Genomic DNA, 450,277 nt, shown 5'->3' with positions numbered 1-450,277 from the left:
ACGTAAATTTGTGCAGTCAGTACGGGAAAACAAGGCACACTCGCGAGTGCTCCACTACATAGTCGGTTTTTTAGCGAATCTTCTGAGTGTTACTGCTTAAGTCAGTCAGTAGTAAATCTGGAGCACGGCCTAGCAATGAGCATGTTAAACGGATAAACAGATATTTAGCACACAACGTAACGTAACATGCGTACCATCAGGGTAATTAAAAACTTAAAACAATTTCACATACTCAAAATAACTTTATTTGTTTAAAGATCACCATAATATAGAGAAACATAGACACAAAAAAAAAACAATTCCTTTGCACAAAACACATCACAGATTAACTAAAAATGACTAAACAATATATATGCTGCATTATTCCTACATTAAAACTTATATCTATCAAATTTTATCAGCTCTTTCAGTTACACTCTTGAGAATTTTTGAATGAGATCAGATAAAAATCAGAACACCAAAGCAAATTGTAATTAAAATAAAATGCCAGTCCATATCTTCCATTCTCTTCCAATTATACTTTCCAAATGGAATATGCGGCAATAATAATCAATAAACCTTTTATTGTGGTCTTTCACTACTAACATTGGTACTTAAAGGCTAGTTTTGTCAATAGTACTCTTCAATATGTTAACCCACATGCAATACAGGCAAAATTATTGACATTATTAGCTTTATTCACAATATTATTGTTATTAGGAAAGATAAAATTATTTGGCTGGATTAAAAGGGTGTATGATTTAAAGTAATTCAGTTTACTGAGTGTAACTTCTCATTTCGCTTTTCAAAAATTATCTTAAAATATCACATTATTATCAACAACTACGTAACTACAGCAAATAATGAACATTATTTTGACAGTGATGTAATACGCCGATCTCACTGCCACAAGAACCGCATAAGGCATAGTTTTTGCATTCACAATACAATGAACATGGTCACATGTGCAATCAGCGATTCTTTAGGCAGTCTTTGACCAACTTTAATCAGACTCAAATATTCAATGTTACATTAGTAAGGTAAATTAGTAATTAGATACCCAAATCTCTTAATATTTAGGCCTAAGTGTTAATTTACACGAGCGGCAGCTGCTACCGACGACTGCAGTCGGTGACTTTCAGCGGTCGACGGCAGTCGCCGTAGTCGGCGACGTCTCGGCGTCTCGGCGGCAGCTAACGGCAGTCGACTGCTGTCGGCGACCGCCGTCGACCGTCGCCGAGACGTCGCCGACTGCCGTTGGCTGCCGCCGAGACGTCGCTGACTGCAGTCGTCAATAGCAGTTGTCGCTCGTGTAATTATTTTAATGAACTGCCTGTGATTTACTTTAACCTTATAGAAAAATATGTACCTATTTATGGTAATGTAGTGTGATGTAGTGATTTAGAAATATAGCTTAATATAGATCTATTATATAATAGTTAGGTTAGCTCTTGCAAGTCAGAAAGCATTTCATTCTCGTAAGAATGAGATTTTCAGTCATAATTTAAATTTTAATAGCAGTCATATCTACCTAAGCGGTAGAAATATAATATCTCACCAAGATATAGTTACCTATGTATCAATACATTAATTTTCTTTTTTCAAGTTAAAAAAGTGCTCACTTAGCCAATTAATTGTATTTAACTTAACACTTAATAGTACAAAAACATTAATATTTAAAACAACGAGAACTCACTGGAATACATTCTATTCATTAATTATTTATTATTAAACAACACACAAAAATTAATAATAATAATAATTTGGGAATTATATCACAAAGTATTTTTAAAGCATCTATAGTTCAGGCATTAGTAATTTTAGTTCACATTATCTATTAGCAAAATAATATTGACTAAAAATTAATCATACCTAGTTTTAGTATATCAAATCCTTTTACTTTAGTTTCAAACAAATTTGTCATTTAAATGAATTTTATCAAACCTTCACTAAATATTACTTAGTTAAGGAAATTAACGTAAATCAGAAAACATAAACAGTTCTTTTTAAAAAGTTACAAGGGAAATTGTAACAAAGCTAAAGTAATTTTTGCCAAAGCTACCTTAGTCTCGTAATAGTCCATTTGTTTTTCATTGCTGATCAGCAATTTAGTAATCTCCAATTTAATACACAAAATTAAATATTGAAATGGTACTTTTTACTAATTTATATTTATTTAATGTGACCTATATTTGTCTCTTAATAGTGTATTAGAACAGCAGCTAGTAGGTATACCTATTGGATGGTTTAGAGAGATGAACATTGTTCTCAGTTTAACCTTAATTACTAGCAAGAAGTTAGATTCATATATATCAAATGGCAGATTCTTCACACTGTAATTTACTTTAGTTTTGTATGTGTATACAGTATATGAATTGTAACCTTTTAATGGATGAACTTCTTTACATGAAAATCAATCGTCGAACAGTATTCTACAGTAACTGCTTAGCTGATCAGCAAATTGAGAATTTGCTGCTGATAGCTACCCTTTATTTCATATTAAATTCGAAATCCAATTTCATATGTTAAGAAATCCGAATGTCGTCATCAACACGCTATTAGGCAGTGGTGGATCCAGGATTGTCATATATGGGGGCTTGATTTTGCAAAATTTGACTTTTTCTGTGTTAGTGAAATATTAAGATTGGAAAAAGACATACATTTTATTAAGCTTGACAGCTTATATAAAAAGCCTCCTTGGGTAACATTTCAATGACTTCTTGGCTTGTAGAGAGGTACCTCAGATATTTAGAATAATAATTATATGTATTAGAATTATTTTTAAAAAAAATTGTTAAATTAGCCATATTTTTTAAGCGAACTAAGTAAGCGATAAACTTCTGCTACAATAACAGGTCCGGCCCCTTAACCGTAAAGCTGATATATTATTGAGGCTTAATACACAGGCCCCTTAGCCCTCCCCTGGATCCGCCTCTGCAGTAGTCTACAAAGATCATCAAACTTGGCTCGATCACGTAGTGTAGTATTTATTGGTATCATGTCACAAATAACCGTGTAAAGTTTAGAGGGAGAAAAACTTGAGGAAGGCAGCGGGCGGGACGGGGTGCGGCGGCAGGGGGCCGCCTGCTTCTTTCAGCCGCTCGCGGTACTCCGGACACTGAAAAATATTACATTGTTATTGTAATATGTAATATAACATAAGGTAACATAAGGTATTCTATCACAAATAAGATAAGGGGCACCTGAGAATGATCGCGTGAAATTCAGTTTTTTACAAATCCCGGGACGGGCGGGACCTTTTTCGGGATTAAAAGTAGCTTAAGTTGCTCAATACCTCCTATCTACCAGTGAAAATCGGTTCCATTAACATAAGTTCAGCCGTTCCAGATTTTAGCTCAGACTAGTATAGTTATTCAATATGGTCTATACCCAGACCAAGTGTATTACTATAACTTATTTACTACGACTAAGTGACCAAACAGACAAAAAAAAATTGAAAAGCTTGGCCATATATTAAATAACTTAAAAGCACTTCAGAAATCGTAGTTTTTTTGAAATCACAGACAGACAAATCAATTTTATTTATATGTATTGACTAGTGGACGCCCGCGACTTCGTCCGCGTGGAATTCAGATTTTCACAAATCCCGCGGAACCATGGATTTTTCCAGAATGAAAAGAGTAAAATCTATTACTATTCCAAATTTCAGCCAAATCGGTTCAGTAGTAGCGGCGTTAAAGAGTAACAAACATCCATACAAACTTTCGCGTTTATAGTAGTAGGATAGGATAAATAAATAAAAAATAAAATAAAAATAGCTTTATTTCCTTACAATTACAGATATTTTTTTGAAAATTATTATTAAGGTTTACAAGTTTTATAGATTGTTAGTAGGTTAGTTGATATTATCTAAATTTTTTTTATATTATGTTAGTAATGTTAATTTTTCATTTTATTATTCTTTTTTGTAAGGACTGCATAAAGCAGTGAAAGCCTCCTCCAATTGTAGCCATAGGATAGGATAGGACAAGTAAAAATAAATAATTATTTAAAAAGAAGTGAATGCATTACCTGATCAGCTATGCAGGGGTGTCCCAGCGACCGCCAGAAAAGGCACTTGCAGTGTCGGCACAAGGAGAGCGTCTCGGCGTACTGCGCGTCTTCCCTCAGCCCGTACAACCTGTGGTACCAACTACTTTAATATGCGCATGGTGCTTCTGTATTGTTAATAGAATATATTTTCAGTAACAGTCTGTAATTTTTAAGAAATGAATTATTTTTCATTTTCTGACCCCAAAAATAACAAAATAATGGACAGTTATTATAATTATCAAACGCCACCATCACGGCCTTTCCCTAAAAATCCGTTATAAAGTAAACTTCGGTAAACGATAACTTTGGTATATTTTTAGTAAACTACGCGTGTATTAAAATTCATTTATGTACAACATATAGTAAATTGTACACTCCAAAAAACTTTCTCTTGTATGTATAGGAGTCTCCCCGCGGTATACCCGCGTAGCGTAAGACAGCTAATGTTACTACCAAACACTTGTAAAATGTTACTTGGCAAAGATGTACCCAGAGAGTCGATCTGCTGCTGCGTGAAGTGGAAGTCGACCAGCTCGCACTAGACGCTGACTTGACTATACGAGCACTTCACTTCTACCCCTCACACTAATGGTAGAACACTCACTTCCGTAGCTGATGGAAGACCTTCTTCCAGTCCTCCTTGCCGTCCGCCTTGGGCAGCGAGTCGATCTGCTGCTGCGTGAAGTGGAAGTCGACCAGCTCGCGCCACACGCGCTGTTCAGAACACAGCGCCGCCATCAGCGGCCACGCACTAGACGCTGACTGGACAATACATTAAATACTTTAGGATTATTCATGTATTTTTTTTACGCACGCTTGTCTTGGGCAGTAAACTCCGTCCGTCATTCCGAAATTTATCTTCGGAATGAGGAATGACGGAATAAGCTAAAGCTAATACAGGGTGCTCGGGAGTATTTTCCATAACTTCAACTTGAAGTTGACACTTGAAGACACCTTGAAGTCTTCAAGGTGTTGACAAGTTAACTTATAGGAGCCGAACTGCATAACAATTTTTTTTTTTTAAAAAAAAACTTTTGTGTTTTCATACAAAGTAATTCAAATATTTCCGACTGTCTATATAACCCACGCCTTTAATCTACTATTAATGTTGCTTAGACATTTTTAATTATTTTTCCTCAAAGAATAAAACCATAGAGTTATAGCCCAGTCATTTTAGGGGTTTCACCTCGGAATGAGAGATAATAAGCTATAAATTGGTATAAACCTTTGTTTTGTCGTGCTAAATGTTGTCTCAAAAGTCACAAATGATACCGTATCCGCGTCTTAAGATATTGAAGGTCAAAGGTCATAAAAATTGTTTTTTTGTGAATATCTCGCTTTCTATTGCTTAAATGATATTTTTACCTATAAGTTGTAATAAGTTAGATAGTTAATGTAGAGTATAAAATTCTCTACAATTTTTGTTTTACGTTTTTTTTTATACGATCAACCGTTTTTGAGGTAGAGCGCGAAGAGTGCGCAGCGCACAGTCATATATGGTCCAAAGCAAGGTCAAGCGTGAGTTACGGTTATCAGTACGTTATATAAAGTCTATTATTTATTAAATTATTATAATTATTAAACAATGGCCATTATTTATGTACTAATTATTAATTGTTGATATTTTATTAAAAATCAGTAACTTAATTATTTATATTTAACTATTCAACTATAGTATATTATTAATTCTGGAATATATATTTTCAGTTAAAAAGATAATAAGGGGATCTATTTTATGCATATCTTTATTTATCATTAAATATGCCATACTATACATTTGTTGAAATGTCAGTTTAAATATTATAAGAATTTTTATTGGTTTTAATTATAATAAAATTGTGAATAGAAGCTAGTTATCTTCATCTTCTTCGTCGTCTTCTTCTTGTTGTCGCTCGAAAACGTTGAATTCATTGTCATCATCCTCATTATCGGTCATATTCATCTCCAAACCCTCCAGAATTTCAGGATCGTACGCGTTTTCTTCATCGGGATTACTTGGATATTGTGCAGCGTTGAGGCAAGCTTGTCCATTGCACTGGCCACAAGCTAAAGAACATAGTAGCCCTGATTTTCGGCATCCACAGCGGGAACCACAACCATTTTTGCAATTGCAAAATATTATATTTAGTAGTTCGGTTGGTGCTGGAGGTAATAACGTTCTTATGGGCTCCAGGATTCCATTTTCAAGCATCCAGCCCCATTCATTCTTTCACATATAAAACACAAATCAGCCATAGCTCTTAAAACCGTACGTCCGTCGTTGCGAAGATACAATTTCAAACTAACGAGTAATCTTGACGAATACAAAGTGGTCCCTTAAAAGAGAAAGTGGCCTTGAATACAATAGAACATCTGTCCCGGCTATAAATAGAAAAGGTCGTAGGGTAGGGACAAGTATATCCAGGTATATAAACAAAGGTTTATACCAATTTATAGCTTATTATCTCTCATTCCGAGGTTGACCCCTTTTTTTGTCTAATATGACTGGGCTATTATGGGAAATACGCCCGAGCACTAGAGGATCCGAATATAATACAACAGCAATATACCTTCCGCAGTCGAGATGACAACATTTTTAGTATTGTACCAGCAGGACTGCAAGTTCGTTTAGTTAATTGATTATAAAAGGTACTTACGTCTAAATCCCTGTGATCCGATATCCTTAACAAAATCTCCCTGATGCACTCCTCGGGCAAGTCGTGTAGTTTAGGCACTACTTCTGGACCGGGCTGGAACAGTATCAAAGCCAAATGAAAAATTTAATCAAAAATTCAATATCAAAAAAAATATCTATACTAATATTATAAAGAGGAAAGATTTAATTGTTTGTTTGTTTGCATTGAATAGGCTTTGAAACTAATGAACCGATTTGAAAAATTCTTTCACTGTTGGGAAGCTACACTATCCCCGAGTGCTATATAGGCTATATTTTATCCCCGTATTCCTACGGTAACGGAAACCAGGCGGGTAAAACCGCGCGACGTCTGCTAGTCATTAATAATAACATAACCAAAGCTTTGTAGTTTTATATTAGAACAAGTATTCAAAGCTACTCCAATAGGATCTTACCAAATTTAGCTAGGTAGGGTAGAACACGATCGGAGAAGTTGAGTGTTGATCGATCGTCAAGGAATTCCTTAACCCTACGATTAAATCCATTAGTCACAAGGCCATGACTCTGCTCGGAGTTTTTCTCTCTACCACGTGATGGACCCGGCACCTGCACGGTGAATCCATAGAATGCTAAGATATTTGCCTCTACTATAGATACCTACTTAATATAATCAAAATTGCATTGTCTAACGAAGTATTACTCTGTAATAAGTACTTTCAACCAAGAAATAATGTCTAAAAATTACCTTCCATCAGACGTCTGTCATCCACCCGTCCGCAATAAAACATGAGCCCTTTTATAAGAGTTATTTGCATGTCAAAAGTTATGAAACGGAATACACAATGACTTGTGAATTTTCTAACAATTGTCATCTCAGTAGACCTCGTTTCCAAGAATTTCTCGTGCATGAAAATCTAGTCAAAAGGGTAGATGAGAAGTTGCAACATTTACAATATAAGACTAAACCGTCACTTTAAGATACTTGGTCGGGTGCCTCAGATACATTTGCGATTGCGCGCTCAATGAAGCCGTCGGTTCCTGCCAACCTGCATTATACCAGTGGGGTGAATCTGTTTATCACATGGGAGAGAGGAAGCCTGGGCATAGTAACGAGTCGGTCATTAAAAGCGCGTTTGTCAGTACCACAAACAGAAAGCCTCAAACCTCAAATACACTTCGACGAAGTCCTGTGGCAACAACGTGAAGAGAAATAGAGAAAATATCGTCCGATGACGGAGGAGTTATCGCTTTTTTAACTCTCGTGCGAATGAGGCCTAGTGTATTGGGTTACCTTACCTCCTGTATACATATGCTATTAGCGATGTGGTTGATCCTGGCGATGGCATGGTCGTGGTGTCCCCACAGCGCGCGGGAGCCCAGCGGCCGGCCCCAGCAAGCTCTTCGCTCCGCTTCTCTTAAAGCGGTCAACGCCACTAATAATGCGCGAAGCGCGTTTAAATTCTGTTTTGATTGTGCAACTGTGGATCAAGAAAATTTAATCTGATAAGGGGAGCGTCCATTAAGGTAAGGTTAAGGCAAGAGATTGAGAAGGATCTCACTCAATCTCATATGGCAATTTAAGACAATAATTGTTTAACAGAGAACTGTGTAAGCTTGATGAAAATTAAATACTATGCTAAAGGTTCGAGTCAAATTTCGCAATTAACAATCTAGGCTAGAAAATCACCTAAAACCACGTAAATAATGGATACCCTTTTAATAATTAGTATAGGTAATGTTTAATGTTCCTTAATAGGAAGCAATAGCGCGACATAGCTCAATAGGGAGAAATAGCCCGATGGGTTCAGACTTAGATTTTCTTCTGGGAGAGAAATCTCTTTATTATATTCCAGAGAATTCTCAATAATGATCTTAAGGTAGTGTAAATTCCGCCAAGCCGTACTTACTTAACCTTGGATTTTAGCCAATGAGTTTTCTGAGAGGAGAAGCGAGTCGAAGGTGAGTTTATGGCAGCTTTTTAGACAAGAAAGAAAAGTTTTAATAATTATTTAAAGTTTACTATGCCACACATTAGGATTATATTGCCAACATGTACGACCATTGGAGCATAAACAAGACTAAAAAACCAAATAGAAGCACCAAGACGTCACTCTTGATATGTACCTATGGCACAACCTTACAATAAGTAGGTAAGTGACATACATTTGTATTCGCAAATTAATCGATGTTTACGTTAATAAGGAATGCGTTATTGTGTTCGGAAATAAAGGATATCTAATTAAAACGAACAATGTAATCTTTTTATAGTAATCGATACCAATTGGAAAAGGAAATGAGCAAAACAAAAAACTAATAGTGGATAACTACTGCCAATAAAGACCTAAAATGTTTTTTAGAAAGTCCAACTCATTAGTAAGTACCTTGATCAGCCAGCTGTTCTAGCATAGACAGCAGTAGTTTCTGCGCTGCTCCCGGCAAGTTGGTCAACTTCTGTCCTCCTAGTAGGAGCTCTAACAGTGCGCAGATGTAATTGAACCTGCGAACGTCGCGGACGGCGGAGGAGAAATCCAAGCGACGCACCGCCTCAGACAGCCCGTTGAAGCCTGCAATCTGCGGAGATTAGAGAGTTTCACTTCAATTACACTGTGTTGATTACTGCACGTGCTTTATGATTGCCTGGTACTTTTTAATGAGCTTTGAATGGATAGTTTCACTTTTTACATGAGGAAACGGAAGCAATGTATTCAACATAGCTAACGCTTGACTACGATCTCATCTGATAAGTGACGATGAACTTTAAAGAGTGTTAACCTTAAGATGGAAACGTGATCTATTCGACATTATCTGTAAAAATGCATAGATGTTTTAAAAATCATAGTTTCTATTTTTGTTAGTTTACTCGTCAGATAGCAGTAATTTGGGAGTTAGAGCAATTTTAGTAAAGCATTCAATGAAATAAAGGAAAGTTGCTGGCGGTCGGTCTCACAGATATTTAACTTGGAGCAATATTATGAAAAGTTCCCTTGATTTCTCCAGGACCCTATGGTACCCCTGAGGAGTAACGCGTAAATACAAAAAGCAAAATGCGAAAAACAAACAAAAATTTTCTAAATCTTTGTCTTCGGGTACCTAACGAACGTGAAATTTTGAAGTCGGGTAATAAAAACTACAAACATGAGATAGACAGACTAAATAATTATACTAATAACTGTCGCCTTTTAGCAGTAGTTTTTCGTTTGACGAACGCGGTTTTTATTTCAACGTGGCATACGTTGATATCATGCCTTATGAAGCCGATGACGAGAGAACTTTCATTTTGCTTTTTTATAAAAGGAGCAAAGCTGCGAAGATGTCGTGAGATTAAAAGGGATCATTAATACTTCCAAGGCCAGACGGTACTCTATAGATCACAGATCCCCTATGCACTGCACCCTTTATTAATTACCTACCCTGTACCCTGTGTCATTGTTGTTGCTAGTTTGTAAGGACTGTACTTAAGAATTGGCTGGAAAAGGGAGGCTGGCAACTGCTAAATATTAAAAAAATCTTTTCTGAAAAGATTCAAAACGTTTATTTTTGAAAAAGTGAACATAGCTTTTTAATATATCGACGTTTTAATTTTCTGTGAACGTAAAATAATTCTACCTTTTTAAGAAACGTAGGTAGGTACCTACCTAAATCGATATAACGATATGTATATTTTATAAAAAATCATATTATAATAACATTTACGCAGATCCAGCATTCGTGGAAATACTACTATAGTAGACTGTGTACTATTCCAGATTTAGATTTTATCTATGCTAAATTTCATTACGACCCTTCAACCGTTCTGTAATTATAAAAGGTGTAACTATCCATACATACATACGAGTAAACTAATTATTAAATGAGAAATTAACCTATTTCGATATTTTTTTCTAAAATGGGTCTATTTATGTCATGATTTTACAACGATTGAAAATCACGACCGGTAAACTCAGTAAAGAAATACGGGAGTTTGTTTCATTCTTTTATCTGTTAAGTAGGACATAGATTTACTCGTATAAGCGATCAGGAAAAACGAACGGGTACGTAACTACTCGTATCTGGAAATGGGTCAGGGTCGTGTTGCACGGGGCTGTACCTCGGTCGAGGTCTGCGGAATGTGCCGCATTCGGTTGCGAGGAATTTAGGAGATAAAGGAATATTCTTTTAACTTTTTCAGCCTCGCTGTCCAACGCGGAAATGCAGCCAGTATTGATCCACTAGAATTCGACATTTCCACCATTCCACTAGAATTAGTCGTAATTTCCGATTCTGGTTGTATTAGATATAGTATACTTATACTTGGCAAGTTCGTCGATGACACTCCCATGATATTATGCGGGCGACGGAAGAAAGGACCTGCGCGGGTGTAAAGTCGTACGCGCGGGGCACAGGGAAGCACAGCCCCGCCCGGCCCGCGCGGACCATCGGCAGTGTTACGAACGAAATTGGTGTGATCGCAGTTATGAGCTAATTTATGACTACCTCTTATTGCAGGCGTCCACAAATCCGCATCGTACGTGTCGGACGCATTGTACCAAACGGATTTTTAATTTTACTGTCGACAAAATATCCGTTCGATGCGATCCGTACGATGTGGATCAGTGGACGCACTTGTATGACTATAACTATAACCATGACTATACAAAGAATACTAAAACCATATCGGACGTATCGCATCAAACATGCGATACGTCCGATATGATGCGGATCTGTGGATGCCTGCCATTAACCGCAAAGTTGACTCTTACCTCTCTTGTGCATTTGATCGTGATGTGGCAGTGTGGTGGTATTCTTGCGACGACATCGTCTGTGGTCTTTTCTCCTTCTTCGCTGGTCCCGATCCTGCATGCAATACATTATATTTATTTATTAATTGATTTTAACATAGTGAATAGCCTAAGTGCAAAATGAACGACAGTTTTTATAAACACTCTTAATCAAATTATAAATTATTATACTAGTGTAGGAAATAGTAGTTTGAGATGGATATGACGTCAGGTGGCGCGACATGTTTCCGTAAACAGTGGGGAGTTAGAGAAGGCAGGGAGAGTGACTTGAGTGGAGAAGGGGAGTGTTGGTTAATTGTTAAAGATGTCTTAAACCCTACACACAACGTTCACAAGTGCGTGACTCCACTCAAGGTCATTCTCTTCCATGATAGGGTCTTATTTTGGTTACAGTTTGATTTATTAATTAGGTTGTCCTGACAAATGTTGTGAATACTAACCTTAGTTCGACATTTGTTTTCTTATTTTTTGTAATCCACTTCGGAGTATGCTAAAACTAGTATTATTGTGTTTTAGTTTCTTTCTAAAATATTCCTTTTGCGCGACAATAAAATTACTCAATAATAATATCTGTAGTGTTAGTGGTATTATTGTTATAATTATACCACTTGAAGTGCTCTTAAATCTTGCTACTGATAAACGTATTGAAATCTCTTGACTGGTGACTAATTAACATCGTGTTAATTCAAACCTTATCTTAATTTTATCAACTACATATTTGCATACTTTAGATGTGCGTCGCAGTTATAGTCAGATGCATCTATACTTATATCTATCTATACTTTTAATAAAACTGTAACAGGTCAATATCTGTACATTGAAGATATTTTGAAAATTTTTATTGGAGGATATTTCGATACTAAAGGCAAAAATATTTTTTTTCGTTACCGCTAACATCTAAAATCTTGTATTGCTCAGCTTAACGCACGATGTTCCGAATCATATATGTTTGTGATAGATCGTACGGGGAAGTAAGCAAGACGTGTGACTTCTATTTCTGTCGCCAAGCAGCATGTTCCGGTCTGTGGCCGGTATAATTGCAGACATTTAAATGGTGTGATTGTAATAATATTAATGTCAGAAATAAAAATATAATTGTGTGCACTGTAGTGCACTAGGTTACTAAAAATTAGTAATTATTTTAAGGGTAATTGTATATGTTTAGACATGACATGGGTAGGGGTAGAAAAGAAGTAAGTGCACATAATATGTCAAAGCTTGACCGGGTCCGCTAGTAAAAAAAATGTATTTGGGATTGTCGCGTTTTATGTCAGACTATCGGACGCCCGCGACTTATTCCGCGTAGAATTTAGTTTTTTACAAATCCCTCGGGAACCATGGATTTTTCCGAGATGAAAAGTAGTGTTCATTCAGAGTATATTTTTATTCCAAATTTCAGCCAAATCGGTTCAGTAGTTGCGGCGTTACATTCACATCACACAAACATCCATACAAACTTTCATGTTCATAATATTAATAGTAGGATGTCGTCGTGTGCAAACGCCCCAAAAAAGTGTTCATTTACAGCTACTACCGACGACTGCAGTCGACTGCGGTCGTCGGTAGAATTTGCCGCTCTTGTAAATGAAAATGAACCCGTAGTTTCCCTATTGTTGAAGCTTAAGGTCGCCATTGACGGTCAATTATTCTCACGTTTCTGAAAAGCAAACGGCAGTACCTACGCGGCATGTTCTACAAGTCGCAGTACGTAGTGACCAACACGATCAATAATTCGTGGGTGCTACAGAAACGTGCGAATAATTGACCGTTTGTGGCTAGCATTAAAAGCAATTATTATTAAATGCGTCAAGTGCGACAGTTTTCCATGTAATTGAGGTATAAATGCCGTCTTTAGTTGCGGTGCGATACAAATTTCCTTATCTAGAAAGCGTATTAACTATTATAATAACTGTTAGTATTATAATATGCTGTCATTTTGGTTGTATACATAGTAGACTTATTACGTAAGGTAACTTTCTTCCGCATTTACAAGTAGTTAATACTACTATTTAGGTTTCCTATACGTTTAGTGTTATACCCCTTTGGGGGGTAATTTGTAAGTTGACCGTGACCACCTATAAAATCTTCTTTCTTTTCCTTTTGGCCCCTATATTTTCTTCACGATGGTGGATGATGAGCAAACATACATACAGATCAAATATAAAAACCCTTCCTTCTTTATATATTTCCTATTTTGAAATCGTTTAAAAAACACCCTCAATTTCAATCGGTAATACTTAACTATTAATTGCTTTTAAATTTTAATAGCTCCAGGGGTTGAGTTGAATTGCTAATTGGAGGGGAAAGGATTGGAGGGGATTTGTCATCATGTATCTAAATAAAAAATATGCTTTAAAATGTAAAATGCGTTTTTTCATTGTATCTATATTTTCATGATTAATAAACATACATGCAAACTTATTTATTGGGAGAAAGATCGCATCTAATACGTAGGTATTACATCGTAGGATGTGCAGTAGTGAAGTCATTGACCTGCGCTGAGCTCCCAAGTCTTGCAACTATACGAGTTGCGGGTAATGTACCTACGTTGGCGGTGCCGGGCCTTTGTCGGGCTGTATTTGGAGTTATTTGTTCAATGACCGAGACCGCAACCACAGTAAAGATATTACAAGCAGTATAATAACTCGGCCGTATTTTTGAAATAAATACCTACAGCCGCGCGGTACGTAAACATGTCATAGGGCTGCCCGCATGCAGCAATTTAATTACATTTGCTAACTTTGTGTTTCCACTTAGTTTTGTGATTGTAAATAAACTTTTTTTATATAAACAAATAAAATACTTTGTAAATTGTAGTAAAATGGGAAGTGATAAATAAAAATGCGTGTTTTTTGATTGGTTGATTTAATTAAGGCTGATACTACGTCAATGATCTTGAAGGATTGGTCGTATTCTTAAACATATTTATTTCGGTGATGCCATCTAGATATTACCTCCACACTACGTGAACAAATAAAAAAAAAGATAAATACCTTCATGAAATTGTAGTGATTTAAAATAGATAATGAAACAATGAACAAACGCACTAATTGTCCCTACGATACGATAGTTCCCCTAGATTTCTCTAGGACGCCATTATCAGATCCTGACATGAAAAAAATGGGACTAACCTGAAAGAATATTCATCCAAACAAAAAAGAAACGGTTTACAAATGACGGAAATATCGCTGTAAATACGATACGATTCTTTTTGGAAGTCGGTTAAAATTCTTGTCACCAATGCCAAGCTGAGCAAAAGTTTTATGAGCTTGCACATTAAAGTGCATAAAATCCGCCATTTTGATTTTTTAAGAACTAAGTTACCCAGTGACACTCGGCCTATCTAGACGAGTCTAATGACATATCATTTATCAGTATGTGTGCTTGGCAAATTTGTTCGTAACACTCCCGAAGGTCGGCGCGGTCCGGGAGGGGGGTAACGATGCCCAGCGCGTACGACTTCACACCCGCGCAGTCCTTTCCTCCCGTCGCCCGCATACAACAACAAGTCATAACATTCAAACACATACTCCTCCTTTGGGCTTCGCCGCAGTCGGGTAACAAAACACAAATGATCCGAGCACAGTCACACAATACATTGTACAAGCAGTCGAGGTTTTAATACAAGCTTATCGTACCTACTGTATCGTGATTCATGAACCGCGTATAGCTACATATTTCAATCGTGTCAATCACTTTCCTTTACTCTATTCACTTTATTTACTAATCCAGATACCTACCTTTATTCTGGAGATAAAAGGAAATACCTTATCCATTAAAAAATACAAGATTATGTACCTACCTACTAATAAGTAAATTTATTTTAAAGTTAACCTTTCAGAGTTTCCAGGTAACTTAAAAAAAGTTATCTCTGGATGGGATAATTTTGAATTCATGCATCCAAAAACGGCACAGTATTTCCTACTGGTCATAATTAAAAAAATCTAATACTATTAATACACTTTACTCTGTTAATACACCGTGCGTTCGTTCGTCACCGCGGCACAGTCGCGACTGTCTTCACCCTACGATCACCCCATGTTCAAGGAGCGTAGGTATAGCTCGCGTTTCGACCTCTAGTATGAAGTCCAACTACTGGTTGTAATATCTTTTCTGTGCCGCAACCCAGACCAATACATTTATATTAATTATTTACGGGTATTTACTAGCTTCGCATGCAATTTAGGTTACCTAAAATAACGGCACTCATCTTCTTAATCATAAGCCTTCTACAGTTCTACCAGATTATATTTAATTATCAATACATATAAATAAAAATGAAGTGTCTGTCTGTGATTTCAAGATAACTGTGTTTTCTCCAGTGATTATTGTATAGTTGTTTACCTACACGATTTTCTTTTTTAAGGAGTTCTGTTTGTCTGGTACGGCTCAAGCAATTTCACTGGTAGAGAGAGGAGGTTTTTGAGCAACATCTAAATCAACAGTTCCCGCAGGACGAAGTTGCGGGGGTTCACTAGTCTACCAATAAAAAATGAGAAGTAGGATCAAATTTTCTTTTCCATCTGTCTGTCTGTAAAATTTTACTAAGTTTGACTACTTTTAAGTGGAATTTTATAGGTAGGTAGATACGGCCAAGTTTGGAGCAACACATGCCTACATACAATCGGTTCGCTGCTTGGAATCCCATTGTAGGTACCTTTAAGTACATATGCCTATATGGCTTTTATTATTTAAAAGGGTTTCTCATGTGAATCACAATATATTATTCACACACCTACTTGTCATATGTGTAACGCATTTGTAATGTCAACGGATTTTCATTTTATAGTTATAAGTAACAAACAAAGTAATTCCGCAGAATAATCAAAGTCACCGACATAATTCAATGAGTGAGAGTAAGCTGAAGTGGCAATGGGCGGGACATAATTCGAAGAGTCGATGGACGTTGGTGTCCCAGGGTGCTGGAATGATGACCCCGTAAAGCGCAGTGTTGGTCAACTCCCAACCGTACCGTTGACATCAAGTGGTCTCAAAGCCTTGGTATTTGGAAGTCGTTTCAAGAGGGCTATGTTCTGCAGTGGAAAATGTCCTGCTGAAAATGCTGACTATGGTGACGAGAAATTAAAGTAAGGGTGGAACCTACGATTTTCAGCATTACAACCCATGTTCGGCTCACTGTGGAGCACGAGTCTCCTGTCACGATGTTAGGGGCTAGGTCAATAGTCCAACACGCTGGCCCAGAAAATTCTCAGTTTTCCTCATCGATTTTTCCTATAACGAATTAAGTGTTCGGAAGGTATTTGTTTTGTAATAACACCTGTTATTACAAAATAAATCGGAACAATATTAGAGCAGCATGGTGGGTCTAAGCTCCAAATACTGTTTCCTATAAAGGAAACAATATTTGGAACAAAAGGAAAGGCCCTGCACTGATCCTCTTAAATAAGTTGACAATTAAAATGATGATTATCATATACACAAGATACCTAGGCAATAAAATTAATTTCAGAGTAAAAAATCACAGCAAATTCTCGTCATAGAGGGGTTTATCTCTTTTTTTGTACCTACCTATAAAATTAAATAGATTTTAGAAAAAGCATGTTCAAAAATTGTATAACTTGTGAAATAGGAATGAAATTCAAAAATAGAACACGGTGTGCGCCAATTTCTTGAAGTCTTCCGTCTTCGTTGGTTACACGATACAGTCTGATACAATGGAAAATATACGCATGCCATATTATCCCATCTCACTCACAATATACGGACTATATTACAGTGCATTAATATTAAATATATATAGTCATATGTAAACTTCTCGAGGAGTGTGAAGGCTCATGTTACACTGGTGTTACGTAGAACATAATTTCTACAGCGAAGTATTCCGGGTCGGTTGTCGTTCACTACCGGTTATGAAGTAAACTACTAAATTGCTGTGAACTGAATAATCAATGTTTCGCTTTAAATTTATGTCCTCTAGTTTTAATTAAAAAATAAAAATATATTTTTTGATGCAGTTGATAATGCAATGTCTGACTTTCAGCTTAGTTCAATTTAGGATTTTAATTTTTCAACTGATTTAGGTTTCGGTTTTTCTGTAGCTAATCGAGCGCGGATAGGTGGGCACGTGCCATTGTGAATTTAAATGGAATAGGAGATGATTTCATTTTCCAAATAATTAATTAATGAACTCGTCGCGTGAGCCTTGACAGCCCAGTGGATACGACCTCTGCTTCAGATGAACATCGTGAGGAAACCTGCATACTTGAGAATTTTTTCAATTCTTGGCGTGTGTGAAGTCTGAAAATCCGCATTGGGTCAGCATGGTGGACTATTGGCCTAACATTCTTAGAGGAGACTTGTGCTCAGCAATGAGCCGAATATGGGATGATAATGAATGAATGAATGAACTCGTGGCGAAGATGATTGTAGTATATGGAGAAAAATGTAATACGGTTGTAGCGTATTTGGCAATGTATTCAACTACGATACAAACTTTAGGCATAGTTGCTATAAAATATGAGCCAACTGCCTGTATGAAATTATATGGATATCAAGTATAAAATAAAATGAAAACTTGTTTATACCCGACTACTTGGACTTTACAAGACCATTTTTATATTGCTATGCATTTCTATTTTTCGATCTGAAATATTTTCTTGTTTCGTTCTCTTTAAACCCCTTTTTGATGTGAAACACACGTAAAATTTCTGGCGTGGCGACGCATGCCGTGGCGACGCGTCGCCACGCTATATGATGGTATATATATACAGTCTATATGCAGTAGCGTGTACGGTGTTAATGGATTATAATAATGTCGATGTTTCACATCTGCCAGACATCCCGTGACCGCTCACATATTTTTTAAGTATTCGAGTTATAGATTTTAAACTTTGGAAAAGCGATGAAGATTTTCTATCGGTCTATTTACTTCTCTGTCTACGAAATAAACACAACGCCGCGTGTCCTTTACCCGTGACATTGACACGGACGGATAGCGATCAATTTTGTCACTATGTTGAATTGAAACGGCCTCGCCTACGTCTAGCACTGACAGTTGACACTGCAATGACTGCAATTTTCTACTCACCGATTGTGCAATGGACTTTAGCAAGTAATCATATGAGGCTAGCTGGCGCGGTTGGGAAAGCGATGCTTTATATCCAGAGTTCGATTCCCAGTTATGATCATTTTTAATTTTTCGCAAGTTAGCCCTTGAAAATCTCATCTGATGATGTAATCTAAGATGGAAGCGTGCTAATTTGTTCGGAGGAGGATGAAAATCTACACTCCTTTCAGTTTCTACACGACATTGTACCTACTGGAATGCTAAATCGCTTGGCGGTACGTCTTTGCCGGAAGGGTGGTAAGTGGTAAGGTAAAACCTTAATCAGCTTAGTCGGGGATGGAACCAGAACCTCCGTCTTGTAAATCCACTGCGCCACGGAGGCGTTCATATCTATATAATTTGTTCTTTATTTTTGGAAATGTCAGAAAAACTCAAGCCGTCTAAGAGTTTTTAGCAATTTTGTAATATCTGTAAGGCATTGGCTTAGTCAACTCTTAGCCTTGGTATTCATGCAAGTATAACGGACGGCACACCTTCCATTTTGTTTTTTTGTTACTTAAATTGATTAGTACGTTGAACCTAATGTCTTATATTCTGTTACTTATTTGCATACATTGATTAGTCATTGAACCTCGATCTACTTGTTTATTTTTATAAGAAAAACACTATTTCATAGTAGGAAAAAATATGATCTTCACTGGCTAGCAGTGCCAGACATAGCCAGTGAAAATATTCAGATTTCATTGATAGTCGTTACGGTTTATCTATCTTTGAAGTTAGTGCTCGGTAAAATTGTAAATATAAGTAATATAATCTATCAGGAAAATGCATGAGAATCAGGAGAATAGAGCGTTGGTTGCCTAATGCAATCTTCTTTAGGCATTACATAGAAGTAGTAAAGGAGCACGGTTTATCGGTTTATGATGTCACACCGCAATGTGAGAGCTATGAAGAGTTTTACCAGGAGGCTTAAAATGTTTTTAAATATATCTAATATGCATCTATTTTCATGTTATTTTTTTCAATATAATTAGTATGTTTTTGCTTTGTCTTATTTCTTTAATATTGTTAAGATTAGTCATACTGACTCAATAGAAATGAAAAGAAGTTTTTTTTTTCATTTTTAAAACCTAGGGAATCAACTAGCGAAGTTGAAACAAATTATCCCCAATGTACCAGGAAAACATAAATGCTAAACAGATGCACATTGCATAAGGCTATTTGAAAATGGAACATATTATTATAACCTAATATACTGGTACTGTGCCCTGAACGCCCTGAATCCTCTGGCGTTCTGCCAATCGTCGGCCAACGACCAAACGTTAATCACCCTGCCTAAGCATACTACAAGAATCATTCCCGTTTTAGAACGAAAATCATTTAAATGTATATATCCTTGAGCGCCGGCTAAATGTCACTTCCTAATCTCGGTTATGGAAATAGATGCACTTTCTTTTGTTTTGCTTTCATTTGACTCGTATAAAAACATTTGAAGCGAGCTATGCACGGTGTATCTCTGCGTGATTAAATCAGAAATGAGAAGATCGGCAGAGGAGCCAAAATTACCATTATTAATATTTAATACTATCGTGTAATAGTTCCTAATCACTTAGGAATATAGAAAAATAGTTACCTACATTAAATATAGCCTGTTTCGACGCTCCTCACTCTTTAAATAGCTACCCAATCACCGCCTATAGAAGAACAACTTCGCTGTGAAAAATACAACATAAAACTGAAAATTTTGGAAAACCCCCGAATGTCATGAAATTATTAATTACACTTCAATCAAGTCATCAATATTCTCTTTCAGTGTATATTGCAGACATTCGGTTATTTTTCCCCAATTTCACCGTCCACAACAGCTCGACCGATTTACAGCAAACATGTTTTAGAACACTCACTTGTACACTCACTACATTGAAAACGCTTCATCCGTTCGGGAGTTATGGTGCCACAGACAGACTGACAGACAGACATACAGACAAGCGACGGGGGTTAAAAATAATGTCAGTACTACAGTACTTATAGTAGCGCAGGGCCCGAGCTAAGTCATATGAACTCCTTGTACTAACACAATCAAATATTTTAAATTCCGAATAGTTTTTTTTTTAAAGAATATTTGCCATATCTTTTTAAATACGACCAACATTCTCAATCCTCTCCAATTAGTCGGAAAAGACTGTGTTAGGAGTGTGTACCACAATAGACCAACGGGGCGGAAATTGAACCACCACCCCTCGGTGATGAGTCCGACCGCTCTTACCGTTGAGCTATTGAGGCTAAAATTGTTCCCTAAGTTAAGTGAAAGTGAAATTTAAAGAAGTGAAAAGTATAATTTTAGGGGAAGCCCGATAAAATCGCATTATAATTTGAAGCGGCCGCACGGATTACACCGCGGTATAGTTGAGACTTACGAAACAAAGAAGCCGTGGAAAGCGGATTGTGAGGATTTACTCGTACAATACGTTTTGAGCATTCTGCTTCGAATGTAATTATTATATCGTCTTGATAATTGCGTTTGACGTAATTTCAAATAAATGAATTATAAAAATTGGCTGTGACAGACGGACGTACCTACGGAAGGACTATAATGCGCCGTTCCTGGAGAATAAAATCGTAATTGCAAAAAGCTAATTGTTCAGAAATAATAAAAAACCCATTTTGATGAATGTTGACAAAATAAAGCTCAAATTAAAGCTTATTTTTTAGCTTTCGTCAGGTTATATTGTCAAAAGCCTAGATAAGAAATTTTGACTATGGAACTACTTATAGGGTCAAAGAATTTTCCAAATCGGTTCAGGAGTCTTCGAGTATGTTTGATTAGCTACTCGACGAAGTACATAAAAAAAAACCAATCAAGTTGAGTACCTACCTCATTCTTTTTGAGGTCGGTTAAAATACATAAATAAATAGCTTAATATTTTAAAATGTATTTATGTACCATCTCTCTGACACAGTTGATTGTGGTTTTGGTCGATTCGCAGTTCGGGTCATTTATGATTTCCTATTAAGCTCAGGATTCGGCCGTGGCTAGTGTCGGAAGCACCGCCTTCAAACTGAGCAGCAGGTATAATATGTTCTACCTGATGATCAGTAGGTACATCATATTATCAGTACATCATACTAAGATATGATGTTATTTTACGCTCTTTAGTTTAGTCGGTATACGTTTTATGTTTTTGAAGTTTTGTTATTATTTTTTTTTTATAATGTGCGAAACATACTGCCTATCATACTACATTGTAAAGGCGTGTGTGTACCTACGTTTGTAAGCCTATATGTTTGTCTATAAGCTGAAACTTTGGATAGATAGAATATGCCCTGGGCAACCATATAGGTTTTTTTAATCCCGATAAATCCGTGGTTCTCGCGGGAGTTGTGAAAAAATTAGTTCCACAGGAGGATTAAAGTGTTTTTCAGATAGCATGTGTACGGTGACAGTCGCCTGTATGACGTTCATAATACGTACTATTATCGTGAATAGCGGCAAACTTTCAAGAATCAAACCAAATGTTACCCGCACCATCCTACATGAAACGAACTGTAGCAAGTTATTACCATGTACTCGTAAGCATATGGGGTTGAAATGAAAAGAGTAATTTAAAATGCTTTTTACCACCATTCCATTGAAAAGGTTAACTTAGCCTGACCTTTGGGTAATTATAGACTGCACGGGCTTGCTTTGTTTTATCCCATTCATTACTTAGAGTTAAGAGCGTAATTTTGCTAGAGATTTCTTTTGTTAATTTAATACATTTTGTCGCAGTTATTTTTAGTCTATGCATTAATTTATGGTTACCTTTTTTTATTCTTTACAAGTTAGCCCTTGATTACAATCTCACCTGATGGTAAGTGATGATGCAATCAAAGATGGCAGCGGGCTAACTTGTTAGGAGTAGGATGAAAATAAAAACCCCTTTTAGTTTCTAAACGACATCGTATCGGAACGCTAAATCGCTTGGTGGTATGCCTTTGCCGGTAGGGTGGTAACTAGCCACGGCCGAAGCTTCCCACCAGCCAGACCTGGACCGATTAAGAACCTCAAGCGGCCCAGTCCAGCTAGTCAGCCAGCCCAGATTGAATCCAGGGCCTCCCCGTCTTTCATCCACCACGCATACCTTTGCGCCATGGAGGCTTGAGTCATATATTATGAGTAACAAACGCGCGTCCTGACAAATCCCATCTTTAACCTCATTTTATGTTTTACCTGTCTGCTTTCTTACCAATTTCTGTGAGTGTTCATGAAATTCATCTCATATTTTATGTCATAGGGATAAAAAATCTTGAAACATGTTATTATTTTACCAAACCTCTGTACTACTTTTCAAAAATTGTAACTAGCAAAATTACTGGTAATGTACGTAATTTAGATATAATATTTTTTTTGTATAATTATATTCAATACTAAATTTGTATACATATATTATATATACTTTAAATAACACATTTTAATTTTACTCTAGCTGTAGGCTGCGTAAATATATCTTTAAAATTGAATTGCTTGCATATTTTAAGCATTGATCCGTTTTAATCACCAATATTTTAAACATTTTTCGATCAACAGGTTTACTGGCATTTTACAAAAAAAAAATCTTTGGCTCTATTTTATTTTTCCTCTCAATTATTTCAACAATGCTTTTAATATATAATATTGACAATATAGCGAATATTAACATATATAGCGAAGTCCCTATCGTATCATTCCGGCCATGACCTATATAAAACTAGTTTACTGGATCAGTTGCACAATCGACAAACGATTCTTTTTGTAATCATTATCTACTGTGAAGGGTAGCATGAGGTACTGCGGAACATAATATACATATTACAATTTAAAAAAAAATAAAAAAAATGTCATAGTCTGACGATAGAAGTGATAACTTAAAATTTTTAGTGCTTTTAGTACCTAATAATGAACACGCACAATATATATATTTTACATATCAGTATTTTTTGCTTTCTTTATTTAATTTTTCGTGTTATTTGTAGTTTATATTGTTTTATATCAATCAATTTATTTATTTGCAGATACATGCATTATATATACATATACAGGTGGTCGTTAGATGTTTATAGTGAGTTTGTTCTATTTATACCCTAAGTATTTCTGTGTCTACTGTGCCAGCCCAGTTATTGATATTTATGTTTTAAATCTGTATTTCCAGTATATCTTTTTATAACTTAGTATGTAAATTATTTTGTGTGCATAAATGTTGTTGGCCTGTCTAAATAAAAAAAAAGAGTCGTTTCGCCAATCTACTCTGCTGACTTCGGGCCTCGCCAGGCGATGTTTCTACGCTCGCCCTAACACTGGTGATGCCCTGCTGAGGTCCCAGGTAGGAGCCTACGGCACTTATCAATTAGAAAAAAAAAAACACTGCCCATGCGCCATGAACATGACGGTTACGCGAACCCATAAGATTATCCCCAATCAACAAAAGCCCAAAGCGACTAAAGGGATTTTTACTTCAAAAATCTATATTCATGATACGGAATTTCCTGCAATAAATTCAACAACAAATATTCGAGAAAATCCCCCTGTACTATTTTCAGTGCGGGCCCTAATTAGACAAAACATGATGAAATTATGAAAACATCTTCATATTCACGAAATATATCAATCCTCGAGTTTGACCTCGGGAATGAATACGCTTTTCACATTTTATAAATCCAGTCCGCATCTGCCTCACAGCTGAAAATGATTTCCATTTTAAAAATTCTAAACTGGGGCGTTGCATTTTTGATATTCACTGAAAAGTGTTACTATGCTAAATTTGAAACAAGTTTCAAGTTTTTTCTTTATCGAAGAAGGCTGACTCTTAAATCTATGGATGGGTGTTTAAAACTTTTTTCAAATTTAAATTAATTTACCTTTTAGGCTTATTTTTTAAACAGTTTTGAAATATCGTCTCACACATCGAATATATTTAACACAAATAAATATATCATGTGTCTTTACACACGTGTAATTTTAACACAATGAAACATCCATTCTATAGAAGCAGTTTGCATGTGTGATTGTTACTTGTTTGTGTGATTGAGTAACGAATTTCTACATTTCACATTTATATATTAGTAGGATTTTTTTGTATTTATAATAGTTATGTTTGGTCTTGTTAGTCCAATGTCCATATTAAATAATCAAGGTTAATTGAGACGGGCATCGCGTGGTTACTGTAATTGGCTCAATCACTTTCTCGTTTCCTGTCACAGCAGTATAATTACTTTTTGCTGTGAAACAAATTACGCGTTCTTACCTAACAGGTATTAGGGCAAAAGATTTTGCAGTCTTTTATGGTTCTTATCGTAGATTACTAACCATATTATTATTTTAGTTGTGGAAAGACTAATAGTCGTCCAATATTGTTTTTGTTTTCAATTTTGATATTAATTAAATATTTTAGAATTTACTATTTTTTAAACAGTATAAAGTAGTATTTATAAATAGCTACGCCAATTATTGTTATACCATTAGATATGGCACTGGCGCATCAAAACTGAGGCGAACAAAGGTAGCTAATTGTCTTCATTTCATCTAGCCGTACCGAAAGTTATTTAAAAACAAAAATAATACCTTAATATTGTCTACAATGTCGAGTTGTATATTCAGGAAGTGTAGAAACTATATTATATTACATAAATATACATACACTGTAAGTAAACACAAAATTGTATGTAAAAATGCGCTGTATGAAGTAGACAATTAGCCACTTTTGTCCGCCTTGTTTCGTCGCGATCTATAGTATAATTTTTTTAATAACATTAGTATTAGAATCATATCAATTCTACAATCTATTGTGAACCTTGGTAAATAGAAAGGTCCCTTTGCCCTTTCGAAATGTTATTTAGATATGAATGCAATCGTCCAAATTGAAGTAACCTTTCAGTGGGTGTGCCTAGTTTATTTGATAGGGGATAGGGAGTGGTTGTCTACCTACGCCATTTGTGATTTGTGTTTAGGTCCTTTGTCAATCTTATCTATACTAATATTATAAAAAGATAAAGTTTGTGGTATTGTAGGGGTTAACTCTGGATCTACTGAACCGATTTAGAAAATCTTTTACCAATACATAGCCACGTTATTTGTGAGTGTCATAGGCTATATTTTATCCCCGTATTCTCACGGGAACTGGAACTACGCGGGTGGAACTGCGGGACGTCTGCTATTGACGAGATTATGAATAACCAGTTTACCTAATTTATTTTCATTCGTTTCGTACTCTACTTATTATGTGCATTAGGAAACAATATTTTTTAGTTGTAAAAAAACAATTTATTAGTAATTAAAATAGTGCTACCTATACATATAAAACGCTTCTGTTAAAAGAATAGCAATATTATAATGCAATGTTTGGATTTTATTTTAAAATGCACGTGATTAATCAACGTAATTATTTTTTTTAAGTATATAAATTATTTTATTCAGATAAAAATGTGTAATGTAAGCTTATATTGCTCATATATTTTATCAATAAGTATCTTATTTTCGTTTTTCGAAATATGTACTTTTCTACGTTTACTAAGTTTCGTTTTTCAAAGTATATAATTTCTTATTATCTAACTAGCTGACATCGCGCGGTTTCACCCGCGTATTTCCCGTTCCCGTAGGAATACAGGGATAATATACAGCATATAGTCTTCCTCGATAAATGGGCTACCCAACAAAGAAAGAATTTTTCAAATCGGACCAGTCCTTAGCGTTCAATCAATCAATCAATCAAACAAACAAACTCTTCAGCTTTATAATAATATTATAGATTAACATACATAAAAAAAAAAAAACATACATACAGCCGAACGTAGAACCTCCTCCTTTTTGGAAGTCGGTTAATTACAATGTATTGTTGTTTTAAAATAAGAGTAGATTGGTAGGTATTTTCTGGGCAAGTTTGACCGAGTTAAGTTCATTAAGTCACATCTACATCTTGATATCTAATAGCTCGGTCAAGCGCGAGTCTATTTCGTGAAAAAAAAAACAAAAGTCGGTCATTTGGCGCATAAGCGAGCTAACAGTGAAACTGTGTTACCAAATATGAATATTCAAGAAAAAACTAATTTACAAATATTTACATATTAAATAACATCCTTTTCACGCATTCCGAACGAATTATTAATTACATAATTAGCGCATAGGCCTATTGGCTATTATGTATGTATATACTTAAAATCGCGTGCATTAACAATCAATCCTATGGTTGTACCTACCAACACTAATATACGAAACATCTTCAGTTATTATCTTTCATTCGAATTTTAAAAGGCAGATTTTCATAAGAAGTAAGTATTAGAACGAAAGTGATCAATCGTACGAAAATGATAGTCCATCGTCCTTCATCATTATCAACAGATATTCCACTCACTGCTGAGCACGAGTCTCCTGTTTGAATGAGAGGGGTTAGGCCAATAGCCCATCACGCTGGCCCAATGCAGATTGGCAGACTTCACACATGTAGAGAATTAAGAAAATTCCCAGGTATGCAGGTTTCCTCACGATGTTTTTCCTTCAACGTTTGAGACGTGATATTTAACTTCATAAAATGCACATATCTGAAAAGTTGGAGGTGCATCGTCCTTCAGTCCTTCCTAACCTATCATGTCATGCCTTAAGGCTAAGGTTAACCTTATCAAAACTTTTGATTGAGACCTACGAGAAAATCGAATCAATCATTTAACTTGATTAACCTCCACTTCACTTGTGCACCTTTTAAGAATTGAATAAAATGCATTCTACTACATTATACAATATATATATTCATTATAGATTTTTTTTTTATATTACGTAGGGCGTACTAATAGTTTTTTTCACAATCGTACTCTATCCCCCTTATTTTAATACCGATCTTAACTTCGGGCTTTTGCCGGATCAGCTAACACGTATTTTATAAAACCCGCGTTTGAACGATGCGTTTATGGTTACCTAAATACAGGGGACATCTTCGTAGATGTTAAAAATAACTTCGTACTCGTTAAAACACGCTCCAAAATACAAATATGTACATGAATCACCTCATCCTCTTATGGTAAAGGGCTGTTTTAATAAAACTAATCACAGGTTTCCGAAATGAATATTTTATCTTGATCAAAGGTTTTTTATGGGTCTAGTTTATTTTTGAATGTCACCTTTTATGGCGTTAATGTTTATTTGGGAATGCTTTACTTTATATAAACTTGGATGGATTCAAAATTAGTCGGGCATATCCCGAGAAAACGGCATAAGTTGAGTGTTATTTATTTTCGCGGTTTCATCCGCATAGTTACCATTCCGACGGGAATACGGGGATAAAATATAGCCTATGTTGGTCACTGATAATGTAGCTTTCTATTGCCGAAAGAATTATTCAAATTGGTCCGGTAGTTTTGAGTTTATTCGTTACATACAATAAATACTTACTTAGTGTTACTTTAGTGTCAGGACTGAGTCACGTTAAGTTTCTTATGGTAATTTGTAAATGAAAATTATTATTTTTCCAAATGATAATGAACTGCCTAGAAATAAACTCAAACGTTCCCTATAAGATAAGTATCTAAATAGCCATAACCCTATCCAAGAGAAATGTCGAATACAGAACCTCCTTTATTAGAATTAATGGGAAAATTTAATAAACGAGAACAAGCCCTTAGTGTAGTTTAAATTTTAAAAAGTACAACATAGAAGCTTTTTTTAAACGGTTTATAAATATAGTTACTAACTCAACACGGTTTTGGCTTTGGCTTCGGCCGTGGCTACTGGCTAGTTACCACCTTACCGACAAAGACGTACCGCCAAGCGATTTAGCGTTCCGGCACGAAACCGAAAGGGGTGTGGATATTCATCCTCCTCCTAACAAGTTAGCCCGCTTCCATCTTAGATTGCATCATCACTTACCATCAGGTGAGATTGTAATCAAGGGCTAACTTGTAAAGAATAAATAAAAAAAACGCGCTTTTTTAAGCACTAGATATTATGAATGGACATCAATGTGACGTCAAACCACGCTAAGAACCATGTCAAGTTATTCGCAAACGGTGCTCTATCTTGAAAAGTGGCACATGGAATCTCTACTTCTGTTGGAACGGTTATTGGTACAGACCTACACAGTAAAGAGGAAAGCTTTTAAGTTACACGATGATTTGTCTACCGTAGAAACGAAACATGTATGACATGCATAGGAAAACCAGGGAAATAAAATATATTGTTTTATGAAAATAGTGGCTATCACGCGCCTCAGTATGAGGCTCGTGATAGCCCAGTGGATATGACCTCTACCTCTGATTCCGGAGGTTGTGGGTTCGAATCCGGTCCGGGGCATGCACCTCCAACTTTTCAGTTGTGTGCATTTTAAGAAATTAAATATCACGTGTCTCAAACGGTGAAGGAAAACATCGTGAGGAAACCTGCATACCAGAGAATTTTCTTAATTCTCCGAGTGTGTGAAGTCTGCCAATCCGCATTGGGCCAGCGTGGTGGACTATTGGCCTAACCCTTCCCATTCTGAGAAGAGACTCGTGCTCAGCAGTGAGCCGAATACGGGTTGATGACGACGATGAAAATAGAGTCCTTGGGTATGGAAGATGGGATGAATAAAGCAAATATTATTTCAGAGATCCGATACATCAAATTAAAGGAAATGATTTAAGTTTTTTTTTTTATTTTTTACAAGTTAGCCCTTGATTACTATCTCACCTGATGGTAAGTGACGATGCAATCTAAGATGGAAGCTAACTTGATGGGAGGAGGATGAAAGTCCACACCCCTTTCGGTTTCTACACGATACCGTACCGGAACGCTAAATCGCTTGATTTGATTTTGAGTATTACAAAATTACAACAAAAAGGAGGGAAATTACTGAATTCATCGAACATTTATCTGAGAGTGGGATAAGTAATGTAAGGATTTGATTTTCACATTTAAGTTAAAATAAACATATAATTTTTTTTGATGCAGTTCACATAAATTGTAGTAAACACACCAATATCAGTAATTTGGTTTACGGCAGGATTTCCACTAAATATTATTTATTTCAGTCCTTCCACATTTACTATAAATTGTCTGCAAAAACAAAACCCAATAAACTCTAGAATATTTTTCTTATTAAATAAACCCGCTGAACGTTGTCATTCCTTAATCTAGCAATTTATTTGCCCGTTTCTCGTCAGTTTGCCCCAAGCTTGACTGAGTTGACCCAAACGATCGTGATGTACATTTTGGCGTGACCTACTTTTCAGAAACGAATTCCCCTTCTGCCCCCTAAGCCAAGTGGCACGTCGATTCTCTTTCTACGATCGCTAACGCTTCGAAAACTAGAAAAATGTATGGAAATGACAGATCTTGATCACGTGACCTGTTGATAGCAAATGTCATTCCCATACATCTTTCTAGTTTTCGAAGCGTTAGCGATCGTAGAAAGAGAATCGACGTTCCACTTGGCTAGGGAGGCTGTAGCGCTAGCGTGCGACCAATGACATAATTGTGAAGAGAAATAGGCAAATGTCGACCAATGGCGGCGTTGTCCGAGTCCTATCTCTTTCGTCCCAACGCAATGAAAGAGATAGAGATATTTCAGGTTGAGTCGCTATTGATATGTATTTGTTTATTTTTAATTTTTCTTCTCTTAAGTCGTTATAGGTACCTAAGGACAAAAAATTAAAAGACATTGGATTGCGTTGTAGCATTGTGTAAATAAGCATTTGTGAAAGCAGTTCTTTTGAAATCATAGACACATACTTAAATTTTTAACCGACTTCATAAAAAGGTGGGGGTTCTCAATTCGTCTGTATGTTTTTTTTTCATGTTACGATTACGAATATTTTGGCGTGACCTACTTTTCAGAAACGAATTCCCCTCCTGGTTTTAGATAGGTAATCTATTTCTGTTCTGTCGGTACACCTTTGAATGTTCCAATCCGATGCAAATTCTGTGTTATTTATGTAAACGGGGTTATGTAAATTGTGTAAACATTTGTTTTTTTTTTCAATTATAAATTATAATGAAGGAAAGTTTTAATTTCGTAATAGTCTGTTTTGCATCTGTTGCGAAGATGATAATTACCTATATTAGTTAGGTAGATACCTAAATGGACCTATAGTTCGTGAGCATTAACTTGACACCTGGCTAACAAACACAGTACAAACATCATTCGCGCCAAGTGTCAAATTAATCCGCACGAGTTATAAAAAATATTTTTGGGTAAGCATCCGTCTATGACGGCTATGAATAACGAAAAAATTTTTTTATTCTTTACAAGTTAGCCCTTGACTACAATCTCACCTGATGGTAAGTGATGATGCAATCTAAGATAAAAGCGGGCTAACTTATTGGGAGTAGGATGAAAATCCTCACCAAAATTACCAACCATAAATTACCAAAAAGGGGTAATTTAAAAATTACTAATAGAGCTGGATAAGTACCTAGGTATTTTGCTTATGTAGGTAAGTACCTAGCTAATAGGTAACTCCGTTACTAAATTAGCAACTAGGTAGTAACCGCGACTTCATCGACATGAAATTAAAATTTACAGAAATCCCGCGGGAATTTCTTCCCTCCTATAACTTCCATCCAAGTAAAATCCCATTAAACTCAGTTTAGCCGATCCAGAAATCTCTGTCTGAACAAACTGAGACAAAAATTTAAAAATGTTTAAGTACCTAAGTATTTGTTTTAGTATGTAACCATAAATTTCCTGGCACTTGCGAGAACACTGTTATTGTATGAGATAGTGTAATATTATATTGAAATCTCAGACAGACAATTCGATTTTATTCAAATATATTTTTTGGAGAATTAATACGCATAGGTAGGTTCGACTATTTTTGGTTCAACTATTGCTAAAATTAGCTAAATTTAATTTTGGTTTGAATTAGACGTGTACAAAATGCACTTAATTACAAAATCACTCACTTACAATACAATTATTACAAATCAATTATCTCAATACATTCGTGCTAAATACATACCTACAGATGTTAGTGAAGGACTTACTCACACTTGCGTGAAAATCAATACCATACAACAGCGTGAAACAGCTGATCTACGTTAGAAGGTAAATAGGAAACAAAACACTCACCATTTCTGCTGATTATCGTCTGTGTTATTATAGTTAGAGATAGCGGCGTATCTGCAATAAAAATACCAACCAAGCTAGTTCTATATTCAAATTTCAAAAAACAAATCAAGCGTTAGACTTAGAAGGGTTTCCTACAAATATTTTAGTTAGTTATGTAGTATTACACAAGGAAATAGACGAATAGTTCGTGCTTAGTTGCGTCGAACGGTGAACGGTACACGAACAAAGGATAGTTTTGTTTTGCAATAAAAACTCACCTTTGCGCAGTGCATTCCAAAACTTTCTTCTTTTCCCACCCTTCTTGTGTTTTGACCCATTCTTCGCCAGGAGAACGCCAGTCTTTAGAGATAAAAGGCATTATTTGTAACACAACACAAAGTTATGCGATCGCAATGCTGATTGCGATGAACGAGCGTCCGATCACTCCGAACTCGCGGCTGAAATTGGTTTGGTTTTGCTTTTTGCAGTTCGCTTTTGCTTTTGCAGAGTGCGACGTGCGTAGAACGTAGACGACCGAATGCACAGTGGTGCGAAAGAGAGGATTTGTTTAGAAAAGGATAGTTGTACGCATGCTCCATTTGACGTTTGCGATCCGAAGTAACTCTGAACTCGCAATCCCAAGTCCCATGCCAAAACAGATGCGTTGCCATTACCAGCGATTGTCACAAACAGCTGTTTCCTACCGTCTACGTGTTTTTACTTCTTGTTTTATGTTCAGTTTTTATGTACCTAATTACTGCTAAGATTGCACTCACTATGACAAATTCTGTGCAGTTTTGCATACTTGATTCAGTATAATTGACAGTGAAAATGCGCCGCCGCATGCGTCTACTAGTATAATTTTATAAAATGCCTCTTTTTCTTTCTTTTTGATAAAATTTTTAGAAAGAAGTTCCTTAACGTGCATTGCGAAATAGACGGAAAAAAGGAAAGGCTAGACGGAAAAAATTAAGCCCAAAAGTTGTTTCTCTGTCTGTCTTTCTCTTCTCTCTCATTAAGATGTTTATTTTTTATAATGTGTTAATTTCATCGTTTGTATATCTGTTTAAAAAATTGTTTTGTTATCAAACTAACCAAAACATAACTGAAACTATCCAAGTTTTCGTTTAATAACTAGCCGACGCCCGAGCGAAAGCTACATTACTTGTGAGTGTCATGACGTTTCACCCATGACACTGACAAGTAATGTAGCTTCCTAGTGGCAAAAGAATTTCAAAATCAGCTGAGTAGATCCAGAGATTACCCCTACAATACCACAAACTTTACCTCTTTATAATATTAAAAACTTAAAGTAAATACTATATGAATCGCTGAAAAATAAGAAAATCCCGTTTTTATTTAACTCTCCGTTTTATATTACCAAAAAGCTCCACAGTCCATTCCACTTGATTTTATTACTACAACGCTCGCAATAAAGTGGTACGGGAAAGACTGGTCGTGAGCGTGATTGTTGGGATCGCTAAGTGGAACGTAATCTTTAAAACAATAATTGTTAATTCCAGACAGCAAAATGACAAGTGCAACTGTCACTCAAATGTCATTTTACTGACTGCATTATTGGAATTATTAATCTTATGTATGATTAATCGTATGTACGATTATTCTTAGGATTACGATTACGATTTATTAATAATTATTTATTTATTTATTATTGACTGGAATTAATAATCGTACTATAGACTTCGATGAAACCTTAGAATAAAAGGTATTCTTAACGTAAAAAGAGTTAAAGATATACGGAAGGAGCTGTGTTTTTTCCATAGTTTTTTCATTCACTCACTGCTCTCTAAATGTCTAAAATAAAAAATATTGTGGCCATACCGGCATACCCATAGACAAAGCTTATAGATTGAAATCTGATAAAAGTCAACCTCTGTGAAATATTTAATATTTATTCTGTCGACATTTATAATCTGTTTCTGTTTCTTTATTTCTATTTTTCTGTACACAATCTTTTATCTGTGGATTGTTCTTCTTGTTTTGAGATTTTTAGGTTAAAATAAAACCACTTCTCGTGATGGGAGACTCTAATTTTAAGCCCAAAATTAACACTGGAGGACAAGATCCGGTTCTCAAGCAGGCTGAGCTCGATTACATGAAAATAATCGAGCAAAAAAATCGCGAACGCGTACAAAAATTGCAACAGCTTTCTAGAAGAAATAGACTTACTGGTCTATCTATCGGCGCTGGTGTATTAAGTATTTACTTGTATTCTATCTTCTCTGTAAAGCAGGAGACGTTCCTCGACGATTTCGACGAGCCAGTGAAGGTGCAGCAGTAATGGCGACGTCTAGAGCTTTACAAGTTAGATTACCACCCTTACCGAGTATCAAAGATATCATCAGGCTGTATAAACTTCGCGCCCTTAGGGAATTATCGCAAAATTTTCTCATGGAACCACGTTTGATCGATAAAATAGTACGCGCTGCTGGAAATATAGAAAATAACATAGTGTGTGAAGTAGGGCCGGGTCCTGGCGGCATCACAAGGTCGATCATACAACAGGCGCCACGGAAAGTCATTCTGATAGAGAAAGATCGACGCTTCATACCTACTTTAGAGCTTCTAGCAGATGCTTGCAGGGGGAAAGTAGATGTTGACATCATACCAGGAGATATTTTGAAAACAAATATTGCACATTATATTCCTGAAGATGTGAAATGTGAATGGAATGATCCTCCGCCTCCCATTAATTTAATTGGCAACTTGCCCTTCAGCGTGTCAACAATACTTATAATAAGATGGCTCGAGATGATTTCTAAAAAAGAAGGACCCTGGGCATTTGGTCGTACAAGAATGACTCTAACTTTCCAAAAAGAGGTTGCAGAGAGAATGGCCGCTCGGATAACAGATAACCAAAGATGCAGATTGTCTGTAATGTGTCAGAACTGGTGTAATGTTAACTATAAGTTCAACATACCTGGGAAGGCCTTTCTGCCGAAACCTGAAGTAGATGTTGGTGTGGTTACCCTCACTCCTCTAAAACAACCTATTATAAACCTGCCATTCAAAATGGTTGAAAAGGTGGCACGTCAGATATTTTCTATGAGACAGAAGTATTCCATCCGAGGCTGCCAGACTTTATTCCCAGAGGAAATTAGGGAAGAAATGGCCCTGAAGATGTACAAGATGGCAGAAATAGACCCTGTCACAAGGCCCTTCCAAATAGCTAATGGAGAATTCAACCGTTTGTGCGAAGCTTATAATGAAATAATAAAACAGTATCCAGAATTGGAAAAGTATGATTACAGAGCTCCTAAGAAAAAGCCTGATGTCAATGTAGAGGGGTCAAATTAATATTATTATTTTGTACATAGGTTTAGTAGATGATTAAAGAATATTTGTTTCAAGTTTGTTGTAATCTTTATTATACTCAATACAAATAACTAACATAATTACAAAATACTTATAAATTTATAACAAAAATGTATTTCTATTCTAAATAATAATAAATAGTAATAATCTAATACAGTGCTAGTCAAACTGCTAGTGCGCCATGCAATAATTGTCATTATTAAACCTTCAAAATTATGTTAATCCGACAAAAGCTGAAAAGGAATAAGTATCAGTATAATACTTGCTCACAAGATTACCGCCATGTGCAATGTTGAGTAAACTATTATTATTCCGTTAGTCGTTTCAGTCAATGGTCTTATAGTGAAAAGCTTTGACCAACATCTTAAGAAGCTTTCGTTTAACTGCTGGATACAGAAGGCAGTGACTGTTGAGACAGCGCGCATTGTGAGGAGGTTCCTCAATCTGGAGACCTGACTATCAGGTTGCTTGGACACTCAAATGTCCCGCAGTGGGAGGGTTGGTTTTTTTTATAATTTTTTTAATTGTTTCTATTATATTTTGTATTTTATTAACATTGTTAGATATTAAAAAAAAAAAGAACAAATATATATGTTTAAATGAGAGAAAAAAAATAATATGATGAACTTCTTTGGCAAGACTAAAAGTGAATTTTTGATAGCATGTTTCATTCACTTTCAAGTTTTTCATAATTTCCAGGTTTAGCAGCTAATTTTTGTTTCTCCAACTGTAAAGCAATTCTTTTTTTTCTTTTGATTACTCTCATGTGTTTATGAGAGTTGAGATGTATCGAGAATTCTTTGTCACCAATTATAAGCCTTTCACAAACATCACAATAATTGCTAGAATGACCATCAATACTTCTTTTATCATCAGAAATGAATTGTTTTAAGGGTTCATGTTGACATGGAGATGCATTAATGAAGCTGTCTATGATATTAAAAGCTTTATTTTTGACCTCTTCATCCCATTTGGTAAGGTCCGTTGTATCCAGTTCATAAATCGGTGGAACCTGAAAACAGAAGAAGAAGAATGTAAAAGTAGTGACATCTATCGAAATATTTAATTACTATTTGCTTAATCTACCTGACAATAGATGGCGTATTTATTACAGTGCGCATTAGTGCTTTGTGTTTTACTACTCGCCACTAGATGGCACAAAATAAGATAATTAAATAATACTGAAAATAACATTTTAATTTTTGAATAGGATTTTTTTAATACCCAATATTAGTAATATGTTTATTATTAAATGTATTTTTCACTAGCGTATTAAATTATATATCATTAGTTATTTTATTTTACCGAGGTTATAATCTGTAACATTCTACTTTACAAAATATGAATTTAAATAATTAAATGCGTACAAAATTAAAAAGAAATACATATATAACCTAATATTTTTCATAATCATATTATTTTCCACCAATTCCTAATTTTATAAAAAAAAAATAACTCAATACAATAAAGTTATCCAGATCTATTAATTCTCGTGACTACGCAAATTTAACAAAAGAAAAATGAAGAGAATGCAATCATAATAGAAAGTAGAAACCAATCTACCTATAACATTTAATCCTCACCTCTCTGGAAGGGTGTTCCAAAAATCTCCCTCTAACCATTTTGTTTTGCCGCCGCGCGTACCGCCTGGTGCCGAGTTTCATGTTTGCTATACTCTCTTGTAAAAGCTTTTTTCCTTCCTCAGTGTTTTTCTCCTCCGCTGGTAGCATCAGGTACTGGTGAAACTCCTTTAGACCTAATGTTTGAAACACTCCTTTTGTGTAGTCTGGTGGACTGAAATTAAAAATGAACATTTATCCATTTGGTTTAACAAGTCAGTCACATGTGAGTCATGAACAATTAAGTATTTTTTTATTCTTTACAAGTTTGCCTTAGACTACAATCTCACCTGATGGTAAGTGATGATGCAAGATGGAAGCGGGCTAACTTGTTAGGAGGAGGATAAAAAAACACACCTCTTTCGGACATCGTACCGGAACGCTAAATCGCTTGGCGATACGTCTTTGTCGGTAGGGTGGTAACTAGCCACGACGGAAAGCCTCCCGCCAGCCCATAAGAATACCCCAGCCCTGCCCAGCTGGGGATCGAACCCAAGACCTCCGCCTTGTAAATTAACCACGCATACAACTGCTCCACGGAGGCCGTCAAGTAGGATAATATCGCATCGTAGGTCCAGTGGTTGACCTTAACGGCTTTGAATTTTCTTGGTTTAGGGAGATTTTCTAAGTCTAGATGAAAATATTGATGTTTTCTTGCAAGAATTTTTCAGTAGCAGCCTGTTACAAAGTAGGTTGATTTACTAATTCGATCATGGGGACTTAGGCTCCCTTCAGGCTATGAAAATATTGGGGATTTGTTTTATTTACAAAAAATTGTGGCAGCCCAAATTTGAAAAGTTGTTGGTGTCATTTAGTAAGCAAATTATTAAGCATACTGTCCCGGTCATTATAATTAACATCGTTGTGATATTTACAAACTAAAACATTATCACTGTAAGCCCGCCAACTCGCTCTGCAACAGCGTGGTGAGTATAAAAGCCAAATCCCCTCTTTAACATACAGTGTTGACCTTGAAGTGAGATATAAAATTTTTAAAAAATAGATTGATAATGTTAAGATTAAAATCAAACACTTTCAAACAATCAGTGAACATACTTAAAAAAAAAAGATTCCGACGAATTGAGAACCTCCTACTTTTTTTTAAAAAGGTTAATAAAAGCTTGTCACAAAAGGAACAAAAAACTATATAAAAAAATTGCGACCACAATATGTAATTATATTCGTTATAAATTCCTTCTAAGTTGTAACTTTTTTATGACGAAACGACCGGCTAAGTTGGAATGCAAGCAATTTTGCTTGAATTACCAACTCCCAATACATCATAATGAAAACAAGTGTCTCTGACGTACGAATATGAACTCTATTGCGATGGGTTAAATTTTATTTTAGTTTGCACGAACGTGGCATCCCTCGTAGTTTCTTGAAGTGAAGGTAATTAAAATAGGTTGTAATTTTGTTTTAAGGACTTACGTTAACCACCTGTCTTTATACTTTAAAATATCTTTACTCTATGAAAATTTTACCATTTACGTGAAGTTTTATTGAAAAATCTAGCTTAGTTGTAAATTGTTATATGCTTAGGTATTGTTAAGTGGGTTGTTTGGGTTTAAGTACCTAAATATTACACGTCCTACATATTTCACAGAGTATTTTGTGGATATATTTTTTACTAGTAGACGCCCGCGACTTCGTCCGCGTGAAACTCGATGTAAACTTTCAACTACCCCTAGCCTACCCCTACCCCTACCCTACTCCTACCTACCCCTACCCTACTTTTCTGGATGGGTTTTTAAACCTAGTGTCCGAAAAACCTAAATATCTTACGGAACCCTATTTTTTCCAAAACAAAATTTAGCCAATGTTACTTGTGGATAATGTAACTTTCGAATGGTGAAAGAAATTTTAAAATTGGTCCAGTAGTTTTTGAGCCTATTCATTACAAACAAACAAACAAACATACAAACAAAGTTTTTCTCTTTATAATATTAGTATAGATTAAAAATTTACGAATTTATTTATTACTTAAAATTTAAATGATGCATTACCTATTCATAAAGGTAAACAAGTTATCTACGCCAGAGTTGTCTACTCTACACCATAGGTATTACACCATACTTTTTTATAAGGAAGCTCGCGCTTGACTACGATCTCAGCTAATGGTAAGTTTAGACGACCTCCGTGGCGCGGTGGTATGTGCGGTGGATTTACAAGACGGAGGTCGTGGGTTCGATCCCCGGCTGGACCGATTGAGGTTTTCTTAATTGGTCCAGGTCTGGCTGGTGGGAGGCTTTGGCCGTGGTTAGTTACTACCCTACCAACAAAGACGTACCAAGCAATTTAGCGTTCTGGTACGATGTTGTGTAGAATCCGAAAGGGATGTGGATTGTCATCCTCCTCCTAACAAGTTAGTCCGCTTCCATCTTAGATTGCATCATCACTTACCATCAGGTTAGATTGCAGTCAAGGGCTAATTTGTAAAGAATAAAAAAAAAATAAGTGTAGATGTGGCCTAAGGTGGAACGCGCTTGCCTAGAAGATGCCTATTTATTCATCTTAAAGGTGCCCAGGTTGTACCTATAGAAATACATCTAAATGAATTTGAATATAAGACAATTTATGTCTCATAAATATACGTAGGTAATTTAATACATTTTTGCAAGTTTTTAACAAAAACATATATCATTAACTAGGTACATAAAAATCATACAAAAACACTATTAGGTACTATATTTTTCACACAGATCATATTTTAGATGTACTCACTTTTTGCTTCATAACTGTACCATTTATGATAACCAATTTCAATGTTGGTAACGTACAATATCGTGGCTATATTGTATCACATATTATAATGTATCACATACGACACATTAATAAATACTGTAAGTACCTAATTACATTCGCAGGTCACTAGACTTCGCGCCACGAAGAAAGTCTCGTATATCACGTAAAGTTTTATTGGCATTCATTGTCATTTGGTTATGGCGGTCTTATTGTCATTTGCGTAAGGTTTTAGCCGCGGGACATTTTTTGTGGTGCGGAGTCTACTCGATGTGTAACCTAATACAGTGTATAACAATACCATACAAGGGATTGGAACAATAATGATATCTAATGAAATACATGATTTCAGAAGAAACCCCGAAGGCAATATATCTTATCGTTCATTGAACCCGTAAACACACATATATTCGTGTATAGATGTGTGTGTGTGTGTTTAGCACTGTTTACGATATATCAAATATTAACATAAGAGATTATTGCCATTTTGATAGACAGAATTACTATTACCATATATCATATTAAAACTCCGATTGGAAAATTCTTCCACTGTTGGAAATTTGGTTGGTAAGCTACACTATCCCCGAGTGTTATAGGCTATATTTATCCTCGTATTGCTACGGGAATGAGAACTACGCGGGTGAAAGTGCGCGGCGTCTGCTATTTATGAATAAACTGAAACGGACACAGCAGCTCGACCGTCAAGCCTGCCTCCTAGGAAAGGCTCTGGCAGTGACGTAGCGTGCCCTTTATCAAAATTAATTTTGAATAATAATTAAAAAAAATATATATATATTTTTTCCAAATTTTATCTATTTATATGTTATAACATATAAGTTGTCGTAACGTTTTTTGGGGATTTTTGGGGGGCGGGACTTATCGGGGCGTTTGTCTATACAGGAAGAAATTTTTTCAAGTACGGATATTTTTATATTTTGTACATAAACAAAATTTAATGAACACGTATTTTTTCTTTTTTTTTTTAACTCAAAAATAACAAAGTTATCGTTAGCTAAAGTTATTTACGTTTAAACAGAATTTGAGGGTCACCCTATCGCTGTACTAGGTAATAGGCAACTACAAAATCAGCTGGTAGGTAGGTTAGCGAGCGCCCGCGCCGAGGGCCGTTGACCTTTGTGCGTTTATTTTATTTTTGTTTGATACCTATTATTTTTATAATAATTAAAGGTCGTCACTTTTGAGCTGAGTACCGATATTCCTTTTATACTTTGCGTAATAATAATAATAAAAACTATGAACTTTCGATTGAAATAATGAAATACAAATGATGATTATTATTACGCAAACTTTTGCATTAAAGGCGTATTTAAAAAATTGTAATCAGCATATTTACATTCATCAATGATATCTACTTACTAAGTTTGTTTTTGTTAATTTGAAAATTTTAATCACTGTATTTTAACAATTGTTCGAAATGAAGTCCATTCCTTTCAAGGCACAACCGAGCACGTTTTAATAAAATTTTCATTTAGTTTATTTATAACACTTGTTCCTCACATTAGGCACTGCGGGGTTCAGGATTCCTTGGGCTCGTGGCCTAGGAACACTCACTCGTACATTGTGCAAGCTGCACGAAGGCGTTCATTGCTGAGCAAATACACTCGCCCTATTTCGTAATAGTCGCGATTTGAAAATCCCGACATAGTAAATGCGCAAGCGACGGCAGATTGTCTGTCACTGGTCGCCCATCGGCAATTCGGTAGGCGTCCTCAGGGATTTTTCGATCCCCTCACCTCTGCCACCCCCGTCAGTCGAAGCCGAAGCGATATGCCTACGGCCGGTATTTCTTTGTCGGCGTCTTACAAAGTGCCGCCAGCATTTGCGCAGTTTGTTTGGTAATGTGTCCATTATTTTGTTATTTCTGAGACATAAATTGATAAAAAAAATTACATAAAATGTATCGAACTGTTTGTAGATTTATGTTCTATTAATGATATTGAACCACGAAAAAAAATATCGGTACTAAAGTCCGAATCACCCTGTATATCTGGTTGATATCATGGGCGTTTCAATGGTTATATAAACAATGAAATGCCTTTTCTAATTTTCAAATTTAATAAAAAAAAATTACATGAGCAATCTTACTCGTATATGTGGCACTGTGGATTCAATTTTACTAATTTTAGCTTTCACGCGTAAGGGGCCCTGTAGTCTGGGGACCCCGTATCATTATACGGCTGTTACGACGGTAGCTACGTCCCTGGGCTCTGGGTTCGAATCCTTGGTCAAGTCACAGAATGCCTACTGAGCTTTTAATTCTAAGAATTTTTCAGTACAACTTTCAGCCGGAATTTGGAAGTTTGTAGTAAATTACAACCCCGTGCCTCTGATAAGCCGCCGGTACCAGTTATTATCATCAAAATCCGATAGTGGCCGTTATTTAAAATTATCACCGTAATCCCGCCAATCCGCATTTAAGCAGCGTAGTGGTTCCAAGATCTATATCACCTCCTCTATAAGCAGGAAGGCCTAGCCGTAATAGTCAGTTAAAATAGACTGATTTAGACTATAGTAGAAAAAAGTCATACATACAGCCGAACGTAGAAGCTCCTCCCTACCTACTATGTTTCAGTGAGTAGTAAAATGACTTTATTTATAAGATGTTAGGGCTTCAGTTTCCAATTGCATCGCTATCGGGGTCACCGGTCAAGGAATGGGACGTAAACACTGGGATCTTAGCGGTTTAAGGTGGTTTAATGAACAAATCGCCCTCGGTGAAGGAAGCCGTATAAGTGCTCGTAGCGCAATGCTGGAAGTGCCAATTTATTTTTTTAAACTGCTGACTTTTCGGCTGACTCTACCCAGTGAGCGACTTACTGGTAGTAGAGTTATAAACTGGAGTTTTACCTGGTGGGAGCCTTCGGCCGTGGCTAGTTGCCACTCTACCGGCAAAAGCGTCAAGCGATTAAGTGTTCCGGTACGATGTCGTGTAGATACTGAAATGGGTGTGGATTTTCATCCTACCCCTAACAAGTCAGCCCGCTCCCATTTTAGATTGCATCATCAGGTGAGATTGTAGTATGAATTAAAAAAATAAAAAACTTGACGTTTCTAAAGTGAACAACTGCTGGAAGTTGTCGATTTTAGAAATTGAATTAATATAATACCTGCATTTTTTATTGTTAATTTATTGACAAGTTACTCTCTTGACTGCGATTACTCCTTGAGATGATCAATGTTCAATGACCATGTCACAGACGATGTTGTCTAACATCGTGCTAATTTTGTTTTTATGCGGCATAGTGCCGGAAATCTAAATCTATACGGCAGTACAATTGTATATTTAATTACCTAATAATAAAGTAATTATCTCCGGCTAAATCTCATTACTAGACTAGATCTTAGCCAACTAAAAAAAAATAACTTTTAGGAAGGAAACTGATGGTAGAACTTTGTGGTAACTGATTTTTGATGAAGATTTTGAGGTTTTTAACACGGAAGTCATGGGCGTCTACTGGTTTGTAATATTTGAAATTTTTTGCATATTTTATAACCATAACTAAATAATTCTCATTTTTTTTCACCAAATAAGCGATAATAGACCAACGGGATCGAATTCTAGACTTTCTCTTCGAATTCGAGTCCTGTTAACCGGGAAGTTATTGAGTATTTAACTATTTAAGTATGGAAGTATGGATGTCACATCTAGGCGCGTTTCCCTTAGCAACTACATCGGTGTTCGCCGTAGGTTGCGGTGGCTATCGGTGCAGTATAACTTTATACTAGTCGTTACGTGCCAGTACATACCTACCAATACCTACCACTGCCCACTGATGTACAATCGCGTAGTCTTGATACTTGATAAAAAATCCATACTCTACCAATTCTTTCTATTGTTTACTAATGTACAATATTGTAGTCTTAATACTTGTTAAAAATGTAAAAAATCCATATTAGATATTTATTATGTTTCGTCTGAACAGCTAGGAGTTCTTATGGCTAAGTATGATCATGACATCCACAGAATAAATAATGATCCAGAATGATAATATTGATTTACGTAATTGTTGCAAGTGTTAAATTTTGAAATACAACGTATGAAAAAAGTAAATACAAACTTTTTTGTATATACTTTGGCGGATGTCAAGGAGACGCAATTTTTTTTATGGCTCTCATCGACTTTACCACGCTGCTTGTAAAGACTCATTCTGGATCATCTTTATTCTGTGCCACATCATCAACCATTTACAAAGCCCGCCGATTCGCATAGAAATTACGTGGTGGGTTATTTTGACTAACTTAAAAGCTCATTTTCGTTATCTCAAGGTCATCTGTTAGTACAGTATACTACTATCTAATATACGAGTAGTATAAAAGGAGATTCTGTCCAAAATATTCAATTAAATAAATATCTAGCATTAGAGAAGGATTGATTCGTCCAATGATTCATGATACTCTTTCATTTAAAACACCTAAATCGAAAGACCCCCAATTCTTTCATAAGGCCACCCATTAACCCAAAAATTTCGATTTAAATTCATTAATATTTTACGTCAATGCGTTACATCGACTATAGAAACTGTAGTGGTTCTGAAGGGCCTAGCTTACAGCTCATAAGCTCCACTTGATATCCTTTCACCAAAGATCAAAGAGAGCCGATACTTTGAACGCGTCACGCCTCGAAATTCAGTTTTTCTCATCTCGACGAGGTAAGAGCTGTAGACAATGTGTTTTTTTTATTTAGTAAATGTATTCCTAATTTATTTCATACCTTTTGGTTTTCGTAATAAAAAGATGTTAGAGATATATAGATAATAATAGATGTTAAAGATTTTAGACTTCAGTAGTCCTAGACCTCATTAGGATTTAGGACTAGAAGAGTCCAGTCACTAAAAAAGTATCAAAAATGTCTATGGATAATGTTAAGTGCTAGAGCTAGACTAAAGAAGAGAGATGATGTTAATGTTAAGAACACGTTTTCAGTTGTCTTTTATTAAAAGTTAATTTAAATACATACGTAGGTATGTAATATGTTAAAATATGCATTTGTTAAAAAGACTTTATAAATTATTTAAATATTTCTGGATGTACAGGTAAATAAAATATCCCGAGTACCAAAGACAACAAATTGCCATTTAAAAATAGAGTCGCGTGAAACTTGAGAGCAGAGTGAACCGTGAATGAACCGCAGTCCGCAACTCTAGAGTAGCAGATGCCACTCGCGCGGCCATCGCCCGCGCTTTTTTGTTTTTTTTTTTTATTGCTCGAGAGGCAAGGGGTGGTGGCTAATGTGTTTGATTTCCTATATCTGACGAATTATAGTTTAGACACGTTCTATTTTTAAAATCGATACTATGGTACCAGTACATACGAGTTTAAGTACATACTATAAAATGTAAACAATTCACGTACCAACTTAATCGAATGTCTGTCTTAATTTTTATTTCCCTAGTTGTTGAATTTCTCAAATATCTAATAATTATTAAATTTTTAATTCCCATCGATGTACCTATCAGTTATAAAATCTTTTGAAAACCAACTAAAGTTCTAGATTAATTTTTCTTTTTTTTTTAATTGTTTGCATTCACGCCTGATACAGCTTACTGTTAAACGCACTTACTTGGATGCCTATTTTGACTTGCAAGTTTATAATGTGGGGTCACCTTTCAACTTGGGACCATAGTCCATCGGCACATCTAATTCTGAGTTTTCTTGTTAGGCCCATAGTTATGTAACTATAGACAATAGAGAGGTATAAAAAGGGAAACTGCCTACTGACTTTCCATCCATCCTCTGCTTATTGTGTCTGTCATGGAAGTCGAGCAGTTCGTCTATCAAGCCTTCCTCCAGCATGGAGTCCACTCGGGCGTTGAGGCGTTCGTCGTGGACGCTCTGGAATAAAAAAAAAACAAAATATAAGTACATGGGTATGGGAGGGACATTACTAAGGGTGTGTCTCACAGAGGGTGCTTTTTTATAACTGATTTCATGGCTCTGTTCTAGACCTTTTAAGCCTGTTGTTATAGAGGGTGTGGGTTTATTTACACACACATATATTAAGTTAGATACTGGGGTATCAAAGTAAACGAGTCCTGCCAAGAGTCTAGAACGTAGTGGGAGGTTAGAAGCTATACCTCAAAAGTCCCCAAGACTATAATGGACCCGCCAATGCATAGCTTTAAGCAATGTGTTAAAAAATTTACTTAGTCGAGGTTACTACATCATTATTGAGTTTCTTAATGATAAAGGTGCTTGGAGGCCATTGGATCAGCTTCCACCTTCACACAGGAAGTAAAACTATAAGAAATTGTAATGTTGTCATCAATTGTAAATTATAATATTGTATGTATTTTTTTAAAAAGAGCAACTGTTGATTTTCTTGCCGGTTTCTTCTCAGCAGAACCTGCCTTCCGAACCGGTGGTAGAATCTTTACAAATAGTCAACAGACGTATCAAAAGTGCTTGTAAATTGAGCCTACCTAATTGAAATTGAATTTCGATTTTGATTTTACCAATATATGAAATGTCCGTTCACTTTAATTTTCAAAAGGCAATGGATATTAAATACCATACTTGCCGGAATAATTACAGGCATATGAGGCTGAACACGCCTCACATTAATGGATACCCTGTGAAGTGTTGCTCTATTTAAAGATTATAGTATGTTACTTACCATCAGATAGGTGCTCCGTCAGTTATTAAAATAAAATAACTCTATGGGCAAAGCGTAAGAAACGAGCTTAAAGGAGCTTTTGTAAACTCCGCTGTAGATCGGCTATAGGTAGCGGTCTCACAAGTGGGTCACGGACTCACAAAACCACGACTTCTTATTGCACTAGTGCTGCACAATGGCGATGCACACGCCCTGCAATGTACCTCTGATCCCTTTGTTTCGGCGCTAGGGTGGCCATGCCCTTCAGTTCCTGCGAACGATTTGTGCCAAGCGCCTATAGCGGGCATTGTCACGTTAGAGTTCTTGGGACTATGAGCAAAATATTTATTCATAATCATATAGCTCAAACTTTGTGTATGTGATGACATGTCGCACGTAATTATAAACGTAGCGAAGCATGGTGTTGGGGCGTTTCATTGCGTCCGATAATAAATATTAACTTGAAGTTTTTTTACACTAAATTTCAGTCCAATCAAACGTCAGGACCTAGTTCTAATTTAGCTTTAAAAATTGAAGTTCAACAACTAGTTCTATCATAATCCCACAATTTAACATAATTAAATCATAATCCCACAACCCGGAATACAAATAAAATTATTAAACTTTTGCAGTCCATTAATGATAAAAATTTGCTTACAAAGTTACGGCCCTGCAACCCCACTTCACCTAAAATCTATGGTTTACCCAAAATTCACAAGCCAGACTGGCCTTTGAGACCTATTGTCAGTCAGATTGATTCACCCACATACATGGCATCAAAAACATCTCGCGACGTTACTCAAACCGTTTACAGGCAATACCAGTAGTTTTGTTAAAGACTCGAAACACTTCGTTCGTATAATTAAAAATGAAATTATTAGTGACTCAGAGATTATGGTGAGTTTTGATGTGGAGTCCTTGTTTACGAATGTTCCTGTGGAAGAAGTAATTTCATTAATTAAGGGTTTCATAACGGATTCAAAACTACCATCGGCTTACTTGGATTTGAGTGAGTTTTGTCTTAAAAGTGGTTATTTTATGTGGCGAGGTGACTATTATAGCCAAATAGACGGTGTTGCCATGGGGTCGCCGATTGCACCTGTAGTGGCCAATATATTTATGGAGTGGGTGGAACACGAGTTGGTCGATAAAATGACGTATAGACCGCGTTTTTGGCTGCGTTATGTGGATGATGTGTTTGCCATTGTAAACAGGGATGATTTGGCCATAATATTCCAGTGTCTCAACAGTCTACATGAGAAGGTTCATTTTACGAAAGAGGAAGAAAAAGAGGGCGGTCTGCCATTTTTAGACGTGATGGTGATCCGGGGGTCTGGTGGTGAATTACATACAACGGTGTACCGAAAACCGACTCATACCAACAGATATCTTCATGCGAGTTCGCACCACCATCCGTCGCAGATATCGTCGGTACCAAGAAGCCTCATAAATCGAGCCCTAAGTCTTTGTGACCCACCCTATATTGAGTGCGAACTAAGAGTGGTGAGACAGGCGCTGGAGAACAATGGCTATAGTTGGCGTCAGAGTTCCAGATGGGCACAAACAACAACTAGGCGGAAACCGTCCTGTGTGAACCGGTCTCCAGTGTACTTAACATATGTGAAGGGCGTGACGGACAAAATCAGCCACTATCTCCGACGGAGATTTGACATAGTGACGCGATTTCGTCCACCTGCACTGGTGAAGAGTATACTGCGATCGCCTAAGGATAGGGATCCGCTGAACGTGCCCGGGGTGTACAAGATTCCGTGTGACTGTGGTAGATCATACATCGGTGAGACTCGCCGTAACATCACCACAAGGGTAAAAGAACACATACGGAGCATGAAGAATGTGGACACGGACGGTTCAGCAATAGCCGAGCATGTTCTAGCTTCGGGTACGACTCATTATATCCGTTTTGATAAGGCTTCTGTATTGTCAAGGGAAAAGTTTCTAGTACCTCGTAAGATACGTGAAGCGATAGAAATTAGTCGTCACCCGAATTTTAATCGGGATCATGGATGGTTGCTGCCCACAGCGTGGAAACCGCTATTTCTTTCATTGTCACATACAACAAACTTGGAACAAGATAGCATTAGTTCGGTTTGCTTACAAGAAGACGAGTCTAATGAAGATGTCATTAATGAACCGTCGGAGAGTGTAACGGAACCTTCACTCCCCACCACTCAACCCCTCTCCGCGCGCGCAATGCGTGCAGCAGCGCGTCGCGCAGCCGCTTCGCAGTTTGGATCGTGCCGCGATGCAAGAACCAGCTCATGACTAAGGGCCCCGTATGGGTTCGAAACTAGTCGGGCATACTCCGACGTAATATCACGTGAGTTTTAGCCGTGTTTCATAATCATTTAATATGAATAACACTCACGATAGTTTAAATTCTAAAAACTAGTTCTAATTTAGCTTATAAAAATGTAATGCATAAAAGTTTTGTGGTGGCATTCCTTCAAAACGGCTCGAATGATTTTAATATTTTTTCGTATATTTGATAGGTATAATAATACTAGGTTGTCCTGCAAAGTTTTACTCTGGTAAAGGTGATTTGTCTTAACATCAGATGAAATTCAATTATTTATTACTTAAAAAAAACAATATAGTATACTATAAAATAAGAATAAATATGTTACCTTCTATGCTAATTAGTCTAATTAAGGCTAATTAATATAGTGTAATAAACTGTGTAAGCCACTGGCTAGAATTGACCCAGGACTTTACCGATAATTCGTACAGCGTGGTCACCGCATTCAATATCCTCGTGCCGAATAGCGCGTAATAAGTATTGAAAGCTCCGCATTACGGCACGATTATTTGCGAACGTGAAGTTTTGCTGTTTTAGTGTTTTAGTAGAATATGATTAGCTATTATTATATTTTGAATAGTGACTAATTTAGTTTGCAGTTATCCATCCGCGAAAACTCTACAAAGCCAAGCGACAACGTCAACCTTTAGCCCTTATTCGCACGAGAGTTTATTTAACGGCTGTTCAAAAGTGTTCAAATATAATATGAAGCTAAATGAAGGTCTATGTCCCAAAATTGATAATGCAACACTGATCGATAAAAAATGTCTTCTGGACCCACCATTAATCTCATCTTCCTGCTAGCTTTATTTTTTTTAAAGAAAACAATGAAATAAAAACATTTATTTCATAAATGGTGCAACATTTAGCATCTTAACACTATTGTAGTGCCTGATACCCTGAGACCACTTAGGCAAGTCAAAAACCAAAAGTGGTCTAAGCATCAGAACATAACTAAGTCATATTTGTACTCTGGATATATTATTAAGGGTAAGTATTAAGTATGAAAACCCCGGTGGAGTTATTGAGATGTACATGTGTGGAGTTATTTAGTGGTACAAACTGACTGACTGATTTTCGGATACAATAGTAATACAAACATAGTCCTTAATAAGCGCTGACGCCTGTTATTACCGCGTAATAAACGCGCCTTGTTTTATACAATCGTGACCAGTTGTGATTGTTATCGGTAGGGATGGAACCGTACTGTGATAAGTAACGAGTAATTCATGTGATTTAAGTTTGTCAGTTTGTATCGATAGATATCATATTAATTATTCACTACAACCTGTAGGATGGAGGGCCCACTAAAAGGAGGGCCTTACATACTTTTTTTATTATTATTTATTCTTTACAAGTTAGCCCTTGACTACAATCTCACTTGATTGTAAGTGATGATGTAGTCTAAAATGGAAACGGACTAACTTGTTAGGAGGAGGATGATAATCCACACGTCTTTCGGTTTCTACACGACATCGTACCGGAACGCTAAATCGCTTGGCGGTACTCCTTTGCTTTGTGGTAACTAGCCTCGGCTGAAGCCTCCTTGGACCAATATCTGAAATATTTCGTAAATTTAATTTTACGATTATCGTAATGGTTATTGCCTCAAGACTATCTAAATATTTTACTAAAAAAATGAAAACTGAAGTTCGATAGTCCAGATATGTTTCCATTGTTATATGTTTTCAAAAAAACAATTTAATAAAGTAAGTAAGCAAGGTAAAACGAAATCTCAAGCTAGTTTATTCTAGGAGTTAATACATGCGACTTAATTCTAGGTTTCAACGTGGTATACTCGTGACTTTTATATACTAGGTATATTTTTTACATTGATACATAATAATACTTGTTTTATATATTTCTTGTATTGTTGTCATCAATGTAATCTATTTATATATATCACACGTGTAACTTCTCCAGCCAAAACTTTGATATAACCATGTTATGTTACAAATTCCTAAATAAAAGTCACTGCAGCACTATCAAGTGATAGTGGTATTTTTATGGTTCCGTAGTCTACTATATATAAGTGAGGGTAAGTATAAGGAACCCTTATAGTTTCGCCATGTCTGTCTGTGTGGCTCCGTGCTCCGTGGAAAGCTGTAAATTAGCATGAGCTTTTTTTAGGGTTGGTTCTTTGGTTTCGTTCAAGATGTCCTGAATTGCGAACCCTGGGTCAGAAACAATGAGTTTTTTTCTGGTATGAAATTCACAGAGCCCAGAGTAGGGAAGTTGGTGGTGTTACATCTCCACGCACGCGCCTAAGCCCGTCATTTCGCATTGGAGCAGTGTGGTGGACTAAGCTGCGTATCCCCTCTCATATACCCTGTAGTGGGTAAAAAGGCTGATAATGATGATGATGTGACGACAGACCTAGCAGATACAGTGGCGTGCACACCGTTTTTGAGTAGGGAAACATTACTTCTGCGTTCAGGTTCGTAATGACTTCTCAGGGTAGGCAACGCATGCTTGGATCTATGAAGTGCCACTGGACAGGTAAAGAGTTGAACGATCTAATAATTGTGTGTATTCGGTGATCACGTGAGTATGCTGTGGGTACGGTGAGTCTAGTTTTTGTTCCGTCCGAGGCGTTCATTAGTCATGGTTACAGCAGCCTTTCCTTTACATCGTTCCCCAGGACTTTTTTTTATTGATTGATAAGTTGGCCCTTGATTGATATTCGATAGCCTAGTGGACCTTTGTCTTCGATTCGGAGGGCGTAGGTTTGAATCCGGCCCGGTGCATGCACCTTCAACTTTTCAATTGATTTTAAGAATTTAAACATCACGTATCTCAAAAGGTGAAGGAAAACATCGTGAGGAAACCTGCATACCTGAGAATTTTCTTAATACTTCAGGTGTGTGAAGTTTGGCAACCGGCATTGGGCCAGCGTGGTAGACTAAGGCCTAACCCCTCTCATCATGAGAGGAGACTCGTGGTCAACAGTGAGCCGAATATGGATTATTAATGATGATGATGAATGAAAGTTGGTCCTTGTCTGCGATCTCACCTGACATTTAGTGACGATTTAGTTTAAGGCGTATGTCTTTGGGCGATGCCTCATTAATGCGTTGCGTTACGTCGTCCTAACGGATTAACGCCTTGTAAATCACAGCTGCGTTACGTTGACGCATGATGTCACAGCACAAGAGGACGCACCCAGTCAGTCTCAACAATGCCTACAAAACAAATGAGCACTGTCCGTCGTCCATTGAGACGTCGCATTGCCTGCGACGAAAAACGACGCAGCGTCGACGATATCGCGGCACACTAATGGGGCATCGTTTTTGTCGGTGGGCTGGTATGAAGATTTCCAAAATCTTGAATTTTAATTTGTTAGACATCAGATGATTGTGGTGAATAATGTTTTTGAGCGATATGGAAGGAAAGTGGTTAAAGAGAAAAAAAAACTATCTAATGGCCCATACAACAGTAATTTGACGTATATTGACCGTGAAATAAGTGATCGGTATTGCTACATTACCTAAAAGGTTCCACGATAAGAGTTAGCCTACGTAGGACGTATATTGCTACACTAAGTCAGTTGTACGTACTGCGGCTGAAAAATTCTAACATCAATCATCATCATCATCATTATCGGCCCACTACCAGGCCTTGCTCCTATAGAGGAAGGGATAGGATACCCACCACGCTGCTCCATTGCGGTTTGGCGGGCTTAAGGTGATAATTGTAGATTTTGTAACAACTACTGGCCAATGAATATACACCGGGGACACACTACTTAATGTATCTACTCTCAGAGTCTCAGAGGTACCGGGGTGTATTGTAATAACTCAGGTTGCCCACCAGGTTGAGAATTATACTCAAAAATCCTTATAAGAAAGAAAATCTCAGTATTTCATAGCCAAAGAGAAAGCAGGATATCGTTCGGAACCTCGAGAAGGCTTTATCCACTGGACGCCCATAAGTTCCTCGAGTTATGCTTGGAATAGGTCGATGAATTAAAATAAATGTTTTTTTTTTGAGTTGATTCGATTATTCCTAAGATTATATCGTTACAAATGAGGTTGAGATGTTACATTTTGAATTTCTTACGATGCAAGTAAACCTCAATTAGTCCAGTGAACAAAAATTAAAGTGTTAAATATTGATACCGTGAATAAAAATACGTGTGGTAGCTCATTCGATTTGACACCAGAGGGCCTAGAGGCAGTTTGATACTGTTACTATCGCGTTAATGTAAACGCGAATTTCTAAATAATTGAAACAGCGCCATCTAGTGGCATTACTGCACAACTGTTTCAACTCCATATAAATTTGCGTTTACGTCAACGCGATAGTAACAGTATGAAAATATTGAAAACTCCCACTCAACAACATTTGAAGATTTTTAAAAATAGAGGTCTACATTAACGGAAATTACTACAAAACTATTGGTGTTAGAGAATTTCTACAAATAGATTCTTAAAGTAGACGAAATTTTGTAATAAAACTATCAACTTGTGAAACACTGTTTAATTTCTGTTTACTGGACTAAATACTTTATACTACGAGTTACGACCCAGGGCCTCGTGATCCAATGGCAAAAATCTAAGCACTGGACCATGATCGTACTTATGGATGTTATATTATGCCGTTGGGTTAAATGCCAAAGAGTGTCACTCAACCAGTTACCGACATTGGCCTTAAAGGCTTGAACGCAAAATGTATTTTAGGTATGTTTACACACCAAGATATACTTTTAGCATTATTTTGAACGCAAACACAATAAAATATAATTTTATCTGCATTATTAATATGATCTGTCACGCCTTATAAATCGCGTTGCGTCAAAATCTAAGTACCTGTCCTTGATACAACAAAGTTTAGATACACACACGAATGTGGTTAGGTACACTATTATTATACATTTGAACAAAACCCGTGTTAGGAGAAACAAAAATTTAAATAGTCTGGCCATAAATATAATAAACCTGGATTGGTAAACTACATACTTTTTAGTTTGCTGGAAAAAGTACTCTTAGTACGGTTTTGAAAATGGCGTTTATTTTACTGGCCAGGCTATATATGCATTGTTCGGCTTGATCGATTACTTAATTACAATTGTTTTCTTTTAGTTTTAAAAGGCACCCAAAAAATATGCACTTAGGAAAATTTCAACTTACCTACTGACTGCAACAATATTTTATTAATAAGAATATGTTACTGGAGTCAGCAACCAACTCACAGAGTTCACAGAGTAACTAGAAGCCGGGGAAACCATTTAAAAAAAAATAAACGTCACGCGTCTCCTTGACAACCGCATATACAATTTTTTTCATAATTAATATTTCAAAATTTAACATTAACTACAATTATGTAAAATATTATAATAATTTATAATTACTAATGAAAAATACTCCATCTTATTTCTTTAATTTTGTGAACAGTTTTTAAAATATATAAAAACATAAGACGCCATATTTCTTGAATAATATTGCAAATTACTGATGCGACGGTTCGTGTCGTATTGACTCGAGAATGTATTACTTTTTGAATTTCGTATTTGGAGCGGATACGACACTGTCGTGTTCCGCACACTCCGTCTGCATACTATTGATTAATCTGTGGCTACGTTCTATGAATGTTGCTCAACGTCTCATTTTTAGAACGCGTATAAATTGTCTAAATTTTTTTTATATCTCTGATTTGTTATTGACTGTTATATCTTAGTTATTACAATATCAATGGTACCTACTTTAAAAGTTTATACGTTTTGGCCGGCCATGACTCTTGTGAGGGATTTTTTCGTACGTTTTCCGTGGTAGGTATGTACTCATTCATTAAAATGCTGCCCGCCTTCGGTAATGTGAGATCCTAAGCGCGCCTATGCTAATTATTGTAAGCATTCCACATCTGATTGATGTAATGAATGAAAACATTTGGCTTTTAAATCAGAGGAATTGGCATGTTAATTCCTTCGACGTTTAAATGGTTTTTTTGACGAGTTCCATAGACAAACAATAAATTTCTAAAATTTAGCAAATAACTATTATTTAACATTTTTTTAATATATGATAAGTTATTTATTTTATTATTTATGAAATGTATTTTTAAAATATAATAGGCTAATTTGAATTAAGTATTTTGTAATATACACAGAATACAGAATAAATCCAGAATGAGTTTGTACAAGCAGCAAGGTGAAGCCAGAGAAACCTATAAAAACACAAACGTCACGCGTCTCCTTGACATCCGCATAATTATACAATTTTTTTTCATAATTTAACACTAACAACAATTACGTAAATTAATATAATAATCAATAATTACCAATAAAAAAATACTCCATCTTATTTCTTTAGTTTTTGTAAACAGTTTTTAAAATGTTTAAAAACATAAGATGCCATTTTCTAGAATAATATTGAAAATTACTAATGCGACGCTTCGTGTCGTACTGACTCGAGAATGTATTAGTTTTTGAATCTATACTAATATTATAAAGTTGAAGAGTTTGTTTGTTAGATTGATTAAATGCACTAATCTCAGGAACTACTGGTCCGAATAGAAAAATTCTTTTAGTGTCAGATATCCCATTTATTGAGGAAGGCTATAGGCTATATATTATCCCCGTATTCCTACGGGGACGGGAACCACGCGGGTGAAACCGCGAGGTGTCAGCTAGTTTTGTTAATGGAGCGGCTACGACATTGCGCTCCATCTGCCTTTACTTAATATTTTTAATCTGTGGATAAAACATGAAGATTAATCTGTCTATCCGTACCTATCCGTAGAGATGGACCTCGTAACATCTCTTTTGCGTGTCGAGGACCAGTTGTTATTAAACAAATCTAGCTAGTTTCCATTATAAAAATAAACAAACAAAAATATCATCTTGAGTGACACATATTCCCGATGCTCCCAATTGTGTTCCTGGTTAACCCTAATGACTTCGTCGCAGACAGACTATTTATAAAAATATTCAATTGCTCAAGAATTGTCGATGGGCATGGAAAGTTTTCCTATAAGTAAAAAAAAATCTAATTTATATCTATGTATTTTTTTATAATTCATCATCATCATTACAACCCATATACGGCTTACTGCTGAGCTCGAGTCTCCTCTCAGAATTAGTGGGGTTAGGCCAATAGTCCACCACGCGGCCCAATGCGGATTGGCAGACTTCACACACAAGGAGAATTAGGAAAATAGGATGTAATCCACACTCCTTTTGGTTTCTACACGACATCTTACCGGAACGCTAAATCGCTTGGCGGTACGTCTTTGTCAGTAGGGTGGTAGCTAGCCACGGCCGAAGCCTCCCACCAGCCAAAATCTTACGATGTTATTCCTTCACCGTTTGAGACACGTGATATTTAATTTCATAAAATGCACACAACTGAAAAGTTGGAGGTGCATGCCCCGGACCGGATTCGAATCCACACCCTCCGGAATCGGAGGCAGAGGTCATATCCACTGGGCTATCACGGCTCTTTTTTATAATTACTGCAGAATTAAAAGGTCACCAATCTGTGCATGTTCATAAGCCACATCAAGATTTATCAAACTTAGCTTTTGATTTTTGTAGACAAGATTACGCTCTCGCCTCTTGTGTAAATAGCGACTTTAATTTAGACTAAGACATGACATAGTAGGTATGTTATTCTCCTCTAAAACTTGATTATACATTTGCCTAAAACTTGATTTACAGGAAGCACACATTCTAAGCCATTGGGAATATAATTAAAGTCATACAAAGCTTCTGGTTGCAAGAACTGTAATATTAATAGATCTGTTAGTTTCTATATTGTCTGGAGGAATGTTAGAATGCATTTACAGATTACTGATAGATAATATTTAATGGAGATGAGATTATTAAATATTTACTAATATTAGGTATATGCTTTTTTAGTCACGTTACATTTCAGGAAAGGTATAAATAGGTAAATGAAATTCGAATGATTTTGAAAAAAAAACACATTTAAAAAAAGAAGTACCTAAGACAATAATAATAATGTGAGTGCGATACAAACAAGAGAAACTATTTTACTACTTATATATTTTATTAACTTTTAAGTTAAATAAAACAATGTTTACAGTTAGGCGATATTATAATAAAGAATAAATACGAGCGAAGTAAAAGTTCGAAAAAAAAATCAATGAGTTAAAATTGAATGAATCCCTTTAAATAGAATGGAAGAAAAATGATGCTCTTCTACAGAACATGCAGTCGAAATAGCTCTGGAAACTTTCTAAACAAAAATAATTCAGTGTTACCACATCGAAAGACATAAACATAAATAGAGCACTATACGTGAAAATGCATATGTCCCGTGTATTTTAGGACGTTCTAGTAATTAACAGAATGATCTATGGTTTCGAGACAATTTTTTTTGCTATAATTAGATTTCTGATTTGAGATGATGATAAGATGACTGACTGAAAAAGGAGGAATTCAATTCATCGGAATCTATTAATTATAGGTAAAGTCAGTTCTTGTGTGGAAACCCATAGATTATGGCAGGAGAACAATATGGATTTCAAGGCATGACGACGCCATTGATTTTAATGCTCATGTGCCTGATCATGGACGTAATAAAAAGTCCAGACACCATCTCCTAAACTAAAGAGTGACGCCAATTCTGCCAGTTGGCACGTATATTGCACATGGCATGATGATGACATGCACACAGATTTTTTTTAATGCACATATAAAGACAGAACGCCTTTAATTTTCTATATCTGGCAAATCCCCTTGACAAGCACACATAGATATTCGGCGCCATTAAGGTGCTTTAGATGTTTGACAGCGAGATACTGACGGGTCATTTTGTAAGTCTATGTCATGCCTGTAATTTGCAACTACTCGTACGAGTATATACTCTTTATACAGAAACAAAGCAATGCTAGAGGTAGAAATGAGCACGGTGGTAGTACATTCCCGGAAAGAGCTCCACTACTGTTTAGATCTTCTTTGCAGGTTTGCTGAATTAGTAACCAGAAGTGACACACTACTATTTATTTATAATAAGGATATATTGATAAAATTGCATAATGTTTAAATTCAATCTTCTAGAATGAATCATTCAACAATTCTCAAGACGCAAAAAGCTAATAGTACAACTTGTACAATTTTATGACTTATTTATAATTATAATATTACAGATTATCATTCTAGATTGAAATTAAAAGTCAGCCAATAAATAAATATATTAAAAAAAACCCAAACATTGATTTGAATACTATTTCATTTTAATTACAATTTTATTCTATCGAACGTTGCATAACAGCCATAACTGTTCTCATTTTAAAATTGAATCATTAAAAAAAAATTAGAGCTATCAATAATGGCTATTCGAATTCGAATTTTAAATTTAGAACGAACGTCTGTCTAGTTCAGAGGCGCTCGGCTTCCGCCTTTTTATCTCATTTTCGCGAACGCGTACGAAGTTGTCGTCGATTGACCTCGAGCGAGATCGTAAAACTAGTATATATCTACCTACGTAGTTTAGATTCGGCGGGAATTAAAATTCAGAAGGAAGCCAGCTGCTCGCTGACCGCCCTTGACTCCGCACCGGCGTCGGTTAGGGCCGACGCGCACTGCTCAATGGCTTTTTGTCACGGTGGTTTTTCGCGCAACGTGAGCGGCCAGGTCATAGGTTCTCAACCTTGTTACCACTGTCTTTAAAATTAAATTTATTCAGGCTTTTTTGCAAGCGCTTTTGAAAAGTAGTACGGTAGCGTCACTGAGCAATGATCACCGATAAGTAGATTCTGTTGAGATTATCCAGCAAAATTTAGTAGTTGTTACAATTTATAAATTGTAATTAATCCTAGTAGATATTTACTTACAAGTTATCCTGTTTTATGTGCAGAAAAAAGCATAGCCGAGAGCTTCCATGAATCGTTTTCGTTCATTATTATCATTTGTCATCAATTGTATATATCAGTCTATTTTAACGGTTCACTACAGACCCAGGCCTCCCTTCATATAGAAGAGAGGATATGGAGCTTAGACCCACCACGCTACTCCAATGCGGGTTGGCGGGCTTAGGGTGATAATGTTTTTTTTTAACGATCACTATCAGATGTTAATGATAATGACCGGGACCGACAGCTTAACGGGTTATCCGAGGGTTAACACCACAAATTAAAAGTAAAAAGTAAAAAGTTTAGAGCACATACATAATTCGTATGTACATAATTCTACTATAAAAAGACATTTAACAAAATATCTGACGCAACGCTTTCTGACATACGAGGGCAGCGGGCAAAGAAAAATTGAATATGCAACTGAATAGCCCTTAGTCTCTGAGAGTACACGAATTTGAAAATTCAGAGTAATGAAATCAAAAATTTCCAATCATAAACACTACAACTATCTATGTTTAGGATATTTTACTATTCTCGATGTCAGCGTTTGACAACAGGATTTTTTTTTTTATTCCTTACAAGTTAGCCCTTGACTACAATCTCACCTGATGGTAAGTGCAGTCTAAGATGGAAGCGGGCTAACTTGTTAGGAGGAGGTTGAAAAATCCACACTCCTTTCGGTTTCTACACGACATCGTACCGAAACGCTAAATCGCTTGGCGGTACGTCTTTGTCGGTATAGGTTCGTCGAACCTATGTCGAGTGAGTTCGTCATTTGTTCCGAACTTCATATCTAGTGCTAACACATTAAATCGGTGTTTAGAGCATAATTATTATGTTTTTATTCTGTTTTACCCATTCCTTACTTTTAATTTTTTCTTTATCTTTATCTTGAAAGACTCGGACACCTACAAAAGGGGCCTTCTCTATTACTTTGAGAACCTATGGGCTAGATGTATAAAAACTGGCATAAAATAAACAGTACGTGCCAAGTACAGCCCAGTATTGTGTTATCAGTCATCTATCTATAGACAATCCATTTATTAAGATAATAAACAAAGATAACAATCATAGATATGCCTTGACACCGGAAAACTATGTCTGTAATAAATAGTTTTATGCCAATCTCAATTAGGCCGCGGGCCTATTACAACAATGTAGACGTTGAGCCAAATTTTCTAATCTTTATCTAACTAATACTATAAACTAGCGACGACTTCTTCTGCGTGAAATTCCGTTTTTTAAAGGTAATAAATGTAATAACGGTTTTGTTCGTTTAATCTAAAGAAAATTGCTTGAGCTTTTAAAAATTTTAAAGCTTGAGGAAATACCATTAATTTGAAAATATCACCGACACTTAAATTTTGTTTTTATATATGTATCTATCAATCACTATCGATTTTAGTGATTGAAGGCTGAGTTGGCTTTATTTAATACTACTAGTTGGCTTTATTGAATTCAGTTTTTCACAAATCTCGCGGGAACTGTGGATTTTATGGATGAAAAGTAGCCTATGTATAAAATCTATTTCCATTTCGAATTTCAGCCAAATCGCTTCAGTAGCTGCAGTGTAAAGGAGGCATAAACATACTTTTACACACACACACACACACAAACTTTCGGCTTTGTAATATTAGTGTGATATTAGGTTGACTACTTAACGAATGTTATAGGAAATTGCGTTACATAGTTTCGCTTCAATTAAAAGATCAAAGCAAAATTTCCCGCATACATTATTTACCCAAGCAGTAGGTATTCAGGGAAAGTAGGCGGAAACGACTATTTTCACATATATTCAGGGACGATTGGCGTACGTTTGATGCAGAATGTATATGGTTAGTGGATGCAAAATGAAAGAGTAGGACAACTTTCAACTTTCTCCTGAATTTTAGGGTAAAAGTCACTCGTCGAATCTCGGGAGTTTTAATAATATTAGTCATGTATTATTCAACATCCTACTAATATTATAATCGCGATAGTTTGTATGGATGTTTGTTACTCTTCAACGCCGCTCCTACTGTTGAACCGATTCGGCTGAAATATGGAGATAGATTTTACTCTTGATTAACACACTACTTTTCATCCCGGAAAAATCCATGGCTCCCGAGGGATTTATGAAAAACTAAATTCCACGCGGACGAAGTCGCGGGCGTCCGCTAGTTCTGAATATTCCGTTTCAACCAAGCGAAAATCTCGTCGTCGAATCTTAGACCATTCGTATTTGTCGCCGCTCTTTTAGATAAACTTGACTACAAGTTACCATGCCAAGCCAGGAAGATTATAGCTAGTAGACAACCACTAAGAACGGATTTTGCGAGAGGGCCGGATTAAGGAAGTCTAAGGGCGGACGAAACAGGGTAGTTGACTCAAATTTTGCGGGCGTCTTCTACACGAATGCCACTGTTCACGGCGTCTCGCCGTTCTGTGTAACTCGTTGAATTGAGAAGGGAATAGTTCAAAACACGGTGCGTTTTGAACTATTCGATCACGTGTTACGTGTCACGTGCTAGAACTATCAATATGGAAGCGCTGGGGCCCGCGGGCGAGCCACTCAACAAACAAACGGACTCACCTTAATGGTTATGCAAATGGTGTCATTTAATTTGGCTGGCGCGGGCAAAGCGGGAGCGATGCAACGCTAGCAACGGTTGGAGACGGTCTCAAGATATAGGAGATATCGTGTTTAGTAAAACATATATTATAGAAGTAAAGTAAAGCGGGTTTCAGGCTGGATACTGGCGGCTCGAGACCGCTGTGTTTGGAAGTCCATGCAAGAGGCCTATGTGGCAGAAGTGCGTCCGTGCGTGTGTGTGAGTGTGTGTAAGTGTGTATGATTGTTACTCCTTGGGCGTGTGAGCTGCGGCTACTGAAGCGATTTGGCTGAAATTTGGAATGGAAATAGATTTTACTCTGGATATGCTATTTTTGCTATTTTTCACCCCGGAAAAATCCATGGTCCCCGCGGTAATTGTGTAAAACTGAATCCCACGCGAAGTCGCGGGCGTCTGCTAATATGAAATAAGTGACAAATACTCGTCTTACTTTTTCTTTCTTTCACAAGTTACATATAGCGTACTGGCTCGATTTGGTTTTACTCGTAAATCTACGAGTATCTACAGTACAAAATTGCCGCTCCCGCTTTTACGTTACACCACTCGCGGGACAAAGAACCCCGTGATATTTATAGTTGTAAAAAAGCGTTTGACAATATTAGATAGCTTTTTTGAACGGTAGAGCGGTATGCGGTATTTGAGGACTAAGAAAATAAAGCCCCAGTCACACTGATGCAAGCTCGCTTACACTCTGCTAGATGGCACTGTTTCCTATGTAGTATAGGGCAGTAGGGATTTTATATGTAGTATAGGGCAGTAGAGATCTTGTGATAGAGCTCGTTCGGGAAAGAACTACCGCTAAGCTTCTTAATGCCATCAAGCTGCATCATTGTTTCGATTTTAAGGGTATGATTTTACAAAGTGCCTATATGTGTACAGATTTTTGCATAGTTTTTTTTATTTTAATTTACAGCTTTTTAGAATACTTTTATATAGAATGTTTTCCTTAATAAAAAATAAGTTTCTGCTAATTAGTAAATAGTTAGTTATTAGTTATATCTGTTAATTAGTTTAAAATAATTATTGTATATCTGTCCCACGCAGATGAAATTTTTACATAAAAAAACTATTCTCAACATTATATATTATTTAGTTACTTAAATTTATAAGTAGGTAAAGATACCAATACATCACACTACTATATGACACGTTACAACAGTTTTTGTACGGTAAATAACTGACTAAAATCACCCCAGATGACAACAAGCAATGATGAGTTGGACAGTGTCTTTTCTTCGGATTTGATAGTCTATTTAATAATAGGCTTTTACGCAAATAATCGCGGAGATACTATTAACTATGCGTCATCACTTGATATACAACATACATATACAATATACATTTTGTTTTACATTAATTATACAGGGTGTTCTGGAGCATTTCCCATAATTTGAAGGTGTTGATGAGTCCACTTAAAGGGGGGAGGCGAACTGCACAAATATTTTTTTTTATGTTTTCATACAAATTAATTCAAATAATTCCGACTATCCATGTAACACACGCCTTTATCTATCTTTGCATTTTAAAATACGTAATCGTAGTGGTAAGACTGATGATATCGACGAGATATTGCAACTAGCACTCCGCATTTTGCTAGTAAGTTACTTCATAATATTTATCAATGAATAAGTTTGGCTAAGTCGTAATATAAGGATGCGATATAAGGGACATATTTTAAGATATATTTACAAAATAAATATTTTTTACTCCGAAAATAATCATTTTAGAACACATGTTCCTTAGACATTTTTATTTTCCGTAAAGAATATAACCCTAGAGTTATGGGAAATAAAATTCAAATTCAAATTTCATTTATTTCAATTAGGCTTAGTTTACAAGCACTTTTGAAAAGTAAGTTATGTCATGATTTAAAGGTGGTAATTGAAGTCGAAAATTTAAAATTCAAGTTACGAGGGTTCCAAACGCGCCTCGGTCCGAAAAGATAAACTCAGCCAAGGTTTATTTTTTGTTTACCACTATTTTACAAACTTACTTATCTAAAACTAAGTACACAATCGTATAGTTCAGTTCAACACCAAGTCATTTTATCATCTATAAGTATAATCCTTAACACTATAATAAAACTTTCCTATATGCTTGCGTTTAATAAAGACTTTGAACTTTTTGAATACTTTTGATTTTTGAGCACCCTGTATATATATATTTACTTTAAGCAGGTCATACGTCGTTTCCCTCCTACACAACCGGCCATCCGTAATAATGATATTTGACAAGTGACGTTAAGATTTCGGCATTATGACGAGGTGTAGGTGCTATCGAGGTCAATGAGCTTTGCTTGTATTAACGAATTGTTTCACTAGATAATTCGATCATGTCCCCTTTTTTCAACTAATTAACATTGTATCTCGTTTGCACATTCCTTTAGATATGACCGGTTCGGGAACTCGGTAAAGTAATTGCGGATATAATTAAATTCTATCACACATAAATTAAAAGTGTAAGAAGTTAAAAAAAATCAAGTAGGCCTTTTTATTTAAAAATATATATATTTTTTGTTGATTCGGATAACACGTAATCCTTGTTACCTATGCAATGCAATGCAATAAAAAAGTAATCCTTGTTACCTATGCAAGCTTTCTATCTTCTTCTTAGAGCGCCTCTTCTGAATTCTCATTACTGAATTTTATTACATTTCTTAACTTTTCCTTGCCCATGGCTAGGCTCAAACTTCTTCGACTGTCTTTATGCCAGTACATTCTTTTGAATTATGTTTCGTAGCCAGGACTTCTTCCTTCTTCCTACTCATTTTTTGCCTGCAATCTTGCCCATCATAATGGTTTGAAGCAAACGCTATCTATCGTGCCGCAAAATATGCCCTAGGTACGAGATCTTCCGCTGCTTGATGGTTTAGTTGGTTGGTTTAGAAGACTGAGCTTATTAAAGCTCAGTCTTCTTCTGCATTCTGGCAACAAACGCAGTGTTAGACAGTTTTACCGTCCATCTTATGCGGTATGTCTCCATCTCAAAGGATTACAGCTGTTTACGTAGGTCTTCCACTTTTACAAGCTTTCTATAAAAAAACACATTTAAATATTGCTAAAAGTATATGATAATACATAAATACCATGGAGAAAAATTCGCATTTTCGTCGTATATTTTATGGAATTTAAACTCTAATATGTTGAACAAAGTTCATATATTGCTACGAATATGCTTACGATTAACACAACTCGAACATACAATGCTTAAGCTAAGCTTATTAGCACGAGAGTTTTTTTTAACAGACGTTAAAAAAGCGTTCAAATATAGTTTGAAGTTAAATGAAGGTCTATTTCCAATGCTCAAAACACTGCTCTGTCGGTTGCAATGTCGTTAAATATGCGCCTCATAAGAAAATTCAGAATGCGAGCGATGGAACGAGCTATGTTAGGAGTATCTTTGCGTGATCGACTCAGAAATGAGGAAATCCGCAGAAGAACCATAGTGCTCAACGAATCGCAAAGTTGAAGTGGCAATTGGCGGGACACCATGAAGACGAAGAGCCAATGGACGTTGAGGTCCCAAGGTGCTGTAATGGCAACTCCGCGCTGTGTTGGTCGACCCCCACCAGGTGGACTGACGACATCAAGCGAATCGCAGGGATTCGCTGGATGCAGGCGGCTCAGTATCGTGATGTTTGGAAGTCCCTACAAAAGGCCTATTTCCTGCAATGGACGTACATCGGCTGATATGATGATGACAGCACCTGCCGCCGAAGCCGCTAGTTAGACATAAAGTGACAAATTGGTCCAGATCTGGCTGGTGGGAGGCTTCGGCCGTGGCTAGTTACCACCCTACCGACAAAGACGTACCGCCAAGCGATTTAGCGTTCCGGTACGATGTCGTGTAGAAACCGAAAGGTGTGTGGATTTCATCCTACTCTTAACAAGTTCCGCTTACATCTTAGATTGCATCGTCCCTTACCATCAGGTGAGATTGTAGTCAAGGGCTAAGCTGTAGAATTAAAAAAAAATATATCTGTCACTTATGGTGAAACCGGCCCTTAATTTCTCAACTGTCACATTAGTTCCCCAAGTAGCCGGCAGAGCCGCCCGCGTAGACGCCGCGCCTAATTAGTTATACACGGACGCGTAATTTATCAAATTAAACAAACAGTTAAAAAGACACGCAGTTAGGGAATTTGTTAATTGTCTGGGAACACGCTCATTACTCACTGCCGCGTAGCAGTGCGTCAACTGAGGCTACTGCATTTCTGAACAATGATAGCCCAATACGTTCAGATTTGCACTTTTTACTAGCGGACCCCAGAAAGAAAGAAAAAAAAAAACATTTATTTTAAAACCCCTGTGACTTCGTTTGCGTGGAATCTCTTGACAAAAGTCAAACTTAATAGATAGACATGCTGTCGCAGACATTTTTTAGGACTTTTAAGCGGGAGGAAGACTTTTACCGTTGAAGTTCAAAAATGGTGTATTTTTGAACTTTAACGATTTACAAAGAACAAAGGAAGCTATCAAAAGGAGTAATTTCTTCTCGTTTTTATCCCATTTTTCGTAGTAGCCAAGTAGTACGTATGGACTAATCTATTAAATTTAATTACTGGCGGACGCCCGCGACTTCGTCCGCGTGAAATGAGTTTTTCACAAATCCTTCGGGAACCATAGATTTTTTCGGGATGAATGATGATTAGTTATGTATTAATCCAGAATAAATCCATTTTCATTTCAAATTTCAGCCAAATCGGTTCAGTAGTTGCGGCGTTAAAGAGCAACAAACATCCATACAAACTTTCGCGTTTATAATATTAATAGGATTAATATTCATTAAATATCTTTTTAATTCGATCCAATTTTGAGTTTAAACATTCAACCAAACAAGCTATTCAGCTCGAAACAAACGAACAAAGTCTTTAGTTATATTGGTATAGATTTGTGCGAAAGAGTTTCTACAGTTTACTGTAGCAATGTAATGTCGTGAATTTTTAATTTTTATTATAATTCGTCGTCATCAACCCATATTCGGCTCACTGCTGAGCTCGAGTCTCCTCTCAGAATGAGAGGGGTTAGGCCAATAGTCCACCACGCTGGCCCAATGCGGATTGGCAGACTTCACACACGCAGAGAATTAAGATAATTCTCTGGTATGCAGGTTTCCTCACGATGTTTTCCTTCACCTATTGAGACACGTGATATTTAATTTCTTAAAATGCACACAACTGAAAAGTTGGAGGTGCATGCCCCGGACCGGATTCGAACCCACACCCTCCGGAATCGGAGGCAGAGGTCATATCCACTGGGCTATCACGGCTCTCTTATTATTATAATTATAAGCAGATATTCATGATACGTAATGAATAATGAAACTTTGTTATTTTCCGCAAAAAACCGTTTAGGGGTTAAACATTCACTACGCATACGATAACATACGCATGTGATATTAAAGGGTTCCGACATCTTTTTTTTTTTTAATTCAAAAAGCTAACGTAAGATACAAAGGTAGAAATGATAGTGTCACCTGCAATATGCTATTGATGCAACAGATCGCAGAAATGAATATACAGGGTGATTAAAGTAATTTAGTAAATCGGTTGAACCTTTGTTGGTGGCACGCGAGTGTGCGGCGGCCACCTGTTGTGCGCCCTTCGTAGCCTTATACAGCGTGCTCTGATTTTTATAATAATCTTGTGTAGTGCCATTTTACACATGAATAACTATATTATCGACAAATATATTATCACTATCGAAAATATCGCTCTCTTTCGTTGTATAGGGATGAAAGTGATGTTCTAACTCCGCCGCTATTGGTCGACATTTGTCTTTCTCTCGACTCGAGATAAAGTTAAATGTTGTGAGATGTCATAGTGTGCATCTTAGGTTTAATCGTTTCACCGTAGCAGATTCATCAGACAGTACACATTTATGTTCGTACATAGTGCAGCTTATTATTTCGTGTAAGATTATTTAGTACTATTAGTTCCTGAGATTACCGCGTTCAATCAAACATACAAACTCTTCAGCTAGAGCTATATCTATGTTAGACGGGATAGTTTTCCGCATATGAGACTTGACAACTAATAGACCTTATGTATTTCTTTGATGGACATGTTTTCTTAACTTTCATATGCCTGTAGTAACCGAACACCATAAACTAGTACGAAATGCAGTGACACTGCTTAGGACATAAATGGGCATGACGGTAGCACTTTTCCTAATGTGTTTTATCACATAGAGCCGTGGCTCTACAACCGATATTGAGCAGTTATGCGACTACACGATCTAGAACATCTTGTCCAGCGAAGCCCGCTACTAAGTTCGCGTAATATACATACCATATCCATGAAAAGGTGCAATGCTCCTCCAACTTTTTAGTTGTGTGCATTGTAAGAAATTAAAAATCACGTGTCTCAAACGGTGAAGGAAAAACATCGTGAGGAAACCTGCATACCAGAGAGAATTTTCTTAATTCTCTGCGTGTGTGAAGTCTGCTAATCCGCATTGGGCCAGCGTGGTGGACTATTGGCCTAACCCCTCTCATTCTGAAAGGAGACTCGAGCTCAGCAGTGAGCCGAATTTGGGTTGATAATGATGATGATTAACCGACTTATAACGTTAGTATGGTTAACGCTTTTGTGAGTTTCGTCAGTGATACTCTAATATATAAACAAAAATACATTATAGTAATAGAAAAAGTGTGACTAAAATCACAATCGCCCCTAAGTTAATTGTAACAGCGATAAGCGTTGCACAATTAACCGATGTCAAGTTCGATTTATGAAACCAATTAAAAAATATAATTGACCGAACACGAGAGCACTTTTCTGAGCAGCCTGTATATAAAAGCACCTGTCGTTTACGCGTCGTACGTAGCATCACCCAACATGGTTATAATAACCCGATATGCATTACGGCAGGTCATTGGTGTATGGGGAGCCATTTTCTTGGGTTCGTCTGGAATTTTTAACACGTTCGTATACGTTCATTGTACAGGATGTAAATGAATTACGTCCGTAGTTTTTTAATCAAAATTACTCTCAGTTGGGTGTTTTACAATATGTAAAGGTCAACGGAGTATCCGTTTTCTAGTTTTTCTATAATTTTGTTAATTGTCGTAAATGGCAAAGATTTCTTACTTGTGCGTTCATCATAACAATAGGAATGATGACAATTTTTTAAATTGTATACCCTACTAGCGGATGCCCGCGACTTCGTCCGCGTGAAACTCGATGTAAACTTTCAACTACCGCTACCCTACCCCTACCCTACCCCTACCCAACCCCTACCCTACCCCTACCCTACCCCTACCCTACCCCTACCCTACCCCTACCCTACCCCTACCCTACCCTACCCCTACCCTACCCCTACCCTACCCCTACCCTACCCCTACCATACCCCTACCCTACCCTACCCTACCCTACCCTACCCTACCCCTACCCTACCCCTACCCTAACCCTACCCTACCCCTACCCTACCCCTACCCTACCCCTACCCTACCCCTACCCTACCCATACCCTACCCCTACCCTACCCCTACCCTACCCCTACCCTACCCCTACCCTACCCCTACCCTACCCCTACCCTACCCTACCCCTACCCTACCCCTACCCTACCCCTACCCCGTTTTCTAATTATTATTAATATGAACTTTATACAATAACAATAAAGCTCAAATTGACTACGTTTTAGTTACAAATCATTTGTATGTATAGTTTTTAATTAACAAATAAAATATAAGGGTTGATCGTAGAGGGGTGAAAATTTAGGGTTGTATGTATTTTTGTATGCTGTGTCATAAAAAAATAAAAACAAAAAATTTTGCCTAAAAAATAAAAAAAAAAATTTAGGGGTGGACTACCCTTAACATTTAGGGGTTTGAAAAATAGATGTTGGCCGATTCTCAGACCTACTAAATATGCACAAAAAATTTCATCAAAATCGGTCGAGCCGTTTCGGAGGAGTTCAATGTCGAACACCGCGACACGAGAATTTTATATATTAGACTAGCGGATGCCCGCGACTTCGTCCGCGTGAAACTCGATGTAAACTTTCAACTACCGCTACCCTACCCCTAGCCTACCCCTACCCTACCCCTACCCTACCCCTACCCTACCCCTACCCTACCCCTACCATACACCTACCCTACCCCTACCCTACCCCTACCCTACCCCTACCCTACACCTACCCTACCCCTACCCTACCCCTACCCTACCCCTACCCTACCCCTACCCTACCCCTACCCTACCCCTACCCTACCCCTACCCTACCCCTACCCTACCCCTACCCTACCCCTACCGTACCCCTACCCTACCCCTACCCTACCCCTACCCCTACCCTACCTCTACCCTACTCCTACCCTACCCTACCCCAACCCTACCCCTACCCTACCCTACCCCTACCCCGTTTTCTAATTATTATTAATATGAACTTTATACAATAACAATAAAGCTCAAATTGACTACGTTTTAGTTACAAATCATTTGTATGTATAGTTTTTAATTAACAAATAAAATATAAGGGTTGATCGTAGAGGGGTGAAAATTTAGGGTTGTATGTATTTTTGTATGCTGTGTCATAAAAAAATAAAAACAAAAAATTTTGCCTAAAAAATAAAAAAAAAAATTTAGGGATGGACTACCCTTAACATTTATGGTGATGAAAAATAGATGTTGGCCGATTCTCATACCTACTGAATATGCACAAAAAATTTCATCAAAATCGGTCGAGCCGTTTCGGAGGAGTTCAATGTCGAACACCGCGACACGAGAATTTTATATATTAGATATAAATTAGGAGTATGCCTAATAGAATACAATCCTTCTGCATATCCCCATGGGAACGAAAACAACGCAGGTGAAACCGCAAAAAGTCTCCTAGTCTATACTAATATTATGAAGAGGTAATGTTTATGACGTTTTAGGGTGTAATCTCAGGATCTACTGAACCGATTTTGAAAATTCTTTTACCACCAGAATGCCACGTTATTCATGAGTGCCATAGGCTGTATTTCTTCTCCATATCCCCACAGGAACGAGAATAATGCGGGTGCAGGGCGTTTGGTAGTATTTCATAAGTTAATATCTGCTCTGTCAAGTCCTGACATTGTATATTAAATAAATAAATAGATAAATGAAAATTGTTTGTTGTTGTTAAGTAGCGTTCGTTACTTACAATAACACACAAAAAAGTTAAAAAAAAAGAACCAAGACACTGGCAACCCCAACGCACATCAAATCCACCTGCTTATTGTGTGGAATGCATAGACAAAAACTAAACTTTTTTCCCTAATTAATTGCTATTAAGGTGTTGCTAGAGTTATAACTATAATCGGATGTCGCGACAAGTCGACAGGTGATTAAAAAAAAATGGTGAAACAAAAAAGGTGATTAAAATTTTCGTCTCTTATAGATAGATAAGGATACCTTTTTTGGATTTAACGAGGCATTTACAACCGAAAACCTTGTGATTAGGAATTTCGATAGAGATGCATCTTTGAAGTCATTATTAAATTCGTTCAAAAAAAAAAACAACCGTTTGAAAATAGGTAATTTCAGTGTTTATTCATAAGCAAAGATAATATTTTATCATATAAATGAATATTTTAAATAATTTATTGTAGAAATAAAATATGGAGGCAACTTTTGAAAATAGAATAGTCGATAGGTTTGCAAATTTATTTTGCCTTCTTCTGAGAATATAATATAATTCTTTACTTAAAAGTTTTTTTATTTTTTATTTAAAAGTGGGTTTAAGTAAAAAAAAAAGCTTTCGAATTAAAATTTAAATTTTCATAATCATCAAATGTACATTTAAATGTCTTTCAATACAATGTTTATAAAAATATTAATTAACTCAATACAATTTTCTTGAATTTATTAATAATAGCGGACGCCCGCGACTTCATCTGCGTGGAATTCAGTTTGTTTACAAATCCCGAGGAAACCATGGATTTTTCGGGCATGAAAAGTTAATCCAGTGTAAAATCTATTTCCATTCCAAATTTCAGCGAAATCGCTTTAGTAGCCGCAGCGTAAAATAGGAACAAACATAATTACACACAAACTTTCGCCTTTATAATATTAGTATGATATATTATTTATAAAGTCTAATAAGTACTTTCAATTATTTATTAGTATCTTTACTAATTTTCTTTGGATTTAAAATCTAAATCTTAAATGCCACAAGGGGACTTTATAGCCCACATTATTAGCCTATGGTCTTATATAATTTACCCTTCAAAAGTTACAAATAAATCTATCTGAATACGTACATTATATGTAACTTTTTAATGTGAACAAAACCTTAATTATAATAACAAAACACCTGTACACGCCGGGCCGTAATATAACAAGCGAACGTTATTATAATCTGCAGTAATAGTTGTTGGACTAGCGTGAGGCTAGCCAAGGTGTAGTCGGAGATCTGAGAGTTACGAGTTGCCGTAAGGTTTGGTACACACTTGCAATTTGAAGATATACTCGCTTGTGGCAAAAATGAGCTACCCAGGCGACTTATTACGAAGTTTTATTGTAACAGGAATCTCCATTTATTATTTATAGTGCCTACCGTAGTTGAAAGCTTAGTGCACGCCACTGCTTGCCTGATTATGTAAGAGATGACCGATCATCTATGTTTATTATAGGTGTTGGGTTGTTTGTGACGAAACAAACCTTCAATCAGAGGTACGGGCAACTTAACTTATTACTAACAGTCCTAGATTTGCCTATAAGCTATTTAGAAATTTGACGGCCTCCGTGGCGCAGTGGTGTGCGCGGTGGATTTACAAGACAGAGGTCCTGGGTTCGAAGACGTACCGCCAAGCGATTTAGCGTTTCGGTGCGATGTCGTGTAGAAACCGAAAAGAAGCCAAGAAGAAAAAAATTAGAAGAAGAAAAATCTTCTCTCTCATCTCATTTACAAAAATACCGATTAAGTATTTTAATCGGTAATTTGTGCATTACATAAGAGATTAAAGTGCTAACTTAATCTTCGGAACCATACACAGCCTACACTGCGCGTGTCCCGACACGCACTTGGCTGCTAACTTGTTAGGAGGAGGATGAAAATCCACACCCCTTTCGGTTTCTACACGACATGGTACCGGAACGCAAAATCGCTTGGCGGTACGTATATTGACGGTATATTGACTATAAAGATTTGTAAGGACACTCCCAGGGCCGGCCCGTCCATACGGCGAAAGGAGCAGTCGCTCCAGGCGCCAAATCCTAGAGAGCGCCTAAATGATAATCCTTGTCAACCGTATACGGTACTGCGCCTGATTTTCAATAGGGATAATGACAGTTTTTTAAATTGTATATAAATTAAGAGTATGCTAATAGTAAAGTAATTTTGTAAAAGTAACACGGTATCTACGATCATTACTTTCGGAGCTACAGGGATTTAAAGGGTCAGATTTGCGGCGCTGCCGCGGATCCCTGAAAAACGCCCCATACAAAATGGCACGAACTAATGACGTCGTACGTAATGTAATGATCGTTAGATTTGTATGTGCGTTCAAACAAAATTACTAATATCTTTGTTATTTGTGCCTTCATATGTTTATAGTTCATGTATTAAAAAATGTCACATTTAATGTAAGGAAGCTAAAACTGTATGAATTTTCATCTAATATCAATACTGTATGAATTTTCATAAAAATCAATATATTCAAACCTAGTCATCATCCCCATTGGTCACCCCAGAGTATGGTCGAGATCTTCGCGTTTCATTCTTACTTTACACTCATAATTTGGTATATGAGCAAACAGGAGAGGTGCCATAATTATATCTCGCTCCTTTTTCAAAATTTACTTCGGGCCGGCGCTGGTCACTCCATTCGAATATTCGTCGTTAGTAAGGGCTGGACCTTAACGGCGGGTGCCCGGTGTTTTCTTATGGTTTTATTTTAACTTTTGCCCATTCGTGGAACAGCTCGCGTGGTGCAGGCTTGTTAATTATATTGCGCATGCGCAGTGCGCAGGAAGTGCTTTACAAATAGTACTAACGTTAAAATGGCGGCATACATCAAACATATTAAATTTATCAGCCAGTACTGTGGGGAATAAAGGGCATGCACTTATCGGGTGCTAAAAATATATTTGTAACAGACCTACAGAGTTGAAAATTAATTCCTTAATTAGAAATATGTTTAATAAGTGTAACCTTTATAAACTAATAAGTTTGTAAAATTATTATTACTGATCTATGTTGTCTTTTTATTCGATTATTTATCAACCCATATTCGGCTCACTGCTGAACTCGTGTCTCGCTCTCAGAATGAGAGGCCAGTACTCCACCACGCTGTCCCAATGCGGATTGGCAGACTTCACACACGCAGAGAATTAAGAAAAATCTCTGCACGTTTCCTCACGATGTTTTTTTTTGGTGCATGCCCGAGACCAGAACCCACACTCTCCCGAATCGGAGGTAGAAGTCGTGATCGCCACTTTGCTATCACGGCTTTCTATTCGATATATCCGCGTAATTCCCTTTCCCGTGAGAATCATCATCATCATCATATCAGCCGATGGACTGCAGGACATAGGTCTTTTGTAGGGACTTCCAAACATCACGATACTGAGCCGCCTGCATCGAACGAATCCTTGTGTTGGTAGACCCCCCGTGAGAATACTGGGATAAAATATAGCCTATGACACTCGCAGATAACGTGGCTCTTGGCCTACAAAACTACAAACTTTACCTCTTTATATAGGTTTAAGAGGTTACGTCATCAACCCATATTCGGCTCACTGCTGAGCTCGAGTCTCCTCTCAGAATGAGAGGGGTTAGGCCAGTAGTCCACCACGCTGGCCCAATGCGGATTGGCAGACTTCACACACGCAGCTAATTAAGATAATTCTCTGGTATGCAGGTTTCCTCACGATGTTTTCCTTCACCGATTAAGACACGTGATATTTAATTTCTTAAAATGCACACAACTGAAAAGTTGGAGGTGCATGCCCCGGACCGGATTCGAATCCACGCCCTCCGGAATCGGAGGCAGAGGTCATATCCACTGGGCTATCACGGCTTTCTTTTTATCTCTGGTTTCCCTTCAAAACGCATAAATCTTTCGCCTTTTAAGAGGTTAACTAGGAATATTTAATGAAAAATGAATTAAAATTTATTGCTCAAAAACGAAAAAGGTTGAAAGTTACATATGATCACAGTCTACTTTGTCTATTAATCGTAGGTACAATGTAATTTGCAAGTTATGATACAGAAGTATTTTACAACTACCATTTGCGGTTCCGTAGCACATTTGCGATCTCATACTTGCACCTGCAGATGAAAATTGCAAGAATGCAAGTACATATTACTGTCTTAGCGCGACTTCGTTTGCTAGGTGTTCTTTTTTTCTTATGAACTTTTTCTTATATCCGATTTTAACGCAAACGAATCTCTAAGCTATTTATCTTGCTTCCAGTGGAATCTACTCGAGAAAATAAATGAAAATTGAAAATTCATTCAGTACTTTCGGAGAGTAGATATACCGTCAGAAAGACAGACGGACATAAAAAAGTTTCAATACATTCACACATCGTGCTTTTGTGAATTAACTTAGTAGTTAGTAAGATGTTTTCCTCAATTCAACGTCATGTATTTCGTTTTATGTATGGTTTTCTTTTTTTTTATTCTTTACAAGTTAGCCCTTGACTACAGTCTCACCTGTTGGTAAGTGATGATGCAGTCTAAGATGAAAGCGGGCTTACTTGTAAGGAGGATAATGAAAATCCACACCCCTTTCGGTTTCTACACGACATCGTCCCGGAACGCTAAATCGCTTGGCGGTACGTTTTTGCCAGTAGGGTGGTAACTAGCCACGGCCGAACATCATGTACAGTTTGTGGAAATTTCGAGATATTTTTTTTAATGTACAAACACTAAGTTTTAATATCTTATTATAGTGCAAATGTGAACGTCCTACACGTAAGACCTTTAAAAGCGTTAGGGAATTATTCGAATTAATTCAAAGACAACGCCGTGACCTTTAAGTACAAGTCCCGTATCCTCGACTAAGGTTAAATTATTTAAATAAAAAAAAATATCTTTAATCTTTGTAGCAACCACACAGCGATAGCTTAGCGATTAAAAAATAGACTTAAATCCAATGAACTCGTATACTAATATAACATTAGTATACGAATACATTGGATTTAAGTCTATTTCACACCAGGTAAAGTTTGTGAGGTTCATCATCATCATCATATCAGCCGATGGACGGCCCCTGCAGGACATAGGCCTTTTGTCAGGTTGTAGGTAGGTAATCTCTGGATCTATTGAACCGATTCTGAAAATATATTTACCAATAGAAAGTCACGTTATTTAAAGCGGGTCATGGGTTATTTTATATCCCCATATACCCACGGGAACAGGAACTACTCGGGTAAAACCGCGAGGCGCCGACTAGTAAATCATGTATTCAATCTTTGCTCGTTGCAGTCTCAACCCGAGTTCTGAGTCTTGGACGAGTTCATAAGTTCTGCTCAAAGAACTTGGCGGACGAAACGTAATTATTCGGTCGTCTTCTTTGATATTCAGAACTCGGATTAGAGTTCGGACTGATGTTATCTATGTCAGCCATTGACGATCAAGTAATCTCACATTGTTGCGGCTTGATAGCCAATAAAACTGATTGTGTATTGGTCGCGATCTGCATGACGTCATGCACATCGTATCGATCGTAATGAGTCCTCAGGGTAGGCTGCCCATACAGTGCACGTCATAGATGTACTATGACGTGCACTGTAAGGACTTCCAAACACAAGGATCTTGCGATGCATTCGCATTTATTTCTGATTGTGTAAGTGCTGTAGGCGTCTTTTTTTTTTCGTAGGGGGGAAATCCTCATGGACACCCATGTTGGGTAGTGCCGGACTCTTACAAACCCCTCCTACCTTCTAGACGTTCGGTGTTCCTGCCATAAAGCCTACCACCAACGTCGCGAGTCTTATTTTACTTCCCATTCTCTCTTTCATCCTTCTCCTTGATCTTCATTATATTATCCAGATAATTCCTGACTATATTCCATTTCTCACTGCATTCCAGCATTATATTTATTAGGCGTCTTAATGGGACCTCAGTGGCGTCACCGGGGGTATTGGGAGGGCGCAGAAGCATCGCCTGATGGGGCTCGAAGGCAAAAGCAGAATAGATGAGCCGAACGCCTCTAAAGGCGACTCCTCTGAGACTCGGACCTCGGCTTGGAGGGCCGTTATGGAATGGTTCAAACTCTAGCGGCTAAAAGTTAACAAAGGTGGACATTTCTTTGTTTACCTGCCAAGGCATCCCATCAAGCGCACAAAATAGATTACACTATTATAGAGCGATGCACTTTTTATCTCAGCCGAGTCGCGCGCATCTGCTATCGTTTTTTGTATGCAGATGCAACGCACAGCACCTGCCAATCAGTGCGCGCGCGCAGGTGGACCGAATGTTTACGTTTTTTCACACTGTATGTAAAACGGCCATCTTTAAACGACTAATGACCTGTGGAGTCGCGTTTTATAGTAAAATTTTAATGGTCTCCTACCATAATAGAATTTTTATTAAGCCCCCTTTTGATTAAACGATAATTGGCTAACCATATAGCTTGAAATAGGCAGATGCACTTGGTTGAGTTGTAAATATCGATTTTATGAAGACTACCTTAACAACATTTCAAGTAACATAGATAAGTGACATAAAAATTAAATACGATTTTTGTATACCGCTTATAATAAAGACCAGTACAAAATTATTTTTCGAGAATTGGCTAATGCTTTGTCCATATAATATTTTTTCTTAATTCTCTCTGTAAAATAGGGAACAAACTGAAAAAATAAATAATGAAATCCACCAAGTAATTCTCGAGTTACAAACTAACACTACCTATATTCATTTTAGATGTGATAGCCCAGTGGATATGACCTATGCCTCCGAATCCGGAGGGTGTGGATTCAAATCCGGCCCTGGGCAGCACCTCCAACTTTTTAGTTGTGTGCATTGAAGGAAATTAAATATAACGTGTCTCACGGTGAAGGAAATCGTGAGGAAACCTACAAACCACAGAATTTTCTTAATTCTCTGCGTGTGTGAAGTCTGACAATCCACATTGGGCCAGCGTGGTGGACTATTGGCCTATCCTCTCTCAATTTGAGAGGCGACTCGAGCTCAGCAGTGAGCCGAGTATGGGTTGATAATGAATGAATATATACTCTACACTCTTGCAACTATATAGATAAACTTTCTTGAGTTTAAATCTAATAAAGAACCGACTTTCTTCAAGTCACTTCAAAAAATGTTAAGTAATAGAATGTATATGTCACCTGTTCACACTTCAGCCACAGTATGATGGTAGCTCCTGGTCTCCTGAGCTGTCCCTCACTGGTCTTCTGCTCATCCAGAACCTCGCTGTGCCGTCGACCGGTTTTGAGCCACACTTCGATTGCTCTGTAACAAAAACAATAGGCATAAATTAAGGATAGGAAGGATTATTTAGGATATATGCCAACATAATTTGGTCCGTCAGCTGGTCGATATTTTTGGCGTTGGTATTTTATACGAATACAAGCTGAATAACTGCTCTTGGACCTCTTCTATACTATTCTAACACAGAGCTGGAGACCTAGCTGGCAAGCAGTAGGCCTAAATCAAAAGTGAGGCTTATTTTTTTGCAAAAATATCCTTGAGGCAAAAATCATTTAATTGTTGAATAGCTCATTTAGGAAGGCTAGAGAGAAGCGAGAGAGTGAAACAGTCATAACAAATAAAAACAATAAAACATATTTTTTAGTCTGTCAAAATGCTCACCACTATAGCTTGGCAAATTCGTTCGTAACACTCCCAATGGTCCGCGCGGACCGGGAGGGTAGCGATTCATACTCGCACCCTTCCCTCTTCCCCGCGCGCACGAATCACACCCGCACAGTCTTTCCCCCCCGTCGCCCGTATATCATGGGAGTCATCAACGAACTTGCCAAGCTATACATGGACATGTAAATTAGGCAAGGTGCTGGAATAACGACCCTGCAAATGTTGGTCGACCCCCCACTCAATGGACCGAGGACATCAAGCTGGTTGCGGGAAGCCGCTGGACCCTGGCGGCATTAGACCGTGGTATTTGGAAGTCCGTACAAGAGGCTATATCTATGTCCAGCAGTAGACGTGCATCAGCTGATAATGATGATGAGCGAAGAATAAAAAGTTATTTATATTGACATCATCGCCAATCGAAAATGATTATAATTTGGAAAAATTTATATAAATCTCAAGTTTGTCCATCCTTATTGAACATTTTATATTATAGGTACGTACCTACTTCAAATTTTTTATCACCCAATTTGCAAGCGCGCGATGTGTCAGAAATTCGGCGTACTTGTTAAGTTGTGCTCCATAATGGGTACTTTATAAGTTTCAAAGTGCACTTTAACTAAGCCCCTGAACCATAATAAACTTCTACACAGTTATTTCTCCTATCTCGCACGCTTGCTTTGTCATGGTAATGCAAATTTTTATATAGAGATCGAAATAATAATAAATGCTAGGTTATATATTCATGTTAGTTTCCCATTAGCTTATAATCGGAAGATAAAAAAGTTATTAATTGTCTATTGCGCGTGTATATTTAGAACACCGAAACTATAAAGTCAAAATACTCGTAAACACGCCGGCAGAATTAATGAATCACAAAAAGGGGCAATATAAAATACTTTTAATTTTATTTTGAAACCACAGATTAAAGAATAATAGGCAGATGGAGCGTATGGAACACGGTAGGGATGCAGCCATTCCAAATACAAATTCGGAAACGAATACATTCTGGAGTCTAACCGTCGCATCAGTAATTTTGAATATTATTCAAGAAAAATGTTGTCCGATGTTTTTAAATATTTTAAAAGTTCACAAAAACTAAAGTAATGAGATGAAGTATTTTTATTGGAAATTATTGATTATGTAATTGTTGTTAGTGTTAAATCTTGAAATACAAATTACGAAAATAGTTTGTATATGTGGATGTCAAGGAGACGCGTGATTTTGCTCTTTTTATGGGTTTTTCCGGCCTCACCGCGCTGCTTGTATAGGCTCATTCTGTATCATTCTTTATTCTGTGTTTTAAACAAATAATAACATTAAATTGACATCAATATGAGCGAAAACACAAAATCCTCATAAAATTGCAATATAATGTTTTCCAAATGCAATTTGCTGTAAGCAAAGTTCGAAGCAGTCGCTAAAGACACCTAAAGATGTATGAATGAAATTAAAACAAACGAATGAAATAAACGACTGTCGACTAATGTTCAGTTTTTAAATTAGACCTTAAATTAAAAAAAAAAGTAATATAATCAGCCAGTGTTAAGAAAAAAAATACGTGAATTCCTTTTTTTGTGTTCCGCTAATTCTGCGGCGTGTGCATTATGTGAGGTAATTTATTGACTTCAAAATAGATACATCCTCGTTGAGCAACATCACTCACTTGGTAGTAATTAATAACAAAATAAGTCAATTAACTGCAGTAAAACAACAATAAAATCAACCACGCCATAAACATTACAAAGGCAGATAATAATTAATGAATCATACGATCTTAAAGAAAGCTCTATTAGTCTATGGATCTGGTCGGCTATTACCGCAATATAAAAGCAAATCATGTTGTGATCTAAGCCATAGATTTATTACTCTACACGGCCAGTTGTTAGACAGCGCGTTTACTATTTTACGATACCTCAATAATAAATCAATAGTTCTAAAGAGTTATGAAAGAAAAAAAACTAAGCAACAAGTCATCAACGAGGAGAAGACATAAGGCTCTTATCTTGTCAAAGTCTAATTGACTTAAGTTTTGAACTTTGAAGTTCGATAGCTCTTCAATTACAGTATACACAACATTATCTAACTATTGTTGCATTTGCAACTCAAGAACTACTAATTCCTCACAAAGAAATATAATTATTATTATAGTAAGTACATAGACATATATTCTAATTTTAATCCCGAAACTGCCAAGGGAACAAGGGAAAAAAATTACGCAAGTAAATCAGGGCACAACTACCTAATAATTTTGCATAATAACATTTTCTTAATAAAAAAAAACTTTAGTTTCTTATACGCAGCGGTCTTGTAGTTTGACCGAGGGGACTAATCTTTACTCACAGCTTCTCCCTAGATGCAGGCGTTGCTTTATGTAAAAACCGAATAGTTAATAGACGTGTCTATTGCCAGACAGGATTAAAAAAAAAACATAAGCAACAGGTGCAGGTCGACGACCTGGCTTACATCATGGCGGGAAAAAATTGCACCTCAAAAATCTTGTTAGGTTAAGATTCGGTCGATGAATTCCCATATTATGATTCGTTTTTAGTAATGGCCTTGTTAATTTTCTTGAATGGATTGTAAGCATGATTATGGAAGCATATTTCAAGCGATTTAGCGTTTCTGGGAATCGAATTTTTTTGCCGTCCACGAGTGGAATTTTAACCATTTTTAGACGTTAGTGTTTAATGTTCTCTCGTGAATTTTATTCATAAAGTGAAGCACCTCTTAGTTTTATGTTATCATATTCTTAAATACGAGTTAAATATCTACTTCAGTTGTGTGCGAAACCAGTTTTTATTTTCGATTTATGGTAACGCATCTGATGTTACGTGACCATGTAATTTAAGATATTTTAAGCCTTTAATTTTTTTTCTTCTAATGAGAAGTTCACTTTGACAAAACTATACCTAGTAATTTGTATGTTTGTACTCGTATGTCCGCAATTTCTTTCAAAAGATTTGATCAGATTTGAATTTTTATAGTAATTTTAAAGTAGTTTTCTCTTTGACAATAATGTTAATCTTTTCAGCAACGAGAAAATATAGAGAATTAATATATAATATATTTAATAAATTCCACTAATTAGTGATAATAAAGACTGTGTGTTTATTATCACTTATTGCATAATGTACCTATAAAAATCGATGTGATACTTATGAGTAAATATCAATTAGTAGCTTCGAATTATTTTCAAATTATAAAATCGGTCCGTTCGTCTATCTATTTGTCAGGTCGATGTGATGACTTCACTGACAGACAGTTGTCAGGTTGTCTCCATTACATCACTACCGGTTCTCATGGCGTACAGCTTGCATTAACATGTCCCATTGGTTTGAAAGGTTTCTCACAATTAGTGCCTCTATAACTCAATGGTAGGACATGGTAAAGAGTTAAATCTCATAGGCTGTAGGTTCTAATTTTTATAGTACCTAATCAAGTCAAAACTGGTCGCCAAGGTTCACTTCACGAATGTGCTAGGAGAGACACTACGGGAGGAATGGCGATCGTAAGGATTGCCACCACCCCTAAATGACAAACACGACTAGGTACTCACTACTCTGTCAAGAGTGTAGCGACGATAAAAAATAATCGTTGAGGGAACAAGCAGATGGGCTACTTGATGGTAAGTGGAATACTACCTCCCATTACTGAGTAATACTTCGTAGGAATCCGGTCGATCAATTCGCTGTCCTGCGTCTTAACCTGAGGCTTAAATGTTTTGCCTCTTGTGCCTGTAATTTAACCAGCTATTTAGACGACGAATATCTTCGATCCAGTGATGACTTGCGGGTCTGAGACTTGGTCGCTAACTGTGGCCCTCACAAAAAGCTCATAGTCACTCAGCGGGCGATGGAGCGAGCTATGCTTGAAGTTTCTCTGCGTCATAGAATCAGATATGAGGAGATTCGCAGAAGAACCAAAGTCACTGGCATAGCTCATCGAGTCGCGAAGCTGAAGTGGCAATGGGTAGGGCACATAGTTCAAAGAGCCGATGAACGTTGGGATCCCAAGGTGCTGGAATGGCAATCCTGCACCGGAAAGCGCAGTGTTGGTCGACCCCCCACTAGGTGGACTGAGGACATTAAGCAGGTTGCAGGGAGCCGCTGATTGCTGGCGGCTCGATACCGTCCATACTCGATGTCCAGCATTGGACGTTCATCGGCTGTTAGTGATGATAATGATGACCAGAATACAGTAAAGTAATACTTCCAGGACCACCCCCGGACTAGTTGAATCTGTCAATCAATAACTGATCATTGTTGCTTAATAAAATACCGGGCATGTGCGTGTTTTGAAGGGTTCCGTACCACCACATAATACTTAAAGATTTACCAGGTTATATAGACTTATTTTTAATTTGTTCCTAAAATATGATAACCTTTTTTTTCTTAAATTAAAAAATTGTACTAAAAGATAATATTGCTTCTTAACATGATTGTAGGTTTATTAGGTTACCCTATAGGTTTTCCTTAGCGAATATATCCAAAGTGTATCATAAACAGCCATATCTTTTGATGGTTCCAGAGAAAATGGATGGACAGACAAACAGATAAGAAATTGATCTTATAATTGTTCCTTCTTTCCTTAACAGTTACGAAACCCTAAAAATAACAGACTAACAATGGTCGTTAAGTATTCCGTATATTTTTTTTGCAATCTCAGTTAGGCAATTGCCGGCAACTGTACCCATCCGTTCCTTTGTCACGTCATTCCTTCATTATTTGTACGCGCGCAGGAAGGCGAAAGAGGAAATTAATACAATTTGGCCTTCTCTCTTCGCTGGAATCCATTAAGACGTCTGTTTTAAACACCCCTTAAAATATCGTCATGAATAAAATTTTTGCAATTAATCTTTATTTATTCTTTGATTATAACCCATTTTATATTTATTGTATTTTGTTATCAGGTTAAATGGCGATAGAAAAATGAAAAGGCGCTATTCTGGAATGGTAAGTAAAGGTAAGGCAATTCTTAATCTCTATTCATTCTATTGATGATGTAAATTCGTTGATGACACTCCCATGATATGCGGGCGACGGGGGGAAAGACTGCGCGGGTGTGAAATTGCGTGCGGGGAAGTGAGGTGCACCAGTCGTGGGTTTTTCATTCATCGCTATACGCCCCCCAGGCGGCGCGTACCATCGCGAGTGTTACGAACGATCTTGCCAAGCTTTAGCATCTTCCTAGTTGTTGATCGAAGGCTAGCATCATAAAAATTGCGTTTGTGTGTTAGTAATAAAGTATTTACAGAAAACTATCTGTTAGACTAGATAGGTAGCAATTTTGTATGAAAACCTTCAATATTTCCAACCGGAATTTCACACGTATATGCCAGTGCAAATAATGCATTTTTAGATAGTTGATTCCTATAGTAAGTATGAATTTCGTATACAAACCTATAATTTTTGTCGTGAACGGAAACCTAAACGTAATTGAAAATTATAATTGAAGCGCAAATTTTCAAAATTAATTTAAATAGGTGTATGGTATTTAGTAAATTAGACATTAAAGTAACAAATGAACCAGCCATTATACATGGATGAATGGTCAACGGGCCGATATGTTTAGTTACAACTTTATAATAGTAAAAGTCGCAACTAAACTGTACTAATTAAATGACCATAGCTGTTAGGACAATAGGTTGTTCATATAACTCATTAGTTTATTGTTACCATGTATGATCAATTACCGTATAATTAAAACATAAAAGTTACTATTTAACAGCCGTTAACTTCGCTAACATGGCTAAATGGGTGATAGGACAATTAGAACTCGTTCGTCCCATTACAGTTACGAGAGGTTGGGGTTTAAGTAGCTATTAAATTACCGTTTAATTAAAGTTCAAGTGATTTATAATATGCAGTGTTCTCGTGTGTCTTATGAAAAGAAAAAGACATGTTATCGACCAATAGCGGTGTAGTTGAAATAATGCTTCTCTCTTTCGTCCCAACGCAATGAAATTTTATACCCATCTGATGCCTCGAATGGATGCCTGGAATTGCACCACTATTCGGTTTATCAGGTCTTATCTACCGATATAATTTTCAATTACGTTCAGAACCTGCCTTCCAAACCGGTGGTAGAATCTTTACAAATAGTCAACTGACGTGTCAAAAGTCAAAAGCAGCGTAGGTTTTGGCCAGCCGGGATCGACTGAAAATATCATTATCATTTATAATTAACAACCCATATTCGGTTCACTGTTAGGCACGAGTCTCCGCTCAGAATGAGAGGAGTTAGGCGAATAGTCCACCGCGACCAATGCGGATTGGCAGACATGTAGAGAGTTAAGAAAATTCTGAGGTATGCAGGTTTTACAGATAATTTCCGACACCGCTTGAGACACGTGATATTTAATTTCTTAAAATGCACAATACTGAAAAGTGGGAGGAGCATGTCCCAGGCGGGATTCGAACTTACCCCCTCCGAATCGAAGGTAGAGGTCGTATCCATGGGCTGGGCTATCATGGCAGACTATATTGTATCGTACCTACAACTTATTGGAAGTCAATACAAACTGCTACTGCTTCGGAAGCAGCACAAATCCGTGAGAAGAAATGACCAACCAACATTACTGCACTGCATAATGATGATGTCATCATCCTAACGTAACGTTTTTGCTGATAGAGTGGTGAGTGGTAACTGGTGGGACAATTAGTCTGTCCCTTTCGCCCCCGGAGACGTTAGCACATGTCTCGTGGATTGATTAAGACAGGAAACTGTTCATTAAGCAGCCACCGGGTGACTTCATGTCCAAGGACTAGAGAGAAAAGATAGACAGTTGCAGCTTCTGCTTACTTGGCGGTTTGAGCTTTGAGCTAATAATATACGACAACATAATCACCATCGTCTTTACGATGATTGTTAAACAATAGTTAGTAATTGTAAATTAATAATCGTCAAAAATATGTCATAGGTATACACATCAAAAGAGTGTTTTACACGTCTGTTGGTAAAACACAAAATAGAGGCATTGATTAAAATGATATGCACCAATTAATATTAATACTAATACACATAAAATAAAAAATGTATTAGCTAGCTGGATTTTTTTGATTGATGGCATTTATAGGTTAAGTATTAAAATACGCATGCCCTATATCAAGTCACTAGCTGACGCCGCGCGGTTTCACCCGCGAGGTTCCCGTTCCCGTAGGGATATGGGGATAATATAGCCTTTAGCCTTCCTCGATGAATGGGCTATCTAACACTGAAAGAATTTTTCAAATCGAATCAGTAGTTCCTGAGATAAGCGCGTTCAATCAAACAAACAAACTCTTGAGCTTTATAATATTAGTATAGATATTACTAAGACAGAGCTACGGACACCTCACTTGTTTAAATCCATCAAATGCTTTAGGTTGTAGAGCGAGCCAAATAATAAGAAATACATTTTTATTTTATTTTGGTATAAATCCTTATTTGTGCAGCAGATAAAAAGACAAATTACATCAGAAAACATACTTTTTAGATTTTCTACTAGGCAAATAAATGCAAATAATACATAAGTATTTGTCGTATTTTTGAAAATATAATCGCCTTCGGCTTTCGAGTGTAATGTGTAAATATATATTCATTCATCAATTTTAAAAAAAGTTCTATATCATCTAAGCTACTAAATTATCTGTCTACCTTTTCCCTTTAGTCAATGTTTCCGACTGAACCAATTGTATGTATAATATATCGCCCGATAACTTCATTTACGAATATTCTCATGCTCAATTAACTCCTAATGTACTTAATACGCGTAAAATAAATTAATACGTGTAGTATGAATTTGTTATCACGTATGGCTAAACTAGTTTGTTAGCCTTGAATTTGTGGCGATAGTCATTAGACAAACGCAAATTTTCCGCATAAATCGTATAAGGTTGTATTATAAAAGGATGTAAGTGAATTAATTTTCCAAGAGATGGTAAATTTTTATTATTGCAACATTAATATAGCTATTTTTTGACGGGCTCCGTGGCGCAGTGGTATGCGCGGTGGATTTACAAGACGGAGGTCCTGGGTTCGATCCCCGGCTGGGCAGATTGAGGTTTTCTTAATTGGTCCAGGTTAGGCTTCGGCTGTGGCTAGTTACCACCCTACCGGCAAAGACGTACCTGTATTGTCGTGTATAAACCGAAAGGGGTGTGCATTGTCTTCCTACTCCTAACAAGTTAGCCCGCTACCATCTTAGACAACATCATCACTTACCATCAGGTGAGATTGTAGTCAAGGATTAACTTGTAAAGAATAAAAAAAAGCTAGCTAAGCTAGCTCTTCTGGGTGTTAACAGAGGTAGAGTTAAAAGGTTTTGAAAGGTTCTTGATTTTATAATTTATTTTTAAAGTTATAAAATCTTAGTAATTTTATAAAAGCTGAAAATTCATCATCTCATGAAGTTGAATTAAAAACCTTCTCTATTTTTAAATTTCGGTCCACAGAATAAAATGACAAAATATGTAATGTAAATACCTTTTGTAATTTTTTTTCAGACTTTTATATAAATAAATAACATCATCATTATCAGCTTATTTTAACAGCCCTCTACAGGTATTCTCTTTCCTAATAAGAGAGAGAATATAAAGTTTATAAAGTTCGAATCCGGTCCGGGGCATGCACCTCCAACTTTTCAGTTGTGTGCATTTTAAGAAATTAAATATCACGTGTCTCAATCGGTGAAGGAAAACATCGTGAGGAAACCTGCATACCTGAGAATTATCTTAATTCTCTGCGTGTGTGAAGTCTGCCAATCCGCATTGGGCCAGCGTGGTAGAATATTGGCCTTACCCCTCTCATTCTGAGAGGAGATTCGAGCTCAGCAGTGAGCCGAATATGGGTTGATGACGACGATATAATGTTTAGACCCACCACGCTACTACAATGCGGGCTTACGGTGACAAAAATAATATATTGCCACGGTAAAATTTCCATTTCAAGGTAAATTAATAGTGAGTGAATAAGAAAGGGCATCCGTCCCTCCATATTACGTGATGGTATGTGACTATACGACGTTTTTCTACCAACTACTTGCATAATTATTAAGGGGCAGGTAGATGACTGGTATTAAAAGTTGTAAGAGGATAAAGAAATAAGTTTTTCAAAATTATAATTCTAGTAGAGTTGTCTTTTAAAAAAACGCATGATGCAGTAGCGTTTTTTAAACATGTCAGCGTTTTGAGTGTATGAGAAACTGGATTTTTTTTAATTTCTGAGCAATTAAAAACAAATTATTGTTTAATATACTTAATTCTGACCGTTGTACAAGAGCTTTTCAGAAACAATGAATAATTCCTACTAATATTATAAACGCGAAAGTTTGTATGGATGTTTGGATGTTTGTTACTCTTTAACGCTACTACTACTACTGAAGCGATTTTTACTCTGGATTGACACATAGGCTACTTTTTATCCCGGAAAAATCCATGGTTCCCGAGGGATTTGCGAAAAACTAAATTCCACGCGGACGAAGTCGCGGGCGTCCGCTAGTAGCGTATAATAATTATGTTTTGTAGCAAGAACAAGTACGAATATACTTCTCACTTGCATGAGACTAAGATGCGCACCACGGGATATCTCGAGACGAGATAAAGACAAATGTTGACCAATGTAATCGTAAATATCTCTAGCTGAAAACACATCTGTGTGTTGCGGTTCCTATGAGTCATCATCAGTATCAAACCATATTCGGTTCAATGCTAAGCCCGAGTCTCCTCTCAGACTGAGAGGGGTTAAGCCAATAGTTCACCACGCTGGCACAATGCAGATTGGCAGACTTCACACACGCAGAGAATTAAAAAAAATCTCTAATATTCAAGTTTCCTCACGAAATTATTCCTTCACCGTTTGAGACACGTGACATTTAATTTCTTAAAATACACACAACTTTCCTATGACTATCATTAATTTACAAATCTCAAACTTCCGTATAAATAACATTAGTATTGATTCTACAATTGTAGTAATAATGTACTCTAAGCCCGTCTACGTTCGCCTTAAACAGTAATTACATTGTCAATGGGTCGAAGTGGACAATGGGCGAACCTGTTGCTGCCCAGAGGCCTGAGTTCACCTGTTCCTACTACTGACTTTCGACGGCCTACGAGTGTAACCTAATGTTTTGTTTTGTTTGAGAAATGTTCAAATGTTTTTTTAATGATATTTCAATTCTACTCTTCAAGAAAAATCACGCAAACCAAAAATGAAGATTCATGTTTTGAGGTGCATCTTATGTACGTTATTATACGAAATACGTAAAGTACGAAATAAAAATGCAATATGTACCAGAAGACAGAAGGGCTGGCTCATTTTTTGCGCAAAGGATCAGCCTGGCTGTCCAGCGCGGAAATGCAGCCAGTATTCTTGCCACCATTCCACGTGGGCATGATTTGTATAGTTATTAGGATAAGTTAGCTTAAGTTCCTTATTGTATTCTTTCTCAAATTAAAAAAAAATATATGTACCATATTGCATTTTTATTTCGTAATACATATTTGTAGGTCACCTGATTTTGAGTTGAATTTCTCGCATCTCAGATTATTATTAATATCGCATAACATAACATTATACAGGAAGAAAATTTTTTTAGTGCGGATATTTTTATATTTTGTACATAAACAAAATTTAATGATCACGTATTTTTTCTTTTTTTTTTTAACTCAAAAATAACAAAATTATCGTTAGCTAAAGTTATTTACTTTTGAACAGAATTTTAGGGTCACCCTATTGTGCATTTATTTTATTTTCGTTTGATACCTAAAGGACGTCACCAGATCACTTTTAAGCTGAATATATCTTGTTTAGTAATAATATGTACATTATTTTGTTATTTTAGAGACATAAATTAAAAAAAAAAATTACATAAAATGTATCGAACTGATTGTAGATTTATATTCTATTAATGATACAGTACCACGAAAAAAATATCCGCACTAAAGACCGAATCACCCTGTATAATCCTGCAGAATATATTCAAAATCACAAAAATAAACTAAAAATTTAAAAATAACATCGTATGTACTACCTTCTGGTCACTTTGAAGGCGGTGCCAAGCCAGTGACGTATTAATTAAAGCCGTTTTTGAAAGAACCAGGGGAAAGAACTGTCTTTAAATCCTAAAAGTTTATGATTTAATCGGCTTTAGTTAATCCATCACTGTGTTGGCATCATATCATTTAAACGTATTCAGATTAGTTTGAGAAGTATGAATAGTTATAAATTTGAAGAAAAAACCTTTTTGAACATATCTGTTGCGTTTTCTGATGTAAGGTTCAAAATATCCACAAACGAAAAAGCGATTGTGCCGCCATATTACTTTAAGATAGCAATGACAATTTTCAATCAATTAATTACAGTAACTATCTATCGTTACATTTAATGTCTCTTCAGATATATAATTACATTTTAATAATGTGAAACATAAAACACGTGTTACAAAGTACTTGCAGACCATTGAAAATTATAGAACATTAAGTAACAAAAAATAAGTTAAAGGCAGTCATTGACTTCGCGGCCTACCGTGGACAAAAAATAATTATATCATAGGTTAGCAATTGCAACTTTATTCGTTGGAGTTCTCGTCAATGACATCGTTCTAATTTCCGCGGAATAAAGTCGGTTTTTGTGGAAGGTGCGCGTTTCGGCGTTAGCGTCGCGTGGTTGAAATGGTCACATGTGACGAGTTGTCAAGTCGAGGCAGGGGATAATTGATGATCTGTCTCCGTCACCTACGGAAGGTACGAGGCGTGGTACCGCGTAATGAATACAACACATTTGTCTGTGCGTTTGCTTCAAATGTGGCTATTATTTTACTATTGTTAGAAGTTTAACATGACCTAGAGGAGTTTTGTTAAGCTTTGGTTCACAAGAGTGAGGGAGGAGGTCTTGGCTTTGATGGCAATAGGATATCAATTAATTGTGGTAGGTTTGGACTTGAGGTAGCCTTCGGCTAATAAAGCTGCGTGGTGGGTCTCGGCTCCAAAATAATTAAAGGAAGGATCAATCTATAACTCTGTACTAATATTATGAAGAGGTAAAGTTTGTGAGATTGCAGGGGTAAACTCTGGATCTATTGAACCGATTTCGAAAATTCTTTCACCATTAGAAATTCACGTTATTTGTAAGTGTCATAGGCTATATTTTATTCCCATATTCCCACGCAGGTGAAACCGAAAGGCGTCTGCTACTAACTAATAAAATGGCGACGGTTGTAAAGTTATTAAGGTGGAATAGGAAATCCTGTCCCTATAAACAGTTTGTAGAGTTATTCTTTGTTTCAAAACTTAGAAAGAATACATTAAAGAAATTAAGCTAACTTATTCAATTAGGATTAGTTTACAAGCACTTTTGAAAGGTCAGGTATATATCAAAATTTAATTTAATCTAATGGTGGTAATAATAGACGAAAACTTAAAATTAAAGTTACGAGGGTTCCAAACGCGCCTTGGTCCGAGAACAATAATAACTATACAAATCATGCCCACGTGGAATGGTGGCAAAAATAATTATAGTTATATTCTATAGAACATGTGATATTTTAAGATTCCGCGTGTCCGATAAAGAAGGCACAAGTTAGCAAGTACCCGACGCGAGCCCTAGTAGTTTAGTGAACTTGACCTCGACCCGCGCCGATGTACACTTAGTCACTTATCAACTTAATTAGCGCCGAAAAGAATATATTTCGCATTAAAAAGACCAGTTAAACGAGTAATTATCACTAATCTATATAATAGTGTGTGAACAATTTGTATGCTACTTGTAGAAGTACTGAATGGAATATTCGACGTATAAAACACGGTAGAGCCGTGATAGCCCAGTGGATATGACCTCTGCCTCCGATTCCGGAGGGCGTAGGTTCGAATTCGGTCCGGGGCATGCACCAAATTCCAAAGCCGAAAGAAAAGCTAAATATGTCCTTACCCAACTAATGATCTACATATATGCACGTATATTATACATCAATTGCTCGTTTAACTTTAATAGACTAAAATATTCTGAACACTTGCAGCGGTATTCGCTGAGCGGATCTCTAAAAATGAATCCACATTATTAATGATGACAATAAGCGACCAATTCAAAGTATTATAATAATGTTCGGTAATTATAATAACGGCGAGCCGGCCGGGGGGGCGAGTCTAGTATTTTAAAAGTTTTGTCACCGAAATACAAGGAAGTGAGCGTTTCCATAACGCTGCGTTAGGGTACGGAGTCAAAAATGACGGGACACGATTGCTCTAGTATTTTTTTTTTATGAACGATAATAATTAATTAATGGAATGGTTGACTGGATGGTTTACTTAATGTTATGTGTATAACCTTAGCCCATAATTTACAGGTATACCTTACAGGATATCCGCAAGAGCAAGCCCGCTTAGATCTCATCATCGCTTTCCATCAGATATGATTGTAATCAATCAAGCCTATATATATAGCATAAAAATGTTAAGAATATGTAGCTACAGTTCGTTTGTGTACGATGGTGGTGCGGGTGACAGTTCGTTTCACTCTTGCAAGATTGGCGCGATTTACGATAATAGTACGTAATATGAACGTCATACAGGCGACTGACACCGTACCATGCTATCTGAATAACACTTTAGTTGCTAGTTACAGTTTATTACACATCAACTTTATTTTTTTTATATTGAAGGGTTAACGTTAACGTGAAAATAAATATCTCGTATTTATAAAATTACGAGCACCTGATCGCAATGCCATCTGTCTATAACGTGATAACTGTAAACCATGCTGAGACTCACAGATACTTCACCGTAGAAGTAAAGCTTCCCTCGGCAAAATGGTTCGCCTTGAGGCCCTTGCAGAAGGTGATGAACAATCTCTTACAGAGGCACATAAAAAATAATCAATGTTTATCTGTTGATTTCACTTCACACACATACGAAGTAGGTAGGTATTCAAAAACAGAATGTGCAAAATCGCACGTCAGTTTTTAACGCTTAACAAAACCCCGTGCAACAATGGGAACGCGTCAAAGTATCGGAAGCACAGCACATGTGTCGCAGTGTGTGACAATGCGCAGGTGGCGGACATCTTGTTTTCCATAAACTACAATATCTGCTTATTGCCATCAGATGATAGGATTAGTCAGTCTGTGGGTCTTTGGTACAGGCGCCATTCTTGGAAACTGCGGTGACCCATTTTGACTTATTTTTAAAATATGTAATCTCATGTTTAAAAATCGTGATTTGAATCATGATACAAATGTTTAGATACGTGATAGCCCAGTGGATATGACCTCTGCCTCCGATTCCGGAGGGTGGTGGGTTCGAATCCGGTCCGGGGCATGCACCTCCAACTGTTCAGTTGTGTGCATTTTAAGAAAATTAAATATCACGTGTCTCAAACCATGAAGGAAAACATCGTGAGGAAACCTGCATACCATAGCATTTTCTTAGTTCTCTGCGTGTGTGAAGTCTGCCAATCCGCATTGGGCCAGCGTGGTGGACTATTCGCCTAACCCTTGTCATTCTGGGAGGAGACTCGAGCTCAGTAGAGAGCCGAATATGGGTTGAACGAACGATATGTAAAATTGTCATCTTAAAACTACAAAAAAATATTTTTTCCTTGATTTTCAGGCGTTTATACGAATATAAAGGGTGGCTTTGGTTCATGCTTTGTTTGAAAAAAATTAAATTGGTAGTTTGTATGTAAATTACATATTTGGTAAAACATAGCAATGATTTTTCGTTGTTGCATCATCTAATGCTAGCCACCCACCGTCCAGTAAGCCCACATGCCTGCAGCGCTAACGGCTTGACACCCGGTAAAACGTTTCGTGTCTTACACACACATATTTTTTAATAATCATTGTTTATTCGCATCTATGCATTTAACAAGCATTTATAAAGTTGACCAACCTGAAACTATGTTAAACCACCATTTGCAATAGGAAAAAGCAATCAAGCGACAAATTTATTGATAAAATTAATTCCCTGGACCACACACGTAAAGCAAAAAAAAAAAAATACCAAACGGAAAAATATCGATGTACATTTCCGTTATTAACAGAGAGACCTTTTCCTGCCCAAGGAATGGAAGCATGCAGCTTTATTGCCCCTAAACATGAACATAGAAACACCGGCTTATCGATAATATCGACTATCGACATTTGCGAGCACCCCACTTGTACTAACATTTATTATATTTTTATCCTGCTCATCAAAGAGCTACACGCACCGGGTGAGACTCAGTTTTTCAATGGCAAGTTGGTACTTGACTCTAGTAAAATTGAACACTAAGATGCAGTAATTTTGTTGTTATCTAGGTTAAATTAGAATAAAATGAAATAGTATAAATTCATTTTGTTTAATACACGCCATATGTTTCAGTGTACTGCCCATAAATGGCGTGTAACAATTACAATTTTATGCAATTTTATTTAACATTGGTATGTACAAGATATTACTATTGTTTGAAAAAAAATTGACGAATAAAATGAAATATGAGTCCTTAACACGTGTCAAAAATTAAACAAATAACACGATTATGAAGCAACGCTAATAATTAAATAAAATAAAATAATAAAAAAATTAATACAACAAAAAATATTATGTGAAAATGAACTAAATTTAGCCAAAGTAATAGTATAAAATACCTTTTGTGACTGGTCTGTGTCGATATAACAAATCAATATGATAATATATAATTATAAAAGTCTCAGTCTGTTACAAGTAACATCTTTACTGCTTTAATTTTTTCGGTTCAACGGTCTAATACTTTGGCAAGAAAGGAACATTGCGAATATCGCCTCCCCGCACAGCTAAGCTTTGAGCATAAGCGAGCAAGCGAAATACCCGTAAACATTAAAAATACCTTTCCGGTCATTATCAATGACATGACCGGACAGGCGTAAAATCGATATTGTAGTATCCAGTACAACACTAGTCAAGAGAAATTCAAGGAATTGCAAACTCTAATCAACTTACATATAGAGTGCAAATCAGTTTGATAAAACTGTATATATTTATTGGGTCAGCGTGTACGAGCGCTGTATCGAAAACAATACTTTTAGCCTTAATGGTGTCGATACGATTTTATTACGTCACAATCGGGACTGCGTATGTAATCGATTTATCAATCGATTCGTATCACTAAATAGGATTCGGCTCGCATCTCGCTTTTACATTTCTAATAACTAGGATGTCATTTAAAAGGTCCATTTAAGTAAGTAAAACGTTATATTAAAACCTGTTTAGTACCTAATTTTTAGTTTTCAAAGATAAGCATAAGAAAATAGACAGGCAAGCCAAAAAGCAAGGCAAATGTAGTGTAGGTAGCGGAAACTTTTTGAAGCTTACATTAGCATTATTTTACAAGAATATTTTTTTTTGCCGCTATCCTTGGTAAAAATCTGGTTTTTTTTTATTCTTTACAAGTTAGCCCTTGACTACAATCTCACCTGATGGTAAGTGATGATGCAGTCTAAGATGGAAGCGGGCTAACTTGTTAGGAGGAGGATGAGAATCCACAATCCTTTCGGTTTCTACACGACATTGTACCGGAACGCTAAATCGCTTGGCGGTACGTCTTTGTCGGTAGAGTGGTAACTAGCCACGGCCGAAGCGTCCCACCAGCCAGATCTGGACTAATTAAGAAAATCACAATCTGTCCAGCCGGGGATCGAACCCAGGACCTCCGATTTGTAAATTTACCGCGCATACCACTGCGCCACGGAGGCCGCAGGTGGTTTTCGAAACGGTGATATACACTATTTACTCACAGAATTAACTTTCCAAAAGAACTTGTGTAGAAACTTACCTGAAAATAAGTGTTTTTGAATTTGAGTAGGGTTACAATAACTCTCATCAAGTCACAATAACAAAGGCGGGACCTAGGTTAGTGCGTGTCGACGTCCTTTCAAGTGACATAGAATATGAAAAAGTATACTATATTTAATATTATGCCTAAAAGTTCTGTGTCTCTCAGAGAAAAATATCTACATAATTAAAAACTGATCGCTCAAATCTTGCTTAAATTGAATCTGAAAATATTACCTCTTTATCACCCTTTTTTGCAGATTTAAATTCTAAATTTTATTCTTTAATATTTTTTTTCTGTCATCCAAAAACTGTGCAGTGTAAAATGTAGTGATAATGAATTCACAATAAGGAAATGCTTATACGTAAGCATTAAGTCTAAGTAACATGTTAAAAATACCATGTATTACTTACGTTAAGTATACGTTGTACTTAGTGTTAAGGGGGAAATCATAATTATATCGATTTATTTGTATTAATTAACATATAAGAGCTTTTGTCAAAGTAGCAGGGGCGGAAGCATTATATTATTATGGAAGAGTTATCATAAATAATGTATTAGTCATAATACAATATAACAGGCTTGTTAAGCTGTCATTAATCAAAGCACCTAGAGAGAGGCTTAGGGAGGCAGAATATCACATATACGAGTATGAATGATTCATGGTCGGTTTTGTTAGAAAAAATGTCAGACAAAAAAAGGTTTCGTTGTAAGTTACAAATAATATAAAAATGTTGATGACATAATAAGAATAAGCTGCTTACGGCTTACCCGAAAGTGTAATTTTGATTAGTTTATTGGCTCATTACAGTGAAGCGCCCAAGATATGTTAATATAAAGGTCTGTTCACGAATAGACATGGTCAGATACGTAATGAAGTTATACAAATTATTCATTTTTTCATTTCATTTCAATTGGATATAGCACACAGGTTTAAGCAGATTTGAGCCTGATTGATACAAACATTAGTGTTTAAGTATACGCGTACACACTAGTACTTGACACGACATCTATTTGTGTCATGTATATTCAATAAATTTCGTAGGATAAGATTTTTGCGTTGTTGAAAAGAAATTTTATAAAAGAGTTAAACAATCTGTTAAATCTCAAGACTACATAATCACTTGATATCATCCGAAATGCAAGAACTAAGGTATTTAATTAATTAAAAAACCCGACTGTATAAATTATAAAAAAGAAAAAAAAAACAAGCTCAGTCCAGAAGTGTAGAAAGCAATTAAAAAAACAGTCGGGATTATTATATTGAATAGAATGATTTTCGCCTACATGTTTTTCTAATAGCTTTCTACACTTTCTTTTTCTTTTCAGTTTTTTTATAATTTATGCAGTCGAGTTTTGTCATTTGTTTCATTAATTTATTTATTTTACACTTTTTAATTACGATAGATGGTGAATTTCGGATTTATTTGTTACGTTTGTTACATGATACAAAGTACGATAATGTATACGTCTAACAGAGGTTAAGTAAATATTCAAAAAAACTCTACGGAACCCTCGGTGAGCGAATCCGACTCGCATTTGTTCGATTTTTGAATCAATATATTTAATTTACTCTATTTTAGGCGTTCTAAAACTTCGCTTCATAATCCTCGCAGCTATAGTCATCCGCCTCGCGTATTTTGTATAGACAATTAATAAATAACGTTTTCCTAATTGTAGTTTTTTTAACATGGCCATGATATACCATTTTGAAAAAAAAAGCTTTTGAATTTTATACCCATGTTGCAATATTCAAAAAGAAAAAAAAAATTCACCTAGAGTCTATAACATCTCACAGTCGTCTTGTTGGTTTTTTATTACATACATACAAGATACGCGCGAAAAACATAACTCCTTCTTGCAGTCTGGTAAAAAGGCCACCATGTTTCGGCGTTGACATTGTAATTTATTAACTAGGAGTTTAATTACCTTTGTAGTTTTAACTACGTATATACGAGAGGTAAACAACATTTCCTGCCAGGTTTATATTTTGAATTCGGAAATAAATAGCACTGAAGTCGGCAGGTATAAAATTAAAAGAAAATAATGTCGTAATAATGTAAAATTAATTGGTGGGTTTGACAGACTTTGGCAAATTCGTTTTTTAGGAAAACAATCTATTTGGATCATTTGTATTTCAAGACGTCCAAGCAGTTAAGTAGGTACACAAGTTTTATCCAAATCTGTTTAGTAAAACCATAGGTGATGACACACCCATAGAAGATGCTTACCACAGAACTAATTGGGGTAGAATCTACAAATTAAAAAAAAACCAAAACACTCAGTAGGCACTACCGTTAAATGTCCCAAAAAAAGTCTTAATCTATGACAAGTGGTACCTTTCACTTAGCCCGCATGCAGTGCTCAATTTCAATTACAAGCACCTTGAAGGAAAACGGCGTGAGAGCGGGATGGGTGCACGCGTCATACGTGTGCAGGGGTTGAGGGAGGGGGATGGCGATATAAACAAATCGGAGGGTGGTAAAAAACGCGCCATGTGTCTTCAACAGATGGTCCACGGTTGCGGTGGCGCAGGTTGGTTCAAGGCGGGCCGTTTTATGCGTTACTGGCGGTCGCCCGCGACTTCGTCCGCGATGTTTTCTTATTTTTTTTTAATTTATCTCCTTATATGCACTATACGAAGAGAGAAAAGAGAATATTTTACCTAATTTCTTGAGCAAATTGTAAATGTAGGATCTTCAAGTCAAAGTATACTTAGGGTACTTCATAGTTCCTGACCCAGGACTCGAACCAAGAACTTCATGTTTCGAACTGTAGTCTGGCAAGTTCGTTGATGACACTCCAATGATATGCGGGCAACGGGGGAAAAGACTGCGCGTGCGGATAAGTGAGGTGCATCAGTCGTGGGTTTTTCATTCATTGCTACACGCCCCCCGGCCCGCGCGGGCCATAATAAACCAAAATGCAAATTTGCTACTTTCCACCCTCAGATAAAAGAGAAAAACAAATAAATACATACTTAACAATGGTAATTTAGTCAATAGCAGAATTATAACGAAAGTTTCCATAAATTAAGGTCCGTGCCTACTCTAACCGTAAACAGGTTTTTCCTAATGGCGTAACGTGGAAAAATGCGTTGAATTTTCATTTATGAATTTCCGTTAAAATTGATAGAATTCCTATGCTAATGTGCATGGGGGATTTTGAGTTTCACATTCATTTCGTGTAACAGGCTTATTTATGGTGACATTTCGGAAGTTGAACTGTGTTACGGTATAGTCAATCTATTCAAGTCCGTTTTGTTTTGTATGTACTAATAAGATGGTGGACCAAACACTTTTGTGTGTGTGAAATGAAGGGGCGTTAATACTGTACACACACAAACACAGTTGTATATGTTTTTATTAAGATGCACTGTAGATACTGCACTTCATACATGGGTTAAAGTACTGCATACTCTAAGAGTTGTTTTCTAAATGCTTATTAAATGAAGATTTTTCCCAGTTTGTATAATTTTTCTTACTAGTGCATACCCTGATCGACAACCTTATGCACGCCTGTGTATAGTGGGTACAGCTTTCAGTGTTAGATAGCCCATTTATCGAGGATGGGCTATATATATTATCCCCGTATTCATAAGGGAAAGGGAACCACCCGTGTGAAACCGCGCGGCGACATCTAGTCATTTGATAAATTGAATACTATACCTACATCAGTTCATCGCAATGCATATAATAATACATCGGATCATGTGACACAAGACGCCGCCGGCGCTGTGTAGTCCACCGACAGGTATCGGTTACGATTGTGTCAACACGCTCGTCACACTGGTCATTGTGGTGATGTCATCTATATAGTATGAGATCCAGCATACGGAATATATACCCTCATATGATATTTATTTGGGATAATGTACGGAAGAGGAAGAAGAAGAAATATACTTTATTAGACACTAAAAATAAAAATAAACAATAACTTATATTAAGATTTAGAAACTAATGTACAAATGGCGGTCTTATCTCTTCCAGAAAACCACTGTGGAAGAGAAAAACGTAAGCACAGATTCGGGTATACGCACACAAAAAATAAGACAAAGTTAAGTAATTTAAATTATTCGTTCGTTATCAACCCATATTCGGCTCACTGCTGAGCTCGAGTCTCCTCTCAGAATGAGAGGGGTTAGGCCAATAGTCCACCACGCGAGCCCAATGCGGCTTAGCAGGCATACACGCAGAGAATTAAGAAAATTCCCTGGTATGCAGGTTTCCTCACGAAGTTTTCCTTCGCCGTTTGAGACACGTGTTATCTAATTTCTTAAAATGCACACAACTGAAAAGTTGGAGGTGCTTGCCCCGGACCGGATTAGAACCCACACTCTCCGGATTCCGAATCGGAAGCAGGGGTCGTATCCACTGAGCTATCACGGTTCAACTAACTTTCAGGTTTTTAAAAATTGGGATGGTCTGGCTATTCTTACAGGTTTTATTAGGTTCTTGTTTACATGAATGAGGGTTTGGCTTTGTAGTGGCGTAATTTATGAACATACGTATTTTCCTTTTGTAAAATAAATAAATATTTACTAAGTTTTAAAAGAAAATGTCTGCGTTAATAAATTACGCCACACACCGTATGGAAATTTCGGGTGTTTCACCGGGGCACCCAGTTCACTATATATAAAATTTGCGTAAGACGGACAACATCGCCGCACATAAAAAGTCTACAAATTGAATTATAACTACAAAGTTGCGAGTTGTTCGAATAAACACGTCTGTGGATTGATATTAATGTTTGAGGAAAACTGTAGAAGCGACTTCGCTCGGCCCGCACTGGTGCCTCTAGTACGAGGTTTTGTTATCTTCGAAATCGAAATAGAGTTTCGAGAAGAAGATTTTCCTAATTTTCAAATTAGGATTATTTAGTTTTAGTTTTGAGTATGTAAATAATTAGAGTAAGAGAATAACTGTCTCGAGTTGTTAAACGATTACCGATCATGAGGTTTTGAGTTCGAAGCTTAATTATGGGCTTTCAAATTATTATAATTCAAGACGGTTATGGACCTGCCAATGCAGGCGGGGCTACTACTGTTTTAATTAAGCCATTGGATCAGCTTCCACCTTCAAACAGGAAGAAAATTAAAGGAAATTGAAATAATTTTAACTATTGTAAAATAATGTATGATTTTTTAAAAGAGCAACTGTGACTTTCTTGCCAGCTTGGTGGTAAAATCTTTCAAAATAGTCAAAATTGACGTTTCAAAAGTGCTTGTAAACTAAGCCTACTTGAAATAAATGAATTTTGATTTTGATAAAACAGACAAGAACTTTACACAGCACATAAAAATATTGAAGGAGAAATTAAGAATTACACTACAATATTAAATCTTCTGAAAATTATGAAAGTATTTCAGTTTTAAGAACTTGTACTAGGGGTGTGTATTTAAATCGTGAATTAACTTGGATATGGGAATAGTTTGAGCGTTGCCACAGTGAGTAAGCGATGCGAAAGATAAGTTCTCATCCTAAATATTTGTGAACTTGACATAATAGAACACGCAAGTAGTAAAAAAATAACCTAATATATAAAAATGTCGTGTCATAGTTTTGTGGTCGCACTCGATTTGGTCGAGTTTGACCGATTTAAGTTATATTTTTTATGTAGTTTTTATTCGCGATTTAGAATTTTAGTATAAAACTTTATTGCGGAATAACGTTAGCCGATCTTTTAATAATTCAACCGACTTTATAAAACACAAAGATTTAACGAAAATAGGTTTTAACGAAAATGCGACAAAGAACATTCCTATGTACTACCGATCGGTTTGAAGGTGGTGCTAACCCAAATAGGTTTAATTTTTTGGCACCGCCATCATTTTGATCAGTAGATATTAGTTGTGCGTAGTTATTCCTAAATCAAAAACTATTTATTAATAAATTAGCATAGCTTTCTGTGTGAGCAGACATGGAGAGGACTACGTATGAAAAACAAAAGAAATCGTCTGACCCACATAGCGGCGGCAAGCGACGAGAGACGCGGTTTATATATAGAGGAACTGTGGGAGCCATAGAAATCTTTATGACAATGCAATAGACATGGCCAAAGACGTACAACGGCCAACCCTTAGTGGCCAAGTGGAGAAAATGCCAAGGAAGAAGAAGATGGCCAAATACATGTACTCGTGTATATATCTATGTGCGCTGTAGCATGATGCGGGACACAATTGCCTTATGACGTTCATAATACGGACTATTAATATCGTGAATAGTGGTAAACTTTCAAGAGAGAAACGAAGTGTTACCCCCACCATGCTACAGCACACGAGCTGTAATCGCTACGTAGATTATGTACACCACCAAAATTTAAGGGACCATCATCATCATTATGAAGACATTCACTGCAGGTCCTAAGCCTGTTGTTAAGACTTTCTTAATACCGAGGTCTTAAGCCGCCAGCATCCAGCAGGTTCCTGTTAATGTCATTGGTCCACCTAGTTGAGGGGCCAAAAATGCTGCGTTATCCGGTGCGTGGTTGCCAATACAACACCTTGGGGCTTTTTTCATTTTATTCTCTACTAGTTAGCCCTTGACTACAATCTCACCTGATGGTAAGTGACGATGCAATCTAAAATAGAAGCGGCTAACTTGTTAGGAGTAGGATGAAATTCACGCTCCTTTCGGTCTACACGACATCGTACTAGCACGCTAAATCGCTTGGGGTATGTCTTTGTCGATGGGGTGGTAACTAGCCACAGCCGAAGTTTCCCACCAGCCAGACCTGGACCAATTAAGAAAACCTCAATCGGCCTAGCCGGGGATCGAACCCAGGACCTCCGTCTTATAAATCCACCGCGCATACTACTGCGCCACGGAGGCCGTCGAAGGTCGTCGAAGGCCGTCGAGGCCTAAGAAAGTTTGCAGTAAGACATGCCATTTCTAATGCCTTATTATTCATTTTTCTATGGTGAGAGCCGACCCATGACCGGTCTATACTTCAGCGATATCTCTATCTGTCTCGTTTGTGTACCTTTATGGTTCCCATTGGCAGGTTTGATCTCTGGGCTGGGCTGGAAATTGTAGGTTCGATTCCATTCGGCGTAGTTCAGCTCAATTTCTATTATTTTTATTAGGCATTTAAAAATATCGGTATTTTTGTGCATTGGTTGAACGCACTAATCTCAGGACCTACTGGTCCGATTTGAAAAATTCTTTCAGTGTTAGATAGCCCATATATATATATTATATATATTATCCCCTTATTCCCACGGGAACGGGAACCACGCGGGTGAAACCGCGCGGCGTCAGCTAATATATAAATACGTTGGGAACCCTTAAAGCGATGAGATTTGCACAGCGAGTGTCACTGTACCTATGTTACGAACTATTCATGTCCCCGCTACCAATAGCCGTTTTTGTATTCCGATCACACTGAGCCTAATATCGCGCGGAACCCTCCGCTCGCGCAAACCCTGATCCGCGCCCTAACATATTTTAGCGACTACTTGGGCTATGAAAAATGCGATTATGTTATTTTCATTAATTTTCTTCCCTGCCACTACTGTAATTATCTTTAAAAGTAAAAAGCAAAAAAAAAATTTATAAAGATATAGTTAGAGTGTAAAAGAAGTAGATCATGAGTTGACGAATAACAGAAGTGAGTGGATGAGATCGACATACCCTAGACCATTAGGAAAGTTTTGAGATTTGGTTACTAAACTTCAGCATTTTTCAAAATGATTTTTATCGGCTTACACGCAATACACGCAAATCGACTTACACTATTCAACATGCCGAAACTAATCATCAATTTTTTTTTAAATATTTTTTTCGAGACTACTTTATACGCTAAGTTCCAGGCTTGAATGAGGCATTGGAATACTGCTGCCCTTTTAGTATATCTTTCATTATGGAGCTGAGTCCAAAGTCACAGAATGCGAGATTAGGACTGTAGGAAGAGTGCTTAAGTAGAATCAGACCAGAGGCTTGAAAATATTGTACTTAGCGGTTGTATTGTGATTAGCGGGTGCATTATTGTCCGATGAAGTCGAAAAGTGCCAATGCGCGACTTTGGCTGGAGGTTTTATTGGGATTAAATCAATCGAGGTAAACTAATCTAGTTGTGTGGTTCAGCAGGTACGAGTATAGTCTTCTGTATAAAAGACATCTGCTATTCATTGTATTGCTTCAATTTCACTTATACAATGATCAGCACTCAAACCTTGTCTGAAGTTTTAGAGCATAATTTCTCTTAAACCGCGAAGCTTTAACTCTGACATTTGAAATTAATAATTAATAAAAAATATTGCAGGTAAGTAGAAATACGTGCTACTCTAAACTCACTAATAGTGATATGTACTAGCGTTCCTTATTAGTTACTTATTAGACTTATACTTTAGATAGTTTTACCAAATCACGAAACTTTCCTAGTGCCCTACGTATTTTGCCATATCCATTAAAGTGGAATAATGTCAAAGTCAAATCGTATGATAATAATTTTTAGCAACGGATACATTAAAACATAATTTATTATTTAATAATTACAATTTTTCATACTCGTACATAAAGATGAATGTAACAGTGTGAAAGACAATCGCTAGTTCAATGGTCTATCACCACGCAGGAATCGATGTGGCAGTATAGACGACATGATGAGAATATCATTATATCCCATATTTATTGTGTAGCCATCGCCGAGCGAAGCCGGGCCGAGGGAATATCACCAAGTGGTAAACTTATCGGTGATTTTTTAATTTATAAGGCCATTTTTGTTGTCTGGCATTATTTTTTTATAGTGCCGTGCCGTGATAGCCCAGTGGATATGACCTCTGCCTCCGATTCCGGAGGGTGTGGGTTCGAATCCGGTCCGGGGCATGCACCTCCAACTTTTCAGTTGTGTGCATTTTCAGAAATTAAATATCACGTTTCTCAAACGGTGAAGGAAAACATCGTGAGGAAACCTGCATACCAGAGAATTTTCTAAATTCTTTGTGTGTGTGAAGTCTGCCAATCCGCATTGGGCCAGCGTGGTGGACTATTGGCCTAACCCTTCTCATTCTGAGAGGAGACTCGAGCTCAGCAGTGAGCTGAATATGGGTTGATAATTATTGACCATGCTGCTTGTGTATGTGATATTCATGACGAGTCGGATAAATTTTCGTTCCAAGCTTAGACCAATATCATAGCACCTCTCTTGACGTTACCACTCTGTTAAAAGTATATGATCATGATCTAACGAGTTTGTACATACTACGTCTATAGAATCGATGTTTCATTGTGTAATTTTTTTTTCGTTATATCTATACGTGTAGTGTGCGTATAACGATTTAAAATAATTGTGTGTAATGTAATGACACAGGATATACTTATTGGTGTTAAATATTTTCGATGTGTGAGTTTCTTATTGCTGACAATTTTGAGTGCCATACAAGTCCAAAGGTTTTCATCTGATAATGGTAATTTAGTATGGGTTTTCTGGTAAATTCCAAAGGTCTAAACTTTAGCCTCAATAGTTAACTTTGATATAGCGGCCCATACTTGTAGATTTGTACACAGTGTAGTTTTAACAGTAATGTAAGCGTAAGGCAGACAACAAAGGGCCTGTCGTCTAGTTGTTTCGACTCATTTACGTAGGGCTGTGCCCAGGTGAGGTTCGGTGACCGTCTGAACAGCGACTGCATTCATAATTTGCATTCTATGTCACTTGTAATAGAGTTCAAAAACTGTTGTGTTTACAATCGCTGAATTAAGTAACAAAATGTCCTCAAATATTAATCCGGTCTGAATAAACATCTGATGTACAATAGTTTAAATATAAAGCGAATGTATATGTAGATTCTGCCTTGTGAGCACAGAGTCTGAGCCTTTACAAGCAGCGTGGTGAAGGTGGTGAAACCCTTTAATAAACAAACGTCACACGTCTCCTTTACGTTCCATCCGCATATACAATTTTTTTTTATAATTTGTATTCCAAAATTACCCATTATCAACTATAATAATCAATCAAAATCAAACTATAATTACCAATAAAAAAAATACTCCATCTTATTGCTTTAGTTTTTGTAAACAGTTTTTAAAATATTTAAAAACACAAGACGCCATTTTTCTTGAATAATATTGAAAGTTACTGTTACGACGCTTCGTATCGTACTGACTCGAGAATGTATTCGTTTTTGAATTTTGTATTTGGAGCGGCTACGACACCGTCGTGTTTCGTGTGCTCCATCTGCTTATTATTCTTAATCTGTGCTTGTCAGATAGTAGAAATAATAGTAGTAGTGATAGTAGTAGTAATAGTACATAATATATTTTTTCATATTCATTTTATGTAAGCGGAGTGTTAGTCAATTGGTAAGTTCGTATGTATCACTCCCGATGGTCCGCGCGGGCCGGGAGGGGGTACCTATTCATCAGCCTCGCGTATTTTGAATAGCGATGAATTAATAACGTTTTTCTAATTGTAGGTTTTTTAATATGACCATGATATATCGAGTACAATTTTGAAATCCTTTTGATGTGCCCTTGATTTTGATACCCATATTCCAATTTTCAAAAAAAAAAAAATACCGTCTATAGCGTCTCACAGCCGTCGTGTTGCTTTTTTATTAACTTCACCTATCTAAGAACACTTGGGTTATTAAGACAAATCTCACGATATCTTAATTACGTAAATCCGTTCAGCGGTTTGAAATATATGAGGTAATAAATAATATTACATACATACAAGATACGCGCGAAAAACATAACCCTTCTTGCAGTCGGCTAGTAAAAAGATGATTTAAGAGACAATTTTACCAACATCTACGAGTGTATCCTTCAAATCGAAACAGCGATGCGATTTGGCGGTAGAAATAAAGTCACGCTTGTCGTTAAAATAAAACAAATATTCGTATAAATCTGTAGTTTCTCAGGTCAATGGGAAGACGACATTGAACAAAGTCGCGATTTCAATTTAGCTATGACAAAAGTACCTCTTGGCTTCCAGACGATCTGCGATTTCTACGTATCTCCTCTCAGAGGGCAACCGGTACGTACGTACTTGCCTCATACGTCAAAGAATGTGAATATAAGTCAGTCAGAAGCGACACACTCCATTGTAAAGTATTATTATTTGCAACGTATTTTCTGAAAGTTCCAAAATGGAATAATATAGAAAATTATTGGCGACGACACAAAGAAGACGAGTTGTACAAATTATTATTATTTCTATTGATTAAAATTTATTGCATTTAACGAGATTTTTGTGTATACTTACACTTATTAAGTGTAGTAAGACTTTGAATGAAAACTACTAACTGTCCCTTCTGGTCTAAGATCCAGTATTCCTGAATATATACCCTCATATGTCATTCATTAGTGCTAAGAAAAAAATGATAAATAGTTCACAGTGACACATGCAAAAAGGTTACCTTATTAAATTGTGGCCAAACATTTTTCATACAAATTCTAGGAAACTATGAACAACAACCTTCATTTGACATATTAGGCGACTAAATACCTGATGAAGGTATATAAATAACATAACTTAAATTTTTATATCTGGCAACCCCAGAGTTGGCGTGTAAAAACAGGCAACTTTTACTTTATTTCAATTGTTTTTGGTATATTCTAGAGTAGGATTTTTTAAAATTAACCAATGAGGGAAGCAGATAAAATAAATAAAAAAAATAATAATACTGTTCAGAAGCAATTTAACTTGGCAACCTATGAGCAATATGTCAATGTGAATATTTTCTATCATTTATTTCTTATCCCAATTAAATAACAGATGAGAATTGAGGATATACATTTCTTAAGCCGTATCTTGGACAATTAAGTTAATTTTTAAAAGGTAAAACTAAATTCTACTGAAATGTAGGTAAAGGATTTATATTTAGAGACAATAACTCTGCGTAGTTTTATTAATCTATGCCAAAGGGCGTAGGACGGCGTAGGTTAGACGAGGGCGACGGAGGGCAGAGTCTCATTGTTCCACGACAAATTGTATTGGAGGAAGCGATCGAGAGGCCCTATGAATATATTACGTTACATTATGCAAATCGTATTAATGGTATCTTGGCCCGTTTTTTAGCGGTAAATATAAGATGTTTCCTTCCTCTAGTTGTAAATGGTAGTAGGGGAAACACGTGTCTTTCGCCGCTTGATATTTGAGTTTAACTATTTTTCCCCTAGGGAAAGAAAGTGGACGAGAACTGTAGAACAGAATGGTACACGCGTGACGGAAATAGTAAGTAAGAGGCATTTTAAACGTTGGGAATCCTACTAATATTATAAACGCGAAAGTTTGTATGGATGTTTGTTTGTCTTTAACGCCGCTACTACTAAAGCGATTTGGCTGAAATTTGGAATGGAAATAGATTTTACTCTGGATCAACACATACGCTACTTTTTATCCCGAAAAATCCATGGTTTCCCAAGATTTACGAAAACTGATGATTATGATGATATGAATGTTTGTTACTTTTTCACGCCTCGACTACTGAACTGAATTAGCTGAAATTTGGTATTGAGATATATTATAGCCTGGATTAACACATAGGCTACTTTTTATCTCGGAAAAATCCATGGTTCCCGAGGAATTTTTGAAATTAATTCCACGCGGACGAAGTCGCGGGCGTCCGCTAGTATGACATATAACAATAGCCGTTCTAGAATGGAAACGTATCGCCAAGGTCAGAACAAAATGGAAAACTTTAGGTAGCATCCGTCAAGGGATAAGCTTTATAATAAAAACTGGTGGCATGGTAATTAATTACTTCAGTCAATACTAAATTAGATTAAATTATACTTTGCAATTTACAGTAAAAACTTTATTTATTATTTTTTTATGGAAAACCTACCAACTACCCGCTGCAGGGTCGTAATTCTAGCACTTTGAAGTCCCAACATCCAACATCCCTCTTTGCTCATTGCTACTTCACCTTTGCTACTCGAGTACTCCGTTACTTTTATTCTTCTGCAGATCTCTTCATTTCTATTTCGATCACGCAGAGATAAACCAAGCATAGCTCGCTCCATAGCCCTATTCGTGTCTCTTAAACTTCTTATGAGGTGCATAGTTAGCGACCAACTCATAAATCTCTAGCGACACGCACTGTTCTACAACTTTCGTTTTTGGGCACTGAGGAATTTTAGTCGAAGAAAGTTACCCAAATGTGTTAGATTTAGATGTGTACCTCCTTCTGGTAATGGATTATTTAATTGAAATTATAAAATCATTGAAAATATTTCGATATAACAAAGATACACAGTCCAGTTATGTAGATCCAATTTAATGAGAGAGGCGGCATAGTTCAAATGTTCAAATCACGCAAACAAAGCAGCATCAGCTAGTCAAATAATCGCCCACGCGAGCCCTACAGACTATTACGTATTAGCAACACAATATATCGTCTGCGAACTTGAACCTAGATCGGGAGCGCGGAGAGATGTTGGTTCAATGCAAATTTAGATTTTTACGGCGTCACGTCAAACCTCACCTGTCGACACATAAAGTTCACACACTGACCTATCCACCGTATTATTTCCACTGTGAATTCGTTTTGGTTGCTAACCGTATAATTAACTTCCGCGTATCTTTTATGTGGAGTCGCAGACATTAGACGCGACTTGCGACTAACACGAACTCACAAGACTTACTTTTTTTTTAAAAAAGATTATTTGCCATATTATCTTAAAATAAATAATTTTGATTTGGATTTCATGGTCCACCTAATGCCAAGTGGAAACCCATCGCCTAACAGAGTAACGCTTTGCAAGACTACGGAAGTTACACGACCCTGTCCTTCGTCTGTCTGTCTATATCAAACGGACAAAATTTTCAAAACAAAATGTTTAAGTAAATCGTGTTAATAACAGAAAGAAAAAGAAGTTGAGAAAACTCAGTCAGTTTGAAGTCACAGATATACTCTACAATTTTATTTATTGTTGTATTGTCAGGAGACGTGATAGCGGTGGATATGACCTCTGCCTTCGATTCGGAGGGCGAGTAGATTTCAGTAGTGAGCATTGTTAGAAATTAAATATCACGTATCTCAAACGGTAAAGAAAAACATCGTGAGAAAACCTGCATATCTGAGTATATTCTCTAGGTGTGTGAAGTCTGCCAATCGGCATTGGGCCAGCGCGGTGGACTAACCCCTCTCATCCTAAGAGGAGACTCTAAACTAAACAGTAAACCGAATATGGGTTGTTAATGACGAATGATGATGTATTGACATAATCAATCGATAGAGCGGGGCGCTAGACAGCTAGACAGTCTAGTCTGAAGTCTGCGCCCGGAGGCTATTTCGAAGCGGCCGCAGCGCCGCGGGCCGCGCCTACGTCGTGCGTCACGCGTCTTATAGCGCTAAATATGGCGACATGTGCTGTGAACACAATCGGAGGATCTCATTTCCCTTTCCACGTCTACACTACTATGTGGAGAAATTGTCATTATGTTCCTTGACGTCTTTTTTTTCGTTTTAATTGCGAGCAGAACGAGTTTCTTTATCATTTTCTGGCTATAGTTTATGTTGTTCCCAAACCGTGTAATCTGTACTTTTGTATAGATTCTTCTAAGAGAATCTTTGGATGTAGGACTAAACCGCAAAAGAAAACCACTATAATATTAGTCACTGACGTAGCTCAGTGAGTCGCGAAGCTGAAGTGGCAATGGGCAGGCCACAATGTTCGAAGAGCCGATAGACGTTGGGGTTCCAAGGTGCTGGAATGGCGATCCAGCAGTGTTGGTCGACCCCCCACTAGGTGGACCGAAGATATCAAGCGGGTTGCAGGGAGTTGGTGGATGCTGGCGAGTCGAGATTGTTGAGAGTGGAGGTCCATGCAAGAGGCTTCCGTGGCGCAGTGGTGTGCGCGAAGTATTTGCAAGACGGAGGTCCTAGGTTCGAATACCGACTGGGCCGATTGAGGTTTTCTTGATTGGTCCAGGTGTAGCTGGTGGGAGGCTTCGGACGTGGCTGATTACCACCCAAGTGACAAAGACGTACCGCCACTCGATTTAGCGATAGCGTACGATTTCGTGTAGAAACCGAAAGGAGTGTGGATTTTCATCCTACTCCTAACAAGTTAGCCCGCTTCCATCTTAAATTGCATTTACTTACCATCAGGTGAAGTTTCGATCAAGGGCTGACTTGTAAGGAATAAAAAAAACTTTCGAGCTGTCACAAAAGCTCTACAACTTCCAAACTACGGGTATGAATTTCACAAGCGCCCGCCACGCCGCGCTATTCTCGTCTGGCGTTGCGTAGGGAAATTCCAGTCGACTCATTCACCGGGCTAAGCTGCGCGCCCACCGGCGATAAATTACTATCACAGCACGTGCGCCGAGCTCGTGACTGTAACGGCTGTAACGGCTGTAACTTTTAGTTTCACGAGAAACGCTTTGAACCCGTTTTAACTACTAATGTTTATGCGTGTAAATAGTTTGACGATTAAAAATGTTTTAATGACGGCTGTCATCTTTATTAATACTAGGGGACGCCCGCGTGAAATTCAGTTTTTCACAAATCCCGCGGGAACCATGGATTTTTCCGGGATTTAGCCTATGTGTAAAATCTATTTACATTCCAAATTTCAGACAAATCGCTTTAGTAGCCGCAGCGTAAAGGAGGAACAAACATTTGTGTAGGTATGTTTTGTTCTACACACACACACAAACTTTCGCCTTAATAATATTAGCCTCCGTGCCTCGGAGAGCATGGTAAAGCCTGTCCTGTGCCTGATCTTTCACCGGTCGTGTCGGTCTGCCGTCCCATGAGAGTAAGGGAATAGAGAGTGCACCTGTGCTAGCGCTCATAGTTGTGCACTGTAATATCTCCTGCGTACATGGTTAATCTCAACATGAGACTGGCCCCCGTGGCCGAAAAAAAATATTCGGTCGGGAACATAATATTCATGTCATCGAGAAATTAAAGAAAACGTACTAATAGAGCTGAGCCTGTGTTGGTCAGACATACCTTTACAAAGCCTCTAAGGTAGTCAACTGTATAATACTTGTTTCGGGAGGCCATATTCAAATATTCAAAATTCATTTATTTCAAGTAGGCTCAGTTTACAACCACTTTTGATACGTCAGTTGACTATTTGTAAAGATTCTACCACCGGTTCGGAAGGCAGGTTCTACTGAGAAGAAAACCGGCGAGAAACTCAACAGTTGCTCTTTTAAAAAAAAATCCTACATTATCATAATTTTCAATTGATGATAACATTACAAATTCTTATAGTTTTATTTCCTGTGTGAAGATGGAAGCTGATACAATGGTCTGCAAGCACCTTTATCATTAAGACACTCGTTAATGATGTAGTAACCTCGACTAAGTAAATGTTTTTAACACATTGCTTAAAGTTATGCATTGGCAGGTCCATCACAGTCTTGAGAATCTTGTTATATCTAGAAGACCACTTACATATCCATAACAAAATAAAAAATAACTTTAGTGTTTGATGTTTTCCGCTTATTCGAGAAGCTAAAATCGAGGGAGTTACTAAACAAGATCAGACTTACGTAACTAATCAAATCACGCAATATACAATGCGTGCGCTAAAATAAAAAGCCCATTTGGAACTTTGCCTGTTATCTATTTTTTCGAGCTGGGTCTAGGTATTTCCGCGTGCTAAATATTTCTATCGCATCAAACGACTACCATTAATCTGGAAAATTTTCCATTAATGCGAACGGAGATGGTATCACAAGTGATATTATATTACATGCGAGTAGCAGCTTGTTTGTTTGCTTGCTTTTTTCTTTGAACACTTTCAGAACTAAACCACTGAACTTATTAAAATTCTAATGTAAAGCTACATTATCAGCAAGTTTGACGGCCTGCGTAGCGCAGTGGTATGTGCGGTGGATTTACAAGTCGGAGGTCCTGGGTTCGATCCCCAGCTGGGCCAATTGAGGTTTTCTTAATTGGTCCAGGTCCAGGGAGGCTTCGGCCGTGGCTAGTTACCACCCTACCAGCAAAGACGTACCGCCAAGCGATTTAGCGTTCCGGTACAATGCCGTGTGGAAACCGAAAGGAGTGCGGATTTTCATCCTCCTCCTAACAAGTTAGCCCGCTTCCATCTTTGATTGCATCATCACTTACCATCAGGTGAGATTGTAGTCAAGGGCTAACTTGTAAAGAATAAAAAAAAAAGAAAGTTTATGCAGGCCTAATATCTTCTATACGAAAGAAAGATACAGTTTTGACCTACCTACTATACGCTTTCTCTCCCTCCCCTCCCACCCCTCTCATTCTGAGAGGAGACTCGAGCTCAGCAGTGAGCCGTATATGGGTTGATAACGAACTATACGCTTTGGTAGGTTTACCCGCCGGTTGTTGTACGTAACAATAAATTATTTTTCATTTGAGTTATCGTTGCTATATTTATGAATGACAGCGCTGTACTCAGCATTCGTAGATTCGCCTTTTGTAGGGACTTCCAAACATCACGATCCTGAGCCGCCTGCATAAAGCGAATCCCTGCGACTCGCTTGATGCCGTCAGTCCACCTAGTGCGGGGTCTTCATTCCAGCACCTCGGGACAACTTTAATATTGTAATATTTTCTTAATAGTTATCATCATGTACTCGTATGAGTTAACAAAGTATCGTTTGTTATATATTTGTCACCGTTAAATTGTTAAATACATTAGTTTATAATCTCACTCGCAATCTGTCGATATATTGTGAACTGAACATACTGATTACAACTTAACGTGTTATTTTTCGATATATTATAATCTATCGGTATATTATAATACAATTTAACGGTAACATATATATTATCTGTGATCACATTCTAATCAGAACTAGGTGAAAAATTCCATTGAACAAAAAAAAGCTACGGAATTTTTTCATCTTCAAAGTTTTATAAAAAAATATATAGATTGCAATATATCTTTTCGTGGCGACAGACTACCGTTGTTAAAGGTTATCGTACATTGCATCAAGACACGCAACTACCGCTACTCGTTTGTTTACTAACCATTGCTTACCTACTGAAAAAATGCAACTAAAATCCAAAATCAAAACTTTTATATCAGTCGTTAAATAACACAAATCAATACAATATCATAAGACATAAAGTAATCATCATCATCATATTTTTTGTTAGATTGCCACAACTGGGACTGGACCAGCCTATACCCTATTCACTATCTTTGACATATGCTAGTATACGAAACTGAGATTCTATGCAATAAATGTCATCCGGTGCCTACTGGTGTATATCAAATATTATGTAGATGACATTTTTTAACTGATTTGATTTATTTTAATAGGTTGATAATAGATACCAATATAGTGAATAGACCAGCAAGCCTCGAAAAGATCACTGTCAGTGTATGTTGACAATGACCGGGACTGACGGTTTAACGTGCTCTACGACGCACGACGTTGTAACACTACCACAACCATAGCTTATACGTGGAAATTAAAAAAAAATCAGTTTACTTTTGTACGTGTATATTACGAAAAAATCTCGCCACGTTTATTATTAATGGTAAAGGTAGCAAGGTCAAACAACAAACAAATCATCGCAGCAAAGATATTGCATGCGTCTATAGTTGCAGTGTACGATCATCCTTAATTGCGATCTTCTAACAATAAACCGCCAAACATTCGCAAAAGATAACTCTCGTGTCTCGTGTGCGGCATACGTGCGATATAAAATAGATTTTCAAAAATAGCCCTAGACCCAGTGACCCGGTGCGAAAATTACAACAGATATTGGAGGCGGAAAATTGTGAAAAACGCGAAAATTTATTGACGAACGCGCGCCAGAACTCAACCGTCGCGTCGTTTGCGGTAGTGCGACCATGTTTGTTGATTGTCTCAGGATAATTTTTTCGTAGTCCAGTTTTTTAGATACTAGCTACTACCTAGTTACGTTCACCATTGGTCTTACTGCCTCGTATGTCCAAACTACTTGTATGTTGATGGATTATGAGACCTTGGGAATTCGACATGTTTTTGAATTTCTTTCTTTTACGTGTAATATGTACAAGTAAACGTACAAGCACGGTATAGTCTCCTCAATTGATCTTTCACTGTCCTATCACACAACATTATACTAGCCGTGATAGCCCAGTGGATATGACCTCTGCCTTCGATTCCGGAGGGTGTGGATTCGAATCCGGTCCGGGGATGCACCTCCAATTTTTCAGTTGCGTGCATTTTAAGAAATTAAATATCACGTGTCTCAAACGGTGAAGGAAAACATCGTGAGGAAACCTGCATACCAGAGAATTTTCTAAATTCTTTGTGTGTGTGAAGTCTGCCAATCCGCATTGGGCCAGCGTGGTGGACTATTGGCCTAACCCCTCTCATTCTGAGAGGAGACTCGAGCTCAGCAGTGAGTGAGGGTCGTTAATGAATACATTATACTCGGTGAGTGATTTAAAAAATTCCGTCATACAGCGTAAATAGTTGAAGCGTTCATGTGTTAATAAGTTAACCAGGGCACGAGCCATACGTTCTATGACATGTTATAAAAATAACTGGAAATAATGCAGGGCGAATGTCCCTAAACGTAACAAATATTACATTTTCTCCTTCAAATAAACGAGAAGTCTGAAGTGACAGTAGTTTAACGAGCGGGGCTTGAACCTTTCGGATTTGAATCTGGTATTTAACCGTAATTGAGATTTAATCAATTAAGCATACAACCGGATATCATATTAAGCCTCTTGTGCCTGTAATTATTTTGAGTACTGAAAACTGTTTTCTTTTTTTTTATACTACAGCTCTTTAGCTCTAGCTCTTGACGACAATCTCACCTGATGGTAAGTGATGATGCAATCTAGGATGGAAGCCGGCTAAATTGTTAGGAGTAGAATAAAATCCAAATCCCTTTGGGTTTCTACACGTTTCGTGAGTTACTGACAATGACATTTAATGGCTTCTCATGTACTGTACTAAACAAACGACAACTTTTTCGAAAAACTCAATAGCTATCGTCGCTTATTGTCTTTTACGTAACTCAAAAGACATACTCGGAATTTCAAAGAACGTGATGGGAATGCACCATTGTGCTATAACAAACCAAAACCATACTAAAGTTTTTTTAAAGCTGTTTTTCAATGAATGGTAACAACAAAACGGAAACTCGTGATTACCTACCACTTTTATGAAACAATAACAAAAACAAAGCTGAATTGAAAAACATTAAAAAACCAAATTTTTCATAAAGCGATGAAGCCCATGTTGTTCTATAACTTTGTTCAGTAATTGTGTTTAGATTTTTTCGGGTTCATTAATTGAATATTCTTTGGAGAAAACTTTAGAAAACAATTTTTTAGGTAAGGGGTTACCGGTTACGTAACGTTATATTAAAATGAAACAAATATTGCACGCGTTAAATATTTTTTAGTCTTTGTAAAAGAGCTAATTCTAACTACGCTACCATTCAGAATGTTGGACATAGGATTTATTCTTTGTATGACCTAAAAAGTCTATTTGTAGTGATTTTCCACTAACCATCAACTGCTTGGTCCGTTAATTATTATTATTATTATAACCATTTAAAAAATTTAAAAATACGTCGTGTGTCACATCACGTATTTTTTTCATTTTTTAAAGTCAAATTTAATTGCAAATTAATTGTCACAGGTTATGTAGATCCATAGATATGCGTCGTAAAAAGATTTTTTATGTCCGAAACAGTTCATTGGTTTAGCTGTGAAAAAGTAACAGACAGACAGACTGACTTATAATATTCATATAGATGAAAGTCTACCACCATGTCTTTTCTGTTTTGCGGAAACAGTTTTTCTATGTTCTTTGGCTGGTATACCAAACTAACTGTTATAACATTGGAAATATCTTCTGATGTATTCTATAAAAGCAGCTTTTTTGTTTTAATCGTATAGAGCGCGAAATTTGATGGGAAAAGCTTAGTCACTGCGCAGTGTTTACATTGTTCGCCACTTAACGATGGGGAGGGTTTTGTTTTTGTCCCATTCAAAGGTTCCGAGGGAGCGCGAATAAAACGCCGTGATGTTGCGTTTTGGGGAAGGGAATGCCGGTGATTAGCGGCCCAGCACTCCGATCGACCTTTAGGGGGGACGATTTCGGGCCATTTCAAATTATTTGATTATAAATAATCTTCATTAACATTTAAACTAGAATAGAATAGTTTTTTAGCTCACGCAAAACTTGCAAATGAAGCATTACATTGAACATGCAATTTCGGAAAGGGCACATGTCTGAAATTTAAAATGTCCAGGAATTAAAAATAAAACTAATTATTTTCCGGACCAGTGTTTTATATCTAAAAGTAACTTTGTGTTACATTTTGGTGTTAATTAGCCTTCGAAAACTACTAAAATTATTTGTTTTAAAATTAATCTAAATAAGATATTTTATAATTGTGAGATGTACCTACTCGTATGTAGAGAACGACATGTGCCCTTTTCGAAATTGCATATTAAATTATATTTGTAACTAGCAGACGCTCGCGACTTCGCGCGATCGCGAAGTCGCGAGAAGTCGCGCGAAGTCGCGCGCGCGATCCATCCATGGACTTATCCGGGATAAAAAGTAACTTATGTGTTAAACTAGAGTAATATCTATTTCCGTTCCAAATTTCAACTAATTCCGTTTAGTAGTTTCGGCGTTTAAGAGTAACAAACATCCATACAAACTTTCGCGTTTATAATATTAGTAGGATGAACAATTAAAAGAGTAACTCTAAAAATGAAGGACTTTCCATACAAACTTTCAACCCCTATTTCACCCCCTTCTATTTTTATTTTAGGGTCAAAAACTATCCTTTGTTTTGATCCAAGGTTCCATTTATGATCATACCAAAATTCATCTTGATCGGTTCAGCCGTTTAGCCGTGAAAAGGTAACAGACAGACAAAGTTACTTTCGCATTTATAATATTAAGTACTAGCTGACGCCGCGCGGTTTCACCCGCGTGGTTTCCGTTCCCGTAGGGATATCGGGATAATATATAGCCTATAGCCTTCCTCGTTAAGTGGGCTATCTAATACTGAAAGAATTTTTCAAATCGGAACAGTAGTACCTGAGATTAGCGCGTTCAATCAAACAAACAAACAAAATCTTCAGCTTTATAATATTTATTAAGTATAGATATACGGGTTACACATAGTTTGGATTAGGTACTTAAAATAATTTGACCGGTTATTTGACAACTAAACTGCAACTAATACATAATTATTAAAGAACGGTTACAAGGTTAACACAAGCTTTTAAATCCGTGGATATTCCATAATGTTTCGACATTTCGTACCCAGAAGGCCAATAAGTTTATCGCAGGATTGTTTAGTATAGCGATTTTGGACGTCTACTACCATTTCATTCAATCAATTCGTACCACTTTGAGGTAACATTACTTACACCCTTAAAAAAGATGCGATAGGTATCACGATGATTATGCAAAAGGTTGTGGTAAGCCTTGATAACAATCTTGTTTCGAACTAGGATCAACAGGTAAGTACGCAAGCTAGTGGTTAGCTTACGTACTTACCTTTACGTACCTATCCGTGAGTTCCTACGTCTTAGTTCGAGTCTTGAGTCGGGCTATAAAATATCTAGCTATTATTCCAAAAAAAGGTTAGGTATTAGTAGGTTCCCTGGAGTTAGGAAAGTGGGTGTACCCGAGCCTCGGAGTGGAATGCTGAATTTTACGCATCGGCCGAACAAAAAAAAAGTACAGTTTTTAGATAAATATCCTCAATTTAACAAACGTGTGGTGTTATTATAATTTATAATGGCAAAAGTGATACAAATGTAGGAAAAGTTCAGTCCTCAAGGTGAGATTTGGTGTTTTAAAATACAAGCGGAATTACATTCTGTCTGAAACTACGCACTTTATTAGATTATATTTATCTTTAATGTCTTTTATAGCCCCATTTTATACTACGAAATACAGGGCCGCCGATCCAAAGGTAAGCCTATGTGACTTTGGATTACGAGGTACTGGGGTCAGGTCTGGGCCAGGTTATGGACTACTGAGCTATTCTATCTTCTAACACATTTTCAGTAAAAATTCTTAGCCCGGAGTTGGGAAGTTAGTGATAAACCCCGTGCCTCGCAGAACACGTTAAACCAACCGATCATCGTCATCATCATCATCATCATTAATAACACATATTTAGCTCACTGATAAGTACGAGTCTCCTCTCACAATGAGATGGGTTAGGCTTATAGTCCACCACGCTGGTCCAATGCGGATTGGCATATTACATACACGAAATGAATTAAGAAAATTCTCAGTGGCGCTAACAAGCCACAAACGAGATAATCTCTTGTAGAGAAATAGAGAAAAGTCAACCAATTACGACGCTACCGGGAATATCGCCGTCACTTTCGCATCGCGTTGGAACGAAAGAGATAGGTGTGATTGCCACGCCGCCAGTAGCTGAAACTTTGTCTATTTCTCTTCGGTCGCATGTTAGCACTACAGGCCTACGCCTTCCTAATCAAACACAATGGTCATATCCACTTAATGATGAGTATTGTTACTTATAATTAATTTATTAACTTTAGTTTCTTAATTTGTAACAAAGTAATTTTTTTTATTGAGAAAGAATAGAATATGGAACTAACAAAGTTCATAAATGAATTATAAAAAAATTCTTTTGTATATAGAAACTTATTAGTGTTACTACAATAAATAAATCTATACTAATATTATAAAGCTGAACGTTTGATTGAACGTGCTATTTTCAGGAACCACTGGTCCGATTCAAAAAATTATTTCAGTGTTAGATAACCCATTTATCGAGGAAGGCTATAGGTATATATTATTCCTGTATTCCTACGGGAACCGGGAACACGCAAGTGAAACCGCGCGGCGTCAGTTAGTCTACTATATAAAAATAAGTCGGGTTTTCCTTCCTGACGCTATAACTCCAGAACGCACGAACCGATTTCCACCGTTTTTCATTCGTTGGAAAGGTCTCGGGCTCCGTGAGGTTTATAGCAAAGGTATGGTAGGGGTAGGGTAGAGGTAATTGAAAGTTTACATAGAGTTTCACGCGGACGAAGTCGCGGGCGTCCGCTAGTAAATAATAAAAAAACAAAATAAAAATTCTATTACGATACCATTTGCCAGCGAATGTCACGTGACAATACGCCAATCCGATGCGAATAAATTAAATCTATATTTGTTTAGTTCTTAATGTCTTCCCGGTTACAATTTCGTGAGATATATAGAATCCGTTGAATTCTAGTTATGTTAATGTGTGTCATATATAGTGGCCGTCTGTTGATTCAGTCGAATCTCCTACTGTGTCGCAGCTGATATACCTATCTGCGCCTACGCAGGCCTTTTTAACCGACTTCTAAAAAGGAGAAGGTTCTATGTTCGGCTGTATGTATGTTTTTTTATGTATGTCCAGCGATATTTCCGCTTAATATATAATAATTAATAATTATATATTAATCGGAACTACATTCTGATCAGTTTGAAGGCGTTTCTGAGTGAACCACAGAAATTTTGTAATTTAAACGGCTTGAATTAAACTGGCTTAGCACCTCCTTCAAACTGATCAGAAGGTAGCACATAGGTACGATGTTATTATTTGCTTTTTAGTTTAGGTTAGGTTAGGTTTAGTTTAATTTTTGTGTTGGAAGTCGGTTGTATTCATGTTTTTCGATGTTAAATGTATAAATAACGGGAGTCAAACACGTATTTAAAACTCAAATTCTTGTCCAAAATTCTTTTATTGCAAGTAGGCTTAGCTTACAAGAACTTTTAAAGCGTTAGATTATGTTATTATGGTTTTAAGTAAAGTCGAAAAACACTTCAATTAAAGTAACGAGGTAAAATTAAGTGCCCAGTAAATTAATTGCTAAGGTTTTTTACCCGACTGAAAGAATGGTTATTATGTTTTTCGCGCGTATCTTTATGTATGTATGTATGTATGTAATATTCATTATTACCTCATATCTTCCAAACCACTGAATGGATTTACGTAATTAGATTTTTCTCAATAACCCAAGTGTTCTTAGATAGGTGAAACTAAAAAAAATTTACAAGACGACGGTGAGATGCTATAGACTCGAGGCGAAAAAAAAAATTTTTTTTCTAATATTGCAATATGGTTATCAAATTAAAGAGCTTTTTGTAAGGATTCTAAAATGGTATATCATGGCCATGTTTAAAAAAACTACAATTAGAAAACGTACTTTGTAATAAACGTAATAAATAAATCCGAAATTAACTATCGTAACTAAAAAGTGTGAAATAAATAAATTAATTAAACAAATAAAAAAACCCGACTGCATAAAATATAAAAAAACTGAAAAGAAAAAAAAATAAGTTCAGTCCAGAAGTGTAGAAAGCAATTAGAAAACAGTCGGGACCTATTAAATAATGTAGAAGAAAATCATTCTATCCAGTATCTAAGGTATAATATAAGGTAGGCATAATTAATTTATTTATAATCGTTTAAATTTAAATGTATGTATAATGTAACTAATTAATAATACCTAATCGTATATAATATTATGGAATACCTAACTTCAGAAAATGGGGTTTATCATTATTTACAATAGTATGAATTAGGTAGACAACGTTGGAATTTCATGTTTCTGAATTCCAAACATGAGTACGTATGTACGTAGCTCAATTCAATTGAATTAATTTTATATTCCAATCAACGTGGTAACGAAGAAAAACTGTCTTTTTGAATGTAGGTTACGACGTCCCATCTAAGGTCAAGCGCGAGGTTGTTTGGGACCTCTTCATCTTTAAATTCCAAGAACAAACAGGAATAGCGTTTAAAATTCAGCGTACTGAATTAGCCCCCGATGGCCGTGAAGATGGTTGATAGCCTTGTAAGACTCAATAAAAAAAAACTAATATATTCTAATGTAGTTCGCCGACAAATGGCGATTCTAAGGTCGTGTCGTTGTCCTTAAATATTATAAAGCATGGTCTACACTACACGGTCCCCGCGTTGAGTGCTTCCACTATTCATTTTTTTTGGTTAGTTATAGATTTTCTGTATAAAAACTAATTTTAGGGACTATAATATAAAAAGAAAGAACAAAATTTATTGTGAGAAATACAAATTGAACTAAATTAAAACAGCAAAATCATGCAGCTATCTTCAATTGTTCAATATAACCAATATTGTCCACTGTCGAAAAATTGGATGTATATAACTTTTATTGTTTTTACTTTCAATTACAATCTAAATTCTAAGCACTGTACTGTGAAAGGTTTAAATATTTTTGAATATTGAGTTAAGCAACTAATTAATTTACATCAAGGTATTAAGCTTTGCCAATATATAAATAGGCATCTACCAGACTTCGTAGGAAAACACTAATGCACTGAACCATGATTCACTACATTCATGAGTTTGTACGAGTCTCATATCACATACATTAATAGAATTTGAGCAATCAATAAAATACTAGTCCTGGGCCTAAGGACCTTAATGCATGTTGTCAGCAATGGCACTTTAAATTAAACAAGTCAAAAGAATTTTTAGTATTTTTACAAAAAATAAACCTTAATAACGTTAAGGTATAGAGGTACTCTATAAACATATTGAGTAGAAATATTGAGTACTATTAAACTACACCAGTGTACATCGTGCCTAACATTGACCCACAATATGATATGAATGGCAAAGTACCATTGCCAATGACGTCACATCCCATCGGTTGCTATGACGACGCCCCGCCGCGGCCTCTCGCCAACGGAAATTCTTATCATTCCGATGACAATTGCCAATTCATAGGGATTTGTTAATTAAGATATCCTACTTTGTGATAAATGTACAACTTTATGTTCGGAAATTGGCTTTTAATTAAGCTCTTTGTGATATTCGCTTTTAGCTATTGGCGTGGAACACGGACATGAATTAAAAAAAAAATACGTGTATTCGAATGCTATGTATCAAATAGAGAAAAATTGGATTAAACAATATGACAAAAATATTCTTATTATAAATAAATAAAATTAAAAAGATTTCGAGCTTTTTAATAGTTTGGCTTCAACTAACAGTTTGCGATTAGTTATAATTGGTGAAATAAAATCAAGTTGCTTTGTAGTATTTTTAACCCATGCGATGTGCGACGACGCAATTGCAAAGACTTTGCAATTGCACGTTGTAGAGTCAACATCTCCTGAGGATGCTCCGGTTTCGGGGTGAAACGTACGTAAAGAATATTTTGTCGGACCGGGGTGACGTTGTCGCATGGTTTTGTTGGCTTTTCGCGGATGATAGGAAAATAAATAAATTATTATATATTCAGAATTATCAAGTTTTTTTTAAATATAAGTAAATTGCCGGGTGGACTGTCATCTTACTTATCATCTGAACATAATAACCTGATGTTTTAAAAGTGCTTGTAAACGAAAACTTGAAATAAAATTTTGAATTTTAAATGTTTAGGTACATACATTAGTATTTCATTCTTCAGATTTTTCAACGTCTTTTAAAAAAGAAAATTTTGAATCCATCATGTTTTATAAATATTTTGAAGTTAGGCGTAGGCTTTGATGCTATAACTGACGCGTTGAGGTTGGAAGTTTTCCTCTGAACATGTTGTAAACTACAAGGTATATAAAGTCTATCAGTTTATTATCGCTAGGGTTGTCAACCGAGATCGTATAAAAAACATGATCGATTGAAAAAAAAGGACGAGTATTACATTAATTACGATTTTGACACACAATGGATTAATTACATTTTGGACTCATAGATAGGACACATAGATAAAAAAATATAATATTTTATACAGATTAAGGTCATTATAATATACGTAGGTAATTTAGAAGTAGATAGCGTTAAACTAAAAAAAACTCCCACTGTATGACTCTAAATAATTAGACAAGGCATTTCTGCTTTATTCAGGTACTTTTATGTTACACACACACACACACACACACACACAAAGATTCAAGAGCTGTCATCTTAATAACTATATCAAAAGGCTATATAACTAACTTCATTACTAACTTTATGTATAAATAGCTCCCTCTGTGGACAGTTGTCTTACATACTTCTAATGTCTTTTGACAAATTTAGGGGATCGGAAATATTGGTAAAAAATTCGGAGACAAAAGAGCTACTCGAATAAATTCGAAATGTCAGTAGGTGACAACCCTGTGAGTTTATCGCCGACACCGTTCCCGTTTCACTGGTTCAAGGGCAGACGCGCTGAAATTTTCAGGGCCGTTCCGGATTCGCGATAAAATGTGGGCGGCGCTCGCGTAATTACAATAAATAGTGATACGAGTACGAGTGTACCAGTGTATGAGTGTATGAGTGTATGAGTATACGAGTGTATGAGTGTACGAGTGTATAAGTGTATGAGTGCATGAGTGTAGCGCCGTGTCGCACGCGGCTATGAGGAAGTATCTAGGCACGAATACAAATGCCTCGTTTTCGTTTAAATATTAAATACTTTGTATTTGTATATATTTATGCGAGGTTACTGAAACAAAGCGAATGTTCAGGGTGGTTTTTCAGACAGGCATAACGTGGTAGTTGACATACTGTTATCGTTTAGAGTGATTTTTTCAGACAGTCATCACATGATACGTAACTAACTTATTGTTCATCTTCTTCTATTTTTTTTCACAAACTGTTTTGTTACTCATTTACGTTGCAAGTACTAAGCGATTTGCAAATGGAGATAGATTGTACTCTGAATTAACATAGCATACTTTTTAACAAAGAAAAATCAATGGTTCCTGCGGAATTTGTGAAAAAGAGTGTCAGTCGCTGATGTCCGCAAGTACTGCAATCAAACTGCCTCATTGGTTCCGTTGTAAGCTAGTTCAGGTCCGTATAATGAGGTCCAGATTCGAAGCCTGGGTTAGGCCAACAAAAAAAATACGTTTTTGGGATGAAAAATCCTAATAGCAGCCTGGAGTTTGGAAGTTCGTGGCATATAGGTATACAACTAAGCCTGAAACAATGTATAGGCTACTTGATTTTCTTTATAACTTTCTCTATATCTTTAGTACTTGAATCTACTTACTATTCAAGTTAAGACTATATTAAAATATGGTACAATCTAAGTAAAGGGGTGCCCACAACCCTAACACCACTCGACATCAGGTGGAACTGCCTGTTTCATCTCATTATCATAAGAAAGACAAATGTGGACCTTGATTACCTTTCATCAATACAAACGGCACAGTGAAACAGTGACCTACATACAATACGAGCAACCAATTGTCTATCCAACGTTTATCACGCCGCTGGCCTCATTTTACACCTGGTTACTGAAAGAATTGGTCGCGCACATTTTAGAAGCGTGTATTTATATACATTTTACAGTGTACTCTAAGGGCTCTATCTCACTGGGCGACTTTTTACGGCAAGGAACAGCCTGAAAAAATACGTAGGTTAGGTACCTTTATTTTGTTTTCTCTTCATCTAAAAATAATTACGAGTATAAGACATAAAATATTCTATTTAAAAAAATATGGGAAGTTCGGGACATATACCGATATACCCTATTTAACTTTCCGAAATGAGACAAATCCTTTGAACGGTATTAAACTATAGAGCGTGCCAACGTGAGGCGATAGAAAACCTACGGTACGGAAACGATAGCTACGTGAAAATTTAAGTTATTTATACTTAGTTGACGCCCCGGTTTCACCCACGTAGTTCAAGTTCACGTGAAAATACGGGGATAAAATATAGCCACTTACAAATAACGGGGCTTTCAAGTGGCAGAAGATTTTCAAAGTCGGTTCAGTACCACAAACTTTACCTCTTTATAATATTAAATATAGATAACAAAAATATTTACTTAAAGTAAACTAGGACAATAAGTAGCCTTATTGCTACGAGCATGAAATGATCTCCATCAGACAACCTAAAATAAAATCTTTGTAACAAAAAAATGCAATTATCGGGAAGTTTACTGCTCTTTCAAACAAAAACAAGAATTTTTAAAATTAGTTAATAAACGAGGAAGTTATGAGGTAACAAACCTAAAAAACCTACGCGTCGAATTGAGAACCACCTCCTTTGTTTTGAAGTCGGTTAATAAACACATTAAAGCAAAACCTGTAAAATTAAATAAATAAATAATTTTAAATTTTGCTCAAAGATACTTTTTACCTAGATTGAGTATACGAAAGGGGCCGCTGATCTAATACGATGTAAAAGTAGCCGTGTATTTATAGTTTACAACTGACCGTCTGGATAGACAGATGCCTAAGACGTATATTTAGAGCATCAATAGCTCAACTGTAAGAGCGGTCAGACTCATCACCGAGGGCTGGTGGTTCGATCCCCGCCCCGTTGGTCTATTGATGTAACCACTCCTAATACAGTCTTTCCCGGCTAGTTGTAGGTAAATGGGAATTTTGGTAATGTTTAAAAGATATAGCAAAAATTTTGAGGCTACTACTAGGATATCTACTTATGAGCGCTTCCTTTCACCAATGGATGGATACATTATCCATCGACCGATTCCATCGACTATTTATTCCCTCGAAGATTGGATATGTAAAGAAATAATCGCTACAATACAACAACGAAATACAGCGTGGTACAAATTAAAAACAGATCCCAATAATGACGAACTAAAAGCTGATTTTTTATCGGAACGGAAAAATACAGCAGAGAAAATAAAAAATGCTAAAGGAAGCTATTACTATAATGAATTTAATAAGTATACAAGACAACCTAAAAAAATGTGGAATGTACTGAACACATTATCTAATAATAAAATCAAAACCATCTGCTCGCCTCCTAAACTGGTGACTACACTAGGTCCTATAGCCGATGAAAATGAAATTTGCGAAACGTTTAATGTTTTCTTTTCCACGATTGGTTCGGCTCTTGCAAATAACATACTAGCGAAAAAGCAACCCCATTTACCAACTGCATATCTATCCCAGCAAGCACCTCCCTCATACACACTCCTAAACACCCAAACACATAATACTAGACTCACTTCATTCATGCCCTGTGAAGTTGAAGAAATTCATAAAATTGTTGGCAACCTAGACCCAAATAGTAGCACAGGAATTGATGGCATATCCACAAAGGCCATCAAATGTATTTTTAAACTAATGGGAAATGTATTGACAGACTGTATTAATAGGAACTTCGCTGAAGGACTTTTTCCAGACTCATTAAAAATAGCTAGAGTGACACCTATTCATAAAGCGGGCACTAAGATCGACCCTAATAATTATCGTCCAATTTCAATATTACCGGTAATGTCCAAAATTATTGAAAAAACTATATACTCTAGATTGGACAAATATCTAACTTCTATTGATTTTATTTATAAAAAACCATATGGTTTTCGGTCACAGTCGAACACTCTCTCCGCGACAGTTGATTTAATAACCAAATTGCACACAAATATAGATCAGAAAAAAATTGCATTAGGCTTATTTATTGATTTAAAAAAGGCATTTGATACCGTTAGCCATCCAAAACTATTGCAAAAACTCTTAGATATAGGCATTACAGGAACGGCATACAAAATATTAGAATCTTACTTACAAAATAGATATCAAATAGTAAAAATTGGTAAATAACAAAGTAAACCTCAAGTATCCAAACCAAAAGTATCAAAATAGTACCTCTGGATATGGTGTGCCTCAAGGATCAATACTAGGCCCACTTCTATTTCTTATTTACATAAATTCTATACATAAGATCAAACTCCACGGGCACCTATCTCTATATGCTGATGATACTTGTCTTTTCTATTACGGTAGTTCTATAATTAACATAATAAGTCATGTTCAACAAGATCTGGATACTCTCTCCGAATGGTTTGAAGAAAATCTTTTAACTATTAATGTCTCAAAAACAAGCTATATTATCTTCAAAAATAAAAACAAAACAATTCCATGTTACACTCCTTTGCGTCTTTACAACCAAATTTTAGAACCAAAAAAGACTGAAAAATATCTTGGCCTAAGGTTAGATTGTGACTTAAATTGGAAAACTCAAATTAAACATATTAGATGCAAAATTTCCTCCTTGATGGGATCACTGCGAAATATTACTCACTGTCTTCCTCTCCCAGTCCGCAAATTAATTTACAACGCCTTAGTAAAACCTCACTTAATATATTTGATTGAAATTTGGGGTTTTGCAACAAAGACAAACCTTAAAGACCTACAAATTTCTCAAAACAAAATAATCAAAATGTTATTTAATTATGACTACCTAACTCCTACATCCAAATTGTACAAAAATACAGACATCATGAATATCAAACAATTACATGCCTACTATACTTGTATATTAATAAGAAAAATTCTTAATAAAACAATTCACACACATATTACTTTTACAAAAGTACATCAGGTGCAGAGTCGAATCAGCCGTAGAAAGGATCATATTTTGCTACCGCATCAAAGGACTTGTCTCGGTAAGAGACATATAAAATTTGAAGGCGTGCAAATCTATAATAAATTACCAGTGGATGTGAAGAATGCCAAATCGTTAAACACATTTAAAACTAAATTAAGAAAATATATACAGTGGTATTACCACTAACACTTACTCTGTGGTAACGATTTCGCACCGAACATCGTAAATTTCTGTAGGTAGAATGAAAAAAATTGTTTGCATACAGCTGACTGTAAAATAGTTAATAAGATTTATTTATAGTTGTTTCTCTGTAAGTGAATGTAAATTCTTTAAGAGAAATAAAGATTCTTTGACCACATTTATTACTTTAAAAAAATGATGGTCGTACAGTCGCCGAGTGAGTATGGGCCTTAATAGATAACAAACATAGAGTCATTGAAATGTGTACCTAACATTTTTAATTTCCTTTTGTTGTATGAGTTATAGTCGTCTGTTTAATCAATTGGTTAGCTATAGTAAATTTACATATACTTAGTACATATTATTTGTTAAGATTTTAAATATCGATATCGGCCTAAAGACATCATTATATGTCTTACAATCCTAACTCCTAATATAAGTGCTACTTTGTTTGTTACGCTTTTTACTAAATTTGAAAACTCTTTCACCAATGGAATGCTACAGTATTTGCTATAATCGAATATTGCACCTTGATTAAACATACGTCACTTTTATAAAACAAAACACGCAAACGGAGTCGCAGGCGTTAGTATAGAGAAAGAATCGTCAAGACTTTCTTCATACGAAGTAGATGCGTCGCCGTCATTAACGAACGAGGCACTCGACGTTTAACTGTGTATAAGTAGTTTGCTCCGCACAAATTCTGCACTCCTAATAACTTCATATCAAAATATGGGAATGAAAAACGTTTTTTAGTTACGCAAACGACGTGGAGTTTCGTGTTCCCGTGCCAAGTCGTTACGGGCGGAGCGCACTCGGCTCTTAACAGCCTCTTAGTCATTACAGTCGCCTCTGCACCAACCCTGCTCTCCTGGTGCTTTTTGCACGGAAATATCAAATTAAAATTATTTTTGAGTATTTATTATTTCCTTCTTTTTAAAGTAAAGTTAAATTCATGCAATGTTTTATAAAAGGTAATATTTTTACAATTACTAGTGGGCCGATTCAGTGTAAAAATTCATTTTAAAGTTTTATAAAAATTAATATTTTATAATAACTAATGAGCCGATTCAGTGTAATAACTTCATATATTTGTTTAAATATTATGAATGTGATGTTGGTTTGTTTGTTTGGATGTTTCGCTTTCATGCATTAATAACTGAAAGGTTATGACCGTAAATGACCATGCTGGGCAAGCGGTTGTATGTTTTATCCCAAAATTCCTACGGGATCGGTAATGGTTTCTACGGGATTTGTGAAAGCTGTTTCAGACCTGCTCGTTGAGTTAAGCTCACACACTTCCTGTGTGATGCACACAAAATACTTAAAAAGGAATTTGAAAAACTTCCGGAGGAGGTACTCGTATTAGCATATTATAGATAAGCTTGCCAAGTTTTAGTAGCAGTTTAGTATTGCAACGTGCAGTTGACAGGTTATTAACAGTACAGTATATTTTATACTAAACAGTACTGCGCGAAAGGTGTTTCCAAATATTTCAATACTAAGTAATTAAGAGGGTAGCAAATTTCTCACCTACGACTATGATATTCGTATCGATTCAACTTTTGCAATCCCCTTAATTTAATATAGCCAAAGCCTTTGACTGCTTCGGCCGTGGCTGGTTACCACCCTATCGACAAAGACGTACCGCTAATTGATTTGGAGTTTCACACACCACCACCACCACAACACCCCTTTCGGTTTCTACACGATATCGTACTGGAACGCTAAATCGCTTGGCAGTACGTTATCGCCAGTAGGGTGGTAACTAGCAACGGCTGAAGACCCCATCAGCCAGACCTGAATCAATTTCAAGAAAACCTCAATCGGCCCAGCCGGTCTCGTACATTTACAGCGCATACCACTTCGCCACGGAGGCCGTCAAAACCCGAATCATCCTACTAATATTATAAACGCAAAAGTTTGTATGTTTGAATGTTTGTTACTCTTTAACGCTGCAACTACTCAACCGATTTGGCTTTGGCCACATATGTTTTCTGTGCTTTGGCTAATTAATAAATTTCATTATTAAATTCTACTATAATAATTAAATCATTACTTTATCAAAAAAAGTTTGCTACAACGTTTTACAACTATTTAATAGGCTGGATAATATACAGACTACCTTTTTATCCCGAACAAATTCATAGTTCCCGCGGGATTTGTGAAAAACTGAATTCCACGCGGACGAAGTCGCGGGCGTCCGCTAGTATAATCATATAGTCAACCTAAAGCAGAAACACAAACGTGTCATAAAAAATGCACATCGTCCGTGGGGTTCAGTGTATTTATAAACACCATTGTTTGCCGTAAAACGGAACGTTATGGGAGTTTTCGTGTAAGAGCGCCGTTTCCCGTTCCGTTTTATACACGGCGGTTTTTGTCAGCCCGTGGCGCGTACTTATAGTCCAAGAGCCTTAGATACCTTCGTCACTTTTTACTCACTTACTTTATCTGCCTAGTATTTTAATTAATTTATTTTAAACTAGCGGACGCCCGCGACTTCGTCCGCGTAAATTTCGATGTCAACTTTACTACTACCCTACCCTACCCCCACCCTACTCCTACCCTACCTCTGCCCCTACCCTACCACTACCCTAAACCCGGCCCTAAACCTACCCTACCCCTACACTACCCCTACGCTTCCCTAACCGTACCCAACCCTACCCTGTAACTTCTTTATCTTACTCCTACCCTTAGCAAAATCGGTCCTGTCCTTCGAGAGTGGTGGTATGACCAAGAGAAATAGAGGTAATCTCTGGATCTACTGGACCGATTTGGAAAATTGTTTTACCAATAGAAAGCTACGTTATTTGCGAGTGTTATGGGTATGTTTGATCCCCAAATTCACACGGGAACGGAAACTACGTAATTGAAAGCGCCGGGCTTCATATAGCGGAATTTCTGCGTCTTTTACAAATTTTGTTTTTTCTCCGAAACTATTTAAGTAATTAACATACTGTAAAGGGCAAATCTTATCTCCATAATATCCTTGTGATTATTAAATAATTTATTTTAATAAGGATTAAAGTTTAGTTGTATAAACAATGACGTAAACCTAAGTATATAAAATTAATAATTTTTAAAACACAAAAAGTACTATATCTGCTAATATATAGAAAATAGATATATGGTGTCGCGGACTTTTTTGTAGAACTTTTAAAGATACATAAAGTCTCCATACATTAATTTCAGTTTTACACAATAGTTAAGGCAGCGCATGCGAATAAGTCTGTTTAAGAGGATTTTCAGTCCGACCTGTATGACAAAAACTGTGATAACTCGGCTAATATATATGATACCAATATAAAATATAGCCTATAGCACTCCCCGATAATGTAGCATTCTACTGGTGAAAGAATTTTTAAAATCGGACCAGTAGTTCCGAAGATTACCCCATTTAAAAAATGTGACAAACTTACAAACTTACAAACTTTACCTCTTTATAATATTAGTATAGATTGTTTGGAAAAGCTCGTTAAAAAGCTTTAATTTAACTTGCCTTGTTTTTTTTATTCTCTACAAGTTAGCCCTACAATCTCACCTGATGGTAAGCGATGATGCAATCCAAGATGGAAGCGGGCTAACTTGCTAGGAGTAGGATGAAATCCACACTCCTTTCGGTTTGTACACGACATCGAACCGGGACGCTAAATCGCTTGGCGGTACGTCTTTGCCGATAGGGTGGTAACTAGCCACGGCCGATGCCTCCCACCAGCCAGACCAATTAAGAAACTTCAATCGACCCAGCCGGGGATCGAACCCAGGACCTCCGTCTTGTAAATCCACCGCGCATACCACTGCGCCACGGAGGCCGTCAAAAGCGCGGCGGGAAAGCGGATCTCAACGTCGTGTGTCGTCCAGCCCCAGAAGGGGGAGAGTGAGTATCAAGGGACAAGGAGCGAAAAGAGAAAATAACTTGTAGGGAGTCAAGAAGGCGTCCCGGGAACACGCAAAGAGCAAGTACCGGGTTCGCCCTCCCTCGCTTCGGCCCAAATTACCGAGAGGTTGAAAATGCTATGGGAGGTGGTGGGTTGTTCATTAGTACGGGGTCAGAGTCAGAAATATAGAGTTTGTACTTCTTCCCAGCTATTCGCAACCTGGAATTGGGTAGTTGGTGGTGTTACGAGTATATCTCGTGCCTCAGAAAGTATCTACGTCAAGATGTCGGTCCGCCAACCCGCACTGGAGAAGCGTGGTGGATCTAGGCTCCACATCCCTTTCTTATACGGAGGGAAGTCTGGCCCACACGTGGGCCGGTAAAAAAGCCTGATAATAATGAGTGCAAGAATAATTCTGCACTTATTCCAAGTAGTAAACTACCGAAGTACACTGTCATGTAAAAATATTTCCGTGTTCAATAAAAAATAATATAAAATCTTCACAACTGAAAGTCCTCAAATAATGGGGGATTTTTATGGCATAGCAACACAGTTACAACTTAGCGGGGAGGTCGTGCAATAAATCCAACGTTTATAGCCGCGGCGATCCACCCAAAATAAATATCGTCAAGCAAATTGGTTTTGAAAAGAATTATTATGTACTCTCTTCCATTTTGTTTGAGGAATCGCTTTAGTTTTACTTGTATTGCGTCCTTGGCCTTGTTCTCTTATTTATTCATACAATTCTTTCGGAACAGACTTTTTCGAGTAAACATACTCGTTTATACGTTCCCTTTAAGTCGATTAGTTGGCTGTTTGTTTTATAAAAGAACTAGATTTTGCTAACCAGATCATTTTCAACCCATATTCGGTTCACTGCTGAACTCGAGTATCCTCTCAGAATGAGAGGGGCTAGACCAATTAGTCCGCCACGCTGGCCCAATGTGGATTGGCACACACACGCAGAGAATTAAGACAATTCTCAGGTTTCCTCACGACGTTTTTCCGTTTGAGACACGTGATAATTGAAAAGTTGGAGGTACGTGCTCCGGACCGGATTCGAACCTACACCCTCCGGAGTCGGAAGCAGAGGTCATATCAACTGGGCTATCACGGCCCAGCAGCTAACCAGGTCAGAGTTTCGAAAAACGGGACTACTCGTAGGTGGAGTTGATCAAAAATGGTCAAAAATTTTTAAATGGTTCAAGCTTAGACTCACCACGTTTTTGGCAGGTTTTGTGTAATAATAACCCATTATGGGTCATCATCATCATCATCATCATATCAGCCGATGGACGTCCACTGCAGGACATAGGCATTTTGTAGGGACTTCCAAACATCACGATACTGAGCCATCTACATCCAGCAAATCCCTGCGACTCGCTTGATGTCGTCAGTCCACCTGGTGGGGGGTCGATCAACACTGCGCTTACTAGTGCGGGGTCGCCATTCCGGCACTTTGGGACCCCAACGTCCATCGGCTCTTCGAAATATTTGCCCCGCCCATTGCCACTTCTGCTTCGCAACTCGTTGAGCTATGTCGGTGACTTTGGTTCTTCTGCGGATCTCTCCATTTCTGTGTGTTACTGTGCATTGTTCAACTTGCTGGCCGCGTACTATACCAATGATAACGGACTTATGTCATTATTGCATGTAGCGTAAGTCCATCTACGCAGATATTATACTGATCAGATATTACACAAAATGTATCATTCAGTTATTTTAGTCATTCTACATTTCACATACTTTAATCCCTTTGTTTACAGCATGCAATAAATCCCCATCCTACAAGTTAAATCGGATATACAGAAAAGTAATGGACACATAACAAACTGTTTGTTTTGACGTAACTGACCTACAAATGTAGGTGAGTTATGAACGTATCCTATTTGGACTATTCAGTTGTTTCTTTCCTCAGTTCGCGGCGATTCTCCGCGGATATATTTATTTTGTTTGGACGTGCACGGCAATGAACGTCGGATTTACAACTGCCGACATTACCAGCCCACGGCGTATGACGGTGTTGCCATACGGTAGGAGTTTTACTTATTTTTGTGGGTGTTGTGATTACTTGTGTTTACTTATATTTATGTATTTACTAGCCGACGCCCGCGACTTCGTCCGCGTGAAACTCTATCCCTACTCAACCCAACCTCAACCGGGACTGCTTGATGATTTTATCATTATGATAGTGACCGTTACAGAGTCAAATATCAGCCTGAGCACGCCAGCCCGAATTGGAACAGCGTGGTGAGTGTAAGCTTCAAACCCTCTCATATAAGGGGTAAGTCTAGTAGTACGTCGTTCAAAGTTCATTTATTTCAATTAGGCTTAGTTTACAAGCACTTTCGAAACGTCAGGTAATAATGTTATTAGATACTGGTTATAATGATTGGTCGAAAACTTAAAGTTAAAGTTACGAGGGTTCCAAATGCGTCTTTGTGTGAGAAGAGCCCATAACAAAATCAGCCAGGGTTAATTTTTTGTTTATCACCGTTTTACAAATTTATCTAGAACTAAGTACACAATCGTATGCCAAGCATGTTTGTCGTCTGAATAAACCTTAACACTATACTTAATACGATTTTTTAATAAGCTTGCGTTTAGTAAAAACTTTTAACTTATTGAGAAAAGTAGCATAAAGGCTGATAATTGCTCATAACGATGATTAACGGAAATAAACAAGTGAGAGTAATTATCCTCGTAGTAAAACATATATTTGATGACAGCAGATAATATGTGGGTACATAACTAAAATATTACATTAATAAATGCTTCCCCGATAGCCAACGTCCTTAGCCGGCCACTCGTAAACCAGCTGAGGTGTAACAACTTCGTAATTAAATTAGGGCAATCCCCTATAATTGGGCGGTTCTCACGTCGCCTCACATTGGATCAGTCTTTATGTGCAGGGTCCACGATTTTGGATCTTCATGTATATTGTCCTATTGTTTTAGACAATAATGCTAGAAGTATCTTCTCAGCAGAACCTGCCTTACGAACCGGTGGTAGAATCTTTAAATAGTCAACTGACGTGTCAAAAGTGCTTGTAAAGTGAGCCTACTTGAAATAAATGAATTTTGAATTTTGAAGAAAAAAAAAGAGGTGGAGATGTTATACGCAGACCGTAAGTGGCACGTTAATACTATGCTAATTAGCAAACCTGAGCTCAGTCGCCGCACTGTCATAGCACCGTTGACAACGTCGCTGAAATATTTTTTGTATGCCAGTTGTAAACATCTACCTCTTTTTGCTTCTAGCATAATTGATTTTAGATATAAATTATTTATGGAAAAAGCTGACAACTTATTGAGTTATGATAAGGAAGCTGAGAACGCTAAATCGTGTCGGTAAGTGATTAAGCGTTCCGGCTCATCTTTACTCGCCCAAAGCCCGGCTTTAAAAAGCTTAACACCAGCCACGGACGGTTAAGTAAATTAATAGCGCTGTCAATAGCACGCGTAGGGGTGTGGGATGTGAAAAAAATATCTAAATGTGGTTATTAGTGTGATTTCGACAGTGTCCCCTACTGATCCTTATGCGAGCTCCTAACTTGATCGCCAGTGGCCGGCGTTACCAGACCTTTCTTAAATGAAATCATCAAAGATACCTCTCTCACTCTCTCCATAAGGAGTAGCAGGTAAGTGAAAAGGAATGGATATAATAGCCTAAGACAAGGACTGCATTTAAAATTGTGTTACAAGATTTTTTTTAAATAAATAAATATATACCAGGACCTCAAAGAGTATATCTCATGGCCACCCTAGCCCGTAAAAGGGAACTATCGTCACGGTGTAGGTTCCTCATATCTTGAGGAGATATTTAACTGACATTTTACTCATATTAGGTTATAACCTGTTGCATTACTGGTGGTTAGTGGTCACGGCGGATAAGCACCGTTCACTCGTCAGGTTCACTGGAATTACATGGTTTCGGAAGTTACAAAATTAAGGAGATATTTTATAATAATGAGTATCAAATCGAAAAACGGTAGTTACACTATCTATACTGTTACTATACGTTATCAACCCATATTCGGCTCACTGCTGAGCTCGAGTCTCCTCTCAGAATGAGAGGGGTTAGGCCAATAGTCCACCACGCTGGCCCAATGCGGATTGGCAGACTTCACACACGCAGAGAATCAAGAAAATTCTCTGGTATGCAGGTTTCCTCACGATGTTATTCCTTCACCGTTTGAGACAAGTGATATTTAATTTCCTAAAATGCACACAACTGTTACTATACCTAGCATTTATTAACTTGGTATATTTTATCGATTACAATAGTTATACTAAGCTAATCTGTACCTCATTCCAGCCGTGTTTGCTTGTTTTATCTATACTAATATTATAAAGGGGAAAACTTTGTTTGTATGTTTGTTTGTTTGTTTGATTGTAATGAATTCTTTCACCATTCGAAAGCTACATTATCCACAAGTAACATAGGCTACATTTTATTTTGAAAAAAATAGGGTTCCGTAAGATATTTGGGTTATTCGGACACAAGGTGTAAAAAATCAACCAGAAAAGTAGGGTAGAGGTAGGTAGGAGTAGGGTAGGGGTAGGGGTAGGCTATGGGTAGGCTATGGGTAGGCTAGGGGTAGGGTAGGGGTAGGGTAGAGGTAGGGTAGGGGTAGGATAGGGGTACTTGAAAGTTTACATCGAGTTTCACGCGGACGAAGTCGCGGGCGTCGGCTAGTAACCAATAAACACAATAACATACAAACTTTAACAGAGCTATCATACTAGCGTTCTCAAAGCGCAGCGGGCTCGCTACGTATACGTTACGGGCGCGCTACGAATACGCAATTTTCTACTAACACATACAAACGCTGTTCCATCCCAGTGTTGCCAACCGTACGATTTATTTGTATTTGTACGACTCTCTTGGCTCTTGTACGATGTACGATAAAATGTAGGTTTCGCAGATAGGAACGAAATTGTTTTGGATTATTTTTTATTCGTTTGCAAAAAAACACAAAATCGCTTTCTTCCATTCGCTTAATTGTTAATGGGTTTTCCCAAATTCATCGATTCTTTAGTTTTCGTCTCCGGCGTCCTCGAAGTACCAAAACTAACATCAGTGTACTGTACGTCGTTAATTCGCTACAGAATCGCGACCGATACGTTGCGAATCTGCGACGCCTCCGCGACGTTTTCGCTGTACGCCCGCTCCGCTTCGCAACCGCTTGCAAACCGCTAGTATGATAAGGCCCTAAAGATATAAATTCTGTTTTTGATATACTAAGTTAGTCTTTTTTGCAGTCGGTCAAAAAGACTTTTTGCAGATAAAAGGGAAGAGGAATGAATATAAATATCAACAAAGCCACCCTTCAACCCCCAGGTCCATTATCTTTCTGTTTACCCTTTATATAACGTATCGCTTACACATCATGGTAATATTGCTTGCATTTTTTCCTAGACAAAGTCTAAATATTTTTCTTTGCCTAAGAAAATATTTCTTTTTTGTCTATTAACATTTTTCTATCTGCAATTAAGTATTATTATTTATTTACACACGAAAATTGGCAAATTGACTTATGATGGTGAAATTAAATAATAATTAAGTGTTTTAGTGTATTTTAGCTTAGTTTCTCCCTTAGTTTACGATCGCACCTGGTGGCATTGCAATCTTCGTAGCTAATTTAATGTTCCGTATATTCAATCCAAATTTCAGCCATCTCGCCGCATAATTGACAAAGTTTCATACAAATTTCATCCCCTATTTTATCCCCTTGGGGGTAGATAAAATTGATAAAAATCCTTTCTTAGCGGATGCCTACGTCATAACATCTACCTGCATGCTAAATTCCAGCTTGATCCGTCCAGTGGTTTGGGCTGTGCGCTTACAGATCACTATGTCAGTCAGTCACCATTGAGTTTTATATATTTAGATGAAAATTGACCGCTAAAAATTTAACCACCGATATTTGAAAAATAAATAAAAATCGTAAACCGTGAACAAGCGTAAGCCAAGGTTCGGACACGACAAAGTCTGTGAGGTCTGGTAGTATAAAATAATTAAAAGCTTCCATAAAGGGCATGGCTACAATGTTCCTCGAGTAAGTTCCTACACCCAAGGTCTCGCATTCACTTAATAACCTATGAAAAAACAATTAAACCGTAAGTAGATAACTTGTACTCGACCACAGGGAAGTTTACTTTGCAACTTCATTTAACTGGTGAGTTTACTGGACAAATCGTAATTGGCTTTTTTTATATGCAAATAGGCTCACGTTTGACCATGATCCAACCTGTTGGTAAGTATAGATAATCTAAGATGTTCACGCTTGCTTAGAAGGTGCCTATTCACTCTTGTTTTGAAGATACCCAAGTTATAAGATTCAGGAAACACAGACTTGGGAAGGGCATTCCAAATCCTAGCCGTGCGTATGTGAAAAGAAAACGCAAAGCGTTTTGTACGGGTCTTGCGGTGTAATGGTAAAAAGGCGAGGGTGGTATGACGTCGAATAGCTACTGCACACACTCTCCAAAATCTGAAAAAGTATCCTATAACACACAGACTAACTGGCAACTTTCCGCCGATGTTCAAACGTTTGGAGTTTTGACAAAAGTGGTGAATCTGTGCCAATGAGTCAACTCGGCGAATAATAAAAATCATGATTAATTTAACTATCATCATCATCATCATCATATCAGCCGATGGACTTCCAAACATCACGATACGAAGCCATCTGCATCCAGCGCATCCCTGCGATTCGCTTGATGTCGTCAGTCCACCTGGTGGGGGGTCGACCAACACTGCGCTTATTAGTGCGGGGTCGCCATTCCAGCACTTTGGGACCCCAACGTTCATCGGCTCTTCGAAGTAGGTGCCCCGCCCATTGCCACTTCAGCTTCGCAACTCGTTGCTATCGTTGTTAATTTAACCTTTAAAAAGGACACCTATCCTTTAATTCCAATGTAATGTGTGGTCATTGATATGGTATCTCTCTCTTCTCTCTTTATCAACCCATATTCGTCTCTTCTCAGTCTCTTTTCAGAATGAGAGGGCCAACACTCCACTACGCTGGCCCAATACGAATTGGCAGACTTCACACACGCTGAGAATTGAGAAAATTCTCAGGTATGCAGGTTTCCTCACGATGTTTTCCTTCACCGTTATAGACACGTGATATTTAATTTCTTAAAATGTACACACCTGAAAAGTTGGAGGTGCATGCCCCGGACCGGATTCGAACCCACACCCTCCGGAATCGGAGGCAGAGGATTGTTATGGTATAGGGCTCCACATTGGTAAAGTTTCTTTGGTCTGCCTCACTGGTCCAGTGGTTAGCTTATGTGGCTTTGGATCACAAGGACCTGGGTTTGAGTCCTGAGCCGAGATGTGAAATACTGAGCTTTTCTATCTTCTAAGTTTTTTTTAGTAATATTTTTATCTCGAAATGGAAAGGTCATATATTATTAACGTCTGTTAGTGATCGAAAAGAATTGGTGTTAAACGACAAATCGCATTGAAGCAGCGTGGTGGGTCTAAGCTTCATGTCTCCTTCTTTCCTTTATGGAGGGAAGCACGTGTACTGACTTGCCCTGTTTAGCCTTTCAAAAAGGCTGTTAATGATAATGACGACTGGTAAAAAAGTGATTTGAAGCCTGTATCTTGACCAGAACCTAAACAGAAATGCTACTTTGCGAAAGAAATAATGATAATCTCCTCCTCTCTCATAAAGGAGCTTTTACTATCAGCACCAATAGATCGCAACGCCTATAAAAATCCATAAAAATATCTACATAAATCCTACCTTCTACATCGATATCAAATAAAACCTATTTAATTGAATATACACGTATCAACGTTTGCGACTAAAATACGTTACATCCACTAGACCAAATAACCCTCGAAAATTAAAAAAAAAATTAAAACAATAAATTATTCAAATTGTGAATATACACGAGCGGACCATCCGACGATGAATCAAACAGAATGTTTAATAAGCATACAGTTAATCTGTATAGGAGATCTAAATAGATTGTAAGTCCGGCCCATAGCTGGGCACAGCTCAACACCTGCAGCTCGGCATGGGCAGGTAAAACACGGCCGGACTCAGTAGACCGGTAAACGTCAAATTTACATAATCATCCTTCAAATTAAAAATGATATCGGACGTTTACGAAACGGTTTTAACGTTTAAGGGTTCCGTATGAACAGATAGTTGTGGTTTTTTATGCTACTCTCGAAAAAACTACAAAGCGACAACACGATATAATAACCTCTACTAATTTCACTCCGAAACCGGAGCATCTTCGATGTTGACTCTAAAATGGCCAATAGTTACATTTGATTCTTTTGTGATGTTTTTAGGGTCACTGTATAAACTCGCTAAACGCCTTCCATAGGAAAGGAAGCTAGTTAATTAATTAAACTAGTAAGAAAAATATAAACAGTTGATTATTATTAGTATTTCGTCTTGTAGCTTATTTCAATTATTATTTGCATATCTTGATCGCGATTGTTGTTAAGAATTTTTCGAATAGTGTCCCAGTAAGGTGGTGTTTCCCAATAAGTTTCTCCCAATAATATACTAAAAAAATATCACGAATGTTAGGATTAAGATGTACCTAATTATTAAGAATAAACAACAAAACAAAATTAAACAAAAACTATTAGTATAGTACAGTCTATTAAGGCTTTTAAATTGAGTCTATTGTGCGTTTTGAACTCTCATAGATGTAGATTTAAGTTAACGGATATACCCATTAACATTATTATAAAATGTCAATGGACACCCGGATGGAACGAAGTTCTTATTATTTATTATGTACAAAAAACCTGTATACACTCAACAAAAATAATCGCCGCGACACCACACTGTTCAATGCGAAATAGAAAGATGAAATGAAAATAACTGGCTTGCTTTCTATGATAGAGAGAGAGAGAGAGACAGACAGAAACACGCGCACGCCGCGCGGCTTACAACTATAGCAAAAAGTGTCGTTACAACATTTGGTCTTAATTTTATCCGTCTAGCCCCCTTTCGCAACGCACGATAAGGAACTTCGTTCCAATACTAATAGAAAAATATCATGTTGATTCAAAAGCATCCATACCTTAATCAGATCAACCGCAGTGTCAAATAGACAGTAAAAGGGCTTTCTTCTACGGAACCCTAAAAGCCCAACAGGAAGGTACTCTCATTAGTGATTAAGAAGCCCATTTTATTGTTTTCAAACATGACCAAGGGTTTGTTTGTCAGTTTTAATTTTTACGCTTCGTCTTCCGGATTTGGGAGGCATCATAATTGGGCTGTTATACTGATAAGAGTACTTTTATAAAATAAAAGAAAATTATGTTATCCGTTGCTTCAATGTTGTAACATGTAGCAACGAATATTACAGAATTTATAACTCAATTATCGTAATATCTAACACTATATGATGATAATTGAGTTATTAATCATACTTAATAAATGCATGGTTCTATAAAACAATAGGAATACAAATGATAGGTATCTAATCAAGTGGGGGTGGAACCAGCATGAATAAAGTAAAAAAAAAAGGTTAATTAGGCTTCTAATAAAACCCATACTAATGTTGTAAAAAACTGAGAAATATTATTACGTTCCATACACAACATCCGATAAATCAATTACAGTGAATTTTTATACCTACTTTGGAGTTAGTTTACTTTGGTGTTAGTGAAAAATATAATAATAAAACTTCGGGGTTGTAAATCCAAAATATGGATCACATATTTGACGTGGAAACCCTGAAATGCTACAATTTTGAAACCGTACATATACCAACTTTAAAATTAAAAACAGTGTACAAAACACATATAAAATATATAAAAACCTAAAATACCAAAAGTAAAAATAAAAAATATTAACAACCTCAAGGCCCCGGCGAGATTCGAACTCGCGATCTCCTGTTTACTAGACAGGCGCTTTAACCAACTAAGCCACGGCGCCGGTGACTGCAGCGGCGAATTTACCGAACCATTCACACGACGAGCTTTATCTTATCATTGTTTACATGTGTGTGACATAGTAACACATATTTACGCTATAATTGCACGTAAACAGTTTATCTTATTTTTTTCTTTTTTCTCCCATTGTCACTAACTTTGTAACTCGTTCGACTATTGAACTGTGTCGGTAATTGTGTTTCTATACTAATATTATAAAGAGGTAATAATGTTAGTGGTATTGTATGGGTTAATCTCAGGGTCTACTGAACCGATTTTGAAAACTCTTTTACCACTACAAAGTCACGTTATTTGTGAGAGTCACAGGCTATATTTTATCTCACGGGAACCGGAACGTCGGTTCGTCTCATATATTTTGTAAATTACCTTCTTTTGTAACAAAATGCATGAAAAATGTACAAAGTTGAACCACAAGTTATAAATATAAATATATTCTCGTTTCGCCCTGTCGTAACAGCTTGTGTAATCCACATTATGTATGGATATTATAATATTTGAGTTTATAAATCTTAGGACGTAACGTATGATTGGTCGGTGTGATTACTGAATGAAATCGTGATCGGGTACAGTCAGCAGAATAATTTATTCTCAATCAGTTAGTTCAAAGTTATATATAGTATAGTGTATTAGTACTTTTGATAGTCTCCTTTCATTTATCCTCTCTTCATGCACAAACCATCATAACTATACTTTCTCGATTTTAGTCACTACATTTTCGGCCGAAACCAAACCTTAAGTGACATGAGCTCACTTTTACTTTAGTATGGAAGAAACAAAGTCAGTTAAATTGCAAAACACTTCTATGGGGGAGGGGGGTCAGTTTCCACCCCTGCCCGTACCTCGAGGCGAGGTAGGAGGAGGCGAAGAGCATAGTGTGGCGGCCGGTATTGTTGACATCAGAAGCAGATTTAAAGGGCAAAACACAATTATGAATGTTATCCTATCGGGTCTTACAATTCCCACAAAGAATGTTACCAATAATCCCTCGAGTGGCTGAGTATAACCTTAAGCGAAGTCCCGGACTTGTGACCGATGGATGTAGGATTAAGGAAGGAAACTTATAACTACTTGAGGCTTTCCTTCTTCGCTCAAATCAATCTCCCCGCTAAGCCAAACCTACCAGTGCAGTTCTGGACACCTATTCTAATATGATACTATGCCGTGTTATGCTAGACATTGACGATCAAGTATACCCATGTTTCTGCAGCACCCACACTGATTGTGTGTTGGTCGCTGCGTGCATGACGGCTCGACTTGACGCAGACATAAAACGTCTTCGCTGCTGTCAGCGCTGCAGAATCATCAATAGCATCATAAGGCCAAACTTTTTCCACGACTACATTCCCCCAACAATACTATATTATATGTAATATCGATGCTTTTTTTGCGTACGGTGACAGTGTACGCGCGAGGAATACGGTCCATTATAAAACGGAATACGCGTGGGAACACCTAGCGCCGGCTAATTGTGCACGTCCACGATTTATGACAAACAAACAAACAATAGCTCATTACCATGTTACAGTAATTACGTATGTGCGGCGGGCGGCGCGACGGGAATTCTGATTGCCTGGCCCTTACCGAAACTTGTGGGCACAGGTTCAGTTAGCTACTGTAGGCCCGGCGTGTACCTGACGAGTGACTCCTTTTAGGAGGGAGGTCTGGTCCTAAGAATAGGCTGATAATGACGAAAAGCTTCAGGTCTTTAAGACCATAATTAATTGTCAAGGGAAAACCTAAGAAACACATATACCGATTACATAATTAGCAGCGGTGTGCATTTCATAGATGAAAAAGTGCATTGCCTACTGCAGTATATGTCAACAGCCTAGACTGTCAATAGATGAGTATATAAATACAAGCCTCGGACAAGAGGGGGCAGTTGCACTTTGCTGCTACAGCAATACGTACCACGATGTACTAAGTAGATACAGTGTTCAACCAACTGGATGTGATACACCGAGTGATCAACCGATCACCCAGAGAGTGTGTGCAAACACTACACCTACCCTGAAGACTCATTACGAACCTGTATTGGAGAAGAAATTCTCTATTTTATACAATTTGCACGTACGAGGTACAATGGCAAACCTATTTAAAACCTGGTGAACGCCACTGCGAGTGAACAACAACTATTAACCGTCAAAAAAGAAGGGTTATTTTTCGTATGGTAAAGGCTCGCGCCTGACGAACAATCTCACCTGAATGTATTCTCAACTGCGCATGCGCCCGGTTATGTGGGACCCGTTAGCTAGTCGAGTTAACATAGGGGGCATATACCCCGGGCGATGGATACGGGGACTATGTCACCCACCGGAGATAAGTCCTCGACTTTTGACGCTTGTAGTGTTCCCGATGCGCTTTCAACACTTGAAGCCTTGTACCCGTCCATCAGGCTCAGGCATCAGAGCCTGATGTACCCGTCCATCAGGCTCAGGCGTCAGAGCCTGATGTACAGGTGCTGCTGGCTGATTTGCAGTAGCTTATGAAACATACCCGTAGCCCAGTTAACAGGCGACGACTCGGAACACCAGGGGGTTTTAGTCGGTTGAAGTCCAACATCTTATTGCCTTCCCGTGGCAAGAAGGAATCTATGAGGATTTCCCCGAGTAAAAAAGGGGGAAATATCCATGTTCTCCCTACGCTTACTACGCGGGGACACCATGGGGTTTTATTCGGTTGAAGTACGAGATAACCTTTTTGGGTCCCCGTGGCGAGAAGGTATCCATGAGGATTTCCCCACGTACATAAAAACGGAGGAAATATCCCCGTTTTCCCTACGCTAACCACGCGGGTGATTCCGCGGGGTTTCCGCTAGTCAACTATAAAAAAATCATGATAGTTTTTCAAAAATAGAACTAGTGTAAATATTATCTACGTGACAGTAGTCGTATACGTATCTCAGATAGCGATACAGCAATAGACTCGCCGCCACAGTGACCCAATGATCTCGTTACGTCAGGAATTCCGCAGATTACGGCGCCTAGCAACAGCTGGCGGCTGCGCGGACCGCGTGTCGTTCATTTATCACTTTTAGCATTGGCTACGCATGCTACAAATGCTACAATGTAGACTTTAATGACAACATTCGCTACTAGAACTCAGTATCATCATCATCATTAATATCTTAATAAGAATCCTTAGAGCCTCAAGCTTGGGCACTCAAATGTCCAGCAGCGCGGGAGGGGGGGGGGGGTGTATTTGGGGGTTTTAAATTTATATTTTAATAAAATTAGTGTTTTGTATATTTTGTCTTTTATTAAATAAGAAATTAAATATCACGTGTCTCAAACAGTGAAGGATAAACATCGTGAGGAAACCTTCATACCTGAGAATTTTCTTAATTCTCTGCGTGTGTGAAGTCTGCCAATCTGCATTGGGCCAGCGTGGTGGTCTATTGGCCTAACCCCTTTCATTCTGAGAGGAGACTCGAGCTCAGCAGTGAGCTTGATGATGATGATGATTTTCCAGTGACAGTCTTGATCGTGTAAATTATTATTAGGGTTAAGGTAAAGGACATCCTTAACCCCACACCCATTGGTCACAGGTCCGGGTATCTGCTCGGAGGTTTTCTCTCTGCCACACGATGAACCTAGCACCTGCACGGTGAATCCATGGAATGCTAAGATAGTCGTCTCATTTACATAACACAATTGCAGAAGCTGAAGAGTTTGTTTATTTGATTGAACGCGCTAATCTCAGGAACTACTGGTCACTTATCGAGAAAGGCTATAAGCTATATATTATCCCCGTATTCCTACGGGAACGGGAACCTCGCGGGAAGAACCGCGCGGCGTCAGCTAGTTTTATATAAATGTATATGTATTGATAAGCTTTTATTTAATCTGCCTTGCTACAATGTAGACTGAAAGATGTATTTGAACACTGTTTTAGCGCAACAAATGAAGCGATTTCGATAATTTATCAATATTTGCAAGTTTTTATTCATCTTTGACCTAATGCTCTCGTTACGTCGGGATTTCGGCAAGACGCCTAGCAACGGCTGGTAGCTACTGACGATTAAGTTTACCATCAATATATATATATGAGAATTTAGTATATGTACATAAAAACATAATCAATTTTAAAAAAGGTGTGATTGTAATAACATTAATGTTAGAAATAAAAATAAAATTGTTGCACACCACACTAGGTTACAAAAAAATAGTAATTCTTTTAAGGGCAATTGCATACGTTTTTATAATAAACTGCCACATGAAGCCACTGGAATGTCAAAAAGTTCAGTGTTTATTAAACGCAAGCTTTTAGTAAAGTCTTATTATAGTGTTAATGAGTATTTAAATGATAAAAAAGCTTGGTGTTAAACTGTATTATACGACTGTATGCTTAGTTTTAAATAAGTTTGTAAGATGGTGATAAATAAAAAATAAAAAAAAATTAACCTTGGCTGAGTTTGTTGTGGGCTCTTCTTGGACCAAGACGCGTTTGGAACCCTCGTAACTTTAATTTTTAGTTTTCCAATGATTATTATCACCATTATCTTAAGTTTAATATTATTACCTGACGTTTCGAAAGAGCTTGTAAACTAAGCCTATTTAAAATAAATGAATTTTGACTTTTGACTTTGACGCTGAGGGATGTTAGTAATGAAAAAAATATGGAAACCATACCTATAACCATATTACGATATTTTTTTCACCACCAACACCCCTAACTGTCCTGCAGATTTAACGGTAAACTTGATCGTGTGTGTCTGGTGTTATATATTACTTATCATGGGCTCGAGCTCCTGATGCTACAATGTAAAGTTTAGTTAAGAGAGATATCAGAAAAAAATCTTCGGTGCATTCAATAAATAGTAGTTATCTCTTTGTAACTGAGTGCGAAGCTGATGTGGCAATGGACGGGGCACATAGTTCGAAGAACCGATGGACGTTGGACAACCCAAGGTGTTGGATTGACCATGCACCGGAATTAGTAGTGTAGGTCGACCCCCACGATGGGCTGACGACATCAGGCGAGTTTAGCAGGGAATCGCTATCGGCATTGCCTTGTTTCGGTCTGAAGTGTAGTTGCTGGTGAAATTACAGGCAATTGAGGCTAAACACCTACGCCTTAGGGTGCAATGCAATATGTGCAGCTTGCATGCACTGCATGTATTGTTCTTTTATTGTCGTTGATTTTTTACTTCATTACCATTGAATTAGATCGCTTACTACACTACAAAAGAGCTGATAATTTGACGGCCTCGGCGCGGTAGATTTACAAGACGAAGTCCTGGGTTCGATCTCCGGCTGGGCCGATTGAGGTTTTCTTAATTGGTTCAGGTCTGGCGGGTGGGAGGATTCGGCCGTGGATAGTAGACCACCCTACCGGCAAAGATACGTACCGCTAAGCGATTTAGCGTTCCGGTACGATGTCGTGTAGAAATTGAAAGGGGTGTGGATTTTCATCCTCCTCCTAACAAGTTAGCCCGCTTCCATCTTAGATTGCATCATCACTTACTTGAATCATCAGGTTATATTGTAGTCAAGGGCTAACTTGTAAAGAATAAAAAAAGAAAAAAAAAATGGAATCCAAGACATTACATACAAACCTCGCGCTGGTAAAGTAAAGCTAACACCGCGCCAGACTTTACCAAACGTTGTAACAATTATTATATTATATTAAAGTAAGTACAATATATTGTAACACTGACCTCGTTTTACTCGATTATATTATACTCTATACATACAACTAAATCAATAGAATACACGTTGCTATGCTTATGTGAGTACAATACACTTATACAGGGTGCAGGAAATTTTTAAGCTCATATAACAAGTAGCTGATGCCGCCCAGTTAAGCCCGCGTGGTTCCCGTTTCCGTAGGCATACGGAGATAATATATAGCCTATAGCCTTTCTCGATAAATGGGCTATCTAACAATGAAATATTTTTTCAAATCGGAACAGTAGTTCCTGAGATTAGCGAGTTCAAGCAAACAAACTCTTCAGCTTTATAATATTAGTAAAGATTATTTTTAAAGGAGAGCGTCCTATTATTTACATTTTCTATGAACTCAAACATGTTACTAACATTTTCTTGAATTATTGTTAACTTTACAAAAAGTTTAACTTAATAAATTCGTTCATTTAGTTCAGTTTTGATCACCAATTTTAAATTAAAAAAAAATTCTTAAAAATTGTACAAATGGCCATCCATGTTCCAAATCACTCTGTATATAATAATTAAAAAAATACAACCAGTCAACGTAGTATGTTTAAACAGGTGACTTTTTTGTTAAATTATTAAATACAGTCTATAGAGGCGCCGTTGAAATAATTCAAATATTTGCTGACTTGAACGAGTATAAACTTTTTGGAGGTGTAACGAAATGAATATCTTGTCCCATAACGGATAATTTCCCGGGTGACTGTGCATGTTATCAACCCATATTCGGCTCACTGCTGAGCTCGAGTCTCGTCTCAGAGGGGTTAGGCCCATAGTTCAATGTTCACTAATTTATACATTAAAAGCAAAGATTGACTGGATATTTTATCTTATCGTATATTATTTATTATTCATTAGTAATATTTTATCGTAATTAGATGAAAATTCATACAGTTTTAGCTTTCTTACATTAAATGTGACATTTTTTAATACATGAACTATAAACATAAACGCAGAAATAACAGAGATATTAGTAATTTTGTTTAAACGCCCATACAAATCTAACGATCATTAATTGCCTAGACGTCATAAGTTCGTACCATTGTATGGGGCGTTTTTCAGGGATCCGCGGCAGCGCCGCAAATCTGACCCTTTAAATCCCTGTAGTTTCGAAAGTAATGATCGCAAATACCTTGTTACTTTTACAAAATTGCTTTACTATTAACATACTCTTAATTTATGTACAATTTAAAAAACTGTCATCATCCCTACTGAAATAATGCCGACTATCCATGAAACACATTTATTGGTGAGTTATCCCGCGTTAAAGGTGAGGAAGGTGTCGATGAATCCGCTCGCACACGTATCTCGCGATAACTGAGAGCTATTCGATGTTGTAGCGAACAAGGCCTGCCTCGTAACTCTCAACGCCGAGTAATGTGCGAGACACTTGTTCCTTTGTTGGAAGTTTCAAAACAGCGAAAGATAATACTTTTTTTTAAATAAAAATATTTGCTATATAATCAATATTCTCATTTCCCTCCAATTATTCGGTTTTTTTTTAATTTTTACAAGTTAGTCTTTGACTACAATCTTACCTGATGTAATGTGATGATGCAATCTAAGATGGAAGCGGGCTAACTTGTTAGGAGGAGGATGAAAATCCACACCCCTTTCGGTTTCTACACGACATCGTACCGAAACGCTAAACGCTTGGCGGTACGTTTTTGCCGGTAGGGTGGTAACTAGCCACGGCCGAAGCTTCTCACCAGCCAGACCTGGACCAAATAAGAAAACCTTAATCGGCCCCGCCGGGTTTCGAACCCAGGACCTCCGTCTTGTAAATCCACCGCGCATACCACTGCGGAGGCCGTCAATGACATTTCATGATGACATTTCTCAGTTGATTTGATGTTTATTTTAATAGGTTGTTATGAAAGACCAAAATAGTGAATAGGCTAGCAGTAGTAGTACTAATTAAAAATTTTTTGGTAATCAATTAGTATTTTTTTAACTGTCATTTATAATTTTATTTTTAATACATTACTTTGTCGTTATTAACCCATATTCGGTTCATGCTGAGCTCGAGTCTCTCTCAGAATGAGAGGGGTTAGGCCAAAGTCCACCACGCTGGCCCAATACGGATTGGCAGACTTCACACACGCAGAGAAATAAGAAAATTCTCTGGTATGCAGGTTTCCTCACGATGTTTATCTTTCACTGTTTTGAGACAATAATATTTAATTTCTTAAAATGCACACAACTGAAAAGTTGGAGGTGCATGCCTCGGACCGGCTTCGAACCCACACCGTCCTGAATCGGAGACAGAGGTCATATCACGGCTCTTCATACATTACTTAACTAATATTAAAGTTAAGGCATACTTGTTATTCAATCAGAGTTTTTGACACAAATTTTAGTTTATCTGCCTTTCGAACCACGGAACCCTCTGTCCGTCATGTAACAAACCAACCACCAAACTTACGAGGCTATTTAAATATGTGCGAACATAATTTCAAATAAATTGATAATTTTTATATAAACAGACGCAAAATAAAACAGGTATTAATAAATAATAATAATAGTGGTCGGGCCGGATTTGGCCGAAATGTCGTTTGATTCAATAAACTCGTCGATAGTGGTCGAGTGGTCACATTGACCTTGCCACCATTCACCGATATTCGCGACATGATAACCCACGCAGAGCCCAAGCGGATAACACAAACAAAACACACTCATCACTGATATAATAACCTACTAAATATAATGAATCGAGTCGCAATAACTCAGTGGTAATAGTAGGGGAGCCGAAGAGTGGATTTTTGCAGTTACTTGAGCGCTTCAGACGAACATAAGGGATTCAAACAAACAATCAAACAAACAATCAAACAAACAATCAAACAAACAAACAAACTCTTCAGCTTTATAGTAGTATTATGTATTATATATAAATAAGAATATTTGCCATATAACCAATGTTCTCATTTCCCTCCAATTATTCAGAAAGATTGTGATAGGTTTGGAAACTACAATAGTCGAGCAGTCTAATTCACTAACTTTGACGTATGTTATAGTCTGGCATTTTCGTTGATGACACTCCCATGATATGCGGGCGACGGGGGGAGAGACTGCGTGGGTGTAAATCGTGCGTGCGGGGAAGTGAGGTGCATCAGTCGTAGGTTTTTCATAAGGGATTCAATCAAACAAACTCTTCAGCTTTATAATAGTGTTATATATTATATATAGAATATAGATATAGGTTAAGTAGTCGGGTTATAGTTTCAGACTTTATTTTTTACAACTCGCTTATATATTGTTAGAGAAATCTATGAAAGACTTAAATGAACGTAATCGGATGTTGTTACCTACTATCTAGTAATAGTAGGGGAGCCGAAGAGGGATTTTTGCAGTTACTCGAGCGTGTCAGATGAACATAAGGGAGTATACCTTGCACGTTGATCAGTACCTCCACCAAGTACGAGCCCTTGATATTGGTGGGTACGTTTAGGGCAACCAAAAAAAAACTAACTTCAGAAATACTCAACCAGCATGTCAGATTAAGATAAAGTAGGTGAGTTAGTAGCTAAAAGTTGTGCATTTCGAGATTACCACACTGCTCCCAATACGGTTCGACGGGCTTAAACGATTGGGTAAATTCTTTTAAACACCCATTGTCAAATGATAATGTTATTGATGACAGAGACCGACGCTTAATGCTAGCCACTCACCATCCGTTAAACCCACATGCTGATCGCGACCAACACATGATAAGTTTTATCCTCGGCTGTCAAGCCGTTAGCGCTACAGGCATGTGAGCTTACTTGATCGTCAGTGGCTGACATAACCGAGGTACCGGAGTGTAACATCAATATCCTACTCCGTGCTAAAAATTTGACTGAAAATTTCTAAGAAGAAAAGCTTTGTAGTCCTACCCAGGACTTTAAATATTTTCTTGTTTAATTTTTAGACACGTTTTTATGTAGTTGAGTTATAGTTTCAGACTTTATTTTGTACTACTCCTTTATAAATTGTTAGAGAAATCTATGAAAGATTTAAATGAACGTAATCGGACGTTGTTACCTACTATCTAGTAGGTATTTACGTTAGGCTTACGTTCGCAGTAAGTGAGTACGCTCTCATGAATGGAGCGTTTGTGAATGGCGGGCGGACGTGACGTCACAATGGCGTCGGTGCGCACACGCACCCTGGGCGCCAACAACTCGCACACTTAGAGCAGCGACACACTATCGACAAGTTGTAAGACAAACTCGGTGACACATATTACACATACAAATTGTCGTAGGGGTATGCTGATGACTTTATTTCTCAATCTTTTTTTTTAATTTTTTTGTCTGTCTGTCTGAGTTTCTGTTGGTCCGGGCTAATGCTTGAACCAATTTCAATATGTCACTAGAAGATAGAAAAGAAACATAAGCAACATATTTATTATGACTACTTTTTATCCATAAAAAATCATGGTCTCCGCGGGTTTTATGAAAAACTGAATTTCACATCGACGAAGGCTAGTAAAAAATAATATTTTAAATGTATAAAATAGTTCGTACTCCAGAGTTTGTTATTTTACATGCTAGAGTCAACTATTCTAAAACACTAATACACACAAATTGGCTTCATAAAATAACCTGATTCAACATTTCAATAGACGATATGCATTAATGAATATTAATTTATTTAGCCGATATTTTAAAGCGATAAAAAGTCGCCAACGTACAGGTACGGCCTGAAATGTATTCATTGTGTACAAAGCTAATTTTAATCACATATCTCACGATGCAGTCGGCTAGGGCAGCGGAGTTGGTGAGCAACATTCATGAGATAATATCGATAGTATTACTTTATGATATCGATATTTAGAAGCGACAAAATGGTTCTTGCAACCATTTATTGTTTACAAAATTGCAGTTTTTATATGAAATTTCACGTACCATTCGCGTCGTTCAGCGAAGTATGTGCGGCAGCATTCATGAAAAAATATCGATAGTGTTACTTTAATCTATTTTAGAAGCGACTAAAAGTCGCTAATGTGTTTCGAGCCTAACGATTATTTCTATCATTCATTGTTATGTTAGCTGCAATTTTTATCAAAGATCTCAGGATGCACTCGCGAAGCAATGTAGTGAGCAACGTTTATGAATGAATCGTAACGATATTTTATGAAATCGATATTTAGAAGCGACAAAATGGTTTTTTCAACCATTTATTGTTTACAAAACTGAAGTTTTTATCAGAGAATTAACGCTGCATTCGCGTATGTTCAGCGAAGTAGGTGATTATTATTTAACAAGTATATGAATAGTGTTACTTTAATAGATTTTAGTTGCGACTGAAAGTCGCTAATGTGTGTGAAGCCTAACAGCTATTTCAACCATTCATTGTTTACAAAGCTGCAATTTTTATCAAAGATCTCACGATGCACTCGCGTGGCGCAGTAGGTAAGCAACGTTCATGAATGAATGTTATAGGTATTTTATGCAATCAATGCCACTTTGCCAGTTATCTCATTAACTGTTGCCCGGCAAAGTTATTTATAGTTATGTATAATTTATTTTTTTATTTTTAACACCTAGTGTTTTATGTTTTTTCTTTTGTGTAGGTATATGTTGACTTTGAATTGACTTGATGCTTGATAATGATTGCAAAACACATTGAGATTACATAAATCATTATTTATTAATACAACGTCCATTTCCTACCTTATAGTTGGTACATTTTCCAGGAAGGAGCGAATAGGCATCTTTTATGCAAGCGCGGTCCAACTTAGACCTTATTACTGCTTTCCAATAAGTCGGCCATTGACGGTCAATTATTCTCACGTTTCTGCAGCGCAAACGACAGCGAAGACGTTTCATAAGTCGATACGTCGTGCACGCAGCGACCAATACACGATCAGTTATAGTTGTGGATGCTTGATGAATTAGAATTCTGGTATACACTCAATACCTTACAGCGCCTGGTCTATATGGAAAACTTTGGTTTAGGTAGATCATGTCAAGTGGTTTAGGTAGACCATGCGAGACATACGTATAATCTCTAATACGAGACATCCTTGTAGTATCATTCCAGTAAGGGTTTATTCACACGAGCAGCACGATACCAACGGCAGCGGCAACTGCTACCGAAGACTGCAGTCGACTGCCGTCGGAGGCAGTTGACTGCAGTCGTCGGTAGCAGTCGTCTTTAAGTCCGGCGCATAGTTACGGCAACGATAATTTACAAACGGACTGCGTAGTTTTTTTGCGCTGTTCATCAAACGTCCACAGCGTAAAAAAATATACGCCAATTTTTGTACACACTATCAATAAACTGCACCAACAGTGCAATCCGTTTGTGCAGTTTAATCGAGCATATGTACCTAATTGATTGTTACTTTTTTAATTTTGAACTATTCATTGCAATGTGTAGTTTATGAGTGTAATAGTCCAGGAGAGTCGTGAGAAAACGCAAAATTCCTGGCATTCCTTTCCTACCTACAGCACGCCAATAAAACTGCATGCGAAGTATGCTACTTATATGTATGTTCTTCATTGTGCAGGCTGACTTGTGACCATAACAGAATGACCCACTAGCAGGAATGCGGTTCATACATAATTTCAATGTACTTATATCGTGAAAAATATGTGTTATGATATTTTATTGGCTTTAGAGTTATTTTATTTTCGACTCTCTAAGAAGGATTATGTTTTTGTAAGTATTTTTCAATAGTAATAGTTGAAAGACCATGCAGATGGTAAATCAAAAACTTTTGCCTAAACAGAGCTACACATCACAGGGCATGCATTTTAGGTGTCCTACAAAAAGTTAGCACGATGTAATGTTACCCAGTTTCGTGTTAACTCCGAAAACACAGAATAAATAATGATACAGAATAAGTCTATACAAACAACGCGATGAGGCTGGTAACCCCATAAAAAAAACAAACGTCACGCGTCTCCTTAACTCTTTTCACAATTTTGAACCCAGGACCTCAAGATCCGAAATCAGATAGGCTAACCCAATGAGGCAGTTACAAAATAATTCAACATCATCATCATTAGCAACCCATTTCCGGCTCACGGTTGAGCACGATAGTTGGGTCGATATGATAACCTCCTTTTGAAGTCTGTCGAAAATAAAAGTCGCAAAGATTTGACCTGAATGCCTGAATAATGGAAGTGTTCAATATTTGATAGTACAGGTATGTCTGTACCGAGAGCAGTTGGCACAGCGTCTAGTTTGCTGCAGTGAGGCGTCCGCGCCACTGCAGACCGTTACGTGATCGCCCCGCCTCGATGCAGATGCCGGACTGTGTTTTAACCATGGATTTATATTTAACTAGATGCCGTCACTGTTCATTATCAACACAAATTCGGCTCCCTGCTGAACCTAACTCCTGTCAGAATCAGAGGGGTGAGGCTAACACACGAAGAGCATTAAGAAAATGCAGGTTTCCTCACGTTGTTTTTCTTTCAACGTTTGAGACACGTGATATTTAATTTCTTAAATTGCACACAACTGAAAAGTTGGAGGTGCCCCGGACCGGATTTAAGTCCGCACCCTCCGGAATCGGAGGCAGAGGTAATGGGCTATCATCATTATCAACCCATATTTGGCTCACTGCTGAGCTCGAGACTCCTTTCAGGATGAGATGGGGTTAGGCCAATAGTCTACCACGCTAGCCCAATGCGGATTGGCAGACTTCACACACGCAGATTATTAAGAAAAAATTCTGATCTGCAGGTTTCCTCACGATGTTTTCCTTCACCGTCTGAGACACGTGTTATTTAATTTCTTAAAATGCACACAACTGAAAAGTTGGAGGTACCCTGGGCCAGATTTAAGCCCACACCCTCCGGAATCGGAGGCAGAGGTCAATATCCACTGGGCTATCACGGCTCTGTAAATACCGTATACCGCCACTGTAAGTGATGATTAAAATTTAATCTGTATGTTTATTAGGGGTTGCCATGGTTTCTCTGGTTGCTTATAATCTACGACACCGAGAAGATAGCAGCTTAAAGAGGCATAAGCGGCTATATGTGGTAGTAAGTAGCAGAAGTAATTTCGTACCCTTAGACGAGCACTAGAAGCATAGTGCACGGAGGCAACGGCGAGTTTTAGTGAGTTCTCGGAGTCTACCAAAATTCACCACGCCACAAGGGGGTTTTAGTGGTAAGTCTCACATAACCCGTCTTCTCCCCCAGTAAGTCTGGTATATTAGAAAGAGACTTCCCCCCGTGACAAAAAAAAGGGGTTGCCATGAACTGTCTAACGACTGGAGACATTATTTGTTGTTATTGATCCCCCCCAAAGTAACCATGTCCAAAGTATCGGCTTAGATAATATTAGGTTCTTTTAGTGACATAAGCCTGGTTATCACACTCTTAAACTCGATGATTATTTAATAATTTAGATATGTCGCTATAATCACATCACTTTTTGCGGTGATTTTATAGGCACGTAACATATCTATGGTATAAAATAATCATTGACTGTAACTATAAAATTGATAAGTCGTGTATTTTTTGCTAGCGGGTTTTTTCAATTGGTACAGATTTTATAAGTAGGTATACACTTTTAACCCTTGGCGGCGTTATACCCAGAAGTTATCAGATATAATTTAATTATTTGGATAATTTTATCTATTTTAACATTGAGATCGACATACAAAGTCGTACCATCTATTATTAATTACATGTATAATGTATTATAAGGTTTTTATTGAACGTGCCGTTGTTTACCCGCGTAAGTTTCGTTTTCGTATTATACGGGGATAATATGTAGCCCATGTTACTCTCTGATAATGTAGCTTTCCATTGGTGAAAGAATTTTTCAAATCGGTTCAGCAGTTTTTGTAAATTTAGGTAGGGGTAGGAGTAGGGTAGGGGTAGGCTTGAGTAGTATGGTATGGTAGGTGTAGGGAGAAGTAGGGTTGGGTAGGGGTAGGGTTTCACGCGGACGAAGTCGAGGGCCTTCGATGATGATGATAATGAAAGATGATAATTAAAATCCGCTAATATCTCCATTAACAACCCTAATATTCAAATTTAATTTGAATTCAAAGTAACACTCTGAATTTAAACTACTTTGAATTTAAATTGAGTCAACGAGCCCTTTTGAATCAACGAAGTTATGTCTGCTGGTAATTTTGGCCAGTGTTGTATTAATTTGTTGAATCTGCTATAGGCAGATATAATAGGCTTGACGGCCTTAGTGGCACAGTGGTATGCGCTGTGGAATTACAGGACGGAGGTCCTGAGTTTGATCCCCAGGTAGGCCGATTGAGGTTTTCTTAATTGGCCCAGGTTCCGGTACGATGAAAATCAACACCCATTCGGTTTCTACACGAAACCGAAATGGGTGTTGATTTTCATCCTACGCCTAAGAAGTTAGCCCGCTTCTATCTAAGATTGCATCATCATTTACCATTAGGTGAGATTGCAGTCAAGGGCTAACTTGTAAAGAACAAAAAGATCCTGGTAAGTTAGAGCCGTTATAGCCCAGTGGATATGCCTCCAATTCTGGAGAATGTGGGTTCGAATCCGGTCCAGGGCATGCACGTCCAACTTTTTAGTTGTGTGAATTTTAAGAAATTAAATATCACGTGTCTCAAACGGTGAAGGAAAACATCGTGAGGAAATCTGTATACCAGATAATTTTCTTTATTCTCTGCGTGTGTGAAGTCTGCCAATCCGCATTGGGCCAGCGTTGTGGATTATTGGCCTAAATCCTCTCATTCTTGAGCTCAGCAGTGAGACGAATAAGGGTTGATTGACAATGATGTTACTTTGCGAAAATGTATCTTTCTATGGTAAAAGAATTTTCAAAATCAGACTCAGTAGATCCAACCTCACAAACTTTACCTACTTCTTGCTTACCTATATTAGTATAGACGTATAGATGAGCACACATATACGTATATGTGAGTGTGTGCGCGTCTGTGACGTAATGATCCCTGCCTTTATCACCACTTGTCAGGCGAGATCGTAGTCAAGCGCAAACTTGTCACTGACGGAAAAAAGGAGGAATTGGTTGAGCGCGCGGCGGCGCGGCGCGGAGGGTCTCGCTGGCTGGTCGGCGTCGGATCGACTTCCGCGGGTCTTTAACCGCGGCCAAGGATTTCGTAGTTTGCCAGTGTGCGCGTATCTGACCTTGGCTTTACTATCCGACGCTCGGGTGGCCATGACTTCCTTGTTGCCAATCGCGCCGTCTCATTGCCAGCTTCTTTGTTGCGTTGTTAGAAACGGCGCGTTAGAGTTTACTGAAGGTTTTATATTTTAATTTCAATTTATTATCACGAAATTACGGCTCATTAGCTCAATGTGGTGGATTGAAATTCCATAACTTATAGGTTATATTACGTTTCTCCTCCAAATAAATGAAGCTTACTTAGGCGGAACACTGAAAGTACAAGAATGGGTCTAACGGATCGTTCTGAACCGAAGGGCTCAGTCCGGATTTTTTAAAACAAACTGAAACCCAAATCGTAGTCGAGGAACTCCCTAGTTTCGTGAGTACGATTTGAGATTATACTAAGTGTTCATTTACACGAGCGGCAGCTCCGACGGCCTCCGTGGCGCAGTGGTATGCGCGGTGGATTTACAAGACGGAGGTCCTGGGTTCGATCCCCGGCTGGGCAGATTGAGATTTTCTTAATTTGTCCAGGTCTGGCTGGTGGGAGGCTTCGGCCGTGGCTAGTTACCGTACCGGCAAAGACGTACCGCCAAGCGATTTAGCGTTCCGGTACGGTGCCGTGTAGAAACTGAAAGGGGTGTGGATTTTCATCCTCCTCCTAACAAGTTAGCCCGCTTCCTTAATGCTAATTCCTTGTAATTGTTAACGCTTAGTGGCTAAATGTGGCTTGGAGTTGAACCAAAGCATTTGGTTAATATCACTTTTCTAAATTCACAACTATCAAAATATACTTATAGACGTTTTAAAGTCAAATAGTGGTGGACTACAAAACCAATTTTGTAATTCAAAAACCCTTGGAGGTTCTTCGGCTGACTTGAAAACGATCTATTGTCCAAAAAACACCAAAACCATGGTCACACGACAATGGTATCGCGAACGCGGCCCCTTCGATAAACCCCGAATTATTTATCGTATTATTATAACTACACACAAGTACACATAGCACGTATGTGTGTTTGTTATATAATATGTGTAAATAGCCGGCCAGGTTTTCCGTTCCCACTACACGCACAATATCGGATATCTTTGTTAGGAAAGGGTCAGCCGAATTCTAAACGTTTGTATAATAATTTTTCCACCGAACTCATACATATTTCAGTCGCGAATATGCTAGAATAATAACTTTGTTTTATTTAATTAGCATATTTCTATTGTAATAACTTTAATAGGTACTCGTAGGTACATAGCTAATATACCATTAAGGTGCGTACACATTGCAAGATTTTTCAATTTGACATAACGATCATCCGAAGTGTTCGACCGATGAAAGTACGGCCAGACAGACGGACAACAAAATGATCTTATAAGGGTTCCATTTATTTCCTTTTAAGGTACGGAACTCTAAAACAACATTAAAATTGAACAATAAAGACTTCAACATCTTTGAACCCTCGCATAGATACTATCCTCGTACACCTCTACAGTCTATGCTCTACAGCTAGTCTATACTCTATGGTCTATTAGCATGATAAACGCGTAGACTCGCCGCCGCCATGGCGTGTTAGCCCCATAGCAACGTTTCTATTATCTGACGATTTATTGGTATGGATGAGTTAGCGAAATCGCCCAAAACTAATACTTACTATCTACGTAAACGATGTGTACATAGTCGGCGAAGATTTTGTTGTCTTTTTACCCCATTGCGCAAGGGAGGGTTATGTGTTTATCAGTCTACGTATGTTTGTTCTGTGACGCTCTAGAGCAGGGTTTCTCAAACTTTCGGCTCCACGAACCCCTGTTTAAAATTTCCAAGTGACAGCGAACCCCTTACTAGCTATAATAAAAACCCCTTACTAATCCCCCCCCATGAAAAAAAAATACTTTTACAGTTGAAAATAAGGTTTTTATTTGAATAAAAGGTAACACATAAAGTACCAAAAGAAATGTCTTTGTAATATTAATGAGATGGGTACCTATGCTTGTTTCTCGTTGCAAATGGATTCAATGTTAGAAGTAATTTTGGACAAATTTAACCTAAATTTATTCTGACTCGGTATCAATTATCAAGCCACCTTTACGTAAATCTTGTCGCGAACCCCCTGCCGTCGAAAGGCGAGCCCCTAGGGGTTCGCGTACCACACTTTGAGAAACCCTGCTCTAGAGAACAATCGCGGGGGGCAGTTTGTTGATTCTTAAGTCAATCGATTTGTTACAGGCGCCTAAGTATCAATTAGGGTTCGTTTACACGAGCACCAACTTGCCAACAGCAGCTGGCAACTGCCGCCGAGACAACGGCAATTGCAGTCGACTAATGTCGCCGACTGCAGTCGTCAATAGCAGTTGCTGCTCGTGTAAATGAACCCTAAAGTAGTGAGAGTAATGCCACAAAATACACATGTTAAATACTCTTAATACAGTTTCAGGGTCTGGACGTGTGGTGACTTTTAAAGGTATCCAAATCGCACTGTCGTCTTTACGTACGTCTTTGCCATAAGGTGGTAACTAGCCACGGCCGAGTCAATTTAGAAAATATACAATCCTAACCGAACGAGCTAGGAATCGAACTCTGGACCTATTTGTTGAGAAGCACAGCACTACCAACAGCGCCAGAACTACATGGTCCTACGAGCATGAGCGGGCAATCATTCAGCCTTCTTAAAAGAGGCATGCCTAACTGTCACGTTTTCTTATTCCGTGACAAGTTTTTTTTTTAAATTATATTCTATACAATATTCCAGAGAAAATGTCTCTCCAGACCAACACGTTGGCCCCAATACGTTGGCGTTGGACTCGACGCTGACTAGTCTACATATCATAAATGAGTATGTTGACAATTACGTCACTGAATAGTATGTTTAGACCATTTTTATCATTCTTGTAATTACTATAAGAAAAGTAAAACAATTTTTTTTTATTCTTTACAAGTTAGCCCTTAACTACAATCTCACCTGATAGTAAGTGATGATGCAATCTAAGATGGAAGCGGGCTATCTTGTTATGAGGAGGATGAAAATCCACACCCCTTTTGGTTTCTACACGACATCATACCGGAACCCTAAATCGCTTGGCGGTACGTCTTTGTCGGTAGGGTGGTAGCCACGGCCGAAGCCTCCCACCAGACAAGTGCTGTCTAAATAGGATCAGACCTCCCAAACCTCTTTATTTAATTACTTATAGAGTGTAGAACTTTTCTCACATGCATAAGTCAAGGCAACGAAAACAAGCGGACGAAGTTGGCACGCGTCCTCCGGACCAGTTATATGTACGGCGTTGGTGGTCACTTTGTATAAGTCACCTGAATTGATATGTTTACTGCTACTCTTACTAAGTAATGAAGACTTTACACGATGAAAGTATGCACGGTTTACATTGCGTGCTTTATACGCTTAAGAAATAAATTGTATTATGTTGAAGACGCATTGTACTTTTTATTGTTTACCTATACTTATAACAAAACTGCGCCGTGATAGCCCAGTGGATGACCTCTGCCTCCGATTAGGGAGGGCGTAGGTTCGAATTCGGTCCGGGGCATGCACCTCTTTTTAGTTATGTGCATTTTAAGAAATTAATTATCACGTGTCTCAAACGGTGAAGGAAAACATCGTGAGGAAACCTGCACATAGGAGAATTTTCTTAATTCTCGTTCGTGTGTGTAGTTTGCCAATCCGCATTGGGCCAGCGTGGTGGACTATTGGCCTAACCCCTCTCAAACTGAGAGGAGACTCGAGCTCAGCAGTGAGCTGAATGTGGGTTGTTAATGGTGATGATGAATCAAAGTTGAACAATTTGTTACAAAATTAAACTAACCTTAAAATCTTCCGTCTATTATTAGGATGCAGTCTCGATGCCATCACAGGATCAATCGCCTTCAATTTGGAATGTATCTCTTCATTTGTAAACTTGCTTTCATTGTCTACGTCTTGTTTTAGCGTTTCTCTGTCTATCACTTTATCTTCTTCATATTTTGTGAAAGAAATGTTATCTTTAATTTCCGAATTCAATATTGATTCTTGGTCTTCTAAATTCTGTTTTTCACTTTTATCTTCTGTTTCTTGTTTTAAAACCACAACATTTTTTGGGTTATCAGATTCTTTGGCAAGTTTTTTATTACTTTCTTCATTTATAGGATCAGTTTCATAAAAATCTCTTTTCCTTTTACTTCTATCCCATAGTAGTTCTTCAGTGTCATCTGTATGTTCTACAAGTATCTGATATACAATGGATTCTATGTAATAGTTGGTACCGCCGACTATTATCGGTATTTTGCCCTGTTTTGTCAAATTGTCTATCTGTGGGTTTGAGTTAAGAACATAAAATAAATATATTTATGTATAATGTATATAATTATCTTTTTAACCACTAACGTAAATACGAGTGGTGTTAGTATGTCAACATTTTATATTAAAGTTAAATTATATACTATTGTAAGTTTAGAATTATTCGTCAAATGGCACTTACTGCTTATAATAATTTTATTCTCATATATTTATTTATTTATTTATTTACAAACTTACACTAACATTACAGGTTATCCCCAATTCGCTAGTGTAGCCATATACACTTTACAATAAACAAAAAATTAACTTAAAACTAATTATCTAGGTACTATAACAAATAGCCCACTGGGCAGCCTTTGTGAGTTCACTCAAAGTACAATGAAATAAATCTATGTTGTCAGCGACGATGTTGAGAGTATATGTTGAAGCAGAGACGGATATATTATCTATCTATACATATATAAGGGTAGGGGTTGGGTAGGGGTAGGGGTAGGGTAGAGAAGGGGTAGGGTAGGGTAGGGGTAGTTGAAAGTTTACATCGAGATTCACGCGGACGAAGTGGCAGGCGTCCACTAGTTATATCATATAAGTTTTTTTTTTTTTTTATTCTTTACAAGTTAGCCCTTGACTACAATCTCACCTGATGGTAAGTGATGATGTAGTCTAAGATGGAAGCGGGCTAACTTGTTAGGAGGAGGATGAAAATCCACACCCCTTTCGGTTTCTACACGGCATCGTACCGGAACGCTAAATCGCTTGGCGGTACGTCTGTGCCGGTAGGGTGGTAACTAGCCACGGCCGAAGCCTCCCACCAGCCAAAAAAAGTAAAGATAAGCAACTTAGTTGTCAGCGACCGTTGAAGTTGGGAACTAAAACGAGATACTTTTTATGCTTTTAACTGTCGAATCGTAGTTATACGTAGATATGACTTGATAGCTTCGTAATAATAAATGAATTTGCTACATCGTTCGTGAGGAATTTAGTTCTTGAGGAACCTACCTTACCTAGTAATAATATATAAAATAAAAAAAGCCGGTACTTAGGTATCTACTAAAATCGCCAAGATCCTATATAAACCAAGAAACCAAATTTTTTGACATCATCTTCATAATATGTGGATTGGTAATACATAGGTATACTCGTAAGAATACATTTACGTTGACGTGATAATCTTGTCTTATTGGAAGCGTGTAGTGAAAATGTCGAAAATTTCCATCAGTACCCATTGAAGGATACATTTGTGTAAACAATTATTATAAAGCAAATATTTCATAATTTATACCTTGAACAATATGGCGTTAATATCTGGAAATGTGTCGCATTCCACAGGAAACACAGAATTTGGAACTGCTGAACAAACACCGGCTTTAGAAGGGCTTTTGATTGTTACACAACACGACAGCGAGACGATGACTACAGTTGGAGTGCTATAGCTTGGCAAGTTTGTTGATCACACTCCCATGATATGCGGGCGACGGGAGGGGAAGGACTGCGCGGGTATGAAGTCGTGCGCGCGGGGCATCGCTACCTCCCTCCCGGCCCCCGCGTACCATTGGGACGAACGAATTTGCCAAGCTTTATGGAGTAGTAGAAATTATAATTTACTAGTGGACGTCCGCGAATTCGTTCGCGTGAAATTGTATTTTTTACAAATCCTGTGGGAACCTTGGACTTTTCCTGGATAAAAAGTATCCTATGTTCTGCTCCAAAATCCAATTTATCTGTATATCAAATTTCACCTGTTAAGTGTATGTTAAGTGGTATGGCAGTGAAAAGGTAACAGACAGACAGACTTACTTTCGCATTTTCAATATTAGTATAGATTAGAGGATATAAATAATAAATCTATACTAATATATAAAGCTGAAGAGTTCGTTTGTTTGTATGATTGAATGCGCTTATTTCATAGGGTAGAAGTAGGGTAGGGTAGGGGTAGGGTAGGGGTAGGGTAGGGTAGGGGTAGGGTAGGGTAGGGGTAGGGTAGGGGTAGGGTATAGGTAGTTGAAAGTTTACATCGAGTTTCTAGTAGCTAGTATATCTATATCTATAAACGTTTATGTATGAAAAGGAGTCTTCTAGTACTAGGAATGCAGATAATACAGAAGCTAGACTACGATCGGAACTATGATATAACGTCAATGAAACTTGATGTGATTGTAATGCGTTAATTTGGCAAAATTATAGCGGTGTTATTTTAAAATTTGTCACATATTTTAAATACTTGGGATACCAAAGAAATTACCAAAGACTATAAAGAACAAATTAGACATAACAAGACGTCTGTGTATGCAAAAGAAAATGAAGTATGTTCTTTTAATAGATAATCTCGCTTATCACGAATGAAAAAAGATTTAATTTTTGTCGCACCGTTAGCTATAAAGCTCACGCCAAAGCTATATCGTTTGTAAAGTGCTTGACAAATTAACGCCGCTGGCGACTTGACTTTTTCCGATCTCCTTTATCCAAAAGTTTCTGTCCGTCGCTTGTTTCCGTTTTAGTAATAATGAGGATGTAAACGCTTTGAGAAGTAACAAATATAGAAGATGAAGAAATTCTTTATTGCATGCAAAATAATACAAACAGAAATTTGGAAAAAAAACGCCGATTATATAGTTTATTGAAGCCAAAACAAATAAATTACACGTAATTAGGATGACGACTGTATTGTCAGAAATTTCGTTTACTATAAAAATCAACCTGTCTCTGAACCAGTAGTGAAGTATAACTAAAACTACAAACAGTAACAGACCATTCAAATGTGGTGACATAAGCCTAGGTGATTGAAATTAATTTGAATTAAAATAAGAAAAATGTAAATAGCAATAACATGGCTTCAGTATAGTCTACATTTTTTCCTAAATATTAGCATAATAATAAATAAAATATTTTTAACAAAAAATTTGAACCGACTTCAAAATCGGAAAAATAATACTAAAAAGCGAAATATAACATCGTATGTGTTACCTTCTCATAACTTTGAAGGTGGTGCAAAGCCAGTCATGTATTAATTAAAGCCGTTTCTGAAAGAACCATGGGATAGAATTGTCTTTAAATCCTAAAAGTTAATGATTTAATCGGCTTTAGTTATTGCATCACTGTGTTGACACCGCCTTCAAAGTGATCAGAAGGTAGCACATATGATGTTATTTTTAGCTTTTTAGTTTATTTTTGTGATTTTTAATAATCGCTGCCAAGCGCCACAGTTCGTTATTTTCATTTTAACACAAATTTACTGCACCGTTATCATGAATATTAAATGGGACCAATCTGGAAGACTCTTAAAAAAAAAAGATTTTTTTAAATTGGTTAAAAAATGACGAAGTTATGCGGTAACAAACTTAAAAAAATAAAAAACAAAACTCTCACAACAAACTGAAGTTGTTTAAAAACCATGTCTGATTCGGTTCGTTAGTAAACGTGCTTCGCATTGACTCAAGACTGATACTGTAATCATGTTAAAGGATACAATTTTAAGGGATCGAGCTCTGAAGTCCACGACGGTGAACACCTGGTGAGGCTCCAGAATATCCAGGAGGTGGTGCTTTACCAGCTCCCTCTCTTGGCGAGATGCCTTCGCCGTCACTATATCCAGACCCTTGTAGATCTAGAACAAAAGACAAATTGATAATTATATAGCTATAACAATTATTAAAGAGTAGGTACGTCTATGCTATTTTCCGCGGAAACTTTCGCGGCAAGTCAAACATGCATATTTTGTTTAAAAGAATCTCTGAAAATATATCTATACTAATATTTCTAGAAGGCATCTTAGAAATGGTTATTTAAATGAAAATCATTATATTCTAATCACGGAACCATATTGATAAATATTACGTGTACTCGTAATGTTTATGATTCAAACAGGGCCAATTCGTGTAACAAATTTAAAATATCAATTACGCGTGAATTCATTATGTAGTACCACTACGATGCTTTATTAGTATTGACCATTAATTATTTTACAGTAAACCAAGTCAAATGTAGATCATCAATAATGTCACGCCATCAGGCGTGGACCGATTTCAATATTTTTAGGAGAAGGTTATTATGACAGAACAAATTAAAAAAATAAGGGGTAGGGTAGGGTAGGGTAGGGGTAGGGTAAGGTAGGGGTAGGGTAGGGTAGTACCGACGTAATGGCGGGCGTCCGCTAGCAATTAATAAAAATATTAAAACGCATTAAGCAGATATGGTGTATCGTGTAGACCTTCAAACTAGCATCCAGCGTCCACTAAACCAATGGGTTTGAACAATAATAATAATAATAATAATAATAATAATAATAAAGCCTTTATTTCCAATAATATAAAAGTAATTGCAAATCATTGTACATTATCAATTTAGTATTAATTTTAAATATGTCAATTTCAATTTTTACATTATAAGTTTAGTATTAATTTTAAACATGTCAATTTTAATTTAAAAATGTTAAAAAATATTTTATGTCAGAAAAATTCTTCGTCATTGTTAATATTACGTCAGTGCTTTATGTTAGTTAATTATTGGAACGCCCATTTTTGGGCATAGGCCTATGCCCTCCATCTTTCTCCAATTCTCCAATGGGTTTGAACAAGAATCTTATAATTAGTCGGGCCCTCGGACGCAGTCTAGACGCTTTGTTGCTAACTAAAACCTGATATATACGGGACGTATGCTATAGACAGCTGAAATACAAAAGAATGGACGCGGCAAAGTCACCGCTTTGCTCTGTGAATATGTTAATGAAATAATTATGTTAAGGTCTGTAAAGGAATGCGCACATACGTGAACTCAAATAGAGAGGTACCTCGTAGAGTGCTGCGTGGTACAAGATGAACCAACCTCATATATTAAAGACGTATTTCCTTCACACAACATTCCAGAAAAAAAATGTCTCTCCAGACCAACACGTTGACCCTAATACGTTGGACGAGCGGCGTTGGACCAAACGCTGACTAGTGTACATATTATAAATGAGAATGTTGACAATTCCGTCACTGAATAGTATGTATAGACCATTTTTATCATTCTTGTAATTACTATAAGAAAAGTAAAACAATAAAAAGAAATTAAAAAATAGGATTATTTTTTCAAGTTTAACGGTTTTATTGAAAAAAATTCAAAATATTTTTAAATGTAGATAATGTCCAAAAAATGCTAAGCAATCCATTTCACCAATTTCAGTAATGTGATCAGATAAAAAAAATATAGTGGGGCGTAAATTAAACTTAAATTATTTATGTAAATTGGCGACTATAAAAATACGAACGAAAAAATTATGAAATAATATGAATATTAGTTATCTTTGAGAAAAACCATATAGTATGAGATCCGGAACATATCCTCCATCCTCATCTGTTATTTATTAGTTATCACACTAATATTATAAAGGCGATAGTTGTGTGCATTTTAAGAAAATTAAATATCACGTGTCTCAAACAGTGAAGGAAAACATCGTGAGGAAATCTGCATACCAGAGAATTGTCTTAGTTCTCTGCGTGTGTTAAGTCTGCCGATCCGCATTGGACCAGCGTGGTGGACTATTGGCCTAACCCCTCTCATTCTGAGAAGAGACTCGCGCACAGCAGTGAGCCGAATATGGGTTGATAATGATATCCGGGCAATCTCAATCATCAAAAAACCTATTTGCAATGTGTCAAGGTGAAAATTATCCATCATTTATTTACCACTAATAAATAACAGATGTCCTCGATACACAGAGGACATCAAACGGGTTGCAGGGAGCAGCTGAATGCTCGCGGCTCGAGATCGTTTTGTTTGGAAGTCCATGCAAGAGGATATGTCCAGCGGTGGACGTCCATGGGCTGATGACGATGTAATGACGATCATGATGAAATAACAGATGAGGGTGTATATTTCTTACTCCGGATCTTAGACTAACAGGTTGCAACACACTGCGTGTGCGCAAACCTTAAAATCTGTGAAATATATGTAACAGGGCCGCGAGCAGTGGACGAATTGAGCGGTTTCAGTATAAATATTCATGAGCCTATACAAATTATAGATTAAGCGGGAATATTAATTTTGAGAGCGCGTCACGTGAAAAGGCGTAGGTGCGGCCTTCACACAGCGGATCTTTTGACTTAAATTTACCACCATTTATATTTTTATAACAAAGTACGATGTTTATTTTGTTTTTTTAAATATAATATACTACATAAGGCCTAAAGCCTTTACTCACCACGAAGTAACTTGAGACGAGAGAAGGACAAATGTTGACCAATAGCGGTAGAATTGAAAATCGATTCAATTCTACCGCTATTGGTATGGAAATATAATGGGATTCAAAAGTACTCTATCTTTTGAGAGTGAAATGGTACTGGGACAATGTCTTTTTCTTTTTACGACTACTAGCTGATGCCGTGCGGTTCCACCAGCGTGGTTCTCGTTCCCGTAGGAATACGGGAATAAATAATATAGTCTTCCTCGATAAATGGGCTATCTAACACTGAAAGAAACTTTCAAATCGGACCAGTAGTTCCTGAGACTATCGCGTTCAACTAAGCAAACGAACAAACTCTTCAGCTTTATAATATTAGTATAGAATTATGCTTGTACTTACGCTTAGATCTTCTAAATTACGGAACGAATTTAATGCGGTTTTCATCTAGATAGAGTGATTTAAGAGAAAGGTTTGTATATAAGTCAACATTGTTATCCATGCAGACAAAATCGCGGGCATCTGCTATTGTATAATTCAGATAATTTCTGGAATAGGTATTCCTACTACATTGTAACATAATTGTTATACAAATAAAATATAATTAAAAGTTATCATTTTCCACAGCCTATCATTTACGTAAATGAACCCAGTAAAACATCCCAAAATGGCCGAGATAAAGTATCAGAGGGTCAAGAGGTGCACCAAAATAGAATCTTCCGTCTACGGACAGATGACAAGATCAAAGGAGTCACCTTGCCGGGACCTGGAGCAGATTCGATTACGTTCGATTACATTCCATTATGTAAATCATTCAGTAATTATTACAATTGGGTGGGAACACAAAGCTCTCTTCTGTAGCCAGCGGGCCTATTATGTATCTCGATGTTCGTTATCAACCCATATTCGGCTCACTGCTGAGCTCGTTCTTTAGAATAAGAGGGGTTAATCCAACAGGGCACCACGCTGGCCCAATGCAGATTGGCAGACTTCACACACGCAGAGAATTAAGGAAATTCTCTGGTATGCAGGTTTCGTCATGTTTATCCTTCACCGTTTTGAGACACGTGATATTTAAATTTTTAAAATGCACACAACTGAAAAGTTGCAGGTGCATACCCCGGACCGGATTCGAACTTACATCCTCCGGAATCGGAGGCAGAGGTCATATCCACTGGGCTATCACGGCTCTCGATCTCGATGTACCATTGAAATAATGAGTCATTACATAGTTTTTCCTTGTATCTTCGGTTTTTTGATCATCTAAAATAGTTATTTCAACGAAATTTGTTTGACTGCACCATTTTACATGTGTACTTAACTTTTTTGTCTCTACGATCATCTAACATGATTATTACAACGAAATAACATAAGTTTTTCGTTAAAATAACGTGCTTGTCTGCCCTCACTAAGATTAAAAAAAACAGACAGACATTAAAATGTGCGCGAGTGATATTATAAGGGTTCCGTCTTTGTACTACGTACGTTCGGAACCCTAAAAAGCACAACTCTGGTATTAATAATTCTACTATAAACGTCATGGCTTGTACATAAATCATTTCGAAAACTATAACAAACTAAAAAAAAAAACACAGTTACTTAGAAATCACACATAGACACTTAAATTTTATTTACATAAGTATTGAAGATACTTTAAGGGACATTTACAAGCATCATTACGACTACAAACATTTAAAATAATTCGTCGGTATATCATATTAACGAATTAATAAATATGAGCAATAATCTAATCTCGGCCATTATAACTCACAGTCCCTGGAGGGCCTCAGCCAGACGGAACTATTTAGCGACGATAATATTAATATAAACACGCAGACTAGTGGAATTATTATAGATGGATTTGTCTTCTATCTTCAGTCGTGATTAGATACTACCCTGTCGGTAAAGATGTACTGCAAAGCAAATTGTCGTGACAAAGGGGTGATTAACTTTAAACACGTAACCTGTTCGAGTATTACCTACATTTTACATTATAAATGACAAAATTGGAGGCAATTGGAGGCTTTCAACATTACACAAGAAGTAGAATTAAATATTGTATGTTAAATAATGTTACGGAGAACTCTATTACTAGAGACATAAGATTCATAATCACTCGCCTGTATCTAGTTGTTTACAACTTGAGTTGTTTATAACCTTTTGTTATTGTTTTTTTGTCGAATTTCGTAGAATAAACAACGTAGGCGTTCCCTGAATGGTCTGGAATCATTCTGATGGGTCATGCAAGCCGGACGGCCCTTGCGGGGCAGTTGACTTTCGGAGCGAAGCGCAGTAACATCAAGTGTTACCAGCGATACAAGTGACCAATAGTGAACTAGGCTACGATTTTTGACACCGAATTTCCTACGTTTCAAAGTGTGTATTGATATTCGGATTGAGGAGTGGAATAAAATCTCATTCGAGTTACCAGGTGTTACATTCCAAATCTTCGAACCCAGGGTTCGTAACAATAATAAACATGATGTTCCTAAAGATTTATGATTTTAAAAGAACGACCGAGTTTATCGCTGATTCTACTCAGCATAACTTGCCTTCTGTACCGGTGGTAGTCTTAACAAATAGTCAAACTTGATGTTTCAAAAATGTTTGTAGTCTAAGAATACTTGAAATAAAAGAAATTTTGATTTTGACTAAGAAATAGGATACAAGTATGAGTTAACGACACGCATGATCATAATAAGCTTCGTCTATCATTATCGCATAGTCAGTGCAATTGCCATGCGACTACGATGTTTTAACATAAATTAATGATTCCGAATCAAAATTAAAACTTAATTTTACTTTATAATAACGTATTATAATGTATTTTTAGCGATGACATGTCCGTGATAACGACTTCACAATGAGGGTAGGTTATGATGCAGTCCAAAATGTTCGTGACCGAATAAAACTCCTTCGAGGTCTCATTATAGAAAGATATTTTTAATTTGGCGGTTTATGTGACCAACATAATATCTTCTCCAAGTTTAGTTAGTCAGCCGTTAGTGCATCGGATCAGGCAGTCCAACGGGCAGAACCAATGGGCAACCACGATCTTTCGGGAAAAACTTCGGGTCCTTAATCGTGGAGGTATTATTTCACTAAGCATGTATGCTTCGAGGCACATAGTTCGAAGAGGCGATGGACGTTGGGCTCCCGAGGAGCTGGAATGGCAACCCCCCGCACTAGAAAGCGCAGTTTTGGTCGACCCCAACACTGAGCTTACTAGTGCAACATATCATCATTAGCAACCCATTTTCGGCTCGCTGTTGAGCACGAGTCTCCTCTCAGAATGAGAGGGGTTAGGGGACTTGAGTTTACCCCTTGATCGTGGACCTAATGAGGCATCAGTTTCGCTAAATCTTCTACCTTCACACAGGAAGTAAAACTATAACAAAATGTAATTAGGTTATCAAATGTAAACTAAAATCTTGGATAATTATTTAAAAGAGCAGAATCTGCCTTCTGAAACTGTGGTAGAGTCTAATGAACTAAAATAATTTTGATTTTGATTTTTTGAAAGCTAACACTATACTTATACTATATGAAAAAACCTATTATACCTTTTTTTATTCTTTACAAGTTAGCCCTTGATTACAATCTCACCTGATGGTAAGTGACGATGCAATCTAAGATGGAAGCGGGCTAACTTGTTCTACACGACATCGTACCGGAACGCTAAATCGCTTGGCGGTACGTCTTTGTCGGTAGGGTGGTAACTAGTCACTGCCAAAGCCTCCCACCAGCCAGTCCTGGACCAATTAAGAAAATCTTAATCGGCCCAGCTGGGGATCGAACCCAGGACCTCCGTCTTGTAAATCCACCGCACATACCACTGCGCCACGGAGGCCGTCAATTAACCGTCAACCGTCAAGCCGTCAAAACCTTTGGGCTTTACCCACCGAAAGGTCAATGTACTTTATTGCCAGCTCTTTTGGTACGGAGTATAAGTGAAACATTTATGGTCACTTGAAATATATGCGTTTTATACGACACAAGATTTATAGAGTCAAAAAAAACAGTTCACCTTGTCTGGCGCATTATTTTGACCTATTGCGGTAGGACAGAACGCGTCCACATAACTTGACCCCTATTCGCATATAACACATTGCCAACCACGTATCTCCATTAGGATACAAAAACACCAGTTTATTTAGAGCCCCGGTTTGGTATTGTTTTTGGGGCGGCCGAGACTTTTTGCGTCAGATAACCTCCTCAAGTGCATCCAATTTGCATGGGCCTCCCGTTGTATTACTTTCAGTAGAGATCAATGACTACTTTATTTGGTCGTTTTTGTATCACAATGTAAACATATGATCGTGACGTTACTGTTTCATAAAGATAGTGATATGGGACGATGATAATTTGCTTACGGTACGGCGTTTTAATTCATAACAGCTAGCCACTCAATTTACAGCGTTTAGACCGGTCGCATCCTTAGCTTCTTTTGTGGGTGACTATGGCGTCCCAGGCACAGAGTAAAGAATGATCCAGAGTGAGTCTTTACAAGCAGCGTGGTGAAGCCGGTGAAACCCATAAAAAAGTCACGCGTCTCCTTGACATCCGCATGTACAAACTGTTTTCATAACAACAGTTATGTAAATTAGTATAATTATCAATAATTACCAATAAAAAATACTGCATCTTATTTCTTTAGCTTTTAAACAGTTTTAAATATATAAAAAAACAAGACGCCATTTTTCTTGAAAGTTACTGATGCGAATCGTGTCGCACTGACTCGAGAATGTAGCCGTTTTTGAATTTTGTATTTGAGGCGGCTACGACAACGTCGTGTTCCGTGCGCTCTATCTGTTTAATCTTTGGTCCCAGACATGACGTCCGGACGTATGATCCTCTCCCAATAGAATTACAATTTAAGAAACTAGTGCCAGTCATTAAATAGTTGCGGAGTAAAATGTTAGCTTGAGTTGGATCTAATGCTACTGTCAAGGGGCTAGAGGATTATAGTTATATTTGCCTTTAATTCTCCCGACGTCATGACTGAAACTCTTACAACTACCCTCAATAGCTTCACGGTAGGAGCGGTCGGACTCATCACCGAGGGGTGGTGGTTCGATCCCCCCGTTGGTCTATTGTCGTACCTACTCCTAACACAGTCTTTCCCGACTAGTTGGAGGGGAATGGGAATATTGGTCATATTAAAAAAATAGGGCCAAATATTCTTTATTAAAAAAGAAAAGAAACTAGGGTTTGTCTACAACTTTGTTCGTGCACAAATTGTACGACATTTTGTATCTATCTATATTTCGTATTTATGTAAAAAAAAATTATAGCTTCTCTGTACAATGTTTCATTCCCTTTTTCGTATCTTCCAAGTTTCTATATTTTTTTTATCTATTTCTATATTTTTATTTCCACAAAAAGTAGCCTAAATATATTTTGAAGGTTCAATAAACTTGGTTTTTAAATCAAAATTTGACTACAATTACTTCACCAGTTTAACAAGAAAAATAGACAGAATAATTTTAAAATTGTTTTCGAAATAATAGGAATTGATAAGAAGTTAAAAAAAATCAATCGCTCCTTTTTTAGAAGTCATTAAAAATCGACTGCCAATGGATATACTTGAGAAAATATAATGTTCTTTATCAATCAAAATGCATAGAATTTTCAAGTCTGTGCAATTATAAGATATTTATTATAATAGGTAGGTAATATTTTATTTAATATGCGTGATTATCTGGCCTTAGTAACGGAATTTAATAAAAAATATAATATTGTATTCCTCTATTGTATTAATAAATAATGATTGTCATTAAACTATTGCAATAATTGCGATTATTAATAGATACGATGGCGATTGTTAAGGAGTTTCACATTTTTTTTGTTTTGTTTATATTCTCTTAAGATATTCATGAATTACACGAAGGCTATCTAATAAAATAATTCAAGGCATTCTAAACAATCATAATTTAAGGTAACATAACTATTATAAACATTCCAAAAGATATCTAAAATCTAAAATCAAACAAAATATTTGAAGTCTGTTGAAACAAATAATTATGCGAATTGCTTAATCTACATAGACAAAACATTTTTAAGTATTCAGTTTTTTTTCTTAGAGTCTTATACCAGTGGGTATGACCTTTGCCTTCGATTCGGAGGGCGTAGGATCTTCATCGATCGTGGGGAAACCTGCATACCCACATTTGCCATATTTTTTTAAATATATCCATGATGCCACTGCCTTGGCAACAGAAAGAAATATGGCGATAGTATCTGCCCGGTCTGTCACAAAGAACTCTACCAAAATAACTTTAAATAGTTCAAAAACCTAAAAAGCACGCTTAGCACGCACTAAAAAATACAAATATTGGATTTAAGTCACGTGACAATTTTTTTCGTATTCCTGACAGCAAATCCTTTTATTTGATATCCATATCATGGAAGTGGATTCCAAACAGCCAGTCCTCTATCTTGGGGAGGCCGCCATATTGGATTTGTAATGACATCTCTTAGATAGTCATGTATTGTCATCAAAACTCAGAGCGTGTGCAAAATTTCATCCTAATCGAAGACCGGGAAGTGGGTCAAATTATGATTCTAAGATTTTTTTACATACATAGTTACAAGTGAAGCTAATACAAAGCGTGTAAAAATACACATAAACTAGGTACTACATATATAATAGAGTGCACACCATAGATGCAAAAATGCCCTACCTAACCTAAAAACTCATTACAAACCTGTATTGCGATGAGAATTCACTTTGTACCTATAGTGCACACCCTAGTTAAAAACCCTGTGCACGCCACTGCATATAAACTAGCTCAGTATTAAAGGGCCGGACTCGTCACCATGAGGTGGTGGTTCGATCCCCGCACGCTGGACTATAGGGTATTTGAGTCATATCAAATTTAATATAAATAATATTAATTTCGTGCAGTACATGGAATAAGGGCCCGAATTAAATCGATATCAATTAATAAAAGTCAAGGATTCTATCACGATTTTTTTCAAATTTTCCTAACGTCAAAAACGTTGTCGTCCATTTTGTGACGTCACTAACACACTAGTATTTTTGTCAAACGCCCTATTCCCTTTGTATGGGATTTATAGTGACGTCATGAAACGTGACTGTCATGGCCGTAAGGCGTTTTGGCTTGTATTGTCAAAAACATATTTAATAAAAACGAAAATTTTCATGTAATGATGTTAATGATCATCATTGTAATCAAGTATAAAAAACAATATGAAAAAAAAATAGTCTAGTAGTACCACAGAAAACATATGAACTATTTAAGACCATTTAAAAAAATGTCAACTATCCTATTGTCGTACCAAAATTACCAAAAAACGGGTGTTGTATTACCAAACCACTAGACTCTCGGATTCAATAAATTAAAATATTTAATTTTTAGCTAGGCTCACTCGACCAGATATTAACTGTTTAACTCAAAACAGGCCTATGTCACGATGATAACCTTTTGTTTGGCGGCTCGTCACGTGACTCGCTAAACGTTATTTAATACTTTAAAAATTGCACGCATTTTGTTGGCTACGTATATAAATACGTGTTATATACGCGATACGTCGTGGAACATGTTGCTATGTGGATACGGGTGCGGCCGAGTGCTAGCGGCGATGTTTAAATAATATTTCATTGATTTTAGTATCAATGAATCAATGTCTTAAATAACAGAAGCGGGAAACTCATTGTGACTTCAACTTTCGTCTATATAATATGTTTTAAGCAATTCAGTGTCAAATTTTATGTATGTTAAGGAAAAAATTGTGGTGGAACGGCCTGCGGGAATAAATAAGGATACAATTAATAATTTTCAGTAATATTTTCCAAGTCAAAACTGATTTGGCCAGCGGTACTATAACATAACCCTTTTAGAGAGTTATTAAACAATATAAACATAACCCTTTTTCCATTTAGAGAGGGTACATTCGTAAGTCGACGATGGGATAATATATGCGAGATTTCAAGAAATTGGCAGTGTAAGCAGGGTAAATTTTTACATTTTATACTACGCATATTGTGAACATATTCTTCCTTTATTTCTAATTAACTACTATTTCGTTTCTGTCTTTTCTCTATTAAGGCGATAAGCCTGTACAAAACACTGTTAATTATTGGGATTAAAGTTAAGATTTTCCGAAATTCGTCAACCCCTTCAGTGTTAAGTTTCAGATAGCTAGTAGGCTTTTTTGTTTACATCGGTCTTGCGGTATTAAGTCAATCGCTGACGCCGCGCGGTTTCACCCGCGTGGTTCCCGTTCCCGTAGGAATACGGAGATAAAATAGTCTATAGCCTTTCTCGATAAGTGGGCTATCTAACACTGAAAGAATTTTTCAAATTGGACCAGTAGTTTCTGAGATTAGCGCGTTCAATCAAACAAACAAACTCTTCAGCATTATAATATTAGTATAGATTAGAACTTAACCATAGCAAGGGAATAATATATTTACTTAATAAATAGACCTATCCACGTCCATCGAAACCCGCTCGCAGTTGGACCGCGTACATCATTTAAAATTTGCAGATAACAGATATCTGCCAAGGCCATCCAGTTATCGCCACGATTTTGTACTATGACCACGCACATTAAAACTAAAGTTGTACTACATACATTGAGAGTTATGAGTACGTAGTAGCTAATGCACGCTTTTTTGTCTACCTTGACATTTTCCTCTCCAATTAGTCAAACTCTGTTAAGAGTGGGTACGAAAAAATTCTAACAGGTGGAGATCGAACCTGTGTCCTCTCGGTGTGAGTCCCCTTTATCTTGGCGTGGACTTATTGAGGCTTAATTTGAACAAAATTCTCTTTTTGTACCAGTAATGCTCAAAAAAATATTTGGATGATTGACAGTTTGGCCATTGTTTGTTGATTGACATCTCCTAAAGCTACCATAACCATGAAAACTAAGTGGATATGACTTTGTCTTCGATTCAGAGAACGTAGTTTCGAATTCGGGGCATGCACCTACAACTTTTTAATCTTGTGCATTTCATGAAATCAAATATCTCGGTAAAGGAAAAACATCTTGAGGAAACCTGCATACTTGAGAATTCTCTACTCGTGTGAAGTCTGCGAATCCGCGTTGGGCCGGTTTGGACTATTAGCCTAAGCCCTAACACCTCTCGTTCTGAGAGGAGACTCGTGATCAACAGTGAGCCAAAAGTTTTTGATGATGAAAGCCACCATGGTCTGAACATAGTTACCTATTTTACCTATGGTAGGAACTTGGCCTAAAAAATTAGCCGAATATGCAGACAGTAGACATTTCATGAGGTTTTTATGAAAAAGTTTGTTTTGTATACTCGTAGATGGGAGACCTCTGTTCTGCTTAAAAATATTTATGACAAATTGCATAAGGAATCGTTTAGCGATACAACTGCGAAAAAAAGACAATTATTATCAATCATACAGACAGAAAATTTTACGCATTTACAATACATGTGTGTAAAATATGGGTAATCAAATATGGTGACAACTTCATTTAAAACCTTAAAGCATTAATATAAAGATCATTTTGAAACGGCATGCTCGTTTTGTTAAATGTTGAAGTGTTTTAAAAAGTTCATCGCACATTGTCACATTAATAGCTATTTTGTTACAATGTATTTATCTACAACTTAACAATGTGATTCTCTTTCTAACAGGATACTATAGATAAAGACGAATTAGAGGCTCAAATTTTTGAATATACAAACTAAAAGTCTAAAATTAATAGTAATGCATCATAGCAGCTTTAACGTAGCATTAATTTTGTTTTTATCATCAGCATACAAAACTTTTGGTTAAGTACTTACTTAATTGTGTAGAGGACTATTGATGAAGGAATATTTACTATTTTTAAGGGCTTCTTAAATATTATTGACTCTACTCAACTTTTCAACTCCAAATTATTCGAGCTGATGACACAATATTACACCATTTTTTAAATATTTTTTTTATTTTTCGGCTGCTTCTTTATGTCTGTATCCAAATAGTCACATATTTTTTTCGTTTTGTAAAAGTCGATTTAAAAATTCATCCATCAATGGAAAGCTCATCAATCAAAAGGAATTAGCACCCAGCATTGTCTATATTTTATTTCTGTATTATTACGGAAATGGGATCTACGCGGGTGAATCCGCGCCGTGTCTACAATAATAAAAAAATGTTATGAATTGATGACATGTTATGTTATGGTGACAATACGTTGCGGCACGTGCGGTAGTGTGCTATCAACGAAATGGTCGCACACGATAGACATTCCTTATCAAATGTTAAAGTAAAGTCAAACTGGTTTCTGTATAATTGAGTTTCCGATAGCGCGATATCGTCATTGACAAAAATGCGAATTCTCCGCAGGATCAGCTCAATGGAAAATAACTCAGGTATTAGCATACTAATTCGTTATGTCGCGAACAAATATGTATTCATAAAATCTGTTGCTAACTTCTGTATAACGACAGACAATGATATTTTATAATATAGATAGGTTACGTGCCTGCAAAATCACCGCAAGTGACCCGAATTTAGCGACTCCACTGAGCGCACACAAGGACAATTTTGTGTTTTTTTACATTATATATTTAAGTATATATAGTTTTTATACTTCTTGAACACACAATTCGACATAGTAGACAATATTTAGGTATTATTTGTTTAAAAAACTTTTGTTGTTTGATAAGCGACTAAATGAAATTAAGACAATTATACACATTTGTCCGCTTCAGTTTTGAAGCGCAAGTGCCCTATCTCTAGTATAAAACTTCGATGAACAACAGACGTACTCTTTAAAGTACTTTTAATGTTGAATAATAATCAATCTACGCTAATATCATAAATTTAAAAGTAACTATGAAGTAAAAAAAATATTATATATGTTTATAAAATTGTGTAAGTTGTAGGAAACAGAAAAACAATATCAAATAAGTAGGGGGTCTACCCAACACGGAAAAACATGGCAAGGGGTTTAAGACACAAAAAAGTTTGGGAAACTCTGCACTAGACGGCCTCCGTGGCGCAGTGGTATGCGCGGTGGATTTACAAGACGGAGGTCCTGGGTTCGATCCCCGGCTGGGCCGATCCGGGTTCGATTGAGATTTTCTTAATTGGTCCAGGTCTGGCTGGTGGGAGGCTTCGGCCGTGGCTAGTTACCACCCTACCGACAAAGACGTACCGCCAAGCGATTTAGTGTTCCGGTACGATGTCGTGTAGAAACCGATAGAGGCGTGGATTGTCATCCTCCTCCTAACAAGTTAGCCCGCTTCCATCTTAGATTGCATCATCACTTACCATCAGGTGAGATTGTAATCAAGGGCTAACTTGTAAAGAATATAAAAAAAAAAGAGTATCATCAAAAAGTTGCAGACTATCCGTTATTATAGGATATACAGGTATTTCAGAGTTGTCGACTAGTAAACACTAGATGATAAACACTAAGTTTGTGTGTGTGTGTGTGAAAGTGTGTAAGTATGTTTGTTCCTCTTTTACGCTGCGGCTACTGAAGTGATTTAACTGAAATTTGGAATGAAAATAGATTTACTCTGGATTAACACATAGGCTACTTTTCATCTCGGAAAACCCATTGTTCCCGCGGAATCTGTGAAAAACTGAACTCCACGCGGACGAAGTCGCGGGCGTCCGTTAGTTAGGTAACAAATGATATACAATATGTACTTATTAAGATGCGTAGGTGCTCAGCCATACACATAAAAGCTTATATGGAGTACCTACGTCACTTATGTACTATCACTTTGTTATTTGTTAAGCGATATAGCGCAAAGGGCAAATGAGAGTGAAATGGCGTTTGACACAGTGCGTTATTGTGTGGGTCGGTGACGTCATCGTATGCATGAATGATCACCCACGCACACATTTGTTTACACATGTCATAGGTTGATCCAAAGGCTAACATCATTTTTGTATAGCAAGTGAGAACAGATTTTTTTCTGGTTAGTAGCAAAATGCATCTTCAGGAAACAAAAAATAAAGCAATGAAATAAAACTATTATAGCTTTAGTTACTCGCAGAGAGATGTTGTATCAATCTAACACAAAGTCTAACATAAGTATGGGACCTTGAATGATACGTCATTCAAGAATAACTCCAAGAAATCCGAAGACCTGGCAGACTACACATTTCCTGGCTCAAAAACCTCCGCGAGTAGTAGAGAACCGTCCGTAGAGTTAGGATAACAATTAATGGTCTATAACCTCCTCAGATGAAATGGCAGTTAAAGAAGAACATGAATTCTCAAAAATTGTACTGTCATTATGACCAGGAGCCGTGATAGCCCAGTGGATATGACCTGTGCCTCCGATTCCGGAGCGGTGTGGGTTTGGATCCGGTCCGGGGCACGCACCTCCAACTTTTCAGTTGTGTGTATCTTAAAAAATTAAATATCACGTGTCTCAAACGGTAAGTATGCAGGTTTCCTCATCATGAGGAGACCTGCATAATAGAAAATTTTCTTAATTCTCTGCGTGTGTGAGTCTCCTCAATCTGCCAATCCGCCCAATGCGGATTGGCAGATTGAGGAGACTCGAGCTCAGCAGTGAGCCGAATATGGGTTAATAATAATGATGAATATGATGATTATGACCTCGGCTAAATAGAGAATCGAGCACAAAAAAGTGCGACGCCCCATATACAGGAAGAGTCAACTAGACGCAAACTTTATACTAGGGTGGCATAAAAGTAGAAGGCAAAATATGCACCGATAGATTTACATTCTAGCTTTTATATACGCTGTATTTTCTTAAAATTTATACCAGGTTACTATGTAATCTAGGAAGTATGTTGTACTAACAAAATGAGAACAAACGTCAATGTACCAGGGCACTATAAAACCTAGGAGGCAGAGATAGCGAATGTGTGGAGTGTAGTGAATTATTCGGTGACGTCATGCGACGTTTATGAATGAAAGGCGCCCACACACATCGACGCTATAGATTTATTTGTGTACACTACTTTAACAAGACGTTAAGTTCATGACATACAATATTTACGAGTATAAACAATATTGCCGGCAGTTTAATTCAAGAGAAATATGAGAGATTCACTCACGTAACAACTGAAAGTTCGAAATAATTAATAAATTGATTTGTAACAGAGATATAGCGGAAGTAAAACCGTGATAGCCCAGTGGATATGACCTCTGCCTCTGTTTCCGGAGGATGTGGGTTCGAATCCGGTCCAGAGCATGCACCTCCATCTTTTCAGTTGTGTGCATTTTAACAAATTAAATATCACGTGTCTCAAACGGTGAAGGAACATCGTGAGGAAACCTGCATACCAGAGAATTTTCTTAATCCTCTGCGTGTGTGAAGTCTGCCAATCCGCATTGGGCCAGCATGGTGGACTATTAGCCTAATCCTTCTCATTCAGAGAGGAGACTCGAGCTCACCAGTGAGCCGAATATAGGTTAATAACTACGATACCTATGTATACATACGGTTGAATAAGGTAGAAGGTATTTTGATGTCGCTTACAAAATCGTGCAGCCTTCCTACTATTTTCTAATTCAATTCAGCATTATTTTACTTTTGAACAGAAAAAAAAACTGAAATCAGTTAAAATATAAAGAATGTAGGAACAATAATTGCAACACCACAGGAATAATAATCGGTGTCGTATTTCTGCTAATTGTCAACAATCAGTGAAATTTAAAGCGAAGTATGCTTGTATTGCTGCAAATAATGGCTAATTAGGTAATCGGTTTCTATTGCGTCATTTCCTTTAGCATCTCATGTTTTCCATCATCATCATTTCATATTTTCCATTGACAATTAACTATGGTCTTAAAGACCTGAAGCTTTTTTTTTATTAAAAAGAATATTTGCCATATCTTTTATAATATGACCAATATTCCCATTCCCCTCCAACTAGTCGGGAAAGACTGTGCTAGGAGTGGGTACGACAATAGACCAACGGGGTGAGAATCGAACCACCACCCGTCGGTGATGAGTCCAACCGCTCTAACCGTTGAGCTATTGAGGCTTTATATCATATAGGGTCAGGCCTCCCTCTTTATAGATGGAATATGGAGCATAGACCAACCACGCTGTTACAATGCACGATTGCAGCAATTTTGACGGCCTCCGTGGCGCACTGGTATGCGCGGTGGATTTACAACACGGAGGTTCTAGATTCGATCCCAGGCTGGGCATATTGAGATTTTCTTAATTGGTCCAGGTCTGGCTGGTAGGGCGCTTCAGCCGTGGCTAGTTACCGCCCTACCGGTAAAGACGTACCACCAAGCGATTTAGCGTTCCGATACGATGCCGTGTAAAAACCGAAAGGGGTATGGATTTTCATCCTCCTCCAAACAAGTTTGCATTGCATCATCACTTACCATCAGGTGAGATTGTAGTCAAGGACTAACATGTAAAGAAACTACTATTAGATATTGATGTTAGTGACCGGGACTGACCTCGGATCCGAAACCAAATAAGTCTGACTCTAAATTTATTAGTATATCCAAACTATTGCTATTAACTTGGATTTTTTTTATTAGATTTTCTTAGAATGATAAAGTTACTATGGGCCTCTTAAGAAGGCTCACAGTCATACAGCGTGCGATGGAACGAGCTATGCTCGGAGTATCTCTGCGTGATCGAATCAGAAATAAGGAAATCCGCAGAAGAACCAAAGTCACTGACATTTTTTTTTATTCTTTTACAAGTTAGCCCTTGATTACAATCTCACGTGATGGTAAGTGATGATGCAATCTAAGATGGATGCGGCCTAACTTGTTAGAAGGAGGATGAAAATCCACACACCTTTCGGTTTCTACACGACATCGTACCGGAACGCTAAATCGCTTGGCGGCACGTCTTTGTCGGTAGGGTGGTAACTAGCCATGGCCAAAGCCTCCCACCAGCTAGACCTGGACCAATTAAGAAAACCTCAATCGGCCCAGCTGGGGATCGAACCCAGAACCTCCGTCTCGTAAATCTACCGCGCTCACCACTGCGCCACGGAGGTCGTCAAAATAGCTCATAGCATAGCTCAGCGAGTCGCGAAGTTGAAATGGGCGGGGCACATAGTTCGAAGAGCCGATGGACGTAGGGTTGCGACGAAGGTGCTGGAATGGCGACCCCACACTAGAAAGCGCAGTGTTGGTCGACCAAGTGAACTGACGACATCAAGCGAGTCGCAGGGATTTGCTGGATGCCGGCGATTCTAGATCGTGATGCTTGGAAGTCCCTACAAAAGACCATGTCCTGCAGTGGATGTTCATCGGCTGATATGATGTCATTGAATTTTCGAGGCATATAACCTCACTAGCTTTCCAAGTCCGGGTTGGGATTTCTTAAATTTTCCAAGTAAAAAGAAATGCTCAATATTTCATAAGGAAAATGTATAAAATTCGTAATTATATCCAAAAAAACCCAATATAGGAAGCTTAAGGAAAATCAAGGGTATAATACCTAACTAGGGCTGGAACGTTTTTATTCGTCAAATAAATGAGGTATTTCGTTTTTTTTTCATAATAATACTTTTAGACCCACTACGCTACTTTAAAGCGGGTTGGCAGGCTTAGAGAGGTAATGTTTGATTCATCACTAAAATAGATCAAATATTACCTCTACTTATTAAGTTTATTAATTATTACATTACTTATTAAATTAATGAAAATGACAGGGACCAACGGCTTAGCCTCCATTCGCACAAGAGTTTTTGACGTGACAACGTCTTATAAATTGGTTTGCCGGGTGACACTTCAAGAAACTGCGTTACGCTCCGCTCACGTTATGCGCTCACAATGAGAGCGAGTGAATAAAAATTTGTTAATATGAAATTCAGTGCGAGATTCTTTGTATAAATTAATGTTTTAAATATAATTCTTTGTATAAATAAATGTTTTAAATTGTTACTATTTCATCCTTCTTCCTACTATACGAATGAATATTCACATTAAAATTATTTTACCACTCAAAGTCGTTGACACGTAAAACTTTCGCCCGTATACCGACTTTACAGGCAACCAATTTTTTTTAACGGGCGTTAAAAAAGCTCTAACTGAGAATTTCTTGGAGAAAGACTTACTTACTTACTCTTAGTTCATCTAAACTAGTATCATAAATACGGAACTCTAATAATAAAATTTTCATGAAAAAAAATTCAACCGACTTCCAAACCTAAAGACGTACCCACTAAACTAAAAAGTGAAAAATAACATCATAATTTTATTATGTTCTACCTGCTGATCAGTTCGAAGACGGTGCTAAGCCAGTATCGTATTAATTTAAGTCGTTTTTATAAGAACAACATGAAAGAGAACAGTGTCTGAAAAAAATTCAATATTCAAGGCTTTAATTATATACTACACTATAATTTATAACTCTCCCGAGTAATCCCGCTTCAATCTTGGACTGCTCCATCATTTACCATCGGGAAAATGAAATCGTAGTCAAGGGCTACAATACTTACTTGTCATACAATAAGAATAAATTACACAACCCTGAAAATAATCGTTTAGGTATGTAGTTATGGACCTAAACAAAACAAGCGTTTAATCACCAAATTAACCGCAAACAATGGCTGTTTATTAACACTTATTTCACTCGTTTTATTAATACACAACTTACTTTAATTATACGAGTACTAATAAGTATCAATGATTCATTCACGACCAGTTTGTAACTATTAGAAGCATATAAATTACCCTATTTCATAATAGTTTCCTTATGTACTAGGACATAACTATTTTTGAATATTGAAGGACTTTGTAAAATTGAAACTTAAGTACATAGCTACGCTACTCACAAAGCTGTCAAAGTTTCTAAGGACTCTGTAAAATTGAAACGTAAGTACATAGATAGCTACACACAAAGCTGTCAAACTTTCTAAAGACTCTGTAAAATTTAAACGTAAGCACATAGCTACGCTATACACAAAGCTGTCAAACTTTCTAAGGACTCTGTAAAATTTAAACGTAAGTACATAGCTACGCTACTCACAAAGCTGTCAAACTTTCTAAGGACTCTGTAAAATTGAAACGTAAGTACATAGCTACGCTACACACAAAGCTGTCAAACTTTCTAAGGACTCTGTAAAATTGAAACGTCCGTACAAAGCTTTTAAACTTTCTATTCACGTCGAGTGTATAAAAAAATACAACGAGAGGGTCAATTACAACTCGCAGTGAATATCACATACACAAATTTCGAGCAGTTTGACTAAGGTCATGATTAAGTAGGTATTTTGTTCCTGGACCCATGTTTAAACGAAAAAAATACAAACTATGACATACGAGTATACCATACTAAAAATAAACCATTACAATTCGGGTAGAAACGGGGTTAATAAGATACGAATTATCCGTGTACGCATTACTTGTAAAAGCAATGGAATAAAATAACACAAGCTGGAATGTATAAACTGTATTTCAAATAACTTATTACTCATTCTTAAACAAATCGTTACTTTGGTAGATGGATAATACATTAATTAAATAAACTTCACGCCACATAATCCATGTTCGCCTCTTTTACATAGAGTATATATCACAATACCCTACCAACCTCAGAATAAAACCATTATCATTAATAAACAGTACAGATTAAAACATTTATCTGGAAGAAGGAGTTTTTATATGTTGTCTTATGTATTTATAATTATTTAAATAATTAAAAATCTAACATTCGGCCATACTGACTACAAGTTTGTCCTCAAACTTTGTAAACACAAATAAATTCTAACATTACATTATTATAAAGATTCACTGAACTATGTCTCATAGTATTTAAAATTTTAATTTATGTTTATTACCACAACTCATTAATTCTCCAATAATTTCTAATTATAACAAAAGTGAGTCCCAATTAATCTATTATTATTACTACTTGCTAAATTCACTGATTTATTTACAAGTAGTAAAATTCAATTTTGTCATTACAGATATTTTCTAATTTTAAACCTTGATTTAACAATATGTTGAAACACCCTACAATACATTTAATTATTCTTTAAGAATTATATAATTATAGTTTAACAGATTTCTCATTCAATATTTACAAATTGTGAATACAGACCTATACAGATTTTGATAGTGATTCTATTGATAAAAATCCAAACACTTAAATTCAGTTAAACTGGTATGTTAATTCTTGTTTTTACAAATTTAAAATAAATTCAATCTTTAATCACTTCCAGATTCAGTCCAATTACCCAAATTCATGACAAAATTGTCTGTCATTTTGTCATTCCTAAACTAAACTAAAAGTTATGTTAATATAAAGTTATAACTATGAAACCTCGATTCTACAGAGACAGTTCTTATAATCGCATTAGATCATACAAGTAAATCATGTACTTTGACGAAAAACAACATCTAGCGAGGTAGGTCTTATGTATGTCTGAGCTTCCAGATGACAAGAGGGAGCTTTACTCTAGACAGAGACTTATTAAATATTGTAATTAACTTAGACAGAGTAGTAGATTAATTTAAAGCATTAAGTACATAGACGATATGTAATATTTACAAATGTAATGTCTTTATCTTCTAATATTTGTCTGAGCTTCCAGATGACAAGAGGGAGCTTTACTCTAGACAGAGACTTATTAAATATTGTAATTAACTTAGACAGAGTAGTAGATTAATTTAAAGCATTAAGTACATAGACGATATGTAATATTTACAAATGTAATGTCTTTATCTTCTAATATTCGGCCATCCTTACTAAAAGTTTGTCCCCAAACAACACAAGAATATCATGAAATTATGACATTACTATAATATCAACTATAAATAGAACAATGTTAACAATAAAATTTTATAATTAATTATCACACAGCATCCCATAAGTTATTTAAAAGAATCCAATGAAACTATAATGAAATTCTTGATTTCTTCTATATACTTTTATCATAAAAATGTTAAATAAGAATAAGAGTGATACATATTATAAATAAACATAATGTTCATGTGAAGCTTTTGTCAATCAACTTATCTATTTTCATCATTTCAAAACATTATTTATATTTGTCAAATTCGTCATCATCGATTAATGGCATCTGCACCGAACCCCTCACCACCCAGTCCAGAACTAGTAAAGTTACAGGACTTTGTGATCGTGTTAGACTTCCAGATGATGTGTGACATCTGCACCGAACCCCTCACCACCAAGTCCAGAACTAGTAAAATTACAGGACTTTGTGATCGTGTTAGACTTCCAGATGATGTGTGACATCTGCACCGAACCCCTCACCACCAAGTCAAGAACTAGTAAAGTTACAGGACTTTGTGATCGTGTTAGACTTCCAGATGATGTGTGACATCTGCACCGAACCCCTCACCACCAAGTCAAGAACTAGTAAAGTTACAGGACTTTGTGATCGTGTTAGACTTCCAGATGATGTGTTGCATCTGCACCGAACCCCTCACCATCAAGTTCAGAACTAATATAGTTACAGGACTTCATGATCGTGTTAGACTTCCAGATGACATGTGATAGAAGATAATCAAAATATAAAATCAGATATAAATACATATACATACATTTTTAAACGACTTCAAAAAAAAAAGGAGTTTATCAATTCGTTGGAATCTTTTTATATTTATTTATTTATTTTATTTTGCTGTGTAATAATCAATAGAGAAATTATTATACAACAAATATATCCATAATCATTCACAAAACAAATAACGGTATATTAGTCGTCATAACACTACTATACTATAATACTATCTAAAATATTATCGATAACACCGGCCGACAAATGAATACTTTTTGAACGTTGTTTTGATTTCAGTAAAAATTATCAGTAATTTATAGTATTTTGAACACAAAAATACCTGCACAATTACTCTATCACATCAATTTTTTTTACAAAAAGGAAAACAAATTTTACTTTAAAAGCTTCTAACATACAGCAAAAATAACAATATCTGTATGATTGTCTTGCTTTCACTATATCATAGGTAGTACCAAAAGGTAGAGATTGTCTTTTGCTGTATGTCCAGTGTCCACTGCCTTAATTGTTCAACACGATTAGTACAAACTGCAGAGTCCACGATTTTATTTGTATTTTGAAGTCAAAATAAGCTACATATTTATTATACATATTTTCCACAAATTTTTCAGTTTTTGCTTAGAATCATAAAGTTTCAACAAATGTAACAAAATATATCTGGACTATTGTGACACTTTATAGAAGACGTTATGTTTATCAGACGTTTTCCAACAACAAAAAAAACCATTAACTAAAATATATATATATTTTTTTTTAACAAAGGCACTATAACAGCTTATTTCCACGAAACGCGTTACAAATAGGTGTGTCGTTGTTATAACTGAAGTAATTTCTCATGAGAGGTCGCTTAATTCAAAGAAAGAGTGCCAAAACTCGAAAATTTCACTGAAAAATCAAAACTAGCGAATATATTAATTTTACTAAAAATCTGATGTGATATGATAAAATTAGGTCTGATTTCGTAATCAGCACTACAAAATCAGTAGAAAAAAAATAATTATATCTTGGACAACGAAAATCGTGTCGGCCTGTGTAATACATCTATCCTTATATTAAAATTTTACCAAAACACAAATCGTCATCAGTAAGTCATAATTAATGAATAACATCATGGATGTGAGCAAATATTTAAAATATATGTATATATGATATCAAAACTAATAACTCTCAATATAATACATAATTATAATATCATCATATCATAAATAAAAATACTAAATTTAAATCGTGTGTTATCAATACATAGTGTAACTTCTCTCATCTTTGTGATTTGGGTCAACTGTCGAATAGGGCTGTGTTCAACCCAATGATTATCATGAGAATCTCATATATCCCATATTGATCAATCAATATCCATGCATCTCGGATCTGTAATCAAATATTTTCACACAGTATCACATAGCTCAGTCACTTAATCGTTCAGATAAATATCATACTTGTTTGACAAATAATTTAATTTAACATAACTAGCATACCTAGCATCCAAGAGAAAATCAGTCTATAATTGAATGAACCTTAGACCCGGTACATAAAATGAAATAAAATGTTAAACATGTGTTAATCTATCAATTTACTTTAATTCAGACAAAAGACTCTTTCTCTTAAAGAAATGCTTTTTTTTTTTTTAATGATAATAAAGACTTCTTGAAAATATTGCGATTTATGATTGTAATAATTTTAGTATGTAATCCAATCCTAGTAGTTATCACTAGATAAGAAAAGATGATATTTGACTATGTATTGTATAATTATCTTCAGACTACCCCCTTTTTTGTAATAATAGTAGCATAAACCTGTCTTAGACCAGACCACCCCCTTTGTTATATACCTCTAGTTTGCTATCAGAGGTTTTACCTATTCATTAATTTTAGTATGTTCTTTTTTTTTTAATTCTGTTAAATTTCTTTTTTTTTTTTTTTTTGGCTATATCCATTAATTATTTTACTGATGTAATGATTTAAGTCTCTATATTGATTCATACTTGATGCAGACCACCCATCAGTTGCATGCAGGTACCAACAACTCGGTGGCGTGCACTTTGTAGATGCACAAATGTACTGACTACCTAAGGACCCAATACAAATCTATATTCAAAACCTATACCACTTAATATGTTGGCCAAGGAATTTTCTAATTTTTTTTTTTTTTTACCTTTAGTGTACTAGTATACCCTAGTTAAAACCTTATGCACATATCATTGTAACCATCCGAATATATAATTCTAACCACAACCCCATAATAATTACTAATTTTCATAATTATACAAAATGTTGCAATCTAATAAAATGCTAGAAATAAACAAATGAGACATGGATTAAATACACTAGTGTATCTGCAAATAATAAACTGATTGATTGAATCTAAAACAACAGCAATAGTATGGTTAATTTACTTGTATGTAGAATCTATACATCTGCACATGACCATTAATGAAAAGAGAGCCCAACGTCACCCACCCACAAAACTGTCAAAATATGTCTTAGACAAATATTTTACAACCTATTTATGGCAATCTGTGTCTCTTTACTTGAAGTCCATACAGACTGGGCTCTAAGACAATTTGTGATCAATGATATTATTATAATTAATTATTTATTACTCAATTGTCACACAAGTAACTTTTTAATATCACCCTAAAAAAAATCTCCAATTTAATTAATTATAAGATTTCATTAAGATGAATATCATAATATCTCTTAGTACTCTTGTAGATAAGCCGAATATAATAATATTCATGGATAAGAATCATTTACTGTGTTGCTGCAGATTGTTAATAACTGTTCTATACTAAATAGGCTGAAGGCATGTTGTCAACGCTTGAATAGTTAAATAGGTTTTCAAACATAACTACAAATTTATTTTTCAAGAAATCTATCAATCCAATTTCTTAAAAGATTTAAAAAAATTTATATTAAGTACATACAGTAATCTACATAATGATATATCTAAGCAAATCCTATCTGAAAATATTGTAATAGCTGTCTCAAAACTTGTTATCAGGTACCTACATCAAGGCCTAAAATAATACTTGAACCATTACATAAAACTTCATATATTTTTAATTTTTATGTTATTCAGTCATAAAAACTCACATATAACAAATGTATAGTTTGAAGTTACAGGCACAAAAATAAACAATATTTTAGTTAATTCATTTTAGTCCCATGTCAGCAACGGATGTAATGTAGTTCTATAATTAAGATTTCTCAATATTACATTATGCCAGTGTCCTACATCCTAACAACCCTAGAGTGGTCTGTCTTCATACGTTAATTTCTTGAGCAGTGTGTATGTGTGTGTGTGTGTGTGTACTTTTCACTTAAATGATTTTGGTTTCCTAGATATAGTCATCTAACAAAAATGTTTTGACAATAAGCCAGACAAACTGACAACCTATCAACCATACTTAGTTTCACCTAGTGATTATTTATTCTTTGTAATTTTATTTCATATTAGTCACAACTGAATAATTTATGAGGCTGTTTAATCAAACTAATAAAACTCACCAGACACCTAGTTTAATATATTTAGACATCATTGGTATTTCTCATCCGTCAAACCAACAGGATTCCATCTCATATAACTCTGCAGCTAACACCACACATGCATCTTTGTATTTTGTTATTAATTTACACGTTCTTCTCTGTTCTCTCGCAGTTTTTCAAATAATATCCTCTTATGAGTGCTGTTGGACTGTTTGACTGTTTTGCTCATAAATATCGTCAACATGGTATAAGTGTGTTACGTTTACGTTTCTTCATTCTTGTTAGATATTGTAAGCATCGACAACCGACATCGCATAAATACTTTTACCGGGACCAGTGCGGCGTGCGTCCCATAGCCGTCAGTGGTATACATACTTAATGGTTGTACACACGTATGATTTTTATCGCATTTCTCGTAATGTAAACCACTGTTTCCCAAATTCACACTTCATTTAAATGCCGTTACATTTCTTTCTGTAGATCGACTTTAATGTAGGTAATGACATCGTGTTCGTAGGTACTCTCACTTCTGATAAAAGCAATGGAATAAAATAACACAAGCTGGAATGTATAAACTGTATTTCAAATAACTTATTACTCATTCTTAAACAAATCGTTACTTTGGTAGATGGATAATACATTAATTAAATAAACTTCACGCCACATAATCCATGTTCGCCTCTTTTACATAGAGTATATATCACAATACCCTACCAACCTCAGAATAAAACCATTATCATTAATAAACAGTACAGATTAAAACATTTATCTGGAAGAAGGAGTTTTTATATGTTGTCTTATGTATTTATAATTATTTAAATAATTAAAAATCTAACACTTGACAATCCAATGAGGCGAGAAAGTGGAGGCGCCCACGGGTCGCCCACGACATCTTTACGCCCCGAAACGTATGACGTTCTTACCAATAACTTTTTCATTTCACTGGCTCGGAAAAGTTTCTTTTGCTATGTGAAATTTGCAAGCAAAAGCAAGTGTGATGAAATACATTGGTAAACAGAACGAAATCCATATCCATATAGGAGAATGGCCTGATTCCTCCAACTCACAATCAAGTATTGGTGGCTCTACAGACCTCTCTCATATGAAGAAAGAGGCCTATCCTTTACAACGTGCCGTTAAAAAATGCTAGTAATTATGACAACTTCACTGTAACTGAACTTACTTAACTATGCAAAAAAGTCATTCCAATATCAGTTCAACTCATACTCAGCTCACTGCTGAGCACGAGTCTCCTCTCAGAATAAGAAAGGTTAGGCTAATAGCCCAATGCGGATTGGCAGACTTCACACTCGTAGAGAATTAAGAAAATTCTCAGGTATCAGATTTTCTAACGATGTTTTTTCTTCCCCGTTTAAGACAGGTGATATTTAATTTATTAAAACGCCGGATTCAAACCTACGTCCTACTTATTGTAGGCAGAGGTCATGTCCACTGGGCGATAACAGTTAAAGATAAAAAAGTAAACCATTTTTAGAAGCTAAAGTAAAAAAAATAGAGTTAATAAAAATGTTCGTAATAACGCAAAGCCCAGTTAAATACCAGGAACACAGCGGGGAGACGAAGATAATTATTATTTGCCGACGGAAGAGGGAACTAAAATGTTCGTAACGTGACTGTTTAAAAATTAACGTAACTAACTAACGAGCTGCGAAATTGAAAAGCACAATGAAGAGACGGCGCAATTGTAATAAACTGGAAAGCAATTAGTGGGGCAAATGAACACTCACACTGGCGACTTGTCGCACGACAAATCTTTGTTAACGGTCAACACTTTTATCTTCTCCATATGAAAAATCGACTAGTATAAAGTGATATTAAGAACTAGCAGACGGCCCGCGGTTACACTTGTATACTACAAGTGTTCCAATGACCGAGAGAATAATTACGGGGATAGAATATAACCCATGTTATTTACTATTAGTCAAAGAATTACATATTGAAAAATATTTAAAATCGATGGATCGTTTTTAAACGTAACAAACTAAAAATCAAATTTTACCTTCTACATCGGTCCTGATCATTAACTCTGATAGTGGTCGTTAATAAAATGAACAGTATTACCAACGCTTACCCACATCGGAGCAGTATGGTGGGTCTAAGCTCCATGATGAAAAACCGCGGACAGACAGACAGACAGAAGGACATGAAGTAACTAGGATTCCTTGTGGACTACGGAACCCCCAAAACGATGTGGTGACTCGCCATGAGACTGTAATGGGCCATTAAAATAGACTGATATTGATGATGATGAAAGGACTCGCTGGTTGGAGGCTTCGGCCGTGGCTAGTTGCCACCCAACCGACAAAGACGTACCGCCAAGCGATTTAGCGACGATGTCGTGTAGAAACCGAAAGGGGTGTGGATTTTCATCATCCTCCTAACAAGTTAGCTCGATTCCATCTTAGATTGCACTCATCATCACTTTCCATTAGGTAAGGTCAGGTCAAGGGCTAACTTGTAAAGAATAATAATAAAAAAAAATGCGTGCGTACAAAGTACACATGTCAGAAGTGAAACTTCTTTGGCAAACTAATTTATAAATCTTGTTTATATTTATACAAATCTAAAACTTTAGATTTCCGAGACTAAGAGGAAGAGAAAAAGGAACATAGGTTAGGAATTTAATTGTCATCAAAATAAAAAAAGTGTTGAAAATTAATGTAAATTATAAATTTAATTTTTTCAATTTATTTCTTTAATATTTACAATGCGCGATTTCTCTCTCTCGTTCACTCTTTCTCACTATAGCTCTGTCCCACCTCTCACTCCATAGCACTGTGCGTGATACGACGTTCGCTCTGTCACACTTTTTCTCTCAATCTTTCTCACTTGCTTGCTCCCTACTCTCACTCCACGGCTAGTTGCTTCATGCTACGTTCGTCCTGTCTTAATCTCTCTCAATCGGTCTCGATCGCTCTCTCTCTCTTTTTCGACACTTTCCGTTGCATACCGGCGTGACGTTACATCTATAAAAATTTTTTTCTTCATGCGCTAAAAGAAGTTTCACTTCAAAAAAAAGGTCACAAGTCTCCAAACAATATAGTGTGCTTCATGCTTTAGGCCAGTCGCTAAGTCAATAGTCAAATGTGAAGCAAGTTTATCGTCACGGAAGTCACTCCCGCGATACAACCGCAGCCTTCCTGCGGGCCTGGGCATGAGAACTACGGCATTATCGGTTAACTACGCCTTATCTGCCGATGCTTTGGCGTTTATCTCGTTTCATGGGAATGCCGAATTTTAGGTAGCTTGTGACGCTTGACCTAAAAACTCAATAATACTGTTTGATAAAAATGCCAGTGTGTATCCTCGATTATTATTTTTTTTAGCAATAATAGATGTTCTATCTATACTTAATATTATAAAGCTGAAGAGTTTGTTTGTTTGATTGAACCCGCTAATCTCAGGAACTACTGGTCCGTTTTGAAAAATTCTTTCAGTGTTAGATAGCCCATTTATCGAGGAAGGCTATAGGCTATATATTATCCCCATATTCCTACGGGAACGGGAACCACGCGGGTGAAAGCGCGCAGCGTCAGCTAGTCTGAGTATAAGAAGGGTCCAGTACACAATGTCGTGTGCTGGCCCACTACAGACATTCGCTATTGTGTACAGGGGTTGATGGTGCATAGTGGCAGACAATTGTCGATCGTGGCGCACAATTTGTCGGTTTTCCGGGCACACTTCAAAGGAATTGTGGCGTATCGTGGTCTGTGGTGTTTACACAATCGCCCATTGCTTAGTTCGCTGCATCGCGATCGGTATACTACGTCTTATTACGGTGAATACCTACTCAGCATCCATCATCTTCTTCTTCTTGATGTCGTCTTCTCGAGGTCCCTGTATCACGTTGACCGTTACCGATCTATTGTGATCGCCACTGACTAGATTTCCCCTCCATTACTGGTTGCTGCCAGGTACAGCATCAGTTTCTTGGTTGGGATGTGTTTTACCTCCTACGGGTCTACTGTGTAATGCCCTAAGTGGAGGTTGCGTTTATGTATTAGAGCTGGGCAATTGCATAAGATGTGCATAGGTGTTTCCTCTGCCTCTAGACAGAGTCAGCACAGATCTGTGTCCCGGAGTTTAAGATTGAATCAAATCAAATCAAAATCAAATCAAAATTTGTTTATTGCGAATTCAGGTTACAGTCAGATCTTATTGAAATAAACACCAAATTCCGCCTTACAGCTTGCAATATCATTATAAAAAACATTATTATTTACAATAATCAATTCACACACTTACAGTGATTAATTAATTAGTAGGTACATTGAATATTTTAAAGAATAATTCTAATGTTGAACATGTGTCTATTGAGTCCACAGTGTCCGGTAAGTGCCCGCACTAAGATACATACGTTTTTCCTACTGAGCGCTAGTAGGTCTGAAGCAACCTTCTTATTGAAGGATTTTACAATCGCTTTAGAGTGATTCATTCCTGGAAGTTTTCTCCAGCGAGCAGCATCCACCATCGCTTTTTCCGCCATTTTTTTCAATAACTTCGTTGTGGTGCAAACTACTATAGTACTTGTAGACAGTCGTCATCAACCCATATTCGGCTCACTGCTGAGCTCGAGTCTCCTCTAAGAATGAGAGGGGTAAGGCCAATAATCCACCACGCTGGCCCAATGCGGATTGGCAGACTTGACACACGCAGAGAATTAAGAAATTCTCTGGTATGCAGGTTTCCTCACGATGTTTTCCTTCACCGTTTGAGACACGTGATATTTAATTTCTTAAAATGCACACAACTGAAAAGTTGGAGGTGCATGCCCCGGACCGGATTCGAACCCACACCCTCCGGAATTGGAGGCAGAGGTCACATCCACTGGGCTATCACGTCTTCATTCAAAATTTCATTAGTTTCAGCTAATTAGGAGGTGTATATTTCGTTTTTTCCATTAATTACGGGACACCCTGTATATTAACAACAAGCGCGCCTTTTAGACTAGAATACAGCAACTATTTGGCGATAAAAATAAGCATAGCGTTGGAATAGTACTTCCTTTGAAGAAGTTGCAAAAATTTACTACTACAGATGTTCTGGGTTCGAGTCTTAAGGGCTCATTCGCACGAGAGCTTTTTGTTGTTTATCCCAGTAGATAACTTGACGGCCTCCGTAGCGCAGTGATCCTTGATAAGACGAAGGTCCTGGGTTCGATCCCCGGCTGGGCCGATTAAGGTTTTCTTAATTGGTCCAGGTCTGACTGGTGGAAGGCTTCGGCCCTGGCTAGTTACCACCAAACCGGCAAAGACGTACCGCCAAGCGATTGAGCGTTCCTGTACGATATCGTGTAGAAACCTAAAGGGGTGCGGATTTCATCCTCCTTCTAACAAGTTAGCCCACAGGTGAGATTGTAGTCAAGGACTAACTTGTAAAGAAAAAAAATAAGTACACTACATATCTATACTTACCTTACTTATGAGTCATACTATATAGGCACAAGTAGCGTACTTTAATAAGTTGGCATCAGGAACAGAGGGCCCCACTAGTCAGCAAGGTAGGTCAGGGCTACGATACACACAAAGGGCGAACCAGTTTCGATGACCTCCAGACAATTTGTGGAGACGATAAGCGGTACCTACGGTGAGTGCGAGTAGGTACGAATACCTACTGGTAGCTTGAGTCGGTCCCTTTGCGATATTTGAGTACATCCGGGATGTTCATTTATATTCACTTACTTTATAACCAAAAACCTTCTAATAATAATGATCTAATCGCAGGCGTCTACAGATACGCAACGGAGCATCAATCGCATCAAACGGATTTTTAATTTTACGGTACATAAAATCCGTGCGATGCGATCCGTACGATGCGGATCAGTGGACGCACTTGTATGAATTTATATACAAAAAATACTAAAACCCGTTTAATGCGATGCATCCACTGAACGCCATCAACATCTCAATTCCGGGCTAAGCTAAAGCAATAAGCGTCAAGAACTAAGCTGAAATTGGAAATTTCGGGGATACAAATATAAGTCTCGGGGAACTTATATTTCTATATAACAATTTATAGAAATATAAGTCCCCCGCTTAACTTTCTGTATGCGGGGGACTTATAGAAAGTCCCCCGCCTAATATAAGAACAAAGCAGTAAGTTTAAAAAACCATCAAATTTATCAAATCAAATATCTCAAGTATCCAATTTAGTTCCAGTCGGCAAAATGCCATTGGAAACGACGCCCATAAAAATATTTTACAATACAATGGCACGAGAATGTCTGTCTTGTCCGGACACCATAACTCGGAAAGGTAGGTCAGGGCTCCATACAAAATGAACCAGTTACGTTGACCTCCAGACAGTAACTAAAGCTCGACCCTCTACACAGTCATATTTGACCCTTGCTTGCAACAACTTGTATTGCAACATGGCTAAATTAACATTTCGTCCATGTCTCCCCTTATACAACAAGATAGACAAGCTATAATTACAAGTTACATTAACAAACAAAATATTATACTGAATAACTTAATAGCTTCATAGTTGAGGCTGGACTGAAATCCGAAAGGTCTGGAGTTCGATTATCACCCGTTTTGTCACTTCCATTTTTTTTTTAGAAATAGGAGGGGGGTGCCTAGCCTAAGTACCTACTCGTAAGTAATCGATGTTAAGTAACCGTGCCGTACTTACGCACTGTAGCATTGAACTTTCAGCGTGTATAAAACAACGAAAGTCAGGCTTTTTCAGGCTGTCAATATAATAGCGGACGTCTGCTAATTAAAAACTACCTCCCTGCCAAATTTCAACTTTGTAAGTTAAGCGGTTTTCGTGATGTGTGACCTTTCATCATCATCATCATCATATCAGCCGATGGACGTCCACTGCAGGACATAACCCTTTTGTAGGGACTTCAAAACATCACGATACTGAGCCACCTGCACCCAGCGAATCCCTGCAACTCGCTTGATGTCGTCAGTCCACCTGGTCGACCAACACTGCGCTTACTAGTGCGGGGTCGCCATTCCAACACTTTAGGACCACAACGTCCATCGGCTCTTCGCACTATGTGCCCCGCCCATTGCCACTTCAGCTTCGCAACTCGTTGAGCTATGTCGGTGACCTTTTGCTTTTATATATTACATAGATGATCCATATTTGATAAGACTTTGCAGCATATATCAGATTAAAAGACATTATATGCCAATTTATCATTTTAATTAAACGCCAGGAACGTAGGTGGACGCAGATTTCCGCTAGACTACGAGTATAATGTTGCAAGTACAAAATAGACAAAGGATTAAGTCCAAAACGTATAATTAGTTTTTTCGAAATGTCGGAACTGGCCCCATACGTCTGGAGGTCACAGTAACTGGTCGGCTGGTTCGCTCAACCCTGACCTACCTTTTTGAGTTGCAAAACTTACGAGACCGTATTCCGGTACCCAGGTAGACGGTTCTTGTAAATGTCAGTGATATATTATAAAAATAAAAACATAAAAAGTTTTATTTTTATTTTATTTAAGTCAGTTTCGCCATAGTGTGGATGCCTCCTGCACACGAAGTAATTCAAATAGTCAGAGAAATGCTTTTGGAAAATGTTTTCATAATTGGATATTTTGTGAACAATGAAGAATTTATGGAGTGAAGAACAATAAATATTTTGTGTAAGACCGAAGTAAGTACTTTTCATGTGAGGAGTGTTCTTTAAGTGTATGTTTTCTGCCACTTATATCAGTTATGCTCAGCATCTTAAAGGCATGAGTGAATTTTAGGCAAGCGCGTGCTAGAGCTTGGCAACTTCGTTTGTAACACTCCCGATAATCCGCGCGGGCTGAGGGTGTGTAGCGACAAATGAAAAACCCACAACTGATGCACCTCTCTTCCCCGCACGCACGATTTTACACCCGCGCAGTCTTCCCCCCGTCGCCCGCATATTATTATTATTATTATTATTATTATATTATTATTATATAATTAGTCACGGCCGCAGCCTACGCCCAGACCAGACATGAACCTAAACTAACCCGTGCTGGGAATAGAACCTAGGTCCTCTCTGTTGAGAACCACATCACTTCCAACTGCGTTAGAGTCGTAGTAGTTTAATCGTACTTATTTTTTTTTTTTGTAAATATGATTAATATTCCCATCCCCCTGCAACTAGTCGGTAAAGACTGTATTAGGAGTGGGTACGACAAAAGTCCAACGGGGCGAGGATTTAACCACCACCCCTCGGTGATAAGTCCGGCTGCTTTACCGTAGAGCTATTGAGGGTAGAACGAAACTAAAATAACTGATGCTACATACTGCATTAAAAAGCTAAAATAGAACTGGGCAGGACATACTCGTATGATTCAAAGTAGGAAGGATAAATTGGTCAAGAGATATAACAGCTTGGTGCCTAAGACATCACAAAAGAAACAAAAGAAGACAGCGTCGTAGATAGAAGAACGATGTCAAATGAAATTGAAAACTAAAAACCCCCGAAGGCCATGAAATTATATTTATTTTGGGACGGTATATTTGGGTATGCAGATGATAGCACTGTAACAGAGAGATATATGTCCAGTCCCCGTGCTAGTGGGGTTGAGATCCATGAGCAACGAGAGGCTTTGGTGCAACGCATTAATTTAACCTTAAATGAGGTGTCTGAATGGGGTGATGCCAATTTGGTTAAGTTTAATGCGGAAAAAACTCAGGCATGTTTGTTCACTGCCAAAAGGAGTCCCTTCCATCTGACTCCTACTTTCCGGGATATGTCTGTAGGAATATCTGATAGTTTAGAGCTTCTTGGCGTAACCATATCGTCCAAACTCAACTTCGGACAGTTCATTGAATCTAAGGCAAAAACTGCAGGCAAAAAACTTGGCATCCTTAATAAAGTGAAGCGGTACTTCACACCTGAGCAGCTTCTGTCCTTATATCAAACTCAAGTTCGGTCATGTATGGAGTACTGCTCCCCCTTGTGGGATGGTTCCGCCAAATACCAGCTTGCTGCTTTGGATTCAGTGGATAAACGCGCCAGAAGGCTCATTGGCAATGAGGCATTATCAAGCTCTAAAATTCAAAGCTTAGAGCATCGCCGAAAGGTTGCCTGTCTATCAGTGTTCTACAAGATATATTTCGGGGAGTGCGCTCAGGAACTATTTCATCTTGTGCCACCTTCGCCGTTCTACCACAGGACTGCTAGGCATCGCAGAGATCTACACCGCTACGTTATCAATATTCCTCGGACCCGTACTAAGCGGTTTAGTTCCTCGATTCTTATACGCACTGCAAAGATGTGGAATGCTCTTCCAGCTTCCGTTTCTCTCCCTTCCGTTTCTCTCTTCCCCACCTCCTACAACATGGGTACCTTCAAGTCAAGAGTGAATAGGCATCTTCTAGGCAAGCGCGTTCCACCATAGGCTGCATCACTGCTTACCAACAGGCGTGATTGCAGCTAAGCGCTTGCTTATACAAAAAAAAAAAAAAATATTAATCACACTCGACTGATCATTATTCTCTTTCAGTGCGCTTTCATTTCTCGAGTTCACTTGGGAGTAGGCAGGCACATAACCATTCAGTGGCGGCTCTAGGGGAGGCCTATGCTGAAAAGCAAGACAATCTCAACACGACGGTGCTTTTTTTTTTATTATTCTTTACAAGTTAGCCCTTGACTACAATCTCACCTGATGGTAAGTGATGATGCAATCTACGATGAAAGCGGGCTACCTTGTTAGGAGGAGGATGAAAATCCACACCTCTTTCGGTTTCTACACGACATCGTACCGGAAGGCTATATCGCTTGGCGGTACGTCTTTGTCGGTAGGGTGGTACCTAGCCACGGCCGAAGCCTCCCACCAGCCAAAACTAAATATATAAATAATTTATAGATATGTAAGATTGTTAAATAAGGCTATTATTATTATTGAGGCTTATTCCATTTAGCAACTAAGTTATCCGAGTATCTAGTAAGTAGGTGCTATGTTTTATGGTTGCCTAGCTGAGAGAACCTGTCGTCCTTGCGACCTCGACGTATTGCAACGTAATTGAGCTTCTAGGTATCTTTGGCCGTGACCTTTGGGTTTATTCACGTAATTGGTTACGCGTATGTTTTGTGGAAAATAGGTTTCACTCTCGGTTTTACTTGAAAGTTCTAGATACTGCTATTTTAAAATTAGAATTGACGGAGCAAGCAGATTGTAAATGGAAAATCGCCACTTTCACAGGATTGCAGAAGCAAGGAATATCTCTATACCTTATACCTTACCTTACCAGCCGTAAGACGTCCACTGCTGGACATAGGCCTTTTGCATGGACCTCCAAGCACATCGGTCTCGAGCCGCCAGCTCTATACTAATATTATAAAGAGGTAAAGTTTGTGGTGTTGTAGGTAATCTCTAGATCTACTAAATCGATTTTGAAAATTCTTTCGCCATTAGTAATCCACGTTATTTGTGAGTGTCATAGGCTATATTTTATCCCCGTATTCTCACAAAAACGGGAAAAATGTGGATCGTTGGCTGGATCGATTCATGGAACTATTGCGTAGGTGTCATAGCTGATTGGTAAAATAAGTATGGCGGTAGTAATTTCCGTAACAAGCTCTGTTGAAAGAAGATAATAAATAATTAATAAGCTAATATTTAATTAATATGTAATTCAAATTTATAATTTTTACTTAACACACTTTATTTTTGCAACTGGGGTTGCCATGGGCAGTTTTTGGACAATTGACGTGTATAAAATAGCATTTTGATAATTATTCAAAATTATCAAAACTGTGTAAAAAGTAACAGTTATAATGCAAACACAATGTTTTGTGTGTAAATATTGGAATCCAACACATTCCTCGTAATCTTCAAACTGAAAAACCAAGTTTGTGTTTGGATAGAAGCAGGCGTTACTTTGCGGAAGTTCATCATGATTATATAATGATTTATTTATTTTGCTATCATCCGCGAAAAGAATAATAGCAAAATAAATAAATCATTATATAAGTTTGTGTTTTACTCAGACTTTGACCTATCGATTGATATGAGTACGTCGACTTTCGTTTTCCATGTCGATGTGTATCAAGTAGGTACCTTCGCGGTGCAATTCGAGGAACGCTAAAGTAACTGTACCTATTGGAATGGAATGCGGATTTTGTCGGGCACCGAGATAATAAATCTTTAAAAGATCAACATGGCTTACTGGCATTTTTACACTCGGTCGAAATTATTTTGCCGAATTGGTCTAGCTCTAAAGACCTGTCACGGTCAGACTTTCGTCATTTTATAAAAGCTGTAAGTTTGTTCCCACCACAGGTAAGTATGGTGGGAATACCTGGTGGCAGCTATGAAGTTGGTTGGTGGCTATGGAAGGTAGCAGGTCTATGAGCTTCAAACTATCATTCGTCCAAGTATACCTAAAGCTTTGTCTTCTATCTTAATATATAAAAGTCTTTAGGTGACGAAATTTCGAAAACAGCACAGAAAACATATGTACCTACGAGTAGAAAGACAACATTCGGGAGGGAGGAAATTTATAGTTTGAAGAAGTCTAATGGCAGGCGTCCACAGATCCGCATCGTGTGTATCGGACGCATCTCATTAGATGGATTTTAGTATTGTCTGTATAGAACGTCATACAAGTGCGTCCACTGATCCGCATCTTACGGATCGCATCAAACGGATTTTATCTACCGTAAAATTAAAAATCCGTTTGATGCGATGCGTCTATACGTACAATGCGGATCTTTAGACGACTGCTATTAGAAAGTATTTTACGTTAGGCCGGAGTATTTTTATTTACTCCGTGGTTAATATCAGGAATCATATCCCTAGTAGTTACTACATTTAACCCTTCTAAAAACACCATCGTATATTAAACTGTAACGATCTTTGGCAAAGCCTTACCACTACTGTAAATGTCTGCTGACTAAAGTACTTTGTATCTTATAAGTATTTTCATGCATACTGAATAATTGATTTATTTTGCTATCACACTTCACACTAATAATCTAATAATATAAGTATGTAAGTGTGTATGTTTGTTTCTCCTTTGCGTTGCGGCAACAGAAGCGATTTGGCTGAAATATGAGATGGAAACAAATTTTACTCTGGATTAACATATAGGCTACTTTAAAATTGGAAAAATTCATGAATCCCGATTTGTGAAAAACTGAATGTAAGTTCGCTTGTTTTTCATATATTTGGCTATTTGGAAAAAGTAATCTTCTAATGATTGACATGAATTGCTGATTACGTAAAATGTACGTACACCATTATAACGAATAATTAAATGAAAGAGTAAGCAACGAGGTCGAATTGAGTATAATAAATAATTTCAACACAAGGATGAACGCAAGGTAAACTAAAATAAAGGTGTAAGGCACACTTTCTGGAAATGACGTTAGCATATTTCAACTACCTATAATATACTATTACTATTTCAACAAATTAACAATGTTACCGACTTTGCAATACAAGTATAATCTACAGCACAAATGACTTTCAACTTTATAAGAATAAGCGTAGAATTGAAAATCGATTGAGTGTTAATGTCGCTTAGGTTCGTTGTATGATGGGTGGTTTAACAAAATTTGTTTGGAATAAAAATGTCAGAAGTGAGGAATTTTTGCAATGGGAACGAGTGACAATGGCCGGTGTAGGGTTACAGCGAGCTAGGGCATAAGCGGTTGTGAAACACAATAGTTTTGCGTACAAAATAATATAACAATAAAAGTAAGGTTTTTTCATTATTGTAATGGATCGGGCGTTTTCGTTTAAGAGAATTGCTTGAAAGCTTTCCGTCGATGACAACTTAGTAAAAGCCAAGACTATGAACGAATAGATTCCTTGCGAATGTAAGATTTTCTTTAAAATCTTTGGACTGACAATCTTCTAGAAATGTTAGTATTAGCAGAGCTGTTTACGATTGATTGGATATTGCTATGTTCATGTCAGAAACTGAGCCACTTGAGGCTTACCATTACCACCATGCATCAGGTACTTTTGACTTGAGCATTGCTATGTTCCTGTCAGAAATTGTCAAATTGAGGCACATGAGCTTGCCACCTATATGCTTCAGGTAGAAAGGTATACGTTTCCTGCATACCTTGTTAAGTTTTGCTCTATAAGGAGAGCATGTACTGGCTTTTAAAGTAAACAATAATCTTTGTCGCATAATGATTACCATAAGTCATAGTCAGAATCAAAAGTTTATTCAGTTACTAAGTTAGAAGTTCAACTTTAACATTAAATTTATCAATACTTGGCAATACCGCGCGAAAATTCTAATTAATAATATTATTGAATTAAGAGTACAAACATCGATAATTATTTTATGTCCTGTTTGTGACCTTGCTAAATTAAGCTGATAAAACTATGGGAAAACCAATTACCTCTACAATTATATTAATTGTCAAATTCAATTACTTAATTCACAACATTTTTCTTAAGTTTTAAAAGAATAGTTTTTGAAACATGAACAATTTCCCCCTTTCCCTAGAACTAAGCAAAAGCGACCACTTATACAGATTATGATTATATATGATTAGGCAGCGTTTTCTATAGCTCCCAAGCTTGACTTTTTCCGAAATTTCTAACAATAATCGTTATAATTCAACTAATTTACACAAAATCTTAACAAATTATATACCAAAATCTTCCTCATAAATCATATCATACCCGTAAACAATAGATATTTCGTGAAAACCATATGAAAATAGATTAAAAAAACAGCTCCGTTAGAAAAAACCTATTAAATATCGAACAAATGAGCACCTACTCTGTGTTAATTAATCGGATACAACAATAACAGGGCTCTAATGAGCCGGTATCGCTTCCTACAGATAGTGTACCACAACCTTCCTGCCGTGATAGGGTCCCGGGCACCGCGCGCTATTCGGGAAAACCCGGCTTTTTGATAACCTTTTGACTTCGAGATTGGATTTTTTCCCTTTGGTTTACGTTATTGTTTTGTCGTAGTTATTTTGTTATTTTCATGATGTGGTTGCGTCCAAATATACAGGAAAAGAATTCTGTTTCATTAGGTCATAGGTAAGATGATTAGCTTTTTGAAAAGAATTCTGTTCCATTAGGTCATAGGTAAGATGATTAGCTTTTTGAAAAGAATTCTGTTCCATTAGGTCATAGGTAAGATGATTAGCTTTTTGAAAAGAATTCTGTTCCATTAGGTCCTAGGTAAGATGATTAGCTTTTTTTAAGACGACGATTATTTACTAGTTCACACGAAACACACACAATGTTTGTGTACATATGTTATGCAGTGGCGGACACAAGGTTTTTAGCTAGGGTGTGCACTATACGCACAAATTATTTAGAATGAAAAAAAAAATGGAAATACAGGTTTGTAATTTTTTTTTTAATTATATGGTTAACCAACAACCTTACACTTCTTACAAGCTATATAAAATTTTAATAATATAAGGTAATGAGTCCACAGGATAAGCAATGCATTATTGCATGTATGAGGTGCAGTCACTGGTGTTGTGTGAGATTTTTTATGATATATGGGCCTCTACACACCAGTTTTGACGGCCTCCGTAGCACAGTGGTATGCGCGGTGGATTTACGATACTGAGGTCCCGGGTTCGATCCCCGACTGGGCCGATTGAGGTTTTCTTAATTGATGCAGGTCTGTCACCAGCCTACCGACAAAGACGTACCGCCAAGCGATTTAGCGTTCCGTTACGAAGAAAAGTAGAGACCGAAAGGGGTGTGGATTTCCTCCTCCTAACAAGTTCCGCTCCCACCTTAGATTGCATCATCATTTATCATCAGGTGAGATTGTAATCCAGGGCTAACTTGTAAAGAATAAAAAAAAAACTCGTCGCAACTCTTTACTCTTCAATGTATTAAAGTTTTTAACATTCAATGTTATGTAAGATATAAACTTTTACATTGTTAACATGAAGAACTCGGCGCACATGAGCGGTAAGAATTTTCTCGAGTTTACCTGAAATTAAAAATAAAGAAGTGTTAATATATGTAGTGTCCGAGTAGTAACAATAAATTTCAATAACTCCACAGACTATTAAACGTATGAATAGTCCAACCTGTACCCACTAAAAATTACATTGACTTTTCGCTTAATTACAGGGGAAAGGTAAATATTTGTCGTATTAAAAAACATGACTATCATTCTTATTGTGATATTGAATGGAAATACCGGGACATTATTCACCATGTCACTCTCGTAATTGAGATGAATATGACACCTCAAATGGCGTGCATGAAGTTTTTAACTAGGGTATGCATTTAACATACAAACATATTTTAGTGCATGCCACTGAACATTTTTGTTAAAAAGAAAGGTTTACTTTGTAGAGCGTACCAATATACATACTGGATATTATCATCAACATCATTCCAGCTGATGGACGTCCACTGCAGGACATAGACATTTGTAGGGACTTCCAAACATCACGATACTGAGCCACCTGCATTCAACGAATCCCTGCGACTCGCTTGATGTCGTCAGTCTACCTGGTGGGGGTCGGCCAACACTGCGCTTACTAGTGCGGGGTCGCCATTCCAGAACTTTGGGACCCCAACGTCTATGTTTCGAACTATGTGCCCCGCCCATTGCCACTTCAGCTTCGCAACTCGTTGAGCTATGTCGGTGACTTTGGTTCTTCGGATCTCCTCATTTCTGATTCGATCACGCAGAGATACTCCTAACATAGCTCGTTCCATCGCCCGCTGTGTGACTCTGAGCCTTCTTATGAGGTCGCTAACTATGGTCGCTGACTATGGGCCTCATAAGAAGACTGGATATAGGTACCTACATATTATTACATATACGATCGAAAACACACAGCAATCTAAACTAATATTATATTAATTTTTTTTTTCTTTAGAATTTATATTTTTGTTTCTGTTACGATTTAACTCACAAACTACTCAAACAATTTTATTTCAGAATTAGAAAGCGACATTTTCTCCGAGTAACATAGGCTACATTTTATTCGTTCGAGGCGGATCAGTCGATGCACTTGTGTCTTTTTATACAACAGTGGCGAAGGGTGGAGTTTTGACGAAGTTAAGCCGTGCCGAAGATAAGGAAATTCATACCGCTCCGGTTTCTCATACATATATGCAAACATATTCATTACAATAATGAATAGGTATGTTTGTATGGATTTTTAAAAGGTAACCCGATTGGAATTGGCCTATATCGACTTTTCGCCTCTGCTATACAAAGAATACAAAAATCCGTCTGATGCAATGAGTCCGATATCAACTCATATTCGGCTCACTGCTGAGATCGAGTGTCCTCTCTGAATGAGAGGGGTTAGGCCAATAGTCCACCACGCTGGCCCAATGCAGATTGGCAGACTTGACACACGCAGAGAATTAAGAAAATCCTCTGGTATGCAGGTATCCTCACGATGTTTTCCTTCACCGTTTGAGACATGCCCTGGACCGGATTCAAACCCACACCATCCGGAATCGGAGGCAGAGGTCATATCCACTGGGCTATCACGGCTTATGGACACTTGCCATAAAAGTTATATTGTGACTTAACAGTGTATCTATCAGTCTACAGTCTAGACGATACCAATAATAAAAATAGAATGTTAAAAATGTTATTCATGGAAATAGTTAAGAATGGACGGCAGATTCCGGTAACTTGGTAGATATAATAATTCCAGGGTTGCCAATCGATTTATACGATTTATAAGTGATTTAAACGTTTATTTTAAAGTTTTCTTGTATATTATTTAATTTTATTGTTTGATTAGCCTTAATACTAATATACCTATAATAGAGAGTTCATGAGTTCGACTGCCGTCAGCTATAATTGAAATGTCGCACCCATTTCAAAGTCAAAGTTTTTTGAGTAATTGGAGGACCAGGAATATTGATAATATTTTCATTTATTTTTTGATTATTTTTAACCGACTTCCAAAAAGGAGGAGGTTCTACGTTCGGCTGTATGTATGTTTTTTTTTATGTATGTCCAGCGATAATTCCGTCGTTTCTGGACCGATTTTGAAAATTCAATTTTTGTTTTGAACGGTTTGATTAGAATATATGTAATGTACAATTTACTATTATAGTCTATCAGACTTTGAAATAAAACGTTTACACGGTAAAAGATCAGCAGCAATATGTTTCTTTTTAAATTCGCTTATTAAATTTCTAAAGAAAACTTTTATTTTTCCTAGTTTTAAAAATGTATTTCGATTTATCAAACATTATAGATGCATATATTTATAGGTACTGATACAAAATATGTAAAAAAGATATCTGCTAACAAAAGTGACAACCCTAACAGATTCCGTTGTCAAGTGCCCGTAAGAAACACGGTAAGTACATTTTCTCAGATAAAACCATTCACTTTTTATCGGTCACTTTTTACTCATTACCCACCATCGGTGTATACCCCCCTCCCCCCACTTCAATTATTTGGCCGCCCACAACAAAGAGTTTGCTCAAACATTAGATTTAACAAAATACACACTTTTGAAAATAAATTGGGCGCAGTCAATCAAAAGTGGCATAACTATCGAAAGTTCATTTTGATATTTTGCTGTAAAATACAGTTTTTTCAAAGCTCTGTCGTTTTCTATCTTTTACGAGCGAATATATTGAAAATCACAACACTCTAGAATAGTATTATCAATTTATTGCTCAAAGTAAGCTTATCAAACTGAAATTCACACCAATATTATATAAAGCGAAAGTTTGTGTGTGTGTACATTTGTTCCTTTGCGCTGCGGCTTCTGAAGCGATTTGGTTGAAATTTTGATTGGAAATTGATTTTACACCCCTGAAAAATCCATAGCTTCCGCGTGATCTGTGAAAAACTGAATTCCACGGACGAATTCGGACGAAGTCGCGTATATAAGAATAATATTATGTCGCTCTACGATGCTTGCAATGATAATAATGATTTATAATATAAAATGACGTACCTAGGATTGATAATAATCAGGTCAAAAATACATACAAACATAATGTTAGTCACAATAAATATGACACTGAAGGCATAAGCTTTTCATGGCAAAGCATATAAACTAGTTCCTGCCTCAGAGAAAAAGATACTGTCCACACAGATATTGAGTATACCTGGTGGGAGTTTTTGGCTGGTGGGAGGCTTCGGCCGTGGTTAGTTACCACCCTACCGACAAAGACGTACCACCAAGCGATTAAGCATTCCGGTACGATGTCGTGTAGAAACCGAAAGGGCTGTGGATTTTCATCCTCTTCCTAACAAGTTAGTCCGCTTCCATCTAGGGCTAGAGAATAAAAATAAAAAAACTAGTTTTAGTTAGTCCTCACCACCTTTATTACTATTCAATTAACTAAGTTATTTTTACCTCAAACAATATACATTAATCACGAGTTTGTGTATGTATCAATCAAAGTAAGATATAATTTTCAATTACTTTCGTTCAGTAATTTATTACAGTGTAGTAAAAATATGTTGTTGTTACAAGTAAAATCAATTTACATATTATACAAGCACTTGCAAACACCCGTGGTTTCGTCCGCTTAGTTCCCCTTCCTGTGAGAATACAGGAATAAGTATAGTAGACTCTCTCAAATAACATGGCGTTCTATTGGTAATATAATTTTTAAAATAGTTTCAGTAAATCCAAAGATTTCCCCCTACAACCTCACAAAGAGGTAAAGCCTCTTTATAATATTAGTATAGTATAAGTACGTCATGTATCTATCTAAAAACACAATATAGAGATATTGTGAGTTAGACCGTTTTAACACAAAAGTGTTAAATTACAGACTTGTTTTTTCACTTGACTGGGTGGCACGCAAAAAATTCGGTGTCACGTTAAAATACCTAAAGTGCAGGAATTGCACAATGGCACGCGGCGGGGTCGTTGCACCGCGGCACGTTGTTTTGATTACGTACCGCGATGCGCCCGCGACGGGGACGAATTTCGTAGTTTGTAGCAAGTAGGTTAGCAATTGCGATTCAACATTTTGCTTGCCTTACTAGTATGTAGTTGGCAGTTTTCTTAACTTCGCTCGAGTTTTTATTAACAAAAATCGTTACAAATCCGAAATGTCGATTGCCTGTGATCTCAACATTAGGCGACCTGTATCGTGGAGACCAGTATTGTCTATTTATTTTTGACTTTAATTTTTTTAGCTGATACTTTGGGGATACTCAAATATCTAATGGTAAAATAATTTTCAAAATCAATTTAGTAAAACCAGAAATTACCTACAACACCATAAACTTTACCTCTTTAAAATATTAAAGTAAATGGTAAAATATAAATTTTTTTTTAGAAGGAGGTATCATCTTTTCCGTGCCTGAAGACGAAAGTCTTCAAACAATGCGTATTGCTAGTGATGACCTTCGGTTCCGAGACTTGTTCGCTAACTATGGGCTGGAATGGCGAACCGGAAAGCGTAGTGTTAGTCGACCCCCCAGACTAGGTAGACTGAAGACATCAAGCGTGTTGCAGGGAGCCGCTGAATGCTGACGGCTCGAGACCGTTGTGCTTGGATGTCCATGCAAGAGGCTTATGTCCAGCAGTGGACATCCATCGGCTGTTAATGATGATGATGATGAAAATATAGATTAGAAGTTACAAGTTTCTGGAGTCGGTCAGATATACCCAAAACAATACTTAAGCGAATCGTATGATAAATTGATAAGTCCCATATGAGCTAGATACAATCAAATGCGAATTCACAGTCGTGACCCAGTTCCATGAGAACAGGCGAACCTTAAGCCCTAACACAGCGCCGATCTTACACACCGATCTGGCTTCCAATGAATTTTACATCACGCTAGAGAAAGGAGGAAAATGTGAGAGAAACTATTCAACAACAATTATGTGGTTAAGTTTTTGGTGAATTGTTTATCAACAGGTACGAAGTAAGCAAGGCATTTTCAACTGTACTCGTACTATACGTTTTTTAATCGTCGGCCTCCGTGGCGCAGTGGTATGCGCAGTGGATTTAATAATAATAATAATAATAATAATAAAAACATTTATTCAGCCAAAAACAACATAACATAAATAAGAAAAAAAACATGAGAATTAATACTAACTTAATACTAAGGCTTCGGCTGAATGGGGCGCTGCCTCAGCTCTATGCTACAGCTAAGTAACTGTAGCGCTGATTTTCAGGCATGACCCCAGGGTGAGCTCACGGACTGATCGGGAGAGCGTTGCGTCGTTTATTAGTTCCAAATTTAAAATAGATAAAATAATATGCTATTATGTATCCACATATCTATAGTAAGTAAAAAACATACATACAGTCGAACGTAGAACCTCCTCCTTTTTGGAAGTCGGTTAAAAATTAGATTGGAGCGAAGGACAAACATTAATATTATATGCAAAAAATAAATAAAAAATAAAATAAGTTTACTAAACAACTAAAACAAGGACAAAAATAAAATAAAAAGAAAAACAACTCAGATTTACAAAACGAAGGTCCTGGGTTCAATCCCCGGCTGGGCAGATTGAGATTTTCTTAATTGGTCCAGGTCTGGCTGGTGGAAGGCTTCGGCCGTGGCTAGTTACCACCCTACCAAAGACAAGACAAAGGCAAAGACGTACCGCCAAGCGATTTAGCGTTCCGGTACGATGCCGTGTAGAAACCGAAAGGGATGTGGATTTTCATCCTCCTCATAACAAGTTAGCCCTCTTCCATCTTAGACTGCATCATTACTTACCATTAGGTGAGATTGTAGTCAAGGGCTACCTTGTAAATATTAAAAAAAGACTGTTATTGGAAAGCTGTGTGGACCAGACTTTCGTCGTTTTATAAGAGCTAAAATTAGTCGGTACGGGGCAACTGTGAAATTTAGATCATAGTGACTTTGGTATTGAAGGTCCAGACCCACAATCAGCCAATACATATTTTTGTATCTTATTCGAAATATGGGAAATCATATTTTGTCGACAACGTAACATTGTAACTACTCTTTGCTAGTTACTTCTTTCTCTTGATCAGAGATCCTTAAAGTTTAACCTCTAATGCTGATTATTTGAAAAGTTAATACACAGCTAAATATAACAATTCCAGCGTTCTGTGACGGAAAAAGGGAACGCGATTCCCATTTTCCGTCACCGAAGTCCTCAAAACTAAAAGTTAGATATGCATAGTTTTGAAGTAAATTATGCTTGTAATAAAACATTCCCTGAAAATATGCATTTAAATAACGTAAATATTCATTTAAATAATGAAATCCACAAACCAGATAATTAGTTGTAAATAAATGACTCTAGTAGGTACAGGTACTCCATTATAAATTCACTTAACGTTGGCTACTTTCTTTTTACGACGCAAAATAAATAACCAACAGATTTATAACAAATTACCTAAATGTCCCATGAAAAAAAGGCGGTTGTTGAACAAAGCGAGTACTCAAGAAGCTACATATCACGTCAACTTACTGAAAAGGAAGAAAGCCTTTAGTCTTTTTGTCTACGAGAAAATAGATTAGGAAAAGTCATTGTGTGATTTTTACTAAACGTATGTCTATTCTGTACGCACGCTTTCACGTATGGTCACTTGCGATTAGTCGTGCGATAATTAATCACGACCAAACATAAGGTAGCTACTGTAAACCGTTAATGAGTTCCCTTTATTGTCCTTGGTCTTTATCAATCCCCTAACGACAGTCACAACCCATCTAGGTGGAAAGTTCTTATCAATACAAATTATTCAAGCCCAAACACAAGGTAGCTGTTGTAAATCGTTGAGGAGTTCCCTGGTCTGTATGTGGCTTTATCATTATATCCAATTATCGATCGAACCTTCATGAAAAAATACAAGTGATTTAAAATACTTATTGGAAAAAATTACGAATCACCCATATAATATTTGAAAGTTTCCCTCGATTGATCCAAGATCCCATCATCAGATCCTGATATGATGACTATGGGATCACATGGGGAGTATATCTTTTTTAACAAAAAGTAAAATAATTTTTCAAATGGGCAAGGCATCTTCGAGTAATCGATTTACATACGAGTAAATTAAAAAAAAAACATACGATCAACTTGAGAACCTCTTCCTTTATGAATTCGGTTAAAAAGGCTTTGTATTCCCTTATTCTGAGCCACCGTCTTAATCCTAAAGTTTCAATTGTTTAAGCCTGTGTAATGTTGCGTGATATTCTGAGTTAGCAATATTATTATATTATTTGGAAATGTTTTTCACACAACACTTATAAAGGAAAATGTTCATTTGTTCTAAAATCTAGATTACTTATTAGTTTATAAATATAGTGACACTGGCATTATTATTACAAATATCATATTTTTTTTCGGCATAAGTACCTAAAAACAAACATGGCTTTTTAAAAGAGCGTGTGAAGTAAGCTTACTCTAAATAAACGTATTGGCTATTCTAGGAAAACCGGTGTCTTTCATAACGTCGACACAATTTTCTCAATACGATATCAATATTTTATCAGTACAACACACTCGTAATACGGCCTTCCGAGTAAGCATTACATAAGCATTACTTTGTAAGTCGGGGTATATCTCGGTAAGTAGTTATACTGCCTGTAAATACCTGGTATGACAATAAAATGCCTCGTTCTCTACAAATAGAATGCAAATAAGATAAGAGGGCTCCGTATCAACGACTCAAAACAGTACCGTTACCCCGTAGACGTGCAATAATAACAATTTAAAGAGGCCCCCCAAACGCGGGTAAAATTTAAACGGCGTCATTGCATTTCAATTCAGCCGGTTGTACACAGAATGATTACACGACAAATTGTAATAGAGTACGCCCTTCGCAGTTTAGGGCGGACGTTGGGTGCGTTTAAATAGGTGGGTTAGTAGTGACGTCAAGTCGCATTCCTACGAAGAGGAAAATGAACGCATAGCAGCCGGTTCGCGGAACGCACTGTTGCACTATTTATATAGTCGGCAACTGTAACTTTGCGGCTGTGACACACGCATACAAATGATATTGAACTTTAATCCTCGGGTACTTAAGGTCGTCACGTGCTTCACAGCGTGAAAATTAAGTAGGTTTCAGAGGACTTTGCGCGGGAAAACGTAGCGCATTCGATACCGGTGAGTCAACTACTATGGAGTGTCTGTGGACTTAGTACGAGTTTGTAACGCTGTCGATTGTCTTGTTATGTCGAATCAGCCTTCTTGATACCCACTTATCATTATATAGAAATACATACTCTAGCTTTTCTTTCTGATTTTTCTACCGATCCTAGTCGAAGAAAAGATTTTTTAAATTCTAATACAAGTTATGTTACTATGCAGATATTACTATAAATATATATGGAATTTTCGGGATGTACATATCGAAACTCGTGTTAGCTTCCGTCATAGTTCAGATGTAAGCAACTACAATATTATAACTTATCTTTACTTTCTAGCATTCATCATTTTAATCTCGAGCTATGTAAGTTCGACGTAACCACTGCTTTTCGATACATGGTTGACGAAGAGTTAATAGAATCAGGGTTCACAGATAGGAATAATTGTTGTTTATTTCACAAAAATATTACAGGGACTAGTGCCGTACTTACTTTAAACTTGAAAGCTCCGTGATGCGTAGAATAATTTGGAGTTTAGCTAGAAGTCTGATCTCGAATCTATCTTTAGATCAAGCAACTTTTAACAGAGGTAGCATTATGAACTTAAATGTATCGATATATATAAATTTATATGACATTCGTGGTTTATAACTAACAAATTACTGTTAAAAAATTGAATTAGACTTGTGCAACTTCTACATTTGTGTTATGGTTTACTACGATATGTATTTATTCTATTTGATCTTCGACAGCTCATATTATTAGTTACAGCAATTACTTTATGATTTTGTAAAACTGTAATTTGTAGTTCATTTGTATTTAAACTCCTATTTTGAATACAAAAACAGAAGAAAACTGTTGCGATAACCGCTCGACGAGTGCAATTTCGTGCTAAGGGCGGTGAGTTTGAATGCACTCGTGACAGCATTTTAAATTCGCAAACGGAATTCAACGTCAAAGCTCGGTTGTTTATTGGCGGTGGCGTTCGACGAGCTTTTATCAAATGGCGGTTTGTGTGATTTATTTTATTTTTATTTAGTGTTAATCTACACGTGAGGAAAATTTGTATTGCGACACTGACGATAAAATAATCCATTCGATAGCCATGCAGTTTGTGTAACATAAATATTTCATGCATTTTTATGGCAGTTAACAATTTTGTTTTCTTTTAATCAACCCATTTTAAATAATTAATTATGGTGTTTATATTTCTTTTTCGTTTTCATTTAACGTTCGTTTTGTATTGTACTAGTTGACAAGTTAAGTAGTTTGTTGTAGTTGTTACAACTTATAAGGTTTACTTTAAAAAATATATTAGTTGACGTATTTCTTCTTCTTCGGTATTTATTTGATTTTTGGAAAAACATGAATAACGTAAAATCTTGCATAGTACACTTGACTCGTTGCTTTCTACTTAGAAAATCTCTTTTTTTATTTAATGACAAGTAAATCCTTGATTTCCAAAATGGTAGGGGACTTGGTTAAAAGTTTATTCTACTAATTTGTACGTGGCATAATATTGGAGAAATGTAGAGCCCAGTGGATATGACGTCTGCCTTTGATTCCGGGGGGTGTGGGTTCGAATCCGGTCCAGAGCATGCACCAACTTTTCAGTTGTGTGCATTTTAAGAAATTAAATATCACATGTCTCAAACGGTAAAGAAAAAACATCGTGAGAAAACCTGCATACCAGAAAATTTTCTCAATTCTCTACGTATGTGAAGTCTGCCAATCCGCATTGGGCCAGCGTTGTGGACTATTGGCCTTACCGATCTCATTCTGAGAGGAGACTCGAGCTCAGCAGTATGCCGAATATAAGTTGATAATGATAATAATGTTGGAACACTAATTCGCTTGACCAATGCCTACCCACCTGACAATTGAGAAAATATAAAATCCTAAATTGATGCGAACTGGGAATCGAACCCAGGAACTTTGTGGAAATTCACAGCATTGCCAAGTGTGCCTGAGATGTCGTCAATGTTCATTCGACCATGTTCAATAGAAGTCGGCTAAGGGAAGAAACAAAGTAAGACAAGATTGAGAAGATATCTACAAATAAAACTCTTTGTTGAGCTCTGGCAAGAAGCCAAAGTCAAGGGTCCGTAGTACCTACAAATTACAATAACAAATCCCACAGGATCTTCGGGTGAGGTCTAGATTATAAATGGAAATGGCCTGGAGGAAGGATGGACGTATAAGGCGGAGAATGCACAATGTGTTCGGGACGTCACGGCTTGTGCTTCTACAAGTAGATGTATTACTAGTAATATATTGAGTATTTAGGTACGGATAATACACCTCGTTGGTCCAGTGGTTAACCTATGCGGTTTCAGATCACAAGGATCTGGGTTGGAGTCCTGACCTCTTAAAATTTGAGCTTTTCTTTCTTTTCAGAAATTTTCAGTAAAAGTGGGAAGTTGGTGGTGTTAAAATACCGTGCCTCGGAGAGCAATTTAATGGTAGGCGTCCACTGAACCGCATTGTATGTATCGGACAAATCTACCGTAAAATTAAAAATCTGTTTAACGCGATGCGTTCGATACATACAATGCGGATCAGTGGAAATTTGTATTTTTTTATACAAAGAATGCAGATAGAAGAGGGGATTTCTAGGTTAGACCCACCACACCGCTTTAACGCGGTTTGGTGGGCTTAATAGAGTGATAATATGTTAAATTTTTGGATGTTTATGATATTGACCGGGACCAAGCGACGGCTTATGGTAGGCGTCCACAGATCCGCATGGTACGTATCGGACGTATCGCATCAAATGGATTGTAGTATTCTTTGTATAGAAAGTCATACAAGTGCGTCCACTTATCGCACCGTTCTCCAACTCCTCCAAAGCAGTTTGATGACTTACGGCAATCTATACTAATATTATAACGCTGAAAAGTTTGTTTGTTTGAACGTGGTAATCTCAGGAACTACTGGTCTGATTTGAAAAATTCCTTCAGTGTTAGATAGCCCATTTATCGAGGAAGGCTATATATTCCTACGGGAACAGGAACCACGCAGGTGAAACCGCGCAGCGTCAGCTAGTAATGTCAAATTCATTAACGACTTTTCTTTACAGGTGACTAACAGTTTTATTTTATTTACTTCCGCAATTTTTTTAGCAATATAGCGTTAATTGCTTCTCATTACCATGTCCTCATGATTCCGATGGGGGGGAACCCCATAAGTCAGACTTCTGGGAACGTCACGGTGTTCAAAATGCAAATATTTTGTATTTGCATATCTAAAGTGTTTTATGTCGTGATTACGATCATAAATGTGGGCGTGATCAAACTTAGTAGCGGGAAAAACTGGCGAACATGATTAAAACATAAGTTCTAATGAATTTGTTTTGTAACGCTACTGCATGGCGTTGCATAGAAACCAACGGGTTACGTATTACTAGCGGAAGTCTGCGACTTCGTTCGCGTTTTTTTTTTCAATCTTTTATAGGGGAACTATTCCGTTATATTTTATTTTAACGCAACTTTCAGGGAAGCTTGCAAAAAAATATTTTCATTTCATTTTCGATGGTGACTCGTCACTTCAATTGGTCGTAGCGTTATCAATTTTCGTGTTGGATAGTCTATTTATCTAGGTTCCTAGAAAATTGATAATAAAAGATTATAAGTCAACCTTTAAAGAAAGACATATCCTGTCTGGGACTTTTTAAAGAACCACGTCATAAATGACTTTTGCGTAACTTTAATAGTTTACCCAACACACGAAACCGAAGCTCTCAAAAGGAAATATTTCTCCCGTTTCAGTCTCATTTTCGCGACTGTGAAGCCGTTAGCGCTGCAGGCATATGAGATTACTTGATTGTCTGTGGCTGACATTAGCCACCTGGACCAACCACCGAACCAGGAGATCATAATTATCATCATCATCACCCGATGGACGTCCTCTTGTAAGAACTACCAAAAAACACACACTTGAGCCTTGCTTGCATCCAGCAGCTCCCTGTAACCCGTTTGATAAAGTAATATTATTGTTGAGGGTCGACTAATACTACACTTCCCGGTGCGGGGTCGCCAATCCAGCAAATTGGGACCCCAACCTCTTGCCACTCCGACTTTGCTTTCCAATGGTATATTCTGTTCTTCTGGGGATCTATTAATTTCTGGTTCGATCACGCAGAGATACACGAGCATGGTATTACTCGAAAAAATTTGCATGTCATTTATTTATCTCATTTCTAAGCTCGGGTGCTTTGACCTGGAGGTGATAATTGCTAATACTTGTAATCCTTTAAGTTGTATGTTGTCGACTTCTTGTGGGCCTATTTTTTTGTACAGATCTATAAGTGTTAGTGACCGGACAAGCTCGAAATCTACCAATTTTTTTTAACATAGCTATTAGGTATACACCTACCTATTACTATTAGATATTTAATACCGCATTTCTAAATAAATAAATAAATTTCGATCCCTTTGGTATTATTATCAGCCTTTATAATCCTTATTTAGACTGCTCGAATTATTTTTGAACTTAAAACAACTATTTTTAAATTTAAAACAATTTAGACCATTCGATCCCCATCGGTTTTAGGCAACTAAAAGTATTTACCAACTACTGGTACTGCCTACCTATCCACACTAAATAAAAATATCACTTATATAGAGTCCGGAAACTATCACTTAGATAAAGTTTCATGAGGTTTCTACTCATTGTTCGCTTTCTTGCGGCCCAATGTCCAAACTCTACTCTAAAGATGCTATATAAAACTCTAAAGAACTCTAAAGATGCTAGATAAAAGTTTAGAGGTAGAGTTTTTAAGAGCCTATCGAAATCATAGGGTTTTAACATAAAAATACTTATAGAAAACATTTACTTTTCTACATTAATTTTTCACACAATAAAATATCGGTCCAGTAAAAACGAGAAAAATAATCCCTCCCTCGGTTATTATTTTCTTTAATTGAATGGTATTTATTAATTCAATTATTTCAATTCGTTAATGGAATTAAATTACGTCCCCGACAGAGCGGCAATCTGCATCGGATTACATCTTACGGAATCCTCGTACGTACTAATACACGTCGTTTAAATATCAGCTTACCTGAATCCTCAAATACTCCGAGAGCATGTGGAAAATTTCAAGAAGATGCCTATTAATAAATGCTGAAATTATTCAAGCTGAAAATGAAATTATACTTTTACTTCTCTTTGAAATTTCTAAATACTTAAAAACTTGCTTAAACTGTATAATTATAAACCGAATTGTATTGTTAAGAATGATGTATAAATACTCGTAAATTATATTGTTAATATTTTTTTACAAACAGTGAAAGCTTTTTTTATCGCAGGGTATTTATTTATATTTTATTTTATTTATAATAAACAAAAAAGAAAATTAACAAACCAACACATCATTTTTATAGGCAAAAGGCGATCTTATCACTAATAGTGATCTCTTCCAGGCATTATTCTGATATATTTGTGATGTGTGGCATAATGTAGCAATATATTCTTTCTTTCTTTACATAGCTTACTATGTATATAATATAACCATGCTTTTTGATTTGAGATAGGTACTATATAAGATAAGAGCAGTAATGGTTTATCAAGCACTTACTAACAATAGCCTACCTTCTCCAAGACTATTATGTTGCATCGCCACAATACATAACACATTAAGAGGGACCGTTTAGCCCAAAACTCGAAGCGCTCCAATGTCGTCTACATTGTAAGCGAGTTTATTCGGCACATTTGCGTGCAGACTACCTGATTTGGTGTGATTGTCAGGTGATAAGGGTTTGAATGACGCAGCTTAAGGTTGGCGCACATTACCCCCAAAGGTGGACAATTAAGTTTATCTCATTATGTACTTATTAATTTTAGTAATAATACTTTATAATTATTTTCTTTTTTTCTCCAATAATTAAGCAAATGTGTTTGCATTGATTACTACAGTATAAATACAATATTCCGCCAAGGAGTCACGTTACACCGTATATTAACAACGCAAACCATTTAAAAATGGATTCGCGTCGAAAACTACATTTTGCTACTTTGCTCTTTGGCGTGATAAAGAACGGTGTCCCAGAGTACCTTGTAAATAAATTGAGGTGGATAGAAAACCGGACAACAGGTCGATTACGAAACACCTCTATAGTTTTATCGATGCCTCATCACAAAAGCGCTGTGTTTCGTGGTAGTTTCAAGTTTGCCGCCACTAAGTGTTGGAATGACTTACCTCCACCAATGCGAGATATACGTACTATTGGGTTATTTAAGACTAAATATAAAGCTCTTTTATTATTGGATCAGCAAACAAATAACCCCTAGTACTAATTCCTTTTCTCCTTACTACAACACTATGGTGGCGGCAGATCGTTCATTTTACAGGTTGACTCGTATTAATTATTGTTTGATTTTCCTTGTTAATTTAGTTTCCCATAAATGTTAATTTTGTTATTTTATTACTCTGTTCGTTCTTGTTTCATTATTTTATTTTACTTTGTATTCATGTATAAGTTTTAAGTTAAGACACGTCACGTAGACACGTCCGTGAACTCACAAGGTTTCACCTGAAAACCAGCGCCACAGCTCGCTGTGGCATTGTGCTGAGGTGGATACCTGTTTTGTCCACGACCAGATATTTGTATGTTCTGTTTGTTTATTTTATTTTATTTTATTACTCGTGTGTGGACAAATAAAGATATATTCTATTCTATTCTATTCTACAGAAATCAAAGAATGTACTTGTACATTGGACTTAGACCTATTGCACTTTTTATCGCTATAATGAGCACCATCAGATGTGGTCAATGTTGCCCATAGATACTTGCAATACAAAATATACTGCGTTGTCCAAGAAAATAATGATTACCTATAGCGACGATATAACACACATAGAGAACAGAGTTCTTTAACGTCGTAAAAGATTGGGATTTTCGACCAATCAGACTACACGGGCTATCTAAAGACGAATCCAACCTTCGAGGTTCTAAAAACTTAACTTTGACTCAATTAATATTGACGAATAGTTATTTGCATATAACCACTGAGGAGATGAGAGAGTTGTTAATTAATTCAATTTTAATTCAACGCCATCAACGTCAATAATAAAATCATAACATGCGTTACACTGCGTGTCACCAATGGCATGCATAAGGTTTTTAAGTAGGGTATGCACTTTAAGTAAAAATTTAAAAATTTCCTGTCCAAATATGTATTCTGTGGTCCAACGTAGGTTTGTATTGATTCCTTAAGTAGGCAGTGCTTTTTTGCATTTAAGAAATGCACGCCATTGCTTATTGCTTGGGCCCTTAGACATTTCAAAATTAATTTATTTTATGCAGATTTGTCGTGCAACGTGTTAAAAGAATAAAAACCTTTGTACATTCCAATAATTTAGAATCTAATGACGCAGCTTCGGAAACTGTATATTGTAAAGGATTCAATTGAACTGAAAACTTTGGGAATGTTTGAAATTGTTATTAAGTTGAAAACAATTCGACGTAATGCGCGTACAGCTTTTAAGCTAAGCGCTCAACATGGCTATTATCTGTTAGTTTATGTGGCAGCGAGTGCTTGTTGTGTTTTTTTTTTGGATATTTTCGCATTTAGTCGGGTACAAATTGAAATACATTCCTTTTTGTTAATCTAACGGCCTTTTTGAGCCAGTTTGTGGTATCACATCTGAATACGTTATTAGTTGTTCGATTTTTTTTTCTTTTTTGTTATTTTGGGGGCTAAAATGTCAAATCAATATAAATTTATGAGAGAAAAATTAACCAGAGATCACCATTATCATCGTTATATCAGCCGATCCACTGCAGTGAGTGGACGTCCACTGCAGGACATAGGCCTTTTGTACTTCCAAACATCACGACACTGAGCCGCCTGCATCCAGTGATTGCATGTTTGATGTTGTCAGTCTCCTGGTGCGGGACCAACACTGCGCTTTCTAGTGCGGGATCGCCATTCCAGCACCTTGGGACCCCAACGTTCATCAGCTCTTCGAATTATGTGGCCCGCCCATTGTCACTTTAGCTTACCAGCAACCAGAGATAAATAGATTATATTTTTTATTTATTTTTATTAATTGTGTTTAATCAGATTTGAACTGGGTTTTTTATTTAAACAGCAGTGTTTTTCATCTGTGTACACGGGATACGTACCATAAAATAGTATATTAAATCTATACTTTTGATAAATCTGTAGTGAGGTCAATTCTGTACATGAAATATATTTCCAAAATAAATATCAGGAGGTTATTAGTGATCGATACTGATGCCAAAAATGCAATCAGTAAAATTTTTGTCTGTCTGTCTGTCTTTCTGTTTGTCTGTCTGTCTGTCTGTTTGTATGTTCTTTATAGAAACAAAAACTACTCGACGGATTTTAACGAAACTTAGTTTTTTTTTTTCTTCAGGCAGGTTATAAGTAGTATACTTTTCATCACGCTGCGATCAATAGGAGCAGAGCAGTGAAGACAAATGTTGGAAAAAAGGGAGAAGTTACTATTTTTACAGCGATACTACTGTAAGGGTTGGATTAAAGAGGTCTAAGGGCGGACAAAGTCGCGGGCGTCCGCTAGTCTATAATAAAGTATTGATAGGAATTTAGGGCTTTTTTTAAAGGGTAATATGACCAATATTTCCGTTTCCCTCCAATTAGTCGGAAAATACTGTGTTAGGAGTGGGTGTGACAATAGTAAAAGTTTGTGAACTCCAACCCTAAACCACAAAGAACCACGCTACTGAAGCTTCTAAACAATGTAGAGAACGCACAACTATTACACAGGAAGGTACGTACTAATTACGTTCTACAAAAAAGCATGCGGCATGCGCCATCGATCCATCATCCCGCGATTAGCGATAAAAACTGGTCGCGGAGGTGGCGGAGCGACCAACGGCGCATTCCCAGGACGTGCCACGAGCTGACAAGCTGGTGGTACCACCTGACCGCCTACTAACAGCATGTTATATGACACTTTAGGAAGGTTACACACTGAACAAACCGAAGCCGTAATGCCTAATGGATACGACCTCTGTAGGATACCGGATGGCATAGGTTCGAATTAGGTCCGGGGCATGCATCTCTAACTTTTTAGTTATATGCATTTTAAGAAATTAAATATCATGTGCCTCAAACGGTGAAGGAAAGATATCGTGAGGAAACTTGCACACCTGAGAATTTTCTTAATTATCTACATGTGTGAAATCTGCCAATCCGCATTGGGTCAGCTGGTGGACTAAGGCCTAACCCATCTCATTCTCAGAGGAGATAGTGAGCCGAATATGGGATGACACACTGAACCCATGAAAGCTACCCAAAGTAATCATAGAACTATTTATATCGTAGCTTACGAAATAGATCTGACCTCTGTCATCCGTGAGAATACCTGGGGCACGAGGTATTCTCGCGGATCCGCGCAGCACAATGCTAAAGATGTCCTCCGAATAACTTAGAACAGAGATCGAATAAGTGCGTAAGCAATATTTGAATTCCGTCCAGGTTTTTATATCAGTATTTCCACAGATTCACCGTGTGGATGCCGAGTCCAACGCGTGGCAAAAGAAATAGGTACTCCAAACATCACGGTTATATATATTTATATTATTATATTTATATATTTCAGAAGTTGGAAAGAAGAAAGAATCGCCTGGTTTCCTAGAAGAATGCCATTATGAGTTATCTTGGCTGCAGAATCAAAGTCAAAGTCAAAATTAATTTCAATTAGGCTTATAAGTTTGGTCAACAAGCACATTTGGAATTGGGTTCGTTATGATTTTGTGGTGATAATTAAAGTCGAAAACTTAAAATTAAAGTCACGGCGGTTCCCAACGCGCCTTGGTCCGAGAAGAACGAAAAGATAAATCAAGTTATAATTACAAATGTAAATGTTTTGTCACCAGAGTTAAACAGCATACCTACGTAAATTACTACGAGTAAGTGTACATCAAGTTATCCAAATATACAAACTTTTCATCTTGAGATTTTTTTGACGAAAAGTACATATATCTGTTTAAATATATCTACATTCTAACAAAGTAATTTAAATAAACGCTATAATACCATACATTAATATTAAATGTGACTTACTGGTGGTTTTCCACTTAACATAAGGAGTGCCACCTGCGGAGTGCGTTACACCGACAACTATTACTACAAAAACGCATACACCTGTCTAACGCCAACGTTGGAGAATGTAGACATCGCGGCTACATTCATAATAGAATTTTTCTATGGGCTTGCTTCTGTGAGCTTTCCTTATCAATTCATATAATATAAACAAAACTGTATTTTCTCAAGTCATCATCATCATAAACAACCCATATTTTGCTCACTGTTGAGCACGAGTCTCCTCTCAGAATGAGAGAGCTTAGGAGGTCCATCACGCTGGCCCAATGCGGATTGGCAGACTTTCAGATACGGGAGAATTAAGAAAATTCTCAGTTATGTAGGTTTCCTCACGATGTTTTTCCTTTACCGTTTGAGACACGTGATATTTCATTTCTCAAGTGCTTACAGTTATTTACACTATACCGAATCACAACCAAATTTTTTTTATAATTTTTGTTTGTCTGTCTGCCTTACTGTTTGTCCGGACTAATCTTTGAAACGGCTGAACTGATTTTAACGGGACTATCACTAGAAGTTAGAAGAGGTTACTGAGCAACATATAGGCTTTATTTTTATCCCAAAATCCATAGTTCCAGCGGGAATTGCGCAAAACTAAATATCAATCGGAGTCACAGGCGTCCGGTAGTAAGAAAATAAAAACTTTAATGCCTTCACAATGTTGTCTTCATATTTAGCTTCCTAACTTACGTGGATAAGAATTGCACTTAGTCTGGTCTCGTAGGTCATTGATAAATGTAAAGATTATTATTATTAGACTAAGAAAAGTTCAATATTACAAAGCCCGACCCAGGATTCGAAACCAGAACCTCCTAATCCAAAGCCACTGAACCAAAACTGCAGTTTTCCTTATCTTATTATCTAGCGATTATTTGGTAATTTTCAGACTAGATAGAAGAGTCATCTAAAGCATGGGCGTTTATCAAACGCCCCCACAAAGTCACCTACGTCCGTTCAAGTCGTAAGCTTCATATCTAGCGCAGTAAGCCCACGTGGGCAGGTGTTGCGCTCACGTCCGGCCGCCCACGCTGGGCGATTGGTTCGATGACTCTGTTATAAATATCTACTCTGTTATTGTAATAGATGACAGTTCGTTACATTCAGCTTTGTAATGTTTCATTTATTTGTTTTTAACCGACTTCAAAAAAAGGAGAAGGTGCTCATTTCGACGTGTATGTTTTTTTTAATGTTTGTTACGTCATAACTAACTCCTCAATTCTTAACCAATTTTGTAAATACTTTTTTTGTTTGAAAAAGAATACTTCCAGATTGGTCCCATTTAATTTTCACGAAAATCGGTTCAGTAATTTAGTGTTAAACGAAAATAACGAAATTGCTCGTAATGTGGCGCTTTCGTTACTTATGCTAGGACAAACTCAAAACAGAAAAAAAATATTTTAACAAAAAAATTCAACCAACTTCAAAATCACAAAAATAAACTAAAAAGTGAAAAATAACATCGTATGTGCTACCTGATCACTTGAAGGCGGTGCCAGCACAGTAATGCATTAACTGAAGCCGTTTAAATCATAAAGTTTTTAATAATACATAATAACCAGGACAACTCTACTAATTTCCTTACACGGGGATTATGCTGGTTATTAAGAAATTACTGGAACAAAGAAAAACTCAAAATGTAATATCTCCGACCAAGAAATAGAACCTATAACGTCATGATAAAATCCAGAGCCACATAGACAAATTATATAAATTCAGTGACTGTTAAGGAATATCGAAAAACCGCTGTAGAGTCCTTTTCATGAGAGTCCCGCGGCTAAAACCTGAACTAAAATTGCGCCGGGCCTGGGGGACTTCTTTTATGAAAAGGACTATAGCAGTCTACCACATATTATTAGAACACGACATATTATAAATAATGCTTCCGGATTCCCCGTCAGATGATTAATGTCTCGTAGTCGTACGTAACCAATTGATTCACGTATGACGGTCAAATTTACTCATAGTTATTAAGATAAATGACTTGTTTAAGTTAGTTATTCTTTAAAGTATTGAACCACAGAGAAGATTAACTAACTTCGATAAATAAATGAATCATCATTATCAACCCATAATCGACACACTGCTGAGCTCAAGCCTCCTCTCAGAATGAGAGAGTTAGGCCAATAGTCCACCATGCTGGCCCTATACGGATTAAAAGACTTCACACACGCAGAGGATTAAGGAAACTCTCTGGTATGCAGGTTTCCTCACGATGTTTTTCCTTCACCGTTTGAGACACGTGATATTTAATTTCTTAAAATGCACACAACTGAAAAGTTGGAGGTGCATGCCCCGGACCGGATTCGAACCCACACCCTCCGGAATCGGAGGCAGGGGTCATATCCACTGGACTATCACGGCACTGTGTTTATTTACACTAACATTATAAAGAGGTAAAGTTTGTGCAATTGTAGAGGGAAATCGCTGGATCTACTAAACTGATTTTGAAAATTCTTTTACTACTAGAAAGTCGCATTATTTGCGAGTCTCATAGGCTATATTTTATCCCCAAAATCTTACGATAACGGGAACTACGCTGGTGAAAACGCTAGGCGTCATTTATCTATAAACAATTATTGCTAACGATAATAATTATTATAATAAATTATAATTGTTTATATAATTGCATTTATATTTTTGTATCTGTTACTTCTTGCAGTATGCCGCGTCCTAGATTTTTTCCCTCTTTTGTATCGTGTTATTATTATATTCAGTTTTGTTTAATTGTATTTATTTATACATAAATACATAATAAATTTCATTTAAATAAATAAGTGTCTCTGCATAGTATCCGTGATAAATATTAATAATACATAATTGTAAAATGTTATTGCTATTCACATAATGGCGTGCATATAAGTTTCGATCAAGGTAAGCACTATTAAAACTAAAAGGTTACCAAAAGGATAAATGCTTCTGTAAATTATGTTTCTGTTTTGCTTGTTTTCTTTTATTTATTGTGGTGTACAAATAAAGAGTATTAAAAAAAATGCCATTGTGTTAAGCATCCTTGCATATTATCGGAAATAATAGTTCTAAACGTTATTGGTACAAACACAGAGGCGTGTGGACAAGTTACGATCAGGGTAAACAATATCACACGAATCCAAAGAGTTACAAGTAGAATCATCATCATTTTCAACCCATATTCAGCTCACTGCTGAGTTCGAGTGTCCTCTCAGAATGAGAGGGCTTAGGCCAATAGTTCGGCCGTGGCTAGTTACCACCATACCGACAACGACGTACCGCCAAGCGATTTAGCGTTCCGGTACTACGTCGTGTAGAAACCGAAAGGGGTGTGGATTTTCATCTTCCTCTTAACAAGTTAACCCGCTTCCATCTTAGATTGCATCGTTACTTACCATCAGGGGAAATTGCAGTCAAGGGCTAACTTGTAAAGCTTGTTTGGTGGAGGATGAAAATCCACACCCCTTTCGGTTTCTACACGACATCGTACCGGAATGCTAAATCGCTTGGCGGTACGTCTTTGTCGGTAGGGTGGTAACTAGCCACGGCCAAAGCCTCCCACCAGCCAGACCTGGACCAATTGTCAATCGGCCAAGCTGGGGATAGAACCCAGGATCTCCGTCTTGTAAATCCACCACGCACACCACTGCGCCACGGAGGCCGTCTCTTTCTACGATCGCTAGCGCTTCGAAAACTAGAAATATGTACGGGAATGACATTTGCTTTCGACAAACGTGATCAAGATCTGTCATTCCCATACATTTTTCTAGTTTTCGAAGCGTTAGCAATCGTAGAAAGAGAATCAACGTGCCACTTGGCTAAAGGGACAGGTGTCAAGTTAACGCGCACGAGTTATATAAATAACACGTAATTAGTCAAACTTCCGGATTCCCCGACGTTGGATGACTGACGCGGCGCCTGCAGTGTTTTTGTCGTGTACTTATTACTATTAGTTAGTGCGAAATAGTATTTTTGAGGCATACCTGTCTGTTTATTCACTGTCACTGTCTCAAGGTTGAAATTGATTTTTTTGCTAATTTTAATACTGTATTGCGTCTATACTAAATTAATAGAGAAAGGTTCTTGACCACAAAACAATCGTCCAGTTAAAAAAAAACATCATTAAAATCAGTTTTTTGGAGTAAGTATACCTACTTTTCTTATAGTACTTTTACCTACTTGCTATCGATATGCAATCTCATCATCATCATCATCATATCAGCCGATGGACGTCCACTGCAGGACATAGGCCTTTTGTAGGGACTTCCAAACATCACGATACTGAGCCGCCTGCATCCAGCGAATCCCTGCGACTCGCTTGATGTCGTCAGTCCACCTGGTGGGGGGTCGGCCAACACTGCGCTTACTAGTGCGGGGTCGCCATTCCAGCACTTTGGGACCCCAACGTCCATCGGCTCTTCAAACTATGTGCCCCGCCCATTGCCACTTCAGCTTCGCAACTCGTTGAGCTATGTCGGTGACTTTGGTTCTTCTGCGGATCTCCTCATTTCTGATTCGATCACGCAGAGATACTCCTAACATAGCTCGTTCCATCGCCCGCTGTGTGACTCTAAGCCTTCTTATGAGGCCCATAGTTAGCGACCAAGTCTCGGAACCATAGGTCATCACTGGCAACACGCACTGTTCGAAGACTTTTGTCTTCAGGCACTGAGGAATTTCATGCAATCTACTGTGAAGGAAAACTTTATAATTGAGTCTTTTAGGACTTCAAAATTTCAAATCCTAAATTCAAAATTTGTTTATTTCCAGTATGCTTTGAGTTTACAAGCAGTTTTGAAAAGTCAAGTTTAGACTATTACTAGGATGTAAGTAATATACTTAACTTCAACTTTTCAATTGTGTGCAGTTTAATAAATTAAATATCACTTGTCTCAAAGATTGAAGAAAAAACACCATGACCTGCAAGTCTGAGAATTTTCTTAATCCTCTGCGTGTGTAAAGTCTGCCAATCCGCATTGTGCCAGCGTGGTGGACTATTAGCCTAACCCCTCTCATTCTGATAGGAGACTCGTGCTCAACAATGAGCCGAATATGGGTTGTTAATGATAATGATGAAGGTTTTTTCAACCGAGGGAGAGGCCAAATTCACATGATCACTTGCTATCAAGTAAAACGGCAGTCCTGTCATAGAACAAACCACCGTTAGGGTATCTACTATGTACACGGCAACCAGCGGTTGGAAACTCACACTAGTCGAAATAAATTCATTCGCCGCTAGACGTTAATCAATCTAGATGGATTCCACGAAGCGACGCCGCGGCATGATTTAGCACTGCCTTATTAGAATATATTGCGAGTAGGGTTGCCACCTGCACCCTTAATCTAGCCGTAACTAACAATAATACTGTCAATATACCAATAAATTAATTAAAACATATAAATACAATTGAAGTGACTGTCTGTGATTTTAAAATTAATTGTTTTAAAGCTACATACCTTTACCTTTTTTACCATACATACATTTACACCATACTAAAATATAATCAAGCTTTATTAAACTTTTTCACCTCCCTAGCTCAAAAATGGCGCGTTTGCTGTATAAAACAGAGAGCAAAAGTGTTTATTCACTCCGTGAGAATATTCAAATTCTTATGTTTTTAGCTTTTTTTAACTCCCGACGCAAAAATAGGGGTGTAATAAGTTTGACGTGTCTGTCTGTATCACTATAGCTCCCGAACGGATAAAGCGATTTCAATTTAGTTTATTTTGTTTTAAAGGAGACTTACGACGAGTGTTTTTAGACATGTTTGATGAAAATCTGTTGAGCCGTTTGAAAGTCTTCAAATATACTCGAGTGCGGTCTCAAATGAAAGCGCAATGAAAGAGAATATTGATGACTTGATCGAAAACGTAATTAATAATTTCATGACATTCGGGGGTTTTTCAAAATTTTCAATTTTATGTTATTTATGCTACACTAGCGCCATCATGCACGAAGGAGGTTGTCGAGTAAATGAAAATTTATTATAAAAAAGGAATTTCTAAAAAGTTATACCTCTGTTTCGAAACGATATAAGATATAACGATAAAGAAAAAATCACTTATTTTATTGCATATTTATTATTTTGTTGCAATGTGACAACCCTGATTACAGATAGATCATAGAAAGTGATTGTGCATTTCGTACGAGTGTTGATAGAAGGTTAGCGGAGTATCTCCCATAGATAGACTAGTTATATTTTTTTTTTGATTCGCCGACAAACGAGCCAGCTCTCCGTGCGGTTGATCTAATCTCATCTGGTGATTCTTAATTCAATTTTATTACAAAAGCGTTACTTTCTACTACACAAGAGCTAAGCTTTTCACAAGGCAGTCTGGTGCAAGATGAATGAGATCGACAAAGAACAACTGAGGCCAAACAGACAACCTCTTCCCGAAGTAATATTCATAGAGTACTGGGAAGGACATAGCTCTGCGAGTCGCAAAGCTGACCGTTATGCTTGGAGGTCCGTGCAAGAGGTATATGTCCAGCAGTGGACGTCTATCGGCTGATGATGATGATGATTATAATGACTGGGAAGGATGGTTGGTGAATGTAGGAGGTTTTAGTCCGTAGGGCGCCGAGTATCACATATTTAACAGTGAAGTCGGACTTCGTCATCCAAGATTTCCTCCTGCAATAAAAAAAAGCTAAGCTTTTGTGATTTATGGACAAATGCTTATCCTGCAGCAGCGCTATGTTGGTCTACCCCAAGCCAGATGGACTGACGACATCAAGCGAGTCGCAGGGATACGCAAGCTGCGGGCAGCCCAGGATCATGGTATTTAGAAATCTCTAGAAAAGTCCCATGTCTTGCAGTGGACTGATGTGATGATGATGTACGTATAATGCCTACCCTAGTTGAAACAACTTGTGCACACCACTAGGTGCGACAGCTTTTAGGCTGTTCACACTTTTATATCCGTCGGTGTAGTGTTTCACAAAATCCCCTATTAGTGGTTAAGTACACCAATTGAAGTCCTTTCCACTAAAATATCAAGTTTCTAGGTCAGGCCTGTGTGTTGACACATCGTTACTGAAGGACGAGGGGACAAATCAGTTAAAAAGTTTATTTAAAAAAAAAAATAGACTTGAATTGAGGACCTTTTTTTTGAAGACGGTTCAAAATAGCAGACGCCGCGCGGTTTCCCCCGCGTGGTTCCCGTTCCCGTAGGAATACGGGGATAAAATATAGCCTATAGCATCCGGGGATAGTGTAGCTTCCCAACACACTTGAAAAGAATTTTTCAAATCGGTTCAGTAGCTTCAAAGTCTATTCAGAACTTACAAATAAACTTTTCTTCTTTATAATAGAAGTTTATAGATTGAACTCTGGCTAACTATTTTAAGACTATTAAAAACAATTAAGCAGAAGTAACATTTTTTTATAAATTAAACTAGCAGAACCCCGCGGTTTTACGAACGTAGTTCTCATTCCCGTAGGAATATGAGGATAAAATATAGCCTAAGTTACTCCTAGATAATGTGCCTTTCCATTGGTAAACAAATTCAAATCGGACCAATAGTTTCAGAGTCTATTCAATGAAACGAACGAACAAACGAACAATCAAATCTTTACTCTATATAATATTAGTATAGTTATGACTCGTGCGAGTCAACTTGACACCTGGCTATCAAGCATAACCAAACAAACACAGTACAAACATCATTCGAGCCCGGTGACAACAAGGTAATCCGCACGAGCTGAAGTCTTTGCCACCGATCTCATTTGAAATAACGATTCTATACCTTGGCAAGTTCGTTCGTAACACATTGTAATGATTGTCCGCCCGAAAATACCCACGACTGATGCACCTCACTTTCCGGCGCAGTCTTTTCCCCCGTCACCCGCATATCATGCGAGTGTCATTAACGAACTTGCCAAGCTATTATATGGAAACGGTCTTCCTTGCAGAGGTATAAGTTTAATCTACCCATACGCGTCTCTCTGATGGTTACAACGCGGCATCGTACCGGAACGCTAAATCTCTTGGTAGGGTGATAACTAGCCAGAGAGAAGTTTTTTCTTTTTACACACTTTTATCTAATTTGACAAAAATATATGCTATAAAGTAAACTAATAAGAATTTGGCAGACGGGTTTCCAATAACACCAAGAAGAGACTCGTTAGAACTCTAGTCTTCTCAATTTACCTCTATGGCTCCGAAGCCTGGATGATAAGGGCCGCAAACAGAAAGAAGATAGATGCCTTTGAGATGTGGTGTTGGAGAAGGATGCTTCGTATACCGTGGACCGCTAGAAGACCAAACATCTCGATACTAAAACAACTTTGTATTTCTATTAAGACTTTCAACTGTATGAGGATTTTTAGTTACTTTGGACACATAGTCCGTCGCCTTCCCGATAATCTGGATAAACTAATAGTGGTGGGCAAGGTGGAGGGGAAACGACCACGCGACCGATCACCTACCCGCTGGTCTGACCAGGTTAAGTTACTCACTGGCCTCCCCGTAACAACAGCCATTAGAAAAGCTGAGGACCGGACTGTGTGGAGGGGAATTGAAAACAACGCATCGAAGGAACTGTGGAAAGTACAGACACGACCTTCAGCAATAAAGAATGCAACCAAGAAGAAGAGAGATCTAATTTGACAGTATCCATAAGTCTTTCGAGTTAATTTAGAACTACTTCCTGACATCCGTTTCAGATAATCCTTTGTAATGATGACAATGCAAAGTTCATGGTACTTCTACGATTACACACATTACTGATGATAAGTGTAGAGGTGACCATGAAAAAATGTCTATTCACACTTGTTTAAAAAATACTGAAGTATCAGTGTTAATTATCAGGAAATACCATTCGTTAGATATAAGAAGAAGCAAAGTCGCTTTAAACGATAATTTAGGACCAGTACAAATTTTACATAATATTTAAATTATAGTGGCCCACAATTGAAAACTAAAAAATTGATTGTAAATTAGAACATAAATACACATTACAATACAACTAAAGTCTTATAAAAACTAATGATATTTATTCGTAGATGTATTAAGCTTACCGCACCGAGGCCGAGACTTAGTATGCCGCCACAAAAAAAGAACATATGTCATGGCGTAGAATCGAATATAAAAAAGCAATTATTCGAACCAGGTGACCGGTCAGTGCCAAGGTAGGCTGATAAGATAGGTGATGGGCAGTTTTTGTATCATTCCGCTAACGGTCCACATCTGATAGCTATCAGATGTAAGAACAAAGCAATGGGAATATCATGTACGATTGTACAGTGTAAGGTTACTGTAGAGACATCCGGTACTACCTATGGATACATCACACTTCACATCACACTATCACACTAATATTTAAAGGTTTGTGTGTGTGTAAGTATGTTTGTTCCACCTTTTCCAGCTATTGAAGCGATTGGGCTGAAATTTGGAATGGAAATAGGTTTTACTCTGGATTGACATATAAGTTACTTTTCATCCCAGAGAAATCTATGATTCCCGCGGGATTTCTTAAAAACAGAATTCCACGCGGACGAAGTGTCTAACGAAGTTCTATGAAAGTCTTTCAAAATACCAAGTGCAAATTATACACGATACCAAAACACAATCAAGCTTTTTAAAATTTTGTCAATTTTCTGTTTTTACAGGCTAATCTTTGGAACGGATATGCAACATATAGGCTACTTTTTATCACGGAAAAATTCATGGTTTCAGCAGGATTTGTAAAAAACTGTCATAGATGAAAAGCTTACTCACCTATGATAGGATCATTGAGTAATAATAGCAAAAAAATATCAATATATCCCCAAGAGAGAGATACGTCATACGAGGTTACGATTAGGTAATAGCAATTTTAGAATTTTTAGAACTTAAATTATCTCGAGTGTTATTCATATTAATTTATTATGAAACTCGGCTAGAACTTACGTGTATATCAGACTAGTTTCAAACCCATACGGGGCCCTTAGTAATGAGCTGTTTCTTACAACGCGGCACGATCTAAACTGCGAAGCCGCGGCGCGTGCAGCTGCCCGCAGCGCGCGTTAAGAGAGGGGTTGGGTTAAGGCTTATAGGTTAGGTTTATTAGGATGTTTTAGCCGAATTTTATAATTTTATAATAAATTAATATGCTAGTAGCTAGTATCCAATATTTACAGAAGATAAGAAATTGCGCAATAATTCACCTACATTCGTACATTGTAAAATACTTTAATATAAACAAAGCCTCTGTGTGCACCTGACCTGTGCTTATCGGACGAGCGGATCCGGTTGGCAACTCGATACGTACAGCATCAGTTCGGGCTTCCATGAAATGGACCAATATGCAGATATGTTGCAGATAGCCGTTTTTTTTGTGTATCTTAATTAACCTACATACGGTACACTGATAACCTCACTGGCGCAGTATTAATTTCACCTTCACCTCAGTTTTCAGGTCCTTGGTTCAAATTTATTATGAAACACGGCTAAAACTCACGTGATACAACATCGGAGTATGCCCGACTAGTTTCGAACCCATACGGGGCCCTTTGTCATGAGCGGTTTCTTGCAGTGCGGCACGATCAAAACTGCAGCACGGCAGCGCGAGCGGCCGCTCGCAACGCGCGTCTGGAGCCGGGATAAGCTAAAAGTTAGTGGAAAACTGCAGCTATTTTAAATAACGTACAATTTAGAGATAAATAACAACGACCAACAGTTTAAGAAGCTTACGCTTAACTGCTGGATCAATGGTCGGATACAGGCAGTGATTCTTGAGACGGCGCGTATTGTGAGGACGATGCTCATTGTGGAACCCTGACCATTGGTTGCTTGAGTACTCGAATGTCCCGCAGCGGGAGGGTTGAATTATTTTTTTTATAAATTTTTAATAGTGTGCAAAAAGGATAAACCATAGATTTAAGAGTCGGTAATTCTATGGGATAAACAAATGAGAAAGAAACAGCAATTACACCTTTAATAGGATACTTCTTTATTATATTTGTCTATGTAGGAAAAACTAGCTTTGAACGGACTTTCACTGGCAGATAGCTCATGTTACTTTTATTCTATCATGAGAATAATCAAAATTATTAGAACATGGATACAAGAAGTACTTAACGCTTTATTGTTATCGCCGCTTTTTAATTTACATGATTTTAATAAATAGTGTAGGAAATGGTAGTTTGTGACGGATATGACGTCGCTCGATCTCTTATTGGCTTCAGTGTGCTCGCGGCGTTCGAGCCGTCCACATCTCTTGTTGTGTAATTCTTTATGGGTTACTTGAGATAGGCGGGGAGAGTGACTTGAGTGGAAAAGGGGAGTGTTTGATATCAGTCAAAGGATCCTTTAACCCTACACACATCGTTCACAAGTGCGTGACTCCACTCAAGGTCAATCTCTGCCTTTTTAGGGTCTTATTTTATTTACGGTTTGTTTGTTAATTAAGTTGTCCTGACAAATGTTGTGAATCATAACCTTTGTTCGACATTAGTTTTCTTATATTATTAATCATTTTTGAGTCCTATAATATTATGATCTATGATTTTGAATATAAATGAAAAAAGTTAAGCTTAGTAGCGAAATATGCAATAACTGGTCAAACAGGATGAATTATGCAAATGCAAATATGCACAATACAATTGCATGTAATCCGGTATAATAACAACAAATCTCTGGGAGTATATATTGTGATTGAACACGAGGCTGGCTGTTCTAACCCCCTCCCCCGCCACCCCCCACGTGTAATGGAAACGTTCCTCCCACTTTTACACGTGTAGGAAAAGCAAACAGTTGTGAGATACCAGCACCGAGCTTTAGGCCGGGTTCAGATAGTAGCGGGCGCCGGCGCGTGGTATTTGTATTAACAAAGTAACATATTTACTCATATTCCGATATTTATCAGAACTAAATAAATCCGATATTAAGGTCCAGTCTCACTGCCTTTAGATCTCGATCTCTTTAGTCTCGAATAGCTCATTCACAAGTTCTGTCTTTGTCTTTAATTTTCCAGATCTGGGAACTGTAAAGATACGCAGAAATGGCTTTTCTGCAGAAGTCACATATAGCTCAGCCAGTCGCGAAGATGAAACACTGGAAAGCGCATTGTTGGTCGACCCCCCACTAGGTCGATCGAGGACATCAATCGGGTTGTAGGGAGCCGCTAGATGCTGGCGGCACGAAACCGTTATGTTTGGAAGTCCATGCAACGGGCCTATGTCTATCAGTGGACGTCCATCGCTGTTGCATAATGATGAATGATGAAACAAAAATCAAGTGTAACCGTACTACACAATGGCTAATTTAACATCTGGCGTCTGGCAATCTTATAAACGTTTGTGATCGAATTTTACAACCAAGTTGATACAGAATCACAAGCACCCGAGATTAGTGCAACGCGCGACGTTGCCCGATCGTCTGCATCCGGCCTTATAATAATTGTATCGTGGTGCAACATGAGGCAATATTGACCGCCCTCACAATTTATAAAGCACGGCGCACACTTGGCGAAGTGCAACTAGATTTTCTTACATCATAATTTCGCAAGCAAACGCGAATATTTAGCCTTCGATGCTCATTGCTGACGGGGATTAGTCGCCGTGCTAATTAATTTTCGACCTTAATTCAACGTAAATAAAAATAATAATCAACTTCGTCACCATCATCATCAGATCAACATCAGATCAGTTGAATACTTACATAGGACATAGGCTTAGCCTGTAATCGGAATAGCATTAATTAATAACAAATTTCGCTATTGCCAGCAATATACGGCTTCATCATTAAAGTAATTCTGGTAACGCTTTGAGAAAAATAAAAGCACTGCGCTAGATGTGCGCTGGCCTTAACACTAGTTCACACGTGATGATTTGTTAGACAGGTTGTATGAATAAAAATTTTAATAAAAAAATTCAACCGACTTCCAAGTCAAAAAATAACTTTAACTAAAAAGCAAAAAATAACATCCTACCTATGTGCCTTCTGATCAGTTTGAAGGCGGTGCCAAGCCAGTGATGTTTTAATTAAACACGTTTTAACTACAAAATTTCTGTGGTTCTTTTAGAAACAGCTTTAATTAAAACACGACACTGGCTTGGCACCGCCTTCAAACTGATCAGAAGGTAGCACATAGGTAGGATGTTATTTTTTGCTTTTTAGTTAAAGTTATTTTTTGACTTGGAAGTCGGTTGAATTTTTTTTATTAAAATTTTTATTTTTTTATTTTTAGTGTTAGCATACCTACTGCGTGTGTACAGTCACAACCTATCTAAGTGGAAAGTTCTTATCAAGACAAAATTATCAAGTCCAAACACAAGGTAGCTACTGTGAGCCGTCGAGGAGTTCTCTTCACTGTGCTTCGTTTTCATCACCAGACCCTTAATACAGTCACAATCCATCTAGGTGGAAAGTTCTCATCAATACAAATTTATCAAGTCCAAACACAAGGTAGCTACTGTGAACCGTCGAGGAGTTCTCTTCACTGTCCCTTGTCTTCATCATCAGACCCTTAATACAGTCACAATCCATCTAGGTGGAAAGTTCTCATCAACACAAATTTATCAAGTCCAAACACAAGGTAGCTACTGTGAACCGTCGAGGAGTTCTGTTCACTGTCCCTCGTCTTCATCACCAGACCCTTAATACAGTCACAATCCATCTAGGTGGAAAGTGCTCATCAATACAAATTTATCAAGTCCAAACACGAGGTAGCTACTGTGAACCGTCGAGGAGTTCTCTTCACTGTCCCTCGTCTTCATCACCAGACACTTAATACAGTCACAACCCATACAGGTGGAACGTACTCATCAATACAAATTTATCAAGTCCAAACAAAAGGTGACTGCTGTAAATCGTTGACGAGTTCCAACGTCTGGGTTTCGGCTCCATCATCAGACCAACTCCAAACCTTCATAAAGTTGTAGTGGTTTAAAATACCTTATGGAAACACTAACAAACGCACTAGCCGTCTCTACAACTTTCGAAAGTTCCCTTCAATTTCTCTAGGATGCCATCATCAGATCCTGACATGAAAAAAATGGGACCACCCTGGAAGTAAACCCTTCAAAACAAAAAAAGAATTTTCAAAATCGGTCCATAATTGACGGAATTATCGCTGGACATACATAAAAAAAAAAAAAAAAAAAACATACATACAGCCGAACGTAGAACCTCCTCCTTTTTGGAAGTCGGTTAAAAATGAAGTTTATTGCAGAAATTTGTTAGTCATGAGACTTTATTGTTTTTAATCATAGGGCTCCTTTACATGACCGGCACGTTATCAACGGCAAAGACAACTACTGCCGTCGCTACCAATCGACAGCAGTCGTCGACGGGTTGACGGCTACCGTCGATGTGTCAGCGTTAATGATCAAACGAGAAAATGTATTAAACAGACAAACATACAATTGAATGCATTTAGGTAACACTATTTCGTTGTTTTTTATTATTTTATAGACATGCCGAGCACGGGCGGCGGTGTAGCATATTTTCAAAGATATAATCGATTGCCGAAATTAATTAGTATGCAAGCTGGACATTCTTATCGGCAAAAAAAGAGTTGATAACCTAGCGGTTACCCACCTCTACGAGCTGCGGACGTCATAACGAAACTGCGCACACATAAGATTATTAATATAAAATTTTAACAAATACAACAATTTGTTTGTTCACATATTGCACCAATAGAAGTAACATTTTTGACGGTCTCCGTGGCGCAGTATGCGTGTTGGATTTACAAGACTGAGGTCCTGGGTTCGAACCCGGCTGGGCCGATTGAGGTTTTCTTAATTGATCCAGGTCTGGCTGGTGGGAGGCTTCGGCCGTGGCAAGTTACCACCCTACCGGCAAAGACGTACCGCCAAGCGTTCCGGTACGATGCCGTGTAGAAACCGTAAGGAGTGTGGATTTTCATCCTCCTCCTTACAAGTTAACCCGTTTCCATCTTAGACTGCATCATCACTTACCATCAGGTGAGATTGTAGTCAAGGGCTAACTTGAATAGAATAAAAAAAAACTGCTGAGCAAGAAATTCTTCTCAGAAGGAGAGGTGTTAGACCAATAGTCCACCACGCTGGCCAAATGCGAATTGACAGACTTCCCACATGCAGAGATTGAGAAAATTCTCTGGTATAGGTTTCCTCGCGTTGTTTTTCCTTCACCGTTTGATATTTAATTTCTTAAAATGCACACAACTGAAAAGTTGGAGGTACATGCCCCGGACCGGATTCGAACCCACACCCAATCGGAGGCAGAGGTTATATCCACAGGGCTATCACGCTCTTAAAATTTAAAAAAATAATAAAGTAGATACCGACGCAAGTGTACACACGCTCTGACCTGACTACCAGAAGATATAATAGTGACCTATAGGCACTCACCTTATGCGTGCTATCAGGTTTTTTGTTAATGATTTAAAATCTAGATTTTAATTTAAAGCCTCAATAGGTGGTACATTATAAAAAAGAGGTCATAATATTGTGAAAGTGGTGCTAACCGGATACAATTTCATACCTATCATAAACTATTATAAAGAAGTAGAAACTGAGTATCTGTTTATTGAATATCGATTAAATTGAATCACCTGAAGGAAAATATAACTTTTCTGTTTTTTTGTACATTCACGCTAATCTCAAAAACTACTACTACTACTACTAAACGTAACTTTTGCAGGAAATGTTCAGGCTTCGTTTAATTGTGATAGGACGATAAAAATTACACCTAAAAACAAAAATCGCGGATGTCGGATAATTATTGTCTTAAATCAAATTCAGAGGTTCCGTTAAGCTGGTCTATTCGCGTACATGGTGGCTTTTACTTTTAAGTAACATAAAGAGACGAATATTTAATTTATTTGTCTTAAATGCTTACCTATAGGCAAAAGGCTTATAGCTTCATAAGCCTTTCAGTAGCTAGAGCTCTGAGACTATATACGGACTATCCGGTAATCAAGCCGTATATAATAAGGAAGTACCTTTGTATATTTACTAAGTTACAAATTAGGCTCTTCTGGGGAAATGATCTACAGCTTACACCCATCATGCCGATCCTATTTAGTTTGTTACTCTCTGAGGCACAAGGAAGAATAACAGTCGAAACTATCGAAACTCGGGAAGAAAATTCTCATTATTTTCAAACCTCCGTTGTGTTGACGGCCTCCGTGGCGCAGTGGTATGCGCGGTGGATTTACAAAACGGAGGTCCTGGGTTCGATCCCCGGCTGGGCAGATTGAGATTTTCTTAATTTGTCCAGGTCTGGCTGGTGGGAGGCTTCGGCCGTGGCTAGTTACCACCCTACCGGCAAAGACGTACCGCCAAGCGATTTAGCGTTCCGTTACGATGCCGTGTAGAAACCGAAAGGGGTGTGGATTTTCATCCTCCTCCTGGTGAGATTGTAGTCAAGGGCTAACTTGTAAAGAATAAAAAAAAAAAACCGATCGTAGCTTTATGAACCTACCATTGGAAAGACGATGCATTAAAACCGAAACCAAATGAAAATGAAACTCAAGAAAGCATGATAAAAAGCGTTTGAACCTAATACGAATGTAATATTCTGATAAAAACCTAGACCGTTAAAGACCACACAAAGACTGTAGCCCCGGGATATAATATCCGCGACGAACGATCGCAAAAAGGGACGTTTTCTGCCCAATTGTTTCTTGCATGCCGCGGATTTTCGCGCAGTAATCTATCAGCGATTTAGATCAGAGGTTTCCAAAGTGTTCTTATTCTTGACCCAGAAGGTGGTGTGGTGGTGGTCGCGTCTAAATCATCACTTAAATTAAAGCGATTATATGTCAACATAATATATGTATAAGATAATTATGTTTTTCTTTCCTAATTGAACCAAATAAATGCTAATCTTAACGAACAATTTTTTAATTAGTATTATAATAAATAATACTAAATACATGAACTGTCATTCATCACGAAATCTCGAAAACCGTTTGACGTACAAACATTCGCAATTAGGCAGGGAGGTAGTTTATAGTAAGTAGAGATCCACTAAGAACAGATATTGTGACACGACCGGATTAAAGAGGCCAAAGGGCGGATGAAGTCGCAAGCGTCCGCTAGTTTATTGATTTATTTATTGATATACCAACAATAAACAAGAAACATTAATATCCTATACATAGGTAAACTTAAAAAGTTCTAGTGCTAATCGAAGCCATCTTCTAAAGGTATAATACAGCATTGTTGTTTGTTGTCCGCTTAAATTTAAAATTATTACATTTACGTTTCTTATATCAAGTGTTAATTCTATAGTAATTTAATTACATACATACATACATACAAGATACGCGCGAAAAACATACCTTCTTGCAGTCGGTTAAAACAAGATCTTCAACGTACATGTTACCACTGTATAAGCATATTAAATAGCCCCGATATACGTGATACGATTTAGATCAAAGTAAACGCAAATCGCAAATGGACGTCTCGCACTTTGGGAATGACAGATGACTGGATGTTGAAAAAAAACTTTGATTTTTACATGAACAAAATATACAACGGTGTCACGAGAAAAAACTAGTCTTAATCGACAAGTGTTGAACACATACATGACGAGTATATTGACCGTTTAATTAATTGTATGTATGCAAAGACTGACAAAAAATCGCTTTACATGTCTAGAATCTAGATAACACATTTAAGATTTTTACAGGATACGACATACATGTATATTTTTCACGTGGATAGAGTATTGACGGTGTCCGTGGCGCAGTGGTATGAGCAGTGGATTTTACAAGACGGAGGTCCAGGGTTTGATCCTCGGTTGGGCCGATTGAGGTTTTCTTATTTGATTAGGACTGGCTGGCGGAGGCTTCGGCCGTGGCTAATTACCACCCTACCGGCAAAGACGTATCGCCAAGCGATTTAGAATCCGACAGGGGTGTGGGTTTGCATCATCATTTACCATCAGGCGAGATTGTATAGTCAAGGGCTAACTTGTAAAGAATTAAAAAAAAAGTATTTTCTATTGCATAAAAGTCAGCGTATTGTAATGGCTTTCTAAGCGGCTACCCACCCTATGGGAGAGAAGATTTTTTTTACTATACAAGTTAGCAATTGACTACAATCTCACCTGATGGTAAGTGATGATGCAATCTAAGATGGAAGCGGGCTAACTTGTAAGGAATAGGATAAAATTTCACACCTCTTTTGGTTTCTACAAGACATCGTACCGAAACGCTAAATCGCTTGGCGGTACGTCTTTGCCGCATATAAACAAATAGTAATATAAAATTCGGTCAAGCCTTGGTATTCACGCATTAAAATTTGTTATTCGTTATAATTGTGTTAAAAAGTGAAACTGCGCTGAATAATATTATGAAATCTCATAATAAAGTTCACTATCAGATTACAATGCCTCACTAAATAGACGTTTAGCCACATCGCATCTGTCGGCATAAACAAACACCGACAACAATCCCACGGCTATAAACCTGACAAATTTAATAACATATTTCCCATGCAATAATTATCCAATTTCATTCGGCTAGGACGGCGTTGTGCAACAGTGAGTCATTTATCGTAATCTATTACGAATAATAAAAATACGAACGCAATTTATTTGCAATTGTCGCAAAAAGCGGATTATTATATAAAAAAATCAAATCGGTTCAGGCGTTTTCGAGACATCGATGTACATACACAAAAAGAAACATACCGTTCAACTTGAGAACCTCCTTCTTTTTCAAGTCGGTTAAAAATAAACAAGGATGTACTTCAATAATATCCATATCTACATCTTATCCTGTTAATATCAAGCTTATTTTATCACCAGCAATGCTGTCTATCAGCGAGGTGCGAAGCTGAAGTGGCAATGGGCGGGGCACATAGTTTGAAGAGCCGATGGACGTTGGGGTCGCAAAGTGATGGAATGGCGACCCCGCACTAAAAAGCGCAGTGGGTCGACTCTTCACCAGGTGGACTGTCGATATCAAGCGCGTCGCAGGGATTCGCTGAATGCATATAGCTCAGTATCGTGATATTTGGAAGTCCCTACAAAAGTTCTATGTCCTGCAATGGACGTCCATCGGCTGATATGATGATGATGATGATGATGATGATGATGATGATGATGATGATGATGATGATGATGATGATGATGATAATGATAAATGCTGCCAAACATTTAAAACAAACATGAAATAGTGAGTTTTAAATACACAATCGTTTCGTCAGCTTGATAACGTAGTGGTTATTTAAATTTCAATGTCACGATATAACGCCGCTGCGCTTTGAATGCATAACGTCATTCTTTTGGCAGGTTGCGGTGACATAACCATCCATCACAATGCCAAGGTCCGTGTCGATGACCGAGCGTTTTGCAGCATTTTATCAGTTTACTTAAGATATGAATTCAATTACTGCATTTTTTACCCGATTATTTAAAGGTTTTATGTTTTTCAAGCATTTACATTAACAAACAAGTACATAAATTATGAAACATTGTAATATCAATCTTTAGCACGCTCGATAGTCCAAACCGTTTAACGGATTTCATTATATGAGGTACAATTGGATTCGTCTAAATTGTGGAAATAACATAGGGTTATATTTATTTTTGTATTAACTATAACATATTACGATGGTTTCGAAACTATTTGGACATACTCTGATAGAGTTTTTAATCATACATAAATATTATTACGAAATTTACATTACCTGCTGTATTTTGCCCTCGTATTTCCCTAATCCTTACATTGCCTGGAAAAGATCGCTACAAAACAAAAATCGGCTTTTGTACTATACTTGATACTTTTGTGTGTATTCTTATTTTACAAACAAATGAAATTTTAAACTAATGTGAGTGTTATATCGTGAGTATTATTCACATTAATTGATACTGATACACAGTTTGGATCGTGCCGCGTTGCAAGAACCAGCTCATGACTAAGGGTCCCGTATGGGTTCGAAACTAGTCGGGCACACTCCGATTTTGTATCACGTGAATTTTAGCCGCGTAAAATAAAACTGCTGCCGTATGCGTGAGAGAAAGTTATGCCAGAGCGGCGCCGTAGCGCGTTACGTTACAAAGTTACCTTAATATAAGAAATCACTTCAAAAAAATATTAATAATTAATTAATTAAAATTTGAAGCACCAGTGATTGCGCACTGCGGCATAGCACCGTTCTATCGGCAGGTTGCGGTGACGTAAGCGTCGCAACGCCAAGGCCCGTGTCGATGACCGGCGGCATCTCGGTAATTAGTGACCCGGTGGGTGCGCCGAGTGCACGGGGGATTCTAACCCACTGACGATGCGGAAGGTGCGGAATTGGTGTCATCTGTACCTACTCATATACTTGTACATAACTCGAGCCGACTGAGCCGTGATAGCCCAGTGGATATGACCTCTGCCTCTGATTCCGGAGGGTGTAGGTTCCAAATCCGGGTCAAGGCATGCACCTGCAACATTTTAGTTGTGTGCATTTTAAGAAATTAAATATTATGTCCCAAACGGTGAAAGAAAAAAATCGTGAGGAAACAAGCATATCTGAGAATTTTCTTGATTTTCTGCGTGTGTCAATCCGCATTGGGTCAGCGAAGTGGACTAAGCCCTAACCCCACTCATTCTGAAAGGAGACTCGTGCTCAACAGTGAGCCGAATATGGGTTATTAATGATGATGATGAATGTGCAAGTGGAAGGACATAAGAGGAGAGGAAGGCCAAAGAAGAGATGGTTGGATTGTGTGAAAGAGGACATGTGTGTAAAAGGAGTGCATGATGAGTTGACGAGTAATTAAGACGAATGGAAAAGATTGACATATTTTTCCGACCCCACTTAAGTGGGATAAAGGTAAGGAGTTGATGATGAATGATGATGATGAAAAACGAAAGATCACCATTACGATATCTAACGGATTGACGTACAAAGTTGTGACTGTGGTTCATGTTTAGTAGACGTCCGTTAAGAACGGATTTTGCGAATGGGTCAGATTAAGAAAGTCTAAGTGTCGCCGCACACGGGCCACATGCGATAGCCACAAACGCCGCTACAAGCAGCAAGAATGGACCACAAAAGTAGCCACTTGTGGCAGCACGCCACTGGTAGAGAATTAAGTAAATTCTCAGGCATGCAGGTTTCCTCACGGGGTTTTACCTTCACCGTTTGAGACACGGGATATTTAATTTCTTCTTCTTCTTAAAACAACGACTTTATTTGTATCGAGTATGACTTTAGTATAGACGGTATTGATTAAAGTTTTCCTGAAACAACGAAAAACCTATCCAAACCGACCTACTAGTTTTTGAAGTCGAGTAATAAAGCAAGGAAACCGTAATAACTAATAACTAATTGAAACTGTCAGAGTGTCAGTTACATGATGTCATAGAGCAGCATCAGCTTTAACAAAGTATGACATCATAACTAGGCGCGCGTCTAGGCTAGGGCCTGGATGTACTGGTAGCTAGGACACAAATCAAATACTACTGATCTAATCGTCTGTGACTGATTTGTGTTATTGATCTCACCCGATAATATGCAATGACGTGCAATACATCCTACTATCCTACTAATATTATAAATGCTAAAGTTTGTATGGATGTTTGGATGTATGTTTGGATGTTTGTTACTCTATAACGCCGCTACCACTGAAGCGATTTAGCTGAAATTTGGAATGGAAATAGATTTTATTCTGGATTAACACATAGGCTACTTTTTATCCCGAAAAAATCCATGGTTTCCCGAGATTTGCGAAAACTGTTGATTTTAATGATATTAATGTTTGTTACTCTTTCACGCCTCAACTACTGAGCCGAATTAGCTGAAATTTAGTATTAAGATATATTATAGTCTGGATTAACACATAGACTACTTTTTATCCCGGAAAAATCCATGGTTCCCGATTGATTTGTGAAAAACTAAATTCCACGCGGATGAAGTCGCGGACGTCCGTAATTTCTACTTTTAATTTTAATTTTGTCCAATGAAATGTAATATATATAATTAGAATGTAACATGACGCTCTCATTGAGTGGACGAGACCATATCATGCGGCGCACTATACCACCGGTAGCGGGAGCACTCACTGGAGCCCGCAGCTCCTCTTGCCCCAAGCTCTCCGGTAGTGTATCGTCGTCACTCTGCTGCTGGTATTGTTGCTGTTGTTGTTGCCGCCGCCGTGTGGTGACACCCCGATGAGTCCTCGGAACCGGAGTGGGTGTCACATCCCCCGCAGATGTTGGCGGGGTTTAAATTTCAATTGAATGTAACATTTATTATTATTAGCAATGCCCTGATAGGGCCTTATTTGACATGCATGCTAAGCTTTGGTATTAGTTTGTAAGTGCATGGATGCTAAGTAAATAAATAAATAAATAATCTTCATATCAATCAGCTCTCTCTGCAGGCCACCCACAGATATAGCGAGTTGGTCAGAGAATGTCGGCCAGCACAACGTGTGGCAACGTTCATAGTAATCCGTCTTAATCAGCTCACCGTTAACCTTTTATCCTATATCCTACACATATTATGTAGTAGTAACTTATTGTGTCTTGATTCGTCCGGGAAAGTACTAACGCCATGCTAATTTCTGCCGCCTAGGTGCAATTGGAGAATTATCTATATATACTTACTAGCTGACGCTGCGCGATTTAACCCGCGTGGTTCCCGTTCCCGTAGGAATACGGGGATAAAATATAGCCTATAGCCTTCCTCGATAAATAGGCTATCCAACACTGAAAGAATTTTTCAAATCGGACCAATAGTTTCTGAAATTAGCGCGTTCAAACAAACAAACAAACTCTTCAGCTTTATAATATTAGTATAGATAATAAAACTGTAATGTAGCTCAAATTCTGTACATTAAAGATATTTTGAAAATTTTAGTTGGAGTGCATTATGTAATCGATACTGAAGCCAAAATATTTTTATTTGGCTGTCTGTCTGTCCGTATTTAATGTTGACCGTGCATCACGCTGAAACTACTGAATGCATTCAAGTGACACTTGGCACGGTTTGAAAGCATAATAGTAGATGGTTATAGGATACTTTTAGTCGCGAAAATTAGATCAAAATGGGGTGAAACAGGGGTTGAAAGTTTGTATAGAAAGCTTTTTATTATTTAAATTATAGTTGTAAAAATCGGTATGTGTACTACCAATAAATACTAAAATTAATGCCATATAAGATTTTTCAAAATTCTGGCGCTAATTGGTTAAAAATGGGTTGAAAGTTTTTTAATATAAAATACATCATTCATGTTTTGAGTTTTGTAAAATTATTAATGGACTAAGTATTTATTAATTTGCACTTTACAAGGGGGGGAATAGGGGTTGAAAGTTTACATCAATTACCATGCGGACGAAGTCACGGGCGGCCGTTAGTCAGATAGTACTACATACGATGATGACGTCCTCCTTGACGTATCCGTCAATCGCTTGGAAAATAAAAATACGTCTTTGCCGGTAGGATATTTCAGTCATTAATTAAAAAAAAATAGACTAGGATATACGTCTAGTCTATATTTTATCTCCGTCAGTCATTTAAAAAAAAATCGAACACAACAAACTTAGTCCAACCGCCAGCGAGTTTATGGCAAACTTTATTTCCCCCGTAAGTAGTTATTACTTCTTTAAGAAGTGGGAAAAGTTTGCCGCGATGCACAGATGATACGCAAAATTAATATCCTGCAGTGCCATAGACTACTGCGACCATAGACAATCGTGCTCCATGAAGTTATCACATTAATATAATAATATATAATCAATAATAAAGTACGAGTATATTCGTATATACAAACAGAAATACAGGCGGGCAAGCAGGTAAGATATCTGGATAAACCCTGAGTTTCGAATTACTTTTAATAAATATTCTAATTAGATATGCCATACCTAATTGTTATGGTAATTTCTTTTTTATTTTTTTCTTTATGAAATGCTGTACCTAGAAAAGTTAGTCAGGAATCCGTAGAATATTTTTTACAACTGATACTGACGAAAAATGATACCTATGTATACCCACGATACTCACCACCGGATTGCATAATATAAATTGATAGTTTGATTGAAGTTGCAATGTTCCAATAAATAGTCAGGGATCCGTAGAACATTTTGTACAACTGATTACTATCAAGTTAATTTTTCGTGCGTAGCTTCATCTCAACGAGACGATCAACTCTTTTATTCACGAAAATTCTTGATTCTGGTAGCTAACTGAGTTACCAGGAACTAAAAATATGTGAGCGTTGAATCGAGATAATGTATCAATTAAGCAACAGAAAATTAAACAGCTGGTTACGTTGGGACGTTAAAAAACTCTCGTGCGAATGAGGGCTAATACCGCGGTACGATAACTAGTAGTAAATAAATAGAATAACGTAACGGCACGAGAATTAATCATTACGCAGCCGTGAAGTATTTATTAGTCTCACAGAGCGAGAACAATGTTCATGTATTGGGAATTCGCATCAGTTTTCACGCTATATTAAATGAACAGCAGAATTTTCCTTCGCATCGATAGAACTATACATTCGTAGCCTTTGTTAGAAGAACATTTTAATGAATTCTGTCAAAAAAATCCGTCTGTACGTTTGCTGACACTAATCACGTATATATTTAGCACTAGTTCAGTTTCACCTTCGTGGTTCCCGTTCCCAGAGAAATACGGTGATAAAATTTAGTTTATAGCAGCCGGGGATAGTGTAACTTCCCAACAGTGAAAGAATTTTTCAAATCGGTTCAGTAGTTTCGGAGTCTCTTGCAAATAAACAAACAATCAAATCTTACCTCTTCATAATATTAGTATAGATAACTAGCAGAAACAGTAGAAGCTTTGTTTTATTCCGTACCGAAAAAAGAATAAACCGTACTTCGGATGGACAGAAGTCGTGAACGTCTACATAGTTTAAAATAAATTAATGTTAAGTCTAAACTTAAAACTACAACATGATCAACTTCAAAAAACAAAACAGTAAGTACTGCAATCTGAAATAGATAGAGTTTTGCATACTTGTATAAGATTTTATTTTGAATCGTTTCCCTAAGGTGGATAGAGGCAAGGCCTGCAGTAAACTTTGATAAAAGCTACTCTGTGCGCCAAAGTTTTGTGAAGACGCGAGAGCCTACAAGTCTGCGACGTGCGATTTATAGCGAAACAACCTTTATGCTAAAAACATACGGTCTATGTTTCAATGTGTTGATGTGGTCAAGCAACAAGCGTAGAAGTAGACATAGCAAAAAAAAAATGGCGAGCCAAAACAAACAAAAGTAATATAAAAGCAGTCATAGTGTTTAGGAGAGTATCTAAAAGAATACCAGAAAACTATTTTTCATGCAGTATAAGTATTGGACTGAATAATTTATGAGAAAGTTTTAATTTGGTTTAGTTATTATTATTTTAAACAGCTTCAATGCAAGCAATCAAGTGCGCTCCAATTTAGACCGTCATCTAGAATACCTTATTATAATCAAGTGCGAGCTTATCTTTCATAAAAACAAATCTGCATAAAGAAATATAGGCAGCATAGCCGCTAGGGTAACCACCCTGGTTATATTATAAGTATAAGAAATATTTTTATGACCCAGTGGTCCGGTATTTTGTGAAAGGGGAATGTGGCCCGTGTCATATTCCTCGCCGCCCGCGCCGCTCGTGGTGGAACACCGCTCAAGCAGTGCAGAAAGCCCAACGCTGCCGATTTATTGCTTTCGCCCGACCGGTTTCGATTCAAGACGTTTCTATCCCCCTCGCGTTTTAATATTCACCATCTGTTTGTGTTTCTTCATATTCTTTTTGAAGTTATAGTGTGGAGGTCTTACTATGAACCATAAAGCGATTTTTATGCAGAATATCTCCATATCTATATTTATTTTAAACCGCCATCACGCATTCAAGACGATACATTTGACGGCCTCCGTGGCGCAGTTGCTTGCGCGTTGAATTTACGAGACGGAAGTCCTGGGTTCGATCCCCGGCTGGGCCGATTGAGGTTTTCTTAATTGGTCCAGGTATGTACCACTCTATCGGCAAAGACGTACCGCCAAGCGATTTAGCGGATTTTCATCCTGCTCCTAACAAGTTAGCCCGCTTTCATCTTAGATTGTATCATCACTTACCATCAGGTGAGATATTTTATTTACAAGTTAGCTTTTAATTACTAAAAGCTAACTTGTAAATAAAATAATAATAAATAAAAGGTGATAATAATATTTTTTAGGAATATTACGACAAATATTCTAATATAACCTTAATATTTTTTTATCGATAAAAGCCTTAAGGAGACCATTCGTTGTATCACTTTATATTCTTCATGAATTTGTAGTATGAAATTCGTACGTTCTAACTATTACGTTTCACTACAAATCTCTCTGAAATTATTTTTTAAAATATGTGATCAATACTGCATATATTAACAAAAATTAAATATTTTATCTTCCCTAAGATGATATCTGTAATAAGAGTGGCTACAACAATCTCTAACTAAAATAAAAACCTATACTTGCTAAAAAGTTCAACAACCAGAGATCGAACCCACGAACTCTAGTCATAACCGTTGAGCTATAGTGTTATAGGTCGTAGCACTTTGTACCTAGTGGCAAGGTGAAGGGCATCGGTATGATGAATGCCGAGAGCTTCCTGCGCTCCGAATTGGGCGACATCCTACCGGTGATGTCACCCGATACTTCTGTATGTCAGAGGTGGCTCTTTGACTATGGCCTACAATTGCGTATTTTTAGAGATCCGCGCCTCAAAAGTAAAATCAGTAACCTTATCTGTCTGTTAAGACACTTTACTTCAGGAATGCGTGGAAGTATCAAGTTGAAAGGAGAAAGCCCACTGGCCAATACAACGTCGGCCTCAGGTACCCACGTGTAGGGCTGTATAAAAGTATATAGATATGTTAATATGATGTATAAGTAAGGATCTGGTTAAATAATTGGTTTGATAAATTTATGTTTCTTGAAGAAAAATGTTCTATAACGTTTCTTGCTCAAAGTTCGCCAGTGTACCAAAGCAGCGAAGTAACTTTGAAGCTGTATTATTTTTATCTGATGCCAACAAGCAAATGAACAAACAAACAAAAGTAAGTTTAAAAAAAAATCGTGAAACTCAGGCTGTATGGTCAACGATCTTTGTCGGACAAATAAAAGATGTATTGGAAATGTCATAAAAAGTTGTAACAAATTTTTATTTGATAAAGTAATGTTTTCACCATTAAAGTAGAACTAACAAGCTTTTTTTTAGAAATCAAGTAAATTATAAGGATCATATTATAAGCATGCGATATAAAGGACACAATTTAAGATCCTTTTACAAAAGAAATATTTTTTACTCTAAAAATATTCATTTTAGAACACGTGTTCCTTAGACATTTTCAATTAATTTTCCTCAAAGAATATAACTCTAGAGTTATGGGAAATACTCCCGAGCACCCTGTATAATACACAACAGTGTAAACTCCGTGTCGTTTCACTTATACTCCAAAACACACAAGTCGGTCTAAACTAAGGACCAATGCAATACAGAACTCCTAGACAGTCTAATCCCCCTTATGGATAATCCAGCCGCGATTAATATGATGTACCGTCAACATAAAACTGAACACTAGTCAACAGTTTTTTCATGATCACTATTAAGCAAATATGGCAACCGAGTCTACACAATTTGAGCGTCCGTTCATTTTTTCACCATTCAATAAAGTACGCGTCTACCCGAAAACGTGACCGCACTCCACTTTACACGTCAATAAGAGGTTACGAGATGCCTAAAAAAAGACAACTATGGCCTATGGTTACCATCTGTCAAACTAACAACACATTTGATGGTCATTGACGACGAGCAACACACCTCAGAGGCGACATCATTTTGTTAACAATTTGCTCTCGTTCATTTTGTTAATATTATACTACCTATCTGACGTCCCGCGGTTTTGCCCGCGTAGTTGCCATTTCCGTGGTAATACGGAGATTAAATATAGCATTTTTTACTTCCTGATACTGTTGCTTATAATAATACTAATAATAGGTTATTGTAAGAATTTCAAATTGCTTTCTTTCATCAAAACAAAATGAACATGAAAATTGCTAATATAAGTCTGTTTACAATGGTGCTGAGGAACCAAAATTAAGTTTGAATAATCTGTAAAATCTGGATCCGAGATCCTAGCTCTTCCTGAAAGTGAAAGAAAAACGCGTGAAAGTGTATCCAATAAATAAACACACTCACATTCGCATTTATTTTTAGAATGTTCTTAATAATCCATGTTAAGTATGTTCTACATACATATGTTGGGTATAAGATAATCTTGAATCGAAAAGTCAATTTGGTTGGAATTATTTTAGTTTTTCGCAATAATTATCAAAATAAATTTATAATATATATATTATTCATTGTACATAATGAATTTTAATTTAATTTCACCGACATTTCCGTTGTAATCTGTTGTCAGAGTCACAGATCAAATTAATTCAATAATACTAATACCGCCCTTTGCCCATTTAACTTTTGGTGTCTGTTGAGTTTTGTTACGGGAACTTAGTACCTACTCGTAGTTTTGTGTGTCCATTATAAACTATTATATATCTATTAATACTCAACATTTTATAGGACCCAATGGTCAGCTACGGTGAAAGAAAACACTAAAGCGTAGGGCTTCTAGTTGAGGGAAGGGATAGCGTTAGTTTTTCATAAATAATAATTATTATTATCAAGTAGCCGAGGATTCCGCTGTGTAATTGTGTAAAGCTATGTTTACGTAGCACGGTCTGGTGATTTGACGCCATCTGATAATCTGTTTGATTGTAAGAGCTTTTATAAGGGTCAACACACATACACCGGTTAATAACATAAGAAACAGAAAGAGCCCTAATGTACTGCCTTGTGGAACACCACATCAATTTTGTCATAAAAGTATTTCGTTAGAAATTCTTGCTCTAGGTATGTGTCTTTCATGTGTTAAGATCTTTTAAAGATCACAGTTGCGCAATCAGATAGATATTTAACAATTTTGAATGACATTCAATGTAGAGAATTCACAATAAGTGATGAAAGAAAAATATAAAGTACTCGCAGACGCCCCACGATTTTACCCGCGTAGTTTCTGTGCTTGTAGGAATACGATAACGGACGGATAAAAATAGCTTAATAAATAACGTAGCTTTCTTTTGCCAAAAATAAATTAACTTGCAAAAACGGCATTTTGACGCGCTGTGTACGTCAGTCCTAAAACTATCAATCGAGCTACGCACGAATGGTATTTTGTTACTGATTAAGTTTTTTCAGAAGGGCCTTTTTTCGAGAAATACAATTTTCTAAACGACAATGTTCGGGGAACCTCTACGTGATACAATTTCATAGCAAGTTCAACTCATAAACCAAAGTAAACGGTGTTATTCTTGAATCAATAAAGTGGCAACAGGTTAAGACTTGTGAACAACAATAGAACTGGCACGCGACAATCTTTGTTTTTTACCCGACTGCGTCAGAAGGAGGGTAATGTTTTGCGAGCGTATGTATGTCCATTTCTTTGCCACGCCCTATAACCCGAAAGGCTGGAAGGATATATAAATTTTCAAAATGGTAAATGAAAAAGAATGTGGGGGATGGGTAAGTTTTTTACCTTAATACAATATGGGTATCAAATGGAAGGTCGTGAAAAGACCATTTCAAAAAAATATATATATTATGTCATGTATATATTACTGTTATAACACAAATCATCAAAAAGCGTACCAATTATATTGGAACCATCGAAGTAAAATTTATCGAGAATGTATTGAAGTCAGGAATAACATTGTCTGTGCCTAGTTATATTTAAAATAAAAGATCTGTCTTAAGGAAATTGAAAAGTTCGAAATAAAAATATATTATAAAAACAAAAATCCCGACTGCTTAAGCGTATTGAACTGAAAAGAGAAAATCAAGTATCACTATATCTATATAAAGTTCTGACTAAATTCTTTGTGGTGCTGCAGGCGGGGACAAATAATACTTTCTTACTGGCAAAGAATAAAATACCAATGTTTGTCACCGCATACGGCAACATAAAGAATTTAGTCAGAACTTTATATAGATATTGTGGTGTTTTTTTTTTTAAATTTATTTGGTTAACCAACAACCTTACATTTCTTACAAGCTATATAATATATTAATAACATAGGTAACAAGGCAAAATGTTCGGCAACTTATAGGTTAACACTACATGCTCTAAATAATAAGATTATCTTTATAATTATAATACTAATTAAAGTTAAAGTTAAAGTTGCACAGTTTTACAGCTATACATAGGTAAAAGAATATAGATACAAATTTAAAAGAAAATAACCGCATGCATTGAAATACGATTGTGATACTTGTTTTTCACTTTTCAGTTCATTACGCTTAAGCAGTCGGGTTTTTTTTGTTTTCATAATAATATTTTCTGTGTATTATGAATTAGTAAATATTGACTTACTTTTCCCGAATTTTTCAATAAAATAAATACACTATATTTATTTTATTGAAAAACGTATAATTATTATCCAGTACAGTTGGTAAGTAATGCATTTAGGGCACCATTTTGACAATTTATATACTTAGTCTATGTCACTACCACAGTTTTAAAAAACTCAATGACTCCTCGTATGTCAAAAGCAGCCCAGCCGATTAGACCGTAAGACGTGCCAAGGAAATGGACATACTTACACACATACGTATGCTTGAAAAACATCACCCTCCTTCTGACGCAGTCGGGTAAAAATATGTATGTATACCATACGTGATATGTGAGCGATAGGTATAGGGCCTAGAGTCATTAGTGTCGATTTGGGAGAATTAATTATTTGAAAGCTTCTCAGGGGCATGTTAATTGAGTAGCAAGTTTGATGCATTGCGGTAAATCACAATTGCCGTTAATGGAGATTTTTTAAGAAGATGATAGATGGAATTTTTTAGGAAGATGGTAAGTTTACGGCGTTGTGAAGTCGTGTATACTAGCGAATGCACGCGACTTCGTCGGCGTGGAATTCAGGTTTTTACAAATCCCGCAGGAGCCATGGAATATTCCGGGATGAAAGTAGCCTAGGTGTTAAGCCAAAGTAAAAACTATTTCCATTCCAAATTTCAACCAAATCGCTTAACTAGCCGCAGCGTAAAGGAGGAACATACATACTTACACACACACAAACTTTCGCCTTTATAATATTAGTGTGATAGCCGGCGCCCCGCGGTTTCACCCGCGTTCCCTTTTCAAGTTTCGAAGTTTCGTTCCCTTGAGAATTTGAGAATAAAATATAGCTTATAACACTCCCAAATAACGTGGCTTTCTAGTGGCAAAATAATTTTCAAAATCGGTTCAGTGGATCCAGAGATTACCCCTGCAACACCACAAACTCCCAGAATTTCCATTTTATATAATTTGTATGAATAGTGCCTACCTAAGTTAATCACCTTGTGCACGCCAAAGATTATAGATATATTATAATGAACGGGTACGTTTGGTGGCTCGGCGCTATGGCGACACTGAGTAAGGCGTCGGTAAGGCTTCACGTCTTAAGTGGGTAACCGGCTCTGGTTAAGATAATCCAATTTTATTGTTCTTTGTGTGTAAGTATAGCTACACTCTGTTATAAGTATAGGAAATTCCTTAATGTGCCTACCAAAAGATCTTTGACGCATGGATATGCCTTGGTTTATAATCTAAAACATATATACCTCCGAAATCTAGTGAGGAGAATTACTTAATGATCTACGAGAGTATAGAAAAAGTTTGTGCCCATTATAGTGAGCAAAAAATATTAATCTGCGGTGATTTTAACTTTAATTCTTCTTCTTTTAATGTTAAGTCACAATTTGAGTATATATTAACCTTTTGTGAACTTGAACAAGTGAATAATATTTGTAATGACAGTGGCCAATTTTTGGATTTGGTACTTGTTAATGGATCATTGGGCCAGGTGATAGTGCAAAGGGCTGAGGAGTCACTTCTTCCACCTGATGCCTACCATCCACCGCTTGAAATAAGTTTTGAATACTGTGCGCCTGACTGCTTAAATATTAGCTATTCTCCATCCAACTTGAAGCCGGAGTGGAATTTTAAAAAAGCCAATTTTGAATTACTGTATGAGCGATTGGCTAATACAGATTGGTCAGTATTGTATAACACTTTAGAGCCTCTTAGAACAGTTGAGATTTTTTATTCGACTCTTGAATCATGCTTTAATGATTATGTCCCTCTTAAGCAGTGCCCACTTGGTGAATCAAGATATATTTATCCCGGTTGGTATTCTAATAATACTAAACGAAACATAAAGTTAAAAGCGAAATATCATAAATTAATGAAAACCTTTAATAATAGTTCGTATTATAGGAGCTTATTTTCTAATTACCGGTGTCTAGTCAAGTCAAATATTCAGGATGATTTTGCTTTATATAGGAGTAATATGGAACTTAACATAAAACGCGAACCTAAGGTATTTTGGAGCTATATTACCTCAAAACGCAAAGGGGCACGCAAACATAAAATATTGCAAGGGGGACAGTTAGTACCGCCGGAGCAGTGTGCTGATCTCTTTGCGAAGTTTTTTAGCTCAGTGTATGCGCAGACACCTCCGCGTCTCTGCGTGGATGAAGCGGTGAGGACTAGTGGGAGTGGTAGTGCGCGCATCCATGTAGAGTCTATTCTCTGTGACGATGTAAGGGCAGCGTTAAAGAAACTTAAACCGAAATTTTCCGCAGGTCCGGATGGCATTCCACCTTACATAGTTAAAGATTGTGATAGTGTATTCATATTGCCATTGCAGCATATTTTCAATGTCTGTTTTAGAAGTTCGTTCTATCCAGAAATCTGGAAAACGTCTAGGGTAGTGCCTGTTCCCAAAAAAAGCAACAGCTCAGAAGTATGTGACTTTAGGCCTATCGCAGTATTGTCCGTTTTCGGAAAATTGTTTGAATCAATATTGGAGAGTCGAATAAGAAAGCAGTTTGAATACCAACTAACTGATGTCCAACATGGGTTCCGGGCGGGTCGATCAACTTGTACGAACTTGTTGGCATTTTGGACTTATGTGACTGGGGCAGTTGATGGTAGTTCACAGGTTGACGCAGCTTATTTTGATTTTCAAAAGGCGTTTGATGCTGTTGATAATGACGTGCTTCTTAATAAGTTTGCTTCTGTTGGATTTACGCCATTACTACTTAATTTCTTCTCCAGTTACCTAAGAAACCGGAGGCAATACGTTCAGTATGAGGGACATCGTTCGGAACCTTATTTTACACATTCTGGTGTAAGTCAAGGAAGCAATCTAGGACCACTGGAGTTTCTAATATTGATCAACGATTTGCCGAATGTGATTACCCATGCTAGGTGCCTACTGTTTGCAGATGATTTGAAAGTCTTTTATAAGGTGGAGCGCGTTTCGGATGCCCAAATTTTACAGAATGATGTTGATAACGTGTTGCAATGGTGTACTCGTAATAAATTATTTTTTAACATTAATAAGTGCTCCGTCATTACATTCAGTCGAATGGTTGAACCGATTGTAGTTACTTACAAACTAGGCGACACAAATCTTTCGCGTGTAACGACAGTTAGGGATTTGGGAACGACTATGTCAGAAAATTTGACATTTCGTAGCCATATACAAGAAATAAGTACCAAAGCCTATAGGACTCTAGGGTTTGTGCTCCGCCAGTCACAACATTTCAAATCTATTGAGGTTATAAAGCTTTTGTATAACGCATATGTGAGGAGTAAACTGGAGTGTAATTCCATCATATGGAATCCATTTGAGCATAAGTACGTAGATATGGTGGAAAAGATCCAGAAAAAATTTATTAGATGGCTCTACAGGAAGCAATATGGCTATTCAGTTGGGTACCCCACCATATATCCAAGTCTGTTTCTCCTTGGTATGACCGGGTATGACAAATTGGAGTTAAGGCGTAAGGTAGCTTTGTTAAAATATGTAATAATTTTAATTCAGGGCAAAGTGAGTAATTCTGCCATACTAGAAACAGTAGGTTTGCATGTCCCGGACAAATACGCTAGTGCGCGACGTCGCCATTTATTTGTTATACCGCATGGCAGGACAAAAGTGACTCAGCACGCACCGTTAGCGCTTGCGCTGCGCCTGCTCAATGATCTAACTGGTAACAATTTAGAATTGGACGTTTTTCACTCTCCACCGCAGATGCTTGTAAAAACCATTAAATTATTATTAATGGAGTAAGTTGATGTTTTTCGGGCATTTAATTTTTATGTTTTGTTAAATTGTTAAGTATATTATTGTTATTGATTAATGTTTTTTGTATTTAAATTATTAATGTTTTCTTTCTTTTTTTTTTTTCTTTTTTATGTTATTTTTGTTATAGTTTGTAATTTTGTTTGTATTATTCTAATGTATGTATAGCCTGGGAAGACGAATTGGGCAACTGTAATGTCTTCCCGGGTATTGATTAAGTAAATAAATAAATAAATAAATAAATAAATAAATAAATAAATAAATATAGAAAATGTAAAATTCTTAACTGATTTTAGCTGGGAATAGAACCCAGAACCTCTATGTCTATTTTTTTTTTAAATTTGTCTATTTCTCTTCAAGAGATTATCTCGTTAGTCGCATGAAACTAAAAACGCAATGGACTCTTTTCATAAATATTTTTTTTTCATTATGGCTTCGCAGTTTGGGCATTAACCCAGTCCTCAAGTAATACTTTTTATCAAATAAAATTTGACCTGTTAGCGCGAAAGTGGTCCAGTATAGTACATCGTTCGTCGTTGTCAGTCGGTCGGTCCTAGTCAAGTCATCTCATGCTTTAATAAGACTAAGGCAACCTTATCAAAACTTTTGATGGAGCTCACTAAGAAAATCGAATTAATCACTTAAACACTCTTGCTCAACCTCCACTTCACTTATGCATATTTTTATAGAACTAATATACTCCTTAATATAGAATACTAGCGGACACCCGCGACTTCGTCCGCGTAAATTTCGATGTCAACTTTACTACTACCCCTACCCTACCCTACCCCAACCCTACCACTACCCCAACCCTACCCTACTCCTACATCTACCCTACCCCTACCCTACCCTACCCTACCCCTACCCCCACCCTACGCCTACCCTACCCAAAACCTACCCCTACCCTACCCCTACCTTACCTACACCCTACCCCCATCCTACCCCTACCCCCATCCTACCCTCCCCGTACCCTATCCCTTTCTTACCCCTATCCCACCCGTACCCCTATCTCACGCCTACCCTACCTCTACCCTACCACTTCCCTATCCTACCCGTACCTCTACCCTACCACTACCCTACCTCTACCCCTACCCTACCACTACCCTAAACACGGCCCTAAACCTACCCTACCCCTACGCTTCCCTACCCGTACCCTACCCTACCCTGTAACTTCTCTATCTTACTCCTACCCTTAGCAAAATCGGTCCCGTCCTTCGACAGTCATGGTGGTATGACCAAGAGAAATAGAGACTTCTATGCTAATAATATAAAGAGGTACAGTTCGTGTGGTTGTAGGAGGTTTACCAATAGAAAGCTACGTTATTTGCGAGTGTCATAGGCTATGTTTGATCCCCATATTCACACGGGAACGGGAACTACATAAATGAAAGCGCCGGGCGTCATATAGCGGAATTTCTGCGTCTTTTAGAAATTTTGTATTATCTCCGAAACTATTTAAGTAATTAACATACTGTTAAAGTCAAATCTTATCTCCATAATATCCTTGTGATTATTAAATAATTTATTTTAATAAGGATTAAAGTTTAGTTGTATAAATAATGACGTAAACCTAAGTATATAAAATTAATAATTTTTAAAACACAAAAGGTACTATATCTGCTAATATATAGAAGATAGATATATGGTGTCGCGGACTTTTTTGTAAAACTTTCAAAGATACATACAGTCTCCATACATTAATTTCAATTTTACACAATAGTTAAGGCAGCGCATGCGAATAAGTCTGTTTAAGAGGATTTTCAGTCCGACCTGTATGACAAAAACTGTGATAACTCGGCTAATATATATGATATCAATATAAAATATAGCCTATAGCACTCCCCGATAATGTAGCATTCTACTGGTGAAAGAATTTTTAAAATCGGACCAGTAGTTCCGAAGATTACCCCATTTAAAAAATGTGACAAACTTACAAACTTACAAACTTTACCTCTTTATAATATTAGTATAGATAACGCATTCTACTTTATGCAATAAAACTCTAAAATGCAGCAAATCAATGAAAATAAAACGACAGCTTTAAGTGATTCTTACGATTTTCCCGTCAAACTTCTCATAAACATAATATCTGCGCCCATAAATGAACACAAAGCGTTGACAACAATGTAATTCACACAACAATACTATTATAAATCATATAATTTATAATTTAGGATAATTACAAACATTCAACGACGCTAAACGTGCTATTTAGAAGCGTGTCAAAGGAGTCATAACTAGGGAGCCCTTTAAAAGGCGATCGCCAAAACGAGCCTCTTGGCAATGCTCACCAGGAGATATAAACATTACAGCGGCTATTAAGACAACTACGACACCGATAAAGATGTAGCTGGTATTTCAGATAGACTACCACATTTTAACTTCGGAAACCTATTATAAACTAAATCAAGAAAATAGTTGAGCCAGGCGTAGATTTTTTGGGTCAGTCTTTATCATACTTTCTTTACTTGAATTCTACCTTAACCTGTTTTCCTTTTTATGGTAAATTAAATTTTAGTTTTTTACATAAACAATTGCACATAAATATGTTCTGATTAAGTATTTGCTTTAGCTTTCGGAAAGGGAATGCACCAGCGTCATCGGGGGACTTAGATGAGTGCAGAAACTTTCGCAGATGCAAGCCCTAGGACTAGAAGAGCAGTACGTCTCCTGACGTCTGACAGTACGGGCTCAGTAATAAGCAACCAAGTGATGTTGAAAATTTAAAGCCTCGAGGGCCTATCTAACATTGCGAGTACCTTTAAATATCTTCAACATCAACCTAACAGACAGACGCCGATCGTGCGGACGCCTTTTACGAGCAGATTTTCCACAAACATCAACTATCAACATCGCAGATCAGAGATTTGCGGCCAACATTCGGACCCCTAATGCCTACAGAATAAGAGCGATGACATCAACTTGCGCGATCAGGTGTACAGGATTTTGACCCCGCGCTAAGATTGGTATTCGTTTTAATTTGAACGATCTCAGCACCTGGCCAAATAGCATGACTATACCTTTTTATATGCGAATCATTAGACCATTAATGTGTTTGACGACGCGTGGTGCGAGCTAAGCGTTTGAGATCGTTAATTGATACGTCGGAATTGATAACTACAAATTTTGTCTGCCATTTAGCAAATATATGATACTAGCAAACACTCGTGACTTCGTCCGCATGTAAAACTCTGACCTATTTATACAGAGCGTCGTTATTATTAAACAATAATTGGAATAGACAATTTTGCGCTGAATGCTGGAAGTTTAAGACTTCAGGTCTTTAGAAGTCCTTACAAGAGGTCTATGTCCAGAAGTGGACGTCTATTGACTAAGCGCAGCTTGAGTGCTGAATGTTCTGTTGGCTGTATGTTGATGTTATCAGCAAATACTTAATAGGAATTTTCTTCAGACTTTATGAAGTGTTTGACCAGACAAATGAGCCCAAACTCGATAGGTTTAACTTGTTTGATTTAGGAGTTCCTATAGCTGTCTTCCGAGTATATCATCAGACTAGCTCCTTCAAACCAGTGACCGTGACAGTAATTTCAACGATCAGAAAGTGGTTCTAATTTAGCTCCAAATATTTCAGTCTACAGGACATTTTTTTATTCTTTACAAGTTAGCCCTTGACTACCTGATGGTAAGTGGTGAGGAGGAGGATGAAAATCTACACCCTTTCGTTTTCTACACGACATCGTAGCAGAGCGCTAAATCGCTTGGCGGTACGTCTTTGCCGGTAACTAGCTACGGCCGAACCAAACAGGAAAGCTTTTAAAAACATGCTAGTCAGTACCACAGTCCTCTCAGAATATATCGTCTAACATATTGCGTAGTTGCGTTTGAAAATAAATACTAAAAGGCAAATACTTAGGTCTTGAATGATACAGTTTGCGCCCTAGATGGGCTAGCTGGATTGTGGCCAATAAAGTATTTCCTTGGGGAAACATAAAATATTCAATGCCTGCAGAACTGATACGAAAAGTTGCGTCAGTAATATCAAATTGAAATACTCTTACTCTACCTATGAATGAGTACATAACCTCTAAATAATCAAGAATATTAATGTATTAGTTAAATCTGTTTATTATTCTTCTTCTAACTAGAAAATAGGCCAATCAAGTTAGGCATTATCATAAGCATCTGATAGTGATCGTTAAAGAGGTTTCACCCTAAGCCCGCCAGTTCGCATAGAAACAGCGTGATGGGTCTTTTGAATGAATAAATGAAAGCATAGTCGAACACGATGGTACAAATAAAATTTATCCTATACATTTTACCATAACTGGTGTATGAATGTTATTATCTTATTTAATAAATACATTTGAACGAAAATAAAAACTAAATTACTAAAATGTCACAATTACAAAATCACACTTACACTAATATATAAACGCGAATGTTTGTGTATAAGTGTGTATGTTTGTTCCTCCTTTGTACTACGACTACTGAAGCGATTTGGTTGAAATTTGAAATGGAAATACATTTTACTCTGGATTAAAACATAGGCTTTTTAACCCGGAAAAATTCATGGTTCCCGCGATTTGTGAAAAACTGAATTCCACGCGGACGAAATCGCGGGCGTCCGTTAGTAAATAATAAATAACAAAATGTCCACGTCCATAAAATTATATTTTTTTACACTGTATGGCCTACGTATGGTTGCATATATGCCCTTTCCTATAAGGAGATAGGACCCCTGTAGTAAGTCATTCAAATATTCTGATAATTATAAAATCGAACCTCAAAACCTTAGAAGAATTATCTAACAACTTGACGAACGAAACACTGTACTGTAGTGGCAATATTACTTTACAGGTAAATTAGCCCTAATTAGGATTCATCGAGTACCTTCGACAACTTTTAATGGAACCGTCTTGTCTATAAGCACCGCGCATACTAAATACCATACAAATTCATTCATTTGGCTTCATTCAACTGGACCGTGATTTAAGGAAGGAATATACGGACGCTGAATAGTTAAGAGGATTGGTGAACATAAAACTAATAGATGCGGCAGATATAAATCAGGCAATTGAGGAAGCTTATGTCGATGATTTCATTGTCCATGTCATATCAGCATATCAGATGTGATCGTTTAACATTATGAGTTATATTGATAATTCTGGTGCAGTATACATATATATACATAATCGATAGGTGGATTCGAATTTAGGACTTTATTATATCATCTGATTGTTTGAAGATCTGGCATTGTTGTAGTCTTGTTACGCAACTCTGAATAACTAGAATTATGCAAGACTTTCTTATATCGATATTATCAGATACAACAAATAAATATAAATAATAATAATTGGACACGGAAAATATACACATCTAGCCACAAAGTAAGCATAATGTATGTTTTGGGTACTAAGAGTTCTGATTTCATCACATAAATACTTATACAATATATAAACATACCAGGACACTGGAAAACACTCATCCTCGTCACAAAACTTGTCCAATCGTGGGAAGCGAACCCACAGTCGTGGATGCAGAAAGTAGCATCACTGCCCACTGCGCATAGAACATAACAAAAACAATCAAAAACGGGACATAATAACTTTGAGTGAGAAAACTCTTCAAGTCAAGCTAGCAGTCATTTACAAAACCTCTTGGAATCGTAAAAAATAAAAATTTCAAAACAAGAACTTCGGAAATTATCAATCATCAAATAGATTCGCACAGTCGAACCTAGAACCGATGTGCAAATAAGTATTGTATCATTTATAAGCCGACAACCACTGCGCCACAGGTCCACCAAAACAGTCTTTGTTTACATAGATTTCCATTGCTATAAAACTACCGGAGTGTTTTAGAGACACCTTGGCATTTTTTCTGTCAGGTCGAGAAACTATCTAGGATACGGTGGGCGACACAAACATTAAAAATATTACAAATTATGACCTTTATTGTGAATGTCTCAAGACCGTCTATTGCAACCACTCGTGTCGCCGACTGTACTTGTAACAAGTGGGCACTAATAAATAAAAACCGACCACTAAAAATGTTTGGCCTTCAACCCAAGTAGATCATTCACCTGACTATCTCAAACGATTCTAGCCACATTACTAAGTAGATTATCATTACTTATGTCTGTCTGTGCACAATTATTCATTCAGGTACAAATCGATCCGGCTGTGCTTTGGAGTTTGGAGTTATGTTTTTTGATGAGCTAGTACCAGGGATGCAGCGGAGCGGAAGGATTTGTTCGAACAAAAAGTTAAATTTGCCTGATTAGCATTATAGGGAAACGTTAGTAGTTTGAAAATCGTGTATACTCGACTCACAGAAATCTCAAGATTTTAAGTTTTCCTAATATCATACTCCTTAAGTACCTATATTTTAGCGGCCTACTACAAGGTACGAGGCGATTTAATTCTTCGTTTCTTAAACGAATGGCTAGTGTATGGAACAATCTCCCGAAGCCAATATTTGCTAATTCTTACAACCTGAGTATCTTTAAGATGAAAGTGAATAGGCATCTTGCAAGCATCTTGCTAGGCTCAAGCAAGCGCGTTCCAACTTAGGCCATTAACATCTACACTTACCATCAGGAGATCGTGGTCAAGCGCGAGCTTATTCCTCATAAATATACGGAAATTAGTCCCAAGGACTTAAAAACTACACTCTGCTCCAATGATGGTTGGCGCGCTTACGATGAATTTAGGTAACTCAGAAGTGGATTTAAGAATAAGAACATACCAATGTCGAACAAAGGGTTTGATTTCTTAAATATATTATAAAGAATTGTGAATTACCCATTCACAATTCTTTATTAGAATAATATATTTAAGAAATCAAATCAAAATATAAGCAAAATAAAACATAGTTCACTACTCGAGACAGAGATTCTGACTTTAACTAACAATTCTATGTTTTTTCTATAAAAACTGTTTCATCTTGGTTACGTTTAACTTTATGAGGGTAGTTCGTTCTTTATCCCACTTCTGAGTTTAGGAAACTCAGATTTTTCTTTAAAAAAACATAAGAATAATGTGAAACTCATTTACGGTCACTATCAGATGTAAATGATGATGAATGTCCGGCTCTGATAGCTTAACCAATTTTTAAAAGATTCCCTTGAGGGTCACGAAATATCCGTTTTCTTTTTTTCTTTTTTTATTCTTTACAAGTTAGCCCTTGACTGCAATCTCACCTGATGCTAAGTGATGATGCAGTCTAAGATGGAAGCGGGCTAACTTGTTAGGAGGACGAAAATCCACACCCCTTCTGCGGCATAAACGGCAGTATAATTTTTCCGTTAACTTTGAAGTGTGATTAGGTCTTGACAAACAGAAGGATAACAAAGTTATCCTATATTGGATGTTTTTCCTTTTGAGGTACATGACTCTTAAATCACAAGGGGCGTCAACTAAATACAAGCCCATGGTATTTAAGGGCACACCCAAGTATGCCACAGAACTGTACAATCTTACCGTAGGATCAGAATGTACCACATTAGTTATTCGAAGAAAAGCGAATGGCAGGCGCCGTCGACATTTTAATCAGCGGCGACGAAACCACATGGGAACACGCATCGCCTTCGCCTGTGAAGTATTACTACGAGTTACTGCTTCGCAAACCATTTCCGTATTCCGCACGATACTTTGCGATGCGATGATAACATTTAGGGCTCCGTAGTCAACAAGGAACCCTAAATAATAAATAGCTTGCTAAAAATATAGGACGTTATAAATTAAATGTTCTTAAGTTTATTTGAGTAGGTAGTATCTTATGTTAATAACATAAAATTGAAAATTTTAATAAACCCCCGAAGGCCACGAAATCATTAATTACACTCTTGAACAAGTCATCAATATTCTCTTTCAGTGCGCTTTCATTTGAGACCCCACTCAAGTTTCGGTTGTTCCTCTCCATTATGAACTTCCATAACTTTTAAATGGCTCAACCGATTTTCATCAAACATGTCTATGAACACTCGCACATAAGTCACCTTTCATACAAAAAACTAAATTGAAATCGCTTCATCCGTTCGGGCGCTATGATGCCACAGACAGACTGGCAGACAGACAGACAGACACGTCAAAAAAATAACACCCCTGTTTTTGCGTTGGGGGTTAAAACACATATTACGAAGCAATACCGGAACTTTAGGCATTGGTAAGTCTCATGCGTAATTTCACCGTCAAAGATGCCCCTTATAAATAACTATACCTTATCGTAACTTAACCTTAAGACCTCTTTAAAGAAGGATCTTCACTCGTAGAACGAAAAACCGTAGACTAAGTAACACTTTCATTCATATTCGTACATTGACGGATATACAGAAAATGTGACGACAAAGTGGTCTTCTGGGAAACGTTTTTTCATTTGGATATTGTGGAACCCAAAAAAAATACGTAAAATTAAACAAAAACATCAGAAACAAACTGCGGCCATTATTCAAACAGGAAGGAGGAAGTTTTCCACGTTACGAGTTTAAATTCAGTTTAAAAGGGAAGGGACATCAAACGATTTACCCGAACGGGAAAAATGCTCGAAAAAGCCGTGCAATTTTTTGACAATGGCCACCTAGAGCTTATCTCCCCATCCGTCCACCCCTAGTACGAGGTTCACAAGAGCTGAGAGTAAAAAAAATATTTTATTTAATATACTAAATTGAATTCTTTTTTATAGATATTACTTTTGTCATTTTATATACGTTTGATTCGATTCAAAACCAAATTAAACGCATATTTATTTGTATTATTACTATTAAATTTGTTACTAAAAAAATCTGTGTATAATAGGGTTTTTTTTCTGATTGTGTAAGTGCCGTAGGCTTCTTATGGGACCTCAGCGGCGTCACCGGGGGGTTTAATAGAGGATACAAGAGAGTAAAAGGAGTACACGTAAAAGAAAAATCTTCGGATACCGTAAATTTCTACTAATTTACTTACTTTCCAAAAAATAACAATAATCTGCCGTTTAAAAAACAATGTGCCGTTGAAAAACTCAATTTATACAAAAACTGTATACGAAACACGTAAACTGTATCGAGTGTGCCGTTTCGTACTAAAGGTTTTTATCCTAAAATGGGTATTATACAGTATGTTTGAAAATGCACTTTGATACCCTATCTGAAAGGTTTTCATGTCTATTTGTTACCTGTCCGCTTAGCGGTTGCCCGTTTAAAAATTCTAGATTCCGTCGACTGTGTAAATCCAGGGAAAGGATCTATTCGAAATTCGCTCAGTGTGGCTGTGCAGTAGTGTGGAATAGATGGCTCCTAGCGCGATTTTAAATCGGGAAATAGAAATATGCTTCTACATAGATGCAGTAGTCTTAGCTCATCCTATTTCGTCTTTTTTGTAAAACTCACTGTCTATATTACTTTAAGCTATGACTGACATTTAATTTTTAGTACTGGTATTAAGAGCGCGCAGCGCGTCGGTACGATATGGATAAAATTCGAAGCGCAAACGAGACGCCGAATTATGACTTTCACGTGAGTGAAAAGCACGGAGTGATTGACGCGCGACGCAAATGTTATGACGTGAGCGCCAAAACCATTTTTACCTAATTGCAAGTAAATTAAACAACATAACGAAAAACAACATGGCCATTTTCAAGATATATACCTAATTTTCTATACAAAACAAAAATTTAAGAAAATAAGTTTCCTTTTCCTGAGATATAAAGCAAAATGTGAGCAAAACATGTATTTTTCAAAAAAATAAACTATCGAGAAAAGTTTTACAAATTGTGTATTTTGTATAGTCATAACGAAGCTAACACTTTGAAATATCATTTACCCAAATATCAGGCTCTTATCTTTTCCAGAATCTGAGATCCAGAACCATTTATAACCACCAAATTACATATTGCACACTCTTAATTCGTTATAGACACAAATCTTTGTAATTAAGAAAGTCATCAACCTATAGTATACTTGGTTGATATTTTTTTGTTTATTACCTGATAGTCGAAGGTAAGCGATGATGAAGTCTTTTCTAGAACGTACCTGCCATGAAAGTCCTATTAATATGTAGGTACGTATAACAGGGGTCGTGATAGCCCAGTGGATATGACTTCTGCCTCCGATTCCGGAGTGTGGATTTGTTCGAATCCAATCCGGGGCATGCACCACCAACTTTTCAGTTCTGTGCATTTTAAGAAATTAAATATCACGTGTCTCAAAACGGTGAAGGAAAAACATCGTGAGGAAACCTGCATACCAAAGAATTTTCTTAATTCTCTGCGTGTGTGAAGTCTGCCAATCCGCATTGGGCCAGCGTGGTGGACCATTGGCCTAACCCCTCTCATTCTGAGAGGAGACTCGAGCTCAGCAGTGAGTCGATATGGGTTGATAATGATGAATATCAATACGTATGGATGGACTATTATGCCTGGCAGTTCTACGATTATGAAAACGATTTTTGAATTTTTGTAAATTCTTCCAATTGGTTTTCTCGGTGTAAATTTAATAAGTGTAAATTGAAATAATTCCTTTAGTTCACGCATTACGCAATCAAATTCCGCCAAGCGTTGGTGCGTGGCAAATTAGCGCTTATCGCCATCGCATTAGATGCGAATTCCTCGTGCGCGTGCCGCGGTCACGTGGGGCCCGCACGTTCCACTGTGTAATCGATTTCGCTTCGATTCTGATAAAAATTTAATATATAAACTAACGTTTCATTATAGACAGGAGGTGGCAATAAATAAAATAAAAAATTTTATTTATATTTTTTTATTTAAAAAACAAATATGTGTCTATTATATACTCAGAGGCAAAATTATCCGCCCACTTTACTTAATATACTCGCGCCATATTAAAGAGTATAAAAAATTTTTGGGTATATTCACATAACAGCTAAAGCTAACATTTTATTATTGTAGATAGTTGTCGGGTAGTTTTAAATTATTATTAGGAAAGTTAATTTAAAAAAAGCGAAATACGTATTATGTATAACAATTTATATTTCCTATCATCCAATCTACTAAATCTAATCGGTTCACATGTCGCTTTAGTAACTGCAAATTTAGCATCCCAGCCTACTAATACAAGTTCGTCGGTTTAGTGTACTCTTGACCTGGCCTTTAACGTTCGCCTTGGCCTTGCCTTTCCAACAATTTCATTCACCCTCGCCTTATCTTTTAGTTGTTTGTTTGAATGCGTTTGTGATTTTAAATGTACATATACACTTATGTGTACCTATGTGTAAGTGTGAAAGTGTGTAAATGTGTAAGTATGTAAGTGTGTAAGTATGTTTGTCACTCTTTTACGCTGCGGCTACTGAAGCGATTTGTGAAAAATTGAATTCCGCGCGGACGTAGTCGCGGGCGTCCGCTAGTATATATAAGGCAGTATTAAGGAAATCCACAACAAACCGAATCCTGTATTATTTTGTTATCATCAGATCACAACATTGTTTTTACCCTACTAAGATTATGATTTTTGCAATCTATGTAATGTCTCTTGATACATTACAAGATACGTGATAGCCCAGTGGAAATTACCTCTGTCTTCGATTATGGGGGCGTAGGTTCGAATCCAGTCCGGGCCATGCACATCCAACTTTTCAGTTACGTGCATTTCAAGAAATTAAATACCACGTGTCTCAAACGGTGAAGGAAAAACATCGTGAGGAAACCTGCATTTTTTTTTTTTTTTTTTTTTTTTCTATTCTTTACAAGTTAGCCCTTGACTACAATCTCACCTGATGGTAAGTGATGATGTAATCTAAGATGGAAGCGGACTAAATTGTTAAGAGGAGGATGAAAATCCACACTCCTTTCGGTTTCTACACGACATCGTACCGGAACGCTAAATCGCTTGGCGGTACGTCTTTGTCTGCATATCTGAGAATTTTCTTAAATATCTACGTATGTGAAGTTTGACAATCCGCATTGGACCAGCGTGGTGGACTAAGGCCCAACCCCTTATTCTGAGAGGAGACTCGTGCTCAACAGTGAGCCAAATATGGGTTGTTAATGATGATGATGATATTCATCGCTGATGCTTGCAATGCAAAAGCCAAATTGAGTCGTTGATGACACTCCCATGATATACGGGCGACGGGGGGAAACACTGCGCGGGTGTGAAATCGTGCATGCGGGGAAGTGAGGTACGTCAGACGTGGGTTTTTCATTCATCGCTACATACCCCCCGGCCCGCGCGGTCCATTGTGAGTGTTACGAACGAAGTTGCCAAGCTATAGAGTCGTGGCCCTCGGTGTAGGTGTCACATTGACCGTGAATACAACTAAGTATATAATGTATAACAAAGTAAATTGTATGCAAATGGCCCCAATCCCCGGTTCAAAGACAATGCGACCTACATATTACGAACTTTGAGTTGGTACGTAGCGCCAGGCAAGGTGAGACGTTAGAGACAAGGGTACAATGCCATTGGAACAAAAGCAAATAACTCCACTGCGATAAATTTTTGGAATAACTTACTCCATAACCCACTCATAATGGGGATGATGACTAGGTTTGAATATATTGATTTTTATGATACATTCGGGTAAATAGGGTCAATGTTAACTAATTTATATATAAAAAACAAAGATTGTCTGGATATTTGCAAAATAAATGAGATTATAAAATTTCAAAATCAATAAAAAATCTTTTAACGTAATTAGATGAAAATTCATACAGTTTAAGCTTCCTTACATTAAATGTGACATTTTTTAATAAATGAACTATAAACATAAACGCACAAATAACAAAGATATTAGTAATTTTGTTTGTACGCACATACAAATCTAACGATCATTACATTGCCTACGACGTCATTAGTTCGTGCCATTTTGTATGGGGCGTTTTTCAGGGATCCGCGGCAGCGTCGCAAATCTAACCCTTTAAATCCCTGAAGCTCCGAAAGTAATGATCGCAGATACCCTGTTCCTTTTACAAAATTGCTTTACTAGTAGCATACTCTTAATTTATATACAATTTAAAAAACTGTCATCATCCCTATTAGCCCACTACCGGGCCTCCTTGTAGTAAAAGAGATATGAAGCCTAGTGTCACCACTCTACTCGAACGTGGGTTGATGGGCAACGGGAAGTGACAACGATCATTATTTTAAGTTAATGACGATGACCAGGACCGACAGCTTTTCGGCCTGATGATTATTACTGTGAATTGTTAAAAGAATTTAAAGCCCGACCAAGGACTCGAACTTAGAACTAGTGATCAGTAGCCACTAAGCTAGATGCATACCAGAGAATTTTCTTAATTCTCTGCACGTGTGAAATCTGCCAATCCGCGTTGGACCAGTGTGGTGGACTATTGGCTTAACCCTACTCATTCTTAGAGGAGACTCGAGCTCAGCAGTGCGCCGAATATGGGTTGATAATGGTGATGATAACAAGTCCAAATGTAATTGGTCTGAGTAAATAACCCACAGCGTCCTCTAGAGATTAATCAGTTTATTTTGTCTCTGGAATTGCTCGATGGCGGTAAATATTCAAGCCTCCGTAATTACATTACTCGCACCCCATTCTTCGCTATTCAAGATGGCGCCTGTCTAGAAGGTGATTCGTATTCTCTCGGATTATATAATTACACGTCTCATTAATGGGCAATTAAAACTAAATCTAAAACAATCTGCCAATTCAAAGTCGTTTATTTTAATTAGGCTTTATATACGAGCATAATAATTACAATATGCAATACACTAACAGAATAAAATTGCACACTGTTTTTAAGGTTACCTAGGCTAGGTAGTTAACTGTAAAGGTTAGTAGGTACTAAAGAAGGATTTCAATCAATCAGAGTTCTGATAGGAAACTCGTGCTCAACAGTGAACCGGATATTGGTTGTTAATGATATGAACTATTAGAGATGTTGATGTGAGATTGTGTATAAAAAAATTCAATGCAGGCAAACGGCAAAACACGGGCGTCTAATACTCGTCCTAGCATATTATATTCATTCATGATAAAAAAAATTTACAAAAAAAATCAACCGATTTCAAAATCACAAAAATAAACTAAACTAAACAGTCCGCCATCTTGGGGAGGCCGCCATATTGGATTTGTTTTGACGTTACTTAGCTAGTCATGTATTGTCATTAGAACTCAGAGCTAGTGCATAATCGAAGACCGAAGGGGTTAAATTAAGATTCCATAATTTTCTTACATACATAGTTAAAAGTGAAGCTAATTTAAAGCGTGTAATGAAAACAAATAATAAATGAAAGAATAATTTATAATTCTACATCCGGAGGAATTTTATAAGAGTTCATAAAAGTTGTTTTTATTCGATTCGTATATTATCGATTGTGACTAAAAATTGAAATATGCTGAATAATCGAGACAACCCTCGTAACGGGCACTCTTAACATGCACCTACACCGTTAACCCGTTACGTTACACAAACACACCCAGCCCTACCATCCGGGTTTACGATTCAAAATAGTGCTGTACCATCGCTACACGGGCGCAATGCCACCAAGCGCCACTGATATAAAACTTGCAAGATGGTCATAACTTCCTTGAAAATATTGTTTTACAACATTTTGATACCACAATGTTGTAAATAAATAATGTTCAATTATTAGTTTACTCATTTGTCCTTTTTTATAGTTTTAACAATATTAATAAAATACAAAACACTATGAAAATTTGTAAAAAAAATATTATTATTACAACACTTAAATGGGGTCGGCAAAATATGTGTATTGTCGATCACTTTTAAGTGGGATAGGGTACAGGAAATGATGATGAACAATATTTTGAAAATATGACCGGTATTCCTTTTCCCATCTAAGAAGCTGAATAATACGATGTACACGGGCTATATGCCTGTGTACATTATATAATTATTTTATTTTAGAAGTGAATTTTTTGTCCAAACCTTGGAGCCTTAAGGCCTCAATCTTGCATGAACCATGCTAGGAGAACGTCGCAAATTACGCTGCCGTGGGCCCGTCAAACTTGACTTAGTTACTTCCCCGAATTACCCCTTTTACAAACCACTGTACTACTACTAGATCATCACCATCATCATCGACTTGTTTTTCTCTCCGAGCCGAAAAGGCATGAAGGCCAGAAATCTGTTGCTCATAGACCGTCTTAGGGTTTGAACCCATGACATAATGATCCATAAACGTACATGTTGACCTCTGGACCAACGACACATAATACACTGCTCAATAGCACCTAAATATATTATATACAAATCAGGTTATGATTAGTGTATAATTTATAGGTAGGTACTATAAATAACTCTTGCCCCGAAAGACCCCCTGTTGCGATTTTGTTCGTGTACAAATGGTTTTTTTATTTCGATAGTTATTTTCCGAAAATTTTAAAAAACTTGTTTGTTGCTTTTGTATACTTTTATGGGAATATATCTATGGGCATTTTCATGTCAACGGTCGCAACCATTACTTTTTATTTAAGGGGAAAAATTAATGGGGTTGTTTGAGGAGTATTATCATTCCGTACGGGCCCTTTCTATTATGTGCCGTGAGGGCACTTCACATCCGGGGCATAAAATGGCGAATGTGTGTGAGTGGGTGTGTGTACGTGTGTGCATAATATCATCCTACGTGGTGCGGTTTTCATTTTTATCGCAAGTTATTATTATTACTACGTATTTTCTGGTACTGCATTAATGTGTAGCTCTTATAGTACATTAGTGGAGTGATGCGTTGCAAGCAGTTTTAACATGGTCATCGTCATCATCATCAGCCTATGGACGTCCAATGCTGGACATAGGCCTCTTGTAGAAACTTCCAATCACAATTATGTTGAACCCCATGCCGGCTCCCAGTTACCTGCTTAATGTCGTCAGACCGTCTAAAATGGGGTCTACCAAAACCACCAAAATTCATTCAGTTCATTAGGACCCAATGTCCATCGATTCTTCGAACTATGCTTGTTCCACACATTGCCACTTCAGCTTTGCGACGTGTTGATTTATGACTATGTCGTTAACTTAGGTTCATTTGCGGATCTCCTCATTTCTGATTCGATCAAGCAGAGCTAGCCCGTTGAGTATCTTACAAAGCTCATAGTTAAGGACCAAGACGCGGATTCTAGTGTCATGTCGTCACACGCGCTGTTCGAAGACTTTCGTCTTGAAGCACTGAAAGATTTTAGACGAAAAGATGTTGCAAAGTTTCCCCAAAGCTGCTGACAATTCATTTATATCAAGTAGGCTTACTTTACAAGCACTTTTGAACGTCAGGTTGGTGTATTCGTCGTGAATCTACCACTGATTCGGATGGCAGGATCTCAGGAGTCCAAAACGTCAGTGACTTGTCGTGCGCTCTAATTAATTACTAACTTATATATTACAGCGGATTGAGGGGCTCAGTAAGGAGATCAAAACTTCATTGTTGAGTCAATATCATAAATGCCCTGTTTAGTTCAGTATCTAGGCAACCTTCGAAATCCACCAAAGACCGTCATAGCGGACGTAAACTTGTGATGGCGTCGTAAACGTTTTTGGCCTTGTCGGGTCGTTGCCGTAACTTGAGCGTTACGTCATCTCGCGCTAGATATAGACATGTATACAAGAACTGCCGCACTTGTGAACGATTACCCAGGACGAATTGGTTGGTTTTGTGGAGCAACGAAATAGACGAATGTCTTCAGAGTGGGGTCTGAAAGTGCAAGCTGCTTTCATCCCGGGGTTGCTCCCAAAGATGCAACCCCGGGATAAAAGCAGCTTGCACTTGTTCAAGAGATTGATTGGGACTAAGACTGGGGTCTGACATCTTTGCAACCCCGGGAAGACCTACTCTCTTCCTTTGCATTGGTTCAAGGGGTTGTGTGTAGGATTGGTCGGGACTGTTTCCCATATTCAATCTCAGGAAACGAAGTGCAACGATGGGAAGATGTTTCAATATGTGTATATACGCTATGTAATATACTGGAACTTAGAACCTTACTTGCATTGCCCAAAATAAAGAACTTGGAACCTGGATTTGTTGAACTGATCATGTGCAAATAAATGTGTATTTAGAAACAAAGGTGGATTTTCGCCTGCTTTGTTGGTCATCGGGTTAATCGTTGGTTTAGTTAATTTAATCGTCATGATCATTATTATAAGTTAGTGACTGTTACACAGCGACGGTTATGATCATTATCATGAGTTAGTAACTGTTACAGAGTGAATCATTATTACCCCTAGCCGATCCACAATAGAGCAGCATCTTGAATCTGTGAGGAGTCAAAATAGGCTTTACGTTGAGACTTATTATCTTTTCCGGGAATTTGAAAAGGCAGTAAAAAGGTATTAACTTGCTTCGATTGCTTTGAATTATTTCAATATCCCTATAGTAACTGCTTAATAGACAATGAAAGGTAAAATAAGTTTTTGTCGTAGGTTTTGTTAAGGGGCTAAATAAAAAAGGATTTATATTATGTTCATTGTAAATGGATATTTTGGCCTTGTCAGGTCATTGGCGCAACTTAGAAGGCTAAAACACGTCAGTGGTATACCAAATGAGTCCTAAATTGTACTAAAATTATATTATACCTCCGTTCCAAAGTGGGTACAGTAAAGAGCTGCGAGTATGCCATCAGCTGCTTACACTTGGTTTGTGTTTAATTACTTCAGACGATAAGGCTGCCTTTGCATCTACGCTGTAAGAATTACATTTGTTGTTTAAACCTTGGACATTGTTGTTGACATGTTGGTCGCTAAAATTTACTTGAAATTTGTGAAATATAAACATGGGTTAAACTCTCCTATTAAAAAGCAGGATCCTTCTTATAGGACAGATCTTATTTAATATGAGCAAGCTGTCATTTCTCGAAAATTTTTAGTAATCCAAAATGAAATTACAGGATTTTCCGCAAGCGAAGTCGCTCGCAACAGCTAATTTTAAATAATATCAAAAGAAAATCTAATTCAAACGCCCAAATGCTTATAAAGACGTAGGGTTTTTGTTGTAGGTGTAAAAAGGACTTGCTAACTAATCGCGAACGAATATTTTGGCCTTGTCGGGTCGTTGCCGCAACCTAGGACACGTCACTGCCAGTGCGCTGGCGTGAACCACGTCAGGCTCACATAGGGCTGCAGCTGATATGCGATATCATTATAATAATATGCTCCCGACTGAATTGTTTTTTTTTTCTGCCATGTACGCAAGTGATATTATAGTGCACAAGCACAGGTGCACTCTCTTTTCCCTCATTCTCATCCGATGGGACGGCAAACCGATACGACCGGTGAGAGATCAGACGTAGGGCTTTACGTGCTCACCGGCGCACGGGGGTTTACTAGCACCACCAACTTCCCAACTCCAGGCTCCTGTTAAGATTTTTCTTGTAAAAAAAATCCCAACAGCGTATTTTGTTTAATAACCTGGACCTCATTGTCCGTTGCTGAACCAGTCAACCACGGGACCAATAAGTCAGTGATATCATTACTAATATCTCAAATATCATAAATAATATCTAATTATTATATTGAAGATGTAACTTTCAACGTTTGTATGTTCATTTTAAAGTAAAGTATAATAATGCAGGACATAGTACGAGTAGTTTATAACCTTTGATATAAAAATAAGTACCGATATGGGATGATTTTTATCATGATCTCTCTCTATCTATACATGCTATTCCCTAAAAGTATACTAAGCGTTTTCACAATATTATAATAGTATGCTAAGCGGATTAATCAGGTTGTTCCATTGATGCGTTCGCCACTTAATTGCTCAACTGATGATCATGTATGTACACATTGTCACAAAAAAGGACATCTAGAAAAATACTGTTTACGAGGTGCATAAAATGTTTTTTTTAATAGTCGTTATTAAAAGTCAGACTTTACAATAACGCTAGCGAAGACGTGAATAACTGGTTGATTTAGGTTTTATGACCTTGAAAATGTAAATGCAAATTTGTCAAAATTCTTAGAAACTGTTTGTTTTTCTTTATTGGTTTGTTAAACTGGCACAATGACTTAACCTAACATATATCAAAAATAGGTTATATTCATCCATGCTCAAATTATGTTTACATCTTACATTGCTTACTGTTCTTTTTTATGAAATAAGATTTAGTTAAAAATATTTTTCTAGAGTGAGGCAACCCTAGCATTATCAAACAAAGTTCGCACATTGCGTCATGGCATAGATTAGTTTGGTGTTCGGAAGTGGGATGAAGCGGAATAGATGTTTCGTGACAAAAACTGAAAGTTGTCTGTACAACTGTGAAATATACGTTTGTTTATTTATTAAACGAATCTCGGCAGACTCTCCCTTCCTACCTACCAGTAATGTCAATTTAAAAAAAAACTGTTTTTGTTTTTATTTCTCTAAAAAGCTGACTTGAATATATTTAAAAAAAATGTATTAGTCTTATAATTTATGTTTTCAGAAAACCAAACAAAGACGCAGAAAAAGGCACTTTTGAAAAACATCCAACATTTCGTGAGGGACAGAAGTACCTACATACTACGAAAGTTAAGCTAAGTTTTCGACCGATTTTTAAAATTCTTTCACCAATAGAAACATTTACACAGAATAAAACAGACTATATTTTATTCTCCTAGTCTTACGGGAACGGGAACTACGTAGGTGAAACCAAAGGGATAGTTGTACTTATGTCTCTCTCTTGAGGTGGGTAGAAGAATAAAGGCAATCAAGCATTTATTCACTATGAAAGGATGAATTAATTTAAAAACCCGCTAAATGTACCTACTACCTACCTTAGTTTGTGAAGCCCATATCTAGCTATTACAATATTTTCGAGGCCACATAAATTTTACTCACATATTTAGGTAGGTATTAAAATAATCTAAAACTAAATAGCGTTTACCAATGTCAGGTTCAGACTTCATGTTTCACAATTAACCACTATCAAAAACAGATAAAAAGTTATATTAAATTAAAATTAAACATACATTACAATGTATCGTAATCAGCACCAGACAAGGTTTCATTAATTATTAATTTTATCACATTAAAATTTGCATAGGATGTATATTATACGATAATATTAGGAATAATGGTTTTTTCGCAGACAGAATAAATTAAAACTTTTTGTGGGCTCATTAAGAAATTTAGTTTTACTAACACTAGCTTAGCAACATGGTTTTGTTTCTGTAATTTCACGCAGTATTCCGTACTCGTAGCAGTGATATTTAGAAGTAGAGCCTTTTGTTATGAGCTGTGCCTTCGCCTTCAGAGGGCGTAGTTTCCAACCCGGTCCGGGACTTGCACCTCCAACTTATCAGTTAAGAAATTAAACATCACGAATCTCAAACGGCGAAGGAAAACATCGTAAGGAAACCTGCATACCTGCAAATTTTCCCAATTCTCTGCGTGGGAGAAGTCTGCCAATCTCCATTGGGCCAGCGTGGTGGACTATTAGCCTAACCCCTCTCATTCTGAGAGGATAAGCCTAATTAATGATAGATAATGAGAGCGTGTTGTGACACACCATCCAATCTGCTTGTTCCTATAAATACCTATTATTGTTATAAAAAAAATGTTTGTTTTTGTAGCTGATGCTTATTCTGATCTAGAGGGCGCTACCATTGTAGTTACAGGCATATATGTCGAACATGGCAAACCACTGTCGTGTGCCTAAATACCAGTAGCGAAGACTTAAAATTTCTCGTAGGTATCCCGTTCAGGTCAAATGGTTTTTAGTCTGAATGTGTTTTTGACTGAGTACCTACGTTAAATTTGTTCGCCCGTAAAACGGATTTTTTAAAGGTAACCCGATAGGAATCGGGTTGTTAGGAACCATCGCCCCTACTAGATACCATGAACGAATTAGTATGAAACGTGGAAGTGGGTTTGTCTATTTTTTAATATTATTATTAAATTGTTTTGAAAGGCAGTCTAAAAACCATAGTCAGTCTATTGTTAAGGAATGTAGGTAACATTATAAGAACCTTGAATTTTTATATAACAAAACAAAATATAACAAAAAATCCTTTAGTCATGGTATTTTCTTAAAGTTACTCGTTATCCGGAAATAATTACCTAATAATAAAGTCCTAACTGACTTGTTTCTTCTTCAGATTGCGTCCTTTTTAAGAATCTCAAAGAAAACAAAACCGGCCAAGTGAGTGTCGGGCCACGCGCATTGTTGGGTTCCGTAGATTGAGTGAGCACTTTAATCCCATAAGTAATTAACAAAAAATACTAATAACGACACCCCACTTGACTCTAACAAAAATAGTTCTTAAAAACTTATTTTACAAACTGATCCATATATGGAAAAATATTGGTGTTCATCTTTTATCTTTCAAAGACAAAATGAAATAAACGAGTAAAAAGAAATTCATCCCTATTTTACTTACATGTACCAAAAAATATATTTTTCAAGATTTTGTTCACATTTTTAATGTACATACCTACTCATGCTTAATTACAGCTTTCTAGAAGAGGTAATAGTTTCTCCGTTAAACCGAGGACGAACGGACGGATCAATATACAGACGGACATGGCGAAACTATCAGGGCTCCTTGTGGACTACGGAACCCTAAAAAAAATAATCCTTATAGAGTCACTTGGTTGTCCGTCTACTTGTCTGTATGTCTGTCAGTCTTTATCTAGGAATCGCAAACAGGTATCGAGTTGACAATTAAAATAACTTAATAGGTACTCAGCCCTGCATTCTGTAAAGTTACAGCGTTGAGAGATCATTCGTTCCAATGCCAATTTCGTAGTTAGTGGCATTTTAATTTTGGCATCCCATAAACATAAAGTTCGAATTCGAATTAGACGTTTTATAGACGAAAAGTTCGTCGACAACTGTAAAATAGCGGAATCGCATCCCTCCCCTTTCCCTTTCCCTTTGAAGCTGTAAAAAAATCAAACTGCTAAGTTAACGTAAACGTAAATAAATGCCACAAAAAACGCATATTTGACACTCTCAAGGGAATCCAAATTTATAGGGTATTTTGGATTGACCTAGAACTATGAAATTAAGGAAGTAATTCGTCATATGCTATAAGGCTGCACATTACACAGGAACCTGATAACCCTAAAATCAATTATTCATAATAAACTTTGGCCAAAATTACGCTATTTCTATTCAATATTAACCAGCGGCATCTAGCTAGGTAGCTAGGTAGTATATTTTAATCATTCACAACAAATCTAGACTTTATTCAGCACACATTTTCCGAGTTCATATAATATGGACGTGGGACTCTTCCCACGTTTTCCACTTTCACAATTACTATTACTTATTATTACATAAATCATATAAAATACAGCCCAGTAACCGAGTTGATACATACGCTGTATAATGTGACGTGTAACCCAGCTCTGTCTCAATTCAGAATACATTAAACACAGGAAAAGTTTAGTCTATAATATTAGAAAGAGGTAGTTTGTGGTATTATAGGGGTAGTCTCTGAATCTACTTAACTGATTTTGAAAATACTTTTACCATTAGAAAGCTACGTATTTTGGGAGTGTCATCTATACTAATATCATAAAGCTGAAGAGTTTCTTTGTTTGTTTGAACGAGCTAATCTCAGGAATTACTGGTCCGATTTGAAAATTTCTTTCAGTGTCAGATAGCCCATTTATCGAGGAAGAGAATCAAGAGTTTTCGTAAATAAAAAAAAATATCGTCTCATCGAGATGAAGCTACTCACGAAAAATTAGCTTGTAAGTAATCAGGTGTACAAAATGTTCTAGGCATCTTTTTTTTTTTTTACAAGTTAGCCCTTGACTGCAATCTCACCTGATGGTAAGTGATGATGCAGTCTAAGATGGAAGTGGGCTAACTTGTTAGGAGGAGGATGAAAATCCACAGTCCTTTCGGTTTCTACACGCATACCACTACTCCACGGAGGCCGTCAAAAACGCTCCCTGACTAATCCAAGAAACTGCTGGTGCACCTGACGGCAACCAATACCGGAGAGGAAATCTAGTCAGTAGTGATCACAATAGATCGGAAACGGTCAAACAAGGGCCTCTAGAAGACCTGCAGAAGCTACATCAAGAAGAAGAAGACGGGTATAAAGAAAGATTGTTATTGTTTGCCACAAACAATGCCACCCGTAGTAAAGCAGAGTGCCGCAAGCGAGGTGAACCGTAGCGGGCACGGAGCGGCGCGTGGCTTGAAAGTGAAACTGCCTGACTCCTGACCCGCCGGTGGGCGGCCTTGGGGTTTGTTCGCTAATTATGGTGTTGGTTTTGTAGCATTGAAAACATAATGTTTTTAGTATCTGCTTTGTTAATAAATATACAGACTTTCACATAAATAGAACGACATACTCAGAGATACTCGTCAGTTTAGTCTATACCAACCTACTAATATTATAAAGAGGTAAAGTTTATGGTATTGTAGGGGGTAATCTCTGGATCTACTGTAAGTGAAACTGCCTGACTCATGACCCGTCGGTGGGCAGCCTTGGGGTGTATTCGCTAATTATGGTGTTGGCTTTGTAGCATTGAAAACATAATGTTTTTATCTGCTTTGTTAATTAATAAATATACATGCTGTCACATAAATAGCTCGCTAATTTAATAATTTCTGTAGAGTACTACTTTTACTACTGAAACGATATTTTGTAGTAGATAAGACACTAGCGCATCAAAACTGAGGCAGACAAATGTGCATAATTGTCTTAATTTAATTAAATATATAAGTAAACACTGAATTGTGCATGTGTGCGCTCCGTGGAGTAGCTAAATTCGGATCACTTTTCGCGGTGGTTTTGTAGGCACTATAGTATGCGCGTTATCATCTGAGTCGTCCGGTCATAAAAGTCAAAAAAGATAGGAATGTGCAGCGCGCCTACCTGCGCACCCTAATTATCGATAAACGGCTACCTGCGCACGTGCTAATGATGAGTCAATAATGATTTGGACGATTCTGATTGGTCGGTTTCTAATGTAATTGCATTGCGTATTTTTTTTGCTATAAATGTGTTTACTGCAATTAAATAAATACATTCATGTGTTACTCGTTGCGCACTATGGATACTTTATTTTCTAACGTTGATCTGAAGAAATTACATGGCGATATTAGCCCTCAAGCTCGAACACTGATTCACAACGTATTCCTGTTTCTCAATGAATTGAAAAGTGATGATGAAGACTCAGATGAAGATTAATTTTATTTAGTTAATAATTATATAATATGAAATATGTATTATATTAAATCAAATATTGTTAATTTTTTTAATTTTGTGAACAAGATACGATAATAAACTTTACTTATCGATAATATGTCTTTCATTGTTACACCCTTCACTAGACGGCTCCATAAGACCCATAAGTGCAAGCGAGATAGATATAGAGAAATGATTTATGGCCCTAAGACTCAGTTGTTAACGCGCGTACTATAACATATCTATAGCATAAAGTATCCTTGATTAGATTTTCAGGAAAGATTTACGAAACGAAACGAAGGACGTTTCGTATGTTTTAAAAAAACGTTTTTTATTTGTCTTTTCGGTTTATTTACAATTATTTGCGCTAACTATAACAGTATTGAGCCGTGATAGCCCAGTGGATATGACCTCTGCCTCCGATTTCGGAGGGTGTAGATCGAATCCGGTCCGGGGCATGCACCTCCAACTTTTCAGTGGTGTGCATTCAAGAAATGAAATATCACGTATCTCAATCGGTGAAGGAAAACATCGTGAGGAAACCTGCACACCAAAGAATTTCTTAATTCTCTGCGTGTGTGAAGTCTGCCAATCCGCATTGGGCCAGCGTGATGGACTATTGGCCTAACCCTCAGAATCATTCTGAGAGGAGACTCGAGCTCAGCAGTGAGCCGTATATGGGTTGACAACGACGACGACGACGACGACGACGACGACGACGACGACGATAACAGTATTTTATCTCTCTCTTAAGAGACTTACAGAGACTATAGATACCTCTTATAAAAAAAAGAGACTTACAGAGACTAGCCAAAAAGGTAAAATAGTCTATCATTAACAAGACATGTTAATAACCAAAGTGTCATAAGAATCAGTCGTGGATGAAGAAACTATAGCCATAGCCTTGCCAATTTTAAAATAGATATTTCACAATACGCCCCATTGAGGTTAATATGATAATTAACCGTCTGCGACCCTTCCGTAGGTCTGTCATTAGGTATCGCTTTGTTTCTTGGCTCTACGTCAAATAGCAAAATATATATATGGGACCTTTGCAACCAATTACCAATCCAACGTAAAATATTTATAGCTAATGTTTATCTGTGAAGAGTACTAAAAGCCTTAATAGTTTTACGGTTATAGGGTTAGACTTAAACCCGAGGTCTTAGATTCGATCCCCGTCCATTGTAACAATTATTTACATCAGCATGAGTATATTTTCAGAATGAGGGGGGTTACAATAACAGTCCACCACGCTGGCCCAATGCAGATTGGCAAACTTCACACATCGAGAGAGAATTAAGAAAATTCTCAGATACGCAGGTTTCCTCGATTTTTCTTTCATCGTTTGAGACACGTGATATTGAATTTAACAAAATTCACATAACTGAAAAGTTAGAGGGTGCATGCCCTGGTCCGGATTCGAATCGTACGCCCTCCACATCAAAGGCAGAAGTAATTACCACTGGGCTATGACGGCTGTAATGGCAGGACACGGCACGACTAAAAATTCGTCAACTTTAAACTAAAAATCCAAGTAGAGGGTTCGCTAGATAAATCATACAAGAGTTTATAACAAAAAAAACATCCCTAACAAAAACATAGGAGTAAGAATACATTCAGAAATCGTGTTATACCAAAACAAGACAAATATTGGCTCATCATATGTGCAAAGCAAGGCAAACCCAATAAATTCCTATGGCAATATTGTTGCAATCTTCTCCCCTACGATTCACTTCGGGCCCCTATATTATAAGGCCGTGTCATAACTTAGTATATTTTGTTATTCCCATAAAGTCAGGTGTCCCCTAACTCCAAATACTGTGAGATGAAGTAACTAGAAACGTGTATTTTATAGCCTAAGGGTTTAAGAGGGCTTAAGGGTTGTGACCAGTGATGACAACGTACTTACACGTCGAACGATAAGCCAGTTTGACACAAATCTTTAACTTGATGGGTGACTTTAGGCCATAAATCGTAAAGGAAATCTTGAAAAATTAAGAAAAATAAAGTACTAAATATATTACAATTCTAGCAATATTTATCAACAAATTGAACTCGCAACTGCACTCGCTCTTGTGCGCTTTTATCTCTTTATAGTCTTCATCTCCTAATGATACTTGCTTAAAAATGGTTTTTTTTGTCGTATCTCTCCAGAACTTGCCTTCCTAACCGGTGGAACAGTGACAAATAGAAGCAATATAAATTATATTAATAATGATTGTTTTACCTTGAAGTCTTTTTTTATCACCAAATACTTATTATGTAACAATAACGACATATGATGTTGCTTTGCTAAGTGGAACATCAGACAATTACCTTTAATTTCAACTGCATCAATATAACACACACACAAAACCATCGCAGTTAAAACACTTTCCAACAGCAGGGAACTAACTCTATTAGGAAATCAATTAGAACTAGATTGGTTGCTTGGTTATCAGATCACGTACGTGACCCACGAATTTGGTGTGCAATTATGGTAATCTGACCGCAACACGGTGACCGAGTGTACTTGTCGCGGCTAATTATCACCAGCCCATTGTTAATGGAGCGTGTGATGTGGGTGTGTTATGTTTATGGGTGCATTTACAGAATACGTAAATTGTTTGATGATCAATGAGTTTCCTAGGTTGATCCTAGAAGGTAAGATAACCGGTAAACGTGCTCCAGGAGACAGCAAAGAGAGTGGCTTGACAATTTTGCGGAACGGAGGAGTTTTCTACACATGACCGTCATAAACTTCAGTTGGGAGAAGGCATCATCATCACCATTATCTACGACATCTATGCGCTGATAATGATGAATTACAAGCTTTAATTTAACTTGAATCATAGAAATTGCTCGTTTAAATATATTAGAACGACACCGTCCTCATATCTTCGCTGCAATCCATTACCGCTGACAAATGGTGCGTGTAATATGAGACGCATATAATTGTAATAATTGTAATTACGCCGTTAATGTGAAATGATAAAGGATTCCTTTTGATATACACGATCTGTTTGACCTGGAAGTGCCGACACAAACCGTATCGTGTTTCTTCGTACAGTTTCATTTGCTTCCTGTGATTTATGATTGAGAAATATTGGAATTTGTTAAATGTTTAATGTCTCCATGTCCTTGTCTTTGTAAGCTGAGTCTTGGATATAACCTCTGCCAAATCCGGAGGGTATGGGTTCGAATGCAGTCCGGAGCATGCACCTCCAACTTTTCAGTTGTGTGCATTTTAAGAAATTAAGTGTCTCAAACGGTGAAGGAATACATCGTGAGAAAACCAGCATACCAAAGAATTTTCTTAATTATCTGCGTGTGTGAAGTCTGCACATTCGCATTGGGCCAGCGTGGTGGACTATTGGCCCCTCTCATTCTGAGAGGAGACTCGAGCTCAGCAGTGAGTCGAATATGGGTTGGTTTGGCGTCACGGCTTAAAGACTATCTCGGGAGGTCGTATCTCGGGTCTTTATGTCAAATCTCGTGATATCTCACTGAGGGAGAGAGGATCAAAAAATTATAATTATAACGCCTCACGTAATTAAAAGACGTCTCGTAACCAGGGACGTAGCTAATACTTTCAGCCGTATCAATGATACGAGACCCCACTTCGACTTCAGGGGTCTCTTACGTGTGAAAGCAAAATTTGGTAAAATGTAATTTAGAATGACGCTTAATCTGGCGCTTTCCGGACAAAAATCATATAAAAATCTTCCTATAATGTTTAGAAATAACAAAAACCAAAAAAGCAATATTTTTCCCGGGTAAAGCATGCACCCAAAAAATCGAGGCGTGAAAGAGTAACAAACATTCATATAATCAGTTCATCAGTAAATCATTCAAAATCATCAGTTTTCGCAAATTTCGGGAAACCATGGATTTTTTCGGGATAAAAAAGTAGCCTATGTGTTAATCCAGAGTAAAATCTATTTCCATTGCAAATTTCAGCCCAATCGCTTCGGTAGTAGCGGCGTTAAAAAGTAACAAACATCCAAAAATCCATACAAACTTTTGCGTTTATGTTATTAGTAGGATTTTGTGAGAAATCTTTATCCTGGGGCTCCCAACTAATTTTTATACAGGGCCCCTCCAAGGCACGCTATCATATATCAATATTCGTATCATCAAATACACTGTCACATGGACATTGGACAAGTATGCGTAGTTTATTCTAGTAATACACAGTCACGCAAATCTAGCGCATACAGTGTTAAATGCCATTTAGCACCGCGTCATTTCATCAGATGAAAAGAATCCAACCAACAGGGTTGCCACAACAAGTAGGTAACTTTATTAAACATTTATTTTTAGTGTGAACTCGAAAATTAAAATGAAAAAATATAATTGATAGATTTTTCTTCGCTCTCCAACCTTAAAGTTCAAGATTAACGATGTTTTTCAAATGTTTGCTACCTAGATACGTATATTAAGCGAATAGGGACGTGAGTATTACATGACTTTAATATGTGGGTAGGACTCAAGCCTCGAACTGAAATTCAAAAATTCTAAGAATAAACAAAACTAAGTATATACTTACTATAAAGTACATGACTCTATCTTAGGACATCGCGATATGAAGCCAACGAGTCAAAGACAAATTAGGTAAACGTATATATAAATGTATATGTATCTACCGACGCCCTCCGGAATCGGAGGCAGAAGTCATATCCACTGGGCTATCACGGTTAAGCTGACATAACATAAATTGTGGTTTCAGGTTGTGGGTGGTCGGTTATAGCAGTTTGTGTAGAAATGTACGAGTGGCAACCCTGGGCCAGTCACCGGCCGGAATATTTGCGCGCGAACGCCAGTGACATCATAACATGCCAGCGACCTAGCGAGGCCGCCACTTCTATTAGATTATAGGGTACGTTACGTCGGACTTCGGTGTCATCAGTGGAGTTCCCAATACAATACTTACTACACGCAATGATGTTAGAAGAAAATAGAGATAGAAAGGTTACATAAACCACATTCGATGCATACAACTGGCACACGAAAATTATTTCAGCGGCGTTGTCAAAGGCGCGACAACAGTGCGGCGACTGAGCTCAGGTTTGCTAATTAGCATAGTTTAAACGTGCCATTTGCCGTCCGCGCTCTTTGTTCTTCAAACATCATAGGCTTTTAATTTACTTGGTCTATTGTTGTAGAATCAGAAATGAGGAGATCCGCAGAAGAACTAAAGTCACTGACGTAGCTCGACGTGTCGCGAAGCTGAAGTGGCGATTTGCAGGGCACATACTTCGAAGAGCCGATGGACGTTGAGGTCCCAAGGTGCTGGAATTGCGACCCCGCACTACAAAGCGCATTGTTGGTCGACCCCCCACCAGGTGGACTGACGACAGCGAGTAGCATCAAGGGAATCGCTGGATGCAGGCAGCTCAGGATCGTGATGTTTGGAAGTCCTTACAAAAGGCCTATGTCCTGCAGTGGACGTCCATCGGCTGATATGATGATGATCATGATGATTGTTGTAGGCTGTGGTGGATTCACTGTCCTTGTATCTCTATGTACTAATATTATAAAGAGGTAAAGTTTGTGGTATTGTATGGGGTAATCTCTGGATCTACTGAACCGATTTTGAAAATTATTTTACCACTAGAAAGCCACGTTATGTGTGAGTGTCAGCTAGTTAAAAGTTTGTCTGTCCAAGATACAGTAGGCTAATATAATAATCATGCCTATTATACACTCCATCATCATATCTTTAACCCAGTTGCCAGACTTTCGGCTTCGTCGGACTATAAACCCTTAAAGATAGAGATTGAGAAGTCTTACACAGGAAAAAAATGTAATGATTTTAACTACTGTAAATTATAATATTGTACGTCATTTATTTACCTTTTTTATTAAGAGCAACAGTGGAGTTTTTCCCGGCTCTTCTCGGCTGAATCTGCTTTCCGAACGGGTTATGCTTAGTGCCTTTATATATAGTCAAACTTGACGTTTGTCTTGCTTACTTAAAATAAATTAATTTTGATCTTTAACGTTCTTTTTCGGCGGAATTTGAAGGTTTCCCTTAAAACATGGCACTTTTTGACCTACGGACAGATCAAAGACAAAGATTATGACATATTCGAAATCTATCAAGCTTCACTCTCAGTTTATGTAAAAAGGTAACCAAAAATTTCAAGGCCGACTTGGGAATTTGACCCCTAGCTACCTTTCGTATTTTATAAATCCCATAAGTTTCTGCTATGGTTGTAATAATACAGGTGAACGAATACACCGGACAAGTTAATTGCAAATACAGCATAAGATTAATTAAGTTACATAATAATGATCACTTTCATAATTTATGAGTCTAAAGTCCTGGGCCATTAATTTTTATTGCCTAGTAAATCTAAAGGCGAGCAATCTTTGTATTGTTTTAGTGAAAAACGCTCTATATTTTCCACGTAAAGATTCTAATCAGAGACAGAATGAACTCTGTATTACTATAATTATCTAAAAATAAAATTAAAGTTCGGCATCTAATTAGTAATTAATTTATTTTAAATTTTGATGCAAAGGAACCATGGTTAGTTGAAGCAAAAAGTTACGACTTTACTCGCACTTTTTTTCTATGCTTACTTAACATCATATTTTGTAATAAGCAAGTAAACAAAAGAAATAAATAAAGAGTAATTTTATCTGAAAAATATTTCAAGTGAAAGTGAAGAAAAGTTTTCTCCGTCTGAACGCCAAACTTCAGTTTGAAGAGTAAATACAAAAAATCATTAATAATTTGTTTCAAAATTGGATCACACAGAACAACTGGACCAAATGTGGACCAATAGATAAGTCTAGATTAACAAAAGTTTATTTTATACTACTTTTTGATACACTATAACCATTATACATTTTGGTTCATCATCATCATAACAACCTATATTCGGCTCACTGTTGAGCACGAATCTCCGGTCAGAATGAGAGGGGTTAGGCTAATAGTCCACCGCGCGGATTATCATTGAGGATTTTATTTTATAAGCTTTGATATAAGTAAGCATCTTGGGTAATTTTATCCCTTCTCAATTTTTAGGTATCTTATTCATTAGTTCAGACAACCTGGTTCTAGTATTTTATCATAGTTAGGGTTGCCAACCGTACTATTGTATAGTATTGTACTATATTTCGAGTTTGCGTACTATATACTGTTGAAGAAATATAAAGTACGCAAAAATATTATATTTTTAACAATTTTACAAACAAACATTATTATCATCGAATTCGAACTTAATATTAACGATTAAAATAATGAGCTTTTGGTTTTCTAAATATTTAACGTGAAAAACCCATAATATCTCTTATTTACTTGTGACAAAATATCTTGAAAAATGCAATAAATATAAACAAATATAGTTTTTATAAAAACAAACGTGTTTTTTAGCTTATTTCGTAAATTACTATATTTCCTTTAAGCGTACTATATTTTTTATGCCTAAATCTGAATAATACTAAAACTTTTTGAGAAATGTTGGCAACCATAATCATTTTAAACGTATTTCACAATAAATTATTTTCTTAAAATAAACCGCGAACAATTAATAAAATTATAACTGAACAAGTTCCAATGATTTTTGGCATAATAGTAATAATATATCATAGTAGCAAAGTACCGCGACAAATCGTTTAATTTATTCTGAAGGGCGTGAATTCAAGGTAACCATTATAATAGGTAAACGGTATATTAAGAATTAATTGACTGTGTTGCTTAGGGTTGTCATATTATATCTAAATTTTACCATCAGAACACGATATGACTAAAATAGTTATTTGTTATGCAGCAAAATTGTTTTTTACTACAAAAATTATGGTGTGATAGCCCAGTGGATATGACCTATGCCTTCGATTCGGAGGGCGTAAATTCGAATCCGGCCCGGGGACTCACCTCCAACTTTTTAGTTATGTGCATTTAAAGAAATTAAATATCACTTGTCTCAAACGGTAAAGGAAAACGTCGTGAAGAAACCTACATACCTGAGAATTTTCTTAATTATATATATGTGTGTGAAGTTTGCCAATCCTTATTGGGCTAGCGTGGTGGACTATAAGCGTAACAGTATGGTGGACTATTGGCCTAACCTCTCTCATTCTGATAGGAGACTCGTGCTCAACAATGAGCCGAATACGGATTGTTAATGATGGTGATGATGATATCAATTACTCACTAATTAATTATTATAAACTTCTCATTTTTTATTTAAAGTAATAAGTAAAAAGGTATAGCTGAATGTATTATTATATGCTTAATAAGTTTAGTTTTTATTAAAAAATACCCAAAAAACTTAAATTGGTATAAGTAACACGATAGTTCAGATAGTTCGGAAAAACTGGTTGGCTGGCAGCCCTATTACAACATTTAGTCTATTAATACTATTCGGTGCTATTGTTAGGTATTACATATATTTCACCAATACCGATATTTAATATTTCACAAATAATAAATATTTAAACTACATATTTATATTTACTTGAAATACGTATTTCTGTGGAAAAATGTACAGTCACTTTAACCAACTTTATTAGGTAATGTAAACTCTTTTATTACCAGTTTGAAACATCTAAACTAATATCTTTAACAAGTAAAATTTGATTATCCGTTTGTTTATTATGGCCTAAGTCAAAATCTAGTAAGCCGATTTTAAAAGTTCTTTCTGTATCAGTAAAAAGCTTTCTTTACCGAAGTACTAATACATTATATCCGAGATATTGCATCCCGTACACCCACAGGAACGGGAACTACGCCGGTGAAAACCATGGAACGTTTGCTAGTATATTTAAAAAGAGCCTCAATAACTCAAAAGTAAGAGCGGTCGGACTCATCACCAAGGGGTGATGGATCGATCCCCGCCCCGTTGGTCTATTGTCGTACCCACTCCTAATACTACAGCCTTTCCCTCTTAATTGGTCATATTAAAATAAAAAGAATATGGTAAATATTCTATTATAAAAAAAACCTACATAAGTATTGTATTTACTACATCTGTTGAACAGTGGAGTATAAAGGGAAGTTCAAATTTAGATTTCCCTCCAATTTTTAGGGAAATTTGAATTTAGAACGTCTCACCGATTCCAGTAACCCGTTAGCAGGCGACAGGTTGTGAACTTTCTGGCACGCGCCGTGTGTCACTAACCTGTCCAGACTAGACCCGCGTGCGTGTATAATTAGCACCAGACGTTCGCACATTGTCTACTATTTAGGGCTGTTTCACATTACGACATTTTCTTTTGTGACGCTTGCTTAAGCTGGCCACACACGATCAAGTTTACATCTTCAGATCCATAAAGAAAGTCTTGAGATCAGAAGAAAGATTATCCATGAAAGATCTAAAGTAGTCTATGTTATGATCTAAGGTTCAATTTATCACTATACCAAACTCACCAATCTTGGTTCAGCGGGTCAGCCATAATACGGTAACAGACAGACAGACAGACAGAAGTCTGACTTTCTGTCCGTCTATATGCAAGTTTGTAGTATTGTAGGGGGTAATCTCTGGATCTACTGAACCGATTCTAAAAATTCACTTACCTCTAGAAAGCCACGTTATTTATGAGCCATTGGCTATTTTATCCCTGTTTTTTTATGGGAACTGGAACTACGCGGGAAAAACCGCGGGTGTCAGTAGTTAAGTATATAGCACCGAAATCGTGAGCGTTTACTACTCCATACTATTTATAGAGATAGTGTGGACTAGTAGACGCCCTCGATTTCGGTTGCATGAAATTCCGACTCTTTTAACATCAAAGAACACACCTTCATGCAAAATCTCTCCTGAAATTTAAATTAAGTAGTGTAGCCAATGTTGTTTACAGAAATCCTAATTTAAGCTTCAGTAATTTCAGGTACGAGTAGCAAAGCCTCTAATATCTACTTAATATTTTTTTTTGCAGAAAACCGTTTTAATTTAAGAAAATCTGCCTCATTGTTTAAGTAGTTAGCATATTTAGCGTCGGGTCATGAAGCCTTAGATTTCTGTTCCGGGTGAAACTCCGGGGCATTTGCTAGTTTTATGAAATAAATAAACGAAAATTTGTCAATGAAAAACTCACGAACACACCCGCGTGGAGTAGACCGCGACGTGTATTATGTTACGATCTATGATACTTAGGAAACGTTTACACTTATCGTCAAATGTGCTGCCGAATTATTTTGAGCAAGGCTGTCAATTTGGAACATTGTAATCCTGGATTCGATTCCCGAATGGGGTAAAATTAACATTAGTTACTACGTTAGTTACGCCTACTTTACACACACACATACACCCTCCCCACTAGATGGACTGAGGACGTAAAGCGGGAAGCCGATGGATGCTGGTGACTCGAGTCCATACAAGAGGCCTATGTCCATTGACATGACAGTGGACGTCCACTGTCTTGTCTTGTCGGACAAGACAAGTCAACAAGAGTAACGCTAAACATCTTTGTTTCAGCAGCCTCTTATGGTGTTTGGCCGATGGTGGTCATCAAGCGGATTGTAAGGAGCTGCTAGAAGCTGGCGGCTCAAGACGTAGTGTTTCGAAGGCGAAACAGGAGGCTTATGCCCAAGAGTCGCTGTCAATGATGATGAACGCGCCTTTATAGGTAGATAGCTAGATCTGACAATGTCTAGACGCTTTAGAAAAAAGTTTGCAAAAAAAGGCCGTGTACGCTTCGGATGCTCTGTGCGATAGATTCATGGCCATCAGGCCATGTATCTAATAAGTAAACATATAATTTTAGGCTGGACTAGACGAAAATCAGTTGGGAGGTAGCTAGGTTATAATATTCTTAGGTAACCTTTTTTTTTATTGTAGGAGAAAATGGATGGATGACCCTTCTCGAAGTAATGTTCACATCGGTACCGGGAAGGAAGGGCGGTGAATGTAGGAGGTTTTAGTCCGTAGGGCACCGTGTATCGGTGAAGTCGGGCTTCGTCATCCAGGCTTCCTGGATGGTGAACCCCGACATCTACGGACTAAAACCTCCTACATTCACCGCCCTTCCTTCCCGGTACCGATGTGAACATTACTTCGGGAAGGGTAGGTTAGGTAACCTAACCTAACCTAACTATACTATAATAATAATAAAATTTATATTCTAAGTACGTACTTGAACATTAATAACATACCTAACATAAACAGAAAATCGAAGTAATTATTCGGTAGATATTATTCAAGTAACTACTAAAAATATATTTTTTCATTACCTTCCTACATCCTTTGGAAGTTTGAAAAACGCGAGTCTCCGATCCATATTATTATTTAATGCACAACAATATTTTTTTCCCATTATTATTTTTTTGGTTAATAATATTACGAACGACGAACAATAACGAACGGGCGAGGCACGTCGCGCAGCGTGTGCAAAAGCGTCAGATCCGACCGGCGACATTCGCCTGTTTAAGTTATCTCCAGGGTAATGCGACCTGCAGGCTGATTATTTATCTCGACGTATCACTTTTAACTGTGTAACGCTGAGCTAAATTGAACACTAGAGTGATTTTGGAATTCCGATTATGTAAGACAAAAGACTGCCACAATGCCTAGTGATATCATTCTAGGCGCAAAATTTTATCGACATTATGCGACTAAATAAAATACACCCTTTCTCGGTACTACTTACTACGGGCGCGGCATACTTTTGCACATATTCGCATTATACTTGATTTCGCTGTTTGTCTGTGGTGAAGTGAAGTGACTTAATATCTTTGTTGGTAAACAAAGCCGTATTAAAATAATAATGAAAAAAAATGTTTTGTTGGATCAACGTACGTACGTACTGTACGTTTGCGCTTAAACACAGAGTGCGCCATGCCCGGTTCAGCTTGCATTCGTCGATTTTTTTTTATATTGAATAAGCTCGCGCTTGATCACGATCTCATCTGATGGTAAGTGAAGGCCTAAGGTGGAACGCGCTTGTCTGCCATATGCCTATTCACTATCATCTTAAATATACCCAGGTTGTAAGAATTAGGAAACTCTGACTTCGGGAGAGAGTTCCATACGAAACGAAGAAGCAAATCGCTTCAAACGAGTTCTAGAAAATTTTGAGTATTTCCGCAAAAGAAAAAAAATAAGTTAATTATTATTCACTGTTCATTAAAATATTAATTAACTTACAAAGATTAATCATCTAAATCGCAAACACTAGTAAAACTATACCACACCAACGCAACTGACTCAATTGTGGGAGATTACTATGACTCAAATATTAAAACAGATTAAAGATGTACATTATATCAATAAAACTTGTAAACCTACACTCAGGACAGCTGTTTATTCACAGTGCATATATGAATCACTACAGATTAAAACTGAAATACCTAAAAGGAATACAGACTCACAAAATAGGATGTTGCAAAAAAACATGCTTAAAAGTCTACGATTTTTTTCGTGAATCATGTTATTTTTGGTTCCAGGCAATTAAAAAACTGGTGATAACAAAACAAGATTTTTTTTGGAAAAATAATAACAATGCTTTGAAGTTTTATACGGATCGATTATTTTCAATAAAAATTATTTATGAAACTTAAAAAATAATTTAATTAATTATTTATTTATAAAAATTCACATATAAGGTGAAATTGAAAAATGAATTAAGTTAAAGTTTTTACTAACATATTCTATTTTTATTTTTACTAACATAACTATGGGCCTATTGAAGCTTGAAATAAATATTATTATTATTATTATTATTATTATTTGATGAATACATACGTAAAGTCTATTATTTATTTTTCTTCTAAATAACACTTTATAAGACTTTGGCCGGATTTATATTTGTCTGTCGTGTCGTGACGCATCAGAACAGAATCGGTATGATACATTTAATATGGCAACGTTTACACTTATGTGTTGTGACATGTTGTGATGGTTTCTGATGGTCGCGTCACGACACGACACGTCGGACGTCAGACAAATATGAATCCGGCTTTTGTCAACTTCTGATGAACGATTATTATTTTTGTCTTCTATTTATGTATTCTGTGCCAATACAGATCTAAAATACCTGAAATTATATAGGCGATCGTCATTACAGATTTACAGATTACAAACGCACCTAGTCTTGTATTCAAAGTAAGACTTTCACTTATCAATTCACTTTATCAATGTTTTGTTTTCGCAGACAGACATAATACGCATAAATTTTGACAATGATATTAAAATTCATGACGCAGTTTTGATACGGTTATCAAAGTTGTTATGGAATCCTACTAGAAAAGATAGTAATATATGTACTTTTTGAAACAACAAAAAAAATAAACATTGATCAAGGAGCTACGAGTATGAGAGATAAGTTTCGCTATTATCTACGAAAAAGCTACGAACCAGTGTGGCAAAACTAGGTACAAAATACTCACAACTTGCATTTTATTCGGAAACTAGAGCTTTTTTTATTCTTCACAAGTTAACCCTTGACTACAATCTCACCTGATGGTAAGTGATGATGCAATCTACCCGTCATTATTCAGTACTCCTTATATTTATTTTCTCTTTTTTGATTGGTTGTCTGGAAGAGATCGCTCATTAGCGATAAGGCCGCCAATTGTACATTAGTTTTTAAGTTAATTTCTTGCTTGTTATTATTCTTTTTGGTGTACAATAAAGTATATTTCATTCATTCATTCATTCAATCTAAGATGGAAGCAGGCTAACTGCTTTCGGTTTCTACACGACATCGTACTGGAACGCTAAATCGTTTGGCGGTACGTAACCGGTAGGGTGATAACTAGCCACGGCCGAAGCCTCCCGTCAGCTAGACCTGGACCAATTAAGAAAACCTCTACCGGCCCAGCCCGGGATCGAACCCAGGACCACCATCTTGTAAGTCCACCGCGCATACAACTGACCCGCGGAGTCCGTAAAAAAAGTGATCAAGCTCCTTAAAGTAAGCCTCCAATAACTCGTATTATACATTCAGCCCCAGATCGAAGCACCGCTACCGCGCTTTCAAAGAAATAAACTGCATCAAAAATCAACATCGGTCCATTCGTTAGGAAAGCTACGATGTCAGTCATACACCCTTATACTCCTCTTTTTCAAACGGCAAATCGCTCGGAGATTTCCACATCCATTGAGAGACAATGGAGGTGGTGGTAGATTGAAACACGGTGGACACAATGGCTTTCGAACAAATTGCATCATGCCGTTATCAACCCATATTCGGCTCACTGCTGAGCTCGAGTTTCCTCTTTGAATGAGAGGGGTTAGCCAATAGTTCACAACGCTGGCCCAATGCGGATTGGCAGACTTCACACACGCAGAGAATTAAGAAAATTGAAAAACTTTTTTACATGTTGGGTTACAAAACCACGGGGCGGTTTCAAAAATCACGGAGACAGAATCCACAACCTTGGTGGTTTTTTTTATTTATTCTTTACAAGTTAGCCCTTGACTATTCACCTGATGATAAGTGATGATCCAATCTAAGATGGAAGCGGGCTAACTTGTTAGGAGGAGGATGAAAATCCACACCCCTTTCGGTTTCTACACGACGTCATACCGGAACGCTAAATCGCTTGGCGGTACGTCTTTGTCGGTAGTGTGGTAACTAGCCACGGCCGAAGCCTCCCACCAGCCAGACCTGAACCAATTAAGAAAAACTCAATCGGCCCAGCCGGGGATCGAACCCAGAACCTCCGTCTTGTAAATCCTCCGCGCATACCACTGCGCCACGGAGGCCGTCGAAAGGCCGTGGTGGAAGCAGTGCAGTTAACCAGTTATTTCCGGTGGTGGAAATTGAAGCATTAGCTTCCTAACAAAAAAAAACGCAGGAAATTTAGAAGCTACAACATCACAAACATACAGACAGACACGTCAAAGTTGTAACACCTCTTTTTCACGTCGAGGGTGTCGCAAAAAGCTCGGAGACAGAATCCACAACCTTGGAGGCAGTGCAGTCAACCCGCTGGGCCGGCGCGGCAGATCGAGGCACCGCGGGGAGCGCGCAACCTTGGCCGAGGCGACGAACCCGCCGGAATGCTAACAAGAGCCGCGCAACGCCGGCCGCTTGCCCAAATTGGGTCGTATGCGAAAAATTCGCAGATAAAACGTTGTGACGTCACAGCGCGTGAGACGCGCGTTACGAACCGCGTAGACTAAAATATTTCCGCTGTTCTGGGTTTCGTGGTCCGCGTTCTTTGTATTGTAATGGTAAATTTTTAACACTCAATCCATAGGTAAGTATACAGGGTGATTCGGTCTTTAGTGCGGATATTTTTTTTCGTGGTTCTGTATCATTAATAGAATATAAATCTACAAACAGTTCGATACATTTTATGTAATTTTTTTTTTTAATTTATGTCTCTAAAATAACAAAATAATGTACATATTATTACTAAACAAGATATATTCAGCTTAAAAGTGATCTGGTGACGTTCTTTAGGTATCAAACGAAAATAAAATAAACGCACAATAGGGTGACCCTAAAATTCTGTTAAAAAGTAAATAACTTTAGCTAACGATAATTTTGTTATTTTTGATTTAAAAAAAAAAAGAAAAAATACGTGATTATTAAATTTTGTTTATGTACAAAATATAAAAATATCCGCACAAAAAAAATTTTCTTCCTGTATATATCATGTCATCTTGAGATTTTAAAATAACATTTGGAATAAGGGTTCAGAACTTGGCCCCATTGTTCGGTAATTAACAATTATATAATTAGGGAATAATTGTATTTGTAAAGTCTTTCTATGTTATTAATATTAGGTACTTAGCTGTCTTTTAGCAATGGCAAATTTTCACGTTTTCCTTCAACTAAACGAAAGCCGGGGAGAGGAGAGAGAGAGGAGGAGATGAGCCGATAATAGTTCGAGCAGGAATCGATTTAATATAAAAAAACTTAAAAGTGGAACTATTGAGTCTTAATCATAGAAGATTAACAAATAATGCAAAGAACTGCATGTCGCAATAGGGATGATGACAGTTTTTTAAATTGTATATAAATTAAGAGTATGCTAATAATAAAGCAATTTTGTAAAAGTAACAGGGTATCTGCGATCATTACTTTCGGAGCTACAGGGATTTAAAAGGTCAGATTTGCGGCGCTGCCGTGGATCCCTGAAAAACGCCCCATACAAAATGGTACGAACTAATAACGTCGTAGGCACTTAATGATCGTTAGATTTGTATGGGCGTTTAAACAAAATTAAAAAAATATCTTTGTCATTTCTGCGTTTATGTTTATAGTTCATTTATTAAAAAATGTTACATTTAATGTAAGGAAGCTAAAACTGATAAAGATAAAGATTTTGAAAATTTATAATCTTATTTATTTTGCAAATATCCAGTCAATCTTTGCTTTTTATATATAAATTAGTTAACATAGACCTTATTTACCCGAATTTATTATAAAAATCAATATATTCAAACCTAGTCATCATCCCCATTGCTAATATTAAGTTCTACAATGACTTGCTGGTAAGCTGGGCCTATTTGAAATACACGAATATTAAATCTTGACAAGGCAATAGAAGTGACATATTTAACTTTTTTATTTTTTATTAGGATTCCATATCCTAAAGGCTAAAACGGGACCCTATTACTAAGACACCGCTGTCCGTCGGTCCGCTTGTCACCAGGCTGCACTGCATGAATCGTGATAGTTAGACAGTTGAAATTTTCTAAGATAATGTATTTACTGTTCCTGCTACAACAATACCAATATATTTAATAAAGTCTTTGTGTATGGCGCTTAAAAAGCTTTTTACATAAAAAATGATTACGAATCCAAGGAAAACATACCAGTTAATATGAGTAATATTTTCAAAAGCTAATTTCTAATGAGATAATAAATAACAAAATGTCGAAAGCTTTGGAATCTTGCTTCTAGTATGTGATAGCAGTAATGAACGCCAATCTTCACAGAGGAGATGACACTTAAGGATGATATTAATGTGTCTATTTATATGTATTAAAAAAAATCAGATACCATTCATAATCTACTATTACTAATTACTAATATAATATAGAGAGGTAAAATTTGTCATGTAGGGGTTAATCCCTGGATCTACTGAACTGACTTTTAAAATTCTTTTACCACTAGTAATCCACGTTATTTATGAGTGTCAAAGGCTACATTTTATGCCCGTTTTCTCACGGTAACAGGAACTAAGCGAATAAAACCGCGAGTTTCGGCTAGTTAACTCTAAAAGCGACAAATGAAGATGATACACGATTGTTCGTACTAGATACAAAAAGTAGCACCAACAAGCTAATGAGAATATTTCGAGCGAGTGCGTAAATTTGGAAAATTCAACCACAACCTATTTGCACTGCCCCACTAAATTCTACAAAAAGCCTACCTCGATAATATTCATATCAAACGCATGTCTCGACTTTATTCTAATAAGATCAATTAGATATATTGACATTTTCAATAGACATTTTTTTACTGTTGCCAACCGATTCACATATCACCTGAAGACTGTAGTTGGATATAGTCTGGCAAGTTTGTTGATAAAACTTCCATGATATGCGGGCGACGGGCGGAAAGACGCGGGTGCGAAATCGTGCGTGCGGGGAAGTAACGTGCATCAGTCGTGGGTTTTTCATTCATCGCTACAAGCACCCCGCCCGCAACATCGGGAGTGTTACATACGAAGTTGCCAAGCTATTGTAGATCAGTACCTAATATGACTAAGATTAGGTTAGCAAAGCTGTATTATACTAGCAGACGCTTAAATCTAATTAGAATTAATTTTTAAAATCGGTCTAGTAGATCCAGAGATTACCCCTTAAAACCTCCCAAACTTCACCTTAATTAATATTAGTAGGTATAGTTCAGTATAGATAATGCCACTTACCACACATCACTTTTGGGGGTCCCATAAGCTGTTGACTTTGTTTTGTATAATAAACTAGTGAAGCTTTGCGAAGGTATTGATATTTTTAACATTGAAAGTATTTCGCAATCTTCAAGTTCAACTCGTATATTTTATCTCACATATTTGCCTATACTAACAATCACAACCTTTCTGAAGGATAAACAGTAATGCGTTTCAATAGACATACAATTTCTGATACACTTGCCCCAAATTACCCTTTGAAATTGTTTTTATGAAATAATACATCATGAAGAGAAAATTTCATGATCAAATATTTTCTAGACCAAAACATACTACTATTCTTCTTTTATTTTTTCTTCTCTTCTTTCTTCTCCACTGTTTACGTGGACAATTAAGATATGTAATAATTTAGAATTTAAGAATGTAATATGTGGCATTACTTAATAATAAAGATCTTTCTTTCTTTCTTTTTTTTCTTTCTTTCAATCGTAGATCTGTCTGTGGCAGTCAAAGAAACTATCATATATTTTTACCGTTATGCACCATAAATGTATTGGCATCTAAACGATAATAAGATTACTTGGTGAAATGAAAAAAAAACTAAAGAATGTAAGCTACATGAGAGGGTTTTATCTATGTTTTTGCATGTTATGCGACGGTAGCGACCAGCCGTGCATTCTGTAACAGCGCTGTGATATCGGTCGTTTCCAATGCAACTTTTAATTTTGGCATCCTATAAAACTTTTAACTTAAAAGTAGAATAAAACGTGTTATAGGCGAAAAGTTGGCGTTTTGTGTCGACGTTTAGTGGCCGGTGCGGGCCACAAGAAGCGAGCAGCGGCGATTTTAGCGTGTGGGGGCCACCGACGTCAACCGTGTGCGGCGAGTCCATATAAATTTTATAAAACTATAGGTAATATGAAAGCAACTAATATTATAAAGCTGAAGAGTTTGTTTGTTTATTTGAACGCGCTAATCTCAGGAACTACTGGTCTGATTTGAAAAATTTTTTCAGTGTTAGATAGCCTATTTATCGAGAAAGGCTATAGGTTATATAATATCCCCGTATTCTAACGGAAACGGGAACCACGCGGGTGAAACCGCGCGGCGTCAGCTAGTAATAATTATATAAACAACACAAACTCAAATACGATGCAGGTGAAAACTTGTTTTCAAAGGTGGGAAGCTCTTTAGACTGAGCTTTAGACCTGCATACGTAACTGTGTAACAGCGGCGAAGTGTTCATACAAGCCGATCCCCGCCGGGTTACCTTTAAAATCCATTCATATTCATTGTTGTACTATTTCTAATATATCTACAGATACATCTCTAGATATATAAGAAACCGGAGTTAGTACTACGCTGAATGAATTTCCTTTTCTTTGGGCTTAACTTCGTCTAAATTCCATCCTTCGCCAGTGCTGTGTTGTTGAAATTAAAAACAAATAACTACAGACTATTTTATCTGAGTATTTCGCACATACTGCGACGGCAGCGACCTGTCCGAAGGCTAGCCGGCAGCGCGTCGTTATATAACACAAACTCGGACACTATGCAAGTGAAATTTACCTGGCTCTGTTTATTTTATTTATGCGTGGTGGGTTCGCGCTTCACATCATCATTATCGGCCTATTTTAATGACCCATTACAGGGCCAGGCCTACTCGTTACTAACCCATATTCGGCTCACTGCTGAGCTAGAGTCTCCACTCAGAATGAGAGGTGTTAGGCCAAGAATGAGAGGGGTATAAATACCTACAACTAATGCCTACAATAACACCAATGCCTACATAATAACCTTAAAAGCCTGGGAGCTGGGAATCGAACCCAAGACTTCTTCAATAAAAACCGCAGAATAACAAATGCGTCAGAGAGGTCGTCATTCTCCTACAAAAGCATTTGCTTACAAAAACACCGGTGTCGAATAAAGTGTGTACTTATCTACGTATTACCTGGAAGAAAATATTCCGTATATTATTTTCCTTTGTGAAAATAAACTTATTAAATGTAAAAAAAACCAAAAAAAGCGCGACATCTAAAAGGAAATAAAAGTGAAAATCGTAAAAATGCGACTTAATGACCTTTTACGGGATGCGGTGAGCGGGCCAGCGCACGGGAGAGAAGAAATGGCCTTTAAGTTTTAACTTCATGATTATGTTGGGGAAAAATGGTACACAGTTTTTAGCATTTTTGACTGCCTCCGTTGCGCAGTGGTATGCGCGGTGGATTTACAAGACGGAGGTCTTGGGTTCGATCCCCGGCTGGGCCGATTGAAGTTTTCTTAATTGGTCCAGGTCTGGCTGGTGGGAGGCTTTGGCCGTGGCTAGTTTCCACCCTACCGACAAAAACGTACCGCCAAGCGGGAAAGAATTTAGAAACCGAAAGGGGTGTGGATTTTCATCCTCCTCCTAACAAGTTAGCCCGCTTCCATCTTAGACTGCATCATCAATTAGCATCATAGCAATGTGATTGTAGTCAAGGGCTAACTTGTAAAAAATATAAAAAAAACATCGATATAAATCGTTAGATGGACCCTTCCTTATTAAAGAACGCACAATGCTATGTCATTACTCAAAGACGTGCACGCACATCTTAATTTAGTATGCAACAAGCGCATGCTGTGACTTAAAAAATACTTTGCTGTTTTTTTCTTGTTTAATCCCTTAATTATGCCTTCGTGATCATTTTGGGAGTGTAAAAACACAAGCAGCAACACGAATATAATGAGAAAGTTGCTACTTTTCGCCCGCGACTTCGTCCGCGTGAAAATCGATGTAGACTTTCAACCCCTATTTCACACCCTTCTATTTATATTTTTGCAAGGTTTTTAAAGTATAATAAAAAGTCAACTTATCATTTTAAATTTACAAATGTGCCTTCAAACTGAAGGAATTTCCATACAAACTTTCTACCCCTACTTCACCCCATTCTGATTCTATTTTCGCGACAGAAAGTATCCTATACTTAATTTTATTACTTACTAGCGGACGCCCGCGACTTCCTCCGCGTAAAACTCGATGTAAACTTTCAACTATCCCTACCCCACCCTATCCTTACCCTACCCCTACCCTACCCTACCCTACCAATAATATATAAACGATGAAAAATAATATTGAATTTATCAAAAAATCCTCAGAAAAACAATTTTAATCATTTTCTTATTTTCGTACACTTTTTACACTTTAATATGAAACTTTTCTTTTTTTAAGTGAATGAAGCTAAAAAAACTGTATTATATTTTAGAGGGCTGGAATTAAATCTTTGACCAATCAGTGCGGAGTCCTGAGCGAGTAAAAATACCGAATTCCATCAGAGTCGTAGGCTCTGCTAGTAAACAATATTTAATGTTTATTACTTACATATTTATAATACTTAATTATAATACTTAATTATCTGTCTTGCTATCCAAAAATAAAACATAACAAAGTGTGGCGCAATCTTGATTGCACAATGACTTTCATATACCCAGTGTTGCACAACTATTTTCAATACATTTTCATAATATTATTATAATATATGTTATCTATGAAAGTCGTAACATTGTCAGTGAGTGTTTGTTTACAGTAACTCAATGCATGCACAGAAAATTGAGAGCCGTGATAGCCCAGTGGATATGAACTCTGCCTTCAATTCGGAGGATGTATAGGTTCGAATCTGGTCCGGGGCATGTCATGTACCTCCAACTTTTTAGTTATGTGCACTTTAATAAATTAAATATCACATGTCTCAAATGGTGAAGGAAAAACGTCGTGAGGAAACCTGCATACCTGAGAATTTTCTCTCTGTGTGTGAATAATCCGCATTGGTCCAGTGTGGTGGACTATTGCCATAATCCCTCATTCTGAGAAGAGACTCGAGCTGGTGCTGTGCATGAGCATGTGCTGTGCATGAGCATGTGCTGTGCATGTGCATGTGCAACAATGAGCCGAAAATGGGTTGGTCCAGTAATACGCCAATATGGTTTCAGATAACGAGGTCTAGGTTCTCCAACCCTGGGTCAGGTCATTGACATTCAATAAGTCATATCAGCCAATGAACGTCCACTATATGACGGAGGCCTTTTGTAGGAACTTCCAAACATCACAATACTGAGCCGCCTGCATCTAGCGAATCCCTGCGACTTACTTCATGTCTTAAGGCCACCTGGTGGTGACATTGAATATCTACTGAGATTATATTTCTTCTAAGAAATTTACAGTTAACATTTCAGCCCAAAGTTAGAAGTTGGTGGTTTTACATGTGCCGTGAAGAGCATTTTAAGCCGTCAGTCCCGGTCAATATCATCAACATCTGATAGCTATTAATTCAACATTAAAACCCTAATCCCGCCCAAGTACTACTAAAAAGTTAGGTTTATAAAGCATCACTGCCTTATTGAACCAGTGGAAGCTATATGGCTTTAGATCACCAGGTCCTGGGTACGAGCCCAAGGTGGGGCTATGAAACAATGAGTTTTTCTGTCATTTAGTAAGTTGGTAGTGTTATACCCACACACTTCAGATGTCCCAGTCATTATCATTAACATCTGATAGTAATTGTTACAGAGTTTAACAATATCACTCTAAGCCCACCAACCCGCATTTGAACAGCAGGAGGTCCATATTTCATCTTCTACAAAGGTCTACGGAGGCCTGGTTCTATAGTAGCCCTTTAAAATAAGCTCAAAATGATGATGACGAACCAAAATATGATACGGTTATTTAACGGTTAGATAAACAAGAATTGCAATTGATCATGGCCAGTGGTAATCACTTAATAAAATACGCTGGTACAAAAAAAAAATTAACGAGATGTTCCTTAACTTCAACTTAATTTGTCAGTCCTTGACCTTGGTAAAATAAGGCATTTGACCCAGTCACTTTAATATCAGGATCCACAAAGCGAACCTTTGCTTCTATTTATTATTTGTTTCTATATTTTTATTCAACAAATGATAATAATTATAGTAAGTGCTACTTCTGCAGAAGAATTTGTCTTCGATCACTAACTTTCCTACTACTCCTCTTATTATACATAGTGCATATGATAAATAGACAAAAAAGAATAACCAACAGTTGAAATTACCTAAAAACAGTGTTACAACTGCAGTGTGGAAGTACCATAACATTTACTAATATAATTAAGAAATTAAATTCTTTAATTAATTCAGTTTGGATTGTGCCACAATGCAAGAACCAGCTCATGACTAAGGGACCCGTATGGGTTCGAAACTAGTCGAGCATACTCTGACCTAATATCGCGTGAGTTTTAGCCGTGTTTCATAATCAATTAATATGAATAACACTCACGATAGTTTAAATTCTAAAAAAGCCTTTGACTTGACTATTACATATGACCTCCTTTGATGAGTCCAGCCCCTTCACCAATAAGCTATTGAGGCTATAGAACCTACCTCTGATTTCATAACCTGTTAACCCGGGTTAACAATATACATACTCTTGGGTTATCTATCCACTTTACTGTGGAGCTATTAGTAGAGGCTTAATTTGTCCAATAGTCTCTTACTTCACCATTTTGCCTAGGAGTTAATCAAAGATTTACTAAAACAATTCAGTTAATTTTCAAAGTTTAACCTACACTGACCAATCTCTTTTGTGTCTTCTCCATCTTTGTAATATTGTCAAGTTCAGTGGTGCCGAGTTGGGAAAAATAATAGCTACAAGCCATTTTACTGATGCAAAAATGCACTGCCTATATTAAGAACTCATTATAAACCTGTGTCGGAAACAATTTCCATTATTTAATGCCTATCATAGTTAAAAACCTTGTGCACACCACTGGTGATTACCACTTATGTCCACTTATACAATATTGTCATTGTCATCCATCGAGGGATTTGTTTCTGTCCTTTTAAACATTAGTGTGGGCAATAAACCAAAAAGAATTTGAAAAGTAATAAAGCTGAATATAATTAAAAGTCCTAAATATCCTACAGACAACGTTTACTGTTTTGGCAAATGAAAAAACTCATATGATAGCTATTATTGAATTGCACCGAGTTCTTTTAAAATTACATTGTATGTGTGTTTTTCAATTAATATTACCAATTTTGATAATGTGAGTACACAAGGTGACCATTATAATAAACTACAAGGTCTAAAGCAAACATTTAGGAAGAAATAGCTACTTAAAAGATGCAAAAGTGTAATGTCTCATTCTAAGCACTTATTGGTTGTAAAAGTCACTACGATACCACTAAAACCAATTTTTCTAATTACATGACTATTACCATAATAAAACTGAATATATATGCTGCTGAATTAAAGTAAAAATGTTCTTAGAATTCCAAGAAGAAAGTAACAGGTGGCAGGAGAGGTTATTTTTGTCTCATGGCTAGTTTAGCTAACAAAACACATACTGCACCCAAGAGGACGGTGGAAACAACGTAAATATTCACTAAATAGATGTACTAAAGCAAATAATATAGACCAAAACCTTTATAACACTCAAATATGATGATAAACACGAACTTTTTAAGGTTATGACGACGTACCTGCATCGAGTCAGCACTGATGACCTCCGTGCCCAATTTTTGGGCTAGTTCCACGCCCAATTTCGTTTTTCCGGTACCTGTCGCACCCAATATAATCACCATTGGTATTTTAGAAGATAACACAGACCTTAGAGCCATCACAAAACACTTGCACGCACTTCACACACCACACCAACTAACTTCACATTTGTTTTGACAGCTGACAGCTCGAGCCGGAGATGCGTTCCATTTTTAGCAAAGCTCGATCGAGTATTATCACGAAGCGTTTCACGTGGATTCCCATGTCACGTGTAAAATACGTTTGTTTATTTTGTTTACATGTAGGTACTTCATATTTAATACCTATTGTGCAATCTCTAACGAACGACGCGATATAAAGTTCAATACCTACGTTTGTTTTCATTTACGTACCACTACTTACTATTGTAATAGTAAGTTGTGCCGAGTTTTGTTGGAAAGTCAATTCAATGAGTAAAGCGTAAATGATAAGAATTGTAATTTCAGGCACCTGTATGTTATTATGTAAAAAAGTGAGATAAATTATACCAAATTGGGTTCAAGTTACGACTTCTTCTGTCAAGTAGAGAATAAAGAGATACTGAATACCTAATGACTTTATGCAGCTACCCGCAGTATGAAGGTTTTCAATTTATTTTGATTTGTTATTGATATGGAGTAGGTGAGTAGCAAGGAACATTATTGTATTTTAAAAGTCACAAAAGTTCACCTTTATAAAAACTTTAGTTCTACCAAAGTAGGTAAGTATTCAATGTTCTACTACTTCTCTATTTATTTATATAATAACAACTACCTTACATATTATAATATAGCCTTCGAGCCTTCTAATGAGGCCCATAGGCTCAAAGTCACTCAGCAGACGATGGAGCGAGTTATACTTGGAGTTTCTATGTGATCGAATCAGAAATAAGGAGATGAGCAGACGAACCAAAGCCACTAACGTAGCTTAAGCAAAGGGCAGGCCACATAATTCGAATAACCGATGGACGTTGGGGTCCCGAGGCGACCCCGCACCGGAAAGTGCAGTGTTGCGGGTTGAAGGGAACCGTTGCGCTGGATGCTGGCGGCTCGAGACCGTTGTTTGGAAGTTCATGCAAGAGGGCTATGTACAGCAGAGGACGTCCATCGGCTGATAATGATGATTATATATAATATAGCCCAACTTCAAATAACCTTTCTAAACTTACCTCTACCTATCTACGTACTTGACTTGTGCCTATGTCAGGACTTCGTCTGCGTCTAGTTATACTTACAACACAGGTACCTACTTATATCTACTTGGATTTCTATCCAAGCTTAGCGTTGAATTTAATATTTCTTGACATGTTTAGATATTATTGGTTGCAAGTCTCTTGGTTGGCGGATCAAAAAGTGGTGGTAGAATTTTTTTCTTCTTCTTCTTTTTCTTAATTCTTAGTTAGTTCCTAGACGGAATCTGGTTAAATTGCTTGAAGAAATATGTCCACACGTGTATAATACCTCTTGATGAACTTATTTACTAAAGTTACCTATTATATTATTATTAATATGTTTCTGAGTGGTCCAAGATTTGATTTTTCTTTTGAATTAAGTATTAAGGTAGGTTTTGACAATTCTGGTATGCATCACAATCTAATAAAGTACTTCAATGACAAAGAAGCGCTTTCGCCTTTGCCAATAATGGTGTGTCATGTTTGGCAACGTTATCTCAAAGTAAACCATAGACACACTTCTGTGCATATACCTTAATTTGTTGATATAGATTAACCGCTCATCTATTATAATACTTAAACTGTTACTGGACAAGGGAAATGAGAAAATAAAAATCGTAATGTATTTTTTTAAATGCCGAAATGAGCAGAGCTCGGGAAACAGCTCCCCAACAGTACCACACAGGTACATAAAATCACAGAATCTGAACGTCAATTTACAACTACCCCCAAATATACACCAAAAAGTATAAAAATCACAATCTTCTATCCAACTGTTTCCCACCTCTGCACACTCCGACATACATTTATTTTCCATATTTAATGATTATCTTATCTTTCGATACACATAATTAAGGAACAAAAACCAAAAAAACTTTTCTTTTCACAATAATAGTATCCGTTAACTCAAGACCGTGGTAAGTACACATGTTTTCTTGTATTTTCTAAACGCCGCTTCAAAGATTGCAAAGTGCAAAGTTAATGTTAGGCGGAATCTATTTAGCATCTTGCATTCTCTGTAGCGGGGTGCTGGCAACCGTTGTCTGCGCACGCGCCGCGGGAGCGTCCTATCGCTTCCCGCCATTTTTAAAAACATGGCTGCCAACCGGCCGGCATTGAAATAACGTTCAATTTAAAATTCGTACCTTTAGTGCGAAATCGCAAACTCCCTAGAATCTTTGTATTTTTAAAATACGGAACACTAGCGTGATATTTTAATTAATTATGTAACATTATTAATTTTCAAAAAAAAATACATAGATTCCCGAGATTTGCGATGTCTTACTGAGGGTACTGGCAACCCACAAACAACGGTTAGATGTTACAGCTTACATAGGATACTATACAAAAGAAAAAGTAATAATAATTAAACTATAACATGACTTAATCATCCCAACCTTAATTTTATAAAATATACAAACCAAGTTGCTAATATTTTGTCTCTATTCATTATTTCCATTTGGCAGTGGTGGAAATGTGCCTTGTCACAAATTATGTGCATTGCCTTTGCTTTAATCATTCCGATTAGTATGTCGAATATAAAGCTGTCATTCCTTACTATTAAACCATTAACTTACTGACTTTTCCTTATTTAAATCTATTTTTCCATTAAACACTGAATGAAACCAATGTTACTTTCAAAATAACTAATTCAATATCTTTATTATTTATGTCAAGATTAACAAAAAAAAAATTAAATGCAGGTACAACATTCGAGAATTCGTAACTCTCCAGTTATGAAAAAAAAAAAACAATTACTAGAAAAAAAATCGTTTATAAAAAAGATGACATACATCTATGATCTAGTCCCTATTATGTACATTTTTACGCCTAGTGGAAGATAAACTGCGAATCTTTAACGCGATATATACACGGCGATTTACATTTTCTTCTTACATGGGCGACCCTAAGTGGTTTTTTTTTATATTTTGGCTTTCCGTGTGCCAATCAGTAATTACAGAAAAATTTAAAGAAGTACATGAAACTCTGAAAACAAAGTTTATCCTAAAAAAAACATACAGCCGAAAGTACAACTCCTTTCCGTCTTTTTGAAAGTCGGTTAAAAAATACCATTTACCATTAATATAGCCGATTTTTGGTAAAGTACCAGTGACTTAACGAATTTATTACAAGCCGAAATTGTTGATAGAATCGCCATTGTAAGACCAGAAACTGATCGCCGTGTATAAAACCTCCTCGTGTACCACTACCTATAAGAACAACGCTATATGCCTACAGTAATATTTCTCACAAAAAAATATTTCTTGCAACTAATTCGAGTATAAACCTAATATTATCTATATATATTTATATGTACAAATAGCAAGGCACATTCCGCACACAATTAAAGCCTTCATAACTTACGATTCTGCTGACCATGTGCTTGATAAAACATCAACCTATGCGAAGCCCGGCTAGAAAGCACGGCGCCCAAGATACAAACCAGCCCCTCTTATTGCGTTGCTATTCAGACAGGTTGCCAACCGGTTCCGTCTATACAAAACACGATGATTTGAGAACGCCAAACTCGTCAGTTAGCAACTGTCAAAAACGAGAACGGAGGGTAGTCCGGTTGTTTGACATTTCCTTCCCAACCAGGCTTACGCTTTCGACTTCGTAACTATCGCGATACATCACTAACTTACTGCAATAAAATATTAATATAATAATAATAATAATAAAGAAAATGCACATTTTCTATTAGTAGGTACTATGAGGAACTATTTCGTGGTTATTTTTTTATGTTAAATGCCCAAAAACGGGCCAACTGCAATTAGGTTTTGATGTTGTTATCAATATACACAGTCTATTATTTCTTTTTTTTTTTTGTATCATAAAACTGACACTAGTCACTGAGATTTCACTGGCTGAATGTTACAATAGTAAGAAACATATTTAATTTTAAAACTATTTGATTATTGCGATCGTCATTATGGTGTGGATAAAAATAAAAACATACTTAATCAAAGAAACGATAAAATTTGGATACAAAATGTAAAAATGTAGTAATAATGATGAATTAGAAAACGACTTCACGTGTCCAAATTATTTTCGACTTCTTAAATATAATGTTTCTGTTAAAATGTCAATAAATTTTACAAATTTACAGGTGATAATGATTAAGATATCAATATGAGTAAAATCGTTTTAATCCTTAAAAATAACTCAATCACATTTATAACCCTACAACGAAAACAATCGGACACGTGTACAATTTATTAAAAATTACCTTATCGATTCTATACAAATGATATACACTTATGTATATATTATACATTTTGATGTTGGGTGCAAATATACTAACGTACTAGAAGCCAAAAAATGGTCCAACTTTTTATTGGTTTTTGCGAATATATTGTTTTTTATTTCATATTATATGTACGGAGTTAATTGCGCGATTAAAATATTACGTGTAAAAAAAACATTAAAATTGTTAAAATTTACAAAATAACAAGAACACTACAAAAAAAACCGTAAGCGGAATTCTAAGACTGGGTAATCTCTACGGTCGCGGGCCTATAACGTATCGTGTACGCCCGAAATGTTGGCAAGACTGATGCAGTCGTGAGCTATTTCCGGCTTTTCCCAATCAGAGACACGGAGTTAGAACAAACGCCTCCATTTAAAGCTATATTGACGCGTTATAGTATCGCGATCACAATGCATACCCAGCTGAAGTGTACACTTACAATAATATCAAATCAAACAATATTGTATAAACAATATCACTACCCCGCTCTCATCCACTGTCGTAGAGCGAGATAATAAAGAAAATCCTACGAACCGGGCCGAAAACATATATAGTGGCCAGCGCCCCTAGAACTTCATGTAAAGCCAACGACAACCTTCTGCCAGCCTAACTAATAAATTCAAGACTATCGTCACTCTACCGATTATTATTTACATCATTAACGAAAACGCACTGCGATTGTCGCGTTCTCTACGGAAGGTCCAGTAAAAAATCTTAAAATCATGTCAATATAATCAAATCGGGATTTAATTTCGCTAACACTAGAAGTCTATTGTTATTTTAGTTTCAAATTTCCGAGGTAAAACCAGTCTACTAGTTCATAAAGCAGTCTGTAACTATTAAAGATGTTTTACTGAAGACCAATGGATGTATACACCAGTTTTATGGCCCACTTTGGCACAGAGAAACGCCGTTTGAGCAAAACAAACCCGCATTAATCGTGGCGCAACTAACCTAACGCGTATTCTCACAGAAGCAGAGTAAGCCGTAAATGGTGATAATGATAATGGATTATACCAACAATATTGGATGACGTAGACACCTTTCGTATAAGCATACATTCCGACTTACATTTCAAGTCCGTAAGTATAGCGCGGAGAAGGCCATGCCTCCCGAATGAACCTTTACCAAAAAAGTCCTTCACTCGCTCAATAGGGGCGGTAGCGCGATGCTTGCATGGTGCGAAGCTTTTTGAGCTTGGTGTACAATTTGTTCTGTTGCTTCTTGAGGTATTCCCTCTCGAGTTCCTCCTCCCGCAGTTTGCGGCAGAGGGCGGCGGCCTCGCGTAAGATGACAACTTTAGGCGCGCGCTCTTTGTCTTTAGTCGCCGGTATTTGCTTTTTGAGTTCGTCAAAGAGATTTTTGAGACCGATACGCCTCAAGCGTTCCATGTCATTGTGCATTGAACGGCGTTCGATCTCGGGCGAGTCGCCCTCCGAGTCTGTGTCCGTGTTGGAGCGTCCACGTCTACCTGGACCTCTCCGCCGGCGCGGGACGGACGCACTGGGTATGCTGGTGGGTGGTATGAGACGCTTCCTGGCCGGCGGTCTCGTCATGACGTCCACAGACCGTTGTATGTAATGCCGCTCTTGCACGGACGGCGTCCGCGACAGTGAGTCCACTTGCGATGTTGATGCCAACGGTTGCTGCGTCGTTCCCAGTGACACCACGTCGATTTCCTCCTCTGCAACAATAGAGAAGAAGTTTAGAATATTGTTTACTTTTTTATAATAAGCCTAAGTAATGATCGTAACCTAAAACGTATTGTCAATTATACAAAGGATTTGACAGCTTAGTAACTTTAGCAAGAGTTATCTTCATCTTTCAAAGAGGAGCAAGATTGCGCAGTCCGATTCTGCACTGGAATAGACATATAATTGATAACATAGTTTATTAATAAAGTAGTTGTAAGGCAATAAATAATACAAACATTATTAATTCAGCGCCGCAAAACGTGGATGTTTTTAAAATATTTTCAATATTTCCCTTACAGCTTTTATGCGGAATTAAAAATAGTTCACACATATTTGCTTCTACTATCGCTTTTACAAATAATACCCGCATATAAACCGTTTCATTCCTAGCATACTTTCATTCATAGAGCGTTCATTACGTTCGCATCACCATAAAAGGCGGGCGCTTGTCATAGCGGAGACTGCACTCTATAGTCTATAGATATAGTAGGAGTGCGGGACTAGATGTAGCCGGGATGCGATTGCAGCAGTCAGGTGGCAGGGGGCAGGGGGGCAGGGCGTCGACCCCGGCGTACTACCGCAGCGTCTGTCGACATCGATCCAGACGCGTGACGTCACGCTCGTTCGCGCCAAAACCAGAGCGCGTGCGCGGATTCTGCCGCAGCGTCCACATCCACACTCAATGGACGCGCGAGTGTCGACTGGCGGACACGTTTGTGCGACGCATGAGCTGCGAACAACTCGTATGCGACTTATGCAAAACTTTGTTTAATCTATTACTCGAACTGACTGTTTTAGATAAGTCCACTTATCAAAGTGGACATTGATACACAATTACCAAATTATTGCAAATCCTTAGGGACTTTTTTACTACTTGATTTATTAATATTTACTTGTATTAGAGTAAGCGGAACATAGCAGAGATGGTTTTGTACCATCCAAAATTGGCCGAATATCATCTTCACAACTTTAATTTCGCCCTTTTGGATGTACGTTTGGGTCTTTCCTAACGTTTTTCAGAAAGACTTGCGAAAAGCTACTAATTTTTATAACCATGATTAATTACAGATACACAATACACATCAATATAGTAATTTAATGTCACATTAAACAGAAACTATAAAACTTGTGGGCGGCGTACGGAGTTGGTGGCGTCAACAGTAACTGCCTCAACACGGGCGCCTCCCTATTATTATCTACCTGCCTTTTCTAGGGTAGAAGCCAAAGGACTAGAACCCCCAAATGTACAGGATAACTGGAAATCTCAGCGATGCAGGAATCGATAGTAATACTAGACCAGCGGATACTCGACCTGAATTCCGCACGGTTTTGCAATGGTCGGGAAATGCCGTCGAACGGTGTATAAAAGCGACATTGTATTTCTATGAATGAGACGAGTGAAAAGTTGGTAACAAGGCGGGCGTCGTGTTCGGGATCGTTTTCGATTGCGGATGTACGCTAATGTCGTACGTGGAAATACAACTGAGAGCCGGCTATCGCCACACCTTCGTAGTTTGACAAAAGCTACATAGATTATATTTATGTGTTGCACGCCTTACTTACATCAAAAGACAAACGGACTTCCCGGAATAAATTGATTGAAGCCTGCTTCTATAGTAAATAGGGTAAGTACGGTAGGCAACTGAGTTTAAACCATGGCGATTTTAGAAGGTAGGGGTAAGAGGCTGAAAAACATAGTTAAAGATTAACTTTGATAGTCTATGACGAAATGGACAAAAAAAATCAACCCAAAGAAAATTTATAAAAACACTTTTATGCAACGATTGAAGGACCAAAAGCCATTGGTCCTAACTCAATAGTTGTCTACCAAATTTAACATTTTCGTTTTGAATTGGCTGACAAATTCAGCATTTACAAAATGTCAAAGGCTACCTGATTAATCCCAAAGTCATTCAAACTCAGTAGCCTACTGTAACTAGTAGGACGATTGGCTGAGAAATTTAGAATTCATAAAATACGAAGATCTGATTGGCTGAGAAATTTAGCATTCATAAAATACGAAGATCTGATTGGCTGAGAAAGATCTGGCTATCATAGACTCACTCTACAATCTCGTACGTGGAAATACAAACACTTGCGAGACATAATTATGTCAGCAGCACAGTGACGGCAAGCGCCGCGCGGGCCCCGTTAATCGTCCGACAATTTCAGATCACCTCCGTACTACTGAAAATAGACGCGCGTTACGTGGGCGTGTCGATTACAAAAAAAACGCGCGCTTCAGGGACGCGCCAGTGATTTGCAACACGAAAAAAATCGCATAATCTGCCGATGTGACGATAAATTTACACGCAGACGCAATATTTTCGTTCGATTTCCGCATAGTTACGCGGCTCGTTATCGCCGTGGCGTGTTCGTCTAATTCTGTCCAGCCCACCGGCGCCTGTCTTTAAGTTCACGTATTCGCGTACACATTGGGTGTTTTGTAATACTTGTTTGACAACGCGTTTTTGGAGTTTTTAGACACAATGAAGATGAATTTAGTACTCGTAACAGTAGGATCCTTTCGTCAAAGCCTACATCTACTTAGCAACATATCCATGTTTCTGTCTAAATGTATGGTAGCCTGAAATTACTTACTAGCACAACTTAAAGCGCAGGGCAGCATATTTTGTTGCTCTAATTTACGGAGAAATCACGGCTCCTAGACTAATTAAACGGCCAATTTGATTACTAGCTATAAATACACGTAGGATTTCTTGATCGAACGAAATGTCTAATGTGTATAAGTTCTAATGCTCAGGGGATTTACTAATCAATCCTACAATAAGTAGATTTTAACGCTCGTAAGATTCACGGGGGTCGATTTTCCCGCGAAAATCTCTTCCTCTGGCGCCGGACGGTTAACGGTGCCAGTCGCGTTTGTTTCATCGCTACATGTAAGCGATACGCCTCGTATTGTGATCGTCGCCGTCTAGTGCGTATCTATTATATCGACATGGTCAGAGACACGGCTTTCTGTCTCTGGTCCCCGTTACCCTGTTACTCTTGACTGAGATAGTTAGCAAGAGCAGCATCGTTGCACTGCCAAATACTGATTGAATAATTCAGCCTGGATTTCGGATACAGCAGTTGAATTGAAAAAATAATGTTAAGATTTTAGTGCATAGGTTGAATAAGTTCAACCTATTTGTGTATTATAAAGAATTCATACATATTAGTATATAGTCTGGCAAGTTCGTTGATGTCACTCTAATGATATGCGAGCGACGGGGGGAAATCATGCGTGCGAGGAAGTGAGGTGCATCAATCGTAGATTTTTCATTGATCGCTATACGCCCCCCGGCCCGCGCGGACCATCGGGAGTTTCATGAACGAAGTTGCGAAGTAGGTATAATACCAGTTGATTTTGGTGAAATAAAGTACTTTCTACAGTTGATTGTAACGTAAATATAAACAAAATGAGCTAAATTGACAATATAAGGCTACACGCAAAAGTTATCATCTCGAACTAGCTCTCCCACTCTAGACTCGATTAGTCACAATTTCTAGGTACCATCTGTTACGCCGTGAGAAATCCTATGACTCATAGCATGGATACACTGATCGCAGTTCACCTTTTGCAACTAGTCTCTAAAGGTAGATCTAGATATACTTTGTGCATATTTTTTATACGTTGACGGCTTTGGATTCTTAGAAGTACGGGATATCGTCTCATCATCATCATCAACATTATCAGCCGATGGACTTAGGCCTCTTGCATGGACTTCCAAACAAAACGGTCTCGAGCCGCCAGAATCCAGCAGGTCCCTGCAACCCGTTTGATTTCCTCGGTCCACCTAGTGGGGGGTAGACTAACACTGCGCTTTCCGGTGCGGGGTCGTCATTCCAGCACCTTGGGACCCCAACGTCCATCGGCTCTTTGAACTATGTGACATACATCTTCTCAGCCTCTCGGGTTTTTCTAAAAATTCTTTATTTTTTTAAAACTCTGGTCTTTAAGATCCGTAGCCGAGCAAATTTCCTAGTTGACTTGTTCTAAATGCTCTAAGCTCGTTGTTGAACAACTAATGATATGTAACGTACAGTTTCCTGAACGAAAGATGTTCCCTCCAAAACAACTTCCGTAAATACGTAACACGCAAACCAAATGTTTGCAAACATACATACTTAAATTACTTCGCGATGAAAAGTTTATATTTGATTTGGAACCGAACGCGCGTATTTTATCACAATAAATACTAAAAGATGTTGGAAATTTTTGGTGTCAGCTGATTCGGATTAACTGAATGGTTTAATTTAAAGACGACTGGTCAAAATGATTTCCATTTGGCGTTAATGAGTTGGAATGGTTGGGATGTGGCAGTAAAACAAATAATATTGGAAACGGTGGTTCTGGCGGTGGTAATGATGATGGTGGTGGTAGTGGTGGTGGTAGTGGTGGCTACGGTGGCAATTACGGCGGTTCTGGTGGCTGGGGTAGTATCACGAATAACGGAAACGAATGACAGTTCATTTGAAAGTAAATGAAGAAAACAATTGACATTCAAGTAAATAAAATGTCAAGTAATCATTTGGTGAGATAAACCGGAATCCGCAATTAAGCCCGTATGAAGTCCACGCCACAGATTGCAATCGTCCAATTTACATTTAATTGAACAATCGTGTAAAATCTCTTGGACCAATTTACACTACAACATTAATTATATTTGTGTCGGAAATGTTGGGAAGGGAAAGTTCGCGATCTTGGTGTTTAATTAAGCGAGCAAAAGCCATCGGCGTCCCGTCCACTCCATGGTTACCGGCTTTTAATGGCTTGAGTATCCCCCTTAACAATGCGGCAAATGTCATTATAAGTTTGGAATTATCTCAAGTTTCAACCGTTTTCGGCTAGACGACAAAATATTAATTTATCCTCAAACGTTTTGAGAGTTGAGACGCGGCATCGTTAAGGAAAAGACGTGATTAAATATTACGCACATGTAGACGGATCTTGCGTTGCTGCCAAAACGCGATTCTCGAGTTTTCTTATTTAGTTGGTAACGCTTTATAATACCTAATAGGGTACTAGAATCCTGGGTAAAGTCAACACACCCGGTTTGAATATGTCGATATGAAATAATGGCCTTACAACATCTGACACTCGAAATTCAATGACTAATTCTCCTTTGCTCTTCAACTTAACAAAAGCCTATGCCAGGAATTGGCACGACAATAGTGCTATTGAGAATTGATATAAGTTTAATATTTGCAATAAAAATTCTAATATCTATGTAAAAGTCAGTGGAGATTATATGACGAGTTAGAATCGGCATAAAGGGGTTACTAGGGGGTTATGGTACCCAGAACGGAACGTTACTTTGTCAGGTGCGACCTGTTAAGCGCGCCGCACGCTCCGATAGCCACGATCCGAGAGGCCAAGTTCACTGGCATTTGAGAACGATAATTAAAAATTATCGTGACGCGCTCTCGACTCACGCCATCCTCTACAGGTTGTTTGATAAAGCCGCTCCTTTCCAGAGAGAAATAAAAAATACAACCAGTCCACAACTATAGAGATGGACTAAAGCCGCAGAGGTAGACAGCGAGGAAATGACATCGCATTTTAAAAGCAACACAAACTTAAAAGAGTTTTGTATAGTCGGTCATTGTCTCGATCGATCGACGACCGACATTATGTGTTTTGTAACAATTGCGTTAGTTCTTACGATCGATAAAGAGATTATGATAACAGCAATTTGACCTTGAATTTTTATACCGCTGCATTTAGTTGATAAGCGCGCACGAGTGCCCGACTTCGTTACTGATTTAGAATCAACCTGTATGTGTATCTTAGAAAGCATGTATAGCTGCTGCTAATTAGAATAAAGAGGCCATGCTAGTTCTTACAAGCAGCTTGTCTTATAAGAAATGTTGCCAATTACCTCACTATGTATTTTCAAACCTCTCAATGGTAACTTAATTGCTTCCTTAAGTGGTAGACCTCCGTTCTCAATGATTTAACAGAAAGAGCAGATGGCCCATTTGATCTTAATCAACAGGCATCGCCATTGACAACACTCGCTAGGGCTACGATATGCCCTGCACTGACGAACTCCATTGGTAGACTAATGATTACTTACTAGCTGTCATAAGCTAAATCACATAACATGTATTAGCACAAAATTATCTGTACTGCACTGCGTCTTCCAAAAACTTATCTAATAGAACGTCCAAAGTTTCACTTGACTTGACTATTTTAAAACGGTTCAAATAAATCAATTGTAAATGCTAATTCGCGGGTTCCGCTCGTAACTATCGGAGGAAATTCGGTCGAATAGTATTTCGGGCGCATTACGTAACCAAGAAAAGTCGGTCATCTCTGTTATAGTGAGCACTTGAGACCGGGGGCCAGCTATAATAGACGAGGCAGTAATTTATGGCCGTTCGATTGGTTACTCGACCTTGGCGAGGTTGTACGGAAGTTCACGGACGCGCGTGTGCGTAAAAAAACCATTATTCGTTTCGGGGCTTAAACGGAAGAATCGATCGTGGGGACTGGGAAAATGCGTTGTAGTTTTAAGTGTTCTTTTTTTGGTCGCAACGATATTTGGCAGTGACGCAATAGTCAATACAAAACACCAGTTGCCATTTCGAGGCAGATGCCTACGTAATTCGGGACTGTTTTAATTTTGTTTGCATTGTCTAAGGTTGAACGTGTAAGTTTGAACTTCATACGTAATTTGGGGGCCGGAGATTTTTTTTGCGTGCATTAAGTACTTGTCTGTGACTTTTGCAGCGATTCGCTGGATGCCGGCGGCTCAGGATCGTGATGTTTGGAAGTCCCTATAAAAGGCCTATGTCCTGCAGTGGATGTCCATCGGCTGAGGTGATGATGATGATGTTTTAAGTACTTTAGAAAAACTTTTGTTATCACGTACAAAATGTATTCGAATTTATAGTAATGAATAACTAATAAACTTTCGGATAACTTTTTGTAGAAAAGAAGTGACCTATTGTACAATAAAACAACATAAATGCATATTTCTGAAAAGGTCTGTAAAAATCGCATGTTCAAATGAAACCTTTTTTTTGAAAAACCATATTTAAAGCGTGTCTTTACATATTATATTATACATGTCAGTATAAACTGAATGCAAATTAGGGTCAGTATTGTTGGAAATAGCATACATAATTTGTAGGTACGTTTCACCAACGTCCTAATTATAATACAAAGCCTAGCATTGACCTATCAAAATGTCACAGAGCATAAGCCAAGAAACGGCATTTTCATCTCACAGACGTTTCCGGATTTTTTTTTAAATAAAGAACCAGTTTCTTCTGCGTAATAGTTTTTGTATAATTTTCTGTGAAAACCACACCCATCTATATTATAAACTGGTAGGTAAACTTGTGGTATTGTAGGGGGTAATCTCTGGATCTACAGACCCATTTTAAAAAATATTTTACTACTAGAAGGCCCCTTTATTTCATGTTTCATGAGTGTCATACTGAATAACTAAACGAGATGTTTGTGGTTTTAGTCGTGTAATATTACTGTACCGATTTTTACATCGATTTAAGTTTTAAATCACGTGAAATCGTACTATGCGATAGATTTGTGACCCTCCCACTCTTATTAATTAGAGATATTACGTAGTTATCTTGTCGAAGGCGTCGAGTTTGTCGCATAATGAATGAACTAGTTGCCAAGGACAGCCAAACGAATTATTACACACCAATGGAAAATTAACGAATAAAATAATCGACATTATCACTTTATTTGAGTTTTTACGAATACGGTGAGATCAAGGTGAGTTCGTAGTTATCTAGTTGCCGTGGTAGTATCATGCGGCATATAGTACATACTTAAGACTTTTTCGTGATAAGACAATACAAATTTATGTTAGTGTAACACATCGTAACATTCGTTATCGGCATTGATAGGTGATTCACGAAGGCCACGCGGGGGCCTTTCGATCTTTTCAGTATCTGTAATGGCTTCTGTGTATAAAAATGTCCACGAGAATACGTGATTCTTAATTGACATTAAATACTTGATAGGACTGCGATATTGAGATATTAAGTTTAGGAAGAGCAATAATAAAAACGTTGTCTATATCAGGAATAAATGTTTTATGTTAAGATAGAACAATTCAATATTTGATAATTAATTTTGACAGTGAAAACGGAACAGTTTCTGAGTTCCCTTGCTGTCTTCCGAATGTTAGAGACGAGATATAGAAAGATCTGAGTTTACAGAATAACAATTGGGATGCTCAATGGCCTAACAACATCTCATCGTGATTAATGATATTCATTTTGACCAAGTTCTTATAACAAAATGACATAAAGACAACTAGAGACACTAGATTTTCTCGTAAAATTCCCAAGACACGCCTTTCCGCCAGTTTTCTTACGTGCTATTATGCAAGCGACACTAAATACTGGCCAAGTATCTAGACCGTTTTCCAATCGATACCAAAGATTTTATCTGTCGATGTAAAACGGTCATACTCTATAAACCAGAGACAGGAATTTCTATCTACAATCGCATATTGACCCAGTATTTCAAACATCTCGAACACGAATCTAGTTAGTAATCGAGCTGTGTGATACTTAGTTTTGAATATTTTAGCGATAAAGCACCAAGGTCACACCTAACTTTATTATATAATGATAAAGTATATTTGGGCACAGATATTTTGTTTTAAAAAAAACTAAATGTGATATGACGAACTTACGACTATCTTGAGTACTAATGGTGGAACGATTTTAATAAAACTCTTTTATCTGTTGTTCATAATTTAATAGATATTGTTTAATTCCTTGGTAGGGTAGGGCCTAGACCATTTGACGTGATTTCAAGAAGACATTTCAAGATTCGTTTACAGAGCAAAACATTTCCTAAAGTTTCTAATACTTTTAGCGGCAGACTTTTTGTCTGTTGCATACTCAAATTCTGCATGTGATAAGTAGGACAGAATAACTATTAATAAATACCTACTTATGTAAGTGCAAGGTATGTAGGTACCCACTTGAATGTGTGGTAATCGGTATATGATCTTAATAGACTAGTATAAGTTCCGGCAGGTAAAATGAACACTGACGGAATAGAAATGAAAACTGCTAATATTGTGGCAGCCTCTCTAAATTATCAAGATTTCTGTGTTTTTTCATCAAAGAAGGCGCGTGTAAATCAATTTATGTTTCTATTTCACTACATTTGACAAAGCACTGAAAAGTATTAATAGTCTACTACCCAAAGCCATTGCTCTTTTTTCACGCCGCAAAGTATACACGTATGAATGTGACAGGCAGTTGGTAACTCATAGCCGAGGTAAGGTTAGGTTCGGCTGAGTAACACAATATTTAGGTCGATTGAAATACCTAGTATAACTAACTGTCCAAATTGCTTTAACTACGCGCTTAAAGGCATTTACTACGCTGGTAGTTGGTAGGTACTTTGATAAAGTATAAAATAAAATTAAACATTTGAAATGGCAATATAAAAAAAAACTGTCTTTAACTATCAAATGAGATGATGTAAATTGATTAGGAAAATTGAGTTTCTTATTTTTTTACTTGACCTTGTCTCCATTTGACAGGCAATGATATAACTACTTACGTAATTATGTAATTGATAGATAAATTAAGTATGTATGTAGATTATTATATCTTAAATATATCATAATATATCAGCCTATATTAAAAAAAATACAGGACCACAAGTTTATCTTAAATCAGTATTTTTAATTTAAAATTAGGTGAACCCGTGTTTATTTAGAACAGTACAATATGTAAGCCTAACAAAGTGCCTATATCGGCTTTTAACCACGGTCACACATAGATAAAACTTTTTATTGGGTATTAGTATCCGATAAAAAAGAACGTTAACTATAAAGTTTACTTCGTTCCTTTAGCGTATAATGAATTATTTTTGTATTGCCGTATAAAATTTATAATCTGTGACGTACCGTGCGATCGGCTGACAATCGGTGTGGAGGAAGTTGGCATGTCTGTAGATGGTATTATCAAAACTTTACATTCAATTTACAAGCGACGAAAGCTAATACAAGTATCTACATAATTATGACACATACCATATTACATTTGTAATATATGGCGCATAGTATGTATGTATGTTGTATGATCAAATCAGCTGGAAACTCAAGTTGGTGTTAAAAATTGGCATGTTTGTTAATGTATTTTTTGTTTATAAAACTCTTACGTATTTTTTCGACGACGGATATTACGATTGGTCGTACATAACAAGAGTATGCCATATTGTATAAGATCAGCTGTGAAATAGTTGTTGCAAAAACCGTTGTTTTTAATTCAATATTGCAATCGGAATGTCTGTAGTCGGTCGCTAGCCGGGCGGTGAAACCGGATCTTTTGCCCTGAATCGCCTTAAAGGATTATTATTATTAGGACTTATCTATACAGCCCTGCTTAGTGTTAAAGATTTAAATAGTTAGTTAAGCTATTCCCCCATTTTTAAAAATTCACGTGTTCTCTTTCATTTTTGTCAATCACAATTACATAATTAGATACGTGGCAACACTTCACATTATAGTTTTAAATGTATATTATATACTTATTTCCACTTATTTCATTAATTTAGGTGAAAATATTTAGTGTCATAAATCATAGACAAAGAGCTGTTGATCGATTTGTTCAAAGTAGTTTTATGTCGATTATGAAACTTTAATAAGGTTGTGAAGCCGTTTTGAGTTATGAATGTTTCGTACTCAATAACGCGTAAACGGTTCAACGGATTTGAATAAAATATAGCATACATACAGAACGTGTTTTATCTTAGAAAAGCTAAAATAAATCTCGTGGATTATAAGAATAATATTTAAATTACAAGCGAACGAAATCATGGCCGATAATTTTTAGGTACTGACATAGTAACCCAGTCACTAAGCCGTGCTTTAGCTATTGAATATATTTATCATAAGTACCCACTGAATACAATCACGATTCTTAGAATAAGCTACAGGATTTCAAAAATCTCTTATTTTAACGAGGTACCTAATTGCTTTGCTTTTGTAATAAAAATATTTTATAACACCTTTAACAAACATAGCCATTGTTTTCTAACAATAGGATAAAAGAAATACAGTTTTGGGACCAGCTTACTTTCTTAGGTTGCCAATATCTAGTTTCTACTTGTACGTAATGATTGACGGTGACACAAAAAGTTAAATTTGGAACAGTGTAAATCACTTTCACAAATCGTTCACCTACAGTTAAGCCAGCTTCACACGTCATGACCGATTGTCCAACAGATCCAAACCCGATTGTTTAATAGATAAACTGGCAATGAATTAAATACACGCCAACAATAAAACTTGGCTGATAGACTTCGCTAAAGGCTTACTTAATAATTTAATATCCAACGTTGGAACCAACGATAGACAAATAGCAGTGTAATATTTCTGTTTCGCACACACAATCTAAAACGATAATAAGCAGGTCAAAAGCACCTAGCTTTATTTAATATATAGCTTATCAGTCAGAGTTTAGTAGGTTAACCGCGTTTATACACACGCGCCGAACTATGCCCGCTTGCGAAAATACCGACGTTTTACGACTTAAAATAAAAAAGCGACATAAACATGCGTTCAAAGGAAAACCCGAAGCGTATTTTCTATTTGTATTAAATAAAAAATGATTTATGTCCCGCTCGACATGCACTATATGTAAATTAAATAGAGCGCCCTATATTGCATATGATATCAATTTTTAGTCGCTGGCTCTTTGCCTTTGCAAGCTGTATTTAACACAACATACTTTAAATATAGTCGATTGAATTTCACTGATGTCCGCTTCGTCTTGTTTCATTAATTTTCACTTAGAAAACCTAATAGAAAACTTTGATTACATATTAATGATTACTAATATCAATTGGTTTCAACAGTTCAATGGGCGGTCCAATTCGCAAACAGGCAAATCGTACCCAAAATTAATTAGAGTAAAAGCTTAAGGTAAATTGCGAATTAGGTAAATTGCGTGAAATGAAAATTGGATAAACCACACCGGGAGGAATAAAAGAATCAAATCAGCAGAGATGTGAGTACTTAAATATTTAAAAAAAATGTTGTCCAACATAGTTGTATAGGTGAATAAAGTCTTCAAATGTAGAAGTAAACTCCCGGCAACAGATATTAAAGTATCATACGTATAATTACAGAGTTTAATGGATGTAGCCGGCGAGATATAGCCGTCTATCAAATTGTCATCCGGCCGGACTAGACATTGGAGTACCGCGCTCCGAAACCGGTCCGGCGAGCTTCGAGCCACTTCAATGAGATTCCTTTTCATTCCGTTGCATTGCATTCTTATACGAATAACGGAATAGACGAGGTGAGAGATGCCAAGAACGCGATTCTCTTCGATTTATTTATAACGTGCAATTAGTTTGAAAATCGATTACATTTTAGCGCGAAACCATAGACTTCTTTTTGTTTCGATTTGTCCTCATGGGACAGGCAAAGATCGATGGCCATACTGCCAATCGTATTGGAATCGACTTTAATGTCAACGGTTCTTTTTTCAAATAAAGAAGTAAAGTGTCGCAATGTTGAAATGAAACAAAAAGTTTCTTTATAGTTTTAAAATACTATAGATGACGTAAATAATGGATTGAATACTCCTACTTTCTTCAGTTCGGTTTACATTGAAGCAATCTACTCAGACCTAATTAATGTTTGTAGATAAATAAAATCGATAGCTGATTTATTTCCACTTTGAGTGGTTTTTTTTTTTTTGGAAAGGCATCCATCGAAGACTCATTCATTCTAATCAGTTTAAAATTGATTTCACGTGTAGATATATGATTGATTGCAATATAGGCGTAGCGGTATTAATAATATTTAATAACTAAACGTTAAGTTTAGTTAGAGCAGCTTAAATGTATAAGCAAACGTGACCTTAGTATAATGTAGGAGCTATCAGTTAAGTATTTATTATAGTGTTATTTATAGTGCTATAATGATTTGAACACAATGTAGTTTTAATGTTGCATGTAATATATCTACGCTATATTATTCGAGGTCGTACTAGTATAGTATAGTACTAGTACAAACGTGAGTATATAAAATGATGCGCAAATTAAAAAGGGCGCGCTCTTACGAATTTTCATTAAGCTAGGTGACTTTCAAATTTGATTTCCACGAAAATTTTCACGGCGTAGGTACATTTTTCTTAATACGCAAATCGAATGTACGTTTTTTTTTATTAAAATATGTTAAAACATATTTCTAATTCCCATTTCCTTTCGTATTTTATTCTTAATATATCCACGCTTGAAGGTCTAGGGTTCGATTTCCGATCGTTCGGACTATAGTCGTACTTCGTATAAGTTTATTTGGCGGGGAGGGGAAAATTTGTCATATCTAAAAAACATACTCTAAAAAAAGCAATAATTAGTTCTGATTTTTGTAAAATGGCAACACTCGATTCGATTTCTAATCCGAAGTATATAAATTAAACTTATAGATATGAACTTCAGTCGCGCTTTATCATTTTTATTGGGCGGCCAGACTGGGAGGATATTAACCTTAAACCAAGGATCGAGCAATGTCGGGACTATCGGGGCATTCGGGACGTCCCGGTCGAAGTTCCAGCGACCTCTAGAGTCCCTAGGATCCCTACTAATGCTGGTTTCGACGTAAACGGTAATTGGATGTTTGCTTTAGCACTCCGGGGTCAAAGTGAAACGAACCTAATGTTATTGGTATTAGAGATATATATTGTGTGTTATTGTTGTTTATTTTACGTGTTTTCCGTTAGGATGTGATGCTTTGAACTTTGTTTATTTTTTTTGTCTTTTATAAAACATGTTATCCCTTTTATAGTCAATCTTTTCTGGGAAGTCTGATTGGTTCCGTTCAGCCCTGCATTGTGTAAAGTTACATTTGATATCGTTCGTTTCCATGGCAACTTCGTTGTTAGTGACATCCTATAGACATAAAGTTCAAATTCTAATAAGAAGTGTTAAAGGCGAATAGTTCGTCGTCGAGTAAAATAGAGGAATCGCGCCCCAGTTTGGAAGTGTTTGACTAGTGCGTTGGTTGTAACTTGTAAAACTGACGTTGTGTGTGAGTGATAACGTAACTTTAGGCCCGTCATCTTACTATTACATCCAACGCCTCTGAAGACTAACGGTAGAGTCTAGACCCAACACCTGTCGGACTATGGACTCTAACTATACTTGCTATCAAGAATAATAAGTGACAACACAAGTGGTAAGTGGCAACACTGAAAACAAACATAATATGGAATTAAAATAAAAAAAACATAAGTTTCCAATTGGATATTTGAAATTCTATTAAGACTAACATAAATGTGTTTCACCGCTAGATGTCGCTAATAGTCACTTAGATTGGTAAAAAATGTCTTTTGAAGTTTTTATTGATTTCCCTGCATTACCCTTGTTTAGAGCGAACAAAAATATAATCAAATCGGTCGATTCGTTTTCTTTATAACTTCTAGACAGAATGGCGCTGCGTCGCTGCACTTCACACTCCAGAGCCAAGTATCTGTGAGACTGGAACCGAACGAGTCAATACGCTAATTGACTAGCCAGTGCATTATCAACTGAGTTGTCGAGCCATCAATCATTTCTAATCCCATGTCTGTCATCTATTGACATTTATGGGCTCAGTTGATGACACACTTACTATACTATTAGAACTATGATCGGGTCAGTTCAAATTCCACTACATGTCATGTCAATCTTAAGAAGAGGCATTAAGGTTGAGACGTTCAAGGTCGCAGGCGAAGGTTCCGGAAGCCGCTGCGTCTAGACGAAGGGGCGAGGGGTGAGACGAGGGACGAAGGGGCGCGGTCGATACGCAGTTTCCCGCGCTCTTGTGTTAGCGCCTGCGTCCCAAACGCGACTCCATCTTGTTCTCAAGTCCCTAATTACTATCGCGAAATCATTTACGATACGTTTACTACCCAATTGAACAACTTGTGGGCAACTTTTCAATAATTGGAGCAAGTTGCAAGCAATGTCGATAAGATTAGATGTGTAAGCGTGCGAAATCATTTACTGTTAATAAACAATTGAACAACTTACAAGCAACTTTTAAATAATTGAAGCAAGTTGTAAGCAATGTCGATGGATAAAAACTATGGGCGCGCGAAATCATTCATGATATGTTTACTATCCAATTGAACAACTCGCGGGCAACTTTTATATAACTCAAGCAAGTTACAAGCAATGTCGATGGTATAAGACCTATGGGCGCGCAAAATCTTTACGATACGTTTACTATCCAATTGAATAACTTACGGGCAACTTTTAAATGTTTGAAGCAAGTTGCAAGCAATATCAATAAGATAGTTCTATGAGCGCGCGAAATCATTTACGATACGATTGCTATCCAATTGAACAACTTCCGAGAAACTTTGAAATAATTGAAGCAAGTTGCAAACAAAGTTGACAGGAAAATATGCAAATTCTTTCTGTACTTTACTATGCTAATTGAACAATATACATACGGGTGAACACAGGGCATAACAGTCACTAACTTACTCTCACAAGTTACAACTCAGTTTATGAACATGTTTTCTGAAATGCCGTGCGTGAAAATGCTAATTTTTTTTTACATTATTCAGCACGATGTCAATAGATTAGGTGCGGGTCCTCAATAAACCTCGCGTCCGTCAAACGTCCCCTACATTTGAATTTTAAATCTGACAGACAACGAATCAAAATATTTAAACGATCGATTTATTATACCAATTTGGTGTCACGATCGTGTTTTCGATTATACGTTAAACTATTAAACATTGCATAACCGGATATTGATAAACATTAATCCCCGATGCGCACTTCATTAAACATAAAAACACTGTTTACGCTAAGGGCCCGCGCAGACAATAGCGTCCAGGCGGTCTGAGTTTTGCGTGCGAATTTTCCGATACAACAATTCATTTGTTTGGCCAATAAAAAGAAAATAACTGTAAAACCTACCTACAGCCTGTAAATTACATATTTCGACATAATTGGTAATTTAAATGATTCTGTCTGGTAAAATTTCAAGATAACCTCTTTCTTAAAATTTAAAAACCACTGGAGTGTTTTTGAATCTAAAATTGTCAGTTGTGCTTGAAACCGATTATTAAAAAAAACTGATGCTGAAAAGGTGACGACAACTTTAAGAATTTGAATTCGGAACGAAGCTGGAAATCAACTTTTTTTGGAGATTGAATTAAATAAATGAAAGCACTAACCTGATTCACAGGAGTCCGAAGGTGTTTGAACGCCGAGGTAGTCGATGTGTTGCCGAGCTAGAGTGTATGAATGATCAGCTGCCACCGCTGCAGAGTCCCTCAAGAGCCGTAAAGCCGTTCCAGCCACGTCGACCGCATGTCTAAACTGCGGTGGTTCATCGCCATCCAACGAGGGCGGAGTATCAGGTCTCGCTGGAGAAGCTTCCCGTCGGAGTAGACTCTGTCCAGGCGTAGCGGTGATCAAATCCGAGGGCACGAAAGTGTTGGTCGGATGCACAGAGTCTATACACGATCCAGCCCACATACAATCGTGGTGCACGATGTTCTCTTTGTGCAACTCCTCAGGAGATTCCGCGATTCTCCAATCGCTATCGCTGTCGTTCAGCAGTGACAGATTTGAAGGCGAAAGCAAGTCCAGCCGATCTGTTTCGTACTGCACTTGAGTCCAAAACTCTGTCTGAGCCAACTCCATTGTCTCTTCGTCCAAAGTCTCCCATCCGTCGAAGTGGAGTATATCTAATGGTGGAGACATTTTGTTTTGTTTTTTCCTTGTTTTTTTCTTTGTATAAACTAAAACCTAACTAGTATTTTAAAGCTAAGACGAAGTCGTCGATATCACAGGGCCCTCTTATCACAGGGACGATGCGCGCAACGGGGTTACACGCACACCGTCTGAAACAAAACAAACGATCGCTCAACACAAACATCGAATTCCCGTATAATTTATTGCATACAAATTGTGTGTGTCTGTATAACCGCGCAATTTGAGTATGACTGTCTTAAAAGAAGAATTAAAAAAATAATAGGATGGTTTATCACATTATCATTCATATTCACTTTTCATTAACGCATATTGCACCGCGGGATATACAATTTATCTTTAAGTATTAAATTCTTATAAAATAAAGTTACCTAATATTGCACAAAGTCCGGTATAAACTAATAAGTAGATGTGGTGAATGTTAAAATAATAAAAAAAAAAACAATAATAGTTATTTAAATGTTTTACGTAATAAACACAAGGGGTGTTGACCCTTGTATTTACAAACACATCCCGCGTCTACACTGCAAGACAGTTAACTATCAACTGTCCTGCATGAAGCACCAAAGTAGACTGAACTCTGGATTGGCATACAAACTCTTATAAAGGGTATGTACATCGGTCTTTGGCATATCCCAGTTCGTACAAATTAGTCATTATGCGGTGCCCCTAATATATTTTTTTAATTTTCTACCTGGTAATTCCGGGTAAAATCAGGTAGAAGCGGATTCAACGAAAATATTAACTTTGTTGACACTGCTGCATTGGCGCGAAATTCTGTTTACTAATAAACGTTTACAAACGCTACGTTTTCCCGCTATTTTCCGTTTTCCTCAGTGCATGTAAATACATAATAATTAATTAGTATTACATGCGTTGTGTTGAATAACAATTAATTGTTTATGGAACCTTGTAAACTCTGTTATATAACTTATCACGATTAAAACTAAATAATATAAAATTACAAAGTAACACATTGTGGTAATGTATTGAACGATGTTTCTTAATTTTACAATAAATAATATATTGTAAGAACATAAAATATGAACTTATTATATAGGTAATTGTAATTTTTTATACTTCACATCTTTTATCTAATTAAAATTGACGAATTAATTTATCACCAAATAAAGATTTAATTACCTATTTAGTTTAATAAAACACAAAAGGTACAATTTAACTATTAAAATAAGTATATTTTTAAATACATTCACTAAAACTATAAAATTAATACTTAAAAATACTTATCAAAATTTGCCGCCCTTGTTAGGGAATAAATAAATATTTATTTAAGTAGATACTAGGCAATATTAGTTAATTACGTATATGCATGATTTTTTATTTGTTAAGTACACACATAAAAAAAAACACTAGATTTTTTATTTAAAATATCATTTTAGAGTAAGCTTCGTAAAGTATTTTTCGTATATTCTGAATCACAATTTCCTACCTTGGCCGTGAACTTTTTTTTTTAGATTTCTCATAGTTATGAAATCATTTTAATTTTTTTACTGCGTGAAATTAGTAACATCAACCTCACTACGGTATGTGAAAATGTTTTCGGTAAACTGGTAGGTAGCCATTTATATATTTAAATTTATTGTTCCCGCCACTTAATAAAATATGAATTTATTAATTCCTAAATAAAAATTAAATACCTTTAAATTAAAATAATATTTTTGACTTTAAAATCGTAGTACAATTTATTATTTATTACTTTAATTTTGTGAGGTTTACGAGAAAAAATTTTGGCGCAAAATTTTGTTATTTCAAATATTCTTTGACGATATGCCATATACGAGACAAGATCTTTTAAAATTTTTAGAGACATACTCAACCGTCAACTTTTATTAAATTAAAACATTGAATTTTAAAATATTACGGACAAATTATGAAAATTTACTTTGCCTAAAATTGAGTTTAACAACTTCTGTTACTATTTACAGTAAAGTTAAATTAAAATATTTTGACCATTTTTAAAAATTGTGATTTAATACTATTGTTTTACTACGATAAAGTATACCGTCAAGAATTTGTTTGCCGGCATTTCGCGGAACCAGCGTCGAAGCTGCTTCGCGACGGCAACGCCCCGTCTGTCATAATTATCGCATCCAGCTATCTACCAGAATACCCAAAAACAATTTTAACAGAACTACCACTTACCCACCAAAACACTAAACACAGTAATAAAATCATACAACATTATCACTCACCAAAAAGTTTGCGCAAATCGTGATCCGGCTTCAGCCGGCGAATTACACAATTTTACACAAGATTCTTCAGAATCTTCGACAAAGTTTTTTTCGTACACACTGCGTAACACTCACTGAGAATATGCGGTTGGTTATACAGCGTAAATTAAATATGGTACTTCTTCCGAGACCTCCGATTGAGTTAGTCAAACACTGAAACATTATTCGAATGCCGGCCGGTTCTAAGGAGAGCCGCGCGTGCGTTTCGTGTGGCGCCGTGGACACGACTAGTTGGCGAGGCGCGAGGTAGCGAGCGAGTAGCGGTCTCGATCGGCGGCGCTCGGCCGCACCGTACCCGCCTCGCCCCGCGCCGCACCGGCTAATTTGATGCCATTCACGATTATACACTGAAAATACGATACTTTCCGTCGTCTACTTCGATTCTACTATCTCCCACGTAGTTCTACTACACGACATCATCCTAATTTGGAAGGAATCATGGGTTGTTGCGGGAGAACGAGCTGGCCGGCGTCTCGCGGCGCGGCGGGGGCGGGGGGCTAGAAGGAAATCAGCGCAGGCCACAGCGGCATTTCGACACAGACGTATGGATGTGTACTGTGTGAAGTTGGTCGTACGTACGGACTACGGACGCCGGTCTGTGGGTGGAAAATCGCTAGCTACATAGAATACGTAGCACTTGGCGCTTGGATTCAGCTTCACTCGGCCGGCGGCCATCGCTGAGGGAGAGCGTCGTCGCTTTATTTTTTTTCCAACTGCCGATATCGAAGCCAGTCGGTCGACATTCCTACGTCCGAGGCTTATGGCGCGAAGCGAAAATACCTGAGCGGTTCTGATGAATTGGCGTGTATTATTTATTGCAAAATGTCTGCTAACAACCAAGTTTATAGTATACTCCTATAAACTATGTAAATCGTAATTATTTGCCTAATTACATACCTACCTACTCGTAGATTTACCTGTTTAGGTAGGTAGGTCCTGGTTATTTATTTAAAATCAGCAGGTATCAGTACCTAGGTAACGACCTACATAATGGGGATGATGACTAGGTTTGAATATATTGATTTTTATGATACATTCGTGTAAATAGGATCAATGTTAACTAATTTATACATAAAAAGCAAAGATTGTCTGGATATTTGCAAAATAAATCAAATTATAAAATTTCAAAAACTATTAAATTTTTTTTATCGTAATTAGATGAAAATTCATACAGTTTTAGCTTCCTTACATTAAACGTGACATTTTTTAATATATGAACTATAAACATAAACGCACAAATAATAAAGATATTAGTAATTTTGTTTGAACGCCCATACAAACCTAACGATCAGCGAGCCAACGACGTCACTAAATCGTGCCATTTTGTATGGAGCGTTTTTCAGGGATCCGCGGCAGCGCCGCAAATCTGACCCTTTAAATCCCTGTAGCTCCGAAAGTAATGATCGCAGATACCCTGTTACTTTTACAAAATTGCTTTACTATAAGTATACTCTTAATTTACATACAATTTAAAAAACTGTCATCATCCCTATTTTTATACCAAATAAAACTGAAATAGGTTACCTACCTACCTATAGCCTCTAGCCATGCTACCTATCGATTCTCTTTCTACAAACGCTTACGCGTGACCTATGGATAACGACTGTCATTCCCATATTTTCATTTTTTCGTAAGTACCTACCTTAATACCTTACTTTAGTGTTCGAAGCGTAAGCGTTGGTAGAAAGGGAATTTATACCGATGTAACTTGGCTAGAGGCACTGGTAATAACATCTTGGACTTTTATTGATTCTTTTTCGCTCATTTATTTCAAGTTAAGTAAGTAATTTCTGCTAAAATTCTTTCTTTCTAAAATTTTTAATAAGTAATCTGTGCACCCAATCCATCTTTTAGGTTTACGCCATTTCTAGGGGTCAACGACCCCACATTCCTCGGTTTGCACTTTGCATTCTCTTGTAAATACCTACATAGGTAATAATAACTGGTCAAACGCGTGTCTCAATAATTTTAAAGCAGGGTTCTGTGGACAATAAAACCTACCTGCCATAGTAATAAACGTAGTTTCCAATTCCGATGGATTTTAATTTCAACCCTAAACTTACGACAATTTAGGGTTGAAATCCCTGTATAAAGCTGGTCAGCCGAGAATGCCAAAACAAATCAGAACGTCAATGTCTTTATGACATTTGCATCTAACTTTGCTGGTAGGGTTTACTATTTATTGAACACAACAATAAAAAGTTTGCAAAAATTTTGGCTGGTGGGAGGCTTCGGCCGTGGCTAGTTACCACCCTACCGGCAAAGACGTACCGCCAAGCGATTTAGCGTTCCGGTACGATGTCGTATAGAAACCGAAAGGAGTGTGGTTTTTCAACCTCCTCCTAACAAGTTAGCCCGCTTCCATCTTAGGCTGCATCATCACTTACCATCAGGTGAGATTGTAGTCAAGGGCTAACTTGTCAAGAATAAAAAAAAAAAATTGAAACTTTTGTTTACTCTCACAACTTTTTTCGGTAGGACAACTGAGTTGAGAGAATTGGTTTATTTTAGAATTGTGGTTTTTATGGCATACTATAACTAAACGAGTATTTTATAGAAATAATAATTGGAAGTGTTATTATAGTAAACAAGGAAAGGCCAAGTGAGATATGAAGTAAGATTGTTGTGTTAAATCCATGCCTTTTCGTAACTACATAGGTATGTATTATATGACTAATTGTTGTTGAACTATTGGACTACCTATATGCTTTGTTGAGCTAATTTTCGAATTGTCTACATAAATCTCAAGGAATATAGTACAAATTAAGAATTTTTCAAGGCCATATGGGTACCTATTCTAAATACTATAATATAAATAGGCGTTAATATATCTTAGTACTTAATTTATTTACGAATAGACAATAAATAAAAGTTTTAGCGAAACACATAGGTACGTATAGAAATGTAATAAATAATAATAAATTATGAAACTGTGTCAAGCCAAGAACCCATATAAACCAGGGTTGCCACTTTAGAACAAAATTTAAAACTTCTTGTTTATTTCTTTATTATTGTAATAATCATGACACTCGCGACTTCGTCCTCGAGAAAATCAATGTAAAATTTCGTTGTACATGACCAGTTTATTAGAGAATGCAATAGGTACAGTAAGTTGTCCTTAAAAGATAGATAATATATAGCGTGTCCCGTAATTAATGGATAAAACGCAAATGGTAGATACACCACCTAATTATCTAAAACGAATTTGAATAGTAAAAATCTCTAGGGTGACCAAGTTATATTTTTTTTCCATTAATTACGGGACACCCTGTATATGCCATGACATACTTCTTGTAGATCGGTAAGAGAGGAATATCCATACTTTTGCCATACTTATCTGGTACGGATTAAGCAGCGATTGCGTCACTGTCAGCAATTACCACCATAAATTTACACAAAATCTTGACAAGATAAATTTACCGAAATCTTCCTCATTGTAGTATTTGAGATTATCGCCAACACGCAGACAAACAGACGAGTCGGAGGCTTTTGTTTTATAAAAATAAATTAAAAATACCATGTTATTAGCGAAAGGCCGCGACTTGGTCAAAATTCAAAGTAAAATAACTATAATACATATTTTTAAAGATTAATAATAGTACGAATATCATATATATTCGTATTATTAAATTTGAAAATAATAAACGAATTATAAAATACGAACAACATATATGTATATTTGAAAATAATAGTTTTTAATTAACTTTTAATATTTATCATCATCATCATCATTATCAACCCATTTTCGGCTCACTGCTGAGCTCGAATCTCCTCTCAGAATGGCAGGGTTAGGCCGGATTGAGAAAATTCACTGGTATGCAGGTTTCCTCACGATGTATTTCCTTCACCGTTTGAGACACGTGATATATAATTTCTTAAAATGCACACAACTGAAATGTTGGAGGTGCATGCCCCGGACAGGATTCGAACTCACACCCTCCGGAATCGGGGGCACAGGTCATATACACTAGGCTATCACTGCTGGTTAATTAAGTTACTATTTTATTTTGTAATCAAAATTAATAAACTGAATTGAGAAGGAAACTAGTGGCAGCCCTACGCCACACCGTCGTTGTTCTGTTACCAAACCCTAGAGAAATTAGATCAAGCTCGCCCCAGTAACCCTAACCCTTTCAGTGAAAGTACCCTTCAATTAATTTCACATTCATTGTACCCCTGTCTTTTCAAAAAATAGCCAGGAAGTGGAGTACTCTTGGTGCAACTAGCTGAGTTTGACAGACAATACTATCTCTCCTGCCTGAAACAGATCTGCCACATGAATATCAACCTTACCGCAACGTAATAAGGTATATGAAATGTAAAGACTAAAAGAATAGTTGCTTAAAATTATTAAGTGGGTATAATCCTTTTCTATCGTTTATTTAATATATTTAGGGTTGGTTCTTGTAAGTTAATATTTTATTTATTCTGATTCCGGAAAACGGTTAGTAAAGCCTACATACAGACCGATGCGTATGTATAAAACTATAGACGTAGCGTCTACTAACAGCACAATGGTAAGCGTCCACACATTCGCTCCGTACGCTTCGGACGTATCGCATCAAACGAATTTTTAATTTTACATCACAGATTAAACAGGTAGAACGCACGGAACACAATGGTGTTGTAGCCGTTTCAGATACAAAATTCAAAACGAATATATTCTGTAGTCGGTACGACACGAAGCGTCACATCAGTAACTTTCTCTAAAACTAAAGAAATAGATGGAGTATTTTTATTGGTAATTATTATATTAATTTACGTAATTGTTGTTAGTGTTAAATTTAAAATACAAATTATGAAAAAAGTTTGCGGATGTAAAGGAGACGCGTGACGGTTTTTTTATGGGTTTCACCAGCTTCACCACGCTGCTTGTAAAGGCTCATTCTGTATCATCTTTCTTTACTCTGTGTTTTACATAAAATCCGTTCGATGCGATCCGTACGATGCGGATCAGTGGACGCATTTTTATGACTTTCTATACAAAGAGATTGGCCGCCAGGACCAAAAAAGGTCAGTCAAAGGAGCATATTATTATTATTGTTACATTCAAGTGTAAGCCTACAAAAGCCTAGCCAAAAATTAAGTAAAATAAGGTAATTAAACAATAAAGGTGTTTTCTAAGCAGACTAATATTTGTCCAGGGTTGGCAACATTGCGAATTAACATGACATGTCAAATAAGAATTCCCACTTTATTTGACAGATTAATTTAGCCATAACAACCAGTTGTATTAAATGGTTATATTAGGTCAAAATGCCTACCTGTATCGTAAATTCAAAATTCATTAGGGTATACCGCCATAAAACGTGCAAAGTATTTTTATGAGGCGAGTACCTATAAAACGATGCTTATGAAACATCAAAATGGTCTTAAGATTATAATACGGTGAGTACTTAACTAATTATCGGTTTTGTATTTGGCACAGTATTCTATAAATACGATTTTATGCGAGATTCAGTTTGTTTGTTTGATTGAACGCGCTAATATCAGGAACTACTGATCCGATTTGAAAAACTCTTCCAGTGTTAGATAGCCCATTTCTCGAGGAAGGCTATAGGCTATATTTTATCCGCGTATTCCAACGAGAACGGAAACCACGCGGGTGAAACCGCGCGGCGTCTACTAGTATTACATAAATGCCATTAAAATTATTTATGTATTCAAAACCTCTAGCCTTGAACCTTACATTGTGTAAGAACATCTAACATGCCTTCGACGTAATTAATTTAAATATGTCATTAACATACATTTTATTTTGACCACAAAATATTATAATGGCGAAAGTTTGTGCCCGTATGTATGTATGGTTATGACTCCTTCACGTCGCAACTACAGCACCGATATTCGTAAAATTTGGAAAAGAGATTGATTAATCCCTGGATAAACACATAGGCAACTTTTGATTGAATTAAAAATCATGTTTTCCGTGGTCTGTGCAGCAGTCGTCTGCTAGTATTTCCTTATGTAAATAACGCTTCTTACAAGGCGCTTTTTACAATTTCTTACAACTTGCGCTTATCACTTGCGCTTCTTACAATTTGTCTTCTGTATATCTACAACGAATGGGCTGGAGTCGAATTTGAGAGGAAACGAGTTTTTTTTATTTTTTTTTTATTCTTTACAAGGCCTTTAGCCTAAAGTTTAACCTGGACCAATTAAGAAAATCTCATTGGCTCAGCCGGGGATCGAACCCAGGACCTCCGTTTTGTAAATCCACCGCGCATACCACTGCGCCGTGCGCTTCTTACAACTTCCTACAATTTCTTACAACTCCTCTTTATAACTACAACGAATGGGCCGGGGTCGAATTTGAGAAGAAACGAGGTTTTCCATGTTCACTCGTTGCGTTATTGTATCCATTCGTAACACAAGCTTTGCGATTAGTTGGAAGGCAAACAAATATTTAATTTGTTACGTTACAAAAACAAATGCTTTTATCTAAAAACTTACCTAATATACTTACTTACATTGTAAAACAAACGCAAATTACTAATTATAACTACACTTATTTACTTAAATGTATAAAGATTCTAATATTTTGTAAACATAGGAATTGGCAACCCTAAATATTTTTTTTCTATATTAACAGAATAATACAGTAGATATACAAAATAGTAAGTAATACATAGTATGTTTGTTGTTAAATCCTTTTTGTTTTTCTTTTTCACATAGTTGTTTTATTTGTAAATTTAAATGAGTACGCATAATTTTAACACAAAACATGGTGCGGATTTAGAGTTTCGCGGAAGTGGTCAATAAACGGACATAAAAGTGCTCCCTGGAGGCACGTGATGTTTTATTTAATTCCGCATTTTTTTGTTAACAAATATTGCTGTAGGGTAAATAACAGAAGGGACCTCTGAATTCGTAAGTCCCGACTCCCGGTAGACCAGTTTTATGGTTCCATAGGTAATAGAACTGATTTTTGTAGATTTGTCTGATTCTCGGCATATCATTATGATTTGTGATTATTCCATTCTTTTTTTTTATTAAGAAAAATACAATAAGGAACTTAAGTTAAGCTAATTTTTGTCGTAGTAGGGCTGTTTTATGATTATTCTTATATATTCCACGGCCATAATAAGTTTAGAATGGCGTTATTTAGCTGTCAACTGCCATCCAAAATAAACACAAGTATTTTTAGTACTGTTTGATATAATTGATTTGCAAGTTTTGACCTAAGCAAACAAACACTGTAAGCTAAAGTAATACTGATATTTATTTGTTTAAAGAACAAAGAAATGCCTTTAAATACTAAATTCTTTGAAAAATATACATTAAATAACGAAAATCTCATAGAAAATTTTCATAAAATCACAACAATACAAACACATATTTATATCTGTATCTACTATTTACATAAATACTCGTATTAATTATGTTCATCGATCAGTTAAAAATTATTGTTAGATTGCTTTCTTGTTGCCTTTAGAGAGACTGTAAAGAAGTGTCAACTGAAAAATCAAGAATCAATTAATGGTGTCTTCTACGCAAATTCATTTTATCATGCTGCGTCAGTTACCATTAGAATTGATTGAAATCGCTACTTAGCGATAAGGCCGCCTTTTGTATGCTGATCTCTTCTTAATATGTTTTTATTTCACTTGTATTTGTCGTTGTGGTGTGCAAATAAAGAATATCTATCTATTCTATTGAAGTCAAGCGCTAGCTTATATCATAAAAGAACTATAGAGTACTCGTAGATTACGGAACCAATATCCGTGTTCGACCACTCACTTTACCTCTTATTTTAAACAGTGTATAAATCACGCCGACGTAGGGCGGTCGCACCAATTTGCCAGCACACTGCAGGGATTAGCCTCGTTATCCGTTAGAAAGTTACTAATCCGCCTTTTTAGCCCTTTCTTTGTATGATAAAGGATGGCACAGCAAAGCGTTGCGCGGGGTTCCGTACAATAGATTTAATGTATATTTAAATTAGAGTTACCCGCGGTTTTGTTAAACCGACTTCCTAACAGATGTGTCAATGGTTTATGAAAGGTTTTAGTAGTTACAGCTATTTATGATAGAGAAAGTTTCATTGTTATCAGCTTATTTTAACGGCTAGGCCTCCCTCACTATAGGAGAGGGGATAAATGGAGCTGAGACCCACCACCCTGCTCTAAGATGGACCTAAGCTAAGCCCATCTTTTATTGATAGTAGTAGGTACTATCAGTAGTTAATGATAGGGACTTTTCTGAAAATTTCTTAGAAAAAAGAAAATCTAAGTATATCATAGTTTTATTTAGGAATTTGAATTCAGGACCTCGTGATTCAAAGTCACATAGGTTTTTTTAAATTAACAGCTGATCACATACTTTAGCCTTATGTATGTATTCTTAAGGCATATTATGTACTCGTAAGAGGTTGAGTTATCATCAATTATTATTAGTGTTAAATTTCAGTTAATCAATAATATTAATTATGAAGTCAATCGCTCAACCTATCTACATAAATATTAATGTTCTCAGAACCCACTAGTTGATGATGGGAAAACTTCTCAATGCTAAAACCAACTTCGAAAGTTTGTAAAAAAAATGTATTAACTTCTGTGTTTATTCCACATTATTTGTTATTGCACCTTGCAGATATTCCCACACCCAATTTTATTAACCTAATCACCCTTAGTGCAAAACCAAGCACAATCGAGTACACCGTACTTTTGAAGTATCTCTCGAAACACTGTAATGTCCGTGCCCTATGGAATCAAAACTACATCAGCTCTAACTCATCGAACTAGAGTAACATTCAATAAAAATATTTTTTTCTCAAGTAATAATTATTTCCAGTTAAGTATATTTTTTCAAGTTTTGATTCTGTATGATTATTCTACTCAGAGCTTGCAATTATCTTAAGTGTCAGAGAATTCTTTTTATACTTGAGCATGTTTGTGCGACGAATTGTTAACAAACGGTTAAAGATTTCTTAGAACAGAAAACAACATCATCTAAACGCCAGTAATAAATACCAGCTACGACATGAAAGTACAAGTCGATACTCGAATACGTCTAATCGATTTCGAGCGTTCCAGTTTTGCACTAGGGGAATATTTAGAATGTATTATGTGCACAGGTAAAACCCTTTGTAAAACTATGAGATGGTATACATTTCGTTTTGCGTTGTCAGATTTTGATACTTTGCACCTGACATGCCTTTTGACTACCTTCCTCATGCAGTGGTATTCTTGGCTTGGATATAATATAACAAAAGAGGTAGGTACCTACCTACCTCGAAAGTGAGCAATGTAATGCAGTTATCATAAACATCTTTAGCTATTTGTTTTCTTAAAGTAGAGGGGATATAGAGCAAAGTCCCACCACGCTGCATCAGAAAGGCTTTTAGTGTAATGTACGTTTGTTTTAACGACCACAATCAGATATTTATGATAGGTACTCGTAATAGAGTCCGAAGGAGGTCTACCGAAAAGAACGAAAAGGTACCTCGTGGTAGGAATATGAAACCCAAAGCTTGATAGCGCGCAATGTCAAGAGTGCGTATTATTTAACCTTATCATAGGTGACTCAACTTCCTGAGTTCGATGATCTGCTACTGCAAGTTAAACCTAACGCCGCGAATTAGGTGAATAGTATTTCACGATGACATAATGTAAAGTATTTGCCTCGACTGGTGACGACGACTGGCTCATTTTTTGCGCAAAGGATCAGCTTGGCTGTCCAGCGCGGAAACGCAGCCAGTATTCTTGCCACCATTCCACGTGGGCATGATTTGTATAGTTATTAGGATAAGTTAAAGTTCTTTAAAAATAAAAAAATCTTTCAAAAATACACGATGAATGGAAACTAACGCCGCGAGTTATGTATTTCAAGATGTATGAAAGATAATAGCTCTACGATAAAGGGGCCGGACTCAACATCGAGTGGTCGTAGGTTCGATCTCACCGATCGCCCGGTAGACCCGGGCCTGGATCGGCCCGGCGGCCATTTGTAATAAAAAAATGTGAGAAATAGTAGTGAATAATAATCAATTTTCACTAATTACAAGAATTTTGAATACTAAAATCTTTAACCGTTTTGAATGTTTTATTTAAATCCCGAAATCCTCTGAAAATATTACAAAATGTATTAATTATCAACCCATATTCGGCTCACTGCTGAGCACGAGTCTTCTCTTAGAATGCTGGCCCAAAGCGGATTGGCAGACTTAACACACGTAGAGAATTAAGAAAATTCTCAGATATGCAGGTTTCCTCTCGATGCTTTTCCCTCACCATTTGAGACATGTGATATTTAGTTTCTTAAAATGCACATGCATGCCCTGAACCGGATTCAACCTACAGCCTCCGAATCGAAATCAGAGGTCATATCACACATCTTTGCCGCACCCAGGATTTCAATCCAGGAGGACCTCGTTATCAAAAGTTACCCAATGGCACGAACGAAGTCCTTCGCTCAGTAGGTAATTTGATTATCGAAAAACGCCTTCGCAACTGAATTTGCGGTTAATTACTTTTAACCTTCCAAGTCCTTCAGTAATAAAACAATAAGCACCTTAAGGGTCCAATAAAGTGTTCAAATAAAGGTGACCCTTTGCCGACTCGTGCTAAAATAAATCAACTAAATTAATAATGTCATAAATAAAAAGAAAAATAAACTGTTTTTTATTTTATACTCAACTAGCACACGCCCACGCCTCCATTGATTGGAAATCATTTAGTCACAATGTATTCATCCGGGATAAAAAGAAGCCTATACCTTAGTCGCTCACCTCCTCTATCCATTTAGTGACAGTACCATTAAAATCCATTCAGCATTGCCAAAGATTAGCCTGGACAAACAGACAGACAGATAAACATTTTAAAAATGTATGTTTATGTTTTGGTATCGTGTAAATACTCGTTGTGTATTTAAGGACTTTAGAAAACACAGTTTATTTCGATATCAAAGACTGCGTATTCTCCCTTACTATACTCTCTTCTTCTTTTTTTTCTTCTTCTTATAGCGGCTCTGCAGGTCTTCAAAAGGTTTATTATATCTCTTGACCACTTCCGTAATGTGATCGACACTGAGTAGATTTCCCCTCCAATACTGATACAGCAGCAGTGTCTTAGCTGGAATGATGATGGGGGTCTTCTCCTCCCTAAACGGATGGGGCTCGAGGCTTTTCCTCCTTACCTGGGTACGTCGCGGGGATCTCGCTCCCCCGGTAAGATCTTCCAACCCCTTTGGGGGTTGAGGCCTTAGGCTTATGGGTCTTTTTGGGATGTCAAACCCGGTGACCCCGCGTGGACTGCACTGGACTTCGTAATCCAAAGCACATGCACATGCAAATGCACTGCACGAACGATGTAATAACATTTGGATGTGTTACTTTGTTCTATGTACCTATAGAATTTAAATTAACTTCACCGGGAATCGAATGTTACACCTTTCATGTAAGAGGCTAGATCATTACAATAAGATATCGTAATCTGCTTTATAATCGAACTCTGTGACGCAAACGTCATAGTTTCTTAGCATCTAGAGAGCGTGGCGATACACTAATTGAAGTCTTGGATTTGCAAAATGCGGTGCGGTTTGTGCTATATTATAGTATGCACCAAACTTGTAGTCTGTTCTGATTTTCTTTTATTTTTTTTATTCATTAGCCCTTGATTACAATCTCACCTGATAGTACGTGATTATGCAATCTAAGATGGAAGCAGGCAAACATGTTAGTAGAAGGATGATAATCTACACCCCTTTCAGTTTCTGCACGACATCGTGCCGAGACGCTCAAACGCTTGGCGGTACGTCTTTGCCGGTAGGGTGGTAACTAGCCACAGCCGAAGCATTCTACCTTCTTCAATCGGCCCAGCTAGGGATCAAACCTAGGACCTCCGTCTTATAATTATCACCATTAACTATCATAACATCTGACATTTCAAAAGTGTTTAAAAACTAATAGAATTTCTACTTTGATATACAAATCATACAAACTGCAATTTCTATCAAAAAAAACGTCCTTCTTAAGTAACCCCAGGGTAGGTACTTAATACATTTTTGCCAATATGAAGTGCACGCACTGTTTTCCTTCATCATCATTATCATCATATCAGCCGATGGACGTCCACTGCAGGACATAGGCCTTTTGTAGGGACTTCCAAACATCACGATACTGAGCCACCTGCATCCAGCGAATTCCTGCGACTCGCTTGATGTCGTCAGTCCACCAGGTGGGGAGTCGGCCAACACTGCGCTAACTAGTGCGGGGTCGCCATTCCAGCTCTTTGGGAGCCCAACTGTTTTCCTTACTTCTCTTATTTACTGGCGCCACATATGTCGATAAAGAAATTGATGGTCACACCACATCAGGTGGTTCAACTATCAGCATGAAGAAGACTTAGTGTCGCAACTCCACACTGCCGATAAGCCGTCACAATATTTGTAGGAGCCGGAAATCGAAGGTGTGGCCTCGACTGCGGCAGATTGCCTGAGCAAACGCTACCCGCCGATTAGTACGATAGAGGGTTCATTCATACTCGCTAGTCGATGTATGCGTAACGCCAGCCACACACGATCGAGTTTACTGTAAGGCCGTGAGCAGTCACAATAATATCTAAATATGGTTGTAGTTCCTAAGCAAGCTGCACACTTCTGGCTTATTCACTAACTTCGGTATATTAGTCACCTAATATAATTGACATTTAATCAAAAATCATTGTTAACAATTGCAAACACACTGGTTACAAACTTTGATCAGTTAGCAATAAATTAAGAGTGAATACGAAATTACGTCTCTCATCTAAGAATTACCTACTTAAAATAGCTAGTTGATAACTTTCGTGTTTAAGTATATATCCACTACTCAATGTTAGTGATTTGGCCAGCAAGCTTATTCACAAAGTTTGACGTCTGTTAGTTGACATAAAGGAAATTGAAATTCTATGTCGCATATATCATACGGTGCCTACTGACAACCCTCCGTAGATATTATACAGTAGGTAGATGATATTTCTGAGTTGATGTTTATTTTAATAGATTGTTATTAAAGACCAAATTAGTGTATAGGATAGCAGGTTTTGGACGTTAAACTTGATCGTGTGTGACAGACGTAATACATTATTTTATTGCTTTTCAACCTGTGGATCGCGCAGCCTTACGAAAATAAAATATCGAAATAAATACTAACATGAGTGGGGGTTAAAAAGGGTATAAATGTCTAAACAGTTTTTCCTCGTTTTTTTTAAAATAATAAATACCTATTATGATTAAGAAATGGATGATGATTTCATGATACCTATCATGTGTCATTTGTTTTGTATCGAAACTTGTTTTTGTCCACTTCCTCTGAAAAATAACCTTTATCATAGTGTTCACAAAAACACGCATATTTCGTATTATTAGTAGGAACAACTACTGTTGTTGCTTGTTGTTGTAACACTAGCAATCAATGAAACACAATTTATAGTAGATATACGACTTCTTGGAGTTACTAACGTTTATCAATGTAAATACTCGTAAATAGATATACGGTAGCGCTTTAGATTATATTCGTTTACATAAGGGTTAGTTTCTAGAGAAGGTATGCGTCCACACAGCAAGCAACGTCGGGTAAAATATTACAATTTGCTGCCATGAGTCCATCAATCTAAGGCGCAATTGTAAAACCTTGTGTGCCTGTAATTACACAAACAATAGTGACCTTTATAATTCCCTGGTTGTGGATCCTTTGGGAACCCACTCACTGCGTTCTGGTTCTTAGATATAACCAGAAAGTTTTAACCAGAAATAAGAAATAATGGGATTAGAAAGAACTAAATTACGCGCAGTTGTTTGTGTCCTCTAGTAAGAACATTAACAGCCAGTTTCTTCATCTTCATGTAAAGCTAAAGTAAAAGTAGTAAGTAGTAAAGAAGACTTTCTTTTTCAGTGAATAAGACCGTCACTTTTGATAAGACGTTACTTTGACTTGCGATGAAGAAACTGGCCGTAAGTAGTAACAATATCTTGCACGGATGAAAGTGGGTGCTGTCATCATGCTTCTCGTGCTGCCGCGATTTTAACCTGCCCAAAATAAGCACGTCCTTGATTTAGTCCCTTGACTCGCGCTCAAAAGCGACAAAATAGGAAGGGGTGGCAGGACGAGTAACATGACCATACGAAATCTCTGTCTACTTCCCTTGCTACTTCGCAGACCAGACCTAGTGCCCGTAAAATTTAGGCGGAAGTAATTGCTATTTCGTAATTAATTGTATAACATAGATACATTACAAAGTATATAATATAAGTAATAATGGTTAAAACCACGTTTGGTGCAGTACTTCCTATCTTTTACAATATTTAAAGATAACGTGCTTTTTATTTACGTTCGTTGATAATTCTGATAATATTTCAGGTGCATTCTTGTAATGTACATTCTCAAGAATTTGGCTGATAAGATTTATTCCTGGAAAATTTATTTCCGTATCAGTTTTTTAATGTATTTCTTCGCAAGTAATTCTCGCGACATTGTCCATTCTTCCGTACTGTCGCGACATTGCAGACCCTCTAGGGTTAGGGTTGCAATCTCAAAAGGAAAAAGGGTCTGTCAGTCCCTTTATTTTTAGGAGTATTTGCCAGGAGCCCAGGATGATATTCATATCATCAGATGTCATACATACATAACCAATGGACTAATAAAGCTGGCTATGTAATTTTTTAAATGATCAATATTCCTCCACGACAGTGATGATGATGATGATGATGATGACTTTCTTCGGGCATCTTGATGACGATTAAGGGTGATTTTAATATGAGCGAATTATTATGTCGTCAAAAATCGATAAACCGGCCTGATTCAAAATCGATAACGTATCGGATAAAATAAAAAATGTTTACAATTTACAGGGTGAAAATTCAAGAGTGGTTAGTGCCTCGCATAGATCTGCTTAGTTTATTAAATCTTAAAAACAAGGCAATAGCAATTGACATTGTGACTGTTAAGTTGAATAACTATCAATTAAGCAACAGTAAAAAAAAGAAAACATGATAGTAATCACGATAACTTGATATTAATCTGTTGTACAAAATCTTCTACGGATCCCGGACTAAGAGGACTAGCACTGACATATGTGTACAGATCTAGTATCAAGCAACACAACCGTGCACATTAGGTAATAGCAGCCGAGGAGTATATTGTTGATTAGGTTTCATTAGAATATTTATATGTTAGAATAATAATTAATAACAAAGGCGTTAGTTATATTTCACACAATTGCTTGAAATAACTTTAATTTTTAACCGATGTCCAAAAAGGGATATATTTCAATTTCGGTACTTTATTCCATTGTTCCAAGGATTACTTCAATCCTCCGGCCATTGTCACTACCTGTGTAGATATCCACAGTCAGTCATTAAGTTACTGTTACCAACTTATTTATATTGCTCAATGATGTATAATAAAGTTGTATTAATCTAGCTTATCAAAGTCCTCAATAATTCCACGTTTAAAAGTGAGAGGTCTAAAGCAAGGTAATTTACCTTTGGTCACAATCCTAACACAAGGAAGAACTTGACTTGACTTGTAACTAAGCTTGTAACATTTTCAAGAAGTGGCAGTTCTCATCATCATCATCATCATTATCAACCTCTCAGAACGAGAGGGGTTAGGCCAATAGTCCACCACGCTGGCCCAATGCGGATTGGCAGACTTCACACAATCAGAGAATTATGAAAATTCTCAGGTATGCAGGTTTCTTCACGATGTTCTCCTTCACCGTTTGAGACACGTGATATTTAATGTCTTAAAAGTGCACACAACTGAAAAGTTGGAGGTGCATGTCTCGAGCTGGATTGGAACCCACATCCTTCGGAATCGGAGCCAGAGGTCACATCCACTGGGCTATCACGGGTCTCAAGTTCATGGGAAGTTCTCATATTTTGCGACGTACCGTTCTTCAAATAATTTTGATGGGCAAGATTGCAGGTAAAAGAGGAAGCAGTCCTGGCTACGAAATATAAGGGACTGGCATAAAGACAGTCAAAGGACTTTTCCGCCCAACCATAGACAAGGAGAAGCTTAGGAAGCTGCCGATCTTCAGAAATTGGAGGCACTTTAAACGTTTTTGTAAACTTTGGTGTAAATAAAGACTGCTGGTCTCTCTCAAAATATCACCCAGTATATTAATATAATTTATAGGTAATTGGGTTAAACCAGATAATTGTATGACAATTTACGTCGGACTTTCGGTAATCACGCGATACGATACGTGGAACACTTCATGTTGTCATCCAAATATAGGGCAAGACTTGGCATACATATAAAATTTTATTAGTATCTATAAAATACTAATGGTTGTTATGTAAATAATTTTAGCTCAACTTTTCGCGTGCTTACAACAAACACGTCAATGTATCTATACTAATATCATAAAACTCATGAGTTTGTTTGTTTGAACGCGCTAATCTCAGGAACTACTGGCCATTTATCGAGGAAGGCTATAGGCTATACGGGAACGGAAACCATGCGGGTGAAACTGCGCGGCGTCAGATAGTATTGTATAGGTTTGAAGTTACGGAGCTTATCTAATATTATAAAGAGGTAAAGATTTTGGTATTGTAGGGGGATTTTGAAAATTCTATTACCAGTGGCAAGCCACAGTATTTGTGAGTTTCACAGGCTATATTTTATCCCCTTGTTGTAACGGGAACGGGGATTATTTTATCTTAAAATATAATTACGTATTAATTAATCATTTGGATTTTAGACTAGCCCCCTAACCTCAATTAGACATTCAACTTGAATTAGAAGAAAATACCTAACTTTCAAAACATTTAAGAACTAGGTAATTATAATTTATAATTTTTAAAAACAATCATAAAACGCTTTCTTCTATAATATGAATTTTTTTTTTAGAAATACTGCCTCATAATTGTTAGATATAGTACCTTAAAGATGACGTCATGTCTTACTTTCCATCAAATCGTAAAACTTTTTGTCGCGCGACATTCTACTAGCGTGCACTGTGCGCTCGCTCCCAGTTTTACATATTTATCTGGCCACTATTTTATCTCATATTGATTAAATATCTTCTTAAATGAATTAATTATGATTAAAATTAAATCAATTTAATGTTGGTTGTCTGAAATGCTTTTAATGAAGAAAACTTCTGTATTCAATCATAATAGGGGCAATTTCGATTCCCGGTTGGGGCATCATCATCATCATTAATAGCCTATTTGCGGCTCACTATTAAGCACGAGTCTCCTCTCAGAATGAGAGGGGTATTTAATTATTATTCCCGGTTGGGATAACACAGTCCCGTACTGAATGCAACCAAGCATTCGCTATAATTAGTTTATTACTCGTTGGTCCAGTGTTTGGTTCACCTATATGGATTCAGATCACGAGGCCCTGGGTTCGAGTCTTGGGTACTTCAGTCTGCGATTTCACCCGATGTTAAGCCACGATGCAGTCTTAGAAAAAAGCGGTCTTACTTGGAAGAGGTACCAGATTATTCTACCCTTACCTCTGACGGTTTTTACGCATCGTACCGGAACGTTAAATTGCTTGGCAGTACGTATTTGGCGGTAGGTTGGTAACTACTAGTAGACCGGACCTGTGCAAATATAGTGTTTTTTTTCTCCAAGATATTCTTTCATTCAATATATTATTTCATCTATCTATTCATACAGCATGGTAGTCTTACATATTGATGTGTAAGTTATCCATAAATCGCAAGGATTATTAACTGATAAACTGAATTAGTAGGTTGCTTAATCAGCCTTTGTTTGTATACCTGATAACGATTATGTAATTATTCTGGACTTATTGAGAATCGCAACACTATACATGCTTCTAATAACCAAAATAGGTGGGTTTTTCTTTCTTTCTTTTTTAATTTTCGTTAAAATCGGTTTAGTAATTTCCCATTTCGTGGCGCTTTCGTACAGTTAACGAAAGCGCCACGAAATGGGATTAATTTGGAAGTATACTCTTTTAAACAAAAAAATAATTTAAAAAATTGGTTAAGAAAATGACGAAGTTATACGGTAACAAATAAAAAAAAAGAAAAAAAAACATATGCGTTGAATTAAGAACCTCCTCCTTTTATTGAAGTCGGTTAAAAATATCATACACAACACACAGACACTGTAAATCTTGGCTTTTACATACTTGCTGACCTATTTCGACGAAGTTCACAGAAAACGGGTCAACAATTAAGCCATCGCGATTTATGATACCAACTGTTTCAACATAATCAGTATTCATCCAGGACTAATTGTATAGGTATAGACGGAACATTCCTTGACGTATTTCCACTTTAAAACTCCCTAAAAAGCGCGCCATTAATCGTTTGTTTCTGTCATCTAAAGACAAAGTCAAAGACAAAATATTGTTTTTCAATTAAGTTTACTTTACAAGCACTTTTGAAAAGACAGCTAAGAGATCATGGTGATAATTAAAATCGAAAACTTTAAATTAAAGTTCTTCAACAAGATACAATTATTACTTATCTAATACTCGTACTAATAATAGTTATTTGTTATTTATCAACACTAATCTGTGTTTATCACATTATTATTTCTATAGAGGCCCATGATTCTTTTTCTTTCTTCATATTCGCTAGTATAGTATTTTTTTTTATTCTTTACAAGTTAGTCCTAGACTACAATCTCACCTGATGGTAAGTGATGATGCAATCTAAGATGGAATCGGACTAATTTGTTAGGAGGAGGATTTAAATGCACACCCCTTTCGGTTTGTACACAACATCGAACCGGAACGCTAAATCGTTTGGCGGCACGTCTTTGTCGGTAGGGTTGTAACTAGCCACGGCCGAAGCTTTCCACTAGCCAGAACTGGAGCAATTAAAAAAACCTCAATCGGCCTAGCCGGGGATCGAACCCAGGACCTCCATCATGAAAATCCATAGTATATCCTTCTTGACTGGTCAAGTGCTACTTCGTAAATCGCAGGCAATTGCCTTGCTACCCGGAAACGTATTAAGATAGCAACACCTCTATGCTTTTCATCAATCCTATCACATCACACTGTTCATATGACGGTTAACATAATAACTACATCAGTGAATTTCGAAAAATCTAATTATACACAGACTGGACTGTATGTATTATTCAACGATCTATTTCGTAGGCCAGCGGTTCCCAAATAGTTTTTTATATGGATGAAACGGAAGATCATGACTTCGTCCGTGTAAAATTAAAGTAAAATTTCGTAGATTAGCGCACAAATACAAACAAACATATCGTGATAAATGATATCCAAATAATAAATTATCTAAGAGCCGTGATAGCTCAGTGGATATGACCTCTGCCTCCGATTCGGGAGAGTGTGGGTTCGAATCCGGTCCGGGGCATGCACCTCAATTTTTTCAATTGTGTACATTATAAGAAATTCAATATCACGTGTCTCAAACAATATTGTGAGGAAACCTGCATACCAGAGAATTTTCTGAAATCTCTGAGTCTGTGAAATTAGCCAATCCGCATTGGGCCAGCGTGGTGGATTATTGGCCTAACCCCTCTCATTCTGAGAGGAGACTCGAGCTCAGCAGTGAGCCGAATATGAGTAACGAAAATATATGAGTGTAAAATGCAATCTAATAAGTTAAGCTGTTTTGCGTGATTGAGTAACAAGCAAACAAACAAACTTATAATTTTGAAGTTTGAGAAACTTCACACGATACTAGAGGTATTTTAGACCCCTTACGTACCCTATTTTAGATGCAGTAGATTTATTTTAAATTCAGAGTAGGGTTACTTTGGGGGTGCAGAAAACTTCAAAGAATTCACGTAATATAATCGAAGGAATACGGACGCTTGACAGAGGGTAGTATTGAATTTGTTATTTCGACACCGGAACTTACATAGACTTTTATTTGGTACTAACCGACTCCTACGACTTCGTCTGCGTGACTTTCAGTTTTTAATAAATACCGTAAGAACCAAGGGGTTGTTCGGGATAAAAAGTAGCGTAAATGTTGCTCAATAACCTTCTCTATCGCCCAGAGAAAGTCCCATTTACATCGGTTTAGCCGTTCCAGAGATTAACCCGATCAAACAGACAGACAAAAGTTTTAAATACGTCGTGTAAATAACTTAAAAAACACGAAATAAAACAATTTTTTTGAACCTTTTTTTTTTTCTTCTTTACAAGTTAGCCCTTGATTACAATCTCACCTGATGGTAAATGATGTTTATATATGTAGTATTTTTATTTTAAAATCTTTAAAAAATCGTTATATATATTACTTAAAATACTTAAAATAGTAAGCTGTTTTACTATGAAGTTATTAGTTATACATAAACATATGTACAAGTAAAATAAAACAAAGCTATTAGGCTGGTCACTCGTCACTTCTTATAAATAAATCCGTAGATACCGTTCACAAAACAAGTTCTTGTCTTAAAGACAGACTGTCTAGCAACAGTCGCTATTTATAAACCATAGGGAATAACTATTCAACCATCGCGTTATGTAGAGAAAGTGTAACATTATGAACCTTAATTCGCTTGGCGACAGCATTTCGTTGGTTTCGTGGGCGCTGCCAACTAGGCCGTCTCAAATACCCCTACTGGCACACTAAATTAAACTAATTCCAACATACATTGCCTGTTCTGGTATGAGCATTATAAATAATTTATTTGTTATTACGCAATGGATGTTAAACACAAGGATTGGGTGTAAGAGTTTGTTTAAGGTAGGTGTCTTAGTAATAGTTGTCGGTCATTGTTTTGTCTCTCATTAATTACGCAATACACGTGAAATGTTGCTTCCTTTCCTCGATATGAATTGGGCTAATTGTCTCGCAATAGATAAGTTTTCGGGACTTTTCTAGTTGATGCGAGAAATCTTTTCCTATTTGGAATGCCCTTCCGGCCTTTGTTTCCTGACATTTATAAGTTAAACACCTTCAAAGTTTGTGACGACCTCCGTGGCGCAGTGGTATGCGCGGTGGATTTACATGACGGAGGTCCTGGGTTCGATCCCCGGCTGGGCTGTTGAGGTTTTCTCAATTGGTCACACCCTAATACACTTAATTTGTGTCTGGAAGTGATTGCGATTGTTAATAAAAATCCCAGTGTGGCTCCAAAGTCTAAAAACCAAGAATATTTTGTAAAGAAAACAGCACAATATCTCATAGCAGGACCAAAAGCTCGAACCCAGGACTTCGTGACATGTCACATCGTAAGCTAATCACTAGACCAACGAAGTACTTGAAAATATAAGTAAGTACTCGTAAATACATTACACAACAGTCGGCATATCCGGTCGTATATATACCGACCCGACATACGAGAACACAGTATTTCTACTAAGTAAGCATTTATTGGCGCTAAGCAAACTGTAAAAAGCACTAACCCATCGATTATTAATTAAAAAAAAACGATAATCACTTCCTGGCTTACCTGTGTATCCAATACTCATTAATTACTTATTTACGATTTCTTTCTACCCGATACATAGTAGTTTTACAACGCTTGAATAAAACTTTTCATTTTCAAATCGCTTCATTAGAATACGCTTTTTTTTCAAGTTTATTATGATTATCCATAAAAGCGGTCTTTAGTAAGTGCCTATTAGATTGTCCGAGGAATAGTACTACATTCTGGATTTTAAGTGAAACGATTATCTGAATCTAAATGGTCTCTAACTCTAAATAAAAAGAACTCGAGTTAACTCTGACACCACTCTGATATAAATATCAATTATAATTACATTTTTAGGAATTGTTAACCGATACTGAGTGCTTGCATGGTTTCGATTCACGGAGTCGGTAGATGGCGTTGCATCGTGTTTTTTATTGCCATTTTGGTGCAAGAAATAATAATGCACATCAAAATTTATAACCCTTTAATTTACCTTTCCCTAACAACCCAATATTTTTAAATGGAAAATAAAACTTGTAATGAAGAATTGTGATTCTAGTAAGGTACATCCCACACTAGACGGCCACGATCACGATCAGAGCACGTGGACAAACCGGAACAAACAAACAAAAGCTACGTTTAGTTTGTTAAGAGCGCTCATGCACTAGTTCTGTGACAGCGAATGCAGCCCGCAAGATGCAGCAATGCAGCGAGCAATAATGGCAGATTTATGGACAAATGCTACGATTAAGTTAAGGAGAGAAGAGAAAGCAAAAAAGGAAAAAATAGAAAAAGAGAAAATAGCTAGAGAGTTGGCAAGAAGAAATGCGTTGCGGAAGGTACCATGCTGACTTCGGAGTCCATGGTCATTTCCATGCGAATTGCCTTGCTGAAATCGGCAGAAGTCCAGAATTTTTCCTCGTAAAAAAAGAATGCAGCTAGGTAGTATTGGTTGTTTTGTCGTGAACACTATCGGGACAATTGGCTGATTCACGACCGGTCGTGACTGCAAATCTGACCATAGGCAAATCGCAGCTTTTGCAACCACGGCCAAGGATGACTCGTGGTCGTGGCTGTCTAGTGTGAGAGGTCCCTAAAGAATAACGATCGCGTTCCAAAGGGCGCGTCCTGACGTTGCAATATCGTTGGATCGCGTGCGCGCGCGCTTTAATATACGGCTGGTTCTACACCGCGGGTTTCGCCGCTGCGGCGTCTAGAGTTAAGAAACGAACTCTTTTAATGAGTTTGTTTACTTGTAAATAAAACATAACAAAACACACTTGTATCACATGTTTAGTTTGTGTTTACTTAATTGTGTTAAGAAATATCATCATCATATTAGCCGATGGGCATCCACTGCAGGACGTAGGCATTTTGTATTAAAATATCATGAACTTGAGCCGCCTGCATTCAGCGAATCTCTGCGACTCGCTTCATGTTAACAGTCCACCCGGTGACGGGACGACTAAAACGGCTTCTTCTAGTGCGGTGTCGCCATTTCAGCACCTTAGGACTTGGATTATGAAACATCTAAAAATGGATGTTATTTATATACCTGAATTTTTTTTTTTTAAAAAAGGAGAAAACCATGCAGAGAAAATGAAAATCTGGATTACTTTTTTTATCGACTCTACTTAAGGTCATAACGAGACCGACCATCAACCGAGTGCGGGACAGATCTGTGATCTATGAAGGTTATTTTTTTCATTTCGTTCTCAATTTTCTAAAAAATTAATGGAAATCTGCGGATTTAGTAGAAGATTGATAGATAGAATAATGATTTTAAGTCAATAGTTAATCTCAATAGCTTAACAATTAAGTAGACTCAAATGAGAGAAACTTTGAAGCTTTAGTACTCACATCTGTAATTATATTACCGATAACATTTTTCAGTTGAAATGTAAATATGTATAAGCCCTTCTGATTGTAAGTATCACGTGTGTACGGTAAAGTGAACCGGCTTATGAGAAGTATTGCAGTGAATTAGTTTGCCAGTACTTAATTTATGTAAAGCTGTTTATACACGACGGATTACGTGCTGCGGCTAGGATTAGTGTACAACACAATGTATGGGCTTGTTCTTCAATGTAATGAATGCAGGAGACATTTGTATTATTTTTGAACTAGTTGTGGTCCGCGACTTTATAAGCATACCCAATTTAGAGTATTATAATTATTTTTCTCCTACTTCTGATTTCAATGGAACAAAACTTTTGTTTTATTATTTTGTGTTCTGTAATCTTAATATAAATAATAATAATAATAATCTTTATGCCTTATTTAAAAATATTTGTTTTTTCTACCTCTGCTGCTCTTTGGTTTAGTAATTAGTAGGCGTGGTTACAGATGTTTTGGGTCCGAAGTTGGAGCAATTTTGATATTTAACAAAAAATCCATTATCATTAACATCTGATAGTCATCTTTACACAGTCAAACGGCGTGCTGAGTTTAAGCTCCAAATGCAGCTACTTTAAGGAGAGAAGCTTGGTCCATTCAAATAAGCTTTTATTGATCTTGCGGCTTTGAAGTACGTGTACACTACTCTTTAGTCATTTATAGTAAGCAGGTTTTATTCAAATTCCTCATAGTTAGGTAAAATTAAAAACCTCACAATCGCAAGTAAATAACACCGGTCATCGTTCCAGTTATGTGTAAAAAACACTTCTTAGATTTCCAAGGAAATTATCGGAAATTGTCATCAAAATTGTTTCATTGCATAAACTAATGAAAATCAGCGAATTCCACAATACAGTGTTGTTTTACAAAAAACTGCAAAACAAATAATGTCACGTAAACGATTAATGTGATATTGTCTTTATTTCCGTTGCTATCCAACATTTTAATTAGATTTGCGTATGTGCTATATAATTTCACTAAACAAATTGTTTTGTTGTTTTTAAATTTTACAAGCGCTTGACCGCGATCTTACCTAATCTAAATAATTATTTATTTTTTTCTAGTTATTCGCATTTCGAAATTTGCATATATGAAAAATCAGGCGTGATTGCAGCTAAGCATAATTAAAAAAAATACATAATATAAGGTTACGGAGATGATGACTCAATACCAAGACTAAAACCATAACAAATATGTATGAAGTATTCGTAATACTTTATTCTTTTTTTTTTTCTTTATTCTTTACAAGTTAGCCCTTGACTACAATCTCACCTGATGGTAAATGATGGTCTAACTTGTTAGGAGGAGGATGAAAATCCACACCCCTTTCGGTTTCTACACGGCATCGTACCGGAACGCTAAATTGCTTGGCGGTACGTCTTTGCCAGTAGGGTGGTAACTAGCCACGGCCGAAGCCTCCCACTAGCCAGACCTGGACAAATTAATAAAATCTCAATCTGCCCAGCCGGGGATTGAACCCAGGACCTCCGTCTTGTAAATCCACCGCGCATACCACTGCGCCACGGAGGCCGTCAAAATACACTCGGTTTCTACTATTTTATAATGGGATACTTAAATAATATTCACATTGGCGTGCACAGTGGTTTTGACAATGGTAATCACTAGACAAGGTGACTTCACGGCAGGTGTGGAAGCCTTAATTAGGCCGTTGCTGCCCAAGTAACATTACTTGGGTTATAAATTTTTACTTTTACTTTTGTGGTCGCCATGCGCACGCTATGCCCGGCCGGAAATCGTCTATAATAATATTCTCATTAAAATAATAGTTAAACTTTAAACAGATAAATGTACCAGTTAATTGACAGAGTCGCTTACTAACGAGTAACGTAAAAGCTCACAAAAACATTGATATATGACGAAAAACAAAGATACACAGTTAATTTAAAAATAATAAAGCTCGTCTGAAAACACGCAAGCACGATTCCGTTATTATAAAAATATATCGAATAGATTCAGTAGATTAGAAAATAATACATATGTATATAAATTTTTGCAGTAAATTTATTTACCAAACACTTCGTTAAGTATAAGATATTTTTCAAGGAATGCTATGCTATGCTATAGATATTTCCTTTGCTTTTTTTATTTTTACATTATACAGGCGAACGCTTTGCTACAAGCATGCTTGACAGTAAGCGATGATGCAGACCATGTTGGAGCGCGCTCGCCTAGAAAGTGCCTACTCACTCATGCCTTGAAGACTGTTGTAGGTGACAGGGAAAATGGAAGCTGGAAGGGCATTCCATAATTTTGCATACGAGTCCTCATTCATTAACTAGGTACATATGGATGGAGACCTTTGCTATTCCTGGCAGTTCTATGGTAAAAAGGTAAAAAAAGAACTAGATTGAATAGTTCCTGGGCGCTTTCTTCGAAATAAATCCTGTAGAAAACCTGCTATTATGTAGTTAGTATTACCTAGTACGACGTAGGACATAGAATAATATAAGAGTGCCGCGGCACTGCAGGTTAATCAGCCCAGTGGTGCTAACATGTGACCAACGACATATATCGTGAAGAGAAATATACAAAAGTAAACCAGCAGCGGCACAACCGGACACATCGCTACCGACCGACGAAAGAGATGGGACTGGGTCAACTTAGCCGCCATTGCTGGTCATTTTATCTATTTCTCTTTACTAAGTCGTATGCATGAATTAACATTAGGCACACCTATCATGCGACCCGTGAAGGGAATTAGACATATGTCAACCAATAGCGGCATAATCGAAAATATAGCTAACTTTCATTGTGTTGGGACGAAAGAATGGGACTGGGACAACTTCGCCGCCATTGCTGGACCTTTTGTCTATTTCTCTTCACTTGGTCGCATGCTATCACTAACAATACGCTTACCATGCGATTCATGTAGAGAATTAGACATATGTCAACCAATAGCGGCATAATCGACAAAATCGCTGTCATTCATTGGACGTCTGGTGGCATGCAGGCCTGGGCCGCTTAAATAAGAAGATAATAATAAAAAGTCTTTTCCTCTGTAATTTAACGAACTTTTAATAAGCTCGTGCAAGTGTATCATCGTGTTAAAAAGCACTTATTATACAATTGAAAATTCCATACGGGGCAGCTTTACCGGGCTCGCCGGCGCCGCTCTAAAACCCAACGATCCACGAAAGAGTCTGTAAAGCCGCCAGCAATAGCCATCACACGTATTAATACACCGTGACCGCGCCTTCATTAAGATTATGGCGGTAGATACATAATTTGATACAATATAAAGCCTTTTTTACAATACGGCAGGATACAAAAAATATCCGCAGGTTTTAGGGGATAATTACTAATATTCAGTGCCACCTCCAATTAGTCGGAAAGAATGTAAGATTAGATAAGGTGGTTGGTGGAAAGGCCGTTGTGTTAATGGAAGTCGCACTTTTTGGGCATCTACAGCAGAGGTTCTCAAACTTTATTTTCTCATAGACCACTTTAATTTTTTTTTAAATATTAGACATAGGTATCTTTTTTTTAATATAACCAATATTCCCATTTCCCTCTAACTAATCGGAAAAGACTGTATTAGGAGTGGGTACGACAATAGACCAAGCAGGGATCGAACCAGGCCCAACCTCAGTGAAGAATCCGACTGCTCTTACTGTAGAGCTATTGAGGCTATAATTGAACTGGTTGAAGTACAGATCATTCATCAAAAACTGTACTTATTCGTACATAATCGAACGAAGGCGCGAACTACAAGCTACAAATAACTAAAAAAAAATGTTTCAGTCATAGGACTGTTCATCAATGTATGTACTTCATACATAAGCGTAAAGTCAGTTCAATGTCTTATCCCCATCTCATAAGTGCATCACTACATCGTTCACTATATCAACTATTTCAAAGAACTTTCAGAACTTTGGGGATCTAAAAGATCTTTTAACTCTTAATTACACCACTTCTAGTAGTACGTATAAGACCTGATCAATGTCCTAAAATAACAGCTTTAAAAAAATATATATCTGCCTCAAAACTAGTGATATATTAAGGAATCCCTTAAGGTTTAATTCCGAGCTATTAGAAACCTATGCCTCGACATTTTGCTAGGTTCGCATGCATCTAAATATCAGAGTTAGAGAGAGTGCTATTATGAAAAAAAAAATAGATATTGATTGAAACGAAAGTCCTGCAAGAGGTATTTTGTGAACGTGTTAAAAAAGTTTTGACGGTGTGTACGTTAAGTAATTCGTTGTGGTTTGAACTTAGCCTATGCCTCTACCTTACGCTAGGTTCGCACGCAGCTATGCCAAGTATAATAAATTAAGTTAAGGCATATTGTACACAACGAAAATCCTGTGAGGTCTTTTAGATCTCCCAACGTCAATAAATGACGTCATTAAGTAAAGGGTCCTATAACAATTGCTCAGGAGCTCTCAAGCAGGCCGTTGCACTCAGCAGCAGTGCGCAGTTTGTTGACACGCGGCGGATGGCGGCGCGGGATGTGCATCCAATATGAGCTGCGCAGACGCAGGCCAGACGCTAGCGCCATTTTTAAATGCGCCTTCCTGTCTAATAGGGCTGCCTATGATTTTTTTTATTTATTTGTAATGCCAACAATGACAGCAGAAAACATTATACATAACTCTAGGTAGGTAGGTTCTGTTTAGATATTTAATATTTATGTAATAGTAATAAATGCAATTTTAATGGAACACTATACCAAAAATTCCACTCGACTAGATACACTGAATGGTGACCGATTTTTGCATGTCCTGGAACTGGCAAAAAAAAGATGACAACCCTGAACGTAAAGGCGTCGTCACATTCTTGTGATTGCGTCATCGCGTTGGCAGGAAGGCAGGAACAATGCAGTCAATTCCAGTCATGGAGTGACTCTAGAATATGCTGATAGGTTTTTTTCATCTCAAAGGTTTGATGAACCAGTTTGAAATATAGCGAGGTCAGTGCTAACCTCATAGATATAAATTAGTCTGGTACGTGTTAGTGTAGGTTGTATTTTATATATTTATTTCTTTCTTGTAAGTCTGATGATGCCAATTTTTCACTGGTAGATTATGTCTTTGAAGGTTATCAAAAACAATTGGATGTAGAAAGTAAGTATATACGCTTTGAGTTCAACTTATACGTATATATTCCATGGAATGTCAATTTCCACGCGGACGAAGTTGCAAGCTACCACTGACTTTGGTTGAACTGATGGTTCAGTCAATTAAGGAAAATAAAGAAGGTTAACCTCAGAATGAGAAATAATAATCTGAAAAGTCGTATAAAAAATTACAAAACTATTAATACACCAAAATGATGGTATTTAGTAATTTTTGACATTGAATAACTTACGGCGCAGACACTATATTTTATGAGACTTTTAAAAACAACTTTTAGAACACCCAAAAAGGTATACGTGTTTCGTTATAAACCTATATTCGGCTCACTGCTGAGCTCGAGTCTCCTCTCAGAATGAGAGGGGTTAGGCCCATAGTCCACCCCGCTGGCCCAATGCGGATTGGCAGACTTCACACACGCAGAGAATTAAGAAAATTCTCTGGTAGGTATGTGATTCTCTAATAAGTGATATTTAATTTCTTAAAATACGTGTTTGCAGTTAATTATTTCTTGTGTGTGAATTGATGAAATGTGATAAAGTGTTGACTGGTAAGTAGGTAGAAGTCTACATGAAATAATTGAATTGGTTTTGAATAGTTATTTCGACAAGATCATACTCGGTCATATCGAATGACTATGTATTTGCGGCGCTTGCCTTTGAGACTTTAAGCCGGTCAACAGATACTACAAAATTTTTCAATGCTTGTCTGACAAATTGGTCCATGCGTCAGGTGACCCAAGACGCGCTTATTTGGCCCAAAGGTTAAGCCTTGCTATTCAGAGGGGTTATAGCGCTAGCGTATTGGGTACCTTGCCTCTGGGTGAACAATTAGATGATGTATATTTCTTATAATTATTTATTTGGCGTAAGACGGATTTGGTATTTTTAAAGGGTAGGTACTTGGTATAAAAGTTTACATGAAATAATTGAATTTATTTTGAATAATTATTTCGACACGATCTTCACAGTCTAGGGATCTAGACTAGACTCCGGATCGGCAATTAGAGAATTACCTTTTCTTAATTGGCCCGGCTACCTGCGTAGCCGTAACACGGAGCGATTTATTGTTCCGGTACAATGCCGTACACAGAGTCCAATTAAGGTTGTAATGTAGAGTAGGCAAGGGTTTAAATGATTGCCATAACTCTTCCACGTTAGCGCTCACCATCTTGACTGCATCGTCAAATACCGGCACGCGAGGTGTAGCGAACCAGTCCATCTGCTTCTCTAGCCAATGTTATTTGTGTTTTCTATATACTAATGCTTGCTTTCAATGCATACATATAAATAAAATTGCAGTGTCTGTCAGTGATGTCAAAATACCTTTATAAATTTTAATTACTTGAGGGTATTTACACGATACTAAAACACGAGAAACCTTTTTTAAAAAATTTGCCTATCTGTTTTTTTTGACCGGGCTAATCTTTGGTTTAGCTAGACCGATTTTAGTAATTTTTTTACTGGAAGATAGGGGAGGTTTTTGGGCAACATTTAGGCTGAATAACTGAATTTCACGCGAACGAAGTAGCACAAGTTGTTATACGAGTATGATTGTTCGCAATAAAATTCGTAATGCCTAGTAATATTACATCATATATTTTAAACTTGTGAGGTCACGGGTAACTTGTAAGACAGTTACAATTGGTAAGGTTACTGGTTACCAATATTTGTATGTGTGTTAACACGGTTAGGGCCTTGGTTCTACGTGACAGGGTGATTTGAACCTACTGTCCTACTGTCGGTTACTTAACTGCCTTGATACTGATGATTGATTGAATTTTAGATCTCTTATATATAATATTAATAAACAAAAATTTCACAAAAAAAAAAAATTGATGTATCTAGAAGGGATGATATATTAAGAAATATAATATCACAAACTAGCGGATCCGGTCAAGCTTCGCCTTGACTTATGTGCACTTTTTACCTATCCCTACTCTACCCCTACTCCTACCCCTAACCTACCCCTACCCTTAACATTTTTGCAAATACATGCTCCATACGCATAACATCACAATCCTGAGCCGCCTGCATACAGCGAAGGAAGAGAAAGATGCTCTGGTCGAACTACGAGTATGCGATGTATCGATTGTAGGGATGCATAGCATGTATCCATAGCACGACGCGCGTGTGTGTAGGTAAGAACACCCTAATGCACTGCTGTGGTTAACTACTTTATTACTATCCACAGCAAAACGGATTTCCAAAAGTATACAAAATATACATATAAAACACCTACAGAATAGAAACCATTGCGTAAAAATTGTTCTAAATCAGTTCGTTGATGACAGACCACGGTACAAATAATCTCCGAAATTACGTGACAAATTCGCTCATCATACTTTTCATGTTTTTCAACAGACTCCTCACCTTGTCACCTTTGACCATAACCCATTGAGCAACGCCGATAGTATGTCACCAATTCGCTGGGGCCGTGCGACCGGCGCATGGGAATTACTGAACTATTGTTTTTGCGTATTAACAGTATAATGAGTTGTGTCCATAAGGAAAATCGTCGTTTAAGGGTGGTGTAGACAGCGATGTTTAGCGTGTTTATTTTCCCAAAGTCGTTTTGTAATGACTGGCTTTAAGAAGTATTGACCTCTGCTTTGTTGCGGTCCGAATCATGCACCTCCAACTTTTCAGTTATGTGCATTTTAACAGTGAAGGATAACATCGTGAGGAAACCTGCATACCAGAGAGTTTTCTTAATTCTCTACATGTGTGAAGTCTGCCAATCCGCATTGGGCCAGCGTGGTGGACTAAGGCCTAACATGTCTCATTGTGAGAGGAGACTCGAGCTTAGCAGTGAGCTGAATATGGGTTGATAATGATGATGATGATTAATGTGTAATCCGAAAACCACGTCAGCGGAACAGTGTGCAAAAACTTTGTAAAACAAAATTAAAATGACGTCAATGCCTTATCGGAATTTTCAATCGAACAAACTAAATTGCAATCGCATTTTCACTGACGTGTACAGTTTTTCTTGAATGGAAAATTGGGCGGTAAATATTTATTCATGGACAAATTCCTCAATGAACGAATAATATTGTTTTTGGTAAGTTTGTTGGAAGCATCCAGGAATCCCAATTTAAATAAAGGGTTTAGCGTGAAGCCTGGTACAGGTTGCACTAAGGCATTTTGTTTTTTTATAAAATGAATAAACAGCTGCTTAAGTAGCTACTAACAACATTTGTATTAACTACACAAAATCAAAAAAATTTTAATAAAAAAAATACAACCGACTTCAAAACCTAAAAACGTACCCACTAAACTAAAAAGTGAAAAATAACATCATAATATGTTCTACCTGCTGATCAGTATGAAGGCGGTGCTAAGCCGGTGATGTATTAATTCAAGCCATGTGAGAATATCTTATAGATTTAGATTTTGCAGACAGTGTTGTTTCATGTGGTCCTGTCAGAAATGGCTTTAATTAAGACAACACCGGCTAAGCACCGCCTTCATACTGATCAGCAGGTAGAACATATTATGATGTTATTTTTCACTTTTTAGTTTAGTGGGTACGTTTTTAGGTTTTGAAGTCGGTTGTATTTTTTTTATTAAAATTTTTATTATTTTTCCATTTTTAGTGTAAAATTTCATCTCAAACGAATACATCAGACCCCTAATGACAGTCACAACCCATGTTGGTACAAAATTCTCAGCAATACAAATTAATGAAGCCCAAGCACATCGTAGCTACCGTATCCCGTTAAGGAGTTCCCTTAATTGACCTTGGTCTTCATCATCAGACCCCAATAACAGACACTATAGGTAGAAAGTTCTCAGCAATACGAATTAATCAAGGCCAAACACAAGGCAGTTACTGTAAACTGTTAAGGAGTTCCCTTAATTGTCCTTGGTCGTCATCACCAAACCCCTAAATGACAGTCACAACCTATCTATGTGGAAAGTTCTCATTAATACAAATTAATCAAGCCCAAACACAAGGTAACTGCTGTAAATCGCCGAGGAGTTCCCTCGTCTGTTTCATGGCTCCATCATCAGATCGACTTTAAACCTTCATGAAATTATAGTGCTTAAAAGTTCTAAATGGAAAAGAATACGAACACACTAGACACCCATATAATTTTTGAAAGTTCCCCTCAATTTCTCCAGGATTCCACCATCAGATCTTGACATGATGGCAATGGGACCAAATGGGGGCTATACCGTTTCAAACAAAAAAAGAATTTTTGAAATCGGTCCAGGCGTCTTTGAGTAATCGGTGTACATACATAAAAAAAAAAAAAAAAATACCGACCGAATTGAGAACCTCCTCCTTTTTGAAGTCGGTTAATAAATATGTATTAATGTATATGGAACTTGCGAATTCCTTTACAGAAATTATTCACCTAACAAAACATGGTTTGTTTTGTATTTCCTTTAATTTCAGAATTCGGTGCGTCCAATACAAATATGCCCCTTGAAAATTTTCCTACAAGGATACCACTTGATTTCAAATATACTTCATTTCTGTTCTACAAAAAAACGGCTATTAGGTTCTGAATTTTCTTAAATATAAAAATTGACAGAGCTGATTTTTAAAAAGAAAATTACACTGAACCGCTTTTTTATTCTTTTGAACAACTTATAACATAACTATTCATGAGTATCACATACTCGAACTTACACAAAGTTCGACCATTAATAAATATTTTGTTCCTGGGTCCAAAGACTAGCTAATGTTACCAGGGTTCACCGTCCGTCAGTATAGCTCGTCCCCCCGAACGTGTCCGAAGGGTTCCGCAGTACTCGAGCACTCCCCACCCGATTGCAACCTCGCGGCAACAAGATCATGCATAAGTATCTACAATATACACGCCTCTTCCTATTGCTGTTATTAAAATTTCTATGATTTCCCCGTACTGTTAAATAAACACTATCAGTAATATAAGTTAGGTATAATTTTCTATAGATCATTACGAAGATAATGATAACAATTATTATTAATATAACCCACTACTTCAAATGGAATATTTCTCATACTTAATGAAAGTATTGCATTGGCGCCACCTGTAGGGTTGTCAACGAAAAATAATCAATTGTTTTTTATTAATTTGGCATGGACACGATTGAGATATATTCCTGCGGACCTAGTCTAGTTTTACTTTCACAGTTACGTCAACCAATCGCAAGAAAGCTATCTACGACAAACTGAGTGTTTAGCCGCTTATGTGTAAGATTGGGTCCATATGGGTTTATTGATAATATTTACTTATAAAAACATTTAAATAGGGGCATAAAATAAATTTAATTACGGGCTAAGAGTGTTTAGAAATAGACATTACCTTTAAGTAGGTATGTATCATTTCATTAGCATTTCATGTGGAGTCGCTAAATTCGGATTATTTTTGCGGTAATTTTGTAGGCACGTATAACATATCTATAGTATAAAATAATCATTGGTTTTTACAGTTTACTAGACCTGACCATGGACTCAGACGCTGGCTCATGCCCCACAACCCACAATTAGCAAATCGTTATGTAAAAATTCCGATGACAGCCCTATTCCTCAAATATTTGCTGAATGATTCAATGATATACAATAATCGCAAAAATTCAAACAAGACACTAAGCAAAGTCAAGTAGGTAAATAATACCTAAAGTACATTTGCGCGAACATCGTAAGGTCAACATTGACGCACGTTTCGCATTGTTTCACATTATATAATATGCGAAATCATCAAATTTTTACTGTTTTAAATGATTATATTAACACCCGGTTACAGAACGACTGGCCATATTGATATTTAACCAAAATATATAACAAGCGGTCAATATGATTTGGAATAATTCACCTTTATCATCGGGAAAATATGATTAAAGTTTTGTTAAGTAAATAAAAACCATTTTTGTTCTACTGACAAACATATTTTTATTGTTCATATGTAGGTATTCACATTATGTTTATAATATATGTACACTTTCTTTGGCTCTACACCCTTAATTGTTTAATAGATTTCAAAATCTGAAAAATATAACAATAAAATAAAATTTATTTTTTTAGTACAATTTATAATTATAGCTCTTAAATATGCTAAGTTTTATTAGCCTCTCATGAGTATACGACAGTAGTTTTCATATTATCATGCAGAGTTAATACGCAGTTAATAAAGTCTCGTTAGCAACATAGTAGTTGTTAACAATGAAACCATAATCCATATATGATTAATCATTTATTATAATGTTGAAATCGTATACTTATAGTAAAATCTATCGAAGAGAAAACTGCATACTTGGTATATTAAATTTTCACTTCACATTTTAGCACATTAAAATTAATATGCTGTTAAATAAGTGTTGGTTTGCAAGTAAAATTAGTATTTCAGTAACCGGGGGGTATTTATTGCAATATGATTACGGGTTAAAATGTATAAGTAATCAGTTTCCTCATAGACGTTTATGAATGCAAAACTATAATAATTGAGCAATTTTTTGTAATAAATAACAAATTACAACTTGACTGCTAAGTGTCCTCATAAATGACGATGCACTCTGCGATAGAAACGTGGTAACTGCTAACTAAGAAGAGATATGATTAAAGATATTAATAGTTCTTTAAAGCTAACTAGTAGATATATCTTTTTAAAGATCTTTTGGAACTGGATTTGTCCATATTAACAAATAAATAATACATTTTTAAAGGAAAACCTTCACATAGGTATCGATTGGTATTAGTTACTTATACCAATAGATACCAAATCTTTGAAACCATTACGGACAATAATTAACAACCCATATTCGGCTCACTATTGAGTACAAGTCTCTTCCCAGAATGAGACTGGCTAGGCTAAGGGGTAGCCTAACTACTCTAAAATGCGGATTGGCAGACATCACACACGTAGAGAATTAAGAAAATTCTTAGGTGTGCAGGTTTCCTCACGATGATTTTTCCTTAACCGTTTTGAGACACGTGATATATAATTTCTTAAAATGCACATAAATTAAAAGTTGGAGGTGCAGCCCCGGACTGGATTCGAACCTTCGCCCTCCAAATTGAACGCAGTGGTCATATCCACTTGCCACCTAGTATTTTCGGAACAGATTTTCGGAAAAACAAAATCAGTTGAAAACCATAGGGGAGAAAATTGTATACATTGTTACTCGTAACATTACTATGCGTCCTCATTGTAATGTCACAAAACATGTTGTGACATTACACAGACACATCAATTTAATTTATTAATATCTATATACCAGTGGCGAAGGATGAACTTTAGACGAAGGTAAGCCATCCCAAAGAAAAGGACATTCATACTCCGGTATCTCATACATATATACTCGTCTACTATATATCTATATACTCGGAGGCACAATTATCCGCCCACTATAGTATAGTCATATTAAAGAGGGGGAATAATTGTGCATCTGAGTATATTAGGGATATTCATCACAATAATGATTATGTATGTATGAATTTTTAAAAGAGAATCCGACGTGAATCGGCCTGTATCGGCTCTTCGCCGCTGCTATATACAAGGATAAACCTGCCACTACTCCTCAAGATGTAGTATGTGTCTTTCATTATATTTATCAATTAACATTTACGATGTTATTATTAAAATATTATACCCTTTTAAAGATGGCAGGCTATAAATTACTTCTAAGCCAGTTGCTTGGTGTAACGGGCTTTAGAACGACAACCTGTCACTGCCAGATCTTCCTAATTTTATAAAAGCTGTAAACTTTGTCAGTACATGTTTCTACCACCACCAATTTATGCAGATTGGAACATGGTTGGAGATTTGACTCACAAGGTCCTCTTGATTCTTATCCTTCTAAGTACTAATAAAGCGAAATACTTTTTTTTAATTTATTCGAAATAATTTTAGAAATCTCCAGTCGCATACGTTTGTTTCTTTTTTGTGGCAACCTTTCAAAAAAAGCTATTAAAAAGTGAACTTCAAGGGCTTTTAGCATAGGGTTGCCTTAAAACTCGAAAGCCTGAATAGGGGCCGGGAATGGTGGTTCAATCCCCGCCCGCTGGACTATTGTCGTACCCACTCCTAACAATCTTTTGACTTTTCCGACTAGTTGGAGGTCAACGGGAATATTGGTAACATATTTAAAAGATATGGCAAATATTCTTTTATTTAAAAAAATCTAAAGAAGAAAGAAAGACTTATAATATACTTATGCGGTGTACACCACAAAGAACAAGCAATACGATACAAAAATTTGGCAAAATGCACAATAGGCGACCTTATCGCTAACAACGATTTAACTAGTGTCTAGTAACTGTTGACATGATATCTGATGATATACTGTAGAAAACATGAAAAAATTACTTTTTTATACTTGGAAAAAATAGTCTGTACCTTTGAAACTCGCTGCCTCAAGATAGCCAAAATCCATAATCACTTACCGTACGTACTTTTAGGAGCCTAACTAAACTTTCAGCATTTAGAAAATGAGGCAGGTCTGGCTCTTACTGGCAACTTAGTCAACTCGGTAAATAATCTGCAACTAAAATAAAGATGATGCACGCATCCAAATGTTCCCATGAATTTTATGGGACGACATTATTATTTTTATACGCATTCGATCCTGATTTCTTAGAATAAATTCGAGTCAGGACTTGTGTGTATTATATTGCAGGCATGTCTTAAGTACTTACACTAAACGTTTTTAACTGGCTTCGAAAAAGTCGATGAGTAGAAAATAGATGGATTTTTCGAACAATGCGTGATGCCAGTGATACACTTTACCTAACGGGCGATGGAACAAGTCATGCTTGGAGTTTTTCTGCGTGATCGAATTAGAAATGAGATGATCCGCAGACGAACCGAAATCACTGACATAGCTCAGCGAGTCGCGAAGCTGTAGTCGCAACGGGCAGGCCACATAGTTCGAAGAGCCGATGGACCTTGGGGTCCCAAAGTGACCCCGAACCGGAAAACGCAGTGTTGATCGACCTCCTCACTAAGTGGATCGAGGACATCAAGCGGTTTTGCGGAAGCCGCAATATCACGGGTCTGACGTAAGGGTAGATATAGTCTAAGATGGGATATGCTTGCCTAGAAGATGCCTAGTCACTCTTGTACTAAAGATACCAAAGTTCCGAGCCGGGAAACACAGACTTAGGAAGGGTCCAAAACCTAGCTATGTATAAAATAAATTACGTATGACGTTTTATGTACCTACTCTCCGAAAGGGGGTTACCTATAACATCACCAACTCTGGGGGGGGGGGGGGGTAAGGTTACCTATAAAATCACCAACTCTGGGCTGTAACCGTGAACGAGGTAAACTTTTAAAGCGGCTCAGGACTCGAACCAAGGAGTCAAGGACTATAAGTAACTGAGCAAGTTAACCACTAGACTATTTATTCTAACGAGGCAAATTATCAAATTAATTAATTAAAAATACTATGGGAGTGTGGAATTCCATGGTATGAGAAATCCCAGACCCTGATGATTCGAAGCCGCATTGGTAATCACTGTGAGCTATTTAGCACTGTGTACATATAAGCAGTGGCGGAGCTAGATAACCAAGGGCCCTGGTGCAAATAATAAAATGGGCGCCACTATTACGACCAATAAACAGTGGCGAAGCTAGGTGACCAAGGGCCCTGATGCAAATTAAAAAATTGGGCTCCACTTCTAGGACCAATAAGCAGTGGCGTAGCTAGATGACCAAGGGCCCTGGTGCAAATAAGAAAATGGGCTCCACTACTAAGCTGATTGGTTTTATCAAGTAAAAATGTTAAATATATACAAATCAAATCAAATCAAATCAAATCAAATCAAAATTTGTTTATTGCGAATTCAGGTTACAGTCAGATCTTATTGAAATAAACACCAAATTCCGCCTTACAGCTTGCAATATCATTATAAAAAACATTATTATTTACAATAATCAATTCACACACTTATTTGTACAGTGATTAATTAATTAGTAGGTACATTTAATATTTTAAAGAATAATTCTAATGATGCCTTTACGTCAATATAATGTCAGTTTATGTCAAAGATAAGTAAAATGATAAATTGCAAAAAAAAAAAATTAGTCATTAATATAGTGTATTTGTATAGTAAGACTATAATAAGTCTTGAAATCAATTGAAATTGGTTTATTCATCAAGGTACTCTTTGATGGAGTAGTATGCTTTGTTTATTAAAAAATTCTTTAATTGTTTCTTAAACCTTGCCAAGTTGGAATTATTTTTTATATTAAATGTCAGCTTATTGTAAATATTTATTGATTGGCAAAATACACTTTTCCGAAACTGTGCTGATTTTGCATACAAATCAAATTTGATTTTTGACAAATACATAAAAATGCTAAGCTACTTTATCAGCTCTCAAGTTCTACAAGTTCATTTCGATCACGATTTTCTGGTAAGAATTTGAGGGCCCTCTGAGCTTGAGGATCTAGGGCATTGTACCGTCTAGCCCCTGGTTAGCCACACCATTGTGTATAAGTCAGTCAGTAACCTGCAAACTGTCAGTCCCACGTAAGCGCGTCATGGCCGATCGAGTATTCATCGCGTAAGATGCGCGCGGATTTCCTCCGCCGACGCAACGTGGTCGGCACACGAGATACAAACTCGCAATTTATGACCTCTATAGCTGCTTGGCTAAGAACTTAAAACCGAGAGTCCCTGGGTTTGATCTACGCCCTTTGGATTATTGCTGTACCCACTCTTGACAGAGGCATTTTCACTTGAAAGTGCGCTATATGAACTATCCTACTAATATTATAAACGCGAAAGTTTGTATGGATGTTTGTTACTCTATAACGCCGCTACTACTGAAGCGATTCAGCTGAAATTTGGAATGGAAACAGATTTTACTCTGGATTAACACATAGGCTACTAATTTTTATCCCGAAAAATCCATGGTTTCTCGAGAATTGCGAATACTGATGATTTTTATGATATGAATGTTTGTAACTCTTTCATGCCTCAACTACTGAACCGAATTAGCTGAAATTTGGTATTAAGATATATTATAGCCTGGATTAACACATAGACTACTTTTTATCCCGGAAAAATCCATACCGAAGGATTTGTGAAAAACTAAATTCCACGCGGACGTCCGCTATTTGATAATGTTTAAAGACATAGCAATCACCCCCACAAACAGGGTGACAAAGGGTTATGCGGAGCCGTTGGATTTTTTCGTCTCGAGACCGTGCTGTTTGGGGGACCTTGAGGCATTTGTCTAGCTGTGGACGTCCACCGGCTAATAATGCTGCTAATGTCACTAATGAATAATGATGTTAAGTAATTCTATTTATGTTTTAAACAAATGAGCCATGATAGCCCAGTGGATATGACCTCTGCCTCCGAGAGTGTGCGTTCGAATCCGGTCCGGGGCATGCACCTCCAACTTTTCACTTGTGTGCATTTTAAGAAATTAAATATCACGTGTCTCAATCGGTGAAGGAAAACATCGTGAGGAAACCTGCATACCAGAGAATTATCTTAATTCTCTGCGTATGTGAAGTCTGCCAATCCGCATTGGGCCAGCGTGGTGGACTATTGACCTTACCCCTCTCATTCTGAGAGGAGACACGAGCTCAGCAGTGAGCCGAATATGGGTTGATGACGTTTTAAACAAATATAATATCCAGAATTCTCCTTCCGCAAATCGTTTCAAATAATTGCGCGGCAAAAAGCTGCCAGTACACGGCCCCGTCCAACGGATACGCGCCGTAAAAGGTTTACTCGCGTTTATTGCCGCCGGCTTGGGGAATTAATTGGTAGCAACATTGTATACTCAATACATCAACAGTGCAGGTCGCCCAGTGTGAGTCAACTTTTAAGGTAGAGGCACACTGCCTTCCGAACCGGTGCGGTAGTTAAATAACCGGTTAAATAACTTTTCAAAGAGAATTTTAGTGATTAACACAGGAATTTAAAAATGCTTGTCTGGGTATGTTTTTACTGTCAAAAACCATTGTCCCGGTCTGAAGGGTATGGTTTCCGGTATGATTACATGGACGAGGCTTGGCCTCTGTGCCTCATGACTGAGTCTTCTTTAGACGCAAGCATCCAGCGGCTTCCTGTAACCCGCTTGGTGTCATCCAAGTGGAGGGTCAACCAACACTGCGCTAGCCAGTGCGGTCGCCATTCCAGCTCCTATCAACTTCGAACTGGTTTTCCACTTAACATCAGGTGGGTCATCTTTTTGTTCATCATTATCATCCCATATTCGGCAAACTGCTGAGCTCGAGTCTCCTCTCAGAATGAGAGGAGTTAGGCCAATAACCACGCTGACCCAATGCGGATTGGCAGACCTCACACACGCAGATAATTAAGAAAATGCTCTGGTATGCAGGTTTCCTCACGATGTTTTCCTTCATCGTTATCTTTTTGTTCAACTATTGTTAATTTCTATAAATAAATTAACAACTTACAAAATTTGAGAGATAAAAGTATATTTAAACACCCATTAGTGGAATAACTAAAGCACTCCCGTGTGTTCAGAGCCTTATATACCAAAATGCTTACATTTGTTTGGTCAACACTAAACAAAATTTGAAATGCATCGCAAAATTTAAAACAACTTGTGTTATATGACCTTTCTTATTGAATTTTTTGTGCAGAAATTCAAAACTTTGTGTAAACAATGTTTTAATTGTACCTACTGAAATTAGCTTACATTAGAGTAAATAGCTGCTTACTTTGTAATATTTAACTTCAAAAGTTCAGTTGGTTCACTCGATGACTTTGACGCCCTCTGTGGTGCAGTGGTATGCGCGGTGGATTTACATGACGGAGGTCCTGGGATTGATCTTCGGCTGGGCCGATTGAGATTTTCTTAATCGGTCCAGGTCTGGCTGGTGGGACGCTTCGGCCGTGGCTAGTTACCACCATACCGTCAAAGACGTACCGCCAAGTGATTTAGCGTTCCGGTACGATTTCGTGTAGAAACCGAATGTGGAATTTCATCCTCTTCCTAAGTTAGCCCGCTTCCATCTTCGATTGCTTCATCACTTACCATCAAGTGAGATTGTAGTCAAGAGCTAACTTGTAAATAATAAAAAAAACTTGTTCAGCTTTGGATCGTAAAATTCTAGGTTAAAGACTCTTTCTTAAGAAATCATCTGTAGCAGCCTGGACTAGGAATATTACTGAACTGGCCCCTGTGCCTTTGAGATATGTATAAGCCGTCCAAGAGAACTTTCATAACAATGACAAATTAACTCTAGGCAGCGATATCACCTGATTATATAAGGAAGAGAAATAGACAAAATTTCGACTAATGGCGGCGTAGTAGACCCGGTCCCATCTCTTTCGTCCCGATCTAATGAGAGCAGCCAATTCCGGCAGCGCCGTAATTGGTTGAATTTTGTCTATTTCTCATAACGAGATTATATCCTTGGTCGCATGTTAGCGCCACTGGGCATCGCAGGTTCTCGTTGTATTATTCAAAACACGTAGCAGTCGCAAAATTTGTTTAGCGTCCGGAAACCGCCATCTTTTTCTTTTTTTTTACAACCGCCGCCTTGCACCGCGACGCATTCTGCCTACGTTTCGATTCATGAATTAAAAATATCACACGCGCTATTTATTTCGCATTCAACGTTCAAAGAACGGCGTGACTTTGTTATTGTGTGCATATATCTGTTATTACATAATACATTGCCTGTTTTCTGAACATCGAATCACACATTTAGTTGTGCATGGAGCAATGGATGTCGTTTTATTTCGTCATAAATATAATTTACGCTCTGTAATGTGTTTGAAATGCTAATGTTATTGGGATAGGTGCTTTGTTGATTTGAATGCAATATTAATATAATTTAATAACAACAAATTTAAATAATACAGGTGTCTGGCGTGCATTTCTTAATCTATGCAATTTAATTCAGATAAAGTCCGATTCAATGTTATGGGGTCAATTTTAAAATTTGTAATTTTGAATATGGAGGGTTTAACTCCTTTAAAGTAGTTGTGTATATAAAAAGAAACATCATTCGCAACGATAATTGCATCTCTACTTCTCTATATTATAAACGCGAAAGTTTGTATGGATGTTTGGATGTTTGTTACTCTTTAACGCCGTTACTACTGAAACGATTTGGCTGAAATTTGGAATGGAAATAGATTTTACTCTGGATTGACACTACTTTTTACCCCGAAAAAATCCATGGTTTCCCGAGATTTGCGGAAACTGATGATTTTGATAATCTAAATGTTTGTTACTCTTTCACGCCTCGACTACTGAACCGAATTAGTTAAAATTTGGTATTAAGATATATTACAGCCTGGATTAACACATAGGCTACTTTTATTCCGGGAAAATCCATGGTTCCCGAGGGATTTGTTAAAAACTAAATTCCACGCGGACGAAGTTGCGGGCGTCTGCTAGTATTAAATAAATTGTCAATATTACAAATTACAATTTGTCTTTAATAATAAAAGAGTGATGGGGTAAGAAAACTTTCATTATTTAATAATGATGGGCCCAGTCACATGACGTTTGGCCACCTACCGCGACTGACCACGGCTGCCGAGTTAATTTCGAATAGGGCTGCAAATAACGAGATTTTAAATACTATAGAGTGATTCCCAAAGTGGTCTATTGACCCCTAGGGGTCTATGACAAACTGCAAGGGGTCTATTAAATGAAAATGGTTTCCACGATAGTGGATCACAACACATACACTGATAGTACCTATTTTTTACATCATATCATCTTATAATATCTTAACAATTATACACTATTTTAAAAGTAACTATGAAGTAAAAAAAATATTATATATGTTTATAAAATTGTGTAAGTTGTAGGATACAGAAAATCAATATCAAATAAGTAGGGGGTCTACCCAACACGGCAAAACATGGCAAGGGGTCTACGACACAAAAAAGTTTGGAAAACTCTGCTATAGAGATAGAGTACTAGTGCATCAAAACTGAGGCGGGTAAATGTGCATAATTGTATTGTTCTCATTTATTAAACAACGAAAGTTGTTTAAACAAATAATACCTAATTATTGTCTACAATGATAGTGATGACCTCTGCCTCCGTTTTCCGGTCCGGGGCAGCTCCAACTTTTTAGTTGTGTGCATCTTAATCCCGAAAAAATCCATGGTTTCCCGAGATTCGTGAAAACTGATGATATTGATGATACGAATGTTTGTTACTCTTTCATGTCTCGACTACTGGAATGAATTAGCTGAAATTTGGTATTGAGATATATTAAAGCCTGGATTAATACATGGGCTACTTTTTAACCCGGAAAAATCCATACTTCCCGAGGGATTTGTGTAAAATTAAATTCCACGCGGAGGAAGTCGCGGGCGTCCGCTATATTATATTTTGCACATTCGTTACAACCCTAATATTGACATTTAAATGCAAAAGATAATCGCAACGGGCAAAATTTTGTCAATCTTCAAACTTCGCAAAACCTTAGCAATAAAATCACCCACAATATGTGTCCCAATCGTCAGTACTTCGTGGAAACTTGACATGTCCGTCGATTTTATAAAATTTCTTAACATTTCATTAGTGATAAGTGCTTTTCAAAATGGGAGTGCCATCGAAACTGCATATTAAATTGCTTTAAACTTGATTGAAGCAGCTTAGATAGCCTTTTTGATAACCGAAGACTAATTTGCAAGTGATTAAGGGGCCTTAGCCATGTGGCACGTCATTTCTCTTTCTACAAACGCTAACGCTCCGAAAACTAAAAAATGAGAACGACATTCGCTATCGACAGGTCACGTGGTCAAGTTGTCGACTTCCTTTGTCCATATTTCGACTTCATCGATTGACACGTTCTAAATAAACAAACGATTCCAGGTAATTTATAGATATTACGATAGATACAACCAGGGGCGTAGCTACCGCTGTATCAATGATACGGGGCCTGCGGACTACAAGGGCCCCTTACGCGTGAATACATAAACTAATTAATTAAAATGTAGTCTACAATGTCACTTAATCTTGTGCTTCCCGGAAAAAATCATATAAAAACACTTCAGAAATAACAAAATTCCATAAATCAATATTTTTTTCCCGGGGTATGAGTGCAGCCAAAAAATGGAAACATTCTACATTAAGTTACTGTCATATTTATTTTAAGCAAGCATTTTTGTTTCTTTTGTGAGCAATCTTTATCCTGCCCCCCAATTAATTTTGATACAGGGCCCCTCCAAGACATGCTACGTCACTGGATACAACATAGGACAAGCATACAACATCACAGCGCTATTCAAACAAACATGTGACGAAGAATGATCACTGTTCTGTTTCCCTATCGCATTTCCTTGAACTTGGCCTGATATCTATGCATTTGTTGCGATTCCGTGGAATGTTATAATCAGATCAATATGTATTTATAATAATAATAAGCATTTTTGATGTTTTATTTATTGGGTATATTTAGTAGAAATCGATTACAAGCGATTTAGATATGGTTTTCATTAATAGATGCTTCAGACTGTTTATGTATATAATTTGTTTTAGTTTTAAAAAAATACACGGCAACAATTAAATTAATTAACAAATCTAAAATTCTTTCTCGAAGGGTTACCACAGTGACTCTCGATCTAATTACAATTCTTAAAAATTATGTCAACTGCTTACAATTGTTAGATTTTTAATTATTTAAATAATTATAAATACATAAGACAACATATAAAAACTCCTTCTTCCAGATAAATGTTTTAATCTGTACTGTTTATTAATGATTATGGTATTATTCTGAGGTTGGTAGGGTATTGTGATATATACTCTATGAAAAAGAGGCGAACATGCGATTATGTGGCGTGAAGTAAATTTAATTAATGTATTATCCATCTACCAAAGTAACGATTTGTTTAAGAATGAGTAATAAGTTATTTGAAATACAGTTTATACATTCCAGCTTGTGTTATTTTATTCCATTGCTTTTATCAGAAGTGAGAGTACCTACGAACACGATGTCATTACCTACATTAAAGTCGATCTACAGAAAGAAAATGTAACGGCATTTAAATGAAGTGTGAATTTGGGAAACAGTGGTTTACATTACGAGAAATGCGATAAAAATCATACGTGTGTACAACCATTAAGTATGTATACCACTGACGGCTATGGGACCACGCCGCACTGGTCCCGGTAAAAGTATTTATGCGATGTCGGTTGTCGATGCTTACAATATCTAACAAGAATGAAGAAACGTAAACGTAACACACTTATACCATGTTGACGATATTTATGAGCAAAACAGTCAAACAGTCCAACAGCACTCATAAGAGGATATTATTTGAAAAACTGCGAGAGAACAGAGAAGAACGTGTAAATTAATAACAAAATACAAAGATGCATGTGTGGTGTTAGCTGCAGAGTTATATGAGATGGAATCCTGTTGGTTTGACGGATGAGAAATACCAATGATGTCTAATTATATTAAACTAGGTGTCTGGTGAGTTTTATTATTTTGATTAAACAGCCTCATAAATTATTCAGTTGTGACTAATATGAAATAAAATTACAAAGAATAAATAATCACTAGGTGAAATTAAGTATGGTTGATAGGTTGTCAGTTTGTCTGGCTTATTGTCAAAACATTTTTGTTAGATGACTATATCTAGGAAACCAAAATCATTTAAGTGAAAAGTACACACACACACACACACATACACACTGCTCAAGAAATTAACGTATGAAGACAGACCACTCTAGGGTTGTTAGGATGTAGGACACTGGCATAATGTAATATTGAGAAATCTTAATTATAGAACTACATTACATCCGTTGCTGACATGGGACTAAAATGAATTAACTAAAATATTGTTTTTTTTTGTGCCTGTAACTTCAAACTATACATTTGTTATATGTGAGTTTTTATGACTGAATAACATAAAAATTAAAAATATATGAAGTTTTATGTAATGGTTCAAGTATTATTTTAGGCCTTGATGTAGGTACCTGATAACAAGTTTTGAGACAGCTATTACAATATTTTCAGATAGGATTTGCTTAGATATATCATTATGTAGATTACTGTATGTACTTAATATAAATTTTTTTAAATCTTTTAAGAAATTGGATTGATAGATTTCTTGAAAAATAAATTTGTAGTTATGTTTGAAAACCTATTTAACTATTCAAGCGTTGACAACATGCCTTCAGCCTATTTAGTATAGAACAGTTATTAACAATCTGCAGCAACACAGTAAATGATTCTTATCCATGAATATTATTATATTCGGCTTATCTACAAGAGTACTAAGAGATATTATGATATTCATCTTAATGAAATCTTATAATTAATTAAATTGGAGATTTTTTTTAGGGTGATATTAAAAAGTTACTTGTGTGACTATTGAGTAATAAATAATTAATTATAATAATATCATTGATCACAAATTGTCTTAGAGCCCAGTCTGTATGGACTTCAAGTAAAGAGACACAGATTGCCATAAATAGGTTGTAAAATATTTGTCTAAGACATATTTTGACAGTTTTGTGGGTGGGTGACGTTGGGCTCTCTTTTCATTAATGGTCATGTGCAGATGTATAGATTCTACATACAAGTAAATTAACCATACTATTGCTGTTGTTTTAGATTCAATCAATCAGTTTATTATTTGCAGATACACTAGTGTATTTAATCCATGTCTCATTTGTTTATTTCTAGCATTTTATTAGATTGCAACATTTTGTATAATTATGAAAATTAGTAATTATTATGGGGTTGTGGTTAGAATTATATATTCGGATGGTTACAATGATATGTGCATAAGGTTTTAACTAGGGTATACTAGTACACTAAAGGTAAAAAAAAAATTAGAAAATTCCTTGGCCAACATATTAAGTGGTATAGGTTTTGAATATAGATTTGTATTGGGTCCTTAGGTAGTCAGTACATTTGTGCATCTACAAAGTGCACGCCACCGAGTTGTTGGTACCTGCATGCAACTGATGGGTGGTCTGCATCAAGTATGAATCAATATAGAGACTTAAATCATTACATCAGTAAAATAATTAATGGATATAGCCAAAAAAAAAAAAAAAAAGAAATTTAACAGAATTAAAAAAAAGAATATACTAAAATTAATGAATAGGTAAAACCTCTGATAGCAAACTTGAGGTATATAACAAAGGGGGTGGTCTGGTCTAAGACAGGTTTATGCTACTATTATTACAAAAAAGGGGGTAGTCTGAAGATAATTATACAATACATAGTCAAATATCATCTTTTCTTATCTAGTGATAACTACTAGGATTGGATTACATACTAAAATTATTACAATCATAAATCGCAATATTTTCAAGAAGTCTTTATTATCATTAAAAAAAAAAAAGCATTTCTTTAAGAGAAAGAGTCTTTTGTCTGAATTAAAGTAAATTGATAGATTAACACATGTTAAACATTTTATTTCATTTTATGTACCGGGTCTAAGGTTCATTCAATTATAGACTGATTTTCTCTTGGATGCTAAGTATGCTAGTTATGTTAAATTAAATTATTTGTCAAACAAGTATGATATTTATCTGAACGATTAAGTGACTGAGCTATGTGATACTGTGTGAAAATATTTGATTACAGATCCGAGATGCATGGATATTGATTGATGAATATGGGATATATGAGATTCTCATGATAATCATTGGGTTGAACACAGCCCTATTCGACAGTTGACCCAAATCACAAAGATGAGAGAAGTTACACTATGTATTGATAACACACGATTTAAATTTAGTATTTTTATTTATGATATGATGATATTATAATTATGTATTATATTGAGAGTTATTAGTTTTGATATCATATATACATATATTTTAAATATTTGCTCACATCCATGATGTTATTCATTAATTATGACTTACTGATGACGATTTGTGTTTTGGTAAAATTTTAATATAAGGATAGATGTATTACACAGGCCGACACGATTTTCGTTGTCCAAGATATAATTATTTTTTTTCTACTGATTTTGTAGTGCTGATTACGAAATCAGACCTAATTTTATCATATCACATCAGATTTTTAGTAAAATTAATATATTCGCTAGTTTTGATTTTTCAGTGAAATTTTCGAGTTTTGGCACTCTTTCTTTGAATTAAGCAACCTCTCATGAGAAATTACTTCAGTTATAACAACGACACACCTATTTGTAACGCGTTTCGTGGAAATAAGCTGCTATAGTGCCTTTGTTAAAAAAAAATATATATATATTTTAGTTAATGGTTTTTTTTGTTGTTGGAAAACGTCTGATAAACATAACGTCTTCTATAAAGTGTCACAATAGTCCAGATATATTTTGTTACATTTGTTGAAACTTTATGATTCTAAGCAAAAACTGAAAAATTTGTGGAAAATATGTATAATAAATATGTAGCTTATTTTGACTTCAAAATACAAATAAAATAGTGGACTCTGCAGTTTGTACTAATCGTGTTGAACAATTAAGGCAGTGGACACTGGACATACAGCAAAAGACAATCTTTACCTTTTGGTACTACCTATGATATAGTGAAAGCAAGATATTGTTATTTTTGCTGTATGTTAGAAGCTTTTAAAGTAAAATTTGTTTTCCTTTTTGTAAAAAAAAATTGATGTGATAGAGTAATTGTGCAGGTATTTTTGTGTTCAAAATACTATAAATTACTGATAATTTTTACTGAAATCAAAACAACGTTCAAAAAGTATTCATTTGTCGGCCGGTGTTATCGATAATATTTTAGATAGTATTATAGTATAGTAGTGTTATGACGACTAATATACCGTTATTTGTTTTGTGAATGATTATGGATATATTTGTTGTATAATAATTTCTCTATTGATTATTACACAGCAAAATAAAATAAATAAATAAATAAATATAAAAAGATTCCAACGAATTGATAAACTCCTTTTTTTTTGAAGTCGTTTAAAAATGTATGTATATGTATTTATATCTGATTTTATATTTTGATTATCTTCTATCACATGTCATCTGGAAGTCTAACACGATCATGAAGTCCTGTAACTATATTAGTTCTGAACTTGATGGTGAGGGGTTCGGTGCAGATGCAACACATCATCTGGAAGTCTAACACGATCACAAAGTCCTGTAACTTTACTAGTTCTTGACTTGGTGGTGAGGGGTTCGGTGCAGATGTCACACATCATCTGGAAGTCTAACACGATCACAAAGTCCTGTAACTTTACTAGTTCTTGACTTGGTGGTGAGGGGTTCGGTGCAGATGTCACACATCATCTGGAAGTCTAACACGATCACAAAGTCCTGTAATTTTACTAGTTCTGGACTTGGTGGTGAGGGGTTCGGTGCAGATGTCACACATCATCTGGAAGTCTAACACGATCACAAAGTCCTGTAATTTTACTAGTTCTGGACTGGGTGGTGAGGGGTTCGGTGCAGATGCCATGAATCGATGATGACGAATTTGACAAATATAAATAATGTTTTGAAATGATGAAAATAGATAAGTTGATTGACAAAAGCTTCACATGAACATTATGTTTATTTATAATATGTATCACTCTTATTCTTATTTAACATTTTTATGATAAAAGTATATAGAAGAAATCAAGAATTTCATTATAGTTTCATTGGATTCTTTTAAATAACTTATGGGATGCTGTGTGATAATTAATTATAAAATTTTATTGTTAACATTGTTCTATTTATAGTTGATATTATAGTAATGTCATAATTTCATGATATTCTTGTGTTGTTTGGGGACAAACTTTTAGTAAGGATGGCCGAATATTAGAAGATAAAGACATTACATTTGTAAATATTACATATCGTCTATGTACTTAATGCTTTAAATTAATCTACTACTCTGTCTAAGTTAATTACAATATTTAATAAGTCTCTGTCTAGAGTAAAGCTCCCTCTTGTCATCTGGAAGCTCAGACAAATATTAGAAGATAAAGACATTACATTTGTAAATATTACATATCGTCTATGTACTTAATGCTTTAAATTAATCTACTACTCTGTCTAAGTTAATTACAATATTTAATAAGTCTCTGTCTAGAGTAAAGCTCCCTCTTGTCATCTGGAAGCTCAGACAAATATTAGAAGATAAAGACATTACATTTGTAAATATTACATATCGTCTATGTACTTAATGCTTTAAATTAATCTACTACTCTGTCTAAGTTAATTACAATATTTAATAAGTCTCTGTCTAGAGTAAAGCTCCCTCTTGTCATCTGGAAGCTCAGACAAATATTAGAAGATAAAGACATTACATTTGTAAATATTACATGTAACGCTATAACTATAAAATAAGGCAGTGGTTTGCACTGAGCCTATGGGTCCGCGCGCTAGATACCTATTTGTAATAACTGAACGCACTCGCGCACAGTAAATACGATTTCGCACGAATGTTTTACTTCGGCTGCACTCGGGAGGAGCGACGCTAACCGACCGCACATAAAGTGCGAGGCATTCATATACCTGCGTCAGGTGCCGAACGTTGTGATCAAAGATTACATGGTTGTGACGTCACGTTAGTGCCAAGTACATAATTAACTTTGGTTGGTGTTGGCCTCCTGGGCTCGAAACCTAGGGAAACCCGCTGGGGTGAGTTCCTATTAAACTTACTAACTTAGCTATTGTAAGGCTGTTCGGTGCTCTGTAGTGTCTGTCTCAGTCGCTGGACTTGGACAGGTACTACGTGGCAAGACGGAGGGCACGCTCTAATGCCTCTCTTGCTCTGGGGTTCCAGGTTCTCGCCTTCGCCTTCTACGCCTTCTGCGCCGCCTTCGCCTTCATCGCCTTCTTCATCTTTCATCCATCTGGTCTTCCTTCACCAGCGCACGCCGAGGCCTAATATTACGGACCCTGGAGCGGGAACCAGACTACTTCAGTACTTTCGTTCAGGCCAGTGACAACTTGTTATAAGTTACCTGACGGTGTAAGGCGAGTTTGAAAAAGTAAAGTCTGAACCTTGATTTATAACTTGAGAGTTTAATTTGTATGCCCGCCACAGGTAGATGTAGGCAGGTATACAAATTAAACTCTCAAGTTATAAATCAAGGTTCAGACTTTACTTTTTCAAACTCGCCTTACACCGTCAGGTAACTTATAACAAGTTGTCACTGGCCTGAACGAAAGTACTGAAGTAGTCTGGTTCCCGCTCCAGGGTCCGTAATATTAGGCCTCGGCGTGCGCTGGTGAAGGAAGACCAGATGGATGAAAGATGAAGAAGGCGATGAAGGCGAAGGCGGCGCAGAAGGCGTAGAAGGCGAAGGCGAGAACCTGGAACCCCAGAGCAAGAGAGGCATTAGAGCGTGCCCTCCGTCTTGCCACGTAGTACCTGTCCAAGTCCAGCGACTGAGACAGACACTACAGAGCACCGAACAGCCTTACAATAGCTAAGTTAGTAAGTTTAATAGGAACTCACCCCAGCGGGTTTCCCTAGGTTTCGAGCCCAGGAGGCCAACACCAACCAAAGTTAATTATGTACTTGGCACTAACGTGACGTCACAACCATGTAATCTTTGATCACAACGTTCGGCACCTGACGCAGGTATATGAATGCCTCGAGTAACGAGACTAACTCCACCCTTCGAGAGTGCTTTCTTTGCCTAGTTACATACTTCCTCATACATACATTCCCCTACATTCACATTTCCATACATCTCTTTCATATTATCCTTTCATACTGTCTTTTAGTCAATAGTCAAGACGTAAGACCCTAATATTCAGAGTGAGTATTTAATAAAACAATACCTACTCAAGATTGCAACTCAATGAATATAACATACCTATGATAATGTAATATTCGTACGACAGGTGGATAGATGTTGTTCCTAACAGTAGCAGGTAAGTACTTTGGTGTAACTTAGGTAGTTAAACAATATAATTAAGATTGGATAACATTAATTTATTTAGTTAATTTATAGTAAGTAGTATTTGTTGAGTGTGGAAGAGGTTTTTTTTTATATATTTTATATTGAAATTTACATATGTATATTATGTTGTTAATGGATCATGTAGTTTTATTATAAGGTGATTATTTAATTTACGTAGTTTAAGGTGTTTGAAGTTTAAGGTAAGGTTTTAAGATTAAATTAAGTGCAAAAATATTTTTAAATTATTAATAAAGTTCTTTCTGTATCCTAAGTTTATAGTTTATAATTAGTTAATTTAATATCTTTAATGTGCCAAGTTCCTAAAAAATTTCCTTTTATATCCTCTAATTCATAAACAAGCGGTGACTTTTTATTAACTACCCGACATTTAATGTATTTCGGAGCGAGTTTTTTAGCAAACCTTTTTTCCTTATCACTCTGGTAATAAGTACGTTTCCACACAATGTCACCTACGTTAAACTCAGCTTGTTTCCGTCTTGAGTTGTAGTTATTACTATTTCGAGAATGAGCCTTTAGTAACGATGATTGCACTTTATCAAAAATTTTACGTAATGCACCTAAGTTTTCAGCGTAATCATCTCGCGGTGTATAAACTATTTCGTCGAGAGTGTAAGTATCGGTGGCGTTGTATTGAGATCCGCAGCTTATCAGTTCTCGCCCGTACACTAAGAATGATGGCGTGAATTTCGTAACCGAGTTGACCGAACTATTTAGTGCAAATTGTATCTTAGTTATGTTAGTGTCCCAAGATCTATGATCGTTTTCAATGAACGTAGATACTGCAGTCATTATCGTTTTATTATAGCGTTCAACCGTGTTTACCTGGGGTGTATATTTAGGTGTGAATAGTACATTAGGGATTTTGTAGGTTTCATACAGTTCACGTAAAATATTGGCGGTCAGCTGCTTTCCATTGTCACTTAAGATTGTGTAAGGGATCCCATGGACGTGAAATACTTTTTCTTCTAGAATTTTAGCTATAATACTAGCTGTAGCGCGTCTTATAGGAAAAAGTAAGCAATATTTAGTAAAACAACATACTACAACGAATAGATATGTATTCTGATTTTTAGTCGCTGGAAGTTCACCTACTAGGTCTATACTTATCATTTCGAATGGTCTACTACAGTTTTTAGGTTGACCCATGATTCCAAGAGTTGTATGATTGGCGTGTTTATGCGCATTGCACGCGTCACATCTCGATACAAAGTACGTAACGTCGCGGTGCATACCAGGCCAGTAGTAATTCAAAGCTAGTCGCTTAAATGTTTTGAACACACCGAAGTGTCCGGAAATCGGTTCTGAATGATTTTTAGAAATAATACTTTCGCGTTGTTCAGTAGGTATTACCTCTTTCCATTCGAACTCTCTATGTAGTACGCATTTAGCTTGCATGTAACGGAAAAGACGTTTATTTTCAACCCGGTAGTTAGGGAACGAAGTCGGAGAATTTTGACAGCCATTATAGATATTGAGATACCACTCATCAGTGGTTCGAACTTCATCCAGCGATGTGTTCGTATCTATAGCTGTTATAGGACAGGCTCGAGATAGTGCGTCAGGTATGATGTTATCAGCTCCCCGGCGATGTTTAATTATAAAGTTAAAACACGACAATCGGACTCCCCAACGAGCTAAGCGACCGGTAGGATTATTCAGGTTTAGGAACCATTTGAGGGCTGAATGGTCTGTAAAAACTGTGAACGTTACACCATTATCTAAGTAGCACCTCCAGTGTTCTAAGGCTGTCAGGACAGCTAGTGCCTCCCGCTCAGTGATACTATAGTTCCGCTCAGAAGCACTTAAAGATTTGCTCATATACGCTATAACTTTTTCCTCACCATTCTGCATTTGGGTCAGAACCGCACCGATTCCATAGTTACTGGCATCAGTGTGCACGTAGAATGGATCAGAATACTGAGGGCAAGCTAGTACGGGAGGAGATATAAGAAGGTCTTTTAGTTTCTGAAAGGATTCCTCAGCTTTAGTGGTCCAAGAGAAAGGAAGTGCCCTTTTGCCTTGTGAGGTTAACTCATTAAGAGGTGAAGCTAATGAACTAAAGTTGGGAATAAATCTGCGATACCATGAAGCTGTGCCTAGAAAGCGTCTAAGTTCTTTACGGTTAGTTGGAGTAGGGTAGTCAAGTATTGCTTTAATTTTATCGGGGTCAGCATGTAAACCGTTAGAATCAACTACGTAGCCAAGGTATTTTAGTTGCTGTCTGAAGAATTTACTTTTAGAAAAATTAATAGTTAAATTTGCAGTTTTTAGTTTGTCTAGAACGCGTAATAAAAGAGACATGTGTTTTTCAAATGTAGGCGATACTATAATAATATCGTCTAGAAATACAAACACCATATTTTCGAATTCTGGTCCATAGAATAAAAGGTCAACCAAGCGTTGCTGTGTCGCAGGTCCATTAGTCAGGCCAAAAGCCATAGTGACAAAACGGAAGGTACCTCTCGAAGAAATATAAAACGCACACTTATCGCGATCCTCCTCAGCGATAGGTATCTGCCAAAACGCCTTAGATAAGTCAATGCTAGATAAATATTTCGCGTTTTTCAAGTTGTCTAATATTTCAGAAACGTAAGGTAGTCTGTACGCGTCTTTACGAGTTATAGAATTCAATTTTCGACTATCTAGACAAAATCTAAGTTTACCATCTTTTTTAGGTGTAAGTAAGACTGGTGAAGACCATGGACTTTCACAAGGTTCCACGACTCCAAGCTGTAACATTTCGTCTAGTTGTTCGCACAATATACGCTGTTTGTCCGGTGACAACCTATAGTAACGCTGTCGAATGGGCGGTGAGTCACCCGTGTCGATACGATGTGTTATTAAGTGCGTACGACCTAAACCATGTTCCTCAGCAGAAATGCTTTGGAATTGTTCAATGACGTTATCTATAGTTGTACGTTGATCGACGGATAAATCGCTATAGGAACGTAACAACCCGACTGGCTCATTTATACTAGCTATATGAGTGTCAGAATTGTTAGTCAATAATTGAATAGATTTAGAAAATTTAGGAAAGATTTTGAATTTGGTCCAAAAATCAATACCTAGTATTAAGGAATTTGTAATAGATGGTATAACGTAAGCTTTCAAGACGTGAAATTGATTTTCAAATTTTGTAGGTAGGTTAATATATCCGATAGAATGTAGATTTTGACCGCCAGCTGCAATAAATAATTTAGAGTCATTATTAGGTATTAGAGTTAAGCCTAGTTTTAATAACATTAAATGAGAGTCTTGGCCCAATATTGTGACAGCTGAACCAGAGTCCAATAAGCCACACATAGTAATGTCACCTACGCATATAGTTGCATACGGACGTATGTCATTATTAGGTTTTTTATCCAAGATTGATGCAATTGAGTAGCTACTAAAATAAATGTTGAGTTTGGTCAACCACTCAGTCCACTCTTGTTGGTTAAAATTTTTATGATCACTAGTGGGTACTATAGTTGTAGTTGTGGGTATGCAAGCGGAATTGCAACAATCTTGGTTAATTAGTTTTTTGAGTTGCGATCGAGCACGGATTTCTTTTTGCAATCCGAGCAATTGGGAAATATAACGTCTCGTTTTCCACATTTGAAACAAATGGGAAAACGTTCTATTTTACATTGGCTTAGAAAATGGTCGTTAGAACGACATCGTGGACATGAAAATCGAGTAACTTGCTCGACAGCATTAACCGATTTTGATTGGTTTTTATTAGTGTGCTGGTTAAATTTAGGTACAAAAGCTAGTTCTGGAGCTAACGTGTTATGAGTTACTCGCGGTGGTTCCTTGTACTGTGATGTTAGACTTTGCATGTCTTCGTAATTTCTACATAGGGTACGAAGCATATCCACGGTTTTAATACTAGATGAGTTGACGGCTAAAACGTTCGCATAGCATGGTTTGATATTATGAAGTAATATGTCTAGCTTATCCTGTTCGGATAAAGGTTTTGTTAGTCGAGAAAAATAATCATGCATAACCGAAAAATAAATGACTATATTCTCTGTTTCGCCTTGAGTACGTCTATGTACTTAATGCTTTAAATTAATCTACTACTCTGTCTAAGTTAATTACAATATTTAATAAGTCTCTGTCTAGAGTAAAGCTCCCTCTTGTCATCTGGAAGCTCAGACATACACATAAGACCTACCTCGCTAGATGTTGTTTTTCGTCAAAGTACATGATTTACTTGTATGATCTAATGCGATTATAAGAACTGTCTCTGTAGAATCGAGGTTTCATAGTTATAACTTTATATTAACATAACTTTTAGTTTAGTTTAGGAATGACAAAATGACAGACAATTTTGTCATGAATTTGGGTAATTGGACTGAATCTGGAAGTGATTAAAGATTGAATTTATTTCAAATTTGTAAAAACAAGAATTAACATACCAGTTTAACTGAATTTAAGTGTTTGGATTTTTATCAATAGAATCACTATCAAAATCTGTATAGGTCTGTATTCACAATTTGTAAATATTGAATGAGAAATCTGTTAAACTATAATTATATTAATTCTTAAAGAATAATTAAATGTATTGTAGGGTGTTTCAACATATTGTTAAATCAAGGTTTAAAATTAGAAAATATCTGTAATGACAAAATTGAATTTTACTACTTGTAAATCAGTGAATTTAGCAAGTAGTAATAATAATAGATTAATTGGGACTCACTTTTGTTATAATTAGAAATTATTGGAGAATTAATGAGTTGTGGTAATAAACATAAATTAAAATTTTAAATACTATGAGACATAGTTCAGTGAATCTTTATAATAATGTAATGTTAGAATTTATTTGTGTTTACAAAGTTTGAGGACAAACTTGTAGTCAGTATGGCCGAATGTTAGATTTTTAATTATTTAAATAATTATAAATACATAAGACAACATATAAAAACTCCTTCTTCCAGATAAATGTTTTAATCTGTACTGTTTATTAATGATTATGGTATTATTCTGAGGTTGGTAGGGTATTGTGATATATACTCTATGAAAAAGAGGCGAACATGCGATTATGTGGCGTGAAGTAAATTTAATTAATGTATTATCCATCTACCAAAGTAACGATTTGTTTAAGAATGAGTAATAAGTTATTTGAAATACAGTTTATACATTCCAGCTTGTGTTATTTTATTCCATTGCTTTTACAATGGATTCATAATATCGACTAGAATAAACGTTGCTTGAACGTCGATCGATATAGGTCTAAGCAACTAGGTACTAATTCTAAGATAAGATGTGAACTTATCAACAGAAATAAATACTCTTTCAAATTAGTGAATTTTATATTAGTTTTCTGATATTTCCGGGCTTTCAAAATTTATCGGTTTTATCGCACATTTTCTAAAGTACGATACTTATAAAATACTTAATGACATTTCTGGCAATTTCTGTTGTAAAACTGTTGTAAAATTAAAGTGCATTTCGGACATTTAAAAAAGGAATGGTTATTGTTACGAATGTGAGAAATTGTTACTATGCCGGCAATAACGTGTCTGCTCTTGATTTGGCGTTTCATTACGGTAACACGTAGAAATTAATCAACTGTAAATAATAATTGAGAAGTGACCAAGAGTTTAGTAGTCTTAACTAACGATTTTAAGGTACCATCCAGTGGCGAAGATGGCCTTGGAGTATTAAAGTTAGTTGTGGTAGCCCAATAGACGAGCAACAAATCCCGAAAATCTCTTCAGCAGTATTTTTATGTTTTTTTCTCCATTCATTAAATGAGATTATAGGTTAAAGTTTCACCAATTTTTGCTTTCACACTTAAGGGGCCCATGTAGCCCGGTGGCCCCGTATCATTGATATGGCTGATACTACGGTAGCTACGCCCCTGGTGTCAGTGTGCCAGGGATCATGCATCCCAATATTTGCTTGGTGGATACAGCTCCTTCCTGAGCTAATATTATTTAAGATTGTGCCTAAGACTGGATCTTGATGAACCAAGTAGAGTTTTAGCTCTTTAGTTTTAGGTCTGGGAAATTTGATCTTTTTTCTGATCCCAGAGTTTTAAGAAAAATTGGGATTATCGAGAAAAACACAATCCGAATTTTGCATAAAAGAAGCCTCAAATACGGTCTATCCAAATGAAATTCATTTATTCATTCATTATCCATTCATCATCATTATCAACCTATATATCGGCTTACTGCTGATTGAATTTTTTCTCAGAATGAGAGGGGTTAAGCCAATACCACGCGCGCCACGCGGGCTTAGACTTCACACACGCAGAGAATTAAGCAAATTCTCTGGTATGCAGGTTTCCTCACGATGTTTTTCCTTCACACGTGATATTTAATTTCTGAAAATGCACACAACTGAAATGTTGGAGGTGCATGCCCCGGACCCACACCCTCCGGAATCGGAGGCAAAGGTCATATCCAGAGCTATCACGGCTCACCAAATTGAAATAGAACTGATTAAATTCCCAAGGACAGTGTGTACATCCCCGCATATATCCTGTTTCGGCGCTTTTACAACTCAGATTATGAGATTAAGGATTTACATTGAAGCATTCCACTGTTATCAGGTTATCAGTCGGCGGGCGCCACGACTATCGTGATTGCGTTGATATACCAACACGTTGTTCACTATTATCGTGAGCCATTGCTCTGTTTGCGTTCCCTTTGATCCGGACTGTGTGAAATGTTACAGGAATTACTTGCTTCGGTTTATTTTCCTTCTACTATGACGTTATTGTACTGACAGTTGCAAATGTTAGATTAACTATTTTTTAGTTCGGTGAAACCACGGGCATGTACCTCAATAAGTAACAAAGTTTTTACTAAACACAAGCTTATAGAATATTTAGACGATAAAAAAGCTTGAAAATTACATGCACTACATGACATGCTACCAATACCTTTATTCTGTGATAAGAAATTACATTTTCACATCCATTACATTATTTATTATGTTTTAAATTTCGTTTTTTAACGAACATATATAGCACATATAGCAAGCACAGTGTGCCTTTTGGCATAGGCCTCCTCCAGCTCGTAGGTGTTTCTTCAAAGTCTGTTTTATTAGAAAACCTACTTCCTTTTAACAGCCTGGTTCTTCTATTTGGTATAATATGTACTTTCATGTTCTTTAATTGTTTTGTGTGCTCTTTGTATTTCACTGATGCCCAGTATACTATTGTAGTTGATTTCTTCTAGAGCTTCTTCAAGTTCTAGTAAGCTTTCATGGGTTCTAAGTGTTTAGGGTTGCGATTTGAAATGTTTCACATGTTTTATTGTTTTTTCTAGCTGTAGGGCTTACGTCTATCCCTATTGTTAAAAGTGATAAACTAAAAAAGAAAAAACCCGGCTGAGTTTGTTGTGGGCTCTTCTCGGCATCTTTTTTGGACCGTTTTAACTATAATTTTAAATTTTCGACTAATTATTATTGCTTGTAATCTAAGCTTAAATGAAATTAATGAATTTTGAGTTTGAGTTTTTTTTTGATGATTTGTAAAATTTCTAGAGCATACGACATAGAGGGTTTTTGATCATAGACAAACCACGCTGCTTCAATGTAGGTTAGCGTGCTCGAGATGACTATTGACTTTGTCATGATCGCTATCAGATATCCATGATAAGACAATTCCGCGTGGCACAGTGTATTACACCACTAATTTCCTAATTTCAGACTACTATTAAGAAACTATTAGAAAAAAGAAATCCCAATATATCAGTTATTTTATTAGGAATCGAACCTTTTCGTTTTACGGAGGATTTCTTTAGTGCCTATGGCAGTAGTAATTCCCCTGATAAATTTAGCTTTCTTAGACTAAGGTGTTAAAGGGATTAACGCTTACTTATATTATATGACCTTACTTATCACACTAATAATGCAAAAAATTCAATAAGAAAGTAATGTTTTCTTGAACAATCATTATCAAACCGTATTCGGCTCAGTGTTAAGCACGAGGCACCTCTCAAAATGAGAGGGGTTAGGCCACCACGCTGGCCAAATGCGGATTGGCAGACTTCACACACCTAGAAAAATTTTAGGTATGCAGGTTTCCTCACGAAGTTTTTCCTTCACCGTTTATGACACATGCACATAACTGAAAAGTTGAAGGTGAATCTTATGAGGCAGAGGTCATATTCTCTGGGCTAAAGACTCTTCTTGAATAATAGAACTTTTAAAATACTTTGAATTTGCACAAGGATACAACTTGTTATAGGCAAGTTTAGTAGTCTTGATATTCTAGATCCAAAAAAATACTTCAAAGAACAGATACGCTCATTTAGTGTCAAAATTGACTCAAAGACCTCTTATAGATGACGTCTCGAATTAGGTCACCCTCATATCTGTCGTTTGAAGGTTGCAGCCTATCTATATCTATAGTCCCGATAAGTTGGAACTTAAGTACTATAAAATTTGATGTTCATATCTTTAACGTATTAACTTATCAATTTCGTACGTGCTAATTATTTTCATAGAAATCACGCCAATTGCGAGTGGTACCTATGATAGCTAAATGTTAGGTTAGGTTAGTTTTTTTAACTTGATGATGTTCGAGCGCGTTCTCGCGGTCTTTACCAGACTATAGAATGGAATACTGGTATCAATATCATCATCATCATCATCATCATCATCATCATCTGATAGACGTCCACTGCTGGACATAGGCCTCTTGCATGGACTTTCAAGCACAACGGTCTCGAGCCGCCAGCATCTAGTGGCTCCCTTCAACCCAGTGGGGGATCGACCAACACTGCACTTTCCGGTGCGGGGTCGCCATTCCATCCTTGGGACCCCAACGTCCATCGGCTCTTCGAACTATATGGCTTGCGCACTTCAGCTTCGCGACTTGTTAAGCTTTGTCAGTGACTTTGGTTTTTTCAGCGGATCTCCTCGTTACTGATTTGATCACGAAGAGAAACTCCAAGCATATCTCGTTCCATCGCCCGCTGAGTGACTTTGAGCCTTCTAATAAGGCCCATTATTAGCGACCAAATCTCCGATCCATATGTGATCACTGACACACACTATTCGAAGATTTCGTCTTCATATCACTACCATCATCGGCCAATTTTTATATCCTACAGGGTCAAGATTAGGATAGATTTATGGCTTAGACTCAATGAGGTAAGATGTACCTATCATAGTATAATGACCGGGAGCGATAACTTAACGTGCACTCCGAGGCAAGAGCTGCAACGCCAACAATTTTCAATTCTGAGGTGATTTGAGGCAATTTTCAATTTCTTGAAATAAAGAAACACTTAATGATGCAATGTTTGACCCAAGAATTCAAACCAGGGTCCGAAGTCACGTATTTGAAGGCTTTTTTCGGGACAAACGACGCTGTCGGAGTTATATTCCGATATGACATAAAAAGGTTTATCATAACACGCGCTAAACATGACACAGAATACATAATGATATTATACAGGATGTATCCGATATGTGGGATGTTTTAAAATGGTTGTGCAAGACAATTTTCAGGAAATAAACGAAGAAAGTTGACAGAGTCAACCGTTTTGAGTGATTCTTTGACAAATAAATATTTCAAAACAAACGGTCTCCACCAGTGTTTCCTAAAGTATACGGTAACATTTCCTATTGGGTACCTACTTGCGGGGAAAGAAAGCAATAGAAAATCGGGGATCGCTAATGAACTCTAGGAACATAAAGATTAATAATGAATTATTACGTATTGGAGAAAAGCCGTGTTAGCCTAGTGGCTAATGATAGCTGCCTCCGGTCCAGGGCATGCACCTCCAACTTTTCAGTTGTGTGCATTTTAAGAAATTAAATATCACGTGTCTCAAACGGCGAAGGAGAAACATCGTGAGGAAACCTGTATAACAGAGAATTTTCTTAATTCTCTACGTGTGTGAAGTCTGCCAGTCCGCATTGGGTCAGCTGCGCGTGGCGGACTATTGGCCTAACCCCTCTCATTCTGAGAGGAGATTCGAGCTCAGCAGTGAGCCGAATATGGGTTGAAAATGATAATGATGAGTAATGGAGAGTGGCACTCGTAATTAAATAGTTTATAAAGACTATTATTAAAATATTATTATAAATGGAAATTTATTTATTTATCGCATTCTGATTATTAAAAAAATGGCACATAAACTATGTAACATATATACAAAATATCAAATTTGAACATTTTTGTAGAGCATCGTCGTCATCAACCCATATTCGGCTCACTGCTTAGCTCGAGTCTCCACTCAGAATTAGAGGATTAAGGCCAGTAGTCCACCACGCTGGCCCAATGCGGATTGGCAGACTTCTCACACGAAGAGAATTAAGAAAATTCTCTGCTATGCAGATTTCCTCACGATGTCTTTCCTTAGCCTTTTGAGACACGTGATATTTAATTTCTTAAAATTCACACAGCTGAAAAGTTGGAGGTACATGCCCCGGACCGGATTCGAACCCACACCCTCCGAAATCCGAATTTGTAGAGCATAAGATATTTTATTAATTCCTAAAGTGGGAGGTGGACGAAATATGGTTGAGAGTCTATGTTCTATACACACGGGCGAAGTAGGTTAATCGCGTTGTGATAAGATAGTGTGATAAGAGGGAAGCTATCTGACGACTAGTGTGACGACCTGTATTTCACCGTTATCAATGGTTTATTTATAAAATGTTATTTTAAAAGTAGGTTTTACTCGGGTAATGTAATAAAAATGAAGACACAATAATTTTATATTTATAAATGATCCAAGACGCAAGAGCTGAGCTAGATCTAATAGTTTATTTCGTTTTGTCTTATCATCATGCTATTCATATCTCTGACTCTCTCCCATTCACAATTTTTAAACTTACCTACTGAAATGTCATTGAATTTTATTTTTCTCTTCTAATTTTTGTATGCCAGAAAGGGCCGAAATACATTTGGTAATACTTATGTGTGTACAGCAATCAAATAAATTGAAATAATAAAAAATGCAAGGCAAAGGCAAGTAACCTTTAAACATCAACTGTCTTATATAAAACTTAGGGAATATATCTGTCTCATTAACCCCAGCCATTTTCATTTCTTAGAGTTCAGACTCAGGCAAAGCTTCTGCGCCCACTCAAACCCTGGTCCGGCTGCCTGTTGGGCCTACATTAAATACAGCTGCAGCATTTAGGATTGATCATCAACCTGTAACTGTCCACAGCTGGGCATGGGCGTATTCGAGAGCGCGCCACCACACACGATCCTGCCTGCATCATCCAGCCACTTCCCACTACCTTCTTAAGGTCATCAGCCCATCTATCTGAAGGGCGTCTTACAGTGGAATTCATAGACGTTGAAGCGTACCCCCAGGGGATCATTCACCCGCTGAGTGTCAAATTCTCAAACAAATAGAGTTTAAATTCGACACTCAGCGGCTGAATGATCCCCTGGGGGTGCCCCTACAACGTCTATGAATTCCACTGTTAAACTCCGCTTGCTGGTACGTGGTCTCCACTCCAGAACACGTCTTCCCTAGCGGCTATTTGTTATGGAACAGAAATGGCATCAGCGTTTAGATGGCATGTATTTCTTGAATTAATAAATGTAATTTTATTTCCATAAATGTGGAATTAATGTACTAATCACAATAAATATTTTAATTACCTCCTAAAACGAAGGCTACAATTGATATGATCGTTGTATATTATAATCACTTTTCGTTAAAAACGCGAGGCTTACAACGTCAAGATAACGCAAAATATATAGATTTCCTGAATACGTGACCTCGACAACTTATCTTGTTGTAGGTACAATTGTGTTTGTATATAGGTCGGTTTTATTTGCAGAGTTTAGGCCAAAACGGCGATAGATATGATAATAGTTTCTTAAGAGATTGCTGTAAAGCAAATTTAAAGAAGTAATAATTTGCGATCATTAGTTTTGAACAGGGATTTAAAGGGTTTAATTTGCGGTGCTGCCACGGATTGATATAAAACGCTCCATACTAAATGGGACGAAGCAATGACGTCATTGCTTGAAGAGATCGTTAGATTTGTAAGGGTGTTCAAACAAAATCACAAATATATAAATACTTAAATTTTTATACATTAAAAATAATGGAAAATGGAACTTTTTTAATTGAATGTAAGGAAGGTATAATATAATATAATATAAAAAATGTTCATCTAATTAAGATATACCTAAGATTTTTAATTGATTTTGAAATGTTATAATCATATTTATTTTAGTTTGTTGTGTTTTCATTAGTATTTTGCCCTTATTTAGCCGAATGTCTCATAAAATTAATACATTGAAACCTAGCCACAATATAGAGGAATATACCTTTATTCTGACCTACCCGTCATTCCCAGCCTGTGGTAGTCACACATACCCTATATTTTATGAAGGCTTTCGGCCTTCGTTTGACTGCCTATGGTCCAATTATCTTATTTCTTATCAATTAGAATAATAAATTTGGTGTGCAATATTTATTATTTTAATTGAAACGGCTCCTAATATTCATTTCGATTTACATTTAATATTTTACCTAATTAAGAAAATAATAGAAGACTCAAAAAACGCTATAGAAATATTTTTGCTAAAATATGATAAAATTCAAAATCATCTCGATTTCAGCTACATAACTCAAAAAATATACTATCAATAAAATTGCTAGTAATTTTAAGGAATGTCAAATTGACGTCGAGATAAGTGACAAGTAGCAATGAGTTTGAATATTTCGTTTAATAACAATTGTACTGTAATTTGATACCATTTCATCATTTGACAAAGTCACGTGCTACACAGCAATGCGTAATATTTATAAGTGATAAGATTACAGCAGGTCCATTATCTTGTGGTAATAACACATGTGTGATGAGGGGCAAATAAAGGAATAGGAAGTTGATTTTATCTCTTACAAATTACTTTGTATACTTTTCATATTAAATTGTAGCTAGAAAATACATTAAGTAACTTAAACTAACCTATCCTAATAATTATATAAATCATGGCAGCGTGGAATGGTGGTATGACTGGCTGCATATTCGTGTTAGATAGCTAGTCTGATCCTTTGTGCAATAAATGAGCCAGCCCTTCTGTCACCAGTCGAGGCAACTAGCCGCGGTGAAATATTTAACAGAAATTTTAGGCACATTCGTCAAATACTATTAAAAAAAAATCATTTTATTTCAGTCCAGAGACCCATATACAAAATATACAATATATACATTGAATAATGTACTACAGAAAAGCAAACCAAAAATTGAACCAAGAGTGAGAATTAAAATAAGAAATAAAAAATCAGAAACACAGAAAAAATATTCAAAAATTAAGAATAAGAATACAAAATTATTACCTATTTTTTTTTAACTACAAGTTTTAGCTCTATACTTATATTTAACTATTTTCCTTTAAGTATCTCTATACTTATTTTGAGGATGATTCAGTCTCGAAGTGAAAAGTCGGAGTTTTGGTGGTCGCTTTAGATTCGTCAGTTTTTTCGCGGAGAGGAACTCACATTAATATTGTTGAAAACTGAGACAACTCAATCAAAAACGCAAATATAAATAAGTGCTAAAACATTCAGCATAAACAAATTTTTACTTTACCCCAAATGATGATGGTATTTACACTAATAATTATCGTCTGGTTGTCCGTCTGCGTTACCTCGGGAGTTGTTTTGAGGAAAATATTTGTATGTGCTGATAAACAAACAAACACACCACCCAGTGTTGTTTCGAAACATTCTTTGGGTTATGTGTGGTGTAAAGTTGGTGAAAATTTAAAATTATGTTAATAGAAAAAAAAACCCATACCCCTGAGCGGGCAATGGAGCGAATTGAGCGAGAGCCTAAGACCTCATAAAAAATCTCACAGTATTTTTCAAAGGGTTGCCGCGATACTTTGTAACTGGACGAAAGGAGGGCATGATTTCTCATTTTACGCCAAGGAAAATATGAAAAAATATTCTAAATATTTAAATGATTTTTTTTAAAAGAGCAACTGTTGAGTTTCTTGCCGGTTTCTTCTCAGCAGAACCTGCCTTCCGAACCGGTGGTAGAATCTTTACAAATGCCGTATCAAAAGTGCTTGTAAACTGAGCCTACTTGGAATAAATGAATTTTGATTTTATTTTGATTTTTGAAGGTTGTAATCTTTCCAGGCCAACTTCATAATTGGCTACTGAACTTGTCTATAGTAAGTACATAGGCTACAAATTTTGAATCCTAAAAAGAGGTAGGTCTAGCCATTGCAGGCGCTCGATCCATTAATGTATATTGTAGTCACTTTTGACGGAAGTTGTGATCGTAAAAGCTCATCGCAGTAATCGATCACGCGCGAACACTTGCACCACCGAAAGCGATGCGCAGCGCAAAGAGACAAAAAGCGCATGCGAGTGCATGTTTGCGCTAAATTAGCGGTGACGCCCGCGCAGTTTCCCACAGATGTGGTACCGAGGGCAAAAACATGCGCAAATTCATTTAATTTAAAAAATATTAGACAGTTTCTTAAAAGTTTTTTTTTTTAGTTTTAATATTATCATTATGTTTAAATTGAGTTAATTTACACTAATAAATGTATTTTGGTTATTTTTTTTCAGTGAAATACCGTTGAATCTCCTCTGCGTACGTTTATGCTTACTTTTAAAACCGGAGCGTACTCAGGAAATGGTAAACTCTTTGTTTTATCTTAAATATTTTAAAATAAAGAATTTAATTTTCTATTTTTTTTTGCTAAGATACTTTGCTAATGTCTAATACATTGCTAATATTAGACATAATTACGTACAAGGCATTCATAGGTATACATTTTTTAAATTTATATTTAAGTACATGATTCGGATGTAGGATTCTGCTAAAATAAATACTTATTGGGTTTATTAGCAACACAATTTACAAAAAAAAAATACAAAAGCATCATCAATAACCGTACAGTCGTTTTGATTGTTTTATATAGAATCAACTTGACACCAAACATGACATTATCAATAATGACAACGTCAAAGTCACGTGTAAGTTTTCAACTATAGAATCAATTGATTTTTATTTTAATAGAATTAATATTTTTTTTGTGAATTAAATGGATTATTTTTAAGACGTTACATTTTTGCCGTCGGTACAACAACAGGATGTTATTTCGTTTCTCATTGAGCACTCAAAAATAAAGTACGACCGTCTAGCGAATAATGAATGGGAGTTTGCATTTCGCGCCAGTGTGCGCGCCGCTTTATGCGCACGGCGTCTGTGTGCGTGCATTATAGCTGGCAGCTCGACTTATTATAATTAATATTTATTGCCAGCTTTTAACGGTTAAGCAATATTGCATAAAATGATATAATTACCAGGACTAATAATAATTTTCCTATAGGTCAAATTTTTGGATAGGTGGCAGTTCTGACGGGACAGACAACTGTGCAGTGTAATAGTGCACAAGTGTGTATATGCACTGTTTCTCGTTATTTTCGTAACTTCGGTTTTTATTTATTAAAATTGATCTTTTGTTACTTTTACATTTAGTAAAATTGGGAACATAAGATATCCTTAACAGGAGCCCTGTTGAGACTTAAAATATTGGTAACTCAAGCTGGGAATCGAACCTGAACCTTCATTGTTACAAGGTATTCCAGCTGCGCCAGAAAACATGTCTTTACATACATTAACTAAGGTCTAGTTCTGTTTACCGACCTAATATGGTAGCATACTCCATAGGTAGATATAGATAGGTAATTCTAGCTGGCATCTACGTAGTTTGGACTAAGAGTGGCTTTTGGGAGGTAGGAATTTCATGGGTCCAAAGCCTCAACTGTGTAAGTCATCATCATATCAGCCGATGGACGTCCACTGCAGGACATAGGCCTTTTATAGGCCTTCCAAACATTACGATACTGAGCCACCTGCAGTGAATCCCTGAGTGCTGTGTAAGTATAAAGGATTTTTTTCCTAAAAGAGTATTTTTTATATGATTAGCGACATAACATGAGAGTCTTTAGTCACAAAGTCATCCTAGTGATCCTTCTAGCGACGGGTTGCCGTGAAACTAAGTATCTAGCAATCAGGAACCAGACATTCTCGTATTCTCGAGTCTTGATTTTTAAACAGTTAAGTTGGCATCAATTGTTCTAAATATTGCTACTTCCATTGAAAATAGGTATTTAAAATCGTAAACAAATAATAAATTAACAAACAAATGAATCAATAACAATTAAGTATAAATAAAATCTTGTAGGCAGTTACCAATTAGCTACGTTCAACACAGTTAAAAAGCTCGGGTATTCTTATGTAGCTATAAGACATAAAAATGTCTATCAAAACGATAATCTTTCCGGAAAAGTAGTAAGATAATGAACACGGGAGGAAGTTTAGAATTGAAAAACATCCGGGCTATATATTATAAATGAGTTATTTTAGACCAGCCAACGTCATTAAGATAAGCGATAGAATTAATTAATGAATAATTATATAAATTGGTATTTCCATGATATTTAAGGGATCCACGAAGTATTTGTGGGATTTCGTTGAACCAAGATGATATGATATTTTTTTTTAATAATATTCAATTTAGTAGAACTTTAGTTTGTTTATCTAATATGTGGCTATCAAAAATGCTTTATTTTTAGGTACATGTAATAGATGGAATTTTTGAATTGAATGAATGAGTGAACCAACCAACATTACAACAAAAAAAAATGGTTTTCGTTTATTTCGGAATTGTTTACATCTGAAATTATATCTTAAATATAAATTATACTACATTATTAGAAAACAGAAGAACATACGTATATATATATCGACATATTATGATATGATACCTTGAGGTAAAAATATAAGTCAATTGTAGCTTAGGTTAGGTAAGGTAGGCCTAAGTTTTTCCAAAAAAAAAAAATGCAAAAAGAAAGTAAAAAATACGATGAGGCAATTCTAACAAAATATATTGTGATTATGTAATAAATAATAACTATCACACACAGATGAAATTACAAATTTCACGAAAAAAAAGAAAAAAAAATATCGACTCACAAAGTCCCTCAAACATATTCAACATGACTAAGTCACATCATACAATGGTATGTCCATTAATATTAGTAAAGCATCTATTACTTTCATCAACCATACGAACGAGGGAGAAAAATTACCATAACAATATGTGCCCAGGGAACACCACGATTTATGATCGGAATTTGTACAATGTGCCGTGATAAATATATTTATTTAACGACTAGCAAACGTCTGCGACTTCATTCGCGTGAACTTTTTTGATTTTAACGACCGTGGCGCTGTGGTATGCGCGGTGGATTTACAAGACAGAGGCCCTGGGTTAGATCCCCGGCTGGACCGATTGAGGTTTTCTGAATTGGTCTATGTCTGGCTGGTGGTAGGCTTCGGCCGTGGCTAGTTACCACCCTACCGTCAACGTTCCGCTACGATGTCGTGTAGAAACCGAAAAGGGGTGTGGATTTTCATACTCCTCCTAACAAGTTAGCCAGAATTCATCTTAGACTGCATCATCACTTACCATCAGGTGAGATTGTAGTCAAGGGCTAACTTATAAAGAATTAAAAAAAAGACTTGGGAGGGATTTGAGAAAAACTAAATTCCACGCGGACGAAGTCGCGGGCATCCGCTAGTCTATACTAATATAATAAAGCTGAAGAGTTTGTTTGTTTGTTTGATTGAACGCGGTAATCTCAGGAACTACTGGTCCGATTTGAAAAATTCTTTCAGTGTTAGATAGCCCATTTATCAAGGAAGGCTATAGGCTATATATTATCCCAGTATTCCCACGAGAACGGGAACCACGAGGGTGATACCGCGCTTTTTCAGCTAGTAAGTAATAAATAAACAGTATCGCAAGGGTAACATTCAAGCCAATGTCATAAAGATTGTTAATGTGAGTCAAGTAAATATACATTGTCTAGTTGAAATATTTGTCATAGTTTTATTTATAATCGATAACCAGCCATGACCCCTACTATATTTTAACGTCTTTATTAATCACCTTCGAGTTTATCTCATACATTATGATATGTTTAGTAAAGTGTAACGCTCCCCTCGTCTCGAAAGACCTATTACACACATTTAACGGTCCATGACCGTACATAAAACAAAACCAACATGATTAGACGCAACGACCGATTTAGGGATGGGCAAATTATCACTTATATCTCAGACCAACGTAAAATGACCTACCGTCCCTATAAATCGCATCAGATTTACAGCTCTTTCTCAATTAGAAGCGTCGGCGTCTTACAAACTTACTTTTTCGTATGTTTATAACAAAATCAATCTTATGTTTATAGTTATAAAGGTTCTGGTGAACGCACGATTGTGAATGATTAAACGTGTAATGTACATGAATCACGCTTGGTTTCAGACTTTAGATAATCCGTCAACGTCATAAGTTCGTAAATATTACGATGACATTCGATAAAAACCTGCCAGGTAAGGGTCATAGTCGTTTGCTATTGGTTCCGTAGACAGTTTAGTCTAATGGAATGAGAAACAGAGTTATACATTGTGGCCATTGTTTAATAATGATTTTTATTAATTGAGCTAAAAGAAGTTATTACTTTAGCGATTACGTAATGTTTTCTTTTCCTTCTGTATAATTATGTTGGTTGTGTTAGACTATTTGCAATTGTAGGAGTGTTGCTATAGAGTAATAATTGACGGATCAAGTTGATAGCACACATAAGTAGAAAAACCTTCATATTAAGACATATTGTATTGTATTGGCTGATGGCAAAAATAGCATGCCTTAGGCCCCGATAGGCTCTGTTAAAAAGATCTAGTCTGGATCGGAACATGTTTCTGTTTTAAAAAAATCATTGCATATTAAACGGGAATACTATACAACTATTTACATCGACGTTTTTTTGCTTTAGACACGATTATACGAAAATCTTTTGTTTGCATGCATTGCGTATTTAGCACACGTATAAAAGACACAGTGTCTTGGTAAATAAACACTGTATGCTTTTAAAATGAAATGAGTACTTATAATGCTTTTAAAATTGTTGTTACTATTGACAATTTTTTATTGTGGATTTCTGAACGGATCTCTAAAACGACCTGCTGATGTATGGCAAAAACTGTATCAGTGAATAGTCTATTTAAACTGTCAGAATCAATTTCTAAACGACGTCTTGACTCGTTGCGAAGCCTAGTTTCACTCGTGACATGTTTGACATCGTAATCATACGATATGCCTTATTGATGTCTTGTAAGTAGGTAGCTTACAATGAACATATGTTGTACTCGTATAATAAAACCAATCAGGTTATTGGAATACTACGTGATATCACGCCATTTTTGTGTAATCTGATTGGTTGATGCTTTGATTGGATGAACTGTACTGCAAAATTTTGTAGTCATATTCTATCCTTATTATTTATTGTATTTTTGTCACAGAGTAAATATCATACAGAATGAGTCTTTACAAGCTGCGTGCATCCGCATATATAATTTTTTTCATAATTTGTATTTCAAAATTGAACACTAACAACAATTACGTAAATTAATATAATAATAATAATCATAAATTACCAATAAAAAAATACCTCTAATCTTATTTCTTTAATTTTTGTGAACAGTTTTTATAATATTTAAATCATATGACGCCATTTTTCTTGATTAATATTGAAAGTTACTTCGCTTCGCTACGCTTCGTGTCATACTGATTCGAGAATGTATTCGTTTTTAAATTTTGTATTTGGCGGGGCTAAGACACCGTCGTGTTCCATCTGCCTATTATTGATTAATCTGTGATTGGTGTAGATTCTTTCTATTTTTTTTATGTATAGAACAGAATTCCTTTATCATAGGAGAGTGTTATAAACACGTAATCAGAATTATATGTTTAGTGTAGACATAAGTATAAGAAATTACGTTTATAATGGAAATATTGTAACTGGAGTTTGCTTTTTTTTATTTTCTCCGTACATATAGACTGTAAGTGTATAAACCAGAGATAATAGCCGTTAGTTGCGTCTCATATTTCTTTAGTCATTTCTTTATTAAATTATATCTATCTTACAATCATAAAGTCGAAGTCAAAGTATGTGTCATATTCCCAAAATGGAACCCTATCAGGGTGTCGTCTGAATGATGACAGTAACAGGAAAGAGAATGCACCAGTGTTTGCGTTCACACTTGTGCACTTGTTGTTAATCTGGATAGGTGAGGAATACCTATTGTACTAGAAAATTCAATCAGAATTATAATAGCAAATTATGAAAATGAAAGCGTCAGGTTTTCACGTCTTACCACTCCACCGAAATCGCGACTCAGCAAAATTGGTAATTGAGATCGTAAAATTTTATTACATGTAATTGTCAACGATTATAATATAACTATAAAGCTCTCTTCACATTAAACGCGTTCCGTAGCGGTCGTGTACATGGAATGCTCACCCGATTCGTATACAGCAAGACATTCTTTTTTTCTTTTACTTCTTCTCTTCATAAATGATTTCACAAATTATCACATGTCTTTAAGACGTTGCTGGTGTCGAAATAATATTTTATAGAAAATTAACACACTGTTTGTTCTTGCATTTTACTTAATTACTTAAAATTTATTCCAATGTTAATACTTAATTAACACTCAATTTAGCCACAGTATATTTAGGTGTATAATTTGAAAAAAAAGCACAATAAATTTCATTATTTATTACTCAAAATTTAAAACAATTAATTTTCTTAAGAACTCCAATCAAGTAAATTAAGCCATTAGCAAATGATAACAGCGGCTGAATTCAGTAACTTCATCCTCTTTTTTGTGTAAATTTTAAAACATTTGTACTTCAAATATTAATTTACTATCATCTTGTGTAGAATTGCGACATAAAAACTGCTATTGTCTATTCAAAGAATGCCTTTTAAACACCTTTTCAAAGACTCTTTTTTAATGTAAATACTTGATTAATAAATGGGACACACACCGAGCGCCTTTTCAAATGGTAGCTAGATAGTAACTGTTATTGACGTCAAATTCGTTAGTATGAACAGGTGTTAGTAGTGACATCACACACATTTCGTAGTTTAAATATTTCAATGTTGTAGAGTATCAGGGAGATCTTAATATCTTTTTAATACGAAACAAGAGTTCTTTCACACTAGTATTGGAGCAGTGATAGCCCAGTGGATATGACCTCTGCCTCCGATTCCGGAGGGTGTGGGTTCGAATCCGGTTCGGGGCATGCACCTCCAACTTTTCAGTTGTGTGCATTTTAAGAAATTAAATATCACGTGTCTCAATCGGTGAAGGAAAACATCGTGAGGAAACCTGCATACCAGAGAACTATCTTCATTCTCTGCGTGTGTGAAGTCTGCCAATCCGCATTGGGCCAGCGTGGTGGACTATTGGCCTAACCCCTCTCATTCTGAGAGGAGACTCGAGCTCAGCAGTGAGCCGAATATGGGTTGATGACGACGAGTATTGGAACAGCGCAGTGGATCGTAACACATATATTCTACGATATATGTGTTACGATCCACTGCGCTGTTCCAATACGGGTTAGCAGGCTTGGGATATATTATAAAATGTTTACTTATAAAATTATTGTAAAGATGTAAATTTTAAATGGTGAAATTATCATTTGAATTATTAAATACTTAATAAATAATTTGCATGCCAAATTGGCAAGATACATTTACCATCTACATCTACCGACCACCTGTAAATATATAATGCATGTATCTGCAAATAAATAAATTGATTGATTGATAGTTTTTAATGATCACAATAAAATTTTAATAATAATAACAATCAGTTAATCAAGGAATCAACGGGGAAAGCAACACCAGGCTACTGAGGCTTTCCTGTGGCCTAGCATGTGTCCAACGACAAATCTGGTGAACAGAAATAGACAAAATGTTCACGAATGTCAGCGGATTCTTTCCAATGCAATGAAAGAGATTGCGGTATTGCCGGTTGCATTTTTATAGTTTTGACCATTTTCCTTTACTATAAAGTTGGTCGTGGTTGGTTGGTAAATTATAATAGGAAAAGAAGAAAAAACATTTTATAATTAGACCAAAGACTCCAAGCTGTTTAACAGACCAGTTGTATTTATTTGTTATACATATTTATTTGATCTCTAAGTATCTACAAAACGCAGCGGGCCCGCCCCAAATGTAGTAAAACCTTAACAAAAGTAACTGTTGTCGAGCAAAAACTGTGTACCGAGTACAGTTGGCCGTTTATGCGACCGCGCACCCAAACAAAAGTTCCTGTTCGGCCAAAATGGAAGTAGACTTGGTGGCGGCTGTTTTTTGAAAATACGTGACCCAGGCGCGTCACTTTTGTATAATGTTACTAGCTGACGCTCGGCGGTTTCACCCGTGTCGTTGGTTTTTTTTTCTTTACAAGTTAGCCCTACAATCTCACCTGATGGTAAGTGATGATGCAATCTAAGCGGACTAACTTGTTAGGAGGAGGATGAAAATCCACACTTGTTTCGGTTTCTACAACATTTGTCAGGACAACTTAATTAACAAACCAAACTGTAACCAAAATAAGACCCTAGAACGACAGAGTCGAGTCACGCACTTGTGTACGTTGTGTGTTGGGTTAAAGGATCCTTTGACAATAAAAAAACACTCCCCTTTTCCACTCAAGACACTCTCCCCGCCCATCCCAAGTAACCCATAAAAATTAAATAACACGAAATGTGGACAGTTTGAAAGCCACCGACCGTACCGCCCGACCGACGAGTGTCTTATATCGCAAGTCGTTCTCGCGAACTGATCGCTACCCCTCTCTAACTCCCTGCTCTTTACGGAAACAACGAGCCAAGACGAGATCGAACGACGTCATATCTGTCTTAGACTACTATTTCCTACATTAGGAATTAAAAAAAAGTGTCAAAGCGTCTTCATTAAAATTTCATGAAGACGCAAAGTTTCTTATTTATTGGTAAGTCTTTTTAGTCTCTTTCTGGAGCTCCTGCCCACCCCTCCCTAATAAATTAGTGTTTTTTTTTTCTCCTTAAGTTAGCCCTTGACTACTTATCTTGATTTTACAAGAGCTTCAAGAATTAATGTAAGAATCAAGTGTTTCTTGATACTTATAAGTATCCAAATACAGTGGAAGTGGACATTCCTGGCAAACTGTGCTCCACCTACAATTACTATCAGTTTGATATCATGCTGTCAGCAAACGGCCTTTTACTAAGTAACAAATACAAACTACGTTTTCCACATGGTTTTAAAAAGCTTCGAAAGCTTTTATGTTGGCAACCAAAAAGAGAAAACAAACCTCAAAAATCCGCCCGCAAAAGAACGGAAAACTTCGAGCGGAAAATTTACGAAACAAACTAAACACAACTGTACAAATAAGAAGCAATCATGATTTCTATTGTATTTAGTATATTTTTAGTCTCAAAGTCAGCTTTAAAAATTCCATTCCATACAAGTTACAACCCATTTATACTCAAAGGCACAATTATCCGCCCACTTTAATATACTTGTCATATTAAAGATAGCGGATAATTGTGCCTCTGAGTATATATACTCGTATATCGTTCTTCTATTTTACGCTATTCTGAAACGAAATTTTTACGACTCGACTTTATGGGATTCGAGTTTGTCCCTATCTCACTCTTTCTAACACTATAGAGAGAGACAGCTGATGTAAATTCGAAACTCAGATTGTTGAGTTATAAAAACATCGTTAATGAATAGCGCTACTGATCACATATCCAAAATATTTTTTTCGCAAAGTTGCCATCCTGGCGTCTACTAGAATGTTTGAATAAGGATATTTTTTTCTTGCTTTTTTCTTTCCTAATAGTTTATGACTTGTTGAACGTTTTTGTTTGTCTTTAGTTCATACACCGCCTACCCCGAGCACTCATCACGAACATTATTGGAGAAGGATTTACATTTAGATATACTTTATACGACTAGAGACTACCCTTTTTAAATACCTAGTACACGCTGCTTAGTATATTTTGTGTATACTATTTTAATCGTAAAAACGATATTTATCACCCACACCACAGAAAAGATATTACAACCAGTAGTTGGACTTCATACTAGAGGTCGAAACGCGAGCTATACCTACGCTCCTTGAACATGGGGTGATCGTAGGGTGAAGACAGTCGCGACTGTGCCGCGGTGACGAACGAACGCACGGTGTATTAACAGAGTAAAGTGTATTAATAGTATTAGATTTTTTTAATTATGACCAGTAGGAAATACTGTGCCGTTTTTGGATGCATGAATTCAAAATTATCCCATCCAGAGATAACTTTTTTTAAGTTACCTGGAAACTCTGAAAGGTTAACTTTAAAATAAATTTACTTATTAGTAGGTAGGTACATAATCTTGTATTTTTTAATGGATAAGGTATTTCCTTTTATCTCCAGAATAAAGGTAGGTATCTGGATTAGTAAATAAAGTGAATAGAGTAAAGGAAAGTGATTGACACGATTGAAATATGTAGCTATACGCGGTTCATGAATCACGATACAGTAGGTACGATAAGCTTGTATAAAACCTCGACTGCTTGTACAATGTATTGTGTGACTGTGCTCGGATCATTTGTGTTTTGTTACCCGACTGCGGCGAAGCCCAAAGGAGGAGTATGTGTTTGAATGTTATGACTTGTTGTTGTATGCGGGCGACGGGAGGAAAGGACTGCGCGGGTGTGAAGTCGTACGCGCTGGGCATCGTTACCCCCCTCCCGGACCGCGCCGACCTTCGGGAGTGTTACGAACAAATTTGCCAAGCACACATACTGATAAATGATATGTCATTAGACTCGTCTAGATAGGCCGAGTGTCACTGGGTAACTTAGTTCTTAAAAAATCAAAATGGCGGATTTTATGCACTTTAATGTGCAAGCTCATAAAACTTTTGCTCAGCTTGGCATTGGTGACAAGAATTTTAACCGACTTCCAAAAAGAATCGTATCGTATTTACAGCGATATTTCCGTCATTTGTAAACCGTTTCTTTTTTGTTTGGATGAATATTCTTTCAGGTTAGTCCCATTTTTTTCATGTCAGGATCTGATAATGGCATCCTAGAGAAATCTAGGGGAACTATCGTATCGTAGGGACAATTAGTGCGTTTGTTCATTGTTTCATTATCTATTTTAAATCACTACAATTTCATGAAGGTATTTATCTTTTTTTTTATTTGTTCACGTAGTGTGGAGGTAATACCTAGATGGCATCACCGAAATAAATATGTTTAAGAATACGACCAATCCTTCAAGATCATTGACGTAGTATCAGCCTTAATTAAATCAACCAATCAAAAAACACGCATTTTTATTTATCACTTCCCATTTTACTACAATTTACAAAGTATTTTATTTGTTTATATAAAAAAAGTTTATTTACAATCACAAAACTAAGTGGAAACACAAAGTTAGCAAATGTAATTAAATTGCTGCATGCGGGCAGCCCTATGACATGTTTACGTACCGCGCGGCTGTAGGTATTTATTTCAAAAATACGGCCGAGTTATTATACTGCTTGTAATATCTTTACTGTGCCCACACGATCGGTTGGCGTCTGCGTCAAATTACCTGCTCGTGAAAACATTGAAGTTACAGCTGTAATTGCTTAATCGGCACCCGCTGCAAATTGGGCGGGATCACGAGATAGTACAAGAGCTGGTGGGTTATTTTAGACAGGTACAGACGAGTAAGAAGGGAAAAAGTATAAACAAAAGTTAGACACTTGCCGGGTATATTAAAATGACAAATAATTAGGTAAAAATATGGCTATGGTTACTCTTACGTCGTCGTCGCTAATACCCGACAACGAGTTTTTGCACATAGTTCAACTTACAGGAAGGCCGTGGTTAGTTACCACAATAATGGCAAAGATGTAATGCCAAGCGATTTAGTGTTCCAGTACGATGTTGTGTAGAAACCGAAAGGAGTGAGGATTTTCGCCATACTCCTAACAAGTTCGCCTGCTAAAGAGTAGATTGCATCATCACTTACCATGTGAGATTGTAGTCAAGGGCTCACTTGTATAGAATTAAAAAAAATGAATATCATTAATTATTGTCGAAATCTCTAGTCTTAGTAGTTTGATTCTTTCATCTTTAAATTACTGTACAACAAATACAAAATAGATGAACATGAATTACAACAGCAGTAATTTACTAAGAAAACGAATATTTAATATTCGTTTTGACTTTTTATCTTTTTAGTTTTTAATGTTTTTTAATCTCTTTATGTATTTTTTGCTCTTTATTAAAAATGTGATTTACTCAATGAAAAAAAGGATTATTTTTTATTAAGAAAAAAGAAAAAAATGGGGGTTTTGAGTTATGTTGTTCACGAAATTAAATATTTGATATGCTTCTATAATATCATAAACTTAATTTTTTTTTTGTAAATTTTTCCAATGTAATGTCACTTAGTTCTTAGTCTTTCATTGTGGCAAGTTTGAGTGTCTTGTTATTTTACTAATCTTTTATTCTTTCTTATTATTTTTATTAAGTCGTTTGAAAATATTTCCCACAAGCTCTCTGAACAAAAGAAGCTAAAGTCAATTTTGACAGTCCACAATTATGTATCGATTCTTCATTGTAATTTTGACCAAAAACAGTTTTGTCTGCTCTTTTTTTCATTATTTTATAGTTGATCAAAAACGAATGTCACTGTAAATTGTGGCTTGAGTGGGATCTTATGTAATCATGTTTGTTTTCCAAAAAAACACTTGATAAGTGATTTTTGCCTTAAAGGTGTAAAGTGCACGCAAGTTGGCATTATTAATGTATAACGTCACCTCTATCGCTTTTTATGTGCCAGGTAAGCAATTTTGTCGACTTGTCGAAGTCCTATCGGACATAATCTATACTTATAATAAATCTGTAGAGAGGTCAATTCTGTACATGAGATATATTTTCAAAATAACTATTAGGGGGTGATTAGTGATCGATACTGATGCCAAAAATGCAATCAGTAAATTTTATGTCTGTCTGTATGTTCGTTATAGAAACAAAAACAACTCGAGGGATTTTTTTTTATTTTTATTTTATAGATAAAAATAAAAAAATTTTTTTTAACGAAACTTGGTACAATTATTCTTCATACTCCTGAGCAGGTTATAGTACACTTTTCATCACGCTACGATCAATAGCAGTAGAGCAGTGTAGGGAAATGTTGAGAAAACGGGAGAATTTACTCCATTTTTACAGCAATACTACTTAGTAAGGGCTGGATTATAGAGATCTAAGGGCGGACAAAGTCACGGGCGTCCGCTAGTTTTGAATAATTTTGCTTAAAATCCCATAAAAATTGACAGGTGAAAGTCAAAATTTCTTTATTCATTGAGAAATTATGTTCATTTTGAATGGCCATAAATAATAAATCATACATTTGTAATTGATTTAAGTCGTGATACTTTACTCATATTAATCAATAACAAAATATTGATTTTAATGATTAAAGTTTTTAAAACAATCCCAAGAATAAAGAGGTAATATATAAAAAAAAAATCTATAGATATGTCATTCATACACCGTGCTCCACAAAATGCAATTATTATTGAAATGAAAAAAAAAAATACATGAATGAAAAAAGTTGTAAATACTACTGGCGAATTGAAAGAGAAGAGCCTCTTAATAGGCATAAAATATGTGAATGAAATCATAATTGAATTATGTATCTACCTACATCATATATCATGCTCATAAAATCTTACATCAAGATAAAAAAATATCAATGGTGCAAAAGTTGCCGCCATAACTCCACTGTAGCGCCATTTTACAGCAAAAACTGCTTTAAAGTATGAAAATTTATCGGACAATAAAAAAACGAGAGTTAACTGTACATTAATACATCAATAAAACGGTCGGCGGAGCGTATTTAAAATAATGTACGGTTGGCATTAAACAAGTGCGTACCGCGAAATCTCCGATAAAATCTGGTGATCGAGTCGTACCTACTTATTTGAGAATATCGTACCGGTACGCGAAAATTTCGGAACGGGCATGCGATGTAATTATGCGCGCACAAAAATCAGAGTGCATTCCACGACACGCCGTGTGTGTAGAGTTTCTAAATGTGACTTTGTCTCATGTTATTTCAAAATCATTCCATTTGGATCACTTCCCACTTAACTTCGTGGTAACTCTTCGAAAACATCTTTAACGATCAAATTTAAAGGTCTCTAGAAAAAGGGTTTCAACAAAACTAAGTGAAAACACCATGAAAAAAAGTACTTATCATTATAAAATACATGTAAAAATACATCCAGACACTGGAAAATAGCCATGATCATCACACATTTTTTTTATACTTGGAAAATTGAGAATTTTACAAGACGTGATAACTCAAAATCCATACTTGCCTACATTAACATGGTAGAACTTTTAGGTTATACATATAAAATGAGAAATACTCACAGTCCATTTCATCCATTACATTTGGCCACAACTGTTAAGACATTTTAAATCAACAAAATATACTAACAATAACTTCATTATATTTTTAGAATTATAATAAACGATATCCCACTGGGGATAAGAGAAAGGAGACAAGATGAGGTCGGAAAAATATGTCCAGGTGGGGTCGGAAAAATATGTCAGTCTTTTCCATTCGTCTCTATCACTCTCCAACTCATCATCCACTCCTTTTACGCACATGTCCTCTATCACACAATCCAGCCATCTAAATAAACTATATTAATTGAAAAATATAACAACTAATTATATTTACTTTCCTTTGTCTCTTCCAAAATAAATAAGTTCTTTGATCCAAACAGAAAAGCCTCGGACCTACCCGCTCGATAAGTGGGCGATTCTGCACAAGAAAAAACAAAATTCGCTCCAGATCAAATGAGACGCTGCGGGGTCCGATGCGATCTGCTGTAATAACGTCATCTTGACGAGATTTCTGAGAACGGGCACAAAATGCAAGGCTTTATTTAGCCCATGGTCCATGGTCGCCATTGATGTCAAAAATGATGAACCCGAGTTACCCCCCCTCGAACTTATTTGGCTAATACCTATATATTTGTTGACGACTGCAACTTAGAGAATTTAATATCGTTCTGGAATATACTTCTAGCTCTGGCAATAACTGTTGGTTGAACTTTATAGTTAAGAGTTAATTATAATCAAATAGAGCTTGGATTGGGTTCGACCATTATTGCAGCCACTCCTGAAAAAGACAAAAATAATAGATTAATTAAATAGGCTTACATGTCAAAAATACAGTCGCCATAAAAAAAAAAAGTTCATTTCATGGATTATAAGTAAATACATACAGTTGAACGAAATTAGGTGTTTTGGCATACTATCTATTAAAGAGATCTCCTGCTATATTTGATTTAAGACAGGAGTGAAATGTCATCTTCTAGACAAGTCCTACTTACTGCATTACTTCCACCAGACGTAATTGTAGTCAAACTGTGATCAAGCGCAAGCCTATTACAAAAAAAAAACCAACTACTGACTAAAAAGTGAAGTGGCTCTTTGCCGTCCATCCATAACAATATTTAAACTGATAGCGTAACGAAATACGAGGCTACAAAGCTTGTGCACAACCCCCGATCTATAGATTAACAATCTATAAGCCAATTTTTTTATTTTCAGAGCAAATAAGAAATATCGAAAACGCTAGGTGTATTAAAGATGATATGATTTACCTCCGATGGTATTTAGTAGATATACTAAGCAGGGATTTTGCGACATTACCGTATTTAGGTGGTCTAAGGGCGGACGACGGACATTGTCCTAAAGAACTATAATTTCTAAGTTGTAAATATTACACTGCAAAGTCACAAAATTACACTGCAGAGTGGAGAAAAGAGAGTAAAACAGTTTTTATTTTTCCGGATACATATCGGTAGCAGTGCGCAAGTGCTCTGAGAGTAAGTGAATCGTGGCGATGGGATGACACTCAACGCGTCAAGATGACTGACGTCCAAAAATCTATTGTGAACCACAACAATAGTGGCGCCTGAGGCACCCGCGGTTCCCAGTAACCGATACGGTCCGCGGTTACAGTATTAATATCGGTACCAGTATCCCCTATCATTAATGGGACGGTTGACAATTTTTCTAGAATTATAAAAAAATATCAGACATGTGCGAGTCGGTTTTTCCCACATTACAAATTATTATTCGTCATAATTCGAAAACTTTATACTAATATCATGAAAAGGAAAGATTTGTATTTTTTGTATATTGTAATTGTAGGTGAAAGATTTTTTCAAATCGGTACAGTAGTTTTTGGATCATCGTTCCTTACTTAGAGATCCTGTTTTTCTTGATTAATTTACAACTTAATTTCCCTATACTTATACTCATAGTCTATGACTTAATTACTTGACTTATGTACATAGTTCTAGGTTAACAGGAATTATTATTGAAATAAGAATTACATTTTGATTCCCTTGAGAATGTCGAAATATACGTTTTTAATTGCATAATTTTTTACTTTCACTTCAAATAATGTTTTTTCACAGTTTCAACGTTCTGTAGAACTAAGTACAATTTAATTAATCTCGTTAGTTCTACGCGTTCCCGAGAAAGGGTCTTGACAAACAGGCGGACTTCAAACTGATCCTATAATGTTTCCGTGTTTTCCGGTTGAGATACGGAACCCTAATAATGTGTACAAGCTTTTATAAAACTCGCCAAAATGACAACAAAAAAGGTAACCAAAACTACTATCAGAACGTTACATAAGTTTGACACATAAACGACGCCGCGCATACAATGTTGCTAATGGACGGACAGCCTGCGAGAGCCAGACATACGACAATCATTTTAGAAAGGCTGAGAGTTTTTCAGCCTATACTCCTGGAAGAGATCGCTTTCTAGCGATAAGGCCGCCTATTGTGCATTTTTTTTCTATTATTATTTTTCTTGTATTGTATGTTTCTGTGTGGTGTACAATAAAGTATATTTTCATTTCATTTCATTTCATATACTCCATAGGTAATCATCATCATCATTAGCAGCCGATGGACGTCTGCTGAACATAGGCTTCTTGAATGGACTTTCAAAGATGACGGTACAAGATACCGTCATCTTTGAACGTCCACTAGCGTCCAGCGGCTCCCTGTAACTGCTTGATGTCGTCAGTCCACGAGTGAGAGAGTCGACCAACACTGTACTTTCCAGTGAGGAGTCGCCATTCTACATCTTAGGCCCCAACGTCCATCTCTTTGAACTATGTGACCTGCCCAGACATACCATTACTTACTTATTTTAGGGAGTCTGAAAGTTTGGCAGTCCATACTCCTACCATAGCTAAGTATGGTAACCAATTATGGAGTTTGGACCATGGTGGCTTTGTAAGGTAGCAGGTTTCGAGAGTCCAAATTCTCAATTGTCCATTTTTTATATTTTCTCCTGTCATAATTTTTCCAGTCGACAGACTTTTGGTTTAGTGGTAACCCTTCTCTAATGACAATATCTCGAACGGTTGCAGTAAAGTAAAGTACCTTAGTGACTGGCGTTTTGGGACGTGATTTCTCATATTATAAAGAAGAAAGACCCTATAAACTTGCACTTGTTACCTTCCAAAGCAACCAGAGTCCAAACGTGGAGTTTGGACTCTGGTTGCTTTGGAAGGTAACAGCGTACTTACCATAGGTAGGCACTTAGGCTGACAAATTTTCAGTCTTCCTAAAATGCGGTAAGTCTGGCTACGGCACTCTATAGTCCATAATTCCATACGGCAAACATCTGAGAACTCTCGCCGATCCATTCTCACCTTATTGACCGCTTATCTTAAATTACTATGTTTATGTCATATTGGCTGATGCCACGACTTCAGCCATTAATACCCCGCGAGAAGGTTTAGTTTATTAAGATAAAAATTAGCCTTTGTGTTAATCCATCCAATGAATAATCAGTGGCCCGCACAAGGTTTTCAACTAGGGTAAGCATTATACGTAAACATTGTACAAAATTCCTTCTCCGATACAGTTTTGTAAGTACTCCACAGGGTAGGCAGTGCATGTTTGCTTGTTTCTGACGGCCTTCGTGGCGCAGTGGTATGCCGTGGCTAGTTACCACCCTACCGACAAAGACGCAAAGCAATTTAGCGTTCCGGTACGATGTCGTGTAGAAACCGAAAGGGGTGTGGATCCTCCTAACAAGTTAGTCCGCTTCCATCTTAGATTGCATCATCACTTACCATCAGGTGAGATTGTAGTCAAGGGCTAACTTGTAGAAAATTAAAAAAAATCGCACAGTTTCAGGAAAGTCGATTCAATAGTTGTGGCGTGAAATCTAATAAATACACACATATACGCAATATTTGTATGATAATGAGTTGAAATGTTAAAATTTACCCCAACGGTAATCGAACCTGCACTTCCCGCAAAAAGTTACGTGTACGCAACGCACTCGTAGCACGGTGCAAAATATTCGTTTTTTTACTCCAATGCGAAAAAGCTCTAAGGGCTTTAATTTGAACCAGTTTCAGGGGTCAACGACCGCGCGCCCGCGACGGAATTTGGGTTGATTTTGGAGCGAAAATCGCACGCAAGTGAACGTTGTTTTTGCCCGCGCGTTATTATTATTAATTGGAACAGTGCAGTGAACGAAGGTGATCGTTAAAAATCGGCCAAGCGCGTACGTATTGCGTTGGTTCCGTATGTGCATAATAAGTGCCTTGTTGGCTAGTGGCTCCACTTGGACCTGGGTTCAAAGATTTTGTATTATTAGATATGTTTTTAATGCGTCGAAACTGAGGCGCGCAAAGGTATTTAGTCGCTTTGTAAACAACAGAAGATTTATTAAACAATACCTAAATATAGTTTACAATGTCAGGTTGTGTGTTTAGGAAATGTAAAGACTAAAGATATATACGAAAAAGATATCCATAAATTATACATATTATTAGAGAGCCTTTTTAGAGAGAGCATTATTAGAGAGCCGTGATAGCCCAGTGGATATACCCTCTGTCTCCGGTTCCGGAGGGTGTGGGTTCGAATCCGGTCTGGGGCATGCACCTCCAACTATACTATGCACAAAAATTAAGGAAGCAGAAAAAAAATCCAAAATTTTTGGGGGATTTTCAACAGGCTGTAACTTATACAAAACTAGTCGTACAGCAAAAAAAAAAAGCAAATTGTAGCTCTAAGTGTTTAGTTTTTAGATCTGAGTTTGAAATTTTTTTTTTAAAAATATTTTTCGAGTAATCATAAGAAGATCCAAAAACTAAACACTTAGAGCTACAATTTGCTTTTTTTTTTTTTGCTGTACGACCATTTTTGTATAAGTTACAGCCTGTTGAAAATCCCCCAAAAATTTGGATTTTTTTTCTGCTCCCTTAATTTTTGTGCATAGTATATTTAGTTGTGTGCATTTTAAGGAATTAAATATCACGTGTCTCAAACGGTGAAGGAAAACATCGTGAGGAAACCTGCATGCCAGAGAATTTTCTTAATTCTCTGCGTGTGTGAAGTCTGCCAATCCGCATTGGGCCAGCGTGGTGGACTATTGGCCTAACCCCTCTCATTCTGAGAGGGGTTAGGCCAATAGGTATACATCTAAAATAGGTATACATCATGTAAGTAAACACATTGTGTATGTGTGCGCTTAGAGTAGTAGTTAAAGGAGATAGTCCATTTCTGGTCCAGTCTTGTACCCCGTATCATTAAAATTTAAAAAATACAAGGATTTTGTTAAAATCTAAATAAGCGAATAAATCTAAATAAAAAAATAAAAAAAATTAAAACCAATGTTTTTGAGTTTTACAAGATGGCGTCCTTAAAGCTAATGCATTGAACACGTCCTCAATCCGCCATTATTATCCATAATAGTGTTGAATTTCTTGAGATAATATGAATATTATTTCGAAAGAATTAAAGTAAATTCGAGGATTTGTATAATCAAAAATAGTTAAAAAAATATTTTCTTTTATTTCCGCTAGGGTACAATGACTGATCCTGGGCTCCATACAATTTTGGACGATCTACTTTGGATCACTTTTTGTAGGCAAATATCGTTGCCTGGGTTATAGTTCTAAATCGGCCTGTGAGATACTGAGCTTTTCTTTATTTTATTTAAATTCTCAGGCTGGAGTTGGTGGTGTTACAACCCCGTGACTCGGAGAGCCACCACGAAAGCCACCTTTCTCAGTCACTATCATTAACATTTGGTAGTGATCGCTAAGGAAACCTTATCAGCCTAAACTCACCAATCGTCATTGAAGCAGCAAGGTGGGCCTAAGCCGTAAAATAGGCGGACAATGATTATAATAACAAAAAAAAAACATTTAATTCTGGTTAAGGAATGGCTTTAGCGTCAAGTTTCAGTCAGGACTTAAATATATGTGATACTAGCTAACGCCGTGTTCACTCGCGTGGTTCCGGTTCCTTTAGAAATACGGGGATATTATATAGCCTATAGCCTTTCTCGATAAATGGGCTATCTAACACTGAAAGAATTTTTCAAATCGGACCTGAGATTAGCGCGTTCAATCAAACAAACAAACAAACTCTTCAGCTTTATAGTATTAGTATAGATATAACTTATAATACAGGAATCCTTGGACAATCGATATGTCATGACTTATATGACATGTCTAATAATCCTTCTTCCGACCAACTGAGAATTTTACAGAAGTAGTTACAACAGTTCAAAGGTCAAATCGAATCTTGGACCACCCGCCACATTATAGTGCACAAGTGCCAGCTACACAGTGTACTTTCAAATATCCATTTTACTTTCACAGATAAAATATGTGTCAAGTATTCACTTGTCAGTTAAATTGAATAGAGTGACCTTAGCTAGCAAAGTGGGCTGTATTGCTCAACACTTTCGTAAAATAAACATGTGTAATTGGTGCGACACGTTGCCAGACCTTTTGACGACTTTTCTCGCCACCAGTAAGCCTAGCAGAGAAATAGACACATTTCAACCAATTAAGGCGCAACCGAAAATACTTTCTTTCATTGCTTTGAGACGACATAGATGGGACTGGGACAGCTTCGCCGCCATTGCTCGATATTTTGTCTATTTATCTTCACTTGGTTGTCTAGTCGAGTCCTACAACGTCACTGGGTACTGTGTAATTGGTGCGACACGGTGCCACACCTTTTGACGACTTTTCTCGCCACCAGTATGTTTAGCAGAGAAATAGACACATTTCAACCAATTAAAGCGCAACCGAAAATACTTTCTTTCATTGCTTTGAGACGACATAGATGGGACTGGGACAGCTTCGCCGCCATTGGTCGATATTTTGTCTATTATCTTCATTTGGTTGTTATTCGTGACTTCGTCCTCGTGAAATTTAGTTTTTCACAAATCCCTCGGGTACCATGGATTTCTCCAGGATGTAAAGGCCAATGTGTTAATCCAGAGTAAAATTTATTTCCATTCCAAATTTCAGCCAAATCGGTTCAATGGTTGTGGCGTTAAAGAGTAACAAACATCCAAACAAACATCCATATAAACTTCCATACAAACTTTCGCGTTTATAATATTAGTAGGATGATAGTGACACGCAATATAAATCCTGAAATAGGCGTAGCTGTAATAAACCTAATAGTAATAATACTGCGTACATAATGATACTACAAGGTATTAGATAGGACATTAACGTCTATAATCAAATTACAAGTTATACGCTTCGTTAGTTGCGATAAAAAAGCAAATCCCATTAGCAGTATTCGCGTACGGTGATGGATATCGCATGTAAAACGGTTCTGATTAATTACATACGCAATTATATAATTGCGTTTCTTATAGATATAAAATGCAATTTCCCTTAATAAACGACCTATGAGCCATATATGATTGTTTATAATTTTAGTGTAAAACCAAGTATAACTTTTTATTGAGTAGTCCGATTTTGATAATTCTTTTTTCATTATAAAGGGTATATTCCGAAGATAGTTTCATATAAATATAAAAAAACAATTCGAAATCTAAAGCTAAGAAAACGGTAGATGACTGATTGTCGGCCCATTAATTAGACCATTGGCACCGCCTTGAAAGTTATCAATAGATAGAATATATTATAATATTTCCTTTCGCTTATTAATTTTCTGTATACGTTTGTATTTTTGAAGTAGGTTTTTAAATTATTTTTGATATAAATAGCTTAGATATTTTTTAACAATATAAATCATTTCGTCCCAGCACCCAATACATTTCTGATTTAAATAACAAAAAAAACATGACTTTAAAAAAAAATCATCAAAATCGGAGCTGTTTCTGAGAAGTTCCTGAAAACGCTTACTTTATGTATTATGTGACTCCACTAATAAATGATGGTGTTCTTATGTAGTTTGTTGTATAAGTCATCCTTTAATGGCTCCATGGAAGATCAGCTCGATGTCACACAACAATATACTGAGTGGAGACCCCTGTTTAACCGACTTCAAAAAAAGGAGGAGGTTCTCAATTCGGGTCCATGTTTTTTTTGTATGTGTGTTACCTGATTACTCAAAGACGCCTGTACAAAAATTCAAAATTCAGTTATTTCAGGTAGGTAGATATATTTCGGACTGTTATTCTATGTACTACAAGAAATTAATATTAAATTTGATATGAGTCAATTAGCCTATTGCTGCTAACAACAAAATTATGCATTCGTCAATTAGTTTGTGTTTTACCTATATTGATTCGAGATCCAATAAAGTTTTTTTTTAAATAACTGTAACAATTTAGCCTGTGATACAGTTACTCGGTTCCAGGAAGGGCGGACGGCATTCGTTTATGCTGGCTTAATGAGCGCATTCGAGCAAAAACTTTTCGAAATCTTTTCGGGGTCACCTAAGAGAATTAAAGGAGCAATCTTCCGAGAACTGTGCACTTGTGCACTCTAGTTCGGGTAATCAATCAAACATACGAATTCTCATAACTCATTCGCCATTGATTTAACTGAATATAGATATTTCGATTTTGATTGTATTCTAAATAGTTTTCGATACTTGTAAAAAATGGTGGCACACACACATTGTGTGACCAGCCGTGATAGCCCAGTGGATATAAGCCCCTTCGATTCCGGAGGATGTGGGTTCGATTCCGGTCCGGGGCATGCACCTCCATCTTTTCAGTTGTGTGCATTTTAAGAAATTAAACATCACGTGTCTCAAACGGTGAAGGAAACATCGTGAGGAAACCTGCACACCTGAGAATTTTCTTAATTCTCTGCGTGTGTCAAGTCTGCCAATCCGCATTGGGCCAGCGTGGTGGACTATTGACCCAACCCCTCTCATTCTGAAAGGAGACATGAGCTCAGCAGTGAGCCGAATATGGGTTGAGAATGATGATGATGAACAAAATGTGTAGAAATAGACTCCGTTGATTTACCTACTAGTTAGATTTTCGACAAAATTATAGGGTACCATACGTTTGCTTTTGAAGTACCTTCAAATATTGAAACAGTTCGAGCCGTTTTTGAGTTTTAGCGATAACAGCCGTTTTTATTTAATTTTTTTACATTAGAAGATAAGCATCAAGCCATGGTAAGCGATGATGCTTGCTAGAATCCTTCCTTAATCACTGTTGATTTGAAGAGTAATCATAATATAAGAGATGTCAAAAAGTCTTAAACGACAAAGGGGCCGGAATGAACACCGTTTGGTATGGGTTCTATACACACTCCTAACACATTCTTCAGTCCATAGAGAGACTTGTGGTGCAAGGAAAGGTGGAGAGCACAAGAGCACGTGGCAGGTCACCAATGCGCTGGACTGACCAAGTAAAAACCGCTCTCCATGGATCGCTCCACGAATGTTCTAGGAGAGTCACACTACGGGAGGAATGGCGACGGATAGTGAGGCTTGCCACCGCGCCCAAATGACGACCACGACCACTCTGTCAAGAGTGTAACGACGAAGAAGAAGAACACATTCTTTCTTTCCTACTAATTGAAGGGCAACGAGAATATTGGCTATATTAAAAAAATATGGAAAATTTTCATGAAAAAAATACCTGCAGGAACAAAAGTCTTATGCCGTTCACAAAATTATGCGGAACCTTCTTTTTCCGATTGTGTAAGAGCCGTAGGATTCATAATGGGACCTCAGCGGCATCACCGAGTTGTTTGGGCGAGCTCAAAAGCAGGGTAGATGGGCGGAACGACTCTCTAAAGGCGTCTCCTCTGAGACTCGGACCTCGGCTTAGAGGGCCGTTCGGGATGATGAACCGCAGCCGTCTAGTCCTTTTCATGAAAGAAGTCCCCAAACGCGGCGCTAATGTCTTAATGGCGTTCATTGTCATTTGGTAATGGCGGTCTTATTGTCATTTGTGTAAAGCGCTGTTAATTTTAGTTCCGGTTTTAGCAGCGGGACTTCTTTCATGAAACGGACTCTACTTGTATTGGGGTCTAATCATTTACTGCTTGTAGCTATTACCTACCTCAACGTAAGTATTTTTATTGCTCATGTTATTACAGATTGCGGCCAGCCTTGACGTGACATTTAATTAAAATAGTTAATAGAATAAACAAGTTTTCGTAGAACATTTACAACGCCGCCATTTATTTGGTCTAGACAATCAACTGAAACAAATTTATAAATAGTTGCGCTATACTCAAATTACTGTAATCAAAAATTGAATTAAGATATAGATCTAGCTTTTGTTCCTCGCTTTGTTCCTGAGAATTGGTAAGAAACGGGGTATAACGGTCAAAGTGTACTACGGAACCCTTATAGATATAAACCTGGCTAGGAATTGAACTATGGTTATCTCTGATGTAAGCCACCATTGACAATTGCGCCAGTGAGATCTTCATCCGAAATGACATCAAGAAATGAAGAAATCATCGCACAGCAACTGCGAACTTCAAATTTCTTTCTTGAAAATTTCCTAGAAAGTATAACTTATTATTATAATTTTTTGACCAAACTTAGGACTCAAATCTAGGACCTCAATATCTGCTTTTGAATCAGTAAATCCATGTATAGGAACGAATCAAGTTCTGGCGCGCCTGCGATTATAACAAAGAAATCCCCCTCGGCTCGCTTATATCTTTCGAAATTGTAAATTCCAAAGTCTCCTTACAATAATTTCAATATTCTGAATAAATAATTAATTTAAAAAAATACTACGCTTGACTTTGTTTCACTTAATTCTATCGATAAAGTCTATGAACATGAGCAAAAAACCATATCCAATACTTAAAATTCATCTATACCGCAACACACGCTATATTGTGTTGAGTGTATTCCTAGGAACCCAGACCGTTTTTTTAGCTAATTTGAAATTTTAAATACCTCATAATGTCATAATGAATATTGTTGCAAGTTGCCAATGCTGCTAAATTAAAATCTTGCACCACGGCATTAGGATTAGGGTTGCCACTCTTAACGGCTTCAAACTTCGGGTTCTATACTATCTGTATGTATTTCGTTACATCTTTAGCTTTGTGACACACTTCAAAATAGTTGAAATATAAAAAAAAATATTTAACAACCTCTTTTGGTTTAATTAGATACCAAATAACAAGTAATTAATTATTTAAAGTACATGCCATTAAAACAAGCAATTATAATAAATGTCAATATAAAATATTGAATTTAAATAAAATATCAATGTGTAAATCTAATTACAAAATAAAAAAATGTTAAACTAAATCGACTGCTGCGTTACAACGGTAAATGTCAGGTATTTTAATTACAATGGTACTTTAAATGTAATAGTTTACGTCGTAGAAACATTTGTGTGTTGTGAAATTATTTATGCTCATTTCAGACAAACAAATGTATATTTAAATGTGATCTAAATGTTAATCAGGGTTAATCATAACTTACAAAAATAATAAGTGAAATATGCCTGCTATTTTCAGAACTGTTTTAAATATTTCAATTAGAAGTCACGTAGAGAGAAAGTGTACGTTCTAAGTTCTCTCTAATTTAATGTAACTTTATAGTGCGCTGTGGTTAGTGCAGAACTCAGAACGCCAGAACGTTTTTAGTCCAAAACTTTACAGAATTTATTACAATGTTATATTTATTAAAATTTTAACGGAAAGTATTTTTCGCAATGTATTTTTGCCAACCCTACGGAGCTTACACGGCTGATTGGTAATTGTAAATACAGACCATGTACTTGTCATTGTATTACCACTTTAGTAAGCTTTATGTACTATCTATTAACTTTTCTATTCTACTTCTATTTATCTTACTCCTCCTACACCTATATTACTTTGTTTTCCCAGTATGGTATCTATAACTTACTAGAGATACGGTAATGTATTCAACCCATAGCGTGTCATTTATAGCAGAACATTAATCGCTTTTTAAACTAAAAGCTTTACCAACAACCCCACTAATATTAATCACAGCATTGTAGTGAAACACTCAGACAAAGATAGACGAGGAAGAGGACTTTGTCTTAGAATAAATACTACAAATTAGGTACTAATATTATAAAGAGGTAAAGTTTGTGGTATTCCAGGGGCTATCTCTGGATTTACTAAACCGATTTTCAAAATTCATTTACCACTAGAAAGCAAGAAATAGTAATTAGTTAGTAGAAAGATAAATGCGACTTTTAAAACTTTAGCGGTCTCCTACAGGTCCAGGCATTACTATAAGAACAGGAGATGTGGAGCTTAGACCCACCACGCTCCACCAATGTGCAAATTCTCGGCTATTAAGTTTAATAGCCAAAAATTTGTTAAACCGAAAGTTTAGTTAAACTCCCATAGAGCTTAAGTGTCTACCTTCAATCTCTTGTAAATCTGTTGAGATTAATTATTGTAATATAATGTGATACACGATACGATCCTTTTTTTCAATCTAATTATAGTTTTTATATACTAGAAATTTATCGAACTTGCGAACACATTAATTACGAGTAATAAGACAAAATTAAATACAATTAATAAGTCATCGATATGTTTGCTACTTGTATCTCAGATCAAAAGTTATGAAGATGTCATCAAGCCAAGCCAAGCTTTCCTTAAAGGCAGTTAAGTTTCTTAAATAGCAGCTTTAGCTCGCCTCTCGTCTATTACGGTAAAAACATAATTATCTTATATCACTTAAGGGGATACCCAACCGTAGAACTACGAGGGGAAAAGGATAACTTCATCGATCAAGAAAGAAATATACTTGGGTAATTTACAAGTTTTATAAAATCATACAACAATAAAATAAAAAATAAAAACTAACACTACGTTGATGAATATGCAAAATATCATTAGTATCAATATCAATATTGAGTAATATATCAATGGAGACCCTTGGGCCATGGAGTCGCAGTGCCAAAAAATTTTTCCGTACCATTTCACCGCGGCTTGTTGCCTCGACTGGTGACAGAAGGGCTGGCTCATTTTTTGCGCAAAGGATCAGCCTGGCTGTCCAGCGCGGAAATGCAGCCAGTATTCTTGCCACCATTCCACGTGGGCATGAGTTGTATAGTTATTAGGATAAGTTAGCTTAAGTTCCCTATTGTATTCTTTCTCAATAAAAAAAAAGGAACTATAAAAAAAAATAGTAGATATACTTCCTATGTCCGCGTTGATAAACGTTATACTCGTAGATACTGTGTTTTAGGGAGTAAAGTAACCAGAATGTAATCCGCAAATCCTGAATGTCATCTAGATTGGTTCATTTGTTACACCAGTAATAAGTACCAATCGAACTCGCTTTCACATTTATAATATTTTGTACTGGGTGTAAGTATAACCTCTGAAATTATCTGTTGGTAGGTACTTTATTTAACGCTGCGTTACTTGACGATGTCTGCAAGCTTACTCCACTGTAATCCGCATAAAAGAACTTCGTTAATATTTTTGTAAAATTTTCAGGATTTGTATCATCATACAATGATAATTTTATACTGTGATTTTGTAAGGACGTGACCGATCTGGTCACGTCCTTACAAAATCACCGCAAATATTGATCCGAATAATAGGCTACAAAACTAAACGCACACATGCAAAATTTTAATTTTGTCTTTAATTCCATTTTTTATTTATGCATATATATTTTTTACCCTTCCTGGACACACAACTCGACATTGTAGACGATGTTTAGGTATTATTTGTTTAACTAACGTTCGTTGTTGACCACAACTAACATTGAGATGTGGAAATTTCCTCTTTTGAGCGTCTCATTTTTCCTAGTAAACACATCTAACATTATAACATCATTGTCATCATACAGGTCACAGACACATCATAACTTAGTTGCCGTAGCACCCCCTTAACGGTATACCATTACTTAGCAACCCGCAATCTGTAAAAAAAACTTAGATATTAACCGGCGTGGCTACGGAAGAGCTTACCGATTTAATTAATATGCAAATAACAGGCAAAAAGCCGCGAAACACCGCTAGATTAAAGTATTTATCCAAGCAGAAATTTTTAGAAAGGTTACCCCATAACTTCTGTTTAGAAATGTAACGCTTAAATGGGCGGTTATTTTTTTAATTTGCATAATCTATGAGCTTGGTTTAATCGTCCTAATCTTGCATCTAATTATTATTATTGTTATTAGAGATAAGTAGACGCCGTAGATTTTAACTTGCACGGATTACGAGTAGTAGGTGTTGGCCAAACCTTAGAACCTTTTGAATTCCTGACATTTAATTAAACTCAAATGATATTAAGGATTATCTTCAGTGACAACGTAAGTTCACTAATAAAAGTAGAACTAATCTGGCCGGACGATGTTACTTACCGCAAGATCGTTATAGGTAAACAAAAAACGATACATCCATATTATGTCTAACAGCCAGTTTCTTCATGTAAAGCTAAAGTAAAAGTAGTAAGTAGTAAAGAAGACTTAATTTTTCCGTGATTAAGACCGTCACTTTTGCTTTATGACGTGACTTGCCATGAAGAAACTGGCCGTAAGCGTAAGCAGACACTTCAGTGTAACATAGACATAACAAGTTATTAATTATTATTTATTTATTTAAATTTTTAACAATGTTAAAAAAATACAAAATTTATTATAAAACATTATTAAAAATTTATAAAAAAAATTAACCTTCCCGCTGCGGGACATTTGAGTGCCCAAGCAACCGGTGGTCAGGGCTCCAGAGTGAGGAATACTCACAATACGCGCCGTCTCAAGAATCACTGCCTTCTGAATCCGACTCTTGATCCAACAGTTAAGTGAAAGCTTCTTAAGGTGTTGGTCGAAGCTTTTCTCTATAAGACCATTGACTGAAATGACTATCGGAACAATAATAGTTGACTCAACATTCCACATGGAGTTAATCTCGTGAGCAAGGTCAATAATTTTAATACTTTACCTTTTCAGCTTTAACCAGCTTATCGTCATGTGGAACGGTTATTATACTGTAATTATAATGTAATATTATAGTGTAATAATACAGTTATTATATAAAATTCATCTAAATATCTAATCTACATCAACCATCAGATCTTGGTCAAGCGCGAGCATAATTAATTCCAAAAAAATCATATCTACTAGTGTATGATTAAAAAATAACTTCTAAAAATCTTGTCTGCAAAAAACAGCGGATTATCTTACGTTGGTGAAAGAAAAGGAACATTGGAAAGGTACATGTAACGATGAATCGCAATCACACAAAACTTTCCGTGGAATCCACAAAAAAACTTATCACAAATATTTATTCATGAGATGTAAATGTATCACAAGACACCATAAAATAATTAAAGCAAAGACTTGTATAAAGCCATTATTCCACTAAAACTGTGCTTGGTTGTGCGAGAGCTTGGCTAATGTTACCAAAATGAACAGATTCATGATACAATAGTTTTGAACTAGATGACTAAATAAACGAAAGCCCTTTTCCTATTTTACTTTTATGGAAAATCCTTACTTTAACTTTTTTTATACTTTTTTCTTTATTACGTAAGATAATTTTAAATTACTTAAAAAGGTACGAGAATAGTTAAGGTGCATCAACTTGTTTAAGTGTATTTTAAAACCCTACCTATTTTCACAACAAAGTTTTTTATTGCTTATGATAAAGCTTTACGTATTAAGCTGAATTATAATAATATTTTGATATTTTTTTTGATTGATAAAAAATAGTTATTGTTTTAGATTTGTTTCAAGATAATTCACATAGAAATTCCGAAAATTCTTGTTATTTCCTCCAAAACTTACGCTAAGCTTTGATAAATTTCAGAAAAAAAAAAAATTCGTTTGTTAGAAAGCTCTAGGACACGTTTTACATTCAAATCGAAACATAAAACCACGAGAAATTGGCCATAAAATTTCAAAACCAATCATTGCAATACTTTTACGTTAGCTCTTTAAATCTTCGCACAGCTTTAGTGGACAGGAGGTTTAACACTATTTTATATTCACTGCAAATATGACTGATGAGGTGGCCACAGGATTCGTGTTGCAGATGTCCTCTGTCCCTCTTTATCGCTATACGTTGGAACGAGACGGCGTGATGAGGAATTTGTGAGGTCTTTGAAACTTGGGCACAGGTGAAATGCATTCAAGTGTACCGATTGGGGCCTTTGCGCACTAATGATTTTTAATTTTATGTAAAAGTACGAATATGTCAGTGTTTTTGAGTTATGGCCCTTTATCGCTTTGTTGTATGTATCTATCGTTTGACGAATGGGACTGTTTAAAAAGAGACACTTTTCGTGTAGTGTTAAATCATGCATGTAATGTAGTAGACCTTTAGACTAGGTATCACCATCAACCCATATTCGGCTCACTGCTGAGCTCGAGTCTCCTTTCATAATGAGAGGGGTTAGGCCAATAGTCCACTACGCTGGCCCAATGCGGATTGGCAGACTTCACACACGCAGAGAATTAAGAAAATTCTCTGGTGTGCTGGTTTCCTCACAATGTTTTCCTTCACCGTGTCTTTATCAAAACTGTGAAAGGTATATCCTACTAAAAATATAGGGTATCCTAAAATAACCCGGTTCCACAATCACAAATAACGGCTCATGTAAATCGAATGTACGTAGAAGAATTGGTATGGCTAAGAATGCCATGTCTCAGCTGCATAAAACAAGGGAAAAAAAAACGCTAAAACCCACCAGTAAGCACCAGGTAACATTTTTACGTAAAATCTCAATTTCGTATATTATGTCAACTAGAATACTTCAAAGATAGCGAATTAGTCTGCTGTCTTCCAAACCGGGTATAGAGTATCAACTTGACGTTACATCCCGACTAATATTATAAACGCAAAAGTTTTCAGGGATGTTTGTTACTCTTTAACGCCTGCTACTGAAACGATTTTGATTGAATTTTGGAATGGAAATAGATTTTACTATGAATTAACACATAGTCTATTTTTCAAACCGGAAAAATCGATGGTTTCCGGATTTGTGAAAAAATGAATTCCACGTGGACGATGTCTCGGGCGTCCGCTAGTATGTTCATATAGAAGGCTACTTGAAAATTAAAAAAAAAATGAATTTGACGTGTTTGTAAAGTAATGTAATGTGTCAGGCTCGGTTCTAAAACATCTACATGTACGTTCAAACGAATAGAAAACGTTGAAACAGAAATTCCTTCCTACGCGTAAGTCTCATTACTTATTGATATCACTTTCATATTTAATAACAATCTGTCTACATATTCGCCCACGTTCCTCACCTATCTTAGAATTGAATGCTGTAAGGCGTAAGTTGACGAAAATTTAGTTCTATACCTACATACAAATGTCTACAGCTTTGTAGACATTATAATTGTATGTTTAATGCCTATTGTAATCACTACTAACAGTTTTTCTGACTAATTTTAGAGTCATATATTGGTCATATTATTGAAAGATAAAAAAAATTAAAAACTGTAGCCTACATTTTTGTATTAATTGTCGACGGAACGGAGTGGTAGACAGACGTTAAACAAAGAACTATTGTATATATCAGAACAGTACCTAATAAGACAATTATTTGTATGAATCTGCTACTCGTGTTAATCGTTATCAACCCATATTCAGGCCAATAGTCCACCACGCTGGCCCAATGCGGATTGGCAGACTTCACACACGCAGAGAATTAAGAAAGTTCTCTGGTATGCAGGTTTCCTCACGCTGTTTTCCTTCACCGTTTGAGACACGTGATATTTAATTTCTTAAAATGCACACAATTGAAAATTTGGAGGTGCATGCCTCGGACCAGATTCGTACCCACATCCTCCAGAATAAGAGGCAGAGGTCATATCCATTGGGCTATCACGAAACTCGTGTTAATGTTTCCAAACAAAACCTCAGTGGTTCAAAAAACGGTAGTGCAGGAGGACCTCTGCGTCAGTACCAGGGCCCCGTTGAGAGTTGAGCCAATTATTTGTTGTGCCCGTTGCCATGGCGACCGGGTTGTCGCCGGTAATTGGCGGTTTTTGCGGGCCCTCATTAAAGGCACCGCTCGCCGAATCTGCGCGACATGTGAAATGCACAGGTCTGATACTCGGAACCGTAATTAGCTCGCGGAGATAGACATTACGGGTGATCTGGAAAAAAATCGAAATCGCACGATGCCGAGCGATATACATTATATAAACATCCCGTTTCCGTAAGAATGTCGGGAAAAACTTTAGCATACTAGCGGACGCCTGCGACTTCGTCCGCCCTTTGACCTCCTTAATCTGGCCCTAGCGCGTTTGGAACCCTCGTAACTTTAGTTTAAATTTTTCGAATGATTATTATCACCATTATCTTAAGTTTAATATTTACTTGACGTTTCGAAAAAGCTTGTAAAATAAGCCTATTTGAAATAAATGAATTTTGACTTGACTTGACTTGACTATCGCAAAATACGTTCTTAGCAGGTACTAACTATAAGCTACCTCACTGTCAAATTTCATCTTTATACAACAAGCGGTTTTTGAGATTTCGTGATGAATGACCTTTAACAATGTGGCTTGCTAATGTTAAAAGATTTTTCAAAATCTTTTCTATATATCCAGAGATTACCCTCTACAACACCACAAACTTTACCTCTTTATCCTACTAAAATATCCTACTAATACCTGCGCTAATACTATAAACGCGATAGTTTGTATGAATGTTTGTACGTTTGTTACTCTTTAACGCCGCTACTACTGAAGCGATTTGGCTGAAATTTGGAATGGAAATAGTTTTACTCTGCATTAACAAATACGCTACTTTTTATCCAGAAAATATAAAATATCCATTATTTCCCGATATTTGCGAAAACTGATGATTTTGATGATATGAATGTTTGTTACTTTTTCACGCCTTGACTACTGAACCGAATTAGCTGAAATTTGGCATTGAGATATATTATAGCATGGATTAACACATATGCTTTTTATCCCGGAAAAATCCACGGTTCCCGAGGGAGTTGTGAAAAACTAAATTTCACGCGGACGAAGTCGCGGGCGTCCGCCAGTATTATATATTTGAAGGTTTTCGCTTATTGAGTTTGATGGCGGTTGATATGCGAATGGGTTTTTTTACCTACAGTTGTGGTTAGTCTAGTATTTTTTTTATATTTTGGGAAAAGTACTTTAACATTCCTGCGCTTTTAATAAAAACACGGGCTGTGAATTAGTAAAAAGTTTGTGTTTCATCCTAAAACAACTTCCAATATCACTGGCCCGTAAATCGTTTCATTTCAGGCGTGGCAACTGGATATTTTCGTTTTAATTGAGATAGATTGTTTTGGTTTAGATGTAAAATAAAAAAAAAGTTTGAAGGTGTTAAATGTTTAATTAATTAAATTAGAATATTGTAATTTGTAATTAAAATAACGGAGAACTAAAGATCTCTTCACATTGTCCGATATAAACCCCGATTAGCACTTTTCATAATAATTATGTACAATGTACATATTTGGGTTTAATGAAGAAAACAACCAGTAACCACAGGAAAACCAACTATGATTTACGTACCATTATGGTAAGGCTAGCCCGTGACGTGATATCCCAGTGAATATGACCCCTGCCTCCGATTCCAGGGGTATGGGTTCGAATCCGGGGCATGGACCTCCAACTTTTCAGTTGTGTGCATTTTAAGAAATTAAATATCACGTTATTCAAACGGTGAAGGATAACATCGTAAGGAGACCTGCCAGAGAATTTTCTTAATTCTCTGCGTTTGTAAAGTCTGACAATCCGCATTGGGCCACTGTGGTGGACTATTGGCCTAACCCCTCTTATTCTGAGAAGAGACTCGAGCTCAGCAGTGAGCCGAATATGAGTTGATAACGTATGGTAAGGCTTAATTTCATTAAGTAGTATGTAGAATAATTAATAAATAAATAAAAAAAAACCTTTTTTGCTAACCAAACTGCGTCCAAGAGACATATACAATGTACAGTCCTATTTCAGAACGGTGAAAATAGAAATCCCATCAAGTTCGTAAGCACACTTTTCACCGTTTACAGTGGGTGATGACTTCACGGCAGGTGTGAACGCTCCCTTAGCCTTGCGAGAGATAAGCGTTCTTTGACACCGTTACCATAATTAGACAGGCAATTTGACGCAACTCCGCCGCCATGACGCTCCTCTGATCACATGGGCTCGGCGGTAATTTTTAATCACTGCAAATCCTTTCATTGGAATTTCAACCTTATATCCTATAACTAAGGTACGCTTTTCAGTATTATTATAGAGGAGAGTGTCATACGTAGCGTAGCTGTGACGTAGATATAATTTGTTGCATCACAGAAAGTTACTGAAGTTCACAGACCGAGTGTTGTTATAATTACTCAGTCATTGTTGCCGATTTATATATACATTTTACTCGTATAGCGTCTCAACGGGTTTAGAATGAATTAAAATAAAATAAATAAAAAATAAGAATTCTTTTTGTTAATCAATATTATTGTCATCGGGATCTATGACCTAAAATGCACTAGGAACGTGGCACTACCAACTGTCATATTTCTTGATATTTACCTTGTTTTTTGTATTAAAAATTTGTTAAAGGGAAGAAAATTACGACCTCTCTGGTCTTCGCCCTACTGCCAGAGTCATGTGATCCGATATTTTCCGAAATCAGTTTAAATTATACCTCTTCGAAGTTACACCTAGCAACTAAGTTACACGAAACATGCTTATTTTTATGCTTATTTATTAGTGTTGTAGCTCAAGCTAGATAACACACCAAGCATCTAGGTGTCGAACACACAAGCTATCTAACATACGTAGCAACTAGATGTGCACTCGAGCTAACACACAGCAATAGATATCCAACACATCAGCTAACTAACACACGCAGAAACTAGATGTTCAACACATAAGCTAGCTAATACACCTAGCAAACTAGATACCAAACACGCAAGCTAGCTAATACAATTGTCTACACAAAACATAATAACATACATATTATAAGCTGCTACATCCCTAAGTTACATGGAACATACAAACTAAGTAGTGTCGAAATACAAGCTAGCCAGCGCACCTAGCAATTAGGTGTCGAACGCACCAGCTAACTAACACACGTAGCTATTAGATGTCTACTCAAGCTAACACATATAGCAATATATATCTTACACACCCGCTAACTAACACACGTAGCAACTAGATGTCAAATTAACAAGCTAGCTTGTACATGCGTAATAAATAGATGTTCCAAGCTAGCTAACACAAGTATCAATAGGTGTTCAACACACAAGCTAGCTACTAAATTTAAATCATATAAGCTGCTACATCTACCAACTAGCTTACAATAAAAAAAATATATAATAGCTTATACATGCGTAGTAAATAGATGTTCCAAGCTAGCTAACACAAGTATCAATAGGTGTTCAACACACAAGCTATCTACTAAATTTAAATCATATAAGCTGCTACATCTACCAACTAGCTTACAATAAAAAAAATATATGATAGCTTATACATGCGTAGTAAATAGATGTTCCAATCTAGCTAACACAACTATCAATAGATGTTCAACACACAAGCTATCTACTAAATTTAAATCATATAAGCTGCTACACCTACTAACTAGCTTACAATGAAGAAAAATATAATAGCAGCTGATACACCTATTAACAAATAGATGGCCCAAGCTAGCTAACACAACTATCAATAGATGTCCAACACACAAGCTAGCTAATTATAAATCATATAAGCTGCTACATCTACCAACTAGCTTACAATAAAAAAAATATATAATAGCTTATACATGCGTAGTAAATAGATGTTCCAAGCTAGCTAACACAACAATCAATAGGTGTTCAACACACAAGCTGGCGGCGGCGGCCGCGTGGCGCAGTGGGTAGTGACCCTGCTTTCTGCATCCACGGCCGTGGGTTCGATTCCCACAACTGGAAAATATTTGTGTGATGAGCATGAGTGTTTTCTAGTGTCTGTGTGTATTTATACATTATATAAGTTTTATATGTAGTATATAATTGTATATTAATATTATAATATCAACTATCTTAGTACCCATAACACAAGCTACTCTGTATGCTTACTTTGGGGCTAGATACTGATTTGTATTGTTTAAGTATATTTATTTATTTATTATTTTAAGCTAGCTACTAAATTTAAATCATATAAGCTGGTACACCTAGCTTACAATGAAAAAAAATATAATAGCAGCTGATACACCTATTACATAGTCATAAAACAGGTGCCACAAGAAGATCCGTTCGCAGCCAGAAATAGCAGTCACCAACCTGAGGTGAGATCAGATCAGATGGGACGTTAATATTATCACTGGAGTTCTTTCACCCGCTCGTGGGTGGCGGCGGTGCTCGGCTCAAACCGGTGTAGCACAAAAACCGATAATGGACTTTTTAGTAGCATTTAAAAGCATTATTTTTACTAGTGTTCGCTCACTGCTTGAGTATTTGAATATAGTAGAAGGTCTAGAACTAGTCTATACATAATCTAGGTAGTCCTACTCGTATATAGAATACTAGCTGACTTCGCGTGGTTTCACTCGCGTAGGGATATAGCCTTCCTCGATAAATGGGCTATCTAAGACTGAAAGAATTTTTCAAATCGGACCAGTAGTTCCTGAGATTAGCGCGTTTAATCAAACAAACAAACTCTTCAGTTTTATATATTAGTATAGATTATTTAAATGAGGATAAAACATAAAATTAAAACTATTGCCTGGATTTCGGTTACAGCTGAAAATCAGCGAATGATCTACTAATTTTTGAAGGTCACGTAACAGTAATATATCGCAGGCATAATGTAGGTAAAATTGTGGTATGTGCCATAAAATTTTAATAAAGATATTTTTCTTTTGTTTTTTATAATATGTTTTTACCTCAAAAACTGCCTCTTTGGTCTTAGTGTTTGGTCCTAGTGATAGGGCTTTAAAATGGAAATAGGTTTCTCGTTTTAAAATTTTATAACGGTCTGCAGGCTTATTATGTAACTCAGTGTACCATTCAAATAATAAGTCACTACATCGTTTTTCATCGTATTTTCGTAAGCAGGGAGCCGCTGGATGCTGGCGGCTCGAGACCGTTTTGTTTGGAAGTCCATGCAAGAGGTCTATGTCCAGCAGTGGACGTCCATCGGCTGATAATGATGATGATATACATGACCTTACAACACAATGTAACTATATACCTCAACCTATATGAGTTGTATACAGATATGCTTCCAGTCGGACAAATGTACACATCACGCATTTGGCATACAAGTCACAGGAAGCCGAGAGCGTTGCCCTTTCACACCTCTTCAGCTAGACTTGGGCCACGGTTTCATTCTCTCAGACTTGACGTGTGGTGACTTCATTTTTAGGGTTCCATATATCAAACGGAAAAAACGGATCACTTTGTTACTGTCTGTCTTTCCGCCATCTTTATATAGGGAACCCGTGGAGACATCGACTTACAATCAAAACCATATACTCGAAAACAGTCCCTTGAAGCTGTGAAAAAGTCTAACTTCCAAGTTAATGTAAAAAAAGATACTGCGTAAGATGCAACAATGATATATTTCGGTAATTCAGTAATAAACTCTGAGCCCTAAGAGTACCGAAATACATCTTTGTAGGGTTATTTTCATTGACCTGGAACTATGGAATTTGGCAAATAACGCTACATACCTACAAGAATTTAGGGAAATAGGGAAATTATCAATAAAATCGTACAAAATATAGTCTTTCTTTAAAACAAGGTATACTTTCCGTTGACCTTTATTTTGTACGGAATCCTCGGTGCAGGGCCGGATCGTCCATACGGCGAAAGGAGCGGTCGCTCCAGACGCCAAATCCTACGGGGCGCCGAAATGGTAAAGACAAGATCGAACAGAAATTTATGTGATGAATTTACGTGCGCAAAAGGCGCCATAGTTGGATCTCGCTCCATTCTAAAATTTACCTCGGTCCGGCGCTGCCTCGGTGGGCGAGTCCTACTTGCACTTGTCCAGGATTTTTGTGATAGGAAGAACTAGAGAACTGGACAGTTATTCTCAGTGATGTTGTTATGATCATTAAGTGTGCACACACACAAAAACTCTCGTTTTTCCGAAATTTTAAACGGGTTCGTATTACCGCTATGCTCATTTCTTGCTTTCTAGCATTGCTGTGCCTGAAGTAGCATGGTTGCCGGTGTAGGTACGGGCACCTTGGCCTGTCATCTTACCACGCATGCAAGACCAAACGGACTACCCGGAATAGATTGACTATAGTTTTATTTCATCATTCAGAACCCATTTTTGGCTCAGTGTTTAGCACGAGTTGATTATTTTAAGAGTTAATAAGCTAATAGTCCACCACACTGGCCCAATGCGGAGTGGCTGACTTTACACACATAGAATATTAAGAAAATGCTCAAGTATACAGATTTCCTTACGATGTTTTTCCTTCACAGTTTGAGACAGTTAATTTCTTAAAATAACTGAAAAGTTTGAGGTGCATCCCCCGGACCGGAGTCAAACCTACGCTCTCTGAATTAAGGCAGAGGTCATATCCACTTGGGTATCATAGCTTTAGTTCAGTTTTATCTACCTGGCAATCATTAGTAACTGATAACTGAAGAGATCTTTGACCAAAGATTGTTGCAGTTACACATTGTAATCCAACCTGAAAAAGCATATCAAGTATTCGTTTCTCAATTCATCATTCAAATACACATCATCATAATTACAGGACCGTTCCAAAAACTTTGCAATTTCGCCGCAAAAAGAGTCCGAGACAGCGAGATGGGAAGCTTCCCGCGAACGCCTGAGATCAATCACACCACTCGTTAAGGAGCGAGCCTGTTGGGCGCGGGGTCGATAACCAGGGCATTTCGGCGCATGAAGGCAACTCTACCTGTCGCCCGGCCCGGCTGCGTTCGACAAATGTATGTGCGAAGTAATTAAACGATTATGTACTATGACAAAACGATTAGTTTTTTTATGTCGATATTGCCGCCTCGGTCGTCTTATCTTTATCGACCTGGAACAGTTGCCTCAAAAACGATCCATGGAACTGGGCTTAAATATCGGCAATAAAATGCTCATCTTTTTACCTTGGTACGTATAATTTATGTTCAAAGACAGTACTTTTGTATTTAACTTGATAGACGCGCACATGTTTCTCAAGAAAAAGTCAGCTAGATGAATAGATGAAGTGATTCTATATTTCATCAAAAAGATTGGAAAGGAGCGAACAATAAAGTATTAAAACAATTTTCAATCGTATATAGATAAATTGAAGTCGGAGGAGCATCGCGGCTTCGCGCTTCATTGAATGCACTGAGAGACTTTGTTGCAATAATAAATATCTCATAGTGTGTGTCTTTAACTCATAGGCAATCCAATGTTAGTATTATTTAATAGTTAAATACGATTTGATTTGTGAGTACTAGGATTAGATTATTTTAGCTATTGTAAGCTTTAATTTATACTTTTAGCTGTTGGACTTCCACTGCTGGATAAAGATTTCGTTTCAAGGATTTCAGCAAACCACAGCACCACATCATTTAGTGAAATGGCAAGCAGCTCGAAACCCGTTCAATTTAATTTTATATTTTTTTTTTTATTATTTTAACAATACGACGCACAGTAACGCAGCGAACGCGTAAATATCTCAGCAAGGGATGTCATGCTTTCATTTATCGCATCGCGCTAATTTTAATGAGGCCCGATATTATTCGGCCTCTTTGTGCGAGGCCCGGCGCACGCCGCGCGATGGTAATTGACATTCTTTCCGAAAACTCAGCCGCCGGTGCGCTGGCCCCGGCTCATGTATAATTATGGTGCATGCTCATATATAAATGGGTCCATGACCCTTGTTGAATGAGTATTGCATGCTTTTCTTTAAAGAATTTTACCCTTCTTTTTAATATCCCACCCCTACCCCCTGTCATCTGACGTTGAAGGTTTAAATTATAGCGGACGTCCGCGATTTCGTCCGCGTGGAATTCAATGTGAACTTTCAAGCCCTATTTCACCTCTTTAGGGGCTGAATTTTAAAAATTTTTGAATCACACTATATTTCGAATTATTTTTATGATTTATGAACAAATTTTTAAAACTGTAATTCTAAAAATTAAGGACTTTCCACACAAACTTTCAACCTCTATTTCATCCCCTTCTTATTTTATATTTTTTATATAGAGACTAGCAAAGGACATTTTTCAAGAAAAGTTAGTAAGAAATCATATTATTATTCAGGACTGTTGGCCTATTCAAATAGATACTCTAGATTAACACATAGGTTAATCCGGATAATCTTTGGCTCCCGCGGGATTTGTGAAAACCGAATTCCACGCAGACGAAGTCGCGAGCGTCCGCAAGATTACTTATAATAGGGATGATGACTAGGTTTGAATATATTGATTTTTATGATACTTTCGGGTAAATAAGGTCAATGTTAACTAATTTATACATAAAAGCAAAGATTGACAATTTGATAATCTATTGAAAATCTTTTATAGTAATTAGATGAAAATTCATACAGTTTTAGCTTCCTTACATTAAATGTGATATTTTTCAATAAATGAACTATAAAGATAAACGCTTATATAACAAAGATATTAGTAATTTTGTTTGACCGCCCATACAAATCTAACGATCATTATGTACCTACGACGTCATTAAATCGTACCATTTTGTATGGGGCGTTTTTCAGGGATCCGCGGCAGCGCAGCTCTGACCCTTTAAATCCCTGTAGCTCCGATAGTAATGATCGCAGATACCCTATTTTATAAAATTGCTTTACTATTGGCATACTCCTAATTTATATACCTACAATTTAAAAAACTGTCATCATCCCTATTGAAAGTCTTTGTTAAAAGTATCTCAAAAATTACAACATCTTAATTCGTAAAAGTTCCATACTCGAAACTGGTTATTTGGAATGCACTTCCTTTCTTGAGTGTTTAAAAAAAATCCAATCACACAACAATCACCGAATTTCTTCGAGCACTTAGCAACCTATTAGCTCAAGTATATTTCCGAACTTGCCAAAACTAGATCACTCGATAAAAATTATACCGAGAAATTTGAATTCTAAATCACTTGCAATAAAACTTAAAATTAAATGAACACTTTAAAACTTTCCATGTACAATCAGCTTCGAATTATAGGTGAGATGCCAAAATGTTTAATTACTTGATATTACATCAGGTACTGATAAACATATATTATTAATGTATATAATATCTCATCAAGTGGCATTTAGAATATTGCCGTTTCTTATTTGTAAGTTATATATGTTTTACACAAACTATTCTTAAGTCATATCGTCCTGTAGTATAAGCGGTAGATCTAATGCCAGTGCTAAGACAGGGTATCGGCATCTCTCTCTATTATTCTCTTATATCATATCTCAGAATGTGAGGGGTTAGGCCAATAGTCCGATATGCTGGCCCAATGAGGGTTGGCAGACTTCACACACGCAGACAATTAAGGAAATTCTCTGGTATGCAGGTTTCCTCACGATGTTTTTCCTTCTCCGTTTGAGACAGTTGATATTGAATTTCTTAAAATGCACACAACCGAAAAGTTGGAGCTGCCCCGGTCCGGATTCAAACCCACACCCTCCGAAATCGAAGGCAGAAGTCTTATCCACGGCTCATGAAATATGAAATATGGTATGATGTGGTAAATACAATTTCAGTTGCATTCTCAAATTTTTTACATTCGTTCTTTATCTACAAATCACCGTTTGTAAAAATTCAAGTACCTACGTTATCTGGAAATGGGTATAGAGAATTTAACCACCGTAATATGTGGAGTATCAGCTTTAGCGTTTTATATGTTCTGTATATCAAATCAAACATTTTGATTGACGTACACGGTGAATACAACAGTAGGTAATGACAGATCACCTTATTGACTAGACGTTATGGATTTACGTTTAGTCGCTTCAGTCACTTAAGATAACTCCTCCGTGGCGCAGTGGTATGAGCAGTGGACTTACGAAACGGAGGTCCTGGGTTCGATCCCCGGCTGGACCGATCTAGGTTTTCTTAATTGGTCCAGGTCTGGCTGGTAGCAGTCTTTGGCCGTGGCTAGTTACCACCCTACCGACAAAGACGTACCGCCAAGCGATTTAGCGTTCCGGTACGATGTCGTGTAGAAACCGAAAGGGGTGAGGATTTTCATCCTCTTCCTAACAAGTTAGCCCGCTTCCATCTTAGATTGCATCATCATTTACCATCAAGTGAGATTGTGGTCAAGGGCTAACTTATTTAAGGAATTTAAAAAAAAGAAAAAAGATATATCCAATTACTTTATTGTAAGTCACCAGGCATTGTATCTAAAAAGTCGTTATTTCCATCAGTCAATAATTAAGTTAATTGGCCAATAACATGATAGTTTCGGTGCCGACTGTACAACTAGTTCAAGGAACCTCACCCACACATATAAACTTGTTATAGTTTTCTTTTTTGCCGAACATTTCTTGATAATGATGAATCGCGTATTATTTGAATAGACACCGGTCAGGAGCGATGATCTATATTGGTAATAAAAAATTATAATGTCGACCGTGGATACACTAAACATCGACGATACACAGGTGAAAGGACAATTTAATATATCAGTTATATAATCGTATATCATTGATACCGTCTAAAATATATTTCACATATGGACAAGATCCATTAATCACAGCTACTTTTAGTTTCTAAGTAATAAAGAAAGAAAACTAAATTACTATCATATTTTAAACATTACTTAAATACAGATTTAATATAGAATTGCGTGACAGAGAGATTAAAATTAAAATGAAATATTTTTGTGAGTTGTTTTATTACTCAGTTTTTATTGCTCTAGTTTAATACTTTATTGCTTTTATTCAACATACAGACACTCGGTTTGAAAACTCATCACTAGGTAAGTATACAAAAGAAATAAACTACTTTATTCTATTCATAGTTTCCCTGTGGCTCAATTTCGTTGACGAAATTGCAAAGTTTGCTCCACCGTCACAATTTCTCTTGTGTCAGTTTTTTACAAATATACAATGTGTGCGCAATAATCTAGAACCTCAATGATGTTAGAAAATAAAGAGGTAGATAGGTTATACGCGGACTGCAAGTGGCACGTTAAAACTATGCTAATCAGCAAACCTGAGCTCAGTCGCCGCTCTGTCATGTCCGTTGACAACGCCGCTGTAATAAGTTTTGTGTTTCCGCAGCGTGCCAGTTGTAGACTTCATTGTAGAACCTCCTTTCCATTGTCAACAAAGAACATCAAGACGCCTTGAATGGTGGCCCCCTTACGTGGTGGATATCAAGGCAACACGCACAATAAGTTTTTCTATTTACATTTCTAATTCAAATGTGAGGAATGCCAACTAAAAATTCAAAAAAAAAAAAGATTCCGACGAGTTGATAACCTCCTCCTTTTTTAAGGTCGGTTAAAAATCAAGCAAAGAGTACTTACCTAAACAGGTATTTTCTAGATAAGTGGACCCATTCTAGACTAAATTCACAGGGTAACCAGAGTGAGTCTTTACAACGTACTGAAGCCGGTGTAACCCGGTGGGTTAAAAATCCAAACGCGTCACGCGTCACCTTGACAACCGCATATACAAACTTTTTTCATAATTTGTATTTCAAAATTTACGACTAACAACAATCACGTAAATTAATATAATAATCAATAATTACCAATAAAATATACTCCATATTATTTCTTTAGTTGTTGTAAACAGTTTTAAAATATTTAAAAACATAAAACACCATTTTTCTTGAATAATATATTGAAAATTACTAATGCGACGGTTCGTGTCGTACTGACTCGAGAATGTATTACTTTTTAATTTTGTATTTGGAGCGGCTACGACACTGTCGTATATTATTGACTACAATACAGCTTTCCATCAGACGTGCTTATAGTCAAGTGCAAGTTTATTTTTTTCTATCCTTTAAACTAACAAACTTTTTATGATTACAAAAAGATGCAAGTATCATTGCGCTGGTATCGATGCTGTATCGATCTTAACTATAAATAGGAAACGCCAGATGATTTGTCTCGATAAGCTTGACCACCCGCTCCGTGACACGGCGGTATATCTAAATTATTTATTCCTGACACCTCAACAGGTGTATGTTATATGTATGTTTGTATATTATCTACTAGCGGACGCCCGCGACTTCGTCCGCGTGGAAATCAATATAAACTTTCAACCCCTATTTCATCACTTCGGGGGTTGAATTTTCAAAAATCATGAATCACATTACATTTCATATTTTTTTCATGATTTTTGAACAAATTTTTCCATACAAACTTTCAACCCCTATTTCACCCCCTTTGATTTTAGAAAAGAATATAACCCCAGAGTTATGACAAATACTCCCGAGCACCTGTATATACGAGTAGTAAATTGTGTATTAACTAGGTACTAACTTTCCATTTTAGTTTGCATTTCGAAGTTTCGCAACAGAGTACCTATACGTAAGTTCAGTGTATGGACCAATCCGTTGGCGTGACTAAGCGTTCTGGCACGGGAATAGTTTCAATTAGATTAGTTTCTATTAACTTAGTTTAATGAGTGTTTAGATTTGGCATACCTACTGGTACAAACTGTTTAGTTTTCTATATCTATACAAATATTATAAAGAGGTAAAGTGATGTAAGCCGTGATAGCCCAAATATGAACTCTGCCTTCGATTCGGAGGGCATAGGTTCGAATCCGGTCCGGGGTTGCACCTCTGACTTTTCAAATATGCGCATTTTAAGAAATTAAATCACGTGTCTCAAACGGTGAAGGAAAAACATCTGAGAATTTTCTAAATTCTCTTCGTATGTGAAGACTATTTAGCCTTTACTTCTCTCATTCTGAGTGGAGACTCGTGCTCAACGGTGAATTGAAACAACTATCGGAACAATATTATTATTTATTTATCCTTTTTTCTTAAATATTATCAATGTTGACAAAATACAAAATATAATAAATATATTATAATTATTATCATCTACTAATAGAGAAGCATCTTTTTACCAGTGCTAATGATATAGACGATATAGACGACGTGTTAAACATAACATCTAGTGAGCTATTTACTTATTTCTGTAAATGTTCAAAAGCGACTCATATTCTTGATTTTCATCTCCCTGTCTCATTGAGGGTATATCAGTGTCCCGATAGCATGTTGGAATATAAAAAATACAGCGCATAAAGTAATTTACAATAATGTTGTAAGGAATAAAGTCACTTCGATTGTGCAGAGCCACGGTAAAAACTACTATGGCCAATCGTGAGATGGAATCGGCTGACAACTAGATGACAGATCTATTTTTATGTGTTATGTGTACTTCCTATTTATGTATTGAAGCTAACTTATCCTAATCATGCCCACGTGGAATGGTGGCAAGAATACTGGCTGCATTTTTTTTTAATTTTTTTATTTTCTACAAGTTAGCCCTTGACTACAATATCACCTGATGGTAAGTGATGATGCAATCTAAGATGGCAGCGGGCTAACTTGTTAGGAGTAGGATCCACACTCCACACTCCTTTCGGTTTCTACACGATATCATACCGGAACGCTAAATTGCTTAGCGGTACGACTTTCTCGGTAGAGTGGTAACTAGCCACGGCCGAAGCTTCCCACCAGCCCGACCTGGACCAATTAAGAAAACCTCAATCGGCCCAGCCGGGGATCGAACCCAGGACCTCCGTCAAGTAAATCCACCGCGCGTACCACTGCGCCACGGAGGCCGTCAATTTCCGCGCTGGACAGCCAGGCTGATCCATTGCGCAAAAAATGAACCAGCCCTTCTGTCACCAGTCGAGGCAACTAGCCGCTTTAAAATTATTCGGTAAATTTTTTTGGCACTGCCCAAGGATCTCCACGGCAAAATTTACAAATAATATCTTTGTCAGAGAGGCATACTTGAGCCACTTACCGGTTTCAGCTTTTTCTGCTGCGGCTCCCGGTCTTGATTCTGTCTCCCTGATATGACACGGTGCTAATGTGTCGACGCATGTAGCGTCCCACATTAGGGCCCGCCCCATTTCCCAGGGAACCAGCGTCAACCCATCCATCCATGTATTAAATAATTTTTATTAAGAAAATTTTTGTTTGTGGAAATTTAGTTAGTACTTAGTAAAAATCTCATGAATATCTGAGCGCCTGTGATACGAGTAGCAAAATATTGTAGCCGTTTAAAAAGCTGCAGTCTTTAGCGTTGTTTCAGCTGTCAGCTTCTACCGTAGGTAAATAATTACGGTAAGCTACTATGGAGCGCGTACCATTGTGACTTTGTAGCTAGTTTCGAACGTTTAGAGAGTTTTTCTTCGGGTTAAAGTTTCCTGACAATCAATTTTGATTTTGTACTGATCTTCATCAGCGTATTTTTTCAGAATTGTCCATCTTGACTGCTGGATAGGTCTTTACAAGCGTACCACACAATTTGCGCCTTCTTCATCGAAACACTTCCCAAAATCCTCCACTTAAGGTTGTTGGATCAACGGTCTGGAAAACATCCTACTTGTGTTTATCAATCATCATTTTCATTTTCAGTGGATGAAATAAATAAAATAAATAAATAAGTCTCGTATATGTTGGACTTCCAAACACAGGTCTCGGGCCGCCAACATCCAGCGGCTCCCCATAATTCGGTTGACATCGTCGGTCCATCAATGAGGGTCGCAATTCGAACCCCAGCGTTTATTGATATTTAAAGTTCATTACATGTAGGATGGTGCGGTGACAGTTCTTTTCACTCTTGAAAATTTTACGTGAATCACGATAATAGTATGTATTACTAGCAAACGGCCGCGACTTCGTCCGCGTGGAATTCAGTTTTTCATTAATCCCGCGGGAACCATGGATTTTCCGGGATGAAAAGTAGTTTATGTGTTAATCCAGAGTAAAATCTATTTCCATTCCAAATTTCAGCCAAATCGCTTCAGTAGCCGCAGCGTAAAAGAGGAACAAACATACTTACACACTTACACACTTATACACAAACTTTCGCCTTTATAATATTAGTAGGATAGTAGGATGAACGTCATAGAAGCGACTATCACCATACCCATGCAATCTGAAAACACTTTAGTCTCAATTCCAGAACTTTTGTCACTTACAAAACAGATAGTCATGTAATTTAATCTTAATAGGGTTCAATATTAATAATAATAATAATAAATAATCTTTATTACCATACTTATTACTAGGCATACATAAACTCTATTTAATTTTAATGATTGTGCTTAAGCTATAATGCATAAATTAAACAAAAAGAAAAGAAACTAATTATTATTACTCGCCTACCTAGTAACATGGCAACTGGTCGCAAACTCAGCGTTATGCTGTGCATAGTGCACAACGCTGATTTTGATATTCATAAATATTCGACAAAAACATCTAGTTTATTAAGCATAATAGCGCCATCACAAGCGTTACGCAACGAAATCGCTGCATAGAAACATTTTTTATCAACGTCGAACTAATGTACTCACCTATATTCGTCGACCGATAGCGTACACCTTTATTTTGATAAATCACTTTTAGATTATACACAAACCGCCGTATCACGTTGTCAAAGAAAAAGCCCTGAAATGAAGAATGGCCGGCGGGTGGGGTCAACGACCGCGTTTTTATGTAAATAGAGAGAACGCGTCAATCATGAATGCGCCCACTCAGCGGGTTTCGGTGTAAGTACGTATTCATGTCAAACGGCCAAAATAAACTGGCGAAGTATACGCGTTAGGATAACTCTCCAGGAATGTTTTGAAAGCTAGGATGACGGAGCGATGCGATTTGACTCTGGAAGGTGTAATTGGAAGAGACCTAGTAGAAACTCGCTCAACATGGACTTAGTGTTTTTTTTTTATTCTTTACAAGTTAGCCCTTGATTACAATCTCACCTGATGGTAAGTGATGATGCAATCTAAGATGGAAGCGGGCTATCTTGTTAGGAGGAGGATGAAAATCCACACCCCTATCGGTTTCTACACGACATCGTACCGGAACGCTAAATCGCTTGGCGGTACGTCTTTGTCGGTAGGGTGGTAACTAGCCACGGCCAAAGCCTGCCACCAGCCAGATCTGGGCCAATTAAGAAAACCTCAATCGACCCAGCCGGGGATTGAACCCAGGACCTCCGTTTTGCTATCCACCTAATCCACCGCGCATACCACTGCGCCACGGAGGCCGTCAAAAATCAAAAAGTCAGTGTTCCAATATTTTCTTTGTTATTTGTGCGTTTATGTTTATACTTAACGGTGAAAGAAAAACATCGTGAGGAAACTTGCATACCAGAGAATTTTCATAATTCTCTACGTATGTGAAGTCTGAGTCCAATCCGAATTGGGCTAGCGTGGTGGACTACTGGCCCAATCCCTCTCATTCTGAGAGGAGACTCGAGCTCAGCAGTGAGCCGAATATGGGTTGATAATGATGATGATGATGTTTATTCATGTAATAAAAAATGTCACATAGTATGTAAAGAAGCTAAAAAGGTATAAATTTTCATCTAATTTCGATAAAATATTTTTTGATTGATTAGGAAATTTTATAATCTTATTTTCATAGTTAATATTGACAAATTAATTTTACCCAAATGTCTCATAAAAATATCACCCAAATTTTACCCAAATGTCTCATATTCAAACCTAGTCATCATCCCCATTATTCCAGTACCTCAAGAATGTGCGCCCTCGATATCTATACAATTAAGAACTGAACGCATAAGACAATGTGTGACCGCATTGACGTCGCCTACTCGTATCACAGGCGATATCAATCACTTTCCACCGCGACCGGTCTGGGCGCGACGCGGCTCCGTACGCGGTCTGTCAGCTTTCCACCCGCGCTGAGGGTTGAGAGAGATCTCATTGGAACAGACAGACATGGCCACTTTAAAGCACAGACCATTTTTGGCTGCCTAACACACTGAATGATTTCTGCACATCCTGAAAACACAGATAAAAGCGTTTAGCGCTATTCTGTAACATTAGGGATGATGACAGTTTTTTGAATTGTATATAAATTAAGAGTATGCTAATAGTAAAGCAATATTGTAAAAGTAACAGGGTATCTGCGATCATTATTTTCCGAGCTACAGGGATTTAAAGGGTCAGATTTGCGGCACTGCCACGGTTCCCTGAAAACGCCCTATACAAAATTGTACGAATACAGATATTCCTTTGTGGAGATTAATTAATAAATGGTGTATTGTAAATAGGTAAAGTTTATGAGTTTAAGAGGTTGTAGAGGATAATCTTTAGATCTACTGAACCAATTTTGAAAATTATTTTACTAATTGAAACTTATTAGTGAGTGCCATATTTTATCTTCGTTATTTATAAACATCTGATTAATTCCACTACCACTGCCATTCATTACTGCTATCATTATTGTCACTTAAATCAAGAGCGAACTTGTCGAATAAAAAAAATAAAAAAAACACTAATTAATATCAATCTTAAATCCGATACAATCAATTTACGATATTGGGCAAATAAAATAAAATAATATTTTTTTTGTCCGCCAGATTCATTTGAATTTGGACTTACAGGTAGATTATTGGTAAATTAATCATTTGAACTTTTTTTTCATAGCGAGTGACATCATCATTATCAACCCATATTCGGCACACTGCTGAGCTCGAATGAGAGTTTCCTCTCAGAATGAGAGGGGTTAGGCCAATAGTCCACCACGCTGGCCCAATACGGATTGGTAGACTTTATACTCGCAGAGAATTAACAAAATTCTCTGGTATGCAGGTTTCCTCACGATGTTTTCCTTCACCGTTTGAGACACGTGATATTTAATTTCTCAAAGTGCACACAACTGAAAAGTTGGAGGTGCATGCCCCGGACCGGATTCGAACTAACACCCTCCGGAATCGGAGGCAGAGGTCACTGGGCTATCACGGCTAGCGAGTGACATAATGTTCTGTTATTAGAGATGATTTAACACTTAACATCAGGTGGACTATACTCAGCGCCGGACCGAGGTAAATTTTAGAATGTAGCGAGATCCAATTATGGCGCCTTTCGCGCACGTAAATTCATCACATAAATTTCTTTTCGATCTTGTCTTTACCATTTCGGCGCCCCCTAGGATTTGGCGCCTGGAGCGACCGCTCCGTTCGCCGTATGGACGGTCCGGCCCTGACTATACTCTTGTTTGGCAAGTATTAGTATTGAAAAAAAAAACATAACCAGTGTTCTTGAAAGTAAGTCACGAATCACGATGTTTAAAGAGTAATATAATTACCTACAGGTCGTTCACCCTTGTGCCGACTAGAATATCGATTAACGTAAAACGTAAGCACTTATACAAATAAATTGGCCACACTGCAAAAACACTATGGAAAAACACTTAGGTAAATAACAAGTGATTTAGCGCATACACAATACGTTTAGTTTTTGTACCTACTTTTAAATCTATTATGATTGCAAAAATGGTAATGATAATAACTCCTTTAATACGATTATTAATTCCAATCAGTAAAATGACAAGTGCAACTGTCAAATGACATTTCAGTGACAGTTGCAGTTGTCACTTTACTGGCTAAATACTAATATTTACTGACTATATACTTATAGGTAAACTTTGTGGTATTGTAGGGGATAATCTCTGGAGCTGCTGAACTGATTTTGAAAATTCTTTCACCACGCCAATTTGTGAGTGACATATAGTGACATTTTATCTGCAGACCGCAAAAGGATTGACGCTTTCGAAATGTGGTGTTGGAGGAAAATGCTCCGGATTCCATGGACTGCATTTCGGACTAACGCATCTATACTTGCCCAACTCAAGGTTAAAATTAGACTCTCCACCATATGCCTCAAGCGTATTTTAGAGTACTTCGGACACATTGCCAGGAAAGACGGAGATAATCTGGAAAAATTAGTTATTACTGGCAAGGTGGAAGGAAAAAGATCGCGGGGGCGCAGCCCGATGCGTTGGTCCGACCAGGTCCGCACTACACTCGAGTCCACAGTTTACGATGCTCTTCGCGTAGCCGGAGATAGGAAAGAATGGCATACCATCCTAAAGACAAGGAATAGAGATGGAGATGGTCACGACCCTCACACATGAGGAATACGACTTACGGAGGAGGATAGTGAAATTTTATCTCCAATTTTGAAAATGCAGGTATAACTATGGAGCTTCTGTAAGTTATAATAATTATACATATCGTCAAAAAAGTAATCTTTTTTTTAACAATTGGGTGTGTAAGCCCGCTAACCTAGATTGGCGCAGCGTTTACGGTCTAAGCTCCATATCTCCTTCCTCCTCCTCACATCCCTCTAAGCAGGAAGGCATAGCCTTGTTATGGTCCATTAAAATAAAAATGATGATGACGTCGAAATCTTGAAAAATATTTATGTTGTCGAGTTATAGAAATCATTAAAAATATATTTAAATACTATTGTTTTTTTTTGATCGAGGCACTCCATCGAACGATGTAATTGGACCGTTCTGATCGATGTGTGGTCAGAACAATTGTTTCATACGTATCCGTATGAAACTCCTAAGCGTGTGTTCACACCTAACGCAAAACAAACTGACTAGAAATAAAAGTACCCAGTTTTACTTTTAGTACAATATTTTAAATTTTCGTACACAAAAAACTGATAATATTTACTCGTATTTTGCTTATTTTTATACTGCGCGATTACACAAATGTCGATTTACTGTGTAGTATGAGGAGCCGTGATGGCCCAGTGGATATGACCTCTGCCTCCGATTGCGGAGGGTGTGGGTTCGAATTTGGTCCGGGGCGTGCACCTCCAACTTTTTAGTTGTGTGCATTTTAAGAAATTAAATGTCACGTGTCTCTAATGGTGAAGGAAAACATCGTGAGGAAACCTGCATACCAGAGAATTTTCTCAATTCTCTGCGTGTGTGCAGTCTGCCAATCCGCATTGGGCGAGCGTGGTGGACTATTGGCCTAACCCCTCTCATTCCAAGAAGAGACTCAAGCTCAGCAGTGAGCCGTTGATATGGGTTGATAACGAATGAATAAATCGAGTGTAGACAGCGAACGAATGAACGAACGAAAGATGCAGTTTTTCGCACTAGGGCTGAAAGTGAGTGTTTACTGGCAGAAGATAACTTTTACGTTAGATGTGAACGCGCCCTATGAAGGTATTGTGCGGGAAAATGTGGTATTGTCTACACTTGACATTTGGGATTGGATTGTATGCGCTATCGGTGTGATCTGGTGGCGACACATCATTACTCATTACTTACTTCTAAGTACTAGCGCATTTGACTAGTGGACACTCGTGACTGCGTCCGAGTTTTTTTCTGGATAACGTTTTCTATACTTCTGATCCCAATGCACCAAAGTTATTCTACCTTATCTATACTAATATTATAAAGCTGAAGACTTTGTTTGTTTGAACGCGCTAATCTCAGGAACTACTGGTCCGATTTGAAAAAATCTTTTAGTGTTAGATAGCCCATTTATCGAGGAAGGCTATATGCTATATTTTATCCTCGTACTCCCACGGGAACGGGAACTAAGCGGGTGAAACCACGCGGCGTCAGCTATTTGTGAAAAACTGAATTCCATGAAGTGACGAAGTCGAAAGCGTCCGCTAGTATTTTAAATTTCTACTTGCTAAAACCTAACCAGTTTAGATAGAGTAAGGTCCATTTTTGGGCCCCCAGGGCCCTTGGTTACCTAGCTACGCCACTGTTGTGGGTGCTCGTATATAAATGAATCACGCGATCCAATCTCTCGTTCGGAACAGGTTTGCGGAACGTTTGAGACTGTGGGACGCGGTCGCTAATCTATCAATGAGATTAGGAAGCGGAAGTCCACTCTTGGCGGAATGTTCCAGTTATTCCGTTATACTTTCTTGCTGCCTTGCTTTGTCGCTAGCTGGTTTGATACCGCTTTTTTTTGATGCGAGAAAAAGTTATGCCTGACATGTTATGTTTAAAAAGTTAGCAGGTATATAAAAATAATACATCATAAAATATTGATGAAAAAAATGTAGGTATACTTACACGGCATTGATGTGAAGCTATAAATCTTCCAAGGAAGCAGTGTAGTTTGCATCACCACCAGTGGCATCATCGTCATTTTCATCATAATCAACTCATATTCGGCTCACTGCTGAGCTCGAGTCTACCACTGGCCTAATGCAGACTTCACACACGCAGAGAATTAATAAAATTCTCAGGTATGCGGGTTTCCTCACGATGTTTTTCCTTCACCGTTCTTAAAATGAAAAGTTAGAGATCCCGGACCAGATTCGAACACACCCCCACCGGAATCGCAGGTCATATCCACTGGGCTATCACGGCTTATCAGTGGCATAGATGTTTGATAATACAAGTTTCACCACTGTCACCATTTTACTGATTTTACTGCCTGACACTGGGTGGGTTTCCATCCCTATGTCATTAATATCCCTGGAACGTATAAAGCGCGTTGTATAATTTTATATACATATGCATTGTACGAATATGTAACTTGTGTTACATGGTGTGTTTCTGTTAACCGATTCCTACTGGTGCATTTTTAAGACAAGAGTGATAGACACTAGGGCCAAATCTACACTTACCATCGATAAGTGAGATCGCAGTGAAATTCGTCCCTATTTCAGAAATAAAAATATCATATTTCTACTTTGTATGCTATACGCTGATTGTCACTTACCATCGTGCAACAAAAAATTAATTAAAGAAAGTATTGCAAAGTAATGAAAGCCCAAAGACAAGTTGTCCATAAAGCTAAGGACAACGAACCAGCGTTGGCATTATCTGTACGCGGTGTCCGTGCTATAAATAAAAAGTGATTTATTACATAATTAAGCCAAGTATGCCTTAACGAAGTTCAACTCTTAAGTCATTACGTATGCCATTCATAATGATATCGAATGAAAAACGGTTTAAATTAGGGCTCCGTGAAATGGCAATAAAAAGAACCTTACGTTTGTATGTGGGCGTGATTAAAATTGCTTGTAAATGTGTAGCAAATTCCAATTTAGGAATTAAATAAAACGAAAACGTATTAAAAAAATATTTTGGTTCAAATAAGTTGGTTTGATTGCTTGGGATATCCTAAAGAAAATGTTTAAAATATTGAGTCTTATAGTTTTTACTATTATCATAAAAATAATTATTTTAACAATTTTGCTCTTTTAACGATTGCTATCGGTCATATGGTATAGTATCGGGATCGGCTTGAAAAGTGATTT

The 450,277-nt window shown here is 36.8% G+C and overlaps 5 protein-coding genes and 1 non-coding gene across 9 annotated transcripts; 2 read left to right on the top strand and 4 right to left on the bottom strand.

The window, feature by feature from the left end:
- Positions 1–222: 222 nt before the first annotated feature.
- LOC112046270 (F-box only protein 32) lies at positions 223–31,999 on the bottom strand. Of its 2 annotated transcripts, XM_024082869.2 has the most exons (9): positions 31,755–31,995; positions 31,498–31,548; positions 11,386–11,479; positions 9,028–9,217; positions 7,943–8,124; positions 6,669–6,761; positions 4,637–4,794; positions 4,012–4,120; positions 223–3,097 (listed from the first exon to the last, which is right to left on the bottom strand). In XM_024082869.2, the coding sequence occupies exons 1-9, from the start codon at positions 31,853–31,855 to the stop codon at positions 3,002–3,004; spliced, it is 1,074 nt and encodes a 357-aa protein (XP_023938637.1). In that variant the 5' UTR covers positions 31,856–31,995; the 3' UTR covers positions 223–3,001. The 2 variants fall into 2 exon arrangements, with proteins under 2 accessions (XP_023938637.1, XP_023938639.1); XM_024082871.2 differs by lacking the exon at positions 31,498–31,548 and having other exon boundaries at positions 31,755–31,999.
- A 1,425-nt stretch (positions 32,000–33,424) lies between these two features.
- Positions 33,425–33,778, top strand: LOC112046291 (cytochrome c oxidase assembly factor 3, mitochondrial). Its single transcript, XM_024082890.2, has one exon. It carries the CDS (start codon positions 33,515–33,517, stop codon positions 33,776–33,778), a length of 264 nt encoding a protein of 87 aa, XP_023938658.1. The 5' UTR covers positions 33,425–33,514.
- On the top strand, positions 33,778–34,847 carry LOC112046290 (dimethyladenosine transferase 1, mitochondrial). Its single transcript, XM_024082889.2, has one exon. The coding sequence runs from the start codon at positions 33,778–33,780 to the stop codon at positions 34,792–34,794; it is 1,017 nt and encodes a 338-aa protein (XP_023938657.1). The 3' UTR covers positions 34,795–34,847.
- Positions 34,838–305,040, bottom strand: LOC112046289 (tRNA dimethylallyltransferase). 2 transcript variants are annotated; one of them, XM_052885840.1, is made up of 9 exons: positions 304,761–305,040; positions 261,944–262,039; positions 204,242–204,297; positions 163,765–163,902; positions 159,829–160,310; positions 76,792–76,915; positions 44,914–45,026; positions 36,396–36,606; positions 34,838–35,824 (listed from the first exon to the last, which is right to left on the bottom strand). In XM_052885840.1, the coding sequence occupies exons 2-9, from the start codon at positions 261,963–261,965 to the stop codon at positions 35,480–35,482; spliced, it is 1,491 nt and encodes a 496-aa protein (XP_052741800.1). In that variant the 5' UTR covers positions 261,966–262,039; positions 304,761–305,040; the 3' UTR covers positions 34,838–35,479. The 2 variants fall into 2 exon arrangements, with proteins under 2 accessions (XP_052741800.1, XP_023938655.1); XM_024082887.2 differs by lacking the exons at positions 204,242–204,297; positions 261,944–262,039 and having other exon boundaries at positions 304,761–305,029.
- On the bottom strand, positions 140,188–140,261 carry Trnat-agu (transfer RNA threonine (anticodon AGU)). The gene has a single exon. It is a non-coding gene; the product is annotated as a tRNA-Thr (tRNA).
- Positions 305,041–306,591: 1,551 nt separating the features above from the next.
- LOC112046269 (myc proto-oncogene protein) lies at positions 306,592–330,164 on the bottom strand. Of its 2 annotated transcripts, none has more exons than XM_024082867.2 (3): positions 329,861–330,164; positions 327,107–327,778; positions 306,592–310,902 (listed from the first exon to the last, which is right to left on the bottom strand). In XM_024082867.2, exons 2-3 carry the CDS (start codon positions 327,636–327,638, stop codon positions 310,367–310,369), a joined length of 1,068 nt encoding a protein of 355 aa, XP_023938635.1. In that variant the 5' UTR covers positions 327,639–327,778; positions 329,861–330,164; the 3' UTR covers positions 306,592–310,366. The 2 variants fall into 2 exon arrangements, with proteins under 2 accessions (XP_023938635.1, XP_023938636.1); XM_024082868.2 differs by lacking the exon at positions 329,861–330,164 and adding an exon at positions 328,019–328,474.
- Between the last annotated feature and the right edge of the window lie 120,113 nt (positions 330,165–450,277).

Source organism: Bicyclus anynana, chromosome 15, assembly GCF_947172395.1.
Source record: "Bicyclus anynana chromosome 15, ilBicAnyn1.1, whole genome shotgun sequence".
NCBI lineage: Eukaryota > Metazoa > Arthropoda > Insecta > Lepidoptera > Nymphalidae > Bicyclus > Bicyclus anynana.
This window is presented reverse-complemented; position numbering and strand designations above follow the sequence as displayed.

What these genes read in the sequence shown, in the direction of transcription:
- LOC112046270 (XM_024082869.2), bottom strand. Translation starts at nt 31,855, where the DNA reads ATGCCTTTTATCTCTAAAGACTGGCGTTCTCCTGGCGAAGAATGGGTC. An exon ending in TTGGAATGCACTGCGCAAAG is followed by an intron (nt 31,549 to 31,754) that starts GTGAGTTTTTAT and finishes TTTTTATTGCAG; the next exon opens with ATACGCCGCTATCTCTAACT. An exon ending in GACGATAATCAGCAGAAATG is followed by an intron (nt 11,480 to 31,497) that starts GTGAGTGTTTTG and finishes TATTGCATGCAG; the next exon opens with GATCGGGACCAGCGAAGAAG.
- LOC112046269 (XM_024082867.2), bottom strand. Translation starts at nt 327,638, where the DNA reads ATGTCTCCACCATTAGATATACTCCACTTCGACGGATGGGAGACTTTG. An exon ending in TTCGGACTCCTGTGAATCAG is followed by an intron (nt 310,903 to 327,106) that starts GTTAGTGCTTTC and finishes CTATTGTTGCAG; the next exon opens with AGGAGGAAATCGACGTGGTG.
- LOC112046289 (XM_024082887.2), bottom strand. Translation starts at nt 304,898, where the DNA reads ATGGCTCTAAGGTCTGTGTTATCTTCTAAAATACCAATGGTGATTATA. An exon ending in GAGCTCGATCCCTTAAAATT is followed by an intron (nt 160,311 to 163,764) that starts GTATCCTTTAAC and finishes TCAAACCCACAG; the next exon opens with ATAGACAATTTGACAAAACA. An exon ending in AAGCAGAGGATGGATGGAAA is followed by an intron (nt 36,607 to 44,913) that starts GTCAGTAGGCAG and finishes TTTTAATTTCAG; the next exon opens with TCCACCAGACTACACAAAAG.
- LOC112046291 (XM_024082890.2), top strand. Translation starts at nt 33,515, where the DNA reads ATGGGAGACTCTAATTTTAAGCCCAAAATTAACACTGGAGGACAAGAT.
- LOC112046290 (XM_024082889.2), top strand. Translation starts at nt 33,778, where the DNA reads ATGGCGACGTCTAGAGCTTTACAAGTTAGATTACCACCCTTACCGAGT.